This window comes from Macaca nemestrina, chromosome 1, assembly GCF_043159975.1.
Source record: "Macaca nemestrina isolate mMacNem1 chromosome 1, mMacNem.hap1, whole genome shotgun sequence".
NCBI classification, from domain to species: Eukaryota; Metazoa; Chordata; class Mammalia; order Primates; family Cercopithecidae; genus Macaca; species Macaca nemestrina.
The window spans coordinates 130,087,240-130,663,955 of NC_092125.1; the positions used below are offsets into that span (position 1 = coordinate 130,087,240).

At 34.3% G+C, this 576,716-nt stretch overlaps 1 protein-coding gene and 1 long non-coding RNA gene across 4 annotated transcripts; one reads left to right on the top strand and one right to left on the bottom strand.

Moving 5' to 3' along the window:
• Positions 1-50,107: 50,107 nt before the first annotated feature.
• Positions 50,108-111,666, bottom strand: LOC105466262 (uncharacterized). Its single transcript, XR_011609035.1, has 5 exons — positions 111,552-111,666; positions 110,740-110,896; positions 110,495-110,586; positions 61,091-61,155; positions 50,108-50,515 (listed from the first exon to the last, which is right to left on the bottom strand). It is a non-coding gene; the product is annotated as an uncharacterized lncRNA (long non-coding RNA).
• Positions 111,216-330,816, top strand: LOC105466263 (collagen type XI alpha 1 chain). Of its 3 annotated transcripts, none has more exons than XM_011715280.3 (68): positions 111,216-111,732; positions 136,973-137,140; positions 141,050-141,263; positions 145,166-145,328; positions 182,938-183,066; positions 187,880-187,996; positions 188,260-188,412; positions 188,599-188,691; positions 191,240-191,494; positions 192,438-192,500; positions 193,945-193,986; positions 194,916-194,978; positions 197,023-197,097; positions 198,158-198,241; positions 200,621-200,677; positions 204,617-204,670; positions 206,857-206,910; positions 207,063-207,116; positions 207,278-207,331; positions 208,513-208,566; positions 208,692-208,736; positions 209,916-209,969; positions 210,389-210,433; positions 210,694-210,747; positions 211,205-211,249; positions 216,250-216,303; positions 217,489-217,533; positions 218,573-218,626; positions 218,708-218,752; positions 225,022-225,075; positions 226,832-226,939; positions 229,943-229,996; positions 234,724-234,777; positions 235,054-235,098; positions 235,245-235,298; positions 235,406-235,450; positions 240,151-240,204; positions 245,068-245,121; positions 249,497-249,550; positions 252,300-252,407; positions 252,794-252,883; positions 253,140-253,193; positions 269,156-269,263; positions 275,171-275,278; positions 276,510-276,563; positions 280,485-280,538; positions 281,049-281,156; positions 286,288-286,341; positions 287,798-287,851; positions 289,027-289,080; positions 293,651-293,704; positions 294,538-294,645; positions 294,944-294,997; positions 295,654-295,707; positions 297,140-297,193; positions 309,096-309,149; positions 309,318-309,425; positions 309,917-309,970; positions 317,743-317,796; positions 318,688-318,795; positions 319,337-319,390; positions 319,500-319,535; positions 319,628-319,681; positions 321,188-321,437; positions 324,948-325,060; positions 326,502-326,570; positions 328,343-328,576; positions 330,089-330,816. In XM_011715280.3, the coding sequence occupies exons 1-68, from the start codon at positions 111,627-111,629 to the stop codon at positions 330,233-330,235; spliced, it is 5,574 nt and encodes a 1,857-aa protein (XP_011713582.1). In that variant the 5' UTR covers positions 111,216-111,626; the 3' UTR covers positions 330,236-330,816. The 3 variants fall into 3 exon arrangements, with proteins under 3 accessions (XP_011713582.1, XP_011713583.1, XP_011713585.1); XM_011715281.3 differs by having other exon boundaries at positions 188,260-188,406; XM_011715283.3 differs by lacking the exon at positions 188,260-188,412 and having other exon boundaries at positions 111,218-111,732.
• The last annotated feature ends 245,900 nt before the right edge of the window (positions 330,817-576,716 follow it).

Sequence of the window (576,716 nt, forward strand, 5' to 3'; positions counted from 1 at the left end):
GAGAGAGAGAGAGAGAGAGGGAGAGAGAGAGAAACTATTCCATGGTCTAAAGGTAAGCCTAAATTGAGTGCTTCTGATTCATGAAGCTTGGGTCACATGGCTATTCCCTAGCTAGGAAAGCCAGAATGTTTAGCTTTTCTAAAGGGAGATGATATTTTACCCCTACCAAGACTTATAAGGTAAAGAATTACCAACATTAAAACAGGAGCTCAGTTGACGGTCACCAAAATATTGTAATTGTCTAATAAAAATGTAATATTTCTTCTGAATCTCAATTCTACCCCTGGTTTACTGCTTTACCACATACAGAGTGCCTGAAAGGTAATTACCAGGCCTTATAATACAGGACTAATTTGACACTTGTCATAAAGATCTTAGAATGCTCTGGTACACTCCGTTTCTCTTTTTTGTTTTCCTCCCTGTCTTCTTCCTTCCTTCCTTCCTTCCTTCCTTCCTTCCTTCCTTCCTTCCTTCCTTCCTTCCTTCCTTCCTTCCTTCCTCCATCTATGTCGTTTTTCCTTCCTTCCTTTCTTTCTTTTTGAATTATTCTCTTCTCCATCATTTTTACCCAAATGGTATAAGAATGATGTATAAAATGTTATATTGATTAGTAACGAAGTAGACGTTAAAAATTTAGTTGGTCTGACTCTTACATATTTAATGGACTACTGTTTAATTGTGGCTAATAAATTTGAAGAAAATAAGCTGATCGAATTTAACACATACAAAACAAAACCAATCAGGGGGACACTTTTTTTTGTTTGAATTGTCATATCTCATAACAAAAATTTGAAATTGTTTTAGACATTGATTTAAAACACCCAAGATGTGCCTATTCAGTTTGGCTCCAGCTAATATGCTGTGTCTGTATAAGTATGTTTGAAATTTCAAAAACTATGAAGGGTGTGACTTAAAACTGTAATTTCATGTCCATTGAAAGATTCCTTGTCAGTTGACCATTCATGTAACACCTTAAATTTAGTGTCATTTTGGTCTTGGGGATTTCCTGTGAATTTCAATCTTATTTGGTTTATTTTGCTTGTTTTGTTATGTTTTGGTAAATAACTTGAGTTTTCCCAGGCTTGATTTAAAGTGTGAGATTTCCTGAGTTGGTGACATTGCTGAAGTGAGCTTTGGATCATTTATCTCTTACATTTTGTCTAATCCATAAAAAATGTCAAAACCCCTCCTTTATAACTTGACTTTTTATTGTTTCAAACCACCATGAACACGCATGGTTTCTACATAATTTCAGTACTAACACAGAAGTAAAAGGAATACAAAGTGCCTGAAAAATCAGAAGTCAGACATTCTACTACTCCAGGACAAAATTTCATGTACACACCGATGTCCAGCTTTTATCTAATATTTCTAACCCTTTTTTCTGTACCCATTTAGCTACTATAGGCACTACCAAAGGCATAATTTGACAGCAGACACTTATATTGAAGGCCTCAATAAGAAAAAAAATACTTACACTCAATGAGCATGTGAATTCACTTCTTCTACTGCCATTAACTATATGGAAGTTCATTCAATTATGGTAAATTCAAATCTTATTCAACAACTGTCTTGTTTTTCTTAAAATTAAGCGATGGTTATCTATTTTAACTAGATTTTCATGAGATATTTATTTAGATGATATTTTCAGTCTCTTTTGTAATTTTGTTAATACCAGACTTGCCTGTATGGAATGCAAGATTAATAACATTCCTGAAAGCAGAGAAGAAAGTTCTCATTCATATGTTATTGTTATAAAAGCAGCAGATGTTACAAAGTTTCAGAACTTGCAATCCAGCTAATCATTTACCACTTCCTCATTCAATAATTCATTCACTAGCAGTTCTCATAATTGAGACCCACAAGTATTCCTTTAGTCTAAGAAGACATTATATGATATCATCTGTAAAAATATGATTGCTGTTTCCTGATTATAACAGACCAACATTGTGAGACCTCTCATTTTTGTACAACCCTGGGAACAGAGTTAGTATTATTTTTATTCTGATAGAAGAAAACAAGGTTCATGAGTTTTCAATGCTCATCTTTAAATCTTTCAAAACACCTCGTACTTGGAAAAAAATCTAGAGGCAACAATTGAAAAGAGCATTGCATCAGGATGAAGAGACCATGGTATTCTGCTGCTCCTTTGGCTAAGGATTGTTTTCTGGTCCAGTTGGAGGCCCCAGAGAGTGAGCTATGGCAGACTCATTAAGAAGGATTATAGAAATCCAACTTGGAAAATGGGGTATAGCTTTACTGCCAGCTGGAGATGAAAGATATTTCTAGTTCTTACAGCAATCAAAGTTCAGAAACAGTAAAATAAACAAAAAATGTAGGACTGGTAGATTATTTTGCTCTGGAACTAGGAGACAAAATTTTCTTTTACTGGAGAGGCTTCATTTTCTCAAGAGTTTTGTAAATGTTTTTTCCCTAACAATTGTTAACATATTACATTAGCCCAGGTAAAACTTGATCCAGCTGAAGTCCATCCATATTTCTACACCTTTGGCTTGTTTGTTAGTAAGGACTTCCACCACCAAAAAGACACATATTCGGCTTAAAGGCTGTCTTCTCCATAGCCTTACACAATCTACCCTGGGCTTTGTTTTTATGTTTATTATGAAGCTTTTTTTTAAGCTTTCATGTATTGTATGTCAATATTTGCTTTCTTATTTGAATTGTTTGCTACAACATGCCTCTCTAGTTTATAAAATCCTTGAATATGAATACAATATCTAATCTTCTTTTATAATCACATATTGCTTTTATATAGCAAACACTCAGTAGAAGTTTATTGAATGAGTAAAGGTATATATGTAGGCATGAATAAATGAATGAATGAATCTATTTAGATGTCTAGCTTTTGTGCCAAGAGCGATTCAAAAACTCTACTTAAGGTAAATATTGATGTATCCACCCTGGTAGCATTTGATTACCATTAAATGTATTTATTCATAACATGTTTAGTTTAACTCAAATTATTAACCAATGTGTGCCAGGAGAGTCACTATTTAATATTCTCATATAAAATATCTAAAAGGGTAATGATGTCATAAGATTTAATGAGTTACCCTAAAGAGAACACTTAGAAGAGTAGCTGACACACAGCAAGTACTAGACAAGAGCTTGTGAAACAAAATTGATCACGGAATGATCTCTGAATGATCACAGAAGAGGTAGTCTGTATAGATTCTATGTATAATTAAAAATGATAAAAGAAACAGCATCTTACTTGACACATAGTAGGTTTTCTATCATGTAAAAATAACACATATTATAAAATTTTAATTTATCTTCAATAAATCTACATTGAACTGAACTTTTTTTTTAATAATGTAAAAATTTCAAATCTAGACTGGAAGCTTCTCCACTGATCTGAAATTTGATTTTCTCATTGATTATAGTGGTTGTTCAGTAAATGTTCAAAGGGAGTAACAATTAGGTCCTCCACTTATATTCCTGTAAAAGATCACTTATCTTTTGACATCTGTTGAATTTCTAGCCAACTTTATATATCTCTTTGACCACTTCAACTTCTAGGCTTTCTCCTGTGCCAAAGCAGGTAATTCCTGGTTTTTAATAAGCTGCATAATTTAATTGTTTTATTCCTTACTCATTTGTTATCCTTGTTGCCAGACCCAGTGTTGATCCAGTAGAAGAGCTAACCAAGCAGGATGCCTTTCCTTGAGCAGAGCTTCCAGGGCAATTGAAATCACATGAGGCAGGAAAGGAAGCAGAACAGGAAGCCCATCAAGAACAGAATTGCGTCTAAGGATGATTGCAAAGGATCAGTAAAGAAGAAGTGCTGCCTATTCACAATAGCAAAGACTTGGAATCAACCCAAATGTCCATCAGTGACAGATTGGATTAAGAAAATGTGGCACATATACACCATGGAATACTATGCAGCCATCAAAAAGGACGAGTTTGTGTCCTTTGTAGGGACATGGATGCAGCTGGAAACCATCATTCTTAGCAAACTATCACAAGAACAGAAAACCAAACACCGCATGTTCTCACTCATAGGTGGGAACTGAACAATGAGATCACTTGGACTCAGGAAGGGGAACATCACACACCAGGGCCTATCATGGGGAGGGGGGAGGGGGGAGGGATTGCATTGGGAGTTATACCTGATGTAAATGACAAGTTGATGGGTGCAGCACACCAACATGGCACAAGTATACATATGTAACAAACCTGCAGGTTATGCACATGTACCCTACAACTTAAAGTATAATAATAATAAATAAATTAAAAATAAATAAATAATTAAAAAAGAAGAAGTGCTGCAATGTTCAAGGAAAGATAATTACAGCCCATAGAAAAGAAACAAATGAGATGTAAAGAGCAGGACAGATGAAGGAGGAGCATTTGAGGAAATGTAAGACAGGAGGAGGAAAAATAGTTTATTCGTTTGGTTGTAACCAAACTGACTTTGCTAGAGTTGAAATAGGATGCTTTAACTACAATTAAATTCAACTAGGGTAGACTCTACTTAAACATATAGTGCTTCCAGGAAATAAGACATTTATTAAAACAAAAAATATTAGATATCCTCTATGTTGCAGATATTGAATATATGTACACAAATGAATAAAAAGGGGGCTTCAGAGGCTTGTACTATAGAGAGAAATTCACAAATCCAAAAAAAAAATAATGTAAATGCAGGTCTCATAGCTACTTGGAAATACTTTTATTTGTCTTTAATTATATGCTTGCTGTATTCTCTATGGCAATTAATAAAAATGTTTCTCACTCATCCTAAGGCTTTTATTTTCTCCTCACCCCTTTATCTTTGTGGAACTCTCTCCTCCCGCAGTTCTGGGAGATGGGGATATTCTAGCTTAGGCCCTCCAAATCTTCTTTTTAATTTGATCACAATATTTTTCTTCTTTTCTTTCTCCTTTTAGCTGCCAGCTTCAGAAACATTTGACCTTCTCCATTTAAGTCCAAGGTGAAAGTTCTGCATGAGTCTTCTTCTTTTTTACATTAATTAGAACACGGTTCTAGCAATTACCTAATCTTTATCTTATATTTTCAATCTTTCTTCCTTGACTCCTTCCCCTGTACCATTGACTGTGCTCAGGTCATCTCAATCTGACAAACATTATTAAATATGATAAACTTTTAAACTGTCTTTTGTGAGCTGACTTTTGAGGAAAGCAATCCATATTCCTGCCTTTGTCCACTATCAACTCATTCAGCAAATGACTTGGTTTCTGGCATCTGCTTCTATCCACCTGATAGATCTGTTCTCCAGAGGGTACCAATGATCTGCTAATTACCAGTCCCAATATAGATACCTGTTCTCAGTGTCAGGTCTTTACTTCCAAGTTGCATTTAGTCCTGTGAACTAATTTATTTTGAGACTCACTTCATCTTGACTTGTACTCTCAAAGATTTCTTTTTTCCTATATATTTCTACTCAATAGTTGTCTCCTTCATTGTCTTAGAAGACTTCCAAGGTAGCAGCAAGTTGTAACTAATTACATGGCTCGGTGTTCAACACTGCTAACCCAACTGTATTTATTTGATGTGATAAATACTTTGTATATAGTGCTTAACATGCAGTAGGCCATGTCCCAAGTATTTGTATTTTTCTCTTTGATTCCATCCCAGATATTACTACCATCACTCAAATGACTTCACATAAACACAGAGTTTCTTGAGTATGTATTAAAATGGTAGCTGTTCTTTTCCCTTTAAAAGGTCAAGATCATTAAATTCCTTTCTAATGCTCCAGAGAGAGAAATGGAGAAAGAGACATATACTTGGGAGGTGTAAAAATGAGGCATGTTTAGGAAGAACAGAGAAAAATAACATCTGCATTTTGCAGACACTGCAAATGAGAAGAAAGAGAAACCCTTCTGGTTTTTATACTTCCTATATCTCTATAAAAGTTAAAGCCTCTAAGATCACAGAATATGTAACTAAGTTCAATGAAGATTTATGTTTAAATACTTTGCAATTGCAGTCAAGAAAACTGAGAATTATATTTAACTGTTAAGCAATGTGTGTGTATACGGTTTATTCCATAACGCATTTTTATTTGTTTTATTTTTAGAGAAATATAAAATAAAGAATTCTTTTAGATAAGGACATTAGAAGTTAAAGTTCTGGCATTCAATGTGGGTAGAATAGATAAGCAATACCAAATGCTGCTTTATTAAAGTTTCTTTCTATTTGCATCTGTTACACATTTACAGATCTATTAGGCAATATAGTGCACTATGTTAACTATTACTAATTTCTGCTGACACTCTTCACAAATACAGGTGAGCATATTATTATTAAAATATATCTTTTGATAGTTTCACTCTCTATAACAAATGGCACTATTTTTTTAAAAAAAAGCTTCTAATTATCTTATTATAATTTAATAGTATATTAATGAATTGAGAAAAATACAGTCATGCACAGTATAATCTTGATTTAGACCACAATAGGCTATATATATGATGCAGATCCTATAAGATTATAATGCCTTTTCTATGTTTAGGTATAAACATAGGCAACTGTACCTTTTATATATTTAGATATATTTCAATGCACAAATACCATTGTGTTTCTGTAGCCTACAGTATTCAGTACAGTAATACGCTGCACAGGTTTGTAGCCTAGAAACAATAGGCTACATACCTAGGTTTGTAGTAGGCTATGCCATCCAGATTTGTGTAAGGGCACTCTTTGATGTTCACATAACAATGAAATCACTTAAAGCCATATTTCTCAGAACGTATCTTGCTGTTCAGGTAGCCATCACTGTAGCTGAATGCGGCCAAATATTTCCTAGAAAGTACCAAAGCCTGAATGAGAAAAACTCAACTTCAGTTCAATTAGTAGATATCAAATTAAGGAAGAAATGTGGTAGGCTCAGATTAATATCTTTGAGAAGCATTGGAAGATTTTGTGGAGGGAGAATTAAGAAGAGAGAGAACTATGTAGTAAGTGGTGTGTAAGGGCAAAGGGGAAAGGGCGACATGACAATACTGAATCACAGTTGGAGCCGACTGAGGTGAAACATCAGAGAAACATGCTCAGCAAGCTCACATGCTAGAAGACACTTGGCGACATCTTTATTTGGATCAACTAAGAAGAATTTCACTGTACTAGTTCCAGTGTATGTCATGTTTTGTGTTGATGTTGTGGTTCTTTGTTTTCTTTTAGTTTGTTTGGTCGTTGCGGTGTGCCAACAGATTGGCCTCTTTTACCAGTAAATACTCCTAGTTTCTCTGATTAACACTAGTTACTATTTATATTAAAAATTATGCATGATTTTAAATAATTTTCAGTCTTTCGGTAAAGGCAGCTATTATGCAAACAATGTAGAATTTTATATGGTAATGTCAACATTTATGAAGAGCAGGGCTTCCCTTGGGCCTATGAAGTACAAGAGAAACACAAAAACTCATGGTCATTCTAGGTATATTCACATTTATCTGGAGATACAGACTATAGTAGACACATTAGTGCCTTCCTTTCACATGGTGGTCAGACTCAGGAGGCCCCTGTCAACACCACCTTCCTGATAAAAATGATAGGGAGAAAGGTCGTTGACATTTCTTGTAAATCTCATAGGATCATCTTTGTGGGATTTTTTCTGATATGAAAGCTTTTCCCCCAGGTTTAGCTGACCGAGAATGATTTTTAAATAATCACCATAGTCAATGAAACATGACAACAACCAATAAGCATATCATGGCCACATTCTAATATTGGTGAGTGGGAAGTGTGTTTAAAAATCGTAGTTATAACATTTGTTTGAATTTCTGAGCATACTTCAAGATGTTTCATTCACATTAAAATTTGTTTCATGTTAAAAAATTAAGTTAAAAAATTCTTACAGCTCTTATTATGAGAAATGCTAAACAAATGTCACCTATTTTTGTATTTGTTTAATAGTTAAATAAATCTGTTTGTTTTGAATGTGTTACAGGGACAAATGAGCAAAATCTGCTTCTGTAAAACTTGGACAAACACTGGCTTCTCAAGAGTTTGATCACTGAACTCAATACGTGTTATATTTGAGAAAAGTGAATTGTTAATTGGATGTATAAGTAAGATAATGAATGAAAAAACAATATTTTTAAAATAGTTGTTCAAAATTACAGCAGCAAATATTTTGTTGGGCACAGCTAGTTAGAGATGACTATCTTTGATTTATTCTTCATAGGTTTTATATCTATCTATCTATCTATCTATCTATCTATCTATCTATCTATCTATCGCCAGTTTCTGATTAGATGCAATTTCTCATTGACCTGAGAAATACAGGGAAAAAAGAAGTCATGCAGAGAGAACATTGAAGATCATAAAAGACAAAAGTTTCAATTTACCATTTTGTTTGGGTCCAGTCCTAAAGATCCTTTATGTCTAAAAAGCTCAGTGGGAACAATACAGCCTGTGCTGTATATATTCTAGTCATACGAGTTCATTATTTCCAAAAATGAACTGAACTGAACTGCCAGTCAGATGTTCTCTTCAACTCAAACTAAAATTAAGAACCAGAAGTGCATGACAATAGATGTTACACCATTTCGTTATTCTCATGATTGATTTTCCAAAAACCTAAGTCTTCAATTCAGTTAAGGAAAGCTAGTGATTCCAATCTGATTATCTGTTTAGTCTACAGCTCATCTTTAAGGTAAGCATTTCAAGAACACATGTCAATTATTAGCTGAAAAACTACTGAATGCCAGAGATGTAAAGATACTTCAAAAAATAAACCAATCTCTAGTTACTGTAACTAATGTAACAATACTACAAAGAGAAAGACATATTTGCTGTAATACTTTCCCCTCAAATTTGTAGCTACAAGTCATCCATTTTCTTCCTTCTGTATTTACTATTTTCCTTTCAAAAGAATCTGAAATGAAATAGGCCCAACTATGGTATCACCATCCTGACTCACGTGGCCTTTGCGATTACTGCCAAAGCTACAGATTTCTGTGACACGGTAATATTTACGGTGGTCACAGAGGGCTTATTCATATTGCTACGTGTCTAGCAAGACCATTTCTAGGTCTTCACCAGCACTCTGGACAAAATGGCAAAGTGAGTGGAGTTTTCTCCACGGGCTTTCCACTTGCTTTCTTCTTCCTCAGGTACAGTTTATATTACCCATTTGCTTCCATTCCCCTTCTCACACACACTTGCAGGAGTACAGATGTTCTAAGATGGCCTCTAAGTTTCCAAAACCAATTCTATCCTTTGATGATCTCTCTGGGCCCATCCTTTCTAAAGTAACTATTCAAAAATTACTTTTCCTCACACCATGGAACTATAATTTTTTTTCTCCATATATAACAGGAGATTTCAGTTTCTAATATGGATCTTGTAAAATCAATGTAGATTTCAGTTTCTAATACGGATCTTGATATTTAGCCTCCCAATCTGAACTTTGTTCTCTATTTCCTTATGATTGGTGAATAATTATGGCATCAATGGATATTTTAATTATTAATTATAATTTAGAGTTATTATACTCAAACTATCTGAAATTATGGTTGATTGCAATAGCTTTATAGCTAAGATATTTTTAGTATTCACTATAGATCAGGTATGTTAAGTATTATGTACATATTATCTTATTCAAAACTGCAACAACTCTTGGGTAGATAACATTATCTATTTCAATTTTATGTAATAGGAAACTGACAAACAAAATGGTTAGGTGCCATGCTTACCTAACCATAATTAGTGGCCACATAATTAGTGGATACTAGAGCTGGGGTTTGAAACTAACTCCCAAACTCACTTATTCCTGCAATGCCTCTTCTGAAACTTGGGCATTGATTCCTGACTTGGCCATCTAGATACAGGTTTCACTTTATTCATCTATAATGTGGCCTTTTATGTTACTGTCCAGTCTTACCTAATCTTCAACATTAGTTTTTTTCCTTTGCTCTCACAGTGTCAACGACTACCCGTGTCTTTTCTATATAAACAAGCCTCCTGTCTGTAAATGAGATTGCATACTGCCAACAGGGTTCTGACCATCTATTCCAGACCAGTTCCCAGTCTCAATCCCTCCTGGTCAGCATTATCTAGCAACTGATCAACTTTTCCAAAAATTAACCAATGTTTATGTTTGTTGCTGTAATTAAGCAGGTAAGTTACACAGTTGGAAAGAAATATCAAAGCTTCTAATTTCTTGTTCACATTTTTTCAACTAAAAAATTGTGATAAACCTTAGATAACAATGTAACAGCTTAGCTATTATTAAGTGTATTTTAGGGGTATTAAGTACATTCATATTATTTGTATCTTGATAACTCTTTATATCTTGCAAAATTGAAACTCTACACACATAAACAATAATTCCCCATTGTCCCTTTCCTTCAGTCCTTGGCAACTACCATTCTACCTTTGTGTCTAAGAATTGGATTACTTTCGATAACTCCTGTAAATTGAATTATACAATATTTGTCTTTTTTGACAGCCTTATTTCACTTAGCTTAATGTCTGCAATGTTCATCCATGTTGTAGCATGTATCAGAATTTCCTTCCCTTTTAAGCTTAACAAATATTCCATTGTATTTATATACCAAATTTGGCTTGTTCATTTATCCATCAGTGGACATGAGTTGTTTCCACCTTTTAGCTATTGTGAATAATACTACTATGAACATGAATGTGCAAATATCTCTTTGAGATCCTGCCTTCATTTTTTTGGACATATACCCAGAAGTGGAATTGCTGGATATGGTAATTTCATTCTGTTTTTAATTTTTTGAGGAAGTGTCACACTATTTTCCACACCTGCTGCACCATTTGCATCACCACCGACAGTGTGGAAGTATTCCAGTTTCTCCACATCCTCATCAACACTTGTCAGTTTCTCATGTTTTGTAGTAGCCATGCTGTCTTGTTCACTACCTCTCTATAAACTTACCTCCGTACTTCTAGACAAGGTATTCATAAATTATAGATTAGATAAAGTAATATTTTTGATAGTTTTAGAGCCTTCAATTTTTTATTAGCAAAAATTACATCCAGTTAATTATAATAACAACCTACATATTCTACAGGGATTTTTTAACTTTAAATAATCTTTTGCATATGCTATGTCATTTAATCCTTACAACAGTGATAATACTCATGATGAAAAAACTAAGTTGCAGAGAAAAATGTACCAAAACATAGACCTAGTAAGATGCAGATTTAAGATTCAAGACAAATATTTCTAATTGTGATGATTTCTATCATTATAGTATTTTGGTTAATAACCTAATAAGCAAAATGTTCCTGTTTTAGTAATTTTCTTTATCTGTTTCAAAACTTTGGCTGAAGCAAGAAGAAGACCGTAGTTATTCTTCATTTAACTTCTCTTAGCATTCTGCCAAAGTTGTTTCAGGGCTGAATGAAAGCATCAAAAGTTCACAATAACAATAAAAAAGAGACCACACATCCCAGTTTGGCTGAGAGAATGCTTATTTGATGTCTAAAACAGGACATACTTGAGAGTGAAAATGCTCTGCTTTAGAGAATAAATTATGTGATCACTTTAATAATAGCTAATATTTATTATGTGACAGACACATTATAAATCACTTTACATATACTATTCTAACTTACTTAATTCTCACAGCAATCTTTTGAGACACACACCATTATCATACTCATTTTAGCAATGGTGAAGCTGTAGACCAAAGAGGTTATGTCACATGCTGAAGGTCATAAAGACAGTAAATGTTGGAGACTGGGTACAAACCCAGACCAATGACTCCAGAAATTCCTGCTTTAATTCTACCGTTACTGAAAGCCACTCATGATAAACTCTGATATTATTTCTAAGCTCTCATCCTGCTCTTACAAATGATGAACTGTCTTCTGCAGTCTCATAACGAGTCTCCTCTCCCAAATCATATTTGCTGGCTGCTCTTCTTTTTTTTTTTTTTTTTTTTTGAGACGGAGTCTCGCGCCCAGGCTGGAGTGCACTGGCCGGATCTCAGCTCACTGCAAGCTCCGCCTCCCGGGTTTACGCCATTCTCCTGCCTCAGCCTCCCGAGGAGCTGGGACTACAGGCGCCCGCCACCTCGCCCGGCTAAGTTTTTTTGTATTTTTTTTAGTAGAGACGGGGTTTCACCGTGTCAGCCAGGATGGTCTCGATCTCCTGACCTCGTGATCCGCCCGTCTCGGCCTCCCAAAGTGCTGGGATTACAGGCTTGAGCCACCGCGCCCGGCCGGCTGCTCTTCTTTTAATAATAACAAGACCACTCTTTCTTCCAGTCACCTACATTAGAGTCATTTTTGACTACTCCCTTCTTGCCATATGCAAATGTTACCATTTCTTCATCAAAAGTAATGAAGGTAAAAATTTAATCAGATGGGTAGCATCAAAACATGGAAAATAAAGAGTGCTGGCAAAGAGCTGAAGAAACTGAAACATTGATGCTGGTGGTAATATAACATGTACAGCCACTTTAGAAAAGAGATTGGCAGTTCTTTGAAAATTTAAAACGTGGAGTTTCCATATGACCCAGGACTGTGACTCTTAAGTACATACACAAGAGAATTAAAAACACAAGTCCAAACAAAAATTTGTATGTAAATATTTACAAAAACATAAACAACCCAAATATTTATCAATGAATGAATGGATTAACAAAAATGTGATGTACCCATACAAGAAAATATTCATCCATAAAAAGGAATGAAGTGATAGTACATATATTAATTGGAAGAAGCCAAACACAAAAGGCAACATATTGTAGAATTTCATTTATATGAAATATCCAGAGTAGCCAAATCCGTAAAGACAATTAAGTAGATTCGTAGGTGCCAGGAGCTGGAGTGTGGGGAGACTGCTGTTGGATATGAGGTTTCTTTTTCAAGTGATCAAAATATTCTTAATTAGATAGCAGTAACAGTTGCACAACCTTGTGAATGTACTAAAACCACTAAATTGTACACTTTAAAATGGTAAGTTTTATGGAATATGAAAAAATAATCAGAGAAAAGTATTTGATGGACTAAAATCACGTTTGTTTCGATTGTTGGGAGAAATAATCCATTATGTTTTTAAAAACTGTTTTTGCCAAGTAATCTAATAGTTAAGCATCACCAACTAAATAGTTTTCAAAAATAGTTTTATAAATCATGCCTATTGACTTAATTGACAGATAATTGCCATTAATGTAAAAATAAGTCATTAAAAATGGATTAATTAAAATCTCACAAACATGGAAAAGTCTACATCTATTCTGTAAATAAACATTTAAATCAAATGTATTTACTTCTAACTTAATTAACAGTTTGCAAGCAGTAATTACATATGAGATAAAATCTTTTTGTATTAAAATTATATTAAAACTAGAGAAAATTCGCAGTGTCCCTAATATTGTTGCTATTTTCTCATCTTACTTGGAGTAGGAGAATAAAATTATCTTATGAAATTATGTTGATTTCTACAATTGCCTTAGAAAAATATAGTTTTTTTCTTGAGACATGCCAAAATTTCTAAGAAAATAGAAGTACAAACCTAATGTTGAATAATCATTAAAAACATCAATTAGTTAATGAGAATTAAAAGTCCACTTGATTTAGAATGGAACCTTTAAAGCTTTTTAGTGTTTATTGTTTCACTATTTGTTTAAATTGTAACCAAATTTAGTATGATGCCAAATAGTTTTAATGGATGGGAATTTAAAGTGAACATTTTAAGTTCAACACAAAGGCCCTATTAAGTACAATCTAACAAACAGTATTACATGATGAGATGTTGCTTTAATTTTTACGTGGTTGTGGGTGGGGGGAGGAGGCAGTTTAGGCCTAACAGCAAACTCTTATAGTCACAGAAGCATCCTGCCAAGTCCATGGTATAGGCATAGACAAAGGCTCATAAGAGCAGAAAGCTTTATTTTGGGTTTTCATACAGTACTTACTTTGCATTCAGCCAAGGTAAGCAAAAATGTTCACTCTAACACTGTGTGCTCAGCCTAAACTGGCTCTGTCGCTCTCTGCCTCCCATATTTGTGGTCTATCATCCTTGTAGCTGCAGCTGGGCCTACTACTCTTAGCTAATAATAGGAGTCAGGTCATCTAAATTTTACTATTTGCAATGGAATCAGCTTCTGCTAGCTCAGGGATTTATTTTTAAACAATTTCCCTTTTAACTAAACGTGATGAGGCTTTAGTGTCAACTAACATTAAAGATATACACCCTTGAGACATCTGTACCTCGGTTCTCCTTAGACCACACAATGAAACATTGAATACAGTGCAAATGTTGGGAAGAGGGACTTCAGCGTGGCTCTGTCATCTCAGAGGGAAAGCCAGGAAAATTCAAGGATGCCAAGATACAAACTTGGCTTCAAGACATTTATTGTTTGTTTTGTCACATATACGTATATTGTATGTGTGCATATAAATATATATGTAATGTTTCAAAATATTTATAGCATTTCATATAAATACATAAAATATGTAAGAAATGTTTGAACTATAATGGTCCAGTGAGAATGTACACACACACACACGCACAAATTTAGAAAAAGGAGCATATGTTTCACTTCTCTTCACTTACTTACCACATGTATAGCAAACTACTTATCCAGTCCCTAGGCCCACAAGGTAATCTTTAAGAGATGTCAGTTCAGGCCGGGCGCGTTGACTCACTCCTGTAATCCCAGCACTTTGGGAGGCCGAGGTGGGCCTATCACGAGGTCAGGAGATGGACACCATCCTGGCTAACACGGTGAAACTTTGTCTCTACTAAAAATAAATAAAAATAAAAATAAAAATAAAAATAAAAATAAATTAGCCGGGTGTGTTGGCGGGCGCCTGTAGTCCCCAGCTACTGGGGAGGCTGAGGCAGGAGAATGGCGTGAACCCGGGAGGCGGAGCTTGCAGTGAGCCCAGATCCGGCCACTGCACTCCAGCCTGTGCGACAGAGCGAGACTCTGTCTCAAAAAAAAAAAAAAAAAAAAAAAAAAAAAAACAAGATGTCAGTTCAAAGTTTTTAGTAGAAAGGACCTTTTAGCAGTCCTGAGTGACTGTTCTGTCTTCCATTTTCTGTGAAACTGGTGCAACAGCTTTCTATTAGAATAAATAAGGAGGAATAGAAGTGGACTTCTCAGAGAGACAGTCTCAGGCAGAACAGAATCCTTCCAGAACAATTCAGTCTTGCCAGAACAAAGTGTTTCAAGGTTGGGAAGAAATTGTTATTGCTTTATCTGGAAACTGCAGATTTTACCAGCTGACTGGTGTCTTGCTCTGTAACTGGTTCTTGCTTGAGTTTAAATTCAATAGTTCTAGGATAAGAGAGTCATTTTTTGGTTTCTCTTTCATTGTGCTATTCTAAGCCTAGATAAAGTATAATAATTAAAAATAAATTTAAAAAATTAATAAAACCCCACTAGGAAAATTATAGACAGTAACAAAGTTTTCTCTGTTTTAAGTAATATTGAGTTGAAACTAATATCAGATCCTACATCGTAGAAGAGAAAAAAAAGAGAACTGGACTCGAAGTTTAAAAAAATGAATCTGTTTCTCCGTCTCAGTCATGCTACTTACAATTAGGCAATGTTGCAATCTCTTAACTTCTCTAAGCCTCTGTTCCCTCATATAAAATAGGAACAATAATATATACCTTGGTTTGAATAGTAAGTGTAGTAAAGTGGGTTAAAATATTTTTTTTAATTCTATCTAAATATTAATGTATTATTATTCTTTGATCCTGTCTTCCTGTCTTAAATCAACTAGCCTCATTTTCATTTCTTTGGCCTCCCACATCCTTATTTTTTTACACTTTTCCCATAATTTCTGAAAGATAAAACCCCAATTTCATGCTCAGTTACAGTAACTATGTGAGTATAGATTTTGGTCTTGGTTTCTTTTTTAAAAGTTATCTTTTAGTGATTTTAACATGAGTATCTTCATTGTAAGTTGCCTCTTTATGTAAATCATTGAGATCTGAATTAAAGTGATACCACTCATGGTTATTTGTTAGAACGATGATAATTTACAGGCACTAATTTTATAATTGCCTGGTGGTTTGGAGTTGGTGGCTTGATAAAGTAATTATAAACTCATTTTATGATATTTGTTATTTCTAAAACCACCTATGTGTCTTATACTAAGCAAGTGTAAAACAAATTTATTAAATAAATATAGATTTTTAATACTCAATTTCAAAAATATTTAAAGCATTTTATAGATGTACATATGATATTTAATAAATGTTTTAACTGTAATGGTCCAGTGAGAAAATAAATAACTTGTTGAATCAATAAACAAATGATAATACAAGTAAGAAACTTTAGGGACTGTTCAACATGAGAAATACGTTTCAATCTATTAAAAAATTTAGAAGAAAAATATAAGGTCTCGCTATGCAAACTGCATTCATAATAAATAACCCTTTGACAGTAAAGCAGAGACCAAATCTAAAATCAATTGTATAGAAATCACTGACTTATTTCTCAAAGCAATTTAAATTTTTTTTATTAGCAGCCATGACTGAATTTATACAAGCACATAACATGAAAGCTGAGCAAGTCTTCATTTAACTCAGATTGTAGAAATCAATAATCTGATTCTTGACTTTCATTGTCTGTTTCTATGTGGATATTTACTGTTTTGTTTATAAAGCTTAATTGCAATAAAATAAAATAAGTTTACTTTTGTCTAATATTTCGTATTTCTCCATCTGTCAGAGCTGTAAACGTTTTATCCGGGAGGTGAGTAGAGCATTATTAGAAATTATTTATAAACCATTGTTTACATATTTATTACATACATACAATCAGTGATTTCCAAATTAATTATTGTTTATCCTAATACGCCACGACTCTTCCAAGATTCTGAGGATACAGCAGTGAACAAATATTGTACTTCTTTGAAAAATTGTTTGTAATGAGAAAATGCAGGACTAAATACAGGAATGCTTTTGTGTAACATCTTTCTTTTAATTAATATGTTACTTTTTCACCACAGACTATAATCAGTTATAGACTTCCTAATATCATTTACTTTTTGATTATTTTCTTTTATATCCATTCAGGCTTGGTTAGTGTTTCTTATATTTTTAACATCCCAGAAGTCTATCTCCCTCCTTTCACATTCAATCACTCTTAAATTTAGTGTCCACTTGGCTAAACTGCTATTAGGCTCACCTGTCTAAATTGTTTTTTTGGGATGTTTCATGGTTATAAAAATACAGTGACCACACAATGTGTTTTGACACAATAAAGGGCCATGTTTTGTTTGTGGTGTTTCGTGTCCATTTAGAAAAACAAACTTTTTATTTCAATATATTATTTTGAAGTATCATCGAATTATTTCATTCTCTTAATCCATGACAACATAATTACAGTATTTTTAAACCTAACCTTATTTTAATCTAAATTGCATTATTTATCATAATAATAAAAAAGTAGAAACAACAGGATCACTTGGAAATGATTCTCTTTATTAGATTGGATGCTTTGAAGCCACTAAAATATTTATAGTATTTATATACTTATGTAATATAAATTTCTCTTTATACTTTCTGACTTTTACAAATTTTCTTCAACAGGCATATATTAATATTATTGTCTGGAATCTAGGATCATGTGAATAATAAGGAATAATCAAAAAGTCAAATTATTGAAAATAGGCTCTTTATATTTAGTAGCACTTTTGAATAAGAAAAGTGCTACTTAGGTACCAATCTATAATGAATACCACAATTGTGACTTAAAAATCAGTTGATGTTATACAAATACCCGTTCACTAACAATGAATGAATGTGACAGGCACTGACTGTAATGAGGGCTAAAAATGCACTAGTAAATAAAATAAATGAAAATATTAATCTTTATAGAACCTATGTTCTGGTAGAGCGGAAGTGCCAAGAAACAGTTTTTTAAAGTAAAATACATAGTATATTCAATGATGGTAGGTGCTCAGGAGGAAACCAGGAGAGAGTATTAGAGGTGATGATGATGAGAAGAGGTTTTGAAAATTTAAACAGGGTAGACTGGGAAAGCCTCAACTAACAGGTAACATTTCGCATAAGACTTGAAGTAGATGTGAGTGTGAGAGCTATACAGCTCTTTGGAGGAAGACTATACCAGGTAGGGAGCAAAACTCCAAATCCTGTGGATGAAGCATTTCTGTTGTATTGGCTAGCATGTTGGTTACTTGTGGATGGAGCAGAATGAGGGAGGGTGATAGTAGGAGATGAAGTAAGAACAATAAGAATCAGAGAAATTAGGACTTTGGTTCTCTGGACTTTGATTATTACTGCTAATTAGATGTGAGGACATAAGAAGGTTTAGAGCAGATAAGTGATATCCGACTTACTTATAAAAGGATAATTTTTTGGCTGCTCTATTGAGAATAACAGACTATGAAATTTTAAAGAACCTCACAGCAGATAAAGAAATTGAACATATATTACAGCATGAGTGGCGTGCTGTATATTGTTTATCTAATATGTTGGTATTACATGTGCATAAATCATGATTTAAAGTTTTTATGAAAATATTGATATAATTATGATATGAATCTAATATTATTTACTTAAGCTTTTTTTTTTTTTTTTTTTTTTTTTTTTCTTTTGAGAAGGAGTCTCGCTCTGTGGCCCAGGCTGGAGTGCAGTGGGGCAATCTCGGGTCACTGCAAGCTCCGGCTCCTGGGTTCACGCCATTCTCCTGCCTTGGTCTCCCGAGTAGCTGGGACTGCAGGCGCCCGCCATCACGCCCGGCTAATTTTCTGTATTTTTAGTAGAGATGGGGTTTCACTATGTTAGCCAGGATGGTTTTGATTTCCTGACCTCGTGATCCGCCCGCCTCGGTCTCCCAAAGTGCTGGGATTACAGGCGTGAGCCACCGCGCCCGGCCTACTTAAACATTTTTGTAAGACTATGTGAGCTTTTTCTGTACCAGCTACAGTGTGTATACTAATTTTACCATAATTTTATTTCACTTATTAGTTTGCCTTCTACTAACTATGCCTATATGTATTTTTCTCTGATTTGTCCTGTGTATATATTTGCAACAAAGACGATTAATAAACTGCCACAAATTCTGTCTTCCTGTCTGCAATTGTATCAGTCAGGATTCCCTCAGAAAAGAAATAGCATTCTTGGAAGAGGTGACTAAAGAGAGTTTAATTAAGAGACCATTTTCAAATAGGAGCCAGTGTTAAGGGATTTTCAGCCAGGATGTTAAAGCACCCTGCAATATTGTCAGTGAAGAACTGTTGCTATTCCTTGTCGGGAAGACATAAGGAGAGGCAGCAACTGTAACAGTAAGAAGCAGCAACTGTAGCTATAAGAAAGGAATGATTTACAAGACTATAACCTTAGTAGACACATGCAGCTGACCCACAGGAACCCAGCACTTTCCTTATACCCTCCAATTTTTTGTTAGTTCATCCCCTGGTTTAATTTAAAGCTGCAAGAATGCAAGAAAATTTATCCAGCTGGTTCCATAACCAGTCTCCCAAGGCACAGAGCGGGATAGGAAAAGATAAAATACAAATCTGGAAGAGAAAATTTGAAATATCTAGCATAAAAATTAAAGTTTCTAAAGAGTCTGTCTCCCTCAATTGCATTTTCAAACTCTAGGCACGTCTCCTTGTGCTGTTACAATACTTAATCTGTAGGGAAAGAAATAATATGCAGGTGGGAAAACAGTTGATACAGCTTTCTTTTCGTTTGGACGCTACAAAGTGCGTTATGTGCTACATCATAAAGCGTTATCAGCTACACCAACTATTTTCCCACCTGCGTATGATCTGCAGGTGGCCCTGCATTCATATGGTGCAGCTGTGCCTTTTTTAGGATAAGGGTGAGAGAGTTTTTTTAAAAACTTTGATGTTTGGAAAGACAGAAGCCATTTTCTAGTTTAGTACTACCTAAAGAATCTTTCTTGGTTAATAAAAAAAATTATTGTCTTATAAGACAACTTGTATATCTAGGCAACTTATATGAACTGCATTATACCATATGCATATGGTGATTATAGTCATAATATATATTTTAAAAAATCATGACATTATTCTTTTCTGCTTAGCAATTATATTATATATATAATACAAAGTCTCAATTTATTTTAATGTTTACTTAGAATGACTGCAAGCAAATATAATAGGAGAAAAACTAAGGATGCATGAATAAGTGAAAGAGCTTATATATTTAAAATATCTATAAATTATATAATTAAAATACAGGTTTTCTATTGAATTCTAACAGCTCTAATTTTAGCAATAATTCATTAATTTATTTCATAAATATTGAATTTCTATAATGAGGCTTTGTTCTATGCACATAAAATATATAGCAGTATGATTAATGCCTAGGATGTATTAATAATTGTTAAAAGCAAGTTATCAGGTGGTACATATACATGAACTAAAATTTGGGGATGATAAACATGTTATGGAACCTGATTTAAACCCTGTACATTTATTATGCCATTTGGTTTCCATAACAACCTGAAGTAGATGGTATTTTTATCTATAAGTTACAGAAGAGAGAACTAAAACTTAAAGAAGATAAATTACTTGAGATATTAAAGCTAGTAAGATATGGTGCTGAGATTCAAGTCCAACTGGTGTGATTTCAGAGTACACATTGTATAATACCACCATATAGTAGAATCCATTTTTGTTAAAACAAAACAAACACAATATATACACAAAACAAAATGTATACCAAACCAAAGTATTTAAGCATATAAATATATTTTAATGAAACAGAAACTGAGCCACATTTTTTTACATGAAAGTAGAGTTCTGAAAATATGCATATCAAACTTTCAATAATAAAATCTACAAAGAGGAAAACACACAGGTTTTAAGTATCCAATAAAGTTTATAAGTTCATATACTCACGAAGTGGTGTGCTTGTAAATAGGCTCTCTAAAAGAAATAAAACTGAATAAGGAAGCAAGTAAACCCTTGATTTGTAGTGTTTACCTGCTTTCAGGTACAACTCTCACTATATCTGATTTCAAGTTATCAATGGCTTAACAAGCAGCTCACGAAATTTCTGAATCTTTAATAATCAGCTTTCCTAAGCCAACATGAGACAACTCCACCACACCACTGTGACTCTTTTAGCAATACCCCAGGTAAGATTCAGAATATTTCTATGACCACAAAAAGTTTCTGTATATCTCCTTTTAATCAATTCTTATCCCTTACTTAAAAAAAAAAAAAAAAGAAAAGATTTCAATTTATATAACTAAAGATTAGTTTTTTTTTTGTTTTTGAATTCCATATAAATGGAATGGTCTAGTATGTACTCTTTTAAAATCTAGTTTCTTTCACTCAAGATGTTTTTAAAATGATTTTATTTTTCTGTGTGTTACATCATTATTTTATTTTATTGCTGAGTGATATTGCATTTTGTGGATGCATAACAGTTTATACATTTTCTTCTTGTTGCACATGAAGTTTCAGGTTTTTATTATTAAGAATAATATAGGCCGGGCGCGGTGGCTCAAGCCTGTAATCCCATCACTTTGGGAGGCCGAGACGGGCGGATCACGAGGTCGGGAGATCGAGACCATCCTAGTTAACATGGTGAAACCCCGTCTCTACTAAAAAATACAAAAAACTAGCCGGGCGAGGTGGCGGGCGCCTGTAGTCCCAGCTACTCGGGAGGCTGAGGCAGGAGAATGGCGTGAACCCGGGAGGCGGAACTTGCAGTGAGCTGAGATCTGGCCACTGCACTCCAGCCTGGGTGACAGCGCGAGCCTCCGTCTCAAAAATAAAAAAAAAAAAAAAAAAAAAAAAAAGAATAATATTGCTATGTCATATATAAGCATATTTAAGGACATATTTATAAAATATTTTTTTGGCATGTTGATCTGCTAATTCCAACATCTTTCTCATCTCCTAGTCTAATGCTATTGACTTTTTTTTCTTCATTAAGAAAAAATATCTTTCTGCCTCATTGTATGTCTACTAATTATTTTATTGCAGGTTGGCTGTTGTAGATTATACATTGTTGGACATCTAGATTACATTGTTTTCTTTTAATGGGTGTTGATTTTTGTACTGGTTGGCAGTTAAGGTACTGTGGATTTCCTGGCTGTAACAAGCTTTATTTTAGTCTTCGGTAGGTTGTTATTTCAATTTTGCGCTTAGTATTAAAATGTGTAGCCTCTTCTAGAGTGTTTCTTTAGTCCAAAGATGAATACTATTTCTAGGTTCCTGACTAAATGCCCATGATGCTCAGCAACATCTCTCCACTCTGGGAGGGCAAGATCTTCAATGTCTCCTGGTGCTGCATAATCTTTGGTATTACCACCTCATTCTTAGCCCTGGATCAGATCTCTGCTAAACACATATCCTCACCCCGTACATTGACAATCTTGTCTGGATCACACACTCCTAGTGAATCTCACTGCAGACTTCTGGGGCTACTCCTCTTGAAGAGTTCTCTCTTTTCTGATGCTCTGTTGTGCAAATTTGTCTAAAGTGGTACATCTAATTGTTGACAGAATTTTCCTAAAATCATTATTATTGCTTTTTCTATTTTATCACTGACTTACTAATTGTGATTCTGACATTTTTTACATTAGCACATAATTCAGTGCATTAATAGAGGATGACTCATACTTTGAGTCATTTATAAGGCATTTTCAATGATGAATTCACAAAAGATGTTGTCCTTGTTATTTCTGGTTATTAAAAAGAAACCGCACAGGCTAACCTATCTATTTCTACCAAATTTGTGCTATTATCATTGCTATGAGTATGGCTTTAAGCTTTTATTTATGACTAGTGTTATCTGAATAACTACAATCTTTACCATCTATAGAATTTTTTTATTGCAAAATGGTCTGTAATCCTATGAAGTCCATTCTCTAAAATCAAATGGTTTTAAGTATATAGAACCTATGATGACTTTGAAACTTTTGTTAATTTAACAGAATTTATATTTTATTGAAATGACAATAGCAAGAAAGGTAAATTAAGATATTAACTTGAAAAAAAGCTAATTTCTTAAAACCAGAAGCAAATATTTGATATTTGTTTTTTCTTATAGTTTCTTCATCAAAAACCAACATTATAACACTTGAACATTAGTTCAAGTTCAAGTGGCTGCTATTTTAAAGAAAGAAATTACTTTCAATTATTTTATTGAATTTTTCTCTTTGTTTTGACCCTAAATGTCTGTGAAATATTATAATATTTTATTAATATTTGGGAAGTTAATATTTGATAACATTAAGCGATTAGGATATGAACTAAAAATTTTTTAACCCCGGCACTTTGGGAGGCCGACGCAGGTGGATCACGAGGTCAGGAGATCGAGACCATCCTGGCTAAAATAGTGAAACACTATCTCTACTAAAAATACAAAAAATTAGCCGGGTGTGGTGGCACTTGCCTGTCGTCCCAGCTACTTGGGAGGCTGAGGCAGGAGAATCACTTGAATCCAGGAGGCAGAGGTTGCAGTGAGCCGAGATTGCGCCACTGCATTCCAGCCTGGGTGACAGAGCAAGACTTTGTCTCAAAAACAAACAAACAAACAAACAACAACAACAACAAAAAAGCAAAAACAAATGTAATCTAATTTTTTCTCTACAGAATGTCTGCCAAAATAAGTGAGTTGGAGCTTGAGAATATTATGATCCACAGTTGAATTTATATCCATTTGGTTGCATTTATTATCCATAGATCAATCATAGACTGATTACTGACTCTATTAGCAGTCTTTCGGTTTAAATATTAAGGATATTGTTTTCTTTTTTAAAAACTTGGTACATATTCATTAAGCAATTGCTCTATGTTGATCATTGCTCCAGATATTGGTGATACATCAATTAAAAAGATCCTAATCTCTGCACTGGTGAAGACTTTATCTAGAAGTAAAGACTTCCAGAGATCTTTTCATTATATATATGTGTGATATTTACGCATAGAAACATTCTATAAAACTCCACAAAATAAATGTTCTCAATCTCAGGGTCTCCTCTTCTACTATTTGGGTTAATAGACTAAGATTTTTTTCTTTTTCTTTTTTCAATCTTAGGAAAATATTTTTCCCTCAATGTTTACTCTCCTTTTAAAACTGTAGAAGGTTAATTATACCCATCTCTCCATAGCCTATGTTGAAACACATTCTGGTTTTTTTAATCTTTTCTCATAAATCCATCAACCTCAAGTCTTTAAGCATTCTCATTACTTTTCCCTGAACTCTATCCAGTTTTTCTACATACTTCTAATAATGACGACCTTAGAAATGAGTTCTGTAATCCAGGTGTGAGCTCAACATAGTTCTGCAGACAGAACCTTTCATTCCCAGACTTTATGACATGAGTTTTCTGCCAAAGGAAGATGTTTTTTCACTTATAGTCAAACTTTAAATTTCGGGGCTCCACATGGCTTTGATCTGGGTCCTCTTTCTCTTCTTCTTTTTTTTTTTTTTTTTTTTTTACCATCACCTCCCTGGCACTGCTGAATGCTATGGGTTCAAACACCGTATGATGTTTGAAATCATAGTAGGCATATTATGACCACTTTCAGATTTGCATCTCTGCAAGAAACTCCCTCTCTGTACTTTATATAGCAATAATTAAAAAGAAGGGAATATAGAAAGAGAAAAAAAAGTTCTTAAAATTTCTTGAGTACTTACTGTGTTCTAACCACCTTTCTAGACAGCTTATATTTATTATTCTCAAAACACTCATGATGAAGGTAGTGCTATTATTTTTATTTTATAGGTAAAAGAATTGATACTCAGGTGAATAATATTCTCTGAACTGTTTTCCCCACAAACACTCATATACTTTTAAAAATCGATTTATCCAAAGAGTCATTTTAAAAAAATATAAACTACTTTATTGACTGTAATAATTCAGTGGTTTCCCTTTGCTATCAGGCCAAACTCTAAAATTATTAACATTACATACAGGCCCCTGGGAGCACTAGGAGGAAGGAACTTTGTGCTATCATTTATTCTTGTATTCCCAGAGCTTAGAATACAGTCTGACCACCTTCCTGATTTGCTATTTTCCCCTTTGGAATTTCTGTTCCTTTAGCCTTTAAGTTTCAGTCGCATTCTTCTTGCTTTGGTTCTTCAAACAAGCAGACTCTTCTGGGGTCAGGACCTTTGATATTTTGGCCGCTCTTCTGGAAAACTTTTCATTCCCATTGTTGTTAGTTGAGTTAGAGTCATCTGTCTGCACTCAGTTTCACTGTTGCATATTTAGAGAAGCCTAGTGGTGTGCAGGCCTGTCTGCACCAAGTTGTAAACGTTGATTGCGTTCATTTCTTCCCAACTTTGTGTTCAATGATATCACATTAGTAATATCATATTAGTATCTTAAAATTGACCATTGTTGGGTAGTTATGCCACAGAAACAAGTGAATGCAACACATGGGAACTCACTTTTCTTCCTGCTGCCAAGAGCCCATTGTTAAACACCCACTGGCACACCACTGAGAGAGTTTTTTCTCATTACCCTGAAGCGGGCTGATCATTTGTTGGTCACTTAACACTTCTAATTATGTAATTATTTACACTTGTAATTATGTAATTATTCTATGACAATTTTAAATATCATTAACATGTCCCCCATTAGAGCTTATGAATTTTGTCTTTTGTGTTTATTACTATGTCCCTAGAGAATGGAACAGTGTGGCCACTAAATAAATATTTATTGATTATAAAAACAAATTATTGCTTCGTCTATAGAAATTGCTTCCTTAGACTTTAAGAAAGTAATTGCAGAACAGTTGGTTAATCATTTATCTATAGATACGTATCAAATTACTACAAATTTAGCAACTTAAAACAACACATATTTATTATCTCAAAATTTCTGTGAGTCAATAGTCCAGATATAGCTTAGCTGAGTCTTCTTCAGAGGATTTCACGAAACTGCAATCTGGAATTTCGTTTGGAGGTGTCAAGGGAATAATCTACTTCCAAGCTTATTCATGTTGCTTGCAGAATTCATTTCCTTGTGGTTGTGGGTCTGTAATCTTAGGCTTTTTTTCTGGTTGTCAGCTAGAACCTTCTCCTCAGCAACTAGAGCCCTCCCACAGTCCCTAAAAAACCACTTAAGTTCCTGGCCACATAAGCATTTCCTGCATAGTCCCATATTCCATCAAGGAAGCAAGAGAGTCTCTGGACTGAGTCTACTATCAAGACAGAGCCTTCCATATAGTGAGGTAATCATAAGAGTGGCAGTCCATAAGCTTTGCTGATTCAGTGGATTAGAAGCAGCCAGGTTTTGTGCAAACTACAGGGGAGGAGATCATACAAAGGTGTGAACACAGGAGGCAAAGATTATGAGGAGAATAATAAAGAGCTTGTTCGCTAAGGAAATATAAAAAAACTCATTATAGGTTGTATCTAATTACATAATAAATGGCTATAACATTAGAAGTAAACATGTAAAAATGCTGTAAATACCAATTATAGCAGAGCTACCTTTAGGAGTATATGATTACTTGCTCTTCTAAAAACAATAATGGACAGACTTTATTAGTTTGGTTTGTTTTCCATTCAATAAATAGAAATATATACTTCTAGAAATTTAACTCAAATCTCAGTTTATTGTAAAGGATACTGTTGCTATTATTTGTTTGTAGAATCTCTATTAGATTCAATAACCCAATGCCACAACCTTAGTTTTAGTTTGTGAAGCCCTTCTATTGGATAAGGATTGCTAGTAACTAGAAGCTATCAATAGCAGAGAGGCTATAACCATGTTGAAGGCTCATTATCTCCTTGATCTTAATTACACTGGTCTATAAGAGATAATATGAAAATCTGAAGCTAGAACATTTGACAGAAAATGTTTGTTTTTCATTTTAAACTGTAGACAATGGAGTTGATTTTTATTCAAACTGTGTCCCCTGTGCTTATCCACATTAGGTGCTTTCACTGCATGTTTGTTTAAATGTATTCAAACCCTAATTCCTTTGCTCTATCCTCAACCCTTCAACCTTGCCTGTCTCGAAGACTGTTCACAAACATAAGAGACCAAGGAAGCCATGTGTGGTGGCTCACACCTGTAACCCCAACATTTTGGGAAGCCAAAGCAGGTGGGTCATTTGAGGTCAGGCGTTCAAGACCAGCCTGGCCAACACAGTGAAACTCTGTCTTTACCAAAAATACAAAATAAAATTAGCCAGGCAGTATGGCATTACATGGTGCATGTCTGTAATCTCAGTTACTTGGGAGGCTGAGGCAGGAGAATTGCTTGAGCCTGAGAGGTGGAGGCTGCAGCAGTGAGCCAAGATCACACCACTGCACTCCACTCTGGGTGAGAGAGTGAGACCCTGTCAAAAATAAAAAGAATAAGAAAAAAAAAGAAAGAGAGAGAGAGAGGGGGAGAGAGAGAGAGAGAGAGAGAGAGAGAGAGAAAGAAAGAAAGAAAGAAAGAAAGAAAGAAAGAAAGAAAGAAAGAAAGAAAGAAAGAAAGAGAGAGAGAGAAAGAAAAGAAAAGAAAAGAAGAAAAGAAAGAGAAAGAAAGAAAGAAAAAGAAAGAAAGAGAGAGAAAGAAAAAGAAGGAAGGAAGGAAGGGAGGGAGGGAGGGAGGGAGGAAGGAAGGAAGGAAGGAAGGAAGGAAGGAAGGAAGGGAGGGAAGGAAACCAAGGGAAAGAAAAACAAAATAATGTAGGAAATAATATTTCTTTGTCTTGATTAGACTTGACTAAACATGTATCTTATATTTACTTTAAAATAACAAAGATAATATCCAGTTTCTTCCTCTACCAGAGACATAAGATAAAGTTTATTAATAATTTAGTATAGAACACTTTATGATATGATTCTAAATTCATTTTTGGCCTGTTTGAGCAAATCTATTTCTAGACAAATACAGTATAAAGATATTCATTCTGTTCCACCCTGCTTATGCCAACTAAATATTTTCACCTTATCAAAGTTGGCAAAAACTTGAAGCAATAAGCTATTTTGTAGTGGTTACTGATTCAAACAGACAAGAGAAAAAAAAAAAAACAACATGACAATTTCTGCAGTTCATGTCAGTAAAGCAAAAACAGTTTGTAATAAGAAATAAGAAACTTGTACATAATACATTTTAAATCTCTTTGTCAAACTCTGTTAACATCTGCCATGACTGTTAGATATTCATGAAATTCTCATTTGCTTGAGTAAGTTAATAACCATGTGGTAATAAGTCTGTCAACTGATTATGCTATATTGCTCAGGTACATAAAAGAGCCTCTGCTTTCCAAAACTCAATTGCCAAGTTTTCTTTCCACGGTTGAATTAGCAAGGAACGTTTCCATTGTGATTTTTTTAAAGCTGAATTTCATGCCTTATGATATAACTGTAAAGGAAGACATTGTTCAGAAAGCGCCTGAGAGAGTTATATTTAAGCTGTGCCTCGTCTGCATTTCAGACAAGGTGTTGATTTTCATGTTCATTATTGGTGACTATTGCATAGAAAAAAAATCTGCTCCAGTATGGACATTTCAATTTTATTTGTCCAACTTAATGACATACATCCATGATATGTACTGGATATCGTGGTAAATGTCAGGGTCCATCTAAAGTGTATTAAGTACAGGATCTTCTCTAAAGAAACTTCCCTTGTGATGACTGAGATAGATACACCATTTCCATAAGGGAATAAATCATTTCTGTACCTCTATGCCTGTTGCTGTTCAAAGAACCAGTTATTTTTGTAAGAAAGTCATTTCGGTGCAAACCTCCCGAGAAAACACAATTAAATTCTTAAGAAATTTTCAACTCAAGAGTATTTGCTAATCTATGAAAATGAAGTATTATTGAAGGATAATTAAGAGAACAGTTTTTCCAGGCACTGGTGATGTGCTAACCAAATGTTCTCTTGTCCTATTTTATAAATGTGGCAGCTTTTCATATTGAAATATAAGATTGCTACTTTCTTAGGTAAAATTCAATATTTTGGTTAATGACATATCTTTTCTATCTTAAAAAGCCTCTTTTATTAACAGGGTGCTTTTAGATTTTTGTACAAACTCTCAAGCAAGAAACTTTGATAAAAAAATTTTATTTGTCATTTTTCGCTAGTCTATCCCCTTCTTATGTGTTCCACTTTCTTCTTTTTCCCTCTCGTTCTTGATCCTCTCCCCAAATACATTTCTCCACCATGTTAATAGCAAACTCCTCACCAATGAATTTTACTCTTTAACTGCTAAAACCCCCTTTCAGAAACTCTCATAGAAATATTTTCTTTAGAAAGTCATGTGAAAAATGTCAGGAACAACCCTTTGCCCTGTCTCCCTGGCATTCTGAAAGTTACCAGTTAACCTCACTGCGGTTCCTTAACTGGACCACAGTTTCAAGAACTGAACTGTGGCCCCTTGTTCAGTATCCCCTGCTGAAAATCAGAGTAAACAGTTTAGATCAAAATGGGCTTTCTGAACTCACATTTCAGCATGTTGAGCCAGCACTATGGAATGTTTGGGATTCTATTAATACAGAAGTTTTATAGCTTTAAAAGAAAGTATGCATTCAGGGCTGAAAAGGTAGCTGCCTTATTTTCAAGTGACAAAAATGGCATAGAAATTTGATCTACGATATAGTTAGTTGGAGTATCATAATTTTGTCATAAATAGGTGAAGTGTTATTTTATAAGCTGTAATTTGAAATTATGCATACTGTGGCCAAAAATTATAGGTTGGTAAATGTGAAATACTAAGGTATACAGGAAAGTATATATTTAAATGCCTATGAAATCAACACTATTTCATGACATCTAACATTCATTGCTCAGTGCTTCCTAAAAGCTTAACGAACAAAAGTAAATTTTATAGCAACCGCTACAATTCTATAGACTTATTGAAGTTAAAAATAGCAATCGTATTCTACTTTCTATAGCACACCTACAACTCTATCGTCACTAAAAGAATTCAGTAATGCATTTTGGCAATGAAGAGAAGTATTCCTATTTTCTACTTTTTCAGGTATCTGACATTGAAAGTCATATTTCCCCTAAAAAGTTATCAGAACATTTTATGTATGTAGCTTTTATCACGTTTAATATATAGGTCCTATTATTGTTATGCTAGTATTTCCTCCCCTGCTATACTGTCAACTTATTAAATGACAATACCACAGCTTATCAGTTTTTAAACTCTTAATGTCCAACATAGCACCTCGCTTTCAGCTATTGCTTATTGTATAAACATTAGGCCTGAATCAAGGATTGTCCAGGATTTTAGCCAAGTTATTATCAGAAATGGGAATAGAGTCTAAATCTCCAGTGTCCCTCTTTCATTGCACAGAGCCATTGGCCATCTAGAAACAGTGGAAAATAAATGAGGAGAATGCCAGGTACTATGACCAGATATACATCCCAGTAACATGTACAGTATTTGAGTTTCTACAACATTAGGAAGGGAAATTCAGAGCTATAGCACAAAATTCCTTGAAAATTCAGAATCTCCTAACAGTGGTCTATTTAATAAAAAAAATACAGAGAGCCATTTAAGAGTAGTCTTGATTTTATATTTATATACACACATATAATTTTTAAAATAATGTATTGACAGGCTGTTTTTTTTTTTTTTCTTGTTTGCTAACACAAAATGTATGGCAAGGGTCTAGGCATTTTTATAAATACAATTTCCCAGTTATTGTGTAATAATAATACTGTATAATAATCTGTTATCATGTGGACATTATTTTATAGAACAGGAATAACTAAAAATACAGTGTTGATCACTTTATAAGGCACTGGGTCTATATGAACACATGGATGTGACATATCCCCTAAGTTTTCACAGTCTTCTGTTTTATAGATGAGAAAGGGAAACACAGAGGATGGCTGCTGACCCAGTCTTCGTCTCCACACTCTTCTGGAGACATCTTTGCATTGGTCTTCACTGACTACTCTTTTTCTGCTTTACATTAAGCATTAGTTTTATTTGGGATATTACCTGACCATTTCTGTAAATAGTTTTTATATTAAGGTAACTAATTTTAATAGTTTATTTCAAAGTCTTAGTCTGTGAACTCTTTGAGAGTAGACATGATGGCTTGTTCACTTTGATTATATGGCTCATGGTGGATTTAATAGGCTGTAATTGTGGGAATAAGTAAATTCATAGAATTTGAAACCAAACTTCAGACTGCCAACATGCCAACATAGGGCTTTTGAGGCCAGTCATAAGTAGATTTAATAATTAGGCCCATCCATGGTCTAGTGAGAGTTGAGGGATTAATGGGGGAGCCCTAGAGAGGATGTGATTTACATTAGTTTAGCCAGTGCTGAATCGGGATTGAATCACAACTTCAGGAATAAATGTGATGGGACAAAGAATATAGATTTTGGAGTAAGTATCCTGAATTCTCCTGCTAGATCTTCACATCTCTGTGTAAGCTTGGGCATATTACTTAATATCTACATCTGAGGGAAAGAGAAGAGCTGAGACAGGGTTAGCCAGTCTACCCACTCTTACCCCAGGAATCTAAATTTAGTAAGATTAACCTGTTTGGTGAAAACACACGCAGCATGTAGTTTGAAACATTGACTCATTTATTAGGCCAAACATTTGACCTTAAACTCTCTTGTTTCTCCGAAGTAGAATAACATAAGCCTGAGTGGCCCAGATTTGCTTAATATTACAGTATATTATGATTATGGGTATGATGACATAAATTAGATTTGAGAAGCATCATTTAAGTATTTGTTTGTCCTGATGTTAGAGAACATGTAACTATAGCATTGCCAATTATTTCGTGTTTCCTAAAAACTAGTTTGTTCTTCACAGCAGTGGAAGAAATGGCTTTAGATCATTTTTTACACTGTAGCTTATTTGGTTATTCCACCATATATTCTTGTCTTTGCTGCTTTTTAAAATGTATACATATGCTACTGAATGTGCTTTCTTGACTTCTTGTTACCACACCAATTCAATTTTGTTATTTGACCATTTTTTCACCTTAAGTGATAGACTTAGACTTGTGAAGAGCGTATCTCATGTGTTGCTACACAAAAATTATGAAGGTGGCCAAATGCATTAATCTGTCACCTGAAACCCCCACCATAGTGAAAGCGTGTGGAAGCCATTCTTCTGTCTACGTCCATCACTGTGCCTTCAGGGTTACTGGTATGAGTCATTCCAATAAGCTTTTCAAATAAGAAATGTGAGTTTGTCTAGTCGGGAATTGTAAACCTATTAGTGTTTTGCTATTATTTACCACAGCATGTACGTTCTGTTTAAGTGTCTTATTTCAACAAACATGTGTTCATTCACTTTAATTTCCAACTTCCTTCCCAACTAAAATAAAGTGTCTGACACCAGAGGCTAGCAGCTGGTTAAGGATGGAGAAAGTTGAGCCACATTTCCTTCTGCATCACTTACTTTTGGTGTGTCTGGCCTTCACGTCATAGGCTGAAACTCTTTGTGCATGGGTTCATTTAATCACAAAGCCTCCAAGTGCACTCTTCTTCAAACACGACCTTTCATATAAATTAAATAGATGAACTTCTAAATTTGAGATTCTCACCCATTTATTATTACTTTAAAATAACCCAGGCTTATAATTCTGCCCAGATTCACTCACATTCCTGAGTGCAAAGGCCCAGTTGGAATGTCTAGCCTTAGAAATTCATATTTTGAACAGTTATTTCTATCTCATATATTTAACCCACAAACTGAATATAGTTGAAAACAGCAGCAAGTCTGTTTCAAATTAGATGACGCACTTAGAGTATTAACAAAGACCATAGAAAAAGCACAGAGGCAGAGTATAAAGATGTGGAAATAGAAAATCAGCATTAGTAAAAAAGGAAAATACCTTAAGTTTCCAACCACCGTTAATAAAATTTTTGCAGAAATTAGTAAATCTCTGGGTATGTTTTAAAAACTCACTCAAAAATAAGTTGAAACTCAAAGTTACATTTAATTTATGTGAATTATTCTTTAATAGTAAATATCAAGAAAATGTTTCTTATGGTTTCTCAGGAGACAATTTATAGTATGCTTAACAGAGCACGTAATTTGTATTTGTATGAGTGTATCCAGGTACTAGTGTAAAATACATAATAATTTTATTCCACAGAGTCCAGGGTTAAAGTAAAATAATCTGAAGAAAAGAAAAGGAACTAGGAAATTCGGAATCCAATAATATAATTTGCTGTGATATCACATGCCACTTAACAACAAATTAAATAACTAAAATGTCATTTATCTATCCTTTCTTTGGAGAGGAATTTCTATCCTTTCTTTGGAGAAAACACCAGGGAGTTTTCATAAATAAGAACCAATGAATCAAAACCAAAGGAAACTGACCACACCTGTCTTGGGTAATAGAGGAATAGGAGCTGGGATCAGAGATTTAACAACCTAAAGTATGCTGATATGAATACCACCAGTGACTTCCCATAACCTTGCAGCCATTGGCAGGTGGTTCCCTGCACCAGTTAAAAAATAACAGGAGTGGATGTGGGGGCACAGATCTCTGCAAGCTTCCCTCAGTGTGTACCCACATTGCTATAGGAACCATGCCAATAAGACATGTATTTGTATAATGGAATCTGACTTTTTCCTTTCTTTGTCTGTGGCTTCTTTGTGTAGGTGTTGGCTTGCATTGCTCATAAGTGGCATATCACAAATGCAATAGTATTAAAGATATACAAAACTGGGCGCGGTGGCTCATGCCTGTAATCCCAGAACTTTGGGAGGCCGAGGCGAGCGGATCACAAAGTCAGGAGATCGAGACCACCCTGGCCAACATGATGAAATCCCGTCTCTACTAAAAATACAAAAATTAGCTGGAGGTGGTGGTGCGTGCCTGCAATTCCACCTATTCGAGAGGCTGAGGCAGGAGTGTAGGTTGAACCGGGGAGTGGGAGGTGGCAGTGAGCCAAGATCTTGCCACTGCCCTCCAGCCTGGTGGCAGAGCAATACTGCATCTAAAAAAAAAAAAAAAAAAAAAAAAGGTTATACAAATAAGTCTCATTTTGTTTGAACCAATACTCTGAATTTCTAGTCAGAAGAATCCCTTGGGCTATTTGGAAATAATCCAGAGATCTTTTCTGTTTATCCTCTACATTTAACATCTTAACTTTTTAACCATTTAAACCTTTCGACTCATTATTTATTTTCTTCGTGATAATCAGAATAACTCTTCTGGTGAATACCATATGTTTCATATAGGTGACTTAGTGAAAAGTTAAATGAGGCATACAGACAGATAAATCAAAAGGTTTGTTGTATTCTACACACAAAGCTCTATTGTAATCTGAATTCTGCAAGATAAAAACAGATAAGACTACCTTTTCACTCAAAATCAGATAATATAGTAATTTCGAGAAATAGCATTATGTTTCATGAAGTTATTAATGCATGTACTATTGATAACATAGTCACACATTGCGTTAAAGGATAATGTGGCATTTTTGAGAATCCACGTGGCAGAGTTAAGTATTAATTTCTCAAAAGAAAATGCTGTTACTAATTTTAAAAAGTCTTCAAACTTAAACAGAATTATTTTCATGAACATCAGTACAGTTGACTACATTCACTGATCAGACTGCATTTTTTTTCAGAAATATCTTTTAAATTGAAAATTTAACAATAGGTTATTAAAGTACATGGCTGAAGACTAGAAAAGTCAAAATTATACTTGCATATTTTTGGGAGTAACTTTGTGGAAATTATAATAGGAAAACAGACCTCACAAGAATAAATACTTGATTTCATTACACATTATAGTTTTTTTCTTTGGCTAAGACTCTTCACAACATTGTAATTAATGTTCATTTTTAGGTCCTTTTTTTTCTTCATTTTTGCTAATAGGTGTTCAGTAAATGTTTATATAAGAGTATGAAAACAAACTGAAGATTAAAATTTTTAAAAGTACTGGGCCCACATTCAAGTTCATATGAGATCCTTAAGAAACTATTAGAGTAATTATATATTGAACTCTGTTTTCTGTACTTATATAAAACATCTGTCTAAGCAAATACTTCATAGGTATTTCCTTCTCTGTTATGAAAGCTAAAAGTATACTTAAGGTATAAATTCAAAAGGAATATGGTCAATTTCCAAAAAAGAATGGAAGAAAGTGTTGATTCTGTTGCAGCTTCCCAGTGATAAAGCATTACAGAAAAAGTTGATCAAAGTGAAAAAACGTAGAAAAAAATATTTGATATGGTTGGTGGTGACAGTTCATAAACATGAGAATAATTTTTCTAAGATTACATATGAAGATTACTTTTAATTAACATATGCTGTAGTTATTCGTGATGTTGGTATAAATAACAAAATTGGGGGCCTATCACCGTGGCTCGCACCTGTAATCACAGCGATTTGGGAGGCCATGGAGGGTGGATCACCTTAGTTCAGGAGTTCAAGACCAGCCTGGCCAACATGGTGAAATCCCGTCTCTACTAAAAATATAAAAATTAGCAAGATGTGTTGGTGCCCGCCTGTAATCCTAGTTACTAGAGAGGCTGAGGCGGGAGAATTGCTTGAACCAAGAGGCAGAGGTTGCAGTGAGTCAAGATCGTGCCATTGCACTCCAGCCTGGGTGGCAAGAGTGAATCTCCATCTCATAAAAAAAAAAAAAAAAAAGGAACAAAATTGGAATCTGACTATTCCAGAAATTCTGATTATATTGCAATAGTTTGTCTATAATTATTCTAGATGGCCTAATGATACCTTACCATTCATTTATGGAGTTATTCATAAATTTATTCAGTCTTATGCATTCATTATGTAAAGTATGTGTCTACATATCTGCACTTCGATACATATTGATGACTCAGGCATGTTCCTTTCCTTCAAGTCAGAAACTAGGGGAAATAAATCAGCTTGCTAAAATAATAATACAATTTGATTAGATAAATGCTATAATGATGACACTAGGACTCTGTTGGAGATATAATGGAGAAAGCTGCTTTAAGCTGGGTAGTGAAGGATGTCTAGGAATTTTTCTAGATTGGGAAAAAATTACGTCAAGGAAATAATATAAACCAGCATTTATTAAAGTGTTATTTAAGAAGAATTAGATGTTAGATAAAAAAGATATACATACCTAAATATGTTTGAAAAATGCTGAGTTAAATAAAAGTAAGATGATTTCTTTATTGCGGAATTCTCAGAAACTTTAACAAGTGTTTCTCAAATTTTCTTGATTATAAAAATAATCTATGTCACTTCACAAAATACAGATTTCATGAACTCACCTCAGCTATATGAATCAGTATCTTTAAATAGTCCTGAGAATCCATGACTTTTTTGTTTGTTTGTTTGTTTGTTTGTTTGTTTTCTGAAAGAAGGTCTTTGTTACCCAGGCTGGATTGCAGGGTCGTGATCACGGCTCACTGCAACCTCTATATCCCGAGCTTAAGTGATCTTCCCACCTTATCCTCTCATACAGGCTCATGCTACCACACCCAGATAATTTATTATTAGTGTTATTATTATTTATAAAAGTGGAATCTCACTGTATTGCTCAGGCTAGTCTCAAACTTCCAGGCTCAAGCAATTCTCTTGTCTCTGCCTCCCAACATGATGTTAACAAATGCCTTAGGTGATTCTTATAATCTGTGTGGTTGAGAAATACTCTTGTTTAAGCAATTGTGCTTGGTTTGACTTCAGTTCTTTCGCATTTGCTGATGATTGTTTTATGTCCGATTGTGCGGTCAATTTTAGAATATGTGCCATGTGAGGATTAGGAGCATGTATATTCTGTTGTTTTGGGGGTGGAGAGTTCTGTAGAGATCTATCAGATCCATTTGGTTCATGTTGAGTTCCGGTCCTGAATATCTTTATTAATTTTCTGTTTCAATGATCTGTCTAATAGTATCAGTAGAGTGTTGAAGTTTCCCACTCTTATTGTGTGGGAGGTCTAAGTCTCTTTATAGGTCTCTCAGAACTCGCTTTATGAATCTGGCTGCTCATGTGTTGAGTGCATTATATAGTTAGAATAATTAAGTCTTATTGAATTTAACCATTATGCAATGCCCTTCTTTGCCTTTTTTGATCTTTGCTGGTTTAAAGTATGTTTTGTTTGAAATTAGGGTTGCAACTGTTACTTTTTTCTGATTTCCATTTGCTTGGCAGTTTTTCTCTATCCTTTTATTCTGTACCTATGGGTGTCATTGAATGTGAGATAGGTCTTTTAAAGACAGCATACCTTTGGATCTCGCTTTTTTCTTCAGCTTGCCACTCTGAGCCTTTTAAATGGGGCAGTTAGCCCATTTCCCTTCAAGGTTAGTATCAATATGTGTGGATCTGATCTTGTCATTGTGCTGTTATCTTGTTATTAATTACACCAGCTTATTTGTGTGGTTGTTTTATAGTGTCACTGGTCTGTGTACTTAAGTGTGTTTTTGTATTGTCTGATAACGGTCTTTTCTTTGCTTATTCTCCTTACAAGATGTCTTGTCAGGTGGGTCTGGTGATAATGAACTCCCTCAATGTTGCTTATATGAAAAGGATCTTATTTCTCCTTTGCTTAGGAACCTGGGTTTGGCTGAATATAAAATTCTTTCTCTTTTTTAACCTTTCCTTTAGCACTTATGGATATGAAACTCTTGGTTGAAGATTTTTTTTTTTTTTTTTTAATTTAAGAATGTTGAGTATAGGATCCCAATGTCTTGTGGTTTGCAGGGTTTCTGCTGAGAGGTCTACTGTTAACCTGATGGGGTTCCCATTGTAAATGACCTGCCCTTTCTCTCTATCTGATGATTATGTGTGTTGGAGATGATCTTCTTGTGTAGAATCTTCAAGGGGTTTACCATATTTCCTGAATTTGACTGTTGGCCTCTCTAGCCAAGTTGGAGAAGTTTTCACAATGATATCCTGAAATATGTTTTCCAAGTTGTTTGCTTTCTCCCCATCCCTTTTAGAGATGCAAATCTTTTGTAGGTTTGGCCTCTTTACATGAACACGTTTCTCGGAGTTTTTCTTCATTCCTTTTTTTATTTTTCCTTTATTTTTGTCTGATTATCTTATTTCAGATAGCCAGTGTTCAAGTTCTGAGGTTCTTTTCTCAACTTTCTCTATTCTGTTGTTAATACCTGCAATTGCATTGTGAAAGTCTTGTAGTGTGTTTTTCAGCTCTATTAGGTCAGTTAGGTTGTATTTTTTACTGGCTATTTCACCTGTCATCTCCTGTATTTTTTAATTGTGATTCTTAATTTCCATGAGTTGAGTTTTTCCATTCCCATGAATTTCATTATCTTCATTGTTATCCACATTCTGAATAATGTTTTTGTCATTTTGGCCAACTTAGCCTGGTTAAGAACCCTTGTTGAAGACACAATAAAATCGTTTGGAGGACATAAGACATTCTAGCTATTTGAGTTGCTAAAGTTCTTATGGTGGTTCTTTCTCATCTCTGCATGTAGGTGTTCCTTTAACTGCAATGTGTATTGAGTGCAGTCATTTGACTTCTTTTCTGGATGTTTTCACAGGGCCAGGGCTTTGTGCAGGGTCTTCATTTGTAGCTGACTTCTTGTCTTTGGTTTTATAGGGGGATATGTTAGTGAGGAATTCTTGATGGGAAGTAATTGCAGAGTCAAGATGTTCAGGAAAAAAAAAAAAAATGTGGCCTGTAACATATTTTCAAACTTACCTTACTATATAACTTTTATACAAAGAATTCTTGTTTGCATGTTATAAAATTATTGTGGTTGTCGGAGTGGAGCAGATTTGAAAATATCAACATAAATATAAAGATATATATTTATATCTTTATATATAAAGATGAGTTGCCAAGTTGAGAAGCTATGATTTATTTTATAAATCCTTGGATATCTTTGTGTGTGTGTGTGTGTGTGTGTCACCCAGGTTTGAGTGCAGTGATGTGAAGGTGATATTGGCTCACTGCAACCTTCACCTCCCGGGTTTAAGTGACTCTCCTGCCTCAGCCTCTGTAGTAGCTAGGATTACAACAACAGCCACACACCTGGCTAATTTTTGTATTTTTAGTAGAGACAGGGTTTTGCCATGTTGGCCAGGCTGGTCTCAAACTCCTGACCTCCAGTACTCTGCCTGCCTCAGCCTCCCAAAGTGCTGGGATTACAGGTGATATCAGTGTTCTTGAAAACAGGACGGTAAGATTTGAGGCATCCATACCAAGGTGCTTATACCTTATCTTAAAGTTGATGAAGATCCCATGAAGATTTCTGAAGCTAGTAGGATGAGGTTTAGATATGTGCATGGATGACTTTATATATGGTTGATCTTATTGCATAACTTAATCATGATTATGAAATTATGCATAACACAAGACAATAATGAGAGCAAATAGAAAAAGAAAACAAGGGGGGGCATATAAAATGAAGTTAGCCAGCCCACAAATGCATTTGCGAGTGAATTTACACATTTGCATTAGGTCAACTATGAATATGGCTCACATTTGCTAATAGGCATCCTTAAAAGGAAAACAAAATTAAATTTAAGCTCGTGGAAGGTGTTACACAAATATTTGTGGAATAAAAATAAAAGAGTAGCCAAGTGACTAAATAATTAAATGAAGATCTACTTTATAAGAAGATTATTATAATAGTTGCATGAAAGACAGAAAGTTGAAGGAAAGTCTCATGGCTAAAGCATTATGATAATCTAAGTGAGACATTGCTAAGTTTCAGTAAGATGACCCTGGTACAGAGTGATAGGAAAAGTCAGTTTTAAGGAATAACTATGAGATTGAATTGACAGCTTTTAATATTGATTTGATGTTGAAGAAGAAAAAACAATTATGATGGGAGTTGAACATAATCAAGGGCTTTCTAATAGATAGCATATAGTAGGTTTAAAGGAGAAGGGTTATAGAATAAGCAAAACTTGAGGAAACAGATGCTTGAAGGTGAAAGATAATGGGTGTAATTTGGGATATATTAAGTTTAACATCTCAGTAGACTCTCAGAAATGTAGTTGCTAGAACTCAGAAGAGAGTGAATCAACCAGTGATTTTCAGCTAGAAGCCTTTCTTATGCTATCCCTACCTATGAGGATGCTAGGGAGATAAGAGCTGAGAATAACAGACAGTTTCATATAGCCTTTTCTAAGGCAAACGATGATTTTAGTAAGAATTTCTCTTCTTTCTCTAACAATGATCTAAATTTATAGTTAAAAGATATTAGAAAATGAAAACAAATGTTTTTGACATACCAGAATATGAGTATTAAAAATCTATCAATAGGCCGGGCGCGGTGGCTCACGCCTGTAATCCCAGCACTTTGGGAGGCCGAGGCGGGCGGATCACAAGGTCAGGAGATCGAGACAACGGTGAAACCCCGTCTCTACTAAAAATACAAAAAATTAGCCGGGCGCGGTTGTGGGCGCCTGTAGTCCCAGCTACTCGGGAGGCTGAGGCAGGAGAATGGCGTGAACCCGGGAGGCGGAGCTTGCAGTGAGCCGAGATCGCGCCACTGCACTCCAGCCTGGGCTGGGCGACAGAGCGAGACTCCGTGTCAAAAAAAAAAAAAAAAAAAAAAAATCTATCAATAATTATAATTACAAGTATTTTAAATATTGCTTTTTTATTGTGAGAAGAATGAAAAACAATTATTTGATGAATTTTGAAACCAGGAGGAATAAACCTAGCTAAAAATGTAAATTATTGTTTTAATTATTGTTTTCCACAATTTTCTTACAAAAGAAACAAGACAAGAATAGGATTTTTATACATTTTAATGCTTTACTGAGGTGTATTGTCCAGAAATCAAGAGGCAAGAAAAGATATGGTTTGTAAACAACATAGCAAGCAAGCACCAAATATTTGTTTTGAGAAAATGCAGAGATGTAAATGTAAATGCAATTAATTAAAATTAATTTTTCTCTAAACCAACCTCAAGATTTCAGCAAAATATATAATAAAATATATTAAAATTATTCTGAATGAATTTTTTAAATTAATAAAAAACAAGAAAAGAAGATTTGACAAATACTTTATAGGGATTATTTGTCATATATTATATATTATATCTAATTATATATAAGATTTATAAATATATCTTAATATAAAGTATATATAATTTATATATATATTTTATATACATATAAATACATATTAAATTACATATATTATATAAATATATAATGTATAAATATATATTTATATATTTTATATATAAAATATATATGTGAATAGATACATTTATATATGTTTAAATGAGGACATGCTACAACATGACTATTTGGGAATACTTTGGGGACTACATATAGCTGTTAGATCTCAGGAATAAAAGGGAAATAATTTTTTCTTTTCCCCTTCAGGCTCTATGGGGCACTCCCAGGTAAATCACAGTCCTGGAACACACCTGTCAAGTTTCCTGTTATTTTAGACAAGCTGAAATCCTGAGCTGTCTTTCCTTGGGCTATGGAGAGAGTGCGGGTGGGAAAGAGATGCTTAACTGGTTTTGCCTGGGTGCCATAATACAGGTCAACAGAATGGTTAATCCAAGGTACAATATTCAGTAGTAAAACCAAAACTAACATCTGAGATGAATATCAAAGTTATTTTTCAACTTCAAGAGAAAGAGAAATTCATACCTAAGGACCCTGGATAGAAACAAGGAGGAGGTTTTGAATCAGAGGGTAAAAGATGGATCCTTAAGGAATCTCTTGGTCTGTATAAATGTTGCTACTGCTATTTTTTGTAGAGCACAAATGACCTTGAAGGATAAGGAAGAAGAACAATGGGAGCAATTCTCCACTCAGTGATTGAAATCGAACATCAGCGATTGCTTCTTCAACAACACTCAACAAATCTGTTACGGCTAAAATGAATTCTAAAGCACTCCAAGACTAATTCATTCTATACCACCCCAGGAGTAGTTTTGTTTGTGTGTGTGTGTGTATGTGCCCATCAATTGCCAAGAGCTAAAAATAAAGCAATGGGTGGGCCAAATCTCAACTCTCATACACGTTTTATGGGTGCCATTGTCCAAAAAATAATTACAACACATTTAATTTAAATATATATAATGAACATTAATTAAAATATTTTGAAGTAGATACAAAAGAATGTTGTAAAACCAAATTATCATAGTGATTTGTATCTCTGAAGAAGTTATTAAAGCTGAGCTCAAATGCTATGCTTCTTCCGATGCTTTTTAAATCCAACAGGCTCACATTTTTCTCCTTAGGAAAGTTCTTAGGGTACAAGTGCTCATTACGACAGTAAGTGAGGTCTCATTTAATGAGCCTCATTGTCTCCATTTTTGCTCCATCCTGGGTTCACTGTCTTTATTACAGAGTCCATTTTGGAAGCATAGCTGTCTTCAAAGCAGTTGACTGATTTGATCCCTGGCCAACATACCAAACATTCTTCATAGGAGCTCATAATGTTTAAAACAAAAATCGTTGGAAGCATAGTGGATCACATGGGTTTTTTCTGCTCTAAACTCCTACAGTCCTCATCTGGACCACACAGTTGAGCAGTTGGTTAGTTACCTATTAGCCACTCTATAAATATTCATTGACTCATCAACTGTGTGTGGGGTTTTATTGTTTGCTAAGCATTTGCCTTCTGTAAGTCGTATTTCCCCTAATGAAATGTAAACGATGTGATGTTCAGAACATCGTTTTCTCTGTTGATATGTTATCCTTTAATTTTCTCTTCTAAAATATTCAGAAAAGTGGGAAAACTTTATTTTATTTTTTATTTTTCACCATGATAAAATTTACAGGAATATCTGGAGCTCTCTTTTGAGAACTACAGAGAAATGTTGAATTTATAAAAGTAGTCATCATGAGAAAAAAATGTAATTTTAGTCAATGAAGCTAATTCTAGCTTATAATTTTAACATATTTTCTATTTTTAAAAAATAAGTATTGAAAAAAAAAGAAGGATGGTGATGAAAGAAACACAGGCAAGATTTAGAAGAGTTCAAGAGGATGACATAAATCACAACAAAAAAATGATGTATACTTGAGTTGGCGAAAGAGAGAGAGGGAAGAAAGACCTTGTTGTAAAATCTGTTTTAAATTAGAGTACTGCAAAACAGCCTTGTATATATGGGAAGGAATCTGACTTGCTTTATAAGCAAATACCTGCTATACTTAGATAATGTAATATAGGGTTTAGATATTGTACAATTAGAAAAAGTATTTATGATATTTAGAAAAATGTCAGAGTTAATCGTCTAATTTATTTTACAAAAAAATAGAAACTGATGCTGAGAAGATTAAGTAGCTTGCTATATTAATTATTGTCCAAATTAGTAGCAGAATTGTGCCTAAAACTCAGGCTTTCTATTATTCAGTCCAGTACATACATATGATTAGCTTTTGGTAGAAAGGATTGTTTTTAATCATATACTAAGATAAAGTCGATAGTGATACACATCAATAAAACTGGGTGTGTGGCACTCATATATTTCAATATTTTGAAGCATAACCTCCCAAGAAGTAGTAGGCCAAAAATCATCCTTATGTTTTCTTTCTATAGTTTGCTATAAAAGGAACTACCAAGATTTTTTTTTTTTTGAGCAACATACTCTTTTTTAGAAGAATATTTAGAAAATAATTTCCCCCAAATAAATATAAATATTTTTCAACACTGGATTTAATAAAATACAAATAAATTCAAGAGTAAGAGTAGGAAGAACGCTAGATCCTGCTTTTTTATGCTCTCTAAAGCAAAACACAACTCAAAAGCATTCAAGAAATTAACTGTAAGTCTATTTTTAAATTTTTTAATAAATCTAATTTAATATTGTTTTAATTCTTATAAAAGAGACACACTTTGAAGTAAATCTTTCAATTTCTTTCTTATTCTTTGCCTACTTTTATCCTGTGACTTTTCTCTTAACTTTCATCGTTTTTAGAGGGTTTGCTCTAATTCCATGGAAATAAAATTAACTCATGAGGAAAACAAATTATGCAGCTCAGTTCTTTTGAAGTAGAAATATGCCATAAAGATATAAAATAGCAGATGCAAAGTTTCTTTAAAATTTATTTTTTGCCATACAACCCGTCACTTTTTTCCTCCTTTTTCTTACTGGTTTACCAGAATTAATAACTAACATTTGTATAGTGCATTCCAGCTAACCAACTGCTTTTTCACAAGTATTGCTTCATTTAGTCTTCACAATAAGTCTTTGAGGTAGCTATTTTTATCATCACTATGCTGCAGACAAGGAAACTAAGATTCAAAGAGGCTAAACAACTTGTAAATAGTTTTAGAATTCATCATATTTATTATGCAGCCATAAAAATCAAAATTTTGTTGATAATTTAATGGCATGGTCAAATACTCATGAAAAAAAATGTCAAGTTAAGAAAAAAGAGCATGCCACAAACTACATTGAATGAATCCAATTACCTTCTTTATGCATTTCAAATTTTCTTCAAAAAGCATGCACCAATTTTCACAGTATGACTAGGCCTCAAATGATTTTTATTGTCTAGCTAAGTAAACATTAACTCCTTATACTACGTTCAGTTCCACCCATTGACCACCAATGTACAGAAAAAAAAAATTGATGCTGTAGCTACATAAACATAATCATACATTTTGGAAAGAATAAACTTGGGTTTGCATATGAACAGGTTAGTTGCTGAATAAAATCATCAATGCTTTCTTCTCCTCAATTATTTTTTCCCAAAACTCGTCTGACTAAGTGTTTGTCAATAGGGATAGACTAACCAGAGGGTATTCATTGTCTATAGGGAATCATATTTCCCTATTTTCCTGGGAAGTATGCAGGATTGCAAATAGCTAAGATTTACTGAGTAGTTCATTATTTTGTGGTACATATTTTATAAAACACTACATATATACATTAAGCCACTAAATCTCATGACATGACTACAAAAGTAATCTTATTTACTATCTGCTTTTATAACTGAGGAAATTGAGAACTGAAAATGTAAGATGAATGATCCATGTTTATGGCAAGAAAATGTCAGTGACACAACACAAACCCAGATATTTCTTTCTCCGTGTTCTCAAGCTACTAATCCTGTTTTCCATAAACTGAAGAATGTATGAGTGACCTTAACTTCTGTGGCCTGAATCTTGGCTAGTAATCTTTATCCACCAGCTCTACTTGTAATCCTCCTTTATTATTTATTTTAAATGTTAAAATCATTTTCAGTTCTTGGTTCTGTTATCAGCTAGCTCATTGTTATATACAGATAAATTGTGAATGCATAATTTTGGTGGCATTCATTAAAGAGTCATTTAGAGAGCAGCTGAATGGCCTGGGGATTAAAACAAATAAAACATTCACATAGTGATACATTTACAATTCTTTGGGCTTAGTGAATCTTGAAATTTTAAGAGTCGTTGCATTTTTACATCTTAATTAAATTCATATTGTGGAATCTATAAATGGAAACAACATTCTTTAGGCAAAAATGTTCTTTTACTCATCAAATGCTGCAGATGGTCTTTTTATATCATGTGAGGGGACCTTTTTGAAGATGTCCTGCATTCGAGTTTTTAAGGTTGGTGATAGGTTGCCTTGACATTTATCCAAACTGTGGTTGAAGAACAATTATCTCCTTATTTTGTGACAGTGACGTTTGACTCTGCTAAACTCTCTCAAAGGGGATAGGTTTAAGACTGTAATGTGTGAAGATAAAAAATATCAAATGTCATGCAGGAACTCAAACAGAGCAACCAAGAGGAAGTAACTAATCTAAGGAAGAGCATTTTCTTGGCCACTGTATTTTCCTTTCTGTTATTCATTCAAAAATACATCTCACCGCTTTAACTCATTCCGTATTTTAATGAATAATTAATTGGCTTCATGTAATAATATATTTTGTTATCTTCATTAATTAGATATAACATGTGACAAGAATAGATTTAGAATTGATAAAATTTTTCTAAATATTTTACTCATGTCTTTTCTCTGCCTTGATGTGACTGGCTATGATCACACCTGTTGTTCCTTCATACGCATTCGTTTAAGTAGAATAACGTAAGTTGCTCAAGTTTATGTTTTATAGAAATTGTTTTACTTGCATAAAGTAAAATGTTACACTATACTGTGGGACTATGGGGATTTAAAACTGCAGATGCAGATCTACAAGTCTATAAAGTTTCTCATATGTGAGCGTTCTTTGGTTACAAAGTAATTCACTCCAGGTTCCATTAAAGAATTAAAGATCATGCTATTTCTGTGTAGAGTTAATATTTTTGCAAACTAAACATTACAGGTCAAACTGAAAGAATGTGTAAAAGTAAAAATATTCATTTTAAATAATTGTAAATTATTCATTGCAAATATTTATTGTAAATATTTTCACTTTTATTACAATGAGAATATTCATTGTAAAGCTATGGAATGCCTTTAGGAGCCAGATATAATAGAAGGGTAGTGAAGTTAGGGCCAGAAAATATGTGTTACTATTTTTTCCATTTACTAAATGTAAGAACCCTAGTTTTCTCTGCAGTGTACATTCTAAAGGCATCTTGCAAATTTTGAAAGGATTAATGAGACATAATTTATTCATAAACCCTTTGTGAAATATAAGAACATCTGAAGGAAACGAAATATATGCATTTTGTATAGTAAGTATCATTATTAAGAACAATAACACTCCTTCAAATGAATACTTTTTTGAGGTTTCTTATATTTGCTGAGTTGATATTATATTTATTTCTGAATATACACTGCAGATCTGACTTCTTTTTCAAGAGAACAAATTTATGTCTAGGCTCAGAGTTGTTATTCTGTTTTGCATAGCTTGTTTAACCTTACGGTGCTATAAGCATTATACTTATTCATGTTCTTTTCTTTGCATTGGTATCAAAGTATCCTGGAGTCACATTCCCTTTTCACCTCTAGCCAGCTTACACTGTCTGGCATGAGTCTTGTATACTTATATCTTAGCCTTATTGATTTTGTTTTGTTATTAGTGCTTGTAAAATTTTTTCTCATTAGTGTTTCTGGTTTTTATTTTAAAATAATTATAAATTCAATGGAAAATCCAAAAATAGAAGAGAGGTCCCATGTATCCTCCATGTTTCCCCAAATGGTAATATCTAATATAACTGCAGTACAGTACTAAAACCAGAAAAATTTTCATTGATACAATCCTCAGACCTTATTCAGATTTTATCAGTTTTACATACACTCTTTTTTTTTTTATCATATGTATAGTTCTATGCAAGTCAATTAAATATGTAGAATTGTATAACTATCACTAATATTAAGATACAGAACTATTTAGTTGCCACAAAACTTTCCCTCGAACTACCTTTTCATAATTGCAGCCATTCTCCCCTCTTTCATCACTAATCTGATTGTCTTCCTTACAGTTTTATTATTTCAAAAATGCTATGTAAGTTAAATTATACAGTATATAATGTGTTAAAGTTGACACTTTTCCTCAAAATAATTTCCTTAAGATTCATCTCTGTTTTCTGAGTGTGTTAACAGTCCATTCATTTTTATTTTTATTACTGAATAGTATTCCATGGCATGAATGCACCACAATTTGAAAGATATTAGGGTTATTTGCAGTTTTGGGTTATTACAACAAAAACAGCTATAAGTGCTTGTGTGTACATTCTTGTGCAGGTATAAGTTTTCATTGCTCTGGGACAAATGACTAGGAATGGGAGTGTTGGGATACATGATCAGTATATAGTTTTTCAAGAAAATTTCCATAGCTTGGCTCTGAAATGCCACTGTATGGTCAGCCACTGGAAAGGCTGATGTGAGATGATCGCTTGAGCCCAGTAGTTTGAGTTTATCATAGACAACATAGCAAGACCCTACCTCTTTAAAAAAAAGAAAAGAAAGAAAGAAAGAAAAAAAGAAAAGAAATGAAAATTCCCAAGATATTTTCCAGTGTGGCTGTGCCACTTATATTCCCACCAACAATTTCTAAGCAATTCAGTTTTTCCATATTCTTGCCAGATTTGGTATTCTCACAAGTTTTTTCTTACCTGATTTAATATTTGTGTTGTAATATTTCATTGTGGTTTTAATTTGCTTTAACCTAATGGTAAATGGTATTGAACATTTTTTATGTGCTTATTGCTATCTGTATGCTCTCTTTGGTGAAATGTTAATTGAATATCTTTTGCCCATTTTCTAATTGAAGTGTGTCCGTGTGTGTGTTACATTTTAAAAGTTCCTTATACCTGATATGAATCTGTTTTTCAGATATGTGGTTTGAAAATATGTACTCTCATGCTGGCTTGTATTTTTTATCTTTTTAATGTGATCTTTTCATTTTAAGTTTAATTTATCAATTATTTTCTTTTATGACTTGTGCTTCTGGTATCATGTTTAAGAACTCTTAAGCATGCATTTCTGCGTGTCTATTTCTATTTCTTGTATTCAGCTCTATTGGTCTCTGTATGTATTGTTTTGTTAGCACCACTCTGTCTGATTGCTGTAGCCATATAGTAAACTTTAAAGTTGGGTAGAGATCCATATCACTTTATTCCTTTTTTTTTTTTTCAAAATTGCCTTAGCTATTCTAGTTCTCTTGTCTTTGCATATAAATATTAGAATAAGCTTATTAACATCTACAAAGCACATCTCTGAGATTTTGAAAGAAATTGCATTATACATATAGGTTAATTTGGGGGAAGAATCAACATCTTTATTGTATTGTGTTTTCTAAATCATAAAACGATATGTCTCTATATATTTAGATCTTCTTTGTTTTATCAGTGTTTTGTAATTTTCAGCATAAAAATACTGTACATGTTTTGTTAGATGTAATGTCTATTTCATTTTTGAGTAATTATAAAATAAATTGCTTTCAATTTTTGTTTCCCTGTGTTTATTGTTATTATATGGAAATATGATTGGTTTTTTAATATTAATTTTGTCTCCTGTGGCCTTACTAAACTCACTATTAATTCTAAGAGTTCTTTATTTGTGTTTTGTTTCTTTGTAGATTCCTTGGAATTTTCTATGTAGACTATAATGTCTTCTGCAAATAGGGAACGTTTTATAATTTCCTTTCTTATTTGAATACCTTTTATTTCCTTTTTTTTTCCTTAATTAACTGCCTAGGAATTCTAGAACTAGGTTAAATAAGAGTGACGAGAGCTGACATCCTTGCCTCATTCTTGGTTTTGGAGGTGATTCATTCACTCTTTCACTATTAAGTATGATGTTAGCTATGGGTTATTGGTTTTCTTTTTAAACTTAGTTTAGATTATTATTACTACACTGTATACATCTGTTTTGTAACTAGAAAATGCTAAGAAATCTTAAGTTTCAAAATCAGGATAGTAGAGAGTCACTTATCTCATGACAAAACTTCATTCACTTCCTGATACATGTTTATTTCCTAGTTTCAAAAGAAGCACAATAAAGTAGGTTTTTAAGAGTTTCCATCATAGAGTCAATCTGTCTATATTTATTCTCAGCTCATATCAACCAGCTTCATCTGTTAAGAGGGATTAAGAATCAGTCTGTGATCCTGGGAAAGTTTGTAACAGCTGACTTTGCCAGGTTAATACTGTATGACAAAGGTTGTGATGCATTGTATTTGACATAACTTGAATCAGTTATCCAAGCATGAAGGATAGAATGGAAAATACAACTTTTTACTCTAAAGAAAAAAATTTAATTCCATATTTTGTCTAGGGGCATGAATGAAAACCACTCTAAAAAAAAAAGCTCCAAAATGTAGAATACACACACACACACACACACACACACACACACACACACACACACACACACACGTATATGTCTGTGTGTATATATATTCTACATATATCTGTGTGTATATATATTCTATACATGTATCATAAAATTCGCTAGGATTTTTGCTATTAGATTCTGAATCTATAAAGTATAGAATTATAAAGTAAGAAATTTGGTAAATTTTTTTAGTATTTTTTGTTTACAGTTTTTTTTTTAAGTTTACAAAGAGGTATAGTTTAGGTGAGTGGTAAACAAATCTAATTTATGTAAGTATCAAATATGGTTATGGTTGTAGAATCCCTTTTTCTTAGCAAGAAGCTACTGCTATTACTTGGCGCTAAATAAAATGTCTTAAAAAGATATGTTAACTTTTCTCTTGTTCTGTTTTGTTTTTTATAGTTTTAGGATGTAATTTTAGAATGCCAATCAGTTATATTCATGAGAAAAGTTACTAACTTCCAATTGGCATATAATATTTGACTTATGATAATACAGACTTATATCCAAAATACCTTCTAGATAGCATATGATTGATTGTCTTTTGTCGATTATGAGCTATTCATTTGGTTAGAGGTCAACATTAGAACACACAAGCTGTCAGGTCTTCTTTCAAGACTTTTATTTTCTGATATGCACATACGATTTTTTCCTCAAGGCAAATAATCAGTGAATATGAATGGAATTAAACAACGCTTTTAATAATGTCATAAATATTTTGAAATATAGCAGAAAATATTATATGATCATTATAAAAACGATAATAGGTTGGTGCAAAAGTAATTGCAGGTTTTACTATTAAAAACAATGGCAAAAACTACAATTACTTTTGCACCAATCCAATACTACATATACTATTGCTGTGTGGAACATTCTAGAAGGCTTAGAACTTTTAGAACCAAAAAATGTTTGTGGTCGTTCTGTTTCTCCCACCAAGAATAAAGTAAGAGGATCTGGAGGAGGCCACTCCCCTCTTCACCAGCAAATAATTCCACATCCTGGAGAAAGAAAATTAATTTTAGGGTCTAGTTATTTCAAAAAACTTTAAAAGATTGGATAAAATGTATTATTCAATACTCTTCAATCAAATAATTTATTAAAACTGTTATATGACATTGTTTTCCTGACAGATTTAAAAAATCTGAGAAATATCCAGAGTGTCTGTAAACTCATAAGTCTTTTGAATTTCTAACTAACTTTCTAACTCATACCAGTTGGATAATTAGGTCAAGTCATGGTAATGCCATTTTGAATATGTAAAAATGAAAAAGGATTTTTTTTCTACATTTAAAAAAATATATTCACCAAAGAGAATTAACATAACATGACCTATAAAGTTAGCGTTAAAAAATTCAACTCATAGTGATGTTTATCTTTCTTGCTTGCTGATATCAATATTGTATGCTTAATAAAACACTTAATGAAGAATGTTTCCAGATATTTACCATATTTTATAAACACTATGCTATAAACTTATGTAGATTACTAAAAATTCTCAACAACCCTTTGATAGTCTTTCATGCTACATCTAGGATTTGAATCTCTGGTTTCCAGAAGCATGGTAAGAATAGTTTTTTAGATGCCACCAAGGTTGAGGGGATACCACATGATGAGTGCTGGTCAATGCACTGTAAGTGGAAGTGACATGTTTCACTTCTGGACTGAAGTATTTACTTATGGGTTACCTTCCCCTCTGCTGCAACTCATTACAACTTTTGATAAAGTGATTTCTCTACCAAGCTATGTCACAGAGTGAGAAGATAGTATGGAAAGCCCTATCCAACTCATGTACCCTGAGGGAAAAAGAACCTTTCTTTTTTTAAGCCTGTAAGATTTATGGGTTGTTTATTACTGAAATCTAACCTAGACTGGTATTAACTGTCCCACTTTGAAGACAAAAATAAATTTCACAGCTAGTAAGAGGAAGAACTGAGACAACCTCAGGTCTATTGCAAAAAATGCATATTTTTCTCTACAACCTCTTTCCACACCACATGTTTTTGCACTAACCCTTGGACTTTCCATCATTAACTTTTAGAGCCCATGGGAATACCTCAGTTCTTTCAGTATTGTTGTAGAACCCTAAGGGCATTTCTCTCAGAATGCATAAAAATGTGCTATTTATCTACCGCTTAAATTCATAACTCTGCTACTGTTACAATTTTGCATAAGGAGAGCATTTGAAATTATGTAGAACATTTCATGGTTTTGATGTTGCATAACTTCCAGCTGCTGACCATATGAAGGAGCCACATAAACAATTGCAAACACAAAATAGAGAGTTTTATTACAAAATGTGAACTCTGAGATTGTTCTATTACTTGTGCAAATTCTTAATTTTTTTTCTTTGATTTACAATATATAATAAACTTTGGCATCAAGTGCTAAGTTATAATGTACAATTCCACATTTTCAGTTTAAAATAATATCTCCATAATGCAAAGATGTTTCATTGCTCCTTTTATCCATTTTTTATTAAAATCAGAAGTTGGAGGAAAAAGTCATTCCTTGTGTTACATCGGTCAACCTAGTTTATATGTAGTCTTTATTCATTTTGCACTGAAGTCCTACATTAAATAATGAATTTTTGGAGGTTACTTGGGATGAAAAATGATCCAGTTTTTACCATACTTTATAAAACAAAAAATAAAACTTGGGGCTTACTTTCATAGTTCCAACAGAGATAAAGTGATCATTAAAATTATGCAGTTTGAGTTTTGTATTATACCTGTAACTATAGATTTCACTGATTTGTAAAGCATTTTGGTTCCAAGCAAAATTATTGATTTTACTTGTGGAAGTGCCAAAAGGACACCTTCATTCAAAACCTAGAGTCAACAGATTCACTTAATGTGTTAAATATTCCAAGAAATAAACTAGATGGATCCAGCCTTCATACAAGAAGATATATTTATTCTAAAAGGAAGTGTTCTAAAAATGATGTGTTCTAAAATACCATCTAAAGTGCATCTGAGACAGGCGTAGTGACTCGCACCTAGAATCCCAGAATTTTGGAAGACTGAGGTGGGAGGATTGCTCAAGCCCAGTAGTTCAACACCAGCCTGGACAATATAGGGAGAACCCGTTGCTACAAAAAATTTAAAATATTAGCCAAGTGTGGTGGTGTGTGCCTGTAGCCCAGCTACTCAAGAGGCTGAGATGGGAGGATTGCTTGAGCCTTGGAAGTCAAGGCTGCAGTGAGCTGTGATCACACCACTGTACTCCAGCCTGGGCAACAGAGAAAGACCCTGTCAAAAATAAATAAATAAATAAATAAATAAAAAGCATTTCCTAGAAGATAATTTGGATTTTACAAGCAAAGCTGACTGACTTTGTGTCTTCTGCCTTGTAAGTGATTCTTTTTCTTACTTAAAAATACCACAAAAATGTTACAATAATATCATCCCTCTAGTATTATTGTATCAAATATAAATATTCTTGGGCAACTAAAAAGGACTATAATTACATATGTTGCTTTTTTCATAAACTTTTAAATATTAAGGGAAAAAGGCAAGACATAACATAACCTAGGGGGAGACAACATCAAAACATATAACCAACAAGGACTTAATATTCAGAACTTATAAAGGAAACATACAAATCAATATGACAAAATATAGGAAACTCCCAAAATGAGAAAATATGAATGGCATTTACATAGAAGAAACCACACATATCCAATAAACATAATCATAGAATTTCAAAATTAAACCACAACAGATATCACTTTACACTGACTAGCATGGGATCAAATTGAAAAATCAGCCAATATTATATGTTTACAAGAATGAGACTAACAAGAATTCATGTACATTGTTGGTGGAGTATAATTAATAACATTAATTTAAAAAACAATATGGCATGACTTTGTAAAGTTGAACATGTACATATCACACATTCAAACAATATCAGTTCCAGATATAAACCACAGAAATCCTCTTGCAATATGTTCAGGAGACATGTACAATAATATAGAACTGTTTATAATACTAAGGCATTGGAAACAACCCAAATGTATGTCAACCTGGGACATAATAAATACAATGTGGTAGAGTTATGCATTGTGATACAAAACAGCAATGAAAATAAATGAGCTTCATCTACATATATCCAGAGCTGCAGCTTATAAAATGTAGAGTAAAAAAGATGCAGAGAATGCAAACTTTCTGACATAATTTAAATAAAATTATACCACAAGTAAATTAAGCTATATATTATTATGGGACACATACATGTGTTATTAAAAATACAAACAAAAGTGTTGGGAAGGAGAAAAAGTAGTTAAGGATTGTGTTTTCTGCTGAGAGGAGACTGGGATCTAGGAAATTTTAGATCCATTAGTATGCTCATGCTATACATATATATATAGTGTTTTTTTCTTTCTTTTTTTTTTTTTTTTTTTTTTTTTGAGGCAAGATCTTGCTCTGTCACTCAGGCTAGAGTGCAATGGTGTTATCACAGATCAATGCAGCTTCAACCTCTGGGTTCTAGCAATTCTCCCACCTCAGCTTCCCAAGTAGCTGGCACTACAGGAGCACACAACCACAGCTGCTATATTATCAGTCTTAGCACACACATACCCCCCAACCCACACACATACCCCCCAACTCACACACATACCCCCCAACCCACACACACACACACATAGGTACCATGCTGTTTTCTAATAGCAGGATGGTAAAGGAACTATCAATAATATTAAAAAATGTTTTAAGACCCAACATGAAATTGGACCCAATATAAGTCCTGTTCTCTTTCAGAGTCATTTGTTCTTTTCTTTGCTCATTCCTTTTTATTTGCATCAGGCTTCTTTCTGTGCTGCCAGTAGTGCTCACACCTCAGGGCTTTTACACATGCTATTTCTTCTGCTCAATATTCGCTGCACATAGATGTTTCAAAGGCTTGCTACCTCATCTGCTTTTGGCACTTACTCCATTATCACCTTCTCAGCAAGGCCTTCACTGATCAATCCAATTAAAACTTTAACTCATTATCATGTGTATGTGGGTATGGGTTTAAATTATCTGTTTTATTTATTCATTGTCTTACTGCTAAACTTTTAGAATGTAAGCAGTATAAGGGCAAGGGCTCTTCTTATTTTTTTTTTCCCTCCTGTATTACCAATGCTTATGTCAACACCAGATACATAGTAGCATTCCTTCTGAATGAATTATTCCTTAAATTTCTTGTATTGGCATAGACAGTAACTTCAAACAGCTGCTACAAAAAAAGGAAAATATATACTGAAAAGGGAACTATATGAAATACTTAAAACCCGTTGATATTTGTGATTTTAGGAGGAGAAGTCCCTGTGGAAATGCTTTTATGTGGTATACAAGCAAAAACGTTTCATCTGACATATAGGGGCATATAAGGGCAGAAGGGAAATGAGCAGCTTGCCAGTGTAGTGCGAAGACATTAAAAACCTATTCTTTCTAATTCATGATTGTGTGTATTACAATATATTCCATGTACTTTTTGGGATATACTTTTTGTAAAAGCAGAGCGCATGGCCAGAATATTTAAAACGTATTTAACATAATTGTGTACATATTTAAAACATGTTTAACACAAAAATATATTTCTCAATAAAAGCAATATATACTGTAATATATATAATAGGTAATATATATCTACATGTAACTTGCAGAAAGCTAAGGATTTCTAATAAACTTTAAAAAATCTCTGCACATTTCTGTATTCAGGAGACCCATCTCCTGTGCAAAGATGCACATAGGCTCAAAATAAAGGGATGGAGGAATATTTACCAAGCAAACGGAAAGCAAAAAAAAAAAAAAAAAAACAGGGGTTGCAATCCTAGTCTCTGATAAAACAGACTTTAAACTGAAAAAGATTTTTAAAAAGACAAATAAGGGCGTCATATAATGGTAAAGGAATCAATGCAACAAGAAGAGCTAACTATCCTAAATATATATGCACCCAATACAGGAGCACCCAGATTCATAAAACAGGTTCTTAGAGACCTACAAAGAGACTTAAACTCCCACACAATAATAATGGGAAACTTTAACACTCCACTTTCAATACTAGACAGATCAACGAGACAGAAAATTAACAAGGATATTCAGCACTTGAACACAGCTCTGGACCAAGCAGACCTAATAGACATCTACAGAACTCTACACCCCAAATCAACAGAATATACATTCTTCATAGCACCACATATCACTTATTCACTTATTCTAAAATCAGCCACATAATTGGAAGTAAAACACCCCTCAGCAAATGCAAAAGAATGGAAATCCTAACAGTCTCTCAGACCACAGTGCAATCAAATTAGAACTCAGGATTAAGAAACTCACTCAAAACCACACAACTACATGGAAAATGAACAACATGCTCCTGAATGACTACTTGGTAAATAATGAAATTAAGGCAGAAATAAACAAGTTCTTTGAAACCAATGAGAACAAAGAGACAATGCACTAGAATCTCTGAGACACAGCTAAAGCAGTCTTAAAGAGGGAAATTTATAGCACTAAATGCCCACATCAGAAAGCAGGAAAGATCTAAAACCGACAACCTAACATCACAATTAAAAGAACTAGCGAAGCAAGAGCAAACACATTCAAAAGCTAGCAGAAGGCAAGAAATAACTAAGATCAGAGCAGAACTGAAGGAGATAGAGACACAAAAAACCCTTCAAAAAATCAATGAATCCAGAAGCTGTTTTTTTTTTTAACAGATCAACAAAATATATAGACCGCTAGCAAGATTAATAAAGAAGAAAAGAGAGAAGAATCATATAGACACAATAAAAAAAAAAAACGATGAAGGGGATATCACCACTGATCCCACAGAAATTCAAACTACCATCAGAGAATACTATAAACACTTCTAGGAAAATAAACTAGAAAATCTAGAAGAAATGGATAAATTCTTGGACACATATACCCTTCCAAAATTAAATCAGAAAGAAGTCAAATCCCGGAATAGACCAATAACAAGTTCTGAAATTGAGGCAGCAATTAATAGTCTACTAACCAAAAAAAAAAAAAAAAAAAAAAAAAAAAATGGATTCACAGCTGAATTCTACCAGAGGTACAAAGAGGAACTGGTATCATTCCTTCTGAAACTGTTAGAAAAACTAGAGAAAGAGCAACTCCTTCCTGACTCCTATTCTGAGGCCAGCCTCATCCTGATACCAAAACCTGGCAGAGGCACAGCAAAGAAAGAAAATTTCAGGTCAATATCCCTGATGAACATCGATGTGAAAACCCTCAATAAAATATGGGTAAATCAAATCCACATCAAAAAGCTTATCCACTACTGTCAACTCAGCTTTGTCCCTGGGATGCAACACTGGTTCCTATATACAAAGCAATAAACATAACCCATCACATAAACAGAACTAATTTGAAAAACCACATGATTATCTCAACACAAGCAGAAAAGGCCTTTGATAAAATTCAACACCCCTTCATGCTAAAACCTCTCAATAAACTAATTATTGAAGGAACATATCTCAAAAAAATAAAAGCTGTTTATGACAGACCTGTAGCCAATATCATATTGAATGGGCAGAAGCTGGAAGCATTTTCTTTGAAAATTGGCACAAGACAAGGATGCCCTGTCTCACCACTCCTATTCAACATAGTATTGGAAGTTCTGGCCAGGGCAATCAGTTGAGAGAAATAAATAAAGGGTATTCAAATAGGAAGAGAGGAAGTCAAATTGTCTCTGCTTGCAGATGACATGATTGTATATTTAGAAAACCCCATCATCTCAGCCCGCAAACTCCTGAAGCTGATAAGCAACTTCATCAAAGTCTCAGGATACAAAATCAATGTGCAAAACTCACAAGCATTCTTATACACCAATAATATACCAGCAGAGAGCCAAATCATGAGTGAACTCTCATTCACAATAGCTACAAAGAGTATAAAATAAATACGAATACAACTTACAAGGGACATGAAGGGCATCTTCAAGGAGAACTACAAACCACTGCTTAACGAGATAAGAAAGGACAAAAACAAGTGGAAAAAAAAATTCCATGCTCATGGATAGGAAGAATCAATATAGTGAAAATCGCCATACTACCCAAAGTAATTTATAGATTCAATGGTATTCCCATCAAGCTACCATTGACTTTCTTCACAGAACTGGAAAAAACTACTTAAATTTCATACGGACCCAAAAAACAGCCTGCATAGCCAAGACAATCCTAAGCAAAAAGAACAAAGCTGGAGGCATCACACTACCTGACTTCAAACTATACTACAAGGCTACAGTAACCAAAACAGCATGGTACTAGTACCAAAACGGATATATAGGTCAACGGGAAAGAACAGAGGCCTCAGACCACCACACATCTACAATCATCGGATCTTCTACAAACTTGACAAAAACAAGAAATGGGGAAAAGATTCCTTATTTATAAATGGTGCTGGGAAAACTGGTTACCCATATGCAGAGAACAGAAACTGAACCTCTTCCTTACACCTTATACAAAAATTAACTCAAGATGAATTAAAGACTTAAACATAAAACATAAAACAGTAAAGACTCTGGAAGAAAACCTAGGCAACACCATTTGGGACATAAGCATGGGTAAAGACTTCATGACTAAAACACTAAAAGCAATTGCAACAAAACTCAAAATTGAAAAATGGGATCTAATTAAACTAAAAAGCTTCTGCACAACAAAAGAAACTATCATCAGAGTAAACAGGCAACCTACAGAATAGGAGAAAATTTTTGCAATCTATCCATCTGACAAAGGGCTAATATCCAGAATCTACAAGGAACTTAAACAAATTCAGAAGAAAAAACAACCCCATCAAAATGTGGGCAAACGATATGAACAGACATTTCTCAAAAGAAGACATGTACATGGCCAACAAACCTGATAAAAAAGCTCATCATCACTGGTCATTAGAGGAATGCAAATCAAAACCACAGTGAGATACCATCTCACACCAATTACAATGGCGATCATTAAAAGTCAAGAAACAACAGATGCTAGCAAGGGGGTGGAGAAATAGAAACACTTTTATACTGTTGGTCGGAGTGGAAATTAGTTTAACCATTGTGAGAGGCAGTGTAGTGATTCCTCAAGGATCTAGAACCAGAAATATCATTTGAACCAGCAATCCCATTACTGAGTATATACCCAAAGGATTATAAATCATTTACTATAAAGACAGATGCACACATATGTTTATTGCAGCATTATTTACAATAGCAAAGACTTCGAACCAACCCAAATGCCCATCAATGATAGATTGGATAAAGGAAATGTGGCACATATACACCATGGAATACTATGTAGCCCGCCTGTAATCCCAGTACTTTGGGAGGCTGAGGCGGGCAGATCACCTGAGGTTGGGAGTTTGAGACCAATCTGACCCACATGGAGAAATTGTGTCTGTACTAAAAATACAAAATTACCTGGGTGTGGTGGCGCATGCCTGTAATCTCAGCTATTTGGGAGACTGAGGCAGGATAATCGCATGAACCCAGGAGGCAGATTGTGGTGAGCCGAGATTATGCCATTGCACTCTAGCTTGTGCAGCAAGAGCAAACTCCATCTCGAAAAAAAGAATGAGTTAATGTCCTTTACAGTGACACGGATGAAGCTGGAAACCGTCATTCTCAGGAAACTAACCCGGGAACAGAAAACCAAACACCGAATGTTCACACTCATAAATGGGAGTCGAATACATGGACCCAGGGAGGGAAACATCACACCCCAGGGCCTGTTGGTGTGTGGGGGGCAAGCAGAGGGATAGCATTAGGACAAATACCTAAGGCATACAGGGCTTAAAACCTAGATGACGGGTTGCTAGGTGCTGCAAACCACTATGGCACATGTATACCTATGTAAAAAACCTGCACGTTCTGCACATGTATCCCAGAACCAAAAACAAAACAAAACAAAACAAACAAAAAACAAAAAACTCCACATACATAAAACCAAACATGTAGGTTTTCTGATTGATACCTTTCAAAGTTTTGTTTTGATGAGCTGTTATAAGAGCAGGCCTCTCAGCTACTGTGAAATAAGCACAGGAAATGCAACATAATGATAAGGATTTAATGCCATAATGGCTATTCTTTTGCACCTAAATTGTGTAGTCACTGGTCATTCATAGAGTCTGCATTCACACATGGCAAACCATAATTGAGAAGCTAGAAGGACTTGTTTTGAGAGTGTAAGATGAATCATTTCAGGGCTGTAATGATTGAATTGCTGGGTTCAGCACCACCTGCTTCAGTTATCAGAGGAGTCGAGGTGAAAGCACAGTCAAATACAATCAACCTTTTGAAAATTAAATATATGTGAAAAATTACTGACTACAAAGAGGACTGAACTGTGTTATATAGTTATTGGCATAGACTAGTGAAACTCTTTTTTTTAGCGACACAATAGCTCTCTTATTGCAAAAGTGGCATTTTGCTACAATCATCTTCCAGTTGAGAACTGAGCTTCTGTCCTAGATTTTAAAATGCAACCTTGGAAATGATGTTATTACTTCTGTGTATACGAGTTAAAACTAATTCCAGCAACATTCCAATGACTATATCCACATGATTCTAATATCTACAAATAAATGAAAGTTTTTGATTAATGATTCATGCAGCTACTCAATTTCCAAATATTTGTTGTAAAAAATAAAGATAATTGATGATATTTTATTTCATTTTTGCGTCACTTGAACACAACCTAAAAAAATTAAAACTTCATAACAAAACAGCATGATATAATTTTTAGTTAAGTGATTGGAAAGAAAGGATTTCAGGACCATATTGGTAGTAAAAACTAGAAAGTAAAGGACCTCTTCTAGTGCTGCGATAAGCCACTCTCATTTGGTGGGAAATCAAATTTAATATTCCTATATATCTTTTTTCCTTTCTATTTAAACAAACATTGATTTTGAAGAAAAAATATCAAGTGCACAATTATTCTCAATGTAAAATTAAATATTTAAAATCAATTTTTAAGTGTTGAAATATAGAAATAAATCTCTAAATATTGAATTTTTAAAATTTATTATTTAAATATGTTAATTTTTTTTGAGGGAGAGTTTCGCTCTTGTTGCCCCCCAATCCTGTAAATAGTTTCTTCATTAAATGCTCTTTAACTACATCCTGTGAATGAGCCACCTATTTCCTGATGAATTCTCAACTAATAAAATATATCTTTTAGGAGGATGCCTTATATGGCCAGTATGTACAATATCCTCTTATTGCTAATTTCAGATTTCTTTCTCTCTCTCTCTTTTAAAATTCACATTCAGTAGAGAAAACAGTGTTTTAACATCGTTTTTACTGCATTGCAATCTGTACTAACACTCCTTTTCAGCTTTATATCTTTTTTATCCCAAGAAAATATCTTTCCATTCCTTGTATATGTGCTAGTGTTCTTTCTCCATGTGGTTAATTTCCTCCACTCTATTTATATTCACCTCAAAAGGCTTAGGGTTAATTCTAATGTCCAGAGGAGGCTTTTTTATACCCTTTAGCCTACATTGATCTCTTGTTTATCTGAACCTCTAATTGGGGTACAGATAATTGTTATTTTAAACTTAGACATATATGTTACTCACATGGTTCCTTAGCTCCACAGAGGCAGAAGTAATTTCCTTTAACTTATTTATCTCCTTCCCAGGATCTAACAATATACAAGACAAACATGTTTAATAAGTATTTGTTGATTTTGTCTTTTAAATGATAGCTATCTAAAATTTATTCATTCAGATAAGTACTTCCAAAATTATATTCTTTATTCTTTTATGCTGAGCACATTTATAATACTGATTGCTTTATTCAAAACTTTATTAAGAGTACTTAATGTAAACTAAAATTGCCTGTTGAAAGTTTAAAATGAAGTTGTTGATGGGAATGCTGAGAAAATAATATTATGAGCAGTGGACATAGGACTAAATAAAATTATAATAGCTTTTGAAAAATATAGCTTAAAATTGGAAATACTAATTTCAACTAGCTAGAAGAGAATAACTTGAAGTTTTCTAATGTAAAGAAAAGACGAACATTTAAAGCTATAGATGTCACAATTACACTGATTTAATCTTTACTAATACATGAATGTATTAAATTAACACCTTTGCCCTGAAAATATGTGCAACTATTATGTGTCAGTAGAATAAAATAAAATAATAATTTAAAAATAATCATGATTAATCTGAATTATTACTGAACAGAAAAATTAATGTTCTATCATACTGCATATCAGATACAAACTGCTAGAACAAAAAAGTTTAGTTGATGAACAAGCATTTATTTAATATACATTATAGCCCTAGCATAGTATTCAACAAATCAATTAAACAAAACAAGAAGGTCATTGCTTTTGAAGAATGTATAATCTAGGGAAAACTTTAAATACATTAAGTAATATAAACCACTGCATAATATCTAACAGGTTTTATATGATGAGTAAGGTGTGGTAGCTTATATCTCTAGCAAGATAACAAACCAATCAGTTGCTGGAACAAAGTATGACTACAGCCTCTGTGGAAAGAAGATGGAGTTAGAATGAAGATCAAAACTTCACTCATTAAGGTAGATCTCTGATCTTAGAAGGAACTTATTCATAAAAACCTGATTTATGCAATGGAGACTAAAGTAGAAATGTGCTGCTTAGTTGGTTCAGGAGAGCTTAAAAGCAAATCACAGGTTTGTGGAGCACCTAGAAAATGTCTCAAGATTAACTTAGACTCTACCTACTAATGAAGATGAAGCTTCTAATATACTTCCAGATATGATCTGGGTTAGTTCAGAAACTGTGGTATGAATGAGTTTAAACCTAGGATTTACTGAAGTTGAACTTGAAGACAGAAATAAAAATTAGTTTAATCACTCATTCATTTATTCACATATTTAACTTTTATCAAACAGTAATTTGCTGGATGACCAACACTTTTCTGGGCACTAAACTTCAGCATCAAATACTTTGAGGCTTTCATGCTTATAGATATGGATAGGCATAATTCTTACATTCACTTCCATGGTGCTTTTCCTGTAAGAAAAAAATAATTGAAGAAGACTTTAACTAAAAATATCATATTGAAGTTTTTGATATGGCCTTAATTTTCTCCTGAATAATCTGTGATTTCTGTTTACTTTTTGTTATTCTTTTGAGTTTTGAGGGCTATATGCAGTCACTATGGAAAATTCTAAAATAAGGCAAATTTGGGTTTTGGTACTGTTTATTGCCATTTTAGTGGATCCTTGTCTCTATCTCCCATTGAGGTATTTTCCAGTGGGAAGCCAGCATAATGTTAAAAACCTAAAACAAATTAAATTTAACACAGTTTATTTTAGCAAAGAACAATTCCTGAATCTGGCAGCACTCAGAACTAGAAGAAGTTTAGTGAGCTCTGCCCAGAACCATGAGCAGAGAACTTTTACAAGCCAGACACCTGGCAGAGTAGAGCAATCACCTGATTGGCTACAGCTAGGCATTTGCCTTATTTGGGTGTGGTGTGATGAGGCATTTACCTTATTTGGTTAAGATCTGATCAGTTTTCTGTCTATGATTGGATGAAGCTTACCTGTCTGTGATTGAAAACCTAGCATATATATGTTTGTGTGTGTGTGCGCACGCGTGTGTGTGTGTGTGTGTGTGTATATATATAAAATCTCCTAAATTAGGTTTTGATGTGTTTACATACTAAGTTAGTTACAGAGCTTTTATTGTTGGTTTATTTTCCCTATGGGAACTCAAAGCACAGAGACAGTCTCAGCCCAATTGCTACTTATTTAATTTGACAATAAGAAATAGAAATATTGCAATTTGGAGGTTAAGGTGTATTGGATTTGAATCTTGAGTCTGTCACTAATAACATATCTTGATACCTAAATGTCTAGAGAAACAGATGTGGGAGCTGAGACCATTGTTGAGGAGAAATCAGCATAAGAGTATGTTACTCTGCTCCTCCCAGCCTCCTGAGGCTGTTGGACTCCCTTGAGAAGTCCAAAGACATTAGGGAAACTTTGGGTACGAAGACAAATTTGAATTTTTAACAATAACTTTTTTAAATAGTGGAACATCCTTTTTAAAGCACTGAATTAGGAGCTTAAAATAATGAAAAGCAAGATTATTGGGAAGAAAGTGTTTTTCTGGATTTTCCAGGAACTATTATATATCTCTTCTTATTGTTATCCACCAAACAACTTCATTGAGTTCTACTTAGCGCAGGCATCTCAGAAAAAGTTTGCAATGCATTAACAAAATTGAAAGTCCTCTTCTGAAGTTGAGGGTTTCCAGACTAGCTCATGTATTTTGTGGCAAAGATTACTATCACACGTCCAGGGCTTTGTTTGCCTAGAGTTAATTCCTGTGGTTCCTGTAGCTGGAAGGCAATCAGAAGAAATAAAAAAGAGAGATGTTGGTCAGGGCTAACCATTATTCAGCAGTAGTAGCAGCTTCATGTGTTTGAAATCACTTTGTGGTTTTTCCAGTTTGATTTTTATTTTCTGTTGGACTAAACACTTGCCACTCTTGTTTTGATGGTAAGAGTAATAAAGAGTAGAGTTCCTGGACATCACATTACTTTAATACCTCATTGTTATAATTAATGTCATCCAGAAATCTTTCAAAAGAAGGAATATATTATAATAACAATCAGGAAAAGTTTACAGCTCCAGGGTCCATTGCAAATTTTAAAGAAGGCCATCCTTAGAGTTTTGTTTGCTTTAAGGGAAGGTAAACTTCTTCCAAAGTATTTACAGATAATTCTTAATAACCATGCCAATGAAAGCGTAATATAGCCTATGTGAATGTATTACACAGATACCTTCCCCCATCACTAAATCCTTTTTACCAAGATGTCTCCCTTATCAAATAGTTACTCAAGTAACATATCTGTTGGTGAACTTGGAGTCATATAGGCAGGTTCATATCTGACCTTATGCTCTGTCAGTTACGTGACCTTGAACATGTCATCTAACCTTGTGAGCCTTGTTTTCTGATTTGTAAATATGTGAGCATTAAGAATTATGAAGGGGCTGATATTTTACCCTAATTGCAAGCTAACACATTAACATGCCTCATTTTCATGAATGTTGGCAGAAAACACAAGACTAGAGGATCCAAGAAAAAAGGACATTTTATTGCTTATAGCAATAACAGTAGACAGAAGATCTTCATTTTCTTGTGCCTCATTTGGCACAAAGCAATGCAATTAGGAATGTTGAGAATCCAGAGGTAGAAGGGACTTTTATATTAAAATTTACTATTTTCCACTATTTTTCTTAAGAACTGTGTTTCATGCCCATTCTCTTTTATCCCTAAACACAGTTTGTCTTGTTCAGTCTTTCCATATTCTTTTGCCAGAGGTGGCCAGAAAATGTGTCTGTTTTTTCAAACAGAGGAAAGGTTTAGAGGATCTAAATATTTCTTATAAACTTCAAAATTTATTAATGTTTATTCTCCAGAGGTACCTGGTGTCTCTATGTACTAGGACTTAGTGGATTCTTTGACATGAAGGTCTTACTTGTTGGCTTGCTCTCTGAACACTTAGATTTTATTTTTTTTTACCATCTTCTAAATGAAAGTACCACTTTCCGACCATTTTCTGGCTTCTAGAATTTTATTGATATGAAATGTTTGTTATATCTACTGTCTTTCTTTTTATCTTTGTAGGTGTATGTCTATTTTGTTCCTTCACTGTAGTTTAAATAAATTTTCAGTAGAATGCACAGATTAGCCGGGTGCGGTGGCTCACGCCTGTAATCCCAGCACTTTGGGAGGCCGAGGCAGGTGGATCACCTGAGGTCCAGAGTTCCAGACCAACCTGACCAACATGGAGAAACCCCATCTCTACAAAAAATACAAAATTAGTCAGGCATGATGGTGCATGCTTGTAATCCCAGCTACTCGGGAAGCTGAGGCAAGAGAATCGCTTGAACCTGGAAGTGGAGGTTGTGGTGAGCCGAGATCGCGCCATTGCACTCTAGCTTAGGCAACAAGAGTGAAAGTCCGCCTCAAAAAAAAAAGAAAACAAAAAAGAATGCGCAGAATAATACAAAGTTTCTACAAGCATGAGGTCTATGTTCTGAGACAATACAAGCATTTTTCTACCCTTTCAAGTTCCAAGGTATATTTGTAACTACAAACCTAACACAAATGGCTCCATAGTATTTAATTATTTTATCTTTACTTGTTCTTTCTTTTCTAGAGATAAAAACAAAAATAAAACAATAACAACAAAAAAATTTGTTTCTTTTACTGTGGAGACCTTGTGACACAAATGTATTTTTTCCTAAAAATTTTAAAGGGTAATAATTATAATATTAAAATATTTAATTGACCTGTATATGCACACCCACACACATATGTATACACACACATACATACACACATATATATGCACATCACAATTTCTTTATTCATCTGTCAGTGCACACTTAAGTAGTTTCCATATCTTGACTATTGTGAGTAATGCTGCAATGAACATGGGAGTGCACATATCTCTTCAAACTATTGATATTGTTTCCTTCAGATATATATCCAGAATGAGATTGCTGGGTTATATGGTAGTTCTATTTTTAAATTTTTGAGGAATTTCCATACTATTTTCCATAACAACTGTATCAGTTTGCATCACTACCTTCTTAACAGTATACAAAGGTTCCCTTTACTCTATGTCTTTGTCAAATTTGTTATATCTTTTCTTTTTGATAGCAGTCATCCTAACAGGTGTGAAGTAATAATTCATTCTGGGTTTGAATAGCATTTCCTGGTGATTAGTTGAGTATCTTTTTCATGTACCTGTTGGTCATTTGTATATTTTCTTTGGAGAAATGTCTATTCAAGTGCTTTCTCCATTTTTAGTTGAATTATTTGTTTCTGTTATTTGTTTGTTTGATTGATTTTTGCTATTGAGTTGTATGAGTTTCTTACGTATTCTGGATATTAAATCTGTATTGGACATGTGGCTTGCAGATTGTATTAGTCTGTTCTCACACTGCTGTGAAGAAATACCTGAGATTAGGTAATTTATAAATGAAAGAGGTTTAATGGACTCAGAGTTCTACATGGCTGGGGAGGCTTCAGAAAATTTACAATCATGTTGGAAGGTGAAAAGGAAGCAGGCACCTTCTTTACAAGGCATCAGAAAGGAGAAGTTATGAGTGAAGGAGGAACCTGACAAACACTTAGAAAACCATCATATCTCATGATAACTCACTCACCATCATAAGAACTGCATAGGGGAAACAGCCCCCATGATCCAATCACCTCTCACCTCTCAAAGTATCTGTGATATGATTTGACTTTGTGTCACCATCCAAATCTCATCTAGAATTGTAACTGAGGTGTTGAGGAAAGATTACAATTTGAGATGAACTTTAGGTGGGGACACAAAGTCAAACCATATCACAGACATTTTATTTTACTCTATAAGAGTAAGATAAAATTTATTTCCTTTTCATTTTGTTGATTGTTTCTTTGCTGTGCAGAAGCTTTAGTTTGATATAGTCTCACTTACCTATTTTTGCTTTTGTTTCTTGTGCTTTTCATGTTGTATCCAAAAAGTCATTGCAAAGAGCATTATCAAAAAGCTTTTACCTTATGTTCTTTTTCTCTGCTTTTACAGTTTCAGAGCTTGCATTTAAGTGTAATCTATTTCAAGTTAATTTTTATGAGTGGTGTACAATAGCCATCTAATTTTATTTTATTTTTTAATGAAGATATCTAATTTCCCAACACCATTTATTAAAGAGATTATCATGTTCCCATTGTCTGTATTGTTGGCACTCTTATCAAATATTAGTTCACCATATATGCATGAGTTTATTTCTGAGTTGTTCATTCTATTGCAATGAGACTGTCTATGTGTCTGTTTTTATGCAAGTACCAGACTGGTTTGATTACTGTAGCTTTGTAATGCACTTTGAAATTAGAAAGTGTGATTACTCCAGCTTTGTTCTTTCTCAAGATTGCTTTGGTTACTTTGAATCTTTCATGATTCAATACAAATTTTGGTATTTTTTTCCTGTTTCTCTGAGGAATGCCACTGGAATTTTGATAAGAATTGCATGGAGTCTATAGTTCTCTTTGAGTGGAATGGTCATTTTTACAATATTAATTATATTACAATATTAGTAATGAACACAAGCTATCATTCTGTTTATTTGTATCTTCTTCAATTTCTTTAATCAATATCTTATTGTTTGAGAGTACAGATCTTTCACCTCCTGGGTTAAATTTATTTCTAATTTCATTCTCTTGCTCTGAGTCTCTTCCCCCAGTATCTCTGAGTTAAGATCTGGGTATTAGGTCGTCTTTCCAAATCTTAGAGTCAGAATGTGATAACAGTAAGAAATTGATTCTGAATCTTTTAAATTTAAATTTCCTGCTTTTATGTCATTAAAAAAAATTAAAAAAAAATTTTAAAAACCCAATATTCCCAAATCTCCTTACCTCACCTTTTTTTATCTACCTCTACCTCTTTCCATGTATTTTTTGATATATCTCTCAAATTACATGTGAATTCTGTCTGGACTACACTCCATATTGGTCCCAGGTTATATATCTAAAATCTTTCATTCTCCATGAAGTACTGAAATTAAGATATTCTGGTAAATACATATTCCCACAAAGATTTACTGCAAAGATTTTAAATTTTATGTGTGAATCTTCTATCAATAGCTCTGCTAACTTACAGTTAAAACTGTCAATTTTGCCTTCAAAGCATCTTTTGAATGTATTCATTTATTTCATTTTTACCACCCTTTATCTTTAGGCTCACATTATCGCTGCAATGGATACTTCAGTTGCTCCTTAAGTGGTCTCCAAACACCACTTTGGCGCACCTCCAAACTGTTCTCCATACCATATCCAAGGCAAATATTTTGAAATTTAAGTATGATAATTTTATATTATGTCTAAAATATTTTATTGGCTTCTCATTGCTGGTATCATAACTTCACCAAGAGGCTTTCACATAATTTACCGCTAAGTTATCTCCAAAGTTTTATTGCTCTTGTGTCTTCTCATTCCCTCCCAGTCAGTATATACCAGTCTTCTTTCAGTCCTTTCTACTTTTTTTCTCCCTCCAACTATGTGTTTATCTCCCTTTCTGAAATTTTCTTCCTTATTCTTTTTGCATGGGTAATTCATACTCTGAATTTCATTCATTCAAGTATCACTTCCTAGGGACACTTACCCTGGCAAGTGGAAATGTTTCCATTTTTAGCTGTAGCTGTCATAATAGCTACATCTCTTGTGTAGCATTTACATTTATTATGTCATATTTTTAAGAGATATGTTTTCTCTAACAGACCGTAAGCCCCAAGAAGACATCAGTAGAGTCTTTTGAACATTTGAAAGTACCCAGTGCTCACTTGAATATATAGCTCAGAGTAGAAATGATTTGATTACTAACAAGTATTAATATTCCTTGTTGATACACCAATTCTAATCTCATGAAAGTGACACTAATTATATGGCTCTTGCTTCAAAATATTTGTAAGGTCCTCTCTAATTCTGTATAGTACAAGTTTTTGAGTTTTGACATTTCACAAGTTATCTCTGAAGCCTTTGAAAGAATAGGAAAAAAAATCAAGGCTTCCAATATAGGGGATTTCTCCCAGAAGTAGCTTCTTTTAGAGGCTCTTACCCAAAACTCAGAGCTGTTTATTGTACTAGACAGTAGTCTACATTATAAATACCATTATCTACCATACTCACTGTATAGAAAATGTATAGTTCATTTCAAGTTATATCACACCAAGCATCCCTACACTTTGAATAAAGTAGGAGATAAGCCTGCCTATACCAACTATTAAATCTACTCTCCTCATTCTCCGATCACATGCTTAAATAAATATCCAGTACCAAAACAACAATGACAACAAGAATCAACAATCTTCAGACTCTGGACAAAAAGTATCTTAATTCAGACTTGTGGAAAGTAAATAAAACACATTTCTCCACTTTTCCTGGTCACGATTTTGGAAAAAGAAATATATAACCAATTTGCACTTTAATAACACAACACTATATGGAATCTGAATGTGGCTCTATAAGTCTTTCAGGACTTCCAATGAATAAGCACTTGACTTATATTTATATATTAAGAAATGATGAGAGAATCTGTTTCTCGCAGACCCAATCTTAAAAAGGTATTAACCCTCAAGGTTGTGCAATTAAATGACCTGAAGAATGAACGCCTCATTAAATTTTGCACTCTGGGTGATTGCCTTGCTTCACATTAGTCCTGATGCTGCCTGAATGGCATCATCAAATGATATTTTGAAGAGTTTATAAAAGGTAATTGATGGAATTAGTGCAAATATGAATATTTACATTTGAAATTATTGTTGAAGATATAATTGTACTATGTTTGATGGTGCAAGTCAATGTGAACAAGTCTTTTAAGATAGTTTTAAAAAACAATGGAGTGATTTCTGCTTCCAATATAGATAGTGTAACAATGATTCAATCTACTCTACTGCCTGAAATAAATAAAAACTTAAAAATTCCATGAGGCAAAAGTTTTAAGATACAAGGCATCAGGCAAGAAAGGATAGTGATCCCTGAGAAGTGAAAAACAAATGAAATATGAGTTATTATTGTTTCTTATAATTGCTGGGAGAGTTTTTCTGAGTAATATCATGAAAGTGTAAAGCCAGGTAGAATGAGGTAGATCCATGAAGTTGAGGAGAAAAAGTTGAGAGTCCACAGAAAACATGACATTAGTGTTTACAGGACAGTACTGGAGATGACAGATATTTAGAGAGAAAGTGCCTGTTCCTACTAGGGAAATGTAGATCCATGGAACACTGGATAGAGCATCCAAGAGTGCCTTATCTTGGAAGTAGTACAGTGATCAACTATTGTATTGTGAGTGGAAGAGTTTCAGGGATATTAGATGTTTAATGCTAAAAACAGGACAGTCGTAGACAAACCTGGACACTTGGTCACTACAATTGTGAGGGAATAATTTGCCCCACACTAATGCTAGTATCATATTGCTTAATACATTTTAAGCACAACCCCAAATGATTAAACTGTTTCAAAATTACTGTGTCACAAATCATATCTCAAGAATAAATACATATGGAAATCCTGTATCTCACAATGTAAAATTTCTAAAATTAGTAATTGGAAACAATAATAACTGAGAATTTCCCCAAATTAATGTTAGATACCAAACTGCAGGTTGAGGAAGTTCAGAGAACACTGAGCAGGATAAAAACAAAACAACCAAAACAGAAACAACCACCACCAGACAACACCCAGGCATATCATATACAAACCACAGAAAATCTAAAGTAAATAAAAAGCCTTGAAAGAAGCAAGAGGAAACAAAGCATTATGTATAGGGGGTCAACAATGAGAATAACATCTGACTTCTGCTAATCATGTAAGTAAGAAGAGAAGAGAGCAAAATACATAAAATGTTGAGGGATAAAAACAAACAACAAAAAATCCACCTAGAATTCTGTATTCTGTGGAATTATCCTTCAAAAGTTAAGGAGAAATAAAAACTTTCTGAGACAAACATTGAGGGAATTTGTTGTGAGTAGACTTATCTTGCAGGAAAATTTTAAAAAGTTCTTCAGAGATAATAATAATAATACAGGGAAGAAATATTTCTACATAGAGAGGAAGAGAATTAGAGAAGGAATAAGTGAAGGCAAAATGAAAGCTTTTTAAAATTCTTAATTGATCTAATAGATAACAGTGTTCACAATAATAATGTTAATAACAACAGTGTTTTCAATGATTATACAATGTCAATGTATACAAATGACAGCAATGACACAAGGGATGAGAAGGAGGAATTGGGAATATTTGTACTTGCACTACATATGAAACAGTATGGTGTTTTTTGAAAGAGGGCTAACTTTAGTTGTAAATGTTTATTGTAAACTCCAGGGCAACATTTTTTATTCTTTGTTTTTCACTTTAAAAAGTAAAAAATAGAGTTTAATTGACATGCTATGACTGAAGAGATAATGGAATGTTATAAAATGCTCAATTAAAACCACAAAAGGCAGAAAATGAGTGAAAAAAATAGAAACAACGAAGGGCAGCAAAGAAAACTATAGCATATATGATAGATATTATTCCACCTACATTAATCACCATTTTGAATGTCAATGACTTTTACCATTTAGAAGACAGAGATTTTTGGAGTGAATAAAAAAAAAATGCCCAACTATATGTTGTCTACAAGAAACCCATCTTAAATATAGATACACAGAAGGATAAAAAGGAAAGTAATGGACTAAGATATCAGGGAAAACAATTCAGAAGAAAGCTGGGGAGCTTTAGTAATTTCAGAATTAAAGTTGTTACACACATGGAAGAGGCTAGACTCTTGTATTAATCTGTGGTTGGATCTTTTCTAGAATGTTATAATAAAAGCTAATTGAGTGATAGTATTGAGAATAGTGGTGAGAAGGTGGTTCATATAAAGAACCATGAAATTTATGCTAGAAAAGGGAGTATTGCATTGAACAAGAAAGGGTTAATGGAGACAAAATAAGAAGATCTAAGGAATCAAGGATGGTGTGAAGTAAAGTAAATTATAGGAAGAATAAGGAAGAGACAAAAACAGAAGCTCGTAGTTGAGATGTTTAAAGTTAACATTTCAAAAAGTGAGCAGTTCGAACATTGAGAAAATCAAAGATCTAGCCATGAAGTTAGTCTCTAGGGATTTAAAAAAAAAAAAGTAACGATTTATTTTTGCCTATGTAACATGTGCAGTGCTGGATATATTTATTATATTTTTTCTATTCACGACAAATTTATGAGTTTAGTATTACTATAATATTTTTGAAAATTTATTTTGAGGCAGGGTCTCACTTGGTTGTCCAGGTTGGACTGCAGTGGCACAAGCATGGCCCACTGTAGTCTTGACCTCCTGGGCTCCAGTTGTACTCCTGCCTCAGCCTCTTAAGTAGGTTGGACTATAGGAACATGTCACCTTACTCAGCTAATTTTTTTAGTTTTTGTACAGACAGGGTCTTGCTATATTGTTCAGGTTGTTCTTGAACTCCTGGGCTTAAGTTTCCTCCTGCCTCTGCCTCTCAAAGTGTTGTGATTACAGTCGTGAGCCACTGTGCCAAGGCGAATATATTTATACTTCATTAAAATAACATAATACATGCTACATATTATTACATAACACTATACATTATATTAATTAAGATAGTTATTATACTACCAAAGAAGAGAAAAACAGAAAACTGAGAGCAGTGCTTTAGATTGACTGTTTATTTGGATTTTACAATCCTTCTAAGATGAAGGTAGAGAGTAAAGTGGAGAGAGAAACCCTAAATTAATGGTGAGATATTTGGTAATCAGGATGTGTAGCAGCAAAACAAGCAGGAGAGATAGAAGACCAAGTTGCTAAAAAGTCTAATGCCTCAAATGTGTATGGGTTTTATGTAAGGATGGAGAATTAATAATCCCTAAGCAGTGGCTGAGAAACAAATAGGAAGTTAACCTCACCTTTTGGTCTTAAGGTGTGGAAATCTAATTTTAGTCAGGGAAAAAGAAGAGGACATTCTATGAAAAGTTTGAGGATGAAGGAGAGTTCTTATATCATAAAATAGACTTCATAAGAGCACAATGTAAAGAATATGAAGGAGAGGAGGTTCTGCAAAGAAATGTGTATTGTTAGCATATCATTAATGTGAATACAACTTGGAAAGTGAGCAGAAGATACAGGAATAGACAGTCAAAAGCCCTGCAAGATTTTAGAAGGGTTTCCGTAGTCCCTTGGTGTATGGGTTATCAGTGATACGGCTTCTAAAGGTCTCAAGGAAACCAAATACACACCTTTTCTTATTAAAATCTCCTTTACATTTATAATTGATCCATGGACATGAGAAATAAACAATTGCCAGATTTTCCCTTCTTTATTAAAAAATACAAAACACAAAACATAAAACAAAACAACAGTAACAACAAAAATAAATTTAGGTCTTTTATAGAGCGAGTTCCTTCAGCCATCTTGTGATTATAAGGAAAAGATCTTGACATCATTCACAGAACTGCAGAACTAATGTGAATAGCCAAATACCTTTGGAATTCTTACTGTGTAATTAAGAAAAAAACCTACCTTCCTTTGTTTAGTTTGGTTTTTTGTAACTTGCAACCTGAGGTAATTCTTTCCAGTAGAAAAAAAAATAGAAACACACTTGCAACCTATATAATTGTATCCAGTATAATTTCCAAGATAATAATTTGTATCCAGTATAATTTCCATGCTCTTCTTAGGGAGTTAATTATTCCCCCTTTTATACTTTTTCATCTCATATAATTATTTTTTCATACTTGTCTTGGAGTAGTCGTACAATGTATAGTTTATTTATCTTCTTGCACAAATAGACCAGGCATTGTTCTAAGTCCTTATCATAGTATCTGGTAGGCAATAAGAAGCCTGTAGATTTGTTGAATGGGTAGATAAAAGGTGAGTATAATGGAGACCAACAGGTTAGTCTCCAACACTCACTTTTGAGAATTATCTTTCCTGTTACCCATACATGGCTACTATGTCAGTTATTCTGCTAAAGAAAATAATCTCAATCCAACACCTCAAGTAATTAATCCAGAGACGAGACTCTTCATAGTTCCAGACCTATCATAGTACTTATCTGGGAATTTATAGCATGAAATTGAGAGAAAAGGACATGTGGAATCATAGATGCACAATCATACTATTGACATTACCCCAGTGGAACAATTTGTGAATTCTTTCTACAAAGGACTAAAAACTACCCTTATTCCCATGTTTTCTAGTGTTTGGTTGAATAATTTGTCCTGGGATTCTGTGAAATACTGATGAACCCTTTCAAGCAAATGTATTTGTGGTCTAAGTTGGCCAGAAGAGATTCCTATTTCTCAAAACCAAATGAAATGTAGTAATTAGGATACAATGAGGTACAGTCTGAATATGGGAGGATGTGTATAATTTCAATATCTAGTCATTATTGCACATAGTAGGTACAAGAGAACATTGTGAGTACACATCTGGAAATAAAATACTTTAAGAATTGTATCTCAAGAAGTGAGGTCAGGTGACAAGTTTGAAATACAATCTTAGTTCCAGTTGTGTAGGGAATTTAATGCAAGACTCTACTTAACACCACTTCTTAGAAGTGGAGAGAACTCCCAACACCCAATCCTCAGACAGACAAGCCCATATATGACCATATAAGCAACTATCACAAAACCACAGTATTTGCCAGGCATTAAGCCCAAAATAGAACTGAAGAAATTGAGCTACGAGACCCACACTCTAACCACTAACACCACTCCCTTCCTACAGTACATTTAGTGTGAAATAGTTTTTTGGTTTTCTTTCATGCTTGTAGTCAACTAAAGTAGGCTGGAAAAATTAAAAACAGTCCACTCACCTAAAAAATGCACTTTTCCTTCCATTTAAGGACTTTGAAATTAAAAACATAATAATAATTTAACAAATTTCATGGAAATTAGAAACCAAAAAAAAAATGTAGTTTTCTGCTAATAGAGACCTTTTATCTGTACATGAAATGAGACTATTTTTCATCTCTTTGAAAAATAGCGTCTTTTAGAGGTACTGTGAATAAGGAGCCTATTTTCTTCAGATTCTCTGGCAAGACAAACTGTGACAGTGTAAAATTATTAAAAAATATACAACTAACTTTTATATTTTAAGTTATCTCATACTATTAATGTGTAGCATAGTTTTTAGTTTTCAAGAGTAAAGTTAAATTAGCATTTTTCCAAGCAGAGAATTCAGAGGTTAAGGCAGTTTGGTGTCTAGAGATTCAGTAATTCATGAAAGAGCCTCTTTTTTCCCCTTTCATTTCCTGTTTTCAAACTCCTTCCACTAGCACCATTCAACCAAAGAGTAATACTGTGCTTCAGCACAAATAGCTAAAAGTGACATTAATTATTTTATTTATTTACTTTTTGTTTGTTTGGGCAGCCTGCCTGCAGACACAGGGACTTGGCAAGCTTCATTGCCTTGTAGATGTGCTAACTTTAATTTCTTTTTCTAACAGAGATGATAGCTTTAATGACACTGACTTAAGTTAGGCAAAATATTTGACTCCTGGTGTGTTAATTGAAAATATTTGTCTAACTCAAGGCTAAGAATTCAAAATAAAATTATCTGTGATCATTTATATATTTATCACATTTTAAAACCTTAGGAGGAAACAAGTGATTAAATATATCTTTTTAAATTTCAACAAAATACCAGCAACAAATAATTACGTTTTAGTGTTCAAAAAAACTGTGATATTTGAAAATGCTGTTTATTGCTCATCATTGCTTTTATTCGTAAAATGTATATCATGTTCCTGTAAGTATACTTATGCTAATATTAAGTAGGATCAAGTGTTAGTAGTAAATTGTAATGCATTTCCTTACTGAAAAATAATGAAGTCTTTTCAAATTGAGTATTTTCATTCAAACGGATTTTGTATAGTAGAAAAAGATATGAATAAAAAGTAACAGGTACGAAATTTAAGTTTAACAATCAAAAACAGTAATATTTAGTACATCCTAAACCTGAAAGGGGTCGTTCTAGGGTATGGTCTTTGATATCCCAGAGTTCATGCCTAGAGTAACTGACTTTGGTGTTTCAAACCTCACATTCTTTTCCTCACCTCAGACCAGCTGAGCTTTCAAACGTTTGAATTCCTCTTTCATAATTTCAGCCTTTCATGGTGCTTTGAGATGCATATTTTCCAGAAATAGAGTATTAGTCACAAAGAAAGAAGTTAGTTTGGTTTCATGATCAGAAATTTTCCGCCATATTTAGGCTGTCCTATAATAACTCATCTTTGAAGCAATGGAACTGAATTTCTAGGCCCACTTCATCCTAGGTGGAATTTTCCATATCCCTTTGCCTGCTTAGATTCAACAGTTTTTGTAACAACTCTTAATTTTAAGGCTTGCTCATTCATCAGGATACATTTAATTTTAAGATTACATAATTTTTTTTTTTTTTTTTTTTTTTTTTTGAGACGGAGTCTCGCGCTGTGTCACCCAGGCTGGAGTGCAGTGGCGTGTTCTCGGCTCACTGCAAGCTCCGCCTCCCAGGTTCACGCCATTCTCCTGCCTCAGCCTCCGAGTAGCTGGGACTACAGGCGCCCGCCACCACGCATGGCTAGTTTTTTTTTTTTTTGTATTTTTAGTAGAGACGGGGTTTCACCATGTTAGCCAGGATGGTCTCGATCTCCTGACCTCGTGATCCACCCGCCTCGGCCTCCCAAAGTGCTGGGATTACAGGCTTGAGCCACCGCGCCCGGCCAAGATTACATAATTTTTCCATTGCAATTTATGCTTTTATAATTTTTCCACTGTGTCATATTTTGACAAGAGTTTTTCTGAATATGGTAAAGTTAATTTGCCAAACTGGATATCAAAAAACTGAACATTTATTAACAGAGATTTTGTTTTCCTATTTTCTAAGTCTAGGAGGTAATGTAATGTGTGGTACATAGTTGTGTATCTGCAATGAATATTTGTTGAATGCCTGAATGAATAGTAAAAAACAAAACAAAACAAAACAACAACAACAAAAAATTTGGTTTTTTAAAAGTAAAATATATTTTAAAAGAAAATATAATTATTTCAGTTAAATGTTCTTATCTCCATTCCTGTAAAGCAGTATCTTTCAATCTTTTCACTCTAAGATCCATGTATGAACTTTCCAAGGCAATTGTGGAGGACAATTTTATTTCTCAATCTCATTAAAAGACATCTGTGGTATTGGTAGCTCCAGTTAAAACATATTGTACACTTATAATCAACTTCATGTCCATCCTACATGTCTCCAACATAGTTTACAGCTTGTTTTTCATTTCTCCTTCAAACACTGGCAAAAGATATGGTAAAAACACATAATGTCACTATATAAGTACAGTTAGGAAGTACTTCAGTTATTAACCTGGAGATGTACTCTGATCAAAAGGGAAAAGATCCCAAATTATACCATAAGAATGCAGGAAATCTTCTAAAATCTCCTTCTTTAAAAGGAGCAGTGATACTGTTCTTAAAAATATGGTTAAATTTTCCCCACATTTGATAATATTATCCAAGAAACTATGCTTCTCAGCCTGATTCTCAAAGGCTTGATTTTGAATATATTCTTTGTCCAGCCTATACATTTCATTCTGCTTCTTCCCTGGAGGATTAGATGAGTTTTAACCATTCCAAGTATTAATATTCTTATAAAATGTTAAGCTTTTCAGCCAAAATGTCTTATTTATTTAACATATAATTGTATGTAGATTTTAATGTCACTTATTATTTTAAAGCGTGTTTGATATGCTTGGTATATCTAGAGGAGACAGAATTCCTTCATGTATACTCACATTATTATCTCCTCATTCAAGTTGCAAGTCATGTGTCCTCCCCAAGGGAGATGAAAAAAGTTGTTATAAAATAGTATTTAGGTTATAGAATTATATATATACTTATATTTAATTATCCTGTATTACCATATCTGTAGCTTAGTATTCAACAAACTTAATCAAGATGCCTTGATAATCCAAAGTCCTCATGTCTTCCAGGAGTGACCCTATATTTAAATATTCAAAAATGTAAAAAAGTACTGCCATCTTCCTTGCATATGGAGAAGGGCCTCCAAATATGTATATGGAGATCCCTCTCCAAATATTTTACTGGACAGAGATGGAGTGTACGTGGGATACCTCCTTGTATCTAAGCAGCCCACTCTCAAACTCTTTTCTAAAGTTCTCTATATTCCCATCTGTACTTCAAGTTCTGTCGCCTTTTCCTCTTCTCCAGCTTACTTCCCAGGAACACATATTACCTCATTGTTTGCTATGATCAACAATGTAATATTGTTTGTTTTCTTAAAAAAAAAATAGGCCGGGGGTGGTGGCTCAAGCCTGTAATCTCAGCACTTTGGGAGGCCGAGACGGGCGGATCACGAGGTCAGGAGATCGAGACCATACTGGCTAACACGGTGAAACCCCGTTTCTACTAAAAAAAAAAAAAAAAAAATACAAAAACTAGCTGGGCGAGGTGGCGGGCGCCTGTAGTCCCAGCTACTTGGGAGGCTGAGGCAGGTGAATGGCGTGAACCCAGGAGGCGGAGCTTGCAGTGAGCTGAGATCCGGCCACTGCACTCCAGCCTGGAAGACAGAGCAGGCTCCGTCTCGAAAATAAATAAATAAATAAAATAAAATAAATATTAGGCATCTTTTTCTTCTCTCTCTCTCTCTCATTATACTTTGAGTTCTGGGGTACATGTGCAAATCAAACAACCCCATCAAAAAGTGGGCAAAGGATATGAACAGACACTTCTCAAAAGAAGGTATTTATGAAGCCAACAGACACATGAAAAAATGCTCTTCATCACTGGTCATCAGAGAAATGCAAATCTCTCTCTTTTGTTTTTTTAAGAGAAAAAGGTCTCACTGTGTTGCCCAGGCTGGATTTCAACTCCTAGGCTCAAGGGATCTTCCTGCCTCAGTCTCCCAAGTAGTTGGGACCACAGGCATGCACCACCATGTCCAGCTGACATCCTTGTGTTTTTAAAGGTCCTAACCAGTTCCACCACAAAGAAATGGCATGTTGCCTGACATCACCACATTCTCTTTCAATCATTATGTTGCTGACGCCTCCACCACTTCTTCTTCTTTCAGGTACATACCATAATCCCAATTATTTACCTGATAAATATCTGAGGAAAACCTACTACCATATCTCTGTAGATTTCTTAAGAAGACCAAATTAGCTCTGTTTTTCTTTAGTCTAAATTGTGTCCACAAACCTTGACTTTCAAAATTACAATTTATCTTTATTGTTTTTCCTTAAGAAAAGAAACAATCTTACCAGCAAAACTGTAAACTTATGGATATAAATGTTTCTTGTTAGATTATAGATATGGTTTGTTGAATGCCAGGTATAAAGTTATGAAGAATTTATAACAAACATTCAACAATGCTTTTTTGAGATAATAATACAAAATAAACGGAAACAAAGTAAGTAAAATTATGTCTTAAATACACTGAAAGAATATGTAGTGTATTAATGTACTTTCTTTCCATACTATGTCCAAGTAATTTCTGAAATATATTTATTAAACCAATGTTTAATGATTGTCGTTAAACATTTTATATATTTTGATGTATTCCTGTATTTTACAACGTTTATGTAAAATCATAACAAAATTGAAGTTTCTTGTTTTGTAATTTGTGAATGTGGAGAACAATGGATCATTAACATTGATAAAATCATTCCATAAACCACTTCATCCTCAGAAGACTGCATTTTACTGAGTAAAATAGACTCGTTTTTCAGTGCCTATATCTTGCAGCAACCCAGGAAATCACTCTGATAATTGCCAAGGTAGTTTCCGGCATAGGGAAATGGACTTGGAATCAAACATTACTCTGTACACCAAAAGTATTGCCAAATTTGTGAGGAAATATTAATAACCAGCAATTCAAATTCAACATATTTATTTGGTATATACAGTCCCGATAGGAAATAGGTGATTTTTTAAAAACATTTTGACTAATTTTAGGTTCAGGGTTATATTGCAGATTTGTTATGTAGGTAAACTCATGACTCAGGAGTTTGGTGTACAGATTATTTTATCACCTTGGTACTATGCATCGTACCTGACAGTTGCTTTCTTTTCTTTCTGAACCTCACCCTCTTCTCAACTTTCTCTCTCAAGTAGACCCCAGTGTCTGTTGTTCACCTGTTTCTCCATGCTTTCTCATAATTTAGCTCTCACTTATAAGTGAGAACATGCAGTATTTGGTCTTCTTTTCCTGTGTTAGTTTGGTAAGGATAATGGCCTCCAGTTCCATCCATGTTCCTGTAAAGGACATGATCTCATTGATTTGTATGGCTGCATAGTATTTCATGGTGTGTAAGTACCACATTTTCTTTATCAAGTCTACCATTGAGTAAAGCAGTGACCTTATTTACACTCCTTCCAGCAGTGTATAAGTGTTCCTTTTTTGCCACAACCTTACCAGGATCTGTTATTTTTTGGCTTTTTAAATAATAGTCATTCTGACTCATGAAAGATGGCATCTAATTGTGGTTTTCATTTGCATTTCTCTAATGATTAGTGATGTTGAGCATTTTTCATATGTTTCTTGACCACACGTATGTCTTCTTTGGAAAAGTGTCTGTTCATGCCCTTTGTCTACTTTTGAATGGGTTGTTTTTTACTGTATGTTTGTTTAAGTTCCTTGTAGATTCTGGGTATTAGACCTTCGTTAGATATATAATTTGCAAATATTTTCTCCCATTCTTCAAGTTGCCTATTTTACTCTGCTGACACTTTCTTTTGCTGTGCAGAAGTTCTTTAGTTTAATTAGGTTACATTTGTCCATTTTTCCTTGTGTTGCAATTGTTTTTGGCATTTTCATCATGAAATCTTTGCCAGTTCCTATGTCCAAATGGTATTTCCTAAGTTATCTTCCAAGATTTTTATAAGATTCTATTTTATAATTAAGTCATTGATCCATCTTGAGTTGACTTTTGCATAAGTTTTAAGGAAAGGGACCAGTTTCAATCTCCTGCATATAGCTAGCCAGTTATCCCAGCATCATTTATAGAATAGGGACTTCTTTCCCTGTTGCTTATTTTTATCAGTTTTGTCAAAGATCAGATGGTTGTAGGTGTATGGATTAATTTTTAGGTTCTCCATTCTGTTCCATTGGTCTATGTGTCTGTTTTTGTACCAGTACCATGCTGTTTTGCTGACTGTTCCCTTATAGTTCAGTTTGAAGTCAGGCAATGTGATTCCTACAGCTGTGATACCATTGTTTAGGATTGCCTTGACTATTTGGGCTCTTTTTTTTTTGGTTCTATATGAATTTCAGAATAGTTTTTTTTTTTTTTTTTTGTAGTTCTGTGAAGAACATCATTGGTAGTTTGATAGGAAGAGCTTTCAATCTATAGATTGTTTTGGGCAGTATGAACATTTTAAGGATATTAATTCTTCCTATCCATGAGCATGAAATCTTCTTTCACTCATTTGTGTCATCACTGATTTGTTTGAGCAGTGTTTTGCAAATTTCATTATAGAGATCTTTCACCTCCCTGGTTTGCTGTATTCCTAAGTACTTTGTTCATTTTGTGGCATTTGTGAATGAGATTGCATCCCTGATTTGGCACTAGACTTGGGTGCTGTTAGTGTATAAGAATGCTACTCATTTTTGTACACAGATTCTGTATCCCAAAATTTTGCTCAAGTTGCTTTTGGGCTGAGACTATGAGGTTTTCTAAATATAGACTCATGTTGTCTGCAAGCAGAGATAGTTTTAATTTCTCTCTTCCTATTTGGATGCCTTTTATTTATCTTTCTTTTGCCTGATTGCTCTGGCCAGGACTTCGAATACTATACTGAATAGAAGTGATGGGAGAGGGTATCCTTGTCTTGCTCCAGTTTTCAAGGGGAATGCTTTCAGCTTTTGCCCATTCAGCAAGATGTTGGCTGTGGGTTTGTCATAAAAGGTTGTTATTATTTTGAAGTATGCTCCTTCAGTGCCTGGTTTATTGGGAGTTTTTAACCTGAAGCAATGCTGTATTTTATTGAAAGTCTTTCCTGCATCTACTGAGAAAATCATGTGGGTTTCATCTTCAGTTCTGTTTAAGTGATGAATCACATTTAGTGATTTGTGTATGTTGACCCAACCTTGCATCCCAGTGATAAATCCTACTTCATCATTCCTAGTATTTTGCTGAGGATTTTTGCATCTATGTTTATCAAAGTTATTGGCCTGAGGTTTTCTTTTTGTTGTTGTTGCTGTGTCTCTGCCAGGTTTTGCTTTCAGGATGATGCTGGCCTTATAGATAAAATGAATTGGGGAGGAGTCCCTCCTTTTCAATTTTTTTGAATAGCTTCAGTAGGAATGGTACCAGCTCTTCTTTGTTCGTCTGGTAGAATTTGGGTGTGTATCCATCTGGTCCTCAGCTTTTTTTTTTTTTTTATTGGTAGTCCATTTATTACTAATTCAACTTTAGAGCTCATTATTGGTGTTTTTGGGGATTCAGTTTCTTCCTGGTTCAGTCTTGGGAGGATGTATATGTCCAGGAATTTATCCATTTCTCCTTGATTTTCTAGTTTGTGTGCATACAGGTTTTCATAGTAGTCTCTAGTATTTATTTGTGTCTCTTTGGGGTCAATGGTAATGTCCCCTTTGTCATTTTTAATTGTGTTTATTTTGGATCTTCTCACTTTTCTTCATTAGTCTAGTTAGTGGTCTATCACTTATTAATTTTTTCAAAAAACAAACTTCTGGATTCATTGATCTTTTTGTATAGTTTTTCATATCTCTAGCTCCTTCAGTTCAACTCTGATTTTGGTTATTTCTTACATTGTGTTAGTTTGGAGCTGGAATTTTTTTTTTTCACTTAAATTTTATCTTCATTTAGTTCTTTAATACAACATTTCGTTTGCTTTTTAGTTTTCTACATTTAGTTTTCAAACATGCTTATTGCATGAGAGATATACAATTTGGATGCATCTTTTTCCTAGGATGTATCTCATGTGTTGTTTACTACCTGCATTGCAAAATTGTCTACATTTGCTATCACCGTATTTTTTGTCTAACCTTGCTGGTGGATTTTCTACTTTCCAGATGAGAATAAGCCATAGGTTTCATCAATAAACTCTTTACTCTACTTTTAGAAGATGTTTAGTTACTTATATTTAGAATTTGAATAGAAATCTTCAACTTTAATGTCTAAATCATGTATTAATTTCTGAGGCATTTATGGCATGATATAATTACTTTATTTTGAGAAAAATTTAATCAATTAATTAGTGATTTGACAGGAACCACTTAAAGTCGCTTAAAGCTGTGCTTTTTCTTTATACTTTGGCTGTTTCTAAACAGGTCTGAAGGCACCCAATGCACTCCTAATTATTTACGTATTTCACTTCATTTTTTTTGTAAACTTAGCATGGGTGGAACTTCATTTGTCAATATCAATATTGACATTAAAATCAGTATAACTTTTAATTTGTAAGGTCGGAAGATCTGTGAAGCTCAATAGGCATCCCAGAGATTTGCAGCCATTCATGGTACTGTCTCTAATGGCAGGAACACCAACAGTGAGGGAAGAAAAGATACACTGCTGTATCTCTATAGTTTATCTCTCAAGCTCTACTAATACCTATCATTGGCTATACCAGCCAAAAGCTGTTTAATATAGGAGCTTGAAAAATGATGCCTACAGGTATCATTTACCACATGAAATGAAGAACAGTCAAAGGAACGGATCTGTAGGCAAACTTGCCAGAACCAGCACGAACAGAAAGAAGAATTACAGATTTGGAAAGGATGAAACAATGTTATACCTTCATAAAACCCAAGATATCAGTTGTAAACACATTAAAACTTATAAAACAGTTCTATATTGATGAATGTTAATAACTATTGTTTTGTTATTGAATACTAATCAGGACAATCAGGAAAGAGAAAGAAATAAAGGGTATTCAATTAGGAAAAGAGGAAGTCAAATTGTCCCTGTTTGCAGATGACGTGATTGTATATTTAGAAAACCCCAACTTTTCAGCCCAAAATATCCTTAAGCTGATAAGCAACTTCAGCAAATTTTCAGGATACAAAATCAATGTGCAAAAATCACAAGCATTACTATACACCAATAACAGACAAACAGAGAGTTAAATAATGAGTGAACTCCCATTCACAATTGTTACAAAGAGAATAAAATAACTAGGAATCCAACTTACAAGGGATGTGAAGGACCTCTTCAAGGAGAACTACAAACCACTGCTCAATGAAATAAAAGAGGACACAAACAAATGGAAGAACATTCCATGCTCATAGATAGGAAGAATCAATATAGTGAAAATGGCCATACTGCCCAAGGTAATTTATACATTCAGTGCCATCCCCATCAAGCTACCAATGACTTTCTTGATAGAACTGGAAAAAAAAAAATACTTTAATGCTCATATGGAACCAAAAAAGAGCCTGCATTGCCAAGACAATCCTAAGCCAAAAGAACAAAGCTGGAGGCACCATGCTACCTGACTTCAAAATATATTACAAGGCTACAGTAACCAAAATAGCATGGCACTGGTATCAAAACAGAAAGAGAGACCAATGGAACAGAACAGAGGCCTCTGAAATAACACCACACATCTACAACCATCTGATCTTTCACAAACCTGACAAAAGTAAGAAATGGGGAAAGAATTCTCTATTTAATAAATGGTGCTGGGAAAACAGGCTAGCCATATGTAGAAAGCTGAAACTGGATCCTTTCCTTACACCTTATACAAAAATTAATTCGAGATGGATTAAAGACTTAACTGTTAGACCTAAAATCATAAAAACCATAGAAGAAAACCTAGGCAACACCATTCAGGACATTGGCATGGGCAAGGACTTCATAACTAAAACACCAAAAGCAATGGTAACAAAAGCCAAAATTGACAAATGAGATCTAATTAAACTAAACAGCTTCTGCACAGTGAAAGAAACTACCATCAGAGTGAACAGGCAACCTACAGAATGGGAGAAAATTTTTGCAATCTACCCATCTGACAAAGGGCTAATATCCAGAATCTACAAAGAACTTAAACAAATGTACAAGAAAAAACAACCCATCAAAAAGTGGGCAAAGGATATGAACAGACACTTCTCAAAAGAAGACATTTATGCAGCCAACAGACACATTAAAAAATGCTCATCGTCACTGGTCATCTGAGAAACGCAAATCAAAACCACAATGAGATACCATCTCACACCAGTTAGAATGGCGATCATTAAACACTCAGGAAACAACAAATGCTGGAGAGGATGTGAAGAAATAGGAACGCTTTTACACTGTTGGTGGGAGTGTAAACTTGTTCAACCATTGTGAAAGACAGTGTGGCGATTCCTCAAGGATCTAGAACTAGAAATACCATTTGACCGAGCCATCCCATTACTGGGTATATACCCAAAGGATTATAAATCATGCTACTGTAAGGACACAAACACACATATGTTTATTGTGGTACTATTCACAATAGCAAAGACTTGGAACCAACTCAAATGTTCATCAATGATAGACTGGATTAAGAAAATGTGGCACATATACACCATGGAATACTATGCAGCCACAAAAAAAAAAAAGGACATGAGTACATGTCCTTTACAGGGACATGGATGCAGCTAGTAACCATCATTCTGAGCAAACTATCACAAGGACAGAAAACCAAACACCGCATGTTCTCACTAATAGGTGGAAATTGAACAATGAGAACACTTGGACACATGGCGGGGAATATTATACCTCCAGGCCTGTCATGGGGTGGGAATGGGGGAAGGGATAGCATTAGGAGAAAAGCCTAATGTAAATGACGAGTTAATGGGTGCAGCAAACAAACATGGCACATGTATACCTATGTAACAAACTTGCGCGATGTGCACATGTACCCTAGAACTTACAGTATAATAAATAAAATAAAATCAACCTCAAAAAAAAAATTGGAAGAGGAAATTCCATTACATGGCAATAACTTCTACTGCTTCCATGCTAATTCCAGCTCTTATGAATTTTATTCCTACTCCATCTTTACTCTTACTTCTTCTTTTAATACTACCACCATGATTGTGACTACTACTTCTCTTACCACTAGTCAATGATGGCAATAAAGGGCAAGGGGTGATGAGTGATAAAAGCCTCTATGAACAAAACAGAAAAACATCTAAAAATTAGAAAAAAAATACTTTAAAAATATATCATGTTCTTGGATTTTAAAAACTAAGTTTTGCAAAAAAAAAAAATCAAACTAAATTAATTCTATTTACCATAATTTCAAGCAAACTTGAGCAAAATGATACCAAAATTTATCTGGAAGAATAAAGGAGCAAATATACAAGACACATTTGTTTTAGGTGCTGGCTGGGATAAGTGGCTAGCCACATGTAGGAGAATGAAACTGGATCCTTATCTCTCACCTTATACAAAAACCAACTCAAGATGTATTAAGGACTTAAATCTAAGACCTGAAATAGATAAAATGCTAGAAGATAGCTTTTGAAAATCCCTTCTAGACATTGGCTTAGGCAAGGATTTCATGACCAAGAACCCAAAAGTAAATGCAATAAAAACAAAGATAAATAGGTGGGACTTAATTAAACTAAAGAGCTTTTCCACAGCAAAAGGAACAGTCAGCAGAGTAAACAGACAGCCCACAGAGTGGGAGAAAATCTTCACAATCTATACACTTGATAAAGAAATAATTTCCAGAATCTACAACGAACTCAAACAAATCAGTAAGAAGGAAACAACCAATTTCATCAAAAAGTGGGCTATGAACATGAATAGACAGTTCTCAAAAGAAGATACAAATGGCCAACAAACTTATGAAAAAATGCTTAACATCACTAATGATCAGGGAAATTCAAACCAAAACCATCATGTGATGTCACCTTACTTCTGCAAGGACAGCCATAATAATAATAATAAAATAAAATAAAAACACATAGATGTTGGCATGGATGCAGTGAACAGGGGACACTTCTACACTACTAGTGGGAATGTAAACTAATACAGCCGCTATAGAAAACAGTATGTATATGCCTTAAATAAATAAAAGTAGAACTAACTTTGATCCAGCAATTCCACTACTGGGTATCTACCCAGAGGAAAATAAGTCATCATATGAAAAAGATGCCCATGCATGTTTACAGCAGCACAATTCACAATTGCAAAAATATGTAACCAACCCAAATGTCCATCAATCAATAAGTGGATGAACAAACTGTGATATATGATGGAATACTACTCAGCCATAAAAAGGAATTAATTAATGGCATTCACAGTGACCTGGATGAGATTAGAGATTATTATTCTAAGTGAAGTAAATCCGGAATGGAAAACCAAACGTCATATGTTCTCACTCATACGTGAGAGCTAAGCTATGAAGAGGAAAAGGCATAAGAATGACATAATGGACTTTGGGGACTCAGGAGAAAAGGATAGGAAGGGTGTGAGGGGTAAAATACTACAAATAGGGTGAAGTGTATACTCCTCAAGTGATGGGTGCACCAAAATCTCACAAATCACCACTAAAGAACTTACTCATGTAACCAGATACCACATGTTCCCCAAAAACCTACGGATTTTTTTTCAAATAAAGACATATTTGTTTTAATTGACTAAGTGTATTAGGTACTTATTCCAAATGAGACTACATGGAATCTTTATTCATTCATTTATAAAATATTCAGTGAGCCTCTTATTATATGATGGGCAGTCATGACATAGCAAAAGACAGGGGAAGTTTCTTCTCTTCGTGAATCTTGCAATCTGACAAGATAGAAAATAGACAAGTCAAGAAAAAGTGAATAGCATAATTACAGATTAAGATAATTTCTATGAAGTAGATTGTAGGACTCTGCTATAGATAGAATGATCAGGACATGTCTTTTGAAGTAAGTGACATTTGAACAGAGACATCAAGGTGAGAATTGAGAATTAGCCAGCCCTTTGCACAACTGAGGGAAGAACATTTTCTTAGTTTTAGCTACATGGTCTCAGACAAATTTCTCAATCTCTCTGTGTTATTCACCATCTAGAAAGTGAGGATGCTGTAGTATCTACCTCATAGAAATCTTAGGAAAATGCATTATGATGTGTGCGGCACATAAAGCATCAAAACAAACACATTGAATATTCAAAAATTATTAACAAGCTTTTGATAAGAAAATCTCTGTAATGCCACTGAAAATGAAAACATATATGAAAATATGCCAAAAAAAGTAACTAAAAATTATATTTTATATACAATTTATTCTCATTCTGCCATTAAGGATTTAGTTTCAAATGATGTCAGAATAATTGAATGGGATTATCTCAAATTTTGGAGCAATTGATATTTTGTAAAAGAATTCAATTTTTATCAAGATATGTTGGAAACCAGACAAATCCAGTTATTGGAACATACAGATTGGAAGCAGTTTTCTGGGGTCTATTATAATCCTTAACACTGAATTTTTCTGCTTATCACCTTGAAATTCATTGAAGCATTCGTTATCTTATCTGCAGAAAAATATATTCTGGAAGACAGTATTTAGAAACTTGTAGCATTCTCAGTATTAAATTCTCTTGCATACTTCAAATCTGAATTAGTATCTAATTTGTCAATAAATATTTGTATGGTTCTCCAAAAAGTATTATGATACATACACTTGGAGAAACTAGAATAGACTGTTTTAATGGGAGGTGAAAAAACAAATGTCAACATGTTTCAAGGAATGCTGATATTATTTGAGATATTATTTTGAGATTTGTTTCCTTTGAAGTGGCTAAAACAATAATATTTAAAGTAAAATAATAATATTATATATCCTCTTCAATTACACCTGAGAAATCACACACCAAAAGTAATATACACAGAATTCATATATCAATAGGGATTTTTAAGATCCCAGGTCCAGAATGAGGCCTTATGGCATGCCTTCCGCAAGATTTCTGCCAATATCTGAGGGCCTTTGCTGGCATGATTTCTCTGACACCCAGAAAAGAATTTCTTCTTCCAATGGGCAACCTGCATCCAATGACATTGATATAGACGGGGTGTAAATGTCATACTATGTCAATTCTGGGCAGTTCATAAAGTCTGAGTCAGCTCCAGAGCTCCCTGGAGAATCATCTGAGTTCTCTACTGCAGTTGCAGAGTAGTTTAACAACTCTGTCAGCCCAATCTCATGGCCTTCATTCTCCCACAAGTGTCTATCCTGAAGGTAGTCTCCAACAAACATGGTATAAGCAAATCTGTTTTAATCTGTTGCCTAGGAACTTTAAGAAGGCTGAAATCAGAAGTAGTTCAAGGAAGTGGAAACTAAAATGGGATTTTGGAGTGGAATCATCAGATAGTCATCTGAAAATGAAGACCTTATTACTGGTGGTATGGAAGGCATGATCAATCTCTGGCATGAGAGATATGTTGTATTAATAATTGTTAAAACTTTCACTTGTGATAAACTGAAATTGGAAACTGATGGAAGCAAATACACAGGCAGGTGCAATATCTCAGGTATATCAGAAATTCAGGAGATGTAAGAACTGTGAAATTGGATGATTATTGATATAATTGATGTATTAGGAAAAAATTAAGTCTAAGTATGAAATGATTAATCATGCATTAACCAATTAGGCACAAAAACCAGAAGGTCTCCTTAGTAATAAATAAAATACTGCTATCTCTTTCAAGTTTATGGCAGAAAAAACTGAGCATCAAACCCACAATTGCAAGGGCAGCAGAGTTCCAGAGGAGGTTGAATACTCAATCTGGGAAAGTTTCTTATGCCAGATAGGGCCCTGATTGAGAAAACGAGAAGTGATGAGACATGGGATGGGTATGTCTGACTCAATGTACCAGATAATTGTGAATCCTCAGATTCCTATGAATCCTGGCAAAAACTCGAAGAAATGGTGCCAGGTGGATCCTGGAAGCATAAAAAAACATCATCCACATTAAGTGAAATAGAAATGGTAGATCATCTAGTTTTTGTGGAAGACGGTAGAAGAATGTACCAAAAGACTCAGAGAAATGGAATACTGAATTAAATATACTGCCTGAGACTGGAATACACATCAGATAATCAAGTTCTATGTGAAGACACAACGGACATTCCACTTATCAAAGCAGTAAGAAATACACTGCTAAAAAGGGCATCGGTATTGCTGAAAAGTTCGACGACAGCAGTCTTCCCTTTAAAAAAAAATTTTTTTTTTTTAACTTTTAAATTGAAGGGTACATGTGTAGATTTGCTACATAGGTAAATTTGTGTCATGGGGGGTTGTTGTACAGATTGTTTCATCAGCCAGGTATTAAGCCTAGTACCCATTAGTTATTTTTCCTGATCCCCTTCCTCCTTCCACCCTCCACCCTTCAATAGGCCCCAGTGTAAAACATAGTTTCTTAATGTGGAAAATACTACATTCTTCATGCTTCCAGGACCCATACCAACACCACTTCTTTGAATTTTTGTGACCCTCTCTGTGTCCAGGTGTTCTCATCATTTAGCTTCCACTTATAAGTGAGAATATGTGGTATTTAGTTTTCTGTTCCTGTGTTAGTTTGCTAAGGATAATGGCCTCCAGCTCCATTCATGTCCAGCTCCTCTCAAAGGACATAATCTCATTCCTTTTTACGGTTGCATAGTATTCTCTGGTGTATATGTGCCATATTTTCTTTATCTAATCTATCGTTGATGGGCACTTAGGTTTTTTCCATGTCTTTGCTATTGTGACTAATGCTGCAATGCAATGAACACACGTGTGCACGTGTCTTTATAATATAATGATTTATACTATTTGGGGATATATACCTAGTAATGAGATTGCTGAGTCAAATAGTATTTCCGCCTTTTGGTATTTGAGGAATTGCCACACTGTCTTCTAGAATAGTTGAATAAATTTACCCTCTCATCAACAGTGTATAAGCATTCCTTTTTCTCCATAACCTTGCCAGCTTTCTGTGATTTTTTGACTTTTTAATAACAGTCATTCTGACTGGTGTGAGATGGTATCTCATTGTGATTTTTATTTACATTTCTCTAATCAGTGATTTTAAGTTTTTTTAATGGTTGTTGACTACATGTATGTCTTCTTTTGTGAGTATTTGTTCATGTCCTTTGCCCACTTTTTAATGGTGTTGTTTGGTTGTTTTATTGTAACTTCATCTTAAGTACCTTGTAAATAACCTATTTTAGACTTCTGTCAGATGCATAGTTTGTAAAAACTTTCTTCCATTCTGTAGGTTTTCTGTTTACTCTGTTCATAGTTTATTTTACTGTTCAGAAGCTCTTTAGTTTAATTAGATCCCATTTGCCAATTTTTGCTTTTGTTGCAATTGCTTTTGGTGTCTTTATCATGCAGTATTTGCCCACGCCTGTGTCCTGAATGGTACTGAATGATGGCAGTCTTCTATAGTCCAGTACTGATAGTAAAAGATGCTATTACAGAAAGGTCTTGAGCTGAGCTCCTTAATACCAGCCAGTTTGGTAAGATGTCAAGATAATAGAGGGGAAGTAGTTGTATCTAGCTATGAAAAGCAAGATGAGTACAATTTTGTGACAAGTAGCATAGTTGGAGTTTCTAGTAGAGGTCTGGCCTGCAGAAAGCTATGGAGATGATTAACAAAATATAGCATCCCTAGAGTCAAGATAGAAGGATATCTAATAAGTTTATTACCCAGTCTATAACAACAACAAAAATCAAAGATGGATGAATGATGACCTCGAGACTAACAACAGCCCTCTCAATAATTCCTTGGCTGGCTTACAGAATAAAACCAATCCACAGAGTTAAAATCTCATTAATTGAAGAATAGACCAGGTCCCCAGGAGGAGAACCGTGCAATACCATATGGAGAAAATAAAATATCAAAAGTATTTAAAATATTTATACCTTGGAAACCAAAGTCATGGATTCCTCCTGCCCCCCTCTAAGAGTGGGAGTATATAGGAGCTAGATGATATATGGATACGTGGCCCAGGTCTGAATCTCCCTGAAAGCACTCTGGTAGCCAGTTACTCCATTCTTGAACACACAATTGTAATGGATATACTTGATCCTTGGCACAACTTCCATATAGGTTCTTTATTCTGTGGCACAAGAGCTATTATAGTAGGAAAAGTGAAGCCCAAGACTAGGAAACGAATGCCCTCAGAGTCAAAGTTATAAAACAAAAGCAATATTTCATCTTGATGGCGGGGTTGAGGTGGTTGTAGATGTGACAAAGCATGCAATTAGATCTTGGAGAAGGATACAAACTCAGGCTACAACTGATGTTTCAGATAGGCATTTTTGTTACAGTAGATGAGTGTGAAACTCAGATACATGGTACGCAGTCATTGATTTTGTGAATTCATTTTTTTTCCATCCCTATCAGGAAGAGGATTAGGAACATTTCAAATTCATTTGGGACAAAAAGTAATACATATTTACAGTCTAGCCCTTTAGCCCTAGGGCTTTATGAACTTGCCTAATATAGCCAGCCAGGTGATCCTGTAAAATCTGACCATTCTGCAGAATATTGCATTTGTCCACTATATTGATAACACCATATTAAACTTAATAACCATAGTGTTAACTATGTTGGAGATCTTGACAAGTCATATGTGCTACAGAAGGTTGGGAATAACAATATATGGAGATTCAGGGCCTACTGTATCAGTAAAGATTTTAGGGGTCCATTTGCCTGTTTCATACCTGGACATTTCCTCCAAAGTAAAAGAAAAATCATTGCATCTCACAACGTCCACCGCTAAGAAGGAAAGATAACACTCGATAGATGTCTTCAAATTTTAGAGGTAGTATATTCCACACTTATGAATGCTGTCCTGGTCTATTTACTGGGTGATAAAAAAGGCTGCTAGCTTTGGATAGTGCTCAGAGCAGGATAGGACTCTTCAGTACATCTAGGCTGTGGAGTAAGCAGCTGTGATGTTTGAGCTATAGTAACCAGAAGCCCTTACAGTATTAGAATATCAGTAGTGGCAAAAAAAAAAAAAAAAAAAAAAAAAAAAAATGTGTGACTTACATAGAAAGCTCTAGTTGAAAAATCTGAAGCCATTTGTATAGGAACACAGTTTGAAGATCTTTGTATTACATGTTAATATGTTCAAGAGAGCATTCACAGTGAGAGAGACACTAACCTAATTAGACAAAATGACTTGGCCATTTGACAAAAGCCAGAATCTATAATTGGCTACCCCAGTGCTGGAACAATGAGCATAATAACAGAAGTACCATGATGACAGAAATTGAGGCTATGAATGGGCCCAACAGTGGGCTCCCACCAAAAAAAAAAAAAAAAAAAAAAAAAAGCAGATAAATTACTTCCCCTGATGGTATTCAATCAAAAGCATGACCAACACTGAGTCTCTAGTGTAAAATCATCTTCCAGAGAAACCAACCAGCCACTTGGTGATAAGTTGATAACAAACCATCAGAGTGGCAGCAATTAATCTTGAGTGTATTAAATCATATCCATAGGTATAAGTTCTTCTTTCCTGTCTACATGGACTCAGCTACTCAGCTGGATTACAGAGTATTTAATTTACCAACACAGTATGCATAACATTACATCAGGCACAGAAATACACTTTACAGCAACAAATGAGGTTTAGCAATAAACACATGACAGTGGAATCCACCAGTCCTGCTACATATTGCATCACTAAAACTTTCTGGCTTAAGAGAGTGATGGAATACTCTTTTAAATTAAGGTACCAACTTGGAATTGACATTTACTGAGTCACAGTAGCATATATACAAAAAAAGAAAAAACAGTAATGTGTGTATGTATACGCATACATATAAATATTAATACAAAAATCTTAATGCTATATATTCATATATTCTATAATAAACATATTAAAATATATACAAAAATAAATCTGGAAAAATAAACAGACTAAACAACAAAATTAAACATGATTATCTCTTAATGGTAAATTTATTTCTTATTGTATTGACATTTGTTCTCTAAAATATAAATAATGGACAATATTGTTAGTGAGAAAAATGTGATAGAAACTGGTTCATTATTTCTGAATATGTTGACTTTACATGTTGATATACAAAACATCAAAGATACAGCTCCACATTTAATTTATCTTGATTTCAATGGTTGTAAGTGGACAAGATCTACTCTCCATAATCAATCATAATTGTCATTTCTTGGTCTTTCATGACCTAATTGTTTTCTTCAAGTTGTAAATGATCTTGAAAATTTTAGAAAGTTTTGAATGTATATTTTTTTAAAAAATGATTTCCAATCCACTAAAACATTTATTTGGAAGATTTTAGATAGCTAAATATCACTTTCCATATGTTGGGGAATAGCAGTATGAGAATTCTTTAAGTAACATGTAGTTTGGCCATTAAGATTGCATAATAGGCAGGGCGCCGTGGCTCATGCCTGTAATCACAGCACTTTGGGAGGCTGAGGCGGGCGGATCACGAGGTCAGGGGATCGAAACCATCCTGGCTAACACGGTGAAATCCTGTCTCTACTAAAAGTATAAAAATAAGCCGGGCATGGTGGCGGGCACCTGTAGTCCCAGTTATTTGGGAGTCTGAAGCAGGAGAATGGCGTGAACCCGGGGAGGCTGAGCTTGCAGTGAGCCCAGATCATGCCATTGCACTCCAGTTTGGGTGACAGAGTGAGACTCCGTCTCAAAAAAAAAAAAAGAAAAAAAAAAGAAAAAAAAATGATTGTATAATGGTAGATACATTTCCAAAATCCTGTTTTCTAAATGCTCTCTCCATAGTATAACTTTCTTTCTATTAAAAAGCTATTGCTTTCTTAGCCATTATTAAAAAGTCCTTTTTACCTTGAAGGGATATTTCAGTATGTAAAAACTGGTTAAAAATTTTATTAGGTTAAACAGTACTGACAACTACTTATCATCAAAAAAGTTCGGTAAATTTGAGATGATTTGGGGGGGTGATAACAGAAAAGGATAATTTTAATTGTGTTCATCAATCTCTTAAATACTTTGCTACTTTCCATCTTATGAAATATCACATCAGGTGTATTTTTTGTATGTTCAAATAAAACTTCATAAAAATAGGTGGCCTATTGTTTTATTATCCCTCCATATTTGGATGACTCAAAATGTTTGTTTTGCATACATTGCAATCAAAGGAGAGGAAGAGATGGTTGACTATATTTAAACATTTAAACGGTAACATTATTCTCATTGGTGATATCTTTGTGCCTTTTATTTACTACTGCTTAACTGCAATGGTTTCTTTGTGAATCATTTGGTAAACGAATACTTCACATAATAATATTTCTGAATGTAACTTCAGAATCTTTCTTTTTCTTTGTTGATTTCATAACAGGCACACTAAAACAGTTAAACTGTTTTGTCAATAAACATTATTTTATTAAAGATTATTTTAAATTGTTTCCAGTACATCTTGCTTTTATTGACCACACCCACAAAATTCATCCTTGCTGTTTTATTATTGAGGCAGTTCATCTACCAAAATCATAACCTGAGACATGTTAGAAACATCTGTTCTTTCTTTCAACAGAAAACCTCTGGTACCATGCAATTTCTCTATTTTTTTTTCCTCCAAATCTCTGGCAACACTTTCTGTTTTTTTTTTTTTTTTTTTTTTTTTTAAGTACTTTCTGTTAAATAAGTACATGTTAGTCTTTGTGCCATATTGTTTTCCTAGAAAAATATGAGGCATTTTTACAAAGTGAGAAGAAAATTGTACCCAATAGTAAGAGGCTTTTAAAAAAATTGAAGTAAGATTTGTATAACATTAAATCAATTATTTTGAAATGAGCAGTTCAGTGGCATTTAGTACAATCACAACATTGTGCAACCACCATATCTACCTAGCAACAAAATATTTTCCTTGCCCCAGAAGAACATCCCATACTCATTAAGCAGTTACTTCTTATTCCTTTCTCTCTCCAGCCCTTGGCAACACATTTGCTTTTTGTCTCCATGGACCTACCTATTATAGATATTTCATGTAAATGAATCATATAACATGCAATCTTTTGTCTTTGGATTCTTTCAACTTAGCATGATATATTCTAGATTCATTCATGCTATAATATATTGGGATTTCATTTCATGTTATGGTTGAATAATGTTCTATTTTTTGTATGTGTCACAATTTGTTTATCCATTCCTCTGTTGATAGATATTTGGGTTATTTTCACCTTCTGGGTATTGTGAATATTGCTGCTATGAACATATGTATACATGTTTTTGTTAGTACCACTTTCAATTCTTTTGTGCATATCCTTGAGGGTGAAATTATTGGCTAATATGTGAATTCTATGTTCAACTATTTTAGAAACTAGCAAACAATTTTCCACAGCAGCTAAAAAATTTTACATCCTCACCAGTTAAGAAAGAAGGTCCCCATTTCTTCACACTGCTGCCAGTATTAGTTGTTTCCATTTTTAAAAATCTGGACAGGCACACACTTTGGGAAGCTGAAGAGGAAGAATTGCTTGAGTTCAGGAGATAGAGACAGTCTGAGCAACATAGCAAGACCTTATCTCTACTGAAAAAAAAAAAAAAAAAAAAAAAAGGCCAGGTGTGGTGGCACACCTGTAGTCCCAGCTACTTGGGAGGCTGAGGTGGGAGAATCACTTGAGCCCAGGAGGTTGAAGCTGCAGTGAGTCATGATTGTGCCATGCAGTGTGATTGACACAGCAAGATCCTGTCTCAAAATAAAATAAAAATAAGAATTATCACCATTCTAGTGGTGGTGAAGTGGCACCTCATCAGAGTTTTGATTTGTATTTCCCTGAACGCTGATAATGTTGGACATATTTGTATGTTCTTATTGGCCATTTGTACCTATTCTTAAGAGAAACATATACTCGAGTCATTTGCCCATTTTAAAATTGGTTGTTTTAAAATGGGTTGCCCATTTAAAATGGCTGAAAACTGGGTTGTTCATCTTTGTTGTTGAATGTGAGAACTCTTTATATATTCTCTATTAGATGATAATCAGATATATGATTTGCAGATATTTTTGTTCATTTTGTAGGTTATCTTTTCACTTTCTTGATAACGTATCTTTTGATAAACAAAATTTTTTCTTTTGACAAAGTCATATTTATTTATTTATTTTTTTGTTTTGCTGCTCGTGGTTTTGGTGTCACACCTAAGAATGCCTTGGGAAATTCAAGATCCTGAAGACTACCCTTATGTTTTCTTCTAAGAATTTTTGTTATTTTAGCTGTTATATTTACTTGATCCATTTTAAGTTAATGTTAGCATATGATGTGAGGTAAGAATCCAATTTCATTCTTTTGCACATGGATATGCAATCATTCCAGCATCATTTGTTGAAGACAGTACTTTTTCCCTAGTGAAGGATCTTGGCATCCTTGTCAAAATTAATTGTTTATAAAATATATGGATCAGTTTCTGGATGATCAATTTTATTCCATTGATCAATATGTCTAGTATCACACTTTTTCAATTAGTAAGTTTTGAACTTGGGAAGATTTTGAGTCCTCTAACACTGTTTTTTTCCATATTGTTTCGGCTATTTAAAACCCCTCACAGCCCTGTATGAAATCTGAGTACCAACTTTTCCATTTCTGCAAAAGAGGCCATTGGAATTTGGACAGGGATATTTGTTTAGTGTCTTTTCTAAACTATTTTAAAGGTCTATAACTTCTTTATGTTTTGCCTCTGAAATCTCTCTTTCTTTAGTTTGTGTTCAGCTAGTGTTTTGTCAAAGACTTTCTGATAAACCAAGAGGAGACAGAGAGAAATAAAGAAAGGGAGAAGGAAAGGGAGCCGGAGAGATTGTCATCCCAGTCTTTGCAAATTGCTTCTGTGCTGGGATACTCTTTTATTGCTTAGCCAGTCCATTTAAAACTCTACCTTAGCCTTTCCTTCCTTCAAACGCTAAGACTAGATGTCAGCCAGGGATAAATGATTTGGGTCTTCTCTGGTCTTTTTCTGAGTAAATATTTTGCCCTAATTATGTGCTGTTGTTTTCTAAATTTCTCCACAATATAGAGCTGCTTAAGATTGTTATAATTATTCAAAGAAACACTTTCCTTAGCTTTTCCTTCCAGACTCTGGGCACTCTATATTTTCTTCAGTCTTAATCTTTTGCCCTAGGCAGCTGCAGTTTTTTATTGTTCATTTTTGTTGTTTGTTTATATGTTTACCTTATAATATTCTTGAGGAATGCCTGCTGTTTTTCTGTCCAGTGTGAGTTCTGAGTTAGATAAAATAAAGACAAACACTTCTCATTAATCCTACAAGTAGCTCCCATACAGGATAACACTCTTTGAGAATGAGGTCTGCTCTGCTCGCTCTGCCAGGCACATTGGGAATACAGGCTGTGCCAGATGAAGCAAATGCAAATAATAATGCTATACAGCCTTCTTATAATTTGTATGTTCCCTTTCTCTTGATTCAGCATTCTCTTGTTTCTGTAAACATTTATTTTTCAGTTATAACAAAGTTGATTCCAACAGTTCTGCTTTTTTTTTTTAATCTTTCTCTAGAGAGACAGGCCATTAGATCTGTTTATTCTGTCTTATTTGCTATCATCTAATTTTCCTACGATTTTTTGTCTTGAGCTATTAAATTTGAAATGTCAAAAGTAGTTTTTAAATATGAGGTTTTTTTAACTTTTGGTAATTGCATAATGATCACTAGAAGTTAAACATTTTGACAAAATTGGAGGTTTTTCTTCACACTACAGATGCTCGCCATGCTTTGAAAATTGAAATAACTTAAGATTTTAGTTCACAAGGATCACTATTTAAAAGCAGGATACACAGGCTTCAATTTATTTGAATGATACATGTTCTACAGAATATTTTATAAGAGAATCAAGATATGACTTGGTTTACCATGCTATCTAATAGGTATAAAAAAATAACAGTTTTCTGGCCGGGCAGGGTGGCTCACACCTGTAATCCCAGCACTTTGGGAGGCTGAGGCAGGTGGATCACTTGAGGTCAGGAATTCAAGACCAGACTAGCCAACATAGTGAAACCCCATCTCTACTAAAAATACAAAAATTAGCCAAGTGTGGTGGCAGGTGCCTATAATCTCAGCTATTCAGAAGGCTGAGGCAGGAGAATCGCTTGAATCCAGGAGGCGGTGGTTGCAGTGAGCCGAGATTGTGCCACTACACTCCAGCCTGGGCGACAGAGTTAGATTCCGCCTCAAAAAATAAATAAATAAATAAATAAATAAATAAATAAATAAAATAAATAAATAAATATAGTTTTCTTTAAACCATATTATTGCTGTTCTACTTGGAGTTGTATACATATGCATGTCTCTTTATTTGGAAATAAAAAGTGTTCTCATTCCCAGCTTAGCTTGTTGCTACTTTTCTTATTAATGTTAGATCTATAACATAGATCTATTGGTACATCTATATCATAAAGCTATGCATCACTCTTAAAATGTCACGTTAGAAGCTGGGCACAGTGGCTGATGCCTGTAACCCCAGCATTTTGGGAGGCCAAGGCGGGCGGATCACTTGAGGTCAGGAGTTTGAGACCAGGCTGACAAACATGGTGAAACCTGTCTCTACTAAAAATACAAAAATTAACTGGGCATGGTGGTGCATGTCAGTAATCCCAGCTTCTTGGGAGGCTGAGGCATGAGAATCACTTGGACCTGGAAGGCGGAAGTTGCAGTGAGCTGAGATTACACCATTGCACTCCATCCTGGGCAACAAGAGTGAAGCTCAATCTCAAAAACAAAACAAAACAAAAACTATGTTAGAGAGTAGAATATCTGTTTGTTGTACTAAATTGGCCAATGTACAATTTTCTTTGTGTTTTATTGTCATCATAGTTTAATTATATGTGGAAGATTAATAATGTCATGATTTTTTTTTTTTTTTAAAGACAGAGTTTTATTCCATTGCCCAGGTTGGAGTGCAATGGGGCGATCTCGGCTCACTACAACCTCTGCTTCATGGGTTCCACCATGTTGGCCAGGCTCGTCTCAAACTCCTGGCCTCAAGTGATTCCCCTACCTCGGCCTCCTATAATGCTAGGATTACTGGCGCAAGTCACTGTGCCCAGCTCATGATTCTAATATTTGTTATATAAATATTGATTTCTCTACATGGACTCTTTAATTCTTTTTTGCGTCATTTAAGAAATATTGGTTATGCTTCAGTCTTTTTTTAAAAACAAATATTTTGGGCAGTATGGACAAAGAGAATATTAAATCTGTCTGAAAGAGCTTCCAGAGAAGTTGAATACACTAAAAGTTTAAAAACGTAAAAAATGTAACCAGAATCACTAAAAAACTGGTTTTGCTTCAAGTGGGAGATTGCCATAGTGGTGAGAGAAATGAAATTGAAAATAGTTAATAGGGAGGCATAACAAATTTTAAGTTTTTGTTTATTTTTAGTCTTATATTTAGCTACTATTGGACACTGTCAGTGATGAGTTTAACCCTCTTGAATGAGGTAGACATGATCAGATGCAGTTATTATTATTTATTATTATTTTTGAACTATGAACCAAGAGGCCAGTCTTGAGGGCTCAGTCCCACAAGACTACCCCACACCTGTAGATGCCGAACACAAGCCTAAAACTATGATCCATGCTTCTGGTTGGGGTTCCTATGGCCCCTTCCTCAGTTTTGAGTAACTTGCAAGAGTGGTTCAACAGAACTCAGGAAAACACTTTAATTTACTCACTTATTATAAAGGATATTATAAATAATACGGATAAACAGCCAGATGGAAGAAATGCACAAGGCAAGGTATGCATTAAGAGGCATGTAGCTTCCACTTCCTCTCTGGGATGCTACTCTCTAGGCACCTGAATTAAATGAAGTTATCTGAAAGCTCCACTGCTCCCCAGACTCAGTCCTTTTGAATTTTTATGGAGGCTAAATGAAGGAGGCTTAATGAAGAAGGCATAATTGATTATGTTATTGTCCACTGGCAGTCAACTAAACTTTCAACCCTTCTTTCCTCTCCAGAGGTAGAGGAATGGGAGTAAAAGTTCCAATCCTCTAATCACATGGATGTTTTCCCTGGCTGACTCTCCCCCATCGTGAGGCTATCAAGAACCCTAGTCCCCATAACCAGTTATCTCAGCATACATAAAGGAATTTATCACTTAAGAGATTTCAAGGGTTTTAGAAGGTGTGTGCTAAGAAATGGAGATGAAGAACAAATATGTATTTCAGAGTATCAAAATTGGTTAATGAGATTTTCATCAGAATATTGATACTGGCATTTGATTTCACTGTTTTCTGTTTAACAATGTATTTTAAGAGAGACATAAACTAACCAAAACACTATTTTATTTCAAACAGAATTCAGAGGAAATATAGATGGCCCAAGAAACATAGATGGCTTCAGCAAAAAGATTTTCAAGATAAGAGAGGACCTCAAGGAAAAAATCAAGTCAATAATTCAGCCAATTGCACGACCCTCAGAGTGAATCAAGAAAAAATCAAGGCTATACCTGTAAAAAGACTTTCTGAAAACCTCATAAACATTTAGGATATGTTTTATATAACCCCTCAACTAAACGAAACGCTTCCTAAGGACATGGTTTCAGAAAGTAGAATTGCCAAAATTAGATAAATGTTTTGTCTTAGAAAATTATGGATATAGCTTTGAGTGAATCAAATGAACTCCAATAAGATTCATAGGAAATCCACAAAGGTTTTAAGAACACTTTATTAACAAATGTATCATCGGTTGATTAAAAGGCACAAATATAGGTCAAAATGAAAAAAAGGTCATTAAAAGTCTCAACTTTTGTGAATAGGAGGAAAGCTCTGAAAGCTACTGATCTATAAACACAGAACTTTTTTATGGAAGAAGTTTGTCTCACAGGGCATATATAGAACCCAGAGCTTGAACCAATAACTGTAAAGAATAACAAATTATCAAACAACTCTAAGAAAGCATAATTTGGTTGTGACAAAAAAAATCTCCAGCTACCACAGAGAACTAGCAAAAAGTACCAGGCTGAATTTCATAGCTTATATGGACTGTGATTTCTGTGCCTTCCATTTCCTCCCTTTTTGAATGAGATTGTCTATTGTGGATGACAGATAACTTGTCATTTTTGTTCACAGATTTCCAGATTAAGAGGAGATGTACCTCCACATCTCATCTACATCTAGATCTTATTCAATCATGAGACACTGTACTTTGAGACTGATGACACAACTGAATGAAGTTTGGGGGAATTATGAGGAGGTAAGTGTACTTTGCATAGGCTGTGTTAAATTAGATCCAAAAAAGGCTGCTGATAGTTCTTGCCATGCCTATAATTGTATATTACTCTTTTCCTCCTAGTAAATCTGGGTTTTCATTATTATTGGTTTTGACATATGAAATGCTGCAGAAGTGAGATTATACTGCTTCTGAGCTTAGCGTTGAAGGGGTCTCCTGCTTCTGATTTTGATTATACTCTCTTGCAGCCCTGAACTAACATTTAGAAAGCCAAACTAACCTACTAGAGAGATGGGTTCAGTCAGAGTTCACCATTTCCAGCATTTCCAGCCACCTCGGCTGAGGAACTAGGTATGTTAATATACCTGCCTTTTATGTATCAGGACTAGCCAATCTCCCCCCAGTTCACTGCAATTGCTCGAGTGCTTGGATGATCCTGGCTGACATTACAGTGAACAGCAGGACAACTTAGCTGAGCCTAAGAAATCCACAGAATTCTGAGAATTTTTTTAAATGTTATAAACCCAGAACATAAGTGCCGAGTTGTTATGCTTCTTAGATAAATGACACAGAATTTTGTTGGTTACACACACACACTAAGATGCTGGGAATTTCTCACCTGTAATTCCTTTGTGATGGGTGATAGTTATTCATTGGCTGTTTATAGACCCCCACTCCCCAACTGAACTTCTGTATTTTATGGTACATCTCCAAATAGTTTTAGTCAAGGTTACCTGTCTCCAGCAGGAAGACCCCAAGTTCTGCAGTGGCCAAACTACTAAGCAACTAAATGGTTCTCCTCGAAGCAAGAAAATAGATACACTTAAGAAAACGAATCATAGAGCAGCACTCCCTTCCTTCAATATTTCTCAGTTATAAAGACTGCTAAGATTGTTTTCCTTCCTGTTTCCATATACCCTCTGCTCATCTCTTTCTTCTACCAATGTCCTAGCAGTTCCCCTTGAGAGGTGCATTTTTCTCCCATGTTGATTAGTTTTCTTGAAAAAACATTCACATTTTTATCCCTGTTTTAACCTCTAAGATTTTGAAAAATAATATTGTATGGCAACAATATTCAAGAAAATGTCTTGGCAATAGATTTGGAATACAAATAAAATAAAAATATCTATAAACTATGAGAATAGAAAGTGGCAAAGGCATTTATACTGAATATTCCTCAGAAATATTGCTAAAAAGTAGACTGGAGTAAAGACTGAACCAGGTTTTAAAAATAACAAGCATCATTTCTGTTCTGTGCTTAGAGACTAAAATGTTATTTAAAAATAATTAAAAAAAACACTATACATTTGTTCCCAACACTATAATATACATCATCAGAGTTTTGGATAATGTTTACATTTCAGTAAGGTATTTATTTATGCTATCTAGTTAAGTGTTTCTGTGTGTGTGTTTAAAATGTTTTCCATCATCACATGATTATTGTTTTTATTATTTTTCTTTTGAGACAGAGTCTCACTCTTTTGCCCAGGCTGGAATGTAGTGGTGCAATCTCGGCTCACTGCAAGCTCCGCCTTCCAGGTTCACACCATCCTCCTGCCTCAGCCTCCCAAGAAGCTGGGACTACAAGCACCCGCCACCATGCTCGGCTAATTTTTTGTATTTTTTTATTAGAGATGGGTTTCACCATGTTAGCCAGGATGGTCTTGATCTCCTGACCTCATGATCTGCCCTCCTCAGCCTCCCAAAGTGCTGGGATTACAGGCGTGAGCCACTGTGCCCGGCTGATTAAATTTTATTTAAGTTATAATCTCAAAGATCTGTTGAAGACAGTACTGAAGAATGTAGATTTTATCTTAAAAGTCACCTTCTGTAAGAAATCACAATTTGCAAAGGATTTCTTACAGAAAGTGATTTTTCCTATGAAATTAATTCACTTATTAATACATCTCTTAGGTAATTGATTTATTAATATATTTTCTTCCTGTACTAGAATATAAGGTTCTAGAATTTAGGACAATGTCCTACTGAAATATTTATGGAATCACTATCCATGCATATATATGACTTTTTGGTATAACAATTTTTACTGTTACTACAATATAAATATGTTTACATATAAAACATACACCTTTGAGTTATTTGTAACTCCAAAATTTGAAATTTTAATATTAATTTCTTGACATTTTTCCTATTGTTATCCACTTATCAAAATTTATCCAGATATCCTGTTGCAGAATTATTGGTAGAAAGAACAAGGGAAGACAATGGAGAACACAGGGAGTAGTGCTTTTTGTTGGTCAATATCAGAGCTCATGTAAGTTTATACGCAAACTATGCAGGATCCTTATTGTCATGAGATGGTGGAGATGAGGGGGAGACCTAAATTTAATGCATCCTATCAACAGAATTGATCCTGAAGTTTTCAACTGTGACTTAGTAAAACATTGCAATGAACTCCACCCCATGAAATACGTCAGACTTTGTCTTGATAGTTTCACAGGTGGTAGAGATGTTTAGTCTTCCTTCTAAATCAGTAGAAGCCCCATGGTATTACCAGTAACATCCTGGAGTTTCAATCCAAGCTTGGGTCTTAGGTATCAGAGTAATTCATATCTGAATATCTAATGCTTTAAAATGATGGACAAAATCATTTTAATTGGCACTTTTGTGTTTTAAATCTAAATGCAAATTAAAGTGAGCAACTAAGATAAATGTTACCAAATTCATATGGAGCACAAAGAGAAGGGGAAATAAAGATATTGAAAATATAGTATAGAATGAGGATTTCTGCTCCCAAAGAATTTATGGTATATAAAAACAGTGATGTAATACTTGACATGTTTTCCAATTTAGAGATTTTTATGCCTTGCAATAGAAGTCCTTGCATAGTACTTACGACTTTCAAGATCTTCATGTATTTACAAAATATTAATATAATTATAATTTTATTTCATCTCTTTAAGACATTGAATTCCTTTTTTCCTTTTTTCTTTTTCTTCTTGGAAAATAAAACATGACTTCGGATTAATTCCAGCAGTATTTTACCTTTGCAAACGCATATAAAGTTATAAATGATCTCAAAATCCTGGGAGAAAGAGAAACCTGAGGGTTGGCATGAGTATAAAAATTGCTCATTATTATTTATCTTTTTTATTCATAAAAATTCATCCACAGATATAACTCAACATTTTTAAGGCTTTAAGTACAGCCAATGGCATTATCTTTTATATTTTAAGCTTTATTTAAGAGATTTTTAAGAGATTTCATTCATTTTAATACTTATAAAAATATAAATCAAATTCTAAAATGCATAATTTATAAGAACAGAATTAATAATGAGAGCAGTTGTGTAAAAATATAAATATTTTCACATATAACATCTGTTTCAGTATTCCTAGTTTGAACTTTAAGTGTCCCAGACCTCAACCTTAAAATGAAATCATTAAAATTGCTACATTCCTATCTCATGAAGATGTTATGAAAACTAACAAAAAACCATTAAGCATTTTAAATAAAAAGAATTTTCCTATACTGGAAAATGCATTTTGTTTTTAACAAAATATTCTTATACTAAATGTTGTTTTGTTTTGGAACCCAACCATTTATATTCATATGTAATTTTCCAGTCTTTGCAAATTAGACTGTAAAAGCTTTTGAAATAATATCTGTTGTTTGTCCAGAATTTGAATGTGCAATAATTTCACCATACCACTACTGGCAGAAAGTATAATATTGGGAGGGTTATTAAACACTGAAAATCTGCAAAACAAATTAAGTTGAAGTTATTTAATACAGATGTTTTAAAAATCAGATCTATTTCAATATTTAACCATATTTGCCAGCCTTAAATCTTGTATTTGGCATTTGTTGTGGAATGTATAAGACTGTCATATAAAAATAACAGAAATATTGCAAATGATTCAGAAAACTATCCAATGTGACTCTTTAGATTTTTAATGCACATGCATTTGGTTTCAGACTTAAATGATTAGGTACAAATGGCAGAGGCATAAAACAATTACATACGATTATCTAGAAATAATATACAGTTTAAGTCAAGAATACTGTCAAATGGTATTGGGGTGGATCAATCTGTGAAGAAATGATAGAGGTGAGAAAGAGGATCCTACTTATTTTAGAAATAATGTAATGATGTATTTGGTATCTTGTTGCCTTTTGTTATTTATAAAGTAATGTCAAAGGAAAATTAATTGTACATTCTCATTTAACTATGAAAATAAAATGTAAAAAATTATGAAATTGTTATGAATAAATTCTTAAATTATCCCTTTAAAGATGCTAACATCTCTACCTTCAGCAAACTTATTTTGTTAGGAAGAACCAATGTGAATCCAGTCAATACTACTCAAGTGATAATTGGAACACTATAGAAAGTAAAATATCTTGGTTATACATTAGTAGTGGTGTGTTACTTCCTTTAGTTATGGAAATGGTTTACTAAAACATGTAAAATCAATTCTTCTACCTCTACTAATACAGGTATTCCTGCTGTCCTATACAACTTGGGAAAAAGTCATGTTACATTTTTGCTGACACACATTCCCAGGATGCCCTAAGAGCTAGTAAATGTCAAACCCATTCAATTGAGAAAAAAAAAGAGATTCAGAGAGTAAAGGTATGTTGACAAAAGTCCAAAAGATATCTGAGATTTACCTTGAATTATTCCATTCTCTGTTTCTCCTTTCTATCTTTGATTGGACAATTATGAAAAGGAACTCTGATAGCTTCCTGTGAATATAGCTAACAAAAATATATTTTTAACAGAAATAACATGAACATACAAGGCCATATTCCTTGTTTGTTTGGTGTTCATTTAGATCCAATTTTATTTCAGGTCCTTTTTTTTTGTTTTGTTTTTTGTTTTGTTTTGAGACGGAGTCTCGCTCTGTCGCCCAGGCTGGAGTGCAGTGGCCGGATATCTCAGCTCACTGCAAGCTCCGCCTCCCGGGTTCACACCATTCTCCTGCCTCAGCCTCCTGAGTAGCTGGGACTACAGGCGCCCGCCACCTCGCTCGGCTAGTTTTTTGTACTTTTTAGTAGAGACGGGATTTCACCGTGTTAGCCAGGATGGTCTCGATCTCCTGACCTCGTGATCCACCCGTCTCGGCCTCCCAAAGTGCTGGGATTACAGGCTTGAGCCACTGCGCCCGGCCTCAGGTCCTTTTAAACAGGATACACCTGTCATCTCTGAGATGGCTCTTTCAACACACCAACAGAAGAAGGTAAAAATCTTCTTCATCTGAAGATTTTGTTGTATAATGGAAATTGGGCTAAATTTGGATTCCTATAATGTTCTGTAAGTTATTTCAGAGTAATGTTGCCAGTAATTACCCAACCATCAGTAAGGTTTTTGTGAGCTAGGCTAGACTATGGAAATAAACCTCTCTGTCCCTCTTCCACCACCACTCTACAATACAATGCCCCATCTGTGACGTCAGAGAGACTAACTTTACTTTTAAACAGAGACTAATTTCTGGTCACTCATGTATTAGAAAAACTGTAAAACGAATGTCAAACTGCTTAGTCATTTCCTTCTCAAAATAATTGACCTAAAGTTCAGAAAAGGGCAAGAAAGGCAAACCTTTAGGCACAGTAAGAGAGGGATTACATGCAAAAGCAATTTTGTTTTAAACATTTTAAGTATTTCTGGTGTGTGCAAGAGCCCTCACCCTATAATATCTCATTCAACAAATCACATTTGATGTTGTAATTTTAATTATAGTAAAATGTTTAGAGAAAATATCTAATTTATATCTATCTATCTATCTATCTATCTATCTATCTATCTATCTATCTAATCTATCTATCTACCTACCTATCTATCTATATCAAAAATAGGGGGATGAAACAGTATGAGAAAAGGGGAATACATGCCAAGTGACTTAAAAGATGATTCATTGTTTATAAAATCATGTTACCTAATATACTTCTTTCCCCTAATTCCAACTGTAGTAATTTAAGGATCGTTATAGAGTTCTGTCAATATTTTCATACTATTTGTATTAGGGGCATCCAGCTATTGTCAAGGTGTCTTCGGTCTCCCTTTGGTTGTAGAGGTCTTAATATTTCAAACACTGGTTCTGAGTCCAGCTCCCCTGATTCCTAGAGATTTGTGAAGATGTTAAGGATGGTTTGTGAGCTTTTTACAATGTTTCATAAAGTTCCGTGGACTCTGAAGATTGTTTAGAACTTTAAGTTTCCTTAATTTGACCTCCCAATCCATTGTCAAATTATTATCTCAGTTTCTCTGACAAGCCAATATGGACGAATGGTTAATTTAAAATGCTGCTACAGAAAAAGTGACTATTTTTTCTCTACTTTTCAAATCCTGTTTTTGAAAATCTTGTCAATAACAACTAATTCTACAAAGCTGAAGAAATAACTTTAAACATCATTATTTGTAAATGTGACAAAATAGGAAAATATCACTAATTGTGCTTCAAACTAAAGACTATGTCAGGAAAACTGCCTGTTTGGTTATATTTTGAATCTACATATAAACAATTAGCAAGGACTGGTTGAAAGATGGCCCGGGAAATGATGCCATTGGAAGTTCCCCCATGTGAAGTTGAAGTTAGCTAAGGTGCCTCTCCTCTGGCTTTCCCCGGCTCCCATTGTTGCTTAGTATTATCCTTTCTTTCACTGAGTTAATCTCCTGTAAATCCATGGGCTGGTTCCTAGGGAGGCTCTAGATCTGACATCTAGCTATAGGCTAGATGTCAGAGATATAATTATTCCTCACGATGAATTTGCTATGTTTCCTTCTAGAGGCATTCATTCAGACCCAGATTATGCCTAGCTGGGCAGTGGCCAGAGGAATTCAGACCACAAGTACAGAGAGCATAAGGTAGTAATAACTCTATTCACCCAAAATGCTTTGCCTGAAAGAACCCTTTCACAGCAGTGACAAGGTCTGAGATGTAACAAGAAAGTAGGGACTGCTAGATTGACTGCATCATTTCTCACCTTCTAGAACAGTATCAAGCCACAGAACTCTCAATAAATTTGAGAGCTATTAAGAGACAATTTGGAACACCATTTGTACATGTTGCTACAAGCACCATAACTCTCTCTGGCTACTGAATTGATTTAGAATTCTGGCAGCTTCACAAATATGTATTTCTAAACTTGCATTCATTTCACTATTTTACATTTGAGAGAAGATGTAAAAAGTAATTTTTAAAATACCCAAAGATTAGACAGAAAAATCAGTTTGTGCAGAAGTTTAGAAACAGCAAATATATACAAATTTTCCATCTGTGAGACGATGAAAGATAATGAAGATGGCAGATACATATATTTTTACTGTAAGGGTCTTAATTTGTAATTGTGCATTTCAGGTTCAAATGCAATATGATATTAAATTATTTTATTAAATTATTTTAAGCAACAGTTTGAGGTTGTAATCTGAAAAACTAGTTGATGATATTTCTCTGCAGCTGATATGAGGCATTCCAAACATTCTGCCAACAGCATTATAAATATGAGGTTTTTTTTTTTTTTTTTTACTTGTGATCTAAGAGATAACTTCTTGATAAGGGAGTAGTTCTTTGTTACAGAGAGTGATATTTATATTGAAGGTATTTTCTAGTTGCTTTCTTCATTTTATATGTCTCTGTTCATGCTGTTAAACTTCTATAAGGGCTCAATCTAGTTAGTCTTTGATCACCTTTCTTCCAATTTTAAACTGCATGAAAAGATTTGTTATAATCTGATAGATCATGAGGCATATTTTGATGACTAATAGAAAACTGAGTTCCTAAAGATTAGTAGCAGCTGTAGAATTGAACATATGTACCTAGTAAACTTAGTTGAGAGCCTTTAAGCATTTAAAAGACTTAAATACTCAAAGTAGGCCCTGGCCAATGCGTCTAGTCTTTGTCAACAGAAAAATGTGTTCATTCATCCAACCCATCTCTATTGAGTGGCTAATGTATGCTGGCACCCTGATGGGCACTGTTCCAGAAAATCTTTGAGAGAAACATCTTAGGAATTATTAACGAACAAAAAGGAGTCAATAGGATGGAATGATTTTAACGTGGAAAAAGTGACTTGGGAATCTGTATTCCAGGTGGAAGAGGATTACTTTGAGGATGGGTTAAGCAGAGAGGGAATTTAGAAACCTGCGCTCTTCATTACTTCCACTGTGGAGTGACCATGTTTTTGGCTCCTGAGGCTGAGGGCCAGGGCCAGGCCCTTAATGAGGAGCTGTGGGCAGGGCCTCTTGGAGATTTCTGTTAGTTGCTTTCCTCGCCTTTTCTACACCCTCCTCAGTACCCCCTCATCCAGGATCAGAACAGAATCAGCTGGAAAATTAAATTACTCACCCTCTTAATGTCAGCTCCCATACATTTTTTCTTCCTCCTCCCTCAGAGTACAGTTCAACTCTTTTAAGTACAGTTTCTGAATGAACCTAGTGCTGAATTTAAATGTTTAAGAGATAAACCTGTCAGTTTCAGATCTCCAAAGAGGACTTCCCTACAAACTCTAGGTTTTGACCTCTAGGGTCCCTCCATGCCACCTTCATTCATTTCTTCTAATTATTGGGTTAAAAAAATAAAAATAAAAACACCTTTCGGAGTAGGCAGCGCAATGAGTCCACTGGTTCCACGTCTGCCATACGAAGCAGATTTTTGCAAAAGGATAAGGTTACCGCCGCCAGCCCAGGACTCCAGCGGTGTGGCCGATCAGGCGCTGGACTCCTCCCCTCTCCCGCCGACGGGTGAGAGCTAACAGACGGGTGCAAGTAGACAAGTAGCTGTTTTTATTGAATACAGAAGCTCCTTGAAAAGTCCGGGTGCTCCGGGGCTCTCCTGCAATTCCTTTCATTCCCAAAGTGCTGGAGCCAAGCACGCGTCCCGCGAAACTCCCTCCCATTTTTTTCTCGGGGATTTGGTGGGCGAGGAGGGAGGAGAGGAGTGGAGAGATGGGGGGTGGCTGGTGGGCTGGGCCTGCCGGGAGTCCTCATTCTTGGGCTGAGGGAGGCGGGGGCGGGTTTGGGGCCGCCCAGAGGCGTGTGATTGGGTCTGACCCTCAGCCTGCTTGTCAGTTTCGCCCTGGGTGGGGGAGACGGGAGCAGGGAGGGGAGTGGGCGGAGGAGGGGGCTGCCCGGAGCCGCTCGTCCAGCCCACTGACGGCATGAAGCCTTTAGGGGCACACAGTACTCTCAGCTTGTTGGTGGAAGCCCCTCATCTGCCTTCATTCTGAAGGCAGGGCCCGGCAGAGGAAGGATCGGAGGGTCCGGGCCGGCGGGGCCAACTCAGAGGGAGAGGAAGTGGGTAGAGACACGAAGAAAGCAAACCATCAAATTTAGAAGAAAAAGCCCTTTGACTTTTTCCCCCTCTCCCTCCCCAATGGCTGTGTAGCAAACATCCCCGGCAATACCTTGGAAAGGACGAAGTTGGTCTGCAGTCGCAATTTCGTGGGTTGAGTTCACAGTTGTGAGCGCGGGGCTCGGAGATGGAGCCGTGGTCCTCTAGGTGGAAAACGAAACGGTGGCTCTGGGATTTCACCGTAACAACCCTCGCGTTGACTTTCCTCTTCCAAGCTAGAGAGGTCAGAGGAGGTAAGAAAAAAATGGATTTGGGGAGGTGGGAGATTGCCGTGGGTCTTACTCCTGCGCCCCTCCCCCCACCCCTTTACCCTTCCTCCCTGCTCTTCAAGAAAAAAAAAAAAAAAAAAAAGCAATTCCCTAAAATAAAATCCAGATTGTAGCTGCTACCAGGTTGGAATTGGAAATTGGAGAAAGAGATGGATGTAGGCGGGACAATAAAGGGAGAGGAGGTAGGTAGCAGGAAAAAAGATCTGTCAGGCGGAGAGCCTGCTGAAAATGCCCTTCACCACTTTTCAGTCTCTTTGAAAAGAGGAAAAATATTACCTTGAACACAAGGGCAGTTATACAAAGCTTTTGTTTGAGGCACAGTCTTTAGACTGCCCTTGGAACACATCTGGTTTCTTCAGATTCTAACTAATGGGAATATCTTTTTAAGGGTGAGCTGAGGAGAAAATATAAAGGGTATAAAATGAACCTTGATAAAGTTCTTTGTCTGCAACAAAGTGAGAAGCAGGCTGTTTTAGTTTCGGGGATATAAGAGAAACCAGGGGGGTGAATCTAGAAGATTAGGAACACTGTGTGTGTTTGGGGGGCGCGGGAGGGTCAATCTATTTTAAGTGGACAAAAATTGGCAGATTATTAGGAATAGGTTGAAGATAGGGAGAACACTTTCCCCTGAATTGCAGTGACTCCCCCCACCCCACCCCTCCGCTTCTTCTTGCAGGTTGGACGTGCAGTTCTCTTGGAGAATGATGAAAGTCGTCAAGCAAATGGGGTGGGGGCGGAGGACTACGGATTGGGAGGGAAGGGGAGGGGGTGTGGGTGGGGTGGGAGGAGAGAGGTAAGGAAAAGTTCCTACGTGGCACCACCAAATATTCAATGGCCAGACCTGCTCGGAAGTCTGCAGCCCTGTCAGTACCCACGGAGGGAGAGCGACTTCACTCCTCCCCTCTGCCTTCTCCCTCCCTTCCCCCGCCCTTTCCTGAAAAGGCATCTGGCTGGAGCGGTCCGTTAGGTGCCTTAGAATCGGCTGGCAGGCGAACGCCTTTGGAGCTCAGGGAGCCCAGGCAGTTTAGAGTAGAAAGCAAGCTTTGTGAGGAGTGCAGAAAGAAGCTGGGGGATAGGAAGGAGGGTGACGAGGATGGGTCAAGGGAGATAAAAATGGTCAAGCCCAAATGCGTAGGCTTTAGCAGAAACCTGAGTCTGGCCTTGGGCCTAGATGCCAAGATCTGAGCTCTCCCTAACGGGAGTCTGCCCTCCCGGAGGCCGATCTCTGCGACCAGATTATTCCTTCCACACGCTTAGTGACTGTCAGCTTCCCAAGTAGCAGGCAGCGCTAAATTATTCCCCCGGGTGATTTTTCCTGGTAAATGCAGTGAAATTCCCATTAGGACTATATTTGAATTTTGAAAGGATTTATTATGTTTATTAATTATGTTGATTCATTCATTTCCACATTTTCACGGATAGATAAGAGAGTCTTTGAAAGTGAAATCCATCAAAAAGTTTGTATTTTACTTTTAGTACCTGGTCACCGGTTGGATTGGTCAATTCTGTCAGCAGTTCTGCCCTCTGCTGGTTTTGTTTATTATTTAGAATTCCTGCATCTACCATGGGACATGAGACCTCTGTGAGTCCTTCTTAACTACAGTAGTACTGAAAAAGGACCCTTGATAAAGGAAAAATGGATATACCATTTCTTTTTCAGCATGTTACATATGCATGTAAATGAAAATAATGTAATGGCAGCTATTTGTTTAAAATTATAGAAATGGAGAATTTCTTTGGTGATGAATGAAATACAAGCTCTGAGAGACACTTTTGCATGAATTCAGGGATTATTTTACTGAAGATATTTATTTTTATTTTCCACATTGAGCCTTTCTGTAAAGATCGATGGATATTTTTAAAAATCAAATCTCTGTACTTTTAATGAATACATTTTCTATTTTCAGTCTAGCAACATACCTGAAACACTTTTAAATAGCATCCCAGTACCACATCAAATAAATGATGGGAAAACCACTTTCCCTATTTTTATAAAACCAAGTAATGATAGAAATAGCAAAGCATAAGGATTAGATTTTGTTGGATTTCTTCTTGATGAAATGCCCTGAAAGTTATGTGATAGTTTAGATATTTATATTGTAAGATTTTGGAATGTGTTTTATCAAGCTGTTTGGTGCTCATTGCTCCTGGGAGGCCACATGTTAACATAAACCCACTTTTGTAGGCATTCTTATCCCCAAATTAACTTCAAAAAGGGAATAATAGTATATTAATGCTTAAAAAGGAAACATTGGCTACAAAGCCTGAATCATCACACAAGGGAAACATAAACCCAGTGTCCAGTTCTGAGAGTAGCCTTTAGATTTGTGGTTGAAGTAAGAAGTAAGATTTTATACCAGTTTCTAAATAAAGATATTATATCCCAGCATCATACTATGGCATTGATATCACTGAGGTACAGTAATAAGGTTTGGATATTAAGTACAAAGATAATTTAAAGCAGATCCTACTTTTATATAAAATTAAAACATTAAAGCATTAAAACATCTGGGTTCAAAACAAAGTTAGACTCTAGAGAAAATAATATAGAGAAAGTTTCTTGGAAGTGAATGGATTAAAGAAAATTTATGACTTCATACCTAGTCATATCATTTTCTTTGAAAAATCAAACTATAACTTGGAAATATTTATTATACTCATTAAAAATCAATTCTTGCTTTGATTTAGAACAACAAGGTTAAGTGTGATTTGTATAAATATTTATTTACATTAACTTCAATTTTATGTTTCATATATATATTTATTGTTAAAATAAGTGATGTATCTCAGTGATTTATTGATATTCTTTGGCAGTTAGTCCACTGCTTACTATTCACAAGAGGTGGGGTTTACCTGGAATTCATAGTGACCATACTTTGATTATGTTAAGATAAATGAGTTTATGTAAGGGTTTTAAGTAAGAGTTAGACTTAGCTATAATCAAGTACTAACAAAAAATCTAATTGAATCAGTTTTTACTAATCAAAATTACATATAACCTTTGGTGGTTAAGCCAATACTGTATCTTGTAAAAGGCTGATCAAACTTGGAACTTTGAAAGCTTGTCAGGAATTGATAGTGAGTCCTGTAGAAGAGTTGTTTTGAGTGCCCGGGATCAGCAGGTGAAATGGTCCTGGCTTCCAGAGTATGTGCTAATTCAACCTTGCAAAGATATCAGATTTGTCCATTTGTTTCCTTAATCAGAAATCAGAAACTCAGATATGCTTCTGATAAGAAATGCAGTGTTTGCTAAACTTATTAATATTATGTTTTTCCATTTGTTTTTTAAATTCAAAATTTATCAGGACTATAATAGAGAAATAACATAGAATAAAGAGAAACACCTTTCTGCATGCTTTACACATATAGCCTCAGTTTAGGTGGCACAGATTCTTTTACCTAATTGTCCATTAGTTTTGAAATTAAGTTTCTTAATATCTTAAAGTGCCAATTTGCTTCATAATTAATACTTAACTGAGGCGATACTTTATAGAAGTTATTCTCTAAAAGGTAATTGTATAGTTTTAAACAAAGTTAGGCATTAGCAAAGTGAGAAATGTATTTACATAACATAATTGCTTAAAATTTAGTTAATTTTTTTAAAGTTTTTTATTTTATTCAATTTGTGACTAAAATAGAAGAACCACATGGTTGTTCAAGTTATCCCTAAAATACAGCAAAGCAAAATCTCCTCTTTTCAAATTTATGGGTTGGATTTCTAGCTAAGAAAAAATGTATAAATAGTCACCTTTCTTTTCTAAACATTTGCTTTTTCCTGGGATAAATTCTCTTCACTCCGATTCATGTAGTAAGATGCTGCCTATTTCATGATAACGAGGATTCAAATCAAGTTTGGTTGAGAGTCTCTGTGTAATACAAAGATGAATTTTTAAAAGGTTAAAAAAAAGGGTGTTTAGATAAGATTTTATTTATTTATTTTATTTATTTATTTATTTATTTTTTTTTTTTGAGATGGAGTCTCGCTCTGTAGCCCAGGCTGGAGTGCAGTGGCAGATAAGATTTTTAAAAGAGAATGCTAGCACTAGAAATTATAGAAATTGTTGATCAATCTTACCTTCTCAATAAATGGGGAAACTAAGGCACAAAATGTTATCAGCTGAATACTCTTCCTCATAAAAAATATTCCTGTAATATTCAAAGTTTTTCTGAGCAGATTGAAGACCTGTACTAGTGATCAAAGGAATTTTAAATGATAGAAGTCTGAGACGATGAAATGAGAGGACAGAGCTTAGTAGTGCGAGTTCTAATTAAAGTTTTATTTTGGATTGTCAAAACACCTGAAACTAACATAAGTACCTTTTAGCTCAAGAATAAATTGACAGTTAGTTTATAGGAAATACTCGCTGTTAATGGACTACCCTGATATCTGTTGTGTGATCAACAACTATTACAAATTTAATTACCATATGTGAAATTGCAAGGCAGTAAAAGAGAAATAATTTGATACACTATTGCTATATTTATTTACAGAAGTCTGAAATTACTAGACCGTATATGTGCTAGAGTTTAGATTAGTGAAAAGGTAGATATAGTGAAAATGCCTTATATAAAGAAATTTAAATAGAACATAGTTACGGAATGCATTTAAAAAATACTCTATTTACTACGTTTGAAAAAAGGTAATTTTTGATCATTTGTATTCCTAACTATGTGATTTTATAAGATTATCTACATCAGAGTAGAAGGTGTAATACTCTATTCGTTGCTGTGTTAAGAACATAGTTTTGTATGCTTTCTAAAGTTGTTAATGGAAGACTAGGTCCAACTTTGAATTTCTAAGAAGCTAAGAAAATTATAAAAAATGGCAAATTTCTGATATTTTCATGTTAATTTTAATTGGATGACATAGTTTATATATACAATATGGCTTTTATTAATGTCAAATAATCATTATGACACACTTATGTGTTAACAGATTTAAAACAAGTGGCAAACTTTAGAAAAAAACATGAGAGAACGTAGTAGTGCAAGTTCTAATTAAGGTTTTTATTTTGGATTGTCAAAGCATCTGAAATTGCTGTAACTACCTTTTAGCTTAGGCATAAATGGGCAGTTAATTTATAGGAAGTACTCACTCTTAATAGGCTACCATGATATCTGTTGTGTTGTCAACGACTGTTACAAATGTAATTACCGTATGTGAAATGGCAGGGATGTAAGGGAAGAAAAATTTGATTTTCTATCTCAACATTTACTTCTAGAAGTTCAATCTTCAACTAGTATTCCTACCAAATTAAGAGTCTTTTCTGTCTTTAGGGAAAAGCAATACATGACCATAAGGTCCTGAAGATTAGACTGTGAAAGCATTTATATAGAGTTTTTATACTCACAAGTAACTATACCAATTTATATAAATATGGAGTTTAAAAAATGCTGAGACATCTCCATCATTGTACATGATTTTTAATGATTATCTTTAGGTATTTAAAAGCCAGAATTTCATTAAATACACTTTTATTTTCTCCTTACCTTTGGAGAAATAATTAAGCATGGTTGGCCTAATCATTAGGAATTCAAGGCAACGGCAAGTGGGGACTGAGCGTTGGTCAGCATTTCTGCTTTTACTCCTTCACTTCCCTCAGGTAATACTGGGGAAATATGACCTGAGTTGGGAGTGGTGAGAGAGGAAACTAAACTTTTTCTTTTTTGACCATTCAAGTTTTGTTCCTTAGCAAAGAACAGAGGTATATGCAGATGTTATAAAAAGTTGCAGTGTTCCCTAAGTTCTTTCACTAAAGAGTCAACTTTAAATGCAGTTTTCAGTGTAACTTTTAGTATACATTAATTCACTTTCTACATGAGGACATATTCCTTCTAAATTATCTTGCAATTTAATTCAAAACCTAAAGATTTTTTTTTTCCAATTTTAAAATACTTTCTGTTTTAGAATGCATCTAATGTATTTCTTTCTCCTTCCTTCAAAACCCTAATATGGTTTTATTGATATAGGTAAGTGTATTCTTTTATACGTTCAGTTGTGTCAGAACTCAACATGAATAATACTAGCTCGTAGCAAAGATGAAAGACAATTTTAAAGTGATTTAGTGAGTAATATCTATTTATCAGTTGCAGTCTTTGGCCTACTACTGACTTGGCTAGTGGTTCTTTAGACATTGGCTGATCACCAGACCTACTGTTATCTGGTAAAATAAACTCTTTGCTTGCTGTGCGTGGAATTAGAGACAGTGCTATTAATTTAGGAGAAAGAACTCAGAGAAAGGAAAGGTTATCATATTTCAGAGTAAGAGACCAGCTCAAATACGACTTGACAATTGAGAACTAAAACAAACCTGTGTAAAAGTGCTTTAGCACAATCAACTTTTGCAATCCCCTCAAACCTTCTTTTTTTTTTTTTTTTTTCTTAAAAAGCATTTCTTTCTTATTTTAACCAAATTTAATTGCTCTTGAATGGCTCTGTACTGTACAGGCAAATGAAGGTCCCTATTCATAGAACTTGAGCGCATAGAGTATCAGGGGAAGCTTCCTTCCTCTGTTTGACTGGTAAACTGACATCCGGGCTTAAAGGAGTGAACCTTAGACTGTGTGAGGTAGTTGGCTTTCCTTCCTCACTCAGATTTTCACATAGACTTCCTGAAAGGATGACTGCCAGAAAGAGCAGTAGTCGGCGAATGAGAACATTTTCATACTTGGTGTTCTTAGATACTTGGTGCTCTTTCATACTTGGTGCTCTTAGATAGCTCTGCAGAGAAAGAAAAAACACAAATACTACAGTGGTGTCTGTCTTTCCTTTACTTCTGTCCTTAGAGTCTAAGAGTGGAGTTCAACCTACTACTTACTGTCACTCTTCTATTTGAATGCAAATGAAACTTTACAGTATTTCACTGGCTTTTAGGATAAGTTTGTTGTCTAAGTGGCTTAGAGTGCCCTTCGGGATGTGACCTATCTTTATGTCCAAGCCCATGACCAGCCATTTCCTACCTCCCCAAGCCCACTTCCATTTACCTTGTACTGAGTGATGTTAAACCTCTTGCCTGTATTCTCCCCTATCTTTGAACACTCTCCCTGGAACGTATATCTCATTCTCTTCCATCAGCAAACACCTTCTCCTACTTTATACTTCAAAATTTAAGTAAAATATCATAGCTCCAGAAAACTTTCCCTTATATATCAAGGTGGATATAATAGTGAGCCCTAATACCGAATGCATGCTCAGTATGTGCAAGATTCTGCCATATGCACTTTCATAGAGAATCTTATTGAATTGTGACAGTTTTCCTGGAAGTAAACTGATATCAAAATACTGATTTTACCCATGAGATAACTGAAAAACAGAGAAGTGAAAGATTTTGCTTAAAGTCACACAGCTAGTAAGTAGTAGGCCCAGAATTTGAATGCTGCCAAGCTTTCTCCAGGGCCCTTGCTTTTGACCACTTGTCCATGTTTACTTTGCTGGGTGTTCTAATGCTTCTACACAGTCTCCTAGACTTGTCTTATGATTATGGTGCCCTGGGGCCCAATATTAATGTACACATCATGCAGCTAAACCCCAGAAAATATCAGGTCATTGGGTGAATAACTTGACTGCCTTCAAGGAGAAATATAAGGAGGTTCTGGTAAAAGGTGATGTCAGAATCCAGATAACTCTTCAGCCTGCACTTAAGTTCGGTGGTGGAGATCATATTACTCTTACCATTTTATGGACAAACCTAAGCCTCAGTGGTAGTGGAGAACTGAAAGGAGAGTTTCTGGGAGCCATTAAATATTACTTTTGTTCCTTTGACTAACTTAAGGAGAAGCTGACAGATCCATCTATTAGTATTCACGGTTCCAGTTGTGGTTGGCTTGGTTTCATTAAGTAAAATAACTCTTATAGATCATTGCTTGTCCTAATCAGGATCCATTGCAAGGATCATCAGGCCTTATTCTGCTTTTGGGGATTGATGTACGGGAGTGTTCTTATTGTCTTCAGCATAAAAATGTCAGACTTGATTATCCAAAAGCTTTTTTGGAGCATAATCAACTGAGAGAATGTAACATCATTATTTTAAAAATTACTCATTTATATGTCAGTCTTCTTCTAGGAGTTCCTGGGTGAGTAGTGACTGTGATCTAGTTTTATTTGTGTCCCCGGTGTCTACCATGGTGACAAAATACACAACATTGATATAGTAACTGTTTAGGTTAATTATATTCTTGTTTTACCCAGAAGACTGGAACAAGATTAAAATTGGGTTAGCTTGGAATGGTGTGAACTGAAAGTTTGAGGACCTCCTCAGGACCTCCTCAGATTATGGTGTTAGTAGTGACATGAGTAGTGACTCCTTCTTTTTACATTCATTTTCTAAAAGTAAATAAATTGCAATTTACCTCTATTTTTTTCATATGGAAAACAGTTTTGCATTTTCTCCAAAGATGCCTCTGAATATTTTTTGCTACAGGTTGACTGTATTACCTCCAAAACTTTGTTTTCTTAATACCTTAAGATATGAAGTGGTATTGACAGTAGCACAAATAATTATTTTACTTTTCTACTAGTGAACAAGAAAGTTTAATCTGAGAATATCAATCTGTAAAATTGATAATTGGAAATAGTCCTCTCATATATTCATTATTGAATCTTTCATCTCACATTGGTATGCTATTGGGGATTAGTTGTCAGACTTTGCTTATAAACTATTAGAAATAGAGGTTTATCCATATATATGTTCATATATATGTATATATGTGTATATATATGTTCATATATATGTATATATGTGTATATATGTGTTCATATATATGTATATATGTGTATATGTACGTATATATGTATATGTGTGTATATATGTACATATATATGTATATATGTGTATATATACATATATATGAGTGTGTGTGGGTGTATGTGCATATGTGTATAAAGTATTTTATGATTATTTCAATAAACTCATTCTTCAAGTTAGGAAATAAATTATATATTTTACATATATTGGCATTATTGTATTATGAAGTACCATCTCCAAACAAGAAACATAGATCTTCGAAGTGCTTAATAAGATTAATAAACAATAGTAAAATTCTTTTGGAATATAGTTACATAGTTTTTATACTATATTGCTATCCATTGTATATTTTAGTTACACTAAAATCACTGGTATAGGTATATTTATCTGCTTTATTTCATGTGTTCAAAGCATCTAGAACAGAATCCATCACATAGTAGGCATTTGATAAAACTTTGCTGAATGAAGTGAGGGCGTTGTTGACATTGCTAATGACTTGATTGTCCATAACCTAACCACCTGAGATGTGATATATAGTTATGTGTATCACCTACTCTCCATGTCTACAGAATTATCTTGAACCAATTTCTGCTGATATTATTGTGATTTACTGAGACTATCAGTCTCTATTTTGCCTCCAAGACAACCTATGACCTCTACCCTAAGCACTCTCCCACTTTGTTATTTCTAAAAGTAAAAATTATCTTTGCTTGAGATTTAGATATTGTCTCCTCTAGAAATAACTTTCTTCAATCATCGAAGATTGGGTTAGTTAGCCTGGCATAACATTATAAAGCACACTGTACTTACCCAAAACTCAAATACTTATCTAAAAACATTTTTGATGGCATAATGAAAGCAGGAAATACATATTTTTCACCAATGCAAATCATTCTGGCATCTGTCACCATATCTGGAGCAAAATAGATAGCCAATAAATATTTGTTGAATGAATGAACTCATAAGCAAGATATTTTCAATAAAGTCAAGAGGACAGGGGTCCATGGCTTAGTATCACAATTATTTCCAATCCTAATGCTGGGGATTTTGATGAAATAGTATTTTATGACATCCAAGCATAGATGGTTTATAAAGTTTCACAGATAATGTTGATGCAGAAGCAGGGGTTTACAAACCATCTGTAATAGGAAACAAACATATACATAAATAGAAATGTGTCTGGCTTGTATAACTAGGCACTGGAAGTCAAGTGAAAGGTTGTTCATGATAATGTGCAAATTATTTGATAAATATGCTGTTGCTAAACAGTAGTGGCTCTGCAGTAACTGAATTGAGGAAATCAAGTAATTACAATGTAGAAAATGCTTTCTTTTCATCATTCTCTCCAGAGAATGTAATAAACTAAATGCCAATAAATATTGTTCTTCTCAGCATTAAAGTCAAGTGGTTATATTGGAAGTGTAATTTTAGTTTTATAATACACCTTTTTTTAACAGCCTTGGTTATTTGTAAATTAGAAATGCTATACGTTTAAAATATCACACTCTCAACTAGTTTGTGTTCTTTTCTTCACCGTACTCGGAGTTGTGATGCTATTTTTGCTTTCCATTTTCAGGTCAAGCTTTTATGACATAAAAATGTTCAGGATTGAGGCTGTTCGATAACCGTAAAAGTTAAATGACTATCTTCTGTGTTAATCACAGTGTTAAGTGCTGTGGCTATACGGACAGTATGATGATCTCTATTCTCATGGAGTGAAAAGCTAATTAATACATGCAATTATTCATTTACTTATTCAACAAATATCTGTTAAATACCTATTAAATGCTCTTCCTAAATTCTAAACTAATTCATTCATTTCATTGCATATTCAACAAGTACAGGTTAAAAGCTCATTATAAGCTAAAGGAAGTTGGTGGGCAAAGATAGTTACAAACCTGCCTCAGAGTGATTATGGTCTACTTGAGGAGACAGTAATTAATCAAATAGTGGCACAAGTAAATATAAAACTACAGCTATGCTAGATGCTTTGAAGGAGAGGTGTATGGTTGCTGGAGAATACAGAAGAGAAGTTCAGTAAGGTCAAATAAAGCTTCCCTGAGAAAGTACCAGTTGAACATTGAATAATTAACTAAAGTGAAGAGGAAAGAGCATTCCAGGAAGTGATGTGAAGGCCTTTATGAAGGGAGAATGACGCCATAAGGGATTTGAAGAAAGGACTTGAAAAATGGCATTGTGTCTGGAGAAGCAGCAGTGGGGGTAAAACGTGAGATGGTGCTGGGGAAGGAGGCAGGGGACACATAACGTAAGATCCTAAGGATAGGTTTTTCTGCATAGCGTGGAAACATGCCACTAATTGAAAAGTACAAGTAAACTGCCAAATTAGCAGGGTCAGTGCATGCTTTGATATCTACACACAACTTGGTTGTCCCACTACCATTGGATCCTCTGACAGTCAGTGAACTGGGGTCATGCTGTTTTTTCTGGAATAGCCAGCCCCACTGTAAAGTTACCTGGGGTTCTCAATAGTAATGAGTACATTTAAGTCACACTTTATATGGAGCTATGGTCCTGTAGTCTTTTCAAATATATAACTAAACCTCCACTTCTATAAGGGAGTATGAAAGAAATGTTAAAGTAAAATCTGCTATAAGACAAAAACATCACTTAGCATTTCTAAACCTTACATGACTGTCCTTGTTATTAACCAAAGTATAACAGCTTTTAGAACAAAAATGGCAAATAATGATTTTTGTTTCTTAGGATTAATATGTGAAGTCATGATCTCTATTTTGATTATTTGAGAGTACCAACTGTTTATTGTCAGCATTGTTTTAAATGTTAAAGGTCTCTTTGAGTGGAAATTATTCAAACAGAATTTTAAAGTAATCATGTCATTGATTAATTAATTGTAGCTCTGGATAGCATTGGTCAACTCCTACAGTTTTATTTCTATCCTGCTTTACCCTGAACTTCAGACTTGCATACTTGACTGCCTACTCAGTGATTTCTAACAGTATTTATGAAGTCATCTCACACTTAGTATACCCAAAACTGAACTGCAGAACTCCTCTCCTGAAACCTGTTCTTCTCATAGTCTTCTCCATCTCACTTAATGGCAACCCAATCAATCATGATGTTCCAGCTACAAATCTTGAAGTTAGCGTTGACTCATTTTCTCTCTTATCTCCTTTTCTACCTATCAGCAACTCCTGTCTGCTCCACTTTCAGAATATATGTAGAATCTGACCCGTACTTTCTGTCTCAGTCTAAGAAAGCAACATTTTATATCTGGAAAATTGCAGTTACTTCCCTACTGCCACCTGATTCCACTCCAGTGCGCCTAAACTTTCTTCTCAACACAAGCAGCCCCAGTGGTCTGAAAACATAAACTGAATGGAAAATCTCTGCACCTTCCTCTCAATTTTCTGTAAACCCAAAATTGCTCTTTAAAAAAAAAAAAAAAAAAAAAAAAAAAAAGTTGATTCTCATCGTCCTTCTCCCCTTACCCTTCCAATGGTTTTAAAATCTCATTTAGAATAAAATCTAGTCTCCCTGAACATTCCACAAGACCTATGCATTCAGTTCTCAATGTACCCTCACTTTTACTTCTCTGACCACATCTCTTTCATTCTTCTTTTTTTGTCCATGCCATCAATCTTTTTCATAGCACTATTCACGTATTCACATCAAGTGCATACATATTCACATTGGCTTTTATATAATACAGAGTTTAAAATAACTTTACACAGAACTAAATTTCTTCAATCTGAATTTCAGCTATCTTTTTTTGGTTAATTCTCCATGCTGTCTATCCAAACTGAACAATATTTTCCGCTACACAGATTTACATGAGAAAATATCCAATGTACAAATGTAGGGACCTGAGCAGAAAAGAGAGCCAAAATATTAGGAAGTGGGTATGGGGGAGAATTTTTTGAAAAAAGATCCCTTTGTTGGAGACATATTTGTCTCCTTGCATTTCCTTCAACATTCTGGGCCAGCTATTGTCTTAGGTTCTTTGCACTTGTTTTTCCTTTTGCTTAGAATCCTATTCTGCAAAAATAACGGGATAGAGGAGCTTCCTATGACTTTGTAGACTTTGCCCAAATATCATTTTCTTATTAAGGACTTGCCTGTTCTTTTTATTTGATATTATTTTCCAGGCCTTTGCAACCCTCCCTATAATCTTTTCCTGATTCATTTTTTCCTTGGTACTAATCAAATATTTTTTCATGTATAGAAGATAATGGTGCATTTAAAGATACTGAGTTTGTGTTAATTTTCTATGTAAAATGTGAAATTAGATAATTTTGGAATATAAATGTTGCCTTAAATTATTTAAGCCTTCAGATTTTAGCAGCATCTAGGCCATCTATATCCAATAATTCCCATAGTTTGTTATTCCATTTTACACAGTTATGCATAGTCAATATGAGAGCCGAATTCTACACAGTAAAGCATTTTTTCTTATTTGATGGACACTGTGTGTATTAATTCAGGTGTTCTGAGAAATGACAGCTCTATAGAAATGGTAGTGGCATTTTGTACTTTGTTTTGTTGGTTTAAGAGAACCATAGTGATGGCTACCTAGAAAGTAGTATTGCCCTTAATTAAAGATAAATTCAGAATCCTGTATTTTATGTAGAGTCGACTCTTGACCAACATGAGGGTAAGAGGAGCCAACCACCTGTGCATTGAAAATCCATGTATAACTTTTGACTTCCCCAAGACTTAATGACTAATGCCTGCCATTCACAGGAAGCCTTATTGATGAAATAAACAGTTGATTAATACATATTTTGCATGTTATATATATATATATAAATTTATGCTGTATTCTTATAATAGAGAAAAGAAAATGTTCTTAAGAAACATAAGGATGAGACAATATATTTAGTATTCATTAAATGTAAGTGGATCATCATAAAGATTTTCATTATTATCATCATCATCTTCATGTTGAGGAGGAGGAGGAAGACAAGGGGCTGATCTTGTCTCAGGGATGGCAGAGGCAGAAGAAGTGGAAGGGGAGGCAGGAGCTGGAGACACACCAGTGTAACTTTAGGGATATACATTGTAATTGCTGCCTTACTTTTTGCTTTTTCATATCTCTAAAAAAAGTTTTCATATGATACCAATCCTTCTTCCACTGTTTTCTTTAATTTTAGTGACCATATCATAGAAGGATCTATGTGATAAAAGAAGCCAAAAGAAATCTTCAATAATCAGACCACTTCTGTCAGATTGTCTAATATCAATTTGTTTTCTGACACTGCTTCTTCTATTTCTTCTTCCCCATCTTCTGACACTGGTTTGGAAGCATTCATCCTCATCAAGTTGTCTTCTGCTAATTACTCCTGTGTGGTGTCTATTAGCTCTTGAATTTTTCCAAGATCCATACCTTGAAACCCTTTACCCCCACACCTCCACATTTTTTTTTTTTTAACCAAGTCCACAATCTCTTTCCTGATTTCCTTGATTTGTTCTGCTGCAAATCCTATGAAGCCATGGATAACATATGGCCACAGTTTTCTTCAGGAGGAATTTATTGTTTCAGGCTTGATGGCTTTCAAGGCTTTCTCTGTAACAATGATGACATCTTCAATGATGTAACCCTTCCAGACTTCCATGATGTTCTTTCTATCAGGGTTCTCCTCCAAAGATTTGACAGTGCTTTCCATAAAGTACCATGTGAGTGAGCCTTAAAGACTCTTATTACCCTGTGACACAGAGGTTGAATTACAAATCTATTTGTGGACAAGTAGGCCGCTTGGACACCTTTGTCACTGAATTCATGGGGTTGTGGGTGGCCAGGGGCATTGTCCAATATCGAAAGAACTTTAAAAGGCAGTTTCTTACTGGCAATATATTTTCCGACTTCAAGGACAAAATATTGATGGAACCACTCCAGAAAAAGAGTTCTTGTCCGAGCCTTCTTGTAGTACTACTGAAAGACAGGCGTTGATGTTTATCTTTTCGTTTCAAAGCTTGGAGTTAGCAACTTTATAGATAAGGGCTGCCCTCATAAACCTGACTGAATTTGCACAGCAGTAGAATTAGCCTATTGCTTCTTACCTTAAATCTTGGTGCTTGCTCTTCTTCCTTCCTAGTAAATATCCTTTGTGGAATTTTTTTTTTTTTCTTTCCAGAATAGGGCTGTTTCATATGCATGAAAAAACCTGTTCAGGCAGGTATCCTTTCTCCTCAGTGGTTTTCTTAGTGGTATCTGGGAAATGGTTCGCTCCCTGTTCATCAATGAAAGCTGCTTCTCCTGTTATCTTGACATTTTTAAAGCCAGACCTCTTTCTAAAATTATCGAATGACCCTTTGTTGGCATTAAATTCTTCAGCTTTAGATTCTTAACCTTGCTTTTGCTTTAAGTTGTCATATAACAACTTCACTTTTTCTTGAATCATATTGAACTTCATAGTTACATAATGGTTTTCTCATAGCCCCCCTCACCCACATAAAGCTGCATTTTCAATATAAGATTTTTAAAAAAGATGCTTTGCAAAACTGTGAGATTTTTGCAAATTACTGGCATAGATGCAGTGACCAATTCATAGATTTCTTTTCTTTTCTTTCTTTTTAAAATTTTTTTATTTAAACAATGATCCTTAGGCTGGACTCATTTATCTTGAAATGGCAGGCATCCACAGCAGACCTCAATCTATAGTACATACCAAACAATTCAACTTTGTGTGTGTGTGTGTGTGTGTGTGTGTGTGTGTGTACTTTTCTCTGCTTCTCGGGAGTATGTAAAACATTAGTGGCACTTCAGATAGGTTCCCTGGTGCTTTTCAAGGTTTACAATATTGCACTAAACATGATGAAAAGGACACGAGAACCCTGAGAGATCACTTTTTACAGAGATAGGCAATTTCCTAGAGAGATCCACTGCTCGTGTGGAGATGATATTTAAGCAGATACTTGCCACATTTCGGCTCACCACAATAGCAACAGGAGGTGGCTAACAAATGATTACAGTATACAGTATGCACTACAGTTAATCTTATTCAGTTTTGATTTATTGCTGCATCTTTACATTTGTTTACATTTCGCTCCACTATGAATGGTGCCATGTATAATGGTGCCATGTATGATCTGTGTTTGTGTGCATAAGATATGACAAATTTTGGCTTCTTATACTTTGTCTCTATTTTGTGGTAGTAAACCATAAAAGACTTGTATCTACATATATTTTGTGCGTTCATGACATACTTAACTTTTTCTTAATGTTTTTGATATTTTTAGGCTACTTTGTTCATCTGGAAGGTTTCTCAAATTGTCACAATTCTCCAAAAATGTTTTTTAAATTTTAAATTTGTGTATTGAAACAAATTCACAGATAACAGGACCTATACATTTCAAACTAGTATTGTTCAAGGGTCAACTGTATTTCTCCCAATCCCTAAATAGGTTAGAATTATAAACAGGCCACAATGGGATGCTGATACAGTTGATTTTGCTGGAAGTCACACTTTTTCATTAATTGCACTTCAGAATATTTTACTATGTATGTTTCTTGACCTTTCTAATTATGAATTTTACTATGCAGTTGGTTTTGTTTTAAATTGGAATTTTCCTGAAATTGTAAGAAAGTACATTTACATTTGTTCATTGGATTTCTATTTTCTGAGAAGGTAGTACTAATGGGCTTGTTAGGTGTTTGTTTTGATGAAATTAACACTAAAATTCCTAAAACTCCAGGTTATTGATTTATGTTTCTTTCTTATGTCATTCTCAGTTTGGTGCTATTCACTGTTTGAATATGAAATACCCAGTTTGTATACACTTGTTTATTTGTAGTATTTGTGTGTATATTAGTGTACATGTGGAGAAATAGATTAAGTAAACAGAGCATTATTAATGACAACACATCTTAGTTGATTATAGAACCCTTTGGGGAAAATTGAACTCTAAATAGTATTACGGAACACTTCCCATGTCCTGTACTAATTAATGTAAACTATACAACTGCAAGGACTTCATATATAATCTTACAGTTTACTAATGTATTTAGTTCATTTCTTTAATTTTGCACTTGTGTTGACTACAAGGATTAGATTGTAACATACAAATCAAACATCTGGTAATTTCATCCAAAAAGGGTTCTGCTGAGGGTAAGAAGTTTATGTAATTTTTATTGGCATTATTTGTGTCACATCATCATTTGAATACGAACTTCTATATCTTTTTAAATATAGGAGTATTTAGGTCAACGTGCTTAATTTTCTAATATTTTATATTCATATATAATTCATGGTTGTTATGTGGAATATATGTATCTAAAATAAATGAAAGAATAGTGTCAGAGAAAAGGGTCTACAATATTACATTTTTAAATCTTTAGTAAATAGCTTATATCAGGCCTACTGTGTTTAAGCTATAGTTATATCAATTTCTATGCAATGCAAGGAAAAAAATAATGAAAAGAGAAAAATGCTAATGATATCAGTGTATTAATGTCAGTTTGTACTACAGGGGGTAATGAAGTGCTGAGCATGAAAATATAAATTTAAGATCTATTTGGTTGCTTAAGCTAAATTCCAGGAAACCTCCCGAGATTGTTTGTATCTGAAATAACATATGAACATGCCGAAGAGATTGCTAAGAAGTACATAATTTTTATGGATGATTTTGAATGGACATTTACAGATGAAAACTGTTTAGTATTCTATTCAACTGCAGAGAACCTTCCCAAGGTAGTCTGAGGAAGCAGATAACAGGAATCAGTTTAATTATAGCTCTAGGGAAATGCAGATTGTGTTCATTGGAAGCATTAAAGATGTTCAAAAAGGTAGACATTTTCCAGGAATAATGATTTTAGATAATATTTTTATTGAATATGTATTATGTATTAGACACCATTCTAAGTTTAAAATTCTTTATAGCATTTAATTCTCAAAATGAGGCTGAATTGAGAAAACTAAGTCTTGGAGAGGTAAATAGCTTATCCAAAGTCATAGAACTAATAAATGCTGAATTTGGGTTAGTTATTGGGCAGTTCTTACTGTGGAAGCTAGTTATTAGTTGTTGTTTATATGCTCGGCATGTCCCAGTTTTTAGGCTCGCTCTTAAGAGCCATCATGATTTTGAAATACGGCAGAATATTAGTAGTAGGAAAATTATAAGAAATAATCAATTGTCTATCCTTTTCTCTTTTGTGAGTCCTACATCTCACTACCACATGCTCATAGTAGCAATACTGGTTTTTTGACTGAGTGGAAGATGGCTGAGAACTTTCTTCTGTATTATTTTATTTTTATTAGTTCCATAATGGTATGCCTCATATATAGTCTGTGATGTAAGGTACAGGGTGAGAATAAGTGACTCTCAAGAAGTTGGGAAATTATCTACATTAGGAAGGCTTTTTTTTTTCTTTTTTCTTTTTCTTTTTCTTTTTTTTTTTTTTTTGAGACAAAGCCTCGCCCTGTCCCAGACTGGAGTGCAGTGGCGTGATCTCGGCTCACTGAAACCTCCGCCTCCCAGGTTCAAGATATTCCCCTGCCTCAGCCTTTGGAGTAGCTGGGATTACAGGTGTGCACCACTATGCCAGGCTAATTTTTGTATTTTTAGTAGAGACAGGGTTTCACCATGTTGGCCAGGCTGGACTTGAACTCCTGACCTCTGGATCCACCCACCTCGGCCTCCCAAAGTGCCGGGATTACAGGCGTGAGCCACCGCACTGCTTCACACCTATATTCTTGCCACACCTGAATCAAACAATGGCAACAAACAAACTTGGAAACCTCTTCAAGTTCTTGGTAAAGGTCACTTCCAATCCTCTTCCTTTCCTGTCTCAGATTGGTAGGAAAAATGCTTCAACTATGAGACAGGTTGTAGCTACTAATTTATTCATCCATTAAACATTTCTCTATTGATTATATACTGTGCTTCAGCTGCTATGTCTTTGCAATTTAATAGTGAATATCAATAGCACTGATGTTCACTGTCAGAGGGTTTACAGTGTATCGAGGGAGGCAGATGTTAAACAATAAATTCCATGCTTAACAGAGAGAGAGAAATATTAGCTGATGTGAGTATGTAACAAGAAAATCATGACCATAATTTAGACAGATGCGGTGCCTGAGAACATATAGCCTAGAGTCAAAGACATAATTAAGCAAGCAAACAAAACAGTGTAAGGTGATCTAAGGGGAAATACAGGACACTGGGATCATATAAAGAGGTCACATTATCCTCCTGGAAGGGCTAAGAATAAATCTCCTAGAATAAGGCATGCTTATATTTACACCAAAAGGTTGACTAGGTCTGAAGCCACCAAGTTTCAACCCTGGCTGCACATTGGACTCACCTGGGAAACTCAGAAAATATGGATGTCTGTACCCAATCATTCTACTTTATTAGCTCTGGGGTGGGTTCCAGGCATTCATAGGTTTTAAAAACTCTCCAGGTGATTCTATTGACAGGATTGAAAAATAAGTCAACTGTCCTTAACCAATTGAGGAAGGAATGGAAAAAATCTACAGATAAAGACAGCAAGGGCCGGGCGCGGTGGCTCACGCCTGTAATCCCAGCACTTTGGGAGGCCGAGGCGGGCGGATCACAAGGTCAGGAGATCGAGACCATGGTGAAACCCCGTCTCTACTAAAAAAAATAGAAAAAATTAGCCGGGCGCGTGGCGGGCGCCTGTAGTCCCAGCTACTCGGGAGGCTGAGGCCGGAGAATGGAGTGAACCCGGGAGGCGGAGCTTGCAGTGAGCCGAGATTGCGCCACTGCACTCCAGCCTGGGCGACAGAGCGAGACTCCGTCTCAAAAAAAAAAAAAAAAAAAAAAAAAGACAGCAAGGTACATTTTAGAAACTGAAAGTTATTCCAGTTCTAGTAATAAAAGTAAGGGTGGGCAAGTAGATGGCTCTTGGAGTTTGTGGCAGTGAACGCATGATGAAGATATGATTTTTCTCCAGTGGTCCTCAGCAGCCATGGTGCATCAAATCTGGAGAGCTAAATTTGCTTAGTGTTGATGTCTCCTTGGGCAAGCATGGGTGGTTTCCTTGAACTCTTTACTCTCTTTGTATCTGTGCTACCATATGTACTGTTTCTTTCCTTCTCTTCTCCATTGAGAAGCTCCTATTTATCTCTCAGGACTCAGATTAAAAGGGATAGGTAGTAGGTATTTTAGCTGTTGTGAGCACACAATCTCTGTTACAGCTATGCAACTCTGTTGCAATACAAAAGCAACTATGGACAATATATAAATGAATGGGTGTGGCTATATGCCAATAAAAACTTTATTTATGAAAGCTGAAATTTCATATAGTTTTCACGTGTCACAAAATATTATCCTCTGATTTTTTTCAACCATGTAAAATGTACAATTATTCTTGTGTCATGTGCCATATAAAAATAGGCAGCAAGGAAATCTTAGCCCATAGGCATAGATTCCTCCACCAGCATTCTAAGGTATTGTTACAAAAACCAATTTAGTTCTGACAAAAACTCTTTGAAGTAAATATTTTTGTTATTCTCATTGTACTGATATAGAAACGGAGACCCAGAGTAGGTAAGTAATCTGTCCAAATCACACAGATGCTAAGAGGCAGAGGTGGACTTAAGAAGCAGTCTTACCTTTATCATGTAATGGTGCTGTTCACTGCTGGTCATGGAAGTGTGCAAAGAAGCTTAGAGAAGGAATTAGAGATGAAACAAAGTATTGTGAGATGTTACATCAGTAATCTATATGGATGCTGAAGGCAACAACAAGGAGAAAGGATCAAAGACTTGGGATCAAACCGATCAGTGAAAGGGTGGGGGTGTTTAAGAGGTCAATAGAATACAATAAAAAGTACATATTAGGACCTAAAAAATTTTTGTTTCGATGCTAGATAGCCTGAGTATTTCAGAGGAAGTTCCTTCCATATATTTTCACATTATCGTGTTTCACATTCAGCCAACATTTTATGTAGTCTGTGTGTGTTTGTGTGTGTATACCTGTTCCTTTCTAGTTTGCAAAAATTGACAAAGACAAGGCAAATAATTAAAAACAAGTGTGAAAAGTGCTACAACAGAGGTTAGCGGATCTAACCCAGCTTTGGGAGATAGAGAATGTTTTCTGCAGAAGATGCATTATCAGGTATATTCTTCTACTCCTTCAGGTGAGGTGGAGTGAAGTGTTTGAAACAGAGAGTAGGATTTATAAAGGCCCAGAAGCAAGCCAGAGAACATAGTGGATTCTGGAAAGACTGAGTTTAGTATGGCTAGAAAACTGAATGAGGACAGAATTAGGGACTCATCAGAGATAAGACTGTACATTCAGTGAGATTAGAGTGGTAGGATAAGTTGGAGTGTCCAGATATCCAAATTGTATATTCAAGGAATGTGGAAATCATCTGAGAGTCAGTGGGGTTCTTTGAAGGAATTTAAGCAGAAGAGTGACATGAGACATGGATTTTTGGAAGGTTAATCAAGCTGGTGGAATGAATATTGATGGGAAAAAGTATGGAACCCAGTTAAATGGCTATTTTAGTAGCACATGGGCTTGGATATTCTAGTCTCCCATTTAATAAACCTGTAGCTATTCAATAAAGGACAGGAAAACATAATTGAACAAAACGTGATGAATTGGATACACCTGAATTGCATACACATGGTTTGTGCCAACAGTTGGCAACATAGAGATAATTAAAATATTAAGGTCCTTTAATAATTACTTTGAATATGGAAATTTTACTTTTTTCATGTATCATATTTAGCCATAAAATTATTTCTTTAAATCTTTGAACAGTTGCAGTTAGCCAAATACAAAGAATAACTTTCCAACATATATTTATGTATGTGTATAAAACAGTAGAATCCATTTAATGACAATTTATTAAATGCAATGTGTATGAGGATTATGAGATCAAATAACAGTCAGAATTTCAAAGTAGCTTAATTCATTATTTAGTTCACTTGAAATAAAATAATCTTAAGGACTTAATTAATGGAGTTTTACTTTTTTGTAACTTGAGATGACTTTTTGGAAAAAGAAAAAGCTTGGTTGAAACCTTTATTATATGTCTCTACTTGTATTGTTTTTTGAGGTATGTACACTTGGAGAAAGTCATGGTGTTAAAAGATATATTGTAGACTTTGTGGTCCATTTTATGTGTTATTTACCTCTGTCCAATTGTGACTATGACAGTGGGGATGCATTCTTTTTTTTTTTTTTCCCCCCAGGAAGATTACAGCCTTCATAGATGTGTTAATGTCTATCCTCAAGTCTTTATTCAGTTCTACTTTGGAGAATGACTTCAGAGCAAAAAGATGAGATAATTTAAGCAGATAAAGTGCTGTGGTTTTCAGAAACATTCTTCTTCAGAGTCATTTATTTACTAGAACAAGTAATGAGTTTAGTTTAAAATAAATATGAACATCATTGGGAAACAATTAACTGGCTCAAATGACATTAACATATTATATGTATGTTTTAAGTTTTTTTTGCAGAGTTTTTATTTTGGGGTATAGCAGTTTGAGTGGTGAAGTGGAAGGAGCATAGACTTGGTATTTACACAGATGTTAAGAGTAATCTTAGTTTGCTCTCTGGTTCTCAAATCTGTCTCTGCACAGGAGGGATAAGAACATATGGTTTGTGAGGGTTAATCCCTGTAAAGAACTTAGTCTAGCGACTGGCACATATTAGGCTCTCCCTGGCAGTTATTATGATTATCATTTTCTTAGTTATGAGGTAAGAGAAAAGAACACATAAAAAACAGATATCCTATTGGCCTAAAAACATAGCCAAGCAGGACTAGTGCAAAAAAATGTTCTTGAACACCATTATAATTTTGTATCTCAGGCATGCTGAATGCTATTTGGCCAGCATATGGTCTACTCTGAATGTTTTGCTTGTTTTTGAATACAGGTATGAAGCTAATAGAATGTAAGTCAAACAAGTACTCAAATAATGTTGTTTTGTTCAACTCGTTTAGTTATAGTGTTGATAAGAAAAAAAAAAAGTCCTTCCCAGTCAGGGCCACTATGTGGCAATTACATGTTCTCACTATGTCTGCATGGGATTTCACTGGGCACTCTGGTTTCCTTCCATATCCCCAAAATGTGTACAGAGAATTGCTGTCTCTAAATGGTCGCAGTCTGGTTGAGTGAGTATGTTTGTCCTACCATGAGATGGTGTCTTGTCCAGGGCTGGTTCTCACCCTGTGTCCTGAATGTTTGGGTTGGGCTCCAACCATATGGGGCCCTGAACTGGGATAAGCAGGTTAGAAAATGAATGAACAAATTAATGAATGAATACAAATTATTGTCAAATAAAAATGTATAAACTATACCATAATTATCCAAATGCACATGATAAATAATGCAGTGCAAAAGCACCCAGAGCTCATCATATTTGTGATTGATTCTGAACTGCATGTGGGAGGACATGCTCCTTACAATTTTCACTTTTTGAACGTTTATACCTTAATTTAACCCAGCCCTACTATGACCACCGTCATTCATTGATTCACCAGTAATTGGATAATTATTTTGTTTTCATTAATCGTTCTTAAGTGTATGTATAGCTCACATTTAGTTCAATGTTCAATATGAAAAGTGTTTTCAGTCTTTATTTAGAAGTTTGGTGGTGTTTTTGTGACTGGAAATAGACTGTAGGAACTTAACTTTGGTTTATATCAATTAGCCTATAGTCAAATTGGTTTCATTAAAGTTCCGTTGCTTAAAGTCGAAGTTTGCAAGAGCCTATCGAGGACGTTAAGTGAGGACTTACTATACATTGAGTAATATGGGTTCTAAAGTCTGTTTTTATAACAATACTTGAACTGCATTATTCATGTCCTGACTTGCTTAGTGACCTAAATAGATATGTAATTATGGACCAAAGAACTTGAAGATCTAAAAATGATAAAGTGTTTTTTTTTTTTCTAAGTGGCATATTTCATGTAGTGTACTGTTTGAAGATTAATCCATGTTGTGTCATGTATCAGCCATCTTTTTTATGGCTGGGTAGTATTTCATCATACAGACTACTTTTGGTTAATCCATTCATCTGTTGAAAGAAACTTGCATTGTTTCCACCTTTTGGCTCTTGTGAATAATGCTGTAGTGAACATTGGTGTTCAAATATTTGGTTGAGTCCTAGCTTTCAATTATTTTGGGCATATACGTGGGAGTGGAATTGCTGGGTCATATGGCACTTCTGTATGAGTTCACTTAAATGAAATTTTTCGAATGAGGAACTAGAGACAGAAAGTATATAAGAAGTTGTCAGGGGTAGGAGGTGGAAGGAATGAGGAGTTATTGCATAATGGTGATGAAGTTTGTTTGGGTTGATGAAAAATTTTCAGAAATAGATAAGAATGATAGTTGTACAATATTGTGAGTGTAATTAATGCTACTGAATTGTACACTTAAAAAACCTAAAATGTCAAATTTAATGTTATATGTATTGATCACAATTAAAAATAATAATAGTATAATATGCCAAAACCCACTGTACCCTTTTAAATGGGTGTTTTGTATGGTATGTGAATTATAGCCCCATAAAGATGTTTATACAAATGGATCACACTTACAAAGGAAAGTTTAAGTTTCCAAACATATACTATATTGACCACTTCAGAGTAGCTACAAGTACCTGGAATGAATTAGGTTTGGGAAATTTATGCTTCCACTGACAAATAACCTAGTATTACATAATCTAAGGCTACATAAAAATGTGGAGGGGCACAATTACTAAATTATTCATCTTTAGGGACTTTCAGTCTAAATCATGAAGTATGTAGTAATATCTATGAAGTAACTGGTAAGTTGAGAGAATAAAAATCAATAAGTTACATATAGATAGATACATAAACCTTTGTGCACATGCATTTGTACCTGTATATAATTTGTAAATAATTAACACAGGAAAGGACTAAAAAAGGCATTGTATTGTGCCGCCTATTTTTTTAACACCTTTCTTTCAACTTCTCTTTGTGTATACAAAATGACTAAGTAGGTGCACATTTTACAGTGTTTATATAATATCCATTGTAAATTTGAATCTTCAAAATCACCTCTGTTTAGATTATGAATAGTTTATTAGTAACTCTGGTAGAAAATGAAATACAAATGCTAACTTTCACTTGAATTCTACATAATGTTATTACTTGGAATTATTAAATATTTTGTGAATTATAATCAAGATACATATGAATGTTTATAAATTCATATATATGAAATTTTAAATTCCGGATGCACACATGCCTGTATACACACACGCGCGCGTGCACACACACACACACCCCTTCTGTGTTGCTTAACCAAAATTTGATTACAGATTTGAGATATTTTGAATCTGAGAATGTTGTTATGGTTTATATTACTACCTGCTGCCCCACTCCCCAAACTCCCACCTAAATGTTAGGGAAGCGTGGCAAGTGATAAATAGATTCAAGGTATGAAATGACATACTATCCTGTGTTAAAAATACTCATTGTTATATCAGAGAGTTGTTCAGTTCTAGTTTTTTTTTATTGTTTGCTTATTTTTCAGCTGCTCCAGTTGATGTACTAAAAGCACTAGATTTTCACAATTCTCCAGAGGGAATATCAAAAACAACGGGGTTTTGCACAAACAGAAAGAATTCTAAAGGCTCAGATACTGCTTACAGAGTTTCAAAGCAAGCACAACTCAGTGCCCCAACAAAACAGTTATTTCCAGGTATGTTTACTTTATTATTATTACTACTAAAATTATTACTACTTTTGTTACTACTAATGCTACTTTTAGTATTTCTTTACTAATTAGTATTTTTATCAGGTTAGATAATGCCCAATTATATGGTAAAATGCAATTCTTTCATATATCAGACACCAAATACTTTGTGGTCACCAAAGTAATGTAATGAAAATAACAAATAATTTAATAATTGCCAATCGTAATTCAGCACAATCACATTTCTGTGAAAATATGCTTATTTGAGCATTTAGTAATTCATTACTTTGTTAGAACATAATATATGGAGACAGCATTTTATATCTAGCCTATTTCTACATGTAATCATATAGAGGTTATTCATCGTGACTAGGGTATAGGACGGAATCTTTCCCCTTAATGACTACCTAAGTTAATTTAATGGGCATTTGGATTTAAACATACTTAGTGCAGGTTTTCCTAACATTAAGGTAAATGTTTCTGTTGAAAGAGATACTTTTTTTTTGAAAATAATTTTGCTTTATTTTTGCATGTCGTTCTTAGCTAAAATATGAGAAAATTTAGTCACATCTCACAGTTATCTCTACTGAACTTAGAGATTTTTTAAAAAATATCAGCTGGCAGTTTTTCATAATGGTACTGAAAAGTACTTGCTGAATATTTGTTTTTCCTTCCATGAGAGCACTAATTGACCTAATAACACTAATTATCTAGAAATCATGATAATGTGGAGAAAGGGCATTGAGTAGTGAAATGACAATTTCTGAGCCTCATATTTTCAGAGCAAGTAACTTGTTAACTGTGCTTGCCTCCATTTGATACATACCGGTTATCTATGATTGGTTGATTGACGGGTGTTCTCATCCTTATTTAACAGAGGAGGAAACTGAATTTCACAGAGACTCTCTGAGTTGACCAAGTTACATTGCGGTCAATATATAATCTAGGTTTGTTCTGCTCCATATATTTTATATGTTATCAAATGGTCCTTTCTGGCACTTTGGGATCTTCTCGGCAGCAATTTATCATTTAAATTCTTCATATTATCCTATATTATCTCTGCTTGAGAAAATTTGAGTTTCCTATCTTCATATGAAACTATTTTCTAACAAGAGGAAACAAATATAAATCAAGGGATTTAAACGTTACAAAACAGCACAGTACAGTTTTCATGGAAGGACATTTTAAAATACTTTGAAATACATTTATTTTGATTGTTCACTGATTCTTCCAATATATTTTCTGTTTTGCAATACTTTGTGGTGAACAAGAACAAACTGAAAATATAAAGAATAAAATGAACTTTTTTTCTGACTTTGAAAATAAAAAAAATTAAAATGATTATTAAGTTCATAAAATATTTAAAAAATAGAATTAAAAAATTAAAAGTAAAAAGGTAAGTTGCTTTTTCTATTTATGTGCACTCTGCTGCATTTCTTAAAGCATCCTTAATAGATAAAGGGATGGGAATTTTGAAGGGAGGAAAACAAAGAAAAATATACCAATTAAAAACCTTTAGAAATACTCAGATTACAGGTTATAATTTTTATACTTTGGCTCATTATCTCAGGGTCAGTGTGTTTTGCATTCCAATGTGGTAGTTATTTAAAATCATTAATTTTATGTAATTAATTTTAATACTATATATTTAAGTGATAAAAGCTATATAATCAACATTATCTGACTGCTTTGTTTATGATACAGTCTCATATAATTTCCACAGTAGTTCCATGGGACAGATTAAATTATTAGGCCAGTCAATGGATAGGAAGGGCAAGTAGGATTTTATTTGCTAAGAACACGTGGCTAGGAGATGGTGTGTTGATTCCATATATTGACTATTACGAATAATGTTGCAATACATATTGGACTGCAGATATCCCTTCAACATACTGATGTCATTTACTTGGTGAATATACCCAGTAGTAGGATTGATGGATAATATAACATAGGAGTGCATATGTTTTTGACATACTGATTTCATTTCCTTTGTATGTATACTCAGTAGTCGGATTGATGGCACTAGCTCTAATGTTTTGAGGAAACTTTTTACTATTTTCTATATGGATGTATTAATTTACATTTTCACCAATAGTATGAAACTGTTTCCTTTTCTCTACAATTGCACCAACACTTATCTTTTGACTTTTTGATAGTTGTCATTCATACTGGAGTGGAGTAATAGCTCATTGTGGTTTTGATTTACATTTCCATAATGATTAATGATGTTGAACATTTTTTTCATATACCCATTAGCCATTAGTATGTCTTCTTTGAGATATGTTTATTCAGACATCTTGCCCATTTTTAATTGGATTTTTTTTTCTATTGAGTTGTTTGAGTTCTTTACATGTTTTTAATATTAACCCCTTATCAGATGCATAGTTTGCAGATATTTTCTCCTGTTCTATAGGTTGTCTCTTCATTTGTTAATTTTTTATTTTGCTTTGTAAATGCTTTTTAGTTAAATGTAATCCTATTTGGATGTAGTAGGGCTGGGATTTGAGCCAAATGATCTGACAAGATTCAGAACTTTCAATTGAGATACTGTACTGTCTTCCAGTTAACTACTCTATGCATACATTTATAGCATAAAAATGTATTAAAGCCTCTTGCTGTTTTTTCTTTTGTAATACATTTAATAATTTCCACTTCATAAAATATATTTCTACTACGTGGCTTCATTAGATTCTATTACATACATATTCGTATTTTATTTAACCAGTTTCAATCATTGCAGCTTATTTTAAAATTTTACTATTATAAATAGTGGTTTGGTGATTTGAAAGCATAATACGTTTACACATATGCATCCTCTCCACATACATTCTTGGTGGCAGAATTGCTGATCTACGATTGTTTGAACTTGAATCCAAGACAGACATATTCATATTTCTTTTATAGATTTATACTACTGCCTGTAATAGAATTTGGAATGAATGGATTGAAAAAGGAAGGTCTTGATATTGGGCTAGATGTTGTTGATTACACATGCACATACACAATGGTTTTGCAAAAAGACAACTTTTAAACTAAAAGCGTCTCATTTCTCAAATAATAATGCTTGCTTTATTTATATGCCAGAGTAGTAAGAGGATCAAATAAGATATACTTGTAAAACTATTTTGAAAAATAAAATCCACAACTTAACATGCAGTGTTTTATAAAAATGTAAGTATTCTTTACTTAATTATTTGAGATATACTTCGGGTGATTGTTTAAATGATATATTTGTTTAACAAATGTTTAGTAAGTACCAATGTAGATCAGATTGTATGCTAGATGTTTGGCACATGATTGAGAGAGAGAAAGAAAGAAAAACAGAGTCTGCCTTCTTGAATTTAAAATCAAGTTAGTCAATTACCCTTATACTTCTGGCTCATAATGACATACACTTCTTTAATAAGAACCAATATGCAGTGAAACTGCATTGTTTGATATTAAGAACTAATCGAAAATTCTTAAGCTTTTAAAGAAACAACAAAAATAATACGTTTATTAATTGGGTCATTACAATGCTTCTTTAAAATGGGAATGTATGGCTACAGACTAGACAAAGCCAAAACATACAAACTTTATGCCAAAATTAGTACTTAAATAAGTGTTTTAAGAGTGCTGGCTATGTGTTTGATATTTACTGGTATCATGATCCTGTTGCCTAAATCAAATTTAATTTCATATAGCCATTGTGCTTAAGTACTTTAAGCGAGTGGCTTTAAAGTTTGACTATAGCTTGGATAAAAATTGAAGAGAAACCTTAATAGAGGACCCCTATTTATTTATTAATCTGTTTACTATTCAAAGTTAGTTGATTTATAAAGGCCATGTAGAAAGTTCAAAAATCCTACAGTGATCTAGGAACAATGTAGAAATTGGACGTTGGAAATTTCTAACTCTTTGGCCTTTTCTTCTCAGGTGGACCTTTTCCAGAAGACTTTTCAATATTATTTACAGTGAAACCAAAAAAAGGAATTCAGTCTTTCCTTTTATCTATATATAATGAGCATGGTATTCAGCAAATTGGTGTTGAGGTTGGAAGATCACCTGTTTTTCTGTTTGAAGACCACACTGGAAAACCTGCCCCAGAAGACTATCCCCTCTTCAGAACTGTTAACATCGCTGATGGGAAGTAAGTCAGAAAATAATACAATGTTTTAACTATGCTGATGTCATTATTTTTATTCAGTCATTTAACAAATATTTATGAAGTATGATACAGTTTTTCCAGTGGCTGGTGATAAATAAATGAACAAAAAATACATAAAGACATAATTTATAGTATGTACAGGGAAACAACAATGCTTTCAAAATAAATCACTAATAAATAGTATAGCAGGTGATAATAAGTGAGAAAGAAAAAGAGAGCAGTAAAGAGGATAGGGTGTGGCAGTGGGGTGGGTACAGTTTTAAGAAGTGAGATCAAGCCAAATCCCACTAAGAAAGTGATATGTAAAAAAGGTGGAGTGCTTGCCATGCTGATAATTAAAAGCCTAGTGTTCCAGGAGAAGCAGGAAGCAAATACAGTCTCTGATTCCAGGGTGTGGACAATTTGTTCCAAGCAATATCAAGGATACCAGCATGGCAGGAGAAGAGTGGGATGATGAGGATGGAGAAGCAGAGTGAGGCCAGATGGTATAACACATTGTAGGAGGTTGTAAGCACTTTGGATTGTACTCTGAGTGAAACAGGAAGTTACTGGAGGCTTTTTGAGCAGAAGAATGATCTAATTTGACTAACGTTTTACTAATAATACTGGAGATCAGAGGAAGCATTATAGAGTACTGATATGTGCCACGTGCTAAGCTCTTTATACACTGTTAACTCATTTAGTTCTCTTGATTCCTTTAAGAAAGTAATGTTAATAAACTAATTTTACTGGTAAGGGAACTGAGGCTCAGAGAGTTTAAGTAACTTGCCTAAGGTCATATAGTTGGAGAGTGATAGAGATGGGGTTTGAACTCAGGAAGTCAGGCTCGCACTGTGCTCCTTTGCAAATCATGCCGAATTCTGAATTATGCATAGTGGTCATTCCCTTTCACTTATGGAGCAGCTAAATAGAAATTTATGCTTATTAAGTTTACTCGATATTTTATCCCTGAATCCAGACCTCTAAAAAAACTTCATCCGAAATAGCACATTTGGTCAGAGATATAAGAAGGAAGTAGCAGTGCTCATTGACACTCATTACATTTTTGTCAGGACCACAGAGAAACTCTCAAGTCTCAGTGTTACAAACAAACAAACAAACAAACAAACAAACAAACAAAAACAGGCTTTTACAACTAATTTACATTATTATCCTATGAACAAATTAGATATAATAGCACACTGTGTTTCATTTTTTGACTGTTAGCAAACTCCATAGTAAGAGTTTAGTCTATATTTGGTAATTGTAGAAAATATTTTGAACTTATCTTATTATTCACACCTTATTTTTCCTTAATCCTACTTTCCTAACTGAAAAAAAGAAAAAAAAAAAACCTTCAATTTATTGCAGCCCAGACCACATTCTATTCAAAACTAACAGGCAGTGTTTAATATGAATGAATCCTTAAAGTAAAACATGAACAAATAAAAACAAAAAAATGGAGGATGTTCAATAAATATTTTTAATTGATTATCAAACAGAACAAGAAGTTATATTTACATATATCACAGTAGTAAAATATTATCTTGATAATATGTTGAATATAATTCATACCTAGTAGTATTCATTTTTTTCATTCGTATATGCCTTCAATAACAATTTGTTAAATGCTTACTGTGTGCTAGATAGGTCCTATACTTTTACTTGAGACTGTTAAAATGTGACATATTTGTGGAGCTCAACTGACATAATAATTTAGATGCAAAAATACTGGTATTTAAGCATAGTCTGATTTTTTTCAAGAACAATCATGACATTCATCATGAATGAACATTCATTCCATACGTACTTATCTATTAGCCACCACTTGGCTGGCAGTCTGTAGAGCACAGCAGTTGTAGCAATGAACAACGCAGGTGAAGTTCCTCCACTCCTGGAGCTTAAATATGTGAAGTGCTGATAGTTCTGTGAATGAAAATAAATCAAGGTAGGAAATGTAGAGTGTACTATTTTAGATAGGGCAGTTTAATATGAATGAATCCTTAAAGTAAAACATGAGGTTTTACTCATATTTTTTTGACGAGGTTGCATTAAGCAAAATCACAAAGGAAGTGAGAGTACAGCCATGTAGGGATATGGAGAAAGAACAATCCTTCCAGAGTGAAGAACCTGTGCAAGGGGCAATAAAAAGACATCCTTGTGGTTGGGATGCCGGGAATCAAGGGAGCGTCTGAGCTCATGAGGTTATAGAAGGCTAGGGGACCCTCATATGAAGCAGAGTAAGGGCTTCAGTTTTTACTGTGAGTATTGTATTTGGTAGTTTTTAAGAATGCAGACCCTTGATCTGACTTATATTTTTAAAAGGTGGCTCTGGTTGCATAAGAGTAGAAGCAGAGGTCAATTAGGAGTCTAGCTGTGAGAGATGGCAGCTTGGACTAAGTTGAGACACAATGGATTCTGTTTATACTTCCGAATTTATGAACTGATAGAATTTTCTGACTATAGGAGTGTGTAGTATGAGAAAAAGAGAATAATTAAGAATGCCTCTAAGGCTAAATGTTAATTTAGTATTTTGAATATTATATATGATACCATGATTATGACATATCATTATCACAGCCTACATTAATTAAACAAAAATATCAAGTTTAGAGTTCTAATCAATTTTAATTATTGAAATTGTTTTTATTTTCTGTTAATGAAAAGCACATACCTATAATACTGGGAATAGTTTAAGTGAAGACACAGATTTCTTGGCATGAAGTATGTGTAAATTTTACTCTCACTCTATTAAGTAGCTCCTTGTATAAATCTTTGCTCAATTCATACCAAGCAGACACCTATGCCAGTTGAATGTTCTAGTGGAAAGACCAAAGATTAAGTGTATATGGAAATACACTTGGTCACCATGCCAAGTCACATGAAACAGACATTTTAGGAAGGCTCCTGCAACTTTTTGGGTATTTTATTTTATGGATCTAGTCCTAGACACTTCTGGAATATTAATCTAGCACTTTTCATTTGGAAAAAAAATAAAATACAAACCAGACTGGCTTGCAGAATCTGAGTGGGCTTCATTTAATGGTTTATGTTAGCACCATACATTGTTAATAAAACCCACCATTTTACAGTATGGTTAGGGAATGTGCGTTTCCAAAGGGCTGGCCATGTCTCCCCAGCCAAGCCTGTCATCACTGCTCTGAATTAGTTGGAGCAGTAGCTGCAGAGTGAATTGAGACTCTCATTCCACACATGTGTTGACTATGTTTTCTTTCAGTTTTCCACTTCCTGCCAACCCTGGAAAGAAGGAAAGATATTGTGTCTCAGTCTTGGATCCTGCCTACAGTAGTGATCTATAACTGTCTTGAAATTAAAGTGGAAAAATAATGAAAGCACTTGAAATAAATGTGAATAAAGACAGAGAAGCACATTGTGTTTTACAATTAGGACGTTGACTTGCTCTAGATGGAGCACTCATTCAATTAGTAGACATACCCTTTTACAGTCAATCTCAGGGGATCATTAGAGCAGATTTTTTTTTAAATGGAATTCCACTTTGGAAGAAAGCATTTACGTACTTGGAAACTATTACTTACCCCATATCCCACCCTAATCTCTATCAAATACCTTCATCAGGACACAGTGAGATTAAGCTTTTGTTACTACAACACAAAGTGAAGCAAAGGATGGGCACTTCCTTATCAGCACAGACAACTAATTCTACTGTGCATTTTATGCTGCTTGTGTCCCTTTGAGTACCTAGCACTGTTAGGTAAAGAGTAAGTAGTCACCTGTTAACCGGCTGCTTAATAAATGAGTCTACATTTTTTGTCTGATTTCAGTTCATTTTTATAATTTAAAATGCACAGTATTTTAATGTGAATACTGCTTTGGCAACCACTGGTTTTTTGAAGCTTACAAAAGAATTACTTGTCTTTTTTTAGGTGGCATCGGGTAGCAATCAGCGTGGAGAAGAAAACTGTGACAATGATTGTTGATTGTAAGAAGAAAACCACGAAACCACTTGATAGAAGTGAGAGAGCAATTGTTGATACCAATGGAATCACGGTTTTTGGAACAAGGATTTTGGATGAAGAAGTTTTTGAGGTAAAAATAAATCAAACTCTAAGCTGAATATTGACAAATCAAATGAACTGGGTTAACAACAGTAAAAATACTGCTTTATAGCAATATGTTGTAAAGCAAAGTTGAAACTCTAAAGGGTGACCTAGTTTCTTCCTCTGTGAGTATAGTGGTGATGTTTTCTATTCTTCAGTAAGAGAATGACCAGACAATGGTGACTGTAACGCCTGGGAAACATTTATAGGGATTGGTTGATTTGAACACAGACATGCTATTCTCCTGGAAAGGACAAACAGCTTAACTCTTAGTACTTTGTATTATTTTCTTTGCAGAAAAGAACACTTTCTTCATTTCATTCTACGGGAGGTTAATTTAGAGAGATGTATATACAAGCCATATGTTTTGCCTTCCTCTGTTCTTTGTGAATGTTTTTTAAGGTAAAATAGAGATCATATTGCAAAATATAAATTTTAAGTTTATAAATCACTTTAAAACATAATGTAAAGATCATGGTAAGATATTTCCATCTAATTATATTTCACTAATTATGATAATCACATTCTTTTAGTTCTCCAATCATTGGATATGGCAATTTATGCTTTAATTTTCATTTAGTCATTTTTTAAAAGAATAAATGATCTGAATTCTGACACAATTAAAGGATGCACTCTCCAGACATTATTTATTATTTTGGTGGTTGTTTGTAAACAATTTGAGTCATTTCTTTGTCTAGGTGTAACAAAGTAAAGCTGTGTAACATATTACAAATTAATAGACAGTTTCACCTGGAGATTTGCTATATTTTATGATGTGTGAATATACATATACACATGTGTACACACACACACATATATATACACAAACATACAGACAGTATGTATTTTCATAAACAGAACAATGTTCATTCAGAGCGTCAGCTAGACTATTTCGCTCCTGTACTTGTATATATAACCTACAGTGTAGTTTTATTTAAAATTTTTATTACAATTAACATTTGTGAAAGTTCCATGTTATTTGAGATACTATTATTTCTGACTTTTATCCACTAGTGTGTACCTAAGCCTTTAACTCTATATAAAATATTTTAAACTACCATATCATGCTGGATTATGTAAATGATAAACTGATTTGAGTAGTATATAATGGAAATAGATTCTCAGATCTCCCAATATCTAACATTGATTACATGCACATGATGATAAACAATTATTTAGTCTTTCAATAAATAAATATTAATATAATTTCTAGTCTTGAAAAACCTTCTTTTGAAAATAAAACTATTCATAAATATGTTTCATGTGAATTATGAATAAATTATAATTTATTTTTGTAACCTACACCTTATTTTCCAGGAACATAAATGTGTAAGACAGAGAAGAACAATATCAATGGAATTTCTTTCTTTTTTAAAAAATTGATTCTTAGCTTTGTAATATTATATGCCATGTTCTGAATCCTGGAGTAACTCCAGCTCTTTAGTTGGAGAAACTATTAAAACATTAAGAAAAGTAATGTTGAAAGGATTCTTTAATGAAACCTTTAGCGAATATGACAATGAGTAGTGAAAAATAAGTTTATTAAGCTGCTTCGCATACTAGAGTTTCATGAAACCCTATGAAGTTTTAAATAGAACATTTACTTACTATTAAGTGCAGTTAGTTTATAAAATGTTAATGGATACAGAACTTACTCTCTCAGGTTTATCTTTTACAATCTTTGACCAGTTATAGAGGGAAACTATTTTTACTTACTAAAAATATTGAGACTGCTTTAGAGTAGGAGTATTTGAATTGGATGAAATTTAGTATTTATATAATTCATATACTCAAATAGCCATCAGATATAAGATTCAGGTCTTACTTTCTAAATTATATTATTGTATGTATATATGAAATTTCAATAACAATTTGGTCTCTTTCCACTTGAAAATAGAACATGAAGAAAATAAGTAATTCAGGTATACAGATGTTTAGTCCGAATTTAAAATTCTCACTCTTTTGTAAAATTAGTTCATTCTACCTGATGTTAATATATCTTTTCGTAAAAACTGATTCAAGTATGTATTTCCTTTTATTTTTGGTTTATATTATAGTACCTATATACTTATGACTCTTTGCAAGTAAACACATAGAATTTAAACTAAAAATGACAGGAGAGAGAAATTGTACTGTCTATACATTATGTTAGTGTTTTATAAATAGTTGTGATGATGAAGATAATATAATACCAGTGATTTATTAGTCTGAAAACTAGAAATGTCACTTTTTCAGACATAGTATTCAAGCCTGTAATCCCAGCACTTTGGGAGGCCGAGACGGGCGGATCACGAGGTCAGGAGATCGAGACCATCCTTGCTAACAAGGTGAAACCCCGTCTCTACTAAAAATACGAAAAAGAACTAGCCGGGCGTGGTGGCGGGCGCCTGTAGTCCCGGCTACTTGGCAGTCTGAGGCAGGAGAATGGCGTAAACCCGGGAGGCGGAGCTTGCAGTGAGCCGAGATGGCGCCACTGCACTCCAGCCTGGGCGACAGAGCGAGACTCCATCTCAAAAAAAAAAAAAAAAAAAAAAAACAACCAAAAAACAAAAACATAGTATAAGTCAGATTTAGTTGCAGATTTGTTTAGTGTATGTAATTTCATGTATACACTACCCTACATTAATAGAATGGTACTACTATGGTAAAAAATACTAAACATGGTCATATTTGAGTTCCAATCTAATGACTTTTTAGAATTCAACTTTATACAGATAAAAGCAAAGCTGAAGATGATTTTAAAGTTTGAACAATTATAGTTTACATATTATGCTCATCATATGCTCATCACAGGATGAGCATATAGACTCATAATTCAGATTTTATAATTTCAGCATAGCAGAGTGAGTACATGAATTGATTTGGGGATGACAAAAATCTGATTTTGAATCCCAGCATATAGCTTAATATTCAACCTTTTCTGTATAATTACTCTATATCAGTTTCATATGGGAGATAGAATCTTCCTCATAGGACTTATAGAAAAAATGAGCCGATGTATGTACAGTCTTTAAGATACTAGTATAAATATAAATACATATAGATTTTTACACATACACACATATGTAATATAAATGTGGTTGTATGTTGTTAATTATCCATTAATGTGTACTTTTACAAACATTATTATAACTTCTTTTTCTTATGATTTTACAACTGTGATATTTCAAATACTTTTGATATGGGCTACTAACAGTGACCCATCTATCAGTCAAAAGTCCTTGTGGGTCCCTCTGTCTGTCTTCTGAAAGTCCTCATGGGTCCGTCTGTCTGGGTTCTAAATGCAGTACTTCTTTTCTGAGCCACTGCAGTTTTACAAAGTACCTTGTAGAGATTAGATACATTTGTCCCCTCTAGACAGAGGTAACACCTGAGTGCAGACCTTAATAAGTGGAACGTGGTCTGACTTAATGAGTATTTCCATGCAAGCAAAAAAAAAAAAAAAAAAAAAATCCTACCAACACTAATCAACAGCCTTGATTTTTTTTCCTGCTTGATAAGATTCAAAGATGTGAGGAAAACTAAATTAGAAGAATTGTATTGCTTGTATTTATTATCAATACAATTATTTTTGGAGTCTTTAAAACAGGAAAATTTCTTTACTAAATAGCAAGTTATAGCCATTGTTCAAGTTTTAAAAACATTGTTATTTCTATTTTCTTTTTTTAAAATAAAACAGATTATTGCAGGCCTTTTATATTTTTTAACAAATAGCCATCTTCGGGGAGATTATTTATTTCATTGAAGCAATGAGTAAAATATGACATATGACGGCCATTTGAGTAGAAAAGCTTTGTGATGAATATTTTGCATTTTTTCAAACTACTCAGAAAATATTTTCAATATAATTTTCTATGGAGAAACCAATGAATAATAATTTATAAAAGCTATGCTATTTGATAATTCTACAAGGCCTGAAAAAAGTAAGATTATCAAACTCTTTTGAGATAGCTTTTGAGATGGCCAAAAGTAAAGCCACCTCAAAAGCCATTAAGAGTTTGATTATTGCTTTATGGTGTCCATATATCTTTTTAATGCATATATTATCCAAGATACACACTTAAAAGTTGAATTTTAGACATAGTTCTCCTGTAGAACAATGTTATAAGATGGAGATAGCCTTTCCATTTATCCACTTTTCCCAGTCTAGATGCATTTAGTTCATGTTTTTTTGTGATTTTTTTTCTAAATTTATTGAGTTATAATTGAATCACAGTAAACTGCAAATATTAAAAGTATACCATTTGATCAGTTGTGACTGATGTATACAACTGTGAAACCATCATCATAATCAATAAAATAAACATTGCCATCTCACCCAACAGATTCCTCATCACCTTTTATAATTCATTCCTTCTTCTATACTAACCCCAGACAATCATTAATTAGCTTTTTATCACTGTAGCATTTCTGGTACTTTTACAAATGGAGTTATACTGGATGCATTCATTTTAACTTAACTCATTTTAACTCATTTTTCTTTTCCCTGTTATTAACAGTATGTCGAATTATGTTGATTGATTTTTCAAATATTTAAAAACAACTTTTCAATCCTTAGAGGTCTATAGACCCTACTGGTGATGTAGTATGTTGTCTTATTTATATAACATACAATTCAGTTCTTACTCAGTATAATGATCTTAAGATTTAACAATATTTTTTGTATTTAATATTAATATTATTATTATTATTATTTTGCTGAGTAGGATTTTAACACATAGCTAAACCAAAATGTGTTCATATTCACCCTATTAGTGGGCATTTGTGTTGTTTCCAGGTTATGGCTTCTATAAAGCCACTATGAACGTTCATGTATACATTTTGCTTTGTTTGGTTGAATACCTAGACGTGGAATGAATGGGTTATTTGGTAGGTGCATGCTTAACATTAAAAAAAAAGAAAATTGTCAAATTATTTTTCAAAGTGGCATTAACCATTTTATACCTTCTTCAGCAGTATATGAGAGTTCCAGTCATTATGTATCCTTGCCAGCCTCTGATATGTTCAGTCTTCTTCATTTTAGGCATTCTAGCTAGATGCATTGTAGTGTTACATTGTGGTTTTAATTTGCACTTCTCTCTTGACTGATGATGTTTGCATTTTGCCAGGTGCTTGTGGGCCATTTATGCATACTGTTTTGTGAGGTGTCTTTTCAGATGTTTTGCCCATTTAAAAAAGTTGAGCTGCTTGTCTTTAGTTTAAGGAGTTAGTTTAGTTTTACAAAATATCATGCATATAGATTTTTTGTCTGATAAATGTTTGCAAATATTTTTTCCAGTATGTGAGTTGCCTTTTTTTTTTTTTAATTTTCTTAATGGCGTCTTTGAAAGTGTAAATGCTTTTAATTTTGATAAAGTTCAATTTATCAGTTTTGTTATGTTTTACACTCTGTGTTCTAAGAAACTTTTACTCTAAGATCACAAAGATTTTCTTCTATTTTTAGTATCAGAATGTTGTTGTTTCAGGATTTGCACATAGGTCATGTCCCATTTTGAGTTAATATTTGCATATAATGTAAGGTAAAGGTCAATATTCACTGTTTTCTACATAATGATACCCAGTTCATTCAACACATTTTTCTGAAACGACTTTCTTTTCATGATTTGTGTTGTCTTGGTCTTTAAAACAGAAATTAATTGACTACCAATTAGTGCACCTATTACTGAACTCTCTACCTTATTTTATTTATTCTTTTATTTTTTTTTACTAACACCAAAATATCTTGATAACTATAGTTTTACAGAAAGCTTTTAAGTCATGTGGATAAATACTCCTACTTTTTGTTCTTTGTAAAACATTGCTGTAGTTAATTTTGGCTCATTTTCATTTCTACACACATGTTAGAATAAGCTTATTAATTTCTACAAAAAGTTGTAGTTTTAATGGGGATTTCATTTAAGCTACAGATCATAATGAAGAGAATTGAAATTTTGAAAAATCACAGAGTTTTTCTATTTCCTGTACGTAGTATAACTCTCCATTTATTTTGATCATGTTTAATTTTTTTACAATGTTTTCTAGATTTCAGGGTAAATGTCTTGGATATCTTTTATTTAATTTGTTCCTAAGTATTTTTCTCTTTAGTGCTACAGTAAATGAATTTGTTTTTAATGTCATATTTGAATATTTTCTTGCTAATATAGAAAACACAATTTTTCGTATTAACCTTGTGTCCTATAGCCTTGTTAAATTCATTTATTAGTTCAGGGTTTTTTTTTTAATGTAAAAAATTACATAATCTGAAAGTAGGGAGCATTTCACAAGTTTTCTATTTTTATGCTTTTTACTTGTTTTTCTTATCTTATGGCAATCAGTGGGATATATATTGAATATGGCATTTATATATATTGAATATAACTTGTGTAAGCAGGTATTCTTACTTTCTTTTCTGACCTTATGTGGAAAATAATTCAGTCTTTCAGCATTAAGTAGGATGTTGGCTGAAAGTTTTCATTGGATGCTGTTTATCAGTTGGAAATTTACGATGTCTTAGTTTCCTAAATAATTTGTTATCATAAACATGTACTAAATTTTGTAAAATGCTTTTTCTACACCTATTGAAATGATCATGTAGGTTTTTTTTTTCCTGTTAGTAAGTTGAATTACATTGATTGATTTTTCAAATATTTAGAAACAACTTTTCATTCCTTAAATGTATATAGAGTCCTCTGTAGTCATGTAGTATATTATCCTATTAATATAACATATAATTTCATTTTCTAAAATATCTTTAAGAATTTTTAGTCTATATTAATGAGGTATACTAGTCTATGAATATCTATATTGATAATGTCTTTGTTAGGTTTTGATAGCGTTATCCTGGCACCATAAACTCATCTGCTCAGTGATCTCTCCTCATCTATTTTCTGAAAACTTTCTTATATTACTGATGTTATTTCCTTCTTGAATACAGGATAGAATTAAGCAGTGAAAATTTCAGGCCCTGTTTTCTTTTTAAAATTGTTTTAACATATTCAATTTCTTTACTCGATACAGGTTAATTTAGTTTTTATGTTTCTTGTTGCGTCGATTATGTTGTTTTATTTTTTCAATAAATTTTTCTAGTTCAACTAAGTTGTTGGATTTGTTCATATAAAGTTGTTTGTAGCATTTCATTGTTTTAAATTTTAATGTCTTTAAATTTTCTACAGAAAACTACTTTTTATTCCTGATATTAATAATTTTTATTTTCCCCCAGATCAATAATTTGAACAGGTACTTGAAAATTTTGTTGGTATTCTCAACAAACCAGTTTCAGGCTCTGTTAATTATCACTCTTAACAGATTCATTTATATTTCATAATTATTTTTTTCTATCATAAATTTGAAAATGAAAAATTATCTAGCCTCTCAAAATATAGGGTTATTATTTCAAGATTTATTTTTCCCAGTATAAAAATTTAAAATTACACATTTCTCTCTAAACACAGGTTTAGCTGCATACCACAATTTTACTGTGTCAGTTTTTATGGTAATTTAGTTAAAATAATTTTCAATTTTTTTTTATTTTATTTCTAGCCCACTAATTATATAGTGATGTTTAATGTCTAGATATTTGACCTTCTCTTAGTTTTTTGGTATTGGTGTCTAATTCTGTTGTCTTCTGAGAATAAATTTGGTATGATCTCAATCCATTTAGATTTACTGAGATTTGATGTATGGTCTAACATGTAGTCTGTCTCAGTTAATGTAATAATGCCCTTAAAAACTAAGAGCATTGTGAAATTGTTCGATGCGGACTTTTATAAATGTCAGTTAGATCTTTTCTTATTTTTCTTATTTTTTTGTCTGTTTGTTCTATCAGTCATAGAGGAGTGTTAAAATTTTCTACCATAATTGTAGAATTGTGTATCTTCCTTTTCATTTTGCCATTTTTTGCTGCTTATACGATATTCTCAGGCACATGCACATTTATCATTGTTGGATCTTTCTGCTTGTCACATTTTATTATGAAATATTTGTCTTTATCTCCACTAGTATTTTTTGTCTTGAAGTCTACTTTATGTGATATTAGAATGGCCACTCCTTTTCTTGTTAACCTACAATTTGAATGTAATGTATTTTTTATGTCCATTTATTTTCAAATTATGTGTCTGCATAAAGTGTGCCTATTAGAGTCAGGTTATTGGGGGGTCTTTTTTTTATCCCGTCTATATATTTCTGCCTTTTAATTGGTGTCATGAAACTAGAAACATGTAATTTACATTATGCCACTGATTTGTTATTGATATGGCTGGATTTAAGTCTGCATCTTATTGTTTGTATTTTCTTTGTACTCTCTGTTTTATGATTCTTTGTTCTTGCTTTCCTACCTCCAGTCTTTTTTTTTTTTTTTTTTTTTTTGGTGCTGAGGGTTTATTTGAATATTTTGTAGTATTCCATTTTGTTTTACCTATTGGATTTTTGCTATATTTTTTATTTAAGAAGGAATTTTTATAAGAATTTTAAAATTTGTGCCAAAATTTTATGATGTATTTATTGCTAATAATATATCATTGTATGTATGTAATGTAGAAACCTTTCCATCTCCTTGTCATACTGATCTGTATAGCATAGTTGTCATACTTATTAGACCTGTATATATTGAACATACCACCAAATGTTATGATTTTTGCTTTAAAGAATCAAATGTTTTAAAGCTTTTAAGATAAAAATATAATTTTATATCTAAGTAAATATTTGTTATTTCTGTTTATCTTTTATTTCTGAAGCTCCATATTTTTCTAGGGTACACTTTTCCATCAGTCTAAAAAGTTTTCTTTAACATCTCTTGTACAGCAGATATGCTATTGATATATCCCTTGAGTTTTCTTATATGTGAGAATGTTGTTCTTTTGCCTTCATTACAGAAGGATATTTTCACTAACAGTAGAATTCTGAATTGACAGTTTTACTATTTTAGCACTGTAAAAATGTTGTTCCACTGTCTCTGGCCCCTGTGTTTCTGATGCACAGTTCACATTCACATTGTTGTTATCATGTGCTTGATGTACCACTTTAGCTGCTAGTAAGATCTTTTTTCCCTTTATTTGCTTTTCAGTAGTTTGACTATGAAGTATGGTGTCATAATATTGTTTGAATTTATTCTGTTTTGAGTTTATTAAGCATCTTCCATCGGTAAATGAATGTTTTTCAACAAATTTAGGAAGCCTTCTCTCTTTAAAGTTTCTACTTTGCTGCTAAGTACTCTTATATTTTCATTATTTTCAATAGGATATCACTTGCTTCTTGGAGGAGAGTTATAATAGCTGTTTTAAAAACTCTTCCTGAGAGTTTCAATGTCCACCCGATCTCAGGGTTGGCATCTGTTTATTGCCTTTGTTGCTGTTGTTGTTAATAAACTATCTTTATTTTAGAGTATATTTAGGTTCACAGGGAAGTTGAGCGGAAAGTACGGGGAGTTCCCATTTACTCCTTGCCCCACCCCAACCTACACCCTTCCCTATTATCAATATCCCATACCAGAGTGTGAATTGATTACAACAGATGAAACTACATTGGCTTATCATTATGACCCAAAGTCTATGGTTTACATGTTCACTCTTGGTGTTGCACATTCTAAGAGTGTAGACAAATATGTAATGACATGTACTCACCTTTTTAATATCTAAAAGAATAATTTTACTGCACTAAAAATCTTCTTTTCTCTACCTAATCTTCCTTTCTCTACCTATTGACGGTTCTCTCCCTGATTAACCCCTGGAAGCTGCTATTTTTTTTTAACTGCTTCTATAATTTTGGCTTTTCCAGGATGTATGTAGTTGCAGTCATACAGTATGTAGCCTTTTCAGATTAGCTCCTTTCACCAAGTAATATGCATTTAAGGTTCTTCTATGTATTCTCTCTCTCTGTCACCCAGGCTGAGTGCAGTGGCACGATCTTGGCTCACTGCAATCTCCACTTCCCTGGTTCACACCATTTTCCTGCTTCAGCCTCCTGAGTAGCTGGGACTACAGGCGCCCACCACCACGCCCGGCTAATTTTTTCTGTGTTTTTAGTAGAGAAGGGTTTTCACCATGTTAGCCAGGATGGTCTTGATCTCCTGACCTCGTGATCTGCCCGCTTCGGCCTTCCAAAGTGCTGGGATTACAGGTGTGAGCCACCGCACCTGGCCCTCTTCTATGTATTTTCATGACTGATAGATTCATTTATTTTTACTGCTGAATAACATTCCACTAGCCGGATGTGGCACATATTTATCAATTTATCTACTAAAAAACATCTTGGTTGCCTCTAAATTTTGGAAACTATGAATAAAGCTACTAGATAATTATGTGCAGGTTTTCATGTGGGCATAAATTTTCAAATCATTTGGATAAATACCAAGAAGTGTGATTGTTGTACGAATATGCTTTGTTTTATGAGAAATTGCCAAACTGTCTTGCTGTACCCTTTTGGATTCCCACCAGCAAGGAATGAGAGTTTCTTTTGCTTCACACCTTTTCCAGGAATTTTTGTCATCACTGTTTTGAATTTGCCCCAAAACAGTACTATTTCCTTTTGGTATATTGTAGTTTCTCATTGTTGTTTTAATTTGCAATTCTCTAATGACATATGATGTTGAACATATTTTCATAGGCTTACTTTCCATCTGTATATCTTCCTTGTTGAGGTGTTCAACATTTTTGTGCATTTTTAATTCAGATTGTTGGGTTTTTTTTTATTGTTGAATATTGAACTTTTTGTATATTTTGGAAAACAGTCCTTTATCAGGTATGTCTTTTGCAAACACATTCTCTTGATATGTGGCTTTTTTTCTGATTTTCTTGATACTGTCTTTTCAGAATAGAAGTTTTAAATTTTAATAAAGCCCATATTATCAATAAATTGTTTTATTGAATATATCTTTGGTGTTGTGTCTGAAGAGCCATCACCATACCCAAGATTATTTAGGTTTTCTCCTGTATTGTGTTCTAGGAGTTTCATGGGTTTGTGTTTTACATTTAGGTCTATGAATCATTATGAGCTAATTTTTCTGAACAGTTTAAGGTTTGTATTTAGATATTTTTTTGCATGTGGCTGTCCAGTTGTTCCAGCACTATTAGTTGAAAAGATTATCATTGCCCCATTGTATTTCATTTGCTCCTTTTGTCAAAGATCAGTTTAGTATATTTATATGGATCTTTTTCTAGGATCTTTATTCCATTGATCTGCTTATCAGTTCTTCCACCAATACTACCTTGTATTCATTATTGTAATATTATAATAGTCTGAAAGTCAGATAGTGTCAGTCCTCTTTGTTCTTTACCTTTAATATTGAGTTAATTGACAATTCTGGATGCTTTTCTTCTTACAAATTTGGAATATGTTTGGAAAGATCCATGAAATAACATTCTGGGATATTAATTGGGAGTGTGTTGAATCTATAGATCAAGCTGAGGAGAACTGACATCTTGACAGTGTTGAGTCATTCTATCCATGAACATAGAATATCTTTATTTTTCAATTTGTTTGATATCCTTCATCAGAGTTTTGTAGTTTTCTTCATATAGATCTTATATTGATTTTGTTAGATTTATACATATGTATTTCTTTTTTGAGTCCTCATGTAAATGGTGTTGTGTTAAATTTCAAATTATTCTTAAGAAAATGATTGATGTTTTATATACCTTGTATACACAACCTTGTAACAATCATTTATTATTTCCAACTTTTCTGTCAATTATTTTGGATTTTTTACATAGACAATTACGTAATCTGTGAAAAAGTTTAATTTTTCTCTTCCCCATCTGAATACATTTTATTTTCTTTTCTTGTCTTATTGCATCAACTAGGACTCCCAGTATGATATAGAAATGCAATATTAACAGAGAACATCCTTGCCTTGTTTCTGATCAGTTTGAGAAAATTTCCTTCTGTTCCTAGTTTTCAGAATGTGTTTTAAAATCATGAATGAATGCTGTATTTTGTCAAATGCCTTTCTGCATCTATGATATGATAATTTATTTATTTTTTTAGCTTGTTGATGGTGATACTAATTTATTTTCAAATGTTGAAACAGCCTTGCATACTTGGGATAAATTCCACTTGACTATGGCATTTACTTATTTTGTATACCATGGGATTAAATTTGATAATATTTTGTTAAGGATTTTTGCATTTATGTCCATGAGAGATATTGGTATCTAGTATTATTTTCTTTTAATGACCTCACCTGGTATTGATATTAGGATAATGTGGCCTCATAAGATGAGTTAGTAATATTCCTTTTGCTTCTATATTCTGAAAAAGATTACAGAGAATTGATATATCTTTTTCCTTAAATGTTTGATAGGCTTCACCAGTGAACCCATCTTGTTTTCTTTAGAAAGTTTATTAATTTTTTATTCAATCTTCTTATTGGACATAGACCTTTTCAGATTTTCTAATTCTTTATTTATGAGTTTTTGCAGATTGGATCTACCAAGGAATTCATTTATTTCATCTAATTTATCAAATTTGTGGGCACACAGTTTTTCATAATATTATTTTATTATTTTATCATCCTTTTAATGTCCATGGGATCTGTGGTGATATCTCCTTTTTTTTCCTGACAATAATAATTTGTAACTTCTCTCTTTTTTACTTAGTTGGTTTAGCTAGAGGCTTATCAATTTTATTAATATTCTGAAAGAACAAGGGTTTGGTTTGGATACTAATTCTATGGTGACTTTCTGCTGTCTGTTTTATTATTTCTGCTGTAATTTAATTTTTTTTCTTTTGTTCTGTTTACTTCACATTTATTTTGCTCTTTTCTGTTTAGATTCTCAGAATAAAAGCTTAAATAGTTGATTTTAGACCTTTTCTCTTTTCTAATATTTCATTCAATGCTATAGGTTTCCCTCAAAGAAAAGTTACATTTTGATTTTTATTTTGTTTATAATATTTTTAAATTATTCCTGAGATTTTGTCTTCAATCCATGTATTAGTTAGAAGTGTGTTTTTACATTTCCAATTATTTTGGAATTTCCCAGCTATCTTACTGTTACAATTTGAGAGCAGATATTGGATGATGTATAGTCTTTCAAATTTTTAAGAGTTTTCTTTTTGGTCATGAATGTAGTCTATCTTGGAGAATGTCCATGTGAACTTTAGAATGATGAGTAATCTGCCGTTGTTGGTTATAGGAGTATATATATATATACACACACACACACACACACACACACGCAAATTATGTTTTTTGACTAATAGTGTTTTTTAGTTCAACTTTGTCCTTACTAATTTCTGCCTGCTCTATCTTTTTTACTGCTGTTAGAATGGTGTTTACCATTTAAATGTAATAGTGGATTCATCTATTTTTCCTTCCAGATCTATTAGACTTTGCCTCAGGTATTTTGTTAGGTGCATATGCATTAAAGATTGCATGTCTTATTGTTGTACTGACCTTTTTACCCGTATTATCATGTAATGCCTCACTTTATCTCTAGTACTTTTCCCTGCTCTGAAGTTTACACTGTGTGAAATTAATTTAGCTACTCTTGTTTTCTTTTTATTAGTTTTAAAATGTTATACCTTTCTTTATATCTTTCCTTTTATTTTGTATGTGTTTTTATATTTAAAGTGCATCTCTTGTAGACAACATGTAATTGAGCCTTTTTTTTTTTGTCCCACTCTGACAATCTGTCTTTAATGAGAGTATTTAAATCATTCATATTAAAGGCAATTATATATATAGTTAGAATAATATTCACCATATATGTTACTATGTTTTATTTATTGCCCTTGTTTTTTGTTTCTGTTTTTATCTTCCACATTTTTTCTACATTCTGTGGCTTAAGTAGAGCATCTTATATGATTATGTTTCTCTCTTTTCTTCAAATATCAATTATACTTCTTTGTAAATCTTCTTTTGTTATTTGCCCTAGCATCTTTCTTTCTTCCTTTCTTTCTTTCTTCCTTCCTTCCTTTCTTTCTTTCTTTCTTTCTTTCTTTCTCTTTCTTTCTTTCTTTCTTTCTTTCTTTCTTTCTTTCTTTCTTTCTTTCTTTCTTTCTTTCTTTCTTTCTTTCTTTCTCTTTCTTTCCTTCCTTCCTTCCTTCCTTCCTTCCTTCCTTCCTTCCTTCCTTCCTTCCTTCCTTCCTTCCTTCCTTCCTTCCTTCCTTCCTTCCTCCCTTCCTTCCTTCCTCTTTGTCTTTCTTTCTCTCTTTCTCTCTCTCTTTCTTTCTTTCTTTCTTTCTTTCTTTCTTTCTTTCTTTCTTTCTTTCTTTCTTTCTTTCCTTTCTTTCTTTTTCTGTCTTTCTTTTTTTTCTTTTTTGACATGGTTTTGCTCTGTCATGCATGCTGGAGTGTATTTTGTGATCACAGCGCACTACAGCTTTGATTTCCTGGGCTCAGGTGATCCTTTCTACATCAGCCTCCAGGTAGCTGGGATTACAGGTTTGTACCACCATGGATAATTATTTTCTATTTTTTGTGGAGATATGGTCTCACTATGTTGTCCAGGCTTGTCTCAAACTCCTGGGTTCAATAAATCCACCAGCCTTGGCCTCCCAAAATGCTGGGATTAAAGGCACGTCCTGCTTCACCTGGTTAGGTTTAAATATGAATTTACACCTATTCCAAGTCAACTTTTAAATAACACTATACTGATTTATGAGTAATGCAAGTACCTTATAAAAATATTTCCAATTCCTCTCTCCTGCCTTTTCTGTCATTGCCATCATTCATTTTACTTATACATAAGCATATATACAGTGAAATCCATTATTGCTATTATTATTTTGAAAAAGCTGTTATACCTTAGATCAATTAATAAGAAGAAAAAAATTACCTTCATTTATTCATTCTCTGAATATTTTCTTTATGTAGATTTCAGTTTCTCACTTACATAATTTTTATTATTTCTGAAAAGCTTCTTTTAACATTGCTTGTAAGGCAGGCCTACTGGCAACAAATTCCTCAATTTTTGTTTGTCTGAGAAAGTCTATATTTCTCCTTCATTTTTGAATAATGATTTCTTAGGTACAGAATTATAGGTTGGTGGTATTTTTCTCTCAACACAATATATTTCACTTTATTCTCTCTTCCTTACATGGTTTCTGAGAAGTCAGATGTAATTCTTATCTTCACTTGTGTAGGATAGTTGCTTTATTTCCCCCTTCTGAATTATTTTAAGATTTTCAATTTATGTTAGATTTTCTGATATTTGAATATGATATTCCTAGATTTTTGGTCTGATATTTGAATATGATACTCTTGGATTTTTGGTTTGATGTCTGACATTAATTTGGGGGAAGTTCTCAGTCACTATTGCTTCAAACGCTGGTTCTATTCTTTTCTCTGTCTCCTTGTATTCCTATTGTGTATAATCACTTATTTTGTAGTTGTCGCAAAGCTTTTAGATATCCTGTTTAGTTTTGTATTTCCCAGCTTTTTTTCTCTTTGCTTTTAGTTTTGGACGTTTTGATCATCAGCTCCTCAAACTCAGATTCTTTCCTTAGCAGTGTCTAATTTACTAATGAGCCCATCAAATGTATGCTTCATTTCAATTATTCAATCAACAAATTTTTGATTATTTGTTACAGTTATCATCTTTCTGCTTGCATTAGTTATTCTGTTCCTGCCTGTTGTCTACTTTTTTATTAACGCTTTTAGCATGGGAATCGTAGTTTCAAAAAGTCCTGGAATGGCAATTCCAGGCTTTCTGCTATATCTGACTCTGGTTTGATTCTTATTCAGTCTCTTTAAACTGTGGTTTCTCTTCCTTGCAGTAGGCCTTTTAATTTTGTGTTGAAAAGTGAACATGATGCACTGGGTAAAAGAAACTGTGGTAAATAAGCCCTTAGCAATGTGGTGGTAAGGTGAGAGGGGAAGGGACTCATTCTGTGATTAGGTCTCAGATTTTGGTGAGCCTGAGCCCTGGACTTTGAACTTTATCAGTGCTTCATAGTCCCTTACCCCATGACCTTAGGTGGAACAAGATGGCTGAAGGGGGCTGGGGTTATTTTCCTTCTTCCACGTGGAAGTCCAGAGGGAGCTGTAGTAGGAAATTTCGTTTCTCTCACACTGAATGATCATGCTGAACTGGAATTAGGCACAACATACATTGTTATATCATGCTTTGCTTTATGCTTTGCAGATATTGCTCTTGTTACAAATTGAAGGTTTGTGGCAACCTTGAACGAGCAAGTCTGTTGGCATCATTTTTTTCCAGCAGCATGTGCTCACATCATGACTGTGTCATATTTCAGTAATTCTCACAATATTTTAAACTTTTCATTATTATTATAAGTATGGTTTATGGCACCCCAAAACCATTACAACTGTAACATTAAAAATCTCTCATCACATATCACCATTTCAGTTATAACAATAAAAAGATTTGAAATGTCATGAGAAATACCAAAATATGTTACAGAGACATGAAATGAGCATATGCTATCTTATATATAATAATAATATATGCAATAAGTTGGTAAACTTAAGTGATAAATTTTTTTGTGTGTTCTGACTGCTCAGCTGGCTCAACTGACCAGCTGTTCTCAAATTCTCTCCTCCTTGAGTCTCTCTATTGCCTGAGACACAGCAATATTGAAATGAGGTCATTTAGTAACCTGACAATGACCTATGTGTGTTCAAGGGAAAGGAAGAGTCACAGGTTCAAGTGTTCAAGAGTCACTTGAAATCAAAAGCTAGAAATGATTAAGCTTAGTGAGGAAGGAATGTTGAAAGCTGAGATAAGCCAAAGGCCAGGCCCTTTGTGCCCTGTGAATGCAAGAGTTATGAATGCAAAGGAAAATATTTTGAAGGAAATTAAAAGTGCTACTCTCATGAACACATGAATGGTAAGGAAGCAAAACAGTCTTATTGCTGATATGAAGACAGTTTTAGCAGTCTAGATAGAAGATCAAACCAGCCACAACATTCTCTTGTGCTGAAGCTTAATGCAGAACAAGGCCTTAACTCTCCTCAATTCTGTGAAAGCTCTCAGAGGTGAGGAAGCTTCTGTAGAAAAGATCAAATCTAGCAGAAGTTGGTTCATGATGTTTAAGAAAATAAGTTGTCTTCATAACATAAAGTGCAATGTGAAACAACAAGTGCTGATACAGAAACTGCAGACAATTATTCAGAAGATCTACCTAAGGTAAATTGTTGAAAGCTGCTACACTAAACAACAGATTTCTAATGTAAACAAATCAGCCTTCTATTGGAAGAAGATACCACCTAAGACATTCCTAGAGAACAGAAATCAATGCCTGGCTTCAAAGCTTCAAAGGACAGCTTCAAACTCACTTATTAGGGGATAATGCAGCTGGCTACATTAAGTTGAAGCCAGTGTTCATCTACCATTTCAAAAATCCTAGGACCCTAAGAATTATACTAAATCAATCCTGCTGTACTCTATAAATGGAACCACAAAATCAGAATGATAGCACATTCATTTACATCTTGGTTTACTGAATATTTTAAGCCTACTGTTGTGATCTACTGCTGAGAAAAAAATGATTATTTTCAAACTATTACTGCTCATTGACAATAAACCCAGTCACCCAAGAGCTCTGATGAAGATGTATAAGGAGATTAATGTTGTTTTCACTCTTGCTAACACAACATCCATTCTGTAGCCCATGGATCAATAGTAATTTCAACTTTCAAGCCTTCCTATTTAAGAAATACTTTTCATAATGCTATGACTGCCATAGATAGTGATTCCTATGATGAATCTGGACACAGTAAATTAGAAACTTTCTAGAAAATATTCACCATTGCAGATGTCAATAAAAACATTTGTGATTCATGGGAGGAGAAGTTTGTTTCAAATCTCATGGGTGAGTTTGAGGCATTCAAGATGGCAGTGGGGGAATTCACTGCCAATGTGGCAGAAATAGCAAGAGAACTAGAATTGGAAGTGGAGATCAAGGGTGTAACTGAATTGCTGTAACCTCATGATAAAACTTGTACAGATGAGTTGCTTCTAATGGATAAGGAAATAAAACTGTTTTTTTTTTTTTTTTCTGAGATGGAATCTGCTTCTGGTGAAGAGGTTGTGAATATTGTTAAAGGACATCAAAGGATTTAGAATACTATATACACTTAGTTGATAAAGCAGCAGCAGGATTTGAAAATATTTACTACAATTTTGGAGGACGTTCTGCTGTGGGTAAAATGCTGTCAAAAAGCATCACATGCTACAGATAAATCTTTTATGAAAGGAAGAGTCAATTGATGTGGCAAACTTCATCATGGCCTTATTTTATGAAATTGATACAGCCACCTCAAACCTCAGCAACCACCACCCTAAGCAGTTATTGATAAAGAGGTGAGATCCTCCACCAGCAAAAAGATTACTGCTTGCTGAAGGTTCGAATAATCGTTAGTATTTTTTAGCAATAAAGTATTTTTATATTAAGGTACAGACATTTATTTTATACTTAATGCTATTGCACATTCAATAGACAGCAGGACAGTGTAAATATAACTTTTATATGTACTGAGAAACTGAAAAAATTCTCGACAATATTTTCCACGTTGTGGTGGTCTGGAACTGAATGTGCGATATCTTCAAGGTATGCTTGCATTTCCCTTTCTCAAGTTAGGTTAACTATGATGAAATCCTAGCAGGTTACTCTGAGGGCATGCTTTTTTAAAGAAGAACAGAATATTTTGGTGTTTTCAACATGATTCCTTTTCTCCTCCCAATTCCAGAAGCATGAGAAGAAATCTTTATGATATTCACTTACAGGCCTTATAAAGCTCTTCCAAGTAAAACTCACAAAAGTGCAGGATTACCCCATGACTGAGTCCCCTTGGTGTTTTTAACTCTTGGAATTTTTAACTGTCAGAATATTGGTATTTTCTCTCTCACATAACAAAATTCAGAAGCTATTAGGAGACTCATATAGTAGTGTTAATTTCAGTTCAATTTTTTACGTTTTTTTCTCAATTGGTTTGGGTCTGTTACACATGCTTATTTCTGGAGATAGCCTGAGGTTTTTATGGTTCACACAAAAATTAAGCAATTCCCCTCTTCATTTTTCTCATCTCAGATTCCCTGTACACTCTCTAACCTGCATTTTTCCCCTAGTTCCTCTGTCCAGAAACACAGGGTTTCTTTCAAAGTTTTAGGCAGAACACAGTTGTTCTGCTCAGCCACGGGATTCCACCTTTGGGACAAAACCTTGATAAAATATGAAACAAAAACAAAAACAAAACAAAGTAAAACACAAGTAAGTTATACCTATAGGCTAATTTCTCCAAATCTTGACTCTCTCTTTAATCTGCATGATTTATGGAGTTGTCAGCTAGTTGTTGATTGTGTTTTGTTCAGAGCTTATAGTTTTCAACAGCAAGAGAGTTGGGCTGTAGCGGGCTTACACAGTCATAGGAGTATTGGCTTTCCCAAGATACGAATATGTGAAAAGTGTTCATTTCTTATGAAAAATGTATACCAGAGGTGTCTAATCTTTTAGCTTCCCTGGGCCACATTGGAAAAGAAGAATTGTCTTGGGGAACACATAAAATACACAAACACTAATGAAAGTAATATTTTAAGAAAGTTTATGAATTTGTTTTGGGCCACATTCAAAGCCTCCTGGTCCTCATTTGGACTGTGGTTCATGAGTTGGACAAGCTTAATGTATACCATTAAAGAGACAAGCATGGTACTTGCTGTTGCCTCATTTCCAAATCCCTAAAATTGGTACAATTCTACTATCTCACAGTTAATATCTAAATCCTCCTTGCTGTGTCTTCTCTGTGGAACTTCTTTAAGAAAGAAAACAAAATAAGCTATCACTATTTAAAAAAATTAACATCATGTTTTCTATCTGGATTTTAAAATATAAAGGTGTATTCACCAATTATTTCTTTAAATATTATCTTTGTAAATGTGTAGAAGGTCTTCCATAAAATATGAACTTTACAAACACAATGTTGGATGTGAGTAGGCACAGGTGATAACAATATTTATTGTTTAATTGAGAAATAAAAGATGAAGGTAAAGGTATCATTCGGTATCTAACAAATACAGAAATGGTTGAATGAAAAAGATTATGATAATGATAATTAAGTATTTGCATTTTAAAATCACACACATGGTAGTTAACAATGTTGACTCTGGAGTTGGACAGCCCTGGCTTGAATTTTGGATTTGGAAATTAACCAGCTCTGAGATTGCAGACAACATACCCAGTCTCCCTGTCTCTTTCCTCATCTGTAAAATGGAATAACAGGGCTATGCATCTCATAGAATCATTTGGAAATTAAATTAATGTTTATAAAATACTTTAATCTCTGTATTTCAGTATTGAGTGTTTTATGAGTGTTTATTTGCTTTTTTTTTTAATTTTTTTTTTTTTTTGAGACAGAGTTTCACTCTTGTTGCCCAGGCCAGAGTGCAATGGAGTGATCTTGGCTCACTGCAACCCCTGCCTCCCAGGTTTAAGCAATTCTCCTGCCTCAACATCCGGAGTATATGGGATTACAGGCATGCGCCACCACGCCTGGCTAATTTTGTAATTTTAATAGAGACAGGATTTTACCATGTTGACCAGGCTGGTCTCGAACTCCTGACCTCAGGCGATCCTCAAGCCTCGGCCTCCCAAAGTGCTGAGATTACAGGCATGAGCCACTGTGCCTGCCCTGTTGGTAAAAAAGAAAAAGAAAAAGAAAAAAAAAAACAAAACTTTTTTCATTTATTATTTCTGAATTTAAGTGAAACACACAGATATGGTTAACATAGGAGCCACATTTGGCTTTGTAAAATTCTCAGGTTTCTGGTTTATTATTTTAAAGAAGTCTTCAATACCTGAAGGCAAAAGTAAAATGCCGTTCTAGTGTGGTACTTTATCACTTACTCTTGTTAGAGTAGCATAGAGCCAGTAAAACAGAAAAGCGAGGAAGCTTTGAGTTTATTTACGGATGTTAAGTTTAATTATTGTCTGTAGATATTTGGTTGGCATGTGTATTTCGGAGTGTAGTTGTGGCTTTTTTTAAATTCTTGAAAATATTGTCTGGAATCTATTTCGTGATTCATTTTTTTTGGATGATGTATTAAAACAACAACATTACTTTCTAAAATCAAAAATTAAGGTACGATTTTAACAGAAATAAACTGTGGATAACAAACAGTAGGTAAAAATGTGGTAGACTTGATGTTCAAAAACAATCCAAGTCTAAATTCTGTGTGACACACAAATCCAATGCACATTAGTGTGAAAATCCCAGGGGATACCACACATCCCGCTAATATTAGAGTTTTGTAACAAAACTAATATAAAGCTTCACTGCATTCACAAACGTGTTGAACTTCATTAATATAGAACAAAATGTGCAGTTGTTCTTTCTAAAAGGTGTTTTTATCGTTTTCGTGAAGAAATAGTCAAATGTATTTACATGACAGTATCTTTTAGCAGTATTTAAAACCTAAGATGTTTTTACGGCAATAAATTTAGCATTTGTTAGATTTTATTAGACTTTGTGTTAGTGATCAATTATTTACCAGATTGAGATTCCACATACAAGTTTTCTCTTTTGATTTTTTTTTTTTTTTTAGGAGACATTTAAGTTCCACTACTGACCACTTGTATAAGAGTAGACAGAGCCACAACTTTGGTGTAATTCTTTTTTGAGAGTTATCCTTAGCCAAGACTCAAAAGCACATCTGTTTTTGGCTGTTTTATGTATAATTACATTCTTTATTGCTTCTCACTGAATTTGTCTGTCAAGTGTAGTGAAAAACAACACACAAAAATATGCCACATTATTTATGACCAAGCTTCAGTGATTCTGTAGTGCTGAATTTGAAACTGATTTTCTCAGTTCTACTTTCTAGATGCTACTATATATACAACAGCCTCAAGGTATTCTGTTGCCAGTCAGAGCATCTGGAATCAGATCAGCACCATTGTATTGTGATATGCAAGTAATAGGCCATATTTTGGGACTTGATCGACCTTTTGTTATAATCTTATATTTACTAGGATTTGTGGCTAAAACTGTTTCAAGAAACTCAATGACACATTTAAGGCAAATTTAGATTTCTGAGTTCTATAGAGATCCAAAGTAGCACTGTTTATATAGGATGCTACTTGTCCTCTAAAAGGAGCATTGCCCTTTTTAATTTGGATTTCTGCTTTGCTGATTAGTGCATCATTGGATTAGCTACTGCCGGCAATGCACAATAGTGTTTCATACATTTTATGTTTCCTCTTTTACAAGTTTTGTCTCTGTATTGATGACCTTAGTTTTTTTTTTCCCCTCTTTTAAGGTCTAGTATTAGCCTCCAGTACTTTATTAACTTTTCAAATAAGAAATCATCTTACATTTGCATTCTTGTTTGTGTGTAATTACCAGATTGTTTTAGAATTATCTATTAATGTACAGCTTTCTTATTAGACTACATATTTCTTGAGTGCTGGATTTTTATATTCCATTACTTTAGATATTCCAGGAGCAACATCAATCACAAAGTTTGGCACAGTGTTTAGAGTTAATAAAGATTAGTAAATACATGAATGAATGCTTTACCCAGAAATGACTAAGGCTTTGTTAGAAGTATCAGGGAGAATAAAGGGTTGGGAAAACTGTAAGATAGCATATGTTATTCAAAAGCTAGGTGTTCACTTAAGTTGACTATTCTCTGTTGAAACAAAATACATACTATGTGTTAATTATTGTGCTTGAGTAAGGGATGTAGAAACATAGTTGTAATAAAAGACTTGTGTTACATAATAAAGACATAAAAAATATTCAAGGGAGGGAATGATAACTAAACCCAGAGGAATAAAAATAAAAGAACATGAGAACACATGTAAAAGTTGAACATTTGTAATAAGCCCAGCAGTTCTGAGAAATGTAATGTGGTTTGGGGGCATTTGGGAGGAGACCTGAGTAAGTGTGTAAGAGCCCATTTGCCTTTTATACCATACTAAGGTGGCTGAACTTCAAACTATAGACTATGAGAATGTTCCTTAAGTAGAGGAATTACACATTGCGATTTTTTAAATATTATTTTTGTGACAGTGAAGGAGCTAGTCTAGAATTGGAAGAATCTGATTTTAAAAAAAGAAAACATGAATTGTTGAATATTGGTTCAAATAAAAGGTACTTAGAGTAGAGACAAGGCCATGGCAGAATAAATGGAGAAAAGAGTCTTATTTTCACTATGGAATAAAACTGGTAGGTCTTGGGAACTGTTGGGATATGAGAGGTAATGGGAGGGAGGAACTTAATATTTTTGGCCTTTAGTATGTAGGTAATAAATAGGTGATATTTACTTTTTACAGACACAAACTGTTTAAAATTTCGACTAAATGTAGAGGACTTTAACTCTCTTTTGTATTATTTATGAACTATGTGTTTTTAACCATGCTTTAAATTAGTAAAAGACTGTGGGACTGTCCTGAGCCAAAGAATCACTTCACCATCTTTTCTACACTTCTTGAGTTTTAGAGTAAACATGCAGTTAATATGAAATTGTTATTAGCTAAAAGAAGTGTAATAAGAATGTTGATATATTATTTAAATTATTGTTTAAGTATTTTTTTTAAGAACTTGATGTTTTTAAAGCATAAACTACTCTATTTCTATTTACAGTTTGACTATATATAGTTATTAGAAGAGTGGCAGGTAAATAGTGAGTGCCAACTAAGTATTGTCTATTATTATATCTGTTAGTATTACTTATTCCTTGGATAATTGCAAAAGCCTTTTAATTGATCTTTCTGCTTTTGTTGTTTCATCTGTTCTAAGCAGCAAACAGAAAAGCAAGTCTATTTCTGTCAAGTAGCACCTGGCCAAAAGAACAAATGAATGAATGAATGAAGTTGTGCCACCTCTTTGCGCATAACCTGCCAGTAGCATTTTATTTCATTTGGAGTTAAAGTTATTTCAATAGTCTGCAGGGTCTTATGTGACCCATACCACACCCTCTGCCTCTCCTCTCAGACGTTATCAGTGGCTCCTCTCCATGTTGTTACCTATGGATTGTTGGTTCACAAGGTGTTCCTCACTTGAATATATTAACTAATCCCTTGCCTTGGGGTTGCTTGTGCTGTGGGGCCTGGACATTCATTAGTCCTTCTGCCTGGAATGCTCTCCCCAAGATATAGCATTTTTTGTTTCTCAGTTCCTCAGGTGTCTCTGTTTCTGTGTCTCTTAATCAGTGAATCTTTCCATGATCCCACTTTATAACAGAATATTCTACTTTCTGATGCATCTTCCCTATCCTTTGTTACTTTATGTTCTTTACAGCATTTATCACTTTCTGACATATTACATTTTTCTTATTTTGTTTCTCCCTCTGTAATATAAGCTCCTAGAATGCAGGAGCTTTGTGCTGTGTCCACAAAATCTAAAATAGTACCTGACATGTAATATTTGCATTTTTTAGTGGATGAATAAATATACTTTCTAACACTTATTAATTCAAAGGGCATAGGTCATCTATAGCAGGCAAGGAAGTGGGAAGCAAGATCTGTTACCTTTTTCTAACCTTTTAATTAATTAAACTGATGCAACAGAGCCATATTGGTAGTTATGCTTTTGTAAGAATCCTTAGCATTGATAATATAGAAAGTATAAGATAAATATACAGTTTTATGGTAGTGTTTTATCCAACTTTTGGCATTTTCTGTAGTACTTGGTAAGTAGATATTGAATTAGAAGTACATTCAAGTAATATAAGACACTGCTAATTTTCTCAAAGCTGGTTTCTCAAGCTAGTTTTGGGATACTGCGCAATATAAGGGCTGTGTGGGAAGCAGTTCTGTCTGTGATTATACGGTTTCCCTCATTTTTTCCTTTGAATTATGGTTCAGATGTAATCTCTGATGCATTTTTCAATTACAGTAAAATTCTAAGCATTTTGGAAACTTGCCTTTACCACCCAAAATAGATGAGAAGGAATCATTAACTGTATGGGATGTTTGAAAAAATAATGGTGAGAGTCAATGCCTTGGCAAATTCAGAATTATAAGTAGACAGGAAGCATAGGTTTTCAATTAATCTTCTGATTGTGGTAGTTACTTCTTAAGAATTTCATGCCATATTTAATATTTAATTTCAGCCTTGTTTCTGGATATGCAATCAAAAACTCTGCCAAGAGCCACCAGGCTTTTCCTGAAAGCTATAATATCAAATGTGAGCAGAAGTTTTAGGGTCTAGGGGCTATCTTATGAAAATAGTATAGAATGTTGTTAAGCTATTTATTTTACACTGCACATACTAGGCTACTTATCTAAATGTATTTTTCTTTTATTTCTATTACATTTTCCTCATGTGTTTGATTTATAGAATAATGACTTTAAGACTCCTGAAACTGGAACTTTTTTTTTAGAAAAATTATAACTAGAAGTCTGCCACTTAAAGGTTTGTTTTCCTTTAATTAACTCCAAACACTGCAATAAAATATCTTACATTTGTATATACTTTACAGTTTATAAACCACTTAAATCTATATTAGTTGTATTTAGAATTTTTGAGGAAATAGTATTCTTCATTTACAGGTGTTGTAGTAATAGTATTCTTCATTTACAGGTGTTGAAATAGTCTTTCAATGACGAATAAATTATTGGTCAGGAGATCTATTTATTGATCATTTATTGAGTACCCACTAAGAGAAGGCCTAGTCCAGGAATTGGGAAAATTTCTGACAATAAAACGGAAAAGTCCCTGCTCTCATGAAGTTTATATTCCAGTGAATTTAATTGAACAAAATAGATTGACTGGTTAAGTAAGGAGCCGAGTCTATAAACTATACTTTTTATTGTCTTGTAGAGGTGCTATACCTTCCTGGCATGTGACACACATACTGGTTATTCAAATCCTTAAACTTACTGTTTGGTCATCCAGATATATATATTATATATATTTCATATATATGATGTATTCGTATTTCTCATATATATATATGTGTGTGTATATATATAGATGTAGAGAGAGAGAGAGAGAAATATATTTATATACATGATACCAATTTCTATTTTAGGTCTTCAAGTAGATGGTGTTTCCCCAACTTCTCATACTCTTTTTGGGTTGCTCTGAGTTCTCACAGAAAATAGAATTTTCCTTAGATGATTTCAGAAATTTGAGCAGGGAGGCTGGGGAATCTAGTAATTAGCATTACCTTCCTGAGGGCTAAAGGGGCAAGGGGCGGAAATACTGGTACAGCACTCAGTGAGGAGCTGGAGTTCTGTAGAAGTACTTTCTAGCAGTGTCAATAATGATAAGGGTCCCAGACTACTGTGACAAGCTAGGAAAGTATGGGAGTAAATGATGCCAACCTTTTTCCCTTCCCAGCTTCCAAATTCCTGGTGGTGGCTTCCATGGTCCGTTCTGGAAACCAACCTGCGGGAGAGTCTGGTGATGCAGACTTTAGGGGTCAGGTTCTTTCAGGCACAGAGTAAAAGACAGAAATGTTAGTAATAGGAATTGAGGTGCCAGCAGAGTATAACAAGTATCCCTTTATTTAGAAGAAAAAACGACCACTTTCATATAAATTATGCCATGAAATTCTAGATAAATCCTCTAATTTTCTCAGGTGAAAGTTATTTCAAATGTCTTATGTCTTCATAATTGGAATATAGCAGGTAGTAAAGAAATATGTGTCTCATATGTTGTGTATTTGTGTATAATAATCTCAATAACAAGCCTATAAGTATTGGAGAGGAGGTTTCTTTTTCTCCTATTCATGGTGTTGGCATGATACTTTGTCTCCATAAATATTTATTGAATTAATGGATAGACGAATGACAGTAAACAGGCAAAGACAAATATTCTCATAGTAATCTGGCTGTTAAAATCCTTGTGCAAGTTAGAATTAAAAGTTATAGGAGAAATATAATTACTATCTTATCTGTAATATTTCTTAGCTTATTAACTTGTAACACATACAAAAGAAAAACATTTTGTTTTGGGAAAAATATAGCTTTTCCTAAAATAACAAACCAATATTGTTATACAAAAATGTTGTATAACAGATTGTTTTTGCCTTCAATCAAAATAGTTTTTCCAAAATATACCCATTTCAGTAGGGAATTCTAGCTTTCAATTTTGAGTAAGCCATCCATCGTTTACTGTTCAACAAATATTACATGTTCAAAGTACAAACTGACTATATTTTGTAGAGAAAAGAGGTTTTCACATTTGACACTAAAAACTATTTTTTTTGTTTTCAGAATAAAAAAAGGTGTGCTGATTATATTATGTATATATATGCATACTTTAAAAGTCCTCTCAGAATTACATATTTTATAAAGTAGCCAATTTATATTTAAAGAGACTTCATTTCTCTAAACAATTAATATATCACTCATTGTTATAGAGGATTGCAACAGAGCAAAAATAAGGGACTATTTTTAAAAGATCTGTTATTTCTGGAATAGTACCATTCTATATAAAATTAAAATAATAAATGTATAGAAATGCAACTACCAATTATTTCTTTTTATTCTCTGACTGGTATTTTCTCTAAGAGACTTAAAACAGGCAAGAAAAAAAGGATGATGCTAAAAATTGATATGTAAAATACTGATACCCAAATATCTGGTATTGTGTTGGAGGAATAAATGTGTCAGTTCAACTGTTAACTCTTTGAAATAGTGAAAATAGTCTGTAATTTCTTTCATATTCCAAAAATAACAATTACTTTAAAATTAAGTCTAAAATTTACTGCCAAGTTAAAGACTATGAAATAAAATGTAAATGTCAAATTCTAATGTTAACTTTGTGAAACAGGCAGTGAAAGTAATACCTAATGCAAAGGTCATATTTGACCTTTACAATGATATTAATTATATGAACTTGTCCTTTGAGTCTAAGTGTTAAAATACAGGTTAATCACTATGTGTCAATTCAAAATAAAACATAAAAATTAAAAACATATTAAAAATAAATACTTATGAAGAATTTCTCATTGATAATTAGCATTCAAATTGAGATGTGCTACTAGTGTAAAATATATATAATCTTTCAAAAACTTACTAGGAATAATAATAGCTTTTATATTAATTACAAATTGAAATTATATGTTTTGAATATATTATGTAAAAATATATTATAAAAGTTAAAGAAAAATAAAAATATTACATACCTGTTTCCTTACATATGAATATTTTTTCTCAAGTTGATTTTTTAAAAAGAGGTCTCAAAATGATTTTTGTTTTGTTTTAAAATCCTTTTTAGCATTTTAAATGTTAATTTCAATCATATTTTGGACAGCAAATGTTTTTAAAATATATCAGATGAATTTATTTTGGGAAGGGGATCAAATTGTGGTAACATTTTAAATGTTAATTATTTAAAGAAACATTGATATGAAGAACTCTTTCATAATCTGTGAATCATCTCTAAGTATTTTTTTAGAATTTTAATTTAAATTTTTACATGAGAGTTTCCTTCAATCAACAAGAAATAAACATGTTTAGTCTTGATTCACATTAACATAAACTGATAAAATGTAACAAAGAATACACAAAATTATACAATCTGAGATTATCAGAATATATACTTTAATATATATTTTGAGATTTATCTCAGAATATATACTTTTTGAACTATATATTTGAACTCTTTATATAATATATGCAATTGGAATATACATAAATATATACACACATAGTTCAAATATTAGGGGTATGTTTTTCTAGCATTTTTTGTTTTCTATTGTTGACATGAAGTAGGATTATAATATAACTTTATTAGATGGAATTAATGATACAAACAAAATTGTTTTAATCTTTTACTAGCACAATAAAATGTATTTTAAATATAAGACTATTTTATGGATATTTTAAAAAAATATTTTCTCTTTAAATTATTTATTTGTACTTGGAATGATGCTTTTTAACCGTTCTTACTTTCTATTATCTCCAGTGGGCTGAGGGGTGTCTGTGAGGATGATACTGTCTGGTTTATAACTTCAGATTACCCTGTGTTCTAGCTACTTGCCAAATTAAATCAGCCAATATTTCTACAGCATCTACTTAATACTGGACTCTAGATATAGTCAGTTATTACTTTTGTTGTAGATAAACAAATATCCATTTTGGATTTTTTCAATTGAAGTGACCTTTGCTCTGTTATAAAGACAGAACTTGAGAGGAATTAAAAAAAAAAAAAAACAATCTAGTATTAACTGTTTTGTATTAGTTTTCTAAGGCTGCCATAATAAATTGCCACAGACTCAGTGGCTTAAATAATAGAAACTTAGTTTTGTAAAGTTCTGGAGGCTACAAGTCCAAGATCCAGGTGTTGACAGAGTCGTTTTCTTCCATCTGAGGGTTCTTGCCTTGGCTTGGAAATGGTTGTCTTTTCCCTGTGTCTTCACATGGTCTTTCCTCTGTGTGTTTGTGTCTTAATCCTTTCTTAAAGGAGACCAGTCAGATTGAATCAGGACCATCCTAGTGGCTTTGTTTAACCTTAATTACATTCTTAAAGGCCCTGTCTCCAAATACAGTCACAATGTGAGGTATTGGGAATTAGGATTTCAACATACAAATTTGAGGGGACACAATTTAACCTTTAGCACTCAGTCTGAGCAAGCTCATCCTGTTCTTGATTATCAATGAAAAAAATGGGTATAAAATTGCTACAGAAAGAAGTATGGACTGTCAGATCTTTTTTTTTTTTTTTTTTTTTTTTTGAGAAAGAGTCTGGCTCTGTTGCCCAGGCTGAGTGCAGTGGCAGTGGCATGATCTTGGCTCACTGTAACCTCCACCTCCCAGGTTCAAGCGATTTTCATGACTCAGCCTCCCAAGTAGCTAGGATTACAGGCATGCACCACCATGCTCGGCTAATTTTTGTATTTTTTGGTGGACAAAGGGTTTTACCATGTTGGTCAGGCTGGCTTTGAACTCCTGACCTCAGGTGATCCACCCACCTTGGCCTCCCAAAGTGCTAGTATTACTGGTGTGAGCCACTGCACCTGCCCTAAGTATCTGAATTCATCATACAGTTTCATCCCTCAGAAGTTTCGTTTAAGATGCTTTTTATGTTTAATGCTATTTTACCTCCATCCCCTTCATTAGGCTAACTCCCATTTGCTTGTACAAATCATCAATATTTTTCCAAGAGCCATTTCATAAAAATGTTCATTCTCACTGAGATACCTATATGTTGCAAGTTAATGGAGACAAGAATGAACTATAGGAAATGGAATCTAGATGATTTTATGGAACAAAATTATAGCTGTGTGATTTACTTTAGCATTGAGGGAGATTAAATATCGAATCCTAGATATTTCTGTAAATTAATAAGATATATAGTCAATTGTTAGAGTGTTATTTTCCAGATCTTACAAAAAATTGCTCTCTTAGAATAAAGAACTTTAAATGTTAATGTTAAAAGTTTAGATCTTGCAAGATTCAGAGTAGAATTGAAAGCCTTGTGGAATTGTACAGTCACCAGTTGTAAGATTAAAATTTAAGAGAGATGATCATTTTTCAGTTGTAATTGAGCACTGATTCAACATCTGCATTAACTATTTTAGTTATATCTAAATTTCTTCTGCCTTTGTTGTGATCCTATTAAGTTCCAAACACATAATCCATCTATGAGTCACATTATTCAATCAGATGGAGTTGAACAAGACAGCTTATCAGAGGCTGATTTTTCATTGCTCATTCTCTAGAGGCAGCTGCTTTGCTGTGCAATTCAGTGGATGCTCAGATTGAGAACTAACATCAACCAATCACTGGTTGGCTTCACATAAGACAAGGAGTTCAATCTGAAAATTCAGAACCTTAACACTGACACATTGACATGTGATCTTAAGACATTAGATCAATATTATTTGCCATACTTTTTCAATAAATGTGATTCTTTACACACACACACGCACACACACACAAAATCTAAATTTATCTTTACTTGTGTATTTCATAGACCATTATGTAATTACATTCATAGCACAGAAAATTGAAACACCTGTGCCTTATATAGACTTTATATTTAAGTCTATATAATATATAATAATATAATTAAATAAATAAAATAAAACAATAGAATATATTATATTATTATATATTATAATCATATATTACAGAAATAATATATGAAAAAATATTTTTATAAAATATATAATATATGTAATTATGTATTATATAATATATCTTTATTATTTTATTATTCATCATATATTATATATAATTATATACACATTATATATTATATTATATATAATTATATATACATATATAATATATTATATATTATTATAATCATATATAATATAATTATTATATTAATATAATATTTAATATAAGTTATATTATATTAAATATTTATTATATATTTAATATTTAATATAATTATTATATAATATAATAATATAATATAATCATATATATTATATATTATAATATATAATATACATTATATGTAATGTATATTATATAGATATATAAAGTCTATATAAGGCATAGCTGTATATTATATACTTATATATAAAGTCTATATAAGGCATAGCTGTATATTATAATATATATTATATATATATAAAAAATATACACACACACACACAAACCAAAGTAAAAAAAATGAGCAAAAAATTGTTAGCATATGTGCATTATTTGTTTGGTTTTAAAAGTATGCTATTACTTATATAGTTTGTATTGATAAGAAATATAGTGAGATCATTTTGCAATGCATGTGACATTCACAAGAACATCTGTATAGACAGTTTCTATTTAATTTTCTTACATTTTATTTGCTTTTGCTCTATACCTATACTGTCTATAGGCAAACACTATAGTATAAACCCAGTTCACACAGCTGGAGATCACAAAGTAATTGTATCAACTGTACCTTCATCTTGGTTTTGTGGATCATTAAAGGAGGAGGATGCCTTGTATGCTAAAGATGCTAGTTTTACTCAATAACTTTACCTTTTTTAGCTGTGAAAATTTTTATGGCACTATTGAATCTAAATATTTATAGTTCATTCAATCTGTCACAATGAGCTTGTTTACAGACTGTATTAAAACATGTCATATGATTAACATAAAACACTATAAAATGCCTTCTGGGAAAAATAGTACTGTAAGCTTTTTATTGAATTTTTCCTGTTCCTTTTGTAGCATATTTTATGACTATTAAACACCTGAAATAAGAATTTATAGTGGAAAAGTTGGTAGGATTCCATTTAGTGAAGTTAGGACTGTAAATAGAATAGCAAGTACTTAACAAAACCAGCATTATTTAAAAATATTTATTATTTCAAAGTTCTATATACTTATATATGATGCATATATATTTATATTATATATAATATATATTTATATACATAAATATCATATATATGATAGCAACTTTTTTGTTTTTCAGCAATAAATTCACTTGATTCATTATAATTTATATATAATTAAGTATGGAATTCCAGAACTTCTATTCCTGGAGAGGACCTTAGGTATTATCTCTCAGTGCATTCATTTTACAAATGATAAATTAAGTGATGCACAATTCCAAGTAGTTAATGGCAAAGCTGGGAGAAAATTTAGGAAGCAGAGTTTCTAATTGAAACCCTCAGTGATTCTATTACTCAGTCATATACTCATGTACTCAATAGTGCCTTCTTATTTGTTTTAAATGTTAATAATTTTGTATTCAAATTTCTCTTTGTTATTTTTCATTTAATACAATTAGGTATGGTTACTCAGTGTTCTAAATTATTCGGTTAGAATTTGAGAAATGCTATTGGTATGTGTTAAGAACTTGTATTTATTTGCTATGTGTCTATTTAAAATTAGTAGGTATTAGACAATATTAGAGATGCTCCTACTTAAAAATAATTTACCAAAAAACTCAGAAACTAATTTTATTGATCAATTATTTATATTGTTTCATGACATGTAAAAATAAATATTTTCAAGTTAGAAATACTAATAATATGATGATTTTAAATATGGTTGTCTAGATGAATATTTTCTACTTTTGCTTTATGTTATGCTTCACCGTAAATTAAAGAAGGCATTTCCTTATTTGGGTGTTACTTGGACATACTAGTATGTTACATGTACTTTTAAAGCACTATTTGAATGAGTGAATGAATTAATGATTAAATAAAATGACTAAAAACTTGCATAAATATAACACAATCTGAGTTATCAATGGAGATATTTCTGAAGTCAACAAAATTTATCATGAAGATGAATAAACAGTATTTCACTTATGTCAGCACAATTTTTATTAGTGGATGTGTGTTTCTGAGTCATTTTTGTGGTGTAATAATGCTCAGTTTGGTGATGAGACATTCTAGATGAAGATTATTCAGGTAGTTGGCAATAAGAATTTAAATGTCAAAATATGGATCAAAAGGGGATCAGGTTAAAACACTAAAAAGAAGATTTAAAATGAGATGTCCATAAGGAGCTTGGAAAAGCTCAGATGTTAATCTGATGATCTAGGAGACCTGTGTGCCTATCCAGGTAAGACCTGAGGAGAAGGCCCTGCTATTTTCAATATGGTTGACTTTGAGGATCTACCTAGAAAAAAAGTGAGAGCTAAGACAGTGTTGTAAACTGTAGGAGTGTTGAAAGTGTTTACCAAGACACACAGAAAGGCTCTTGGGATACTAATTGTTTCCATTTGATTCCGAGATTTAAGGAAATCTCAGTCTAATCATTTACAGATCATTAACCTAACCAAACAGAGACCTCGTTGGCCACAAGCAGCAAAGACTACTGACTTACAGAATTACTTCAAGTAAATCACTACATGAACAAACAAGCACCAACAACTATAAAGAAAAATAACAGTAGGCCTGGTGGAAGGGGAGGATAGTATCTGATTTCAGGGTTGTTATTTAATATGTTCAACTTTCAACATAAAAGCTTTCAACATCATGAGATAGCCAAAAAAAAAAAAAAAGAAAAAAGAAAGAAAGAAAGAAAGAAAAAGAAAATTATGTGGCATACAAAGTAAAAAGCAAAGCAAAGCAAAGCAGTTAAGAGGAGCTGCCCTTTGAGAAGCACAGACATTGGACTTCCCCAACAAAGACATTAAATGAACAATTATGGATACGTTAAAAAAAGAAAAAAAATCATAATAACTAACAGCAAGTATGATAATGTCTTACCAAATAGAAAGTAGCAATAAAGATATATACTATAAAAATACTAAATAGTAGTACTGTAGTTGAAAATTATAACATACAATGAAAAATTGACTAAGTTCAACAAAGAATTTAAGCTGACAAAATAATCAGTGTACTTGAAGATAAATCAGTTGATATCATCTACAATGAGAAGAAGGGAAGAAAAAAAATTCAAAAAAGTTGACAGAGCCTCTGAGACCTGCGGAACACCACCAAACATTCCAAAATAGGCATGATATAGGAGTCCCAAAAAGAGTAAGGGCAGAAAACATATTTAACAAAGTAATGAATCTACACATTCAAGACTCTCGACAACTTCAAATCGGATAAACTTGTAAAATCTACATCTAGATACATCATAAACATCAAAAAGCAAAGACAGTGAGAGAAACTTCAAAATTGCAAGAGTGAAGTGACTGATAACATATAAAGGATTTTAATTTAGATTATTAACTGATTCCCTATCATATACTGTGGAGGTCATGAAGTAGTAGGGTAACATATTCACAGTTCTGGCGGCAAGGGGGAAAGACTTCAACGAAAAACTTTATAGCCAGCAAAACCGACTTTCAAAGGCAAAGGGAACAGCCAGGTGCAGTGTCGTGCTCTTATAGGCCCAGCTACTTAGGAGGCTGAAATAGGAAGATAGCTGGAGTCCAGGATTTCAATAACAGCATTGGACAACATAATAAGGCACCATCTCTTAAAAAAAGGAAAATTAAGACATTCCCATATTTAAAAGAATATTCACTAACAAAGTTCCCTTTCAAGAAATGTAAAGAGTATCTTAGATTGAAATGGAAGATTACTGGACAATAACTCAAATAAAGAACACAAGTACAGTTATCTGGGAGAGGTAAATATAAAAGATCGTACTTCTTGTTTATAATACTTCTCTTATTAGATTAAAAACAACATTGCATAAAACAATATTTATAAAACTGTGTTGATAGGCTTATAGTATATAAAGATGTAATTTATACAACAATAATAGTTACAAGGCGGAAGGAGGGATTAGAGCTACATAAGATCACATTTTTGTGTAAGATTGACATGAAGTAAGTATTAATTTGAAAAATATTGTAATAAGTTAATTATAATTCTAAGAGTAACCACTGGCCGGGCGCGGTGGCTCAAGCCTGTAATCCCAGCACTTTGGGAGGTCGAGACGGGCGGATCACGAGGTCAGGAGATCAAGACCATCCTGGCTAACACGGTGAAACCCCGTCTCTACTAAAAAATACAAAAAAAAAAAAAAAAAAACCAAAAAAAACAAAAAACCAAAAAACTAGCCGGGCGAGTTGACGGGCGTCTGTAGTCCCAGCTACTCGGGAGGCTGAGACAGGAGAATGGTGTAAACCCGGGAGGAGGAGCTTGCAGTGAGCTGAGATCCGGCCACTGCACTCCAGCCTGGGCTACAGAGAGAGACTCCGTCTCAAAAAAAAAAAAAAAAAAAAAAAAAAAAAAAAGTAAAATTTTAAAATAGTAAATATTCAACTAAAAAAAGGCAGTAATGGAAGAATAACGTAATATTAATACAAAGGCATAAAATGTATAAAACAAATAGCAAAATAATAAATGAAAACAACCCAAATTCCAGAAACTGATTAATAAACAGCAGCATGTCCATAAAAGGGAATATTACTTGAAAAGAGGAATGAAGTACTAATACATGGTACAACATGGATCAATCTTGAAGACATTATGATCAATGAAAGAAGCCAATTGAAAAAGGTCACATGTTGTATGGTTGAATTTATAGGAAATACCCAATTTTTACCAGGGGCTGGGAAAAGGGAAGGATTGAAAGTGACTACCACTGGTTGCAGGGTATCTTTTAGGTGTCATGAAATTTTTCTGCAATTAGTACTGATGGTTGGACAATGCTGTGACTATACTAAACCCACTGAATGGTAAATTTTGAAAGAATGGATTTTATATGTGAATTAATTAAATCCATTATAATTGATTTTATATTTGAATAGTGTGAAAAGCTCAATAAATATGTTATTTTTAAAAAAGAGAAATGTAAGCATAGAAATATAAATTTTTGAACCTTAAAACTAAATCCTAATTCTAAGGGTGAGAATGACCACAGTTTTTGACAGAAGAAAGAATGATACAAATAAAAATAAGTACCACACCACAGGTAGTAACCACAGTATTAAATAAAAAATTGCCTGCTAGGATTGAATAACCTAATTCTAATTAAATAACTTATACTTAATTCTAATTAAATAACTAATTAACTTATTCTTTTCTTGGCACTTCTCACACTATTTGGTTATATCTTTTCAAGTTATTAATTTTATTCCACCTTGTACTATAGTTTTAAATATTGTTAACCACTGGTTTGCGCTCTCCAAAGAGCAAAGATTACATCAAATATGTGTTTCTACACCCACAGGTTCAATATTTTGTGTATAATACTTTCTCAATAAATATTTGTTAATAAATAAATATTGTGGTATAAATGTAGAATGAATTATTCCACATTCTTTAATTTTTAAAGATTTTTATAATTTATTTTCCATATTTTTATCAAGTCCTAAATAATCCCTGTTGGTAAGATGCATAGAAAGCTGGAATGACTTTTAAATTATTAAATATGGAGTCAGGAGTTTTATGCATCAGATTATGTGCTCAAACTTACAGAGACTCGAATGCTCAAGTTAAATGGCTATCAGCCCAGATATTCCTCTAGGTCTGAGTGTAATTCTGAATTAATATGGTCATGACACACAGATTTATATTAAACTAGTTTCATGATGAAATAAGGTCCAGGTGGAAGTAGTCACATTATGTCAAGAGAAGAATATTTGGATTTTTTCTCTTGCTTGCAGTTTCCAAAAGCTCTTGAAATTAAAACTCTTTAGGTAATTCTGTTATTAAGTATTACTAATGTTTTGATTTTATTGAAATAACACAGATTTTTTGATAGGCGATGTTTAATGTATCCTTAGGAACTCCTTTATTTTTCCTTAATATAAATGCATCAAACTCATGCTCTTTTTATTTTTAATTTGGGTTTCTCCTGTGTCTTCATTTCTCATTCATCTTTGTAGGTAGGGATTCCTTTTGATACTGATTTTTCTAAGATAACATAATAGTTGGATCTATATATTTACTCTAAAAATTTCATATAAATTTCCTAACAATAGCTTATTGAGCTTTTTACTTACTTAGTATTAGAATTTTGTTACTGTTTTTATATATGCACAGTTTTTAAAATGTGTTGACTTTTAAAATTAGCCTTTTGCCCACATTATATTTGTCCTCTACCATGCAGTATAAACTACCAGTGAAGTAAAATTGAGTTTTAACAAAGGAATGAATGTAGTACAGATTTCCTGAGCCAGAAGATAACATAGAATAACAGTCCAATATTTACAGCTAATTTGTAAAATAGGTGTTTCAATCCTGTAAGACTCTTCCTAACATTGAAATATAAGTCATTTTTCTTCTTCAAATATTTAAAAATAAACCACACATTGTCTTGAGTCCTCACTCTGGTATATGTGTACCTTAATATGCTGACTGCATCTATGTCTGTGTGTTTTTATTTATTATTATTATTATTTTTTTCAGGGGGACATCCAGCAGTTTTTGATCACAGGTGACCCCAAGGCAGCATATGACTACTGTGAGCATTATAGTCCAGACTGTGACTCTTCAGCACCCAAGGCTGCTCAGGCTCAGGAACCTCAGATAGATGAGGTGAGGAGCACAAGACCAGAGAAGGTCTCTGTATTTCAGTGATACGGACATAGCAGTGCAGTGTGCAGTTTTTGAACTAACACTTATTTATTCCATTTTAGTTAAATTATGCTTTGTATTTTAATAGTGTTGTAATATTTCCAGGAAAAAAAGTGACTTGAATATATTTGGTACTTGTTTTCTTGCTGTTTAAGCATTTTATTACATAAATTTATTAGAAATAGTGGTGCTTCACTTGTATACTGTGTATATGCACATACTCCATTTTGGAGGGGGTGAGAAGAAAATAATTTCTAAGAGCGATATTTCTACCATTAGCATTTAAATAATTAACACAGCTTCAAGATAGAGTGACATATTTTCTGGTGTACATGCATCTCCCTAGACCTTTGGCAATTCAGGCAAATGAGAAAGTGACATTAGAACTACCTTAAAGTTTTCAGGCTGTGTTCAATAATTAGAGAGTTTTTTTAAAAAAACATTTCTCATAGGAAAATTTAAAAGCATGTGAAATGAAAGGAATTTAAGCCTCAGTTGAGAGCAAAACTGTATTTTTAGATTTTTTTCCTCAAGACTTAGAGTGTTAAAAAGGAAGTAGAAATTTGGAAACATCAAAATTGTTCTAAAAATGAATCAGATAGAAAGTACTTTCCTTTTAAATGTACTCGTAGGTGCCACCATTTGAGTTTTACTGTTTATAATGAGTCAAAATCTTTTATCTTATTGTTAGTTCTGCATGTGAAGTAAGGTTGGATTTTACACTTTAAATGCTAGAAATATGTTTTTGACACTACTTTACTTTTTAACGTTTAATAGTGAATTCTGTTGCACTGATCTTTTCCATGACATAATATTAGTTTTTGTTTAAAAAGCAGGGTAAAATTTTAAGAAGCCAACAGGAAGGCAAATATGAGATAAATTACTGGGATATTTTATTTACCTGCTTCACAGTTCTCAATTACTTCATTCTTTTTATTCTCTCATGATTCACTAAATATATTTTCCATGAATTCTGAAGTGATAGATAAAATAAGTATCAGATTTTGTGTTTTTATATCTAAGAGGTTATGTGCTGACTTAATATTAAAATTTATCGCATTTACTGTACATTTTCAAGGTTGATGAGATCTGTTTTGCTCCTTTATAAAGAAAGATAAGGCATATTATTCTTTTTAGCAACAGATATGGCTCTGATTTTTGGAAGAAGGGAGGTTTGCAATCTTAATATATCACTTTGAGGTGTTTTGTTCCCATGTTGTAATGCTATTATGTCAGGTAAGCTGTTATTTTATCAAGGTCATTTGTATCCATCTTCTTAAGTTCATTTAAAAATGAACTTGCCTTTTACCATGTTAGTTGTTGACATGTATATTTAACATTCTGTTGAGATGTCAAACTTAGTTTTACTAGAAGCATTTGATGAGAAAAACAGCACATTATAGCAGAAACTGCATCACAATCTGGTTGGGTTTTACCTCTTTAAAAATTGAATAAGTCATAATGAAAAAGTTTTTTCTTTAAGGAAGAATTAGCTTTCACTTTTTTCTTTAACTCTAAATTATGTTGATCCTTCAACAATAAGATAAACATCTATACCAGTATCAAAAACTAATCAAATTAGTAAGTAATCTTTATAGTAATTTTAAACTATATCCATTAATATGTCATTATATGATAAAATGCATATTAATAATCTTTAGAGCTTCTACCTATATAAATTAATAATGCAATGTTAGTCGTCAATATGTAAAGAACATAAAGTGCAATATGGAGCATCAGTCATACATGTTGTACTTTATATTACTTAATTGTTCACTAATAAACTTCTGGTATTGCATGTTTATTATTCTAATTTGGATTAATAAATATGTCAATTTCTTTTATAGATCAACCCATATGCTTTTTCAGCTTATAATTTTGTCTACTTAGTATCCTCAAATAACATATCCTAATCCATTCTTAAGATTCACATTGTTATATGCTTGACACAACTTTACAACCATCACTATGGAGTAAGAGATGTATAATGTAGGCAGATTTTAATTTAATCATAATATCATCACATTTTAATTCTATTTGAAACTACACAATGCCATTTAAATAGGTGACAAGCTAATATTAAAATTATAATGAATTTGGGATTTTCTGATCAAGTGAAATTATCTTCCTGTCTTATAAAAAATTAGATGTTAAATCTATAGGATTCCTTTTGATATTCTTTCTTAAAAAAGGATGAAAACAGAAAATGAAGTGAGAAACAATCTTTTATAAAGGAATTTAAAAAACAATTAGCTTTCCAAAATGTGTTATCTTTTCACTTAATATGTATCATACATTATATTTCTCATCATATGCACAGGTTTTTACTGATGTCACCAGTTTTCTTACAAATTAAGTAAAAACAGACATGACATTTCTGGAAGATTATTTTTCCTCACCTACTCTAATTTCTGTTAGAATACCAACAAAGTTGAAATTATTCCATCACTGCATGTCTTTTTGCATATATTTGTCTGATTGATTATAACTAGTTATTTCCTGTCTACTTGTCTCAAGCCATCTTTAGAATTCCATAGTGAGGAGAAAGATTTATCTCCAAAAATATGTTATGAGGCTTTATGTAGTAATATATATATATTGCAATATACACTCAGCAATGTCCTGAGTATATTCATGACCACCACATGGAGGAAGCTGTGCAGATAAAGGAGAACTAGGAGTGAATAAGCTCTAAAAGAAAGATATGCTGTCTGGGCGCAGTGGCTCATGCTTGTAATCCCAGCAATTTGGGAGGCCGAGGCGGGCGGGTCACCTGTAGTCAGGAGTTCAATGGCAGCCTGGCCAACTTAGTGAAACGCTCTCTCTAATAAAAATGTTTACAAGATTAGTCGGGCATGGTGGCAGGTGCCTGTAATCCCAGCTACTCGGGAGGCTGAGTGAGGAAGGAGAATCGCTTGAACCCAGGAGGCGGAGGTTGCAGTGAGCTGAGATCGTGCCACTTGCACTCCAGCCTGGGCGACAGAGCGAGACTCCATCTCAAAAACAAAACAAAATAAAACAAAAAACAAACAAACAAACAAAACCCAGAAAGATGTGCTTTAGTGTCTAGGGCAGTTAACATGTTATTTCCTCCATTATTTCATAACCAGTCTGGTTAGTCAATATTTGGAGAGTTTAAATAAAGAACAGAATTATGAAAGTTAGAAGATAATTTGTCCTATAAGAGAAAAACATGATATAAAATTAATTGACTACTTTGGTACAGTTCTATATATGTATATATATCTTTGAATAGCAGATTTCAATTAAAATGCATTTAAGTTGTCCAGGTTTAAAATTGGCACTTTATGCATTTACTTATGGTTTTTGTAATTCATAACTCCTCTATAAGCTACTAGAGCTTATTATTAGAAGGCATTGTGATCACTATTTTCTAAAACATTTGTGGTCAACAGTTATTTTGTTGGAAGATTAAAAGGGAACGGTTAAAATGCGAAGAGAGATCCCGTTGAGACATAAATGTAATTGTATCAAATACATTACTTAAGGAATTATGTATAGATTGTCCCTGGAAAATATATATTATTTTATGTATTATTATATGTGTTATTATGTTATATTTATTATTATATATGTTTATTATTATATGTATTATTGTATTATTATGTATGTTTGCCCCTAGGCAATTATATATAAATTGCCTCTGGCATGCATATACATACATACATATATATACACACACACATAATTTTTTTAGAGTTTTAACTTGTTTAGTTTACTACTTAATTTTTATGCTACATATGATTTAGTGTATTTAGTTATTTTGATTAAAATCTAAATTTAACTTATGTTAAATAATATCTATATTATTGATTGAAAATTAAAATTTTTATAAAGATATTGAGCTTTGGATTTGAGCACATTATTTTGCTCATTATTTAATATGTATGATTGTCTTTTAACTCTATTAGGAAACGTATCTCTCCTTAATTAAAACATTTTAATACAGAAGAAATTAATATAAAATACTATTTCCAATGTGAATTTATTATGTTTTGTAAGATATCTAAGTGTTATGCCTTTTTTCGATAGAAAAAAAGGCAGCAATTTTAAATATTAAAATTATGCATTAATTATAAGCATATCTAATTTTGAATCCTTAATGTCTCACAAGGATTTTGTACTCTGTTTGATCTTAGGAAAGTCTAAAGGAAATTAGGAATTTCTTAATACATTTTAGATTTTATTTTCCCATTGGTTACAGTATTTCAAATAGAGTATATACTTATTTCATATTCTTTGTATTCCCTTTCCCTCCTCCCCTCTTTCCCATATCTCAATAGATATGAAAATCCTTTCATACTTAGGGAGACTACTCTCAACATTTTTATTTTTAGACATGTAGCTTAATGAAAAATTCCCATTGAAATTACTGTAGAGCTCTTATAGAGAAACATTTCATAGCAATTTTTCAAATCAAAATTAATATTTGACATCTATGTTCAAGTACATAATTACTGTGTTTCAATTAACATTCCATAATTAAGAACTTGAATTATTATTCCACATTTTTTGTTTTCTTGTGATACTAATCACCATTCTGCTCATAGGAAATGTGCTTTGTCACTCCTATGTTATTATACTCTGTATAAGACAGTATAATACTTCTATGTAATGCAAAAATAACTCATCAATAACATTAATTTCTTGTCTCTTAACATTTACACTATGTAAAAGTTAAGATGGTTCTCACTTTGTGAATAGTATTTTGCCACTAACACAATTGCCTGATATTTTTTCCTTTGCAATGTAGTATGAACCAGAGGATATAATCGAATATGACTATGAGTATGGGGAAGCAGAGTATAAAGAGGCTGAAAGTGTAACAGAGGGACCCACTGTAACTGAGGAGACAATAGCACAGACGGAGGTAAAAACAAAGCAGTGCCTGTGTATGTGGTGTCCTGCTGTTCATCATCCTGTGGTTCCTTATGTTGACTGTTCCTCAAACTTACCATAAACCTTTCATTCATCTTATTTCTCTGAACCAATAACTGTGATTTTTATTTGGCAGTAGCCGTTTTGAAGAATGATGTCCATTTCACTTTTGCTTAGCCTTCCTTTCATCTATGCTCTATATTTTCCTCCTTGTTTATTTATGTTTTCCATTCCATCTTTCACCACATTTTACAGAAAAAGAAATCCAATTTCAAAAAGAAGACGAGGACAGTGGCTACTAACTCAAAGGAAAAGTCCAAAAAGTTTACACCCCCCAAATCTGAAAAATTTTCATCCAAGAAGAAGAAAAGTTATCAAGCATCAGCAAAAGCCAAACTAGGGGTAAAGGTAGCAAAGAAAAAGCAATCAAGATCTATCCTAGATAAGCTGGAAGATCTCTGATCATGAGTCATAGTCTTAACCCAACTAGATAAATACTCACTCGGCTAATACTATAACCCAATTAAATCATGATTTCCATACATTTGGGATTACCTTACATGTTTACTAATTCTCTTCTGAATTTACCATTAGGCAAATATCGTTGATGATTTTCAAGAATACAACTATGGAACAATGGAAAGTTACCAGACAGAAGCTCCTAGGCGTGTTTCTGGGACAAATGAGGTAATACACATAGACAATATTAAAGCACAGTCCCACTTTTTAAATGTGTAATTTATTTTGATATACTTCACTCTGGAAGAATCTATAATTTCTCAAACATCTGATGTTTTAATTCTTTTACTAAAGTAAGAGAAACAATAGCAATGGTTCACTATTACTAAAAGCAGTTCATCTGAAATCAATGTCAATTCAGGTTTTGCATGACTCTTTGCTTCATGCAGATGCTAAATTGATCAAACTGAATTGGCTGCTATTATTTTCTTAATTGCTCCTGGAATTGAGCAAGCTTTTCAACATGTTGTGACTAAGGGTATTCACAACATGTTTCTTCTGTAAGAAGAATCCTCTAAAGTGAAAATTGTATCATCAAAGGATACAATTAGAATTTTACTCCATCTGATGAATAATCGTGCATTTTATGACAGAGAGCATTTTGAGAAAATGTAGTCTTAGTGGACTTAAATAACTACATTTTCAAATGTTAAGAATGTAATATTAATTCCTATAAAACTAATATATTTTAATCTTTCCATTATTTTCTATGAAAATATTTAAGTACATGTAGGTAAAAATTAATCGTCCTGAATTTCATATTGTACATGCATTCTGATCATGAAGAATACAACATACAATTCAGTTTAACTTTGTTAAATATCTGGTATACATTTTGGTTTAATTTTATCAGAAAATGAATATAAGAAATGTAATTTAGTTATAAGAAAATTTATGTAAAATATCTCACAATGAGGCAAATAGATTCAATAGGCCTTTATATGAAAACACAAAATTGAGAATAATAAATATTTAGAATGAGAATGCATTTTAAGTTTCTTTAACCTCAAATTAATAATTTTCAAAAAAATGAGTATTTTGATTCAAGATGTTTATTTACCTAACCAAATTCATCCAGCATTTTAGTGCTGAGCTATGATTATAACAATATTCTTACCCTAGATATATGCAGTCTCTGTAGACAGCATATACTCCTTATCTAAGAATCCAAAAAATTATGGTTATTGAGCATTTAATTTTAGTGAAAAATTATTAATCATTTATCTACATATTTTAATTCATAAGATTATGTAATACTATTATCTAATATTACTCTATCATCTAGATTTACTATGCAATAGAAAATCAGTTACTTAAAAATGAAATTTACAAATTGGCAAGATAAGCCTAAGCAATACAACAAGATCCTGTCTTTACAAATAAATCAATCAATTCATTAGCTGGGCATGGTGGTGCACGCCTGTAGTCCCAGCTACACAGGAGGCTGAGGCAGGAGGATCATGTAAGCCCAGGAGTCTCAGGCTGCAGAGCGGTATGATTGTACCACTCGATTGCAGCCTGGGTGACAAAGTGAGACCCCATCTCAAAAAAATAAAAAGTAACAAGATAAATTATTTAATTTGAGCCTCATCACGGACATAATAAAACCAAATATTCACATGTTAAGTCAGATTCAGGTTTATTCTACTAGTAAGGAATTGAGAGAAAAAATGTATCAGTTTTTATCTATGTCTCTGGGGAAGTATTATTGACATAATTCTCACTTTTAAGAATTAATATTTATTCCTTACTCTTCTTGAGAATTGTACAGTGATATTTTATATTTCGTTGTCTTAAATGTTGATAGCTATCATTTATTTTATTTGATTTAAAGAAATCTTTGGTTTCATGCTACTTCCTTACATAAGAAATGCTCTGCATAATCATTGTAATGACACATCTCTATTTATACTGATATTGGCATATTGTTATTTTTTTATGGGATGAGACTCAAACTTACATGGCTTATCCTTGTAGCAAATTTATTTCATGATGAGGTTCTGTAAGATTTAAAAATTAGGCAAAGCTTCCAGGTGTGGTGGCTCACGCCTGTAATCTCAACACTTTGGGAGGCCAAGGCGGGTGGATCACCTGAGGTCGGGAGTTCAAGACCAGACTAATCAATATGGAGAAAACCCGTCTCTACTAAATATACAAAATTACCCAGGCATGGTGGCACATGCCCGTAATCCTAGCTACTCTGGAGGCTTAGGCAGGAGAGTGTTTTGAACGCAGGAGGTGGAGGTTGCCGTAAGCCGAGATTATACCATTGGACTCCAGCTAGGCAATAAGAGCAAAACTCCATCTCAAAAAAAAAAAAAAAAAAAAAAAAAAAAAAAAGAAAGAAAAAAAAATTTAACAAAGATTTAACTCCATACAATTTTTTATTGTTCAACTCTTAAACTATGAAGTAAATATGAAATTGACTAACATGTTTTTTCCAATGGAACAAGCAAATACGCATGTTAATTCCATGTGAATATTTGCAGTTTATTGGAGAAAGTGCTTTGAAAGCAATATCTCTTTGTACATAGCAATGTACAAATGTATTTCTTTCAATGATACTTGAAAGACTACTTTCCAGGTGTTTAGAGTTGCTTGAGTAGTAACAAAATCTCATCCCATCACATGCCATCAAACTGTAATTTAAATGCTTACCTTGCTTTACTAACAATAAACTTCATGTTCCTCAATTCCTTGCAATTTAAATTAATAGCCAAATCCAGTTGAAGAAATATTTACTGAAGAATATCTAACGGGAGAGGATTATGATTCCCAGAGGAAAAATTCTGAGGATACACTATATGAAAACAAAGAAATAGACGACAGGGACTCTGATCTTCTGGTAGATGGAGATTTAGGCGAATATGATTTTTATGAATATAAAGAATATGAAGATAAACCAACAAGGCCCCCTAATGAAGAATTTGGTCCAGGTGTACCAGCAGAAACTGATATTACAGAAACAAGCGTAAGTTGATACTATGCTCTGTGTCATTGTATGTCTTATTTATGGGATATTTTTATGTCCATGTCCATCTTAATGTCTTTTCAGGTTTAAAATGCAGGTTGAGCTTTTATGTAAATTATGAATGCCTATTACCACTAGGACACCTTCTTAGATTCTTTCACATGGGAATCTTCAGCAATTGTATTGTTGGCCACACTTTTGGAGTCATTATTTGAAAGTAAAATCTCGAATAGAATTGCATCAGAAATTTTGTCATTGATAAGATTAAAACATAGTTGTTTTTATTCTGAGTAGCAAGTCTGATTTTTAGACTATTTCATCAAATTTAATTTGATGTCATTCCTTGATGCCTGGGAATAATCACTGACATCTATAGATGTCTTTATAAAACATGTTAATAAGAGGCAATTGTTCAATCTCATTTTAAGATTCAGTATTAATGCTTCTTATGCCTATCTTTTAAGTTTTGCCCTACTTAAGCCTTCAATAGGTCTTCATACTTAAAAATATATTTTAATAGGTTATTTAAATGTGTTTACTTTACTAAATTGTCTTTTTAAAAACTGAAATGGCGCGGTGGCTCATGCCTGTAATCTCAGCACTTTGGGAGGCCGAGACGGGCGGATCACGAGGTCAGGAGATCCAGACCATCCTGGCTAACACGGTGAAACCCCGTTTCTACTAAAAATACAAAAAATTAGCCAGGCGTGGTGGCGGGCATCTGTAGTCCCAGCTACTCGGGAGGCTGAGGCAGGAGAATGGTGTGAACCTGGGAGACGGGGCTTGAAGTGAGCCGAGATCGCGCCACTACACTCCAGTCTGGGCGACAGAGCGAGACGCCGTCTCCAAAAAAGAAAGAAAGAAAAAAAAAGGAAGAAGAAGAAAAGAAATAAATAAATGACCTTACAGACATTCAGGCTGTTTTGAATATTTCATTCAACAGATAAATGGCCATGGTGCATATGGAGAGAAAGGACAGAAAGGAGAACCAGCAGTGGTTGAGCCTGTAAGTAGGGGTGTGAATGCACTTTAAAGGTTGGTAAAATTGCTTAGGAGCCACCATTATGTTAAATTATTATGTATATTCATGTATTACCAAGATTACCAATGATAATCTTGATGTCCAGATGTTTACAATTCACCACAAATAAGTAAGTTAGTAAGGTCTTGTCTAGACAGGAGAATTTCAATAAAACAAAACATAGAGCTGCAGAATTTCAGAATTTGAAAGTAGCTGAAATTTATCTTGTCTAATTCTCTCATTGTAAAGCTAAAGAACCAGAGATCTAAAGGACTTAAGTAATTTTCCTGAGGTTTCAAATGTTTGATCAATCAGATATAATAGGACTTTCAGCTTTCCTGCTTTCCAAGTCAATGATATTTTTATCTAATCTCTATGACTTCACATTATTTGAAATATATGACACACTTATTTGTTACATATCCAAATTGTGTCATATGATATTATAAAATTTGTTTACTTCCTTTTCATCTACAGAAGAATCTCTAATTCATTCCAAATTACTTTTTAAAAATTTGTATAAATATTTTAATAATAATATTGCTAAGGAACAAATTCTTACTTGGAAGGAGTTTTGCCATTGTTTCCTGCTAATAAATAACTCGGAAAAACTAATGTATTAGAACTGAAGGTAGAACAACATAAAAATCATTTCAGAAACTGTAAGGACATAAAAATTCCAAAAAATAATAATAAAAGAAAGAGAAATGATAAAGAATAAAAAGACTCAGTTTTAAGGACCTTGTTGGCCATCTACTCATTACTCCAAAATCATGCAACATGCTCACAAAAACGTTGAAAATATTTCTTTCAGAATGAATCCGTCCTTATTATAAACATTTTTAACCCCCTTTTTAAATAACATTACAGCTTTTCAGTAGTCCAAAGATGGAGTGGAATGATAAATGTTTTAGAACTGAGTTCTTATTCTGAATAGCTCTTTATTCCTTTGCTTATATCATATTTATCCATTTTCCTTTTTCTTGGAATTTTCTGTAATTTTCCTGAATTAAACTGCTTATTTTCCATTCATTCATTTACACAGCATATATTTACTAAGTTTCTGTTTTGTGCCAGGTATTATTCTGTGGGCTACAAACAAACAAAAAACAAAAACAAAACCTTGGTAGAGTGTTTTGTCTGTACTCTTCTTGGAAGCACTTCGCATATTCTCCTTTGTAATATTATTCATCTAAATATTCATTTCCACTCCACTTAATTCACACGTTCTCTGAGGACACAGGCTATATCTTCTATCATTTTGAATTTCTTTCCTTCCCTGTGCAAAAACATTTGTAATTAATTTAAATGGTATGAATAGATAATTCACTATTTAATATGCAATGATATAGTGTTCTCTTATATTCATGTAATTAAGAGGTTGGGGGTTATATTTCCCTGGCAGAGATGTTCTCTTTTCTTATTACAGGGCATGCTTGTCGAAGGACCACCAGGACCAGCAGGACCTGCAGTATGTAAATGTTTTAAGATTATTTTTGTCTATTTAAAGTAATCATGTATAAGATTTCTATTAATTACTGAATGAGAACATTTAGACTAATTAGAATGTTGAACTATAGAGAAAAACATTTGTTCAGAGGAGCTGGTGCCTTTGAACTGCCTTCTGATTTGTCTATCCAAGTAATACTCTTTAAATTTTATTTTAAATAATTTTGTTGCTTAAATGATCTGCATCTTCTCAACTCACTTTCCTCTTTCTACTGAAATATATAAAAGTAAAGAAGAGTCATCCTTATTTTCATTGCAGAGGTATAATTATATCTCAACAAATGAAATTACGACTTCTAGGTAGAATGTAGCTGCCTTATCTATACCTCTGTGTGGAGTAATTATCAGATTCCATTGTGGTTTCCTGATAAGGCTGTTGTTGCTCAATGTGTTTATTCTCAGGTGATTGCACTGATAAGACCCTGTAATAAATCCTCTGTCTTTTGTTGAATTAAACTCTTGTCATCTGAAATAATATATGATACTGATGCATTTAAATATGTTTACCAATAAAAGGAAACATATAATTGCCTCTAACCTAAAAGATTTCTATATGTTCAACTTGGCTATCAAATTTTTGAGTTCTAATTTTGAGTGTTCCGTTTCTTCAGTTAGAACTGGGACCAAATATGACCTTAGAGACTTTACATTGGCATATTCTTCTTTCCTGTTTTTCCTTGGAATGTTTGCCTCCACTCTGAGAGCAGCTGAACTAGCTACAAATTGGTTTCTATATGTTGTCTTTTCACAGGCAGATAAATAGGGCAACTGTTTAGAAGACTAGTGTATATTTATAAAATATAAATGAACTCTTCGACAGGACTAGGGTGAATTCGTCTGAATCTTAATGAGATTAGGAATCTGATTCAGATATGTTTTGTTTCTCTATAGGGTATTATGGGTCCTCCAGGTCTACAAGGCCCCACTGGACCCCCTGGTGACCCGGGCGATAGGGTAAGTGAATGGACATGACATCTCATTACAAATGCATGTCACACAGACAAAAATAATTAAAATGTATTCTACAAGCTTAACATGTTATTCTTCCTGTGTGTGGGTGGGGTAAAGGCAGCATGAATTCAGTGCTGCACAACATTTTAGTTAACTTTTTAAAAATTATTTTAAAGTGAGGATAAAAAATGTGCATTTATCTATGGCATAATTAATATCAAACTTTTATTTTCAGCCAATATCCCTGATGATATGAACTCATGACATTAGGGATTCTGGTATTCAAATTTGAATTCCAGACATATTTTTCCAGGTATTCCCATTTATATTTAGTTGGATGCTGATAGAATGAGTTAATAAATCTAAATTCCACTTTGAAGATCAAATGCTGGGTTACATGCTGAACTATCTCATTTGTGTTAAGTCTCTTCAAACTCTTCTCATACAATACCCTTCCCTTTTTTCCCTGCATCCTTGAGTAGCCAATAACTGTACTTTTTTTTTCTTTTGTTCTTTAGAGGATCAGAGATGCAAATAATTTATACTTTTCATATAATTACAATGTAAAGAATGTAAAAACTTTTTAATTTAAATGTAATGGAGGAAGATTTTTAAATATTTCAGAAATTCTGGCCTGAGTGACAGCTATTTAAGGTCAGAGGACATAAGAAGTATATTGTGCAAAGATTATGAAACATTTTATTTAAAATAAAGTTCACAAGGTTAGTTCTTACATGCTCTGCTTACTTAATTTGATATATCCAGTTTCTTGGAGATATTTATTTGTAATAGTCATTTTAGTTAATATTTTTAAATCCCACCATGTTTTCATGAGACGTTTTTGGATTCTGTAATTTACTGGCCTTAAACTCTATATCAGGTGATAAATTCATCTCTTTACACTGTGCCTTATGAATACAAACATATAAATGATCGAAAAATGTAGGAAATATTTTAGTAAATAGGAAGTTATACAATTCAAGCTAGATTTGTTAGGATTTGAAACAATTATTTCTTTATAGAAGCCATTATTTGAACTTACTTTAATAGTTCCTTGATGCCTGTAGAGAATCTATTGAAATAATATCCTAAATAAAATATAATTTTGCCAATCTAGAATCAATGTTAACAGTTTTCTAAGAGTTAAGTTTTTATAAGAAATTCACATGTGAAAAGTGCTGCTGCTTTTTTTTTTATATTGGATGAATGCTTTGAGTTACAGCATTTTGTATCCAGTTATTTATTAATTTTTGAATTTGCTTGCTTCCCTGCCAAATATGATAGGGCTACGTAGAAGTGTCTCCTTATATTGAAAGCTTATGGACATATACCTTGTATCTATTTGTCACATACTTAAGAACAGATGTATATATTACATATTTAATATTTTCTATATTTACATCCATATCTTAGATTTCTAGACAGCATTGTCACACCTACACACATACACACACTGAGTATATTTCATCAGTAAACATTTAAAATAAATTAGTGATTATCTATGATTAACATTAGCATGCTAAAATTAGCCATTATCTATGTTAAAAAATATCTCTCTTGAAGATAGTATCTATTGTCTATGTAGATAAGTATTCTACTAAATAAATACTATTTATGTAGCTGTTAAAGAATACTAAAATATACCTTAAACCTAGTAATTTTTAAATAAAACTTTCATTATCTACTTAAATCTGTTTTTGTCTAACTATAAGAACCAGGCTTGTACTACTTGTTTTCTCACATTACTTTCCCCCAAAATATATGTGAACTCTTCATTTTACACAGTTTTAGGCTGCAAACAAAGTTTGAGCAAAATTTATATCTTAATTGGATTATATACTAATAACCAAATATTATTAAAATCATCTAAAACTAGTGCAACAGAATAGAATTTTGTCTAGGTATACTTACTAAAAACGGATTAAATAAGATGGAAAGGGCAAATGCAAATTAGATACAGTAGACCTATGTTATAAGTTATTCTAGTTATAGTAAATATTATTATTTTGATATTTATTTATTTTGGTTATTTCATTTATTTTCTTAGGGTCCTCCAGGACGTCCTGGCTTACCAGGGGCTGATGGTCTACCTGGTCCTCCTGGTACTATGTTGATGTTACCGGTATGTTCTTTTTTATGTTATAGAAATGACTTGATATTTTGTCATCTTTTTTCTAAAGATTATTGTTCAACCACATTGAAGAGCAATCAACTAAAAACCATTGTATGAGGTAGAAATACTTGAAATTAAGCAGCATTTGGAAATTCAGGGAAATTTCACAAAACAAAATTCTGATAAGTATCAATTTCTGAATTAAAACTAAGAATTCCTTATTTGATTACACTCTTAGCAAAAGAGTTTTTAATAGTATTTCCAATTGTGGTTTATCCTGAGTCACATTATTAACATGTTTTTATACGTTATTTAACATAGCATTAATATACTATTTACCATCTATTATCTATATAGTCATAAGTAGTATTTATTTGTAGTGTTATTATTCATTGCTCAAAAATTATTTGCTTTACTGTAAGATTCCTTTGTAAAGTTTTTGCTGCCCTGGTGTTTTGGGGAAAAAATGTGTATTTTATTTATCAATTTCAATGTCATGAACAAAGTTTCAAGAAATACTTAGAATGAAAAATTGATTTGTACTGCATTTTGAGTTAAAATGGAACAAATTTTATAGAGGAATATTACAGAAGATCTGTTTTATAACTTAAGTACTTAAGAATAGGTGAACAAAATAAATAAATCACAAGGAAAATTTCCTGTGTATTAATGGATATTCCAAAAATTTTGACAAACAAAATAGAGATTGAGCTGTAACCGTCACTGAACTTGGTATATTTGGAATTTTATACAAATTAATCAATAAAACTTTTTAAGCATTTGTGCTTAAAAAGTCACAATTATTTATTCCAGAGGTATAGAAATTATAGCATTTAAAATTGAAACAGTTTCTAGTTTCTTCTTCTACAACCGGTAACCTGTAGTGTAAAGAACTTCCATAAGAGAGAGTAAAAACAAAACAAACTAGATCTCATGATTCATTATGGAGTTGCTTTGTAATTTTGTAAAATCCCACCATTTTAAGTGTTTTTTATCTAATGATCAAAGCACATAATTCAACATGTTTGACAAAGCTGATTTTGAATTTCTTAATGTTATGTCTTCCAAGTTCCGTTATGGTGGTGATGGTTCCAAAGGACCAACCATCTCTGCTCAGGAAGCTCAGGCTCAAGCTATTCTTCAGCAGGCTCGGGTAAGAAAGGATGAACTTGCATTCCCACAAGATGACTGTCTCTGTGTCAAGTATATATGTTTGTACATATGGAAGATGCTACCATTATTAATAGAATATTTACTTCTGAATAGTGTATTGAACTTACTTGGAAAACTGCTAAAATTATATTTACTTTTCTAGTAGTAATGTTTATTAATTGAAAATTATAGTTAGGTGGTTGATCCTAATTGGCAATTATATAATTGCCATTATATAATTCTAGCAATCTTCCACCATAACACACAAGATTTCTAATTTTTTTTCCCAAGAGTATTGATATATTTACACCTAGTGCACCTTATCGATCACATCCAGTTTTACTTTGCTAACTCATAAGTCAATGATTAGTTATAATTAAGAGAATAAAATTTGAAACACATTTGTTCTTAATTTTCTGGATTATCTAAGATATCAAGAGTAACACAGAAAATTAAATTTCTTGGAGATCATATATAAGAAAGGAACCTTCACATTTCTTACCAACCCTAATCTTTATAATCTGTAATGTTTTTAAAATTGCAGTTTATGATTTTTTTTTAGTTTAAAGCTTCCACTACTTGTAGACTTATAAAATATAGAAGTACATTTATGGTTTTTAATTAGTTTCATTGAAATTAGAATATACACAAGAAAGTCAAAAGGATAGACCAGGGAGGAATTGGAATTCATATAACATTTTTTTATTCATAGTATTGGTTTTCTTTTTCTTTTTTTTTTTTTTTTTTGAGACGGAGTCTCGCTCTGTCGCCCAGGCTGGAGTGCAGTGGCCGGATATCAGCTCACTGCAAGCTCCGCCTCCCGGGTTCACGCCATTCTCCTGCCTCATCCTCCCGAGTAGCTGGGACTGCAGGCGCCTGCCACCTCGCCCGGCTAGTTTTTTGTATTTTTTAGTAGAGACGGGGTTTCACCGTGTTAGCCAGGATGGTCTCGATCTCCTAACCTCGTGATCTGCCCGTCTCGGCCTCCCAAAGTGCTGGGATTACAGGCTTGAGCCACCGCGCCCGGCCAAATAGTATTGGTTTTCTTTTTGAGGAATAAGGAAATAAAGGATTTATGATTGGTATGGATATGGTTACCTACTTTCTAACCAATATAAATCACTTCTGTGATAAAATTTTTATTCATAATGATGATGAATTTATGCATGTATTAAAATATCTGAAAACGAGTGAAAATTGTAATTCATCCTCAATATTTGTTTATGTCTTTCCTAAGTCTATTAATCTGAAAATACATCATTATTTGGTTTCATCATGTTTAAAGATAATGAAAAATTAAAATATTTGTTTATTAGATTTTGGCATAATGCAAATCTAAAATTATTTAATATAATTTACTAAAGATTTCTACAACTTATTCTATAAAATATATTATTTTGAACAATTTTAAGGTGATTATTTGAACTTAAATATTTTATGAGGTTATTGAATTCCTCATTTTATTAGCCCTCTTCACCTACTTGAAAAATAGGTAGCAAGCATTATAATTCAATTTTTCAGATATTTAATCTCAAGGATTAAGAAGTATATTGTCAAAAATCTCATGGTGAGTCAGTAGTGACTTTGGAGATCCTACTGTTTTCATCTCGTGCACTTTTCTAATATAATTTTGCATTTATTTCTGTTGTGGTATTATTTTTGATATCTTTGTGATAAATCTAAGTGTTCATCTCTTCAGCTCTCTAATATTCAAAAGTAGCACACAATACTAATTTAACATCTATCAAATTTTTATCTTTTGTACTGTATGTGTTCCAACTTTTCAAGTATGCTAATTTCACATTTCTAATATTCAGTGTAACAATAGTGCATGTAATCAGTTTATTATGCCTATGATTATACAAAATAAAACATTCTTCTATAGCATTATATTTGAGATTTGTTAAAAGGCACATATTATCATAACACTTTCTGACCAGTTTTGTTTGATGGTGTCTGGCTTTAGTTATCATAATTTTTCCTAAATTATTGCTAAAATAATTTTATCTAAAGTCTCTCAAATTGTGCCTACACATTTAAGAGAAAAAGGCTATGCATTATTCTTGAGTAAATTCAGAATAGTAAATTATCAGATACTAGTTGTTCTAAAATCTAGTTTAACTTTTATTTTTGATTAAATCATAGCAATATATGTTACAAGATTTTATATGTTAAAAAGTTTTCAAAATGTCTGATATTTACCTCTTTTGTCATTCTAGAAATTTGCAGTTCTTCAGTAACCCGACACTCTTTCTAGCATGTAGCTATTAAATCTGTGTTCATCACGTGTTACTTAAGGGTAGCTTGTGCATATTCATATTGTACTTTAATTTGCTCTTCCAGGAGAATATTACTGAATTTGACATATTTTGTTTTTTAGATTGCTCTGAGAGGCCCACCTGGCCCAATGGGTCTAACTGGAAGACCAGGTCCTGTGGTAGGTTACCCCAACAAAGATAATATATGTTAACATTTTCAAATTAGCAGTTCCCTGTGCAACTTCTTCCAGGGATTGTGCATATCTCTGGTTGGTGACAATAGTGTATGTTTTCATGCTTGCTGTTGTTTCCATTAAAATAAAAATCTTTCTCAATTCAGTTTTCAGTACATTTTGATCAAAAGGTCTCAGTAAAAAAATTTAAATTGAATAAATAAAATAAAAATGTAATTGAGTCATATCCAAATATTAATTTCTTAAACGATTAGTATCATTCATTTGCCTAACATTCAGTTTCCAAAATGATATTTTACATTAAATCCTTGAGACTTAATTTTATATTAAACAAAATGTTTGTTAAAAAAGAAAAATATATTTGAGGCCAGTGAAAATTATGACAAAATCTTCGGACAAGCAAGATACTTTTTTAAACTGCAGGTTGTCTCAGTATTCCACAAGATGCTTCAGATATTAGAGAGAGTATTTTCTGTTGTAGAAACTCTTGGAAATAACAAAATATTATTTTTTTCTTACTAGCATGATAGCAAGCTAAGATATTTCAAATATTTTTGTCTAAAAAATCTTCAAAGACACTAGAATATACTAATGTTAAGTGGTGTAGCAGTTCACAGGATTCAAACCAGGATTCTCATTAATTTTAGAATAGATGGATACAAAATTTATATTTTAAATATTTGCTTTTTAGTATAATTTTTTTCTACTATGCTTTCATATGCTCTCACAGACTTTCAAAATATTTTATGAAAATAAATCTTTTTACAGGATGTATTATTCTGAAAGTTAAAATCTGTATTGTACATACTAGACACAGCAAAACTATTGTATTCAAATTTAAATCAAGTGCTTAGTCTTCTAATTATTTAATCTATTTTACTGGTTATATTAGGGTGATAGTTTTTCTTCATGTATTTTATTCAAGATTTTATTGTGTAGATTTCCTTATATTTATATTTACCATAATTTAGTCAAAATTTTACATTTATTTTGCAGGAATATACAGTCAATCATATAAGCTCAGGTGGAACATATATTCTGATAATATGTTTCATAGAATTTAAATTATATAATTTAACACATTATTAAATATTTATCATGTATTTTATCATACTTTGCCTTTCCAAAATACAGTAATATGGCAAATTCTATATCACTTAATAAATGAAATAGAGTTAATTTTTAATTATTTGTTAATGACTCAAATTTACATAACAGGAAAGTAAGTAGTATGTTAGTGTATTATAAAATTTGGGGTCAGAAGAATTAACCTAGGTATTTTATTAAAAATAAAAATTTCTGAGACTCTGAACTTAAGACTCTAATGTTGTAGATTCAGAATTAGAACCAGCACTGTAATTTTAATACATGCACCAGATTGATTCCTATGGGCAAACATGTTTGAGAAACAGTGCCATATATGATTTAATTTACAAATATCAGGCCGGGCACGGTGGCTCACGCCTGTAATCCCAGCACTTTGGGAGGCCAAGGTGGGCGGATCACCTGAGGTTGGGAGTTCGCTACCAGCCTGACCAACATGGTGAAACCCCGTCTCTACTAAAAGTAGAAAATTAGCCGGGTGTGGTGGTGCATGCCTGTAATCCCAGCTACTCGGGAGGCTGAGGCAGGAGAATCGCTTGAACCCAGGATGTGGAGGTTGCTGTGAGCTGAGATCATGTCACTGCATTCCAGTCTTGGCGACAGAGCTAGACTCCATCTCAAAAAAAAAAAACCAAATATCAGTCCTAGGATATCTAAAACTCTATTATCCAAAGAAATTTCATTACTTACCTTGAAAAACACAAGGAAATGGATCCATAGAGGCTAACGGCAGCAATGAGCAGAAATAAGGGAGGCACATTAGCGGTTCTTGTTTTCATTAAACAACCATTAAGGGCCAGCCTATTTTCCATAGCCTGTTGGCAAAGAGAAAATAGTGACAACCATATACACATTCTCAATGTCATAGCCCAAATTGATTAATTTTATCTACTTATCTCTTTGGTATGAAAGTTTCAGCTTCCTTAATTATTGAAGGTAGGTATTGAGAGAAAAAAAATCGTATCGTTTCTTTTTACCATTTACTCTATTATACTTTGTTTCGAAACATGCAAATTTGATGTTTGCATCAAAATGTTAAATTGTTAGTCTTCCAAATATCTTTTAACTCTATAGTCTAAAAAAGTATTCACTAGATTAAGATTTAGAAAAGAAAGTTCTGCATCAATATTTTGACATTTGTGCATTTTTCCTATGAAAAATTATTTTAACCACTTGTTTACATCCAGTTGCCTTTATAGACAAATGGAGGACTGTATCATAAAACATGCAGGAAGTATAGAAAAAATTTTTCTCTATTATTTTATTGTCAATGACTGTGTGACATTTTTTAGAATAAATGTTGGAGCAAAATAATTATAATCTGTTGAGTAGGTAGTGCTTATATAGAGAGAATGTAAAACAGTCAATTAATTAAAAATAGTCTGTTCTATAATTGCATTCAATTCAGTGATTAATAATCTGACTTAATGTGGAACCTCAGTTTTTCTCTTGCAGAAGTTTGTTTGCAATAATTCTTTATTAGAAGCTTGAAAGTCATTATTCTTTTAATTTTAAAGATTAGAAAATTCATGTTACTTGACTTTTTGTATTTCGTAGACATCATGTTAATACTTCTTTTACTTTGGAGTCACCAGGAGGCTATAGATTGCTGACATGTTCAGATTTAGCATAATTTTAATCTTTGTCATACTTTATACAATGTGGTATTTAATGGAATGTGTATGGATTTAAATAAATTAGAATCTTTTAGAACACACAGTGTTTCAACATGAAGTGACTATAATCACCATGTTTATTTTTAATGTTCTGAAGTTTTTTGGGGATACATGTTGCCTAGTGTTTAATTTTAAAACTCACAACTTGTTTATAAAGCAATTTTATGGTTTGTTTATTTATTTTATTTTATGTGCCAGGTTGTTGTTGTACCTTTTTATTTTTTATTTATTTTTATTTATTTTTTTATTTTGAGATGGAGTTTCACTCTTGTCACCCAGGCTGGGATGCAGTGGTGTGATCTTGGCTCTTTGCAAGCTCTGCCTCCCCGTTTCAAGCGATTCTGCCTCAGCCTCCTGAGTAGCTGGGATTACGGGCGCCTGACACCATGTCCACCTAAATTTTGTATTTTTAGTAAAGACAGTTTCGCTATGTTGGCCAGGCTGGTCTCGACCTCCTGACATCAGGTGATTCACCTGCCTTGGCCTCCCAAAGTTCTGGGATTACAGGCTTGAGCCACCATGTCTGGTCACCTTAATTACGTAAATGCATTTAAGATATATTTGTTATACAGACTTATTCTCATTGGAAAAATCATACCAACCTGGGAAAAATGTGTTAACACTATTTCAGGGCAATTATAATAGTATCAATAACACCAGGTTCTTGCCATTTTGTTATTATACAATTCAGAGTCTAAAAAATATCTGAATATAAAAGCAGTAACATTTTGTCAATGTTAATCCTTATAGTATAAATGGATTAAATGTATATCTGATTTGGTAATAATGGGTTACTCTACTACTACATCACAGAGTAGTGATAAATAATGCTTTGTGTATCATCCTATGAGTTCTTATAGTGCACACACAAAAGACAATTTCAATGTGATTTCATGACTTTAGCTTCTGTGCAGTGGTACATAAAATATAGACCTTTATTGCTCACAAATTGGAATGTAATCAATATATTGAGAAGAGATATACTTCAATGCAAGTGCTGGAGAATTTTACTGTGTTAATAAGATAATGCTAATATGATTAAATATATTTTGAATAATGTTTAATTATTTCAAGTGCAATTGGCAGGATAAAAGTAGTTATGAAATTGCTAAATTAAGTGAAATATCTTCACTTTTTTCTATAGGGGGGGCCTGGTTCAGCTGGGGCCAAAGGTGAGAGTGGCGATCCAGGTCCTCAGGTAAGAAATCAAAATTTGTCTTTTTATTCTTGACTGGCTTCTTTGATACAGCATAATTCCTTTGAGAATGCATCAATAGTTCATTCTTTTTTGTTGATGTTGTTCCTGAGTAGTATTCTATTAAGGTATGAGAGTTTATTTTGAAATTAAAAAAATCAGAGAAAACTAATTATGATATTTGGGTGATTCAAGATATAGTAGCCTTCTTTTTTATGTTTGGTTAACTTTGCCATTGAAAGGATGGAAAATGCTTAACTGGGAATCGTGTAAAAACACTGATATTAGACTATATGAAAATGTAGGGGGTTTATTCTTTCCCAAAGTTTGTGAACTTTTTGCTCAACATTTTCTTTTTATAAAATAGATGAATCTGAAAACATACTGCAGTAATTGTTTCGGATTTTAGTTTTCCTTGACTCCTTTAATCCAAAAAGAGAAATGTATTATCAAAGGAAGGATTATTTACACTAAAAACTAAAAAGTATTTGTACTGTTATTTTTGGCCCATGCCTTGGGACTGGAGTTCAGACTACAGTGTTCTCATTACAAAGGTACATACTCTTCAACCTGTAGACCATCTTTTTTTTTTTTTTTTTTCCAAGACAGAGTCTTGCTCTGCTCTGTTACCCAGGCTGCAGTGTGCAGTGGCATGATCTTGGCTCACTGCAACCTTTGCCTCCTGGGTTCAAAGGATCCTCCTACTTTAGCCTCCCAAGTAGCTGGGACTACAGTCATATGCCACCATGCCGGGCAAATTTTTTATATTTTTTCTAGAGTTGGAGTTTCAGCATGTTGCCCAGTCTGGTCTCAAACTCCTGAGCTCAAGCAATCTGACCTCCTGGGCCTCCCAGAGTGCTTGTATTATAGGAATGATTCACCATGCAGGGCCTTTAGACAGTCTTGATTTTTTATTTCTAGAATGAACATTTCACAGTGATTATAAAAATTATTTAAATTTTCAAATGTGGGTTTCATTATTTTCTGCTATGTTTATTATGTGCATATTGTTTTAATTAACTTTAAATAGCATATATAGTTAGTTAAATATGAAGGCCTATGTAATATTTATAGTGGAACTACATTTGACCTATTATTCGCTGTATAATTTCACTTTAAAACATATATATCGATCCCCATGAAAAGTATATATTGACACATTGATGGTATACTGCTACTGAAGAAAAAGATAATGAGAATTTTAAACCTTTAATCTGACATAGTATAGTGCCAGTCAATAATTTGCTTCAGGGATTGCCAAATTGTCCTCCAAATTTTTTTTTTTTTTTTTTTTTTTTTTTTTTTTGTTGAGACAGAGTCTCGCTTTGTCACCCAGACTGGAGTGCAGTGGCCGGATCTCAGCTCACTGCAAGCTCCGCCTCCCGGGTTCACGCCATTCTCCTGCCTCAGCCTCCCGAGTAGCTGGGACTACAGACGCCTGCCACCTCGCCCGGCTAGGTTTTTGTATTTTTTAGTAGAGACGGGGTTTCACTGTGTTAGCCAGGATGGTCTCGATCTCCTGACCTTGTGATCCACCCGTCTCGGCCTCCCAAAGTGCTGGGATTACAGGCTTGAGCCACCGCGCCCGGCCCTGTCCTCCAAATTTTTGTAGCTGATTGAAAGAGAGGTGTACCAGGGACCGTGCTGAATTCTAGGAGTATAGTGGGGAAAATTGATTAAAGACTTTAGCTGTTCACAATCTAAATGGGAGATTCAAACATGAGAAAAGACCATTATAATCCAACATTATAAGTGCAATAAAAGGAGAAATATCTAGTAAAGAACATACAACAAATGAGAGAAAGATGAAAGAAAGGGGATTGGTGAGAGAAGAGAAATGGAATGGATAGTTAAGAGTGTGTTCCATCAAGGGAAATATAAAACCCCAAGGTTTTGAGAATAAAATGTGTAATTATTTCTTTTATTTAAATGTAACCTCATGTCTACATATATAGTTAGTAAGTGGTATTTTTTTGTAAGAAGCCATTTAGAAAAAATAGGTATTTATTTGATAGAAACCTTTTGTCTTCTGCTTTATTTGAACTTTTACGTGGAAATAATTTTCTTGTGTTTGAATGATTAAGTTAAAGCTAAGAGGACACTAGTTTCTGACACCATCTCTCTTGATGCTATTGAGTTTGTTGATCAAGAATTCTATAATATGGTTTAATTATGATGTTTTGATATAGGGCCCTCGAGGCGTCCAGGGTCCCCCTGGTCCAACGGGAAAACCTGGAAAAAGGGTATGGCTTATTTTCGTTGTGCATTTTGAAGACATCTGCCATGATCATTAGTTTTATTTATTTATTTATTTATTTATTTATTTATTTATTTATTTTCCTTACCTACTAGTAATAAGAGTCACTTTGCTTAATCATGCTGTTGGCATTATCAGGGTCGTCCAGGTGCAGATGGAGGAAGAGGAATGCCAGGAGAACCTGGGTCAAAGGTCAGGAGCTCACATATTTTTATATTCACATCCTGTGTGTCAGTTCACCACGTAAAATTTTATATTTAAAAATCTATTTTCTGAATCTGAGAGAATATTTCACATTTAATGGAAAGACTGGAATTGTGATGATGATGATGATGATGATGATGGTTTTACAGGGAGATCGAGGGTTTGATGGACTTCCAGGTCTGCCAGGTGACAAAGGTCACAGGGTAAGATACATCTATTCCTTTTTTTTTTCCAGGGAATGTTATGAAATATTTTAGAATTGATAACAATTTGGGAAATCAGAAAAAGAAGAAAAATTAATTTTAACATTTGTGAATCGACTTAATAATAATGTAATAGGTACTAGGAGGAAAATAGGTAAAATTACACATGTGGTATCAGTGTAAGTTCTTTGAATATTTTTAGACATTATAATATTTCTTTTTTGCAAGCATAAATTGAATCAGAATGTTTATATACAGGTACCTGGAAAATATAAACAGAAGAGCAATGTGGATATTTAATTTTACCTCTAATTTTTAAATAATTTTCTCAACTTTTCCATTACTTTTTGTCTGTGGACATATACTCAGAAGAAGACATCTGTAGGTAGTTTGTCATTAACACAGTAATATACTAGGCACTATATTATTTTTTGGTCATGATAAAAGCTTTCAGTACAAGTCAAGAACTTGTAATTTGTGAAGGCTAAATAAACCATGATCCTGAACAGTATTCCAGCAGATAATTTTAGTAGGAAATTATGAAGACTGTCTCTCAAAAATAGATCAGCTTTAGATCCTCATATCTTTCTTTACCAGCATTAATAATGAGGCTAAGATAAGTTTTAAGAAAATTGGAGAAGAAAAAAATAGTGAAAGAAAAGAAAACCCTGTGAATGTCTGACAGAACATATAGTGTGTGTCTAACATCTTAAGATCAAGATCTACTTTTATCCATTTTAAAAAAGACCAAATTTCTTTCGTCACCTGAGTTATGCTGATTTAATATGAATTATTTAGAAGTAGAAAATATTTAAGTCAAAGTCACCAAAGTATATCCATATTTAATACAATCATCAGCAAAATAAGTTTCTAAATAATTTATCTCAAAATAATTAAATGTCTGAAAACTATTTAAGATACTTATTTTTACATAAAACTTTTGTATTGAAAATTAACAGAACAATATTATAATTATAAAATATTATTAGCATACTAAACATGTAAAGCCAGTTAAAGTTGTTAAATTATAATTTATCTGCAAAATGTTTTGAGGACAGTAAATAAAGCATATGTTTTCCCTGTCAAATGTCCTGTTTTATTTGGTTTAGATAGCTACCTGATAGACCGGTGAACATTCTACTTATTTCCATATGTTAATCATATTTGTATTGATTTAACAGGGTGAACGAGGTCCACAAGGTCCTCCAGGTCCTCCTGGTGATGATGGAATGAGGGTATATTAATACTTCTTTTCATTTCTTTAAGAAATATTTAAAATTAAAACATAATATAACAAAATCATGTTGAAATGATACATTGTCTAAATGTTCTATATTCTCATTAATTTCGTCAATGACAGGGAGAAGATGGAGAAATTGGACCAAGAGGTCTTCCAGGTGAAGCTGTAAGCAACTTACTTTTTATTTTTAGTAATATCTCTATTTTTTAGGACTAGTGACTGGTGTTACACATATAAAAACAATGATAAACTCAGAAAAATATTGCAGTCTTAGCTCAGCTAGCCAGATAATTGCCATGTGAAAAAAATGAAAAAGGATATATAGAGGTCTTCTTTTGTTACAGAGAAAATCTTAGACAATTGAGGGAAAAATCTCTGGAATGTAACATATTTCCAGCCAAAAATGTTACCTTACCTAGTTTTTGTTGCTGTTTCTTTGTTTTGTTTTTTGTCCTGTCATCAGTAGCTCCAAAATTTATGTACTGAGAAGAAATGAATCCTATTACCAGAAAAAAAAAAATAATATGTCACTTGGAATATACCAGACATATGGATTATATCACTTTTCTCCATCAAATATTACAAATGAGGAAACTGATCTGGGAATGTTTACTTGAAGCTAGCTAACAAAATAACTAAACTAGAAACAGGCCTCCTAATTTTGGTTTGAAATTCCTACATTCTACCTTGTACCACATTTTAGATCCTTGACAAGTAAATTCAAGCAAATGGGGGAGAAAGTAGATTATTTTATTGACTTTTCTAAAGAAGGAAAAGAAGGTGAGCAGGTGCAGGAGGCGAGAAAAGAAGAGAAGGAGAAATCAAGTGTAAATAAAAATAATTTAAGGAACCTCTCAAAGATGGTTTCTGTAATCTGCATATATAGCTACACAGCTGGTCGTTTTCTTTTCTCAGTGAATGCTATCTTAAGATGAAATTTACCTAAATGTACAATAAATGAGAATCAGGACTCTTCTATTTGTATAGTATATCTGATTGAATAATAATGTTGAATGCTGTCATTGAAATCAAAAAATGACACAAAAGTGTCATATTGAAAATACTAAACTATTTCATATTTTAAAAATTCCCCAAGTGGTTCCTATGTAAATTTATAGAATCAAAGAAACACAATTTCTGTACTAAAAACTGTTATTTATTCTGGCTTTTGGATCAGCATAAACACTAGATATTTATGTTATGGACATCACTTTCAGTGTGTTAATAAAAGATGTCCAGATATTTTTACTCTAAAAATAACCTTAGGATTTCTTCATTGGAAGAGGCATGTTTTTAGGGCATTTTTTTTTTTTTAAAGGCGTGCTTTTTTTCTTTTTCTCCTAGGGCCCACGAGGTTTGCTGGGTCCAAGGGGAACTCCAGGAGCTCCAGGGCAGCCTGTATGTACTGCTGGAAACATTGAAGATTTTCTAGGGAAAGCTCGTTATCAACCTTTGAGAGGCCATAGAAGCCCTCAGTAAAGAGCCAAGAGTTTATTGCCTTGTTATATTTGAAGATCTACAGATGCTGCCTTTCACTTTAACTCATCATTCCCTCCTTTCCTTCTATCTTCCTTTTGATTATTTATCTTACTCTTTTCATGATACATCCCCAGCATGCAGAGGAAAATGTTGGTAGATTGTCTCCAATGTGGACATGGAAAAGAAAGTATAGGTCTTTTCTCTTCTTCATTTACATTAAATCCTAGAATGATTTTTTAGTCGATTGAGTAGTATCGTGCTATTAGATTAGTCTTTTTGATTTTCTATTTTAGCATCAAAACATATAAGCAACCATACATCCTTTTTCTTCATTGCAGGGTATGGCAGGTGTAGATGGCCCCCCAGGACCAAAAGGGAACATGGTATGTATGTAGCAAACAGTGATAAAATAACTCATCTTTGAATATAACCACTAAGAAGCCGTTTTTGTTGCTAAATCTAAAATATGAAGATTTCTTACATTTTGCTAAGTATATTAGATACATTAATATTTTACAATATTTTCCAGAATCTCTTGAGGGCAAACTGTTTAGGGATGGGTGGAGGTATTTTCCAATTGAGAAGAAAAAAATCTATTGTGTAAAATAGCCCATTAAAGACTTTTTATATTTTCCTCTGGCAGGGTCCCCAAGGGGAGCCTGGGCCTCCAGGTCAACAAGGGAATCCAGGACCTCAGGTAAGTCTAAGCCATTGCAGCTCCTTTGAAATAATGGGGGGAAGATGCTATCTTTGCATAAGAAAATTGACAGCCTCACAATTTTCTGTGTAGGCCTAGCAATATTTAAAATGTGAATGTAGGAAAATACATCCTTTTCTTTTTTAAAAAAGTTGAGCAAACTTGCAGAAGCCCCTCTCTTCCCAAGGAAAAAAGAGTCATTCAATGTTTAGGGAATGCCAGGACTGATAGCCACTTGCAGGAGAGTTTTGAATAGGATCACATTATAGTCCCTTTGCAAAAAGAGTAGCTTGTGTAAAACTCCTCATCGTGTTCTAAAATTATTTGGGGTGTATGGGAATATATACAGATTCTTATAACTCACTCTATGTACTATAGTGAGTTAATAATTTACTGTTTTAAAAGTGTGTTACTGTGATTTGATTTCTGATATATGATATACATTCTTTTAAATTAGGGTCTTCCTGGTCCACAAGGTCCAATTGGTCCTCCTGGTGAAAAAGTAAGTTAATCTGTTGTTCTAGTAAGGCCTAGTGAACATGTTTGCTTTAGCAATCTTAGGCAGGTGTAAGGTCTGCCTTCTGTTTTTGTTAAGATATCTAGATTTCTCAGCACATAAGGAATTAATCTAGAGTTGACATGGAAATACAGTGTGGGGAGAATTCATTCATATGTTCTTAAACCGTGAATGATAAAACTTCAGTTACCATTTAAACAGCTTCTAAATGTGACGTTCTCAGCTATATTAATTTCAGGAACATACGGGTACGAGTGAATATTTTCTCTTTATTTTAGGTCTCCTTTTCTTTCTCATTATTTTCCAGAAAAGTAACTAAGTTTGCTTGTGACAAAAGATTTGTAGGAAGATATAATGAAGGGAAAATTGTGAAGTTGTCATTGCCATCATATCTCATATATGAATGACAAATGATGGTCTTGTTAATAACTCAATGTCTGGATCAAAACAAGAATAAGTCTTTAATTAAACACATGTCTTTTTCCCTGATCTCCACTGTGAGAGTTCTTGAGTAATATTTTGTTTCCTGTAGTCATAGCACATTGCTAGCTGGCTCTTTCCAACACCTTTTTTCTTTCGTTATTTTTGTTGATTTCTACAAACATAACAATATTTTTTTAAAAAACTAACAGCTTTATTGAGGTGTAATTTGCATACTATAAATATTCACTTGTTTTAATTGCACAAGTGAATGATTTTTACTAAATTTACAGTTGTGCTGCAATCTAACTTTCAGAATACTTATATCATTCCAGAAATAATCCTTGTGTTAATTTGCAGTCCATGTTTCCACCCCCTCAAACCTAGCCAACAATTAATTTGCTTTCTGTCTCTATAGATTTGAGTTTTCTGAATATTTCATATGAATGAAACTTATGAATAAATTTAATATATGATTTAATCATATGAATGCATATGTGACCTTTATGTCTGACTTCTTTCATTTTAGGTTCATCCATGCCATAGTACGTTTAGTAGTACTTTGCTCCTTATTATTTATTAGTACTTTGCTCCTTATTTTGTTCTCATAGTATTCCATTGATTGGCTATACCAGGTTCTGTTTACTTTTATTTGGCAGTTGATAGAATATGTGTAGTTTATACTTTTTCGCTATTATCCGTACCACTGCTGTAGTGAATAATTGCATACAAGTCTTTGTATCGATGTGTTTTCATTTCTTTTTGGTATATACTTAGAAGTAGAATTCCTCGGTTATGGTAAACTTATGTTTAATATTTTGAGAATTCCACTCTTTACCATATTAATTGTACCATTTTTCCTTCCAAGCAAAGATGTATGAGGATAGTAATTTCTCCACATTCTCACTCGTGCTTGTTATTGTCTGTCTTCTTGATTACCATCATTCTTGTTGGTGTGAAATGGTATCTCATTGTGGTTGTAATTTGCATTTCCCTGATCACTATTTTTGTTGAACATCTTTTCCTATGCTTAGCAGCCATTTCTATCAGGTCTTTGATAAAATATCTATTAAACTCTTTTGGTTAATATTCTCATTGGATTATTTATCTTAATATTGAGTTGTGAGAGCAAACATCAGATTTAAGTAGTTTTGAAAGTACTTTTTTCTGTGGATACTTTGGATATAGATGCAGAGCACTATTGGAAAATGTCCTATGAGTTATGTTAGGTTCTAAAGGTTATTTTTAATATTTAGATCAGGGATTTTAATCTGGGTCACTCATATTTTAGATTAGCACATTATAAATATATTTATTTTACATTGCACTTGACATCTGCACCTGTTAAATTTCTACCGTGATTTTATCATGTATGTACTAGATTGTTAAGAGGAATTTGCTCTTAGAAAAAGTTGTTATATCTGAATTCCCTGTGCCAAGCCAGATAAAATATAGAATCTGGTTTACTGCATTTCTGGTGGTAAGAAGAGAGCTGTCTTATGCGCATACTGCTTCTGCCTCTGATCTGAATATATCCAGCCAGTAGATTCAAAACCAATCTCTTACCATCAAAAGGAGAAAGGTGCTCAAGAATATGAGGAAAACACTTTTTAATGATAATACATCTATAATATAAATTTTATATTACATCTATATTAAAAAGTAGAAACTATTATTATTATTTTATTATTTATTTTATTTATTTATTTTTTTGAGACGGAGCCTCCCTCTGTCGCCCAGGCTGGAGTGCAGTGGCCAGATCTCAGCTCACTGCAAGGTCCGCCCCCTGGGTTCACGCCGTTCTCCTGCCTCAGCCTCCCAAGTAGCTGGGACTACAGGCGCCTGCCGCCTCGCCGGGCTAGTTTTTTGTATTTTTTAGTAGAGACGGGGTTTCACAGTGTTAGCCAGGATGGTCTCGATCTCCTGACCTCATGATCCGCCCGTCTCGGCCTCCCAAAGTGTTGGGATTACAGGCTTGAGCCACCGTGCCCGGCCTACTTTTATTTATAATGATAGCTATGATTTATTTATTCTGGCCGAGGAGTCTTCTCTCTGAAAATTTAGTAAATAGTAATGTTTTAATTGTATCATGGTATAATTTAGCATTTTAATATAATTTAGCTAATGTCATATATTTTTACTATCCAAGAACAATGTATTTTGCTAACTTATTATAGCCTGTGCTTTTATTTTCAGTAAAAATATTTCATAAAATTTAAGTTAATTAACTAAAATAGATAAGATATTATATTGGTTTTTTCTAATATTTTTGATAAATAAACCAAATACATCCTGTGATAAATTGTGATTTCTCCTAAATATTTCCTGTGATTTAATTTCTGAGTTTACTCATATATTAATTGCTCGATAGCAATTGATGTTACATAACTGTCTTGAGTCCTGTATAAAATAACAAGACACAAAATAAATATTAAAGGGAGGAATTTTGAAGACATAGATAGGAACCTAAGTCCATCCAGACTGCAACGCTGCCACGTATTAGCATCGGCTAATTTACCTAAACTCTTAATCGATACTATTTCTCGAAATTCTTTGAGAATGTGGATAATGAACATAAATTGCCTAACATAGTACATAGAAACATTCAATATACTTTAACTACTTTATTAAAATCTAAATATACATTCTTTTAACTTTTTTTTCCCCACCCCTCCAGGGAAACAGCAAACAGTTAACAAAGCAGACAAGATATTCTACTATCATGGAACTTCCATTCTGAAAGAGATCTCTTCATTTTAGTTTGTTTAAATAACAATCTTGTAGTGCAAGAGTTTTAATATATCTTGCCTATATATTTATTTATTTTATTATTATTATCATTATTTTTTATTTAATATATCTTGCCTATTATTTATTTATTTTATTATTATTATCATTATTTTTTGAGACAGAGTCTTGCTTTGCCACCCAGACTGGAGTGCAGTGGAGCCATCTCCACTCACTGCAACCTCTGTCTCCCAGATTCAAGCAATCCTCCTGCTTCAGCCTCCCTAGTAGCTGGGATTACAGGCATGTGCCACCAGGCCCTGCTAATTATTGTATTTTTAGTAGAGATGGAGTTTCACCATGTTGCTTAGACTGATCTCAAATTCCTGGCCTTAAGTGATCAGCCCACCTAGGCCTCCCAAAGTGCTGGGATTACAGGCGTGAGCCGCCACCGCACCCGACCTCTTGTCTATTCTCAAATATATAGCAACATAAAAATTCCATGCAATATGTATTACCCAAAAGGTTATTGTCATAAAAATATCACATTTGCTGATAATAATAATTAATGAAATAATTGTTTATATACTACATTTCACTTTGAAGAAATAAAACCACTGCCTTGAGAGTGAAAGGTAATTTAAATGACAGGCAAAATGAGAGTAAAAATTTTGTGTTTTATGATACTTATTACATCGTGTTAAATTACTTGATTGAATATGACTTTTGCAGACTGGTGAAGAGGGTTGAAACATTCAAGTCCTTTAAATGAGGTGTAATTACATTTGGTTAAAAAATCTTAATTTTTCAATTTAAAGATTACTTTTAATTCATTTTTTGTTCTATGCTGATTTGGTTGAAACTTTCTTGTAAAACTGCAATGTCAGGCAATATGAATGCAATGATTATACTTTACTCCATGAGAATGGAAAAAGCCCAAAAATATGTCCAGCATTTAGGCTTGCTGATATGTCCTTGACCTTCCCATTGATTCTGAATCCTGGACAATAACTTGATGTGTCAATAATAATGACCTGGGCTGTGGGAGCTTGATAAATTTAATATTCTTAGAAGAATGTCTACTTTTTTCCCAAGAAAAGGTCTGATTCCCAAGAAAAGATACCGTCACTACCAAGAAAATGTAGTGATTCTTATCATGTTCCAAACTTAGAAATGGTCATGTTCAATGTGATTTGGAACTCTGTGTGGTTAAACAGGGATTAATCTGTTGAATTGTTACTTTATTATAATCTTGTTGGTTACCTATTAGGATATGTTCTTTTTACATTAAAATAGATTTACTTTCCTTCTTTTCCTATGAATAACTATCACACCATAACATTGCACAAAATATTATTTAATTTTTAAAAATAAAAATGGTGTTTCATCAATGTTACTATGTAATGGTGTTTCATCAATGTTACTATGTAATTTTTTGAATTAGTACTTATTAATATTATTGAGGGAAATAATACAATCTTTACCTCTTTAATGATATAAATCAATATATTTCTGACCTATAATGCTTTCCTTTTTGTTCTCTGAGCTTCAGTTTATTGTGGTATTGAAAAACTAATTTGCTAATTTTAAAAAAGACACATCTAAGATTATAAGCAGACTAAAACCTAGCATACCTGTGATATGTTAAATTTAGTTTTAATTTATCTTTACGTGGCATTTCCTCCAAATAATATATTCAAAAGTTATTTAAATGTTTATTACTTATGGATTGAAGCCAGTGACTCAGGATAAGAATTTCATTAGTAGTATATGTATAAGTTAAAGCTTTTTAAAATTATTTTTATTTTTTTAATAATTTTTTTTCTCTATTTCATAAGGGACCACAAGGAAAACCAGGACTTGCTGGACTTCCTGGTGCTGATGGGCCTCCTGTAAGTAACAGCTACCTGGTCATTAAAATTTCTTTACATTATCTTTAAAAATAGATTTTACATGTGTTTTAGAAATGATTATATGAAGTTAGTAATAAAAATAAATTGAGCCAGTATTTAAACATTGATCTCTCTAAAATACCTTTTATTATGTCACTTCCATATTGCAAAATCTTTAATGAGTTCACCGTGGCTTTTGTAGAAACTCATTTGACACTCTAAGCTAGAACCTCCGCAGAATCTCATATATATATATTTTTTTACTTCCTCCTTAACCATTAGCTCCAGGTAAGCAAGTCCAGTCACATTTTCTTAGCATGATCTAAATTTTCTATCACCTTATCTTTCCCAATTCTGTTTCCTCTCCTAGAAAGCCCTTCCATTCTCTCCTCCTTTTCAAAGTATCTGTTTCTATGAGTCCAGGTGACGTTACTCACCATTCATAAATGTTCTCAGACATCTTTCATGAAAATACCTCAGCCTACAGGGATTTCTTTCTTTTCTGGAAATATAGCAATATTTATTATTTCCCTTTAAATAGTAATAAATAATGAAATTATGTAACCTCTACAGTTATTATATTAAAACATTTGTTATTTACAGATTTTTTTCCTCTTTAAACGACGTATTCAGATTTTTTAGTGCTAGGATATAAGATTTCTCATCCTACCTCTCCTTGCTATTGAGTATAATTGTGATATGGCTGTAATTTTTATTTACTGAATCTCAATAAGTTGATTATTAACACTGTTACTATTTATGATCTTGCTGTATATTCAGCTGTCTCATCCACGTCTTAGTGCCCCTTGGAAGGTGCACATATGATCATTTGATTAATTTGCAAAATATAAGGCAATTTAAATACCTTTATATAAGTCTCTGAGGCTGGGGATGAATTATTAATGAACAATATATATTACTTGATGTCCTTTTTCTAAGCTCTCTCAAATGCATTATGTATTTGAGGAAACTTACATCCATCACATATAAGCTTACTATGTTCACTTCCAAATGCCATAGTTTCCAATTTATTTAAAGCCATACACACTGATGCAAAAGTGTTCAATGTTTTTGAAACTTAAAGAGTAAGATCTTAGTAGATTTAATAACAAAAGAAATACTTTCATAGTATTATCAACTCTGTTTATATAACATCTTATCAGTGTATGTTTTTGCTAAATACAGGGTCATCCTGGAAAAGAAGGCCAGTCTGGAGAAAAGGGTGCTCTGGTAGGTTACAAAGTATCCATCTAAATGTCCTATTAAAAAATTTCCAAGATAAAATGCCTTAATTTGGTCATCTCATATATATAAATCATCTTCATATAGTTATTTTGGGTATAAAAAATATATCTTAGACTACTTTTAATTTTATATTAGTAACTTTAGAAATTAGACTATGTTCTGTCCTTTTAAAAAATATTCCCATGGTTAGGAATATGTGCACGTTCTACATGTGAATTATGTATGGAGTAAACGGTAATAATGTAAAACAATGAAATTGGACAAGAATTACTCAATATTACTGAACTGCTTATGTAACCCCAATTTTATTATTACTTATTACTTTCTGGTAACCGTCATCTAATAAAATGTTAAATTAAGACCAATGGCTCTCAAAATATCAAAGTGAAATGTAATATGTGCATATTCAATGTTAGTGCTACTTTAGATTACAGTAGCAGGGGTAGGATCATTTTGTTTACATTTGTTTTGAATTCTTTTAAAACAGCATTAAAATTTCAGCATTACTGCAGAAATTATAAATTATGATTTATAGAACGTTTTATGTAGGTAGACTAGAGAAGTAAAACCAGCTGTGGAAGATATATAATTTTGATTGTATACTTGATGAAGTGAATGCTACTAATTTATAATTTTCTATTTGAAATTATCAATCTTGTTAGTTTTTCAATAACTGTTATAGACTTTCAGCATAGCATATTTTAGGTTAAAAATCAAATTATTAATTTTTGAATTGTTTACATTATTTTACATGCTTATAAGATTTGCCTTATTAGTCCATTTCAGTATCATATTTTTAGTATGAATATATGACATAATACATTTGGAGTGAATAGTGCTAGTTACATGTTTTTTTTCATCATATCTGATTGTAGAAACAAAGAGTAAACTACCAAAAAATCTTTATCAAATATTAGCAGTAGAAAAAACCATATCCTTGTAGATGATTTGGTAAAATTACAGTATGTAAATGAGTAGCACTTTCAATTTATTATACATATAAGTGGTAATTAATATATTTCAGGGTCCTCCTGGTCCACAAGGTCCTATTGGCTACCCTGGCCCCCGAGGAGTCAAGGTAAGTGTTAAATTGTTTTCACATTATACACTTTCAATGTGAAATGTTATAGTCATTTGATACTTCTAATTTATTCCACAGGGAGCAGATGGTGTCAGAGGTCTCAAGGGATCTAAAGGTGAAAAGGTAAAATATGATTGTTTAGGTGGTTTTAATTTCTGTATATTATGTTAACATTTAAATTTATTCAACAGACATTTTGTTTCTTGAATATATTGAGTGATTACTTACATGCTACACAATGCTGGTATAATTTTGTACCCTTTATCCTCACAACTTAAAAACAATGTCTTATATCTTGTGGTGAGGGTTAAATACTAGAACAGAAACTAAATTATGTTACATAAGATAATTAATTCTGCATTTTTTTTTTACATGTGCTTAAGTTTTGTAAATCATAGGGTTGGCTTTAGGAATGGATTTGGTACAGGATTTAGATGTTGTCCAGTTAGATGCATAACATATGAGTGTTTATTCCTTTTTTCCCTGCTGAAATGCCCAAAATGTATAAATAAATTCAGCACAAAACAGGAGAGTTAGAAGTACACTAAATCCATTGGGGAAAGAGGAAGTCTTTCTATATAATATTACACACAAATCAATAGTGTTAAAAAGAGAGAAATAAAAATTAAAACCAGGCAGAAGTGAATGAAATAATGTACCTAAAACTATGAACGAATATGGCATTTTTTATAGGGAATTTATAGATAATTGGCTTTTGCTGAAGAACATGACATTCAGATTTTTTTCAAGGATACATTTAATAGGAGTGCAGAGCCCCAAATCCTTCAAAGATTATGATGAAATGCAACGGGAATGGCATTACTCAGTGTTAGAGTTTAGCTGAGTGCTCACCCAAATCTCCTCTTGAATTCTAATCCAAATTGGAATTCCCACTGTCTAGGGAGGCACATGGTGGGAAGTCATGAGATCATGGGGGCGGTTTCCCTCATGATATTCTCCTGATAGTGAGTGTGTTCTTAACAAGATCTGGTTGTTTGATAAGTGTCTGGTGCTTCTCCTTTCTCTCTTTCTTTTTCTGCTCTACCTTGTGAAGAAGGTACTTGTTTCTCCTTTGCCTTCTACCATGATTGTAACTTTCCTGAGGCTTTCCCAGCCATGCAGAACTGTGAGTCAATTAAACCTCTTTCCCTTATAAACTACCCAGTATCAGGTGGTATCTTTATAGCAGTGTAAAAGCAGACTAATACACTGAGAATCGGTATTGAATTAATTCTTACTACAATGTTTCATACAAAGTTAAAACAACACATCTTTGCATAGTATAAATATTGGTAGGTTTGGTGAGATATACATGGATATTAACTATTGCTAATATCATACTCATAACATCATAGTCTATTAGACTGTTCTTGCACTGCTAGAAAGAAATACCTGAGACTGGGTAATTTACAATAAAAGAGGTTTAATTGGCTCATGGTTGTGCAGGCTGTACAGGAAGCATAGTGGCATCTGCTTCTAAGAAGTCCTCAGGAAGCTTCCTGTGGAAGGCAAAGAGGGCACCGGCATCCTACGTGCTGGGAGCAGGAGCAGGAGGGGTGAAGAAGGTGCCACATGCTTTTAAACAATCAAATCTCCTGAGAACGCACTCACTATCAAGAGAACAGCATCAAGGAGATGGTGCTAAACCATTCATGAGAAATCCACCCCCATGATCAAATCACCCCTGACCAGGTTCCATTTTCCACACTGGGGATTACATTTTAACATGAGATTTGGGTGGGTAAATATCCAAATTATATCAAATACTAATATTTTTTCAAGGATAGTCATTTATTTTCATAGTTACAATATTATCAAAAGGCTTATGTGTGAATTTGGCACCAATAGGAAATGGATAACAAAAAGGGATGGATTTATTATATCCATTATACTTTATCTGAAAAAAGCTACAATTATATACTAAAAGTAAGCAACTATGTTGTCAGACTTATTGTATGAAAAAGGCCATGCATTTCACATTAACTTACCTACTTAATGGTAATCTCAGTTCATCCTGATCACCTAGATGAACTTTGGAGTACCAGTTGGCTCTCCCTATGGGTTCTGCACGCATGGATTCAATAAACCACAGATCAAGGATACTTGAAAAACAAAAAATTAAATTAAAAAGTACAATGTGACTGGGCACAGTGGCACATGCCTATAATTCCAACACGTTGGGAGGCCAAGGCAGGATAATTATTTAAGTCCAGTAGTTCAAGACCAGCCTGGGCAAAAGAGTGAGACCTCACCTCTATAAAATATTTTTAAAATTATCCAGGTACTATGACATACACCTGTGGTCCCACCTACTTGGGAGGCTGAGGAGGGAGAGTTGCTTGAGCTCAGGAGGTCAAGGTTGCAACAAGCCATGATTAAGCTACTGTACTCCAGCCAGAATGACAGACTGAGACCCTGTCAAAAAAATACAGTGTAACAATATACAATAATACAAATTTAAAAAACAATATAGCAACTATTTAAATAGCATTTAAATTTAGGTATTATAAGTAATCTAGAGGTGATTTAAAGTATAAAGGAGGAGGATGTGAGTAGGCTATAAATAAATACTATAGCATTCTATTTCAAGAACTGGAACATCCACAGATTTTGATATAGGAAGTTGGGTTAGGGTCCTGGAATCAATCACCCTTAGATACCAAGAGAAGACTGTATAGTGTCTCACTGAATTGACAGATGAGCACAGTGGTGAGTCAGGTAGGGTTTAACATGTAATTTGTAGGTTGCCTATATTAAAAATAATGTCTCTAGAATTTGTCTTGTTAAGAAATGTAAGTAACAATGCAAATGTTTTTCTCTGGAATGAGTCCCCATCAAGGATGTTTAGAGGGGCTAGGCAGTGTTTAAAAGATCAGTGCCTGAGTGGGATGGGGATGTTGTTAACTGCTGAAACTTGTCGGAGAGTTGCAAACTGACAGAGGCAAATAAAATTATACATGACTAGATATATGTGAGGACAAAGCCATATGGGGAAAAAATATAAGATACATTTTTGTATGTAGGAAAACTTCTTAACAATTGCTCCTTGTTTTGAGGGTGTATAGTCTCAGAATATGCAAGTATATAGAGAGGAAAATAACTGAAATTTTAAGTTGGGAACCAAAAGTTCTGGGTTCTTGTTATAGTTTTCCTAGTTACTTTGTCTCAGCCTCATTTGAAGTCTATAAAATAAAGACAATTTCCTAAAACATTTTAAAGATATTTTCAGCTATACCTTTTATTCTAATATACCAATCAAGTAGTAAATTATGTCTTATTATAGATTATGATTTAGTTTTCTAAATTATATATTTAGAGAAATTTTGTATAAATGTTAGTGGAATTTTTTAATGGTAAGAATTCTCCACATTTTTGAACTCTATGAAGGATTAAGTCCTGATGAATTATTAATATGCCTTATTTATTTTGTTTTTCTGAGTATTCAAGATAATTGATCATTTATCTCATAAGGGATAGAAGAAAATGGAAAGTTGTTAAAAATTATGATGTTAATTGTTAACCAAAGGTGAAAGAGCAAGTTAATACTCAAATTATGATTAAAATTCTCCATTTTTTTAGCCACAGATTTGTGTCTTAAGCCTGGAGCAACACAGCTCAATAAATTAGATGGCATAGATGAATTCCACTTTTATACATCTTCTAAATCTATGTTTTCTTCTTTTTTTTTCCTTGTCTGATTATTTTAGTACTAGAAATCTTAATAACTTGATATGTCACTTATTAAAAAATGACATTTGTTGTAAGGAAATACCTAATTGAATCATCTAAATGTTGTTTTTAACATGAACATGTTGAAAACTAAAACATGAGAAAAATAGCCTCCCCGTAGACTGAGTTCTCACTTTAAAAATAAATAAAAAATAAAGCTCTGTCTGTAAAAGCTATAAGTGATTTTTAGACATACAGCGCAGTGTTCTGTAAACTAAGCATGGCAACTGTGTAATTATGTTTTTCTCTAGGGAGAAGATAATGAAGACAGTTGTCAATAGCAAGTTCAGTGGTCATTCTCAGCTCTTAAGCCTCTGCCATTGCCCAATCACATTCAGTACAGAAAGCATCCTGCTCCTTACGAGGCTACTTTATGGGCAGGATGGTGAAAATGGCATGGTTTTCTCTTGGAAAAAAGAAAATCCCAGGCATGCTAGAGTTCTTTGAGTATGCAAGATAACAGTTTGAATCTCTTTTTCCAGGATTAGGTCTCATATTCATAAGTACCCAGTATATGGTATTTTCTGGACTTTAATATACCTTGCTAAACTCACACTGAGGCATTTAGTAAATGTTTCTTGAACATTGTGGTTACTGAAGGTCCAAAACATGTTTGGCGCTGGAGACTCACAGGTTAATTCAGCAGGATTCTTGTGTTCGGCCATTTAGTAGAAGGAAAGCAACCTATGATCTAGAAAATGCAGGATGGCATATTGTTGGGTAATAATTATTCAGTGAAGGCCACGAGATGGAGAGGTTAATTTTAGGAGAAATTCAAGACAAAAGACTGACGAGGTAAAGAAGGGCTAGATCATGTGGTGAAGGGAGGTGCCTTATATTGATTATTAGGAATTTGATACCACTAGGATATTTTAAAGTAAAAATTGATGTGACCAATTCTGTATTTTAAAGAGGTCATTTTGGCAGCAAGATGTGGAGACATTTGTGCCTACCCTTCCTAGATTTGTTTTCATACACAGCCCAAAATGTTCTTTTCTGAAATTCTCAAATCAAATCCATTTCTACCAACTGAAATACCAACCCCTCCATCAAACTTTCCCTATTAACCTCCTGCCTCACCACCCCCTCCACCAGCACCATACATCATTGTCATTATCATCATTTTGGCATTCTTCTCTGGACACCCTTTCTATTTCATTTGTGCTAAAATGACTGCAAATGTCCCACTTTCAGTTTTGTTTGTTTGTTTGTTTTGTTTTGTTTTGTTTTTGAGATGGAATCTCCCTCTGTTGCCAAGCCGGGAGTGCAGCAGAGTGATCTCAATTCACTGCAACCTCCACCTCCTAGGTTCAAGCAATTCTCCTGCCTCAGCCTCCCGAGTAGCTGGGATAACAGGCACCCACCACCATGCCCGGCTAATTTTTCTGTATTTAGTAGAGACAGGCTTTCACCATGTTGGCCAGGCTGGTCTCAAACTCCTTACCTCAGATGATCCCCCCACCTCAGCCTCCCAAAGTTCTGGGAATACAGGTGTGAGCCACTGCCCCCGGCCCACTTTTAGATTTTACTGGTAAAACAAAAACCTCAAAATACTCCACAGCACTTCGAGTGAGTAATTGCTCGATTAATTTTATTGAATACATGAATGATTATTTCTTAGTAATTTGTTTTCTTGAACTTAAAAGATAGTAAGGTTGTTTATGCAACTTACTTGAAAATCCAGGTTTCAATAAGAATGATAGAAAATATTTTCATAGCGCAAATTGCTCCTCTCTTCATTTAGTGACTCCATTTTCAGCATTGTTGCTCTGTGTGTTTAGTGCTACAATGAGCAATTCTACCTGTAAAGGATATTATTAATTTCTATTTTATATAATTAATTTTACCTGAAAGAAGATTGTAAGATACAGAACACATTGAGCTAGAAGGCATTTATCTAATGGACATGATAAAAAATACACGATATAAAATTTATAGGCACAAATTAGTAAATTAAGGGAAAATTATTTTATTCATTTTGTTACTCCAGAGCTCTTGTAATACAAAGTTAAAATGATAATTGTTTCCTTTTTTTTTTTCTTTGTTGTTGTTGTTGTTGTTGTGGGGAGAAGTTCTTGCTCTGTCACCAGGCTTGACTGCGGTAGCATGATCATGGCCCACTGCAGCCTTGACCTCCTGGACTCAAGCAATCCTCCCACCTCAGCTTTTTTAGTGGCTGAGATTATAGTCATACACCCACACACCTGGTTAATTTTTTTAAATTATCTTATTTTTTTGTAGAGTTGGGGTTTTGCCATGTGGCCCAGGCTGGCCTCAAACTCCTGCCTCAGCCTATTATAGGATTACAGGTGTGAACCACCACACCTGGCTAAATTTTTACTTTTTATTTGTTGAACTAGTATAGAATATATGTTTTTATGGGAGAATGGTTATTTCCCTCATAAAATAAGATTTAATGAACATATTTGTGAAAAATGTCCTAGCGTAATTTATAGCCAATAATTGTGAAAAAATGAGATGACAGTGGGGATCAGAATCTGTGGCTGGAGTTGGAAAAGGGAGGAGTAAGTTTCAAAACTACCATTCACATTTCTAAAAAATAATTTTCCCTCATTATCAGCACATACATTTTTATAGCACTATTTTAGGTTACTCCAAAGGACTGATTAAACTCCTATTCAATTCCTTTTATAATGATTTAGGGTGAAGATGGTTTTCCAGGATTCAAAGGTGACATGGGTCTAAAAGGTGACAGAGTAAGTATAAAGAAAATGTGCACTAGTACATAAAATTTAATATATATATATTTTTTCCTTTGCTTATCTTTAAATATAGTAAGCATATGATAAATAAAATGTTTGTACCACCTAAGTCTTTAATCATTTAAGTTTTTATACTAAGATTTAGGGATTTTAACTTTTGTGGAGATAGTGTAGTATAAATTGTCTTTTAGATGCTATATTTCCGTAAGTTCCATAATAAACATGCACCCGCGCACGCGTGCACACACATACACGTGTTAGTATTGTTTATTCACAGGACATTAGAAAGTTATGATCAAATTGCTAGAAGTAATTTGATAAGTTCGTTCTAAATTTTGTTCATATATAATGAGCTATGCTGCCTGGAAAGTTTATGTGTGCAACTTTCATGAATTTTCATTATATGGTGGTGTTCAATTTTGGAATGTAAAAATAGTAGTTTTTTCTAGTAATATATTATAGAGAACAAACAGAAATATTAGTTATCTAATGCAAATTAAATGCTTTATTGGGAAGATTTATTTTTAATTAATATGCTGGTACCTGTTACATCTGAACAAAGAAGCATTCTATAGAAAATATTTGTTTTCCTAAAATACAAATGAAGTCTCCATGCAGGATTGGGGGCAATAGCATCCATATACAAGTTCTTAAACATTAAAGATAAAAGCCAAGTACAAAATAGAGATATTTTTCTTGTGTTCCAAACAGTAATTTCCAAAGCTACTGACCAATCTTTATTATATTTTTTTCCCTCTCTCTGCAACACAGATGCATTAAAAGCAATTTAGTGTCATATATGGTAGGATTAGACTTTTGTAGATTTTCAAATGTCAGACTGTATTCAGTTTATTAAACATGAAATGATTGATGAAGTCACTTTCAAGCCTCTTTGTCATGAACAAAAACATTAGTAAACACACCAAAGTTGAAAACTCTTGCAATAGATTGTAATTTATGACTTTCAATCTCCAAATGTATTTTTGTAACTGCCTGATGGGTTTATCTTGCCTGCTGCCCAGATAAAGCCTATTTATCAACACAGGGGAATTGCAATAGAGAAAGAATTTGACTCTTTCTCTACACATAGAGTTGGCTGAATAGGAGACTGGAATTTTATTATTACTCAAATTAGCCTCCACAAAAATTTGGAGGATAGGGTTTTTAAAAGATAGTTTGGTGGGCAGGAGGCTAGGAAATGAGAACTGCTGCTTGGTTGAGGATGCAATCATAGGGGGGTGGAAAAATGGTCCTTGTGTTCTGATTCAGTTTCTGGCTGGGGACCACAGGGCCAGTTAAGTCAGGAGTCATTGGTCTGGGTGGAGTCAGCTGGTTGTCACAAATGCAGAAGTCTGATAAGACACCTCAACAGGCCAATCTTATTTACAGGAGTAATTAGAGAAGTTATAAAAATTGTAAATTTCAGACCAATGGCTGGTAATTCTTTACATTGCCTATATTTTAGTGGAATTCACACCCCTCTCATAATTCTAACCTTGCGGTTTTGTATTAGTGTTTATAAAGACAGATTTGTTTGGGGAAGAACTATCATCATTTGAACTATAAAGTATATTTCTCCGAATGTTATCTTGCCCCATGCCCTGTTATGATCAAGGACAGTTTGAAGGTAAAAGGCAAGATGGAGTTTGTTAAATCAGATCTCTTTCACTGTCATAATTTTTTCACTGTTATAATTTTTGTAAAGAAGTTTCATTTTCATTCATAAGAATGTTGTTATTCTGTGCCTCAGGGAGAAGTTGGTCAGATTGGCCCAAGAGGGGAAGATGGCCCTGAAGGCCCGAAAGGTCGAGCAGGCCCAACTGGAGACCCAGGTCCTTCAGGTCAAGCAGGAGAAAAGGTTGGTAAATGACTTTAAATTCACTGGTACACTTGCAAATGATGTTTCACATCATTTTAAATTCTTTCAATAACTGGTGTCAGAAATTGAGTTCTTAATACATTAAAGATAAAATTTTTCATTATCATTTTAAATTTGCAACCATTACATTTACATTTCAATGTAATATTAGGCAACATTAAAATTTGCCTTCATAAAGTATTTCGTGATATGATAAATTTTCTATAATGTACTGTGAAGTTAAATTTTTTTAAAAAGCAAGAAATGTCTATCACAAGTGTTATCACATTATGTACACTAAAGCAAAATATAAATAATCTCTTGTGGGCAGAATTCAGATGATTCCTTTTCTTTCATATATGTATATATATTCTACATATATATGTGTGTGTATATATATGTCTATATTAAATAGAGAATTCTGTTATTCCTGTTAAATACTCCTAAGAGGTATGATTATGAGATAGACACTTCTTTCGTTACTCTCCTTATTTTCTAGTCCTCTATGCCCTCCTTGGCCATGTAGAATCAGCTACTCTTAGAGTTCTTCCACATTAGATGTTGAGAATTAAAGGATGAAATAATCAATGAAAGAGGATCTACTTATGGTTTTGGACCAAGTAGAATCATCTTTTATTTTTTCCACGTAAGCATGCATTTCACATAAGTCTATTAAAAAATACTGGTATTCAGGCCCAACTTCAAGGGATTTTAATTTTAATCTGGGCTTGACACAAGTATCAATATGTTTTAAAACATCCCCAGATAATTCTAATATTCATTGTTTTGAGAGACACTGGGCATTATGTGTTGTGTCAAAAATATTTGCAACCATTACATTTATATTGCAATATAATATTAGGCAACATTGAAATTTGACTTCATGGAGTATTTAGTGACATGCCAAATTTTTGATAATGTACTATGAAGCTAAATAAAAAATTGAGAACAGCCTATGACAAATGTTATTGCATTATATACACTAAAGCAAAATATCAATAATATCTTCCTGGTATAATTCAAATAGTTCCTTTTCTATATGTATATGTCTATATTTTCTACAACAAACATGCCATAAAGAAATTTCATGCTATTTAAGAAAATTACAAATGGGAGTCCCAACCATTGTATCTCAGAAAGAAAATACATGGTATAGGTATTATACAGAGAATAAGAATAAACAAATAGAAAATTCCTCATGTCCTTATGAATCATCTAATGTGACAGTTCTTACAGGGTTTTATACTTTGAAACTTCTGCAGTTTCACACTTTGAAAAAACATTGCTAATTGTAAATTAATGAACACTGTTATAGTGATTTGGCAGCAGAAGAAAAAGATCAGGGAAAAACAAGGCCCTTTGAGACGTTTAAACCTTTTCATTTAAAATGCTCAACGCTAGTGGTTAAGAGGGTATCCTGGTACCTTCCTATCTTCTTAGGCTCTATCATGTGTAAACGGTCACACAATCTATTGTGATAAATCAGGAGCTTAACCTACCTCACAGTTCCTTTTATAACATTTCATTAGTATTTGTTAGTTTATTGAAGTTGCCTATCATCCTATTGAAAATGCAAACTTTCTGCCAGAATTTATTTTAAAATGACTCTAAAATGAATTAGAGTACATCCATACATTCTAATGTGGTAATTAACAAAGAAATAGCTTGTGATCAGAATTAGATAATTTTACTTAACTTGAAATTGATGGTATAAAACAAGCTGTGATAGTATATCCAAGGTGACATCATTGTAAGTATGCTTCTTAGGGTTAGTTTGCATATTTTCCATCTAAAGACTACTTATCTATGCAATGCTGATCATGACATGGACAGCTCTTTAGTTCAATCTGTAACAAGGTCATAAACCATACTTTTAATTTTTTGCCTTGTTTCATCTAGTAAAATACTTATTTTTATTTAGAAACTTCTGTTCATCTTTTATCAATGCACATACAAATTTGAACTTGTGTTTATTTTCCATTTTTAGTTGTTCAATGTACATTGAAAATGATACATTATGCTTTCTAATGTTTAAGACAGTAGTAAATAATATTTTATAAATGAAGTATGCTTTTATAAGTATCTTATTAAGGAAATGGATGCATGGTAAAATTCCACATACATATTTTATTCAATTCATTTATTTTTATCTTTCTACGTGTTTTTTTTTTTTAATTAATGCTTTGTTCAGAGAGAAATTTTAGGGAAGTAAATTGTTTAGGATAATATTTTAAACCATCTGGTATTTGTTACACATTGTTGGACTTCATTATAACTTAAATTTTGTTTTAGCACTTTCAGATTGAAAGGCAACCTCGTTGCACTGGAATAAAATAGTATATTCGATTATCTGCTTGGAGGAATAAACACTCCACAAAAACCATCATTATTAGCTAAAACTCTCAACACATATTATATTTATTAGTACAGATATTTCAACATGTTAGAGTGAAAGAAGAAATTTGGCTTAAAGTTTAATTCTGAATGTCTTTGCATATCTAGGTTTACTTACTCATTGAGAAAAGTTAAGTAACTCATGATCCCTTGTTTTATATTTAGACTGGGATAAATGAAATAATTTTATCAAAAAGATTTACTCTAGTTGGAGTGATAAAATCTAAATATTGTGCCAGTTACATCAACTAATTTAAAATAGTATTCAATGTTGAAAAAGCTTAGGAGTATTTTTAACCATGCTTTATAATTCACAAAGAAGTGTAGAGTACTCTACAATCTCAGGATTCATGTACCTAAAGAAGGCACTATCACTTATATAATAAAGGTTAAGTTAGGCAACATTATAACATTAGAAATATGTTCAAATCAAGAATTTCCTAATTCACATGAAGAAACTTAATTAAGGTAAATAATGATAAAAACCTGCAAATCTTCCTTTTGAGTGTACAATATGTGATTCTAATATTTAGAAAAAATACTGAAATCATTATGTAAACTTAATTCAACTTAAAATAGTACTTTGATTATTATATATTGTAACTATAGGGAAAACTTGGAGTTCCAGGATTACCAGGATATCCGGGAAGACAAGGTCCAAAGGTAAAACAACTTGATATTTATAGTTTATTAACATTTTGTGAAGACAATATTAATCACATATGGTTACCTTACAGTTTGTAACATCTCTATATTATGATGAGTACTTAAAAGTAATTTCAAAAGGAAAATCATAGAGCGTGTGGACACCTGGAGTGCAGGGAGCTCAAAGAACTTAAGTGATTATGGATTGCAATATTTTAGGAGAAGGAGTCATGAAACAAAGGCATAATCAGTACTTCTTTGTAATTGGAACAAGAATGATCCTAATATATCTGGAAGTTTTAACATGGATGACATTTGATGAATAATAGCTTTTGATTTCCTTTCTACTATCCTAAGGGTTTATATTACCACTTGATTTTCTTTTTTTAATTAATACATCTTTCACACTGTCTGTTACCCTCATTTCCATGAGTATTTTTTTCCAGCGTTGCTGTAAGAAATCTCCACAAACTTATTAACTTAAAGCAACAGAAATTCACTGTCTTACAGTTCTGGAGGCCAGAAGTATGAAACCATGGTGTCGCAGGGCTATACTGCCTCCAGAGTTTCTAGTACAAAATCTGTCCTTGCCTCTCTCAGCTTCTGGTGACCCCAGACATTCCTTGGCTTGTGGATTCATGACTCCAAACTCTATTCACTTCTTTATCTGGCCTTTTTTCTGTGCGTCTTCTTCTCTCCTGTCTCTTATAAGGACACTTGCCATTGGATTTAGGGATCACCTAGGCAATCCAGGAGGATCTCATTTCCTTGATTTAATAGCCTTTGGCAAGACTTTTTTTTCTAAGTAAGGTGACATTGACAGGTTCCATAGATTTGGATATGTATATAACTTTTGAGGAGCCACCACTCAATTCACTGTATCACTCACATCTCATTTGTGGCTATTTGAAATATACATATTTTAAGTATAAAAAATATGGTTTTAAAAATGCATATTTACCTCAGTGTACTAATTTTTCTCAAACCTACCATAAAACTTTGTTAAGGATGCACTTGATGCATTGAGTAGTTAAATTAAGCTTAAGTGACTTAATATGTAAATGTTGATTATTAATAACAGAGTGGTTATGATATGGGAGGGGGACAGAGAAATGATGATAGTTTCAGGTATATCATTCTTTTAATTATATGTACATGAGATTATATCAATCTATCAGTTAATTGAGTTTGACCCATTTAGGTATAACAGACATAATAGGTATGGCAAATCCTGCTTCTGTAACATTCTTAAACATATATCTATTCATAAGTTTCACATATAATTATGGGAGACAAAAATGCCCTTCTCCCTGAGTATGGAAACCACATGCCCTTGTGTTCCCTCGTTGCCATGTGATAATACTCTTTTAGACTTGCTGTACAGCTTTTTCTTACAATTTTTTTTCATTGAGTTTCAAAAAAATATTTCCTTCCTTGAGTAGCAGGGGATAAATATAATGCCTTTGAACCCTTCTAAAATAAGATTTATGCCATCTGTGATTTAAAAATAATATGGGCATATTTAAATATTTCCTGGCTGTACTCAGGGCACTGATTAATACTTTTTATCATTTAAATATTGTCTCTAACATACTGCTCTGTCTTTCAGTTAGCTTCCTTTCAATGTCAAGCATTTTCACAAATATTAAGAGCAAGAAAAGCCATTTACTGTATAATCCAGGACCTCAAGCTATCCTTACATTACTTCATGCATTCTAGATCTATTTATTAAGTTAAATTGCAATTGTTTCGTTTTGATTTAAAAACATAGGAAACTGTCACAATATTACATGAATGAGTAGAATTTTATTTTATCAACTTATTTAAAATTCTGGTTTTTCTTAAGTTCTCTGATCAGTATTCTTTGAATTGTTTTTATTAACAAAATGCAACAGAATAAACAGAAATGCTTCCTCCTAGAGGTATCTAACATCTTTTAATCCTTTTACTGAAATGTCTGGAATTTTGTTCTTTATTTCTTCATATTGCTTCTTTTCATAGCTCATTTATTATTTCTATGATAAAAAAGCTTTTAAGTTTCTCTGTTCTAAAATGAAAAACTGACTGGGACATCAAAGATGAAAGATAGCTTCATGTTTTTTTCCTATGTGTAAGCTGATGAATTTTGAATGAATTTAAATTTTTATTTTACTAAAGTGAAATGCCATTACCAGTCTCTTTCAAACAGATTAAGGACTGTAATTTGACATCATATTAATTTCTTAGTAGCTTTCAAGCAGATTAAGGACTGTAATTTGACATCATATTAATTTCTTAGTAGCAATATAAACCATAAAGGTATTAAAAAGATGTAGCACCACAGGTGCTATAAAATGATAGCTGTTTCTAAAATGACATCTATTTTAAAGTAGGATACTTTTATGTGTCAGACAGCATTTTAAAAATTTCACGTTTTTAGTTTCACATTTATTGACCAAACCAATTTCACAATTAATACTTGACTTTATGGCCTTTGTGTGTTTCTGTATAAAAACAGGTAATACTTTTTCATAGAAATTATATACTTTGGTGATAATTCTGTATGTGGAAAAAAAAATAACATTTCCATATATTCAACTGATTAATTGGTGGGTTGGTCATTTTCTGTGTTTTCTATCAATTTCCTAGAGTAGAAACCCTAGGTAAGAAAATACATTTATGAAAAACAAAATTGGTGCATAATATCTGTTTGATTAAATGAAGTATCTATAAATATGCTTAGTTATCTCTTCTAGTTAGGACAGAACTGAATATTTGTCTCCCCCCTGTCAAAACTTCTATTTTCATACTGTATTATACTCATTTGTCCAATTCCTGCAATAGTCACATAGTAATACTGTGCTAGATGTAACTATCTGATTTTGTGTAGGGAAAGAAAAGAGATTTTGAAAGCTCTTCAAAATGTAATGTGCAGAGATTTTTTTCCCCAGTATGTGAATATTAACACATCCTAACAATTGTTCTCAGGTTGATCACAAGTTAGCTATATAGGCATGTATTGAAACATATAGGAAAACATGGTATAAAAAGCAGCTTAGCAGTGCATCCTTCCGGTTATTCTTTTGACTATCAGCTGCCATAGGGCATCACTTACAATTTTATTTACCTGCCTTAATAGCATGCTGTAGGAAATACAAATTGATAGCATCTTACCTTCCTGATAAGTGTGAAATATTGACTACTTTCAAATTGGGAATAGGGTTAAATAGTTACCTTCTGTGAGTGGGTAATACTCTACACCTGGCTATTCTAACTGTACATGCCTGAGAATACAGCTTAAAGACTTCCCAGATTTCATAGTTCATGTGACCCCGAGAAGTTGTTAAAAATGCAGATTCCTGGACCTCACTGCCAGAGAGTCTGTTTCAGTTTCAGTAGATGTGCAGTGTGCCTTGGCAGTCCATATTTTTAGCAACTACTCTAGATTATTCTGATACAGAGGAGCCATGTATCACTTGGAGAAACATTATTTTTAGGGGTATTTCAATGCAAGTGAGTGGATTAAAAAAAGAAAGGAATGTATTCAAGTCTAAGAAGGCTTTGTTATATTTCCCTTAATATATGGGGAAGTTTGCAAAATTTGATGTCTAGTATTCTAGCAGAGGCTAAACATTTTATGTATTATTGCGCTTAATCCGTACAGTGGTTTAAACAGGAAAACCCTCCACTCATTCCTTTTCAGGGTCTCATAATTAACAAGTTGAGCAGCAAGGATGTGAACACTAATCTTCTCTGTTTTATGATACAGTGATGAGGGAAGCTAATCACAATCATGATCAAATAAACAAGCAGATACAAATTTAGGTATATGTATAAGATCATATGGTACATTTGGTTATTGGGGATTATATTGTATTCCATCTGTAAAATGTGGCATTTGTAAATGAAATAGTGCTTTTATAAACTTATTACATTTTTAAATAATTATAATTTATTATGTATCATTAATTATTATTTATTATGTATCATTGTTATTTTTATGCCAAGCATTATTTTTTTTTCAGTCCCACAAATTTCAAATTACCTGTAAGTTGTGTATTATTGCCCTCACTTTGCAGAAGAAAAATCTATACTTGATGAGCATAAGTAATATACCAAACTTACTTAGCTGATGCATTTAGCTGATGCATAACTAACGTAAATCTCAATATTATGTCCAGAATTGTAATGCCTGGCTGTCTGAAACAGACTTTCAGCTAGGTATAGTTGTGTTCAAACACCAAATAGAAAACGTGAAGGAAGGTTTTTAGTCTATGAATTGATCCAGTTTTAAAAGTGTAAAAATACTCAACTCAAAAGTGGTAACTATAGACATATGATAATATTAACTCAGGAAAAACATTTTCCAAAATTCCTATTTTGATATTCGACTATTCCTGTTTGTGAAAATAGAATTTTTCTTTAGAGTTGAAGCAAATACAAAGAATTCTACACTGCAATACGTTTTCTATAAAATGTCCTATAATTACTATTTTATAACAAGAGATGAAATAATTCTTGATTAGTTCATTTACTCAGAAGGTTAAAAACTAAAATGTTTTATCAATTTGTGCTTTCAATGCTTCCAGGATTTCAGATGTCATTGTAAGTTCATTTTTAATTACTTCGATGGTATCTTAAAATTTATATTTTTGATTTAAATATTAACACCTGTGTGAAAATCACTCTGTTCCAAAATAAATTACATCTTGTGACTGAAAACATTAATTGACATGTTTGTTCATTATTTAATTTTATTACTGTAGGGTTCCACTGGATTCCCTGGGTTTCCAGGTGCCAATGGAGAGAAAGGTGCACGGGTATGATATATAAATATAATGTTTTGAACTGTGTGTATAAATGTTCTTAGCTGGGCATAGTGGTGTGTGCCTGTATTCCCAGATATTTGTGAGGCTCAGGTGGAGGATTGCTTGAATCCAGGAGTTCCGGGCCAACCTGGGGCTGTAGCAAGTCTGTCTCTGAATGAATGAATGAATGAATGCATGAATGATGTTCTTGCATGACTACTCAGTCTCACACCAGAGTCATAATTTACTGTGATATACTGCATATTGAAATTGAACTGTCTTTGCTAGGGAGTAGCTGGCAAACCAGGCCCTCGGGGTCAGCGCGGTCCAACGGTAGGTGCCTTGATTTAAAATGATGTACATTTTTCATATTGAATTTAGTGTTTCAAGATAATTTATTTTTCAAAAATAAAAATTGATTTAGTGCCTTTGGATTTGCCTGGCACTAGTTCGGGTTCATCTTTTGTTCTCATCTGCAGGGTCCTCGAGGTTCGAGAGGTGCAAGAGGTCCCACTGGGAAACCCGGGCCAAAGGTAGCACCTGCACTTTTTCTGTTTGGATGTTACTGCAGGTGTTTTTTCCAGGCAGATGCTATGAGAAGGAATTCAAACTGATTTTTCTTTTCTTTTCTTGGTGCCAGGGCACTTCAGGTGGTGATGGCCCTCCTGGCCCTCCAGGTGAAAGAGTACGTATGATACAGACATATAATATACAACGAAAATGAGTATTTCTGCAAGTATTTAGATTTCAGAGAAAAGATGTATATCTGCTAATACATGTGCAAGTTTATCCACACAATCTAGTCTGAATTTAAAAAATGTTTATCTTTTAATTTATTCCTCTTCACCAATAAAAAAGCTTAATCAATATGTTCTACTAATTTTGTTATAGAAATGAGAAAAAAATGTGTGTAACTGGGCTAAGATATCACTCTTATAGTCAAGACAAAAATATATATTTTAAAAATTTTAAATACTCTTAAAACGTCTTTGCTCTCTTCTCCACTCAGCTTGCTTTCCATATTGATACTCATTTTGTTCACAGAGCTGACAGCGATATTATGCTGGTAAAAAAACAAGCTACTAGTAGCCATTAAGCCAGAATCAATATACATTCAACTCAAGATAAAACATCTATTCCAGTAAATAGAAAAACTGTTTGGTAAATTGATTTTAGATTGATATAAGAGGTAGCCAAATCATATGAACAAGCATGCCCTTTGTTTGGATTTTTTGGCAAAATATAGCATTTTTATAGCCAGATGTTTAAAAAGGCTATCCTCCTGATATAAGTTTAAATATTAGAATCTGTATTCCTTTAAGAAATTAGAATCATTTCTTCATATTCTATAATAATTTTCAGTAGTATGGAGTCAGGTTCATATATTTTTGTATATTATTATTTGAAATGTATAATAGGCATTTTACAAAAGGCAGAAACACCTTGCAATGCATAACTTAAAACTGAAAATGAATAATTTTTATTTGAGTAGGAGCAATGAGCAAAACTTGAGTTTTTATTCGTGACGAAAATGGGAGTAGATAACACACAAGAATAGACATTTAATTAGAGTTGCATTAAGTATTTGGCTCATATTTAATTAACTTTCCACTAAATGTTTCTCACTCTTGATGAACTGTTCCCAAATTAGGTCTATCCTGTAAATTTGGAGCTCATAAATAATACACTCATTTGAAGTATTTTATGGTCAAAGTCATTTTGATAAGATACATTTAAATTATTTAAAATGGCTAAATAATTAAATGGAATAGAACAATTTAACAAAAAAATAGCACAACTGTGAGTTTTGTTTTTAGAGCACCACTGATTCTCTCATGCATTTGGTTTTGTCTTCCAAAATGTTATGATCAACAATATTTCCTTACAAGTGAATATGCTTTTGCTGATACTGCATTTTAATTTGAAAAATAACAATACTGTCATCCAACAGTACAATTACTTTTTTTTTAAAATTTATTTATTATTATTATACTTTAAGTTGTAGGGTACATGTGCATAACGTGCAGGTTTGTTACATATGTATACTTGTGCCATGTTGGTGTGCTGCACCCATCAACTCCTCATTTACATCAGGTATAACTCCCAGTGCAATCCCTCCCCCTGTCCCCCTCCCCATGATAGGCCCCGGTGTGTGATGTTCCCCTTTCTGAGTCCAAGTGATCTCATTGTTCAGTTCCCACATCATCCTGATACCAAAGCCTGGCAGAGACACAACAAAAAAAGAGAATTTTAGACCAATATCCCTGATGAACATCGATGCAAAAATCCTCAATAAAATACTGGCAAACCGGATTCAGCAACACATCAAAAAGCTTATCCACCATGATCAAGTGGGCTTCATCCCTGGGATGCAAGGCTGGTTCAACATTCGCAAATCAATAAACATAATCCAGCATATAAACAGAACCAAAGACAAGAACCACATGATTATCTCAATAGATGCAGAAAAGGCTTTTGACAAAATTCAACAGCCCTTCATGCTAAAAACGCTCAATAAATTCGGTATTGATGGAACGTACCTCAAACTAATAAGAGCTATTTATGACAAACCCACAGCCAATATCATACTGAATGGGCAAAAACTGGAAAAATTCCCTTTGAAAACTGGCACAAGACAGGGATGCCCTCTCTCACCACTCCTATTCAACATAGTGTTGGAAGTTCTGGCTAGGGCAATTAGGCAAGAGAAAGAAATCAAGGGTATTCAGTTAGGAAAAGAAGAAGTCAAATTATCCCTGTTTGCAGATGACATGATTGTATATTTAGAAAACCCCATTGTCTCAGCCCAAAATCTCCTTAAGCTGATAAGCCACTTCAGCAAAGTCTCAGGATACAATTACTTTTAAAATCACTTTGAGAGTAAGAAAAGTACCTCTTGAGAATTTTTGTTTTGTTTTGCTGTTTTAGTAATCTAGGTGGATTTATTTTCAATAAATATTCATATATGTTTTCAATATCTATATAGGAAGAACATATTTCTTATGTTCCTTGTAGTTAATGAGACATCTCACCCCAAATATGCCTTCATTTTCTGCCAAGAATTTTTAATTATCTTGAACTATTTAGTTCATGTCTTAAGCACACAGTTGAAACATGGCAAAGGTAATGCCATAAAATATTTTCTTCAAAATATATGAGTTGGGGAAAGTTCAGGGAATTAATTCTGTAGTACTATTGGATTAGAAAATGAAATACCTATTTTTGCCCATTTCAAAGGACTCCCTAATTATCATTATATTTAATGATATAGTTATATATGGCATGCATATATATATGTATACATAAACTTTTATTAAGATATTCTACAAATGAAATATAATCCTGCATAATCATAATTTGCAGATCATGTATGCTGGTTATTAAAGGTTAAATATAGCTGTTAGGTGTAAAGTTACCAAATTAAGTGAAAACAAAACAAAAATGGAACAACAGAACCAAGACAACTAGATAAATTTGAATTTTATATAAAGAATAAGTCATTTTTGTCATAACTAGGTCTTTTGTGATATTTAGGATATATTAAAAATTATTCATTATTTATTTAAAGCTCAAATTTAGGCACTTTTTATCTGGTGATCTGGTTTCAACACCATCTGTACACTGAGTCATTATGGAATTTTTTAAATCCCACCTGGAAACGATTTTGATTATTACACAAAGAATATGCCAGCCAGGTGCAGTGGCTCACACCTGTAATCCCAGCACTTTGGGAGGCTGAGGCGGGTGGATCACCTGAGGTCAGGAGTTCGAGACCAGCCTGGCCAACATGGGGAAACCCTGTCTCTACTAAAAACACAAAAATTAGCCAGGCATGGTGGTGGGCGCCTGTAATCCCAGTTTCTCTGGAGGCTGAGGCAGGAGAATTGCTTGATCCCAGGAGGCGGATGTTGCAGTGATCCGAGATCATACCACTGCACTCCAGCCTGGGCAACAGAACAAGATTTCATCTCAAAAAACAACAACAAAATAAGAATATGCCAATGCTTGCTGTGAAATTTTATGAAGACTCAATTTTTCATTTTTATTTTAAGTAATGGTTTTTGAAATGTTTCTTTCTTAAAATAATTTAAATTCAAATTGCATTTGAAAGGCAGCAAAATTTTAGAAAGCAAAAACATAACATTTTAAGAAATCAGGAAAATAGAATTTGCTACATAACCAAAAGAATGCTATTTTTAAAAAATTGTACTTAAAATGAGTTTTTAGGAATCGTCATTTCATAGTTTAATAAGAGTTTAAAATTTTGTAGTTCCTAAAATTTGCCCAGTAGTTTTGGTAGTTTCATATGACATCTATTTCTGTTAACTTTATATATAACTTTAAAGATACTTTTTTAATATCAGATGCTGGTAATAGTAAAAACTTGTGATGATTTCTGAGCTAACATTGGCTATGAATGGTAATGAGATTTTTCTTGGGAAGCCTAGATTGATAAATAGAAAGAGTAAATTCTGTTGAAGATCAACTTCAGTAAACTATTTTTGATTAGAAAAATACATAAATCCTACCCTAAATGTATTAGTTAACACATTTTATTTATGTTATCTTTCATAAATCTTCTTAAATAAATGTAACTATTATGTTCTGGTCATATGGAGGATTATCTCTTACCAATTACTTTTTTTTTGCCAACAATGGAGTCACTCTGATGGGACTTACTATGCACTTTAAAAATAGGTAACTTTGAGAGATGAGTAATATAATTAATTAAAAATCAAGCCAAAAATGATATAATTTTTTTATTTGAACTGAATGTTAATAACTACACAATAAAGTTATTTTAACCTTATCTACAAAAGAAATTTATGCATCAGTAAAAAATATATTGACATCACCCAAAATAAATATATTTTAGATATGGAGAATAGTTAATGGCATCTTCTGTGGTCTTTTTGAGATAGTCACATACTTTCTCTTTTAGTGTTAGAATATATGGCTAGATACAGAACAGGGATGGAATAAGTTATAAAACAGTTTTTTTTTTTTAAGAGGGGCTGTGGAATTGAATTGAATCAAAATATCTTCCTTCTATGAATGTTTGTAGCCAATGTTAAAAGTAAAGACGCTGCAGAACTTCTCAATACTTATACGTTCTATTCACTTTTAATTCATATGAATTCTAAATACAGTGTTCCTGAGGTAACACTGATGTGATGTGTAGTTTTGAGTAGAAATAGTGTGAAAAATTATCCATTTTACTTTTAAATTAGTAATTACTATCATGTTGTATTACCATAGTTCTGTCGCTGTGATGAAGAAGCTGTACGATACATTGTATTTTATCAATATAAATAAACCTCAGAGTATAAAGGTCCATCTTCTAAGGCATATTGTTAACTTCTCCCCACTGCTTTTTATTTTCAGGGTCCTCAAGGACCTCAGGGTCCAGTTGGATTCCCTGGACCAAAAGGCCCTCCTGTAAGTGTCAGAGCTTCTCTTTCTCCTTCTATATTTGATATTTTTACATTTTTAAGAGTCACAGCTTACATTTTAAATATTTGTTAGATAGGATATTGATAATCTCTAGAAAATTACAATTGATGTCAAAGAAAGTAGACATTTTTAATTTATGAAGTTCGTAGATTGTTTCTTAATATAATTTCAATATCTTTCATTAAGTATTTTTTGATAGTGTACCAAAGACTAGAAAAACATGAATATCATTCTCTCAGCTGCTCCTTTACTGCAATGAACATAATTGATGACATTACAAATTGTTATCAACTCTTAAATATTTGGTATATTAGAATTTATCTTTATCTTCCATCATCAATATAAACTTCTTCAAATATCACTTCCTAAATCCCTCCAACATTCTGATAGTACTTAAGTCATGCTAAAATGTATTATATTAGTATCATGTCTGTCACTATAATCTATTCTTTTTAGAAAATGTAATGAGAATTCTCATTAAATCATATTCATTTTATTAAATATGTTTAGAGCAACACTTGAATGTTCATCAGGCATCTTCATAAAGTTAATTGAAATACTGTGTTTTCATATTTAAGTATTTGTGGAGACATAGAACATGCTGGGGTCTTCTTTGTTTTTGTTTGTTTGTTTGATTGTTTGTTTTGCAACCTCTTCAGTTTCTTTAAGACAGCCGGAGTCAGCTTATCTACCTGTCTAGGACAGTGGTTCTCAAATGTAATTCCTGGCCCAGCAGCATCCACAGCTCTTGGGATATTGTTAGAAACGTTGTCTCACTGACCAAATCACAATTCTGGAGATGGGCAAGGAAGGGCCCAGTCTATCTTTTAAAAAACCCTCTAGACAGTTCTGATGCATGTTAAAGTGTGTGAACTACTGTGCTAGTCCAGATGAACAATACTACCCACACTTTAATGTACACACAAATCATACTGGTGAATTATTTATTTTGAAATAATTAAATGTCAAATATTAAGACAATCTTTAACTTTTTACAATAATTTTAGACACTGTTTAAATTATTATTTTACCACTGAACAGTTTTGCATTATTCCTGCAAACATATTAGGAAAGTAGTGTTATCTGTATTACAGCGTTATAGAAAGATCTATATATATGGCTAATATTAAATATAAAGTAATCTTGATACTACCTGTATATAATGCTTACCTACTATGTCAGTTTTGCTCCAAATGTAACATGAAGACTCTGCAAAGTTTCACAGAGAAATGAAAACAGTTTCAAAAGTCACTGTATGTATTTATTTATAAACATTCTCATAATTATTTTTAAGCTGTGTGTTAGATTACTGTTTAGCAACATAAAGTTTAGTGATGTATAGAACCTCAGTATTGTACCATTTGTGTTTGTATGCATTATTGAGAACTGCTTGACTCATGTAATACTGTTTCATTGTCAAACAAACCCATTTGACTCATTTTTTTCTCGAACTTTTTCAGCCCATTGTCTTATGTATCTTTCAACAAGTTTTGAGCCATTGATCGTGCATGTGTTTTGTCTCTAAGAGGTATCAGAAGCATAATAAATGCCTACACTTGAGAAGCATGCATTCTAGTAGGAGAGACAAGACAGGAGCATTGCTTTCACTAATAAACAAAATGATTTTTATACTATGTTCCTCTAACAAACAAGATATTAGAGCATGAAATAAAAATACCTAATTTCTCTAGTATGCTGTTTTATGCTGTTTGGGATAGAAATGGCTTCATCTGTTTTATATAGAAAGAAGAAACTGGGGTGGAGAGATAGAAAAACTTCTTCCTGTAAATTAATTGGTTCATCTCCTTCATCATATCAGGAAAAAATCATATATATATATATATGATGTATATTCACACAGACATATATACACATGGATCTAAATATTCCCTTCAGATTCTGTTAGTCTCATACTCATATCAGCATATTTTGGGAATATGCAGCCATCCATTTTAAAAAAATATTAACTTGAAATGATTAATATTTATAGCATGACTAGTATGAGAAATGATCTATTTAGAATAGAAAAAGTCAAAACTCAGTGCCAATGAGAAGTGAGAAAACATCCTTAAACAATTACTTACAAGTTTTCACAGATTCTCTCGCCAAATCTGTTCCCTCTGTCCTGTACCAACTAGATCAAAGGGGAAGCCTATTTTGATGAAAAAAATTATTACTTTTACATAAATACAATGAAATTATTTGGTAATTAGTCTGCTTATTTTATGGGTTAGTAGTTGGTGGCCATTATGGTTATTTAGGACTAATTGCTTGATATTGAAAGTACATACTTAAATCATGAAATATGATAATGACATCAATTCTTTTTTTATTTTTTTATTTTTATTTTTATTTTTTGAGACGGAGTCTCACTTTGTCACCCAGGCTGGAGTGCAGTGGCGCGACTTCGGCTCACTGCAAGCTCCACCTCCTGGGTTCACACCATTCTCCTGCCTCAGCCTCCTGAGTAGCTGGGACTACAGGCACTCGCCACCGCGCCCGGCTAATTTTTTTGTATTTTTAGTAGAGGCGGGGCTTCACCATGTTAGCCAGGATGGTCTCGATCTTCTGACCTCGTGATCTGCCCACCTTGGCCTCCCAAAGTACTGGGATTACAGGCGTGAGCCACCGCGCCTGGTCAATAATGAAACCAATTTTTAATGCAGTATATTAACACTACTCCCTCAGACTATCTAGGAGAGCCATTAAATATTATGTTGCATTCTTCCCAGGATGTGATTGCTTAGATCTAAGATTGCTATTTTAAAGTATTATAATATTTTGCAATGAATGTGTTATCTATGTCAGCAAATAAGAGATATTTAATCTTGTATTTACAGCTCTGTTAAAAAAAAAATTAAGTCTTGTATTAATGGCAAAGTACATCATTTAAGAAGCACTTTAGTATGGTGGAAAAAAAGCCAGGCATACTTGATATCCTTCAGCTGTCATACTCTCTGTAAAACTTTTATTATTGCCCAGAATTGAAAGCAAGTTTATTGCCAAATGTGTCAAACCAGTGATAAGGCACAGAAGTTTTTTGTTTGCTATTTTGTAAAACCAGACCTCAATGAAGTCCATTACCAATTAACTAACTACTTACTTCTGTATGTCACCTCCAAACTGAGGGCAAAACTAAGTCTTAGCATTAATATATACCTAGTGATTGATACAAGGGCATGTAATATATGTTTTTTAAAGAAGCCATGGTTAAATGACATCCGAGAATGTTTTGGACCTTTGGTTAAAAACACCCCAATTTTGTTTTTTGAAGAAGAGGATGGCAGTGGTAGCCCTGGAAAACCTGAACAAGTCACTAAGCAAGTCATGATGTTGTGAAGTAGCTTAACGGTTTTTAATTAGAGTTGTTAATTTACAGGGCAACCAGGATGTCAATACAGATGACTTTAGGGACAGAGATGGTTCTGGCACCGCCAAGAACCTTTCTCCTGAAGTAGCTTGCCAACCTGGAAAAAGTCTCACTCAGTTGGAAGAAAGCTATTTGAGAAAATGATATTTTGGAACAAAGCCTGTTTTTCATACTCACTCTATAAGAACATATATTAAAAAGAGATGTTCAAAACCAATTTTATTTAAATAATTAACATACAGTGAAAGGTGTACCTGTTGTCATTAAAAAATATCATTATTAAAAGAATCATTTCATTCATCTAGAAGGGTGAGAATATTTCTGTCTCTACCCATTGACCATGTTTTGAAATTTGAACTTGATATGTAATGGTTACTGAGTAGAATGAATAATCCATAAGGCAGTCTACAGAAGCAATCTCTTTCTACTAAGTATTTAAAATATAGGACCCTCACAGACTTATTCACTTAAAGTTTGTAGTTATTCGCTTCATTTATTTCTTAAACCATGACAAAGACAGCATCCTTTATAGAAAGTGATAGCAGCAGATTTGCTCTGTGGTACTTCACAAACATTATTCTTTCAAGAGGACATTTAAGAAAATCTACTGGGAAAAATTTGTCCTGACAACTTCTAGAATTGAGTGTAATGTATTGTTTCCTTTACTTTGAAAAAATTTGAGCGGTAAAATGCCATTTTTTGTATGAGTTTGTATTTATTTTGCATTCTTGTTTTTTTTTGTTTTGTTTTGTTTTGAGACGGAGTCTCAGCTCGGGAGTGCAGTGGCACCATCTAGGCTCACTGCAACCTCTGCCTCCCAGGTTCAAGCGATTCCCCCGCCTCAGCCTCCCAAGTAGCTGGGACTACAGGCACGTGCCACCAAGCCCGGCTAATTTCTTGTATTTTAGTAGAGACCGGGTTTCAGCATGTTGGTCAGGATAGTCTTGATTCTCTGACCTCTTGTTCCTCCCGCCTCAGCCTCCCAAAGTGCAGGGATTAGAGGTGTCAGCCACCCGGCCCGGCCTTCTTTTGCATTCTTGTCAGTTAGAAGCTCGGATTACCACTAGAGGGCACTATTTCTCTCTGTTATCCAAGTTTTGATGCGAATTAAGAATAAATCACCAAAACGGTGGAAATATTCATTTGTGAAGTATTAAAGAAGTAATATTTTTCACAAAGTGAAAATATAAACCTTTGCAAATATTCTTTTACAGATGATTGATGCAAATGAAATATATTTAAATGTAAAATATTCAGAAAAAGGTGCCACTATTTTATTTTGGTTGCAGTTATACCTACAGAATTACATTGAAGAGATATGTGTGCGTATTACCATATATAAAATCAACAGAAGAGCAAAGTAAAATATCTAATGAAAATATAAAAAGAAAAGACAATTTTCTAACATATCACATTTAGACTATAAAATAATTAAATAAATATTTATGACATGTGGTATTCAATATTTGTAATTTCAGGGACCACCTGGGAAGGATGGGCTGCCAGGACACCCTGGGCAACGTGGGGAGACTGTAAGTGACCTTGTTACTCTTATTAAAAATTTCCATCTCTAGCACTTCATCAGTTCATAGAAAGCTACTTTATTATGAACATTTCAATTACTAGGTTGAGAAAAATGGAAAAATTAATTCCATTAAGCCTTTTGTTGAAATATATACATAAATTAGTAAATAGACCCAAGAAATATATTTCAGGAAATAGGATGTTAGTTGATATGATTGTTCTTATTGTCAATAGCCGCATTTTAAGGATGAGCTGATGGAGAAGACACTATTAGTTTTTGGACATTGCCTCAAGATTGTCCCTCTGACTCTTTTCACTGAAGCCTGTTTACAGATACATTCCACTCAAACCCATCATCTCTCCACTCTCCAAAGGCAACAGATTACAAATAGTCGTGCACAGAATACAACATTTTTTAAATCTAGAACTAAGAGATTAAATATTTGCTGATATTGGACCCATTAGCTATAATTGGTTGGGAACTATGGCAAAAGCATCCTTTCATGTGAAATAGGAAAAAGTAAATCAGAAATGGTGACTAAATTTTACTGAAAAACTACAAATAATATAAAAGTAAACAAATCTGACTGAATAACTTACCATGTGTATAACAATTTGGGCGGAGAGGAAACTGGCAGCTCAGTGATGGTTTGAGGATCCTGGTGAGCTCATTTATTTTGCTCCTGTTAAAAACCAGGCATCTGGCTATCCCAGTGGATTGTCATTCTGGTCAGAAATCATCATGGGTTAGCATGTCTCCATGGAATCAGTTCTTGCTTCTCACCAATGATTACTTTTATCCAGATTTCTCAAGGAAACCACAAATACAGACTACCTTTGCCTATGCGGTTGAAAATCATGTTAGGGTATTTGGCCAGCCTGAATACATATTGGAGTTGCATAGCAGTGTCCTATAATAAATCTGAAACCTGAAAAGATTATGATTTTTCTGCTATGGAGGAAAGAATCTGTTAGCAGCCACCCAATTCTTGCCTTGCTTACCATGTGGCAATTCTTAGTTTCACTATTTCTTAGCTTTAGCCAGATGGGAAACTTTGGAGTCTTGGACTTCTAAAGCAAAGTTGAAATATGATTTAGTGAGACCAAAGAATAAACTGTTTGGGTATCTTCTTGGGAAGGATATCTATATGAGGAGCAGAAATAAACTTTCTAAAGGAGAATCAACACTGAATTTACAAATGCATTCTCATTCAAATCTTTCAGCCAAATCATTTTTAATGAAATCATTGTATAACTTCCTGGGAATAACTATAGAATATTCCAAAATGTCTTCTGGGGAAAAGATATCTAGATAATTACTGTTATAAAAATCTTTATGTCTATGATTTAATCTGGAGCTTCCACTTCTAATGAAAATACTTATATCACATATAACATTGAGATTTAAACATAGAAGAAAAATAGCATAATGTTTCTAGAATGAATGTTCCTGTTTTGTAGTTTTTCACAGATTAAAGCCAGGATTATTTCTGAAAAATTATATTCCCGATTTCACATCCACTTTAAGGGAATAGTGAATCACCCTATAGCCCCAAACCTTTCTCACTTTGTTCTCTGCTGACCCAGATTCAAAGGACTACCTTGTACAAGAGTCACAATCTAAAGTGGGCATTCTTTGTCATATATTTACTATTTTATTTCAATGGATAAATTTTTAAATGATATTTGAAATTTGTCTCCAGGCAGAAATCCATTAATTAAATGTTTATTCTGACATCTTACATTCATTTGGGTTGTTTCAGTATAATAGAAACTATTCCCAATTTTTCCCGGTGGCCTTAAACAGCTTCAGAAATGGTTTCTATTATATTGAAGTGACCCAAATTTGTCTCAGAAGCATAATGCCAAATCCTATATTGGTCCTAGAATTGGCTTAGTCTTTTAAAGATTATCAAAATAGGAGTCACATTTCTGATGGATCTTAACAGCACATTTTTCAAACTACCTATGAATATGTCAAATTAATTTCCATTTTCAGCAACTTTGAAAAACATAATTGGACTAGCTATTCTAAAATTAAGTGGCAAGTGTAGTCTGATTACATGACAATATTGAACAAGCACACCTTATTGTGAACTGTAAAAGTTTTCCTGTGTAGTTTGTTTGTAAGATCCCCAAGATCAAATGTTTTAGATAGTTGCAAACAGTCTGAATGTTTTGAATGAGCAGACATATGGGCAACGCTGTCTTCCAGCTTTCCCAAATCCATCACTCACACACATGGTCTAGCAGTCAAAACTTCCTCTTTCCCCTTAAGATGTATGAGTGCAAGTCTATGTTGTAATTTTGTCCAGATTTTCTGCAATTAAATATTGATTTGTAATCAAATACATTTAATTAATCATTTTTGCAGTATTTTGTTTGTGTGTGATTCTTGCTCTCACAGTTACTAAGACAAAAAGCTTTCTAACACTTTTTTTAAAAGTTTGGAATTGCCTTTATATCTTCCTGTCCAATTTAGTGATTAAAAATTGGAAGAAGAATAACCCAGACAGAGGAAACAGGTCATACAAATATAGGATGTGTGGCTATTCAGAAAAAGGTAGGAAGATCAGCATGGCTAGAATTTAGGATACATTATCAAAGCAAAGGAAGTAACTGAATTCACACACTGGGCCCCTATTGGCTAGAACTTTGTCATCCGTATGTTTAAAAATGAATTTATTATGTTTGGTTTTGTGGGTGATGATTCTGGCTAATGTAAACAAGTGAGTAAACCTTATTTGAAAAACTCAGCAATGGTGAAGGAAAGAGGTGATTCTAGTCTGAATAAGACAGGTCTACTAGGATAAGTGAGAAAAAGCTGTATTTGAGGGAGCTTCTCAGGTGACGCATTCAGATGAAATAACGGATTAAGTATGGGCACTGAAGAAAAGCCTGGGATATGAAAACACTCCATTATAAAGGCGGGGAACACAGAAGGAAAATCAAAAGAGAAGATACAATCAGCAAGTTCCATGTTAGGAATGTTGAAGAGAGAGCATGATATACAATTGGAAATTTCTAGTAGGCACTTACCGTGCGAGTTTTAGGGCTCATACTGATTAGAGGTTTATAAATAGTTGGGAGTGGAGGAATTCATCAGCACAGAGATGGCAATTGTGGTCATGGAGGTTGTTGAGATAATCCAGGGACACACATACATATATGTGCACGTGTATAAATGTGTTTATGTATCTGTGTATGTGTGTATGTAAATCTGATAACAGATTTCCAAACCAACTAGTTACTGAAAAATTACAATTAAGTGACTAATATAATTATAAAATGCTAAATAAATTTTATGACTTTCCCCTCAGAATTGATTGGTTTTGCCATTGATAATGATAGCTCAAATAGAACTCTGAAAGTCTGAATTAATAGATTTTCAAAATAGAAGAAATCTATTTTCTTTCCCTGTAGCATCAATTGCAATAATTACAGACTCTTATCTGTACCTACTTATACAATTTTATTATTGTAAATAATTCATTCATAGTTATCAGGAGCATTGTGATACAAACGTGAGATTGCTAGTTCCTACCCATTTTTTTTCCTAATCTTATTACTTTCAGTCTGACTAGATGTTATAGAGAATAAAATATTCAGTTATTTGAAAACTTCTTCTCCCAATATTTTCTATCTACTTCTCCAGCTGTTAAAAGTAACTTAACTCTCATGAGTAAGAAATTTACCTATCTTAATACAATTATGTGGAATGAATAACCCACAGCCTAGAGAAATATAAATACCAGAATATATGCCCAGAAGTTTTATTTAGTGAGTATATTCTGCTCAAATCAACCAGATATTTTAATGACTGCATTATTTGCAAAATGCATTTACAACTATATCTCTTGAATTTCTTACAAGAAAGAATGTTGATAAATACTAAAATAATTACTGTGCAAAGCATTATTTTAGTAGGTCTATTTTTATATCTTGTTTTATGAGATTTTAGAAATACAATAGAGAGAAATGTATTAATATCACTGTGAATTTATTTCTGTATAAACAATCAGTAAACTGTTTCAAAGAATGTCTAAATCATCATTTATTTCATCCATAAACATTCCTGGGTTAAAATTCTGTATGTTGTTTGACCTGGTGGAACAGGGCAAAGAACATGTTTTTTTGCTCTAGGTTAATTTATTAAAGGTAATTGTTGCCCTAGCATGTGAAATGTTGAAATGGCAAATTTTGAATTTTAATGAAAACTGAAATAAGTTTGACATATTAAACTTACATTTAAGCATTTGAAAATAAATATTTTTAGTCAATGGGTGACTTTCTTTTAATGTGACTTATTCAGCTAACTCATAGAATTTTGATTTATGCTTTGTGTTGTGTGTAGCTTTTACAGATAATACTTTGCCTTCTTAGGGATTTCAAGGCAAGACCGGCCCTCCTGGGCCAGGGGGAGTGGTTGGACCACAGGTATGCTCCTTTGCTTTATTTCCTGAGCAAGATTTATTTATTTTTGTTTATATTTTAACCTTTCTAAGTTGTGTAAAATCTTCTAAATTTATTATGATTCAAAATGATGTATTTTTTATTTCAGATTGTATTTAAATATGTGCAGCTTTCGTACATCAAATGAAACCAACAAACTATTACTTAACTAAAGCAACTTTTCAATTGCCTGTAAGAATAAAAGAGAAGAATAAAATAAATGAAAATAAATCAGAAAGTTCACACTGAATTTAACACTAAAGCCTGACTATGACACCATCTACTAATAAAAATACAAAGTTCCTTATAAATAGGTGGGCCATCATCTTTTTCTAGAATTTTAAATTATAAAATGACTTCATGTTTTTGAGTATAAATTAGATTTAGAAATTTACATCCTAAAATTTTAATATTTGTAACATATTAGGTCTTTCTTAAGATTTTTGCCTTAATAATAATGAATTATATCAGAAATAAATATTAATTATCTTTGAGGATATACAAAATAATGGAAGAGACAAGGATTTCTTTCACGATAGTTGGCAGAAGAAGTCTCAAAAATTAGTGCAGTATCCTGAGTTATAGTATGAAATAACTATAAAGAGTAATTCATGGTAATAGAAAATAATGTTTTTCTTCCCTGGCAAAGCATATTGACTGGGCAGAACACATTTAATTTAGTGGGCTGGAATTTTCCCCCCACTAAAAACAAATTATAACAAAGGAGCAAAAGCAGGTGAATACATGTTTTAGTTATTTAATTGGTTTAGTCTTTTCTCTGTCTCTAAATAGTTCTCAACACTGTAACACACACATACACGCCCACACGTGCACACGCACACACACATGCACATCCAAACACACACACACACATACACACACACGCGCACACACACACACACACACATCTAGAGAAACAGAAAAACTGCGTTTTGTTGTTAGGAATATGTGTAACAGAAGCAAAAATGAAGAATTATTGGATTTGTTGATTATTTCAGAGGTTAACCCTGAGCCAAGGGGAATGTTATGTTATTTTATAGAGTATGTAAACATGAATACTTATTTGTGCTAAAGGCTTCTTTTTAGCTGCTTATCAGTTTTAGTTAAAACATTATATATACTTTCTCAGTAATTAGAAAGCTTCCTCCAAAAAACTTTTATTTTTTTCTGTTTAAAGCAACTTTATAATTATTTTCTGTGAGAAAATTTAACCAGAAAAAATATTCCTCTTATACTTAATATCCATAAACAGAAATGGAATTAGATTCTTAACTAAAATATAAACATCATGGAACATAACTGAATATTTTAGGACCTCACATCTTTCAAAAATACAGTTCTGTTCACTGTGGTCATCTAAAACTTCTAAGACTTGTGTTTCTTTTTCTGTTCCCCTGCTGACATTAAGGCATAAAAATACTGGGTGTTTTACTGAAGATGCACCTTCACCAAATTACATTTTTTATTGGTCCTTTTTAAGAGAAAAAATATCCAATAGCCTATTTTAAATGTAGCCATACTTTCATGTGAAGACAAAAGATTTGGTTTAATGGGAATGATATAGATTGCAATACTGAATATCCACTGTTTTCTTTAAACAGTTATGTGAATCTCTGATCATTTTTGTCTCAGTGGTGATAGCTGTTCAATTATGGTTAATTCTGTATTCCTTACTGTTCAGATTCTGGTGTTCAGATAGTTAAGAAGACATCATGTTTTTGATAAATGTTTGCACATTAATGTTAAATTGAAAAGTTACAGCAATCATATAATTAAAGGAGTTTAAACCTAGAAGTGTATACCTAAATTGGGACAGGTAGATTCCTTATCCAAGATAAACAGTTAAGAATATGTTGCAGTTTTAGGAAAAAAATATATATATGCTTCATAAGCAAGTACAGGAACATGTTCTACTGTTTAACAACATTAGCATCTAAAAATTTGCCCTTTATTTAACTTCAATCCTTCATTTTGCTTTTTATTAAGATAGAGAGTAACTGATCACCATCCTCTATTTATACATGAAAGCTTGTTATACTCAAGCACCACAAAACAGCACCACTCAAGGGACACATAAGTGACCTGATATTTTTCACTTTGGCATTTGCTGCAATTTAAGGCAGCTGAGCATTTGTTATAGCTTTTGACCGGAAGGAACTGCTGACCCGTACTCACTGCCTTCAGGATCCCCTGCCACGTTCCCTAGACTTTGTCAAATGAATATAAATTAATAGTAGAGAAGTTTTAAGCTTTTGGAAATTCCAAGGAGAACCACTGGTTTTTTGGGTTCTCAAGGCCCTAAGTTTATTTTTAAACAGTGATTCATTGAGTGGCTACCAATGTGGTTTCTATGCCTCTTTACGAAGCTGATTTGACACCTCATATGAAAAGAAGGAATGGCATAAAACTGTATTTAAAAATCATAGTTTTAATAATAGTTGGACTTGCCCCACTCTGCAGAAATTATTGTATTAAGCAAAGAAAACATCTTTTTGGACTTTATTTATGTGCTTTCCTTTTACACTCAGATTCTAACCAAGATTATATAAAATCTTTTTAGACTCTTACTTGATATGCTACTTTCAGTGCTTTATATAAAGTATTTTGTAAGATGTCATGAGAGTAAATGAGGATGATACACTTTTGTAAATGGGAATAATACTGTTTTTGAGTTTGTGTTATCTTTGCCAAAAATAAAAGAGCAATCTAAAGTGGTTTTGCTTATCTAATTTAGGGACCAACCGGCGAGACTGGTCCAATAGGGGAACGTGGGCATCCTGGCCCTCCTGGCCCTCCTGGTGAGCAAGGTCTTCCTGGTGCTGCTGGAAAAGAAGGTGCAAAGGTACAACATGCTTCAGAAATTTTTTTGGCCGAAAACTTTAATTTATATTTCACTATACTCACCACTTGTCTACAGATTCCATTTAAATGAGTGTCAGAAGATGTGTCAGGGAAATATTTAGTGTGCGTTTATTATACTCCAAGATATTGCCCAACGTTTACATAACACTGTTAGCTCCATTGACCATAAAATCTTTAATATACATATACCCTTAAATGTAGGTAGTGGGAACTTCATTTTAATGCATATGACAATCCACCCAATATTCTCATCATTAAATAAGATTCAAATTTTACTTACAGTAGTTTAGAAGTAATCACAATTTTGTTTGTAGAAATATGTGTAGAAATTAATCTGTCTTGATGGATGTTTATTATATTCTTTAGGGTGATCCAGGTCCTCAAGGTATCTCAGGGAAAGATGGACCAGCAGGATTACGTGGTTTCCCAGGGGAAAGAGGTCTTCCTGGAGCTCAGGTATAATCAATATCTATATAGATAAAGCAAGTGATTCAAATTGTTTATTAGAAGCATTTTTTCCCAGAACTTAAAGAGCGATGAGTAATTAAGGGAATATATGTAAACATATGCATTTGATTATTATATATGTATGTATATATGTAGTTATGTCTAAAAACATTATCTGACATCCTTATTTTATTAATCAGATATCTCTTCCTATTGGTATTCAAGTCATAGAGATTCATTTGCTTTATTTTTTCACTTTTCCCAGGGTGCACCTGGACTGAAAGGAGGGGAAGGTCCCCAGGGCCCACCAGGTCCAGTTGTAAGTAGGATGATAATAAATAGCCAGACAATCATGGTTGAGAATTACAGCTCTTCTTTCATTACTCTCATGCTGTGATTCCACAGTGTGTGGGAGAGAAAATAAACACATGTCAATCAAATCAGTCAATGCCTAGTTCCCACTAATTGCATACACTAATGAATGCAGAAACAGAAGGGTTTAGATGATTGGAAATATTTGCTTCTGCTGCTGTCAGGAGGTAAAAGGAGATATCTTGCTTCTTACGGTTCCCAAGGAAATAAATCCTCATTATGAGTAATAGAAGCTCATAGTCACGGAAGGCCTGGAGAGGCTGTAGTTTGAAATTTTTACTTCATTTACATCTATTATTTTAAAATTACTTACAAAATAAGATTTGATTTCTTATAAATTATATTCTATCATTCATTTATTATAAAACATATTCAATTTGTTTATAAGTACTTGATGAGACTTGAATTTTTCAATGATACAAAAGACATAAGCATAAAAGCATAAAACCCGTAAGCATAATCTTATATATTATCCATATTTCTTTATTTAATCAAAACGTTATGAAATAATTGGCAAATGAGTAAATATCAGATTTTTGCCTCATCTTTTTTCTTGAGATACATATCAATCCCTCAGAAAACAATTGAATGTATGCTTCATTTTTTAATAAATTCACCTTTATTCTTTTTTTTTTTTTAAATTTATTTATTATTATTATACTTAAAGTTGTAGGGTACATGTGCATAACGTGCAGGTTTGTTACATATGTATACTTGTGCCTTGTTGGTGTGCTGCACCCATCAACTCGTCATTTACATCAGGTATAACTCCCAATGCAATCCCTCCCCCCTCCCCCCTCCCCCCTCCCCCCTCCCCATGATAGGCCCCGGTGTGTGATGTTCCCCTTCCTGAGTCCGAGTGATCTCATTGTTCAGTTCCCACCTATGAGTGAGAACATGCGGTGTTTGGTTTTCTGTTCTTGTGATAGTTTGCTAAGAATGATGGTTTCCAGCTGCATCCATGTCCCTACAAAGGACGCAAACTCATCCTTTTTGATGGCTGCATAGTATTCCATGGTGTATATGTGCCACATTTTCTTAATCCAATCTGTCACTGATGGACATTTGGGTTGATTCCAAGTCTTTGCTATTGTGAATAGTGCCGCAATAAACATATGTGTGCATGTGTCTTTATAGCAGCATAATTTATAATCCTTTGGGTATATACCCACTAATGGGATGGCTGGGTCATATGGTACATCTAGTTCTAGATCCTTGAGGAATCGCCATACTGTTTTCCATAATGGTTGAACTAGTTTACAATCCCACCAACAGTGTAAAAGTGTTCCTATTTCTCCACATCCTCTCCAGCACCTGTTGTTTCCTGACTTTTTAATGATCGCCATTCTAACTGGTGTGAGATGGTATCTCATCATCAGAGTGAACAGGCAACCTACAGAATGGGAGAAAATTTTTGCAATCTACTCATCTGACAAAGGGCTAATATCCAGAACCTACAAAGAACTCAAACAAATTTACAAGAAAAAAACAAACAACCCCATCAAAAAGTGGGCAAAGGATATGAACAGACATTTCTCAAAAGAAGACATTCATACAGCCAACAGACACATGAAAAAATGCTCATCATCACTGGCCATCAGAGAAATGCAAATAAATTCACCTTTATTCTTATCTGTACACTGAAATTTCACTATAACAGTCAAACTGCCGTATTTAGTGTTTTCTTCTCATTTTCTTATTTCACCAACCTAAAAATGCTGAAAGTTGCCTTAAAGGCCCTCTCAACTTCCTCTCACACAATATTTATTAGTTCTGCTTCCAAAATATTTTACTAATTTTTCCCCTTTTCTTCATTTCTACCGCCACCGTCTTTGTTCAGATTCTTTCCTCTTCCTTTCTCTTTGACTAATAACATCTTATCTTTGGATTCATTTTCTTATCCTCTGCAGTCTGTTTCACCTATAGAATACTAGTTTAGCATACATCCTTAACTATGGCATTCCTCTGTCATACCCATCCTAGAGCTCCACACTGCCTTCGGAAACCAAGCTCTTTATCCTAGCCAGCAAGTCATCAAAGTTCAACCCCAATTTCTATAGTCTTTTTTTTTTTTTCTTCATGCTCACCACTTCAATTCTACCCAATTTAATGCATTGAATGTTGTCTTGCTTCTCAAAACCATGACCTTTTCAATTTTGAAAAGAGTATACTGTAAACTTTTCCCCTTCCTCCAGGAAACTCCAGTTTTTCTCTCTCTACTTGAGGAACATCCTACTCATCCATAAAGATAACTCTTAAGTGTTAAATCTCTGTAAAGTTGTCTTTGGATAATTTACCTCCATTTCATGTATTGGTAAAAATCCCCCCCACACACACACCCACACCCACTGCCCTTTATTATATCTCCATGTTTAGAGATTACATTGGAATATAGTTGATCAACTCTCGCATCAGGCTGTGAGTTACCTGTATTATTTTGGTTACTCACAATATGGTGCCTGAAGCACAGTAATCATCTCACACCTACTCATTTGAATTATTATGAATCCTAATATTGGAATAAAGTTTATACAGAATTACTTAATACTGGGAATACAACAAGTATATCATTCTTCAGATTGACTCACATGATACTTACTTTACTTCCCTCACATCATATCACAACCATTGAGATAATTATGGAAACGTGGTAAAGATATTTTTTAAAGAAAATATATCTTGAAAACTGTATTAGACTTCCACTGGAGTTCATAAAATTATGAACATTTTCTAATATTCTCAAAAGTTAGTGGCAGTAGCATTAGCAGAAACAACAACTTAATAAGACAAAAGTTCGTATTTGGGTATAGAATCTTCTAAATTTCAGTAAAATGAGATCAATTTAACCAGACCTTCAGATTCTAAAGATATACTGTAGGAATAAATGATGCTTTAAGAGCAATACACACTGAACTAATTATCTGAGCTGTGACTACAAGGATTAAATTATTTTGAGTTGTTTTTCAGGGACCAAGCACTGAAGCTGTCTCAGGGGTTGGGAACAGTTGAAACCAGTGTATTTGTAGGCTGCATACTATGTCCAGGGGATAGAATTTTCAAGATATTAATTGAAAAATGTATCGCTACATGTAGAATAACATTAAATATGATATAAAAATCAAATGTACTTTTATTTATTTGGCTTCAATTGTGTATTTGACAATTATTACTTACTTTGTTATATGCAACTGAACATCACAGTAGATATTCCTTGAGATAAAATAGGATAAACAATTTTGAACAGAAATATACCAAAGACTAAATATCACTGTAAGTTGGTTGGTGATTAAATGCCTAATGACATGCAAACAATAAATGTTAATTCTATGAGTGAGGTAGAAAGATAATAAAAATAAGGGGAAGGGCCATGTGGAAAAGATGACCCTTGAACTTGGCTTCACAGAGTGCAGAACATTACAAAAATCACTGAAAAGAAAGAAAATATTAGGAAAGGGATACGATGTTTAATTAGTATCTGTTTTTGCCCAAGTGGGACAAAATTTGGGAGACGGTCTAACATTTGTTGAATTCTTGCTAGCATCCAAGCACTGTGCTATTTTACATAATAAAAAAACTAAATCACTAATGCAACATGTAATATAATTACTGAAGCTCTAAAATTGCAAGATGTAGTCATTTGAATATTTGAAATGTACAGAGCAAGTGGAGTAAACAAATTGAAGTTTTGAGAAAACAAATCTGTCGTTAGTGTTTAATATATAACAGAGATAGGAGAGAATAGATCACAAAAGGCCATTGACCAGTGTCAACATTGCAGTGAGCTGATGACTAGGGCAGTGTGGAATCCAAGGACAGTGCTGATGTAGCAAACATGGAGGGGGCAAGATAGTAAGTTTTAAGACTAATATTTGATATGGGCAGTGAGGACAAATGAAAACTGAACAATGACCTCAAGCTTATGTCCTTGAGAGAATGACAGTTTGGTGATGTCTTCCGTGCCTAGAGCAGTTTTACCTCATCAAGAACAACAACAAACAAAAACCAGAAATATTCACACACAAAAAAAAACTTAAAACCTCTTGGCAGTCAAAAAAAATTACAAATTACCTTTGTAATTTTTGATTATCTACTTTGCTAATAGATGTGCTTGATAGATGCTCACTGTGTTTATTTGAAATTAATACCCATTCTCATATTCACAAATCAAATATGCAAACATCAACCAATTAAAATTATTCCTTAAAGTTGTTGGAAAGTGATTCACTAAAAGGAAGACACCATACACATTTATTAGTTCCTAACACTGTTGTTTTAATTGCTGCAGAATATAGTGAAGAGGTGCATGATGATGACCCGGTTCATAACAAGCCTTAGTTTACTCCATTTAAAGTGATTACATCACATAAAATTTGATTTTGATTTTTTTTTATTCCAAATGACAGACAAAACAAAAACTGGATGGTTTTCTAAATGTGAAGTATAATTTATCTAGAAAATTAATTCATGTTAATTCTTATCTTTTGGGGTTCAAAACTTACTATTAGGTTCTCTTGCAATTAATATTGGAAAAAAAAGAATGAGGAGTAGAGATTTATTTAAAAGGTAGCAAGTTCTGCTTTGCAATGGTAATAGAAAAGATGATGGCAAAATATTAAAGGGAAGTATTTGATCAGTTGGTGAAAAATGATAAAATTCTGAGTCATAAGGAATAAAGACATAAGAACATCTTCTAAAATTTGCTTTTATAATGGATATGTCTGAGTTTATATCAATCTCATGTTAACTTTACCTTTAGGATATTGACCAAGTAATGGTAAGTGTAAGACAGGAATTCACAGAAACAGTGATGGGTATTCAGCAGTTGTTTGTATTAAGGAAAAAGCAAAGTGATGAGTTCTAAGGAAGAGAATGTGAAGTCTAAAGGAAATAGAAAAGGGAAATGAAATAATACTGAGTATGTATTCTTTCAATTCTTATGCTAGATATTTTGTATCTGTGATTTATATCTTTTATTCTTATTCTTGCAATTTGGAATGGTATTTTTTTTTTCTATTTTATCATTCCATTTTTAAAGATAAAAGATCTGAGACTTGAAGAAGTATAGAGCTTGCCCAAATTATCTGGGCAAAAATCCATGATAGCACTTTACATAAACTCATTTTCAAGTCATCTTGATCCTTCTAAATCTCTGTGAACAATTTTGTTGAAAGAGAGTGAGAAGAGTTAATATTTCAACTACCTGGGCTTTAATATTACTATTCTCTGTAACTATTGCTTATTTTGAATGAATCAAAGATGAAACTGATTAAACTAATATACAGATTGATTTTTTAATGACTAGATATTTTTCAGAATACCATTGAATTCTTAGTTTCTTTCTCCTATAATACAACTCATAAGGAATGTAGTTGTGCTGTGTATTTCTGGATTGCTAGGGAAATAATAAATTCCCTCATTGCATAGGATACTAATGAACTAAAACTAAAAGTCCTAAGCAGAGCTTTAATTAGCTAACCTTATCGCTCACAGTGATATTTGCAAAGTTTTCATGTGTCCCAATTATGTAGCTTATGCACTATATTCTTACTATATGCTCTAATCCGAGAAAAGAACAAATATAGTATTTAATTCTCATGCATCCATTCAAATGTCATTCTATCTATTCATTTATAAGTATATTTAGTACCTATTCTCTTTATTTGTAATCCATTTAGTCTGAAGCATAGGTCATTATTATGACATGCCATAGAAGTGGATTTACTGTACTAGGGTGGGTCTAGGTGTATGCCATTGACTTATATTTAGAGAAACTTTATTCGTAAAACAAATAAACTAAAAAGATCTGTTTGAAGATATGGGATATTGCTTTATACAGGGTCCTCTTTATGAATATCCTTGGAAGAAATCTCTTGCTAACCACAGCTTTAAAAATACTTGCAATTTATTTTTTTCAAGTATTCTTTTTGTAGAATATTTTAAATTATTTCTTGTTATTTCTTGAACAGTTAACTGACTTGTTTATTTCTTTAGTCAATTTGAATTACAAAACTTAGAATTCTTTTTGCTTTGGCTTACAGAAATAATGGAGTCAAAATAGAGACGGTACAGAAGATAATGTGTTATAACTATTTTAAAAACTTTTTGAACACAACTTACTATAAAAAGTACCTATGATGTACTTTAACATTGTCTATTACATTTCGTTAGAGTTAATACTTTTTAAATACTCGACAAGACCCATGAAATTTATCTTATAATCTACTCATGGATCATAATCTACAGTTAGAAAAATCCTTGGTCTTGGTATGCATCTTTAGTTTACTAATATTGCTGGCTCCATTTTACTTCAATAAAAAGTTATTTGCATACCTGTTTTCCTGTTTTTAAATTTATATTGTCTAATACTTTTTGCATACTATTTAAGCTGCTATAAGTCTTTTTCTGTGAAAGTACCATAAAGAAATAAATACCTGAAACTATCAGACAATCTATTAAACTGAAGTTATATTGATTCATAAAATGGACCTTGCTGCAAAGAGCTTATGGTTTACTGAAGAGGACAGATAAAGAGCAGATAAAATAACATAGTAAATAATATTAAATATATTAAAAGAACAGAAAACACAAGGGTGAGAACAATGCTTTTTGCCTAAGGAAATTATGTTTGAATTGAAGTTGTAAATAAAAACCAGTTTTATCTATGAAAAGCAGCCTTTCTGTGTGCAAAATTTAGTCTTGAACTGCTCAACACTTTTTGTCCTCTTAGTAATGAACTAGTATTTCAAGGTTAGGGTTCTCTAAAGGTTTTGGTCCTGGGAGTTATTGTATATTGAGGAACGTTCTGTCGTGCTACCACTTATGACAAAATTATACCAATAGGGTGCTGTGACGTTGGGATTTTAATGTCTATGAAAACAAACTATTCGCTGTATACATGATGTTGTATCCAAGAACTGGTAACAGATGCCAATCAAATCCAGGGCATGTCTTCTGATCTCAAGGGATGTAGTCACTAAGTGGATGTCTTGATGCACACGCAAGACAGAAAGTAGCAAGAGACTGAACATCAAGAGAGAAAGGCAGTGCAGCACTTTTCTGCATGGTGAACGTAAACTGGGTAAATGTTTTCTATGTATGTAAACACATATATGTAAATATATCATGCAACAAATTCTCAGCTTTCACCTACTGCATATATTTTTATAAAACAAAATCAAGAAAAATAATATTTAAGGAAAAGATATTTTCCTTAAATAATCTCTCCTCCAGATATTCTTCACGGTAGAGAACAATCTCATTGACAACAGTTATTTATCTAAAAATGAGATTAAAACAAATATAGTAGTGTGTTTAGTAAAAAGCCTTCTATCTTTACAATCACATGTATATTTTATTCCCAGGAGCTGTGGGAGTTAATATGCAAAAAGTATGTGAGAGGAGCCAAATAACTGGTACAGGGTATATGTCCAGTATTTCAAAATTGTGCGGTGTTGTAGTCTTTGCTCTTTTTCTGTGACTACTCTTATTTGACCATCCCCCCATTGATTCTGACTTTATTTTCCTTCTCTATTTATTATTTCTTCTTCTTCTCATTGCTTCTTTAAGAGTTCTCATTCTCTTCCTATCATAATTCCTATTTCTCTTATTTTGTTACTCTTCATCCTATTTCTGAGAACCTTCTTTTCCTTGGTTTTTACTTATTCTTCAAGCAAGGGAATAACCAAGGTTTAGAAGGATGGCATATACTGGCATGCCAAGTCAGACTCTATACATTTTTAGATAAAGCACATTTTCTCCACTGTGACCCAGGTAGACCTTAGTGTAAGATGATTACATCCAACTAGGGATGAGATAAGTGTAGCAATAGTGATGGGAACCAGTGATCAAAATCTGAGGCATTTGATTTGACTTGGATCATTCAGAGTTTATGCTTTAAATTCTGATAATGCTTTATAGTTCATCTAAATTTTTAGTTCACATAATCTAAAATGTATGTCATGTAGAGAGTGAAAGTTTTGACATGAAGGTCAACTTTTTTTTGTATTTTTTATTTTATTTTATTTTTTTTATTTATTTATTTTTTAGAGAGAGTTTTGTTCTTGTTGCTCAGGCTGGAGTGCAGTGGCGCAATCTCAGCTCACTGCAACCTCCGCCTCCTAGGTTCAAGTGATTCTCCTGTCTCATCCTCCTGAGTAGCTGAGATTGCAGGCAACTGCCACCAACCCAGATAACTTTTGTATTTCTAATAAAGAAGGGGTTTCACCGTGTTGGCCAGGCTGGTCTCGGACTCCTGACCTCAAGTGATCACCCACCTCGGCCTCCCAAAGTGTTGGGATTACAGGAGTGAGCCAAGGTGCCTGGCAGAAGGTCAACTTAAAAAGACAAAGCAGACATGCTTTTGCCTTCTAGTTGTATAGCTCTGGTTCATAAGAGCTTTATGTGTTTATACTTCTATTCTTCTCTCTAGTGGGCTGCCTCTTAACTGAATGCTGATGAGGTGACTTGTCTATCACTTTCATTTACTTTATAAATGCTCCTCGGAATATGAAACACCCAGTGAAAATAACTGATAAAATGTTTATTTTGGTGTTCTCATCTGTGTAAAGGATTAGGGAACTACTTCCTATTTCCATTGTTCCAGGAATATAGACCAATGCTATGGCTTCTTGTTTCATTATCATCGTAAGGTTTAGATGAAGGTGCAGTAGGATTTAGGGGAAGGGCTGCAGAAGGGGATAAAGCTAATACAAAGTAAAGAAAGGTAACTAAGTAGAGAAATGTCAATTCCTCCTTTTTAAAAGCATGTAAATGTTCACTTTTCAGTTCAAAACGAGAGAAAAATGGCATGTTTTCCATAGTTGTTAACATTGAATACTGAAATAACAGAATACTTATGATATTATGGTCATTATAATTCATGAAATTAAACAGATATTATTGCCTTTGGGAAACATGATTTTATTGTCATTTAAATCACATATTAAGAAAATATTATTTGTATAATTTTTAGTTCCTCCTTTGCGTTCTATCTAGGCACTTTTGATGTGTAAAATATCTGTCTTTCTTGCAGAGAGACAAGTATACAAATAGTTAAAGTTAGGATTAACAATACTATATTATGTGGGAAAAGCCCTACCCTTCTTTTAACAGGGTATTTTATACCTATTGTTTTGATACTAATTTATTAAAGTATTAAATATGCCATAGAATTTTCTGGATCTTAGTTTACTTCTCTCTAAAATTTTACTTCTATAATTATTTGAGATTTTACATCTATTTCTGAAATATGTAACTGTTCATGTACAGTTCTCTAACATATATTAACATTTATACTTTTTGACAGGCATTGTTCAAAGAACTTTAGCTATATATTAAACATGATAAAAACCTGATGACAAACTTTCTGTCTCTATTATGACAGGCATTGTCCAAATAACTTCAGATGTATCATAATAAGCATCACAAAAACCTGACAACAAACTATTTCTCTCCATCTATATCAACAAAAGTGACCCATAGAGAGTTTGCATAAGATCAGAAAGCTAGTGGTTCCAGTGCTAGAAAGGGAAAGATCATACACTTAATTGACACATTTATTTATGGTGTACTATGTGCCAGTAACTACTCAAACTGCTGGGGATCATTGAAAAAAAGAAAAAAACCTCTACCTTTGTGAAGTTAATCATTATCTATTTTACCTATGCTGAAAGACAATCATTCAGTTTAGATATAATAGTTTATTTATCTGACAATTATAAAGCCCCTTGTTCTTTAGCCAGCTGTAGAGCAATACAAAAATGTCTCACTATACATGCCTACTCTTTATAGAAACAAATAAAAAGTGTATACACAATGTGAGTTTCTCAAGGGCTGCTTCCTGCCATAAAGCATTTCATATTCACAGTCAAGTGTCACAAGAGAATAGATTCTCATTAGTGATGAATATAGAGTTTTTAGCTGAATGTGTAAATGGGACCTTCTTTTCATATTGGGTTTAAATTTTTGTTTAAAAAAATAGAACTTCTCCAGTGATTCTGTTGAGAATAAAGGATTCATAAGTTTATTCTTTTAAAGTTGGCCTGGGAATATTTGAATAAGATTTGCAAATTTGCTATGTCATTTGCTTGATTGGTAGATACCATCAGAGATTTTCACTTTTCATTTATAGATGTATAAAATAAAATTATAGCAGAGCATGCTGTTATTACAAACATCTAGGCTTAGAGAGTGTTTGAAATAACTAATAGAAAAAGAAATTGCAGTTGTACTTTAGGGCATGGATATACATGCCAAAAGTCTCCTCTTGTTTTCATTTGTTGTTTCAAAGTTTATGAGCTGTGACAAGATCATGAGCAATATTTTAACTACAGAGAAGTAATATATTCTCAACACTAATTTTAATGCAGGTTCCACAAGCAAGATGGCAATTTGAAATTTAATCTTATGAATGCTCCAAGGGAGAAATTGCAACAGTTAAACTTTGTAATAAAAAATAGTATACAGTGTCTGGCTGGGTGTGGTGGTTGTTGGCTGTAATCTTAGCACTTTGGGAGGCCGAGGCAGGCGGATCACGAGGTCAAGAGATCGAGACCATCCTGGCAAACATGGTGAAACTATATCTCTACTAAAAATACAAAAATTAGCTGGGCGTGGTGGTGTGAACCTGTAGTTCCAGCTCTTCTAGAGGCTGAGTCCGGAGAATCATTTGAACCTGGGAGTTGGAGGTTGCAGTGAGCTGAGATTGCGCCACTGCACTCCAGCTTGGTGACAGAGCGAGACTCCATCTCAAAAAAAAAAAAAAAGTATACAGTATCTACAAACTATACACATTGCCATAGAGTCAAATCAGCACTCTGTCTCTTCTTGAGATACATTAAAATAATTATTAAAATATTTCAATTAATAAACATACTTAAGTATAAATTTAATAACCATTATTTTCATAAGTAAAAGTCATGGCTTATTTTCATATAACATATCAATTATAATGCATCCAGTTAAGGTAATTTTTTTTTTCATTTTGAAACCATTTCTTATGGGGAAGATATACATTCAATTGCTTTTTTCCTGCAAATTTGAAAATTTTCTCTTGATTACATATGTGTATATTTGAAGCCTAATTTTTTTGTTGTTGTTTTTTGTTTTTGTTTTTGTTTTTGAGATGGAGTCTCTCTCTGTTGCCCAGGCTCTAGAGTGCAGTGGCGTGATACCGGCTCACTTTTAAGTTCTGCCTACCGAGTCCACACTACTCTCCTGCCTTAGCCTCCTGAGTAGCTGGTACTGCAGCTGCCCACTACCGTGCCCAGCTAATTTTTTGTGTTTTTAGTAGAGACGGGGTTTCACCGTGTTAGCCAGGATGGTCTCGATCTCCTGACCTCGTGATCCGCCCACTTCGGTCTCCCAAAGTGCTGGGATTACAGGCGTGAGCTACCATGCCCGGCCTAAAGCCTAAATTTTTAACACGTTCAACGTGTTTGCATATATAATAAAAACACAAATGCACTATAGTTATTTAATGCATACAATCAACATGTTATTCTTTGTTAATATGAATTAAGAGAGCATGGAGATATTTACTACTCAGAATGTAGTGCCAAGGGCTGCATTAATTCACTCCAAAAATAATGGTAGAGCTCCTAGGTACTGTAAGAGAGTGTGTAGGGAATACTTTGAAGGATTTCATGCTTCTTATTCTCAGGAAAATACAATTTTTTGGTAAGATAGTATATTAGTCCATTTTCATACTGCTATAAAGAACTGCCCAAGACTAGGTAATTTATAAAGGAAAGGGGTTTAATTGACTTACAGTGCAGCGTGGCTGGGGAAGCCTTGTGAAACTTACAATCATGGTGGAAGGCAAAGGGGAAGCAAGGCGCCTTCTTCACAAGCAGGAAGAAGTGCTGAGCAAAGGGGGAAGAGCCCCTTATAAACCATCAGATCTCATGAGAACTCACTCATTGTCACGAGAACAACATGGGGGAAACTGCCTCCATGATTCAATTGTCATAACCTAATTTCTCCCTTGATTATGGGGATTATGAGGATTATGGGGGTTACAAAGCAGGATGAGATTTGGGTGGGGACACAAAGCCTAACCATGTCAGATGGTTATTGACCTGGGTCAAAACAAAACAAAACAAAAAGCTGGAATTTTAGTAGTATAGGAAAATACCAGAGATTTTCCATGTCAGAAGACAAGTGTGACCAAATATTCAGAGGTAAAAATGGACATATTGTGTTAGAGGGGCAGTGATAGATGTAATATTTTTAGGAAAAAATAATGTTCAAAGTAAAATGCTAAAATATAAAGTAAAGAAAAATCTAAGTATGTGAGTTGAGTATTTTTCTAGGATGACTGAGGATAAATATGTCAAAAAGATGCATTAAACCACACTATTTCAGAGTTCAGCATAGGTGAACTAATATACTATCTTACCAAAAAATTGTATTTTCAGCATAGGTGAACTCTGAAATCAGGAGGGAAGCCTAGTGAAACAGTACCATGGTGTCTCCAGTGAAATGTGTTGAAAAGTTACCAAAAGTGAAAACAGTTCTTTGTTTTTGAAAATTTCAAATGAACTTATAAACAATAGTGACAAAGAGCAGAGATTCTTTTTATTTTTTTCTTTTGAGACAGAGTCCTGCTCTGTCACCCAGACTGGAGTGCAGCAGTATGATCACAGCTCACTGCAGCCTTGACCTCCCTGGGCTCAGGTGACCCTCTTGTCCTGAATAGCTGAAACTACAGGTGTATGGACCTACAACCAAATAATTTTTGTATTTTTATTAGAGAGGGGGTTTCACCATGTTGTCCAGGTCTCGAACTCCTGGCCTCAAGCAATCTGCCCACCTTGGCCTCCCAAAGTGCTGAGATTACAGGCATGAAACACAGTGCCCGGCCAAGAGCAGAGATTCTAATGACTTGTGTAGCAAAGGTCAAATGAACTAAATGAATGATGGAGAATGGCTATTTGGATAAAGGAGATAAACATTTTCATCAATTCCTTTAAGTTTTTTCTTTGTTTGTTTTAGAGAATGTTCAACCAATATGAGCTTGTTCTGGTAGAAGTAGCTCTTAAATGGCTATATTTCTTCCACTTATTAAAATTTAACACAATTCATTGTACCCATGAGTTTTATGGGTACAACGAGTCAAGGAAATTTTGTTCTCACCATTTATAAACTGCTAAGTATTGTAGGAAAAAACTTGGTAGTGAATTAAGGCACAGAGACCTTGAGTCTATGGTCTTTAACTTAAAAATATACAAGTCATACAGCAATAAAATTATATTATGTATGCAAAGTACTTAGCACAATAATTGTTAATTAGTAGGCATAATAATTGGAGATTAGTTAATTCTCTTAGAATGGATTTCCAACCTTTGCTGATTATCCCGTTTTTCATTCTAGTCTAGTAACCATTAGCTTTACCATAGCCTAGTATGATATCTTCCTAGGGTAGTCTTTGAACAGTCAGAGTTTAAATAGGATTAAAGAGAGAAAATTTTTACGGCCTGACAAATTAAAATTGCACCTCTTTTTGAATAGCCAGTTACAAATGAAATACTGCAGGAGTTAAATCAAATGCTTATTCTAGGTTTGATAAAACTAATGGGTAGCAATCATTTTGTGAGGGTTAGAAGTGAAATACTAAACAAAAATGTAATATAGTCACCTTGTATGTACATTGATCCTCAATAAATCAGCTTTTCAGATTAGTGGAGATTTATCTTTAGTGGTATTAATTTTAACTTGAATAGAATAACACTAGTTGCATCATGTATTGTCTTCTGTTGATGTGTTTCTGTTGCCAAAAAAGGAGAACTTTTATTACTGATTTTTTTTCTTTCCTCTATTTTTAGTAATTCAAGAGACACCTTTGCATTCCTCTCAATTCATAGCCCTTGTTCTTCTTGCTCTTCTCCTTATCCACTTCCTGTGCTTTTTTTCTTCCTTCCTGACCTCCCTCTCAAAGAATTGGAGGCAAATATTTGTGTTCTTTTTACTCTTAGGGTTGCTCATTTTGAATGTACAACACTAAGAGGATTTTATTATTTTTTCTTCTGCATTGACTTCTAGAATCATTCACCAGGAGTCTGTTACTTGGTTAACAGTAATACAACTTGTGGTTGACTATTTTATTCATAAAATATTTTAATATTATTAAATTAAATTAAAAAAATAAATTGACAAAAGAGTATATGTTTATTATCTAAAAAGTACTAACTGCAATTTTCTCTTGTAACTATAGCCTCCTCTTTAGTATTTGGAATACTTCATTGGTAAAAATAGAGTTTACATACAACTCGTTTATTATGCCATATAAAAATATTCCCTAGATTCGTTTTTGAACATCTACTTACTTACAGCTCAAAAATGCCACTTTTGTTTATATCAAGGTCAAATTTCACAATTTCTTTAACTATATTTTTGGCAATGTCTCTCCAAACTATATCACCTAAGTTTCAGATACCCAATAATTACAAACATTGCTGTCCTCATTAGAAAGAACCAATAGGTGTCTTTGTCAAGAAATCAGAGTAGAGTCCAAGCTCAGGGTTCTCTTAACTAGTTATATGATTACAGGAAGACGGTTAACTTCTTTGAGCCAGAGATTCCTCATTTTTAAAACATGCTACAATAGCTCTATCAACTACCTGGAATTGTTGTGAGAATAAAATGATAAGATGAAACAAACTGATTGGTAAATTGTAAAGCACTATGTTAATACAAGTTGTTGGTATGATTATCATTTTTATCACATGTAATTAATTTCCTAGTTAATAAAAATACAAATTAGAACAAGGTAAATAATGCATATTTGTATAATAAACTGATTTCTAAAATATGGTAAGTATAATAGTAGAAAACATGAAGTAATGTCTTTTCCAACTTTTATAAATAATTTTCCATCTGAATTTTGAAATGATGATGCTATTATCTAAGTATGTTAATTATTAAGAAAAAATACTAGCAATTATATTTTCTAATATTTTACAGTTTAATCATAAAATAAAAAGATAAATTATAATTTAATCACCCCTCTGAGAATCCAAAGACAATTTTTTTGTTATCTTTTACTACCCAAAATTGGAAGTAGTAATAGATTATATTTGAGCTTTACAGTACTTAGTACGTATGTCTGCATTTCTTTTATTCTTGTTTTAATAATGTTTTCTTAAATTGTAGGTACAGATAACTACTATAAAGGCAGTATCCATGTGGTTATTTTAAAAATCTATATATATGAGGGTTTTTTTAAAAAGCAAACTAGTTAAAAACATAACATCTTTTTTGAAATTCAGTTAAAAAAAAATCCTAATCAGATTCAAATTATCTCATCAGTGTTCATAAGACCCCATGTTCTTATAGAACTCTAAGTTAAATTTAAGGGCTTATTCTATGAGAAAATGTCCAAACTTTGGGATAGTGATTATCAAATGTTATTTTGTAAAAAATTATGTGTGTATCCTAATGCAAAGAATTTCTGAACTCATTTTTTTTTTTATTTTGAAATCTTGGTTCAGCACATTTGAAATAAAGAGATAACTTCAAGAAACACTAGTCTAGGGATTGTATTCTGCCATTTCATTATAATACAGCGAGAAATTTGTGTAGGAAGTTATTATTTATAAAGCATTGTGCCCAATTATGAACACTTAAATAAAAACAGATAACTAAGTAAACATTAAATACATCTAATTTTGAAGTATTTTTTCATCTCATCAATATTTTCTAACGCCAACATCTATGCTTAATATTGGGCCTGGAAATTAGTATCTCAAATAGTGGATACAACTGTTTCTCTTTGGGATCCTAAAATTATCTAAACTCTAAATGTTACTTTAACATAATTTACTAGACTGTAAGAAGCTATTGTTAAATAAGCGATTCTTAAGCCAGTATTGCTTTCTTTAATAACAAAATACTTCTTTTCTTGTGTACTAGGGCTCACCAGGAGAACGTGGGTCAGCAGGTACAGCTGGCCCAATTGGTTTACCAGGGCGCCCGGGACCTCAGGGTCCTCCTGGTCCAGCTGGAGAGAAAGGTGCTCCTGTAAGTAATGTCTAGAAGAAAATATACTACACTGCTACCCTGTACACGTTATTACTTTTTATTCAATAATATTAACTTTTCATACACCACTGTATTCTCTCTGTATATGTGTCTGGCATATAAATACACTGGCTTGTATATATATAATAGAGAAAATTTCAAATTCAATTAAATGAGATGACATTTTCCCACACTTTATGAAACCATAATACCTGTAAGGGAGTTGGATATTATTAATGTAAAAGGCTTCTCATTTTGCTTTAAAAAATAAAAAATAAAAAAAGTTGTGAGTTTTTGATTAAAGCTATACCTTGCTGCTTTACATTAGAAAAGTGTGAACTTTTTACACCTCTTGTAATACAAATTCAACTTCAAGCATTTCCGTAGTCTGTATATGAAACTCATAGAAAGTAGCTGCCCTTCTCATGTAATTTGAGCTCTGATCACCAGTGAATGAGACGGGGAACATCTGACCAATGATTTCATCTAATATTTATTGGATTTTAACATTTTATATTTACATGACTATGGACTCTATTCCACTTATTAGATTTAGGTTTCTTTGTTAAGATTTCTTCTCTATTTTTGTTCCTGGTTTTGATGTGATTGTATTTTTAAAAAATAATTCTCTCTTTCTACAAGATTAAAATGCAAACTGTTTCAGTAAATGTAGATAAAAAGTACTGGCTCTGATACACAAAAATATGTTTAATATTTTTATATACTGGTAAGTGTTGAGATATAAAATTAAGCTTAAGCTTATATTCAAAAATACTCCTCTATCACTAAGACTTCAGTTTTATCAATTTGATTTGCTTTCGTTATCTATGCATTTTCTCTGATTATTCTGTGATATTATTCCAATGTTTCTGTTTGAGACCATTTTGTGCACTTTTAACAGAACACTACAGACTGGGTAATTTATAATGAACAAAAATATATTGGCTCATGGTTCTGGTGGATGGAAAGTCCAAGCTAGTGGGGTCACATCTGGTAACGAACTTCTTGACACATCATCCCATCGTAAAAGGACAAAGAGAGGGCGAGAGAGAGAGAGAGAGAGAGAGAGAGTAAAAAGAAAACAAATTCCCTTTGTTGTAATGAACCCACTAATGCAATAATGGCATTAATTAATTTCACTTTGCCCTCATGGCCTAATCATTAGGCCCCATTCCCCTGCACTGTTGCATAGGGAATTAAGTTTCCAAAAGACGTTTTTTTGGTGACACATTAAAACTGTAGCAGTTTAAAAATTTAAAAAAAAATTGTTTCCTGTAATCCATTACCTTTCAGAAAGAGTTAGAGTGTTGGAATGGGCCATGCCACCTGTGGATAGAACTTTTAGGTGACAGAAAAAGCACTTTTAATATGCTGAGAAAATATATTTCATAGTGTACTGTGTACCGGGAGAAGATAGAAAATAGATTCAGGTCCTTTAGTACAAGTTAATTTAAAAATATAGGGAACACGTATTTTGCACAATACACTAAATAATGCATACGGAGAAAATAGGCATAAATTGCTTTTTATACAAATTGAGAATATACTAATTAGATAAGTCAATATTTCTGTGAAGATAATATATTGAATGGTAGGTTTTAAAGTGGATAATTACCTTAGCTTTATGAAGAATAAGTAAATTATTGAAATAAAGATCAGAATATGGAAAAGCATTGAAATTGATAAGAAATTAATTAGGTGAGATAGATGAAAAATTATTGACATTAGCCTTTGTAAGAGCCAGGATTCATGCCTGAGTTTTGTTGGTAATTAGTGATATCATAACTAGGGAAGGGAAAAGGGAATGCCTTACTTACCCATTCTCTTTCAGTTATCCCAGCCAAGGACAACAACTCCAGGATGTTCATTCCTTTTTCTATTAGCCAAAATTAGCGATTTAGAATAACTAAGGGGTAGACACCGTATTGTTAGCATTATACTTTTGAAGGAGCTGTCTGCTTAGGAACAGTAACATGAAGTGGTAATAAGAGTGTTCAGTGAAAGGAGTTATAGATATATATTCAAAAGTTTAGTAAAAACTGATGGAAATGTTTGGCAAAATGTTATATCTAGCCTTTACTTCTTCCTTTTTCCAAACAAATTTTAGATCTTACCTCTGCTGAGTAGCTTGTGTTATCAAAATGTTATGCAATTATCAGCAGGTTTACACTTGCATTAAAAAAAAAAAAAAAAAAAGACAAGATGGGGCCTGTGGCAGACAAGCCCTTGGTCCACCTACCTATCAACCCTGCTTCCTGGAATGGAGAAATGTCCTAAGTAACATCCCTATATTAATCAGTTACATTAGAAACTCTGGGAGGTGGGTCTGGAAAGCAGGTAAGAAGAAAGGGGCTAAATCCTTCTCCAACTTAATGGCATTAATAGAAAATTTTGATAGGGAAACTGATTCTAATGAAAACTATTAGTTAACTGGATGCAAAGATTACAGATAAGGAGCAATTTTAGCTATGCATCTACTTGGGGACAGTTGTAGAAATTGGAGGAAAAGGTAGATCTAAAACACAATGAAGTCAATGCACTAACTGTAACTGAATTAGGCAATAGTAGCTTGAGATTTTAGGAAAAATATTCTCCAAATACTTATTTACAATTTCTAGCATGTGTGTCTGTGTATAATTGCAGAGAAAATAATTAGTGCCAGAAATGTAAGTCTGGGAGTCATTTAAAATAAGAGTGATGTTTAAAGGCATAGTTTTGGATTACTATGTGATTTAATGTTGAGGGAGAGCAGAAGTCTGGACTCAGTCTTAATGGAGAATTATAATGGGTGTCAGTTTCCAAAGCATCTAATAAGAGAGAGAAATAGTCCACGAGGTTTTTTTTTTGTTTGTTTGTTTTTTTTTTTTTTTTTTTTTTTTTTTTTGTGTGTGTGTGTGTGTATCTCCAGAGGCATGCTATCAAACAGAACAAGAGATAAACGAGTTCCCTTTTGTGGGATGTTGTAAAAGATCGAGAATACAGAAATCCGAAAGACAAAGAAATAAAGAGACTGGGATTTTACCTGCTGGACATTTATAGCTTTAGGTTAATTCTAAATTGATTCAAAAAGAAAAAAAATGGGCTATATAGGAGTGTAAATCACCTCAAGCAAGGCAATGGAACCCATAGAAAAATGAACAGTAGGTGGAAGTACTAGTAAGATTGAATACATTGCCTCATTATTATTATTATTGTGTGGTGCATATATTTATCTACTTGATCAATAATAAGAAAATAGTTGGTGGAAAAGTTAAGGAGTTAAGGAAATGAGAGTAGACTCAAGTTGCCTGCTTGAAGACAACCAGAAGTGGGTTGGGAGCTAGCCCTATCATTTATTTAGTTCATGATTTCGGTTAAGTTATTTGACATCAAAACCTCTGTTTTCTCATCTCTGAAAAGAAGATGGCCGTCTCTGAAAAGAAGATAATCATAGTATTTTGTGAGGACTAGATAAAATTACAGTTCTAAATCATTTTTCAGAATTATGATGTGTTCAGAATAATCATTACTATTAGTAGTAGTATTATCATTACCATCAGTGTGTGAACCAGAGTGCCATAAAAAAGGATGAAATAATAAACTGCTAATAAATACATAAATGAGCTGTTGAGGAAGGAGTGATGGATTTTGTGTACTGTAATAAAAGTTGTGGGTGGGAGTATAGGTTAAATATAAGACCATGCCAAATCAAACAAAGGACATGGGGATGTTTAGCTAATTCTATCAATTTTTAAGGGAAGATTTAGTTATTAATGTAAATGGAATGTTAGAAGTGGTGAAATAAAGACCGGCTACAAGGAGAGATGAATGTTTCCAGTAGTTGTGTAGACTGCGGGCCAAGAGATATATAATGGAGGAAGAGTTATGTCATCTTGAAGAATTATAAATAGCTAATATAAATTTAGAGTGCTATAGATCTGTTGAATTTCTTCTAACACCACACAGACCAGGTCAGAAGAAATGAATGGCAGGTGATTCCTGGCTAGAGATTATGTGTACTATAACGAAGGCAGAAGAGAATATATCTGCCTTATTTACAGGAAACCTTATACAAAAGGATTGACTTTTAGAGTTTAAGGCTAGCAAGGAAATTCAAATTAAGGGGAGCTATCTGAATCAACTATTGTATTTAATATAGTGAAGTTTACTGTGAATAGCACAGCACATCCTTTGAGTATTGATATATTTGAAATATCATATTTGTTTGAAGAAGATAAAAGGTCTCCAGAGTGACATCAGGGGTATCCCTCACATAATAATTATGGCACCTTTTTAGAAAATAAGAACATGTGGAACTCAGGCAAGTAATAAATTAGTTAACAATTTAATTTTGCCTTATAGATAGTGTTACTTTTGTTGTCATTAATTAAGTAATGTAGCAACAGTTCCTTAAGTGACTACTCTGGTCCACAGGCCAGAGATATACAAGAAAATGCAAAATCAGACACAGTTCCTACCCTCACATAGTTTACTATCTGATAGGGCAATTTGATAATATGCAAAGAATCGCTAAATACATATATAATGACAAAATCAGGTTACTGATATGAAGGGAATGTAATGGTGTATGTCAGATTATAGTAGAGAGACCTGCTAGCATTGGGGCCTTTTCTTGGACAAGGCGTTGATGGTGAGATATAAAAGATGAGAAGGAATTAACTGTGCAAAGAGTTCTCATAGGCGCATTCCAGGCCAGAGGAACAAAATGTGCTCAGGCAATGTCACAGGAAAGCACATGGCATCAGATTTGAGGGACTGAAAAAAATGTCTAGAGGGGACTGAGAAAATGTCTAGAAGGGTTGGAATGAAGAGAGCAAGGGTTAGGGGAGGCTAGATGTGTTTGGGCAGGTAGCAGGAGCTAGATCATGGTAGGCTGTACTAAGCCATGAAGTCTTTATCTGAGGAAAAGTAAACAAGTAAATTTACCTAAAAATGTAGGTAACATGATCTGATTGGCTTTCTGGATGCAGTGTGATGAATAGATTGGAAGGAAATAAGAATACATATGGGGAAAGACAAGAGGTTTTTTTCAGTAGCTCAGAACAAGGATACCAGTATTTTAGAATAAGGTGTCAGTGGTGGAGATAAAGTGAATATATTCAAGAGACAATTAGGAGATAAAATGTACAAAACTAAGTCATTTTAAAGGAACAGGAGATGTTAAGAGAAGTGAGGGAAAGTGGGATCATGCAAAGGCAAAATCCTAATGACTTGTAGATTCCCAGCTTGTATAACAGAAGGACAGAAAGGACCTCTGAATGCAATCAATAATATTGTCTTGTGCAAAACTGATGAAATTTTGACTTTTAGAAAATAATTTATTTTCAACTATGAAAAGATGTTTTATTGGAAACAGAAGTTGAGTTCATTATCGAGTCACTTTTTAAAAGATTACACAGTATAGGTCAATTTAAACATGAAAATAATGCCATTTTCAAAAACCAGGAGAACCAAAACAAACACTTAAAAGTAAGAAAGTTACATATGAAACATGTAAAGCATATGGCAAAGTTGGACATATGAGCAAGTGCATTTTTTGATTTCTAAAGCCTAATACTCATTGCACAGCTATGTCAGTGGCACAAAGGAAGGGGAGTAGAGGCTCAACAAAGTTTTACAAACGTAAGGAATCTGATTTGTCAATATGTAATAATTGCATGTTTGAAAGAAAAATTCTAAGTTGGGTCCTAATTATTTTTGTGGATCATAGCCTAAGATTTAGAAGTTGTTTTAAAAGAATAATATTCCTAGTCACAAATAAAGGTAGGAATCATGTATCATTTATTCTTTAAACGTTTTTCTAAAAAACATTAAACAATATCCTTGTCAAATATAGAAGCTAGATTATTACTCCTGTAGCTGCACTTCAAAACTGTAAAACTAATGATCTTTGGATATTCAATATAGGGAGAAAAAGGTCCCCAAGGGCCTGCAGGGAGAGATGGAGTTCAAGGTCCTGTTGGTCTCCCAGGGCCAGCTGGTCCTGCCGGCTCTCCTGGGGAAGACGGAGACAAGGTTGGTATTCATTATCCATGTTAGTAAATCCTGTGAAAAAGCTTAATTTTTGTCAAGAATTCTAGATAATTCTAATCTTTATGATTAGGCTCCAGGTGGATGGTTACCTTTTTCAAAGTTTCACACACATTTTCATATGCTCAAAAGTTTTATTTAAGAGGTTCAGAATTAGTATCTGTTCCATAAAAGAGTATGTGATATATAAACAGAAGAATCAATTAACAGAACAGTGGTAGTGAGAAAAAATAGTAGATGCCAAAATTTATTTATTTTTAAGAATATCTTTCTGAAATGAATATAAAATAAAAACATTAATTACATGTATATGATTAGCCCTCATGTCTTGCATATTGCACAATAAGACTGAAGAATGAGCTACGTATTTACTTGATAATCCTGTTATCATGTACCAACATGTGAGTACAGACTCTAAGCTCCTAATTCCAAATGTATGGCTGTGTGTTAAATGTTTTGATTGAATATATTATTATATTATTTAAAAATATTATTTAAAAATTTGTAAACCGGCACTCTGATAATGTGCATCATTTTAGCATTTGGAAAATTAGCAGAAGTAGTTTTGCTGTTATTTTGTTTTTATTTTTATTTTTTACTTTTTTGAGAGACGGAGTCTTGCTTTGTCGCCCAGGCTGAAGTGCAGTGGCGCAACAGGGCTTACTGCAGCCTCCAACTCCTGGGCTCAAGTGATCCTTCCACCTCAGCTTCCCAAGTAGCTGAGACCATAGGCATGCTTCACCATGTGCAGCTAACTTTTTTAAAACATTTATTTTTGGACAGGGTCTCACTCTGCTTCCCAGGCTGGTCTCAAACTCCTCGGCCAAATCTTTCACCTCAACCTCCCAAAACCCTGGGATTACAGGCATGAGACCCAGCACCTGGCTAGTAAAGTAATTTTTGATTAATGTGTAATTATAGATTTTATAAATCAGTGTACTTCCATTATCAGTTTATACAGGTAATATTTGAGACACAATTGAATTTTTAAGTTATAAATTCAGTTGTAGTATTCTTTGAAGTTAAATTGACTTGTCTGTTAACATTAGTCAACACTAGAAAGCTAGAAGCAGAGGGAACCCAAGATTTTCCATTTTAAACAGTGACAGTACACACTAGCATGTCATTATATTAAAGGTAAAACTTAACTGATGATAATTAAGACAATGAAATAGCATGTTAGAGATACACTGTAAATCAAATCTTTCAATTTCAGGGTGAAATTGGTGAACCGGGACAAAAAGGCAGCAAGGGTGACAAAGGAGAAAATGTGAGTTTCCTACTTTTTATTGAGAGAACATTATTTATTTAACACCTTTTCCTATTTACCATTGATATTTTTATATCGTACTACTTAAATCGTACTAGCCAAAACTTATAATACCAATACTACGTTACCTCTGCAGTTACATAATTCTATAATGTTATATATTTGTGATGTTTTCTATTTCTGTGATTAAGTAAAGTATGATGATTGTAGGTCATTATTTATAACTCTGCTATAACAAATGAAAGAGTAACATAATGAAATAGTCTTTTTTGTAAGATTATGAGAAATTATATATACATATATTTACCAAAATTAATAGCATTACTATGTTTTACATGTATACAAATTGGTAGCTCATTCCAATATATTAGAAGCACTTATTTTAAAATTTTTCCTTTAAATCATAAAACTTCAAAATAATTTTGGTTGCCCATTCAAATGGTATGTTCACTCTTGTCTTTATGATGTTTTTCTTTGGTCATTACCAGTTTACATTATCTTTAAAGTATGTATTTAAACATGTTCCTACTTCTTAAATGAACTATATTGGATGATGATACTGTCACGTGCTTCAGCACTTCCTTACTAATTTATACTTTCTAAAGAATATCTGTGGACATTATTTTCTAAGTTCTTTATTTTCACTTTTTTCCCCCTTTAAGTGTTCATATATTTGCTCTACAATAGAAACATAAATTGGGGGAGTACAGAGATACTTCCTTCAAGTATTTTTTTTTCACCTAGTATAGAAGTTTATACATTATCACCAGCAATTTTATTCTAACAGACCAATCTGGTTCAATTTTGTGATCCATCAGTCTGATGCTTTTAGGGTTGGAATTACTGCCTACGTTAATACATAACTGAAAGAAGTTTTTATTAGAATCGATTGAATCCCAAACTGAAGAGTTACTGAAATCCTATGAGACGAATTTTTCTAACTAAAAAGAAAACTCTAGAATTAAAAGAGAAAAATCTTGCAGTAATAATTGTAGTATTTAATGCATAATAGGCTCTGGATTCATTTTTATATGTAGTATAACAAAACATCAACAAATAGGTGATAGCACTGATACTCTGGATCCGTACTGTAAAATTATGACAAGAAATTGTGTACAGAAAACCGGCTGCATATGTTTGGTGCAGTTAGTATTGACTGTAAATTTACAAAATGTATTTTGGTGTCTGCCTTAGTCTGTTTTGTTTTGCTATAAAGGAATACCCAAGGCTGGATAATTTAAAAGTAAAATAAGGTTATTTGGCTTACAGTTCAGCAGGTTGTACAAAGAAACCTGGGGCTGGCATCTGGTTGGCTTATGGTGAGCAGGCTTTTGTACTGTGTCAAAACATGGCAGAGAACTTAAAAGGGGAAGCAGGCCTGAACAAAGACGGACCAAACCCCACAGGAGTGCTGACTTTAAAACAACCCTCTTTCATGGGAACTAATTCATTCCTTCAAGTACCAATTCAATCTCCCCAGAGCAAGAACTCAATCACTATGCAGCTATTCCTTATGGATCCACCTTAAGAACCCAAACCCCTCCCATTAGGCTCCACCTTCAACATTGGGAATTAGATTTCAACATGAGGTTCAGTGGGGACAAACCATATGCAAATGATAGCAGTAAATTACTTTAGATTCCATTTAGATTTCTTAATGATAAATAAATACTATTGATTTAATTAGACTACCTTATACACTTGACAGAAGCCACATTTTTAAAAGTTTTATTTACTCCTTAAAAGCTATGCTAAAATGACTGAATGGCCATTATTTGGGCCAGCAAATCTCAAACAGTTTTCCTCAGGCCCCTTGCATACTCTGAAAGGTTTTTGAGGAGCCCAAAAAGCTTTTGTTTATATGGGTTACTATAATATGAATGAAAACTTATATATTTAAAATATTTAGTGATTGATTTATTTAAAATTAAGAATAAGAAGCCCAAAGCACTTTTAATAAAAAAAGCGATATTTTTCCAAATAAAAATATATAGTCCCAAGAGTAGCATTGTTACATTTTTTTTGTCTAGCTTAATAGAAGAAGCTATATTCTCATATCTAGTTCAGCCTGTGGTAACATGTTTTGGTTGAAAGCATGAAGAAAATCTAGGCTCACATAAATTATGTAGTTATAAAAGGGAGGAGCATTTTCAGTAACTTTTCAGATAATTTTGAATATTCTTTGATTTTACATAGGAATTTTATAAGTGGTAGTTTTTCTTAAAGGTCAATTGCAAAACAGAATTTGAAACAAAAACAGTGAACTTTTTGTGCTATTACTTTATATTCCACTGCTCTATCTTGCACGTTGATGACTATGTTTCATACATAATTTTGTAATACCCTTCATTGATAATTTGGAAATTATTAGTTTCCTGGGTACGATCCTCAAAGTATTGACACAATTCTTTATGCAATATCAATATCATAGGAAAATACTTTCAGATTGGGAAGATGTAAAGCCTGCAATGGCAGATGAAAGATTTCCAAAATTCTAATTTTTGTTTTAAAGTTTAAATGTTATTGATGGTCAATACTGTCAGTTGTTTTCTTTGAAATCCAAGGCTTCCTTTATATTGAATAACATCTGCCAAAATCATACTTATTATTTATAATCGCTGTTATTATTTATAACTGATTATTTATAATCACATTTATTATTTATAACTGTGATTATAAATAATCATAGTTTTTCTGTCAGCTGCTCTTTCAAGTAAAAATAGTGCTCCATGTAAAATTTAGTGTTCCATGTAAAAGTTCCGCCGGCATTTCAAACTATAATCCAAGTGTTTTTTTTTTTTTTCTTTGAGACAAGCACTGTACTGCAGTATGAGGCAAAAATAATTTATGTATGTCTTCAATTTGTCAAACAAATATGAAAAGACACATATTCAAGGTCAATATTTAATAATATTAATAACTACCAAAGCCTCATCAATACAATTACATCCATAACATTCTTGGGTGGAACAGCCATTTTTATGTTGACTGAGAGTATATCATGATAAAACGCAATTACTACTTTTACAAATGGTAGCTACCAACATGATTAGCACTGAGTTACCAGCAATTTTATTCACCACAGATTTTTACATCATTAGTGTAAAAGTCTATATAGTATAAAGGACAAATAATGCCTTACTGTTGTTATGAGAAGAGTTATGAACTAGCAGAATCCTAAAAGGATATGAAGAACTCCCAGTGGCCCATGAACCAGATTTTCAGAATCTTGCTTTAATAGTTCCCCCACAAGTAGTAGTTATGATACAGAACAAAACAGTTCAATGATACTTTTATTTCTTTAATGCCTGAGCTTTTTCTATTACCTGACCAGTTACTAATGTAAGAAAATGAGACACTGAAGAAATAGCTATGCATGTAAGACTCATAATGCCTTTTGAAAACTACTGCTCAAAATAAGAGATCCTGGTGTACTTAATATGTAACAATTAGTTTACATGTGTATGCATATGTGAAAATTCCAAATTTTCATATATCACTACATTCTATCTGTATAGAACCTTCAGAATTCTGATGTTTACTCAGAAGATAGTATTCAAATTTTTCATGAGCCCTTTCCTAATCATATTTATCTCATTAAAGAAATCTGATACTTTGAAAATTTTCAAATGTGAATCTTACAACTTGATTTCTGTTAGCATAGAAATCTATCTTGAATATTACAGATAAGAGTGCTTTCAATATGTGTCAACTTAAAATTGATTTCAAATGTGAAAGTTTGAGTATCAAGAAGTAAAATAAATAATGATTGCACTAAATGCAAAAGAGTTCTATGCGATGCTTCTTTTTTTCCAAAGGAGTGCAGAAATATTTGATCTTGGTAGGCTAAATGTTCTGTTTCATATAGCTGAGGCTCTTCTGGCTTCACTTTATAAATTACTTATTTTTATCTCACTGCAGGGTCCTCCTGGTCCCCCAGGTCTTCAAGGACCAGTTGGTGCCCCTGGAATTGCTGTAAGTATTCCACATTGTTCCATAAATCTAAATCCTTACAGCTCCCTGGTTAAATTTATATACTGTCCCATAACCAGTCAATTTTTGGGGGTAATAAGTTTTGCTTGTATGTTTCACATTAAATCGAATTTAAATGATCAAATGTAGCTAGCCAAGCTGATTCTTAGAAACAAAACATATTGTAACTTCATTTGAAAATAAGTAATAATTTGTTGAGAATTCCTTAATATGTAATAATTCAGAAAATTATTTCCATTATGAGACAGCTTTTGCTTCTCTTGGTATACAGGATCAAATCAAAATCAGTCATAATCCAGAAGCAAAGCAAGCAAGCAAGCAAAACAAACAATAACATATTGAAGCAGATAATGGGAATTTAGTCTACTTTTTACTTGGTTATTCTTAAATACATCTGCTTTGGTTAAATTGGAAATGGTCACATTTTTTGTAATGACCCATATAATAATGATTTTTTTCTAGTTTGGGACAATTTTTCTTTCTCTTCTCTAGGGAGGTGATGGTGAACCAGGTCCTAGAGGACAGCAGGGGATGTTTGGGCAAAAAGGTGATGAGGGTGCCAGAGGCTTCCCTGGACCTCCTGGTCCAATAGGTCTTCAGGTAAGATGCCCCTGTCATTGTTGACTCCATCATTTCTACCTACTTCTCACCAGGCTTTCTGATGGATGCAAAACAAAATATTTTTTTTCTTTGTTCTACATAAGAACTTGAGAATAATGTTTATTCATAAAGATTATTTTATTTAAATGTGTAACTGAACTTGAAATCCTTGTTATCATGTTTGATTAATTCTCCTGAACGTGTATCAGGGCTGGTTCCTAATTCTGGAGTATTTTTAGCCCCACTTTAATTATTACACCTCCTTTCTTCACTCCTATTTTGTTTGGAAAATGAACTACAGCTTTACCTAAGTCTGATACTTAAAAGTAAGGTAGTAGGGTTCTTTCATACGACTCATAAGAAGATAAGTTAGTATTTCAGACTGATAGCAATAGGAGGCACACAAATTCCTAGGGAGACAGGGATGGATCCCTGGAGAAATTCGACCTATGACTCTTACTTTCAAGATGGCTAAAAAAAATTAGAAGCATTTCTCAAAGAAATGGGATCCTGCCAATAGCAACTGCCAACAGCCCATGTTAAACAATAATAGGTAAACAAATTAACAGTCGATCATTTAAGATAAATTATTATTATTTTAAAATTATAATTTAAACTTTATGAAGCATATCCAGGAAAAGAAGTATTAAATTGTAGAACACTAAAGGCTGAGAGAATTCTATTCAAATATATCTTACAGTTGGACTCTTAGACAAAATGTTCCAGAGCGGACATCTTCTATTCTAGGTTGTTTTTTACTTTGCACGTGATGTTCACTGCTTCCTACGAACTTTGGAAGCATTGAGCTTTTTTCTTCCTCTTGCTTATTCTCTCTCTTCCTAGTGATCCACGCAAAGGTTGTAACATTTTGTCTTAAATGATATTGAGGAACCACATGAGGATAACTTATGGTATATTATTAGTATTAGAAATGGTAAATTAAGTCATCTAGTTCACTGAACCTAGAAATTTGTGAAGTTGTAGAAAAGTATATGTAAATTGAATTTATATAAACAGTTTATATCTTCATTTTTATAAATATAATTATACAATTACTGTTTTTTGATACTAGATAGCTTATTATATGCATAATTACACAAATTACATTATAAACACAGTATAATGAACTATTACTGTTAAAACACTCAATGGATGTTTATCAGATAACATGATTTTTTAATTGTCTCATTTTATTTTAAGGTCAAAATAATTCTTTTTAAACTTGGAAAGTGAAAAAATTTTACTTTCATACTTGTCATGTTTAACTCAGTTATACTTGTTAGACAATTATACATAAACAGTGATAAGTACCACATATCAATATGTGTAAGAAGCACACATATTTGAAAACAACAGGACATTAAAATTAGATTGCCAATGGATATTTATTTTCTTTTTTTGCATTTGACTAATTAGTCCGAATCCTATAAAACCGTAATTTAGAAACAGTTCTCATGATTAAAGAAGGTGTCTTGTAGATTATATTTATAAAATATTCAATACAATTATCATCTTCATTTCCACAAAGTAAGAAATGTGCTTTTTGAGGGTGACTCAAGAAATCAATTCATTACAATTGTGATTATATTTTCCCACAGCTACTTCTTTAAATCAGGAAATTGGATGATGCTAATGTAATTAACATGTTCACAATTGCATCTGCCTCCTTTAATTGAGTCTTCGTGGCAGAATAGATATTAGCAATTATAATAGACATAAAATAATCTAACATTCAGATTAAATGTCTTGATTTTTCAATTTGATGTTTACTATCATCTGCATATGAAGGATATACACACATATATATATATGGAGGGAGAGAGAGTGTGCGTTCTTGGTCTAACTTCATTTTCGACTCATCATTTAAGTGGCAATGATTTTAAATTGACAGACCTTAAAACAGAAACTCTCTATGCATAAATTACCTCCTTGGAGAAAGGTAGGACATTTCATGAGAACTGATTAACCCTAGAGTGCCTTTCAGTGTGTTTAGTTCCATGCAACAAGAGATTTTGACTCATTATGTCTCCACTGATTGTAATAATGATAATTTTCTGTCTTAATCAATATAAACTATGATCTAACTTAATTAAAAAGAAATAATTTTTTTTCTATTGTGATATTTTTATTGAATTAATTGGAATAATTATATGCATTAAAAAGATGAAAATGTACAACTGAGTTTGTAATAAAAATAAAACTGTGAACTAATATTGACATACCTTTTAATTTGGGGATACTAAATTAGATGAGCCCTATCCTAAAGGGTGTGAAAACCAGGATAGAAAATAAGGAATGTGATTTTTAATTTATTGTGTTTTTGGAAACTTAATTATGTTTAAGTTGTGGTATATGCTATTTAAGAAAATGGTGTTAAAGTGAAATATTTATTTCAACTGTGTTAAAATATGCATGCATGTTTAAGAATTTAAGTTTATGTGTTTCATCGAATTAGGAATTTGAATTTCTGAAATAGACTGACTTAGAACCTAAAATTTTTTGCAATCACCTACAAGTAATTTTTAGGTCAATAGGATCTGAGAAATACTACCTGTCTTTTTCTTCCAGAAACTTCACTTATAATTCTAGAAACAATCATCAGGGCCGGGCGCGGTGGCTCAAGCCTGTAATCCCAGCACTTTGGGAGGCCGAGACGGGTGGATCACAAGGTCAGGAGATCGAGACCATCCTGGCTAACACAGTGAAACCCCGTCTCTACTAAAAAATACAAAAACCTAGCCGGGTGAGCTGGCGGGCGCCTGTGGTCCCAGCTACTCGGGAGGCTGAGGCAGGAGAATGGCGTGAACCCGTGAGGCGGAGCTTGTAGTGAGCTGAGATCAGGCCACTGCACTCCAGCCTGGGCGACAGAGCGAGACTCCGTCTCAAAAAAAAAAAAAAAAAAGAAACAATCATCAGATGGTAGTAACAGTTTGGGGAGTACATATAGCAGTCTCTTTTCTTAGACATCTTACTGACATTTGAGAAAAAATAAATGAAATTCTGGTACATATTTTTTGTTACAAATTCGTAACTAAGATTTCTTTATAAAAATGAATATATGCCACAGTTAAACAAATATATAAATACATCCAGTAAAGTACCCTCTTTAAAAACTGAAAATCACGTGGATATAGTAGGTTATAAAAACAATTTTGTACATTACCAACATTAAAAAATTAAATAGAACAGAATAAAGTAAAATAGAATGAAAATATCAAAGGCTATCATCTGTGCGCAAAAGGCTAAGTACTGCTTTTTGAAACTCATATTTCAGCTACTTTACATGTGCATGGTTAGGGAGCATTAAGTAAAATGTATTTTTCACAGTAGCTCACAGTCAAATAATATTCAGCAATTGCAGTGCAGTGTCAAGAAGTCAGTAATATCACTAAAGTACTAGCAGTTATTTAGAACTTTTACATGGTTTGTATTTTTTTGTCTAAAATAGATTACACCTAAAATATTATTATATAAACATTAAAAATTACGTATTGCATATATGACATGTATTAATATATAATTATACTCTTAAAACATTAAAAAATGAAAAAAATCCATAATCCTACAATATTAGAAATGATTACTATGTTTGCTATTTCTGTCTGATAATTAGCGTGCCTATTCTAGATACATATTTTACAGTTAAAGTTATACCATTCATATTCATTTTTATTTTTTATTTACTGTATATATTATTCATGTTTAGAGTATTAGTATCACATTAATAGTCACATAACATTCCACTACTTTATATAATTGAATTTCTTTAGTTCTTTTTTCTAAGATTAAACTTCTGGAATGACAGAATTTTTACTATCATAGCTACTGTTAGCAAGAAATATTTTATTGAATGTAGCTATCCTTGTTAGGTTATTTTCTTAGAATTCATTCATTCAACAAACATTTTAATTTTTGATTGCTCCTCTGCTAGTTCCTAAACAGTTGACACCTAAAAGATCACTGATGAATGCATGCCCCAAAGTAGTTCATGACTGTAAATATACACAAAAGTGACATAAGAAAATTTATAAATGTAAAATTGATGTACGTAGCAAGTATTGTTGTGACATGAAAGAGGAAATAAAAATAATCTTCATGGAATAATTCTTTGAATGATCAAGTAAGTGGTCAAGAAGTAGAATAATTTTTCCATAAAGAAATAGATAGATTTTTCCATAAAGAAATAGAAATTTGAGTGCGATCTTTCTGTCTTCCTTTATACCGTAACACAGAGCTTCTCCTAAATAGCAGTTACAGTGCAATTGAATGCAATGGAAATGGATTTGAAAGTTTGTTTTTTTTTTTTTTTTCCTGTCGCCCAGGCTGGAGTGCAGTGGCACAATCTCGGCTCACTGCAAGTTCTGCCTCCCGGGTTCACAGCATTCTCCTGTCTCATCCTCCCTAGTAGCTGGGACTACAGGTGCCTGACACTACGCCCGGCTATTTTTATTTTTATTTTTTTCCTGTATTTTTAGTCGAGATGGGGTTTCACTGGTGTTAGCCAGGATGGTCTCAATCTCCTGACCTCGTGATCCGCCCGCCTCAGCCTCCCAACGTGCTGGGATTACAGGCGTGAGCCACCGCTCCCGACCCGAAAGAGTTTTTAAAAGTATAATATACTAGGTTTCATGAGCTCAATGATTTGTAAGATTCAGAAATTGAATTAACAGTTTCAAGAATTCAGAAGATATTTATAACCTTTGAAATATATTAGAATATTTATTTTACCAAACTGGTACCTAACTATAAAAACCTCATGTTCTAAAATATTTTGGGCCAAGAGTTTCCAGAAATCTGTACCAGAGAAGTTCTGTATATTATTTGTACAGGACTGAGCAAATCGTTGGGCATTCATAAATTCCCAGATCAAATTATATATTTAGTTATTGTAACTAAAAATAAACAATATAATATTATACAAAAAATAAATGTTATTTGTAAATGTAGGTGTAAGATTTTATTACATGTGGTCAACACTTGTATAGTAGGTGTTTTAACAGATGTTAGTATCTGAATCTTCATTTCCATGTACTTATTGAACTTTATACTTGATTTTATCTTAGAAATTGATCAAACGTGTCTTTTTAAATACATGAGTGATTTTTATTATTTTTCTATTATATTTTCTTAGGGTCTGCCAGGCCCACCTGGTGAAAAAGGTGAAAATGGGGATGTTGGTCCCATGGTAAGTTTTTATTTTTTGGTGTTTGATGGGTATATGTCAGATGTATGGCAGTCACTGCTTTGTAAATTATTATGTGTTCTTTCATTACTATGTATATATTATTGAGGTGTATATAAACAACTGCCATGCTTTAGTTATTTCTTAGTGTGTAGCTCAGGATTTTTATTTAGAGCAGGTAAAGAATAGGTGATATTCACTCAAGATTTAGATAATTAGCAATTTATACAGAATCAAAAATTAACTGTACTTTGAAACAAATTCTTAATTTAATAAGCAATTATGTCTTAATTAGAATGCTATGACTTATAATTATTTGCATTTATTGATTCTGGCTCTCTAAGACCTGAATTGAAAATTTGAAATGCATATAATTGTTTATGTAACACTACCTTAGATAAGAAAATAATTAGCAAAGGTAATTGAAATCCATAATGAAATGTGATGACTGCATGTCTTAAGTGTCCCTTTCCTTCAACATTGCCCCCAGTTTTCACTTCCTTCAGAATACACATTTTGAAATTTTAACACTTGTCTGTTAGGTTTTATTCTCCTTAGGAATTACACTCAAATCTATTATATTCTTTGAAATGATCTGTATCGTCATTAATAAAATTAGATATAAGAAATGCCTAAAAAAACTTTGCTGATTCAAATAACTGGTTAATAGTTCCAAGAGGTATCAGATATTTTCCAGATATGGTTATCATGGTTCTGTGAATCATTGATATATTCTTCCTGATTACATAGTAATAGATAATAACAGAAAAGCTTTTCAACCATGGCATTAGAATAAACTGAAATCTTTTAAAAATACTAGTGTCCTGTGAAATGTACTAATGTGCAGTGAAAAACACTTGCTATATAGACTATTTCAATCACAACCTTGAGGTAGGAGGTTCTGTCATCAGTATTTTATATAAAGTGTTCCAAGTTAATTTTACTACACTGTCTGGAGAAAGAATCTTTGTTTTACAATGAAATTAAATAATTATTCTTATTTCTAATTCTAGCATATAGAACCTAGGAGTTGACATAGAAAAAGCTAAAAATACGTATCCACAAAAAATACTTTTATTGAGTTAATGAATTCTAAATCTACTCAAGCACCATTTCTTTTTCCAACTTTACATTCTCTTTATGTTGTAACATATTCTAGAATGAAATATATCTAATTATATTGTGAACATATTATACTAGACAGTAGCAATAGACTTTCTTGACCCATTTTCTAATCAAATTATTTCTCCTGAAATCCTAATTTCCTCATAGCTATGTGTAAAGGCTCATTTGCTAACATGATGTTGTATCCATCAGGGATGACTTATAACCCTGATATGCTTCACTAACTATAGTTTTTACAGGCTTAAACTTCTTTTAGTTTTTTAGTCATAAAATGAAAATGTTGGAAACACATTTGAATTTGGTCTTTGTAAACCTCAATATTTCTCTCTTATAGGGTCCACCTGGTCCTCCAGGCCCAAGAGGCCCTCAAGGTCCCAATGGAGCTGACGTAAGAACTCTGAAATATATGTTAGTTACTTTGAAGTTATATAGATATTGTTATTTTATAGCAGATTCTCTCTGTGAGTTATAATGCAGATAATCACACTATTGTTTAATATTAAGTGGTTAAGAACTCAAGGGTCACCTATTCACTCCACTTCATTATGTAACACAATAAATGGAATTTATAGTGACCAAATCATGGTAAATATAACATAGGTACACCTTTTCCATTCAATATATATTTACTGTGACTGTGAAATGTTATAATGTTGTGTATATTATAATTACCACATCATGGTAATTATAATACCATGTTCAAACCAACATACTTAGACTGTGCCTTGCATATGATAACTCTTATGCCCTTGTTAACACTGGCTTTCATCTAAAAGCTTTGCATTTTGTATTTTCAGTCTATATAACGTTACAGCAATATGTGCATGATACGTGCACCCTTTATCACGTAAAATGTTTTAATTGTATAAAGATGATATTTTCCAAGCTTAAAAATTATTTTAGTATTATAAGATTTTGAAATATAATGCCATATTTATCTTACTGTTACCATTAATGGATCTATGGCTTTGACAGTATTTTTCCTTCTGGCCAACTTTTCACAACGAAATCTATGTTTTCTTCATGTCTCTGGTCTTCATTTTCTTCATTCTTCTTTAATACCTACTTTAAATTCTGGCAGGCCAGAACTGAGAAAAAAAATAGACTAGAAATGGAGGAACTAAAAGAGTTTGTAGATTTTAATTCTTCTTAGGTAATTTAAAAGCTAAAAGATGTTATAAGGGGTTTGTTTCTTGCCTGGATTATGTAATTCGTAACCAGGGTCATAATTTTGATTCACTACAAAATCACTGCCTAAAACCAATCTAACTATTCTGTTGGCAAAGAGATTGAAATTATGCTTCAGGAATGAACCAGAGTGTGAAAGTCTCCTGCTTTATCTTCAAAATTATAGTGAATTTGAAAATCAGTGTAATATATTAAATTATTTGCTATCCAGCACATTTGACAACTCTATTAAGTATCATTTAGTCTCATTCTTTAAATGACTAAGAATACTCATGCATCTATTTCTCTCTTTTTTGAGAACAACTAGATACATGTTTACAAATTCATTATTTTAATAAGAATATGGATAATTGCATTCCTTTTTCTACACTGCAGGGACCACAAGGACCCCCAGGATCTGTTGGTTCAGTTGGTGGTGTTGGAGAAAAGGTAAATCTATTAGTGACACACAGTTTGAAACAGCATTAATTAAGAACTTTAATAATATTGGGTAGTAGTTTAAGTGCTTCGAGTATGAGTGTTTGTAAGCCTTTTACATAGTTATATGATTCACGTATCATCTAGTAGTTTCAAAAATTAAAGTTGACATGATTTTGAAATATGTTTTGATTGCCAGTTATTATATTGAATGAGTGCAGATATTATTTTCTTTAATCTAAGCAGGAACCTCATAATTATGGTGTCATTATTATCTACATTTATAAGCTGAGAAAGCTGAGCCCTAGAGGATTCCTGTAATTTCATCAAAGTTTTTCCTTAGAAGGTGACTAAGCTAGGATACACTGCAGTCCACGAATGTCTAGTCATACTCAGTACTCAAAATAGAAGAGATTGGTTGATGTAACTGACTTAAAGGGAAAAAGGAATCTTTCAAACCGCAAAGGAATAATTAATCATTCATTTTGTTACATTTTGAGTTATATTTTCATTACTAATACTCTGACCTATCTTTGTCACTTTTCAAAATAGTTGGCATGAGCCACAATATCTGGGCTCAGAATAGCTTTTTTTTTTTCTTGTGAACATGATTTTGTTTAAAAAATCTGCTCTTCCTTTTATAAAAATGTCAAAATGATCCATTGATTTCTTGTTTAAGCATTCATGCTCACTTGTTAATAGAATTTTCAAGAAAATTATTGGTATTTGCTTGTTTTAAAAAATAAACTACCCATTTTCAGAAAGGAAAGAACTATATTTATAACATCACATATTATGCAGTGAAAACACTAAAGATTTCCTTAATTTGCTAGTTATTAAAGGATATCCGTAGTGTAGACTTACCCTATTCTTAAAAATGATTCCCTTCTTGGTCTCAAGTTTTTTCATGTATTTTATATTATACTTAAATTGATTTCTTTTAATTAAAGCATTTAATTCTCAGAACAAATATAATATGATTAGATTATGTTACTATATTTTGATGTTTACTTCAGCTCAACGCTTGTATTCTAGTATTTTAATTATAATCAATGTTATTTGATTAAGATAATTTTTAACTCGTTATCTAATTCTTACTGCATTCTTTGATTGACTGCCTTTTTTTAATATTCTTAAATTTAAAGTTGTGTGTTGAAACTGTTCCGGTAGTTGGTGTTGAAATTGAAAACACATTTTTTACTCCATTCAGTTGTCCTAGAAAACATTTTTCATGGTGCTTAGGTTCCTATGGGAGACCACTGGTCTCTGAGGATATCATCATGGTAGACAAAAGACCCCAAGGCACACACCTTTTCCTCTTCTCTTTGCATCATCTCCTTTCGGCTCTAATGCTGACTCAATTGTTGTGGGAGCTAGTCTCTAGGATTACTAGCTTTTACTGACTTGTTTCCTAAAGATTTTGAATGCAGAGGGAAAGCTCTCATTATTTCAGTGATACTCTTGAAAATAGGCATGAATGCCAGATGTTTAGAGTTCTGAGAAACTTCCTTCCACATTGTTTCCATTTAATTTAAAGCCTACGTATATTATGGTAATACTTTGCCAACTTTGACTCTTATGAGAATAATTCAGTCAATCTGAATCATTTTGAATCAATCCGAGTCACAATAAAAAACACAGTTTTAATTTTGCTCCTTTCTTTTGCATTTTTTTTATGTGATAGAGAACAGGATAGAAGTAGAATTCTAACCTTCGTTTTCTTGTTGTTGTTTTTTTTAATCAAGGATAATATAATTTCTAATAGATTACACATTTCTAACATCAGCTTTGATTCTGGCTGAATGTATACCCATTTCTATATTGAAAAATTTATTTCCAGTCACTGACAATGAAGAATTAAAAAAGTATATTTTAGTCATGTTGCATTTTGTTTAAATATATTTAACCTGTTCTTCATGTACTGTATAATTGCTATAAGTAGCTTTGGCACTTCAATAATTTTGTCAATACTTGGAAATATGCCAGGATATTTTCTTAAGGTTTATACATATTTTATAATTTTGTACATACAGAGTAATTTGTTGTTTTTTCTAAAAGGATATGTACCTAAACAAGTGTGTTATGTAATGAGGTAAATAGTTACACAATAAGAAATGATGACTTCATAACCTAACATCTCCTTCATATACCAGTGCTCTATCATAAAACTTATATTAAATATTATTCTTCAGAATGGTTTGTAGCATTGTGATACTAGATATATAGACTTAATTTATATAATATTAGTCTTATTGCCATGGTTTATTGATTTGTGATTTTGTCCCACCTTCCTTAAAATATTTTAAACGAAACATTTTAGATAAATTTTAAATTTCATTTTAACTAATTGTCATTTTACATTGTGCACACTTGGATCTAACATCCAAAATGGTAGTTTTCTTATATTTTGGACAAATGAATATTAATATATTATTCTTAAAATGAAGAGACTTTGTAGTAAAAAGCTCATACTTTTTAAATTTTTCTAATGTTTTAATTTTTTTATCACCTCAAGCATTTATCACTAGAAAGCACATACTTAAATTCTAAGATTATTTAAACCTACCTTTTCACTGCATATAATTTCACTCATTTAATAAAAAGAAAAAAGAAAATAATCTTTTCATAATATCCATAAATTTAACTTTATAGTTGATAAGAATGAAAAGAGAACAACAAAACTTACAGAGGGTTACTAAAAATATTTCAACTATTTCTTCTGTAGTTCTAACTTTCTGTGATGTTACCGTGAATTAATGTGGTACATAAGAAAACGTTTTGGTTATTTCTTTTGCTGTGTGGAAGGTTTTTAGTTTAATTAAATCTCATTTGTCTAGTTTGGGGGTTTCTTTTGCCTGTGCTTTTGAGGTCTTAAGTCATGAATTATTTGCCTAGACCAATGTGCAGAAGAGTTTTGCCTATGTTTTATTTTAGTATTTTTATAGTTTCAGGTCTTATGTTTAAATTCTTGAATCCTTCTTCAGTTGATTTTTGTATATGGTAAGAGATAGGAGTCTAGTTTAATTCTGGTTAAGGCAAATCAGATTTCTCAGCACCATTTATTGAAAACAGGATCTTTTCCTTTTTGTTTTTGTCAACTTTGTCAAAGATTAGTTTGCTGTAAATATGCAGTGTGATGCCTCCAGTTTTGTTCTTTTTGCTTAAGATTGCTTTGGCAATAAGGCTCTTTTTGTGGGTTCATGTGAATTTTAGGATTTGTTTCTATTTATATGAAAAATGACATGTTCAATGTACATGCTCAATAGATTTATCATATTTCTAAATAAATATTTTAATATGGACATTTTACAATTGATTTCAATGCCAAAGTACTTGTTTCATTTTTAAGATATGAATGTTAGCTCTTGGAAATATCACTAACATATCATTCCATTATACTGAGGTAGATGAATGATACCTCTCTTTATAAATAATATAAATGCAATATTTTTCTTGTAAGATTTATCCAAAAATTCTGGAAGTATTTGCTGTTCATCTTGAGAGATGAAGTAATGTACACATCACACTACTAATAATAAACTCTTGAAAAGTACTTGATATCTCCACCATTAAGTGGGCAATTTAAGAATTTAAAATATGTGTATGTTCTCAGAGTAAGAAACTATGTACACAAAAATAGTCTCTGCCCTGAAATTGTGTTTGTATGTAATATGACACATTTACTTAAGAGCAATGGATTTGTGTCAGGAATATTGGAAATATTAGAGTTAAAAAAGTAAGGGAAATATAGGCCTCACTTCTTTTTCAATTTAAAAGAACAATTACCACCTCACAATTGCGAAGACCACTAGTGTGACTGATTTTGAGTGGAAACATGGTAAATGAATGTACTGTTTTACTTAAATGATTACTTGAACAAGATGTTATATTTTTGTGCATTTTGAAGTATGAGGCATTAGCAACAGACTTTCATAGGTAAAACCTACTAAAGAGATTTATTTATTAGTCCACTGGGCTAGAAAAAAAGCCATTCATATCTAAACAGGGAGATAATAAAGGCTATCACATTTATGTGTATACTCAAATGGAGCAGTTTTAATTAATGTCTAAGAACCTTTACATATATTATAATTATTGTCTTTCCTCTAAGTTCTTTAGATTCCTACTAAACAAATCCTACAAAATATCAACATATGTACCAGCAAGTCATCTGTTAATTTGTTGTAGTTAAGAGAAATAAATTTGTATTTTAGCAAACAATTTGAAATTGTTCACTCAATAAACTTGATTGTAATTTGAATATTGGCACAGTGCAAATACATAATATTTTAGGAAACATGCATGTCTGATGATGGTTTTGTGGTAATCTGGATTAATATGCTGACTATTAACTAACCAGTGAGAACTGTAGCATCAAGCCTATGTATTTCTGCCTACTTACCTGAGAAATAAAAGCACTGGAGTCACTAATAGAAAAAGTTATTTCTGTTATTAAAGTTTTTCGATGCCTTTTAAATAATATATAAAAAGGCCAATCTAAAATTATATGATAACATTTGAATTTTACAAATGTAGAATATCATGCCTGTATTCTAATACTAATTTGATCTTCTCTATATAGGGTGAACCTGGAGAAGCAGGGAACCCAGGACCTCCTGGGGAAGCAGGCGTAGGCGTAAGTACTGTGTTATTGTTAACACAGTGTATTTTTGGTATGAGAATTTCTTTCACAGCATTACAAACATGTAACTTAACTCTTAGCTGTGATTCAACTTTTTACTTTCCCTTTCCAACCCATTAGGGATAATCACAAATATAAAGCCTTGCTTGATAACTTTGGATGTCCTCTGCATATGTGGATTCATAAACAAATTGAATAAAGATCATATTTGCTGAAGTTAGAACATTAAAACTATGGGCTGTTTACTGTATACATTCCCTTTGATGAACTGTCCATAAAAGGAATAAGCAAAAAAGTCCTGCTGCCTTAAATAAACATGTATCAATCGTATTAGGACTATATTATTCTAATTAGCTTAAACCAGGAGTAAATTTGCCCACCAGGAAATATTTGACAATATCTGGAGACACTTTTGGTCTTCAAACGTGGAGGGTTGGTACCCAGTTAGTAAAGGCCAGGGATACCATTGGACTTCTTAAAGGGCAGATAACAGATCTCCACAGCAAAAATTGTCTGGCCCAACATGGTGAAACCCCGTCTCTACTAAAAAGTACAAAAATTAGCTGGGCATGGTAGCACATGCCTGTAGTCCCAGCTACTAGGGAGGCTGAGGCAGGAGAATCTCTTGAACTCGGGAGGCAAAGGTTGCAGTGAGCTCAGATTGTGCCACTACACTCAACCTGGCGACAAAGCGAGACTCTGTCTTAAAAAAAAAAAAATTATCTGGCCCAATGTGCCAAGATTAATAAACTTTTATGCAAAATTTGTAAGACAACTCTTCTTTCCTTCCTTTTTTTTTTTAAAAAAAAAAAAAATACATTGCATAGGGTCCCAAAGGAGAAAGAGGAGAGAAAGGAGAAGCTGGTCCACCTGGAGCTGCTGGACCTCCTGGTGCCAAGGGGCCACCAGGTGATGATGGCCCTAAGGGTAACCCGGTAAGTGAGTTTAATCCCCTCTAATGTGGCATTTATGCCAAACTCACCTTGGAGCTTTTCTTAGAAAAATTAGAAATCCTGAGGCTCTGGACCATAGTTGGTAAATCTGACTTTTCATTATTTCATATATTCATAAGCATTCTCAATTGAATTAATTCTTCAGAATATTTTTGGCGGGAGAAGAGAAATATTCTCAGCAGGTTTTGCCATGATTTTAACCTCTTAACCTCCAGAATGTCATAACTTTATAAAAATTTATTTTTCATTTATTTCTTTTTCTTTCAAAACGTCATTCTAGGGCCCTGTTGGTTTTCCTGGAGATCCTGGTCCTCCTGGGGAACCTGGCCCTGCAGTAAGTATCAGGGAAAAATTAAGAAATTATTTTGGTGGGAATGTTTCCAGTTTCTGTATTGTTAATAAAGAAAAAATCTAATTACCAAGTGAACTCCCAAAAACAGAAAGAAAAAGAAAACATAAAAAGTAATTGCAAATGCAGGAAAATCCATATAGTTGGAGACTGTTTCACCAACATTGAGTGATTAAGCTCTTCGTGCCACTTAGGTGCAACAGTTGGATTAGGTTCCTAGTCTTTGATGGGTTGTAAAAACAAATTATCTGAGTAGTATCATTATTCTTATTTCAAAGTTACAGGATCATTGTTTTCTGTTTCTATTCTATAATATAAATCCTATTTCAAACTATACCATATTTGTTCATGGTGAAAGAATTCACTGGCATTGTATACTAATGACATCTTCTTTCTTCCTTATATAAAGAGCATGCTGGATTTTAAATTTGATATATTAATAGTAGCAGTTTTACAAAATTTTGTAGGGAGAGTGAGAGGTACCACAATCTTTTTTAAAAAGGATAAAAGAATATAGTGATTTTAGTTGTCCATCTGATAATTTTTCTCAAGGGGTGGCCTAACATACCTTTTTCCTGATAAGTAGTGTGGTTTATTGATACTGAGATACATCTTGCTTCGTATTTTATTTCCTCTTATAGGGTCAAGATGGTGTTGGTGGTGACAAGGGTGAAGATGGAGATCCTGGTCAACCGGTGAGTAAATGCACTATTTTTTTTTTTAAGTCTTTACATAGTTTCAAGGCATTTTAATGAGACAATCAGAAGTAATCAGCCTTTGAAAAACATAGCTCTCTGTATATGCACTTTTCTGAAAGAATTATCAAAAAAATTTTTGAATTCCAGTTAAAAGTCAATCTTACATGGAGTGTTTCTTATTTGATGTAAATTAATAAATAGTCTTTATAATGAAAAATGTAATCATATCATACTAATGATATGATTAGTATCATATATAGTATCACTATATCAAATTCAGTTATCCATTGTGTTAAAAAACTAAAAACACAATAATACTAAAAGAAAAGTTATCTCATCATTAACAAAGTTATTATCCCATCATTAGCATGAATTATTTTAATTGTGAACCTAAATGAACTCTCAACATAGTATAGGCCTTTTTAAAAAAACTTATGAATGATACAGGAGTGTACTTTGGACACATATAGTTATTTAGGGTGAAAGTAAGGGAGGGCACTCAGTTTAGGAATCAAAGACAATGGTCCCTCACACAATTTTGTCTCTGGGGCCATTCCCGCTAGATGCTTTGCTATCACAGATACAGGCTTATTCTGCATAGATAAGACTTGTGGGTCGTATCTCAGCCTGTGTATTAGTCCATTCTCATGCTCCTGTGAAGTACACAAGAATGGGTAATTTATAAAGCAAAGAGGTTTAATTGACTCACAATTCTGCATGGCTGGGAAGGCCTCAGGAAACTTACAATATGGTGGAAGGTGAAGCAAGCATGTCCTTCTTCACAAGGCAGTAGGAGAAAGGAGTGCCAAGTGAAAGGTGAAAAGCTACTTATTAAACCATCAGATCTTGTGAGAACTCACTCACTATCACAAGAACACCATTTGAGTAACCACCCCCATCACTCAATTGCCTCCCACTGGGTCCCTCTCACGATACATGGGGATTATAGGAACTACAATTCAAGATGAGATTTGGGTGGGGACACAGCCAAACCATATCAACACGATATATACACCTTGGCATAGAATGTTAGTGTTGTACAAAAAGAAATTTAGAAGTAATGGTATTATGATTTCACATGTTTATGTGATATGAGCGGAATTATGAACCATATGATTATATTAATTAGCATGCCTGTTTAATGCCTGCCAGATATAAATTAGCACGTTTTAATAGGACACAGTTTTACGTAAAAAGAGTTTGATTCATTTTGTTCTAACTATAAATCATTTTACCATATAAATTTACCAGCTCTAAGTATAAATATCTAGAGGAAGTTTAAGTATCTGAAATAGGGCCGAGATTTTCCAGGAAATATTGACATCTGGAAATGAAGAAAGAGGGTGGGTTTCCATCCAGATTTTGAAATTTTATATAGGCCACAAAATAATATCCAATTTTGTTAAAGGTATTTTTTCACATTTTATAGGGTCCTCCTGGTCCATCTGGTGAGGCTGGCCCACCAGGTCCTCCTGGAAAAAGAGTAAGTTTCTTTAATTCTTTATTTGAAACATACGTTCATTAGTCACCATGTATAAATTTATACAATATGCAAGCTGCAGGCAGCATGTTATAAGAATAATGAGAAATATCATAAATCCTAAAAACAATTTGTAAATGTGCCAAATAATAACTAAAATATAACATATTCTAACTATTTCACTGTCACAATAAAAATGAGAAAAACAACTTCTACTTAAGGAGTTTTCCACTCCTCTGTGCTTAGATCTCCCTTTTGTACAAATGTAGTAGATTATTATAAAAGACTTTGGTGGTATCCTGAACATTAACTCCTGTTGTAATACATGGGGATGAGCTGTCAAAAGTCCAGTGCTAGCTTAAAACATTGTAAAAACCTGAATGCATCAATGGAATGAGCTCAGGAATCAGTATATAATGTTAAATTGCTTTACAGTGTCAAACTTCTCTGACTCAGAAACAGTATTTTAATGATGTGTTATATAGCACAATATAAATAAATAGATATTGCTGAAATTATTGGCCATAGTAAACCCTAGGAGATGTACTTTTCTGTCCTTTTCTCACTGATGCATTCTTTTCATAATAAAGCAATCTCTGCAGACCTGCCTCTTGCAGCAGCTGTTTCACTTTAGAGTGTTCTTCTGTACCACCTTCAGTCTATTTTCAAACCGGCACATAAGTAAAATATGTGATAAACATCAAAATATATTTATCAGGCTAATTCCCCCGTCAGTAATCCAAAGTTACTGGATTACAGCAAGGCAATTAGTGCCACTGCTGTTTTCTAATGGTATCTTTAGTTTAGAGGAATTTTTGACATTGAATATCCTTACAGTAAACATAGAATGTGAATGGGTTTTACTTTTGTCTCTCAGCAATACAAATTTGAATCAATATTTACAAACATTTCTCTTTGCCAAAAATATACTTAATTTATAATAAAACTTGTCTCTGAAAACAATTTGCTCTTCATTGGCCAAGTCCTTTTTTTTTTTTTTTTTTACATTTTCTCTTATTATTATTGTGTCTGCAACCCCAAAGCATGGTCTCAGTATAAGTAGATTTATCCCCCAAACAACCATGGGGCTCTTATTCTTAGAAAGTAATTAGAAAGTGTTACATGATTTTTTGATATCCATTGCCTCTTTCTGCTTTAAGTCCAGCTGCTCATAAAACTGTGATGCATAGCTGTCTATTATACTATTTCAGACCTTTTGGAAGAATAATTATATAAAATGTCCTTGAGAATGTATTGAAATACTTCTTGAAACAACAGTAAATCATTATTTTCTTCTTCCTTCTGGCCTCAGATGGTGGGATGCTATATAATGTGGTTGGTAGAACAATGCAGTTATAATAGCTGGCTTTCAACGAGCTTCACCAGTTATTACCTGTATTACGTTTGGCAAATTGTGTATTCTCTGTTTCTCAGGGGACCTAACACCCACACTACAGTTGGGTTGAACATAAGATAACTCACGTAACACAATAAAAAAAATATATTCACTTCATAACTGTTGCTGTGTTACCTCTGAGTTATGGCATAGTTATTAAAAACTTCTGAGCGCAAGGATAATCGTCATACAAGTATAAAGCATGATGCTTTTGATACAGAGGAAATTAAACCTTGCTTCAAAATGTAGCAAGTAGAAAAGGAGAGACTGTATCAAAATTGATTTTGCATATTCTATTATATATTGGCAGCTTCTCAGCTCATTTTATTACTCAAGTCAAACTCTTAGCAAGTGCTATCTAGTCTAGTTTCATTTTAAAATATGTCAAAAGATTATTTATTTATTTTTTTATAAATTTAACTAATTACCATTTGATATTTGAGATGAATTCTCTTAATGTGGTAACAGAGTTTTAGAATGAATTCCTTTCTTTAGCCATTCAGTGGTGGGTCACATGAATTATTTATTTTGAAAACAGCTGAATATTTTTGAAAAATGTTTTAAGTAAATGATAAAATAACTTATTAAAGAGTATTAATGGAAACATAAAAAAGAGACACGTATGTGTGAACCAGTAAGTCTCATGCCCCCCTTTTAGTATAATAATATGACCCAAAACTTATATATAAATCTATAACTATCACATAAAAATATTATACGTTAAAACTGTTAAGCTGTTGTATGAAAGTATTTTGATATAACAATGTTGACATTATTGATATTATAAACTTTCAAATATTTTCAGTCATATTTACTAATTTTAAAATCATGATAATATAATACAACAAATTTTTATTCTTTATTATAACATGTTTTTAAAATATATTTGTGTTTATTACTTTGGAATGGGTAATGATCGACAATTGTAATTTTAGTGAATAAGTCAGACTTCTAGGAAGACCTCCCCCCAATTCTAGAATTGAGAAAATATCATAGAAAAGTCAGTACATATTCAGAGGTTTAGATTATACATTTGTTCTACAACACTGAAGTAGTTTTAAGTAAGAGAAAGTCCATGTATTTACGTTCTTATTCATTTACATCTAAGTTGGACCTCACAATTTCTAGTTAAATGAGATATAATTTTAAAACATGAGTTAATTGCTGATCCTTAATTCCTGTCTCTTATAATGAAGGATGCATTTTCATATATTAGAAATAATCAGTTATAATAAAAATATAGTAGTATATTAATGGAAATGTACAAACATATTTAGTTACTTGTTGCCTTAAGAACATGAAGTATCCTTTTTTAGTACATTTAGTGTTGCTGTAAAGGAACTTGAGGCTGGGTAATTTATAAAGAAAAGAGGTTTATCTAGCTCACAGTTCTGCAGGCTCTACAGGAAGCGTGATGCCAACATCTGCTTCTGGTGAGGGCCTCGGGCTGCTCCCACTCATGGAAGGAGAAGCAGAGCAGGTGTGTGCTGAGATCACAAGGTGACAAAGGAAGCAAGAAGGGGCAGCAGAGGTGCCAGGCACTTTTTAAGAACCAACTCTCTCAGCAACTAACAGAGTGAGAAACCACTCACCCCCATCAAGGAAGGGTATTAATCTATTCATAAGAAATCCATCCCCATGACTCAGACACCTCCCATTGGGTTCTACCACCAAGATTTGGAATCAAATTTCAACAGGAGAATGGGGGGGGGGAGAAATATCCAAATTATAGCAATAATCAATAATTATTTTCTCATCCAGCATTAAAGATTACATGATATTCTGAAATTATAAGCAATTGGTAAATTTTTCTTTAGATATAAATATCAAATACAATTACAAAATAGAAAAATTATGTTACTCTTATTCCTGCCAATATTTCTAACTAGACAACCTGGTTAACTCCCCTGATTAAAAGGAATAAAACAATCCTTAAAAAAAATAAAATTATGGTTAAGTGGATTGATGAGATGGGTAGAAAATAAGAAACTAAGATAATTTATTTGCAAAGTTATGCTTGTTTTTTAATATAGATGTATAGGCAATGGTCCATTGAAGAAAATGCCCAGAAAAGACCCATAGGTATATATAAACCTTATTTGTAATTGGACGTTTCACATCAATGGAAAGTGGATAGCCTATTGAAAAAATTCTGCTGGGAGAAGTGACTTTCTATATGGAAAAAGGTTAAATATACCTCATCTAGCTCATTTCACAGAATTCAATTCCAGTTGATTTATAATCGTAAATATCAAAGGTATATTTTTAAATATTTTAGCAAAAATTATTTGAGAATAATTTTTGACCTCCAGTCGTAAATTCTGATCACACTGGTGTAATCAGAAAGGAATAGATTGATGTATCAAGTTACTATTACTATTTCCTATTTACCCAAAGTACTTAGAAGACAGTGGAACAAAAAGATCTGATTAGGAGAAAATATTTCTAACATACAGGAAACATGCGTAGAATAATTTGTTAGGATATCTAAGTATGTCGTACAAATTATAGTAGCAAGAAAAAACAGTAGAAAAAATATGCCAATGGCATGAAAAAGTATTTGACACAAATACCCCATGAAAAAAGAAAATATTTGTAGGAATCAGGAAAGTGTGTACTAGAAATTACATCTAATTGGTGGATCACATCCACCAATTAACAAAAATGTACTTTGACAAACCAAGTATTGGGAAGAATGTTTTCAAAAAACAGTGAAGATTATTATGCACGGCTGTTGTGAGTTACTGGGTACTGCTGCTTTAGGCAAATAGTTCTACGTTACCTAATAGAATGTAACATGAACTTTTTCTGTCATCTGGTAATTCCATTTCTCAGCACATATCCTAGATGACATTTTGCTCCAAAAGACTCAAGGAATAATGTTTTGTTATCCTTGTTAATAATAACTACAGACAAGATAAGTTAATTGAGGTATATTCATAAACTAAAATTTTGTATGGCAATAAAAGTGAATGCACTACAGATGCATGCATAACATAGATGAATATCAAAATCTAATGTTAAACATTAAACAAAATAAATATGTGTGTGTTTATACATATGTCTTGTGTGTGTAGGTGTATATAATGTTTACCTGGAAAAGATAGATTACATTATTTTATTTATATAATATGCAACATTGTTAAGGACATGTTTAGCATTTAAACATAAGTGGTAAACATGATAAAGAAATGTAAGCCAATGATCAACAAAAATTTAGGATAGTAGTTACTTCTGTGGAATAAAAGTGGATTGCAATTGTTACAAGTGGTATGTAGGAAGCTTCTAAGTTAATGATACTGTGCTGTATATGTAATGCATTTTTATGTTGAAAGACTAAAATTATATAATATTGAGTCATTCTAGCATGTGCTCTATAGCATTATGAGAAAGTACATTAGTTGAGTTCCCTTTGATTTTTGATAAGTTGTTTTAAATTAACCTCATAAAAATTTTAGCACTCTTCTATCCTCTCTTTTTAAATTACAATTTATAGAAAGATGATGAGCTATTTTAATCCATTCTCATCACTTTGTAAAAAAATTAGAAGGCTTTGTATTCATAAATTAATAACAACATGAGAACGGTGGTGACTATGCATTGCTTACAAAGCTATTCACATTCATTTTGATATAACAGAAAAATCAACCTTAGGTCAGTCCAATCGAGCAATAATATGCAAGGTTTTCTCTTTTAAAATATGGCGACAATAAATTGAAACTGAAAGCCATTTAACACAATATATTAAATTGTTTTCTACATTAGGTTTGGATAAACTGACATGCTTAGTTGCTTCTGTCTGTTTTACATAATAATCTATTTTCTTCACCAGAGTAATATATATTTTAATGGTGTGAAAAATTACTCTTATGTCAACAATCTTATTACCAAAACTATGATTTGTTCTGGTTTAACACTAGCAATTAATGCTTGCACCATTAATTTACAGCCTACAACACTAGTTAATTTAGTCAATAGCTCTACCTCAACATAAATAGGTGGCTTAGCTTGAAAAAAAAAAAAGAAAAAGAAAAAGAAAAAATGGAAATACAGGTCAAGTGCAGTGACTGACACCTGTAATCCCAGCACTTTGAGAGACTTAGGCAGGAATATTGCTTAAGCCCAGGAGTTTGAGACAACATAGTGAGACCCCCGTCTTCACAAAAACTTTAAAAAATTATCCAGGCGTGGTGGCACATGCCTGTAGTTCCAGCTACTTGGGAGGCTGAGGTGGGAGGATTGCATGAGCCTGGGAGGTCCAGGCTGCAGTGAGTCATGACTGTTCTACTGTACTCCAAACTGAGCAACAGAGGGAGACCCTCTCTCAAAAAAAAAACAAAAAAAAAAAGCAAAAACAAAAACAAAAACAAAAACAAAAAGCAAACCCAAAAATTGAAGCCCAAATTATTTACTAACATCATTTGCAACCTATAAACTGACACTCCTTTTATCTTAATTTCACTAAAAAGTAGACCAGATTGCTGTTGCATCAGAATCAGACAGAACTTGTTTCAAATCCTTGCTATCTAAAAATGTGACTTGGCATAAGTTAGTTTATTTGAGTCTCAGTTTTCTCATTTATAAAGTGGGCATAATAACTAATTTACAATACTGAAGTGAGGAGTAAATGAAATTAAGAAAATGTATATTTAAAGCACAAAGCCTAATGCCTGAATTTATCAGGATCTCAAACAGTGGATGTTATTATTAAGCATTGAATAAGGATTTCAAATTGTAGTATTATTTATAAACTCAATAAAGCTATTATTAAATAAAATATAAAGATAAAAAGGAGTAAAATATTTTCTTCTAATGTCCTCATTATATATATGAAAGGACAGCTCATTAGCAATAAATTCATGGTAAACTTAGTTTTGTTTATTGTTGATTTTGCTTTGGTGTTTGAGTTCAGCGGTGACCAATACTGAACTAACTGGGTGATACACATTCAAAAAGGATATAGAATATAATTAACTACACTTTCAAAGTATACGATATTGTAATTTTAAAGAAATTTATACTTATACTACTAATATAAATTGGTTATCCCTTGGTGCAAATTCATGTGACATATATGTTTAAATATTTCCTATGATAACAATTACCAAAAACAGAAGGATTTAAATTCATGACAACTGCATATATTTTTTAATAAAATGTTTTTGTCAAACAGTAGATATGTAAGACCAGTTTAAGAAAAAATAAAGTTATTAAACTATGAGTCAACTGAGTAAGAGGTATTTAGTTATGCCCATGATCCCAGCACTTCGAGAGACTGAGGCAAGAGGATCACTTGAGTTGAGGAGTAGGAGACCAGCCTGGGCAACATGGTGAAACCCTGTCTCTACAATAAAATACAGAAATTAGCCAGGTATGATGGCATGAGCCTGTAGTCCCAGCTACTCAAGAGGCTGAGGTGGGAGGATAGCTTGAGCCCAGGAGTTTGAGGCTGCAGTGAGCCGAGATCACTCCACTGCTCTTCAGCCTGAGCAACTGAGTGAGACACTGTGTCAAAAAGAGGAAAGCACTGTACATAAGTGAGATCACTCTGTTTATACACTGTACATATATGAGGTCACTTTGTCTATATCATGGGTGAACACAAAGCATCTAATAAGAGAGGGATATAATGCAGAGTGAATTCTGTGAATTGAGACTGATTTGAGAATACTGTCACCACAAACCTTTGGGTTCAGTCAGCAGACAGCAATGTCTGATGCAGCAATCATTTAATACCACTTTTGTGAAAATAGCAAGAACATATTTCTATGCAGTAGGGTAATATCTGTTCAACAGGCTCGTGGTTTGGCTGAATACAGAATTGCCTTACAATCTGTGTCCCTTTAGTCCATCTAGAAACGTTAATCTTAAATTAGCTTTGTGTATATTTTGTGGAAATTAACATTTCTCAGATCCTTACTTTCCCACTGTGGAAACAATAACAAAAGTCACATTTTTTTTCTATAATATCTTATGTCAGAAGTAGCAATGACAAGAAATGTGTTCAAAAGTATTACCACTTTTTTTCTGTGATTGAATCTTACGCATGAATGATAATAAAACTTCCTAACAGAATATTGATCACAATGTTGTAAGTGGCAGTGATACTGAGAAAGAAAATTCTAATGGTTATTAAACAAGTAGGAGAATTACATTATCATTCGTAGTACATGTACTTTCTGTCATGCATTTGTAATACTTGAGAATGAATGTGTATTTCCTTAAGGAACTGGAAGATTTGTACAACTTGTTTCAATAAACCATGGACTTCTAATACTAAATTTATCATTTTAACTAGTTCCATGTCCTTTTACTGAAAAAAAAAATCTAGAGCTGACTAAAATAATTTAAGCATTATAACCTGAAAATGTACATATTAAATGGAAATTTGAATTCAGCTCATATTGCCAAAGGGAAGTTCACAATAAAAAATTAAAATGGTAACTCTTGTTATTAATTGGTTATAATGACAGATGAAGTTTTAACTTACTATGCACATGCAAACTATATATATATATATGTGTGTGTGTGTACCTTGTATATGCATGTACTGTGTATGTGTGTATATATATATGTGCACACATATGAAGTATTATAATATATATAGAATTAATTCAAATTTCAAATTCAGACTTTTTTTTTTACAAAATCCTTGAAAAATTCTTATATAAATGTATAGGTAGAAAGTACATTGTAATAATAAAATAAATTGTAAATCCACTTAAAATTTCTGTGTGGTACAAAACTGTGCCTTCCAAGTAAGGTCATTATGAAAAAAAGGTCTGCATTTAATTTGGGAACTACTGCTTCTAGGAGATTCATAGTTCCCTTCTAGGAGATTCATAGCTCAAGAGGAGTATTAAAGGTTCTGAAAATTTTGAATCAAATGTATTTATTTTTAAACTATTTTAAATATTAATGTTTTTAATACTTTTGGGAAAATTGTTCTAATTTTTTAATGTGGGAAACAAAAATTCTTGTTCATTTAACATGTTCAAAAATGTTTGTTTATCCAAATAGCTAATTTTATACTAAACTTGGCAGTTTATTTGCTAATATTAAAAAATCAAGATCTCCATATACCAAGTCTCTGCCTTTCTCCAATTCTCTTTTTTCCTCCCTAACTCTCAAGTCACCACATAGTCATGCACCCTAATATTCTGCCTCAGAGCAAGACAAATGCATAGATGCTTAGCTGCTAGCCTAAGTGAACTCTTAGCAGGTCCGTAAAGAGTATCGTGTACTTTCCATTCTTACTCCTTTGAGCATGCATGTGAGTGATCAGAAGGTAAAGTGTTAGAAGAAGCCATCCCTCTCTCATCTACCCATACTGTAAGATTCAGATCAGAAACCAGGTTTTTAGGAAAATCCTCTATACTGCCAAACTGGATCATTGTACCTATTTCATACACTGATCTCATCTTTGTTTATTTTACAGTGTTCTATTTGTTAATTTTTGTATCTGTATTTGTAACTAAATTCTGAGAATTCCTTACAGATTTGATTTTACTTGTTATTTATATGCATAGCACATTCTGGAATATAAGCGCTATTTAAATGTTTGTGACATGAGTGGAAAAATTATTAAATTACAGAATCATACTGTAAAACTTGAATAGTGGAAAGAAGATTATATTAGATGCTTTATGTGAAGAATAGTTCTCATGAGTAGAAAAATCTGTTATAACAATAACCATTGGTGGAGATTAACTAGACCCTATTTTAGTGTGTTATGTTTTTATGAGGTATTTTTCAATAAGAACACTCATTACTTCATGAAAGTACAGCAAGAGCTCACCAGATTAAGTTTCTGCCCCTTCGTTTATGCAAACATATGAAGAATAAATTATTGGGACAAGAATTTGCCCATAGGCATTGTCTTTGTTTTGTACTACTATAACAGAATAATACAGACTCTGTAATGTATAATAAGCACAGATTTATTGGCTGAAGGATGGGACGTCCAAGATTGAGTGGCCACATTTTGCAAGGGCCTTGTTGCAGTGTGATGCCATGGCATGGTGGAAGGACAAAGAGCAGACAAGAAAGAGCAAGACATCAAAATCACAGCCTCAGCCTTTTTTTTTTTTTTTTTTTTTTGAAATGGAGTTTTGCTTTTGTTTCCCAGGCTGGAGCGCAATGGTGCTATCTCAGCTCACTGCAACTTCTGCCTCCTGGGTTCAAGCGATTCTCCTGCCTCAGCCTCCTGAGTAGCTGGGATTACAGGCACCTACCACCACGCCCAGCTAATTTTTTTGTATTTTTAGTAGAGACGGGGTTTCACTATGTTGGTCCACCTGGTCTCAAGCTCCTGACCTCAGACGATCTGCCTGCCTTGGTCTCCCAAAGTGCAGGAATTACAGGCATGAGCTGCTGTGCCTGGCCGCCTCAACCCTTTCATATTTATTACTAATCAATTCACGAGCCCTCATGACCTTAACACCTCCTATTACGTCCCACTTCTCAACACTGTGTTGAGGATTAAGTTTTTAGCCTATGCTTTTTGGGGAACACATGAGTTTTTCTCTAAAGGACACTTACTAATCTCTCAGGAAAGTATATCTGCTTTCATCCTCATTTTTCTTAATTTTGTTGTCATCTGGAAAAAATATAAGGAATAAATAAAATTGAGAAAAATGAGAAAAAGAACAGAACAAAGTCATTTAATAAAAAATTTTTACTATGAGAGATATTTGTTCACAGAGGGAAGAAATTATGTAGGGAAGAGAAGCCCTTTATTTTAATCACGATTTAGTTGCTGTGTTTTCGTTTAGTTATGATGAAATTCTCTAGGCTCTTCTAATTCTGATTTCTTTCTCCTTTCACGTAAAGGTGATATTTTCCTTCTAATTTTAGACAATAGATGGCTTGCTTTTTAAAAAGCCATGCATTGATGAGTCTTTTCTACTATAAACTTCATGTTTGTAAATGCAATCTTTTGAGATTAAGCCCACATATCATTATGCTACTAGTCTAAGGAAAAACTATCATTGAATAAGGAAAAGCTATTATTTCATTGGATATCATCATTTCTATTTCCAAAATAATAGTCATTATTATTGTTGTATCTACTTTGCATGTTATTATTTTAAATATCACACCAAAATAATTTCTGACTCAACATTTTAACAATAGAACAAATTTGAAATTCATGGTTCAATACAGAATTCCTTTTGCATAAATATGAAATTTGAAAGATGTCCTTTGAAGTTTTAATGTATATATTATTATTAGCATATCGATTCCACCTCAAGATATTACCCATAGAATTTATACATTTCTTATCTTTGGGTTGAGGTACAATGAATGTCTAATAATAGATAAAGTTATAGGAATGATATTGAGAAAATAATTACTAATGATGTCATCATTGACTCTTTCTGAGATAAAATGAGTTCATGGAATTCCATGGAGTTCATGGAATCAATGAAGTGCTTGATATTCATTTTATTCGTCTTTACTTTTTGTATATATTCATGGGGTACAAGTGTAATTTTGCTATACTGTTATTGCATTGTGATGAAGCCTGAGCCTTCAGTGCATCCAACACTGAAGCAATGCATGTTGTACCCTTCAAGCAACCTGTCATCATCCACCGCTATTGATATACAGTTTAAAATACGATATAAAAGGCTGAGATATATTCACCATTAGAATATTAATATGGCATCCTCCTGTCTCGCCTTATTCTTACCAATTAACACCACCATGACTACTCTCTGCAACCACCACCCCAATCTCAGTTAATGATTTTGAGCACAATTTATTATGAAAATTAAAGTAAATTAATGGAAAAATAACAGAGTCTTAGGGGAAAAAATGAAGAGCGGTTTCTTGGAGATCGTTAAGTTTCTTTTTCAGTCGTTCTGTACTCATACTTTTGGATGACATCTGAAGTGTAATTTTTTTTCAATTTTACTTCCAATATTAGGATTTACAAAGTGATATTCACTTTCATTTTACCTATTTATGTGAATTGCATAGTTCTCAAAAATGAAAATACTGTGTCTGTTGACCATCATAATTTAAAATATTGTGTTTCTTTAGTTGTTATGTGATCCTGTAAGAATGCATGAACATATACATATTCTAAGATTAAGAAAGGGGCCATTCTTAAAACACATATGAGAATACAAGTAGAATACAAATAGATACATTAAATTAATTTCTAATAATAAACATAAATGATATATCAGTATTTAACACATTCAGGGTGTTGATTTTAATTTATCAGCAGTTCTTTAAAAATTTTATTTTTACTGCTTTCTTATATTGATGTGAAGTGATTATCTGTAGTATACTTAATCTGTGCTGTTTTTCAGTATTTTAAGACGAAGTTTGTACATAAATTGGGTTTTGATTTTCATTATTATGTTTTAAACCAAATAGTGATAGAAAACTGTAATTTATTAATCTGTTACAAATTAAACTTTAGTGTTTGTAAACAAGTGCTCATTAACTTTGCTTTTATAAGTGATACATACTTTACATTAAATCTTATATCTATAGGGTCCTCCTGGAGCTGCAGGTGCAGAGGGAAGACAAGGTGAAAAAGGCGCAAAGGTAAAAAAAAAAATAATATATACATATATATAATATATATTATATATAATAGGCATTATATTTGAAAATTTCATACATAAACTGATCAACTTTTTTTTAGTACATTTAGTAAAATGATAAAAGTCTTTTCTCATCATTAATGTGCTCCCATGTTTTATTCCCTAACAGGGAGAAGCAGGTGCCGAAGGTCCTCCTGGAAAAACCGGCCCAGTTGGTCCTCAGGGACCTGCAGGAAAGCCTGGTCCAGAAGGTCTTCGGGGCATCCCTGGCCCTGTGGTGAGCATCTGTGTTAAAAATATGCTATTTTGAAAATAACATTTTTATTTTAAAATAATTGTGAATGAAGGTGCTTATCTTAGCATTAGTCCGTAAGTTATCATGTGGATAATTTTGTGGGAATTCTATACATATAATGTAAAAAAGTCAGATACTATATAAATATTTAAGTATATCATTTATTTAATAAGTTCATGGTGAAACACTAACTTATATTATAAAGAGAAAACAGAAAACTAAATTTTAAAATTTCAATGATTTGAAATGTTTATATATACACTTATATATATATTTGTGTGTATGTGAATATAGACATATATGCGTAGTAAAGGAACAAAATTATTTATAATATTTGTAGATGTCTTCCATGTGGCAGAAATTATGGGTGATATTTGCTTTGTTTTCTTATCGTATTTCTAAAATTTTAAATAAAGAAATAAATATGTATTCTTTTATTAATTTTAAAAATCAATCATTTTTATTTTCTCTAGGGAGAACAAGGTCTCCCTGGAGCTGCAGGCCAAGATGGACCACCTGGTCCTATGGTGAGTAAGATCTTTTCAGTCATTCAAATAGTGAGAATTTCTAAAACAAAATTGTCTATTAGCTAGAATTTTTGACACTTTAGCTTATAAATAGATTTGTATTTTTTCTAATATTCCAAGAAGTATATTATTTTGTCTCAGAGGAAAGTAATCCTAACTGATAGGTATATGGAAAATACACCACTTGATCAGAAGATTTGTTTCTTTCTTATGCACGTTGGATGAAAAAAAATATTTCCACTCTGAATGAAATGCCACTAATGATCCAGCCAGTGCTTTTCCTAGTCTGGATAGTTCCCTAAAACACTTGCAGTTACACTTATTTTCCTGGCATTTAACTTTAAAAAGTATGCTGGCACCAGCATACAGTGATTCTTTGACAAAATAAATTGTTCTCTTCGTGAGTCATACAGGCTGAAATATAAAACAATAAATCTCAGTGAAAAAAAGATATGGCTACTGCAACAGTGAAGCTTGGTCACTATCATTAAGTCTGTGTGCAAACAACATGCTTGAGAAATGCAATAAAGAATTTTGTTGACTAGGATATTATTCATAGATGGAGTTTATTATAGGATCCAAAGCTATTCTTGATACAAATTTGGGCAGAAAGTGAGAATAAAAGACTTGCCCTTTAAAATAATTCCTTACTAGGTGACTTATTTGTTTTATATATAGATTTCTTATGGTAGAGATTTTTGAGTGTCATTATCCAGTAATAGTTAAGTGTGAAGTGATTAATCAAAATGGCAAATGATACATATAGCACTCTGTAAGTGTGATGAGTATTAGTTTAGTCAAGTCCTTCTATATATTTTAAAATGCATTCAAATGCCTCTTATCATAAATATATTAATTATCTCAGAGATAGAAACATACGCACAAAGCCATCACAACTGGGATTCACAATTCATTCAGGAAGAATTTTGGTTATTCCTTTCAACAAAGATGCCACAGCAATTTCCTCTAGCATACCTACCAAATATTTCATAAGTTTTAAAGAGATTATTTAAACTTTCACTGAAGAATTTAAAGATCATTTATTTAGTAATTAGATAAAAGTTATCAAATTTTGGTAGATTTCAAGCAGGAGATGATCAGTGCTGCCCATTACCTCCAGCTTAGGAAAAGGGCACTGATTGAAGCAGGATCAGCTCCACATCTGTATCATTACTTAGGAATATTCTCCTTAGATATGATAAACTCATAACTGCCCAGAGTCAGAGCCTGGAAGGAAAAAAATGCCTTGCCTTAATGTCACTCTAAAATTTGCCAGGGATTTTTTTTCTTGTTATTTCAGATTTTCCAGTAAATATTTTGACCTTTCTGCAGATGAAATAAAAAGCACCATGCTGGAGATTTCCTTCAGCTAATATTAAAAATAAAACCTTCTGACATACCACCTGATTCGGCATACAAACTTTTGTATTTTTGACTCTTAAATAAATGTGAGTTTACAGTGCAAGAGGACAGAATAATTTCCAAATCCTTTAGGTAAAGCAGAATGATAAGCATCAGAAGTGGGCTGCATGGGCACATTCCATTCTGACTGCTTGTTTTATGGAGAGTACTTACGATGTGAATATAATGTGTAGTTTTTTTTTTCATAGCTTTAGTTAGTCTTGATGTGTGATACCTAATCTCAATGAAAATGCTACTTACTCTTCATGAGGTGAGGATGGGCAGAGAAATCATCTTCAAAATGCCGTTTATGGCAATTCAATGAGCCTTTCAACTCAACTAAGATCTATTTTAGTAGGTAATTTTAAAATCAGAATGAGAAGTAGCTTATTATGGTTACTAGTTAAGGTTATCGACTCTAGAGCCAAACTCTCAGGTTCAGAAACAAGCACTACCACTTACTTGGTGGATGACTTTAGGAACATTACTTTTTTTTTTTTTTTAGCTTTAAGTTTTTCATTTGTGTGTGTGTGTGTATATATGTGTGTATATATGTGTATATATATAAAATTATATATATTATTCATTTATATATAAAAATATATAATATATATGTAAACATATATTTAAATATATATTATATATTTATATATTCTTCATTTATATATTCCCATTTATAAAATGGGAATATTGCTAGCCTCTATCCAATGATATTTCTAAAGTTTATGTGAGTTACATTGGGATATGGCTATCTTCTACCCATGGGGTTCTTAGGTTAATTAAATGAATTGCTTGTAAATCACTTTTATATCACCAATTAGCATGAGTAACACCAAATCAAGAATCACTAAATGAATGAAATAATGATATAATGATAAATGAAATAATGAAATAATGATAAATATTTTGAAAAACAATCAATTTTATATTCTTAGTGGAAAGTAACTAAATTCGACCTCATTCATGATGTGTATCATCAATAAACCTTATGCAAAAGTTGTTGACTATTAAAGCAAATGGAAGAGATCAAATACAATTATACTTACACAAAAATACCTTGTATTTTTGTACAAAAGTTAGAGTGTTAACATATTAAGTACTATGATAGACTCAAGCAGAGGATACTAGATATACACAGAGTCGGACCATTTAAATGTCATTTCCTCTAGGGACCCTTCCCTGTTTAGAAACATGATGTGATTATTAAAGAAGGAACAGAGAGGTTCAAGTGTGGATAACACAGTGGCTGTGAGACTAACAGAGATTTGGAAATTCATAGAGGTTTCTATTAATCTCTAAATTAATCTGTATGAAAGCTATAATAATAATACTTTCTCCATGATGATTTTTTTCCTCATTATAACATATATTCACACCCATATCCAAATCTACACAGGCTTCAATTTGCTTATCTCTGGATTTCCACAAGTACCTATTGGGTCTCTTTTCCCCTTCTAGAAGCTGCCTGTAACTACCTACTGTATTGTTTCTACTGGTGAGATAAAGCTACCAAGACATTCCCCTTTTCCCCAACTTTTAAATACAACTTAGCTGTTCAGTAAGTACAACTTACTTACTTTCATCTCTCCAGATTGGCAGCTGCCTATTTAGACAATTGAAATAGCTAACAGAGCATCCATTACCCACACAGATAAGTTTAACAATTTTATAGGAAGTTTCTGGATATGAAATTCTTTGGAATAGAGTACAACAAACTAATTTTTTAGACTCTTAAAATGATTTCTGCTTGGTGTCTGCCCACACTATGCTATCAGCTCTCCTAGAGTCAGATATGATATAGTATTTATTTTTTGCTTTAAAAAGTACATATTTCACATGGTAAAAAACTTGTTTATGAACATGAATTCAACAGATTTACATTTGTATATGTGTATAGGCATACACACACACACAACACAAATGTGTACTTAGATCACCGTATGGAATTGAAGTTTGACAAATAGCACAGATGGGCTGGGCATGGTGGCTCACGCCTGTAATTCCAGCTACTCGGGAGGCTGAGGTGGGAGAATAGCTTGAACCCGGGAGGCGGAGGTTGCAGTGAGCCAAGATCACATCATTGCACTCCAGCAAACAAAAAAGATAAATAGCACATATGGAAGCTAATCAAAAGCTAAGGATGGTGATGAGCCTATATAAAGAATTCTATTCGAGTTTATTTTTTTAAGTGGAACTCTGTTAGAGTCAGTATAATTTTATTAGGGTTTCTTAAAGGATTTTTCAAAATTTCAATAGAATTTTGTATTGGTTGAATTATACTGCTATTTTAGTAGTCAACCAACATTAAATGGGAATAAGACTGAATGTTTCATTTATTTATTTAGTTAGTTAGTTAGTTATTTTATTGAGACAGAGTCTCACTCTGTCACTGGGGCTGGAGTGCCATGGCACAATCACGAGTCACTACAACCTTGTTCTAGGCTTAGGTGATCCTCCCACCTCAGCCTCCTGATTAGCTGGGACTACAGGCTTGTGCCACTACACCAGGCTAATTTTTGGCATTTTTACTACAAATAGGTTTTTAACAGTTGCCCAGGCTGGTCTTGAACTCCTTTGCTCAAGTGATCCATGCCCCTCTCTCTCCCAAAGTGCGGGATTACAGGCTTGAGCCACCACACCTCACCAATTGAGTGTTTTAAAGAGAAGAATGATGATGTCTAAATTCTACCCTCTGATACAAAGTCAAAATTGAAATAATTTAGTTACTTTAAAAATTAGAATGTATTTGATTTTTTGAAGTCAGAATTAACATCTGTCTTAGTTTTAAGCTTTTATTTTGTTTTGTTTCATATTCTCTTAAGATTCTATTTGTTTTAATGCAGCTGAAAAATTATTTAGCATTTATGTTCAAACAAGATTATTTAGTATTATCACACATTTCTGCTTTTGATAATAAAATGATAAGTATCTGATAGCATTATTTTTTAAACAATAAAAACTTAAAAGATAGGATGGGATACTGAATTAGAGTTTATTTCTTTAATGCTACATTTAAGTTATCTGTAGACAAGGGTGATATGGGTAGCATTCCATAATGATTAAAAAGGTTTAAACAAAGCATTTGGTTTTCACCAGATTAAATATTATTCCACAATTTCGTCTTTTAAATAAAGTGTAGGATTTGCAGTTTCTTTAAATTTCAATGAACTAGAGTTTTGAAATGCAGATCAAAGCAAATATTCCAGAAAGCATAATACTGCAGGGGAAAATGTTTGCTTGTGTATTCTAGACACTTAAGAATGTATCATCCCTGTTTTCCTTTTCACTTTATTACTTATGAATTATGTATTTCCCTGGGGGTGTTCAATTTACAATATCCGAAAGAGAAAAATAGAAAATATGTATAGTTAGAATAACATTTTTATATGCAGAGTTGATGTTTTTGATCTGTTTCAGGTTCAGAGGGTTATTTATAACTGCTCTCAATATCATACCAATTTCTATTTCCAGCTGATGAAAATAAAAACTGATTTTATTTGGCAAATTCATCTTTAGATGTAGTTTGTAATGTTATGAGAGATTATTAGCTTAGAGAAATTAGTACTCATTATCTCTAACTTCTTCATGAATAATATTTATGGAAAGGATTTTTAATGCATTCAAAACACAAATAATGTCTAATATATTTTTCATTAAGCCTGAGCAATTAGAATCACTAGTAGTTCTTTTTTTGCCATTTTAGTTTTTTCTATTAGAATGGGATGAAAAAGTTGATAGGTATTTATCTGTAGCATATCTAAAACTAATGATAATAATTCAAATTTGTATTATGCTTCACTGTTTATACAGTTTTTACTGTGGCGAGCAAAGCGCCAGATAATGGGGAGATCACTATTACTCAAAAATGAATTTGCTAGTTTCCTTGTGATCTTTTTGTCTGAGATTTAACAGGGCGGGATGATTGTTTATTCTTATATAAAAGAGAATGTAACTAAACTCATATAAATTTGACTCTGAGGATTAGTATTTTTCTCCTTATTAGAAGATTATTATTAAGTATATCCACACTTAAAACTGCATATGCTTGTTTGAAAATAACTTTTGTCTGTTGTTAATTGAATAATATAGGGAAATTGTCCATTTTAATACTTAGAGAATTAACTGAATTTGAAAACATAAATATATCTAATAATAGTCCAAAATACCATTGTTACACAAGCGCTAATTTATATTAACACTATTCTTGCTCTTTCCTGATGTTCACAGTTTCAGTTTGAGAAGCAGGCTTCAGAAACAAAGGAATAGGGAGGCCCATCCTGATTCATGTAGCAACTCTATGACATAGACAGGACTTGTAGTCCCCAGCTTGTAGATGAGAAAACTGAAGCTCTATTTGTCCAATTAATTTAAGTAGCTAAGAAGAGAGTTTGGTTTCTATGCCAGACCTATCCTATTCTGAACCTATACTTTTCCTAGTACATGACACTGCTTGGATCAGATCCATAGTTCTTAATGCTTTAAATTCACAAAAATTATGGACCAGGATATAATGTGCTTTTTTACACTGAAGAAATAGAGTGTTTCCAGATAGAGGAAAATATTACTCATGGTAGCCTTGTAGAAGATACAGTAGTGGTGACCCATGATGTACGTTGGTAAAAAGTTAAAACAATTTGCTGTCATAGAGCCATGATGAAAATTATTACTGAAATTATAATCGAGAAAATTCAATTCTATCAAAACAATTCTAATTCATAGAGAAACCGTATGGACAGTTTGCTTTTGTTGCTGGGTGCCTTACTTGTGGCAAGCAGTAGTGACATATTTAGGTTATCGTGGCCCTAATTTCACGAGTCACATATAAATCGTTTTTTTAGCCTCAGTTTCACTTCCAACAGCATCTGTTGCCTGCGTAGTTTCACTTGTATACTTTCACAACAAGGACTGTATTTTGTGTTGTCTTCAAAATTGTAGTACAACAATTTGGTTTGTTAGTGTGGTGTGTTTTTTTGTTTTGTTTACTTTTTCTAGCAACAGGCTGTTCTCTGTCATCCATGCTGGAGTGCAGTGGTGTGATCATAGCTCACTGAAGACTCAAACTCATGGGTTCAAGTGACCCTCCTGCCTTAGCCTCTCAATTAGCTAGGACAGCAGGTGTACACCACTAATTCTAGTTTTTGCTTTTTTTTTTTTTTTTTTTTTTTGGGAGACAAAATGTCTCGCTATGTTACCCAGGCTGGTTGCAAACTCCTAGGTTCAAGCGATCCTCCCACCTCAGGCTCTCAAACTGCTAGGATTACAGGTGTGAGCGATTGTGCCTGGGCTAGAGTATAACAATTTGTAGATAAAGCAGTTTGTTCGAAAGTCATCAGTATGAAGATTTTTTTGGTTGGGAGGCAGGACAAAGAGTTAGTTGCTAAAGTCATGCCATAATTTTCATAGAAATATAAGTCAAAAAGATAAATGTCTTAGTCTGGGACTATTAAAAAAGTTAAATTATTGAAATAGAAGTATATTTATATAAAAAATAAATTTCCTTATTAATTTCATAAATCATTTAGATATGAGGTACAATTTAGAAATTGCAGCTGAAAGTACCATCTTGATGTAGTTTGTAACGTTGTATAGTTTAACTTAGAGAAATTAATAGTTATGGTCTCTGACTTCTTCATGAGTAATATACATGCAATATTTTATTGGAATTATTAAGTGTTCTTAGTATATGTCTCTCTCCAGTAATCACAGTGAAAGACATCTAATTTCAAGAGAACAAAGAATAAGAATTGAGATCAGAATTCAGAAAATTGGCCATGGCCTAGAAGAATTACAGAGTTCCATGTTTTAATTTAGTATATATAGGAATTATCTTCTTATTCTATAGAATATTAGGCAACCATTCTAACATATACAAATAGAGGTTATTACTTAAATACAAACCAAACAGTGTATTAAAATTTTGTCTAATTTTTTTCCTGTGGTTATCAAAGATCTATTGACGGTCAAAAGTTTATTGAGTTTTCAAAAATTGTACTAAAAATATTATAACCTTTTAAATTTGTGTAACATAAAAATGTTTGACTGGCTGGATATATAATTTGGAAATACCTTCTGAAACTAGTGTACTTAAAAACTGACACTTTCTTCTTAACTGAAAACCCATATAACCATGTTCTATTTCTAACTTCACATTCATTTAATCAAAATTATCAATATTATGGTTACAAATTAAACCATAGCATTTTAAATATGTGAATTTACTTAGAAGCCTTAAAAATAAAGCAACATTAATCATTATTATTTTCAACTCCATCTTTTCAAAACCAAACTAGGTCTGTGACTAGTCATAGGATTCTTTAATTCATACCTATTCTATTTTATTTTTTATTTATTTATTTATTTTTATTATTTAGGGACCTCCTGGCTTACCTGGTCTCAAAGGTGACCCTGGCTCCAAGGGTGAAAAGGTGAGAATGAAAGAATGTGTTATTGATAAAAGAATATGCTTTTATATACTAATAGCCTTGCTTTTGCAGATTAAAATCATTCAAAAAAAAAAAAATGTCAACCAATATCTTCATCATTCTAACCCTGAAAAAAGCTTCAATCCTTAGTTTCCCAGATGTATTTAGAGGGGAGAAAATATGCAAATAGTGAAAAATGTGCCAGAATTCAGTGCTATATCTTCTCAAGTTTCCATTATAGCAACCATATGGAGAAAGCATATGGTTATACTAAAATAACTATTCAGAAAATAAACAGGCTGAATAACAAAATATCTATTTTTATGTTTTTAAATGTGAAAATAAAAATTTTAAACTAGAAATATCTTTCAAATACTAATTTGCTCTCCTATAATTTATGCTGAGTTGCACCAAGTACTTAGAGAAATGAGCCTGTTTAAAAATGGTATTATTATTGTTTGGATTATTTTTAAATCTTCAAATGCCTTTTAAAGACTGCAGAGTCTCTGAAGAATAGAAATTATTTCATATTAAATGAGATACTTATTAAAATAATGAGTTTTCTGTTATTTATTCAACTAATATTATAGATGGTCATTATTGGTTGAGAGATTCCTCAAATGGAGTACTTAAAATGATATTTTTAGAAAGCATTTTGTTTTGTATTATTTCCAATGCTTAATAAAGCCCTCACTTAAAGTAAGCAGTAAAAGATCCAGTTAGGTGATGAGGAGATTTTTAACTGTATATTTCATTCAGAAGGGTTATTTAATGTTGTTTTATCAGCATTGTTCATTTTTATGCTTTAGAAATTTAATGTGCAAATATTTTATAACTAAAATTTTATGAAGATAGTAATGCACATGTTATAACTTTTTTCTCTGCCTTTCAAAGGGACATCCTGGTTTAATTGGCCTGATTGGTCCTCCAGGAGAACAAGGGGAAAAAGGTGACCGAGGGCTCCCTGGAACTCAAGGATCTCCAGGAGCAAAAGGGGATGGGGTGAGTAAAAATACAGGTTATTTTTTCTACTCATTTCCAATAATATACACACACACACACACACACACACACAGTCCTTTAAGTATGATCAAAGAAAGAATTTAGAGTGTCTTAATTCCAATTTGTTTAAGTCAGTAATGTTCTTAAAAAGATATTTGTATTCAGCCCTAGGGCAAATAAATTTTACAATATTTAAGTTAGAAACCATAAAAATTACAGTTGAGTATTATTTAAACCAACATGTAATAAATTCCCATCACCTGTAAATCATATTCTGAGGGATAAAGGAATATACACATATACACACATAGATTTAAAAGAAAAACCTCATTGATATTGTAGCAACATAGGAAAAATTCCGATTATTTTGCACAAGTTAATTTTTAGATTCACCATGGAAAAATGTTTAAGCCATTCATAAATATTTTTGCATACTCTAAATTTTACAGTGTATGCTGTTATGAAAATGTTAAAAAGTTATGAAAACATGAAAATGAAATAGCTGAGGAAATCCCTTTACATTGGCTGATTCTCTCTCTAGGGAATTCCTGGTCCTGCTGGTCCATTAGGTCCACCTGGTCCTCCAGGCTTGCCAGTAAGTACAAGACAAAATAACCTTATAAGGTAGGGTTAAGTTACAAATATAACAAAGAGACACAAATGCTCCAGATTTTTATCTGTGCTTTTGCCTTTGCATTTTCTAGGGTCCTCAAGGCCCAAAGGGTAACAAAGGCTCTACTGTAAGTACTTTTCCCTTTGACAATTTAATTTTTCATTGAAACCTATTTAATTGCCTCTTCTTTATTTATGTCCTCTCTCTTCTTTCTAACAGGGACCCGCTGGCCAGAAAGGTGACAGTGGTCTTCCAGGGCCTCCTGGGCCTCCGGTAAGTACATGTTAACAAGAGTGATATTCTGATAATTCGCATCTGGAAGCTGCCAATGATTTCTCTGAATTTATAAGATAGACAAAAAGCACATTCTGTCAAAAGTGCTGATTTTATAGGAAACATTATATCATTTACATAATCAAGTCTACATGCCAAGACTTAAATTTTAATTGATTTCACTGTTCAAATATAAATACCCTAATTATATACTATAGCCTTGTTTTTATTAATTTTTCAAGAGATCCATATACTATTTTGTCACATTACTGAAACCAACTTATTTTATGCCATAAAGATACATTTATGCTTGACTCTAGGAATAATGACAAAAATTCAGATGCTTCACATTTTTTCCTAGTGCATTTATAAGGATACTAATAAAAGCAATAGTAATAGCTACCACTTATTAATACTAAAATGTTCTAGGCTTCACATAACTAATTGAATGGTAGAATTAAAATATAGATCCATGTGAAAGAAATGTTATTCTTCTTTCTTGAGCTAAAATCTTTCCAACTATATGTATACTAGTTTGCTAGGGCTACCATAGCAATGTACCACAGAGTCGGTGGCTCAAACAACAGGAATGTATTGTCTCCCAGTGTTGGAAGCTAGAAGTCCTAGATCAAGGTGTCAACAGCGTTGGTTCCTTCTGAGGTCCATGGCAGAAAGATCTGTTCTGCACTTCTCTTCTTGGCTTGTGGTGGCTGTCTTTTCCCTGTCTCTTCACATTATCTTCCCTCTTTGGGTGTATCTGTGTTTAAACTTCTCCTTTTTATAAGAATATCGCTTACATTGGATTAGGGCCCACTCTAGTGACATTATGGTAGCTAATTATATTTTCAGTGACTGTATTTCCAAATGGGATTACATTCTGAGATACTGAGAATTAGGACTTCAACATTACAAATTGTCGTGGGATGTAATTCAACCCATGACAATATGATAACTATTTGCTATAGCTCTGCTCGCAATGTGAATTCAAGTCTGGTTGCATTTATTTTAAGTTTGTACATTTATAATGATTTAAGTCACACGTATTTGAAGCAAACTAATGTGTACATATTTTTTAAAGTTTAATGTTTTGTAATATAAATTATCAAATATAATAGTTAAGAGCGCAATAGCTTTAAAGTGCTGTTCTAATCCTCAGAGACTTTACAATCTAGTTGTAGAGTTAGGGCATATAAATGATGACTAATTAATAAACAAGAGACTAACATATATAACATATCTACACAAATCTGTGCTATATTATTGTGTACATAAAGGGCGAGAAGTCATCTAACTTATTCACCTACCTCAGTATTTCCACCAAGTTCATCATAGAAGAATCTATGACATTTATATATTTATAAACTTATCCTATAGCATAAATTTTGTAGCTACTGAAAAGTTAAACCAACTTTAATTTCTTATAACAAAAACATAACCAGTATTAATTAATATCTGCAGAATATTCCACCTTATGAAACAATTGCACTCATATTTTCTTCTTCACAGGGTCCACCTGGAGAAGTCATTCAGCCTTTACCAATCTTGTCCTCCAAAAAAACGAGAAGACATACTGAAGGCATGCAAGCAGATGCAGATGATAATATTCTTGATTACTCAGATGGAATGGAAGAAATATTTGGTTCCCTCAATTCCCTGAAACAAGACATCGAGCATATGAAATTTCCTATGGGTACTCAGACCAATCCAGCCCGAACTTGTAAAGACCTGCAACTCAGCCATCCTGACTTCCCAGATGGTATGTTAATAATACATGACAAAGCAAATGTACAGAGCCTCTGAGTTTCTGAGGTGCATTGTCAGCTCGTTTATTCTAGTTAAATGTTTAATACAGTCTCTAAATAAAACGAAACAGTTAATTCTCTTCTAGACAGAAAAAAATCATTTATACTGTATAAATCAAGAGTTGCTTTGGAAAATCCTTGTCTGTTAAATAAGGTTTTATTAAACTATGACAAGATCATTGTTGGATGTTTAGAGCTAACACAAATGTACTTTGCTTGTAATAACTATCACAGAATAGATATTGTGTATACACACATGTGTATATTGTAATATGATTACTAACTTCATGTTAATGTGAATACTTACATTAATATGATTAGTATTTTAGATTAGTATGAATAATATGGATATATGTAAATAGCATAACTGATGTATATTTGATCTATCGGTTCAGCAATGATTTGGTACACCGAATATTTAAGAATTTGGATAGCTTGGAGCAAAAATGTATCTTTAACTCATCCACAGATATTCCAAACAACTGTGAATTCTTACTCACTAATAACAATTAGGATAATTTATCATACCAACTCTTTGACAAAACCTTTATATACCTATTGGTCAGAGAAAGAAAGAGTTTCAGGTATGTTAAGTTAGTTGACTAAACTTATACAATTATTAAAGTAGCAAGGGGCAGATCTTCATCTGATTTTTAAATTTCCCACTTTATGTTGAACTATTTTGTCTCCCCTTTACTCAGCAGAAAATATCGTTTTGCACTACCAGTCATATAATGACAGTTATAACTGTGATCTAAGTAACTCAATGCAGATAGAAAAATTCAGTGTAGTTCAAAAACAGCTGGCATAAAAAAAGGATGTCACAAAAATCTTCTAATCTTAAGCACACCTGTTAAAGGTAAAACACAGGTAATTATTAGTATTCCTATACAAACTGGTATCTGACATCTTCATGTTTATAATATGTTTATCTGAAAAAGATACATTTAGTTTAGTGATTTATAAGGAGATTTACTTTTAACTGGTATTATTTAAGCAAAGGATTTAGATGATTTAGATAATTCAATGTTATATACTCCTAAAAACCATATAAGAAATATCAAAGATTTACAGTGGTTATCTCTACTTGGTAAAATCTTAGATGATTTTTTTATTTCCTTGTATTTTTTTTCCTGAGAATTCTAATTTGTTTCAGACATGAGTATATTAATGGTGTAATCTGAAAAAATGTAGATGTTTTTGTTAAAAAACATATTAAAGCTATGTGACTGTTAGAATACTTTTCCTGATTATGTACAAGTAGTAGCAGAAGATAAAGCAGGTTGATACTGCATTTTTTAGAGTTCCAGCACCAAGATAAGCAATTTGAGCTTTTAAAATATTAAAAGTTCATAGCCAGTGGACTTATGTAATTCAAATATTTAAAATGAAGTGGCAGGATGAAAAACAGTTGGAAGTATAAGGTAGAAATAATTTGATTCCTTTCCTTCTCAGTATAAAGGTCAAAGCTGCCACCCCTATATAAGAAAAAAAGAGGTTAACAAGAGAAAAGTATTAAAAATGTATTTGATTATAGTTTAACATGACGTAGGAGTCTTCAGATTCAAGCTGCAAAGATACAGAGGAAGCTGTCTGATTTTATGCTTAGGTTCGATAAGGCAGGGACAGCTGTGTAGAAATGCAATATAATATTGGATAAAAAAAGGGTATGAGCTAATGGTACTAATCTGAGTAGGGAAACCTAGTAAGGCCTTCTGTTCAGATTCTCCCTGGCCTCTGTATTGTAGCATTTCATCCTCCCAAGTACAGGGTAGAACCCCTCTGGAATAAAGGTTTTAATTACTTTACGGCCAACTGTTACATAGAAAGGTGGGTGAAGGTTATGTTAGCAGTGGCAAATCCATATGCCATACTAAGGGTTGTAGGAGTGAAAGTTTATTAGAAAGTTTTAGAACAGGAATGAAAGAAAGTGCACTTGGAAGAGGGTCAAGCGGTCGTCTTGAGGGATTCAAGTGTGTGGTTTGACCTTTGACTTGGGGTTTTCTCTATTGGTATGTTTCTGAGGTTTGCATCTCTTCACCCCTGATTTTCCCTTGGGGTGCGCTGTCTGCAAGGGCAGTGGGCTGTCAGCACTTTGGAGGGGCCACACACACCTTGTGTTCACTGGAGTTGTGCGCATGCTCACTTGAGGCATTTTTCCCTTACCTGTTGAGTGTTCCCAGAGGAAGGTTATCTACGTCAAACTCCAACCATTTGCGTCTTAGTGCGCATGCTTGAGCCCACTAGCCCACCTCCTGAGATCATATAAAGAAGCTGCTGGTCACTAGTTTCAGGTGTTTTCTATGAGGGAAAGGAAGACGGCCATTCCCTGGCACCAACTGCAACCAATTATTATTTTAGCGAGACAGTTTAACAACCGCCTGACCTTCATCTGATGGTCGCCTGACATTCCTGGTGGGGTTGGCGGGACTCTCCCTCCCTGTTTATGTCTGACTGACTACCTACTGTAACAGTTAGAGTCATGTGTTTAGGGTTTATAGCTGGCGTTGCAGAAAAGGGGTTCTGGTTTCTATGACCCACTTTGGGGAGGAGGGATTCTAATTTCTATAACTTGCCTCAGGGGAGAATGAGGGATGAGAGACAGGAGGGCAGAGGTCAGAGAAAAACTGCTTCATAGGCTTTCACTTTGGGGTATCATTTTCTGAGCACCAACAGAGGGAAGCAAAGTAATGTTTACATGTATATCACTTTTCACTCCTAGTAACTCTTGTTAACTAAAACCATATTGTCAGTTATCTAAAGAATAACTTTGCTACTCCCACTATTTTCAATGCTTACTCACGTAACACCAAATGAATGGTGATGATTATTCACATGATAAAATGTGTTCTGCAACACTTCAGCAATAGCATTAATAGCAGGCTTCATTAAAATATATAAAGTAGTTCTTCTTACGACCCCCTTCAAAGAGCGAGTACATTTATTGCAAGAAGTTTTTTTATATATATAAAATAAGGCAGAGGTTTGATCCCTAAGGCTAAGTAGATCCGACATCACCTCCATTGTTACAAATGAATAAACTAGGAAGAAAATATATTGATTATACTACTGAGATTATTTAAGTAGTAAATAATACTTATGAGATTTGGAGTCAAGTATGTCTTATTTCAATATGCATACAATTTATTACACAGGGATAAATGGAATGTTAATATTTGAGGAGATGATATTTAAGCTGAAACCAAAAAGTGATAGGCACGATAAGAATTTTAAAGAGGTATTCCAGGTAGAATATATGGGGCATCTGCAAAGCTTTGAGGCAGACAAGAGAAAGTATCACCGTCTATTAAAAAACATACCCCAATATGCCCAAAAGCTTAAAAGGGAAAAGATCTATTAACATGTATTTTTCCTATTTCTCTTTCTAACAAAATTTGATATCTAATGCATTCAACAATGATGTCAATGCATTTTTATATGACATATTTTTTGCTGCCTTCTAGGTGAATATTGGATTGATCCTAACCAAGGTTGCTCAGGAGATTCCTTCAAAGTTTACTGTAATTTCACATCTGGTGGTGAGACTTGCATTTATCCAGACAAAAAATCTGAGGGAGTAAGTACCAATCTGTTTAGGTGGTGAATGTTGACAGTTCCTGCCATGTTTTGCAATATTGAACTAAACAGGAAAATTATACTGTCATATTTTCATTTATCTGCTTTTCTTACAGAATAATTAGAGCACTTCATTTGCATAAACATGAATAAGCACCAAATTGATGCAGAGAGTTAACAAATACTTCTCTTCTTTATTTTTTACCCAGATGTATTCTTTCTGCACCTGCTTGCTCTCAAAAATTCTATGGCTTTCCATGACACAGCACAGCTGAATCTCAAATTTTAGTGCCTGTATAGTGTTCTTCTGCCCAATTACCACATCATAGACCTCACAGCTGCATATGACACCCAAAATATCTAATTTTATAAAGAATTAATCTTTTATATACAACAAAAGTCTTTTCTGCACTTACATATTTTTTAAATATTTAGCTCCTTTAAACAAATTATTTAATTTTTACCTAACAGTATTACCAGTATACTGAGTTCTATCTTCAAAGCTAAATGCAAATCATTAATGTAAAGAAAGTTTATTCACAAGCATAACAATATTCTCCAAACATTTTATCAGTGGGACATTTTGTCTTTATTGGTATTCATGTAATAAATCTCATTCTTCCTAGTAAATGATGTGGACAATAGAGGCATAGAAACTCCTTAAGGCAAAACAAGTAGCTTTATGTGTGACTAATGGTTTTGGGAGAAAAATTAAGTTTCTGAGGAAAGAGTGGGTAGTAAGGGCAGGAGAAAAAACAACTTCCATCTCCCAACCCTACTTGGCACGTGATGAAGCACAGTAAAGCTATCATAGCCTCCAGAGAAATGTGGAAAAATAGAAAATGCCGTTTCTTACACAGATAACTCAAGTTCCCTATTGTGAGGACTTATATACCCTTTGCTGTTCTTCACAAAGTGGAATAATAAATGCAGATCTATCAAAGATTCTAAATATTCTAACCAGCAGGGAATGATTCGGGTTGTTTCCAGTCAATGCCTTTCACATAGCATCTCTCCTTAGCTACTGTCTAAATATTTTCAAACATGTTTCTTGGCTATGGAGTGAAGATGGTACCTGCCTTGCTTGATGACACTGACTGACAGTTGGAGGATTTCCTTTGCAAAGGGTTTCTGAGTGTTCCACCAATGTCCCCTGCACCCCTTAGTATGCCTTTACCAGGTCGTCTTTCCCCTTTTCCTTTAGAGCCGATGAAGAGAACAAAAAGGAAATGGCTCAATCTTCACTGCATAGAATTTACAGGATCTATCTCAAATTTTTCTCTTTATCTCATTTTGTATAATCTAATTTGTATCATTTTAAAATGATTTTAAGAACTCCTTATTTTCTCAGTCTTACTAAAAATGAATTATATGTCTATAAAAATGCTGTTTATACTGTAAATTTTCACCTACTTACTAACTTTTCTATTCCTTTACAACAGGTAAGAATTTCATCATGGCCAAAAGAGAAACCAGGAAGTTGGTTTAGTGAGTTTAAGAGGGGAAAACTGGTATGTTATTACCTCAACATGAAATGGTTTTTCACAGACTCAGGAAGTGAAGTTCTAATTATGTATTTCTGGACCTTAACAGTGAAAGTCTAAATTATGCTAAAGGAGGATTCCCTGTGGTCTCTAGTTTGTTCCACCTAATATCTCTTAGACCACTGTGGTATCTTAAAGCAACCTAACATTTTTGTATAAAAGTAAATGGAAATATGCTAAATTTACTGAAAACAAGGATCAAATCATGCAATTTATTAAGTACCTGAGATAAACATCATAAAAATTGATTATGTTAGAAATGTCAGGTATAAGGAATATAATATCTACTTAATATCTTCCTATTATTTCATTTTCTATCTACTTGAAACCTAATTCCTTGTTTGTTCTTCATTTCAGTAAGTTGGAATGTGCAACTTTTCTGATTGTTCTGGCACAAATTTAAAGATTTCTGTACAATTACCAGTTCATTTCAATAATTTTCTAAAGATATTTTAAGATTAGATGTCAAAGTTAAATTCGTATTTAAAAAGTGTTTAAACATATACATGTGTTTAAAGTATTTTATTTAGAATTTATTGAATTTAAAGTGTTTTCCAATTATGCAGATAATTATTCAGTTGTTTAATGTTCTTTGAAAAGCTATTATTTTCCATTTATGACTATATAGTTATTATTTCTATACAAACTCATGCATATTAACCACTTTCATTGACTCTCTCCACTGTAGTTATAATTATCTATTATAGTCTTCCAGTTGCATATTAAACATCCATATTACATTATTATCTTTGTATAAGTTTAAAAATATATACAGATAGAACTCTATCTGTGTGGATTAAATTTTCCCAGTAGATATTTTTTCTTCAACCCCACAAAAATACTCATCATCTGATGTGCTATTCAGTAAGAACTAAGTAAATCTGTTTTAAGGAAGAAAGTAACAGATAACTGCCTTTACATTAACCTCATCTATAATCTAAGTGAACATCTTAACTTTTTTTTTTCAAATTTAAGTGTATATGTTTCAGCTGAACTCAGATATTTTAATTATCAAAACTAAGACAATTTATAAAGATGATATGAGATAGTTGTTAATAATTTACAACTGAGAATATTTTACTGCTATAATTACAGAATAAGTATTGACTCAACAAGTATTAACTTGTTTTGTCTTGCACATTATGCTTGGTGCTAGCAATACAATGTTGAGTACAAACATCATCTAAAAATAGACAAACAGGCATTTCTGAAAATATTAATAACCTTTGAGAACTATTGCCCCAAAAATGAAAAGTGCAAGAACATGTTTACAGATTTGGATAAAGCTGATACATTTTGAAATGTTTGAAAGGAATAGTCAAAATCAAACATCATAAAACCAGATAATCTTTGCATTACTCTGAGATTCCTTGGTTTTCATTGTTTCATTATTTTACCAATTTGTTTTTCAAAAAGATGCACAAATATACTGAAACATTTCTTGGAAACTAAAGCATTTTTTATAGGGTTGACTGTTTAGGAAACTAAGACATAGAGATAACATGATTGTTTCAAAGGTAAGCAGCGGCTACAGTAACTTAGGTGGGATACAATTCACAAAATCCTGTCTCTGGGTCTTCTGACCCTCAATGTACACTTTTTTCAATTAGGTTAACATGGGACTTTTGATTCATCTACATGCTTCTGGCATCACAGTTCACTGTCGACGATGATGTTATTCTTGGTAGCATAAAGGAGGAAAAGAGTCATTAGGTGCCTTTTTATTCCTTTATTCCTAGCTTTCATATTTAGATGTTGAAGGAAATTCCATCAATATGGTGCAAATGACATTCCTGAAACTTCTGACTGCCTCTGCTCGGCAAAATTTCACCTACCACTGTCATCAGTCAGCAGCCTGGTATGATGTGTCATCAGGAAGTTATGACAAAGCCCTTCGGTTCCTGGGATCGAATGATGAGGAGATGTCCTATGACAATAACCCTTTCATCAAAGCACTGTATGATGGCTGTGCGGTGAGTATAAGTTCTGCTTGTCTGCCTTCACAGAGATGAGAGGCAATATGTCACCGTTTCAATTGGTCCTAAGCCAGATTTTTCTCGTGAAATGGATGTCAGTTGTTATTAACATTTGATGCTTAATCCTGACATGTTAAACTATGGTATGTGAGAAACCAGTAATCTTAACACACACACAGTTACACTCATAGACACTCTGAAACATTTTTAAAGGCATAATAGAAGGTAATCTTGGATTATGTTATTTTATTAATCCTGACATTTGAATCATATCACAGCCAGTTATTCCTAAAATGAAAAAGAAAATAAAAAACCTTATGTCATTTGCCTCCTTACTGGTGATTTTAAAATGACAGATAAAGGAATCACTATTACACCATTTATAATATCAGTAATTTTTAGCCCTATATTTTTTTATAAGAAACTTGTTAATTTGTACTATATCAGTTTGAGATCCACTATCATTATTGTTATCTCTATCTTATAGAAGTACCTTTTTCACATACATAAGATTTTATGTAAGAAAATAATAAATAGGTACCCTAAAAAGCTCATTGCTTTAGCCAAATATTGATGACTAAAGAGAAGTCACAATTATAGATAAATAAGTTCATGTTTTCCTCAAAATGAGTGTAGTGCAAGTAGAATAAAGAAGAGAGAATAAAGCAAATGAATGGAAAAAGAGTTGGGAAAAGCTTCTCCAATATAGTTTATTGTTAAATATTCATAAAATTAACATATCGCAGAAGAAATTTTTTGACTTTTGATTTTCTGCATTATAGTTCTGAACCTGTATTCAAATTTTTCTGTAACAGAATTTGACCATGTATATCTTAACTATAATGGTAAAGATGTATTATTTATACAGGAGGGGCTGGATATTGTGGCTTACCCCTGTAATCCCAGAACTTTGGGAGGCCGTGGTGGGCAGATCACCTGAGGTCAGGAGTTCAAGACCAGCCTGGGCAACATAGTGAAACCTCATCTACTAAAAGTACAAAAATTAGCCAGGCATGGTGGCACATGCCTGTAGACCCAGCTACTTGGGAGACTGAGGCAGAAGAATGGCTCAAACCTGGGAGTCAGAGGTTGCAGTGAGCTGAGATTGCACCACTCCACTCCAGCCTGAGCAACAGAGCAAGACTCCATCTCAAAAAAGAAAAAGAAAAAAAAAAAATATATATATATATGTGTATATATATATATATGAGGATTCAATACCAACATCAATTTTCATATTGTGTTTATTAACTCAAGATTCTTTTTAACTATGAAATATATAGCTCTATCATAGTTAAGTAATTATAGCTAAATATTAAATGTAGTAATCAATGTTCAAAATTTAGAACTATTTCAGTAATAAGAATTATTATATAGATAATAGAAAATTTGTTTTTCTATTCTCTTCTCTCTCAGCTTCTTACCTCCACTAGAAGCCTAAGAAAAATTAAGATGCACTTAAAAATATTAAATGATTGTGTAACTTTTTATTTCTGCTTTATTTTACAGTCCAGAAAAGGCTATGAAAAGACTGTCATTGAAATCAATACACCAAAAATTGATCAAGTACCTATTGTTGATGTCATGATCAATGACTTCGGTGATCAGAATCAGAAGTTCGGATTTGAAGTTGGTCCCGTTTGTTTTCTTGGCTAAGATTAGGACAAAGAACACATGAAATCAACAGAAAATATACCTTGGTGCCACCAACCCATTTTGTGCCACATGCAAGTTTTGAATAAGGATGGTATAGAAAACAACTTGCTACATATGCAGGTACCATTTAGGAGATACCGATGCCCTTGTGGGGGCAGAATCACATGACAAAAGCTTTGAAAATCATAAAGATATAAGTTAGTGTGGCTAAGATGGAAACAGGGCTGATTCTTGATTCCCAATTCTCATCTCTCCTTTTCCTATCTGAATTTCTTTGGTGCTGTAGAAAACAAAAAGAGAAAAATATATATTCATAAAAAATATGGTGCTCATTCTCATCCATCCAGGATGTGCTAAAACAGTGTGTTTAATAAATTGTAATTATTTTGTGTACAGTTCTATACTGTTACCTGTGTCCATTTCCAAAACTTGCACATGTCCCGGAATTCCATCTGACTCTAATTTTATGAGAATTGCAGAACTCTGATGGCAATAAATATATGTATTATGAAAAAATAAAGTTGTAATTTCTGATGACTCTAAGCCCCTCTCTTTGGTTAATAATAAAATGCCTTTGTATATATTGATGTTGAAGAGTTCAATTATTTGATGTCGCCAACAAAATTCTCAGAGGGCAAAAATCTGGAAGACTTTTGGAAGCACACTCCGATCAGCTCTTCTCTGCCGACAGTCATTTTGCTGAATCTCAGCCAAAAATATTACGCATTTTGATGCTTTATTCAAGGCTATACCTCAAACTTGTTCTTCTCAGAATCCAGGATTTCACAGGATACTTGTATATATGGAAAACAAGCAAGTTTATACTTTTGGACAGGGAAATGTGTGTAAGAAAGTATATTAACAAATCAATGCTTCCGTCAAGCAAACGATCATATGTATAATTTTTTTCTACCTTATCTCATCTCATTGTTTTCAGTGTGCTTCAATAATGCAGGTTAATATTAAAGATGGAAATTAAGCAATTATTTATGAATTTGTGCAATGTTAGATTTTCTTATCAATCAAGTTCTCGAATTTGATTCTAAGTTGCATATTATAACAGTCTCGAAAATTATTTTACTTGCCCGACAAATATTACTTTTTTCCTTTCAAGATAATTTTATAAATCATTTGACCTACCTAATTGCTAAGTAAATAACATATGGTGGACTGTTATTAAGAGTATTTGTTTTAAGTCATACTTATTCAGGAAAATCTAAACCTTTTTTCCCACTAAGGTATTTACTTTAAGGTAGCTTGAAATAGCAATACAATTTAAAAATTAAAAACTGAATTTTGTATCTATTTTAAGTAATATATGTAAGACTTGAAAATAAATGTTTTATTATTTCTTATATAAAGTGTTAAATTAATTGATACCAGATTTCACTGGAACAGTTTCAACTGATAATTTATCACAAAAGAACATACCTGTAATATTGAAATTAAAACATGAAATTTGTCATAAAGAATTTCTTTTATTTTTGAAATCGAGTTTGTAAATGTCCTTTTAAGAAGGGAGATATGAATCCAATAAATAAACTCAAGTCTTGGCTACCTGGATTGGTCATTTTCTTTCTTAAATAGCTTCCAAATTATTCTCAATTGCAGATAAAGCTTTTGATTCTTTCTTGACCATCCAGATTAGAATAGTTTTACACTTCTGAACCAACATATTACCATTCAGAGATAAGTTGTCTAAATCCCCCACATGCGTAAAATAGTAAAAAGAACATAGTAATACTAAATTTATAAAATAAAAGTAGATTATACTTAAAATTTCAAAGAGATATTTTTGTAATTAAGTATTTTACAAAGTGTCAAAAGTGTTTTTGTTTCAAAATTAGTCATACATTCAGAACTTTTTAATTATCTAAAACATACATACAATTTTTGTATCATGGAATAGAAGGATTGTATACATTGGAAAATTTACTTTAATGAAAGTATAGCAATAACAAAATATTTTGCATATTAGCCTGCCTCAGGGATGCAGTGTTATCCATTTAAAACAAAAAAAAACCTTTAATTTGGCACTCAACAGAATGAATAGATAATTGAATGGCTTTGCTTTTATATTCTTCCCATATATGGATATAGTCTTCTGTAGGAATCAGACTTTTTTCTCTCTCTTATGATTAATTTAGTCTAGACAAAAGAAAGCTCATCAGAATAGAAAAAAACTATTAGATGACATTTTAATACTAGCCCCAGCAGGTATAAGTTATTCATATGAAAAATACAAAAAATAGTATAGACCTTGAAGGCAGGGTAAATCATGGACTTAGTGCACAGGAAATTTGATCTAACTTTCTTTAAGAAATAAAATTACAAACACAAAGTACAGAAGTGACTATAATGAATAAAGATATGACAACAAATTATTAATTTTATTAAAAAGTTGACACATAAAAATACCAGGAAATCTGGGAAAACAATGTTTCTATCTTTCTGAAACACTTCTGTGAGTTTTTATATTATATTTTTGGCTGCAATCAAGTGCCTCTTTATAAGAGATTTCATAATTTAACTTCCTGTAGAGTAAGATACTCTTAACCCGCAAGGTGAAAAAATGTTTCTTATTGATACCTCAGAAATATTTCTGTGTCATGTCGTTATTGGTAAGTATCATAAAATTTTTAGATTATTTAAAAATGTAGCAAAATCTCTATTACATATATTTCATATGCACTACAAAATTTGTGAGAAATTTCCACAGACTAGCTTCTGATTCTGTAAATTTCAAATCTTGTTTCTCCTCCGCTGCCTATAGATTTCATATTCTGGGCACCATAAAACATGCCAAGGTACAAACTCAGTCCTCTTTGTGGTCATCATGACATATAATTAGTTCATTCCACCACTGCTATAAAGAAACACCTGAAACTGAGTAATTTATAAAGAAAATAGGTTTAATTGGCTCATGATTCTGCGGGCTGTACAGGAGAATAGCAGTTTCTACTTCTGGGAAAGCCTCAGGAAGCTTCCAATCATGGCAGAAGGCAACGTGAGAGTGAGGCATCTCACATGGCTGGAAGAGGTGCATAAAGACAGTGATGGGGGAGGTGCTATACACTTTTACATAACCATATCTCATGAGAACTCATTGTCACAAAAACAGCACCAAGAGGATGCCGTTAAACTCTTCGTGAAGGATCCACCCCCAGGTCTAATTACACCACACCAGGCCCCAGCTCCAACATTGCAGATTACAATTCAACATAAGATTTGAGTGTGGACACATATCCCAACTGTATCAGTGGATGACAGGGTTATTCCAGAAAGTCGTTTACACTAGAATTGCCAGCATTAATATACAAAAATAATGACAGGTTGTATAATTATACTCCCTCATGTAAATATAGTATACAAACCCCAAATAAATGAATCTATATTTGAATTTTCTCCTCGCTGGCCCCTTCCACTCTACCTAACAAAAGGTGAAATGACAAAGAGTAGTTGCAGTGGTAAAACAACGTTCTTAACTAATCATGGTCAATCTTACTTTAGCAAATATTACTAATAATATGACCACGTAAACATATTTCTAGGAGACCTCCCAGGGTCTTAAATGGAGCCCATGTAAAAGAAGTGTCCGGGAGCTTAAGCTTTATGAATTTCATGTTAAATAGACGGTGTCATGCTGGATAGCTGCAAAACATATGAGTTACCTAACAATATCAGGCGTATATCAGCTATAAAGAAATTGCTGCTGCTCTAGATTTCTTTCTGCCACTATTATCACCACAGTATAAATCCCTTTCTAAAATGTAGCTAGTAACACCTGTGCTACCAAATATCACAGAACTTTTATAAAGATTTCATTTTAACAAAGTAAATATTATGCAAATTGCATGATCACAGAGGACCAAATCATCAAAGAGATTTATATACAAGCTTTACAAATGATTTGCAAAAGATACCAAAAAAAGAACAGCAGCCTAAAACATTTTAATATCTAGTAAGTCTGAATTCATGAGACATAGCCTATCAAATCTTCTTTTTCTATATCTACCAAAATATGTTTCACTTGCCAGAGGATGATTTTAATAGGTCTTGAGGGTCTCTCAACTTTGGTACTTTGCTAGTTTCATATCCCTGTACTGGCTGTGTGATTAACCATTGCTCAGTACAGCTGCAGCCAAGATATCCATAGATTGCAGAATTATTTACAGAAAGTTTTTTAAGGAAAAATATCCTGCTTAAGCCATTCCAAGTTCAGTAAGCTGTACATAGCAACCCATACAGAATCCTCATTCCCTATTCATCTAATAAATCCATCTGTCAATATTTAGAAGGAGATGGTTCAGGGTAAAAAGAAAACAATAGAAAAAAAAATTTACAAATCCACTGTTAACTCTGTCCTAAAACCACAATTTGAAATAATTTCAGAAATGCTTCATGCTATAGTAACTGTGATTTATTTTACAATAACGTTATAATGGTAGTTCTGTCTATAATACTACAGGTATGAGCTAAACAAAACCACGGGGATACGGTTTGACTGGGTCCCCATCTAAATCTCATGTTGAATTCCCACTTGTTGTGTGGGAACTTGATGGGAGGCAATTGAATCATGGCAGCAAGTCATTCAAATGCTGTTCTTATGATAGTGAATAAGTCTCATGAGAATGGATGGTTTTAAAAAGAGGTGTTCCCCTGAACAAGCTCTCTCATTTTTGCCGGCCACCATCCATGTAAGATGTGACTTGTTCCTCCTTGCCTTCCACCATGATTGTGAGGCTTCCCCAGCCACGTGAAACTGTAAGTCCAATTAAACCTCTTTCTTTTGTACATTGCTCAGTCTAGGGAAGGTCTCTATCAGTATGGTGAAAACAGACTAATATAGTACCTTGGTACCAGTGAACTGGGCACTGCTGAAATGATACCTGAAAATGTGGAAGCAGCTTTGGAACTAGGTAACGGGCAGAGGCTGGAACAGTTTAGAGGGCTCAGAAGAAGACAGGAAATTGTGGGAAAATTTGAAACTTCCTAGAGACTTGTTGAATGGTTTTGAGCAAAATGCTGATATGGTCTCAGATGGAAATGAGGAACTCATTGGGAACTGAAGCAAAGGTGACTCTTGTTATGTTTTAGCAAAGAGACTGGTGGCATTTTGTCCCTGCCCTAGAGATTTGTGAGACTTTGAACTTGAGAGAGATGATTTAGGGTATCTGGCAGAAGAAATTTCTAAGCAACAAGCATTCAAGAGGTAACTTGAGTGCTTTTAAAAGCATTCAGTTTTATAAGGGAAGCATAGCATAAAAATTCAGGAAATTTGCAAACTGACAATGTAATAGAAAATAAAAACCCTTTTCTGAGGAGAAATTCCAGCTGCAGAAATTTGCATAAGTAACAAGGAGAGGAAAATTAATCCCCAAAACAATGGGGAAAATGTCTCCAGGGCAGGTCAAAGATCTTCATGGCAGCCCCTCCCATCACAAGCCCAGAGGCCAAGCAGGAAAAATGGTTTTGTGGGTCAGTCCCAGGGTCACCATTCTGTGTGCAGCTTAGGGACTTGGTGCTCTGAGAGCCAGCTGCTCCAGCTGTGGCTGAAAGGGGTCAATGTAGAGACTGGGCCTTGGCTTCAGAGGGTACAAGCCCCAAGCCTTGACAGCTTCTATGTGGTATTGAGCCTGCAAGTGCACAGAAGTCAATAATTGAGGTTTGGGAATGTCTGCCTAGATTTCAGAAGATGTATGGGAACTCCTAGATGCCCAGGCAGAAGTTCACTGCAGGGGTGGGGCCTTCATGGAGAACCTTTGCTAGGGCACTGCAGAAAGGGAATATGGGGTCAGAGTCCCCCATGCAGAGTCCCTACTGGGGCACCACCTAATGGAGCTATGAGAAGAGGGCCACTGTCCTCCAAACCCCAGAATGGTAGATCTACCGACAGCTTGCACTGTGTGCTTGGAAAAACTGCAGACACTCAACGTCAGCCCATGAAAGAAGTCAGGAGAGGGGCTATACTCTACAAAGTCACAGGGTTGGAGCTTCCCAAGACCATGGGAGCCCACTTCTTGCATCAGTGTGACCTGGATGTGAGACACAAAGTCAAAGGAGATCATTTTAAAACTTTAAGATTTGACTGCCCTGCTGGATTTCAGATTTGCATGGGATCTATAGTCCCTTTGGCCAATTTCTCCCATTGAAATAGCTTTATCTGTTAGTTATTTTATTTATTTATTTATTGAGATGGTGTCTCACTCTGTCACTCAGGCTGGAGTGCAGTGGCACAGTCTCAACTCACTGCAACCTCCACCTCTTGGGTTCAAGCAATTCTCCTGCCTCAGCCTCCCAAGTAGCTGGAACTATAGGTGCCCACCACCACACCCAGCTAATTTTTGTATTTTCAGTAGATGGTGTTTTACCTTATCGGCCAGTCTAGTCTCAAACTCCTAACCTTGTGATCCACCTGTCTCAGACTCCCAAAGTGTGTGAGACTCAGGCCTGGCCGGAATGGCTGTATTTACCCAATGCCTGTACTCTCATTGTATCTAGGAAGTAACTAACTTGCTTTTGATTTTACAGACATAGGCAAGAAGGGACTTGCCTATTCTCAGATGAGACTTTGGACTGTGGACTTTTGGGTTAATGCTGAATGAGTTAAGGCTTTGGAAGACTGTTGGGAAGGCATGATTGGTTTTGAAATGAGAGGACATGAGATTTGGGAGGGGCCAGTGGTGGAATGATGTGGTATGGCTGTGTTCCAACACAAATCTCATTTGGAATGATTGTATTTACTCAATTCTTGTGCCTCATTGAATCTAGGAAGTAACTCACCTATTTTTGATTTTACAGGCTCATAGGTGGAACAGATTTGCCTATTCTCAGATGAGATTTTTGATTATAGACTTTCGAGGTAGAGCGAAAAGGAGCTAAGATTTTGGAGGACTGTTGGGAGAACTTGATTGGTTTTAAAATGTGAAAACATGAGATTTGGGAGGGGAAAAGGACAGAATGATATTGTTTGGCTATGTCCCCACCCAAATCTCATCTTAAATTGTAGTTCCCGTAATCCTCACATGTTGTGGGAGGAAATTGGCAAGAGGTATTGAATCATGCAGGTGGGTTTTTCCCCTGCTCTTCTCATAATAGTAAATAAGTCTCATGAGATCCGATGGTCTTACAAATGACAGTTCCCCTGCACACATTTTTTTTTTTTTTTTTTTTTTTTGGTCTGTCATCATGTAAGATGTGCCTTTGCTCCTCCTTTGCTTTCCACCATGATTGTGATGCCTCTGCAGCCATACGGAACTGTGAGTCCATTAAACTTTTTTTTTTTAATAAATTACCCAGTCTTTCATGTTTCTTCATATCAATATGAAAATGGACTAACACACTAGTGAAAGAAATAAGAATGAAAAAAAAAATGATAATAATAACACCAACCCTTAAAGTATTATCTGTTTAACTAAAAGTAAAAAAACAATGTAACTAGGGCAAATTAAGTTTTCATTGTAGATTTTGGATTAAATTCTTGAAAGTCTCTCACAATTTTCATGTAAATATTTTCTAAAAATATATTCAGTGGGTTTTAAATCATGGAATAATGGAATGTCAATGCCTGAAAATATGGTAGTCACTTATTCATCAATTAATCAATGATCAATTATATGATTTAGCATTGTGATGTGTCCAGGTTTCTACTAGAAAGAAGTTCACAAAATAATTATGTCATAAGTTGTCTATACTATATCCTTAATAACAGCCTAATGGAAGAGATGCATCCATCCCATCTAAAAGGAAAGCTTATTATCAAGTTTCTGACTATACAGAGATTCACAGAACTGGAAAAGGAATAACAGTCAGTTTGTAAGTGTACATTGTAAAGATGATGGTAGGTCCCCAAGTATTTGTAGGGTTTAGATGAGTGCGTGTGGAGGAGAAAAAGAAGATCACTTCGAATAGGAAATCCATGAAAGTATTCCAGAAGCATAAGCAGGGATAGCATATGAAAAGGACAAGAACTTTGATGAAACAGCTGTCAGTGAATGGACACAGATGATGGATTGCCAAGGTCTGTATTTACGGTTGGGTTGTAATGGCTTAAAATCACACAAAAGAGTCTGGATAGTATGCAACATATAATGAAGAATGAATGTTAGTTCTTAAGTAGGACAAAGTCACAATGGAAGTCGTGTTGAGAATGACAATGTTGGCAGATTTTTCAGAATCTACCTACTAGATATTCTATCTATGTTGAATGAATCTGTGAGATGAGTCAGATAATGAAGACCAAGTGCCAAGAGATTGTTGAAGATATTTAAGTGGGTGATAAGACAAATTTGTATTACAGTAACCATACATGCATTACTTAAAATGAAGAAAGAAGTATAAATCTTTTTTGTTGTTGTTTTGTTTTGAGATGGAGTTTCTCTCTTGTTGCCCAGGCTGGAGTGCAATGGTGTGATCTTGGCTCTCTGCAACCTCCGCCTCCCAGGTTCAAGCCATTCTCCTGCCTAAGCCTCCGGAGAAGCTGGGATTACAGGCATGTGCCATCACACATGGCTAATTTTGTATTTTTAGCAGAGACGGGGTTTCTCTATGTTGGTCAGTCTGGTCTAGAACTCCCAACTTCAGATGATCTGCCCACCTCGGCTTCCCAAACTGCTGGGATTACAGGCATGAGCCACCACGCCTGGCCATAAATAAAATTTTTAAAATTACTTTTTAAAAAATTTACAAATATCCCAGGGTCATTCACCAGACACATCTTAAAATAGTTACCTAGCCTTTAAGAACTTATAACAACATAGAAATCTTACTTTTACTAAAATCTGAAAAGCCAACAAGTCTCAGTGAAATAAATGATATCTGGAATAACTCTATTGCTTGACTTTGTATCTTCCATTGTATCTCATTTACTATTGTAGAAATTACATATGAAAATAACTTGCAATTACTTAAACAATACATACTTACAATGTTTCAGGCCAGTTGTTTGCCTCATATAAATAAAAGTTTGTGTACCTTATCAACCGTAGAAGAGGTACATTTATAGAGTAATTAATTGCTAAAATTTAGTTATATATTTCTGTCTGCTAATGTTAAAATTTTCCTAAGTAAACACTAGCACAGAAGGAATAGCTAAATAGACTGTAAGCCTTGGGCATAATTATGAATAATTTATAGGAATAAAATTATCTGGTTTGAAAAAGATCAGAGCATTATAGCCACTAACTTTTTTTTTTTTTTTTTTTTTTAATAGAGATGGGAGTCTTGCCATGTTGACAATGACTGGTCTTGAACTTCTGTTCTCAAGCCATCCTTCTGCCTTGGCCTCCCAAAGTACTGGGATTATAGGTATGAGTCACTGCACCCAGTCTCTACTTTCTTACACAAGATTTACTTTTTAATCTACTGCAATTTAAATTATCTTCTGAACTCTTTTAAAAGTTTTTGATATCACAAATAATAAAATATTTACCTAATCCAATATGCATATTTTCAGAGATGACAATTTATCATGTCAAAATCTGCTCCCCCTTCCTGTGCTCCTTATCTCACTTAATGGCACCACCATCCACTCTTTTGCCTGGGCCAAAGACATTTGGAGTAATTATCAGTTGCTTGCTGTTCTTTCAAATCAGTCATCCATTTCTGTCAATTATGCTTGTATATCTTTCAGACTTGTTCCTTCCCCTTTATTTTCATTACCACTGAAATCACCTTTGCTAAAATAACAGTGAGAAAATTATAAGAGTGAAAGAAATTTGACCTAGTCAACTCCATCTTGCCTTTAGCCTCCAAACTGCCTTTGGTCATTCTTGGGCGCTAGTCAAGCTAACTTTGGAAGGAAGTTAGTCTACAGTTTAATAATAGCACTTCTGAAAACTAAACCACCTTTGTAAAACTCATTAAAGATCACCAGATTAGGAGGGTGACAAGGGCCTGATATCTGCCCAAGATACAGGCATAATAAAATGATTACTAGCCATTATTCTGGAGGTCACTTCAGAGATTTGTAACTTCTCTAATTCCTTCTGTAAATAATATCACTACTGTAGAACCTAAGACTGACCTTTTGAGATGTGTTTTCAAGTTTTTGCATTTCTGATGACCAGACGGTCCCAAGAGGGCCAGTGACTTCACTGTGACACTCACACAGAAGGGACTCAGCACACAAGGACCATTTCCACACCACTACGATTTCATTTTTCAACCAATCAGCAGGACTAATACCCTAGCCCTCTGCCTGCCAAACTATCTTAGAAAAACTAGCCTCCAAATTTTGGGGAAGGCTGATTTGAGTAATAATACAAGTCTGGTCTCCCTTTTAGCCAGCTCTACATGTATTAAACTCTCTTTCTTTATTGCCATTCCCCTGTCTTGATAAATCAGCTCTATCCAGGCAGCAGGTGAGAAGAATCCATTCGGCAGTTACAGCACTGTCCAAGTTTGTGTAGTGAGGATTGTTCACTACACAATTTTAAAAGCCTTGCTATGTGATATTTTTTACTTTCCTTATTTCCAAATCTAACTTCCACACACAGTTCACTCCCACATATAAAATTCCTCAATGGCTTCCTATCACCTACCACACTGACTTTCACTTATTCTGTTTTACCGTGTGTAAAACATACGTTTCACAACCACTCCTTCACTCTTTCTCTTAGCTATAGGCACTCCACCCAAAATTGAAATAATATTTTCAAATATATTGATTGTGATTCACCATAGTATGTAATATTCCATTTTATGGTATTGTATTTTATTTCAGAAGATATTAGTTGTACTCATTAGAATGATCAGTTACTTAATCTAGAAAACACTGGCCAAAGGAATAGATGTCAAACACATTACATTGTTGAGTAAAGCCACCTGAGTGACATTCCTTCCTATTCTGCCTCTGTCCAAGTTGGTTCACTCTGGTCTCCTATGTCTAAGTACAGTGCAATTTGGCATTGTGACGCTAGTTGAATTGTATGACCCTATTGCATGTAGATAGATTTTACCTAAAATATGTCCATTGCAATTGTCTATCCAATACCAGTTAAAAATGAAAAGAATAGAAATCTGTGCTATTACGACATTGGTTTACAAAAAGGTTAGGTACATTTGTAGCTTGAATAATAAAGTTGTTAAAAAATCAGGTTTAGTAAATTTAATGACATGAGATGCTATTTGTAATGTACTTTTCAGTGCAAAAAAATCTAAAAGTCTAGGAAACTTCGAGTTTCATAAGTAATTTTGCCTATATTGAAGACAAATGTTGCTTCTTTTTGTATTTTTTTTAAATCATTTGAAGTCACTGGGAGCAAGCTGCGCAAATACCCTAGCCTTGTCATGGAAATTAGTTATTTCCATATTAAATTCTCATTTGTAACACAAAAGAAGAGATGAATCGTTAAATAAAAAACTAAAAACAGAGGATCTTCAGGCTAATTCTAGTTAACTTCATTCAAATACAGCAGCTGGAGGCAGGCTCAGTGGTAGGTTAGTATCATATACTGCATCAGTTACTATGCAAGCCTTCCCAGCAAGAATCGTCCACAGTAATACAAATCTGTATCAAAATTATATGCCTTGTTATCAGAAGCATTAGTATTCCTGAAGTCTCTACGTTGTCTTTAAGTAACATATTTGTGTAACAAAAGGAAAATGATGTGCAGATGTACAGATCTTTGAAGAATCACAACAAAAGAGCCCAACAGAGAAAAGGTAGACACCATTCATATTTTCTATTTTCTTCTTTACTCACTAATTTCTACCTAAAATTAATGTATTCTGTTTTAATGGATGCTTTGCTTATCTGTGAGCAAAATAGATTTTTCTTCCAAGAAAACTTAGTGAAAGTTGCATTATATACATGAATATAGACCTAAAAGAAAATTACTTGATTACTGATGAGAATTGTTTTAAAAATAACCTAAGATTACTATTCTCCTACTCTTTTTTTTCTTTTTTTTTTGGTGGAGTTTTACTCTTGTTGCCCAGGCTGGAGTGCAGTGGTGCGATCTTGGCTCACTGCAACCTTCACCTCCCAGGTTCAAGTGATTCTCTTGCCTCAGCCTCCAGAGTAGCTGGGACTACAGGCACGCATCACCACGCCCAGCTATTTTTTTTTTTTTTTTGTATTTTTAGTAGATACAATGGGGTTTCACCATGTTGGCCGGGAGGTCCTCGATCTCTTGACCTTGAGATCCACCTGCCTCGGCCTCCCAAAATGCTAGGATTAAGGACTTGAGCCACTGAACCCGGCCTATTCTATTCTTAACAAACATATACCCATGACCATTAATTTACTCAAATATTCAAAATTTTATCTTATTCTTGTTACTCATAACAAAGTAAAACAAAAACTACACTTGGTATATTTATCCATATTTTCATATTTTTTATATATATGGGTGTGCCTTTTACACTCATTTTAAAGATCCTTCCCTGCTCAGATGGCACATCCTGTAAAACAATGTGGGAAGGATTTAGTTTAAAATAGAGGATCGGTGTAATGAAGCACTATGAGTCTGGTAGAAAGTCAAGGAGCAGGACAGGAAAATATTCAATTTGACTTTGTCCTTGATATACCATGGAACTGGAGCAAGTAGAAAATCTTACTAACTGAAAGACCAAAGTCATCTAAATGCAAGTTCTTATCAAAAATCTAAGGTGCTTTGTTATTCACATTTTAACCAATCATTCAGAGCAAAGCCTTTTCATTTTTTCTGAAAGTTTCAAAAGTGACCACACAGTTTATAGAAATGTTTCTCAAACTTCCCATTCTTAGCACCACAAATGACTAACAAACTGATGAAAGGAATGGGTTAAAAAAAATGCTTATTTGAACCATATGAATCACTTTAGAAATATTTTAAAAGAAAGTTGCAAAAGGTTGGCTATAATACTTGACAAAAAGCCAAATAATTTCTTAATTTTCCCCATCTCCTTTTTTTATTTGCAAGGTCTTTCAGTTTTCTCTTCATAATACTTTTATGACTCCTTCATTGTAAAACTAAATTATTAGTAATCTAGTCTGAGTTCATTCTTAAATCAATTTCCCAAATATTCTTCCTTATTTTAATCATCACTTTCACTTCCAAATAGGCTCACAAATACTTCAATGCACACCACTGTTGCTGTCAGATCTATTTTCCTTTAATTACTCAGATTGTTACTGGCAGCAAACCCATATAGGCCTGCAGCAACTTCAGTTCTTGGCTCCTCAGTAAAAAGAGTTTGACTGAGGGGCAGAAGGCAGAAGGAGAGACCAAAGCATCTTTCACAACATGAGTGAAAGTTTATTAACAAACTTTAGAGTAGGACTGAAAGGAAGTAAAGTAGACTTGAAAGCAACAACAAGAGATTTTGCTTTCAGTGTGTATCACTCAGAATTAAGCTAGTAACCAGTGAACCAGTTATGTCCCCTATTCTTATTTCTTGAAATATGAGGAGAGGAAACACATGCAGCAGGAAAGAAAAAAGTGACTAACAATCATTAAATTTGGAGAGTAAAGTGGATTGTTTTGCTCTGTGCAACTGTAAAATGGTGAAGGAGGACAAGTGGGTGACTTGTGCACACTTTGACCTTTGACTTAGGGTTTTATATATTGGTATGCTTCTGGGGTCTTGTGTCCCTTCTCGCCTGATTCTTCCCTTGAGGTGGGCTGTCCACAAACACAGAGCCTGTTAGCACTTGGGAGGGGCCACATGAACAATTTGTTTACTGGAGTTGTGTGCATACTCACTTGAAGCATTCTTCCCTTACCAGTTACCATTCCTAGAGGAAGGTCATAGACCAATTAAACTTCACCCTTTTGCCTCTTAGTGCACATGCTTGAGTCAACATGCCCAATTCCTGAGATCTTATCGGGAAGGTGCTGATAAACAGTTTCAAGTGTTTCTTATCTATTGGGAGACTGCCGTTCCCTGGCACCAGCTGCGACTAATTATTACTTTAGAGAGACAGTTTAACAACTGCCTGAGCATCACCTAATGGTCCACTGACATTCCTGGTGTGTGTGTGACTGGTTAGATGGAGGAGGCTGGTGAGGGAGGAGCCCTCTCCTGCTCTCTTCTCATGCCTGATTATCTACCTACTGTAACAAAATGTTACCGTTTGTTTTCTTTTCTACCACAATAATGCTACCTAACAAACAACTGAAAAACTTTGTGGTTTAAATATTAAGTCTTTGTGATGGATGGGAGGCTGTTCTGGCCTGAACTAGACTAGACTGATCTTGCTTTGGCTTGTTCATGTGTTTGCTGGCAATTGGTTGGCCAACTAGAGTCTGGCAATAAAGAATGACCTTGCCTGTGTGGGTTTCCTTCACATGGCAGCATGCTAGACCACATCTCTTCAAATGATATCACAATGGGTAAAGACAGAAAGGAAGAGAGAGAAAGATAAGGAGACACGTACACAGCCATTCATTTGAGGAAAAGGGTCAAAACTGCTTCGCTGTTAATTAGGAGACTTTCTATTGGAAAAGCAAGTCACAGGCTATCATGTTCACTAGAAAAAAAGAAATAATAATCTCTACCTCTGAATGGGAGGAGCTGAAAAGTTACATTGCAAAATGCATGAATATAGGAAGGAGTGAAAGATTGTGATGATATCTGGATTCTATCATAATCTCTGTCAATCTCATACTCAAAGAACTTTTACTTATTTAATATACAAAAACTGCTTCTTTCTGGCCTAAGCTTTTCTTCTTTTTAATCTTCTTTTCTATTTCTCCTCAATGTGTTTCTCCTCCCTGAGTCAGAGCATCTGTTCACTCTGACATGAATATGCCTTCCATTTTAGTTCTGTGCTCTCACTCATATCCTCTAACTTAAATGCTTTTTTAAAATGTTTTTATACTTATCAAAATTCTATTTTTATTATTCAACTTTATTTCTATTAAACCTTTATGTTTATTAAAGCCTCCAATGTTTTCTGATTACTCCAATGCATATTGTTATTTTTATTTTTGAACTCCTACAGTACAAACATGAAGTCCACTTAATTTCAGCCGTTGGTCGCATAGTTGTTTGTGTCATATACTGCTCTTTAATGAATGTTAGTTTAGTCTACCCAGAAAGAGTACAAATGTGCATCCTTCACAGCTTAAAAATCACTTCTAATTATATAATAGGTATGTTGAGGGTTGAGTTGTATCCTACAAAATTTCATATATCCAAGTCTTAATCCCAGTATCTCATATGTATTTTATTTGGACACAAGGTCTTTAAAGAGATAACCAAGTTAAAACAAAGTAATAATTGTGAGCCCTAATCCATTATGACTGAAGTCCTTATGAAAAGGAACTTTGGACACAGAGGCAGATACACATAGAAGGAAAACTATGTGAAGAGACACAGGAAGAAGACACTCATTTACAAACAAGGAGAGAGGCCTGGAACAGATCCTCCTCCCACAGCTCTCAGAAGGAACCAAGCCTGTCAATATCTCAAGTGTCAACTTCTATCCTCTAGAAGTGTAAGAACTCAAGTTTCGGCCGGGCGCGGTGGCTCAAGCCCGTAATCCCAGCACTTTGGGAGGCCGAGACGGACGGATCACGAGGTCAGGAGATCGAGACCATCCTGGCTAACACGGTGAAACCCCATCTCTACTAAAAAATACAAAAAACTAGCCGGGCGAGGTGGCGGGCGCCTGTAGTCCCAGATACTTGGGAGGCTGAGGCAGGAGAATGGCGTAAACCTGGGAGGCGGAGCTTGCAGTGAGCTGAGATCAGGCCACTGCACTCCAGCCTGGGCCACAGAGCGAGACTCTGTCTCAAAAAAAAAAAAAGAACACAAGTTTCTGTTGTATAAGTGCCTCAGTTTGTGGTACTTTGTTACAGCAGGCCTAGAAAACTAGGTATTAAGTAAATATTGTTTGAGTAGATAAAAGATGTATTAGTATTAAGCAATAATCCTACATTCTTAGAAAATAGAGAGTTTTATTAAATTGCTAGGAACTTAAAGGTTTTGGATCTCACATTCCAGATGCATTAAACAAGAGATTTTGCTTTCAGTGTGTATCACTCAGAATTAAGCTAGTAACCAGTGAACCAGTTATGTCCCCTATTCTTATTTCTTGGAATATGAGGAGAGGAAACACATGCAGCAGGAAAGAAAAAGGTGACTAACAATCATTAAATTTGGAGAGTAAAGTGGATTGTTTTGCTCTGTGCAACTATAAAATGGTGATTGACAAACAGGTGTTAAATGTTAATGAAGTATATGAGATTAAAAATAAAATAGACATAAGAGTGCATAAAAGTGTATGGATGTAGCTAAGACATGTTTTTTTACTTCTTTTTTGGATATCCAGTGGTGGATGAGACAGACCTAATTCCTCACCTTTGAGACTTCAAAGATAGGCCAGACATAGGAACAAAGATGGCTGATTAGAAGCGGCTGCAGTCTGCAGCACTCACAAAGAGAAATGAAAAGGGGTGAGTGAATTCAACACCTTCAATGGAAATATCCATGTTCTTGCATTGGGAATAACTAGGCAAACAACTTGACCCATGGAAAATAAAGAAAAGGAGGGGGGTGGGTGACAAACAACCTAGGAGTGGCACAGAGCCCAAGGAACCACCACCCCAAGCCAAGGGAAGTGGTGAGTAATAGTGTGACCCCACTCTGGAAACCATCCTTTTCTAAGGATCTTTGCAACCCGCAGATCAGGAGATCCCCTCATGAGCCCACATCCCCAGTGCTTTGGGTCCAATACACAGAGCTGGGTGGAGTCTTGGCATACAGCGCCTCGGGCACAAACAGAGACCCAGGAGTTGTACATACTCTGTCCCTGGGTTCTATGGCATGGGAGGAAATCTGCCAATACCTATCCCTAAGAAGGGGACTGAATCCAGAGAGCCAAGCAGGGCTATTCTGCAGACCCCACTTTTATTGTATGTCACAAGTTAAGACCCACTGGCTTGAAACTCCAGCCAGCCAACTGCAACAGGCCGAAATCTGCTTGAGAGGGTTCCACTTTCCTGGAAGTAGGACTGCCGCCATCTTTGCAGTTCAGTAGATTCAGCCATTCCAACCTGTCAGCTTTGGAGAATACAAATAGCTTGAACGAGGGAGGGTCCCCCACAAAAGAGTAGAGCTGCCTTACCAGATTGTGGCCAGACTGCTTCTTTAAATGGGACCTCAATCTATTCCTCCTCACTGGGCCAGACCAGCCAGGGTTCTACAGATAGCGATCTAATCACTCCTTGGGATGTAGCTCCTGGTGGGAAGGAATGACCACCACCTCTGTAGTTCAGTTGACTCCGTCTTTCCAGTCTGTCAGCTCTGGAGAATACAAACAATCCAGACAAGGAAAGCTCCCAACTCCCATGACCCCACCCAATGCAGCACACCTGTTCTACCCAAAAGCAGACAAACTGCTTATTTAATTGGGTCCCTAATCTCGTTCCTCCTGATTGGGTATGACCTACCAACAGCGGTCTCCAGCCACCTTCTACAGGTGTATTCAGGCCAGCAACAGGTAAGTAACCCCTGGAATGGAACTTCCAGAGGAAGGAGCTGGCATCTTTGCTGTTTTGAAGCCTTCACCATGATACCTACAGATATGGGAAAACCCAAGGAAATTAGGATCTGGAGTGGATACTCAGCAAACCACAGAAGCCCTATGATAGAGTGACCTGACTGTTAAAAGAAAAGCAAACAAACATAAAACAATAACCTCAACAAAAAGGACCCCACAAAATATTTGCTTAAAGATCAGCAACCTCAATAATTCAAGGTAGAAAAGTTCACAAAGATGAGAAAGAATCAACACAAAAAATGCTGAAAACTCAAGAAAGCAGAATGTCTCTTCTCTTCCAAATGACTACAACACTTCTCCAGCAAGGGCACAGAACTGAGCTGAGGCTGAGTTAGCTGAATTAACAGAAGTAGGTTTTAGAAGGTGGTTAATAACAAACATCACTGAGCTAAAGGAGTATGTTGTAACCCAATGCAAAAAAAACTAAGAATCATAATAAAACAATACAGGAACTGATAGCCAGAATAGCCAGTTTAGAAAGGAACCTAACTGACCTGATGGAGCTGAAAAACACAAAACGAGAACTTCATAATGCAATCACAAGTATCAATAGCAGGATAGACCAAGTGGAGAAAAGAATTTCAGAGCTCGAAGACTATCTTTCTGAAATAAGATAGGCAGACAAGAATATAGAAAAAAAGAAGGAAAGAAATGAACTAAACCTCCAAGAAATATGAGATTATGTAAACAGACTGAACCTACCACTGATGGGGGTACCTGAAAGAAATAGGAAGAATAAAACCATGTTGGAAAACATACTTCAGAATATCATCCAGCAGAACTTCCCAACCTAGTAAGATAGGCCAACATTCTAATTCAGTAAATGCAGAGATCCCCAGTAAAATATTCCATGAGAAGATCACCTCCAACACATATAATCATCAGATTCTCCAAGGTCAAAATGAAAGAAAAAATGTTAAGGGGAGCCAGAGAGAAAGGCCAGGTAACCTACAAAGGAAAACCCATTAGACTAACAGCAGACCTCTCAGCAGAAACTCTGCAAGCCAGGAGAGACTCGGGGGCAAATATTCAATAATCTTAAAGAATAGAATTTCTAACCCAGAATTTCGTATCTGGCCAAACTAAGCTCCATAAGTGAAGGGGAAATAAGATCATTTTCAGACAAGCAAATGCTTAGGGAATTTGTCACCACCAGGCTGGTCTTGCAAGAGCTCCTGAAGGAATCACTAAATATGGAAAGAAAATACCATTACCAGCCACTACCAAAATACACTGAAATACACAGATCAGTGACACTAGGAAGCAACCAAATAAACAAGTTTACAAAGTAACAAGCTAACATCATAATGACAGGATCAAATTCACACATAACAATACTAACCTTAAATGTAAATGGGCTAAATCCCCCAATTAAAAGACAGAGAATGGCAAGCTGAATAAAGTGCCAAGACCCATCAATATGCTCTCTTCAAGAGATCAGTCACACATTGCAAAGATACATATAGGCTGAAAACAAAGGAATAGAGGAAAATTTGCCAAGGAATGAAAAACAGAAAAATGCAGGGATTGCAATTCTAGTTTCTGACATGACAGACTTTAAACCACCAAATATAAAAATAAAGACAAACAAGGACAATAAATAATGGTAAAGGGTTTAATTCAACAAGAAGACCTAAATATCCTGAAAATATATACACCCAACAGCAAAGCACCCTGATTTATGAAGGAAGTTCTTAGAGACCTACAAAGAGACTTAGACCCCCACACAAGAATAGTGGGAGATTTTAACACCCCACTGTCAATATTAGATAACTGAGACAGAAAATTAACAAAGATATTTAGGACCTGAACTCAGCTCTGGATCAAGTGGACCTGACAGATATCTGCAGAACTTTCCACCCCAAAACAATAAAATATTCATTCTTCTCATTGGCACATGTAACTTATTGTAAAATTGATCACAAAATTATAAGTAAAACACTCTTTAGCAAATGCAAAAGAACGGAAATAATAATAAACACAGAGCAATCTAAGAACAATCTTAGAACTCAAAATTAAGAAATTCACTCAAAATCACACAATTATCTGGAAATTTAACAACCTGCTCCTGAATGACTTTTGGATAAACAATAAAATTAAGGCAGGAATCAAGAAGTTCTTTGAAACTAATGAGAACAAAGATATAATATAACAGAACCTCTGGGACACAGCAAAGGTAGTGTCAAGAGGGAAATCTATAGCAGTAAATGCCCACATTAAAAAGCTAGAAAGATCTCAACTTAGCAACCTAACATCACAACTAAAAGAACTAGAGAACCAAGAACAAATAAATCCCAAAGCTAGCAGAAGACAACAAATGACCAAAATCAGAGCTGAAATGAAGGAGATAGAGACATGGAAAATCATTCCAAAATATCAATGAATATAGAAGTAGTTTTTTGGGAAAAATTAATAAAATTAATAGACTGCTAGCTAGATTAATAAAGAAGAAAAGAAAGAAGAGTCAAGTAAACACAATCAGAAATGATAAGAGGGGTATCACCATTGACCCCACAGAAATACAAACAACTATCAGAGAATACTATAAATACCTCTATCAATATACACTAGAAAATCTAGAAGAAATGGATAAATTTCTGGACATGTACCCTCTCCCAAAGCTGAACTAAGAAGGGGTTGAATCCCTGCATATACCAATACAAGTTCTGAGATTGTAGCAGTAATAAATAGCCTATGAACCAAAAAAAGGCCCAGGATAAGATAGATTTACAGCTGAATTTTACCAGAGGTACAAAGAAGAGCTGATGACCTTTCTACTAAAACTATACTAAAAAATTGAAAAGGAGGGACTCCTCTCTAACTTATTCTATGAGGCCAGCATAATCCTGATACTAAAACCTGGCAGAGATACAACAACAACAAAAAAGAAAACTTCAGGCCAATATCCTTGATGAACATCCATGCAAAATCCTCAAAAAACTACTTGCAAACCAAATCCAGCAGCAGATCCCAAAGCTTGTCCATCACGATTAAGTTGAATTCATTCGCAGGATACAGGGTTGGTTTAACATATACAAACCAATAAATGTGATTCATCACTTAAACCGAACTAAAGACAAAATCCGCACAATTATCTTAATAGATGAAAAAAAGGCGTTCGATAAAATTCAACATATCTTTCTGTTAAAAACTCTCAATAAACTAGGTATTAAAGAAACATAACTGAAAATATAAGAGCCATTTATGAAAACCCACAGCCAATATCATACTGAGTGAACAAAGTTGGAACCATTCCCCTTGAAAATTGGCACAAGACAAAGCCTATTTAACATAGTATTGGAAGTTCTGGCCAGGACAATTAGGCAAGATAAATAAATAAATTGTATTCAAATAGGAAGAGAGGAAGTCAAACTATCCCTGTTTGAGAATGACATGATCCTATATCTGGAAAACCTCATCATCTCATCCCAAAAGCTTCTTAAGCTGAGAAGCAACTTCAGCAAAGCATCAGGATGCAAAATCAATGTACAAAAGTTGCTAGCATTCTTATACAGCAACAACAGGCAAGCAGAGAGCCAAATCATTAATGAACTCCCATATACAATTACTACAAAAATAATAAAATACCTAAGAATATAGCTAAGAAGGGAATTGAAGGACTTCTTCAAGGAGAACAACAAACCACTGCTCAGAAACATCAGAGAGGACACAAACAAATGAAGAAACTTTCTATGCTCATGAATAGGAAGAATCAATATTGTGAAAATGGCCATACTACTCAAAGTAATTTATACTTTCAACGCTATTACCATTAAACTTCCATTAATATTCTTCACAGAATTAGAAGAAACTATCTAAAATTCATATATAAGCATACAGAGTTCATGTAGTCAAGACAATCCTGAACAAAAATAATAAAGTTGGAGGCATCATGCTATAGCCTATACTACAAGGCTACGGTAACCAAAACAGCATGGTACTAGTACAAGAGCATATACATAGACCAATGGAACAAAATAGAGAACTCAGAAATAAGAATGCACAACTACAACCATCTGATCTTTGATAAACCTGACAAAAGCAATAGGGAAAAGACTTTCTATTTAATCAATGGTGCTGTGATAGCTGGCTAACCATATGCAGAAAATTGAAGCTGGACTCCTTCTTTACACTATATACAATAGTTAGCTCAAAATGGATTAAAGAATTAAATATAAAACCCAAAATTATAAAAAGCTCTAGAAGAAAATCAAGGCAATACTATTTAGGACATAGGCACAAGTAAAAACTTCGTGACAAAAACTTCAAAAGCAATTGCAACAAAAGCAAAAATTGAGAAATTGAGTTTAAACTAAAGACCTTCAGCACAGCAAAAGAAAGTGTCATCAGAGCAGAGTGAAAAGACAAACTACAGAATGGGAGACAATGTTTGCAATCTATCCATCTGACAAAGGTCTAATATCCAGAGCCTACAAGGAACTTAAACAAATTTACAAGAAAAAAAAGCATTAAAAGTTAGCAAAGGACATGAGTAAACACTTCTCAAAATAAGACATACGTGGAGCCAACAAATATATATTTTTTAAAAGGTTCAACATCATTGATCATTAGAGAAATACAAATCAAAACCACAATAAGATAAAAACTCACATCAGTGAGAATGGCTATTATTAAAAATTCAAAAAACAAGAAATGTTGGTGAGGTTGTAGAGAAAAAGGTGTGCTCTTACACTGTCGGTGGGAGTGTAAATTAGCTCAACCATTGTGGAAGACAGTGTGGCAATTCCTCAAAGACCTAGAGGCAGAAATACCATTTGACTCAGCAATCCAATTGCTGGATATATATCCAAAAGAATTCAAAGTATTCTGTTATAAAGATATGTGCATATATATATTGACTGTGGCAGTATTTACAATAACAAGGAAATGATATCAACCTCATTGCCCATCAGTGATAAACTAGATAAAGGAAATGTGGTTCATATGCACCATGGAATACTATGCAGCCATACAAAGAGCAACACCATGTCCTTTGCTGGGACATGGATGGAGTTGGAAACCATTATCCTAAGCAAACTATCACAGGAACAGAAAATCAAATACCACATTGATATGTTTTGAGTGTCCACACCCAAATCTCATCTTAAATTGTAACTCCCACAATCCCCATGTGTCATGGGAGAAACTTGGTGAGAGGTAATTGAATCATTGAGGCAGGACTTTTCCATGTTGTTCTTGTGATAGTGAATAAGTCTCATGAGATCTGATGGCTATATAAAAATGGGAATTTCCCTGTACAAGCTCTCTTCTCTTGTCTGCCACCATATGAGATGTGCCTTTCACTTCCCACCATGATTGTGAGGCTTCCTCAGCCATGTGGAACTGTAAGTCCAGTAAACCTCTTTTTTTGTAAATTGCCCAGTCCCAGGTGTGTTTTTATCAGCAACATGAAAAATGCATTAATACACACATGTTTTCACTTATAAGTGGGAGCTGAATAATGAGAACATATGGACACATGTGGGGGAACAACACACACTGGGGCCTATCTGGGTGAGGGGTTGAAGAAGGGAGAGCATCAGGAAGAATATCTAATGGATGCAGGTCTTGATATCTAGGTGATGGGATGATCTGTGCAGCAAACCATACTGGCATGCGTTTACCTATGTAACAAACTGCGTATCCTGTATATGTACCCCTCAAATTAAAACGAAAGTTGAAGAAGACATTGAATAAGAAATAAAAAAAGTAAGCCAGGTGTTAATGAAATAAAATATCAGTAATAACAACAACATCGATAATAACATCGATAATAACAATAACAAGAATAATAATGAATTATCATATAACACATATAACACATAGCCTCAATATAACACTTATGATATAACACATATAAGGACATAAGGCAATTTACGGCGATGGCTCTAATGTTCATTAGGAGCCCAGGAAGGTGTCTGTGGGTAAATGATCTTCAATTTGAGACCCCCCAAGTTATGTAGAAAATTTCCATCTGAATGACAGTGAGAGAGAGAAAGTGCATGAAGAAAGGGAAGATCATGATTACATCATGAATCTAGTGGAAAAAAATCATGGTAGACAAAAAGTCTGAGTAGAATTTCGAATTTCCTTTTTTTGGGGGCGGGGGGGAGTATTGCTATAAGAATTTTTTCCTCTTAGTCTCACCACACCAAAAAGTTCTGTAGTGTAGTTCTGAAACTTTCTGTTAAACAGACTGCAGCTTCTGCAGGCTGCTGCCCAACCTGGACTGACACATTAGGAACAAGAAATAAAATAGTAAGACATGCCTTAGAGACTTGCTTAAAGTTCTGCAGTGAAGAGAAACATAGGTCTGTTCACGAAAATTGAAAACCCAAAGCAGTACTTCACAGATAAAACAATACCAGAAAGAGAAACAAGCTATCATCAACAGAACAATTTAAAGCATCTGTTGATAATTTAGTCTCACAACTCAACTTGGGCAGAAGAAAATTCAATATTGTTTAATGAAATAAATAAAATATTGTGGAAAATAAAATCCCAGTGCCCAATATAGCAATAGTATTAATGTCTGCAGATTCTGTATGACAGATGCACGCAGCTGCCACTGCAGAGGCAGCTGCACAGCTATATACCAGCTTGTGGCATAATAAACTATTCAGTATAGACAGACTCATCCCCAAGAAGGAGTGATTTGGGCAGATATTCCATGTCCTGTTCTTTGAGGGAGTCATGCCCTATGGCCAGCAGTCAGCTGGACAATGAATATTTGAGCCAGGGGGAGCTGTTTACCAGATGGAGCTGAAAAAATACATGAGACATGATTCCATCATAAGTTGGCCTTAAATTGTTCTGATTTCCAAAGCCACTAAGGGATATTACTATAAGCCACAGGAGAATGATTTGCATGAAAACCCCTAGAACCCTTTGTAGAAATCATTAAAGGGATTGTAATATAGTATACGTCCTTAATTGGTGACTAAAGAGCCAAATCTGGCTCTCAGATCTATGTTGTTTGGTCACATACAGCTTTTATATTTTTAACTTTTTAATTAGATGCAAACCTCTGAAAGCCTGACTTTCTGGCTTCTCTTGAAAATTTGGAGAATCTGATAAAATGAAAAGTGCCCACCGCATCTGTCAGATAGGGGCATGCACTCTGTAACATGCTGTGTCCTCCTGTACTCGCTGTTGTTTTGCTTATATTTGGTTTGCTCCATTTTGATTGGTCCTTCTAGGCATTTGAGCCCTGAAACAGAGGACTAATATTTAAAAAACAAACAAACAAAAAAACAAACAAACAAAAAAAAAACAGCAAAAGAGGGTAAATATTAAGAAATATTGGCCGGGCACGGTGGCTCAAGCCTGTAATCCCAGCACTTTGGGAGGCCGAGACGGGTGGATCACGAGGTCAGGAGATCGAGACCATCCTGGCTAACACGGTGAAACCCCGTCTCTACTAAAATACAAAAAAAAAAAAAAATTAGCCGGGCAAGGTGGCGGGCGCCTGTACTCCCAGCTACTCGGGAGGCTGAGGCGGGAGAATGGCGTGAACCCGGGAGGCGGGGCTTGCAGTGAGCTGAGATCCGCCACTGCACTCCAGCCTGGGCAACAGAGCCAGCCTCCGTCTCAAAAAAAAAAAAAAAAGAAAAAAAAAAGAAATATTGATCAGAGAAGAAATTTGTTTTCCAAAAGAAAAGCAGAAGTTATAAGAGATTGATTAATAAATCCAGTAGAAATTGGGCAGATCAGCCAGTTATTATGGAAAGGGAGTCAGATCTCATGAGAAGTACTTGAAACAACAAAAAGGTAAAACAGGCTATATTATGGGATAGCTTACACTCTTTCAACCAGAATAATGAAGGCAGTCAAGAACCAAGTGAAGATGCTGTCAAAGTAAAGTCTTTATCACAGCTCACCTGTATTTAGAGTCTCCTGTCTGGTTTGATCTTATACAATGGCATCATAAAGAAAATACATTTTGCAAAAGAAGTTATTAATAATTTGAGGATGGCTCATCCCTGGTTGAGATCGCTCCACATTAAATGTCTGAAGAGGAATGTGGAAAAAATTTGTGTCAGAGGCAAATAACAACATCATGAAGGAGAACATCTGACTTACATGCCAAAGGGGTAACCTGAGCCTCGATGCTTCAGATGGCTTCAGAGCACTGCTGTGATCTTGTCAAACTCAAAAAATTACTGATGTTTATAAAGAAACCTCTGAAATCTGGAGCTCAGCCCTGAAATAAAGCAGAGAGACGCTCACTTTCCTGGATTCCTGTATAAGGGTTTGAAACAATCTAGAGACAACTGCTCAGACTACTCTTTCTGTCCTTACCATCATCCCGGAGGGCTGGGCTGTCCAAGAACATAAGAACACAGACAACAGCACAGTATATAAACTGACTGCTCCTAGACTCTGAAACACTGAGCTTCAAGGGCTGTCTCTGAGGATTGTGCCTTTGGACTAGAACCATGCCTCACACAACCACCTGTGCTGATCTAGAAAGGATGTTACATTCAGTTCACTACATTTTATTTTTTACTAAGTCCCCTTTAAAGATTTATTGAACATGTCGGAGAGGAAGTTGGATAAACAAGAAAGCCTTTTAAAACTCTTCTTAAGATAAAATTTAGGGTGACTTCTGCCACTAGGAAGATAGAGTAGATATAATTCCCCTAATCCTCCCATGAAGTACTATTGAAAAACCCTGGACTCAGTATATAAAACAAACATAAGTAGATTCTGAAAAGTCAAAAGAAAAAGGCAGATCAGTCAAGTGAGGGTCCTTACCGCAGGGATGAGGTTTGGCTTTCCCCACCAAGTCTCCATTAATACCACAGCGGGAGTAACCTGATTACTCCTGGGCAATGGTAAAAGTCTTGACTTCCTAATGGGCCTCTGCCACCACTCCAATAGAGACAAGGGGATGTCTTGTTACTTTCCTGCCAACTAGGGGCAAAAGTTTAGACTTCCCACTGGTTTCTATTGAAAACAGAGGGAAGAGCTCACTGCTGACAGTGGAAATGAAAGCCTCAGCATCTTCAATTGCTTTCTCTGCTATCATCCTTGCAGGAATGTAGGGAACTTTTTTACAGCCTCACAAGGATGGAAGTGTGTGATCCTCACTGATTCCTTCTTGATGTCAATAAGGTGGCACCACACCTTTTCAGTTGGAGTAGTGCAGTTACCATGTAAAAATTTTTGGCCTTGCTAGGCTTTTCATTTTCTGGTCCTGTAGGTAGAGAGAATAAGCTTTTGTTTAGACTTTTTATGTCCATGTCTGTTGGCATTTCTGGGTTGCCAGCTTCTTCAACTCCAAGTTTGGAGTATATGATGCAGAAAGAAAACCCAAGTGTAACAGAACCAATAGTGATTCCCAAATAGTTATGTCCACTTGGAACCTCACAATGTGCTCTTATTTGGATATATTGTCTTTGCAGATGAATTCAAGTTAAATTGAGTTTATACATGATTAAGGTGGACTCTTATCCAAGATGACTGGAGTCTTTACAAGAAAAGAGAATACAGAGATACAAAAAGACAGAGATTGTAAAAGGGGAAATAAAACCATTCCTATTTGCAGATAAGATGGTTGTCTATGTAGAAATCCCAAAGGCATCTGCAAAAATAAAAAGTAAAAAATCTTGAACTAATAAATGCATTCAACATGGTTGAAGGATACACGATTAACATACAGCAATCTATTCCTGTATACTAGCAATAAACACATAGACACCAGAATTGAAAATACAGTACCATTTATAACTGCTAAAAATAAAGTATTTATGTGTAAACATAACAAAACATGTACAGGACTTGCAAGCTGAAAACTACATGACACTGATGAAAAAAATCAAAGGTTATTTATAAAAATGAAGAGAAATACTGTGGTCATATATTGAAGTATCAATAAAGTTCCCAATTCTCCAAAAAAAATGATATATAAGTTTAATTGAGTTCCTATAAAAATTCAAGCAAGATTATTTTGCAGGTGTGTACAAGATTACTTTAAAATGTGTATTGAAAACCAAAGCAACTAGAATAGCTGAAACAATTTTGAAAAAAGAAGAATAAAGTGGAACAACTGCTCTTTCTGATTGCAAGACTTCTATAGCTATAGTAATCAACATTGTGTGTGGTATTGGCAGAGTAGACAAATAGATCAATGGAAAAGAATAGAGAACTCAGAAATAGACACAAATATGCCCAATAAATTTCTGATAAAGGCACAAAAGAAATCCAGTTGAGGAAGATAGCCCAACAATTGCAAATAAATAAATAAAACTTGTGCTAAATCTCATATCTTATACAAAATTAACTCCTCCTGGATGATTGACTAAAATATGAAATGTAAAACTGTAAAACTTAAGAAAAAAGAAAGTAACTTATCATTTATATTTTTGTTTTCATTTTTTCAAATTTTAATTTTGGTGGGTACATAGTAGGCTTCTATATCTACGAAGTACCTGAAAGCTTTGATTACAAGCATACAATACATAATAATCGCATCATGTAAAACGGGGTATTCATCCCCTCCAAGCATTTATCTTTTGTGTTATAAATAATCCAATTATACTCTTTTACTTATTTTGAAACCTATAAATAAATTATTGTTGACTATGGTCACCCTAATGTGATATTAAATACTAGGTCTTACTCATTCTTTTTAACTATTTTTTACTATCCATTAACCATCTCCACCTCCCCATCATCACCTCACTATTCTTCCTAGTCTCTGATAACCACCTTTCTACTCTCTATTTCTATGAGTTCAATTGTTTTGAATTTTAGATCCCACAAATAAGTGATAACATGCAATGTTTGTCTTTCTGTGCCTGGCTTATTTTACTTAGCATAATGACCTCCAGTTCCAATCATCTTGTTGCAAATGACAGGATCTTGTTCATTTTTATGGCTGAACAGTATTCCATTGTGTTTAAGTACTACAATTTCTTTATCCATTTATCTCTGATGGACACTTAGGTTGCTTCCAAATCTTAGCTATGGTTAACAGTGCTACAACAAACATGGAAGTGCAGATGTCTCTTCAACATACTGGTTTCCTTTCTCTTCAACATACTGGTTTCCTTTCAATTTCACCGCAGTGAAATTGCTGGATCCTATGGTAGTCCTACTTTTAGTTTCTTTGAGGAATCTCCAAACTGTTCTCCATAGTGGTAGTACTAATTTACATTCCCACCAACAATGTTTGAGGGTTCCTTTTTCCCCACATCTTCACCAGCATTTGTTACCTGTCTTTTGGATATAAACCATTTTAACTGCAATAAGATTATATCTCATTGTTTTGATTTACATTTCTCTGATGACCAATGATGTTGAATGTCTTTTCATATACCTGTCATTTGTATGTCTTCTTTTGAGAAATATCTATTGAAATATTTTACTGATTTTTAAAATCTAACTATTAATTTTTCCTGTTGGAGTTTGAGCTCCTTATATATTTGGGTTATTAATCCCTTGTGAGATGGGTAGTTTGCAAATATTTTATATCATTCCATGGGTTGTCTCATCACTTTGTTGACTGTTTCTCTTTGCTGTGCAGTCTTGTTTAACTTGATGTGATCCCATTTGTCCATTTTTGCTTTGGTTACCTGTGCTTGTGAGGTACTGGTCAAGAAATGTTTGTCCAGACCAATGTCCTGGAGAGTTTCCCCAATATATTCTGATAGTGGTTATACAGTTTGGGTTCTTGGATTTAAGCCTTTTATCCATTTTAATTTGATTTTTGCATACAGAAAGAGATAGAGTTCTAGTTTCATTCTTCTACAAAGAAATATTCAGTTTTCCCAGTACCATTTATTAAAGAGACTGCCTTTTTTCCATTGTATGTACGTTCTTGGAATCTTCGTTGAAGAGAGAGTAACTGTAGGTGTGTGGATTTGTTTCTGGATTCTCTATTCTGTTCCATTGGTTTATGTGTCTGTTTTTATGCCAGTACCATACTGTTTCGGTTACTATACCTCTGTAGTATATAATTTGAAGTCAGCTAACATGATTCCTACAGTTTTGCCTATTCTGGGTCTTTTGTGTTTCCATATAAATTTTAGATTTTTTTTTCTATTTCTGTGAAGAATATCTTTGACATTTTGATAGGGACTGCACTGAATCTGTAGAATGCTTTGGATAGCATGAACATTTTAATAATATTGATTCTTCCAATCCATAAACATGGAATATCTTTTTATTTTTTGTTGTCCTTTTCAATTTCTTTCATCAGTGTTTTATAGTGTTTATTATAGGGTTCTTTTACTTTTTTGGTTAATTACTAGGTAATTAATTTTATATGTGGCTATTGTGAGTGGGATTGCTTTTTTTTTATTATTTCTTTTCCAGATTGTTCACTATTGGCTTATAGAAATGCAACTGATTTTTGGAATGTTGATTTTGTATCCCACAACTACTCAACTTGTTTATTAGTACTAACGGTTCTTTTGTGGAATCAAGGTTTTTCCAAATATATCCCTGCAAGCAAGGATAATTTGACTTCTTCATTTCCAATTTGAATGCTTTCTATTCATTTCTCTCATCTGATTGCTCTAGCTAGTATTTCCAGTAGTACGTTGAGTAACGGTGGTGAAAGTTGGCATCCTTGACATGTTTCAGATCTTAGAGAAAGGGGTTTCAGTTTTTCCTCATTCGGTTTTATACTCGTTGTGGGTCTGTCATATGTGACTTTTATTATGCTGAGATATATTTTTTCTATATCCAGTTTTTGAGAGTTTTTATCATAAAAATATGTTGAATTTTATTGTATGGTTTTTCAACATCAGTTTAAGTGATCGTATTGTTTTTGTCCTTCATTCTGTTGATATGATGTATCACATTGATGATTTGCGTATGTTGAGGAATCCTTGCAAACCAGGAATACATTCTACTTGGTCATAATGAATGGTATTTTTAATATATTGTTGAATTTGACTTGGTTTGCTAGCATTTTGTTGAAGATTTTTGCGTCAATATTCACCAGGGATATTGGCCTGTAGTTTTCTTTCTTTTTTTTTTTTTTTTTTTTTTTTTTTTTGAGACGGAGTCTCGCTTTGTCGCCCAGGCTGGAGTGCAGTGGCCGGATCTCAGCTCACTGCAAGCTCCGCCTCCCGGGTTTACACCATTCTCCTGCCTCAGCCTCCCGAGTAGCTGGGACTACAGGCGCCCACCACCTCGCCCGGCTAGTTTTTTGTATTTTTAGTAGAGACGGGGTTTCACCATATTAGCCAGGATGGTCTCGATCTCCTGACCTCGTGATCCACCCGTCTCGGCCTCCCAAAGTGCTGGGATTACAGGCTTGAGCCACCGCGCCCGGCCAAGGCCTGTAGTTTTCTTTTCTTTTCTTTTCTTTTTTCTTTTTTCTTTCCTTTTCTCTTTTCTTCTCTTTTCTTTTCTTTTCTTTTTTTTTTTTTTTCCTTTTCTTTTCTTTTTATGTGTTTTGGTTTTGGTGTCAGGGCCTCATAGAATGAGTTTGAAAGTGTTCCCTTCTCTATTTTTTGGAATAGTTTAAGTAGGATGTTATTAGTTAAGTATTTGGTAGAATCCAGAAGTGAAGTCACTGGGACCCAGGCTTTTCTTTAGTGGGAAATTTTGTATTATGGCTTTGATCTTGTTACTTGTTATTGGTCTGTTCAGAATTTAAATTTCTTCTTGGTTGCATCTTGGTAGGTTGTGTGTATATAGCAATTTGTTCATTTCCTTCTATTTTTTTCCAATTTATTGGCATATAGTTATTCATAGTATTCACTAATGATCCTTTGAGCTTCTGCAGTATCAGTTGTAATGTCTCCTTTTTCATCTCAGATTTTATTTATTTTAATCTTCTGTGTTTTTTTCCTTAGTCTGGCTAAAACTTTTCTATTTTGTTTAACTTTTCAAATAAACCAACTTTTTGTTTCATTTATCTTTTGTACTGTTTTTCTTCAATTTTATTTATTTATCCTCTGATCTTAATTATGCCTTTTCTTCTACTAATTTTGGTTTGGTTTCCTTTTGCTTTTCTAGTTCCTTCGGACACATAAGTCAATTGGTTCTTTGAAGTTTTTTGTTTGTTTGTTTGTTTGTTTGTTTGTTTTGATGTAGGCACTTGTGACTATAAGCCCCTCTTAGTACTATTTTTGTTGTATCTCATAGGTTTTAGTTTGTTGCATTTTCATAATCACTTGTTTCAAGAAACTTTTCAATCTCTTTCTTAATTTCTTCAATGACCCACTGGTCATCCAGAACCACATTGTATAACTTCTATGTATTTGTATAGCTTCCAAAATTATTCTTGTTATTGATTTTCATTGTGGTCAGTGTAGATAATCACTATTATTTAATTTTTTGAATGTTTTATGACTTGCTTTGTGACCTAACATATGGTCTATCCTTGAGAATGATCCATGTGTTGAGGAAAAGAATGTGTATTCTGCAGCCATTGGATGAAACGTTTTGTAAATATCAGGTTTATTTGGTCTATAGTGAAGATTAAATCCAATTTTTTTTTGTTGATTTTCTGTTGGAAAGATATGTCCATTGTAGAAAGTGGGGTGTTTTTTTTTTTTTTTTTTTTTTTTTTTTTTTTTGAGACGGAGTCTCGCTCTGCCGCCCAGGCTGGAGTGCAGTGGCCGGATCTCAGCTCACTGCAAGCTCCGCCTCCCGGGTTCACGCCATTCTCCTGCCTCAGCCTCTTGAGTAGCTGGGACTACAGGCGCCCGCCACCGCGCCCGGCTAGTTTTTTGTATTTTTTAGTAGAGACGGGGTTTCACCGTGTTAGTCAGGATGGTCTCGATCTGCTGACCTCGTGATCCGCCCGTCTCAGCCTCCCAAAGTGCTGGGATTACAGGCTTGAGCCACTGCGCCCGGCCATGAAAGTGGGGTGTTGAAGTCTCCATCTATCATGATATTGGGGCCTATCTCTCTCTTCAGTTCTGATAATATTTGCTTTATATATCTGGGTGCTCCAGTGTTGGGTGTATATATATTTATGATTGTTATTATCCTATTGCTTAATTGACTTCTTTATTATTATATACTGTATTAGGCTATTCTTGCATTGCTATAGAGAAATACCTGAGACTGGGTAACTTATAAAGAGTGGAGGGTTAGTGGGCTAACCATTTTGCAAGCTGTATAGGAAGCATGATACTGACATCTACTTGGCTTCTGGAAAGGCCTTAAGAAACTTACAATCATAGCAAATGCAAAGAGAAAGCAGGCATGTCACATGGCCAGAGCAGGTGCAAGAGAGCGAGGGGAGACATACTACACACTTTGAAATCACCAGATCTCATGAGAACACACTCTCTATTGCCAAGACAGTACCAAGATAAATGGTGCTAACCCATTCATGAAAAATCTGCCCCCATGATCCATTCACCTCCTACCAGGCCTTACCTCCAATATTAGAGATTACCTTTCAATATGAGATTTGAGTGGGGACACACATCCAAACTATATCATAGAGTGACCTTCTTTTCCTTTTCTTTTACTTTTTGTCTTGAAATCCACTTTCTCTGACATAAGTATAACTATTCCTGCTCTTTTATGGTTTACATTGGTATGGAATATCTTTTTTCATCTTATTTTCAGTCTATGTGTTCCTTAGTAGGTGAAGTATATTTATTGTAGGCAACAGATTATTGGGTCTTCTTTTTTCATCCATTGAGTCACACTATGTCTTTTGATTGGTCAGTTTAGTCCATTTACATTTTAGTTATTAAATTATTATTAAATGTATTAATAATAAACTTAATAAGTAAGAACTTTTATTATTGATAAGTAAAAACTTATCCCTGCTATTTTATTGATAAGTAAGAACTTATTCCTGTCATTTTGTTATTCATTTTCTGGTCTTCTCTTCCTCCTTTCTTTTCTTTCTGTCTTTTAGTAAAGTTGATTTTCCCTGGTGATATGATTTAGTTTCTTGCTTTTGATTTTTTTGTGTACCTGCTATATGTTTTTTGGTTAGAGGTCAAAATGAGGATTGCAAATACTATGTTATAACTCATTATTTTAAGCTGATTACAGCTGAAAATATTTTGTATATACTAACAAGCATACAAAAAAGCAAGAAGAAAACTAATAGGCTCTACATCTTAATTTTATCCTTCACTTTTTTTTAACTTTTTGTTGTTTCTATTTATATCATATTTTATGGTCTATGTCTTGAAAAATTATGGTAGCTATTATTTTAGAACTGTTCATCTTTTAGTCTTTCTTCTTAAGATAAGATTAGTTTACACACCACAGTTACAGTGTTATAATATTCTGTATTTTCTGCATACTTACTATTAGCAGTGAGTTTCAGATGATTTATTTATTGCTCATTAATGTCCTTTTCTTTCTGATTGAAGTACTCTCTTGAGAATATCTAGTTGAACAGGTCTGGTGTTGATTAACTCTCTCACCTTTTGTTTTTCTGGGAAAGCCCTTATTCTCCTTCATGTTTGAAGCACATTTTTGCCTGATATATTATTCAAGGGTGAGCTTTTAATTTGTTTTCCTTTAGCACTTTAAATATGTCATGTAATTCTTTCTTGGCCTGTTAGGTTTTCTTCTACAGAAAATCTGCTGTCAGAAGCATTGGAACTCCATTCCCTTGCTGCTTCTTGGATCCCTTTTTAATCTTTTACCTTTGGAAGTTTGATTATCAAATGCCTTGAGGTTGTCTTCTTGGGTTAAATCTGCTTGGTGTTCTACAACCTATTTGTACTTAAGCATTGGTATCTTTTTCTAGGTTTGGGGAGTTCTCTCTTATTATCCCTTTGAATAAACTTTCTGCCCCTATCTCTCTACCTCCTGTTTAACACCAATAACTTAGATTTGCCCTTTTAAGGCATTGTCTATGCTGTAGATGTGCTTCATTTTTAATCTTTTTTTATTTTGTCTCCTCTGATATTGTATTTTCAAGTAGCCTGTCTTCAAACTCACTAATTCTTTCTTCTGCTTGATCAGTTCTGCTATTAAAAGACTATGATATATTCTTTAGTATCCCAGTTGCACTTTTCAGCCACAGAATATCTGTTCGATTATTTTTAATTATTTCAATTTCTTGTTAAATTTGTCTCATTTAGTTCTAAATTCTTTCTCTGGGTTATTTTGAATTTATTTGAATTTCCTCCAAACAGCTATTTTGAAATCTCTGTATGAAAGGTTACCTATCTCAGCTTCTCCCTCTGGTGCCTTATTTAGTCCATTTGATGAAGTCTTGTTTCCTTTGATGGTCTTGATACTTACAGATGTTTGTCTGTTTCTCATCACTGAAGAGTTAGACATTTATTTTATTTTTCTCAATCTGGGTTTGTTTGTATTGGTCATTCTTGGGAAGGCTTTTCAGATATTCAAATTGACTTGAGATTTGTAATCTAAGCTATATCTGTTTTAGGGTTTAACCTATGCCTAGTAATACTGTGGTTCTTGCAAATTCATAGAAGTCCTGCCTTGATGGCCTTGAAAAAGATCCAGAAGAATTATATGGATTACCAGGCAAAGACCTTTGTTCTCTTCTCTTACTTTTTCCCAAATAGAGCCTCTCTCTCTCTGTTCTGAGTCACCTAAAACTGGGGCTAGAGTAACACAAGCATCCCTGTGGCCACCTGCAGTAGAATTTCACTTGGTTAGATCTAAAGCCAGCACAGCACTGGGTCTTGTCCAAGGCCTGCTGTAACCACTTTCTGGTTACTGCTTATGTTTATTCAAGGCCCTGGGGCTCTACAATCTTTGCAGGTTGTAAAGCCAGCCAGGCCTGTGTCCTTCCGTTTAGGGTAGTGAGCTCCCCAAGGACCTGAGCAGGTCCAGAGATGCTGTCATGGAGCCAATGAGTATAGTCTATATCCATAGACATGTCCTTGATGTTCAATTATACTATAGGTGAGCTGTCACTAAAACCACAAGACAGAGTCCCACACTTTCCTCCCCTTTTGAAAGGCAGAGAAGCCTCACCCCTTAGCCACTGCTGTCACGGACCCACAGAGAGTACTGTGAGATTACTGCCAATATTCCTCTAAGGCCCAAAGACTCTTCAGTCAGCTTGTGGTGAATTCCACTTGGCCTGGGACTCCCCTTCAGGGCACTGGGTTCCCTTCAGGCCCACAAGTCTAGAAATAATGTGATGGAAGATTATCTTTGAAATCTGAGGCTGGGCATCGAGTTCTTAAACATGATTCCAAATGCAGCATGATCCATAAAAAAGGAAACAAATGAGATATTTTGCCCATTTTTTAATTGGGAATTTTTTTTCTGTTCAGTTGTTTGAACTTCTTATATATTCTGATTATTAATCCTTTATAAGATGGATGGATGGATGGTTTGAAAATATCTTCTTCCACCTTGTGAGCTGTCTCTTTGCTTTTTTTGTTTTTATTCCTTTGTTATGCAGAAGGTTTTTAGCTTGATATAATTTCATTTGTCCATTTTTCCTTTGCTTGCATGAGCTTTTGAGATCTTACTCAAGAAATCTTTGCAAAGACCAATGTCCTGTAGTGTTTCTACAAAGTTTTCATCTAGTGTTTTCATAATTTCAATCCTTGAATTTAACTCTTTAATTTATTTTGCTTTGACCTTTTTATATGGCATGACATAGGATTCTAGTTTCATTCTTCTGCATAAGGATAGCCAGTTTTCCCAGAAAAATTTGTGGAAGAGACTGTCCTCTTGAGAGGTGACAACGTGTTGGCAGCCCTCATTTGTTCTCAGTGCCTCCTCAGCCTTAGTGTCCACTCTGGACATGCTTGAGGAGCCTTTCAGCCTGCCACTGCACTGTGGGAGCCCCTCTCTGGGCTGGCCGAGGCCAAAGCCCACTCCCTCTGCTTTCAGGGAGGCGTGGAGGGAGAGGCGCAGGCGGGAACTGGGGCTGCCTGTGACACTTGGGGGCCAGTGGGAGTTCTGGGTGGGTTCAGGCTCAGCGGACCCCATGCTTGGAGCCGCTGGCTGGTGCCACTGGTCCCAGGCAGGGAAGGATTTAGCACTGGGTGAAGGGTGCACCGGGTCCCCCAGCACTGCTGGCCTGCTGGCGCTGTGCTCGAATTCTTGCCATGTCTCAGCCGCTTCCCCACAGGGCAGGACTCGGGAACTACAGCCTGCCATGCCTGAGCACCCCCCACCCCAATGGGCTCCCACGCAGCCTAAGCATCTCCCTGCTCTGAGTCGCCTAGTCCCATTGACCACTCAAGGGTTGAGGAGTGTGGGCGGGTGGTGCGGGACTGGCAGGCAGCTCTGCCCGCAGCCCCAGTGCAGGATACACTAGGTGAAGCCAGCTGGGCTCCTGAGTCAGGTGGTGACTTGGAGAACTTTTATGTCTAGCTAAAGGATTGTAAATGCACCAATCAGCGCTGTGTGTCTAGCTCAAGGTTTGTAAATGCACCAGTCAGCACCCTTTCAAAACAGACCTATAAGCTCTCTGTAAAATGGAACAATCAGCTCTCTGTAAAATGGACCTAGCAGGAGGATGTGGGTGGGGTCAGATGAGGGAATAAAAGCAGGCTGCCCCAGCCAGCAGTGGCAACCCACTAGGGTCCCTTTCCACGCTGTGGAAGCTTTGTTCTTTCCCTCTTAGCAATAAATCTTGCTGCTCCTCACTCTTTGGGTCCGTGCCACCTTTATGAGCTGTAACACTCACTGCGAAGGTCTACAGCTTCACTCCTGAAGCCAACCAGACCATGAACACACTGGGAGGGACAAACGACTCCACACGGGAGGAACGAACAACTCCAGATGTGCGGCTTTAAGAGCTGCAACACTCACTGTTAAGGTATCCAGCTTCACTCTTGAAGCCAGCGAGACCACGAACCCACCAGAAGGAAGAAACTCCAGACACATCTGAATATCTGAGAAAACAAACTCTGGACACACCATCTTTAAAAACTGTAACATTCACTGCGAGGGTCAGTGGCTTCATTCTTGAAGTCAGCAAGACCAAGAACCCACCAATTCTGGACACACTTTCCCCAGTGAATTTTCTTGGACTTTTTTTTGTTTTTTTAAAGAATCTCACTCTGTCACCCAGGCTGGAGTGCAATGGCCCAATCTCGGCTCACTGCAACCTTCAGCTCCTGGGTTCAAGCTATTCTTCTGACTCAGACTCCTGTGTAGCTGGGATTATAGGCGTGTACCATCACGCCCATCATTTTTATATTTTTTTATTTGAGACAGAGTTTCACCATGTTGATCAGGCTGGTCTCAAACTCCTAAGCTCATGATCTGCCCACCTTGGCTTTCCAAAGTGCTGATTACAGGTGCGAGACACTGCACCTGGCCTTCTTGGCACTTTTGTCACAAATAAGTTCACTGTAAATGCATAGATTTCAGGGTTCTCTATTCTGTTCATGTGTCTGTTTTTATTTTACCATGCTGTTATGATTAGTATAGCTTTGTAGTATAATTTGAAGTAGATCTGAATAAACATTTACTAAGGGAAGATATACAAGTGACCAACTGGTATATTAAAAAGTCCTCAACGTTACTAATCATCAGAGAAATGCAAATCAAAACTACAATAAGATATCATCTCACCTCAGTTAAACTGGCTTTTATCTAAGAGACAGGTAATAACAGATGCTGGTGAAGATGTGAAGAACGAGGAACCCTTATATACTGTTGGTAGGAATGTATCTTACTATAGAGAACAGTAAAGAGATTCTTCAAAAAGCTAAAAATAGAATTACCTTATAATCCAGCAATTCCACTGCTGGTATATATCCAAAAGAAAGAAAATCAGTATATTAAAGAGACATCATGTGAACCCAATCCCTGTTGCACAGAACAAAGGGGGGCAAATGCGGGAATAAAGATAAAGACTGTTGCGGGAAGTCAGGGACCCCGAATGGAGGGACCGGCTGAAGCCACAGCAGAAGAACATAAATTGTGAAGATTTCATGGACATTTATTGGTTCCCCCAAATTAATATTTTTATAATTGCTTATGCCTGTCTTTACTGTAATCTCTGAACATGAATTGTGAAGATTTCATGGACACTTATCGCTTCCCCAGTGAATATCCTTGTGATTTCCTATGCCTGTCTTTACTTTAATCTCTTACTCCCATCATTTTCTTTGTAAACTGAAGAGGATGAATGTCACTTCAGGACCCTGTGATTGTATCAACTGCACAAATTATTTGTAGAGCATGTGTGTTTGAACAATATGAAATCTGGGCATCTTAAAAGAAGAACAGGATAACAGTGATGCTCAGGGAACAAGAGAGGTAACTTTGAACTGGCCGCTGGTGAGCCAGATGAACAGAGCTATATTCCTCCTCTTTCATAAGCAAATAGGAGAAATATGGCTGAATTCTTTTTCTCAGCAAAGAACATCCCTGAGAAAGAGAATACGCCCTGAAGGTAGGCTTATAGATGGCCCCTTTTTAAGGCGTCCCATCTTTTATGGTCGAAGCCGAAGGGATGAAATAAGTCCTGGTCTCCTATAGGGCTCCCAGGCTTATCAGGTAGACAAAAATTCCCACCTAACAAATTTTGGTCAGACAGGTTATCTGCTCTCAGACGTTGTTTCCTGATAAGATGTTATCAATGACAATGTGTGCCTGAAACTTCATTAGCAATTTTAATTTCACCTCATCCGGTGGTCCTGTGATCTTGCCCTGCCTCCATTTGCTTTGTGACATTGTATTACCTTGTGAAGTACATGATCTCTGTGACCCACACCCTATTCGTGCACTCCCTCCCCTTTTGAAAATCGCTAATAAAAACTTGCTGATTTTATGGCTCGGGGAACATCACAGATCCTGCCGACATGTGATGTCTCCCCCGGACAGCCAACTTTAAATTTCTCTCTCTTGTGCTCTTTCCCTTTATTTCTCAACCCAGCCAAGACACTTGGGAAATAGAAAAGAACCCATGTTAAACATCAGGAGCGGGTTCTCCTGATAAAAGACAAAAGAATATATTTGGAAGAAGAGATCAGGGGGTTCCTTGCTTCTAGTGAACAAGGGCCCTGAGCTTTTACTCCCTTCGTACTTATTGGGTAAAGGAGATAGGGAGAAGGGGATGGTTGTCAGACAGCTGCTTGATTCAGTGCAGGCTTGCATGGCTCATTCTCTGAACAGTAGTCTCCAGATATTCCAGTAGATAACCTGAAGGAGCATGGCTCCAGGGAGTGATTGCACTCAGCATACCTTCTGGCGGCAGGAATAGTCATGAGTTTGCCTACATCCTTCATTAGTGATAAACAGTTTGCTATTTGATCATATTGCCTCCAGTGGAACGATGAGTTGATCATGACCCACAGGTCTTCAGCTCCTTACATTTCCGCCTTTCTGTTTATGTATTAATTGAATGAATGTAAGGCCAGGCTGGACAGCTCTCATTTTATGATTGGCAGTCCATCTGATTTTACAGACTATGAACAGAAAACAGAGACAGAACAGCATTTTTCCAAGAACTACGTATGAGATGTTAATGTGGTGCTTTATATAGGTCCAAGGATTAAGGCTCTCCAGTCCTTGCTGGAATCTATCTAGTCTTCTAAAGAAGGCTTAAACTCTTGAGTTTGCTTATTTAAATAAGGAATTCTGTTTTGTAGTTTGCTAATATCAAGGATGATGTTGGATGTGAAAGCTCCCTGCAAATGGGCTTTCACAAGGTCCCATAGATACTTACTTTTGTTATATTCTAAGTTGGTTACACAAATTTGAGTGTGATTAAAATGATAGCACAATTGTTGTTGCAATTGTAAGGTTTGTACTTGTTCTCCTAACCATAGAACTGTGGATTTCAACATAGCCACTTCAGTTTGTAACTCAGTGTTAATTTTATTCTGAAGTAGCCACACTTGGTTGGCTGTAGTGTCCAGTTCTCTATGTACTGAGCCGTTTGAACAGACCTATGCAAAGCTACAAGAGGACATCACAACAGAAGTTATTAGTGTGACCAAGGAAACAATAGCAAATATTATCATGCCTAAGGCTCTATGGGCATGATGAGAAAGCTGAGTTAGAAGTTGTTTCATGAAGTGCAGAGCAGGGGTGGCAGCCCAAGTCTTGGACAGATTAATTGGAATCCATAGCCCAGGGATGCAACCCAAAATTATCAAAGTAGAGATATTATGTGTTTGCAATGTGCTAAGATTAATGCAGTGATATAACTGACAAGATTTATTAGTTCAATTGGGTATTGTTTACCTGGAGCTGGTCCTTCTTAGCTGCCAAAAAGACATAAGGATTAAAAACAAAAATCATAAATTGAGTGGTGATACTCTTTACAAATGTAAGGTTAAGACTGTGTTGCTTACTATTGCTATTATTGGATAGTATCCTAACCCAGATGCTGCCATTCATAAATGGGAGTGCTGCCTTCCATTGTATCTCTTGAACTGGTCCTTTCCTCCCTAGATAATGCCACTGAGGAAGAAGTGGGCTAAAGCCTTCTCCATGCCAAGCAATCTGGGCAGCAGACTGGGATTGGATCCCGATGTAGTATAAAGATGCATGCATTAAAAGTTTGCCACCAATGCCAGTGAAGTTTGTACCATGATTTCTGATTTTCATTTTTTCCATATAGTTGACCGTTAGGTCCCCAACCCACAATGTCTCCAGTTAACATAGATTGTTTTCTAGGCAGTGGGCCAAGACACTGGTTCCACGGAGCAGGGTAGAAACTATCAAAGGGAATCCATTCCATATAGTCAGCACTATTGGGGCAATTGGACTGGGAATGGTTGGTTAGCATACAATTAGTTGTTAACTAATGTAATTAGTTACATTAATACAACCAAGACTTAAAAGGTACATGACTTTTCCATAGTGACTCAACCATTCTTGAGCTTGAATTATAAGACAGCTACAGTTGAGCGACATCTTTGTAGTGATACACAAGGGGAGTCCTTCCAGTGGGGTGGTAAAACTAATGACATTGTTCTGAGAGTCTAATTGTTCTATGTCAGGGGGAGATAGGGGTCCTGGAGCCCATACTCCTTGATCATGATAGATCTCAGGGGTAGTGTCACTCCAAAGTACAGGTGGTACTACTGGGGGATCAGGAACATATGCCCAATATGTTTCCCTCTGCACAGGAAAATCATACTGCACAGGACATTATGGCTAACATGGCCAAGAACATGAAATCAGGCGTTTTTGCCTGGCCTTGATGCTCCAGTACTTTCTCAGCTTTCTGTGTAGTTTTCTTGAGTTGCCCCCGGGTTATGGTGGTTGATGTCATCGTGACTACGATTGGCCTTCTCTCTGTCTTTCACTCAAGCTCAGCTGGCTCATGGCTCATACAAGAGGGACCGGGACCATGGTTGGCCACCTGGGGTTCCTCCAGTCTCCCATTCCATGGTCACGTGAACCTTGAGGGCACCCACATGGTTTTTCCATCTCCTGTAAAAACAGAAGCATACCCTCATTCCCACATTAATAAATCCACTGAACCTTTCCATTGTCCTTCTTCTGGGGATTTCCATAACATTTTTGGATAAACTTTTTTCTTTTCCTCTAACAGTTGCCAATGTCTTTCTGCTGGAGTCTTACCATCCATATCAGGAGTCAAAAAAATTAAAGTAAATAAGGCTAAATGTAGTTTTGTTTGAGGTGGTAAATGGTCTCCTATTCTTTCTGTTTATTCAACATACGTTGTAATGTTTGATGTCCCCGATCTAAAATGCCTTGTCCTCCAGGAATATAAGGAATTGCTGTTTTATGGGGTATAGCCCAAAGCTGTAAGAAATTTTGGAAAGCATGACTAGTATAAGCAGGTCCTTTGTCAGTTTTTAATTGTTTAGGAATCCCCAAATGATGACAGACAATGTCGCTGTACATGACCAGCCGTCTTACTTGTTTGGCATGTAGCATGCAGCATATGAGAATAAGTGTCCATAGTCACATGAACGTAGCTAAGCTTGCAAAGGCTGCGATATGTGTAATATCAATTTACCAGATTTCATTTGGAGCCAAATCTTGTGAATTACAGCTTCTACAGGTATGGCTCCAGGGACATGCTGGTGAGTAGGACAGGCTTTCATTATAGCCTTAGCTTGGCTGCAAGACAAGTGAAACATGCAAGTAAGAGCAGAAGTATTTTGGTGCAGTAGTGCATGAGAGGCTTGAGTTTGCTGAAACACAGAACCAATCAGTTTATCTGCTCTATCATTACCTAGAGATAGCGGTCCAGAAATTTGTGTGTAAGAGTGAATATGAGAAATACGAAAACGAGCTGTGTGAGAGAAAATAGCTTCCTGAAGTCTTAGAAACAAGTAGTTCTGTTTCTAGGGTACATTTAATTGTAGTAATTCTTATGTGACTGGCTACATTTAAAAATCAGCTGAATCGCAGACAATGTTGATAGGATCTGAAGTTGTGAGCTTTAAAACCTGAATGACTGCAATTAACTCTGAGTGTTGAGCTGAAACCCCAGAGATCATTATTGTTTGAGGATATTTAGGTTCATAAATAACTGCACGACCTTTGGAAGAGCCATCAGTAAAATAAGTCTGGCCACCTGAAATAGGTTTGTGATGAGTAGTCACAGGAAGAATGAAAGAATGGACTTTATAAAACTGCAAAATTTTGTCTGAGGGTTAGTGGTTGTCTATTATTCCCACTAAGTCTACAAAAGCAATTTGCCATGCAATTGACATTTCCCAAGCTGTGGGCTGTTGCTGATTGTCTAAGGGAACAATAATTTTGTCTGGATCCTTTCTCATAAACATTTTTGACCTATGCTTATCTATTGTCACAATATGTATAATTAAAGAAAGATAGACTTGCAAGGTTTTGACCTCTTGATTAGGTGGAAAGAGTCATTCCATGACTGTTACAGGTTTGTCTAAGAATTTGCCTAGAAGTCCTGTTGGAGAGTGGGGGGTAGGAAGAACAAACAAAGCAAAGGTTTGTGTGACTGTAGCCATGAGGAATGTCGCTGTTGAAACATCTGTTCTAAAAGCTGTAACTCCACTTCAGCCTCTTTGTTCAATTGCCACAGGGAATTTAATGAACAATCTCCTTGAATGGTTTAACCTGTCTTTCCAGTTATTGATATCAGGTTAGAGTTTCCTTGTAAGAATTTCCCTAAACCTTTTCCACTCTAATATCCCATGTCCTTCAACATTTTAAATTCTGGATTACCAAGTTTTTATTTGTAAGTCTCATATCTCATGCTGTTAGTCAACCTTGATCCCATAAATTGATAGCTATATTTGCAACATAAGGCTGGAAAGTACATGAATATCCATCCAGACCAAGACAAGGTAAAATCTCAGCACTCTGTTGAACACTTTGAACTGCTCCTACACCCACTAAGGATGTGGAGGTTAGTCTGAGAGGCCATGCTGGGGGCCAGTCCTTACAGGATATTATTGACACATCAGCTCCTGTGTCCATAAGCACATAAAATTTCTTTCCTTTAATTTGTACTACACAGGTGGGTCTGTTAGAGGCTATGGGTTGGGATAGATAGATTTCTCATGTAGTTGTGCTCCCAAATCCTTTATTTCCTCATTTCTCCTTTCATGGAGAAGGGTGTAATTTGCAGGGAATACGCAATAATTGAGCAATATACTCTTCTGGTTCAGAAACCCAAAGATTTTGTGACATTAAAGCTACATGAATTTCTCCTTCATAATCAGAGTCAGCTACTCCTGGGACTACAGTAATGCCTTGCAAGTTAAGGGGGCTTTTGACTAAAATTAGTCCTGCTGGTAAAGGTCCCCAAATGCCAGTGGGAACTTTGGTAGGTTTTTCTCCTCCAACTAATATAATTCTTTCTCTGATTAGAATCCTGCACTTCCTGGTTTTCCTGGGGTGAGGGAATCAATGTTTCTTCTGGGACCCATTCCTGAAACAGGGTTGTGGCCTGGACTGGAAATGCCCTCATTGTTCGTGGGGCCTGAGTCCAGGTCCCCTTCTCATTTCCCGCCAGGGGGGTGCTATTTTGATGAAATTTTGAGTGGCGTTTGTTAGCCCAGTGATTTCCTTTGTTACAGCGAGGACAGATTCCTGGCATTTTTTTCCACTGTGGGGTGGGGGAACAGCATTTTAAGATCCTTTCTGTCCTGAAATCTGGTGGCGTTCCTTTTTAAATGTCCAGTTTTTCTACAATTACAACATTTTCCCATTTTAGGATTTGACCCTTGACTCTTTTTAGATTTGTCAACTGCTAAATTAGCCATTGCTTGCACTAACATTGCAGAGTGATGAAGGTCAGTTCCTACATCCTGACAAGCTCTGAGAAAATTTCCCTAGTTTTTTGTACACCTCACTGGTGCCAGTGCACATTTATATTCTACATTTGCATTCTCAAAAGCCAAAGTTAAGGTTAGTATTTCTGCATCAGTGGTATGAGGAATTTGAAGCTTCACTGTCTCTTGTAATCTTGCAAGAAAATAAGCATAGGGCTCCTGTGACCCTTGCATGATATGTACAAAGGATGGTACTGGAACTCCCTCTTCTGGAATGGTGGCCTAGGTACATTTAACAGCCTGTGCACACTGCTGATAAGCAGAATTTGGGAGTGCCGTTTGATGTTCCAGGTCTGAATAAGGACCATTACCTAACAGCATATCCTCTGTAACATCTTCTTGTCCAGCAGCACGATTCTGTCTAACCTGGTCTACATACATCTCTTGCCAATTAAAATTCCATGTCAGATATGCACTAGCAGACAAACAAGTTTCAGTAAATGTTTTACATCAAAGGGTAGAAGGCACATAGCACCAAGTACAGATTCTAGCAATTCTAAAGTGAATGGGCTCTACTCCATTATTAACTATACTAGGTTTTAAGTCCTTCAACAACTTAAACTCTAATGGGTTGTGTTTATAAGTATACCGCTGTGGATTATTTGGATCAGGCCTTATGGAAATAGGAAAACTGCAAGGACCTAAGAGCTCTCCAGCTATGGCAGCAGAGCATAAAATTATTTGTATTGGGGTCTCTATCTCTGCTACTGAAGGAAGCAGTACAGATGTTTCTGCTATTGGAGGGGGCAGTATGGGCCAATTTTTAGCCTCCCTTTTCTGTTTTATTATTTTTTTTTCAATTGGTGCTCTGGGTGGAACAACAAATTCTTTCAGATTTTTATACTCAGAATATGATTCCTGCTGTCCAGCAGAATAAGAAGGAGATAATGGCAGAAGGACAGTATGAACTAAACTCCAAGTGTATAAAACAGAATGATCAACTTTAAGACTTTTTGATGATCCCATTTTAATCCTTCTCCTGCTCTGTCCTAATTTTCCACATCAAGAGTGCCTGTCTCTGGAAACCATGAGTTATGCATAATAACCTGCTGCAGAAGCTTAGTTAATGTCTGTGAATTAACCTGAGTTCCAGACTGTCTCAACAGAACTTTAAGCAACTGCACATAATGTTTTCCTTCAACAGACAAATTATGCCCCACGTTACAATGATTCAGAAAACTTCTCATTCCCAGTACTTCTTTACAGCACTGACCTTACATCATTCCCAGTACCTCTTTAGGTCACTGAACAATATCTCTTTAGGACACTGACTTTATATCTGCTGCCAGCAGACTCGTCCCAAGGTACCCATTCATCTTGTCAGTTTCACTTCCTCTGCTCCAGCAGAACTGCTTCATTCACATCCTTGAAGTCCCTGTTTGGGTGCTACTTTGATGTGGTCAGTGGGCTCCTGGCTTCCAGTGAACAAGGGCCCTGAGCTTTTAGCTCCCCTTGTATTTACTGAGTAAATGAGATAGGGTGAAGGGGGTGGTTGTCAGTCAGCTGCTTGATTTGGTGCAGGCTTGCATGACTGCTTCTCTGAGCAGCAGTCTCCAGATGTTCCAGTAGATAACCTCAAGGAACACGGCTCCAGGGAGTGATTGCACTCAGCATACCTTCTGGAGACAGGAGCAGTCATGAGTTTGCCTACATCCTGCATTAATGATAAACAATTTGCTGTTTGATCATATAGCCTCCAGCAGAATGCTGAGTTGGTCATGACCCACAGGCCTTCAGCTCCCTACAGAGATATCTGCACTCCCATGTTTATTGCTACACTGTTTACAATACCCAAAATACTGAATCAACCTAAAGCCTATTAACAGGTGAATGGATAAATAAATAGTGGTACATACATACAAAATGGAATATTATTTAGCTTTAAAAATAAATAAATCCTGGCATGTCATGTGCTACAACATAGATGGTACTGGAGGACATTATGTTAAGTGGAGTAAGCCAGACATAAAAAACAAATATTGCCTGCTCTTACTCATATATGGAAGCTAAATAAATAAATAAACTCATGGAAATAAGAATGGTAGTGACCAGAGGCTGGGAAGTTTAATGGGGAAGAAGGGATTAAAAGGGGATGTTTAATGGCTACAAAAATACAATTAGATAGAAGAAATAAGATCTAGTGTTTGGTAGCACAATAAGGTGACTCTAGTTAACAATAATTTACTGGTTACAATTAGTCATTATTGGTAATGTTAGAAACAAAATGCTTGTTCCTCAATTGTTTGAAATAAAAATGCTTATTCCTCAGTACTGCAAAGAAATAGTATTCAAATATAAATTTAATTTTCTCAGCAAGGCAATTTCTACTTCTATAGAAGGATGTGACTCACGAATGGAGTAATGTCGAGAGCACACCTGAACAAGAGAGGGGAAGGGGTTCTTATTCCTGATGCAGTAAGCCCCCGCATCAGGGGGTCATTCCCCTATTGGCGAGGATTGAACTGCACAGTCTAAGCTAATTCCAATTGGCTATTTTAAAGAGAACAGGGGTATGAGCCAGAGTGGCAGGGTGAGTAGTTTGGCAGGAAGGATGGTTAGGAACAGGTAACTAAAGGTGACTTAGGTCAGAGCAAGTGACCAGGGGTGGCTCAGTTCAAAGCAGATGACCAGGATGAGTCAGGATGGAGCAGGTGCCCAGGGGAACAGATGTGAACTACTGATTAAAACTGACTATTTATTGAAACTACAAGAAAGTTAAACTTTAAAATAGAGGACAAAGAACTGAACCTACTGATTCTTTAAAGAGAAATCTAGAACTCATTGTATCCAACAGTAACAATAATTTACTAGCTAACAATATTGATAGCACAATAAGGTGACTATCGTTAAAAATAATTTTGTATATTTCAAAATAACTAAAATGGTGAAATTGGAATATTCTAATACAAAAAAGATAAATGCTTGAAATGTGTATATCCCCATTACTATAATTTTTTTTTGTTTGTTTTTTGAGGCAGAGTCTCACTCTGTTGCCCAGGCTGGAGTACAGTGGTGAGATTTGGCTCACTACAGCATTGACCTTCAGGTTTTAAGTGATCCAGCCTCCCAAGTAGCTGGGACGATAGATGAACACCATGACACCTGGTTAATTCTTTTTTTTTTTTTTTTTTTTTTTTTGAGACGAGTCTCGCTCTGTCGCCCAGGCTGGAGTGCAGTGGTGGGATTTCCACTCACTGCAAGCTCCACCTCCCAGGTTCACACCATTCTCCTGCCTCAGCCTCCCATGTAGCTGGGACTACAGGTGCCCGCCACTGCGCCTGGCTAATTTTTGTATTTTTAGTAGAGACAGCATTTCACCGTGTTAGACAGGATGGTCTCGATCTCCTGACCTCGTGATCCACCCATCTCGGCCTCCGACACCTGGTTAATTCTTACATTTTTTGTAGAGACGGGCTCTCGCCATGTTGCCCATGCTGGTCTCAAACTCCTGGGCTCAAGTGACCTGCCTGCCTCAGTCTCCCAAAGTGCTAAGATTATAGGCATGAGCACCACACCTGGCTCCGATTACTCTGAACTGATCATTACATATAGTATCAAAAGTGTATATGTGTTCAATAAATATGTACAACTCTTATGTAGCCATAATAATTTAACAATTTTTAAAACTAAGAAACAAGTGTATTTTATAAAAGTTAAAAACCTACGATCTGTGAAAAAACTCATAAAGAGAATGAAAAGACAAGTCATAAAGTGGGAGAAAAAAAGACAAGTCATATGTTCAACAAAGACTAGTATAAAGCACTCTCAAAACTCAACAGTGATAAAATGAACAATCCAGTTGAAAAATGGCAAAATACATGAAGAGACATTTCACTGCAGATGTTACTCATGTGAAAATAAGCACTTATACTATGTTCAACACTGTTAGCTATTGGTGAAATGCAAATAAATACCATAATGAGTTATACTACATACTCATTGAAATGAAAAATAAAATAAAATAAAATGACATCACCAAATTCTGGTAAGAAATCACAGTAACTGAATGATTCATACATTGTTGGTGTGAAGATAAAATTTTGCAGTCACTCTGGAAAACAGTCTGTCAGTTTCTCAAACAAAAAGTAAACATGCAACTACCATAAAATCCAGAAATTGCACACTTTGGTGTTTATTCCAGAATAATTAAGACTTGTTTTCACAGAAAAACCTGAAGACTAATGTTTATAGAAGATGTTTTCATAATAGGCAAACACAGCAAGCAACTCAGATGTTCTTCAATGGGTAAATGTTTAAACAAACTGTGGTACTTCCACACCCTGGAATACTATTATGATAAACAAAACAACTGGATAAATATTCAGATAATTATGCTGAGTGAAAAATATCAGTTTCAGAGGTTATATACTCTATGTTTCCATTTATATATCAGCCTTGCAATGACATAATATAGATTGGTGATTGCCAGGAATTAAGTAAAGAATGAGAGTGGGAAGGAATTGTATGTGCCCATGAAATAGAAACATGACTGACCCTGGTGGTGAGGGAAATGTTATGTATCTAGACTGCTTTAATGTCAATATCCTGCTTGTAATGTTGATCTATGTTTTTCCAAACTGATACGATTTGGGAAAACTAGTTAAAGGGTATACAGGCTTTCACTTTATTTTTTTCCTACAACTGTGTATGTATCTACATTTCTAGTAGAATAAAAAAAATTAAATTAAAATTTCAAATATTTGATAAAAAACACAATATAGAAAATAAGATAGTTATGTATTCCAGAGTTAACACATATTACTATCACTTCATACAACAGAGAAATAAACAACTATAGATACAGAAATATTCATATTCCCCTTCCTATGTCTATTCTTTTCTAAGTTCCTTGTACATATGGGCATACAGTTGTTCACAAGCATAGATAATAACTACAAACTATAAATAATATTGCTTAATCAATTTTTATTAGATACAATATGCAAACAATAAAATTATTCAATGTAAATGTAAAGCTTGATGAGCTTAAGATAAATAAACCTAGGTAATCACCAACCGAATCAAGATTCAGAACATGTCTATCATCTCAAACAATTTTTTTTGTCCCTTTCCAATCCATGTTCCTTAACCCTAGCCCCACAAATCCTGTGTAATTTTGCTTTGAGTATCATAAATATTTACATAAATTTACCATACAATATCTTTTTGAAACTCAGCTAACCCCCAGGACTACGTCAGATGTCGCTCAATCTGTCTTTCTCACTTTTTCAATACGCTTGCGTACTTGCGACTTCCTGAAAAACTTCCTGATGTTGGAGGAAACAGATTTCACTTTTTCTTGCAGGAATTTTAACATAAAGCATTTTAATTAGAAGTGCAGAAACTATTTATCTGTTGAAAAGAGAAAACAGCTCACAAGTTGGGATACTAGGAGAGCACAGTCTTTCTGTAAGATCTTGTTTAAAGGCCTGGAGCTGGAAATCTGGGATGAAACTGTGTTGAGAGAGCATGTTGTCAAATTTATGGTAAAAATATTGAGATAATTAGAACAAACCAAGGGGCTCCACTTATACCTGTCTCAGTCATTGCTGCCCGGGACATTCTGGCAGCAGAATGAAAGTGAAGATAATTTAGTAAATATAGTTAGAGTGAGATCTTTGCCAAACCCATAGGAATCCTACAAAGGCAGGAAGAAGAAAGGCCTTATTTGGCTAGGCGCAGTGGCTCACTCCTGTAATCCCAGCACTTTGGGAGGCCAAGGTGGGCTGATCATGAGGTCAGGAAATTGAGACCATCCTGGCTAACATGGTGAAACCCTGACTCTACTGAAAATACAAAAATTAGCCAGGTGTGGTGGCGGGCGCCTGTAGTCCCAGCTATTCAGGAGGCTGAGGCAGGAGAATGGCGTGAACCAGGGTGGCGGAGCTTGCAGTGAGCAGAGATGGCGCCACTGCACTCCAGTCTGAAAGACAGAGTGAGATTCCATCTCAAAAAACAAAACAAAACAAAGCAAAAACAAACAAAAAACCTTGTTTTTCTCTGCTGTTATTGAACAGAGTGATTGTAACTCTTACTGGGGAGATAGAGACTGGAGGCAGAACCCTCTCTTGATTACCACAACCAATCTTACATATTATGACATAAGAAAATGCTAATAGTTAAATATATTAGCCAAGAATGTACAACCATTAAGGTAAAAAATCCCTGGAAGATGACCTGGGTCCTGCTTGCCTTCCTCAGTTGAGAGATTCAGTGTGCATAGAGTAAAGAGGATAAAGGAGAAACTAGGAAAGCAAAATGACATTTCTACCAAGGTAGTTCTGCCTTCCAAGATAACAGAAATCACTGGAAAGAATTCTCTCTCTAGGTACTTTAAACCAAGGGGAATTAAATAAATGGCATTTTCAGTAATGGAGGGGATTCTATTGTAAAAGTTTTTTCTTCATTAAACTCTTATGAAAAATTGGCCAAGAAAGAGACTTGCTCTATGTTAAAGTTTAAAATTTAGAACTTTAAAAATAATAGCCTTGCTAAACTTATTTTCCTGTAGGGAAAGGCTTTAGCCTTTAGTCTTCACAGTTAATGAAACTGCACTGACATAAATGGGGCAAAACGTGAATTTAGAAATTTCAGAGGTTATTTAAGCTGGAAGCAGAACTTTTCTACTCGTGCAAAGTAAGATAATTTTTTGTATTCATCCTTAAAATTGGTAGGTGGATCTAACCTATAAAGAATAAATTAATGGAACAATAGAGAAATATGGTGGTGAGAATTCTGAGTCTCCTTTATCTTCATCCCTGGTTTTATGTAAGTGTAATCCCATCCTTTTTGTGTGTGTGAGAGGAGCCTCTGTTTTGCTTGTAAATGTTACAATATGGCAAAAATGATAGAATATCACTCACTTGATTGGACACTTCACATGGCAAAGATGGTAAAATGTGTCTCCCACGATTACCTTATATTATATAAAATTTCATTTTAGCAGACTGACAAGCAAGAGATTCTTCTGCTGCTCTTTAAGAAGCAAACAAGTATGTAGTGAACTGCTTATGAGGGAGGACTACACTCATAGAACTGCAAGGAAATGAATTCTTCCAATTTGAATGAACTTGAAAGTAGAGTCTTCCCCAGTCAGTCCTCCAGATAAGGATGCAGTCTTCTTATCACCTTATTTGCAGCACATGAGACCCTAAGCAGAGGATCTAGTTAAGCTATGCTTAGACTTCTGAACCGCTGGCATTGTGAGGTAGTAAATTTATGTTAATTTAAGCTGCTCAGTTTGTGATAATGAGATAAGCCATATTTCTAGAATGAGTCATTTTAGAAATTCCATTGCTGAGAATTCAGGCTGATATCAGTCTTGATAAAATTAAAGTATTTGCATAAAATGGTGTGTTTTAAATCACTTTTCTTTTATAACATAAAATTGATTAGCAATAGATGATTTGTTAAGAAACAGTAGTGATCCATTAGAGTGGAGAAGAAAATATTGGCAGGTCGCTATAATGTGAACAATATCTGAACAATGATTATCAAGCAGTATTCCCTTAATGCTAAAAGAAAAGATGATTACTGGATATAAAAAAACATTTAATAGAAAAAATGAGTTTTAGTATTTGACAGTACATAGGAAAATTATAGTTAATAATAATTTACTGTACATTTCAAAATAGCTAGAAGAGAAAAATTGTAATATTCCCCACACAAAGGAAAGATAAATGTTTGAGGTGATGGATATCCCAACCCTCAGTTCTCTAATTACACATTGTATACATGTATCAAAATGTCACATATATCCAAAAATATGTACAACTATGAAATATCAGTTAAAAACCAAAAAAAGTTAAAAGCATTGAAATCAGCTTTTCATTCATATTTTCATCACAAGATCACAACTCCTGAGACTTCTGAATTACTGAGATCCGAACAGACTACCTTCCACATTTTCTAACAAAAAGATGATTTTATGGACTTACAATTGAAACTGGCCATATTTACTGTTTGAGAAACTGTATATATGTAAATAATTTTAATAAGATGATGGAGATATGTTGCATAACTAAGAAAATTATAGTATAAATAATCTTTTAAAATGGAGTAGGGAAAAACAATTTTGTTAAATGTGGTTGTTTTCTAATAACTAACCTTTTTATGAATGAGCATATTCTTTTATCTATATGGTGATCCTTCCATTACAAAGACGCAAAACTGAAGGTTGTCAGCCAACCATATTTCATTTCATTCAAATTTTGACGTTTTACACCAAATGAAGTGCTTGCAGAATTGTGATGTGTGCTGAATCTGATTGGTTTTTTCTATTAGTTTGTATAAGGAACAGGACCACATGTAGTGTAAGTCACATAAAGGTTGTTTTATACAAGCTTTTGGAATGAATTTAAAATTATATTATACGATATAATTTTTATTATTCTAATTTTCACCTTTTAACATTTTCTAATACTCTGATGGATTTGGAAAAATTGGCTTGTGAAAAATTGAGTTAATATCTGTAAACATAAGGATATTGTAAAACAGTAAAACTGCTAGTGATACAACAATGAGCAATGGCTCTAAGGAAAAAATCTTGCAATGTAGAAAAGAGTCGTGAATTAAAATAAAGAGTGTACTTCAAACGGAGGCAGGTAGAGGAGAGTTTTAGACAAAATTTGAAATTTACTTATTAAGCATTTGAGGACTCTATTACACCAGATGTTTTAATTAGTAGGGAAAAATGATTTTGGTGGGAGGAAGAGTACGATTTCTTTTCCTTCATTTTCAAAGTACTAGGATATCATCACGTTCTGCAAACTCTGGAGTCAGTTGAAGAACAGATGGGTTAGACTTCAAATATAAAAAAAAAGGCGGGGGGCGGGCAATTGTAAACATCAATATCTTGAGAGTCAAAGTCGCAGTTTAAAAACACATGTTTTTTTACAACATATAGGTAGCTGCAGATGTTAAAATTATTGACAAAATTGTGGTTTGTAACTGTGCACATGAGACTAGAATAAAACAGAGCCTGATGTCTGATGTGATAAATATAAATCAAATATAATTCACATTTATTAACAATAGTTCATGTCCTAAAAATTGGATGCTTTTTTCCAACTGAGAAAGTATCATTAGAGAAGGAATTGTCTACTTGAGTTGGAAAAACAGTAGGTGGAGTTCAATACCAGAGAAGCAGCAGAGAAAGGATGGGCAGCAGGATAGCAGCTTATTGAAGGGAAGATCTGAAAATAGCAACAGAAACAAGAATGGCCCACAACACAACGTGAGTCTTCACCAAGGGATGTTTCCAAATCCAAAGACCAAAGCTTCAATAGTGTGAGAGGAGGCATTCAGATACTTCTTCACTGTTTGCCCTACAGGATTAAATATGGGAGAACACAATGAACACTGTGACATTTATGACATTGCTGAAAACTGGTGAAGGAACCCCTATGGGTGAAGGAGGAATATAAGGTGGATCAGTGCTACAGTTGGAGTACAGGTAAAGACACTGAGCAGGCCAAACTAGTGAAACCTAGGGACACAGTGTCTACTTATGACTGAGGCTTAATAAGAACAGCAGAGAATGTCCCTTCTACACTCTGCCACCAGATTAAAAATTAATGAGTATCCGGTAACAGAACAAAACCCTTAGAAGAGGACCAGCATAAGAACAAAATCCTGGAAAATAAACCTTTCTAAGCCACATAGTAAGGATCTAAAGCTAACAGTGATGCAGAGATGATAAAACCATCCCTTAACATATATGCAAGTTATCACTAGAGGAATTTGATAACTCTGCTGTGCTGAGGGTAAAAATAACAACAAAATAATCCTAACCAAGTACAACCCCTGGTCTCACACTACCAGAAGATCTATCAGAAGGAGAGGCATAGTGATTATTTCTAACTCACCCCCAACAAGTCCCACCAGTAAGTTATTTAGTTCTGTTTCTACTGTCACGTATGAGATGTCGGGCTTCTTTCAGTAAAATATTAAAAGATTTATAAAAAATCAAGAAATACAGAAAACACTGACAAGTCTTTGTGCCAAGACACAGAAATAATCAACAGAACCAAGCAGGTATATGACAGTGATGTCTAAGTAGAACATTAAAATAAGTCTAATAAATATAATAAAGGTCCTAATAGAAAAAGTGGACTCTGCAATTTTAGATGCATAATTTTAGCAGGGAAATGAATATATAACAAAGACACAAATGAGAATGCTGGAAACAAATAAAAAATAGTGACAAAGATCAGAAATGACTTCAACAGACTCTTTTGTAAACTCAACACAACAATTTAAAGATTCAGTGAACTTCAAGATACGTTTTTTAAACAGTGAGAAAATAGAACAGAGGATCCAAAGGCAGTAGGACAATATCAAATGGTCTAATAAATGTATTCTAGGAATTCCAGAAAATAAAGAAAGAATGGGGAGAAGAAATATTTAAGAGAATAATGGCCACAAATTTTCCAAAACTAGTGAAAGATATTAGACATACACATAGGTCTATCATATTCAAACTGTTGAAAATAAATGAAAATGAAAAAAAAAAAAATGTACAGGCAGCTACAGCTACCAAAAAAAAAAAAAAAAAAAAAAAAAGATACAAATCATTGAGATGCTCAAAGAGAAGAATTGCAATAGAAATCTCATTTGAAATTATGCAAACCAGGACACAGTGGTTGGGTGTCTCTGAAGCACTGAAACAAGACAAAACAAAACAAAAACAAAGAAACCTGCAGAAAACATTCTATATCCCTTAGTTTTCAAAGTGAAGGAGAAATAGCTACTTACACACACACACACACACACACACACACACACACACACATAACCTGTGATGATTTACTAGCCAGTAGACCTGCACTACAAGAGACATTAGGGAATTTCTTCAGGCAGAAAGATGATGATGTCAGACAGAAACTTCGATATACAAGAAAGAAGAAAAACTGATGGATATAAAGTAAATAAAGACAAGCATAACATCCAGTTTCTTTTAAAATTTAATTGCACTAAAATATCTGTTTTATTTTATTGTACTTTATGAGATAGGGGATAGCTCTGTTGCCTAGGCTGGAATACAGCGGTGTAATCAGCTCATTACAGCTTCAAATTCCTGGGCTCAGCCTCCTGAGTAGCTGAGACTATAGGCACACTACAATTCCAGGCTATAAAATAACTCTTTATAAAGCAAAATATTGAGATGTTGTAACATATATTATATAGTATATAAATATAATGTTATATATATAAAATTTTTTGAGATGAAGTCTCATTCTGTTGCCCAGGCTTGAGTGCAGTGACACGATCTCAGCTCACTGCAACCTCTGCCTCCCAGGTTCAAGCAATTCCCCTGCCTCAGCCTCCAGAGTAGGTGGGATTGTAGGCAAATGCCACCACACCTGACTAATTTTTGTATTTTTAGCAGAGATAGTGTTTTACCATGTTGTCCAGGCTGTTCTTGAACTCTTGACCTCAGGCGATCCACTCTCCTCAGCCTCACAAAGTGCTGGAATTACAGGCTTGAGCCACCATGCCCACCCCACAATGTAATATGTATTTAAAGCATCTGTTAAAGTAAAATATATGACCACATTGCCACAAGGATGGAAGGGAATAATTGGTATATTCAGTTCTGAGCCATTTACTCTACAAATCAAGAGTATGATGTTATTTATAAGTAAAGAATGACTTATTAAAGACGTATATTTTAAATCCTAGGACAACCAATAAATTTTTTGAAGTAAGAAATAATAAGTCAGTAGTAGAGACAAAATAGAATTTTTAAAAAACTCAATTAACTGAGGAGAAGGCATTAATTATCTGTTATATGCATTTATTTATTTTGCTTTCTACATTTATTTCAGCTTATAGGAACACAGTTTTGCAATGATTTATTTCCTAATGTTTTCCTAAATGCTTTTCTCCATAAATTATAAGTTGTACGAGAGCTGGAGCCATATATGTTTTTGCACCTGATTATATCACAACAGCCTAGACTGTGCAATAGGTTAATTAAATATTTGTTGAATAAGTGAATAAAATCGAACTGCCTTTGGAAGCAATTTTCTCTCTCTCCCATGCCCTCGGTGCATTTCACTGGCTGGACAAGGGTTCCTAAGCTTTCCAGACACTGTTCACTAGCTCCTCTTGTGTCTGCAACTGCCCATTCATACAACATTCTTACTTTGAACTCACTGTATTAGTTTGCTAAGGTTGTCATAATAAAGTACCACAGACTAGGTGGCTTAAACAACATAAACTTATTTTCTCATAGTTCTGGAGGCTTAACTCAAGGTCTCAGTATCTGAAATCCGTGTCCACAGGTTTGGTTTCTTCTGAGACCTCTTCCGTTGGCTTGTAGATGGCCACCTTCTCTCTGTGTCTTTCCTCTGTCTGTCCACATCCCTGTCATCTCTCTGTGTACTCAAATTTCTTTTTCTTTTTTTTTTTTTTAATAAGGACAGCAATTAGATTGGATTTGGGCCCACCTTAATAACCTCATTTTGAATTAATCACCTCTTTGAAGGCCTTATTGTAAAAGACAATCGCATTCTGAGGTGTTAGAGATTAGAGCTTAAACATGTGTATCTTAAAGGGATGCAGTTCATTCCATACCACTTTTTGTCAGTACTGAACAAAACAATGGTAGAAGATGGGGTGGTCTAATTATGAGTAAAAAAAAAAGGTCTCTAACTTAATGGAGTTTGATATAGTTTATTGAGGTGATAATTAGGTAATCTAGTGTAGTCATGCGTAGCTTAACAACGTAAATACTTTTTGAAAAAAAGCATTAATTTCACCAGTGTATACTTCTACAATCTTAAATGGTATAGACTACTACACACCTAAGCTATATAATATGACCTATTCCTTTAAGCTGCAAACTTGTACAGTATGTTATTTTACTGAATCCTGTAGACAATTGTAAAACAATGGTATTTGTGTATCGAAACACAAAAGCAGAGTAAAAATACAGTATTATAATCTTATGGGACAACTGTCATATATGAAGTCTGTCACTGGCTGAATTGTTATTATATGGCATAAAACTGTATTTGCAATACAATGATAATAGCGCAAACAGAGTTAACATCTTCTGATGACATCCAAGATATGAAGAGACAGAAAACAATTACTTTGAATGACTAGAACCTTCTTTTAAATGTTAGGCAATCACAGTTAGAAATTCTACTTGTTGGAAAGTATATCACTCGATATTTTAATTTCCCTGTTTTGTTTTTTTAGCAGCAGATATTGCCTAGTTTTAGGGAAAAATGATTAACTGGCATTTGCAAAATTAAGTACATAATAAGTTTTCAATGTGCTCATTTGGTAGGTTTAGTTTAATTTGTTTTTTTTTGTTTTTTTTTTTTTTGAGACGGAGTCTCGCTCTGTCGCCCAGGCTGGAGTGCAGTGGCGCGATCTCGGCTCACTGCAAGCTCCGCCTCCCGGGTTCACGCCATTCTCCTGCCTCAGCCTCCCGAGTAGCTGGGACTACAGGCGCCCACAACCGCGCCCGGCTAATTTTCTGTATTTTTAGTAGAGACAGGGTTTCACCGTGGTCTCGATCTCCTGACCTTGTGATCCGCCCGCCTCGGCCTCCCAAAGTGCTGGGATTACAGGCGTGAGCCACCGCGCCCGGCTGTTTAATTTGTAATTACTGTGTATACAAGTATACTTTGTAGAAGCAGCTGAGATTTGATGTAGTTACACATTAGTTAAAATTATTATGATAAAATTAGCTACAGAAAGAGTTACAGAGGCAAAAGTCTTTTTTGAAATCATATGCTAAAGATTCCAGCATATGTATGGAAAATTGGTGTAATCATGCATTTAAAAAATACTTTATCACTTAATATTTCCTACGTTGGAAAAGAACAACACTGTATACACTGCTGGACTGTTTCAGGGGAGGACTTCTTCCTTTTATCCTTCTTCTCAGTTTTTGAGGTACATAAACAATGATATATGAAACGTCTAGATTGCTAGTGCATTCTAGGTTCCAGTTCGACACAGGACTAAAACTACCCTTTAAGTGAAGTCTAAGTCATAAGGGTGACTCTCAGAAAAATACAAAACAAAATAGAAAGAAATAAAGGTGAATCAATAAAAAGGAAGTCAAACTGTCACTGTTTGTTGATGATATGATTACATATCTAGAAAATCCTAAAGACTCCTCCAAAAACCTCCTAGATCTGATAAACAAATTCAACAAAGTTTCCAGATACAAAATTAATGTACACAGATCAGTAGATCTGCTATACACAAACAGCGACCAACCTGACAATCAAATCAAGAATGAAACCCCTTTTACAACAGCTACGATAAATAAATAAATAAATAATAAATAAATAAATAAATAAAATAAAACACTTAGGAATATACCTAACCAAGGAGGTGAAAGACCTCTACAAGGAAAACTACATAACACTTCTGAAAGAAATCACAGATATATTGCCTAGTTTTAGGGAAAAATGATTAACTGGAATTTGCAAAATTAAGTACATAATAAGTTTTTAATGTGCTCATTTGGTAGGTTTAGTTTAATTTTTAATTACTGTGTACACAAATATACTTTGCAGAAGCAGCTGAGATTTGATGCAGTTACACATTAGTTGTAATTACTATGGTAAAAGTAGCTACAGAAGCAGTTACAGAGGCATAAGTCTTTCTTGAAATCATATGCTAAGGATTCCAGCATATGTATGGAAAATTGGTATAATCATGCATTTATATTATAATAATAATATTATTATTATTTGAGAATTATTATCTCTAAGAATAATAATAATAATAATACAAAACAAACAAAAAAATCAACAAAAAACAAGCAAACAAACCAAAACCCCATGAACTGACCCCCCCCCCAAAAAAATAGTTTCCACATCCTGATGATTTCATCCTCCTTGAACTGACCAATCAGCAACAAGAAACCCAATTTTCCAGCTCCTCGCCTTCTAGGAACCTCTTAAAAGCCTCAGCCCAGAACTCCTTGGGGAGATGAATTTGAGGGTCTCCTCCCATCTCCTTGCATGGCCACCCTGGGATGGTTAAACTCCTACTCTGCTTCAAACCCTGCTGATATGGTTTGGCTGTGTCCCACCCAAATCTCATGTTCAATAAACCCTTTTCCTTTATAAATTATCCAGTCTCAGGTAATATGTTTATAGAAGTGTGAGAAAAGACTAATAGACCAATACACCCTGCTGTCTCAGTGTTTTGTTCTGTTATTGGACTGTCGGTCTTGCAACAGCAGAGATTTGACAGCATTTTTTTTTAAGACAATTAATAGTGTGAAGAGCTCTCTCAAAGAACAAAGAGACAGAGATTTCAATATAGTTAGATGTTTGACCTAAATGTTAATGAAATACCACACCAGCAACCTTATTATTTTTATTATTTTGATAATATTTTATGATATTGATTTTGTAGTAAATCTCAACCTATTTTGCACATGCACATTAGCAATATCTACCTTAAAATTATATAAATTATGTAAGTTTATGCAACACTGTATTTATGAATAGGAAAACTTACTGAATATATTCATAATTATTAATAGGAGAATTTCTCCTAGTAGCTATCACACCATAATTGTACTATAATATACAGGATAATGTAATTTGGCTCAAGGCATAGACAAAAATACAAATTGAAAGAATGCTGAGACAGACCTGTGCATCTATGAATACTTTATATAAGTCTGAAGAGGCAATGCCAACCACTGGGCAAAGGAAAAACTTTTTACGATAAACAGTTTTGAGGTATATTGGGAATAATATACCTCTCCCCCTGCATATTAGGAAAGCTATCACAGTGTGGGTGATCACCTCCTGCGATATGGGGAGTACTATCATCTTCTCCCCTTCTGGATACCAGGAACAGTATCACACAGGGGTGTACACTTTCTGAGATATTTCGAGTAATATCAACTTCTCGGCTTTTGAATATTAAGATCAATATCACGGGGTGGATGTACACCCCCTGGCGTATTGGGAGTAATATCAACCTCTCCCCTCCACAGATATTAGGAACAATATCCCGGGGTGGGTGTGCACCTCCTGCTCTGTGGGGACTAATATCATCCTCTCCCTTCCAGGATATTAATAACAATATCACAGGGTGGGTGAACACAGCCTGCGATACTGGAATTGTTATCATCCTCTCCCCCTCTGGGTACTAGCAACAATATCACAGAAGAGGTGTACACTCCCTGCGATATTGGGTGTAATATCATAGGCTTCTTCCATGAATATTAGGAGCAATATCACCAGGTGACTGTACATTCATTGCTCTGTTGGGAGACATGTCATCCTCTAGCCCCTGGATATTAAGATCAAGGTCACAGGGTGAGTGTACAACAACTGTGATATTAAAACTAATATCATGCTCTTTGTTCCTGGATATTAGGAACAAAATCACAGGTAAGTGTACACCACTTGTGATATTAGGAGTAATGATATTATTATCAAACATCGGTTTTATTAATAATTATAAATGTTAATATTAATTAATAGTATAATGTTATTAATTTTTAATAAATATTATAAATATATGATTACTCATGGTTGAATTAATTATTACTATTCATGTCATTTATCAATAATATTAGTTATTAATGTTAATTATTATTTTATTGCCAATGTCACTTATTGATTTAAGTAACATGAATTACTGATATGATTATTCTATTATTAATAGTGATATTACTGTTAATTATTAATAGTAATTGTCAATATTTTAATCAGCGTTAACTTTTACTCTATTGTAATTATTAATATCGATGATTATTATTGTGCTTATATTATTAATACTAATAATTAATATAATTGTTCCTGATATCCCGGGGGTGGGAGAGGATATTACTCGCAATATCGCAGAAAGGGTACACTCCTCTATGATGTTCTTCCTAATAGCCAGGGGGTAGAGGATGACATTATTGAAAATATCGCAGTGGGTATACATCCCTTCGGTCATCTTGTTCCTCATAGCCTGGGTGGGAGAGGATGGCAAGACTCCCAATATCGCAGGGGGTGCAGACCTCCCCGTGATATTGTCCCTAACATCCAAAAGTGGAGAGGATGCTAATACTTCCAATGTCGCAGGGAGTGTACACCACCTCTGTGATATTGTTCCTAATATCCAGGGGACGAGAGGATGATATTAGTGTCAACATAGCAGGGGGTGTACACCCCTTCTGTGACATTGTTCCTAATAGCCGGGGGTGGGGGGAGGAGAGGAGGATATTACCCCCAATATCGCAGGGGGTGTACACCTCCTTGTGACATTGTTCCGTATATCCTGGGAGGGAGAGGATGATACCAGTGGCAATATCGCAGGGTGTGTACACACCCACTGTGATACTGTTCCGAATATCCAGAAGGGGAGAAAATGATGATACTCCCAATATCGCAGGCGGTGTACATCCTCCTGTGATATTGATATTGTTTCTTACATTCAGGGGGAGAGGATGATATTACCCCGAATATCGCAGGGGTTGTACACACCTCCTGCTATGTTGTTCCTAATATCTCGAAGGGGAGAGCATAATATTACTCTCAATATCGCAGGGCGGGAGGACCTCCCTTGTAATATTGTTCTTAATATCCACGATGAGAGAGGATGATATTACTCCCAATATCGTGAGAAGTGTACAGCTGCCTGTGATAGAGTTCCTAATACCTAGATGGGGAGAGGATAATATTACTGCCCATATCGCACAAGCTGTAAAACCCCTTCAATATTTTGCCTACAATCCCAAGGGGAGAGGATGATACTACTCCCAATATCGAAGAAGGTGTACACCCCCCTGTGACACTATTCCCAGTATCCACTTTGGGAGACGATGACATTGCGCCCAATATCACAGGGGTTGTACACCCACCCTGGGTTATTGTTCCTTATGTCGAGAGGGGGAGAGGATGATATTACTCCCAATATCGCAGGGGCTGTACAGCCCTCCTGTGATATTGTTCTGAGTATCTTGGGGAAGGGAGGATGATACTACACACACTATCGCAGCAGGTGTACACCCACCCAGTGATACTGTTTTTAAGGTACTCCACCTCCCCCCACCAGCGATATCCTCCCCCCACCAGGGATATTGTTCCTCATATCCAGGGGAAGAGAGTATAACATTACGCCCAATATCGCAGGGGGTGTACACACCCTCTGTGATGTTGTTCCTAGTATCCAAAGGTAGAGACAATGACATTACTGGCCATATCGCAGGGGGTGTACACCCTGCTGTGATATTCTTTTTGATATTCAGGGGAGGGGAGAGGATAACAGTGATCCCAATATCGCAGAAGGTGTACAGACCCCTGTGATACAGTTCCTAAGGTACAGAGAAAAGAGAATAATATTACTCTCAATATCGCAGGGGGTGTAACCCCCCGCCCCCCATATATTGTTCCTAATAGGCAGCGGGGTAGAGGCTGATATTACTCCGAATATCGCAGAAGGTGCACACACACCTGTGATATAGTTCCTAATATCCAGCGGGAAAGAGGCTGATATTACTCTGGATCTCACAGTGGGTGTACACCCCCAACCCCCCGTGGTATTGTTCCTAATACCCAGGTGCGCAGAGGATGGTGATATTGCTGATGATATCGAAGGGGGTGTACAACTCTTCTATGATGTGGTTCCTGATATCCAGGGGGTGAATGGATGATATCACTCCCAATAACGGAGGAAGTGTACATCACCCTGTGATTTTGTCCTTAATAACTACATGGGGAGAGGTGATATTACTCCCAATATAGCAAGGGGTGTACACCTCGCGTGTGATATGGATCGTAAAATCGAGAAGAAGAGTGAATGGCATTGCTTCCAAAATACACGGAGTGTACACCCGCTCTGTGATATTCTTCCTATCATCTAAAGGAAGAGATGATGATATTACTCCCAAACGGCAGAAGGTATGCACTCCCCTGTGATACTGCTCCTCACAACTCGTGGGGGAGAGCATGATAGTACTTGAGATATGACAGTGGCGCTACACCCCATCTGTGATATAGCTCCTAATTTCCAGTAGCTAACGTAGGTTGTGCCTCCCAACAGAACAGCGGGTGGACACCCGCCCTGTGATATTTCCCCGAATATTCAGGGAAACCAAGGATGACATTACCCCAAATCTCGCAAAAAGTGTACACCCATGGTGTGATACGCTTCCTAATCTGCGGAGGTGCAGAGGATGCTATTAGTTTTCATATCACAGGCTGTGTGCATACACCCTGTGAAACTGTCACTGATACCAGAAGAAAAGAGAATGGTGATAATGGACACAGAACGCAGGAGGGTGAGGCACCCCCCGCAATATGGGGCGTAAGAGCCACCCCCTTTCCTCCCCCCTGCGGCAATTACGATCCACATCGCAGGGGGTGAGGCAACCCCCGCGATATGGGTAGTAAGAGCCACCCCGTCTCTCCCCCTTCACCCCTCCGCTATTACGATCTTTTGAGGTAATTACAGCAAAATTGCAATCCAGCCACACAAAATCTATTTATTCTTCCTTCTGGCACACAGGTTATATTCTCCAACTTTTCTGCATTTAAATGTGGCTCTGACCATGTCTCAGCTAAGGAATATGAGCAAAATTAATGCATGTCACTTATGACCTAAATTTTGGAATGTATTGTAGTTTCACCTCATATTCTTTGTTTTTTTGCAGACCAGGTACATAAAAATGGTAACACCCTAGAAGATAACTTAGCCGCTTGAACCTCTTAAACATCAAATGGAGAGAAATCTCATACAGACTTGTATAGGATTGATCATAGGAGAAACATTTTCAGGAAAATGAAATTGAGGCAACAATACCATACAGCAACTTGATTATCTAATAAATTTATAAAATAAAAATTTGAGTGTCTGATCACACCAAGTATTAGCAAAATGTGAAACATTCATACTCCGCTGGTGGTAGTGTAAAATTGGTATAGCTAATTTGAACATTAATATAATAAATTAAAATGCTAGAAAATAATATAAATTAATAAAATGAACAAACAACACCTTCACACATTGTGGATTCACCCAAAACACAAGCTATTTACCATAGTAAAGAAGATTAAAGGAGGATTCGGAACAAAATTAGTCTGTTTTTACTAAGCCCAAATGATCTTTACTCACGTAATTTTGAATATGGAATATAAAAGAAAGAGATTGAAATAAGAAGCAGAAGCAGAGAGATGAAGAGATTAGTTGCTGAGATTTACCAATATGAAAAAATGTTGGAATAAAAATGTTGATTGAGAGACATGCCACCTTGTAACTAAAAGAACTGTCAAGTTCCAGGCAAAACCATACTTACATCAATTCATTATTATCATGTAATGAAATCTAAACTATTGGTCTAAGTGTATAATGGGGTTGTTCTAAAACTATATTTTCCTTTGTTTTTTACTAAACATTTAAAATGATTTATGTATAAACATGACCAAGTATCAGGAGTAAATTTTTAATAAGTAGTAGCTATGATATCATGTCTCAAAATCATCTCGATAATCTGAAATCACAGTAATTGTACTTTGAAAGGAACAATAAAATTAATTCAAATAAGCCTTGAAGATCTGATCAAGAAAAAAATATAAGAAATAAAATATGAGACACCACTATATGCCCTAAAGATATTAAAAGCATAATTGGTGTATTGGCAATTGCGAATAATATGTCAATATTAAAAAGATTAGATTGACAATTTGATTTCATCGAAATTGGCACAAATAAATTGTATATTTGTTAAAGACCAGGGCAGAGTTTAGAATTCATAGAGGTCAGTTCAAAATGAAAATGCAAGATTCCATGTTCAAAAAGAAGGAAAAAGTGTCATTAAAGGTACTAAAATATCATCTTTCCTACGTGTCATGATGGCTTTTAATTTGCTGTTGAAAGCTGTGCCATGTTTACCATGAGAATACTCCTGGGGCAAGTGCAGACCCTCAGATGCCCCCATATGGACCTGCTCTATAACTGGAAGTGCACACACACACACACACACACACCCAGCCCACTGACTGCTAGCTTTCTCCTCCTGCCAGCCACTAGTTAACACCCTTGGCAATCCCCTTCTCCAAGGTTTCACTGCCCCAACCAGGGTGGTCAGGTGAACCCTAATGGATTGTTTTGTTAAAGCTGGACACATTTAGTAATTTGATGAGAATCAGTTGAGTGTTTTTCCCATGATGAGCCTGGAAACATTCTCCGGTGCTGTACAAGTGTAGGCAAATGGATTAACAGAATAGCATACAGAATACAGAAACAGATTCACACAAACACAATTACTTGAGTTAGGAAAGAAGTCACTACAATTCAGGGGAAAAAGAACAGTCTTTTTAATATATAGTTCCAGATCAACTGACTACAATATAGTCTACCCTCCATATCTAGAGGTTTTGAATCTGAGGATTCAGCTAACAGCTAATAAAAAATATTTGGGATGAAAGCAATAAAAATAGAAATACAACAATAAAAATACAAATTAAAAAACAATATAGTATAACAACTATTTATATAGCATTGACATTGTATTAGATATTATAATCTAATATGAGATTATCATAAATAATCTAGAGATGATTGAAACTATATAGGAGGATGTGTGTAGGTTATATAACCCATTTTATATAAGGACTTGAGCACCTGTGGATTTTAGTATTTGTGGGGATTCCTGGAACCAATCCCCCACAGGTACTGAGGAATAACTGTGTTGGAAAAATGGATTCGTGGTCCTTGCTCAAATTTTAAATAAAAATCAGCTCCAGGTCTTAAAATATAACATAGAGAATATCTCCATAAGCTTGGATGAAGCAAACATTTCTTAAAAATGATAAAAGGCTCAAACCATAAGCAAAAAATTTGATTAATTATACTTTATTAAGAAATAGGAAAGACTGCCTAATAAAGATATTATTAAGAAATTAAAAGGCACATCCCAGAGTGGGGAGAAGATATTTGCAATATCTGACAAACTACTCATTTTCAGAATATATAAATGTTTCTAATAAACTCATAAGGAAAAAACAGAAAGCTCAAATTTGATTTCTTTATAGTATTTATTTATTTATTTATTTATTTATTTATTTATTTATTTAAGACAGTTTCGCTCCTGTTGCCCATGCTCCAGGCTGGAGTGCAATGGAGCGATCTCGGATCACTGCAACCACCGCCTCCCGGGTTCAAGAGATTCTCCTGCCTCAGCCACCTGAGTAGCTGGGATTACAGGCGACCGCCACCACACCCGGCTAATTTTCGTTTTCTTTTTTTTTTTTTTTTTTTTTTTTGTTGTTGTTGTTGTTGTTTCTAATACTTTAAGTTCTAAGGTACATGTGCACAGTAGAGATGGGATTTCACCAAGTCGGCCAGGCTGGTCTCAAACTCCTGACCTCACGTGATCCACTCGCCTCGGCCTCCCAAAGCGCTAGGATTACAGGCAGAGCCACTGTGCCGGACCCTTTTTATAGATTTTAAACAAGCATTTTAAAAGATGTATAGATAACCCATTATGAAAAGGTGACTAGTTTTATTTACTGTTAATGAAATGAAAATTAAAAGTATGATAAGATACTTTTGAATACTCCCTACAATAGCTTACATAATCTTAAAAATTTCGGCCGGGCACAGAGGCGCGTGCCTGTAATCTCAGCGCTTTGGGAGGCCGAGGCGGGCGGATTACGAGGTCAGGAAATCGAGATCATCCTGGCTAACACGGTGAAACCCCGTCTCTACTGATGGCAGGCTCCTGTAGTCCCAGCTACTTGGGAAGCTGAGGCAGGAGAATGGCGTGAACGCGGGAGGCGGAACTTGCAGTGAGTCGAGATTGCGCCACTGCACTCCAGCCTGGGTGACAGAGCGAGACTCTGTCTTAAAAAAAAAAAAAAAAAAAAAAATCACAATATCAATTATTGGTTAAAAATAATATACGGTTGATAAAATTGTAAATTAGTAAAACTACTTTGGAAGATTGTTTTAATTGATATACTAATATTTCACAATCCCCATCCTAGATCTATAAATACCAGAAATACATACCTATATACAATAAAATATATGTACAATAATGTTCATAGCAACAATATAATATTCTCAAATGTGTGGGGAGAGCATATGTTGTAGGATTAATAAATGTATTTGGTACATCCATTATGGAATATTTAAAAACAAGTAAACAACTTATTGCTACCTGCAGAAACATGGAAGACTCTCACTCATCTTAAAGATGTCAAACATAAAAGAATGCATATCAGTTGATATAAAGTTCACCACTGGTGATAGAACTAAGCATAGTAATGATTACTTGGTGGGAGGTGGGGGTGAACTGAGAATGGGAAATAGGGAGCTTCCTGGGTGCTACTACTGTTCCATATGTTAATCTGGTTGTGGGTTTCTTGGGTATTTTCATAGGATAATATTACACAGACTAAAGAAAAGACATGTTAAATGAGGAGGAAACAATTTTATAAAAGTAATAGATTTGTAGAAAAATAATGAGAAGACCTCATATATGTCTAATAAGAAATTGAGGAGAGAAGGATAGAAAAGAAGGCAAAAAGACTATGTTAAGAGAAATAGTGACAAAATTGTGATGAGATTATTATTTTTATTCAAAGAAAAATTGAAATCACATTTTATACATAATATCGCTTCTCAGCGTACGAAAAACTATGATGAAAAACAAACTTTGAAACATTTAGAAAAAAATATATAAAACCTCTGACTTGGAAATACTTTTTGGCCAAAAATATTTTTGATTAAAGAAGGACTGAAAAACTCAGCAGAAAAAGAAAATGATTATTAAAATCTATGACATTAAAAGTAAAAAAATATCTCTTCAGCAAGGACTTACAGGTGAAAAACAAGTGGTTGGCTGTAGAAAGATATTTTTAACAGATTAAACCAACAAAAGACTGGTATCCTAAACGTGTAAAGAATTTTGCATGCCCATTAGAAATAAAATAATGAACTATCCAATACAAAAACACGTAAGACATGCAGAACACAAAATCATAGAATAGACAACATAAAGAAACCAGAAATATGTGATAAAATGGATCCCTGACAATTTTAAGAAGTCACTTTACGACCTCTGAGCTATTTAACTCTAGATTTGTTTCACTCTTTTGAAATAATTGGTTGTTAACTTTTTCTAAATGATGTACCCAATTCTACTCTTAATTGAGAACACTTATAATTGTGTAACAAGAATTTAAATAATTTATGGAGTTTATTAACCTCTATTTATCTCTTTCACTGATTCACTAGAGGATTCAATGGAATCTGTAAGATTCCAGATTTTTAAAAAATAACATAGTAAGTAATACATAATACAAAATTTGACAAAGTGGACACTAAGGGTGGTAGCTTTTTTATTATCTTTTTTATTACCCTACAGCTTTCTGTATTCTTGAGACAGATCATAATAAATTAATAGCAACATTAAAACAGGTTATAATATTGAAAAAAATAAGGGAAGAAGAAAATAAATATGTTGGGGCAATTTTACCCCTGCCAAAACCTGATTACAGGAACCACACAAATTCAAATGTGTCAAAAGATGAAATTATAATTAGTATTCCTATCTATTATCCACAACTCTTTAGCAGAGTCTGCCTATTTGAACAGTTGTATTTGTAATGCAGACTGGGCCTTGACAGATACTAACAAAAGTAAATCAGCAAAATGATTCTCCTTCGTTTCCAACCTTAGGCTCCGGGCAATCAAAGAAACCATGAACATCTGCCTGGATTCTGATTGCGCTGTTCACTGATTCAGTGCACCCAAATAAGCAACAATTAGTCTGTTCAGCATGTGTCAAAAGACCCGTCAAGTTAATTCAAATTAGGACAGGATAAATTGAATCCAGTTGGCATCTTGCATATTTGTGTGCAAAGTTTAAACAAGCATCAACTGTGCTATAGTATCTTTTATTTACAAGCAAAACAAGAATATATTGTTACATAATTCCAGAAATAACTATTTCTCACCATAATTTTGCTTACATCATTTTCTACATGTATTTTCTTGAGTTGGAACAATTTTTAATGGATTTGAGTAGACTTGGGTATTGAATCTGGTTAAAATAATGTCTGTTTTCTTATATGCATTCATTTTATTTCCAATAATTAGCTCCAAGGTACAAAAATAGGTTTCAAAGATTGAGATGTGTATATTTCCATAAATTATGCTTTTAAATATGAGCTCTCTTTGGTCAAAATTTGGCATTTATTTCTTACATTTTTAGAAAATGTTAATGCCTTTAAGTGACCAGGTGATAGATTTCCAACTTATTTATTGAATAGCAATCTGCAGTATCAATTACCTTTGTATCTTTAAACTGAATCAGAGAATCTGAATATTCAGAGAAATAGTTAAACTTTTAGGAACCTGACACGCTTACAGCAGAAAACAGAATGATTGCATTGGCATTAATTATCTTTTGTCCCATCTTTTTCATTTAGGAAAATATCTTTCTACAATACCCCATGTTCCATCTCTGTTGATGTTTGGTTGGAATAATGTAGACGGTCACCAAATGTGTTGCACTATTGATTTTCAACAGAAGAGCTCCACAGTGCTATTATCTGTAAGTAATACTGCAAGTGAAACATAACTTTGGGAAAAAAAATAGAAAATTGCTTTACCAAGCTCTTAAATGTTTACTTTTAATGATTCATATTCTCCCACTTTTGACATTTCACTAGTGAGAGAGGGAGAAGGAGGCTGTGAGAATCTGTGGTTCTGACTAAATTTGGAAACAAGGAGAACTAAGAAAAGATGAGGATGAATTATATCAACATTTAAGAAAATATAAAACAATATGGCCTATGGTTTAGCGGAGAAAAAGTTTAAAATAACAACTAATAATCATTTACCAGGATACTCGCAGGTTTGGAGATCAGTGAATGTTTGCCAGAAAGCTTGGGGTCTAGCAGATCTCCACTTCCACAGAATAGAAATACATACTCTGGTCCATATGGGCTAGGGAGTTAGAGAGACTTCTCCTCTTCTTTTCATCTAATTTGAATATCAGATAAACACTAGGTTGGAAAAAGGCACTGCTTGGTAGGATGAGACTTTGTGTGTGTGTGTGTGTGTGTGTGTGTGTGTGTGTATACATATTAATACACACACACATATATAACATACACATATATGTACACACATGTGTGTGTATGTGTGAAAATCAACATCGAAGAAAAAATATGATAAGAAGAAATACTAACATAATTCCCAAATGGTTAAAATACGCTGATAGAGGCTTTTTGCTAAATTCTGATATTAGCAAGAACCTTGGGACTATTTCCAGCAGCTGTAGCCTAGAGCAGAATTTTCTGCCTTTAAAGAGGCCTGGTGCATCAGGTTAGATGTCTGTTTTTAGTGTGATAAGGCAAGGATTTCCTTTGTATGGAATTATCTGATACTAACACTGTGTGTGTGCGCGCACGCGCATGCGCGCACGTATCATTTTCATCACATCATTGGGTGTGTATGTGAAGAGCCAATTAGAGAAATATGGAAATTCAGTGACATTGAATTTCATTGAATATCCAGTTTCAGCTCAAAAGTTCTGCAGTCATTGCTTATTTTCAAGCCACATAATCTTTTATTTACCTCATCTTTTATGTCAAGAAACTTGTGGAGCGTCATGTTTAGTCATGTTTAATCTGACTTTTTTCTTTTTTTTTTTTTTTTTTTTTTTTTTGAGACGGAGTCTTGCTCTGTCGCCCAGGCTGGAGTGCAGTGGCCGGATATCTCAGCTCACTGCAAGCTCCGCCTCCTGGGTTTACGCCATTCTCCTGCCTCAGCCTCCCGAGTAGCTGGGACTACAGGCGCCCGCCACCTCGCCCGGCTAAGTTTTTGTATTTTTTAGTAGAGACGGGGTTTCACCGTGTCAGCCAGGATGGTCTCGATCTCCTGACCTCGTGATCCGCCCGTCTCAGCCTCCCAAAGTGCTGGGATTACAGGCTTGAGCCACCGCGCCCGGCCTAATCTGACTGTTTTCATTAGAATTATGTGACTTTAAGAAATGTCAGTCTTTAGTTACTAGGATGAGTATACATAGTTCTAATCAATATGTTGTCAGATTTATTCAGGCACTATTTTAATGCTAAGCAGTAGAGTCCAGAACCAAAACGTGAGTTTAGAGATGAGTTTCACAAAGACATTTGTTTCTGATTTTAGTTTGATGGTCACATTCATAGGCGTACTCTTTCACTCTTCTGAGAGATACCTCACTACATCTGATTGGGTTGTGGAGAGGGGTGTTTCTTAATCATCCCAGTGTTCCTGCTGAGAGCTGAATCGGCTCATCAATAATTTCTCAAAACTAATGTCTGGAGGGTACTTACTCTGATGTTTACCTCAACATTCACCCTTGCTTGCTTCAGAAACATTTGTGGGCCTTGGAGATGCTGGGCTAAGGTAAAGGAATAATATGGGAAGATAAGAAATTATATACACTTTATTTTGGTATGTTCATCCAAATATATACACCTGCTTTGACAGCCAGTGTGATAGAAGCTCTTAAGTCATCAGTCCATGAAAGGTGAAAAGAAAGTAGACCTACAAGATATGTTTGCCCCTACTGAACTCAGTTGCAAACAGAGCTGTTCTGAAACACCCTGTTTCCATGAAGTGGTTAGAAAGGCTAAGGTGAATAAAGTACTCTCTTGTCTGTAAATCAGATGGGCTTTAGTCTTCTCTTGAGCTATTTCAGTCATGCAGGAGAGCATGAATATACATAAGAGAAAAAGAAATGGATTGTATCTTGGGCAGGGATTTTAAAGGAAGCTGTGTGCATATTTAGCCTCTTCAAACCTCTTTTCCTTCTCTCAGTCTCTTTTTATCAGGATACTGTGGGTATCCTTGTTTCTGTATTTATTTAATATTTATTTTGAATCTAAAAACAATAATTATATTTATCTCTGTTATCATAGCCTTTTATATTTTTTGTCCAATAGTTCAATCTTCTAATCCTTTTAAGTTTTTGTCATCAAAGATATTAGCTATCTCAACCAAAACTTTGTCAGCAAGGACTGCGGTAGCCATACCTTTATTCTTGACACAAAAATCACAATAAAAATACTTGAACAGCCCTATGTCAAACTCAGAGTTTGCTGTCACAGCAAAAAAAAACTTTCTCTTAATTTAGACTAAATTTACATGAAAACTCAAAAAATCAGTACTCTTTACAACTATTTTTTAAACAAACTACAACTATACATATGCAGTCTATAAATATATTTATTTGTTTATCTTGTCTACAAGTTTATCTTGCAAATGCTTATCCAATAACTAAAATGAAGAAACTCTCTCTGTGGGGGACATCTGCTCTTTGATCTGACAAATATCACTTGCTTGACTCCTTGATAAATGCCCTTGTGTGTTCCATCAGAGATTACTCCTTCCCCATTTCTGTGGCACTGGGGAGCCTGTCAATCTAGGCCTTTCCTGCCACTCCCTCACCCTGCCAAGAGAATATGATCCAATCCAGTCCACTCTTCCAGGATTGGAATTTATTTTAAAAACTAATTTTGACTTATAAAAATAACAGAAAACATGCACAAATTCTGTTCACCCAGATTTGCCAAGGACACCACACTGGTTTAATCAAGCATTCTCTAACTCTGCAGACATCAGTATTTTTTAATTTCAGGAGTAAGTTGCAAAGACATTTAACACTACATACTTCGGTGTAATTTTCTTAAAAAAACCCAGAACATTGTATTACATAATCTCAGCAAAATTATAAAATTTCAGAAAATTAACAGTAACATATTACTATTATATAACCTACAAGCCTCATTAAAATGCACCAATTATTCTGTGATCCAATTCAGGACTACACATTGCTTTAGTTGTCTTGTCTCTTTAGTCTCATTTAATCTAGAATATTCCCCCTACATTTCTTTGTGACCTTATACTTTTGGAAAGTTCAGGGCAATTATTTTGTAGATTTCTCTAAAGTTCTGATTTGTCTGATTTTCTTTGTAATGAGATTCAGGTTAGGCATATTTGCCAGGAGGACCACAGAATGTTGCAGTGTTCTTTCAATTACAACATGTCAGAAGGCGCACTATGTTGCTCCATCACTGGTAATGTTAAATGTGATGACATCCTTAACTTGGTGTCTGTCTTCCGTCTCCAATGTAAAATTACTAATAAGCATCTTGCAGGAAGATACTTAAAAACTATGCAAATATTCTATTTTTATCATTCTTTTATCAATACATCATTAATAGTAGCATTCATTGAAGATTGTTTTCTGAACAATTACTGCTTTCGTGGCTTCCAAATAATATTTTTATCATGTTTTCCGCAAAACATTCTCCATATCCATTTATCTGTAGATTGATTACAAGTTAATACACACTAATACTATTCTATGGATTATAACATGTCACTATAATTATTATTGTTGCTCATATTCACCAGATTTGAGCAATAAAAATAATTTTGTGGGTGCAATGGAATCCTCTTCAAGCTGGCTTTCCTGTCCTTTTGACATGTTTTCATCATTTTTTGAGCACTTTTAAATTTTTTACCACCACAATATTCTAGGATCATCTTTCAACCATTTATCATCTTCTCTTTTATTAGAATGGGATATTTTATAGCTAACCATAAGTTCATATGATCCGTCTAATTTATATCCAACTGGATCATATTAATTCTAACCTGTTTTTTCCTCTCCACGTTTGCAATTCTGTTCTATAATATTGAGAATCCTGGCTCTCATATCCAAAAAGTACTTATTTACTTTCTTATTTTTAGAATATACATAAAATAGCTTCAGAATTTTTAGCCCAAAAAGAAAGAGAGATCAGACTGTTACTGTGTCTATATAGAAAGAAGTAGACATAAGAGACTCCATTTTGTTCGGTAGTTAGATGCTGCTAATCTGTGACCCTACCCCCAACCTTGTCTTTGCAAGAGACATGTGCTGTGGTGACTCAAGGTTTAACGGATTTTGGGCTGTGCAGGATGTGCTTTGTTAAACAAGCGCCTGAAGGCAGTACGCTTGTGAAAAGTCATCACCATTCTCTTAATCTCAAGCACCCAGGGACAGGTACACTGCCAAAGGTGGCAGGGACCTCTGCCTAGGAAAGCTAGGTATTGTCCAAGGTTTCTCCCCATGTGATAGTCTGAAATATGGCCTCATGGGAAGGGAAAGACCTAATTGTCCCCCAGCCTGACACTCGTGAAGGGTCTGTGCTGAAGAGGATTAATATAAGAGGAAAGAAGGCCTCTTGGCAGTTGAGATAGAGAAAAGCATCTGTCTCCTGCCCATCCCTGGGCAATGGAACATCTCGGTGTAAAACCCGATTGTATGTTCTATTTACTGAGAAGGGAGAAAACCACCTTAGGGCGAAAGGTGGGACTGGCTAGTACAATCCTGCTCTGTATGCACTAAATAGGTTTATGGAGATGTTTACATATGCATATCAAGGCATAGCACTTTTCCTTAAACTTATGTCACAGAGATCTTTACTCATATGTCTTACTGCTGATCTTCTCCCTACGATGATCCAATTATCCTGCCACTTCCCTTTTTCAAGATGGTAAACATAATGATCAATAAATACTGAGGGAACTCAGAGATCGGTGCGGCGTGGGTCCTCTGTATGCTGAGCGCAGATCCCCTGGGCCCACTTTTTCTTTCTCTATACTTTGTGTCTCATTTCTTTTCTCAAGTCTCTCGTTCCACCTTAGGAGAAATGCCCATAGGTGTGGAGGGGCAGGCCACCCCTTCGCTCTTTTATTAGAATGGGATATTATATAGCTAACCATAAGTTCATAAGATCCATCTAATTTATATCCAACTGGATCATATTAATTCTAACCTGTTTTTTCCTCTCCACGTTTGCAATTCTGTTCTATAATATTGAGAATCCTGGCTCTCATATCCAAAAAGTACTTATTTACTTTCTTAATTTTAGAATATACATAAAATAGCTTCAGAATTTTTAGCTCATTGACAGATGAACTGTATATAATGCAGGCTAGTCCATTTAACCTACATTTAGAAATTGCACTCTGAAAAATTATTTCAAAACTTTGGGAAAAATTTAGTCCCTCTCACCCTTCACAACAATATCCTTAAGACCTTCTAACTAGTGTTATCTCCCTCCCTAATTTTCTTTAAACTTTTTATATACACCTTTGTGTGTTAACAGTATGAGTACATCTTGTTTTTCTACCTGTGGAACAATCTGATTCACCTCCTAAACTTATTCTTACCTGAGAAACACAATTGACTGTTGACTATTTTCTTCACCATTGAAAAAGCCATCGTATTTAGCAAGTAAAATGAGATATACCATAATATGTACCTGTAACCAAGTAGTCTTCTGAAATAGACTTTGAAAACATAAGTGGGCAAAATTAATTAGTCATATCTTCCTAGAATATAATGACATCTCTCCAAAAACAAGCTTTTAAAAATTATTAGCATTAGATATTATAATAATGTGTAATGTTACATATTTCCAAAACTGGTTAACGTATATTGATCAATTATTCTACCTTTGAGTTGGCAATGTTAGTCACAGCAAACCTCACTACAAAATAAAGCAAAACATCAGTATTTTTAGTGTCGTTATTCTCCTTTTTCTTTAGTGTTGTGCTATATATTAAATCTTTGGAAAGGTGATAATCTCCATAGCAAATTCTTCCCACTCCTCTGCCCAGATATCAGCTAAACAGTTGCTAAATGCTCTTAATTTTTTGACCCACAGATTGAAAGGACCACTGCCTAGCTCCTGTATTTTAATGTGGAGCTCTGGAATGAATTTCTGAACACAAAAACAGAACCCCTAACCTAAGCCAAAGTCATGTTATTTTTTCTTCTGTGCTCTTTAATTAAAGGATTGAATCTTTATTGTTTAAATAGTAAAACTGATGAATATATGATAAACTAAAATTCCATTTGATTTAATGAAGATACTGAAATATCAGATTATACTGAAAATAATTGTGTGAACTATTCATCATCTGACTGGTATGTTCTTATAATAGTTTTGTGAGATTGAATTTGATTCAAAGTACTTATAAACCTAAATTGCAATACACATATTTCCTTTACTGACCACACGGTATGGGAAATAAATTAAACTAAGTTAATATCCAGAGATAAAATTACATTTCACAGGCATGAGTGCCATTTAGAGATATTGGATTCAGCGATTCTTTAAGAATGTTATCTTAACTGAAATGGATAATAATATAGTACTCTAAGCAAACACTAACATGAGTCAGTCAGTTCTACCTTGGTTGGATTGCAGAGAAATTATCTAAATTTTCTCTCACTTCAATTTGAAGCATTAGGACAGTCTTCCTCTTTACAGAGTATATAGACACTGCATTTTCTTCAGGTAATCTACCTTCATTGAGAGCTGCCCTCAGGTGCCTTTAGCACTTACTGCTGTTAACAAGAATGTGGGCTACCTTAATTCACTGTCAAAAAAGATCAGAGAGAGATGGTACAGAGGACAAAGAGAAAATGCATAAATATAGAAGAGGTTATCATTAAAATGAAAATTACAAATAGTGGATACAATTTTGTGTAAATGAACTTACAAATGAAAAACAAATATACCATTTCAAATAGAACATTTCAGGAAGCCAGTCACACAAAACAGGTCATGGAAAGATAATAACTTTTTAAAATTTTCCTATTTCCTTATCTAGAATACTGGTTATTGACTAAGAGGTCTGAGTTATTATGCATCAAGAGAGTTGAGCATGCTCTTGGCCTAAATAGATGGGCTCAGGTGAATTAGTATTATCTACTGAGATTGATGTTTATGGGATATTAGTTGACAGGTTGGCTTTATTATCAGATTGTTTTTAAAAACAGATAGAAAAAATTGGCAAGCATAATACTCTTGGTCACTTCAGAGCTCGTTTTAACACCTCCAGTCTTACTCATTAGTGCTGACTTTGACCTTCAATCTAAAATTCTATGAATCTATGAATCTTTCTCTTCATGATAAAATGTAAAACTGACCCTGTACTTCATCTTCTGTGAAATATGTTACTGCACACTGTGAAATGAAATTCTTTTCACCTTATGATCATGATGATGATTTTTCTGATGTTAGTTAAGTTACAAATTCTGGAGCAGACACATTTGGGGCAGGAGTTTATGAGCAAAGCTATTGATAAGTTTTAAAAATCAGCAGAATAATTCAGATTAATAAAAAGCATTCTTTTTCACTTCATTTATTCCCTTATACTTCCATCATCCTTTGTTTCTAACCATACCACTATGCTTTACAGTTTGTTTCACAATTTGAGTTGGATTTTTAAGAAAAAAAACTTACAATTTTTCTTCTTTTATTCTATGTATGTATTTCAAAATAAATAACTTAGGATTTAAACAAGAAGAATACATTAATTGGAAACAATAAATTTCATGATGAAGGCATTACTCTTTCCACTTTTTTTTTTTTTTTTTTTTGAGGCGGAGTCTCGCCCAGGCTGGAGTGCAGTGGCGCGATCTCGGCTCACTGCAAGCTCCGCCTCCCGGGTTCCCGCCATTCTCCTGCCTCAGCCTCCCGAGTAGCTGGGACTACAGGCGCCGCCACCACGCCTGGCTAATTTTTTTGTATTTTTAGTGGAGACGGGGTTTCATTGTGTTAGCCAGGATGGTCTGGATCTCCTGACCTCGTGATCCGCCCGCCTCGGCCTCCCAAAGTGCTGGGATTACAGGCTTGAGCCACCGCGCCCGGCCTCTTTCCACTTTTTTAAAGGTTTAACGATGCTATAGTGTTAAGCAATTCCTAAAAATGTTTCATGCCTCAAATTACAAGCAGCAAGTTCCTGAGTTGGAATACTTTCTTGCCAGACTTTCATCTTTGGTGAGTATTTCCCAGTTGTTTCTGAAATTACTCCCTCTGAGGATATTGTTGAAATGTTATACGCATTGCTGCTTGTCGAAGCCAAGAAATGATGCAGAGCTGCTCACATGAGCTCCTCTAATTGTTCTTGTACTAGCAACTGAGGAATTCCCACAGATGGGTTTATCATAACACTTTGTTAGCATTTTTGTATAACAACTGCCTTTTCATCCTAAGGAAACCCTGGAGGAAAATACAACATTCAGGAATAGGGTTTGAATATTAATTAATTGATGCTTCAAGTGGGAAGCTTTCTTTTTTAATCTTCTAAATGCACATAGTGAAATTTGTTTATAAAATTTAATTTAGCCTTCTTTAAACTGTAGACAGTATGTAGATTTTTAGTGAAGCATTTCATTTGTATTTAATAATTTCACTTCAGGATTTTTTACTTTGTATCTGCTAAATGATAAGTTTGGTGTTATCATTAATATTTCTAATCGGTGTCCTCAAGGTGAGTTTTGATTAGTTGTGGGTTTTTCAATAAAGGATTTACCAGTCCCAGCAGTATAAATTATTAAATTAGAAAATAGCCTATTAACTAGGATTTTGGTTTGTTGGTTTTTTTGACTGAAAGTGTGGTGATTTATTTAGCGAAATTTTTTGTATAATTTGTTGTCAAAACTAATATTAAAGTTACTAAGGACCTAAAAAATGGTGTTGAATAGTGAGTTGTTTTCACAACCTTGGCACGTTCCTTGTTATGATTTATACTAAAAAATAAAATATATCATTAATATTGATTTCATTAGGTGCATACTTTCATAAAGGAACATTTCAAGTTTCAAGCAGGCGTCCCTGACATGGTGATCCACAGTCCATTTTTGCCTGTCATTGATTGAATTCTGTTTTTAAAACTAAACTATTTTTGAGATAATAGAGAAAATAGTTTTAACATTGACTGGATCCTTTGTTTTTTTTTGTTTTCTTAAGGTTTACTGAAATTATTCTGACCTTATGTTTCATATTTAAGATGTTAAAAAATGGACTACTTTGTTTAATATGAAAAATGAATGCTATAACTTATCTGATATTATTATTCTCTCTTTGTGGAAAATATTGATTTATTAATACATTTTCCAATAACCTTTATGTTTAACCCTACTAATTTTAAATTCTGTCAATTAATTTATTCATATTAAGGGTGTGCGTTTTATTTGTTTAATTAATAATATTACTTACTTTGGGAGGCCGAGGCGGGCGGATCACGAGGTCAGGAGATCAAAACCATCCTGGCTAACACGGTGAAACCCCGTCTGTACTTAAAAAATACAAACAATTAGCCGGGCATGGTGGCAGGCGCCTGTAGTCCCAGCTACTCGTGAGGCTGAGGCAGGAGAATGGCGTGAACCTGGAAGGTGGAGGTTGTAGTGAGTCGAGATCCCTCCACTGCACTCCAGCCTGGGTGACAGAGGGAGACTCCATCTCAAAAAAAAAATAATAATAAAAATAAAATAATAATAATATTACTTAATCAGTTATATGATTTTATTATTTGTGTTAGCAATACAACTGTTAATGCACAACTTTAAAAAAGTGGTAAATTTTCTCATATCATCAGTCCTTACTTGTGATATTTATCTTTCTTGTCTTCTATGCATATAAACGGATGTTCAAAGTAAAAAACAAAACAAAACAACCCGAATTGTTCTGAAAACTATTAGCACTTTCATTGTGTTTAAAATTTACAATAATCCATATTCATCAGTGTGGACATTATAACTAACGGGGAAACACTACTTTTCAGATGAAACCCAAAACTTAAAACCAACTAACTTCAATACAAAAAAAAAAAAAAGTAAAAATAAGAATGCAATAAATTACCAATTCCAGCTATAATGTTACAATGGTTAGACTATTGCGAAGTTTTAAAACATTTATATCCCAGATTGGTTCATTTCAATGTAACATGTTTGTTTTCTAGAAGGCTCTTTGATATGCAGGTTTAAGAATATTTCATAGAGTAGTATCAGACAGAGGCTGGCTAGAAATGGTGGATAAAATGGCAACCAGGGGGCACTGCAGCTTTATGAAATTACCTCAAAGAATCAGATAAAATCTGTTTTGAGATTTCTTAAGAGTTTAAATATAATTTATAATTTACTATAGTGTGATTTTGAGAGAACTTGGAATGAAGGTTCTGGTAGGAGTTTATTCTTAAAACCCAAGTCAGACTTTTCTTAATTGTGTAGTCTTAAAACATAAATATTATTTTAAATGCTTACATAATTTTAAAAGGAATGATCTGTTTTATTTCTTATTGTTTAGGAGCTGATTCTCAAGAAACTGGGGATTGGCAAATAAGATTAGAATTTTAATGTTCTATTGTATTTAAAACTATTTGCAAAAGCACGTATTTCTATGAAAGAAAAGACTAAAGTTAAAATTTTTCTTTGAAACATGCTATTTAGGACATTTAATATGTTCAACTCAATTTAGATTACATCATTATGTTCAATTGTATAGAAAAATATTTTATATTTTTCTTTCATTAGTCTGTATTAGAAGACATAAAAATCTAAGTAGTCATCTTTTTCAATGCAAAATAAATAAACAATTATTTAAAACATTTTCCCAGAACAAGCATAAATCACAAATTCCAAGGGTAATGTTCCAGTATTATTTGTTATTTTAAACTTCATTAAAGTATCAAGTTAGTGTGTATATGTGTGTGTGTGTGTGTGTGTGTAATGATAACCATGTTAGTTTAAAATTCTGAATAAATAAAAAGTACTATGTGGCAACATAAATAACTGTTGGTTTCTTTAAGTGATGAGAAATCAAGAATTTCATTCTACAAGTTCAATTAGTTGGGCAGTTGGATATGGACTTTAGTTACCTCAGCAGTGATATCAAAGTAATTACTCACCTTTGCTTTTGAACTCTGAGCAAAGTCTCCATACCACTGGTCAGTCATAGATTGATCAACCTACCATTTTCTTTCTGATGTCTCTACCTTCACTTTTCTACATACCTCCAGAGAAGTCAAAGCAACGACAGTGCTCATCCTATCCTCCTTCAGCACTGTTTACATACAATATCTGTAATTCTTATGTATGTATGTATATATAAATGCTGTAATCTCATTCTCATAATATTCTGTATTTCATCTTACCTGCACCTTACTTCCATCTTTTAGGAGAGATAAACCATATTTACAGAACATGTTAATGTTGTTAAATTTACTATTACAGTTTTGCAATTTGCATCCTACAGATAAGAATTCTTAATTCTCATGTTCGACTGAAGAGTCTAAAAATCTCTTTAGTTAGAAAACATAAGCTCTATCTTAGTATATCTGTATATATTTGATAATGTACTTTATATATAGATGTATATAATAAAATAAGCAGAGCAGACATTATTGGTGCCAGATGCACTCAGATCCTTTTATTGCTTCTATAAGCCATACTCCCTACTTCTGTGTGCTTTCTTTGTAGGCTTGCATCTGTAACTTTCTTCAGGGGAATGTTCTTGTGCTACTGAGAGCTGGTAGTATTTGGGAGTTTGAGAGCTATGTCCCTCTGGGTGGCCCTTAATCAGTGACTGACTTGTGAGTGAATTTGAAAACCCAACTCTCTTGCTTTGGAAAGGTCAAACAATATTATGTATTTCACTATTCACCAATTTTTCTCTGGGAGTACAGCTTTAATAAATCACTTGCACACATATCCTGCCACAGGATCTGCTTCTAGGGAATCTGTCCTGAGACAAAGAGATATTCTATAGCTATTCAAAATAGTATTAATAAAAATTACAATCATACAGAAAAATATGTTCATATAGATAATCTATTGAGTAGCTGGTGTGTGTGTGTGTGTGCATCTTCTTGTGTAGAAAATAGACTGGGGAAGAATGTACTAGTATTTGGGACTTCTGGTTTGAGAAACAGGATCTACTGAAATAATGAAGAATCTTGTGTCTTAATATAAAAATATAGAATGAAATATTATTGAAATAAATTAAACATATACTTGTCATGAAAAAGGAAACAGAAAATTCCCATGTGTCAGAAATATGTGTATCTTAAGCCTGTGAGTGGCAGGAGGCAAATATTGAGTCCCTTTCATCAATTTCAATTGATTTCATGTGAAAACTCACAACCTCAGAACTTCTTGATAGAAAACTGAGTCTAACTTCAGTCTGCTAGTATAGTTCAAGAATCATCAAGGAGCTTATACGATAAAATAAAAAAATAAGAGGAGATGTATTTAAGAAACTATATATAAATGAGAAGCAAATAATCTGATAAAGAATATTTTTGCAATTTGACTTCTTTTTTAGGAAGCAGTCTCTGTCATGATGAGCATACTGTTGGTTTATTGGGGAAGACACCTAGAGTCAACTCTTGTGGAAGGGTGTTGGGGGTAGAGGAAGCAGGATTAAGGCAGAGGGAAATGTTGATCTGTAACACCATCTGAAAAGAAGCCTCCACTGATTATATGAGGAGATCAGAAATGGGGATCATCCTTCAAAGTTGCCCCGGCTCAATGAACAAGCCTAGCCTCTACATCCTTTGATGATTAGTCATTTATGCTGGATGTCCCAAGAAATAGCTTTAGATCAAGTGGCTGTCTTCAGCCAGGCAATCCAGATAGGAGTTCGACAGCTAAAACCTGTCTACTTGAAACACTTCTAGTAGCTGGAGGAAATAAGTCTAACATTTCTAAAGGGGAATCTAAATAGGGTATGATATGATAACATTTCTATCAAAAACTCAAAGACAATTTCCAGCTAAATGATGAAAACTTACAAGTAGTCTTTTCGTAGTAAAGGAGAAGTCAAAATGTGTAGATATCACTACTTTACTATCCTGAAGGTAGTAGTTAGTAGAACAAGAAATCTTAATTATAAGAATTAGAAATAAAGAATAAAAAGTGACATTACTCTAAAGAGACAGAATCAATCATATATCTCTACTTTTTGGTTTTCCATTCAATCGTCAACCCTCTTGAATCTTTATCTTTCTTCAAACAAAATATGTTTTCCCTATACTTTCTATTTTCTCAGATCCAGTAGATTTTTCTTGGCCCTTGTGCTTCTTGATTTTTCTGGCAAGTTTAAAATTGCCAACTACTCCTTTCTAGAAAGGTTCTTTTCTCTTGCCTTAGGTGACCCAACTCTCCTTGTTCTCTCTTACTCATTCAGATATTCCTTTATGGACATATCCTCATCTTACAACTCCAGGATGCCATCCTTGGCCAATTGCTTTTTCAACTTTGCAGCGTTTGTATAGCAGCAACCCTTCTCATCTATATGCTAATGACTATCAAATCTCTGTGGTACTCTTTGTCCTCACTCCAGGCTTTAGATCTGTTTAGTCAATTGCCTCCTTATCACCTTCAACATCTTGTAGTCACATAGAACTCAGAACGTATAGGACTAAATTCATATTTTTTCCCTCTCAAATCTTTTTCTACACTACAAAATTAATTATTGGAATATAAATTTGGACCAAACTACAGAGAAAGTATCCACTTAATGGCACATTCCCTCAATGTATTCAGAACTGTTTTTAAAGTTCAGGAAATTAAATTTAACATAAGAGCTCTATTTGTTTCTGTTTGAAAGCTGAACTTAATTTCATATATAAAGAAGCTAAATTAATAAATGTCTCTCCTATTGCCTTTGAGATTCAAATGAGATAATAGACTTTGTATAAACAGTTTTTAAAATAAGATTTGATGATTGACATTCCCCAGTGAATTTTACATTAGATATAAATAAAAGACAGACAGGGCGTGGTGGCCCACGCCTGTAATTCCAGCACTTTGGGAGGGGAAGGCGAGTGGATCACTCGAGGTCAGGAGTTTAAGACCAGCCTGGCCAACATGATGAAACCCCATCTCTGTTAAAAATATTGCAAACATTAGCTGATCATCGTGGTGTGTGCCTGTAATCCCATCTACTCAGGAGGCTGAGGCAGGAGAATCACTTGAACCTGGGAGACGGAGATTAAATTGAGCAGAGATCGTGCCACCACACTCCAGCCTGGGCAAGAGAGTGAGACTCTCTATCAGTTAAAAATAAATATATAAATAAAGAAATGTCTTAAGTCTTTATTCCTTTTTCACATGTTGTATAATAAAGATAGATTTATGCTTTTTAAACAGCACATAGAGTTGAGAGGTCTTTGAATCAAAGGTTACACAGATCATGTTTCAAGGTTCTTAAAAATGTCAGCTGACTTCCTTATACTCACAAATTGAATATATTTTTGCATATATAATTGGGAAAGTGAATTATGGCCTACATCAGTAGCTACTAGTTCTATAAAAACACTTATTTTCTTCTAGTAAATACTTTATATGTAAGATATTCCTAGAGGCAATCAATTCAAGTTCTCTGAGTAGCAATCTCAGAACTGTATTAATAGTGACTTAAATATGCATTGTTTTGCAGTGGCTTAGACATACAAGATTTTATTCTTTCAAAATAATCCTGAATGTAAGCATTCCCTTGCTGATGTGGCAATTCAAGAAAGTCATCAGATACCTAGGGCTAGCTCCTATCCTCAGGATAAACTCATAGTCTAAGAAGGTTTGACATTACTCAAGAGCTTCAGGCTCCTCCCATTAAACATTTTTCCTAAAGCCTGATACAACACTCCTAATTATATCTCTTTATCCACAGCTTAATAATGTGGCCATTTGTTGCAAGAGAGTCTGGAAAGTTTTGTCTGTAAGTTGAATGCATTGTTTGTCAAAATGAATTATTTTTCTAAAGCAAGAAGAGAGAAAGGGAACTGAGAGGCAGATAGCATTCAAATAATGACTGAATAATTACACTGTTTAGGTCTGTTGAAATTGAGCCATACATTTCAATTTCCTCTCTAGTAAAGTGTTCAACATTACCTTTGGATAGTGGCAGACCATTACATTTAGCCAGAAGTAATATGTGGGGAAGGAAATGATCTGACAATCCTAAAAGACTTCACAATTTAATTTGTGTACTTTCTAGCAGATAATTTACAGATAAAATAGTACAAAGTAAATGAGCTAGAAGTAATGCTACTCAGAAGAAATCCAAAATAAATTTAAAATGGTTTACTGCAAAAGCTACAAAAACATTTTAAAGCTACAAAAAATTTTGATGAGATAATGATCCAATTGTCTTCAAATCAGGAGAAATAAAATAAAAACTAATATGATTTGGCTGTGTCCCCACCCAAATCTCATCTGGAATTGTAATTCCCATAATCCCCATGTGTTGTGGGAGGGACCCAGTGGGAGGTAATTGAATCATAGGAGTGATTTCCCCCATGCTATTCTCGAGAGAGTGAGGAAGTTTTCATGAGATCTGATGGTTTTATATCAGGGGCTTCCCCCTTCACTTGGCTTTCATTTTTCTCTCCTTGCTGCCACCATGTGAAGAACAACATGTTTGCTTCCCCATCTGCCATGATTAGAAGTTTCCTGAGACCTCCGAGCCCCATGGAACTGTGAGTCAATCAAACCTTTTTCCTTTATAAATTACCCAGTCTTGGTTATGTCTTTATTAGTAGCATGGAACAGACTAATACAGTAATCTGATACTACAGAGAGTGGAGGTGCTTCTATAAAGATACCTGAAAATGTGGAAGTGACTTTAGAACTGGGTAACAGGCAGAGATTGGAATAGTTTGGAGGACTTAGAAGAAGAAAGAAAAATATGGGAAAGTTTGGAACTCCCTAGAGACTTGGAGGGCTCAGAAGATGGGAGGATGTTGGAAAGTTTGGAATTTCTTAGAGATCTGTTGAATAGTTTTGACCAAAATGCTGATAATGAAATCAAGGCTGAGGTGATCTCAGATGGAGATAAGAAACTTGGAAACTGGAGTAAAGGTTACTCTTGCTATCCAAAGAGACTGACAAGATTTTGCCCTTGCCCCAGAAATCCATGGATATTGGAACTTGAGAGAGATAACTGAGAGTATTGGGGGGAAGAAATTTCTAAGTGGCAAAGCATTCAAGAGGAAGGAGAACATAAAAATTTGGAGAATTTGCAGCCTGATGATGCCATAGAAAAGAAAACTTCATTTCCTAGGGACAAATTCAAGCAGGCTGCAGACATTTGTTTAAGTAACAAGGAGCCAAATGTTAATCACCAGTAAAATGGGAGAAATATATCTGACATGTTTCCAGGGCATTTCAGAGACCTTCACTGTAGCACTTCCCATCACAGGCCTGGAGGCCTAGGAGAGAAAAATAATTTCCTGAGCTGGGCCTAGGTCCCCTTGCTGTATGCAACCTTGCAACATGATGCCTTGCATCCTAGCTGCTTCAATGCCAGCTGTGGCTTGAAGGGATCATTGTATAGCTCAGGCCTTTGTTTCAGAGGGTGCAAACCCCAAGCCTTGGTGACTTATATGTGGTGTTGGGCCTGAGGGTGCACAGAAGTCAAGAATTGAGATTTAGGAACCTCTGTCTAGGTTTAAGAGGATGTATGGAAACACCTGGTTATCCAGGCAGGAGTTTGCTGTAGGGTCAGAGCCCTCATGGAGAACCTCTGCTAGCAAAGTGTGGAAGGAAAACATGAGGTTGAAGTCCCCACACAGAGTACCCACTAGGGCACTGCCTTGTGGAGCTGTGAGAAGAGGGCCACCATCCTCCAGAACCCAGAATGGTATATCCACCAGCAGCTTGCATTGTGTACCTGCAAAATCCACAGACACTCAATGCCAGCCCGTGAAAGCAGCTTGGAGAGGGGCTGTACACTGCAAAGCCACAAGGGTGGAGCTGTCCAAGGCTGAGGTAGCCCACCTCCTGTATCAGCATGACCTGAATATGAGACATAGAGTCAAAGGAGATTGTTTCGGAGGTTTAAGATTTAATTAGTGCCTCCTTGGATTTCAGATTTGCATCAGCCCTGTAGCCCCTTTGTTTTTACTGGTTTCTCCCACTTGAAATGGATGTCTTTACCCAATGCCTTTACCCCCATTGTATCTAGGAATTAACTAACTTGTTTTTGATTTTACAGGCTCATCGATGGAAGGGACTTTTCTTGTCTCAGATGAGACTTTGGACTCTGGACTTTTGAGTTAATACTAGAATGAGTTAAGACTTTGAAGGACTGTTGGAAGGGCATGATTGTGTTTTGAAATGTGAGGACATGGGATTTGGGAGGGGCCAAGGTCGTGAGATGTGTCCCCACCCAAATCTCATCTCAAATTCTAGTTCCCATAATCACTATGTGTCATGGGAGGAACCCAGTGGGCAGTGATTGAATCATGTGGGCAGTTTCCCCCATGCTATTCTCATGATAGTAAGTTGTCATGAGACCTGATGGTTTTATAAGGGTCTTACCTCTTCACTAAGCTCTCGTTTATCTCTCCTTGCAGCTGTCATGTGAAGAAGGACGTATTCATCCCCTTCTGCCATGATCGTAAGTTTCTTGAGGCCTCCCAAGCCCTGTGGAACTGTGAGTCAATTAACTATCTTTCCTTTAAGTTACCCAGTCTTGGGTATATCTATTAGCAGCATAGGAATGGACTAAAACAAATACTCAGACAAACATTCTTTTCATTTGTTTTGAGTTTTGTGTTTATGCAAGATTTAATTATGATCAGGCAAAATTTTTATAAAATACAAATGCTTAATGGACCTTCCAGGCTACATAGTGGTTACTTCTTATATAATGTTTCATAATGTCAATGACAAAGTAGGCTGAACAAGAATCAGTCACAGGGAGATTCAATACTGGGATGTATAACTTAATGTCATTGGTACATCTGAGTGGTGTATTTTCTGCTTTTTTTCTATGCACTTTTTAAAATTTCTGTCTCTATCATTCCTTCATTATATACCTCTCTTGACCTTTCCCTCATTTCCTAAACTAGGGCCCTTTTATTTCTTGTCTTGGTTTTGGCTTATTTTTCAGAGAGTGCACAAGTTTTCAGATGAAAGTTCAAGCAGAAATGATTCACAAATTACCATAAGTGCAGACTCCCACCTCTCAATTAGATACTCTTTTTCTCTTGTTAAGAATAAACAATTCTGGGATTGTTAAATGATGACTCACAGTCTACTTTCATCATTATCCTGCCTATAAATTTGTAAGAAAAATGAATGCTTATCATTAAGACAGCTAAACCACTTCCTCATCAAAAAGGCAGAAAAGCCCAGGGCAAGTAGATTTTTATTTATTTATCTATTTATTGACAAATAAACTAAATATACAGTGTAGGTAGACTTTTTTATTTGGGAAAGCAATTTTTATTTCTTTTTTTCTATATTCATTAGGCGTCTTTTATGACTGTTTTAATTGGATAAAATTGACCATATGATTAAAGACAAGAGTTACTTTGTTGTTCTTAACACCCACTGCACGTTAATGTTTTTCTTTGGATTTACATAGATGGAAGAAATAATGTCAAAACACTCTTACAATTCTCTTAACGAAAAGATGATGCAACTTTTAAGGAAAAATCTATTAAAAAACCATTTGTTCTCTACTAATTTCTGACATAGAGTTATTAGTAAGCTGTATCTTTCATTCGTAAATGTCATGTATAAATTCAAAGTATTGAAAAATTCTATAATAAATAACAAATTTCAGTTTTGAAGTTCAGAATGACCTTGTAAAATCTGTAAATCATAATTTCTTTATATGATATAAATGATAAATGCCACCCAAAATACAGAAATCTGTATTCATAGTGAAAAAATAAAACTAAATGAATGTTTTACACAGAAAAATATTTAAATTTTATTTATTTTTGTCTGTCCTTGTTTGCTACATAAACTCAGTTTTACAAAAGTAATAAGGATGACATAAGACTGTATGCTTAGGGTTATGGCCTCTAGCTGCATCCATGTTGCTGCAATGGGCATGATTTCATTTTTTATGGCTGTGTGGTATTCCATGGTGTATATGGCACCTAGGTTTATTCCATTTCCTTGCTATTATAAATAGTGCTACAGTGAACACACAAGTGTATGTGTCTTTTTAGTAGAACAGTTTATTTTCTTTTGGGTATATATCCAGTAATGAGATTGATGAGTTACCTAAGATATCGATTTTGTTATATAACACAACTACCAGTTTCCTTTCTATTCACACATACCACACATGTTTGGGAACATGGTCCATAGGTGGAATTGTATTGCAAACTTGAATGAGATTTAAATTGCAATTGTTGAAATGGTAACAAAAAATAAATAAATAAAAAGCTAAGGTATTTTGATATCTAACTTAAGTTGTGCTTGTACGTAGCAAATTTATAGTGATCCTTCCATCACACTGAAACATTTCATCCTATGAAAACAGATAAGATTATTAGTTTTACTTTAGTCACTGTCTAAAAATCATTCTTTTAACAAATGCTTATTTGTTAAATATATGTTTCTGAGTGCCAGAAGGATCTCCACGTGCTCTGGATACAGTAATTAGTGAAAACACGAACACACACACACGCATGCATGCACACATACACATATTACTGGCTTCAAATAGCCAACTCTAAAAGGAAGAATAAGACAGTAAAGAATAAAACATAAAATAAGTTTTGTTAAATATTAGGAAATGACAAGTGTGACTGAAAAAAAGAAAACATAGAGCAGTATAAGGGAATCAAGAGCTCCAGGATGAGGGAAGATATATGCAAGTTAGAACTGTTAGCAACTCACTAAATTAAGGGAAAAAATCAAATTTTAAAATTGTAAGATGATAAAATTTGGGAACAATGCATGAAAGAATACACTCTATTTCTATGTAGTATATTGACCTATAGCAAGAGAAAATTATAAAAACCCTTATTTATTAAGACAAATATCTTATTTTTTAAATGTCTGATATCACCCTAAGTCCTCCAAATCAAGTTCAATTTGAACCTTAAAATTTTGTGAACATTAAAATCCTGTGAAGTAGAATTTTCTGGAAAATCTTCTTTAACGAGTCAACTTTTATCTTTTTTATTGCAGAAAAATCTATTTTGACAATAGACTATACTAAACATAATTTATATAACTGAATGATTCCATAAATATTAATCCATTTCTTGGCTCTTAATTGTATTTTCAAAATAACGTGTCAAAATATTTCATGTAGGCAATTTTTATATGTCCTTAGAGAAAAGCACCTTGGAAGAAAACACTACTGGAATTTTAAGTAATGAAAATCAGTTACAAACAAGAAGTAAAATGAAGGTTAAAAAGCAAGTCGTGATTAATGTACCTGATAACATCTTTAAGAGGTGACTCAATCTCTCCTTAAGTAGTCAGCATGTATTTATGAAATGAGAGAAAGGCAATCAAATGTGTATCACATAAAAAATAAAGAACATCATCCTTATTACAATTAATTTTTAAAAACTAAATGATGTGAATATTGAGTTAAAATTAAATAGAGAGTTTACATTGTTTTTCCCTAAGAAATGAGGTTCAGCAGGCTGGGCACAGTGGCTCATGCCTTTAATCCCAGCACTTTAGGAGGCCAAGGTGGGTGGATCACCTGAGGTCAGGAATTTGAGACCAGCTTGGCCAACATGATTAAACCCCATCTCTATTAAAAATACAAAAATTAGCCAGGCCTGGTGGTGTGTACCTGTAATCCCAGTTACTCCAGAGGCTGAGGCAGGAGAATGGCTTGAACCTGGGAGGCGGAGGGTGCAGTGATCATGCCATTGCACTACAGCCTGGGCAACAAGAGCAAAACTCCGTCTCAAAAAAATAAAAAATAAATAAATAAATAAAAAGAAATGAAGTTAAGCAAATAAAGGCCATTAAATACTCAAACAAGAGGAAATACAAATAGAAAATATACAACTTATAATAATAATTATAACAATGTTTAACAATAATTAGTAACAAAAAACAACAGAGGGCTGAGGGACAGCCTTTGGAAAAAACTCAAGGTCAGTATCAATCATTCCTTTACTCATATCTTAGTACTCATCAGGTAATGTCGGGTAATATTCTAGATTCTGTGGCTAAAGTATGATCAGGGCATAGAGAGCTACTGACACAATGAAGATTGTGATCGTAGATTTCATTCACTAAATCCAACAGCCATAAGCAATCACTTTCAGTTGCCTAAGGTTGAGTATTTTATCCAGTCCAGACCCTTTGCTTTTGTTCTGGAATTCCTGGAACATGAATTCCTTTAGCTGGAAAACAGCTGTGCTGGCTGCTCTTGGATAACAACTTGACACTAATTATAGACAGTGGATTTTGGGATCCATGTTGGCATCATCTCATATTTATCTGGAACATTCAGGAATAGCTATCTTTAGGCTAGCATCCTTGGATGATGGTCCAACAGGAGTTTTAAATCAGTGACTGTATCAATAAGGAAGCTGAAATTTGCCTCTGCATGCACCTCAACTATTTATTTATTTATTTATTTATTTATTTATTTATTTATTTATTTCAGCTCTGTTGCCAGACTGGAGTGCAGTGTCATGATCTCAGCTCACTGAAAGCTCCGACTCCCTAGTTCAAGTGACTCTCCTGCTTCAGCTTCCTGAGTATCTGGACTTACAGGCACACACCAACACGCCCAGCTGATATTTGTATTTTTAGTAGAGAGACGGTTTCACCATGTTGGCCAGATGGTCTCGATCTCCTGATCTCATGATCCACCTGCCTCGGCCTCCCAAAGTGCTGGGATTACAGGCATGAGCCACCAGGTCCAGCCCATCTCAACTTTTTAAAGCCCTTGTCTCTTGTTCTTTTTATTTAGTGAACACCTAGTTACTACACCTGCCTCCACCTGCCCCACGGAAACTGGAAATAAAAGGATATTTAACTATATCCCTGAAGACTTTCTTTTTGAATCTGTTTTTCCCTCTCTGGCATTGTAATCAAAAGTTTGGCAGAAAGCTGACAAGGTTGGCCAGATGCCTAGTTCCTGTTGAGATCTCCTCTGGTGCTCTGACAGATCAAAGAAAGACACTTTGAAGGCAAATGTGCACTGCACAGCACCCCTGCAGTGACTGACGGGCTCTGGCACCTGTTCTTACCTTGTGTCCCAGACAACTGAGAACCAGTGGCTGGCAGAAGGGCGTGAGCTCTCTTTTGGCCAATGGTTCAGGAGAGCTAAAATTTACCTGAGACCCATGTCGACTGAAGACTGCATAATACATTTCTGAATCAAATATGCAGCTTTGATAGAACTTTGCACTGTTTGATCAAAAGCAAGGGGTTTGGGAGCTTTTACAAAAGTGTATCCCACCTTTTTCTATGCAATAGTGTATTGGTTATATAATAAAATGATACTACTTTGGGTTTTAAAAAAGAAACGTTTGACCTAAATGGTCACTATATTTAACAGAAGATAGATTTTAGGAAAATAAGAGAATATAGGGTAAAAATCAAAACAAAAACTTATACTATGAAGTTATATGAAAATAATAGCTTATAAAGTTATAATGAAAATAATAACTACACTCCCGCACCCCGCTCCACACACACAAACAGGAACGTGCGAATGCAAAAATACATGATCAGCCTGGGCTTTACCCAAGTGAAAACTGTGATTGTGAAACTGGTAAAGTTCGGAACCATTTTTTTCTCCATTTTCCAAAACCTTTTAATGTTATTATATTGCTTTTGATTCTGCAAACAAGTATTTACTTCAAAAGAAGGTATGTGATTTATACATTTTTAGGTTTATTTTTTAAAATCTTTTATTTTGAAAGATTTCAAATTTTTAAAAATTAAAATTAAAAAATAAAATAGTTATAAAAGTAATGCAAAGACATTAAATAAAATTTTGCAAATATATACAACAAACACTTAACATTGGTAATCTCAGCAAAAAGAATAGAAGAGGCAATTAACATTTGTGAATTTATTTTTTCTCCTATAATATATCCAAATAATTGTTATTTCTCTTTGCTTATTATTTACCGTATCGTTCATCCCCAGTTTGGACATGACAGGAATACTATTAGATTAAGGATCTGTCAGAGGCAAGTGAACCAGAACAACTCCATCTTAAATAGGAGCTGGATAAAATGAAGCTGAAACCTACTGAGCTGCATTCCCAGATGGTTAAGACATTCTAAGTCACAGAATAAGATAGGAGGTCAACACAAAATACAGGTCATAAAGACCTGGCTGATAAAACAGTTTATAGTAAAGGAGCCTGCCAAGCTCCACCAAAACCAAAATGGCGACGAGAGTGACTTCTGGTCGTCCTCAGTGCTACACTCTCACCAGCACCATGACAGTTTACAAATGCCATGGCAACATCAGGAAGTTAACTTACATGGTTTATAAAAAGGGGAGGCATGAAAAATCCACCCCTTGTTTAGCATATCACCGAGAAATAACTGTAAAAAGGGGCAACCAGCAGCCCTCAGGGATGCTCTATGAAGTAGTCATTCTTTTATTCCTTTACTTTCTTAATACACTTACTTTGACTTTGCACTGCTAACTCGCCCTGAATTCCTTCTTGTACGAGATCCAAGAACCCTCTCTTGAGGTCTGAGTCAGGACCTGTTTCCTGTAACAGTTCTAGCATAATCAAAAACTCTCAGAAATTAAGTATGCGAGATGGAGAAAATAGTGCTTCATTTCCTCACTACCTCATATATATTTTTCATGAAACTAATTTAGAAAAGGAAATAAAATATACCGTATCATAAACACACACAAAATGAAAATCTATTATATGTCAAAATTTAAAGATAGTAGTATATGAAGGACCTAAAATAGCAACTGGCAAAAAGTAGATATTTTAGATTTCTTCTCTTTTTCTTGTATAATTATATAGCAAAATAAAATAATATATATTTTTATATCTCTCTGTAATGTTTTTAAAATGGAAATATCTCCATAGGCATATATATACACTTTCTAAGTGAAATCTATGACTTGACATTATTGGCATCATGATTTAGCAAAATTCACCCACATATCTATGTAGTTTCTGAACATTTAGTTGTATATTCATTAGATTTCATTATATAAAATTATTTGAATTATTCAGTGGACAGATAAATATTAACTGCAAATGTTATAGTTGGTGTTGAGTATATGTGATGGAGATTGTGCATCTGATCATGATGGCTCCGTGATTAACCTAATCAAGAAAAGGGTAGTGTATAAAACAAAGGAAGTAGGCTACCAGTGTGTCACTAATTCAAGTTTTCAAATTTTTGCATGGTGCTCTTCCAATTTCCTGTCTGGCATGTAAAAAGCTAGAAGTCACCACTCCATCTTTACATCAAGTAAAATGACAAACCACTTAAAAATTAACAACTTGGCGGGAGGTAGTGTCCCACTCCTGTAATCCCAGCACTTTCGGAGGCTGAGGCAGGTGGATCATGAGGTCAGGAGTTCGAGAGCAGCCTGGGTGAAACCCCATGTATATTAAAAACACAAAAAATTAGCCAGGCATGGTGGCGGGCGCCTGTAATTCCATCTACTCAGGAGGCTGAGGCAGGAGAATGGCTTGAACCCAGGAGGTGGAGGTTGCAGTGAGCCAAGATCATGGCATTGCACTCCAACATGAGCAACAAGATTGAAACTCCGTCTCAAAACAAAACAAACAAACAAACAAACAAAAAACAAATGTTGGCCAGGCGCGGTGCCTCACGCCTGTAATTTCAGCACTTTGGGAGGCCAGGGCAGGTGGATCATCTGAAGTCGGGAGTTCTACACCAGCCTGACCAACATGGAGAAACCCCGTCTCTACTGAAAATACAAAAAATTAGCCGGGTGTGGTGGTGCATGCCTGTAATCCCAGTTACTTGGGAGGCTGAGGCAGGAGAATCGCTTGAACCAGGGAGGCAGAGGTTGTGATGAGCGGATGCTGCCATTGCACTCCAGCCTGGGCAACAAGAGTGAAGCTCCGTCTCAAAATATTAATAATAATAATAATAATTAATAGAGTAACTCTTCTTAGATCCAGCAAAAAGGTGGAGTCACGGAGCTATCTGCTGCTCCTAATATTGGAGAGCCCAACAGGTGAATGCAGAGAACTGCAGCTTGCTGGAGCGGAAACCCACAAGCAAAAGCAACTCTGGGAACCAGCACGGAGGTAAGAAAACCTGAACTATGATGGATTAATTTCTGGAGGCTTAGCAAAAACAAACCTGAGAGATAATAATTCAAAGGACACCCAGCTATTTTGAGGCTCCACAATTTTGTGAGGCTTATCAACAGGTGGTAAGCCAGATTCTCACAATTAATATTGAAAAAATATCCCCTGCTGCTTCTAGAAGGGAAGAAGAAAAGAAATAATTTTGAAACGTGCCAGAGCATTCTGTTCTTCTTAACAAGGTCTGACCTCAGTAGAAGCTATTTAACCAGACCCTAAACTGCTGAGGTTTTGACAAAGTCTAACACGAAGGGAAAGAAAATATTCAACTCCACTTGTCTCTAGCACATGAAGAAAAGGAAATATCCAAATCCAGGACACTCTAGCTATCTTGTCCCATTGAAGGGAGAAAAAAAAAAAATGAGATTTACATGTGAATTTCACAGTCCAGTGGTATCGGCTTAATAAAAAACTGAGACCTATTCATAGGATTGTAAAATGCTTCTCCTCTCTTCACATCTAACAATCACATCTTACCACTAGGTTATTAAAGATCTATTGATAGAAATTCCTTTAAACCAATAAATCATGTCCAACTATCAAAAAAAAAAAATACAAGCAATACTAAAAAGCAAAATTAAAAAAAAGAGACACAGTTTGAAAATAGAGCAAACATCAAAACCAAAATCAGATATGACAGGGATGTTGGAATTATCAGACCAGGAATTTTAAAACAAGTAGGAATAAATATGAAAGTCTCTAATAAATAAAATGGAAGACAAAAAGGAACAAAAACCAAGAACAACAAATAGAAAATAGTAACAAATATGGTGTATTGATCTACAGCAATAATCACTTTGAATGTCAATTGTCTAAATGCACCAATTAAAAGACGGAGATTGTCAGAGTGAACCAAGAAACAAGACTCAACTAATTATATATTGTCTACAAACTGTTCACCTTAATATAAAGTCACACACAGAGTAAAAGTAAGGATAAGGAGAAAAATATAACATACTAACACTAATCAAAAGAAAGCAGGAGTAGCAGTATTAATTTCAGATTAAGTAGAATTCAGAGTAAGGAAATTTATCAATGATAAGGAAGGATAGTATGTAATGATAAGGAGATTATTTATCAAAAGAACAACAATCCTTAATGTGTATACACCTAACAACAAAATGTCAAAATATTTGAGACAAAAACTAGTAGAAATGCAAGGAGAAATAGATGAATCCACCATCGGAGATGGAGACTTTAATGCCCTTCACAGTGGCTCACGCATGTAATCCCAGCACTTTGGGAGGCCGAGGTGGGTGGACAACAAGGTCAGGAGTTTGAGATCAGCCTGGCCAAGATGATGAAACCCCATCTCTACTAAAAATATAAAAATTAGCTGGGCACACTGGTGGGTGCCTGTAATCCCAGCTACTCGGGAGGCTGAGGCAGGGGAATCGCTTGAACCGGGGATGTGGAGGTTGCAGTGGGTTGTGATTGCACCACTGCACTCTAGCCTGAGTGAAAGAGCTAGATTCCATCTCAAAAAAAAAAAAAAAAAAAGAAAAAAGAAAATAAATGGAAAGATCCAGGAGGCAGAAAATTAGGAAGGAAGGAAATAGTAGAACTTAGAAACACTATCAGTCAACTAGATATAATAGACATACATAGACTATTTCATTCAATAACAGCAGAATATATATTCTTCTCAAATTCATGTGGGACATTCACCAAGACCGACTGCATACGAGGCCATAAAAATATCTTATCAAATTTAAATTAATAAAAATTATATAATGTATACTCTCAGGCCACAATGCAATTAAAACTAGAAATCAATAACAAAAAGAAAGCTGGAAGAATCGTAATTACTTGAGATTACATAACATATATCTAAATAGCACAAGGGTAAAATAAACCAAAATAGAAATTAAAAAACATTTTGAACTAAATGAAAATGAAAACACAAGTTATCAAAATTTGTGGCAAGCCATATCCCAGGTGCTCTCCTTAAGTCTTCCAAGTTAAGAGGCAACTACAGGTCAGTGAATGCCCATAGAGGGAACATATTGTCCCATTCAATCTGATCAAATTAGGTTCTGGTGATCACATTAAATCTTCCTTAGACTGGGAAGCATCTGCAGGCCAATGATTACTGGCAGAGGGGGCATCTGGCTCTGCCCCACCCCAGCTATTGAGCAGTAACTCTACCACACCTGAGTTCTCTGCTTAAGCCTTCTGTAGGCCAGGAGGTGAGCCCAAGACCACACATACCTGTGGGGCATAATTTCTGGCTTAGCCACTTCATATGGCTGAACAGTAACCCCAGAGACCTCATTCAGCCTGGAAGCTCATCCTATAGCCTTACCCAACTGCAGATTGTAAACAACAATATGGCCCAGTCAGGAAGACAACCTGAAACCTCGCCTAATTAGAGATTATTGCAGAGCCCAGATGGGAAATCCACCTGCTGGCAGACAGCCAATGGTCTCACCAGACCATGCAGCAGTCAACAGTACTGTTTAACCTTAGAGCACAGGAAGCAACAGAACCCAACTAGACAACCTGAAACCAAGGTCTGCCTGTCCAGGATTGCTCTCAGCTGGTTCATCCAGAATCTCAGGATAGACTAAATAGCAAAGGTATATTGACACCAAAGAATGTCAGCAAAACTGGAAGTCTTGGCCATCTCCTTAAATGTACAGGGACCAAAAGTAAATATATATATATATATATATATATATATATATATATATATATATATATGAAAAATCAGGAAAACATGACATCACCAAAGGAAACTAATAAATCTCTAGTAATGGACCCAGAAGAAGTATAGAACTTTGACATGGCTGACAAAGAGTTCAGAATAATTCTATTTAAATAGTTTGGTGAACAAAAATATACAGATAGAAAGTTAAATATTATTTGGAAAATAATTGATGAATAAAATGAACCATTTGACAAAGAAATAGAAACAATAAAAAAGCAATCCTAGGGATAAATAATAAATAACAAAGGATCATAAGAAATTACTACAATTATACCAACAAATTGGATAAACTAGAAGAAATGGATAAATTTCTAGATACATACAATTGGAATAATGAATAAACAGAAAGTATGAGCAGACCAATAGTGAGTAAGGAGATTGAATCAGTATCAAAAAGAAAAACACAGGATCAGATAGCTCCACTGCTGAATTCCACCAAACTTTTACAAACGAAAACGATAAGATACTACTGTATACCTGTTAGAACCACCAAATCCAAAAACACTGACAACACCAAATGCTGACAAGGATGTAGAGTAAGAGGAATTCTCATTCATTACTGGAGGGAATGCAAGAATGTCATAGCCATTTTGGAAGACACTAAAAGAACTCTTATCATGCGTTACCCAAAGGTGTTAAAAACATGTCCAAACAAAAATCCTGCACATAGATGCTTTTTGTAGCTTTATTTATAATTGGTAAAACTTGGAAGCAACCAAGATATCCCTCAGGAAATGCACAGGTAAATAAACTGTGGTACATCTAGACAATGAAATAGTGTTCAGTGCTAAAAAGAGCTATTGAGCCGTGAAAAGACGTTGAGGAACTTTAAATGTATACTTCTAAATAAATGTAGCCAATCTAAAAAGACTACATACTATATGATTCTAACTCTATGATCTTTTGGAAAAGACAAAGCTATAGAGACAGCAAAAAGATCAATGGTTTTCACAGGTTAAACACACAGAGAGAGAGAGATGAACTGGGGGAGCATAGTAAAATTTTAGTACAGTGAAACTACTATGAGTGATACTATAATTGTGGATACATTTCATTATCCATTTAACAAAACCTGTAGTATGTACAATATCAAAGGTGGACCCTAATGTAAACTGTGGACTCTGGGTGACAATGCTAATGTGAGTGTAGGCTCATCAGTTGTAACGAATGTACCCCTCTTTATTAGTCAAGGTTTTCTAAAGTGACGGAACTAACAGATAGTGTATGTGAAGGGGAGTTTATTAAGGATTATTGACTCACATGATCCCAAGCTGAAGTCCCACAACAGGCCATCTGCAAGCTGGAGAGCAAGGAAGCCAGTCCAACTACCAAAACCTTAAAAGTAGGGAAGATAACAGCACAGCCTTCAGTCTGTAGCAGAAGGCCCAGTGGCCTTCTGCAGTGGCAAACCACTGAGTCCAAAAGCTGAAGAACTTGGAGTCTGATGTTTGAGGTCAGGAAGCATCTAGCACGGGAGTAAGGTAAAGGGCCAAAGACTGGGCAAGTCAGTTCCTTCCATCTTCTTCTGTTTGCTTTATTCTAGCGATGTTGGCAGCTAATTAGATGGTGCCCACCCAGATTGAGGGTGGGTCTACCTCTCCCATTCTACTGACTCAAGTGTTAATCTCCTTTGGCAATACCCTCACATACACACCCAGGAACAATATTTTACATCCTTCAATCCAATCAAGTTGACACTCAGTATTAACCATCACACCCTCTACTGGGGAGTGTTGGTTGTGGGGGAATCTATGCGTGTGTGGGAACAGAGGGTACATGGGAAACATTCTACTCAATTTTGCTAAAACTTCTTTAAAGAAAAGGCTGTTAAAAATTATTGTATAGTGCCTCCCAGTCTCTTAAAGCTGTAAATGTCTATATTCCATTCCAGTTGAACTACTGATTACTATTGTTTATAAAGATATAGTGTGTATGTGTGTAAATACACACATAGATGTCACAATCTCTGATTCCTTTTTCCTTCATTCAATTTAAGTTTTTCTCAGTCATTACAAAACGTGAAATTCCTTTATTAGAATGGAACCACATTTTTTGGTTGTGGTACAACAGTTTCATGTATTTTTTCTATGTCCATGTTTGATTCATGTAAATCATAATGTTTTCTTAATTTAAAGATAAGTTGCTTCTCTACCTTTTATTCTATACTGTATTAAAGAAACTTCAATGTGTGATATATTTATAGTAACTTTTTTATCCTAATCTTTTCTCTCTTAATATACAACATGCTATTTCCCATGCCAATCTATTGTAATAACGTAGAGAAATATTTCATAATATTAATGCATTTTTATATTCACTAATAGCTAAAATGATAATTTTACTTTATTCCTATATAGGTTTTTATCTCTGTTCAATAAATATTTTTCTGAAATATATACAAAGAACCGTGATAGTCGTTGAGGACAATATGATAAAGCAAGATAAAATTCCTTTCATGATCTCACATTCTAGCTGGAAGAAGGGTCATTTGATCTGATAACTGAAAGAACTAAATGTAATTTCTTTAAACTGGAAGAAAAGTAAACTTAGATTAGTGGACATGTACTAGATGAATAAAGAAGGAAGAGGGAAAGAAATTATCTGTGTGCAAAGTCACTGGGCACCTGAAAAACATGGGTGTTGGAGGAGCAGTGGAAGTATGAAGCTGTATTAGTAAATTGGTAAAAATTATACTGTTCTCCACACCAAGTTAAGGTTTTTAACATTGGTCCATAGGCAAGCAGAGCTATCAAAATTATTGAAATGGAAGAGTGAAATATCAGAACGAGTTTCAGAACAAAAATCTTGATGGAAGTTTGACAAATGGAATGAGATGAAATAAAATAGAATTGAAAAAATATTTTAAATCATAACAGCAATTCTCAAGAGAGGATTAACAAAAATAAGATAGCAGAAGTGGAACTAGAAAGTAGAGGATATTTCTAAAGTAGAATTGAAAAGACTAGGAGACCATTTAATATTATGGTAATGGAGAAGAAGGATTTAAATTTAACCCTGAGGTTTGAATTTGTGATATTTTTTGAATGGTGATTTTATGAGCAGAGTTCAAAAACTAGACTGAATTGCTTAATACAGGAGGGATTACTAAAGAATAACACAAGTCTCCGCAGAACTTTTATAAAGAAATGAACATCAGACAATGTATATATTTATTTTTACATTGAGAGGGTGAGACTAGAGATATCTAAATTTCGTCCATATGTGACTAATTGAAGTGAGTTAAAGAAATCCCTTAAAGAGAATATGCAGTGTGAGATGAAAAGAGGCTCAAGGACAGGGCCACTGATTACATCAACATTAGTAGATAAGCAAAGATTAAAATGTAAGAACGCATAGCTCCAACTTTTCTGCATAGATACTTTCACAATAATGTTTTCTAACTTTAAATTTCCTTTGCAAATACTTATTTGAATGGTAAATTATAATTTTAGTAAGAATCTATATGGTTATTCAAACATTAATATTCTTCTAAATTAAGCCTACCTAATCTAGTTTCTCTCAAAATGCATCAGTGTTCTATTATATTTTCTCAATCATCTCATGGAGGTAAATGCCTCCAAAATAAAATAAATAAAATTAAAAACATAAGTATTTTGAAAAGGGAATAAATAATGAGTTAATACCCTTTCTATGATTTGTTCTTCAACATGTTTAGGGGGATTTTGTTTAATGGAGACTGGTATAGTGTCATACAGTATAACTCATATCAAAACTGTATATACTTTAGAAGAATAGAAAATATTATTTGCAAAGAGAGAGGTTGTCTAATTGCCATATGCATCAGTGACAATCAGCAGGAATCAACCAATACCAGAATGCCAAAGTTGAAAAGCAAAATGCAAAGAAAGTTAGAGGTGAAGACAATATTTTCTTTTTTTTTTTTTTTTTTTTGAGACGGAGTCTCGATCTGTCGCAAGCTCCGCCTCCCGGGCCGACGCCATTCTCCTGCCTCAGCCTCCCGAGTAGCTGGGACCACAGGCGCCCGCCTCCGCGCCCGGCTAATTTTTTGTATTTTTAGTAGAGACGGGGTTTCACCGTTTTAGCCAGGATGGTCTCCATCTCCTGACCTTGTGATCCACCCGCCTCAGCCTCCCAAAGTGCTGGGATTAGAGACGTGAGCCACTGCGCCCGGCCAAGACAATATTTTCTAAAATTTAAGAATGAGCTAGTATGTCAGGATAGTTTTGTTAGCCATCCTAATGTAGTATAACATATCTACATTAGTGGAGTATGATAGATATTATATGTACTACTCAATTTATTAATTTACTCACTTTTTTTTCATTTATATATTCATTTCAAAAACAAAAAAAAACTTCAGAAGCTAAGTTTAAAAGATCAGAAATGTGGCCGGGTGTGTGGCTCACTCCTGTAATTTTAACACTTAGGGAGGCCAAGCAAGGTAGGCGGATTGCCTGAGCTCAGGAGTTTGAGACCAGCCCATCTTTACTAAAATACAAAAAAATTAGGCAGGTGTAGTGGTGTATACCTGTAATCCCAGCTATTCGGGAGGCTGAGGCAGGAGAATCTCTTGAACGTGGGAGGTGGAGGTTGTGGTGATGAGTAGAGATTGTGCCACTGCACTCCAGCCTGGGCAACAGTGTGAGACTCTGACTCAAAACAAAACAAAACCAAACAAAAAGGATCATAAGTATAATAAAAATCTAAGAATATTTGTTGCTGGAAAGTGTAAGAATCATCATCTTGGGCGAAAGATTTTGACCAAGATGCAGTTCAAAGATAGTAGAGAGGTTTATTGAAAAGAAATAAAGATTAAAATACTTATTTGGAGGGACAGGCAGGGATGAGGCAGGGTGGGCTGCTGAAATGAGCCAGCAACAGCTCTGAGAGTGAGCTTTATTGAAAAGAAATTAGGAGTAAAAAACTTATTTGGAGAGAGAGTACATTCTGAAAGATGAGGCAGGGTGGGCTGCTGAAATGAGCCAGCATCAGCTCTGAGAGTTCTGCACTGGGTTTTTATGATGTCAGATTTTTTTCTTGAAGTTCCCGCATCTGTCTTAAGTGCCTGCCTTTTTTCTTTGTCTAGTTTTCCCTCTCCTGCCTTAAGTCTCCACCGTTTCCCTCACCTACTTCCTACCCTAGGGTTGTGAGATTCTCCCTTAAAGTCAGTTGATGAGCATGTGCGGGTACAGTGTTGAATACGAATTATATCTTTTTCCCTTAGGCTATTGGGGTACAGGTAGTATTTGGTCACGTGAGTAAGTTATTTAGTGGTGCTTTTTGAGATTTTGGCACACCCATCACCCGAGTAGTATACACTGCACACTATTTGTAGTATTTTACCCCCCTCCACCTTTCCCCCAACCCCAAGTCCCCGAAGTCCATTGTATCATTGTTATGCCTTTGTGTCCTCATAGCTTAGCTCCCACGTATCAGTGAGAATATACAGTGTTTGGCTTTCCATTTCCATTCCTGGGTTACTTCACTAAGAATAATAGTCTCTAATCTAATCCAGGTCGCTGCAAATGCTGTTAATTCATTCCTTTTTATGGCTGAGTAATATTTCATTTTGTGTGTGTGTGTGTGTGTGCGTGTGTGTGTATCTCAGAGTTTCCTTATCCACTCTTTGATTGATGAGCATTTGCAATTTTGCACAATTTTGCAATTGCAAACTGTGCTGCTATAAACATGCATGTGTAAGTATCTTTTTTGTACAATGACTTCTTTTCCTCTGGGTAGATACCCAGTAGTGGGATTGCTGGATCAAATGGTAGTTCTACTTTTAGTTCTTTAAGGAATCTCCACACTGTTGTGGAGAATAACCTCACTGTTTTCCATAGTGTCTGTACTAATTTACATTCTCACCAGTAGTGTAGAAGTGTTCCCTGATCACCACATCCACGCCAACATCTTTTTTTTTTTTTTTGACTATGACCATTGTTGTAGGAGTAAAGTAATATCCCATTGTGGTTTTGATTTGCATTTCCCTGATCGTTAATGATGTTGGGCATTTTTTCATATGTTTGTTGGCCATTTGTATATCTTCTTTTGAGAATTGTCTATTCATATCCTTAGCCCACTTTTTGATGGAATTGTTTGTTTCCTTCTTACTGATTTGCTTGAGTTCATTGTACATTCTGGGTATTAGTCCTTTGTTGGATGTATACATTGTAAAGATTTTCTCCCACTCTGTTGATTGTCTGTTTACTCTGCTGACTGTTCCTTTTGCCATGCAAAAGTTCTTTAGTTGAATTAAGTCTTAGATATTTATCTTTGTTTTAATTTCATTTGCTTTTGGGTTCTTGGTCATGAAATCCTCCTCTATGCCAATGTCTGGAAGCATTTTTCCAATGTTATCTTCCAGAATATTTATAGTTTCGAGTCTTAGATTTAAGTCCTTGATGCATTGAGTTGATTTTTGCATAAGGTGAGAGGTGAGGATTCAGTTTCACAAAACACTGCTGAAAGAAATCATAGACGACACAAACAAGTGGAAACACATCCCATGCTCATAGATGGGTAAAATCAGTATTGTGAAAATGACCACACTGCCAAAAGCGATCTACAAATTCAATGCAATCCCCATCAAAATAACACCATCATTCTTCACAGAATTTAAAAAAAAAAATTCTAAAATTCATATGGAACCAAAAAAGAGCCTGCATAGCCAAAGCAAGACTAAGCAAAAGTAACAAATCTGGAGGCATCATATTACATGATTTCAAACTATACTATAAGGCCTTAGTCACCAAAGTAGCATGGTACTGTTATAAGGATAGGCACATAGACCAATGTAACATAATAGAGAACCCAGAAATAAACCCAAATACTTACACCCAACTGATCTTCCACAAAGCAAACAAAAACATAAAATGGGGAAAGGACACCCTTTTCAACAAATGTTGCTGAAGTAATTGGCTAGCCACGTGTAGGAGAATGAAACTGGATACAAATTCTAATGGCTACATTGCTCATTAATGCCACCACAGGAAGGTTGAATAGTGGTGAAATCTACATTTACTGCACCTGTGTATCTCTTAGCAATTTCTCCTTTGTTCTTGTCTCTTCTTATTAGTGTGAGCTGGCTACATTCTGATAGTTTGATTGCCAAGTGAATAGTTATTAGCACATCTTACAAAGCATTTCAGGGCTTTTCTTTCTGCATAGGTACGTCCCCCTTGCTCTGGTCGTATCTAGCATGAATGTTTTGGGTGGTCTGCGGGGTGTGAGATTTTCCAGACCTCCTCTTTTCAGGTGCTTCCCCTACTGCTCATGTCTAGCTTTCTGTCTAGTCTAATATATTCATGTTAGAATAAAAAGTAAGAATACTCAGGTGCCCTTCTAGATGACAATGCTGTAAGAATAATGTATTTTATTAAATATTGTATCAGAAAACAATTTTAAATTATTTTTATATATTCCTTTCATAGCTTTCAATTAAAATTAAAAAATCTTTTATTAACATAATTAAAGGCCAGCTGAATATCTCATTAAATTGAGCATTCAAGTATATAATTAATATTGATAAGTAATAAGTCAATTGTTTAGCAGGTAAACTGATAAAATTTATGGGTCCTTTAATTCTCTGGAAAATTCCATCAGTCAAGTTTTACTTACATTCCTTTATATTCATTCCAAAGAAATATGGAAAAAGACAAAGTAATACAATAAATGTGTGATTCCCAGTATGCCATACAGGTATTTCTGAAGAAAAACAAGTATTTTAGTTGAAGAAGTGAAGAGACCAACATCTTTTCTAATTTTACAAAAGCTGTTTTTAAGTAAAGAATTCTTTTGCATGAAAAATTTAAAAATATTTGCATTAAAAATTCAGAATAAATAAATAATTAAAATTGTGTGCATATCAACTACAAAGCACTGGCTTTATAGCTCTAAAACCTCTCTTCTCTCTGAATGGATATAAAACATCTTGATTTTTTGAGAAACTATAGCAATGCAATTTATCCATTATGAAACTTAAATTCTGAAATTGTGTGTGTTTATGCTTTGATACATAAACATCGTCAAAATGATTGATATTGCATAATTATGATGATTTATTAAGATCCTCACAAAAGAAATTTAAAAATAAATTTATTAGCAGAATAAAATTTGAGTCTTGGCCAAAGAACTTTATTGCTTGTATTTTCTAGTATCTTTAAAGCATAATAAAAATGTTTCTCTCATTTATTTTTTTAAAAACTGCTTCTAATTTACAATTCACTTTTCTATTAACCATCTACCATACAGTTGCATCTGATGATCATATCTTTTGCTGATAATTTTACCTCATATATGTTTCTATGCAATTCTTTATTTTCCAGCACCTCTATCATTTTCTTTTTGGACTGCCAATTTACAACATGAATATTGATGAATATTAATATTATGAATATTCTGATGTTTCTTTATTGCTGTATTTGATAATGCTCCTATATTTACTTGTTTATTCTGGCCACTCACTGGGAAATTTTATTCTGTAAATTATTCTTTTTGTTTGGTTACCACAATCCTCTGTTTATCTAGGTATGTTAATTAGTATCTCATTGTTTGCCATAGATCATTTTTCAATGCTTCACTGAGTCTGCTCTTTATGTCTCTGAGAACTCTTATTCAGCTCACAATCTTCTCTCCTTTATTTCATACTTTACAGTAATATTTAACAGTTGGTTGCTGTTATAAAACTTGTCCGACTTGAATTTCTAAAGTAAAATAATTGAGGCATTCTGTTTGCCTATTAACTGAATGGATCTTAACCTTTCAAATTTCCATAGTTTCTGAGATCCTGGCTTCCTATAAGTGATAAAATCACTTATAGGAAAGATGAAATATCACTCCGATCATGTAAATACTTCCCAGGAAGTCAGCTCAATGTGACAGAGAATGACCATTCTGCTTTTTTGCATCCCTGGGAATTCATGGTTTTCTAAGACCACTCTGGGCTCCAGTGAATAGATACAGCGAATAGTGTTTGCTATCCTTTGGCATCATTGCCCTTACAGAAAAAGAAAAAGAACCTTGTAACACTATATAACCCATATTTGCCTGGCTGGCTTATGTCAGTCAGGCATATGAGTAATACATCCATAATTACCATATCAAACCAAATATATTTGCTTTCTCAGAATGGAAGTCCTGAATTTTATCACTTTACTGGAATTTTCAGTTCAACTATAATAAATCAGGCTGGGCAACATAGTGAGACCCCTGTCTCTACAAAAAATAAAAATTTAGCCAGGCTTGGTGGCACACGTCTACAGTTCCAGTTACTTGAGAGGCTGAGGTGGGAGGATAGCCTGAGTCTGGGAGGTTGAGGCTGCAGTGAGCTTTGATTGTGAAACTGTGTTCCAGCCTAGTTGTCAGAGGAGACACTGTTTGAAAAAATATATATACACATACATATATAAAATGTAAAATACATTATACATATATTATGCAATATATATCATTATTGTATACATTATAAAATATAAAACAATTATAAAAATAAAATCATCAATGATTTTCTACATAACTCTTCAGGCTGAAATTAGATTAGAAAGAATTATCAATTACATGAATTCATACTTCCAGAAATGTTAAAAGTTTGATAGAATACATTGTTTCCTCTTATTGTTCTTATTAAAATGTAGAAATACTGATTTTATTCAAATCTATATGAACAGGTAAATTGCCTGAGTGAAAACATTTTTGTATATATTAATAATCTAATATTTTGTTCTCCAGCTTCCTTTCAAGATTATCATCCAAATTTACTACGCTTTGAAGCCAAATGTGAATTTTAACTCTTAGAATGGATGACAGTGAAATAACAACTTTATTATATTTTTAAAACATTGCTTAAACAGAATATCCTGATGAGCAATGAGTATAAATGCTTTTAGACCATGATGGTGAAAAATGCTTTAGATCATTGTCATGATGATGGTAATGAAAATAGTAATGAAGATAAAATATTCTCCTGATGTGTCCTTTTCTGACAAAAGTAGCATCAAAATTCAGTGAAAGGTCATCGTAAAAATAAGATCTACCTTCCATACAAAGGCTTTGACATATCATTTATAAAGCAGCTTTAAATATCATTTTGCTTAATCAGTAATCACTTAAAAAAAAATAATCTCACAATTTGACATTAGCAGACTAGACTAAGTGCAAGTCAGGCCTTGACAGATATCTATGATCTGATTTACTGATGATATAGAAAATTTTAAAAAGCTTAGGTATTTCCCTAAAACAGTGTTATAGGCCAGGCATGGTGGCTTATGCTTGTAATATCAGCACTCTGGGAGACCAAAGCAGGAGGATCGCTTGAGCCCGGGAGTTGGTGACCAGCCTAGGCAACAAGGTGAGATCTCATCTCTACCAAAAAAAAAAAAAAAATGAAAAGTCAATCGGTCATGATGGCACACACTTGTAGTCCCAGGTACTCAGGAGGATCGCTTAAGTTCAGGAGTTCAAGGCTGCAGTGAACTAATGATGGCACCGCCGCATTCCAGCCTGGGTGACAGAGTAAACCTTTGCCTCTAAAACAAACAAACAAAATGAAACAAAACCAAAACCCCAGCTTTATATATCAGATGCAATTCAATTTACAGAGTAATGCAATCTTTACCTATTTGAATTGAATGCAAGAAGCTAAAATCTTCTCTTTTTTCTCTAGGCATTCATGGTTAGGTAGTTTATTTGTGTAATACAGTCAAATTATCACTCTGTTGAATGTCATGTTCTAGTTTGTCCATAACTTATAAGGAAGTTTGTTTTTCTACTGCATCTCCTGTTCCTCCCATGTGAGCAAATTTTGAATCAGCTATAATAAAACAAAGCCTTTTTCCATGACCACACTGGTAATTTCTTATACCACATTTGTCATTACTATCTTGAAAATTTAATTGCAAGGCAAAACATAGTTTCTTAGTTCCCCATAAAAGATAATAAGATTTTCAAGGAGAATCTGTGATTGTACTAATTAAAAGCCCTTTTCTTTGAAAGTTAAAACAACTGTAGCTTAACATCATCATCCCTTTAAACACATTAACTCATTAGAAAAAAAAAAGGAATGGCAGCCTTGAGCCTGCATTACAATTACATATGTAATGGATCTTTAATCATTCACAATGGATTCCCTGATTAACTAATATTGCTAAATACTTGGCATCACATACATACATCATTAACAAGATGAAAAAACTAAGCTTAATTCCATTTTATAGTTACATCAACAGCTGCCAAGTGTCTTCCACCAATCAACCTTGACCTACAATTAGAACTCTTTAGATTTGTAGTGGAAAAGTAAGGACATTCAAATTTCAGGTGAGTGAACTTAGATGAGCCTAAACTAAAATAGCTCTGATGTATTCTGTACCCCTCAAATTAATTTTTATACTAGGTGAGGATTCATTATTTTCCTTCAATTTGAGTGTTCTGGTTAACCAATCAGTATGCTGACTACATTCTCTACCATCGAATATGGTTTTATTTAACTTTGTATTTGCCAGTGTACTATCCTGATGACATAACCAAATATCTTCTTTAAGACTTATAGTAAATATAGGGAAGCAAATATTGAATCAATTCAATTTAATTTCTTTCCCTTGTCTTCTTTTGGCTTTATAATTGTATGAAATTTATTTTTTAGTTTTAGTTTTTCGTTTTCACACACCACTCAACATTCAGTACAAGAAAGAACATTTCACTTCTCATAACAGATGAGTAGGGAGTTTTTCCCACACACTAAGCAATTCTTCAGAAGACGACAACTGGGTATCCTATAATTCAAATCAATTCTGACACTACTACTTGAAGTTAGATTCAGATCGACCCCACAGGTTAAGCTCAGTTCTACAAGATTGCCCCTACTTCAGATGCCGATCTTAAGTAGTAGGTGGCTATCTGTTCTTCTAACTGCCAGCTATAAATCAGGGTTCCCATGACCCTCTCCTCAGGTTCTATTAATTTGGTAGAATGGCTCACAGAATTCAGAAAACACATATGTTAATGTTTATTGTATTAACAGGGTATGATAAATGCTATAGTTGAACAACCAAATGAATAGATACATAGCAGGGGGTCTGGAAGGAACCTGAGTATAGGAGCTTTCATCCTTATGGAGTTGGAGTATGTCCACTCTCCTGGCATTTGCCAACCTGGAAGCTCCCAAAAACTTACAGTTCAGGAATTTTTATAGTGGCTTAATTATATAAATATAATTAATTAACTTCATTTCTAGCCCCTCTCCCCTCTTCAGAGAATGGGGAGTGGGGCTAAAAGTTCCAAGCTTCTAAACATGGGTTGGTCTTTCTGAGGACCAGTCCCCATCCAGGAACCCACTATGAGTTGTTTCATCAGAACAAAAGATGCTTCTATTGCCCAATAAATTCCAGTAGATTTAGGAGCTCTGTGTCAGATGTTCCTATCATTTGGGAAATTACAATTTCTTAGGGGCTCTGTATCAAGAACCAGGGTCAAACACCAAATATATTTTTTAAAAGTTGATCCAAGAATCCTTATCGCTTATATATATAGAAAGGGAGAGAGAGAGATATTGAGAGAGAGGGGAGGTGTAAAATAATGTTGTATAGTAGTTATTTTACATCCTTAGCTCATTATGGATTAGATACTACTTGAGACGTGTACTTCAAAAATAGTTTAAATACTCAAATTTACATTCAGAATCCTTTCTCAGCTTGTGAGAGTAGAGTGAATTGATTAGTATTTAGGCTCTTAGTTTCCACAAATGGTGAAAAAATGTTATAAGGTTAATAGTTGTTCATATGCAATTTATGAACCAAGAAATACTAATTAAATTGTTTGATGATCAATATCGAATAGGCCTACAAAACTAGAAAAATTAACTTATTAATAGCAGCATAATGTATATAATTATATATGGGGAAATAATGAGCTAAGTATGTAAAATAACTACATAAGCTGTGAAAGCTAAAAAAAAGTTTAAAAGTGTATTACTATTTCTAACTTTTTCATGTCCTGTTATAGATTGTCTAGAATAGACTTCTGTCACAATCAATGAGGTTATGACCCTGTATGTAATGGGCTCTTCACAAAGAAGTATTGACTGGCTGACAAAATATTCTTGTTAATTTTACTTCTCTATTTCTATTTTATATTCTGTTCCATAAGCCCAAATATAGCCCAAATTTACAGGATCATATCCAATAATTTTTCTATAATAACTGCAACTTGAAGATTAGGTTATATTCCCAAAGAAACATATAATTTAAAATAATATAAAATACAAGTTTTAAAATAGACAAACAGTTGCCCCTGAATCAACACCATCTTACCACCAGTATGTCATACTTACTCATTTGTTGACCATGCCTGAGTGTTCTTTACTGGAGAATTGCTTGGAATTGCCCACTCTGCTTCTCTGAAGTTTGTTTACCCATTGGCTTTGGTGACTGTACCTTTCTACATCATGACTGCTTGTATAATTGAAATCTGTTGTATAGTTTATCTCTGGCATATGCATATATTTTGTTTTCAACTGCATATGTATAAACTAAAAATCACTCCCTCTTTAATTTTTTGTCTATTTATTTTTCTCTCTATCTTGGTGGATCAATCCTCTATTATCTAATGCTATAGGTGCTGCGGGGCTGACAGAGCTTCTTAGCATGGTTTCACAAACTCCATCCACCATCAAACACAAATGATGTACTTTCATTGGATCCATAGTATAATGAGATAAAAGTTTACTCAAAAAGGTATCACTGTACATGTTTATGTATAGTTTAACAAATATTATGGAGAAAGAATAAACAAGTCTAAAATCAATAAAAAAATAAATATTTATTTTCCAAATATATATGTGTTTGTAACAACATACAAAATACGGATTGCACACCACTTGTGACATACGTACTTTAAGAATAATTTAAATACTGAAATTAAGAAATACTGGTAAACATTTATCAACACCACACCAATTCCAATGAAGTGTTACTCAGCATTTCATGGACATCTTAGTAAAATGGAAAAATCAAATAATAACTGATATGTTCCATATCAAATTGCTTTTCCTCTGCTACCAAGAACACTATGAAAGTGTATCTATGTCTGTGTAAACCAGTGATGGTTCTCTGCTATTCTGTTGGTGTAAAAGTAACTGTGTTTTGCCATTGAAAGTAGTGGCAAAAACCGCACTCACTTTTGCATCAACCTATTACTTTATGCAATAATGTGGGTGTAAGAAATTTTACATCACTTATAGGGAGGGAAAAATGCTAACTTGTTTCTTTGACATCTAAGTAGAGTGTTACAACATATAATCATCTTATTTAAATATCCGAGTTGCCTTTTAATTACCACTGTTATTTGTTCATGAGCATTGTCAAAAGTGTATTTTATATCACAGAATACGTCCTTCGAAGAGTAGGATGTGCCAGGATAAATTGCTAAGCTGAAAAGCCAGCTATGATCAAAGAATGCCAACAAAGAAACTCAGCCTCTAAAAGAGAAAAGTCATTCTGATATAACAGCTAAAGAACTGACAAGTGTTAGGGACAAAGGTACTAAAATTTTTGTGATATCAGAGTCTACGATACTTATTAACTGAATAATTGTTTTGTTTAGAGAAGAATAAGTACTATCTTCTTGTGCATGAGGGGACATGAAGTGAGGGGGCTAATTGCCTTTTTTCATGTAACTTTAATTAATAATGAATCTACAAATTAATTTTATTGGTTCTTTTTTTTCTGTGTAATACACCACCCCAAAACTTAGTAGCTTAAAACCATCTTTTATTTACCTTACGATTCTGTGGTTCTGAAGTTTGGACTGGACTCAGATATGAAGACTTCTGCTAAAGTTGGCTTGACTCACTTGCCAACCTGTGGTCAGATGACAGGTTGGCTTGGAGCTGGTTGGTCTGAGGTTCTGTGGCATCTCATTTCTGCTTTTTGCAGTCTCTCATATCTCAAAAGCGCAGTCTGAACATTTTCACATGCTTCTCAGCGGGCTGCAAGAGCTTGAAAAGAGGAAAAACGCCATTCACAATTATTAAAAGCATGCCATATGGTCAAGGCATAGGTGAGTATGGGAGCCCACACAATGTTACACAGGAAAGGAATGTGGACACAAGAAAGAGAAAAATTTGGGAACCATTGTTGCATTTCACCATATACTTCATGAATGGTGCTTACTTTGAAATAAACTATTCAGGCAACTGTAGCTTGCCAGTTTTTTTGTTTTTGTTTTTGTTTTAATTATTTATTTATTTATTTGTTTTTTGTCTGTGTAAAATCAATTAAAAGCTGGATCTTATAGGTCTTGGCCCAGACACATACTCCTGGATGTACTACCAACCAGTTATGTGATATTAGGTAAGTAAATTACATGTTCAGTTCATCAGTTTACAATTTAAATTCTATGACCCCTATGGCCCCTTGAAAGTCTATTTTGATTTCATAAATTATTTCATCAGTATTTCCCATAGGCAAAACTTTTGTATGTAAAATGGGGACACTACAAAGAAACATAATAACTGGATACTGATATAAAGGAATTTGCACTCTAATATTAATCATAATAGCTGCATATTAAAAACCTCTATTACCATATATACATATATACGCTCACTTAATACTTGTAAAAATCCTGCCAACCAGTTATTTATTTGCATTTTACATATGAGGAAAGAGGAACATAGATAATAAGTGATTAGCTTTAAATCACATGTCCATTAAGTGATCTTGGCTAAGATATGGACCCCAGGTTCTTCATTATATTTGTATTTACTCTGAGCCTGTTGAACAAAACAAAAGATAAAGACAGGATAGAATAAATTCACAGCAGTTAATGCACTTCAGAGCTCAGGTAAGGGAGTATGAATCAGGAAATGCTTGCTGTATCGTTTCAGTTATGAAGTAGGATTTAAGGAAACTGAGGCTTAGAGAACTTAGATTGATTGTCCTTTGTAGGAGTGAGAGAACATATTTAACCTTAGTTTAATATGAGGATGATTTTCTTTGAGGAAATAGTTGAATTTTTTCTCTAGAAAAATAAGTTGGTAAAGATAGCATTTGACTTTATATATTACCCTGAGTAGTTTGAACTGATTTTTGTTCAAGAGGCAGTGAAGATACATAGAATGTTTTCAAACATAGCACTTATGTTACAAAAGGTATTGATTAATTTGGCATGACTGCCTTTGAGGCCAGGATAGTTAAAAACTCCTTAAACTGTCTTAGAAAGCATTTCTCAAAGTGTATTTCACAGAACACTAGTTTCTAGAGGTTATAAGAGCTTTTTTTTAAGTTGCTATGTTGAGATAAGACTGGGAATTTTGGATTAAACAAATCAAAGAGTTTTCTTTATTGGAAGATATCTCTGCTAATGAGCATATTAAATCTCTAAAATGGGGCAAGACATGTGGCATTGCTAAAATATATTTAATCACAGGAAGCCCTCATTTCTTTGAAGAGATTCTAAAAGTGCAATGTTCCTCAGAATACTTTTGGAACTGCTGACTTGATTGTAAGTGATGGAAAAAGTAGCAATGGGGAGAGAAAAGAAATTAGAAATGTTTCTTTTGGTAAAAGTAGGTATGATAGGATTACTGATTAGTTTAGAAAGGACAAGATAAAACAATATTAAAAATAGATCCACAATTTTGAATTTAAATAAAGAGGAAATAAAATTTAAAAAATGATGACTGCTTTATTAGATGAGGCAGGCAGAAAAGGAGACCAATTCAGTTTTCATCGAGGAATCTAGGTACCAACTAATTTTATGAATACTGTCTTTATTCATTCTTTTCTATGAACCAGCCTGTACTCTACTTCTGATGTATCCCTCCTTGTGACGTATACCTGATTAGAGTAATATTCTTGCACTTTTTCTTATTACTTATCTGTAGTAAGTACAGAAGTGTGGGACGATGACTCCTTGATGAGTTTGAAAGTTTTGGTCGGAGGCATGAGGATCTGCCTGGGTAAAGTAAAAGGGCTCTGTTTTCATGGAGAGATCTTTGGTTTTCAGTGCTGTACTGTGAATCATTAGAAAGCCTCTTGCAGCCGCGTGTCATATTGGAAACACTATAGTTGTGCCAAGACAAGGTCTTGTTCTCTAATCTAGAGTTTTATAATAATTTGTATTTTGATTTCCTCTTAACTGTCTCTTTTATTCATCTCTCAATAGTTTAGAAGTTGAGCAGAGGAATTAGGGGAATTATTCACTGGCCTTCTGGAAATACAGATGATGCCTATGCCATGGCTTCTGAGTTTTATATCTCTTCCATTCAAGAGACTAGTTTAACCTGATGATCTGAAAATTTAAACTGCAGATTCACAGGCACCACTTGATGTATCACTTAGGTCAAGTTTCTCTAGTTCGAAAGGCAGAATCACTTGGTACAACTACAGCTACTCTGGGTTATTATAAAAATGTTGATTAATTTAGCATGACTAGATTTAAGGCTAATTTATCGTGAGCTCAAAAGGAACTCTATGAGGTTGGAATAACCTAGAGGAGACCAGTAAGTAGATTTGGATATTAGGAAAAAGTGAGGGCAGATTAGCATTAGTATATATCAACTTACTTGTACTGTACCCTTAAGATTTCCTTGTATGTTGTGAAGGTCTGAGATAGAAGTGAGGCAATATGAATTACCACAGATTTATCATTTTACAGTGACAATCACTAACTCATTGGAAAACAGGAAAGCTATAAAATATTCAAAACTATATGCAGGCTGAGTCAAATCTCTTTGTGTAAAAACCAAGATCTCACTCTTTGTCTGCTACATACACTCTTTCAAAAGTTCCTTAGGCCTTTTACCCAAGATAAAACTAGCTATACCATCGTTAGTTCTGCCTCTAATTACTATTTATATATAGCTTTTCACGTTAAAACTGTATAAGTAGCTCCTAAATTGAGAAAACCAGCAGTAGTACATGTTCTCAGCTAACTCATAGCTAGCTTCAAACTGTGCCTTAGCTCACCCAACTATTGTCTTTGGAAGAAGACAAATTTCGAGCAGTCCTCATTATCTCATTTGCATTTTTACAATGTTGCCTGAGATCACTGATCTAATGTACTTTACTTCCCATCTACCAAAATTAATCCATTTCCTTCTATTATTCAATGCTTCTGAAAAGTTAACATGTATGTTTTATGATTTATTTCTTCCTTTTAAAAAAGCCTACTCTGTATATTTTTTTTATATTCCATTTTCTTAATTGGTATTCATCATCAATATAACATAATATTACATTATCAATGCTAAGTTGTGGCGTCATAATACCCTTTTGGACGTGCTATTGTTAGCTTACCCAACTGCATTGCCAGTAGAGCAGACTTGTATCAGTATAGAGGAAGGCTAGACCCTCCCTGACAGTAAGCAATCATCTTGTACAAAGTAGGTTTTCAAGGTGCATTTAAAAAATTCTTTTATAATATGGAAAAAATCATCTTATCTTGCTTTTGAAGATGGATGTTGACGAAGATAATAACGGGTAAAACAAAAAGTATGTGGTGTCCTGAAAAATATTTTGTTACTGTGATATGATCTGTTAAATAAGGAAACTATAGAAGCCTTCCTAAGGAAATTTGTTTTCATACTACAACCAGAAAATATGATGTGTATTTGACATTATTCTTCCTGCCAGTCTGTCTTTGAGACTGTTCTAGTGCTTCAAGCCTGGGGGTAATATGTGAAGTAATAGTGTTAGAAAATTTGCATCATGATTCTAACTCCAAATTATGGAAAAATAAATGGTAAACATGAAATTTTACAAGCTGTCACCTCAATTGGCCATTCTCTATCTTATAAGCATGCTTTTCAGCTTGAAAAAAGCAAATAGTATTTTGAGGAAAAATTTGATGAACTCTGCCTTACAATATGAGAATTAGAGGATAAAATTACTATTATTAAATGGTCTTACATCTGGGGAAAATGTATCTTTCTAAAAATTGATCAGTTGAATAGGTTGGGTGAATTAGTATCCAGAAATTTATTATGTATACAGTGACAAGAATTGAGTAGTTCCATTCATTTTTGCCTTATGAAAACATCCCAGAAATTGAAACTTAATATCAAGGGAGAACAATGCAATAATTCAGGTGTATTTGTGATAAACCACTCAGAAACACCCCTAAAACTATGGATGGTTCAGTTCTTCAGTTCTCTAAATCTTGCCTAAAATTGTGTCTGAAATAACTTCATGCAAATTAATGTGGTTCTGACAAACTCAGGCATTGACATCTCCAAGAATGATTCCTTTCCTTTTCCATGGATTGTATTAATGACAACAGACAAGTTGTCATAAAAGATTTTCCTGATGTCTTCTGGTGCATCCAGTGTGGGGACATATGCACTAATCAGTGTCATCGTTTGAACTCCCTCCAGCCTCAATTTTAATGTCTCAAGCCTGAGGCTGACCATATGGCTCAAAAATAAGTCTTTTCACCATCAAAAAGGTCATAGTCTATGTTTAGCTACATTTTTAAAGCTGCTTTGAGCTTATGACTTAATACCTGGGTGACTTTCAGAAATGATAAATCTTTGCTAAGAAAAAAATGTGACTTGTTTACTGAGAAACAAAATAAAGGAAGCCAATATATTCAAATACATTTTACTGTGTTGGAGAAACATATAAGTGGTAGAAACGCATAATTTGTGGATATAATTCTATTGCCACATGTAATAAGAAAGAACCCAAATTATCAGTGATGATTTCTGACTCTAAGAGAATTTAAACAAAGGCACTGTGGCATTTACTTTTCAGTCAGCTTGCTTTTATCATTAATAATCAATTAGAAAATCTAATACAGTCCATATTTTTAAAACTCAACGTTCCAATGGGAACTACCACAGCCATAGATTTTTTAAAAGTTGGATGATTATATTCTCATTTCAAGGTCTACTAGAAAATAAAACATCCCTTTTTTTCATATTCTGGGAACTATTTATTTAACCAAAGAAACATTGCAAGAATTGCAAAGAACATGGTTTTACTCTCAATTTATTTATGCTTCAAGAACTTAGGAAAGGAAAATAAAATAATTTTTTTTTCTAAAAATTAATATGTTTAAGGCCTTAATCACACAGATTAGATTAATACTTGACTAAATGCCAAACTTGTCTCCAGGATTTGAAAGTCTTTAACCTAATATTTCAGATACTCCCAATCCTTGGTTCACTTCAGAGTAAAGAAAGCAGCAACAGTAGACATACTTTCTTAAATCTGTAGAATGATATGATTTACACAAAATGTCTATCCTGGGTATCTACAGATCTGCAGCTTCTTAATTTCCCTACTGTCTTTTTGCATCGTTTTCCTGATTCTCTGACATACTCTGTTCTCCTTGTAAAAGGTTCACAGTGATCCACGTCAAGGGTGGAGACACTGATCATTGTCTGGTTCTTGTCACTTATTCCCACAGGAGCTGATTCTCAAACACCTAAGACTGCCTCAGTAAAATCTAAATTTAGTTCACTCCTCTGGATGCTGATTTTATTTCTAGCTTCAGACACATAGTTCTTAGTTGCCTTACTTTTACGTTTAAACATATTTATTCATTTTTATCTTTTTTAAGTTGTACAACATGATGTTCTGATGTATAAGCATATGTATGTGTGTGTGTGTGTATATGTATATGCAAAAGATGCAACCATCATGGAAAACAATATGAAGGTTTAACAAAAAATTATAAATAGAACTACCATATGACCCAGCAATCTCTCTACAGAGTTTATACCCAAAGAAAATATAATCAGCACTTTTGAGAGATATCCGCACTCCCATGTTTATTGCAGCATTATTCACAGTAGTCAAGATACAGAAACATTAGGTGTCCACCGAAGGATAAATGGATTTTAAAAATGTGGTACATATACACATTGGAATATTATTCAGTCTTAAAAGATATTGTCACTAGGCCGGGCGCAGTGGCTCATGCCTGTAATCCCAGCACGTTGGGGGGCTGAGGCGGGTGGATCACGAGATCAGAAGATCGAGACCATCCTGGCTCACATGGTGAAACTCTATCTCTACTAAAAATACAAAAAATTAGCCGGGTGTGGTGGCAGACGCCTGCAGTCCCAGTTACTTGGGAGGCTGAGGCAGGAGAATCGCTTGAACCTGGGAGTCCGAGGTTGTAGTGAGCCAAGACCGTGCCACTGCACAGCCTGGGCGACAGAGTGAGATGCGGTCTCAAAAAAAAAATAGAAGAAGATGTTGCCATTTGCAACAACATGAATGAACTTAGAGAACATTAGCTAAGTGCAATAAGTCAAATACAGAAAGAAAAGTACTGCATGACCTCACTTACACGTGGAATGTAAAAAAGTCTTACTTTTCTGTTGACCAGTTGTTATCCCCCTACCATGCATAGTGGCCATGTCTGCAAACAGACCATCAATCCAGTACGAAGATGCCTTTAAGAATACATTTTGGGATTATTTCCCCAATTCTCTGAATATATAAATGTAATTTTAATAACACATATGTTTTCATAGGTAGATGAAAGGATGTTCCACCTCATGAAAAACAAATAGGTTTTATCAACTATCAGTATTCCCTGTTTATCTTAAACAAATCAGGGCAAGATCTACTTGAAGGAGAGCGTATTGTATCTGTTGTATCTGTAAACCCTTTGTTAGTGTTTAATGGTTAAAAACACTTTTTTTTTTTTTTTGCTGTTGCTGTTTAAATAAAAACAAGTGTCTACCAGCATTTCAAGTAAGTTAACATACAAACAAAACATTTCACCTGTTGTTGAATATTTATTTTCTGCAAATTTTCATACCTTGTGAATTTAAGCACGATTGTAGTCTGAGACATAGAAAACAACTTTGAATGTTGTTTTACAAATAAATATTTTTATTAAAGTATTCATACTTACAGGAAGTCATACAAATTATGATATAAAAGTTTGATTGTTACTAAATTAACACAACTGTTCATCTGCATCCAGAGTCATAAATATGAAATTAATGCCAAAAAACTCCCCTATGAGCTGTCCTAATCACTTCTCTCCCTTTCCCAAAAGCTAACCCATTCAAATTGCTAATATATCAATTTTGCCTTTTTTAAAACTTTACATAAATAGAATTGTATAACATGTAGTATTTTGTGTTTCTGTCTTTTGCTTAACATTATGTTTGTAAGATTCATCCACGCTGTTTCACGCAGCAGAAGTTTGTATATTTTCATTGCTTCGGAGTATTTCATTATATAAATAAAACAGTTTGTGTTTTATAGCATACATGAATTATTTGGTTGTTGCTAGATTTTTAGCAATTAAACTAAAGCTGCTATGAGGATTCTATACATATATCTTGGTCCATAAGTATTGGTCTGTTTTCACACTGCTGATAAAGACATAATCAAGACTGGGCAATTTACAAAAGAAAGAGGTTTAATTGGACTTACAGTTCCATGTGGCTGGGAAAGCCTCACAATCATGGCAGAAGGCAAAGAAAAACAAATCACATCTTATGTGGATGGCAGCAGGTAGAGAGAGAGAACTTGTGCAGGGGAACTCTTCTTTGTAAAACCATCAGATCTTGCGAGACTTATTCACTATCATGAGAACGGCATGGGAAAACCTGCCCCTATGATTCAATTAACTCCCACTGGGTCCCTCCCACATCACGTGGGAATTTAATATGAGATTTGGGTGGGGACATACCCAAACCATATCACCATATATATTTAAATTTCTATTGAGTATGTTTTTAGAATTAGCGTTTCTACCTCATACCATTTGCATTTATTTACTTTATGAAATAATGCCAAATATTATTTGAAAGTGCTTTTACAATTTTAAATTCACAACAGTAGCGATGAGATTTCCAGTTGCTTAATGGTATCCTTGACACTTGGTGTTTTTATTCTTTTTAATGTTAGCAATTCTTTGGTGAGTAGAGTTGATAACATTTTTATTGTAATTTACTCCTTGCTGGACAACTTTGCCCTGACTTGCTCAGTTAAGGAGCTGTGCAATAACCTTTCAAATACATGAGTGTGTAACTTATTGAGTTGACCAAGCCTGGTAGTGCTGTTGGAATGAATATTGATTCTAAGTGTTAAAATAAAAATTTTTGTATAGACTTATATTTTTTCTCTCATAGCATTCCCTTAGAAATTCTCTGTGTCTGTCCAGCACCCCGGTAGGCCTGGTTGGGTTTCTAATCCTCCTTAACCACTTATCTCTCATATGAGAGTGTGTAAAATAGGAGCACACGCTCCGCCTCCATTTAGGGACTGCTTGGGATACAGAAGAGACCATCTCAGAGCTGTTAATGACTTATTATTTTTTATTACACTGAAGTCATGACACGTGTGTAAACTTTAAATATGCAAATACATTTTAAAAATGTCTTTGTGCATTTAAAAAAATACTGAGTTATCCTCTTTTGTATAGAGCGCTTGTTAAAGTCCATTGTGCATTTTTCCATTTGGTTGTTTATTATGTGTTTGAGTTTGCTTTATGTTCTAGATTTGAGAGCTTGGTAGTTATATGCATTACCAGTATCTCCTCCTTTGTCTTTTATTATCTTAATTGTTTCTATTATTGGTGGGTAGTCTATAGTTTTAATATAATCTAGTTTAGCCTTTATTTACTTTATAATGCATACTTTTAATTACTCATAGAGGAAACCTTTTTTTTCCCCCATATCGTAAACTTATTATTTCATATTCTTGTTTAGAAGCTTGTTTTGGTAATCATTTAAATAGATATTAGGTAGGGATTAAGATGCCTTTTCCCCATTTTATTCAATTGTTTCCTTATGTTTTAAAAGTATGTCGTTTCTAATTCTAGACTACCTTACGTGTAAGCAATTATCCATGTATGTGGGACACTTTTCTGGACTCTCTAGTGTGTTCTATTTGCCACTCTTTTAAATAATATTATGCTGTATTAATTACTATATTATGATAGTCTTGATATGTGGTTGAAAAAAATTTCCTAATTTTCCCTTATTCAGGATTATTTTTCCTACTTTTGACTATATACACACACACACACACACACACATACATTCCAACATTTTTTCAGGCAAAATTTATATATATATATATAAATATATAAAAAAATATAAATATATACAAATATATATATAAATATATATAAATATATACAAATATATATAAATACATACAAATATATATATAAATATATATATATAAATTTTGAGGGGTGGTGAAACAAATCTATTGGTCAATTTAGAGAGTGTTGTCTTTGAAATACCAATCACTTCAATTCATTAACATTGTATATCTCTCATTTAATTTAGATCTTTTTGATGTTCTTCCTTAAGTTACCCACCTTTTTTTTTCTTCTTTTCCTAGCTAGAATGATCAATGTAGTAATAAAAAGAAGTGAAAAAGTTGTCATTATTCTATTATTATCTTAAGATAGAGGAAAGCTTCCAACATTTGACCATTAATTATGATTTTTCCTGTAGCTGTTTTAAAATACCCTTTAGCAGGTTAAGAAATATGTTGTTTTTCCTAGGTTGCTGAGTTTTATTACATTGATGGTGATGATGACACAGTTGTTAAGTTTTATTAATTTTTTAATGAGAATCTCTTGAAGATAAATCAATTTTTCTTTATTCTAATTGTACACTCCTTTACTTATCTTTTATTTTCAAAAGAGTTTCACAAGACTAAATATTATCTTAAAATATTATATGTTATTTTTTTATCCTAGTATATAAATATGCCATTTCTTGTTTAACTAGCTTTTTGAAGTTTAGATTGACTTTGTTTTTTTAAATAACGCACACAAGAAAACACGGCTATCAGTATGCTGTCTTATATAGTTTTGTTCAACTGAATGTTTTCCTTCAAATATTTTTTTGGACATATTCAATCTTAACATATTTATCCTTAATTCTTTAGGTACATATTACCAAATTTTTCTTTATAATAATTATGTGAACTTAATGTATTAGTCTACTTTACATTACCATAAATAAATATTTGAGACTGTGTAATTTATAAAGAAAAGAGGTTTATTTTACTCACAGTTTTGCAGGCTGTACAAGAAGCATGGTGCCAGCATCTGCCCCTGGGGAGGGCCTCAGGAAGCACTTACTCATGGTGGGAGGCAAGGGGAGCCAGCATGTCACATGGTAACAGAGCGAGCAAGAGAGAAAGGGGAGATGCCACACTCTTTTTAACAACAGCTCTTATGTGAACTAATAGAGCGAGAACTCGTTACTCTAAGAATTATACCAAGCCATTCATGAGGGACGTTCCCCCATCACCCAAACAACTCCCAACAGGCCCCACCTTCAACACCAAGGATCAGTTTTCAACGTGGGATTTGGAGGGAACAAACATCTAAACTATATCACTTACCTTTCAACCGGAAGTGTCTGACAGCACCTATTTGTTCTTCTTTTCACTAGTTATTGCATTTAAAAATACTGTTTCAGCATGCTATATGAAATTGGTGTCTCATTTAAATTTTCATTTTACAACATACTTTTTAATTGGAAAAAAGATGGATAAACAACTGTTATTCACAGGTCTATTAATATTAAAGCTTGGTTTATGAAAGTAATATATCAATAAAATAGGAGATAGAACAGTTTGTTGTCTTAACCTAGTAGGGGTGATGACCTCACTACAAAAAGAATCTAAGCACTAAATACTTTCAGTATAATTCCAAATAATGAATTGTTTTTGTTTTGTAAACAATTATATAATATGTAAATTACATAAGCAAAATTGTTTTTCCATCTTAACTTACCTGCAAATAGAATTACATCATAAAATTATGTTTAATATACGCATGTCAAATCCCAAAATACCTGAGGGTATAGTCTCTTACTTGTTATAGAGTACTTTTAAGATTTTATATGAAAGACCTTTTAGTGATGTACTCTTTGAATTTCTATTAATAATAATGAATTGTTTACATCATTTGCAATAGTCAATCTTGTCCTTGTATCATAAAATGCTTCAATTTAGTCCTTTTATTATTCTCAATTTTCTGGTCACTTTTGCTATTACTTCATAGATGATTTCACAACAGAAAAGCTGAATACACAAATTTATCTTTCATTGGTCTTTAACCACAGATAATATCCATGTATTATGTTGCACTTTGTGTTAAATATGATTTCTTAAGTACAGTGTTATCCTCTATCTGCCTCTACCAAGATGCAGCAGAATAAAGTTAACAATTTATAACTCCATCCAATTTAGAAAAATATTTTAGGAATGGTCCCAGGGGCTAGCTTCACAGTGATTTATATATAATGTTGATTTCTTACCTTGTATTTTAGTGGAGGTAAATAGGGGGAGATGGGTTTGCCACTATCGTATTTAATGGACTACTTTAAATAGTAAAAGATATCTATTGGTTGCTACATGAGGTGCACAAAGAGTTAAATTTTTATTATTTTTAGGTACTCAGTTCAAAGAGTTTTTTCCTCCTCCAAGATGCAGGTCCTCAACTATATTATCATAATTTTAAGAAATACACTTTATAAAAGCAAGTCAATGAAATCATAGCAAATAAAATACATTTTTTTTTGCCTTTACTTCAATGAAGTGAAGGTCATTGTGATGAAGGATCATTTCCTAGTTGTTATGATTGTGCCCACCTAGTCTGGTATTTTCTCTAATCACATTTTTGGTTTTCTCCTGAGATCTATTTATCAGAACTGAAGAACCTGCCTACCAATCATTTGATGTATAACCTTTGGAACCTCATAAGAATAAAGTATTAACTTGCCTCTAGGCATGCTTGGAGAATATATGACACAAAGCCAAACTGATTACTACTTGTGGCCTTAGGAAAGAGCCTAGTAAAACCTCCATATGAGTCACAAACTGTTGAGACAATTTCTTTGTTTTATGTATGGATAACACATGGAGGTCTCTAACTCTGCAGTGTCAGCCAATGTATTTTAAGTTATTGCCAGAAGAGCCAATTGGCAGAAAAATTTTATTAGCTTTCAGTTTGGTTATATGATTGAAGACTCTTAAAGATGAATTTCTACTAAAGAGTAAATTTTACAGAAATAGCTAGCAATATACAGGGGTTTGTTTTTACTAACTAAATATATGTATATTTAATACTTTTTAGAGTTTTTGGCCAAATCACTGTGTATATAACTTCTAGATACATTTTTAGTTACTTTTACTTATATGAGCTGTTGTAGTCAGATAAATGTATTAGACACTTTAAGGAATACTTACCCTAATATTTTTTTCTGCTAAATTAAAATAGAGTTGTGCCATTTTTTACTTCCTTTGATATTTGAGTCTTCTTGTTATTAATAGCAATAAGAGATACAAATTGTGTGCACCAATTTACATGACCACCAGCAAGTTATAAGAATTCTGGTTGCTCTATATTATTGCTAATGCTTGGTGTAGCGTTTCTAATTTAATCCAGGTTGGTAAATTTCTTTCATCACTTTTGGATTATAATATGCATTTTGTAAACCATTAATGATGCTCAGCAATATTTTATATCATTTTTCACCCTTATTTGGATTTTCCGTTACCAGTTGATTAGTTTGTATTTTTCTCATTTATTTATGGAATTTATGTATACAAATCTTCTGTGTCTTGCCTTTTTACTTTCTTAATGCTGCTTTTTAATGAATAGAACGTCATACTTTTTGTGATGTTTAATTTGTCAATGTGCTTGCTGTTTATGCTTATTACAGCATTTTGAAGAATCTGTATATATAGATAAAGATATTTTCCAGTGTTTTCTTATGGAGGCACTTGGTTTTAACTTTCTCATTAGATCTCTAAACGCTCTTGAGATTATCCGTTGTATTGTGTGAGGTAGTGGTCAAGATGGATTTTTTTTTTTCATATGTATATACATACCCATTGAGCCAGTATTTGTTTGCTGAAAGAACCATAATTTCCCAAATACATTATACTTACATCTGTTTTATAGTCAGTTGACCATATAAGTATGGGCATTTCCTTGATTCTCAAATTTTTATTTTATTTTATTTTATTTATTTTTTTTTTTGAGACGGAGTCTCACTCTGTCCCCCTTGCTGGAGTGCAGTGGCCGGATCTCAGCTCACTGCAAGCTCCGCCTCCCGGGTTCAGGCCATTCTCCTGCCTCAGCCTCCCGAGTAGCTGGGACTACAGGCGCCCGCCACCTCGCCCGGCTAGTTTTTTTGTATTTTTTAGTAGAGACGGGGTTTCACTGTGTTAGCCAGGATGGTCTCGATCTCCTGACCTCGTGATCCACCCGTCTCGGCCTCCCAAAGTGCTGGGATTACAGGCTTGAGCCACCGCGCCCGGCCAGATTCTCAAATTTTTAAAAAGTATTCTACATATTCTAGCATGAAGAGAATACTGTGATTTACTGCAGACATGTAATAATTCTTAATATTTGCAAATGCAATTTCCCCTGAGTTGTCCTTTATTGTCTTCAGAAATTTATAGGCTTAATTTTCTCATTTTCTTACAAATTTTAGAATCACTTTGTGAATCCACTTACTATTTTCCCACACACACAGAAAAACAAAACAATAAATAACTTGCTGGGATTTCAACAGGGATTATACTGGATTGAGATCAGCTTGAGAAGAATTACAATGTATTAGCTGTAAACCATGCACATTTTCATTAGGTTTTCCTTAATTTCCTTTCTGTCACATATTTTACAGTCTGCACTACCTTTATGAGCTGTAACACTCACTGCAAAGGTCTGCGGCTTCACTCCTGAAGTCAGCAAGACCACGAACCCACCAGAGGGAAGAAACTCTAGACACATCTGAACATCTGAAGGAACAAACTCCGGACACACCATCTTTAAGAGCTGTAACACTCACCATGAAGGTCCATGGCTTCCTTCTTGAAGTCATCGAGACCAAGAACCCACTGGAAGGAAAAAATTCTGGGCACATCTTGGTGACCACGAAGGGACTATCACCTATCGCCAAGTAGTGAGTACCATCAGACCCCTTTCCCTTGCTATTCTGTCCTATTTTTCCTTAGAATTTAAATACCACACCTGTCAGCCAGTTAAAAGTGACTAGTATGGCTGCCGGACTAAAGACATGGGTGTCAGGCTTTCTGGGAAAGGGCTCTCTAACAACCCCCGACTCTTTGGAGTTGGGAGCGTTGGTTTGCCTGGAACCAGCTTCCACTTTTTCTGTACTTCTAGGCTGAGTAGCGGGTTAACAGTAGCGGGTTGACAGAGAAGAAAGCCATTCGGTTCCGGGTCCTGACAACAAGTTAGTTGTCGCGCGGCCATGAGAGGAACTCTCAAAGTTATGTAGCCCAAGCGAGACTCACCCATCTATCCTATCTATCCTGACCCTTGCCTCCTGGGTTCTAACACCTGTCAGACAAACGTCCTCTCACTTCTCTTCTCTGAGGCTAGTCCTGCTTCTAAAAACCACTCCCTGTCTCTGGTGCTTTTCTAGTTTCTTCTATAAGAATGATTTCTAGTATAAACTTCAGGACTCTATTCCCTTCTTTAGTCACCTGACCTCACTAATCAGAAAGACATAATTTTTGCCCAAAGCCCCATCAGGTGGGGAGACCAACTATCCTTCTAGTATCCCTCCTCAGACCTAACAAAGGCTATTCCTGAAGCTAGGATATGGAAAGCTTCAGAAATGATATCTTTCCTATTCAAGTGAGGACAAAAGGTGTCACTCTTCCCACCCTGGAGATCCCCTCCCTCCCTCAGGCTATGTCCCTCCACTTCATTTTTGGGGCACAACATATCTACAGGAGAGGGGTAAAGTTCCAATACTAACAGGAGAAGGCTTAGGACTCTAACAGGTTTTTGAGAATGCGTTGGTAAGGGCCACTAAATCCGATTTTTCTTAGTTCTCTTTGTGCTTTAGGAGGACAGGCAAGGGTGCAGGTTTTTGAGAATGTGTTGGTAAGGGCCACTAAATCTGACCTTCCTTGGTCCTCCTTGTGGTCTAGGAGGAAAACTAGTGTGTCTGATATTGTGTCAGGGAGTGCAACTATTCCAATCAGTAGGGTCCAGGGACCACTGAGGGTTCTTGGGCAAGAGGTGTTTATGCTGCTGCGTAGGTGAGCACAACTATTTGGATGAGCAGGGTATAAGGACTGTTGTGGGTTCTTGGGTTGGTTGGGGGGAGAAAAAGCAAATCAAAACTGTGGGCAGTTTTGTCTTTCAGTTGGGGAATATTCAGGCATCAACAGGTTCACCCTTGAAATGCACCCTAAGCCATTGGGACCAATTTGACCCACAAACCCTGAAAAAGAAGTGGGTTATTATTTTTCTGCACTATGGCCTGGCCCCAGTAATCTCTCTCTGATGGGGAAAAATGGTCACCTGAGAGAAGTATAAATTACAATACTATCCTGCAGCTTGACCTTTTCTGTAAGAAGAAAGTCAAATGGAATGAAATACCTTATGTCCAAGCTTCCTTTTCATTGAAGGAGAACCCACAACTTTGCAAAGCTTGCAATTTACATCCCACAGGAGGACATCTCAGCTTACCTCCATATCCTAGCCTCCCTGTAGCTCTCCTTCCTATTAATGAGAAGCCTCCTCTAAACTCCCCCCACCAGAAGGAAACAAACAAAGAAATCTCCAAAGGACCACAACCCCTCCCCCCAGGCTATCAGTTATGTCCCCTTCAAGCTGTGGGGGGGGGGGGGATTTGGCCCAACCCAGGTACATGTCCCCTTCTCCCTCTCTGATTTAAAGCAGATCAAGGCAGACCTGGGGAAGCTTTCAAATGATCCTGATAGGTATACAGATGTCCTACAGGGTCTAGGGTAAATCTTATATTTCATGTGGAGAGATGTCATGCTATTGTTAGATCAAACCCTGGCCTTTAATGAAAGGAATGCAGCTTTAGCTGCAGTCTGAGAGTTTGGAGATACCTAGTATCTTAGTCAAGTCAATGATAGACTGACAGCTGAAGAAAGGGACAAATTCCCTACCGGTCAGCAAGCCTTGCCCACTATGTATCCCCACTGGGACCTCAACTCGGATCATGGGGACTGGAGTCACAAACATCTGTTGATCTGTGTTCTAGAAAGACTAAGGAGAATTAAGAAAAAGCCCATGAACTATTCAATGATGTCCACCATAACTCAGGGAAAGGAAGAAACTCCTTCTTCCTTCCTTGAGTGTCTATGGGAGGACTTAAGAAAATATACTCCGTTGTCACCTGACTCCCTGGAGGGTCAATTGATGCTAAAAGACAAATTTATTACCCAATCAGCCACAGATATCAGGAAAGAGCTCCAAAAGTGAACTGGGACACTGAACAAAATCTGGAGGCATTACTAAACCTGGCAACCTTGGTGTTCTATAATAGGGACCAAGAGTAACAGGCTGAAAAGGAAAAGTGAGATCAGAGAAAGGCTGCAGACTTAGTCATGGCCCTCAGACAAACAAACCTTCGTAGTTCAGAGAGGACAGAAAATGGAGCAGGCCAGTCACCTGGTAGGGCTTGTTATCAGTGTGGTTTGCAAGGACACTTTAAAAAAGATTGTCCAGTGAGAAACAAACTGTCCCCTTGCCCATGTTCACTATGCCAAGGCAATCACTGGAAGGTGCACTGCCCCAGAGGACAAAGCTTCTCTGGGCCAGAAGCCCCCAACCAGATGATCCAACAACAGGATTGAGGGTGCCCAGGGCAAGTACCAGCTCATGTCATCACCCTCACTAAGTCCCAGGTACGTTTAAACATTGAGGGCCAGGAAATTGACTTCCTCCTGGACACTGGTGCAGTTTTCTCAGTGTTAATCTCCTGTCCCTGACAGCTGTCCCCAAGGTCTGTTACCATCAGAGGAATCCTGGGATAGCCTGTAACCAGGTATTTATCCCATTTCCTCAGTTGTAATTGGGAAACTTTGTTGTTTTCACATGCCTTTCTTGTTGTGACTGAAAGTTCTATACCATTATTAGGGAGGGACATATTAGCCAAAGCTGGAGCTATTATCTACATGAATATGGGGAACAAGTTATCCATTTGTTGTCCCCTGCTTAAGCAGGGAATCAACCCTGAAGTCTGGACATTGAAGGGAACAGACTCAAGCTCCAGACTTCAGCCTCCCCACAGGACAAAATTTGTCTTTATACATCACAGAGAGAGCAGGGATAGCTCTTGGGGTCCTTACTCAGATTCGTGGGACAACCCCACAACCAGTGGCATATCTAAGTAAGGAAACTGATATAGTAGCAAAAGGCTGGCCTCACTGTTTACAGGTAGTTGTAGCAGTGACCGTCTTGGTGTCAGAGGCTATCAAAATAATACAAGGAAAGGATCTCACTGTCTGAACTACTCATGATGTAAATGGCATACTAGATGTCAAAGGAAGTTTATGGCTATCAGACAACTGCCTGCATAGATAACAGGCACTACTCCTTGAGGGACCGGTGCTTCAAATATGCACAAGTGTGGCCCTCAACCCTGCCACTTTTCTCCCAGAGGATGGGGAACCAATCGAGCATGACTGCCAACAAATTATAGTCCAGACTTATGCTGCCCAAGAGGATCTCTTAGAAGTCCCCTTAGCTAATCCTGACCTTAACCTATATACCGATGAAAGTTCATTTGTGGAGAATGGGATATAAAGGACTGGTTATGCCATAGTTAGTAACAGTACTTGAAAGCAAGCCTTTTCCCCCAGGGACTAGCACCCAGTTAGCAGAACTAGTGGCACTTACCTGAGCCTTAGAACTGGGAAAGAGAAGAATAAATGTGTATACAGATAGCAAGTATGCTTATCTAACCCTACATGCCCATGTTGCAATATGGAAAGAAAGAGTTTCTAACCTCTGGGGGAACCCCCATTAAATATCACAAGGAAACCATGGAGCTATTGCATGCAGCGCAAAAAACTCAAAGAGGTGGCAGTCTTACACTGCCAAAGCCATCAAAAGGGGAAGGAGAGGGGAGAACAGCAGCATACGCAGCTGGCAGAGGTAGGCAAAGACCAGCAGACAGGAAAGAGAGAAAGAGACAGAAAGTCAGAGAGAGAGAGAGAGAGAGAGAGAGAGGAAGAGTTAAAGACAAAGAGGGAGTCAGAGGGAAAGAGAGAAAAAGACAAAGTCAAAGAGAGAGACAGAAGAAAGAGATAGAAACTCAGAGAGAAAGAGACAAAGAAGGAGTCAAAGAGAGAGACAGAGAGAGGAAGAGGGAGAGAAACAGAAACTCAAAGAGAGAAGGAAAGAGAGGAAGAGACAGACAAAGAGGGAGTCAGAGAGAAAGAAAGAAAGAGATAGAAGTAATAAAGAAAAAAGTATGCACCTTATTCCTTTATAAGCCAGGGTAAATTTCTATCTACCCAGCCAAGGCATATTCTTCTTATGTGGAACTTCAACCTGTATCTGCCTCTCAGACACTTTGCAAGAAATAACGAAATCTATCCCTACTCAACAATCCCAAATAGACTCTTGCAGCAGTGACTTTCCAAAACCGCCAAGGCCTAGACATCCTCACTGCTGAGAAAGGAGGACTTTACATCTTTTTAGGGGAAGAGTGTTGCTTTTACACTAACCAGTCAAGGATAGTACGAGACACTGCCCAGCATTTACAGGAAATGGCTTCTGAAATCAGACAACGCCTTTGAAATTCTTCTACCAACCTCTGGAGTTGGACAACATGGCTTCTCCTCTTTCTAGGCCCCATGACAGCCATCTTGCTATTACTCGCCTTCAGGCCCTGTATTTTTAACCCCCTTGTCAAATGTGTTTCCTCTAGGATCAAGGCCATCAAACTACAGATGGTCTTACAAATGAAACCTCAAATGAGCTCAACTAACAACTTATATTGAGGACCCCTGGACCTACCCGTTGGCCAAAGAGCCTAAAGAGTTCCCCACAGGAGGACACTACAACTACAGGGCCCCTTCTTCAACCCTATTTAGCAGGAAGTAGCCAGAGCAGTCATCGCCCAACTCCCAACAGCAGTTGGGGTGTCCTGTTTAGAGAGGGGATAGAGAGGTGAAGCCAACTGGATTTCCTGGGTTGAGCAGGAACTTGGAGAACTTTTCTGTCGAGCTAGAGGATTGTAAATGCACCAATCAGCACACTGTGACTAGCTAAAGGATTGTAAATGCATCAACCAGCACTCTGTAAAAATGCACCAATCAGTGTTCTGTGTCTAGCTAAAGGATTATAAATGCACCAATCAGTGCTCTGTGTCTAGCTAAAGGATTGTAAATGCACCAATCAGCACTCTGTAAAATGGACCAATCAGCAGGACGTGGGTGGGGACAAATAAGGGAATAAAAGCTGGCCACCCCAGCTAGCAGAGGCAACCTGCTCGCATCCCCTTCCATGCTGTGGAAGTTTTGTTCTTTCGCTCTTCACAATAAATCTTGCTGCTGCTCACTCTTTGTGTCCACACTACCTTTATGAGCTATAACACTCACTGTGAAGGTCTGCGGCTTCTCTCCTGAAGTCAGTGAGACCATGAACCCACCAGAAGGAAGAAACTCTGGACACATCTGAACATCTGAAGGACCAAACTCCATACACACCATCTTTAAGAGCTGTAACCCTCACTGCAAAGGTCTGCGGCTTTATTCTTGAAGTCAGCCAGACCAAGAACTCACTGAAAGGAATAAATTCCAGACACAAAAAATCTCTCTCCCCACTCCCAGTCCACAATAATTATTCAGTTGATTCCTATTTCTATAGATTTGCCTTTTCCAGAATGCTGTATAAGGTGCTCATACAGGATGTAATCTTTTGTGTCTGGATTCATTTACCTAGCATGATGCTTGTATTAGAAATTTGTTCCTTTTTATTCTGAATAGTATTTTATTGTATTAAAAAATAACAATTTGTTATTTATCAATTAATAAACATTTGACTTATTTTCAGTTTTTGGCTCTTGTATGTAAAGCCGCTACATAAATATTTGTGTGAACATACAGTTTCTTTGGCCTTGAGATAGTAGGTCATATGGTAAAGCATATGTTTAAATTTATGAGAAACTGCCAAGAAATTGTTTGAAGTGGCTGTACCATTTTGCATTTCATCAGTATATATAAGGTACTGTTTCAGTTCTTCTGTTTCCCTGCCAGAATTCTGTAGTCTTTTAGTTGTTTTGTTTATAATTTTTAACCATTTTTACAAGGGCATAGGATATCTAGTTGTAATTTTGATTTTCTTTTCTGTAAACACTTAGGATGTTGAACATTGCTTCTTATGCTTATTTGCCATCTATATCTCTTCTTCAATAAAGTAGCACATCAAAGACACTTTGATTTTTTATTGAGTTGTTCTCAGTTTTATTATTGAGTTGTAAGAGTTCTTTATATATTCTGGGTATAAGTATTTTTAACAGATATATACTTTGTAACTACTAGTTCACAGCTCAATTATTGAATGTGGGGTGAGTTTTATCCTTAGTTTAACTCCATTCATGAGGTGCAATTATACAGTGAGCAGCTCTAAAATGTACCTAGTGGCAAATGGCTATTTCTAGAAAGGTAACCCTTATGGAGTTTATGATGCTGTAAATTCCTCTTGAATCTGCTTTGCTGTGAAATGCATTTGGGGACTTTTTGTTTGTTTGTTTTCTTTTTATTTTAAATGCTCTTGAATCAATGGAGTTTTACAAATCAAATTGCAGGATAAAATGAAAGGAAAGTATGCCTAGTAACAGGAACAAATAAGACAAGATGAAAAAGTATATTAACAAGAAAGTTTTGCATTTTTAAATTACTAACCAATTAATGGAAATTTGACCCAGTTATAGTTACAACTTCAGGAAGTAATGGCATTTGGATTGATACCATTTTTCGTAAATAGAAATTTGTATACTGTTATTTAAACCCATGTTTTATGACACATGTGTTAAAAATGTATTTGTGGTCAAATGCTCAACTTAATGACCTAGTGACTCATATTAAAAATATGATACTTCAAATACTATATTTTACTATTTTATATAAATATAAGCCTACTTCAAATTATAATTCCTTTCAATAGTAATTATACTTCTTATAAAATCACTTTCCCTTTTTTAAACCTTGATAGGTTTTTATTATAATTTAGGGTATTTTTCCTTTGCAACAGAAATTTTAAAATTAATTTGTATTGCTTATTTTATTTAATGTTATGACTAAATCATGTAAGAATTTTTTTGCCGCCTAGCTTACACATTCTGGCTAAAATGTATTTGTCTCTATGGACTAATTAGCTATTTCAGAAAAATAAAACTAGGCAAGGCATCTTACAGAAGTATTAAAAGTATGATATTCAATTTTCAAATTACTGAATATTTAATCAAGTAAAATAGTCCTCTAATTCAAATTCTAATATTCTAAAAGAGTGCAAAGAAGAATGTAAATTCTTTATATATTTTTATATATACATATATATTTATATATATATATATAATTTTCCAGGAATAAATATAACCTATTAGTTTAAAGGAAATATACAACCTCATAGGTTGTATATTTTTATTTCTGTATGTACTCTCATGTTGTGTGCTACAATTAATAACATAATTTATAAGATATTTACCTAAATAAAAGTAGGTACTCATATGTTTAGAGTAATATTCATTTTATATTTGTTTTTGAGACACTCTCGCTCTGTCGCCAGGCTGGAGTGCAGTGGTGTGATCTCGCTCACCGCAACTTCTGACTCCTGGGTTCAAGTGATTCTCCTACCTCAACCTCCCAAGTAGCTGAGACTACAGTTGCCTGTCACCATGCCCATCTAATTTTTGTATTTTTAGTAGAGGCGGAGTCTCACCATGTTGACCAGGATGGTCTTGATCTCTTGACCTCGTGACCCGCCTGCCTCGGCCTCTCAAAGTGCTGGGATTACAGGCATGAGCCACTGCGACTGGCCTAGAGTAATATTCTTTAAACCTTCATTCCCCTTGACATGTCCTAGATAGAGGTATTACACTCCAAGAAATTTAAAGACATATGCTTAGTTACAATAAAGTTTGAATATCAGATAGACCTTTCACAGCATACATATGTCCTGTGCATTGTTGAGAGATACTACTCTGAGATCTTCTCAATTCCACACACACTGTCTTATAGCTGTTCCTTAAATCCCACAGGCATATTCACATTAGGGCCTTGTCACTTTCTGTTTTCTCTATATTGAAGCTTCTTTACCAGAATGCACTAATTTACCTTCTAGTTCACAGTGTGAAACCTGCTCTGACCACTCTATTTGAAATTGCAACTCCCCTCTGACCTTGCTCTATGATACACTTTGAGTATTTGTCCATGCCCAAATGACATGTTGAATCGTAATCCCCAAAGCTGGAGGGGGGGTGTGGTGGGAGTTGTTTGAATCATAGGGGCTAATCCCTCATGGTTTGGTGCTGTCTTCGAGATAGTGAGTTCTTGCAATATCTGGTCCTTTAAAAGTGTGGTAACTCCTCCCCCACTCTTGGCCATGTGACATGCCGGCTCCTCTTTCGCCTTCTGCCGTGATTGTAAGCTTCCTGAGGTCTCTCTAGAAGTCCAGTAGATGTGAGCAAAATGCTCCCTATAAAGCCTGCAGAACTATGAGCCAATTAAACTTCTTTTCTTTATAAATTACTCAGTTTCAGGTATTTCTTTAGAGCAATGCAATAATGGCGTGACATAGTTTTTCTGTTTTTTTCATAGTATTCATAAAAAATGTTCACACGCTTATAATTATTTTACTTATTGTTTATTGACTATTTCCCCTTGCTAGAATGTAAGATCCATGGGGGTTGAGAAATTTATCTGTTTTGTCCACAGTTATATTCCAACCACTAAGAACAGTGACTGTCACTTAGCAAACTCAGAAACATTTATAAAATGAATGAATGAATGAATGCATAAATAATGATCTAAACATTTACATGGAAAAATTTTGGCCTCTTGGGTGGAAGATATGTGGATATGCACAGTGCATAGAAAATATTGCTAATCTATTACAGTAAGATCAACAATATTTGCATATGCATTTATTCGAGTCCCATACAATATTTTTATGATTGAAATTAATCATAATTCAGTTTATTTTCCATAGCTGCTATTTTTAAAAATAAGGGAAAAATATAGTGACAAAGCTTATTTCCCTTTAGTGACTATATGCCTAGTAAAACTTTGTAGTGAGTTGGGCGTATTTTCTAAACTATGTGCTATTGAATTGCCTACCAACTATTTTAGATGGTGCTTTCTTAAACATTAGTATCAGACCACCTATGTGAGCAATCTACTGATATGCCTTTATCGATTAACCTCTTTTATTGAAACTGTAAGGATTTTGAGAATCTTCACTACATTTCATAGTGTTTTTCTCATATGAGAAATATGCATATCAAGTACTAGTGTAAGGAATGTTTTTACTACTCCTGATAAAAATAGCATTAAGATATTATTAAAATGTTGCAATACATAAGTAAACATATTCTTTGCACCAAGTGCCAAAAACTCAGAACTAAATTTGTGCCATAACGTGGCCATGGACTAACATATTAACTTCCCTGATCCTAACTTCTAATTCTTTAAAATATTCTTATTTTCTCTTGATTATTCATTTATTTTAAAAAATCCTTCTGGTGTAAATGCATGTGTTTACAGTATTTTAAGTGTTTTCTGAAAAAAAAAGGTAGAATGGAATTAAACAATTAAAACAAATGAAAAAGAGTATTGTTTCATCTAGCATTTCCCCAGCAAGTGCCTGCACACTCCCATCATAAGCAGGTATCAGTGCTGCCAGGCCCACTGTTCACCCCAGGCACTCCTAGTGTTGTCTTACAAATTAACCAGAGGATTTTGTGCAACCCTGTGGAATATAACAATTACCACAAATCAGTCTGTATCATTCTAAAATTGCTTAGGAAGTGAGAATCTCATAAATGTGCCTACCAGTTACATAATTTATGTAATTTCAAACCTATTGTGAGCTATATAACTGTCATTTTCAACAAGGTGGTTGAATTAAAATTACATCCAGTAAGACTAGTGTTTTGAGAGGCCTGACATCTCAATGGTTTTTGATGCACACCTAGTCTTCTTATATTGTTTTGAGTGGGATGTTTATCTATTCAAGAAATAGCTACTGTAAATTTTACTTGTAGTTAAAATTGAATAGAATGGACACCTCTAAACAATTTTTGAAACAAATTGGTTAAATCCTTATTTTTCTAACTTTCTCTTCCATTTGATGTTTTCCCTTACAGATAATAATGCCTTATTTTTTATGCAATCTCCTTTTGCTAGCTAGAACTGGTAAAACTAAACCAAACTAAAAATCAGCTATTTTAAGGATTTTATAAACCTTCAAATTATTATTTTATTATTAATTATATATTAACTATTATAAATTAATAACACTTTATTAGTAGTATTTTTTGTTACTAAGGTGAATTTTTACCCTGAGATTTAGAATGTATGACTTAGATAAATAGAAACCTTTCTTCTCTTATTAATAAAAAATCATGACCTCCAAACCATAATCCATGTTCATAAGTCTTAACTTAAAAAGCATCATCATTTTTCCTTAACATTTTCCTTAACTTTTAGAAATCATATTCAACAAAGAGGCTGAAATATTATAGCTAAACACAAATTTATTAAATGTTTATGTGTATTGTTATAAACTATGGATAAGCACAAGGACATATTACATATTTTCAAAACCTAAACTTTTAAAAATGCCAAACCACAGACAAAGTGATTAATTTTCTACTCAACTTGCTACAAAATAGCAACTATAGTGTTTTATTCTGAGCATCTCCACTCAATTTTCTCTAACCCACTGCAATATCATATCAAAAATCTAATCAATTGTTGAGTGTCAGAGATCACTAGGTCATCTTCATTAGTTAAGAATGGGCTTACCGGCTGGCCAAGATTTTTCTCATGCTGTCTGATAGGTAACATATTTGTGGCATAATGTTAAAATTGCTGCCTTGAAGTGTCATTTGATCTAGTAACTTAGGACACACCTGTGCTCTCAACCCAGCATTTCATTATTTCCCCATGTGTAGAATTATTGTTTTACATGTCTCTTCATCTCTCAGTTTTAATGTGAAAACTATCCTGAAACTCATAGGCAATTCATTGGTTCCTCTTTGGTGCTACAATAATGTTGAGTATGTATTTCTATTTCAGCAGCATGAAACTATATTTTTAATTAAATATATTTATTGAATAATGAATGGGATACAAAGCACTTCTGTGAATTGGCTAAACATAAATTAGATGAGACCCTTATCACTGAGATAGCCACAGTGACATAAAATTATTTTTATGTTTATTTACATAATTAAATTCTGATTTCATTGTAGCTAGGTAGCATTACTTATTTTTTTTTTTTTTCATGCTTGTGGCATTAACAGGCTGCCAGACACATTCAGTAAATAAAGATATGCATGATTGGAAATGGAGAAAGGAAAGTAGCTGAAATCATTTCATGGGGGTTAAAGTTGATGAAGACAGGTTTACATCTGAGAGCATTTGAACAAACAAAGTTATACTTGGAGGAAAAGTGGTCTTATATACAGTCTATCGCATAGACACCCATGACACTGTATAAATGAGCACAGCTTCTCCCCAGTTACTCAACAAAACACCCATCAAACTGTAGTTTTAAAATACAAAATGTATATTTAAACAATCAACTTTTTTCTCTGCAAGGCCTGACATGAAATTCATGTTTGTCCTTCTTACTTCTATTGCCACTGGATGGGGCAGGGAAAATCTCAAGAGCATCCACAATCCAAGCAAGCTAGAAACAGTCCCACATCTAGTAGGCTAAATAGTTAAGATGAGACTTTCATTCATAGGTAGGGCAGAGTATAATCCTCCCCCACAGAAATTGTGGTTTACGTTTTTTGTTTGTTTCTTTGGGTCTAATCGGAATCTGGTTTTTCTCCAAGTCTAATCAGAAAATGAGAGCAAGAAAATACCTTTCACAGTTTCTGTTGACTCTGGGAGCAACTCCTTAAGCTTGCTAACGCTCTTTTCTGTGTCTTTCATCCCAAGAACCCTAGATTGATAGCAGGTAACAATAAAAGAGGGAAGTGGCCAACCTTTTAGAGACTGTTCGAGGGAGGAAATGCCTCCACAGAAACATGTTAAAATTTCTCAAAAATTATCAAGCCTTTTTAACAAAACGTTATCAGGGTTCTGCCAGCTCAAACCGAAGTGGAATAAGAAAGGGAGCGTATGATGAGAGACATCCAGAACAGATTAGATTAGAAGCCGCTGTGAGAGGAGAAACTCAATATTTAAATTAGAATTGTGCTGTGTACATCTTATAGTTATTCTTAGACAAGTGTATAAAGTTGCACTGAAAACACCCTTTACACATAAAACCCCTTCCTACTGTTATATTGGTTTGATAATACAGAACGATGACTCTGCTCTTTTCATAAAAAAACTTGAGAAACCCTCATGAATACTGGTGGAGGTAGAATTCTGGATTGGGTTGATGCTACTCAACTTTTTCAATCAATATTTTTCTAAGGCATCAAAAAACCAAACCAACCACTCTATACTTTGCAACAGGTTTTGCATAATTTCTGACTGGATATGCTACAGAATCTATTCTGAAACAAACGAGTGTGAGAGACAGGTCCTATTGAGGAATGTTTCCTGTCAAATTTAGTAGCCAATCTGGTGCTATAGCCTCACTAAGAAAACAGCATTTTGAAGCAACAAGGCAGATCACAGCTCACGGAATGTGCCAGGGGAGAAATGGGTATAATGCCTGTGATGCAGGCTTGTACAACATTGTGATCACCACCCGGTAAAAACTTTTGCTTTATCTTGCTGTTTTACAACTTCTCTACTGTTCATCAGCCCCAGAAAGTGTCTTTTGAATTTGATACAATAAAATTGTTTAAATCTACTGCTGCTAACAGGAGGACTAAAGGATACAGCCACAATGTTTGTGCACAAACACAGAAATCTGACACTGTTTTGTTTTCCTTACAAATGTTGTTACAAATGCAGAAGACAACATACATTAAAGCGATTTATATGACTTGCGAATATTTGTTTCATGCAGTTCTCACCAGAGACTTCTTTAAAAGAAAGCAAAGCAAAAGATAAAGCTAAAATATGCCCCCAAATCTACTATGTACCCTTCTACATTCAAGTTTGTAGGCTCTGGTTTAAGGCAAAGTGTCAATACCTAATTAGTCATGTAGGATTTCATAGATGGTTAGAAAAGACAGAGAGGTGAAAAGAGAGTAAGTGAACTGGATTGTGTAGGAAAACTAAGAAGAGCATACAGATCCAGATTGCTGCACTTCATAGGCTTCCATGTACATTCTATGCAGTGAATTTTACAAGTTTGTGTTTTAAACTTAATCACAGTCAACACAATATATTATTTACAGTTGAGATTGAACATAGAAGTGAAAGAAAATTGTCTTGTTTACAGGCATTTCATTACTGAGGACTAGTTCTCTTCATTTATTTATCCTGACTGAGTAAATAATTGAAATGATTTACTGTATTTAGAAATTATCCCAAGAAATAATTGGAAAAAATCTGTCCAATCACAGTTGATGTGATTTATGCAATGAATGTCTACCTATAATAAGATAAAAAAGCAGCATTGTTTTATTATTAAAATAAACATTTAGAAATATATCTGAACTAATTGAGTTGGACCATTTTGACCTATTTATTCTCAGTATTAACAATATTTCAAGCACTAATCATAACACAACAAACACCAAAACTGTAAAGATAATTCTAATTTACAAATAACATGAACTATTTTATATATGGGTTAAAAAACAAATGCTTATTATTTATAATTGTACTCCACCAATAGGAATTACTTACTATTGGTAAGTTCAGGACAATTTTCAAATTACTGAATATTTAATCAAGTAAAATAATATTCTAAAAGAATGTAAAGAAGAATGCACATTGATAATTTTCCAGGAATAAACATAACCTATTAGTTTAAAGGAAAAAAATTGGACTCTCTCTCTCTCTCTCTATATATATATTTTATATATATTTTTCTTTCTTGAGACAGAGTTTTGCTCTGTCGCTCAGGCTGGAGTGCAGTGGCAAGATCTCGGCTCATTGTAACCTCCACCTTCCAGGTTCAAGCAATTCCCTTGCATCTGTCTCCCTAATAGCTGGGACTACAGGCGCACACACCCCAACCTGGCTAATTTTTATATTTTTAGCACAGACGGTTTTTGACCATGTTGACTAGGCTGGTCTTGAACTCTTGACCTCAGGTATCAGCTGGCATTTGCCTCCCAAAATGCTGGCATTACAAGTGTGAGCCGACACGCCTGGCCTGTACTATATTGTTCTAACTAGGAAGCATTAACTAAGAACAAATAGAGAATTATAAATAAGAACATTATTGATGTTATGATAAAATATGCCCACACTATGCTTAATGGAATTCAATTTTACCTTTAATATATATGAAACAAGAAAGATAATGAGCTTTCTTATCCTCTGTAATCTTCATCCTCTGGGATAAACATATCATTGCGTGAAACATAGGGTTCATTAAATTTCTTCTGTCCTTAGGTATAGAATGACTGAGCAGTGAGGTGCATACACATGTAGGAAGAGTGTGTGTGTGTGTGTGTGTATTTGTGGTTGTATTTATTTTTCAGAGTTTACCCTAACTGCTGGTGATCTCTAAAAAATTAAATAGGCTTTTGTTTTGTTTTGTTTTTCAGAGCACATATACCACAACCATAGGGTTCTGCAGTTCTATACCTTTGCCTCAATCAATACTGTGGGTGTTTCCTAAAATCTCATCAAAAACCACAAAACATTTTGAAAGAAAGCTATCTTGTTCAGCTTCCTTTGAGTGTGATTTGAGTCCTTCAGGCTTGCCACATCTGCATATCTCTGTCTGGCAGCAGCCATCCCCTTCAAAGAAGATAGAAACATCAGAGTCCAAAAGCTTCAAAATAATCAGGAGGAAGGTGATTTTTAGGTCTTTGAATAGCAGTAACTCACTTCTCTAAGAAATGCCACCGGTAGCATCTCTAGAGTCTTACCTAACTTGAAAATTATACCTACTTGAGGAAGAAAAAAAGGACAGTGATTGTTGAATTTATTAGGGTGGTCTTCTTAATCTCAGAACACTTTTAAATAATTTTTCGTGAATGCTAAAGGAAAAAATCTTGGGTATTGAGTAAATAGAAGTAACTCCATTATTCTGCCAAATCTTGTTCAGAAATTAGAAAAGCTGAAGCATTCTACTGGAAAATAACATTGGATTAATTTGGAAGACTATAGTATATTTTCATTAATTTAAATTTCTAATGAATTCTTAAAGTTCCCTTCAAATTTGAAGTTATTATATAATTGTAGTTTTGTGTTCTAAATATTTGCTTTAATTGGTATTGTGCCTCACAATGTAGATTTTTCATTCAGATTTTTCAACTGTTGCTAAAAAATTATTGACGTCTGATGAAGATCTTGATTCTTTTACAGTTCTATATGACACAATCAGTATAGAATTTATAATTGTTGGTAAGGTACACTAAATAGAATTTTTAAAGCACTCTGGATTGTTCAGTGCATTTGAAATCACTACGTCATAGGCGAAAATTTTTATAAATTGGAGAATGTACTTCATTACTACAAATATCATCTTTCAATTATCAAATTGAAATCTTTGGATAAATCGTCATTTCTCTCTAACTCCTGTCCTCTCAACCAATTTTCTGCTTATCCATCCTACCCCCCATCCTAATTTTTTCTTCAGAGGCAAGTGGTTATCGGTGTCTCCTTGAGACTTAATAACTTGACTTTAAAGTCAAGTCTTCCCGCATGTACCTTTTTATTAATTTTTTAATTTCCCTAAGCTTTGTTTTCCTCTCATAAGAAAATAAGAATGACAACCTGATTATTGCTATGAGGATTAAGTAAGGCATTTGAAGCATGCAATATGATATCTAACCCCTAGTATTTGGTCAACAAATGAGCTAGTTATCCAATCAACCAAGGAGTGTTACATTTTTCTTGTATTTGTGTCTCGGTTCTGATGCTTTGTTTCTAACTCTATTGAAAACAAATTATTTTAAGCCCTTACTAGATCTCCTGCATTATTCTACTAGTCTGCACCAATCTATCTTTCTCTGTCCTTAATTGTTTATCATCTTTCTGAAGCAAATATCTGACTTTATCACCTTCCTCTTTTGTGTGGCTCTCCACCATCTACAACCATGGTCTTCACCTCCTCTCAAGATATTCGGATTCACTTCTTTATAAATTATATACATGGCTTACTATGTTGTAGAAGTTATAAAACATATACAAAATAGAAAATAAGATGAGATAAAAATAATTAGAATCCATTTTTCTATAGGCATTCCAGTGAATAATCTTGAATACTCCTTGTTGGTCACATTCACATTTAGAGACTCCTGATTGCTAGTGATTCAAAGTTCCTTAGTAAGCACTTGTATCATTATACCATATTCTCTTTGTCTTTCTCTCCCTTTCCTTTAAACATTATTATCCAGCAATTTGGGATGATTCATCATCTGTACCTGCCCATCTGTTTCTATTCTGGGTAATTTTCCTACTTACTTTTCTGGAACACCCTCTCCTTGCTATAGGGGAGATCCATCTTCATCCTTCAGTAACCTTCTGTTGCCCCGCCATATGAAGAATTTATTATTCTTTCTTCAGTATTATATCTTTATGTTATACACACTCCTAGGGCTGTAAGTTTTCCACATTATTTTAAACTATGTGTTTACTCATTTGGTCAACTTTCTAGATTGAATTTGTTAAAGGTAAGAACTTTTTTTCTCTTAATTCTCTGATAATTATAATTCAATAAATATTTATAAGATTAAATCATTCAATACATATTTTTTAAACTAAATTGAACCATTTGTGAGATTTCCTACAATTATTTGCATGCTATTGTACACTTACACTCGACGGAGTGCTGAACTCCTATTCATTATTTAATCCTCAGATCAAGTATTGACTCTACCATACCTCCTTTGAACTTCCGAGGCACAAGATGGAGTTGATTTTTCTTTCTTTGAATCATCCCCTTTTTTAGTATTTACATATATAAGTACTTATCTTATTTGATTGAAAATATTTAATTTAGATATCTGGTTTATACCACCCTCTCAAAACAAAACAAAAAAACAACTAACTTTATTCAGGTCAAAGGCAGCATACCTAGTTTCTGTTTGTTTCAGTGATGATTTCTTGATTGAATCAATTAAAAAAAAAAGAAACACAAACAAATGATTAAATGAAAAAGCCACTAAGTGATAACTGAATAATTCAAAATTCATTGTTTCAAATGGTCTGATTTCTCTGTCCAAAATTCTAAGAGCGTTTCAAATGTCCCACAGAATTTACTTAGAAAAGGAAAGTATTTTGTTCTTCTGGAGTCAGGATAACCTAAATTCTTAAACCCTGATATTATAACATGTGTGCATAATAAATTTTCAACATTTATTTCCTTAACATGTGAATGGAACTCAGAACATACACATATTTGATTTAGAAAACTGAACTAAGCAAATAAACAAAATTATGCAAAATTTGTTCTGTTAAAATATTAGCTTCAAATAAAATCATCATCATTAGTGAGATTTATTATCACTAATTATGTAATATTCTTATTCACTTAATCTAAATATGTTTGTAGTGGATGCATCCATCCTATTGCCCATTACAATTTTTAAAAGGCATATGCAAAAATGAGATTAATCTATAACCCAATGAGAAATATATTACAACATAATGCTGTCGACCTTTTTTTCTCAAGTGGCTATAAAAGTGGCCACTGTGGCTGAATGCCATGTTTCTTAACACGCTATTGGTCATGTCTCATATAATATTATTGTTCCTGGAGGGCACTTTAAACTTAATTAAAATGTACAGTTTTCTACAACTTGGAAAATGAATCTGACATGCTGTAATTCAAATGTAAGCACCCTCTTGGTGGCCATCAATAATTGATAAAGCAGAGATAAAGGTCTTTTTTACAAATTGCACCTGGTGAAGGACTATTATGTGGTAAAAACTGATGATTTACTAAATTCAGCTACCTCATTATTTTATACTCAATATACAAGAACTTAGTGCTAGTATTCTAATATCTGAACATATGCTGATGTATCAGGTTGCTGCCTTGGGGTGCATCAAGTTTAAAACCACTCTTTGGCCAACTGACTTAACTCTTCAGTTCCTCAATTTGCTAATCTGTAAAAGAGGATAATAAGCAAAACTTTTCTCATAGATTTTTGTGGAAATTAATGATGAATTTATAGAAAAGGATATATTTATTAATTTTTATATATTGACAGCACTGGATTCAAATCACCATGCTTGTTTGTATTAAGTAGCAAGTGAATAGAAGATAATGTAATTCTAGGTTGTTTATATCAGATACATGTTTAATGTATTTCTCCACTAATGAACAGTCAGACCTTGAATCTTAGACTCTGATTAATGGCTTTTGAAAATTGCAATTAACATAGTTAAAACTTTGATGAATGGGTCTACAGTTAATTTCCTCTGGATTGATTTATTGTTAGATTTTTGAAGATGCTGGCCTCCTAAGACCTCATAGTCTAGGGTGATAGGTGAAATTTGTCCAATCATGATTTCCTTCCCCATGGAAGAAGATTAGAGATGCCCAAGACAAAAGGACATTGTGTCCAGGCTTTGAGCTACTGTTAGCACAAAGGAGCACAAATCAAAAGGGAAGGTAAGAAAGCAAATGGGAAGAAACAGTGACTGGATATTGGAACAGAAAGTTTGACTGACCATGGATTGCTGCCAAACTTGGTAGGTAAATTGCACATTTTTCTTTAAAACCAGTAAAATATCATGACTTTTATAGATGCGGATCATGAATATAGCCAGGGGTGTATGGTAATGAGTTGACCATACAAAATATAGTTACATGTCCCTGATATCAGAGAGAAGGTATACAGCCCTATTTAATTTCCCAGGGAGAAATAAGTCACTCCTTAAAGGAGTTTCATTGCTGAATGGATGTCTGACAGGCAAAACAGATGTTATTCCATGATTTATCTTCTCACTTCTGAGTCTACACTCATGCATCCATTAGCACCCATTCATTTTGTCTACTATCAATGACTTAGTGCTTCATTTTCCTAAAGACAAGCCCCTCTAACATGTAGGCTTAATCCTATCTCCTCCTACCTTTGTAAAGGTCCTTTCAGGTAAGAATAAGTAACTGCATCAAAAGTTGCTGATACATTTAAGAAAATATATAAGAAATATTTCTTTCTATGAAAATATACTTTCCTAGTTTTCATCCTGGTTCTTAGATTGGGCCTTCCTAAAATTTTTTTTGTCTCTTTCTTGCCCACGTTTATGGAACTTTCTCTGTTTAGTCTTGAGTCTCTTTACTCTACACCATCAATTCCTACAATTCTTTATACATTGGCACGTCTTGCCAAGCATGTGCACCTTACCACCTACTGAATATTACTATATTGATTGTTTTCCTTGTAATTTAAATAAAGTGTCAGACCATCGTGATCAATCTTCAACAACTCTTCCTACTCCAAAACACGTTTTCTTTGTTCCTAACTGGCAAAAACATCCTTGCTTGCTTAATCTAGAGAGCCAGGAGTCATTCTCAAGTTTTTCTTCTCTTCCCTCACAAATCCGTAACAAATCCTTGTCACTCTGCTAGAAAAATATCTTATTTCATCCACTTTGGTTCTACACCACTGACATTAAATGTTAAAAGTTGCCATCATCTCATATAAGTGCAGTCTTGAATTGTTCTACTTACTTTCACTCTTGCTTCCATCTAATTCATTCTCCAACTGGAAGTAAGAATTAATGGAAGACATGAATTGAACATGGCAGTTTTCTGCCAAAAATCTCTAAGGGAACACTTATTATATTTAGGAAAAAGAAGTATCCAATAATTTACATTACTATTAAGATTTTCATAAACTGGCACTCTATTTCCCAAGTTTCAGTATATTCCCCTATACACTCTCACTCAATAATACTTATCTTTGCCTCATTGTTTCCTCTTATTGGCATTCTTTGAGGACCCTCCAAAAATTAGATCCTCTGTAATCTTCTCTCATAATACCTGTGCTTTTGTTTCATAGTTCAATCATAGTTTGTTATTATGTATTTGTATAATTATTTGATTTACTTAAAGGTCTTTGAATGTGTATTATATTTGTCTTCTACTCTACTGACATTTTCTTCAAGGTGGTATTTGGCTTAGTTTTCAGTTGCAACATAACTGTCATTAATAAATATTTTTTGAATGAATAAGTAAAACCGATTACAAGGACCAAACTAAAATACACTATTCAACTACCCACTCTCACAGTTTTCTTTATCGCAGGATTTCCTTTGCTATTTCTCCTTGGTTTTAGCAATCTTCTTGTCTGTGTCTTATTATTGATTGCTCCCTCTAAGACTACATTTTTGAATAATAGGACATTTTAATGACTATATTTACATGATGCTAAGTGTTTGAATTTGACGTTTGTCAATAGCTGTTTTAAGCATCAATCTCTATGTAATTGCAACAAAGCTTTGTCAACTGATTTCTACGGAGATTTGTTACCTTCTATTTATTCTATAAAATGTTTTCTGTCATTTTACTTACCAAATGCATCTCGTTCATCGGAGTGCTGTGTTCTGTGCATTTCAAGACACTATGGAAATACAGAAGGCAATAGTACTATTTATGTTTGCTGTCTAAGCGTAAGATGACTCTCCCCACCATGGAGTAAAATAGGAATATAATACAATGTCCTTAATCTGAAACAGCTGAGGATTATAACAGAGATCAAGGATGCCTTAACTATTTTGCACTTATTATCATTATACTAGTAAAAGCTATGATAATGGGACTTTTAAAAATGACTTCTCAATTATTATCTTTTGTTGATTTTCTGTCCTCTTACATCTATCTTAGTTTTGCTTGTGCTGCTATAATAAAAAATATCATGGACATCATGGACTGGGTAGTTTACAAAAAAGAGAAATTTATTTCTCACAGTTCTAGAGGCTGAAAAGTTCAAGGTCAAGGCACTATCAGGTTCGGTGTCTGACGAAGGCCTTGTCTGTGCTTCCAGGGTGGTACTTTGTTGCTGTGTCATCTGCAGGGAGTATTGGGGGAGAACACTGTGTCTTCACATGGAAGAAGTGCAAAAGGGAGAAAAGAGTCAAACACTGTATGAAGCGTCTTTTATAAGGACCTTATCAAACACTGTATGAAGACTCCTTTATAAGGAACTTAATCTCATTCATGAGGAAGGAGCCCTTATGACCTCCTAAAGGCCCTAACTCTTATTACTACTGCATTGGGGATTCAGTTTCAATATGAATTTGGTAGGGGACACAAACATTCAAAAACATGGCAATGTCTTTATCTGAGCTTTATAAAATATATCCATTAGTTAGACTCCAATATGCCTTTGGTTAGAAATTCCATATTCTGGTGGATACACAGACATGAAATATGACTTTAGAATAATGTTGAAGGTCCAGTAGTTATTTTTCTAGGTAGATTTGTCTTCTGATGAATGTCTGAACATTTACCTTTCATATTATCTCAACTTTTTGCTTTTACACAGTATTATTTAAAATTATTTCTACCTCCATAAAATAAATACTTATATGTATTTAATTTACTCTTACCATTATCACAATTACAAATTCTAATGCAATTGCATTTTAACATTTCCTAAATTAATTAAAATGTCACAATATACTTAAACTGCATAATATAAATAGAAGTTTTCACAGATAAGAAACAATGATTACTTACTTTACAATCGCAAGCATCAGTCTTAGTACCTATCATAAAAGATGGGCTCAATAAACATTGATTGAATGAACAACAACAAAAAAAAAGCCAATTTTAAGCAGTTATTCAGATAATTTTTTATTCTCACAAACAACTTTATTTTTATATTTATTTTTGACAATGGAAATTGCTATCTTGCTGAGTGTAACACATCCATAGTTACCACTGAAGTATTGATTTTTATATCATTTCTAATGATACATTCTTTATAATATCAAATTACTCAGGAAAAGTAATGCTACTGTAGTTTTCACAAAGCAAATGTACTTGGCAAACATTTCCCTTTTCTTTATTTCAGTGACTCATGGATTGAATAAAATAAAATGTTCTATTACTCTCCCAATTATATCAAAAGCTCCCTTTTAGTTTATAATGCAAGCTTTCTTTGAAAGATAACACATTTTGAAAAAAAATCTTTATTTTCCAAGTTAATAATTCTGTTTAAAAATGTTTAATTTTGACATTTAGGCCACTCTTGGTGGTATAAGGGTTGAGGAACATCTGACAGTACTATGAAAAGAATGTAGTTCACACTAAAATCACTAAAATTCAGATTTGTCTGTATATACATCACGACATTGCTCATCCTGAATCATAACGATAAGTTCTGAAACTTACAATTCAGAACCTATGAAAGAACAATTCTTTTCATTTTTTGATATCCCTTCCCTATGAAGGGAATTCAATGAATGTAGCATGACTGTCCTCTCTCTTCTCTTTATCCCTTAGGAGGAATACAATATCCACCAGAGGTTATGTTTGTTAATTCACAATTTCTGAAAGCAATCAGAGTTTACAAAGCAGGCTTAAACTAAATAAATGACCCCAAAAAGAAGAGAAAACAATTAAAATGCAAAAGTAAAGATTTTTCAGAGTGAAAAGTAAAATGACTGGAGGTATGTATAGTGTTTGTGAATGTATAAGGGAGGAATTGCTTTGGAAGCCAGACTTCAAGTTTGAAGGAAAATACAAAGAAAAGGTTTGGTTGGAAAAGAAATAAAATAATTTGAGACAAATAAAGTTTGAGATATTCATGAGGCATCTGGTAAATATGTTTTACAGGTGATGTGAGTCCAACATTCAGGGATAAAGTTCTAGGCTGGAATATATAGTTTTGCAACAACCAACAAATAAATAGTAGTGAAAATTATGTCACTGGATGAGAATGTTAAGGTAGAAATTATTGAGAATGATAAGGGGAGTTGAGGAGGAGCCTTGCAAAAGTGTGGGAAAGACAGAGAAGGAAAAATCAGAAAAGGAAACAGAGGATGTAATGATAAAGGAAAAATAGGAGCGAATAATGCAATTAAAGAATCTATACTTTTGCACAAATACAGAGGGCATGAACAAATGTACTCAAGTCCATCCCAGATCATTAATTATATGATTCTACGGTAAGGCACAATCCCATAGACATATTCGTATCTCCATGGTGTCATTTTTAAATGTAATTCAGAATTTAGAGAAAATGTATAAATAAGCCATCCTGAAACTTTATAAGTTCAAAAGCACCTTTATACCTATCCGAAATAATACCCGAAAAAGAATTTTAAATAAAGAAAGTTCTACTTAGTTTATAAAGTCTATTAGTGTATTTGAAAGCAAACTCATAGAGGATGTAACCTACAAGAATTATTTCCTTGAATTATGATTTTTTCCTGTTACATAATTTTTAAAGATATTTATTTATTCCTTCAATTCATTCACTTATTTTTTAGAGACAAGGCCTCACTCTGTCATCCAGGCTGGAGTGCAGTGGCACAGTCACAGCTCACTTCATTCTCCACCTCCTGGGCTCAGGCGATCCTCCTACCTCAGCCTCACAAGTAGCCAGGACTACAGGCATGTGCCACCACACCTGATTAATCTTTTTAATTTTTTATAGCGAGGAGGACTTGCTATGTTGCTCAGGCTAATCTCTAACTCTTAGCCTCAAGCAATCATCCCATCTTGGCTTCTCAAAATGCTATTACAGGCATGAGCCAATCACGCCTGGCCTTGCTACATAATTTTTGAAGTCCCTTTACCATACACTGGAGAGCCTTGGGGATATGTTGGGAGTGTTCTGTGTCAATACATCATTTAAGAAGAAGAATTTAGCTGTATATAAAGTTTATTTCTGCCACAGTTAAATATTAAGCAACTCATTTGGATGTGAGAGCATGGATTCCTAAAGTAAGTTTATGTCACGCAATGAACTTTTTACTCAGTGTGTGCATTTTGTCAACTGGCTCATGGGAATGTTTTCATGACTTATCTTCCTCTCAAAATGAAGGTATAATGGTGAAAATATTAGATTGAAAGTTAAAAAAACTAGAGTCAAATTCACACTGTATCACTGTCACTATCTATAAATGGTAGAGAGACAACTTCCAATGGTGAACTCTCTTTAAAGTGGAAACAATGCAATGATCTATGTATTTTATATATCATATTCATTAAAAAATAAATACACTTCTTTCAAGAACTCCAATGATTCAAGTATGTTATATTGTTAAAAGATGTACTACATTGCTTAAATATGTGTAGAGAGAAATACCTTCACAGCTATGTAATATTAATGTGGAGGAAAGCTCATATATTCTGTTGATTGGTAGTTTTAGGTAGTTCAAATAGAGAATTGTATCCATTATTTACATAGTTAATGCAAAACAGAGACTTTCCTCAATCCTTGTGAAGTTTTAAAACCAAATTCTACATATTGTATTATTATCTGTAAAAGTAACTATGATACATTTTGTTACTTTGTTGACTTGACTTTGCCTGTCATTGAGTAAATACATATGAATGTACATATTGTATCTTTACATTGTTTGTTTGTTTGCTTGCTTTTTTTTTTTTTTTTTTTTTTTTTTAAGTGTCCTAGCCTATTTACAAAGATTCTGGAGTGCTAAAGCTTTAACTGCTGCCGGGCAATGAAACAGAATATAGAACGATCACTATTACTTTTACCTTGCTTATTAGGATTAAGAGCAATACATTCTGCTAATCTATCAGTATTAACGTATACCTTTTTTGCATTCTGTGAATTGACTTATTGAACAATACATCTCAAGTAATTTTATGGAAGTAAATTGTCATTGTTGAATAAGAATGGACATTGCTATTTATCTGTGATTTTTGCTAAGGATATTTGTTAGTCTGATAAAATATAAGGCACTCTACACAATTTTGGGGGGGTATTAGAATTATGGAAAGAACCAAGGTATATGGAAATGAATATCTGAATTATTAAAGGTACAGTAATAGTTTTTTTACTTTTCCAGTTTATTTCTACTTTTAGTCATGATGACAGATTCTTGATTGTCATCCTAAATTAATCATTGTTAGTTGTTTAAAATATTAACTTGAGAATTGAACTAGATTTCTACCCTTCTTAAAATGTAAACTTATAACAGTTTCAACATATTTTTAAATGTTCTATTTGTCCTTTCTTAGCAGTATTCTGTAGAAATCCTATTTTCTGGCCAAAATTGTTCCACACATTAAGATGCCACATGACTCATAATAAAAATTACCTTACCGAAAGCTGGAAAAGTTTATAGCAAAGGCTTCAGGGTTTACCCTTGGGAAAAAGAATAAAAATGTAGAAGAAATTTTTCACTACATAATAGTCTGTGAACATGGTTGTAATTAACCAAGTTTGAATATTTTAAGATACTGTGCTATACTAATCTATAGTCACAAAATATTAAAATTAATGACATAGAAATGCTGTGAAACAAATTTTTGTAATGCATGCAGTATTTGTCAATCTATTCTTTGTCATTATTCTGAATGATGAAAAATCTCATATAAAATATCAAATGATAATTATAAATATAAAGAAAATTCTTTCAACCTAATGATTATGTTTGTCAATATATGTCTTGGAGACAGAGACCCAAAACCATAACCAATGCTTTTGGTATGGGTTGACAAAAGATGTGCAGTTGACCATGAAGTACTTTACAGAGACAATAAAGAATAAAAACGTTATGATCAATGTAAAGAAGACGAGATTCACTGACAGCAAGGAAATCATTCAACTTGACAGTTTTTCACAGATAAAGCAGCTTAAAAACACTCTTAGTAAATCTTGCTGGGTAAGCAGTTCAATATCTATCAATCTTTTGAAAAGGGTTATATAAGACCTCCTGATATACATATATATATCTATCTATCTCTCTCTCTCTATATATATATAGATATCTCTGAGCTGGGCACACAGTGGCTTATGCCTTTACTTCTAGCTACTGGGGAGGCTGAGACAGGGGGATCTCTTGAGGCTAGGCATTCAAGACTAGGCTGGGCAACATAGTGAGATCCCATTTTTATAAAAATAAAAGAAACAAAACAAAACAGCAATCTGCTATATTAAAAGAAAACTGCAGACCAGTAACCTTCATGAACATAGACCAAAACTGTTTAATAACATATTAGGAAATTAATCACATGTACATATAAAATGGGTGCTACTTCATAATTGAGTGCTACATAGTAAAGGGATTTGAATAGTTCAAACTTCAGAAACAATTAATGTAATTCACCATAGTAACAGACTAAACAAAAAAAAAAAATCTACAATTACCTCAATAGATGAAAAGAAGCCATTTGACAAAATTTAACATCCATTCTGGATAATCCTATATTACACTGGGAATAGAAGGGTACTTGAAACTGGTAAATGGAATATAAGACACCTGTGTTTAACATTATTCTTTATTGTAAATGACAATGATTTCTTTATAAAATCACAAACAATTCAAGAATGTATACAACTTGCCACTTTCATTCAACTTTTACCAAACAAGTATAATATGGCAGTGTAATGGGGCAAACACATAGTTTATATGACACTATTACACTAGAAAGTGTACTATGGCAAAGCAAAGAACAGTAGATTTTTTATAGAAAATAAAAGGAAAAAACAAACAAACAAAGTTGTCTTCATGTATTGACTACATGAATTGTCTATAGAAAAACCTGAAGAACTAATGCAAAAAGTCACCAGAACAATTATATGAGTTTAGCTAGGTCTCAGAATAAAAGGTGAATATATTAAAATTAAAAGTTTTGTTATAGGCTAGCAATGAACAGTTAGAAATTTAAGTTAGAATTAAATGTCTATCAAATGATGACCAGATGAATTGTGGTATATTCATATGGTGAGATACTATTCAGCAGTAAAAATATCATACAACTGATTTATGCAACAATATCAATGAATACAATAATAGCATTATGCTATGTGATGATAGAGGTCAGACAGAAAATGAACAGAGTTTATTTTAAAATATGATGTCTAGAAAAGCAAAACTACAGGTACAGAATCAGATCAGTGGTTGACAAGGGCTGGGTGAGGAAAGGAGATTTACTACAAAGTAACAAGAAGGAATATTTTCAGGTTGATGGAAATGTTTTCTATCTTGATTATTTTGGTGGCTCCTCACTGTATACATTTCCCAAAACTTATCAATTTGTAGATAAAAAATTGATAAATTTTCACTTATTTCTTAATAAAACCTGACAAAAAATAATTAGAAAAAAGTAAAAAAAAAAAAAAAAAAAAAAAAAAGCAACTTGAAATAACTTTACTATTTAGTACATGGACTATGCATTCTACTTTATCTGTTACAGAATTTTTGTCAGATTCATAATACAGCCTTTTATGTGCTCCTTGGATATTTTCTTATGTTTTGTGTGAACCCATAGTCTTCTAAGATGGTGTTCGCGATGTGTAGGGGAAGGAGGAAGGGTGGTGGTAAACCTTAGTTCACGATTGGATTGTATCTCCCACACTGAGTTTAGGAATCTTCATATTCCTCCTCATTGGATATTGCTTTTATGTAAGAACTATGATGTGTGTTTGTAATCACCAAGCAGACAAACTGTGAATGAAGAGTTAAGGGAGAGATTTGTTGTGGAATCTACTTGTTATCTGATCTCTGGTTCCAGCTGATTAGTGCTGCTGTCCTGCTTGTCCGGAACAGTTTCCCTCTCTCCCTCTCCTTCTCTCTCCCCGCCCCTTCCCACTTCCTGTCTTTTATGGTAGGTGGTTAGGTAATGATCTGCCAACGGCAGTGCAAGAAAGATAAATGAATCACCAGTAAACAATTCTCCCCCAAATATTGCCAAACTTTCTATGGCATCTCCAGAATTATATTATGAGAAAGAGCTATTGGATCATACTACTTCACTTTTTTGTTGAAAAGAAATCGTACAAGCCCTTGATTGGAAAAAAACACTATTGAAATTGGGTTAAACTCCTACTGTAGGGAGATTTGCTCTTATTATAAGAAGATTGTTGGAGCATTGTGTATTGATATGACAAGGTAAATAGTCTCTAATAAAGTTATTTACCTATCTTAAGTATTTAATATTCCTCATATTACTTTTTGTGGTTCAGAATATTTGAGAAGGACTTAAAGAAGCTAATAGGATTTAAAGATAAAACTCAAACTATATTACAAAGATAGTGTTATTAGAATTTTGTGACTGATTTGATGTACAATAAGGAAAGTGTGGAATTCCCAAAAGAAGTCTAAGCACATATATTCTAAAGTCTGGAGTCCTTTCTTACATAAAATGGTTGTTAATTAATTAAAACATCTGCCTGACAGTGACCTCTGTTTCTCTTAAGTCAGATCTCCTAGCCGAGCAAAATTTATCATTCCCTATACTGGTTTTAAATATACTTGTGTACTACCACAACCACATCTTTTTACCTGGCTTTAAGTCAGAATATAAAATACCATACTTAATAATTTAACAAATTCCAACACATTTTTCTTTTTTTTCTTTTTAAGACTTTCAATATTACCATGACCTTTGCTAAAATAACTTAACCTTTCCTCTAAACAGAGTATCTAAATGAGTTCATGCTACCTTTCTTATGTATAAACAAAGTCTTCTTTGTCCCAAACCTGAAACCATACTATTGAAATAATACACTAAGCAACCTCAGCGTTCTTTTTCATTATTAACAGACAAAATGCAGCACATTGAAATACATACTTTCTTTCTTTCTTTTTTTCTTTTTTTTTTTTGAGGTGGAGTCTTGCTCTGTCTCCCAGGGTAGAGAGCAATGGCACAATCTCGGCTCACTGCAAACTCCACCTCCCAGGTTCAAGCAATTCTCCTGCATCAGCTTCCCAAGTAGTGGGATTACAGGCACCTGTCCTCACGCCCAGCTAATTTTTATATTTTTTAGTAGAGATGGAGTTTCATCATGTTGGTCAGACTGGTCTCAAACTCTTGACCTCAGGTGATCCACCCACCTCGGCCTCCCAAAGTGCTTGGATTACAGGTGTGAGCCACCATGCCCATCCATATTCTTCTTTTTACAGTGTGATGCTTTGATATTTGTTTTTTCAAAGCTCAAAAGCATCATTTGAAAAGTTGTTTCTTTACTCACCTAATTGTGAATATTATGCCTTCCTTCCAGTCTACAATAGAGGAAGATTTTTTACATTCTTGTGATTGAAGCCACATAAGATTTTGATTTCAGGACTATGATTATGTCTACATGTGTCCTATAGATACTAGATTATGATTAAATCATTTCTGCCACCATAAATGATTCTACAGTATCATTAAAGTGTGACTAAATTTCAGAATTGGAGAAATAGACAATGAAGAAACAATATTTATAATTTTAAATCTTTGAAATAATCTTAACAATTTTCAATTTTTCAACCTTAACAAAGTTCCAATAAATCCTCTGCTAACAAAGATGATATTTTCTTATGTAATGGCTTATAATTGAAAACACCGTCAGTGGTATTATAGGAGAAGGTCGGGTGAATTATAAAGTAGATTTACTTCTACTAAATTTAATTTTACTAAAATGTCTTAAGTATACAAGAAAACATTAAACATGTATGAATGATTACTGGGGTAGAGACAGAAAATTAATTTAATGTTATATTTTTATATTCCCAAGGACAAACCTCTAGGCTGCCAAGACACAAGAGATTTAGGTCAGATAAGACTATCCCCTTTCATCACTGGGAAATCCCAACGTGAGATTTTAAACATGTCTCCATGGTTATTGGGACATCCGTTAGATCAAACACATTGAATCACCCTTAGTGATTAGCTGGCAAATTAAGACTCTGAAATGATTTCTGAATTTTCTTTAACAACAACAAAATAACGGCCTGTCATTTTAGAATATCAGTTGTTTGTTCAATTAGAACGCAACGTGAATAAATCTCATGACCTTCGATTGTCAATGTCATTGAGACGGTGTCTATTTTAAAAATGACTATTATAAAATGTTACATATAGAACAGTGCAAATCAAAATTAGACCTTAAGATACTTGAAGGTGGACTGGGAAGCAGTGAACTCTGAAATTAAATCGCCTGAATTTGAAGTCATATTATCCCTAATTGTTATGTGAACTTGTGAAAATTACTTAATCTCTCTGTGTTTCAGTTTAAAGTATTATTAATTTTAAGGTCTATACCTGGTAAAAAGTAAGATGATAAGGAATCTTCTATTATTTAGGTTAATAGAATTTAGGGATTATGTTTGAGTCATTTATATAGCTATCATGTCACTTACTGTTTCTTACACATAATAGAGTTTAATATAATTTCAAAACAAAACTTAAAATGAGTTCTGTAAGAAATATTTTCTAAAATTAATAATAATTTGATTTAGGTGTAAGATTTGTTGTTTATAGTCAACAATTTAAATGCTTTTCAAAAATACTTCAAAATAAGTAGTGTACAGTCAATTGGCCAAACTACATATAGCTTATTAATAAAATTCTACTAGTTCTTATGTGCTGGTCGGGAGTTTGGAATAATAGTATACACACACACACACACACACACACACACCACATGCATATATATATTATGTGTGTGTATATATGTGTGTGTGTAAATATTTATTTAGTCCTCACGAGAATTTCTCAATTCAATTCTGTCTGATTGGTGAGACCACTTGAACCCTGCAAATGTTAAGTACTTTCCTAATGTTTCATAGCAGTTATTGAAATAATATGAATTTAAAATAAATGCAATCTAACTCTAAAGTCCTGACTATCAAATATTTTTAAATATTACACTTTCTACCTCATAGATAATTTACACAAATGGAAGTTTCGAGTAAAGAAAACTGGCACAGGTTTTGACTAAAGTAAGTTACTGAAAGGAAGGAAAAAATAAATCTTATCCAAAGTTTAAGTTTTTCACAAGTTGGTAGTGGAGCCAGAACGCAAACTCAAATTCCATGCCCTTTCCATTCAATCTTTATACTTTATTTAAGTTATACATATATACACACACACACATATAATATACATACATATATACACATATATACATACATATATACATATATGTGTATGTACAAATATACACACACACACATACATACACATATTATCTCTCATAGATTTCAACATTACCTTGTGAGGAAAATTCTAGTATAATCTCCTTTTTATTAGTTGAGGTAAATAAAGCATAAGGATTGAATGGGAAGGACATGGAATTTGAGTTTGCATTCTGGCTCCACTACCAGCTAGCGGAAAACTTAAACTTTGGATAAAATTTATTTTTTCCTACCTTTCAGTAACTTACTTTAGTCAAAACCTGTGCCAGTTTTCTTTACTCAAAACCTCCATTTGTGTAAATTATCTATGAGGTGGAAAAGTGTAATATTTAAAAATATTTGATAGCAGGAACTTTCGAGTTAGATTGCACTGATTTTAAATTTACGTTATTTCACTAACTGCTGTGAAACGTTAGAAAAATACTTAATATTTGTAGTACTCAAGTGGCCTCATATATATGTATATATATTTATATACATGTATGTGTATATGTGCATACATATGTGTGTGTGTGTGTGCATACACATATATATGTGTATACATTAAAAACTATGCCTGGCACGTAATAAGTATTCAATAAATAACTACTGATACATCTTTAAATTGTAATTATACTCTGATTTATAAATTGACTTTGCTATAAAATAGCTAATTTTTAAATTCAGAAGTTATTCTGAAAGATGTCATTTTTACATTGAAACATATTTATGTATTGATTTGAGATGCATATGATAAGCTGCATTGAGGGAGGAAGCAAAGGAGGACATACATTCTGGATAGCAATCTGTGTGTCAGTAGCTTCAGGAACAATAGAGATATTTGAAGAAAAAAAAAGTAGCATCTCACCCCCAAAAGAGTCCAGATACACTGCTCAGTACAGTCCAGAAACATATGCTCTTGAAGGATGTGTACTGGACTGGAAAGAACAAGGATAACATTGCTTTAGTACATTTAGGTATACTTAAAATATGTGGCAGGGAAGATGAGAGCCAGCTGAAACCAGTCATGGAGTTGTCAAGCATATCTGGGAACTATTAGGGTGAAGATGGTTGGGAAGGCAGAACAGGACCAAATAACAGGGTGTGGACAGAATATTGGTATTTGTGATAGCAGGAACTGACACAGAGGCAGACAAGTGGATCCAGTGTTTGAAATGGCTTGATTTTCATTCAATATAGGATGACCAGCTTCAATGGTGGTACCAGGTTTAAGGGTCTCATAGCCAATTTGAATAGGATGTGATGTTTCCTAAGTCAGAATTGGAAATGAATGAGTGAGGAGGAGTGGCAAGACAATGGCTTAGAAAATGGTAAGTAGCATAAAATGGTAACTACAAACTATGTGGAGAAAGTGTAACTTGAAGAATGTGCACTACAATCATTAGTCAGGAATAGGAAATAAAATATAATCAGATACAGTTTCTAGAAAGACCTGAGACAAGGAATCCAGAACCATGGCTATGAATGGTCAGCTTCCAATTTGAACAAATTAAGGTGAACAAATGTCCCTGTCTTCCTAGAAATATCAGGTTTTAGAATTAGAAGTCCTATGTCCAGGAAAAGCCTTCAGGCTCAAGCAAACTATGTTGATTCGTCATCCTAAAATTATGACTAATAGACAATACAGAAACATGTATGGTAGCATAAAGACAAACGCATGCCCCGGCCAAAGCCAAAGAACATCTAGTACAAAAGTGCCAGTGATAGAAATATTTCCTCTGTAAAAGAAATTATGCCAGAAATTGGGTCTGAAATTGATTCCAGTTGTGAATAGAAGTACTTCTTTGTGCAAGAGTTTATTTACTTGCTCATTCATTCATTTATATTCCAAAGATTAAGAAGGCAAAAGAATGAATGTCTCATGAACATTCAAGAGAAGGGTAAGCAAGTGAGAAAAAACTGAGTGAGACACCAGATTGAAAAGCCAGAAACAAATATAAAAATACATATCTGAATTTAAGGTCAGAGATATTTTTAAAATTAGTGTTTCGACAAATCTATAGAACTATATAACCAAAATCATAATCAAGATATAGAATATTTCTAACATCTTAAGATAATTCCTTGAGTTTGCTCACATCAGTCCCTATAAACTTTTCTAGAATTCATGTAAGTAGAAACATACATTCTGATATCTATTTTTGCATAACAAGCCATCTCAAATGTCAATAACATACAACAATAACAATTGTTTATGTCACTAAATAATTTGGGCAGAGCTGTATTTGACCACATCTGGGAAGACTTGAAGATTGTCTGGAATCTGGAATCATCTGAATGTTCTCTTCCTCTCTTGTCTGGTGGTTGAGGCTGGCAGATGGCTAAAATTTGACTCTAACCTTGTGATAGGAGTGTCAAAGGTTTTGCAGGTATGTTTTAAGAGACACAGAACTCTTTTGGGTCTGGCTTTCTTTTGTTCAGCAGAATATATCAGAAATTCATCTTTTTTTCTGTGTGCACATAATTGGCTCCTTTTAGTATTTCATTGTACCGATATGACACAATCTGTTTATGCACTCATTTGTTGATTAACATCCAAATTGTTTCTAGACCAGGGTTTTTATGAATATAGCTACTATAAGATTTACACAAATATTTTGTCTGACTTTTTTTATTAAATAGATAGAGTAAATTTATGTGGTAAATGTCTCCTGAGTCACATATTAAATGTATTTTTAACCTTATAAGAACTGCCAAATTGTTTTCCCAAATGGTTTACCATTTTACGGTTTCATCAATGTATGTGAGTTTCAGTTCCTGCACGTACTTCCCAGCACTCAGTATTGTGGATGTTTAACAGTATCTAATTGTGATTTTCAGTTGTATTTTCCTGAAAACTCATGATGGTGACTGTTTTTCACCTACTTATTGGCTATCTTCTCTTTTTAAATGTTTGTTTAAACTTTTTGCTAAAGTTTTAATGTTCAATTTCTCTTATTATTAAATTTTAAGGTCTTTGCATATTTTGGATACTAAATATTTGTCAAATAGAAAATGAAAATGAATCCTTTCTCAGTGGCAACTCTGATATTTCAAATTGTAGCATCTTTTCTGGTAAAAGACTGGAGATTGGAAGAACTGAGATGAACAGGTTAAGCTTGCTCAGAGCGAGGACAATGGCTTTACAACTCATATCTATTTTCTTCCTCACCTTTACATTAATTATGCTTCTAGAAAAACAAGGCAAAAGGTAACTTCAGAAGTAGCAATTCCCTTGCTTTTCCTTGCTCTTAACAGTAATTTCCATCTCTATTTCAGCAGGCAAAATTATGATCTCATACTAGCATCTCATTTCTTCATTTCTAAAACTCACACATTGGAAAATATTCTGTAATAAAACTATTTTAAAGAGAAGGCACATGTGTCCCCTTATGATATATGCCTCCAAAGAATGCAAGAAGCTTATTGACCCAAATCTCATTTTATTTTCCCAGGAATAGGTGCTATAAAAATCAGTGCCAGTTGGGAGGTCAGTAGCTATGGTTAGCTTATCAAATATGCTTTTTTATTCATTATTCTGCTATTTCTTGCTCATATAATTTGCCAACAAATAAGAACTACCCTTAATTATTTATTTCACTGAACAGTTTGAAATAGCTTTTCCCAAATTTTGAGTTGTATTGGAAACCCACAAATCTGTTAGCTGACTATATTTTCATTAAATAGGCAAAAATTATGAGATTACATACTGAGTGTTTAGAACCTATAGGTCCAAGTAAAATAATTATCTTACAACTTATGGCATCTGTGGTCATTTGAGAAGGCTTTACAATATAATCCAAAATGATAGGTAGAAACGATGCTACGGAGATACAAAGATAGACAGCTATCAAGATGCTGCAGATTGAAGGGTGTTAATAAAGAAAATCTGATTTGGTTTTTCTTCACAGGAATTTAAATTTTTAAAGTTTCTTTTGAACATAACACATTATTTCCAAAAGACTCCAATCCAATCCATGTAAACTAGGACAATTAATGTAATTGTACATTAGAACTAATTTACGTAGAAATTGAAAGTGAGATTTGTGGTTGAAAATCAACAAAAATAAAGAAAGAGAGAGAGAGGAAGGGGAGAGAGGAAGAAAGGAAAAAGAAAAAAAAAAAGTAAGCTTAAAAGTGGCTATCCAAAAAATACAGCCAAACACTGCCAAATTCAGAGTTATTTATTCTTGTTTTTGACAGTGGTGACAAATTTAATTACTGTAGTACTCATTTCATCAAATATCACTTCATGTAGAAAGAATGCAATATAATATAATTATGCTCATATAATTATTTCATCCATATTAGTTTTAAATTTAATTTGCATGCCAAACTCTTCTATTTTCTGATGTTATTGATCTCCTTAGTCACACACAAAAAAAATACTATGAAAGATTATCTTAAGAATTGTAGGCTGTAGTGAGACAAAAACCTTTTCTGTTGTTGTTTTTAGATAAATGCATAATTCATTTTTGCAGAGGTTTTCAGATAACGTGGTTTCAGATAAATGAGGTTCTTAGACCAATGACTGTCTTAATACCATATATTTTCAATGTTTTTCTCATTTAGCCGCCACCAGCGATTTGTAGTTTAAATGTTATTGACAGGAAAAAATCTAGCAGAGATCTTTGAAAAGCAATTCTCTGTCTTATTTTTTTGAGAAACTTTCCAGAAGAGGTTAACCTATAAGAATCTGAGACTTGGGTCAATTTTGTCTGTCTTAAATGTAATCAAAGAATCACAGCCTTCAAATCCAAGGTTAGTCATTCAGATGGTTTAGAGGGCAAGCTTTCATTTAGTTTTCTAGTCCAGTGCTCTTTCCATTTCTTCGGGAAGAAAACTGTGTGAAAAGAAATAGGGAGAAATATTATGAAGTCAATTCATTTGAGAAAGATTACAATTAAAAAGTCTTACTCTTTATGTGAGCTCCATCAAGAGATTTCCTATTAAAAACAAGATAAGGCGGTTATCAATAATAGTAATAATAGATATTTAAAATATTGAATATGCACATATTATTTTATTTAACTCTCTCAGCAACCCCTTGAGGCATGACAGAGAAGTTAATTAAGTCATCCAGGAGTCGGAATTCAAACTCTGAATGTCTCACTTCAGAACCTATTGTTTCAATCACTAATCCCTGCTTCAGATAGAGATGCTCTTGTCCATTATCTCAAAGAGCAAAACTTACCTCATGTCTCTAAACAACTAACTTTTTCATCATCTATTCGACTTCCTGATTTGGGGCTTTTATTTTCTTTATCCTGTCATTTAACCTGTCCTCTATGTCTTGGAGAGTTTCCTTTAGTACTCATTTTATATGCCCCAAATTCTGACTCCTAGATAATTCTGTCTCCTATAGTTGCAGATCATTCACTGATAACTTGTATTCTCCAGATTACATGACACGGTCTCAATACTTTTCTTCTTTTTTAACTTTTATTTTAAGTTAAGGGATACATGTGCAGTTTGTTACATAGGTAAACTTGTATAACAGGGATTTATAGTACAGATGATTTCATTACCCAGGTATTATGCTTAGTACCCATTAGTTATTTTTCCAGATGCTCTCCCTCCTCCCACCTTTGACCCTCCAGTAGGCCCTAGTGTGTATTGTTCCCCTGTTTGTGTCTATATATTCTCATCATTTAGCTCCCACTTATAAGTGAGAACATGTGGTATTTGGTTTTCTGTTCCTGTGTTAGTCTGTTAAGAATAATGGCCTCCACCTCCATCTACATCCCTGCAAAGAACTTGATCTCATTCTTTTCGTGGATCCATAGTATTCCATGGTGTATATATACCACGTTTTCTTTATACAATCTATCACTGATGAGCGTTTAGGTTGATTCCATGTCTTTACTATTGTGAATAGTACTGCAATGAACATACATGTGCATTTGTCTTTATAATAGAATGATTTCTATTCCTTTGAGTATATAGCCAGTAATGGGATTGCTGGGTCAAATGGTTATTTCTGTCTCTAGGTCTTTGAGGAACCACCACACTGTCTTCCACAATAGCTGAGCTGATTTACATTCTCACCAAAAGAAGTGTTCCCTTTTCTTTACAACCTCACCAGCATCTGTTATTTTTTGATATTTCAGTAGTAGCCATTGTGACTGGTGTGAGATGGTGTCTCATTGTGGTTTTGACTTGTGTTTCTTTAATGATCAGTGATGTTGTTGAGCTTTTTTTCAGATGACTCTTGGCCTCATGTATGTCTTTTTTTAAAAGTGTCTCTTCATCTCCTTTGTCCACTTTGTAACAAGGTTGTTTGCTTTTATTCCTGTAACTTTAAGTTCTTTATAGACCCTGGATCTTAGACCTTTGATGCATGGTTTGCAGAAATTTTCTCCCATTCTGCAAGTTGTTTACTCTGAACAAATAAAGGGCATCCAAATAGGAAGACAGAAAGTCAAAATATCCCTGTTTGCAGATGACAGGATTTTCTATCTAGAAAACCCCATAGTTTCAGTCCAAAAGCTTCTTAAGCTAATAAACAACTTAAGCAGTCTCAGGATACAAAATCAATGTGCAAAAATCTCTAGCTAACATTCCTATGTACCAAGAACAAGCAAGCTCAGAGTCAAATCAGGAATGAAATACAATTCACAATTGCTTCACAAAGAATAAAACAGCTAGGAATACAGTTAGGGAGGTAAATGACCTATATAAGGAGAACTACAAAACAAATGAGAACACATTCCATGCTCATGGATAGGAAGATTCAATATTATTAAAAAGTCCATAATGCCCAAAGCAATGTATAGATTTATTGCTGTTCCTATTAAACTACCTTGAGATTCTTCACAGAACTAGAAAATCCTATTTTAAAATCCATGCAGAACCTTTTTTGAGCCCAAATAGCCAAGGCAATCTTAAGCAAACAGAACAAAGCTGGAGGCATCACACTACTCAACTTCAAACTACACTACAGGGTTAAAGTAACCAAAACAGCATGGTAGTGGTACAAAAACAGACACATAGACCAATGGACAGAAGAGAGAATGCAGAAATAAGATCACACATCTATAATTATCTGGTCTTTGACAAAACTGACCAAAAAAAAAAAAAAAAAAAAAAAAAAAAACCAAAAAAAAAAAAACCAGTGGGGAAAGCACTCCCTATTGAATAAATGGTGTGGGGTAACTGGCTAGCCATATGCAGAAGATTACAACTGGACCCCCTCCTTACACGATGTCCAAAAATTAACTCAAGATGGATTAAATAGTTAAATGTAAAACTCAAATCTGTAAGAACCTTCAAGGACAACCTAGGCAATATTATTTAGGACAAAGACACTGGTAAAAATTTCATAGCAAAGATGCCAAAAGCAATTGCAACAAAAGCAAAAATTGACAAATGAGATCTAATTAAACTTAAGAGCTTCTGCACAGGTAAACACCTTTCTAGCTGAAAATTTAATTCAGTGTGTTCACCTGAAGGAACTTCTGTTCCAACCATTCATAAATGTTCTTGTGCCAACCAGGAATCTGTGTGTCAATAGTCCCCCATTCAGTATGGTATACTTTCACCTAATGAACCCACTTCCATGTTGAAAGCTGCAAAAATTGATTTTATTTCTACTGTTCTTATTGTAGTGAAACATTATGGCATGAATTTCTAGATAGATAAATAAAAAAACTGACAAACACATATACACATACATCTTTATCTACATTTCTCATATATACATAATTTTCAAGAAATACATTAGTTTAAAGGTAACCATCATACAGTGCAACCTAAGGAAACATGTTGCTTTCAATGAATGATATCTGTCATTTTAAAACTAATAAAAATATTTTTAAATTATGATAAATAAACTTCCAGAATATTTTTAAGTAATGTGCAAAAAAATGAAGAAACTTAAAATCAGATACTGTTAAAATATAGTAATAAATGCTAATTTTCTTCTACATAAATCTTTGCATGTTTTCTCTTTCTTCTGTTTCTATGTGATTATTTAAGTATTATAATCTCAATTCCTTTGGTAAAATGAATGGTAATATAAAAATTTTACTATAAATATTCATTAAATGTTAATTATGGATATTCTGGTTCAATGAATAGTAATTATTCCAGTTGGGATAAAAATCCCAATGAAGAGGCCAAATCTGGATGACATATTTAACAATCTAATAAGCAACTCTGGTTCAATTGCTATTTATTATTAGCACTTCCCTTAATTTACCTAGGTAGAATGATTTATAATAATTTCTAATAATCATTCTACATTGTGAGTTTATAGATCTGTCATCAGTGCAATGTCTGACATTGGGCAAATCTTTATATTTTATTCTTAGCCTTAAATAAAAAAAAAAGATTACTAGTTAAAATTATTTTGGCTGCAAGTAACAAAAACAAAACTGACTTTATCAGCAGGTATTCAAAGCCTTTCTCTCTCGAGTATGTTTTCAGATTTTTTAGTGTTGTATGCCACTCAATCTTGTATCTGTTCTACCATTAAAGACTTAAATTCTTAGGAGCTTGTCTCTGTCCTTCTTCAGTCAGGGACTTCTATTTCCCTAGATCCATGAGTTATGCCCTCCTCGGAAGGAAATTTGTACCCTCTGACCTCTGAAAAAGTCTATAAATAAGAGGTCAATCTGATTTGTACATATGGCTAAGTAATATTTAAAATAATTTTTATCTCTGATAAAATATCCTATTTACCAAAATAGATTAAAAAGGTAAAAGAATAGTTGACCACAGGAATTATGATTTTCTGTGATTTGATATATGATGCTATACTATTAATTTCTTGGCCTCTTAACTCTTTGACTTCAATTCCAGATTCTTTCCAATTAAGTCAGTTAATATTATAACACATTTGAATCTGTTCCACATCCAACATTTCAAATCAAGATACTTTCTCCATGTCTGAAATGTTTTCAGATAAGTACTTCTGTCTAACTCTTATCTCTTCTCTTGGTCTGTTACATATTTTGTTGTCATATACAGTCAGGCACCATATATTAATGACAGTGGTCCTATATTATAACGGAACTGAAAACTTTCCATGTTTAGTGACATTGTAGCCATTATAAGATGTAGCAAAATTATTTAATTTTGTAATAAATTTTGTGTAGCCTAAGTACAGTGTTTATAAAGTTGCTAGTAGTGTACAGTGATGTCCCAGGCCTTCGAATTCATTCCCCACTCAATTCCTGATTGTGATAGTTAATATTCGGTGTCCACTTGACTGGATTGAGGGATACCTAGGTGGCTGGGGAAACATTGTTTCTGAGTGTGTCTATGAGGCTGCTGCCCAAGGAGATTGACATTTGATTCAGTGTACTGGGACAGGAAGAAGACTCACCCCCAAGATTGGTGGGCACCATCCAATCAGTTGCCAGCATGGGTAGTAAAAAGCAGGCAGAAGAAGAAGCAGCAGCTTACTGAGTTTCTCACTCATTCTCTCTTTTCTCTTGCTGGACACTTTGCTTCTCTTTCTCCCATCCTTGAACATCAGACTCCAGGTTCTTCAACCTTTAGGCTCTGGGACTTGCACCAGCAACCTCCCGAGGGCTCTCAGACCTTCAGCTTCAGACTGAGGGCTGCATCGTTTGCTTCCTTGTTTTTGAGGCTTTTGGACTCAGACCGAGCAACTCCAGGCTTTTCTCTTTCCCTAGCTTGCAGATGACCTAACATAGGAATTTGACTTGTGATTTTATGAACCAATTCTCCCTAATAAATGCGCTTTTATATATACATATATTCTATTGGTTGCATCTCTCTGGATACCTTGACTAATACACTGATTCACCCAGAGCAACGTTTAGTCTTGCAAGCTCCATTTTTGTTAAACGATCTATACAAGTGTTCCATTTTTTATCTTTTGTAACATATTTTTGCTGTAGCTTTTTTAATGTTTAGATATGTTTAGATATACAAACACTTGCCATTGTGTTGCAATTACCTGCATTATTTAGTATACAGTAACATGCTATACAAGTTTCTAGCCTAGGAACAATAATACCATATAGCCCAGGTATGTAGTAGGCTTCACTATCTAGGTGTTAAGTACAATCCATGATGTTTTCACAGTGACAAAATTGCATAAAAATGTATTTCTCTGCATATAGCACTCATCATTAAGCAATGCATGGCTACAATTACTTATTTAATTATTTCAATATAAGACACCCAATGCTATTAAGAGTGTCTTAGGCCAGGTGTGGTGGCTCACACCTGTAATCTCAGCACTTTGGGAGCCTGAGGCTAGTGGATCACCTGAGGTCAGGAGTTCGAGAACAGCCTGGCCAACATGGTGAAACCCTGTCCCTATTAAAAATACAAAAATTAGCTGGGCGTGGTAGCGGGTGCCTGTAATCCCAGCTACTCCAGAAGTGAGGCAGGAGAATCGCTTGAACCCAGGAGGCAGAGGTTGCAGCGGGCTGAGATCACGCCATTACACTCCAGCCTGGAAAAGAGTGAAACTCTGTCAAGAAAATAAATAAATAAATAAATAAATAAATAAATAAAGCCTCAATTCCTTTCATATAAAAGAAAGAAAAAATTATTTTCCTTGTTAAAACTCATTCATTTGCTTCTGCAACTATCTGCTCTCATCTCCTCTAGAGTGGAGGGGTGTCATAGAACTTATCTACCTTATTTTTAATTCACATCTTTAGTCTCTTTGTGAACTGTAACTTCTTTCACACATTTATCTATACACTTTATAACTCTCGGTATTTGAACAAAACAGACAGCCCCTCTACCCACTCTAAAAGTATTCACATTCTTTCTAAAATAAACAATTGCATGATATTCAAATTCATCAACTTAAAAAAGGTAAAATGAAAACCTTATTTTCTACTTGACTTGATGTCAACTTCTCAAGACTATGAGTGACTATTACCTTTCTTTCTCCTTAAATAGCATACTTCAACAAGTTTTTTCCATGTTTTCATAATTATTGTGCATAAGGCAAATAGTGAAAATAATCCTAATATTACTATTTAATAGTTCCAGTCCTTCAAGAGCCTTCATGTATTATTTTTTAAATTTGCAAATTAACCAGAATTTTTCTTCTTTTCATTCTTTAAAAGTTGATAGTATTTTATTTCATGTGCTCTTTTGATATATATACTTTTGGCCCCAAGAGTTTAGAAAATATATTAGAATAAAATTTTGTAGCCATGATCTAAATGCTATTATCTTATATTAAAATAAGTTTCCAAACAGAAAAGATGATTAATTTAAAAATAATTTTAAATTGTTCCTGCAACTGATTTACCTCTTCAAAATATACTTGTATTTTGTACATGTAAAGTTTACAGACATACTTTATCTCTAAATATAACTGTACACATGGAATAAACAACACCAGAGTTGATGATATCACTTCTGTCATCCTTTTATTCCTGGGTATGACAATGGCTTCCAACAGTTTTCTTTACTATCCAATTAAACCCACACTACCATGCTATATATATTTTGCCATATTAGATTTTTTATAATATTATTTTCTACCTATTATTTTCCCTTCAATAAATATTAATAGTTTCTTTTTGCATAAGTTGAAGTTAAAATTCTTCAGATTTGCATTCAAAGCTCTTCCCAATCTCACCTAACACTGCTTATCATTCCAAGCATATTTTTCCCTATTCTCCCAACAGAGATTTTCTAATAGAATATAATGGGTTTTGCTTGTAATATCATAAATATACTCTTCTCATTACAATTTCTGCAATATTTTGGTACTGTTACTCTCAAATTTCTCGTCATTCTTTACACATTTATATTTGTGTAAGTTTATTCTACCTTTCACCAGGCCTCCTTTTTATCACACTCTGTGTTGGCTATTCTTCAAAGAGTCCTATGTGAATAAAATGGATTCTTCCCTCAAATATCTCATATTCCACTCGAGAAACCATATTTATATAGATAAGTGCAGTACAGTTGACATTGCATGCATAAAGGGGAGTGGAAACCTGGAGTAAAGAAAGATTAAATCTCCATGGGGTTGTACAAAAGTTCAGAGGAAACTAGCTGAATTGCAGATTCTTGGGCCCATCCTGAAGTATTGTGATGCTCCATGCTGGAGATTCATAATTCTTGCAATAAACTTAGAAAAAGTTTCCTGTTTTCTTAGATAACAAATAGATGACCTTGTACCTGGGATGTATTGCACACCATCTCAAGTTCATCCTGTAATGGCAATCATACAAAGAGTTACATGCAAAATGCAAAATATAGATGAGACATGTATCAGCAATGTATAATGATATTTTATTTGGAGTAGGATGAATCTCGAGGATGGGTTGTAATAAAAAATGTACTAATGAATAGTGTTCTCAATACCAGCTTGTTAACTATTTAAATAAATTTACAAAGTTGTTAAAATTTGAAAAATATTCTTGAAATCTTTGTTATTTGCCTTAATTTTCTAGATTTAGAGTGCTACTCTGTATCTTACAGGGGATGGTAGCATTACATTTTAGGATAGATTTTAAATCGAGATAAAACCTAATGACAAACTGGCAAAACTCCAATAGATTTTAGATAAAAACCTCTAATTAAATTTTCCTAGAATAAGCATAATTTATTGCAGATTAAGAAAAAAAAAAAAAACTCCCTACAGACTTCTACTGTCCTTAGAAATACAGCCTGAGTTGTAAGTTTATTCAATAATTTCCAAGTCAAGCAATAACAATCTGCCAATTGTTATAGATACCCATTATGTTCTACTTTTTATTTCTCCATTAAAATTATGTCTATAATCTATTATCTCTATATTTGCTTTACTATTTTTCTCTTAAAATATGTTATCTATATTTGGCAAAGGCTATCTGGAAATGTTTTGGAAAAATTCACTATGCTAATGCACGCAAAGAAATAACCTGACTCTACTTTTTATACTACAATGTCTACCATGGCAAATGGCTGCCATGCTACAGTGAGAAAAGACTGGCAGTAACTTACTTTAAATTTTTCCATATTGTCAAAACATGACCTATTGTATTTCTCTATCTTAGGAGGCAATTAAATACTTTTGTGATAGGAATAATGGCTTCATCATACTGATGATACTAACGTCTACCATGCTTTAAAACATTTCAAAGTTTTGACAAATATTATTTTACTAGGTTTGTCCAGCAATCTTGCCAAAAAGGTTTCATTTTTTGTAAATCTCATCTTCAAAATTAAAGGTACGCACATGGAAGATCAGCATCACAAATATAGATGCATATGCCCAATGACTAGTGAAGAAGCTCAGATCATTGCATATCTATTAAAAGTCAATTTGGTAACACCTGGCTTCACTTGCTTGCATGTAGATGTAGCAATAAGGTCATTTCAGGGAGAAGATTCATAAGAAACTAAGGTCACTTTTTTCCTACAAATGCAGAAAGACCACTGCTTATGTTTCTGTTGGAAATAGGGGCATGATTTAAATTAATGAAGGCATGCAGTTATTAATCCCTGAATTTCAGAGTTTGCCATTTTCAGTGCTATTCATTGTACATCGTTTGCTTGCTTACAATATTTTTCCCTTATTTTTTCCTATCCTCTGTTCAAAATATAAATGAAATCAAATTATATCCATAATTTTCACTAGCGTCTAGTCTTTCACTGCACCATTCTCTTAGACTATGATTGCCTATGTGATACACTTTCTTGAATAAATATCACCTTCTCAATTTTACTGATATGAATAATTACACTATAAAATTTTCTCCCATAAAAAGATCATGTAACATTTCCAAGTTCACTGCTTGAAATACGGACTGAGGAAAATATGATTTTGGTAGACAATAGCTATTATAATTGTTCATACTGCTAATTACCTAAAGATAAATTTGAAAAGATAAGTAGAGGCTTGAAAATGTAAATCATTGTTTGGCTTGCTGAAAAGTGTGAACTTCATACTATTAACACTGAAGATCAATGAACAGGTTTAACAAAAACAGCAGAATATGACATAATCAGATTAATACAATTGTATTCATCCAATTGGTTCAGCTATCTTTGACACGATTTGGACAACAATGAACACTAATTTAGAGAGGGTAAGAGTGGAAAGCAGAAAAAAAACACTATACAATTAGTTAATTTTAAAGATAATAATATTTTGATATGAGATAACAACAGTATGAGTAAAGACGGAGAAACAGTGTTGAAAAGGCAAAATCTTTCTTCTAGCCTCTTAGGGTCTCTGGCTGGGCTTGAGAATTAAATTGACATAAAACAAGTTAACAGGAAAAAACACACAATTTAAATATTTACATGTAAATGAGAGTCTTCACAGGAAAAAAAAAAAAAGAAGAAGATCTAAAAAGCACTTTGACTTATGTGCTTATGTACCAGGATGAGCAAAGATTAATAATTGTAAAAATACCTAAAATATACGGGGAGACTAAAGGAAGATAAAGGTTATTTTAACAACATTTGTTTGTACAGATTTCTCTCAGCCTTGACTTTTCCATTCTGATGATAATATTATTTTCCTCTTGGCAGAGGGAGGGTGCTTTCAAAGGGGAGTCTTATTTCTTGCTTTCAGGAAGAAAGGGAGTAGTCGGAGCACCCTTCTTGAGTCTGATGTTTTTCAGTTCCCTTTAGCTCAAAATAATTCTTGTGCCAAAGTGGCAGACTTTAAGGCGCATATTCTATCCTTCCACAGTTTCCTGAGACCTTATAGAAGATGAATGGATTATTGCGATTGAGGGTTGAGAGACTGTGCGGAGTGCAGCATGGCACAGTTTGGAGTTTCACTGTTCTGGTTATAGCATATGTTGAGTTTGGGATATCAGTAAAATGTCTAATGAAGATGCCCAGTAAAGAGACAGATATATGTGTCTAAGGTCAAGAGCTAGGATTTTAGAAGGACCAATAATTAACATATGGCTTCTAGCTCTCTTGTTGAGATCAAGGAATTGCTGTTTGCTACAGACAAAATATAAACAATAAAAATTGTAAATATAAGTACAGTATAGTATAAGCATACCTACAAATAGCCATTTGCCTTAGGCAATTCAGTTACTTAAGCTATTTAATTTCATATTAAATAAATCAAAATTATGAAATGAAAAAAGTACCTACTTGTAAATTAAATTAGATTAGCAAATATCCATTTAATTGGCAATTTTGTTTTACAAAGTAGGTTTGTTTGGTGCTCTTGGAGCCACATGAATATTTCCTGGTGTCGCATGTATTTATACATCTGTGTATTTGATTTATTCAATTACTGCTGTAATTATAGCTCTCTTTTAAATGAACCTGTCCATGGGTTTTAATTTTTTCAGGTTTGAATGATGGAGGTAAAATTTAACAAACAGTTTGTAACAAGCTAGACTCAAAATCACTCTTTCTTTTAGTAATAATTATTCCTCCTTAACCAATATAATGCTCCTCACTGTTCTCTTAGACTAGGATGAGTTTCAACCAAAGATACTATTCAGTCACTCCTACATAATAGGGCACACTCAGGTTTTCTACAACAATTTTCAATACTTTTAGGTGAGTAATGAGTATGTAGAGCTCTATCCATGATTTATGTTCCTTTTCCGTGGAGTAAAGTTGTTGCTTGGCAATGGCTTCCATGATGTGACTACATTTCCCATCCACCTTTGCTTCTGAATTGGGCAGAGGAGTATGGGCATATGTTATGATGAGCACTTCCAGGCTGAATAAACATTTAACTGTATCATTCACACACTTTATCTTTCCCATCTACTGGCTGGATATTGATCATTGGGTGGGTGAGCTTAGAAGCCACAGATTGAATATGACAGAGATTCCTTTCACCTGAGTCATGGATGGCTGCACAGAGCAGAGCTTTCATGGACTTTCCCAGGTGATAAATAAATTTTCACTTTCTTTAACTACTGACATTTTAATATTAACTTGTTGTGGCAGCTATTTGGTTATTTTAACTTACATAATACAACAGAGCATTCTGAATCACAGGCTGTAGCTAGCTTAGGCCCTTAAGTTCAGTCTTGTACTGAAAACAACCCCAGAGTCAGCCATTGAGAAAACACCAGTCTAATTCTGTTTGCATATCAGGATTCTTCAGCATCAGAGTTAAAAGTTTCTTTTAAAGAAATATGGAGGGAGAAGAAAGAGGTTCTTTGGGAGCAGACTCTGTAGTAAGTTCTCTAAAGGTCATATCACTTATGTCTTGTAGAAACTCTGAGATATTCCTCAGTGACTCAAATAAAATAAAAGCTATTTTAAAGATAAATAACCTGAACATCAGGCTGATTTGCTGAAAGTCACATAGCTATTTTCAGAGTTGAATTTTGTACCTAGAATTGTATAACCCATGGATGTTCTTTCAATTATATCACACTGATTTCTAACAGATGTAACTCTATATTTCTGTTTCTCTGGATGACTCTACTACTTCTTAAAGAGACAAATAAAAGTAACTGTAGAAATTCATTCTTCAACAAATATAAACTCAGAGCAAATATTTCCATGTAGAAATGATGACCATTCAAGGAGACTATAATCCATAGGAGCAACCATATATGGCAGTGTCATTTATTTAAAAAATGTGTATTTCTGTAAGATGCAGCCATGCCTGCAATTTTGCTATTATGTATATTTGTTGGCTACAAGTTTCAAGGTTTAGAAAAGAGCAATCCCATTTGTATTACTGTACCTGCACATATCAATAAAAAGTCTCCCTGAAGATAATATAAAACTAGTGAAGATTGAAAAACCCTCTCAGAAATACAGATAGAGTCATTTGGGGTCACCTGTATTGTCAGGGAAAATATAAATTTATTTGAATGCACTGAATCTGAGAGCACTTATAAAATAAATGGTGGGAATATATATTTAGGGCAAAAGGGTCATTGTATCACTGAAATAGACAATCTAGGCCAGCTTTTTGTTATAACCCTTTGTGATATTATAGTGGTTGAGAATAATTTGAAAGTAGCCTTATTTGGATTTGAAGATGGTTAATGGAGCACATTTTATTTCACAACAAAGCAGACATACAGACTTAAAAATTTACCCCTGTCTCTACTAAAAATACAAAAATTTATCCAGGCGTGGTGGCGGGTGCCTGTAGTCCCAGATACTCGGGAGGCTGAGACAGGAGAATGGCATGAACCTAGGAGGTGGAGCTTGCAGTGAGCTAAGATTGTTCCACTGCACTCCAGCCTGGGCAAAAGTGTGAGACTCTATCTCAAAAAAAAAAAAAAAAAAAAAAAAGTCACATATCTGAAACTGAGCTATTCAATAACATACTGGTATGTCCCATAAGAGGGAAGAAAAATATAAGAGATGGCCTCTGGGTCCTTGAGGAAGACATTCCTGGGTTTTAATTTGGGCGAAAGACTTAAAATAAATTTATAATATTTCAAAGGGGCAGAAACAGAATTTACAAACCAAGTTTTCGAAAGACAATGCTCTATGAAAAGAGTGGTCAGCGTGTAGAATCAGAAAAGAATCTATCTAAAGCTTATCTAAAGTTGAGTCAAGCTGAGTTAACATTAAATCTATTTTTGTCACCTCAATCCTACCCTTGCTTCTAAATTCAGATTAAGTCGCCTTGTTCATGATGCCAGAATATTATTATGGTGTTTCTTCTTCAAATGTAAAAGCCATAATAAATATCTTTACCTGTTAAACATAAAATTCATTTGATTTAGAAAATCTAGTAAAATGGACAGAAAACATTATATGTATTTTTTTTAATGAGTCTGGATTTAGGTTAGGAGAAATGTATTCCAAAAGATGATTACAACAAAGATGAACTATTGTAACAGTGAGAATACTCTGATAGCAAGATTTATAAGTATATCAAGGGGTAGACAGAAAAGATAAAGTAAGTAACGCTGGAAAAACAGGGTATAGGGGAATAGGATAAAGAGATGGTATAATAGGATAGCCAGCAAAAAATGGGGTTTGTTCTACACTCCAAAGGCTGCTGAAGCTCCCGATGCCTCCTTAAAATTAAGAGTGGGCAAATTTCATTATTTAAATGGGGACATTCAGTTTTTCCAACACTATTTATTGAAAAGACTATCTTTACTCTATTGTGTCTTGTTAGTCTTTTGAATATTAGTTGACCATATATGCTTGGATTTATTTCTGGGTTCTGTATCCTGTTCCACTTGTCTGTGTGTCTATTTTTACCCTAATTCCATATTGTTTTGATTAACTTAGCTTTGTAATATAATTTGAAGTCAGGAAGTGTGATGCCTCCTATTTTTTTCTTTCTCAAGATTATTTAAGCTACTTGGACTCTTTTATGTATACGTATATCAAAATATCATATTGTAAACCTTAAATATATGCATTTAACAACAACAACAACAACCGAAGGTGACTAAAGTTCAGTGTGGAGGAAGGAGAGAAATCTGCATGTAACTTGGTCAAGTCACAATTAGAGGTTGTTTTGTCCAGATTTATCAGGATGGACAAAGAATTCAGCAAATAATATATGACACAGAACAAGAACATCAAGTGTCTATTATGGCTTTTTTAATAGGTAAATAAGCCAGTCATTTGAAAGTATTATCTAAATCAAATAGAGAAAACTGGTTCTTTGCAATAACTTATTTCTTGGGACACAAAATGTTGGCAAGGTGCATTAGTCCATTCTCCTGCTGCTATGAAGAAATACCTGAGACTGGGTGACTTATAAAGGAAAAACTTTAATTGACTGACAGTTTCACAAGAGTAGGGAGGCCTCAGGAAACTTACAATTATGGTAGAAGGGGAAGCAAACATGTCCTTCTTCACATGGCAGCAGGAAGGAGAAGAATGTGAGTCAAGCAAAAGGGGAAGCCCCTGATAAAACCATCAGATCTCACTAGAACTTACTCACTATCATGAGAATAGCAGGGGGAACCACCCCCATGATTCAATTAGCTGCCACCAGGCCCCTCCCATGACACATGGGGATTATGGGAACTGCAATTCAAGATGAGATTTGGGTGGGGACACAGTCAAACCGTGTCACAAGGTTTCTCAACCATAGTTGTTTTCCAGGGGCACAGGTTCAGATAAATTTCAGCATTTTCATATTAAAGGCCTAGCCATAAGAATATAATAAAATTTTCCATTTGGTATTTGAATTCATAAATTAATCAAGAAAATTAAATCAATAAAAACTTTTCCCACTTCCATACATGTTAAAAGTAAATAAACCAATAAATACAGTTCTTACTTCTAATATTACAACCTTAGAGAAACATAAAAAGAAAATGAGCATTAGGACTCCTTCCAAAGAACAATACCTGTGTTGGAACCTAAACATGTCTAAGTCCTAGAACATTTAGAGGTGGAATTGCATTGATCCAGTTTAAGTGAGGCTCTGAATTCCAAACAATTTTCAAATTTTCCTCTACCTTAAAAGCAGCTGCGGGACCTGAGAGAGATAGGAAAACTGAATTATAATGCGAGGTGGAGCCTTTAAGATCACTTCTGACAACATCCATATTCAAATGTTTAAATTTTCATAAAATATTATTTCTATTTATGTTTTTCATACCACCTAGCATTCCCCTAAACATTCTTCTTTGTCTTTAACCCATGGTAAAACTGTCTTTATCCCAAACCATAGCACCAAAAAAAATTTTAGTTCATTATCTGGTAAGGAATGCTTATTGTTAGTCGTGTAACTGTTCTTAAATATCTTTAACTCTTGCTCCTTTATATTAGTTTTTATGTGTTTGCGCAATGCTTTGCTTATTAGATTTGAAATTCTTTGAATACAAGGGTTTTCTTTTTAACTCTTTTTCAAAGGCCAATATAGGGATTTGACAATTGTAAATTGGGAATGTATTTATTTTCTAGTTCTTACATATTTATTTTTTGTAAAGTTGCTTCATCAGTGTTACATTTTTAGATTTTCTGATATTTTATCAATTTGTAAACTATATTATTTATAAGCATGAATTAGTCAAAAGAATAGGACACTAAATTTTATTTAATTCAATTACCTCATTTTATTGATGAGGAATTTGAGGTGCAGAGATCAAGCCTTTACCTAAGTAACTAGCTTGTTGGAATACAATAAAAAACATTTTATGGTTACTTAATATAAATAATAGGTTTCATCATTTCTTCAGATACTCAAAGAAATTTATGACTCCCCTAATGGTTAACGAGAATTGACCTAGGTAATTTCTGAGGACTTTCATAATAACATGATTAACCACAAGTGCTATATTTCTCTATTATACTCATGTAAGTGAAGTAAAAAGATAACTTTAATTCAAAATTTAAATATTCAGGTAACCTAGTTCAAAGTCTCTGGAAACATTGAATTTTAAAATTTATATTTATAGTCTACCTTTAATGAAATCATTGTTCCATAATATTTATTTCTGCACAGACCAAAGTGCTTTAAAATGATAAAACATAGAGGAATTTTTGCAGGATCCACTCCTTTGTGCCACAGATAACCTGCTGTAATGTTAGTCACAAGAGATGCCAGACAAATGCTTCTGCATCAGTAGGATTCAGGAATAATTTGAGAACTCACGCAAGCACAGGAAGACATATTTCCTTTCAGAGGAGCATAGAGAGACATAATTAGATATTTGCATGTAGCATTTAACCCTTAAGTATGTTTTTAAGCCAATTACTTAAAATTATATAAACTGCTTATTCCACCACGAACTAAAAGTAAGTATAGACTTTGTTTTCAAAGAGCTTACAATTTAATCTTAGAATCAAATATGTGAATAAATAATTATATTACTGGGTAAAATAAAATGAATTAAGAAATATAAGTATATACACACAATTTGTAGATTAAATAAACAGTTCCATGGAATAAGCAGTTCAGAAAATATTATGAAACTTAAAATAAAAATGGCTAGGTTTGGTATTATTTGCTTCTATCCAGAGACATTTTTTGTCAACATGAAACATTTGAGTAAAAAAAAAGAAACAAAGAAACAAAAACAGCAAATATCTCTATAGCACAGAATCTCTTAATCAATAGACTAAACTTTTAATTATAAACTTTTAAGGATAACACTGATTAATGGTTCTTTAAGCATTCTGAGGTTTTAGATTGTGTGTGTGTGTCTCTGTGTGTGTATATGTGTGTGTGTGTAGACCTTCATTAGAAAAATATGTGTATTAAAAATTTGCACACAGTTATTGCTATTCTTCATTAATCTCAATTAATGTTAGATTAATAACCATTCAAATAGCCTGGATAGATTATTTAAATTTTCTGAGATCAGTTCAGTTTTCTATAAGCATTGGACTAGATTAAGAAAGTCTAATTTGGAATACAGGACAGAAACCCACTTTTCTTTTGTGCTTTAATAACAAACTTCCTTGTGATTTTTATTCTTTAAGAATAAGGTTCTAGTGAGACTTTAGTAAAGGGTTAAAAGAAAATTATCTTTAATTCCACTCTTTGAGTCTAAGTCACAATTAATTTTTTCAGCTGGGTATTGTGAGATATAAAGTTGAAAATTTGTAGTCTTTGTTTTCAAAGAGCTTAGATATAATCTTAGAATTAAATATGTGAATAAATAATTATATTACTGGACAAAATGAAATTAAGTAAGAAAAATAAGTATATTCCATATGATATGGAATCTAAAAGAGTGAATACTTTTGCTAGATATTTTGTAAATAATTAATAATGAAGGTAGTAAGAACATTAGTTATTGAAATACATTCATAATATATCATTGGGTGAAAAGGCAAGTTAAAACACTGTATGGGATGCAGAGTATACTATTTAAAAGAATTAGTATATGACTTAGTACTTTAAAAAAAAAAATCATGACAGCCCAAAACAAAATGCTCACAATGGCTATTCTCTAATCAAATAATGGATTTTAAAAATCTTATTTCTTGTTGTGTGTATTTGTAATTGCCTAGAATGTACATTTTTGTGTACATGTGCATATAACTTTATTTTAAAAATTCATAAATCCCATATTTCAAAAAAAATAGACTCATACATTCAGCACTAAAGAAAAACAGTTCCAAGATTGTGTTTAAGGATGTGAAGAAGATTAGAAAATGCCACCCTAAAATATGCCACTTTAGCTTAAAGATTATTTTGAGCTGAAGGCAAATGAGAAACAGTAGACACAGGAAGAACTCACTGTCCTTCCTCTTTTTACCTAAAAATGTGGTATAATTTTCTCTTGGAAAAGTTGATTTGAATTTCCATTTGCAAATGTGTTACCCTCTTCGTTAACAGAAAAGCAGCAACCTTGTTAAACATCCTTTATGTATCATATGTTTCTTAGTCATCTCTACACAGTTTACTAACTTAAAGAAAAGGCCCTTTTCTTTGTCTAGTCATGTCACTATATATAACTGCTCTTTCTTTGATAGCTCTTTTCATTGATCACCAATTTATCACCCTTTTGGGTTTTCACTTATTTTCTATGAAGCCCCCATGCATGAAAAATATTAAATCAAATACTATTTGTATGCTTTTTGTCCTGTTAATCTATGTTTTATCAGTTTAATTAATAGGACTGAGCTACAGAATCTAACAGGGTAGAGAAAAAGTTTTCCCCTCCCCTACAAGTGCTTTCAGAAATGAACCTTAATCCATAACTTGCACTATATACAAAATTTCACTTAAGGTATGCCATAGACTAGGCGCAATGGCTCATACCTGTAATCCTAGTACTTTGGTAGGCCAAGGCGGGCCTGAGGTCAGGAGGTAGAGACCAGTCTGACCAATATGGTGAAAACCCATCTCTGGTAAAAATACAAAAATTAGCCGAGCATGGTGGCAGGTGTCTGTAGTCCCAGCTACTCAGGAGGCTGAGACAGTAGAATTGCTTAAATTTGGGAGATGTAGTTTGCAGTGAGCCAAGATCACACCACTGCACTCCAGGCTGGGTGACAGAGCAAGATTCCATCTCAAAAAAAAAAAAAAAAAAAAAAAGTGCCACAGATCTTCATGTAAAACAGAAAACTTGAAAATTTCTAGTAGAAAACATAGAAGAAAATCCTTATGACCTTACGTTAGGAAATAATTCCTACATATTACATCAAAAACATTATTCATTATAAAAGTTAAATCAAATTTTTCTAATATTAAAAAAATCCTGTCCTCAAAAACATTAGTTAAAAGAATGAAAATACATGCAACAGACTGGGGTAAAATATTGGCAACAAACATATTTTGTATGAATTTTTATCTAGAATATATAAAGACATCTTAAAAACCAAATTTTTAAAAATTAAAACACCAGTTTAAAAAATAGACCAAAAATTTAAACAGACACTTTACCAATGAATATATGCTGGTGTTAAGTTAGCACAGAAAAAGGTACTCAGCACTATTTGTTGCTAGGGAAATGGAAATTAAAAACACAGCAAGCTATATTCTACGTCTATTGGAATGGTAAACTGTCAACACCAGATTCAGGGGAGGATGTGAAGCAAGTAAGCCTACCATAGATTTCTGGTGGGAATATAACATGGTACAACTACTTTGAAGATATTTTGGTAATTTTCTATAAAGTTAGATATACAGTTACTATAAAACACTGTGCTCCTAGGTATTTATCCAAGATGTGCAATTGTTCAACCAGGCTTCTATTGCCTGTTACCCTGAAAAAATCCTATCCACCAAGAAGAGCAGGTGTTGCAGCAGGGAAAGAGTTTACAGGGTCAGGTAAGCAAGGAGAGCAAGAGATGGTTCTCAAATCCTCCTCTCCAAGAATTTGAAGGCTAGATTTTTTAAGAGTGATTTGGTGGGCAAGGGGCTGGGAATGAAAATGCAGATTGGTTGGGTCAGGGATAAAATCACAGGGGTATCAGAACTGTCTTCACACAATTGAGTCACTTCCTAGGGGAAGGAAATCACAAGTCTAAGTGGTATCTCTTGATCTGCTCAAATGCTAAATCTGAAAAAACCTTAAAGATCAGTTATTTACATGTCACAATAGTGACGTTATCTATAGGAGCAGTTGGGGAAGTTATAAATCTTGTGATCTTTCATAACGCGATGCTCGAGTGGTAGGCACTAGAGAAAGCCAAGCTAAGCAAGTAAAGGCAGGTTATTGTTATGCCTGTTTTCAGCAAAGTTCAGATCCCTATCATAATTCTAACCTTGTTTTATGAATGAGGCCCCAATCTCCAAGCAAGGATGGGAGTCAGTTTTTCTTGCCTCAAATTTTAACTATAAACTAAATTCCTTTCATAGTTATCTTGGCCTCTGGTCTAGAATAAGAAACAAAACAAAACAAAGCAAACAATAATGTAGCCTGTGAGGGTGGAAGCAAGATGGAGTTAATCATATTAGATTTCCCTCATTACCAAGAATTTTGCAAAGGTGGTTTTAGAAGGATAAAACTTAGAATGCCAATGTTTATAGCAACTTTGCTAATAATTACCAAAACCAACAATTAAGTCATATGTCCTTCTACTGGAGAATGAGCAAACAATATCTAGTATATCTATTCAATGGAATAGTACTATCCAATGCAAGTAATGAACTGTTCATACAAGCAATAACATGAATAAATCTCTATTGCATTTGCTAGCTAAAATACCCAGATTTAAAAGACCGAATATTGTATAATTCAATTTATAGAACTCTCTGTAACAGGCACAACTATAGAAACAAATTATCAGTGCTTACAGTTAAAAAATTCAATATTTGTTAAATGGTAAGGAAGACTACTTGGGATTGTTGCAACAGGTGTCAAGACTATCACAACGGGGGTCAGTGACAGGGCCCAACTCCAAAAACAGAAAGGAAAAGGGAATATTTATACACAAGGAGCAGATTGACAGTGGTGATTGGTGGGGGGAGGGTTGTCAGTGAAAAATTACTTAAAAAAGACATCAAGGGTAGAGAAATAATTTTAAAATGACTTACCAGAACTCTTGTGGAAGGCAATGCAGGTTGATCAGATGTAAAGGGCAAGAGGCTTTTTTCTAAAGTGACTTAGCAAGAGTCTCGCTAAAAATGGAAAACAAACATGTTTTTTTCTGTCTGAGAACTCATCAGGATGGCCTTTACCATCCATATTTCTACCAACATTCTGGTCACTACTTAAGCAATCTCTAAAATGTTCTAGACTTTTCCAGTATTTCTTCTCTTTTTCTGAACCCTCACCAGAAGTGCTCCGTTCATGGCAATCTAGACTTTCTCTAGCCTGCTCCTCCAAATTCTTCCAGTCTCTACCCATTACCCAGTTCCAAAGCTGCTTCCATATTTTCAGGTATTTGTTATAGCAACAGCCCCACTCCTTGTTACCGATTAGTTATCATATTCCACTTTCTTGTGTTCTAACAGAATACTACAGGCAGGGTAATGTATAAATAAATGCATTTCTTCTGGTTCTAGAGGTTGAGAAGTCCAATATCAAGGTGCTAGCATTTGGCAAGGGCCTTCATGCTGTATCTTCCCATGGTGAAAAGGGCAAGAGAGCATGTGTGAGAACAAGAGAGGATAATGGAAAAACTTTTTTCATTCAAAACTCACTCCTGTGATAAGTAACCCACTCTCTCCATGAAGGCATTAATCAAGGCATGCAGGCAGAATTCGAATCACCTTCTCACCTTTTAAAATTATCACCTTATAATAGTCACAATGGCAAGTACATTTTTAGATGAGCTTTGGAGGAGACATTCTAACCAAAGCAGTTAAATTTTGTATGAGCCCAACTATATGACATTCTGGAAAAGACAAAGCTATATAAACAGTAAAAAGTACAGTGGTTGCCAAGGATTTTGAGATGGAAGAGTGTTGAGTAGGCAGAGCACAGAGGATTTTGGAGGCAGTGAAAATACACTGTATAAAACTATAATTATGGATACATGTCATTAAATATTTGTTCAAATCCATGAAATGTACAACATTAACAGTGAGCCCTAGAACTATGAATTTTTGGTGATTCCAATGTACAAATGTAGGTTTAGCAATTGCAACAAATGGACCACTCTGGTGGGGAATGTTTTTAATGAAGTGGGTGTCTTAGTCCATTTCAATTACTAAAACACAATGTCATAGACTAGATGACTTAAAAACAGAAATATATTTCTCACTTCTTGATTCATAGATGACCATCTTTTTGCTCACCTGGTGGAAGAAGCAGGGGACTTCTCTGTGGTTTATTTTATAAGGGCACTAATTCCATCAATGAGAGCTCAGCTCTAACAACCTAACCATCTTCCAAAGGCTCAGTCTCCTAACACCGTCCCCTTGGGGGTTACCATTTTAACATATGAGTTCAGGGGGTGGACAGAAAGATTCAGTAGATTGCAGGAAGCTATGCATGTGTAGGAAGAGGGACTAAATGGGAAATATTTGTACCTTTTGCTCAATTTTACTTTAAATTGAAAATTGCTTTAAAATTAATCTTGAAAGAACAAAAAAATACTGAAAATTAAAGTACCATGTAAATTGAGTGTAACTAGTGGTTGGATGACAAATTTGAAATTTTGAAAATGCTCCTGGAAATTGTACTGGATAACATGAGTCTCTTCTATACTCAAGTTTCAAGATTTCAAAGTCTTTCAATCAAAGTAAAGAAATGAATACATGCTGCTGGTTTATCAAGTCCTCTCCAGTGGAGAGGAAACACAGCAGATAGAAAATCATGGAAGAGAAAAGAGAATAAAAATAAGCTCAGATAGTATTCCATTGCATGACATCGTATTTTCTTTATTCATTTAACTGTCAATGAACATTTAGGCTGTTTCCACATGTTGGCTATGGTTAATAATGTTGCAATGTACGTGGGAGTGCTACTATCTCCTTGAGATACTGATTTCAATTATTTTAAATACCCAGAAGTAAGATTGCTGAATCATATGGTAATTAAATTTGTTAATTTTTTGAGAACCTTTTCTTTTATTTTGGTTCAAAAATGTTATGTGAATTGGGAAAGAAGAAAGGAGAAACATAAAATTTAAGCATTTTAGTGCCCTATTTCCTGGGAGAAGTTTGTCAATACCATCTTTTTTACTAGGAGAAGAGTATAAGAATAACACATTTCTTTTACCCTGGAGTTTTTGCTTATCGTTTGATTCACTTATTTTGAATGTTATAATAAACAAAAAGCTATGAATACATGGTAATACATGGTAAAACATCAATGAAATGATTATAATAACAAATTTAGGTTTGACATTTTTATCCTCAACAAGTTAGCCCATTATGTGAATAAGAAATATTCAATAAGTGAATTTGATTTATAAATTGAGTTTAAAATACTTAATTGTGAACAAAATATAATTCAGTGGAGCATTATCAGAAGCTTTACTCTTATGATTCCTAAACATAATGATGAATTATCACTTATCATCTAAACTTGTGATCGTTTCTGTATCATACCAACACTTTTTAATGTAAATAGATATTGATGTAATCTCCCTTCTTAACAAGCTTTTATAATTAGAGGCATGATATTATTCCTGACAACTATTTCTTCCACTGAGGCATAATTGGGAATTTTTTCTTCTAGAAGTCAGTGTTGATTTTCTGCCCTATCCTTTTATTATAGTTCACTGAATTGTGTTCTCAGTACTTCCTTCTCTATTTTTAATACTATACAACTCTCCCAACACACATTTTAAGGAGATAACACACTTGAGTTTTTATAGTCAATCAAAAGGTATGTCATGTATCTAGCACAGTGCAAAACATAGAATAAAATGCAATTTTAATGATGATATTTTTATCTTGACAAAAAATATTCTGAATGACAGCTCATGAAAAAAAAAAGTTATCCTCAAAGAGGAGGTTGGTGTTCTATTCTCGCATGGTCACTGCTCTCTAACTTCAATCTATACCACCCCAGAATCATGTTACAATTTCCTAAAACTTACTGGCCTATAAGGGACATCAATAATATAAAAAAAAAAGAAACTATTTTTTTATTTGGCATTGAAAACCAGATGGAGATATACTAGAAATCAATTTCAAAACAACTTATTTAATGTAAATTTAACATCACAAAATATTCACTATTCTTTAATGTAGCTAGATTTTATTAATATATGGATATTAACATTTATAGATTGAATTTAAACCTTTGTCATTTTCTTGAATGATGAAAAATAATAACATACTTCCAAAATTTCTTAAGACACAAAATATTTTTAAATTATTTATTAATTTAAAGTAATTATGATAGAGAACACTTTCAACTAAAAAGATGTCTGGGTGCAGTGACTCATGCCTGTAATCCCAATACTTTGGGAGGCCAAGGCGGGTGAATCACTTGAGGTTAGGGGTTTGAGACCAGCCTGGCCAACATGCTCAAACCCTGTCTCTACCAAAAAATAGAAAAATTATCTGAGCATCATGGCACACGCCTGTAATCCCAGATACTTGGGAGGCTGAGATGAGAGAATCACTTGAACTCAGGAGGCAGAGGTTGTAGTGAGCAGAGATCACATCACTGCACTCCAGCGTGGGTGACAGGCTGGAGTGAAACGCCGACTCAAAAAGAAAAAGAAAAAGAAAAACAAAAACAATAAAAAACTATTTAATTCCAGTTAGTTGAGGAGATATGTCTAGATCTTTAAATTCTGATTCTTAGTCTCTTATTCTTTATACTTGTCAAGTGCTTTTCTATATGTTTTCAGGATAATTCTCTGAGTGTACCAATATGTTATTATTAAACTAATTTTATCAAGAGAAACTTGAGACTTAGAACAACCCTGTGATTTTGGCAGAATCACACAGAAGGCACTGATTATGTAGATTTACCTCAGAAAATCTTCTGAGACATTTCTGTATTCATGAAACTTAACATTGAAGATAAGTTCGGTGGCTCCTTTTGAGAGACTGAAGTGGGAGGATTGCATGAGTTCAGAAGTTTGAGACTAACCTGGGCGACACAGCAAGATCTTGTCAATACTAAAAATTAGCCAGGTGTTTGCAAGGTATTCAAGAGGCAAAGGCAGGAGGATTGCTCAAGCCCAGGAGTTTAAGGCTGCAGTGAACTATAATCATGCCACCACACTCTAGCCTGGGCAACAGAGTGAGACCCTATCTCTAAAAAAAATAAATAAATAAAAATAAATACATTTTTATTTATTTTGGTCTCATATTTTAGTCTCATCTTTGTCTCTCTATCAGTTTGAATTAGGTCCATCTTTAATTTGCTAAAGAAGAAAAACTCTTCCTTTCCCCTCCTAGGCTTCCAGGGAACTAAACTGACAAAAGACAGGTTAATAGAAGAAAAGCCCCACCATTTTTATTAATATTTGCATGCATAGGAGTTCACAGAAAATAAGTAAAATTCAAAGAAGTGGTTACACCGAAGGGCCTTATCTGTCTTTTTAACAAAGGAAAGAAGGTACAGTAAATTTTGAGGAAGTGATTAGGAAACATATGAGAGAACTAATGGAAGATAAGGGCTGGTTTATCTTAGGTTGGTTCAAAAGTAATTGCAGTTTTCACCATTACTTTTAGTAATAGCCATTATATTTAATGGCAAAACCGCAATTACTTTTGTACCAACCTGATAGTTTTATGCAAACTCATTGTGATGTTGATTCCTTGTTTTTGATGATTAGAGTTGTTCTTCTTTCCCTAGTATTGAGGGAGTACCTTCCTCAACAGAAAATTATGCTTTGCCTTTATGCAGAGAAGAAGAAGACAGAGGCTCTTTTTGCATCTGTTCGTTCTCAGTTGCTTTCAGTTCAAAATAATCTTTCTGCTAAGGTAACATATTTGGAGGTGGCATACTATGGACTTCTTCAATATAATAAAAACCACAAAGTCACAGTGACTTAAATACATAAAATTCATTATATAGTTACTGCTAGGATTTTATGGTGTTTCACAGTTTAAAGATCCAGTCCTTTCCATGTATCTGCCCTTAGCACTGACTTCCAACTGCAAGGGTACTCCAGGATCCAAGATGGCTCTCAGAACGTCAGACTTCATACCTGCGTTACAGCCATCAGCAAGAAGGGAGGCAGAGTGAGCAAAAAAACACCTTTCAGCTAGCTATGTCTCTTTTAGGGAACACGTCTTGAAGTCTCACTCAACAATTTCAATTCACATTGAAAAAGAGAAGTTGATGTGCTGTCACTTACAGATAGACAAAGATGCAAGAGGCATTAGGAAAGCAGTCTTGTAGCTGCAGGTATTGCTACTCTAAAAATGAGGAACAGTTACCAAAAAGGAAAAGAAGGAAAGAAAGATAAGTAACTCTGGTGAACAATTTCTATTTGTCATTCCAATCTACTCCCCATCATTGTCCATTCTATTTTTTGTGTCCCCCTGGAAGGCTGACTTACACAAACTGCATCATGAGCATACACTTACCCTCTGGCTGCCAATTAGATTTAGCCAGCAGGAGAAACTAGAAAATTGAAAGACGGAAGTAGCAAGTAGTAAGTGCTCTGGGTATTTATTCTCCATGCTCCCTTCCTGCCAGCCTGCTATTTATTGGTAACTGCATTCAACTTTTTAAGATGACAGGTTCTACAGGGGCACTTTTCCTATAGTTACAACTGCCTTCAGGCCTAGAATTGATAATAGCTCTCTGTACCACAGACTGAGTGCCTCAAACAAGATAAATTTATTTTCTCACAATCTGGGAGGCTAAAAGTCTGAGATTAAGGTAGTAGCAGTGTTGGCTGGTTTATTCTGAAACCTCTCCTTGGCTTGTAGATGGCTGTCTTCTCCCTGTGTCTCTACATGCTCTTCCCTCTATAACCACTGGTGTCCACACTTCTTCTTCCTATATGGTTACCAGTCATATTGGAATAAGACCCACCCTGATAACCTCACTTTAATTTAATTACTTTTTAAAGACTCTGTTGCAAATATAGCTACATTCTGAGGTCCTGGGAATTCGAGCATCGACATGTGAATCTGGAAGAGGGATGTCACACTTACAACAAGCCCCTTCAATAATGTTTCCCTAATTACTTTTTGTGAGTGTTCCACCTGTTCTTGCTGGGATGCTGACTAACAATCGCTGTCTTAATAACGGCATTTCTCAAACTTTAATGTGCCTGCAAATTGCTTGGGAATTCTGATAAAAATTCATTCTGATTTAGTGGAGAGAAGAAGTGTTTGAAATATTTTGTGTGCTTTGAAATGATGTCATTGTAACGCGGCGCATCATGAGTTGCAAAGCACTATGCTACTTTTTAAAATTTTCTAGCTATTCCTATGAGTGATTACTCCGCTCAGTTTGTCCTTTCTTACTTTGAACTAATCTGGCCTATTACCTTGAGTCCAATTGATGTTTTCCATTTTTCCGAGTTTGTTCTAAATATCTCAACATGAAGATTTTTACATCTTCATATAATAGAACGGTATCGCCTAACCTGGTGGAAAGGTGAGTTCTGGTTATCAATGTAGTTCAATATGACATAGATAATATTTAGTTATTAGTGTCTTCCAGAATAACATTTTAATGAATTTTCACTTCAATTTTTCTTAAGTTATTTATACTAAAATGCATTCTTAGTCACAACACTATAAAATCTTTATGAATTAAACACATTGACATTTCCTGGGCTCCTCCTTTATTATAGTTCATTAGCACAAAAAGAAAATTAATTTAATTTGGGCTTTGAGATTACTATCAGTCAGTCCTCTGTTTCTTTCTAAATAACAACCAAGAAGAGGAATGCTGCTGCAAACCTTTATATATAGATGCTATATATTACATATAGCTGGATGTTATATATAATGTCAGCAGAAAATACCTTTATATATAGATATGGGTACATTATTTCTACTCATTATCTTATAAATTTAATAATTATTGGTTAAATAAATAGATGAATAAAAGACTGATTCATGGATTAAATGAGCAAGATGTATTTACAAGGTAGCTAAAAATAAAGGTGAACAAATACTTAAGAAACATCTAATTACATTGTTAAGGGTACTAAGAGATTTTCTAAAGAGTTTATGTTTGACGGTATAATAAATGAAGTCATTTGATTTTTAGGTTAGAAGCACACACTTTCTGTGGGAAACCCTTTCCTCAGGCCATACCAGCTTGTATTAAAACATTGACAGAAAAATGGTAAAAGTGTGGTCAACTTGGCTTCAGCTACACCAGCAGAATGCAGGGCCAGCATTCCCTGGACTCTCTGGCTAAAAGAAGCCTGAGTGTTTCCGCATGCTCATGAGAGTCGGCATCATAGTATTTGCCAATCCCCCTATTATTAATTTACTCTTTAGACTCCTGATACAACCTTTGCTGTTTATCAAATGTTTGATAAATTCTATGTTGACATCTCAGAGCTTTACTCTCATGGTTTTGAAGTGGTAGAATAGCACAGTTACTGGAGAATTTACTGCTGCCTTAGGCTCTGACTCAATGAAGAAAATTATGATTAAAGAAAAATGAGTAGAAAAAGATAAAGCTTCAGGACAATACCACTGTACAATATATACTGTCATTTTTCACACTTGCCAGGGATAGGTTACATCATCCAAAATATGAAACAAAATTAGCTATATTAATCAGATAACGTTCTGATTAAACTTACCATTTACTCTATGTAGGAATATATTTCAGGTCCTGAAAACTGAGAAAAATCCATGTCCCTGAAGCTTCATACAACATGTAATTATATAAGGTGGTGAGTAGCATTATTATCTGTCCAAAAGAAGTTATTCAATGAATACACATTTATTTACATAAGTTATTTACTTAATTAGAGTAAATATAAAAATATTTTTTAAATAGTTTCTCTCTGTAGCCTAAAGATTTGTAAATGGTTCTGTAAAATCAATTTCACAAAGAAATAAAACATTTCAATTTTAAATATTTAGTGATCTTGCACAACTGAAATTTAAAATTTAGAAGGTCTAGGGAAGTAAATGTGTTGCAGTTCTTTCAGGCTTAATATCTCATTACTGTGGGCTAAGGATATGGCTTCACAATTGACAATATTTCCACTAATGAGAGAAGCAGCTATTGTGAAAGTCACTAGTCTTAAGTGATACTGATAGATAAAAAACAATTTGAATGCAAATTAGTAGCAGTCTGGCCTGGTGCGGTGGCGCACGCCTGTAATCCCAGGACTTTGGGAGGCCGAGGCAGGTGGATCACGAGGTCAGGAGATCAAGACCATCCTGGCTAACAGTGAAACCCTGTCTCTAATAAAAAGACAAAAAATTGGCCAGGTGTGGTGGCGGGTGCCTGTAGTCTCAGTTACTCGGGAGGCTGAGGCAGGAGAATGGCATGAACCTGGGGGGCGGAGTTTGCAGTGAGCCGAGATTGCACCACTGCACTCCAGCCTGGGCGACAGAGCCAGATTCCCTCTCAAAAAAAAAAAAAAAAAAAAAAAAATTAGTAGCATTTTTTTTACGGTGTGAGGGGCAGACCCACCCTGACAATTTTTACTGAAGTTTCATTTATTGAGAAAGACAACGTCTTAGTTGTTGAAGGGGAACAACTATGAACATGCCGTATCTAGAGGTTATATTAAGGTAAACATTTAATAGACATGATGAAGCATTTGTTCCCCTGAATTCAACCATTTATTTTAAATTAAGTTACTTGGACTTTATAACATTATTATATTCACATTAAAAATTATACTCACTCCTCGATATGGTTTGGCTCTGTGTCCCCTGCCAAATCTCTTGTAGCTCCCATAATTCCCAAGTGTTGTGGGAGGGACCCAGTGAAAGATTATTGAATTATGGGAGCAAGTCTTTCCCATGCTTTTCTCAGGATAGTGAATGGATCTCAGGGGATCTGACAGTTTTAAAAACAGAAGTTGCCCTGTATAAGCTCTCTTTTAGCCTGCTGCCATCCTCATAAGATGTGACTTGCTCCTCTTTGCATTCCACCATGATCCTGAGTCTTCCCCAGCCACATAGAACTGTAAATCCAATTACACTTATTATTATTTATTTATTTATTTATTTATTGTAAATTGCCCAGTCTTGGGTATGTCTTTGTCAGCATTGTTAAAACAGACTTATACAGTAAATTGGTATGGGTAGTGGGACACTGCTGAAAAGATACCAGAAAATGTGGAAGCTATTTTGGAACTGGGTAACAGGCAGAGGTTGGAACAGTTTACAGGGCTCAGAAGAAGACAAGAAAATGTGGGAACTCCCTAGAGACTTGCTGAATGGCAACATTTTGCCCTTGACCTAGATTTGTGGAACTTTGAACTTGAGAGATGATTAAGGGTATCTGGTGGAAGAAATTTCTAACCAGCAAAGCATTCAAGATGTCACTTGGGTGCTGTTAAAAACATTCAGTTTTAAAAGAGAAGCAGTGCATAAAAGTTCAGAAAATTTGCAGACATTTGCATAAATAATGAGGACCCAAATGGTACATTCCCATTTTGGGGATTACCATTCATAAGCCCCATTTTCCCCAATCCCTAATGGGGAAAATGCATCCAGGACATGTCAGAGGTCTTCAGAGCTACCCCTCCCATAACAGACCGAGAGGCTAAGGAAGAAAAATTGGTTTCAGGGGCCAGGCCCTGTGTCCCTGTCTTGTGTGCAGTCTAGGGACTTAGTGCCCTGTATCCCAGCTGCTCCACCCATGACTAAAAGGGGCCAAGGTACAGCCTGGGCTGTTGCTTCAAAGGGTAGAAGCCCCAAGCCTTGGCAGCTTCCACATGGTGTTGAGCCTGCAGGTACACAGAAGTCAATAAATGAGGTTTGGGAACCTCCCCCTAGATTTCAGAAGATGTGTGGAAATGCCTGAATACCCACGCATTTGCTGCAAAGGCAGGACCCTCATGGAGAACCTCTGCTACAGCAGTGTAGAATCGAAAGGTGGGGTCAGAGCCCCAAACACAGTCCCTACTGGCGTACCACCTAGTGGAGCTGTGAGAAGAAGGCCAGTGTACTACAGAACCCAGAATGGTGGCTCCACCAACAGCTTGCACTGTGAGCCTGGAAAAGCCGCAGACACTCAATGTCAACCCGTGAAAGTAGCCAAGAGGGAGGCTTTACCCTACAAAGCCACAGGGGTGGAGCTGCCCAAGACCGTGGGAACCCACTTCTTGCATTAGCGTGACCCAGATGCAAGACATGGTGTCAAAGGAGATCAGTTTTGAACTTTAAGATTTGACTGCCCTGCTGGATTTTGGACTTGCATAGGGCCTGTAGCCCCTTTGTTTTGGCGAATTTCTCCCATTTGGAATGACTGTATTTAGCCAGTGCCTGTACCCACATTATATCTAGGAAGTAACTAACCTGCTTTTGATTTTACGGGATCATAGGCAGAAGGGACCTTGTCTCACATGAGACTTTGGAGTCTGCATTTTCAGGTTAACGTTGAAATGAGTTGAGATTTTGGGGGACTATTGGGAAGGCATGACTGGTTTTGAAATGTGAAGATACAAGATTTGGGAGGGGCCAGGGGCAGAATGATGATATGGTTTGGCTCTGTGTTCCCACCCAAATCTCCTCTTGTAGCTTCCATAATTCCCACATGTTGTGGGAGGGACCTGGTGGGAGATTATTGACTTATGGGATGGGTCTTTCCTGTGCTGTTCTCGTGATAGTGAATGGGCCTCATGAGATTTGGGGGTTTTAAAAATGGGAGTTTCCCTGCACAAGCTCTCTTTTTGCCAGTCACCATCGATGTAAGATATGACTTGTTGTTCATTGCCTTCTGCCATGATTGTGAGGATTGTGAGGCTTCTCCAGCCACCTGGAACTGTAAGTTCAATTATACCTCTTTTTTTTTTTTTTTTTTTTTTTTTTGGTAAATTGCCTACTCTCGGGTACATCTTTATCAGCAGCATTAAAACAGACTAATACACTCCTCTAAGTGGTTATGTTCAAAGAGAGAAATTGATCCTGACCACTTTAGGAAACAGTATCCTAATGATTTCAGTGTTCTTAAAGGAAGTGGTTTATGCAGTAGACATTAGGAAGCTGATTGCATTATGGGATTGAATTTAAACAGCCCAGTCAGTGAAAGACATTTGAATTCTCACACATTTCAGTGCAATTAGGAAAGGATAATCCTTTGTTTCAGGCTTACTTATTTTGTGCTGATATGTGCCCATATATTCAGCTACTATAAAAAAATAATTAAGTTTCTATGTATCACTAGAAAGTTCAAAGGGCCCTAGAGTAACTATTGAGTAAAAATATTTGGAGGAGTAGTATTGAGTAAGTAAATGCAATGTTTTAAGTAAATATAAATATTATTCACTTATTTCTTTAGTTTCTCTTGATAAATGTAGACTTTTACAAACTAACATTGTTGGTGAGAAAAGTCAGCAATGTCTATTTAAAACACCTGCTACAAAAGCAATACTAAAATTAATATCCTGTTGGTTTATATTTGAGTAATTTGAGCATTCATTAAATGCAAAGCTGATTTTTTAGCTACTTTGTATTTTAAAGAGAATACTGGTGGCAAGTTTTACTAAAGATTAGAGCACTGAACATAATATACTACCAGTGAATCAGGGCAAATAGACACATCATACCGAAACATTTACAATAGGTAGTGTGCAAATAATGTAAGTAGTAGACAAGTCAAAATAAAAATCTACTTAAAAATGACTATGAAAATACTAAAATCAGTGACATATTAAGAAAACTAGGAAGCAAGATTAGGATTATTCTGAAAAAGGAAATATTAAATTTAAATTGTGTATTAATGAAGAATTAAAATGTAATTAGAATTCTTCTTTTAAATGCTTGCCTGCATAGTTTGATACTTCCTTTACTTTGATATTAGGTCCACTGTATAGAAAATAAGTATACTTCTAGAAAGAAATCATGCAATTTTAATGATTGTTGAAAGACTTCTGGAATCTATAAGACAAAAAATATGTACGAATGCCTTCATAATAAAATAATAGTATTTGTTTTTAGAAGATGTCTTTTAATATTTTAGAAGTCATTGTCAAATATTCCATACAGTAATTTAATGTGCTTTTTTAACTTGCATTTTTTAAAAAAAAGTTTGTTGAGGTATTATTGACATTAAATGAACTGCACATATTTAAAGTTTTAGGAGTCTTTTTAGGTTGTGATTACCTAGGTAGACAATCTTGTCTTCTACAAATGTAGTTATATTTCTCTTTTTCTAATCTGCATTCCTTTTATCTCTTTTCTTTGCCTAATGCACATCTGTCTTACTTGCATGTCTAATAAGATGCTGAATACTAGTGGCAAGAGAGAGGATACCCTTGCCCTATTTGGGATCTTAGGCAAAAAGTAGTCACTGACCCTTAAGTATGATTCTAGTTGTAGGATTTTGTAGATGTCCTTTATTAGTTTAATGAAAGGATTATTTTTTATCAGATAGTGAAAGATTTAGTGACAGTCAAATTATAATAGTTACGTAATTTTTAAAATAGAAATGTTCATTAATCAAAGCGCAAAAACAAGGAATTCAGGTTCTTGGTTTGAATTGAGTTGGATTCAGCTAGATTGAGTTGGAAGGAATTCATTGAAAGAGTAAAAGTAATAACGGTAATAATGAGAGGGTAAAGGCAAAATGATTTTCTTAATTATAAGGCAAAACTGTGTTGATAATTCTAACACATGTTACAAAAACAAATAGGCCAATATGCTGGTTATCTATTGGTGTGTAAAAAACAATCTAAACTTGAGTGACATAAAATAACAACTTTATTATGTTTGCAAATTCTATGAGTCAGGAATTTAGACAGGAATATGTAGTCTCAGGCTCGTAATGTCTGAGACTTCAACTGGAAAGACTTGAACAGTAGGGTGGCTTTTTGGCAATCATTCCCCTTCTTTATGTAGCATTGGGACATCTTTACATGATCTTTTGTATACTTTTTCCATGGGTCTTTTTCAGCATGGCCTTTTTGGCCTTGACAGACTATTTTTTTCTCAAAAATGTCAATATTTTTAATTAATTATTTTTTTTAAAGTTTACTTTAAGTTCTGGGATACATGTGCAGAACATGCAGGTTTGTTACATAGATATACATGTGCCATGGTGGTTTGACCCATTAAGTAGGTTTTAAGCCCCACATGCATTAGGTATTAGTCCTAATGCTTTCCCTCCCTCCCCTTGCCCCTAACACCACCAACAGGCCCCAGTGTGTGTTGTTCCCCTCCCTGTGTCCATGTGTTCTCATTGTTCAACTCCTACTTAAAAGTGAGAACATGCAGTGTTTGGTTTTCTGTTCCTGTGCTAGTCTGCTGAGAATGATGACTTCTAGCTTCATCCATGTCCCTGAAAAGGACATAATCTCATTCTTTTTTGTTGCTGCATAGTATTCCATGGTGTATATGTGCCACATTTTCTTTATTCAGTCTATCATTGATGAGCATTTGGTTTGGTTCCATGTCTTTGCTATTGTGAACAGTGCTTCAATAAACACATGTGTTCATATGTTTTTATAGTAGAATGATATATATTCCTTTGGGTATTTATCTAGTAATGGGATTGCTAGGTCAAATGGTATTTCTGGTTCTGGATCCTTATGGAATCCCCACAGTGTCTCGCACAATAACTGCACTAATTTACATTGCCACCAACCGTGTTAAAGCATTCCTGTTTCTCCACAACCTCCCCAGCATCTATTGTTTCTTGACTTTTTAATAATCACCATTCTGACTGGTGTGAGATAGTATCTCATTATGATTTTGATTTGCATTTCTCAGCATTCTTCACAATATTAGAGAAAACTACTTTAAATTTCACATGGAACCAAAAAAGAGCCTGTATAGATAAGACAATCCTAAGCAAAAAGAATAAAGCTGAAGGCATCACGCTACCTGACTTCAGACTACACTACAAAGCTACAGTAACCAAAACCACATGGTACTGGTACCAAAGCAGACACAGAGATCAATGGAACAGAACAGATACCTCAGAAATAAGACCATATATCTACAATCTTCTGATCTTTGACAAACCTGACAAAAACAAGCAATGGGGAAAGGATTCCCTATTTAATAAATGATGCTGGGAAAACTGTGCTAGCCATATGCACAAATCTGAAACTGGACCCCTTCCTTATGCCTTATACAAAAATTAACTCAAGATGGATCAAAGACTTAAACGTATAATCTAAAACCATAGAAACGCTAAAAGAAAACCTAGGCAATACCATTCAGGACCTAGGCATGGGCAAAGACTTCATGACTAAAGCTCCAAAACATTGGCAACAAAAGTCAAAATTGGCAAATGGGATCTAATTAAACTAAAGAGCTTCTGCACAGCAAAAGAAACTATCATCAGAGTGAACAGCCAACTTATAGAATGGGAGAAATTTTTTGCAATCTATTCATCTGACAAAGGTCTAATATGCAGAATCTACCAGGAACTTAAACAAATTTATAAGAAAAAATGAACAACCCTATCAAAAAGTAGGCAAAGATATGAACAGACATTTCTCAAAAGCAGACATTTATGAGGCCAACAAACATATAACAGTCTTTTTTTTTTTTTTCTTTTTTTTGAGATGGAGTCTCACTCTTTGGCCCAGGCTGGAGTGCAGTGGCGTGATCTCGGCTCATAGCAACCTCTGCATCCCGGGTTCACGCCATTTTCCTGCCTCAGGCTCCTGAGTAGCTGGGACTACAGGCACCCACCACCACACTCGGCTAATTTTTTGTATTTTTAGTAGAGACAGGGTTTCTCCATGTTAGCCAGGATGGTATCAATCTCCTGACCTCGTGATCCGCCCTCCTCGGCCTCCCAAAGTGCTGGGATTACAGGTGTGAGCCACCGCGCCTGGCCATGACAGACTTTTTATAAGGGTTTTGTATGGGGTTCTAAGAGAGTTTCTGGAAAGAAAATAGAGGCTGCATGATCATTGATGACCTCATTTACAAAGTCACATCATGTTGTATTACCTTGATGATACACAAACCCACATAGATACACAAGGCATGGACTGAGACCACTCTATTCTATAAGGAGTATCAAATAATAAGAAATCATGTTTCAATATTGCCACCGCTAGCTAGATAATAAAAAATGGTGACACTTAATAGAGTGTTCGCTATGTGTCAGGTGCCGTTGTAGGAATTTTTCATATATTAACGTGTCTATCCCTCCCAACACTTTATATGAGTGATGCTATCATGACCCCTATTTGCATAATGAAATGGTTCAGGTAATCCCAGGTACTTGGGAGGCTGAATTGGGAGAATGGCTTGAGTCTAGGAACTGGAGTCCAGCCTGGGAATCATAGGGAGACCCTGTCTCAAACAAACAAACAAACAAAAGAATTCTATTAATTTACTCATAATCAGACATTCAGTGACAGACTGAGGATAAACACAGTCACAGAGCCTGGTCTCAGAGCCTTCAACCTAAATTACTATACAATGTTATCTTTAAGGCAGACGTGACCAAGTAGATTATACAGTAATAAATAAATACATTGAAAATAAGCTCTCACCTACTCATATATATAGCAATAGAACAGATACTCTTTTCTTGCTCCAAAGATCTATTCATCAAAATGATTTTCTTCAAAAGTCCTTGCGAGTTCTCTACAAACAATCCTTGTTTGTAAAAATCTCTAGCTCCATCGTCTACATCATGTTACAGGGGAGTAATAAAAAAAAGTATTTCTAAAGGAAATAAAATATCAGTGTAAGCCAAGCTATATATTATCTAGCTGAAACTTTTTTCAATTCATGGTTACAAATTAAATGTGAGAGCTAGGGGAAAACCATTTGAATTGGAAAGAGAACAAACTAAGAACAGTGAGTTTGGGAATTAACGCATCAAGAGAAATCCTGGGACAATGAAGGCCACAGGGCAAAGCCTTTGGGGTTGCATACGTCTGTCTAAGTTTGAATTCTGACTTACTTAGACATGTAAAGAACTGTGTAATATGGGGTCATTTAACATTATAGGTCCAGTTCTCCCATCTACAAAATGAGGATATTCATATCCAACTGGGTATGTGTAAGGATTAACACAGAGTAGATGTGGTCATATCAGCAAATAAACGCTTAAGTTCATGAATTAGACATGACATAAGCTGTAGTAACACGACTGTCAAAGGTTAACCGCCAGTTTATCTGGAGAGACAGAGACATTATGATACAAAGCAACAGACAATATCAGATCAATAGAGTAGGACACGGTAAAGTGATTCAAACTGAGCTAACAAAATTGTGTGACTGTCTTATCACAGGCCATGACGAAAATCCTGGGAATTCTAAACGTTAAACTGTTTGCAAATCCTTGTGAAAAGAAGATTGGCAATTGAAACTATAACTGCATATGTTTATGTATAGCTCCAGATAAAATAAAAACATATGTAACTTTACATATTCATTACGTAATAATAATTGTTAGTATCTATTTTTTGCTTACTGCGCCCTAGGCAGTTTGAGGATTTTATTTACATTGACTTATCTAATCAACTCCCTTCTAACAAACTAGTGAGGTAAATATGATAAAATTCTCATTTTATGACTGAAGAAATTGAGGCACGGGGCCAGGTGTGGTGGCTAACACCTGTAATCCCAGCACTTTGGGAGGCTGAGGGGGGCAGATCACGACGTCACGAGTTTGAGACCAGCCTGGCCAACACAGTGAAACCCCGTCTCTACCTAAGATACAAAAAATTAGCTGGGAATAGTGGCATGTGCCTGTAATCCAAGCAACTTGAGATGCTGAGGCAGGAGAATCACTTGAACCTGGGAGGTGGAGGTTACAGTGAGCAGAGATAGCGCCATTGCACTCCAACCCAGGTGACAGGGGAAGACTCTATCTCAAAAACAAAAAAAAAGAAAAAGAAATTGAGGCACAGATAAGTGATGTGCTTAATGTCAATGCCTAATTAATGACTGGGCCAGTATTTGAAACTAGGAACTTTAACCTTGGGCCCACTTTCTTGATTAAATCACTATTTCACTTCTCAAGAAAATTTTGCATATCAGTATCTCTAAACTCAGCTCATATTAATTTTATTCTCATGCAATTACTTTTGTTGCTAGATTCTATATTAAGAAGACTGATAAAATATTGTTTTTAATATGTGGACTTAAATCTAGTAATTCCTTATAATATATCTTGGTACTAAATGTGTGGTCTGAAAGAGATTAACTTTGTCTATTTGATATCAATAAATAGCCATGTAAAACACAAACAAACAGGGTCAAGTTCTACATAAGCTAAACAATATAATTATACTTGTTAGTATGATCAGGTCTCATTATTTGTATATTTGAAAAAAACAGTATCCACAGTTATGTGAAACATAAAAGAATGCAAAATGTGTGATACCTAACAGACATTCAAGAAGTATTGTTTTATACAGCAAAACATTTTTCTTGGTGAAAGCAATTTGATGAATTTGGAATTAGCAGAAAAAAAAATTGTCTTATCTTACAGGAAATTGCCTTAAATATATGAAACCCTGCGGTATCCTTCTCTTATTTCAAGTATGTAATTTCTATATATATATATGTATTAGAATACAGTTAATGGCCAATCTCTCCTTAGCACTAGGAGAAACATACTATTAAGTTAATTATATCCATACCTCTTTTTCTAATCATTCTTAGCTGTGAGCAAAAACCTCTGTCATTATATCATTTATCAACAATTCCCCTTAAAAGACACAATCATTCTTCCTGACATGTATTACTTAACTTTTAAAATATAGTCTTTCTAATGACTGTTAAATTGACATCATAAAATTCCACTTTGTATAATGGAATACCTTTAAGAAACTTCTGTAAAAAACATTCATTTATTTTTATAATTTATTTTTCTTTAATGGGAGTGACACTTTCTATTCATTTCTCCATATTCAGGGGTCTTTTTTTTGAGAATGCATAATTCTATCAGCTTAATGAATTGAATAGCATTTATTTAAACTATCATCAGGTAGTATGTCTGACTTTTCTAGCATTGCCATTTTATACATTTATATGACTATTTTAAAATTTCTTATTTTTCTACAAAAAGTAGAAAAGAAAAAGGAGACTATGTATTTTGTGTAACTTTATCCACCACAGTGCTATTCATGGAACAGGCAATCAAAAATCATTTAAAATAAAGCAGTAGTATAGTTTTAAAATATCCATAGTCACAAGTACAGATTCTTTATTACATTACATTAATTCTCAGTTACTTACCTCCCTATGATATTCCACTTAACTATTCTCACCTCATTTTTATCCTACAACCTCCTTCCATTTCTTCATGCTTTTGTGTCAATAATGGAAACAGGATAACTAGCTCCTATTAAAACCATTCTTATGAAGAACTACTTAAGGAATGTTCAATGCCCAAAAGAGTTAAGGTATTTCTGTATAGGTCTATTGGAACTAAAATTCCTATTATATTCACCATTCATGCTTCAGGGTGTGTTAAATAGTAGGTTATAAAGCAAATTCATTAATTAGAAAGATAGCACACATTAAATCACTTTCAACCATCAGTGCTTTATTATGAATTGAGGTATGTAATTAGCAGGCCAATAATTTAATGAGGCTTTGAAAGTATAGAACAAATTAGGAGTGACGTTTAGCAGTGAGAAATCAGTAAGGCAAAGTGAAGATTATGCCATGTTCCAAATGAAGAGAATTTAGGTTTCAGTAACAGGATGGTGGGAAAATGGGAGGGCATATGAGACTTCTGGTTGACTTTATTAGGGATTCTCTAGCTGGTTTCCCATTAAAACCACCTAGGGGGCTTTTGAACAATACAGATGTTCGCTCCCCTTCCTTATCAGATGTTAATTGAATTCATCTCAGGTAAAGCCTCATCTCAAGGGGGTTTTCTGTGTTAGTCCTTCCCAGTAGGTTGCAATGTGCCACCAAAGCTGGGAATCCTTTTAGATGAAGATTTTCTACAAGAGATCAAAAGAGGTTTAAAGAAAACATGTTTGTTTATTTTACAATTTTCATCTAGGATATGCCTTAGATGTGAAAGTTCACTGCAATTTGTTTCCCCTAAAATGCCTTACAATATTTCTTTTTTCCACCTACTTAGCTGGATAAAACAGTGATTGTGTGATTTAAGATTGGCGTGTGGGACCAGTCGTGGCGATTCACGCCTGTAATCTCAGCAATTTGGGGGGCCAAGGTGGGCCAATTATTTGAGCTCAGGAGTTAAATATCAGCCTCAGCAAAATAACAAAACTCGATCTCTACAAAAAATACAAAAATTAGTCCCATGTGGTGGTGCACAACTGTAGTCCCAGCTACTTGAGAAGCTGAGGTGGGAGCATCACTTTAGCCTGAGAAGTAGAGGTTGCAATGAGTTGAGATCATGCCACTGTACCTCAGCCTGAGTGACAGAGTCAGACCCTGTCTCAAAAGAAAAAAGAAAAAAAAAAAGGCATGCATGTGACATGCTCTGATAGTTGAATTAGCTAATTTGATAAATTCTAGATATGACAACAAATTATTTTTTAAAACTCTTAATTCATAACTTGTCATTCTACTAATAATCATATTCTTGATAATTGAATAATAAATATTTATAGTTTATCTTTAATGACTATGTATATCATGTTACATTGTGAATGCTATTGTGTTCAATCTGATAAAATACAATAATTTTTTAAAAAGCAGTTTTAGAATACTGTATTATGAAAAAATTTAGGTTTTTATTATTTAGTTTTAAATTTTTAAGTAAGAAATGAAAGTACAGAAATAAGAACATATACAAATTTTACTTGAGGTCAACAGACTGAATTAATATGGCTAATTTCATCCTGCCACAAACAACTGACAATGCAACATTCAATATATGTCTTAAGTCTGGATATGAAAATATATGATATAGCTTGAAAATTAGAAACAGAACACTCAGTATGCCATAAATTCTCATTACAACCACATATATAAACAGATATGGGAAAATAGCCTGGAAATAAGGAATGTGTGAAAAACAAAGATAACGGTTCTCACTATTCATCTGTTCTTAATCTGTATCTCATTTCCTGACTCTTTTTTGAGGCAGAATATTAACGAATTCTACCATCAATTTATCAACATAATTTGGCTATAAAGAATGCTTATTTATTTGAGAAGCTCGGTTTTCAAAATAAGTTTAGAAACTTGTACACAAAAGCAGTATGTTAGCATAAGGGAGAATTCCACAGCCTGGATGCATGGCTTTATTTGAAACAGTTTCCCCTGTTAAATGTGCCTGTCACTTTTATTTTATCGCAAATAACAGTATCAAATAACTCCCTTAGGTCTAATCTTAAGGTAGCTTTCACACAGTGGATATCATTTAAAGGCACAGATTTAATTTAATATGTCTTTTACTAATTCTCCTCCATTTTTCTTTGAAATTTACCTGCCCCATCTACGTGAATTTCAAACACTCTAACTCAAAGTTGTTCAGTAAAAATGTAATGTGAGTAACATACAGACCTAAATTTTCTAGTAGTCAAAGTTTTAAAAAATGTAAAATTACCTTTTTTTTTTTTTTTGAGACGGAGTCTGGCTCTGTCGCCCAGGCTAGAGCGCAGTGGCGCCATCTCAGCTCACTGCAAGCTCTGCCTCCCGGGTTCACGCCATTCTCCTGCCTCAGCCTCCCGAGTAGCTGGGACTACAGGCGCCCGCCACCTCGCCCGGCTAATTTTTTGTATTTTTAGTAGAGACGGGGTTTCACCGTGTTAGTCAGGACAGTCTCGATCTCCAGGCCTCGTGATCCACTCGTCTCGGCCTAATTACTTTTAATAATATGTTTATTTTAATCATTTAGCCAAGTGTTATTATTTTAATAAGTCATCAATATACAATTATTAGGAGCATATTTACATTCTATTTTTTGTACTAGGTTACAAAATCCAGTGTGCATACACTTACTGCACATTATAAATCAGACCATGCAATTTCAAATGCTCAATAGCCACTTGTGGACTAATGGCTTTCCTATTGTTCAGTGTGGCCCGAACTCCTTCAATAGTCTATTATGTAAATCAGACACTGACATCATAAAAGTGGAATTGTAAATCTTACTACTTACATAGTAATAAGCTCATTTTATTACCTTCAGGACATCTGATTAAAATTTTTAATGTGTGGGTCCCTTAGATTGATATAATTCTTTTTATCATAAAATACCTGAACATAGATTGCTTAATTAAAAAATAAAAATACAGATGGATGGATAGATAAGTAGATAACCATTGAATGTCTTTCAACGTAGAGATTAAAGTCTAGAATGTACAACGGACAATAATGTTTAACTTTTAACCTAATTATACAACGCCTAGGGCAGTAAAGTGGAATATACGTGCTCCCGTTATGATCATGATGATGATGACTATGGTGACAATGATTATAATTTTCTAACAATGAATCGATGTGTCCTCTAATAATAGGTATGACATCCTCATAGAATGCAAAAAGGCCACCTTAAAACTTCTCCTTCACTCCACAGTGTTATAAAAGCCATTTCCTGTTGACTCAGACAAACTGTAGAGTGGATCATCTGAAATAATAGAATTTAAACTGCTTCTTGAGACTGGTACTTTCTGATTCCCTAAACTTTCACCATAAGTTGTTCTGTCCAACATATGCCAGCATCTAAACAAATACTATTTTATATTGTTATCACTTCAAAGTGTTCAAAAAATCATACCATTAATAAAAATATCTCTCATTTTTATGTGTATTGCCCCACCTATGGGACACTATTCACACCTGAGGGACTAAAATGATGTCTTTCACAGTGCTGTACCTATAGGATATTGATCAACTATACACCTATACTATAAATTTTCTCTAAGGCTATTCTATTATATCCCAAGGTTTCCCTTTAGTTTGCATAAATAAATGAATTATGAATAAAATGGTGAGATTTTCTCATAGGAGAACAAGGTAATTTACAGTTCAGCTGCAGTTCTACAGTTTAAAAACAGCCATTTTAGATAAAATATGTAACCAAAGTCAATACAATAACAATCTTCTAAAAATGTTTTGTTCTAGTACTTCTACAGAAGTTATAAGTGTATTTTGTGGAAAGCAAATTTGTTGAGACCCCAAAATATAATATTGTAGGCATTTCTAGAAGAAAAATGACTAATTTTTGAAAAATATTTTATCATATTCAACTCAGAGACGGGGAATTTTTCTTACACTTTATGTGAGAATTCTTGCTTTCCAAAATATTTTTATTAATAGCACTCTGTATAGATATAAAATTCATACATTCAATCATGACTTAAGAAAGCTTTCAGAATTTCATTTTTCCTATTTGTAGTAGGAATAACATTAAAACACACCGCTCAATGTTTTCAAGTTATTATGAAAAAGTGTGTTTCTATCGATGAGTTGTAACTAGCACTTTTAACTTTATAGTCCAAGCTCCATGATGATTACTCATTGAACACAGATTTATAGTATCTCCTATTACATGTCAAACAACGTGCTTCAAATTGTGACCTAGTCAATAGCAGAAAATAGTGTATTTCTTCAGAAGGTTTAAATAAAACAAAAATAATTATAATACAATTCACGGAACCATTTTTGAGCATTTACTTGCTGATGGACACTATCTTTACTGTTTGTACATTTTATCTTATTTAATTCTAAAAGTAGTCTTTTAGATAGATACCATTACTATAGAACAGCAGAAAACTAAAGTGTTCAGAAAAGTGTCCAAGGGCAAGCACATGATACAGTTATGATTTACACCCAAATTTGTTCAATTTGAAAGTCCATGTTTGTAATAGCTATAGTGAAAATAAGCTTTGCTTTTGAAACTGTCTAAATGAGAAATGCATTATACAGATGACGTGTTAAATCTTCTAAGAATACCATGGAATAAGTAAGTAATTTTGCCCTCTTTTAGGGATGCTGCTCTGATATTAAAAATAAGTTGAGGCCGGGCGCGGTGGCTCAAGCCTGTAAACTCAGCACTTTGGGAGGCCGAGACGGGTGGATCACGAGGTCAGGAGATCGAGCCCATCCTGGCTAACACTGTGAAACCCCGTCTCTACCAAAAAATACAAAAAACTAGCCGGGCGAGGTGGCGGGCGCCTGTAGTCCCAGCGACTCGGGAGGCTGAGGCAGGAGAATGGCGTAAACCCGGGAGGCGGAGCTTGCAGTGAGCTGATATCCGGCCACTGCACTCCAGCCTGACATTCCAAAGAGTTATGTATCCTTAGAGACACAAGCTTGCTTAGGAACTACAATTATTCAATGGTGACTAAAGGGTGTGTTGTACAAGTATACAACTTTAATGGCAATCAAGAATTAACTGGGGCAGTAAGACAAAAGGCTGTCACCTAGTAGGGAAGAAATGCGTATATAATAAACTAAATCACTCTTGGTGGGAATGGAGAGAAGCAGAACATGTACAAGTAGAGCAAGACGTAGTATGTGGCTGACAAAATGAGTCTGATATTGAGTGTGTTAAATTTGACGTGCTTTCAGACATCCCAGTGAAGATGTATAGGAACCAGCTGGAAATGAAAGTCTGAATATCAGGAGGGAAATGGGAGTTGGGAATCATCACCATGTAGGGCTGATTGATATAGCTAAGGAAAATAATGGAGAGTGATTCAAATGCCTAACTTATTATTCACAAGTTGATAACTAGGCTATGGATAAACTCACTAAAAACGTATTGCTTTAGCTTCCAGAGCTTAAGGCACATTAAAAGAAGAATCACATAAAATGAGATGGAGATTAATACTCTAAAAATGTTCCTGAAACTAGACATTTAAGGCATAGAGGAAATGAAAGAATCATTAGCACAACATTGAGTAAAAAATAAATGTATAAATATTGCCAATCTATAAAACAATATATGTAAACAGTAATATCTTCTGGAATATCCAAAATAAGTTTTAAATGAAAAAATCCAATTGTTTAGTATGAAAATTTCAAGAAGTGTACTTATTCCATAAATAAGACACACTCGTAATTTATTTAAAAACAAAATGCCTGTGCAAAGTACATATATTTAAATTGTTGTATGCTATACAAAACAAAACCAACCACCATCACAGTAGCAATATGACCTCTGGAATACTTTTCAACAATGACAGACAACATAGGTCTCCTGGAATCTGCTCCTCCACTAGGGAATTATTATTGGGTATTTCTAGAAAATGTAGTACAACAAATTCTTAAAGCTTGCCGTAGATAATCTACATAATCTCATCAGTTACTGTTTTCTACAGAATTATATTTTCTAAAGGATTTTTCCTCCTAAGTTTAGCTCTTCATTCTGGAGTTTGTATAAGAACATGGTCTGTCATCATGTCAGGAGAATGTTTAAAAAATTAATTGCCAAACCTACTCACCTCATGTATTGTAACTGTAGGTGTTTTACCAAAGGTAGATTGCAGTTTACTTTCGACTTGATGAAAATATGACTTTGAACCCTGAATACATACATAATTATGTCTCCACTTATTTTACTATATTTTATAGAATTATTTCAAAATTAAATAATTATATATCTGAATATGTATCTAATGGAAATTCAGCAATCAGAAATAACAGTTTCACAAATTACATAGAAATAGAAAATTTAAAGCAGATCGAAAGATATGAAAAGTTTGGGTTGGAAATAGCATAGTGACAATGAGCAGTTCTATGGTTTGTATCATTTGTACTTAATCACTTTGACTCATTACAACTGACATTCTATATATTTTAGTACACGGAAATTCTGATATTCATAGCTTCCCCAGATTTATTTTTCATTTTTTTTGCACATTTTATACTTATAAAATTTAAAAAGTAAGTCTGCAAAAGGAATGCCAAGAAAAAATTTTATATTCTTTAAACATGAATAAACAAATACTTCCAATGCTGAAAATATTTTTATATAAAGTATTCAATATTAATTTTGTGCTAAAATGAATAAGACTTGCATATTTTTGAATGAGTTTTCCATATAGAAATTAAAATCAAATGATGAATATTAATTTTCTTTGTTGAAGGTCTTATGTAAATAGAACTACAGAATTACAAAGAGCAAGCTATATTTCTAGATACTTATTTCTCAAAACTGTGTCTGTGATTATATTTTGGGCATGAATGATATAATTTAATGAAAATTGCCTTATTATTGAAAAGAAAGGCAGAAGCTCATCCCAAAGTGTGGAAAATATATCTCTGTATGTGAGATAAAATATTTTTGTTTAGTTTTTCTTCCTCTGTATTCTTTTAGTGTTACTATACCCTCCAGCAAAACTCAGAGCTATTTTGCAATTGGAGTCTACAAATGTGAGCACTTGCCATGAGTTTGGATGTATTACAAACACATATCGACAAAAATGAAAAATAAAAACAAGTTTCCTAGTGGATCTTTACTTACCCTTTGTTGTTGTGGGACTATTGTGACATCTCTAATATCAAAGCTGAGTCATTCTGGAGTGACAAAAACAAGAATTCCTAATAAGATCCTTTATTAGATTTTTTGAGTAATCAGTTCTCCTCTCCCATGCAAAGTGAACTCACTCCAATCAGATTCCTTCAAAAGTATCATGCTACTATAGTGTCAGCTCAAACTTCAGGTTCAGGATCTCCTTCTTTAGCTAAATCAAGTGCAGTTCATGATATCTCGCAATTGTGTAAGTCAAGAATTTGGATAAAGCTTAGCTAAGGTGGTTTTTCATCTCCATTTGATTTGGATCAAACTCACTTGCTGGAATTCAACATGCAGATGAGCTAGTCTACAGGATCCAAAATAGCTTCAATCATTTTCTGAAGCATTACTAGTGGAAACCCTGGGCTCAGTGGGAACTTTTATATGTGTTAAAATTCTAACTGGAAGGCCATTAGACTGGAGTGGCAATGGCACATTAAATTCCTACATGATGCCAGGTGCTGTGGCTCACGCCTGTAATCCCAAGACTTTCGGAGGCCGAGGTGGGCGGATCATGAGGTCAGGAAATCAAGATCACCCTGGCTAAAACGGTGAAACCCCGTCTCTACTGGAAAACACAAAAAAATGAGCTGGGCGTGGTGGCAGGCGCCTGTAGTCCCAGCTACTCTGGAGGCTGAAGCAGGAGAATGGCGTGAACCCGGGAGGTGGAGCTTGCAGTTACCGAGGTGGCGCCACTGCCCTCCAGCCTGGGCGACAGAGCGAGACTCCGTTTAAAAAAAAAAAAAAAAAAAAGAAACAACAACAACAACAAAAAAACACTCCTTCGTGAACAAGACAAAGCCCAATGGCAAACGGAATTGAAAATAGAAATTGCACCAATCAGAGACAAATGAACCTCTAACTAGACACTTTCCACTCTAAGCAATAAAAATTATTTTCTGTCTTGCTTCTGAAAATACTGTATCAATGTTTCCTCTCTTGCATGTCTCAGTAGAGTGTTAGCCCCTTTTGGTCAGATGCCAACCCAATCACTTAATAAATCACTGAATGCTCAAGAAAACTTTTAAAAATTTAAATGGGTTTGTTTTTCTTTTATCAGATAGCATATCTACTTATGACCTTTCCAGTATGCTGGTCTCATGGTACCCAGAATTGTTGTATATCAGTCCTCAACTTCCAAAGACATATTCCAAAAGATAAGCTATGGTGCTAGGAGCTCATACAGCATCACTTCTGCTATTTCTCTTGGTTAAAATAAAGCCCAGTCAGGTTTGAAATGAGTGCCAAACAGTTTGATAGACGTTTTTAATAGGCCAAAACATTCATATAATAAGATCTGGTATTAATAGGAAGGTATTCAAAAGAATCTTCAGTCTTTTCAATAAATAGGGAAATGATGGCTGCTAAGAAGCCTCCAATTAACCATGCTTGATGTAGATGGTAAGATTTCCTTTGGATCTATACAGGTCTGGGTTTGTATCCTGGTTTTGCCATTTGCTAGTAGTTTGACTAGATTACCTTACATTTTACTCTCAGTGTTTTTTTTTTGTCTGCAATATTATGGCAGTAAAACTTATTTTACATAATATTTTTATTAGTCATAATGATCTGTGATAACGGATAATATAGTACTTGGAGCACAGTTAACATTTAATGGCTTGTCACAGGTATTATCATTGAACTTTTGGTATATTGTTAGTAAAATTACAGGCAATTCAATCCAGGAGTGCAGTTATAAGAGAACAAAACACTAACTTATGGTGAAAAGTATGCTGATTATGTAATTCAGTGTAAAATATTATACAGTTAATACATTTAAGAACTAATAACATGAAATTTTAAAGCTGCTAAAAACTAAGTGAATTTTAGAAACGATTCTTTGGTGATGAAATAAATCATTCAAATTAATTTGTAAAGATGGAACTATTTTGAAGCTTTTTGTTAATGAGGCAGATATTGAAGAAGATAAGTTCATTATATCTTCATTTACATCCAAGATAAAAAAATTTGTAGGTATCTTCCTGTATGCAAATAAAGCATCTTTAAATTACACGGATAAAAAAAAAACAGATTACTATAATATTTTTGGGCGTTGAAACTCTAGTGTCAAACTTTTTCGGAAGTTTTAAAGCTACTTTTTAAACTTAATATACATAAAAACATTTTAAAGTCCTACTTAACCCTAACTTAATGTTACTTCATTCCCCCAATAGCAAATGCAGTGCAGCTCATAGTAATTGGCATGAAAAGCCTCTTACTCTGATTGCACTCTTTTAAGTGTTTTCAAAGAAATCTACTTTATTGGAAAACAATATTCTAAGAAATGGCTTAAATGTTCCTTTTGCTAATGCCACTTGAATGCTATTGGACCTGAAGGAAAAACTTAAAGAGTTATAAAAAGTTAATTAGATATGGCACATGCAAATGATTATGATTACTTAATTAGCAGTATCCCTTAAGTAGACACGATATGTAATCTAATATGTAGCTTAATGACTTTGTTATTAATCAGTTCTTAATGTAAATAGTTTGAAGCTCTTGTTGGTTTGCAATGTGCATTATAAATAGTCCCTGTGAGAATCACAACTTTATTTCATTGCCTGCTGCTAATTGTTGCTAGGAAAACATGAACAAATTAATTGTGTTTTAGAAGCCAATGAAGAAATTTATAGGCTTCTGCGTAGATTTTTGGAGACTGCTATGTTGTAGATCATTCTTCCTCACTGTGATAGAAAATATACAGTAGCAGGCAACACTGACATGTTTTAAGTCAGTAACACTTAGTAAATCTTACCATTACGGATATTAAAAAAAATTAGTAGAGATTAGTTGAAAATGCTGTTTATCATGCCAGCTGTGACACAATATAAATTTATGTTATGGGTATTCATTTGTAAATTTTAATGACTTTTCTTATGTGACACAAACATATCTTTAGCAAGGATGATTGATGAACATTAACTTGGTTAATATTTTTAAGGAGATATATATATATATATTTTAAATTACACATATAAATATAGTCATGCTTGTTGACAACGCCTCACTAATCTTTGTTACAAATGGCCTATCCAAAATGTACCCCACGAGATGGATTAAAAACCATGAATACTAAAACGCTGGACTGAAAGGGAAGTATTTGTTATGAATAAAGAACTCTGGCTTCCAAATGTAGATTGATACCAATGAGAAAATACCCACTTATATTTTTAGTTGATTATTGGAGTCTTAGCTTGTGGTTTCCACAATATTTTAGAATAATAAGATCATCTGTAAACAGAGAAAATGATCAGTAACAATATAGGCAGAGAAGTCTTCATACTATTAATAAAATAGTGTTTATTTAACATAACTTTATTGTCTTCGATGGTATTTGCACCCAATATTTGTTGATCTTATTTCCATTTTTCAATTACTTAATAATAGAATAAAATTATGCTTTTTCACAACTTCATGTTATACTGACCCTTATGATATTGTTGTTAAATTGGCTGCACACATTACAACAATCTGTATTAAAAATACTCCTGCAATCTACGAAAAACCCAAATACATACATAAATTAGATTCATAAATGCAACATCTTAGTTAAATGGAGGAGGTGAGAAAATCTTTATTAAATGTCAAATATATAGTGTAAATACTTTAGTAAAATAAGATGTGAGATACAGTACAAGTAATTGTGTCTATTTATAAAAGTAAATAAATTCAAATAGAAAAATTTTGTCATAGTGACAATTAACTTAAAAATTTAAATTTATATATATATATATAATTCTAAAAAGTGGTTAAACAAACATGCAACTCAAAAATGAAAAGTGTAAAACAGTTACACTCTGAATAGTTTATCTGTATTTATCATCTCCCCAGTCTTTTCATTTGAACACAATAGGGCTATGTGCATACTGTAGTGTATCATTGACATAGGATTCTTTCGGTGCCACTTTGCCAGCCAGAAATCTCCGTGGCTGGCAGTGACTCTGTCTAAGCTTCACTTGGGCCAGTTGGGCTCGCTTCTCCCACTGGGCCCAGCAGGCTGCTCAGGGCTCATGCCGCTCACCGGGATCCTGCACCAGCCGAGGCTCTGTGTTCATCCCATGGCTGGTATGGGGTGTGCCAGGACAGGCTTCCACCTCTGGTGCCAGTGTCTGGACTATCGGGAGACTGCAATACCTGAAAACTTGGAAATGGCAGCAACCGCGGAGCCCCAGGGAGTGTTACAGTTTTTGCTCAGGGAGTCTGGAGGTCTGAGCCCCCGTAAAATGTTACAGCTCTCCTTCGTTCTCTTGCCTGCAACTTTGGGGAACAAGGGCACGCCACAGCTCAGATCTTGCCGCCATCTCCGTGAACCGGGGTATGTGGCGCCCAGTGGTCTTTTCTCCCATAGCTCTGCGAGGAGGAACACGGGTTACAGTTCTTTTCATATGCGCAGTTCCAGGTGTCAGGTTCTTGTCCTGCGACCAAGAGGATTTTTTTTACTTATTTTTATTTTTTATTTTATTTTTGAGACCAAGTCTTACTCATCTCGGCTCACCGCAACCTCCGCCTCCCAGGTTCAAGCGGCTCTCCTGCCTCAACCTCCCGAGTAGCTGGGATTACAGGCTCCCGCCCTCACGCCCTCCTAGTTTTTTTTTTTTTTTTTAAGTAGAGGCGGGGTTTCGCCATGTTGGCCAGGCTGGTCTCCAACTCCTGACCTGAAGTGATCCGCCCTCCTAGAGCCTCCAAAAATACTGAGATTACAGGCATGAGCCACCTCTCCTGGCCAAGAATTCTATTGAGTAACAGAAAAGCTCTGGACAAGAAGAAGGGACCCAAAGTTTGTAGCCCTCTGTGGGACAGGAGGCCAGAAAGCAGGTAGCAGCCATCTGTGAGGCTGAGTCCAGGGTTATATGTGCTCAGAATGGAGGAGTGCGTGCTGATTGGTCCTCGGGCAGGCCTGGAGAAAGCACCATTTGATTGGCTAAAAGGCATCCAGTAAGTGAGGAAGTTCTTACTCGGATGGTGGTCTCCACCCAGAACTGGTAGCTCAGTTTTCAGGTTTCAGACTGTCTTTGGCTTGAAGTTTGGGTTTTACTCGGCACTGTCCCTGTCTACCAAGGAATGTGTCTGTCTCGTTGCTATCACCTTTCTTTTATTCATGTCTTGTACCTTTTAGAAATCTTTTCAGTTTACCATGGGGGTTCCTGATTTTCTTTGAATATTTTGTGGATGTTCCAAAATTTACATAGCTAGCGCTTTATTGATGAATTTTAATTTCCTATATTGTATTCTGATTTATTTTATTTTATTTTATTTTATTTTATTTTATTTTTGAGAGAGAGTCTCACTCTGTTGCCCAGGCTGGAGCTCAGTGGCACAATCTCAGCTCACTGCAACCTCCACTTCCTGAGTTTAAGTGATTCTCATGCCTCAGCCTCCCAAGTAGGTGGGACTAGAGGCGCACACCACCACACCAGGCTATTTTTTTCTGCGTTTAGTAGAGACGGGGTTTCACCATGTTGGCCAGGCTGGTCTCGAACTCCTGGTCTCAAGTGAACCACCCACCTCGGCCTCCCAAAATGCTGAGATTACAGGTGTGACGCACTGTGCCTGGCTGTATTGTGATTAATTTCAAGAATAATAATTTTGTACATATTATTTTGCCTGTATGTAGGTATATCTCTAAGAAAAAGTCATCAAAGTTTAAGTCGTGATTCAAAATATGTCTCTCTATATGTATTTTGATAGTTTCAAATTGCTACAAGCATGGTGTACCAATTACACTCTCACTAGCAACTTTTTGAGATGAACTGTATGAGATGGTTTTGTTTAACTTGCATTTGTGGCAATTCGATAAATTATAAACAGTGCTATATCCAAATCGTTTAAGCATACATTTTTCTAATTATGAGTGAAGATGAACAATTTTAAAATATGTAAAGTATCATCCTAATTTACCCCCACACGTGTGTGTGTGTGTGTGTGAATTATCCATTCACTGTCTTTGACTCACATTTTCTCCTTGTTAGATTTTCTCTTTACAATTTTTAGTGAGATTTTATACATTAAAAAATAGTCATTTTTTATATGAGTTACAAACATTTTTTTCATTTTTAAGTCTATATTTTGTTTATGTTTGTTTTTCTATTCTGTGGTTTTCAGGTTTTTAAAAATAAACTACATCTTGGTGTAATTTAGTTACAGTAAAAATGAAGTAACTTTAAGTGTACAGTTGAATGAATTTTTGTAAAATGTATAATTACCACAATAATCAAGATATAGACTAGTTTATTTAATACAGAAAGTTCTTTTCTGCCCTTTCCAGAAAATATTTCTGCCTCTTACTCTGGGCAACATTGATCTGTTTTCGCTCACTATATATTAGTTTTACCTGTTCTAGAATATCCTATAAATGGAATAATATTGTATATACATTTTTATGTATGGCTCCTTTTGATCAACATAATGCTTTTAAGATTCATTTGCCTTGTAAATATTAGTAGACTTTTGTTTTTATTTTTATTTTTGTTTTCACTTTTTATTACCAAGTAGTATTTCATTCTATGTGTATACCAAATGTGTTTATCCATTTACATGCTGAGTTTTCCCCACATTGTAAGTAATATGAATAAAGTTTTTTACATGAGCATTCATGTAAAGTTGTAATGTGGGCATGTGTTTTCACCTCTTCCAGGTAAGTATCTAAGGGTATTATTCATGTGTCATATAGTAAGTATATTTTAACTTTCTAGGAAAATATCAGCAGTTTCTAAAATAGTTGAACCATGTTACACATTGATATGTCAGACCCTTTGGGAGGTTAATTTTAGACATTTAAGTAGGTATGTAGCGATATCTTACTTGTTTTAAATTTGCATTTACACAATGACTTTAATTTGCTCATCTCTTATGTATTCATTGGTTATTCGTAAATCTTCTTATGTAACATTTTCATTCAAATTTTTTGTCCATTTTTAAATTAATTACTTCTTATTGAGATGTAGTAGCTCTTTATTTTTCCTGTATGCAAGTCTTATATCACGTGTGTATTGCCAATGAATTGGCTTGATTTTTTATTTTCCTGTCAATAATTTTTTAAAAGTAGAGATTTCCATTTTGAGAAAGTCTACTTTATTATTTTCTTTTTTTTTTTTTTTGCCTTTTATGTCATATTTAACCTCTCTTTGTTGACTTCTGTAGGAAAGGGAAGACTCTTTCTACTCTCTGAGGGTTTGATAACTGCCGATGAAATAAACAGTCATAAGGCAAATTAACAGGAGAAAAAGTATAAAAACATATTATGTGCATGAAAGGAATCTCAGGAAAGAAAGGCAAATACCCCCAAAACCCAGTAAGATCTTGAAACCCGTACACCCACTTCATAGGAAAGGGGTACTAGAAGTAGGCAACTTCAAGGAGCAACAATGATTTTTTGGAAAGATGAGTGAGCCCTCAGAAGATCAAGTAATGATCTATGACAGTCTTTCTGGTCCTGCTGCTGATCTCCAGACTCTGCTCCTGTGACACGAGTTAATCTTCCCTGGTTGATGAGACTCCCAGGGAGGGGACTTATGACAATTGTGCTCCTTTTGGAAAATCTGTCTTTAGGCAAATAAGGAAAATTCATAGAAGCCTCCCTCTGTTTTCCCAAATTTGCTGTTCTCCAAGTGCTTTCGGTTTGAATTAATCAGCATACCAAAGGGGCACATTTTGGTGTAGCATTTCTTGCACTCCTTCAACTCCAAGTCATGAATAAATTTCTCTTATGTTTATTTCTCTACATTGTTGTTTTGTAGGTATATATTTTTAATTTATAGAAATGTATTATTTATTTATTCTATTACTATTTTCATTAGCTTCTCTAATTTTAGTACTTACTCATGTTATTATGCACATGTCTGTCTCATTGCTCTGATTGTTTACCGCTTTAGGAGGTGCCTCCACCTGTAAGAAGTATTTACCAGTGAGAGATTGTCTGTGTACTCAGAGTAGACTGTAATTTTTTTTTCAGATCTACAAACACCTATCTCTAGTGGACTAGATGGAGCCCCACGTATACTGGTACAGTGTTACTCTCACAGCCTTTTTAAAAGAAGTAAAAAGCCTTAGACACCTATCCCTTTCTACCTGTAACACTCAGAGCCAGGTCAATACTATCTATTTTAAAAACTAGCATGAATGATTTTATTATCTCCTTCATTCCTAATTCTATCACTCGCCAGAAGAAGCCACACATTCCTGGGGTACTATCTCATATCTTGCCTTTCAATTTCCACTTGTCTCCTTCCAACCTTTCTTTTGTCCCCATCTTATCTACTCCTCATTTATGGAAATTTCCCTTCTCTCTTTCAAAAACAATTATTTTAAGAAAAAAACAGTCGGACAACAGCAGAAAGCCCCATATCCTCATCCTTTTCTCTGAGCATTTACTTTCTTGAATCAGCCAAAACTTTAATATCTTCTTGAGATACTAATTTTCTTGTCCTTTTTAAAGAGTGGGCAATTTTTCAGCCTCTAATCATGCAGCTAGATGCCAGCAAGGGGTCTTTCTTGCCTCACAGTTCTAGTATCAGAAAGGGTGATCCAGACTCCAAGAGAGGACTCTTGGCTCTTGCACAAGAAGGAATTCAGGACAAGTCCATAGAGTAAAGTGAAAATAAGTTTATTAAGAAAGTAAAGAAATAAAGAATGGCTACTCCATAGGCAGAGCAGACCCAAGGGCTCCTTGCTGGCTATTTTTATGGTTATTTCTAGATTATATGCTAAACAAGGGGTGGATTATTCATGAGTCTTCCAGGAAAGGCGTGGGCAATTCAAGGAACTGAGGGTTCCTCCCCTTTTTTAGACCAAATAGGGTAACTTCCAGATGTTGTCATGGCATCTGTAAACTGTCATGGCACTGGTGGGAGTGTCTTTTTGCATGTGAATGTATTATAATTTGCATATAATGAGTAGTGAAGACCACAACAGGTCACTTCCGTCACCATCTTAGTTTTGGTGTGATTTGGCTAGCTTATTTACCACATGCTGTTTTATCAGCAAGGTCTTTGTGACCTGTGTCTTGAGAGGATCTCTTATCTTATCCTGTGATTTAGAGTGCCTATCCTCCTGGGACTGCAGCCCAGTAGGTCTCAACCTTATTTTAATCACCACCTATTCAAGAGGGAGTAGCTCTGGTTCAAACACCTCTTACATTTCCACTTCCAAACTGTCCTCTCTTCCTCTTTTACAAATACTCCAAGCACTGAAATTTTGTTCATAAAACTATGTAACTACTGCCAATCCTTTTTAGTTATTTGTGTGCATCCAGGTCATCTCTCTTTTCTATCCACAGTTTTAACTTCTGTCTTAGTATCATATTCTACAATATTACAACAATCTGAATTTCTGAGATTCCTGTATTCATATTGAGGGCCACACCAACATTTTGGCTCATGTTTCTTTGAACTTCTTTCCTCCAATATTCTTGTCCTTATTCTTGTCGTCATACCTATTTTAGCCAGTTACCCACTGAAAATATCCCTAGAACCTGCTGTTATCAATATCTATAACTCTTCCATGTACTCAATTTCAAGGGTCCCCTTACCAGTTCGGCACGTTCTTTCTTACAGCTAACCCTTTCAGGTACAAGACTCCAGCAGTCTTTGAACCACAATGGGCTTCCAATCCAATAATCTTAAAGCCTCATCACTGGCTTAACTCCCTTCTTATTGAGAAAAGTTCCATAGTCCAACATCGTAGCCACTCCCTAACACATATCTTTAATTCTTTCTCATCTTTCGCACTTTCTTGTAACTTCAACGTGATTAAATTTTATTCTCGCCTTGCCCTGTCCCTAAGTCCTCTGGCTGAGGGTCTTAGAATGCTCTTCCCTTAGATATCTATAAGCATTGCTCTTTTGTTTCTGTGAGACTTTGTAAAATGTTATTTCTGTAAGATGTTCTTATTCCAGTTTTTAAATAAGGCAGTACTCCTTCCTTCTTGAGTTTTCTATTATCTCTGTCTCCTTGTTCTGCTGTATTTTTCTCCATAAAAGTTAATAACAAAATAAAAGTTATTACTTTCTAAAATGTTACATATCTTACACATTTATATTCTTTATTAGCTATTCTTTGTTTTCTACACTCTCACACACAGGATAGAATGTGAGCTCTAGGTCCCCTTGTGTGTGTGTGTGTGTGTGTATATATGTGTGTGTGTGTATATATATATATAAATATGTGTGTGTGTATATATATATGTGTATATATATGCTTTTTTTTTTTTTTGCTGAGGTATTTTCAGTTTCTAGAACAATTCTTAGTTCATAGAAGTAACTTAATGAATTTTTAAAAATGTGTTAAATGAATGAATGAACAAAAACAAATTGCCTCCAATAACTGTTGCTTGCAGCATGGGTAGCCATAACACGAACACAATTGTGCCTTTCTGTTTTCCAAGGTTGAAGTAACTCCTAAGTGAAAAATTTTGTACTAAAATCCCAATGATATATGTAAAATCTATAGTTATTTTCCCTACTATTTTGACTTAGGAACAATTTTATTTCATTTGATGATTAACTGTGAAAATGTATGTTCTCCAGAATTTTCTGTATGTTGGACTTTTATCAAAATGTTATTACCACATATACATTTATTATAAATAGAGTCGACAGAGTGAACAAGAAAACTTGTGACTCCAGATCTCCAGTTTTCTATAAAAGGAATGGATAATGAGATGAAATAATTCCATCTATTCTCAGATTACTTTAGAAAAGCAGAGATAATTTTGCAAAATAAAATTTATGTATGTTCTCTCCTAGGTAATATGATTTGCTATTATTGCCCTATTGAGATTTTAATAAGCTCTTGAAAGGAAAGAAAGTTTGTTTTTAAATTGAAAAGAGTGCTATTTGTCTATGTTCTACAGCGAGGTATTTTACTGCAGCAATTCACTTTGTTACACAATGTTCACCACAACACAAAACACTATTACAGATATAATACCCAGATGATACAAGGCCCACTAATCCAGGAGGTTTAACGTTCTTGATCCCATGCATGTCAATTTCTGCTTCATATATTCACCTATTATGTGGTGTATCTATGGGTAATTATACAGCTGGTAGTGTTTTGATTTAGGTTTAACATAATCTCATATTAATTTTGTAAATTTCTCTCCTGATTGCTAATTAAAACATGCCAGTGACTACCCTAAAGGATATTAAGTCAGCATGAGTTGATCAGATATTTCTTTGGAAACTCAAAATATTCATTTATGCTAACCTAGGTGACTCAGGTACCACCATATTTATTATTTTCTTATCAGTCCTAGAAACATTTATAGAATGTGCAAAAAAATCACATACATTTTCTAAAATATTTGCAGATGTTCATCTTTCTGGCAGCAGTTTCTTCCCGCACAAATTGAAAATGCTATTTAATTTTAAAAGGCAATATAAAAAGACTCCAAAAAGAATGTTCTTTTAATGATATAGAGGGGAAAGCTGGTAGTGTTTATTCGTCTCAGTTTACTCCTTGGTTACTAAATGTTGCTAAGATGCCAAATTGATTTCTATACTGTAAAAACAAAGTATTACGCTTTTTCCCCATAAAGATGAATTAGTTATAGGTATTAAAATTTTAAGACATCAAGTTCAGGATACTTAAGTATGATTTGAGGTAAATAGACATCTTTGGAAAATAGATAAATCAAATTTACAATTTTCTCTGAGTTTCAAGAAAAATTTAATTTTGGTAATCTCAGACTAAATAAATTGATATTGTTACAAGAATTGAAGAATTGGGTCAAATTTAACTTACACTTGTGTTGATCACTGACTAATAATTCTTAAAATATCCTTAACCATGTGGGAGGCTAAATAATAACGCTCAAAGATCTCCAGGTCCTAGTCCCTTGAACCTGTGAATGTTATGTTACATGGCAAAGAGAGACTTATCAGATATAATTAAGTTAAGGATCTTGAGATGGGTAATTTTTCCATATCATACAGGTAGACGTTGAGTGCAATCACAGATGTCTTTATAAGACAAAGGCAAAGACAGAATTGAAACAGATAAGAAGGTCACATGGCTGCAGTAGATAGAAGCAGATGAGGCAGAGGGGAGCAGAGTCAGAGAGAGGTGACACTCTGCTCCCTAGGTGTGAGAAGTCATGAGCCAAGGAATGCAAGTGATGCAACTTCAGAATCTGAAAACGAGAAGGATGCATACTTCCTGAGAGCCTCTGGAGAGAGTGCAGTCCTGCTGGCACTTTGATTTTAGCCCAATGCAACCAATCTCAGGTTTCTTATCTCTAGAATATAAGAGAACAAATGTGTGTGGTTTTAAGCCACCACATTTGTGGTAATTTGTTACAGAACCCCGTAGGTGACTAATGCAAAGAAAGTGTCTGAAACACAAGAGAAAGATACAAAAGGCATTCAAATAGGAAGAGAGGAAGTCAAATTTTTTCTGTTTGCAGATCACATGATTGTGTATTGAGAAAATCCAATCTTCTCAGCCGTAAAACTTCTTAAGCTGATAAACAACTTCAGTAAAGTATCAGGGAACAAAATCAATGTGCAAAAATCACAAGTATTCCTATACACCAATAATAGACAAACAGAGAGCCAAATCATAAGTGAACTCTCATTCATAATTTCTACAAAGAGAATAAAATACCTAGGAATACAACTTACAAGGGATGTGAAGGACCTCCTCAAAGAGGACTACAAACCACTACTCACGGAAATAAGAGAAGCCACAAATAAATGGAAAAACATTCCATGCTCATGGATAGGAAGAATCAAAAGTAATTTACAGATTCAATGCTATCCCCATCAAGCTACCATTGACTGTCTTCACACAATTAGACAAAACTACTTTAAATTTCATATGGAACCAAAAAAGAGCCTTCATAGCCAAGACAATCCTAAGCAAAAAGAACAAAGCTGGAGGCATCATGCTACCTGACTTCAAACTATACTAAAAGGCTACAGTAACCAAAACCAGATGGTACTATTATCAAAACAGATATATAGGCCAATGGAACAGGATGGAGGCCTCATAAATAACACCACACATCTACAACCATCTGATCTTCAACAAACCTGACAAAAACAAGTAATGAGGAAAAGACTCCCTATTTAATAAATGGTCTTGGGAAAAGTAGCTAGCCATATACAGAAAACGGAAACTGGACCCTTTGCTTACACCTTATACAAAAAATTAACTCAAGATGGATTAAAGACTTAAACATAAGACCTAAAACCATAAAATCCCTAGAAGAAAACTTAGGCAATACCATTCAGGACATAGGTATGGGCAAAGATTTCATGACTAAAACACCAAAAGCAATGGCAACAAAAGTCATACTTGACAAATGGGATCTAATTAAAGAGCTTCCACACAGCAAAAGAAGCTATCATCAGAGTGAACAGGCAATCGACAGAATGGGAGAAAACATTTGCCATCTATCCATTTGACAAAGGGATAATATCCAGAATCTACAAAGAACTTAAATTTACAAGAAAAAACAACCCCATCAAGAAGTGGGCAAAGGATGTGAACAGACACTTCTCAAAACAAGACATTTATGCAGCCAACAAACATACAAAACAATGCTCATCATCACTCGTCATTAGAGAAATGCAAATCAAAACCACAATGAGATATCATCTCATGTCAGTTAGAATGGTGATCATTAAAAAGTCAGGAAACAACAGATGCTGGAGAGGATGTGGAGAAATAGAAATGCTTTTACACTGTTGGTGGGAGTATAAATTAGTTCAACCACTGTGGAAGACAGTGTGGCAATACCATTTGACCCAGTCATCCCATTACTGGGTATATACCCAAAGGATTATAAATCATTGTACTATAAAGACACATGCACACATATTTTTTTTTTGTGGCACTGTTCACAATAGTAGACTTGGAACCAACCCAAATGTTCATCAATGATGGGCTGGATAAAGAAAATGTGGCACATATACATCATGGAATACTATGCAGCCATAAAAAAGGATGAGTTCTTGTCCTTTGCAGGGATATGGGTGAAGCTGGAAACCATTATTCTCAGCAAACTATCATAAGAACAGAAAACCAAACACCACATGGTCTCACTCACAGGTGGGAGTTGGACAATGACAACACGTGGACACGGAGGGGAACATCACACACTGGGGCCTGTCAGGGGGTGGGGGGCTAGGGGAGGGATAGCATTAGGAGAAATACCTAATGCAGATGATGGGTTGATGGGTGCAGCAAACCACCATGGCATGTGTATACTTATGTAACAAACCTGCACGTTCTGCACATGTATCCCAGAAATCAAATAGATATATTTTTAAAAGTGCCTGAAACAGTAGATTTCAGTGTGTAATCAATTGAAACAGGAAGACTCAGTCTGCAATCATAAACAACAGGTGATATGAATACAGATCCATTTTGAGTCTAAATACATGACTCATAATTTTGAGGAAAAATTTCTTGTTGTTAGGATGTTATAAAATAAAATATAAATATAAAATTTAAATTTTAAAATTTGTGATAATTGTATATGTTCCTGTAAATTCCTACTTTTGACAAGAAAAAACATGACATGCACCTTTTAAATGCAATTATATTTCAACTCTACGTTCTCTTTACCTGTTAGGGAGACCTCAATTTTCTTTGGAGCCTATTTCCTAAATCAGATAAATATTATAATATAAGAGTGGATATGATTTTAGTGATAACAGTGGTAAAAAAAATATGTACTCATCATTTTCCTACACAAGCAGGACACTTTCTATCAGGAAATATATTTATTTTTAATGCCACTAGGAAAGACAGCTGCTAGACATTACCGAGGTTTCTCAGTTCGGGGCCCTACTGTCCTTTATTTGTAGTGTTTATTCCATACCAACCTCTTGATATTACATATTTTGGGTACCTGTCAGTGACTGGGCTTTCCGAAACTTGGTATTTTATTTTTCTATCTGGTCAGACTTGTGAAGGCAACTATCATATTCTCTATGATACAAATAATACCAAATATATTTTTTTAAAAAACTCTCTATGCAATTGACTTCTTTTAATTTATATTTCTCCATTTTTTGCATGCCTGCATTAGATTTAGTTGCTGCCAAATATAAATGATACTTAGTTTTTCTACTGCAGTATGGAGAGTTTTGCAGAAGATTTTCACTTCTCAAAAGCCAAATTTTACTACAGAAAGCATTGTAATGACTTTAATTATAGTTTAACTACTTTAGAATTATTTCTAATGGTTGTGGGTATTTCAGAGTTAATAGCAGGAAGTATGTGTAGAATCCTCATGTTGGATAAAGAGCTAGGACTCTTATTTTAAATGCTTAGTAATAATCAATAAAAATTATATACATGTATATGTGTGTGTGGGTGAATTGCCCAGAATTAAAAATAATTTCTTTATCTACCTTATATTTTCAAGACGATTTTAATAAATCTTTAATGTTACAAATTATCTTCACTTCCATTCAACATATTCATAATTTTATTGTGAAAAGTTCTGTTTATGTCTATTTCCATATCTAAATGTAAAACTACAAGGCATTTATGACTATTTGTTCAACAGAAGAGAAAAATACCCAGAGTAACTGTTCTCATGATGCTTACACTCTATTCAGTCTACAGAAACAAGAAAGAAAAAAAATGCACTTACTAACAGAAGGATCTAGTAAGTGCCAGAATAAAAAATTTAAGGCACAATTTAACAGGAGCTCCAAGACTTAAATTCTCTCCAAAATTAACATCTTTTGCTTGAGAACATAGATTTGAGGCTGTCAAATCAACCTCTTATGAGGTAAAACATAATCATGTGACGGTTTCATTCACTAAAGAGTGATCAGAAATTATGTATGCAATCTTCTAATCTAGCCCTTAAAAAACTGAACAAAACTAAAGCCTATCATACTCCTGGTGTTTTCATCCCCTTTTTATCTTTTTACTAACAAGGGTAGAGAGGACCCCAGTAAGCCTGGAAACCACATATTGAAAATGGTGTCCTGGTTCCACTCAACCTAATACTCTGAGCAAAGATGTGGAGGAGTGTCAAAGTGGCATAGTGAACAAAATACAAATGTCTATTGTGTTTGAGGCACTTACATATCAAGTATGTTTGATGTACCATTGCAGTTACCCAAGGTAGAGGGAGTGGTATTTTATATAGGGCAGTTAAAGAATTCTTTCTAATAAAGAGAGGCTGAGAGAACTTAATGAAGGGAGAAACTCACTTATGTGTCTATAAAAAGTAGAGTGTTAACTGCCAGAGGGATAAATTATTTCACAGAAGTGGAGGCAGGAGTATTTTTGAGAAAGCACAAGGAGGCTAACGGTACTGGAAAACTAGCTCCAGGTGGGAGAAAGTGAGATCAGAAAAGTACCGTGTGGCCATATCATATTGAGCCTTGAAGGCTGTGATAACCTTTTAGGATTTTATTCTGCATAAGACGGAAAGGCAGAGATGTAATACAATCTAATTCTATTTAGAAAATCATGAGTCTTATGTTGATAATTAAATATAGGCAGGTGGATGAGCAATTTAAAGACCATTATGGTATTCTAATATAAGCACTTAATGTTATAATTTTCTTTCTAAACTCCACTTCAGTTGCATCCCATAAACCTTTATATTTTTATTTTCCTTTTAGTATAATCACAAAAGCAATATCCTTTGAGACTTTTTCTTAGGTGTAGGCACTACATAGGGATTTGTTGATTAATTGCTAAATATCTAAGGGGATGTGACAGATACTTTTATGTCATCGGTTCTAGTTTAATCTATTGTTATCTGAGGATGCCCTATGTATGATATTTATTCCTTTAAATTGTTTAAGATTTGTTTTGTGGCCCAGAATGTGGAGAAAAGAAAGAGAGATCAGACTGTTACTGTGTCTGTGTAGAAAGTAGACATAGTAACTCCATTTTGTTCTGTACTAAGAGAAATTCTTCTGCCTTGAGATGCTGTTAATGTTTAACACTAGCCCCAACCTTGTACTGGCAGAAGCATGTGCTGCGTTGACTCAAGGTTTAATGGATATAAGACTGTGTAGGATGTGCTTTGTTAAAAAGTGTTTGCAGGCAGTATGCTTGGCAAAAGTCATCGCCATTTTCCAGTCTCGAGTACTCAGGCACACAATGCACTGCAGAAGGCCGCAAGGACCTCTGCACAAGAAAGCCTGGGTGTTGTCCAAGGTTTCTCCCCACTAAGACAGCCTGAGATATGGCCTCATGGGAAGGGAAAGACCTGACTGTCCCCCAGCCCAACACCTGTAAAGGGTCTGTGCTGAGGAGGATTAGTGAAAGAGAAAGGTCTCTTTGCAGTTGAGATAAGAGGAAGGCATCTGTCTCCTGCTCATCCCTGGGAATGGATAGTCTCAGTGTAAAACCCGATCATTGTTCTATTTACTGAGATAGGAGAAAACCACCTTATGGCTGGAGGTGAGACATGCTGGCGACAATACTGCTCTTTACTATACTGAGATGTTTGTGTACAGTCAAACATAAATCTGGCCTATGTGTACATCAAGACAAAGCACCTTTCCTTAAACTTACTGATGACACAGAGCCCTTTGGTCACATGTTTTCTTGCTGACTCTCCCCACCATTACCCTATAGTCCTGCCACATCCACCTCATCAAGATGGTAGAGATAGTGATTAGTAAATACTGAGGGAACTCAGAGACCATTGCCAGCACGGGTCCTCCATATGCTGAGCGCAGGTCCCCTGGGCCCACTGTTCTTTCTCTATACTTTTTCTCTGTGTCTTATTTCTTTTCTCAGTTTCTCGTCCCACCTGATGAGAAATACCCAGGTGTGGAGGGGCTGACCCCCTTCAGAGATTATGGTCAATCTTGGTGCATGTTTCATGTACACTTGATAAGAAATCTTATTCTGTTGTTAAGTGTTGTATGAATTAGAGTCAAGCTTATAGATAAGTTTTTCAGGTCTGGTAGTTAGATAGGTAGACATATTTTTCGTATCTTACCAATTTTCTGTCTACTCATTTGATCAACTACTGAAAGATGAAGGTTGAAGTCTCAACTTGATTATGGAGAATTCTTTTTTCCTTTGTGCTCTATTAGATTTGATTCATGTATTTTTGAAGCTCAGCATTTAAGTACATATGTTTTTTTTTTAAATTTATTTATTATTATTATACTTTAAGTTGTAGGGTACATGTGCATAACGTGCAGGTTTGTTACATATGTATACTTGTGCCTTGTTGGTGTGCTGCACCCATCAACTCGTCATTTACATCAGGTATAACTCCCAATGCAATCTCTCCCCCCTCCCCCCTCCCCCCTCCCCATGATAGGCCCCGGTGTGTGATGTTCCCCTTCCTGAGTCCAAGTGATCTCATTGTTCAGTTCCCACCTATGAGTGAGAACATGCGGTGTTTGGTTTTCTGTTCTTGTGATAGTTTGCTAAGAATGATGGTTTCCAGCTGCATCCATGTCCCTACAAAGGACACAAACTCTTCCTTTTTTATGGCTGCATAGTATTCCATGGTGTATATGTGCCACATTTTCTTAATCCAATCTGTCACTGATGGACATTTGGGTTGATTCCAAGTCTTTGCTATTGTGAATAGTGCTGCAATAAACATACGTGTGCATGTGTCTTTATAGCAGCATAATTTATAATCCTTTGGGTATATACCCAGTAATGGGATGGCTGGGTCATATGGTACATCTAGTTCTAGATCCTTGAGGAATCGCCATACTGTTTTCCATCATGGTTGAACTAGTTTACAATCCCACCAACAGTGTAAAAGTGTTCCTATTTCTCCACATCCTCTCCAGCACCTGTTGTTTCCTGACTTTTTAATGATCGCCATTCTAACTGGTGTGAGATGGTATCTCATTGTGGTTTTGATTTGCATTTCTCTGATGGCCAGTGATGATGAGCATTTTTTCATGTGTCTGTTGGCTGTATGAATGTCTTCTTTTGAGAAATGTCTGTTCATATCCTTTGCCCACTTTTTGATGGGGTTGTTTGTTTTTTTCTTGTAAATTTGTTTGAGTTCTTTGTAGGTTCTGGATATTAGCCCTTTGTCAGATGAGTAGATTGCAAAAATTTTCTCCCATTCTGTAGGTTGCCTGTTCACTCTGATGGTAGTTTCTTTTGGTGTGCAGAAGCTCTTTAGTTTAATGAGATCCCATTTGTCAATTTTGGCTTTTGCTGCCGTTGCTTTTGGTGTTTTAGACATGAAGTCTTTGCCCATGCCTATGTCCTGAATGGTACTACCTAGGTTTTCCTCTAGGATTTTTATGGTATTAGGTCTAACATTTAAGTCTCTAATCCATCTTGAATTAATTTTCGTATAAGGAGTAAGGAAAGGATCCAGTTTCAGCTTTCTACTTATGGCTAGCCAATTTTCCCAGCACCATTTATTAAATAGGGAATCCTTTCCCCATTTCTTGTTTTTGTCAGGTTTGTCAAAGATCAGATGGCTGTAGCTGTGTGGTATTATTCCTGAGTGCTCTGTTCTGTTCCATTGGTCTATATCTCTGTTTTGGTACCAGTACCACGCTGTTTTGGTTACTGTAGCCTTGTAGTATAGTTTGAAGTCAGGTAGCGTGATGCCTCCAGCTTTGTTCTTTTGACTTAGGATTGTCTTGGAGATGCGGGCTCTTTTTTGGTTCCATATGAACTTTAAAGCAGTTTTTTCCAATTCTGTGAAGAAACTCATTGGTAGCTTGATGGGGATGGCATTGAATCTATAAATTACCTTGGGCAGTATGGCCATTTTCATGATATTGATTCTTCCTATCCATGAGCATGGTATGTTCTTCCATTTGTTTGTGTCCTCTTTGATTTCACTGAGCAGTGGTTTGTAGTTGTCCTTGAAGAGGTCCTTTACATCCCTTGTAAGTTGGATTCCTAGGTATTTTATTCTCTTTGAAGCAATTGTGAATGGAAGTTCATTCCTGATTTGGCTCTCTGTTTGTCTGTTACTGGTGTATAAGAATGCTTGTGATTTTTGCACATTAATTTTGTATCCTGAGACTTTGCTGAAGTTGCTTATCAGCTTAAGGAGATTTTGGGCTGAGACAATGGGGTTTTCTAAATGTACAATCATGTCATCTGCAAACAGGGACAATTTGACTTCTTCTTTTCCTAACTGAATACCCTTGATTTCTTTCTCTTGCCTAATTGCCCTAGCCAGAACTTCCAACACTATGTTGAATAGGAGTGGTGACAGAGGGCATCCCTGTCTTGTGCCAGTTTTCAAAGGGAATTTTTCCAGTTTTTGCCCATTCAGTATGATATTGGCTGTGGGTTTGTCATACATAGCTCTTATTATTTTGAGGTACGTTCCATCAATACCGAATTTATTGAGCGTTTTTAGCATGAAGGGCTGTTGAATTTTGTCAAAAGCCTTTTCTGCATCTATTGAGATAATCATGTGGTTCTTGTCTTTGGTTCTGTTTATATGCTGGATTATGTTTATTGATTTGCAAATGTTGAACCAGCCTTGCATCCCAGGGATGAATCCCACTTGATCATGGTGGATAAGCTTTTTGATGTGTTGCTGAATCCGGCTTGCCAATACTTTATTGAGGATTTTTGCATCGATGTTCATCAGGGATATTGGTCTAAAATTCTCTTTTTTTGTTGTGTCTCTGCCAGGCTTTGGTATCAGGATGATGTTGGCCTCATAAAATGAGTTAGGGAGGACTCCCTCTTTTTCTATTGATTGGAATAGTTTCAGAAGGAATGGTACCAACTCCTCCTTGTACCTCTGGTAGAATTCAGCTGTGAATCCATCTGGCCCTGACTTTTTTTGGTTGGTAGGCTATTAATTATTGCCTCAATTTCAGAGCCTGCTATTGGTCTATTCAGGGATTCAACTTCTTCCTGGTTTAGTCTTGGAAGAGTGAAAGTGTCCAGGAAATTATCCATTTCTTCTAGATTTTCCAGTTTATTTGCGTAGAGGTGTTTATAGTATTCTCTGATGGTAGTTTGTATTTCTGTGGGGTCGGTGGTGATATCCCCTTTATCATTTTTAATTGTGTCGATTTGATTCTTCTCTCTTTTCTTCTTTATTAGTCTTGCTAGTGGTCTGTCAATTTTGTTGATCTTTTCAAAAAACCAACTCCTGGATTCATTGATTTTTTGGAGGGTTTTTTGTGTCTCTATCTCCTTCAGTTCTGCTCTGATCTTAGTTATTTCTTGCCTTCTGCTAGCTTTCGAATGTGTTTGCTCTTGCTTCTCTAGTTCTTTTAATTGCGATGTTAGAGTGTCAATTTTAGATCTTTCCTGCTTTCTCTTGTGGGCATTTAGTGCTATAAATTTCCCTCTACACACTGCTTTAAATGTGTCCCAGAGATTCTGGTATGTTGTATGTTTGTTCTCATTGGTTTCAAAGAACATCTTTATTTCTGCCTTCATTTCGTTATGTACCCAGTAGTCATTCAGGAGCAGGTTGTTCAGTTTCCATGTAGTTGAGCGGTTTTGATTGAGTTTCTTAGTCCTGAGTTCTAGTTTGATTGCACTGTGGTCTGAGAGACAGTTTGTTATAATTTCTGTTCTTGTACATTTGCTGAGGAGTGCTTTACTTCCAATTACTTGGTCAATTTTGGAGTAAGTATGATGTGGTGCTGAGAAGAATGTATATTCTGTTGATTTGGGGTGGAGAGTTCTATAGATGTCTATTAGGTCTGCTTGCTGCAGAGATGAGTTCAATTCCTGGATATCCTTGTTAAGTTTCTGTCTCGTTGATCTGTCTAATGTTGACAGTGGAGTGTTGAAGTCTCCCATTATTATTGTATGGGAGTCTAAGTCTCTTTGTAAGTCTCTAAGGACTTGCTTGATGAATCTGGGTGCTCCTGTATTGGGTGCATATATATTTAGGATAGTTAGCTCTTCCTGTTGAATTGATCCCTTTACCATTATGTAATGGCCTTCTTTGTCTCTTTTGAACTTTGATGGTTTAAAGTCTGTTTTATCAGAGACTAGTATTGCAACCCCCCCTTTTTTTTGTTCTCCATTTGCTTGGTAAATCTTCCTCCATCCCTTTATTTTGAGCCTATGTATGTCTCTGCGTGTGAGATGGGTCTCCTGAATACAGCAGACTGATGGGTCTTGACTCTTGATCCAGTTTGCCAGTCTGTGTCTTTTAATTGGAGGATTTAGTCCATTTACATTTAAGGTTAAGATTGTTATGTGTGAACTTGATCCTGCCATTATGATATTCACTGGTTATTTTGCTCGTTAGTTGATGCAGTTTCTTCCTAGCCTCGATGGTCTTTACATTTGGCATGTTTTTGCAATGGCTGGTACCAGTTGTTCCTTTCCATGTTTAGTGCTTCCTTCAGGATCTCTTGTAAGGCAGGCCTAGTGGTGGCAAAATCTCTAAGCATTTGCTTATCTGTAAAGGATTTTATTTCTCCTTCACTTATGAAACTTAGTTTGGCTGGATATGAAATTCTGGGTTTAAAATTCTTTTCCTTAAGAATGTTGAATATTGGCCCCCACTCTCTTCTGGCTTGTAGAGTTTCCGCCGAAAGATCTACTGTTAGTCTGATGGGCTTCCCTTCGTGGGTAACCCGACCTTTCTCTCTGGCTGCCCTTAAGATTTTTTCCTTCATTTCAACTTTGGTGAATCTGGCAATTATGTGTCTTGGAGTTGCTCTTCTCGAGGAGTATCTTTGTGGCGTTCTCTGTATTTCTTGGATTTGAATGTTGGCCTGCCCTACTAGGTTGGGGAAGTTCTCCTGGATGATATCCTGAAGAGTGTTTTCCAACTTGGTTCCATTTTCCCCCTCACTTTCAGGCACCCCAATCAGACGTAGATTTGGTCTTTTTACATAATCCCATACTTCTTGCAGGCTTTGTTCATTTCTTTTTCTTCTTTTTTCTTTTGGTTTCTCTTCTCGCTTCATTTCATTCATTTGATCCTCAATCGCTGATACTCTTTCTTCCAGTTGATCGAGTCAGTTACTGAAGCTTGTGCATTTGTCACGTATTTCTCGTGTCATGGTTTTCATCTCTTTCATTTCGTTTATGACCTTCTCTGCATTAATTACTCTAGCCATCAATTCTTCCACTTTTTTTTCAAGATTTTTAGTTTCTTTGCGCTGGGTACGTAATTCCTCCTTTAGCTCTGAGAAATTTGATGGACTGAAGCCTTCTTCTCTCATCTCGTCAAAGTCATTCTCCGTCCAGCTTTGATCCGTTGCTGGCGATGAGCTGCGCTCCTTTGCCGGGGGAGATGCGCTCTTATTTTTTGAATTTCCAGCTTTTCTGCCCTGCTTTTTCCCCATCTTTGTGGTTTTATCTGCCTCTGGTCTTTGATGATGGTGATGTACTGATGGGGTTTTGGTGTAGGTGTCCTTCCTGTTTGATAGTTTTCCTTCTAACAGTCAGGATCCTCAGCTGTAGGTCTGTTGGAGATTGCTTGAGGTCCACTCCAGACCCTGTTTGCCTGGGTGTCAGCAGCAGAGGCTGCAGAAGATAGAATATTTCTGAACAGCGAGTGTACCTGTCTGATTCTTGCTTTGGAAGCTTCCTCTCAGGGGTGTACTCCACCCTGTGAGGTGTGGGATGTCAGACTGCCCCTAGTGGGGGATGTCTTCCAGTTAGGCTGCTCAGGGGTCAGGGACCCACTTGAGCAGGGAGTCTGTCCCTTCTCAGATCTCAACCTCCGTGTTGGGAGATCCACTGCTCTCTTCAAAGCTGTCAGACAGAGTCGTTTGCGTCTGCAGAGTTTTCTGCTGCGTTTGTTACAGTTTACTGTGCCCTGTCCCCAGAGGTGGAGTCTACAGAGACAGGCAGGTTTCCTTGAGCTGCTGTGAGCTCCACCCAGTTCGAGCTTCCCAGCGGCTTTGTTTACCTACTTAAGCCTCAGCAATGGCGGGCGCCCCTCCCCCAGCCTCGTTGCTGCCTTGCCAGTAGATCACAGACTGCTGTGCTAGCAATGAGGGAGGCTCCGTGGGTGTGGGACCCTCCCGGCCAGGAGTGGGATATGATCTCCTGGTGTGCCTGTTTGCTTAAGGCGCAGTATTGGGGTGGGAGTTACCCGATTTTCCAGGTGTTGTGTGTCTCAGTTCCCCTGGCTAGGAAAAGGGATTCCCTTCCCCCTTGCGCTTCCCAGGTGAGGCAATGCCTCGCCCTGCTTCAGCTCTCGCTGGTCGGGCTGCAGCAGCTGACCAGCACCGATCGTCTGGCACTCCCCAGTGAGATGAACCCAGTACCTCAGTTGAAAATGCAGAAATCACCGGTCTTCTGTGTCACTTGCGCTGGGAGTTGGAGACTGGAGCTGTTCCTATTCGGCCATCTTGCTCCGCCCCCCCAAGTACATATGTTTTTAGGATTTTTAAGTCTTCTTGGAAAACTACTTTTTTATAACATAATGTCCCGCTTTATTATTAATAAAATTCCATGTTCTGAAGTCTCCATCATATTAGCAGGGACACTCTAGCTTTCTTTAAATTAATATGTGCATGGCATATGTATGAGAGGTTTGAGAAATTTGGGGCTTGATCAAGGAAAAGATATTACCATGACATGGCAGTTTATTTAATCACTCTTTAACAGGTTTGTATTTTATGTGGGGTGGGAGGGGGGATCTCTTGTGACAGAACAGAAGTCTATCCAGAGGTTTAAGTGGGGTTGCTATGGAAAGGGAGGAGGGCTGGGGGAATTTTCCTAGGGGGAAGGGGCATCAAAGATGGGACTTATATATGCAGGTGATGTGGCTCAGTCCCATCCAGAAGGGCAGCAGTGATTTGGGGGTCTTTGTGGCCCAGGGCTTATCTATAGCTGGCAGAGGTGGCATGAGGTTTTACAAAGTATTCAAAATAAGCAGGCTCTAAATAGCTAGAAATTAGCTTGTTTGGGCTGTTTTAAAAATAATTAGATGTGTAAATATTTATGTTTGGCATTGGCAGGCTCTCGAGCTAATGGGTTGCAGTCTGCAGTGAAGAAATAAACAACCTAGTGGCCAATGTTCAGAGGCCATTATTTTGCCTCATTTATATAACAATCCATCCCCAGTTCTATGTCATTTTATAATCTAAATTGTACTGCGTTTTGTAGGGCTTAGATGGAGCCAGTGACAAAGCATTTTCGTAACCCAGAATTCCATACGAGATGGGGCAACAACTAGGATTTCAAAAGTATTCACAGCCAGTCTATTCACCTAATGGAGGTAGAATAGATTAGAAACAGAAATGACTTTTTGATTTGTTCCATCTGTTTAGTCAGCAGACTGATATGATAGTTCTTGTGCATGTCATTAGCTAACTATAAAACGTGATGATTGTTATGTAACCACATGCAGCAAGATGTGTTAACAAGTACACAGATCCTTTCTCATTTTGTTCTTGGGCTAGATCCTTAAGGACAGACTGGGCCTCAGGGTGAGAGAGAAGATGCATGTTTTCTCCTCCAAGGGAGAGTTGATTTCTTCTTCTTAATCATTTTGTCTGTTTTGTTTGTATTGCCTTGTGGTGGATGACAGGCAAAAAGCCAGTAAATTTTCCCAGTCCCAATTGTGGTGACATCATGTTGCCCTTTTCTCTAGACGGCATCAGTCCTCTTCTCCAGGATCCTCCCCTCCATTTCATCTTCTTTAGGAGTTTGGTTTCTGTTCTTCTCTCTGGTTGGCATCCTGGTGAAAAGCTTCTGTGTCAGGGCCCAACACGTGTCTCTTGGTTCGTAGCATTTCTTCAGTAGGATAACCACCTCCTTTGGAGTATTGAGAAAAGGAAGAATATGAACTTATTTAATTTGATATTTTAAATAATGCATTTCTCAGCTCAGTCCAAGGCTTTGGGTCTCAATATATTCCCCAGAAAGCAACTGGAATGACAAAATTTCCAGCAGTAGATCCAGTAAGACATCAGGATCGGCATGCTATCTGCTTACAAATGTGTGCCACTCCAGCTGCACTTAAGAAGCCAAACTTTGTCTGTCATCTCTGCCTTGTAAGTTCATTTACCTGCCATCGTAGTCCCCAAGGAAAGGACTCCTCTCATTTCAGCCAAATTCCGAAAATTGCCAGCCTAGCCAAAAGAGCACCTCCTGATGTACCTTGTTGCTGTGTCTGAGACGTCCCACCCTTTGTCCAGAGGCATGTATTCCTCCTCTTTTTCTCTTCAGGCTCATAAGTGTCTGTTGCCTGCCAAATGAGGAACCCATGAAACAAAGTACACTGTGGGCAGTTTAAATTACTACAAAAAGCAGAGCTAAGAACACCGAGAAAATGAAATGTTGATGAAATTGGATAAATATATGAAGTAACATTCTAGTAACAATAGTGATTAACATATAATAAGCTTTCCTTGTAGGAAGTTTGTCAGGAAATTGTAGAAAGATTAATTTTTTATAGTAGTTTAACCAAATTTTACCTTAAAAATTCCCTACAACAGTTACTCTAGAAATTTGCAAATAATTTATATCAAACGTTCAATTATGTCATTAGTTAATAATTAAAAATTAAGCAATTGTAAGTAACACACACTGAAAAAGAATGTGATTCTCTCCAATTTATGGACTTCTTAAAAATGTTGGCACTATAGTGCTTCTTTGACCTTTTCTTCTTATGTTTGTACTGCCTTATCATTTTAAAATAAACAAACATTTCTCTTGAGACTGAAAAATTCAGAGAGATACAAAATTTGAAGTAATCACACCTTATTAACTTAAAAATATACTATATAAAAATACAAAAAATTATTAAAACTGATAAACAAATTTAGTAAAGTTACAGGATACAAAATCAACAAACAAAAATAAGTACCAGTTCTATATATTAAGAGCAATATATCTGAAAAAGAATCAAGAAAGAAATCCCAATTACAATAGTTACAAAAATACTTAGAAATAAGTGTGGCTAAAGAATTAAAATATATTTATAAGAAAAAACTAGAAAACACTGATGAAAATAATTTAAGAGGACACACAAAAAATGGAAAAATATCACATGTTCAAAGATTGAAAGAATTAATATTGTTAAAATGTTTAAACTCTCCAAAGCTACCTCCAGATTCAATGCAATCCCTATCAAAATACCAATGATATGCTTCACAGAAATGTAAAATAAAATCTTAAAATTTGTAAAGAACCACATAAGATCTCAAACAGCTAAAGTAATCATAAGCAAAAAGAACATAGCTGGTGGTATAATACCACCAGATTTCAAATTACACTACAAAGCTATAGTAGATAAAATTGCAGGGTACTGGCATAAGAAAAAAAAAAAAAAGAAAGAAAGAAACACAAACTAATGAAAAAGAATAGAGAATCCAGAAATATATCCATGTACTTAGAGTAAACTCATTTTTGACAAAGGTGCCCACAACATACCTTGGAGAAAGGACTGCCTCTTTAATAAATGGTGATAGGACAACCGGATACCCTTATGCAAAAGAATGAAACTAGATCCATATTTTTCACCATATTAAAAATCAACTAAGATAAACTAAAGATTTTAATGTGTAAGACATAATCCTAGAAAACTCCTAGAAGTAAACATTGAGAAAACACTACAGGACATTGGTCTGGGCAAAGATTTTTGGGGTAAGGTCTCAAAAACACAAACAAAAAAAGCAAAAATAGACAAATACGGTTATCTCAAGTTGAAAAGCTTCTGAACTGCCGGGCGCGGTGGCTCAAGCCTGTAACCCCAGCACTTTGGGAGGCCGAGACGGGCGGATCACAAGGTCAGGAGATCGAGACCATCCTGGCTAACATGGTGAAACCCCGTCTCTACTAAAAATACAAAAAAACTAGCCGGGCGAGGTGGCGGGCGCCTGTAGTCCCAGCTACTCGGGAGGCTGAGGCAGGAGAATGGCGTAAACCCGGGTGGCGGAGCTTGCAGTGAGCTGAGATCCGGCCACTGCACTCCAGCCGGCCACTGCACTCCAGCCTGGGCGACAGAGCAAGACTCCGTCTCAAAAAAAAAAAAAAAAAGAAAAAAGAAAAGCTTCTGAACAAAAAGGAAAAAATTAACGAAATGAACAGACAACCTAGAAAATGGGAGAAAATATTAGAAACTACCTATTTGAAAAGAGATTAATAAACAGAATACAAAAGGAACTCAGACAACTCAATAGCAAAACAACCAAATAACCCAATTAAAAAAAGGGCAAGGGATGTAAACAGACATTTCTCAAATGAAGGCATACAAAGAGCCATCAGGTAAATGGAAAAATACTCAACATTATTTATCATCAGGGAAATGCAAATCTAAAGCACAATGTGATATCATCTTATCTCAGTTAGAATGGCTATATCAAAAAGATTTTTTTCAATGACAAATGCTGTCAAGGATGTGAAGAAGAAATAGAAATGCTCTTACACTCTTGGTGGGAATGTAAGTAAAACAGCTACTATGGAAAACAGTATAGAGGTTTCTCAAAAGACTAAAAATAGAACTACCATATGATCCAGAAATCCCATTCCTGGGTATATATCCAAAAGAAAGGAAATCAGTACATTATAGATATTTGCTCTCCCATGTGAATTGCAGCACTATTCACAATAGTCAAAATATGGAATTGAACTAAGTGTCCATCAATAAATGAATGGATAAAGAACACACAGTATATATACAAAATTTAATTTTATTCAGCTATAAAAAATAATAAAATTATGTCATTTGCAGCGACATTGATGGAATTGGAGAACATCATGCTAAGTGAAATAAGATAAGCTCAGAAAGACAAACATCTCATGTGGTCATTCATATGTGGGAGCTAAAAAAGTAGATCTCATGGAGGCAGAGAGTAGAATGGTGACTTCCAGAGGCTGTGAGAGGCAGGGACGATAAAGAGGAGTTGGTTACTGGGTACAAAAATATACTTAGATGGCATAAATACGTTCTAGTGTTCAACACTACAGTGGGAAAATTATACTTAATAAAAATTTATTGCATATTTCAAAGCAGCTAGAAGAATTGTAATGTTCCCAACACGAAGAAAAGATCAATGTTTGAGGTGATGCATATCCTAATTACCCTTATTTCATCATTACACACTGTATACACATACCAAAATAGTACATGTAACCCCCAAATATGTACAATTATGATATATCTATCAAAAATAAAATAAAATATATATAAATAAATATACAAATAAAAAATATAAATATTTATATATATATTGTTTGAGTATTATCCCCAAAGAATGTACTTTTACTTAAAAGGGTAAGTAAAGTCAGTTATATATAAGTTTTCTTGAATTTAATAAATCCTTGACAAATGTGAGTCTTCAACCAAAGTTATTAAAACTTTATACTATACTTGCTTTGTACCAGGAACTATTATAAGTATTTAATATTTACAATAACCTTGTGATGTCTATACTATTTTTTTCCTGTTTCACAGATGATTAAACAGACGTATAGGAAATTAGAATAATTTGCTCAGTCATGCAGTTACTGAACAGTAGCTACATCTTAGGAGCCAAATTTGAGAATTTATGGTTTTAATCCACTCTTCCAAACTATCTCCCTATTACAAACATATCGATTGCAAACATTTCTATTATTATTTATGACTTTATACAATAATTTCATATAAATGGTATTTTTAAATTCTTACTACTACATTACTTTATTCACTCAAAAATAAAAATGTGATTTTGAATGTCTACTATTGCTACTTAAGGTGCTATTGCTCCAGAGTATTAAAATCTACTGGTAATAGCCATACAACCTTGCAGATATTTGAGGTATTTGCAACATTATAAACCATATTCAGAATATTCTGAAGACAAATAGCATTTTCCTCACTTTATAGATAAGAAGTCTGAGTCTCAGAGTGTTTAGAAAACTTTTCTGAAATCATGCAAACTATTAACTGGGATTGCTAAGATTTGAACTATTTGTGAAACTGGTTTCAGTCTTTGCACTGTATCTCAAAATTATCCAAGTGTTTATCCTTTTTAAAAGATACTCCATTAAAGGTTTTCATTGTTCATCAGTGCTCTCAGAACTTGCTCAAGGAAAAATCTAAATGTAATCATCAGATATAAATTCCAGGAATAATCATCTCCTTTATATCATCCTCTCTCTTCCCTCCGCCATAAAGGTGTGGTCCAGAACGTATTACATACACAGCAGTTTAAAAATTATTCTATATTTCCTCACTTTTACTCCAATTTCACTTTAAGTTAATACTGATGCATTCTCCAGGTGCAGATACCATACTATGTATTTAGTAGTGAGGATCAATCTCTACCTAAAGCTAAGTCCTTGAGAAGTTGTTGATAATGTGTTTTTTATTATCATCACATTTGTGCTAAGTATTTGAATCTTGAACATTTTAGAAATTGCTTCCAACTTGGTGTTTTATTTATTTATTTATAAAATTATATGCCACGCAGAGCATAAAAAGAATGATTAAATATCAATTTGAGCCAGTTCTAGTCAGTGGTGCATTCTTCCATCACAGTGTGCAACCATGTGCAACTGTGACTCTTAGGTAAGAGCTCCCAGAGAACATTTGATGATTGAATTTGTGCTTATCAGATTGAAGTTTGAAAAATTTAGTGCTGCTGGATTGATTTATTTTCCAAAAAGCACATGTAGATATATTAGAGGCCAAGTTGGAATCAAACACATTAAAAAATAGCTTTAGAGGCAAAACTCACTATTTACAGGTCATAAAACATTTGCTTCTTTAAAATCTTAAGCCTTGATATATATGACATTTATGCAAATGAAATATGTGCATTTATATATGTTCCAATTTTCTTCTCAAAATACTGTGTGTCTCACTTTATTAAAAGAAGAAAGAGAAAGACAGAAGAAAGAAAGAAAGAAAGAAAGAAAGAAAGAAAGAAAGAAAGAAAGAAAGAAAGAAAGAAAGAAAGAGAGAGAGAGAAAAGAAAGAGAAAGAGAAAAAGAGAAGGAGAGAGGGAGGGAGGGAGGACGGAAGGAAGGAAGGAAGGAAGGAAGGAAGGAAGGAAGGAAGGAAGAAAAGAAGAAGGAAGGAAGGAAGAGAAGGAAGGAAGGAAGGAAGAAGGAAGGAAGGAAGGAAGGAAGGAAGGAAGGAAGGAAGGAAGGAAAGAAGGAAGGAAGGAAGGAAGAATGGAAGGAAAAAAAAGAGACAGATAGAAAGAGAAGTCATAGCTAGATGTCCACAAAATAAAGTCAGGGAAAATCTCTATAATTTGGATTTTCATAGATAAAGAAGAACTGAATTCCTGATTACTTTCTAATGCAACATAATGAAGTTAAAAATATGAATTCAAAAGACAAACTACCCAATTATTAAGCCCTGCTCAACTACTTACTAGCTATATAATTTGTGGAATATTCCCTTTACCATTCTATAAAATGAATCTAATAAATTTTTCTACCTTATATTTTAATAAAGATTAATGAAAATATATATAAAAGGCACTTTTACACTTCTTGGCGTATAATTAACAGTATACAATTATTTTCTTTGGTAACTGTCTTTTGTTATGTGGCTTGAAGCTACAAATTCTACCCTAAATTTTCATGGCTCACAATTATTTGAGAAACAGAAAAATATGCGTGATTCTTTAAAATAAGCAAGTCAACAATATATGGTACCACTGTTTTTATTCAACATTGTGCAGTAGATACTAGCCAGTAGAGTAAGACCAAAATAAATTAAAGATGTATAAGGACTGCAAAGAGACAAACTGATTCACAGGTCATACAGATTTAAAGTCAATATTAAATATTCAACTCCAAATATATGTATCAATATATGCAGTTAGAAATTTAAATACATCTTAAAATATTATTTATAGTAAATAATAAAATTTAAGGTATACAGGAATAAACCTAACATATTTTTCAGACCTATTGCACATAATTAGAAAAATTTTTGAAAGACGTTTGTGGAAACCTAAATATTTACGAATGTGAAGAGTAAATACTAAAAAGATATCAATTTTATTCAAATAGAGTATAAAATGAAAGCATTTCCAAACAAAAATCCAAAGGACACTTTTCAAGTTTGTTCTAATATTTGTGTATGTAGAAAAGACCTCAAAACAGCTAACACATTCTTGAAGGGGAAGGATTTCATAGGGTACTTCACTAAAAATCAACTTATTTAAATGTGTTACTAATTGTTAAAGAGGATTGAAAAATGTTTTGCTTTTGATATGGGGAGAACAGGAACGTACATTCACTTTATTGCCCTGGGGATATCTATGTTCAGCTCTCACGGATTCTTCATCACATTGTTACATTCAAGTAATGAAAATCTGTTAATTGGAGTTGGTAAACAGAAATTAATAGATAGATTAGATGTCTATATATGTACCAAAGTGTGGATTGTTTGAAGTGAAACAGTCTGGGGCATGTGGCAAGAATAAGGTGGCCATACATTGTACTCTCTATCGTAAGAAAGTTTTTGGTGAGCCTTAGATTTTGGAGATAGCTTATGCCAAACTAAGGGATACTCTTTCAGCCTACTTATTATGTAGCTAAAAAGTGGGGCACAGAGTAAAAGAGGCCTCTGTAGAAGGTTTAGGTTTCAGTCAAGATGTCCTCTACCTGTGCCATACATTCCAGGAAACTAGAGATATCACAATTGTAAAAGATACTGTGTACATATGTACTGGTAATCCCAGTAGCAGAGTTCCAGGAAGGTTATTGAGAAAGGCAATGCCATCTGTGACAGACCCCTTGCGTGCTACTGGGTATTAGTAGACTGAGTTCCTAAACATGGGACCTGCATTTACCATGTTGAGTAGGGTATTACCTTATCCACTGCAAAAAGCCACAAGAACAAAGAAGGAATTCATTGTTCAATGGAAATGGCATGATGAGAATTGGACTTGAGTAGATCAAGACGGTGTGTGTAAAATTACATGTTTAGGTGGCCGGGACTTTCATGATGTTTATTCATATTGTACTAACATCTCTCCTTCAACTCATACCTATGATTTATTGGAACTTTTCTCCACCTGACCTGCTTCCCAGACGGGTTCAGCAATATTCTGTGGCTAATTAACAATAGACAGCTGCTGAACTCTAGTTAGGAGTAGTCCTAAAAGACAGTATGAAAAGAAACTGCTCCCAGCACAACTGTGAAAAAATGTATTTGTTATTAAATTCATAGGGATTGAGAACTGCTCTGGAGTATGGCTAACGTTGAATACATTGACTGGGTTTTTCAGGGGCATTAAAAAAAAAGGTTAAATGGGGGCAAGCAAATTCTGGGAAAGAGACATCTAGAAAGAGACATCTATAGGTATTGCACAGTTTCACTATGTTTACCCATCAAATCGCATCCATCAAACCACAGAGGGAGCACTCAAGAGCCAAGTGCAAAGGATGATGCACCCTCCTTCTTTGGCCACACTGGTGATTGCATGATGGGCCTATGAAAGTTGTGGCCATGGCAGCACTGATGGAGGCTTTATATGGGCCCAGCAGTCTCATCTAGACTGTCAAACTACTCCAACTACTCAGTGTCCAACCATCCAGCAGCAGAGACTGATTCTGAGAAGCACCATCGTTCAGAATGACTATCCTGCTTCTTCAAGGTAAGGAGATGATTATATCTGACTCCTTCTAGTGATTTTTCCTTTATAGCTAATACAGTTGTGAGTTTGCCCTCCATTGCCACAGTACTTGTGTTGGCACTTCTCTTTAAGGGCTTACACATGCCCCATGTATTGCTGTGATATACCATATAAAGTTGCCTCAGGTTAAACTTCATATTTCAGCAAAGAAGGTTCAACATAGATGAATGATGATGGCATCCAGAAGAATCAGGAATTGGACATAGTAACATAGTGGTATAGAATGGTAATGTTCAGCTAAAACTTAATAGTCTATAGGCGGCCGGGCGCGGTGGCTCACGCCTGTAATCCCAGCACTTTGGGAGGCTGAGGCGGGCGGATCACAAGGTCAGGAGATCGAGACCACGGTGAAACCCCGTTTCTACTAAAAATACAAAAAAAAATTAGCCGGGCGCGGTGGCGGGCGCCTGTAGTCCCAGCTACTCAGGAGGCTGAGGCAGGAGAATGGCGTGAACCCGGAAGGCGGAGCTTGCAGTGAGCCGAGATTGCACCAGTGCACTCCAGCCTGGGCGACAGAGCGAGACTCTGTCTCCAAAAAAAAAAAAAAAAAAAAAAAAAAAAAAAAAAATAGCCTATAGGCAGGTGTGCTGACCTCTAGGATGGAGGTATATGAGCTGAACTGATAGCTAATATATGGTCATGTATTACCAAAATCTACAGGACATTGAGCCAAGAGCCAAAGGGAAATGTATGATTAGGCCCTTTCTCTGTCATTCCTGCTAACCCATTGGCAGATTTTTGCTTCAAAACTAGAGTTTCCATTTCATTAAAAATATTGGTCCAGTGGCTCAGTAAGCAAATGAAACCAAACCAAAACAATTATTTCATGTGCATAAGGAATTGATAATTGTCCATGATAAGCATAGAAAGTTACTCCTGTGACTATAAAGTGGGGCTGGGTATATGTCTGGAGTTCACTTGGTCTGTTCCCTGGAGTGCTTCCCTGACGGATGATAGCTGCAACAGGACAATTTTAGCAACCACATTGCAACAAGAGCAAGTTAAGCAAAGTCTCAAACTCTTTGGGGAGAGTGACATGGGTCATATCACAAAGCAATCAGCCTTGACTAGTCAAAATTCTAACAGAGCACAAATGAAATCTAGAATTAGTGATAAAGGAGAGAGGTGATGAATACTGGTTACGTACTCAAGATGAGTGACTGGAGCATAGAATGTTGCTTGTTTTGCAAACCGTCTTGTATCTTTGTAAACAAATAATGTGCCTTGCCACCCCTGGTGATATATTGGGTTTCACAGAGGGCATAAGTAAATCTGAATGATGCAAAAAGTAAACTGTATTGTATATCTGTTGTGTGTGTGCTGCTTTATTCAGATTTTTTCCTTTGTTGTTATTTTAGTCACTGCTATAACAAATAATTTTAAACAGACTTCTGCCACTTTTGCTCAGGTGCGATCTATATGCTTTGCTAAATATTGCTTCAACTATGTCTGGCTTCTTACCTTGGGGCTAACCTTTGGGTTCCCCGTGGGAACCATTTTGCCATTCCTTCAAGTGTAACTTGTGTGGAATGGAAACTTCTACAGGGCAACCCTTGACCAATAACTACGGAAGCTGAGGGACTAGTACTTTCTTTCTTCCCTTTGGCAGAGAGTTATTTAAAAGATGTATTTACTAAGACTTCTCAGAAGTTCCTGGAGATGAAATAGCGAATTAGGTATGGGTGGCAAACTTAGTAACTCATTTCTCTATTGGCTTTACTTTTTCTGCTTCATTCCCTCTGTTCTTCATTCTTATTCCCTGAGTTATCTTCTCAAGGAAACTTCTTGAAAAGTAGCCCTGTTCTTAGTTTCTACTCTTATAGACAAGGTAACAACCTAATAAGATAACATGTTGCCAAGCCACCAGTTGAACATAGAGAAAACTAAAAATTTATGTTTTTAGTATCTTAAGCTTAACATTTATTTGGTGATTCAAATATTATTTATTAATTAAATGTATGTGTATATGTGCACATATATTTGTATATAGGTATGTGTATATGTAAGTGTACTTGTTCTCTCTCTCTCTCTCTCTCTCACACGCACACACACACACACATGCACACACAAGCTTTTAGTTACTGGTTTAGAGGAAAAGGTTAAAAATAAAATTGGAAGAAATTATGCCCCTAGAAACTTGTAAGAACTCTGATCCAATACATATTTATTTATTTATTTATTTATTTATTTATTTATTTATTGAGACTGAGTCTCACTCTGTTGCCAGTCTGGAGTGCAGTGGCATGATCTTGGCTCACTGCAATCTCTACCTCCTGGGTTCAAGCAATTTTCTGCTTCAGTCTCCCAAGTAGCTGGGATTACAGGCACCTGCCACCACGTCTGGCTATTTTTTTTTGTATTTTTTAGTAGAGATGAGGTTTCACCATGTTGGCCAGGCTGGTCTTGAACTCCTGACCTCGTGATCCACCCGCCTTCGCCTCCCAAAGTGCTGGGATCACAGGTGTGAGCCACCATGCCTAGCCCCCAATACATAAAATTTTAATTTAGGAACAGAAAATTTAGAGTGAGAATCATTTTCTTAACTTTTAAAAATGTATGCTATGTTTATATTTCTTTAGGCATGTTGACCTGCAGTCTTTAGTCTACTTAATAATCTATTTTAAATATTGTTTGCATGTATTTAAATATTGTTTGCATGTATTTAATTATTGTTTGCATGTATGTTAGATCTAGTAAACATTTTGTCAACTTAAAATCATATATATAATTATCATTGCATTTTTTCTCCTTCATGGTACTTTGATTATGTTCATCATGCTGAAGCACATTTAAAGTCCAGAAATCAATCTTCATCACACATTTTTGGCCATAACTTTATTCATAATTTACAAATGAAAAATAAAAAACTCTTATAGTGCATAACTTAAAAATGTCAAATTTGACAGTCTAATCGTTCAGAAAATATAAAGGGATCTTACTTATTCAGTATCATAGAAAAAATTATGAATTTTCCATATTTTTCCAGACAATATAATTTATTTTCAGAACAAAATAATAATCTTAATATATCCAGGTCAATTATTATTTTAAAAATTATTTGATTTTTCAACATTTATTAAAGAAAGTCTTTCAAACATAGTTTAAGCTTTTCAGGTTTTCTTCATTCGAAACATCTGTTTTTCCATCACCTTCAATCTCATTGTCATCATTTAATTCAGACCATAAAAGACTAACTAAAACATCATGTATAATTTTCCTTGTTCATTTCTCTTTGTCTACCATCTTTAATATTTCTCATCCTCAAAGTCATATAATATATGCATCTCATTAAATTTTGTATTCAATACATTTATGTTTTGCAATGCTTTTGATATTTTATGTATATTAATTTTGACTTTTCAACATACAACCACATCATAAACTGCTTAAAGGCAAAAGTAATATCTTTCCTTATTTAATAGGTACTGTATTTTTAAATCTTGGAACAATACTGAAAATATCTTTGGAAAAATAAGCATTTTTATGTTTAACTTAATTACAGTCATAAAAAATAATTTTCTATCTTATACTAGCTTCTTATGAGTAGTTTCAAACTTTCTAAAGCCAGAAAACCCTTCGATCAAATGAAACTTACCTTTAAACAGGACGATTATAAGCATAACTGCTCCAGTTGAAATGGGTTAAAGATAGCAGAGTCATACAAACATCTCCTGCTTTCAGTCAGCTGGCCTGAGATGTGTATTGAGTTTCAAAATGTTTTTTCTATAATATGTAGTCTTATTAAATTCATATACTGGCTTATTAAGTATTTTAGAATAGAAAGTAACCATATAAAGTATTTCCTGTGATTAGTCTTTATGACTTACCACTTATAACACATAACAACTGTATTTCAACTATATTTTAAGATATGTTTTGGATAATTACGGGGATCAGAAACAGAAAATCATCAATCCTACCAACATTTATTAAGCACCTTCTACATGCTTTATAGGCAATGGAATACAGCAGTAAAAAGAACAAAAGGTCCCAGTCTTTATTCTCAGGGATTTTGCATTTTAGAGGAGAAAACAAGCAGAATACACATGATATCAGGGTTATTCAGGGCGATGAAGAAAAAATGAAGTAAGTTAAAACAGGTGTAGAGACCAGTTAGAATGGCGATCATTAAAAAGTCAGGAAACAACAGGTGCTGGAGAGGATGTGGAGAAATAGGAACACTTTTACACTGATGGTGGGATTGTAACCTAGTTCAACCATTATGGAAAACAGTATGGCGATTCCTCAAGGATCTAGAACTAGATGTACCATATGACCCAGCCATCCCATTACTGGGTATATACCCAAAGGATTATAAATCATGCTGCTATAAAGACACATGCACACGTATGTTTATTGCAGCACTATTCACATTACCAAAGACTTGGAATCAACCCAAATGTCCATCAGTGACAGACTGGATTAAGAAAATGTGGCACATATACACCATGGAATACTATGCAGCCATAAAAAAGGATGAGTTTGTGTCCTTTGTAGGGACATGGATGCAGCTGGAAACCATCATTCTTAGCAAACTATCACAAGAACAGAAAACCAAACACCGCATGTTCTCACTCATAGGTGGGAACTGAACA

Coding starts and splice junctions, on each gene's coding strand:
- LOC105466263 (XM_011715280.3), top strand. CDS start 111,627: ATGGAGCCGTGGTCCTCTAGGTGGAAAACGAAACGGTGGCTCTGGGAT. Junction 225,076..226,831: donor TGGGTCTAAAAGGTGACAGA/GTAAGTATAAAG, acceptor TCTGTGCCTCAG/GGAGAAGTTGGTCAGATTGG. Junction 309,426..309,916: donor GGGGCATCCCTGGCCCTGTG/GTGAGCATCTGT, acceptor TATTTTCTCTAG/GGAGAACAAGGTCTCCCTGG.